Below are 517,470 nucleotides of genomic sequence, written 5' to 3' on the forward strand. Positions count from 1 at the left end.
AATGAACATGCCTGCTGAAAGGAGATTAAAAAGGGCTGGAAGTGTCTGTGGGCTTTAAGTGTTGCACATTGCTTTGAAATGACATACCTCTGCTGCTTAGAGATCGTCACTTCTCCCACAAGTAGGAAGCTCATGCTAGCCTTCCACCTTGGATTATGGGATGGAAAGTACTGGAGGTGTGGGACAATCTGTTGTGGCCACACCATCTCCTGAGTGTAACTCCTCTGCAATAGGGTACAGTTTGGCTGCAAATATTTCTCATCCTCAGAGGAACACAGCTTGCTTTCAAATATGCAAATAGAAAATGGCATGAAGGAGTTTGCAGTGAGATAACTTCTACAGATGTCTCCTCTGGAGCAGCTCCTTCTGCTCCCTGTTAACATTCAAGGACAGACACATCCACTGTTGGAACAGAAGGATTCAGGTGACAAGCTGAGACATCTGTGATCATCAGAAATATTGAAATGCTTTACACTTGTTTCTAAACTGGAAGCTGACTTGGACCACCATGCTCTACCTACCCACTTCCTGCTCCAAAGGATCCTTTTTTCTTCCTTTTTTTTTGAACACTGAAAAAGCTGGAGATTATCATGCACATTTCTCCACTTCCAGGTATGTGTATCTGCCCCTTCCACATGTCCCTTCCTCAGTCTGAGCAGAGCTCCAGGCTTGGTTCTGAGTTTTTTTTTGGCATCCTGGCTCCAATGGGAAGCACCTCTCTAGGCTGGGCTCTTGCCTAACTTTGTTAGCTTCCTTTAACATGATTTTAGATCTGCCTTTTGTGGCTTATTATTCCTTAATTTCCCTTAATGGGAAAGGGCAGTATTTCCATTTAATAAATCACAAATACTAGCAGCTCTCCTTCGCTAGAGAAGGGAACAAGAAGGAACGTCCAGCCCTCCTGCTGCAGGCATGCTCTTAACTGTGGGAGGAAAAGGAGGAGAAGACCTGAGTGGTTGAAAACTAGGCGTATATGGGGATGGAGATGGTTCTCCACAGAAGTGGGGACAGTGCTGAGAACAGATCTTTTGGCTTGTGGAGTTGGCTGGGAAAAATGGAGTTTTCCATGATCATAAGTCATCAGGAGGTGATCAAGTAAGGTCTCCAACTGTTGAACCTATCAGCTGATGCCCCTTTTAGGATGCAGTGGAGATGTGAGGAGAAAGGGATGGTCTAAACTACATTTGCCAAGCGGAGAAGGAACTTTGCCAGGGTCTCCAAGTGGCATGCATGATGCATTTGACATGTTGAGCTTTGCCCTACTGTTCCCCCCCAAAGCGGTAAGTAGCAGCTTCCCAGAAGGAAGGGGGAAATGGCAAGTGACCCAGCTGTCCTCAGAGGAGGTCTCCATATGAAATTCCTGTATCCTACTGGAAAATACCTACTGAACTGATTGGCATGAGGGGGGTTACAATCTTTCTGCCCCTGCTTTTAATTCAGAGATGGGAGCAGCAGGTCCCTTGGGTGTGTTCCTTCTCCAAAATCCCAGGAATGGGTTGAGAGGAATGGCTGTCTGCTGAGACCGAGTATTTGGCTTCCCCCTTGCCCCATTTTTTTTAAAGATGTGGTGTAGCCAAACTACTGGGTAAAATCCCCAAAGCAAATACCCCAGGGGGAGCCTTGGCACACTGACAGAATAGACAATCCTTTGACTGGTAAGAAAACTCTTCGCATGACTTTGTGCTTGTTCCCAAAGATTGCTGGGCTTCCACTTACCTTGTCCAGCAGATAACCGATGGGAGATGGCAACATTAGTTGATCCTTAGGGATGTTAAGATGATACTCTCAAAATCTGAGGGATTCTGATGTACATGGTTGTGCAGCAAGCCCTTTAGATACTCCAGACAACTTCTAAATAAGTCCCATTTTTAACAGCCTATCACCCTAAGAAATACTTTGATTTCTGCTCAAGCAGGAGCCAAGTGCAGCTGTGGCCAGAAAATCAGCATGAAATACAAGTCTTCATCACAGTGCAGCTGTGCTCATACCTGCATGGTGAACAGTTTTTTGCCTTCACAGGCAAAGTGTTTTAACCTCCTGGCACTGGAACACTGGTTTACATCTGAGCAAAACTCTGTGTGCAGGAGGCACAGCAGTGGGCTGTTTGCAGTGGCTTTTACAAGGAGCTACATATGAAAATTTTTGGGCAATTCAGTGTGAAAATCTGTAGCTGCTTTTGAGTGTAAAACTTTGCTTTGGCTACTGTGTCTTTATCATGTGAGGTACTGCAGGGCTTATCCTGGCCCCAGTTTTAGCATGGAAGAATAATATGGACCTCAGCAAAGTGTATTGTCCCATTTCTTCCCATCATTTTCCATCACTGCATTTAGGAGAGCTGCATGCCTGCCAGGCCAGCCTGTGCTGCATCACTCCAGCCTGCTCAGGCTGGGGTGGCTGTGGAAGTGGGAGAGGTGAGAAAGAACATGGTTTCTCCAGAGTTTTCTGTTTGTTACTCTGCTATATTTGTTATCTGGATTCTTAAGTAATGAGTGCTTTGAATTTTGTGATTATGTTACGGTGATGTGTAGTTAATGTACTAATGTTCACTTGAGCTAGGATCATGGTAACAGTGTGGTTTGGTTTTTTGTTGTTTTGTTTTGTTTTTTTTTTCTTTTTAACTGTTCAGAAAATAACTTAAATACAAAGATTAAGCTGTGAATCTCTCCTGTTTTCCTTTCTGGGGGGAAAGACACTGTCAAAGTACCAATCCTGTATCTTCCTGGAGCCCCATGTGTGTGAGTCACACTTCTACTTCGCATGTACTGCACACAGCACCTGCAGTGTGAACACCTGGAAGTGCTGGGTCCGAAAGGTGGACAGCTTTGCTCTGAGCCTGAGGTGGATGCAACTTCACGGGACACACAGAGTCTGCAGTAGCCAGTGCTGCCTCAGAGCTGCTGCTCATGGACGAATGCAGCCTAAAAGACTGCCCTGGCAGTCAGAAAAAAACACTTATTTCTAAAACCACAGCACACTTTTTAATTAACACTCTCTCCATTCATAGTTAATGGCCTCTGGCTGGGGCAGATGAGTCTGCCCTGTAAGCCAGAGTGGATGTGACTGATAGAGAAGAGTTGGAGCCATCCTGCCCATTCAAAAAGTGTGGGGGAAACCTATAAAGACTTTGTGGGTTTTTGGGTACTGTTGCAAGATCCTGGTAGGAGAAGCACAAATTTGTTTTATTAGCTAATCAGAATCCTGCTGTTCAATAATGAGTGAGTAATTGACATATCTCAGCACTGCCATGCAATTCCATGGCTGGGGATGCTGCCATGCTTACTGCTCGCCTGAATCAGAACACAAGCACCCTTGCCCTCAGAATACCTTCCTCTTAAAAGTGCTCCTTGGATAGCAGCCTTGGATCCTTCCATTTTAACTTAACAGCCCCTTTTAAAACAAAGGCCACCGCAGTTTTAAGATCCCGACTCCAGGGGTGGTCAGAAAACAAACAAACTCCTGCACTCCCGACATCTCTCTCCCTGCTGGCTCCATTCTTGGGAGCCAGCGGGGGACTGGAGATTGTGAAGGCTCCTGCTTTTCTGAAGTGCTGGGAGCAGGATTCTTGTCACTTCTAATCTCCATATCCCCTTGTGACAGGGTTCCCAGCAGCCCCGTGCTTTATTTGGCGATGCTTTGGTGTTTATATGTATATGTGTGTGTGCATACATATATAATACATACTTTACATACAGATTTATGTATAGCATGTAAAATATATATATATTTATACCACTTTAACCTTTTCTGTTCCCTCTCTGTTATTTCTTCCCATCCAGAATAGATTTGGAAGAGGAGTTGCAGTTATAGGCTTTGTAACAATCCATTGTTTTGGATTGGTCTGTAACACAGAACACAGCTTGATTTTAACAGCCTGTGAATGCCAGCACACACAAATGAGATCCCTTCCATACCCACAGTCCCAGTGTCGGTGTGTACCCAAACAACACACATACTGTCCTCTCCCATGAGAAACAGGTTCTCCTTGTGGGTTACTTCTAAATGTTCCTTAGATAGTCCTTCTCCTTCATGTTTAAAGATGAGGATCAGTGTCTTTATTTCAGATTTGTAGGACTATGATAGTGCTGACCTGCAGGGCATGAGCTGGAAAACTACTCCTAGGAAATCTGGACTGGAATCCAGAAACTCAAGTACTAAAGAGAGTCTTTGAGAAAGAAAAGCAATCTCAATTGTAAATTTCCACTGGAAAAGAATGAAGAGCTTATCTTAAATAGATTCAGTGGTTAATTACCCTTTCTGTTTAAAAATGTGTGCCTTATTTCCACTTCAAATGAAGGAGGAAAGTAATGTTTGCCATAGCTTCAAATTAACAGTGTTTGATCAACCTACAGCTTTAAAATGAAATCTCTTGTTTGGTGGTTTTTTATTGTTGTGTCATATACATGTTTTCAAGAGTATAGTAAGGTACTTTTTGGAAAGGAGGAATCGCCCAGTTTAGATTAGCTAGGCTAGAAAGAATGTAATTCTTATAATAACTGCTTAGGATGAGTTTAGCAGTTGGTGGTTTGAAGAGGATTATGAGCTCTCAGGAGAGGAGGCAGCCTGGCCAAGGAAACAAAAGGCCCTGAGCAGACAGATACGCTGTGATGCTGCCGTGGATTTCTGTGGGTGAGCTATCTGTCTGTCCTGGGAATAAGGGCTGTGCCTGGCTCCAGCAGTGTCCTGGCCCCTTTTGCTCCAAGGCAGTGTGTGGCACAGCTTCCTGTGCAATGGCACACGTTAGTGCCCAGGATGTGGAAATGATGCAGTGTTTTCTGGGAATAAGATGCCACTCATAGTCTTGAGAGCTCTGGGTACCTCCTTTTTTCCAAGTTCTCAAGTTGCTCCACAGTCAGCACATATACACTACCCATGACTCCGTCCCAGGAACGGCTGCTGGAGAAGATGAGAGAGGAAAAATAAGCTGCTGTTTGCACTCTCCCATGCAGTGGGCTGCAGCCATCAGAGATCTCAGTCTGACCCCTTTGCCAGCTGATCCATGCCCAGCAATGCATGTCAGTACCAGCCACTTTGCTTTACCCTAAAAGAGCTCACCCATCCTGAGCTTTTTCTCCAAAATTATTTGCTGACATGCACGTGGCTGGTAGGAGCAGCTAGAAATCTCCAAACCGGCAGAGTTGCTGAGCTGTGGGGCTGATCAGCTGGGGACCACTGAAGTTAGATAAGGAATATGACCAGGGAAACCTGGGCTGGAAAGGTCTCACCTTTAATAGCCTGCCTGCAGATGGAGAACAGTCAGATGAGCTTTCCAGTGCACCAAGGCAGAGACAGCAGCCTGAGCAGTGCTTTCACTGAGGAAAGTGACTGGAAGCACTCACTTCTTTATGGAGGCCACTGTGGTTTGAAGGAACTCGAACCCCTGGTTAGCATCACACCGCTGATGCATCCGAAACTCCCTCTCCCATGCCCCAAGCACCCTGCTGGTATTCACAAAGGCAGATCAAGGAAGGCTTCTCCCCCAAGGGGCAGTAAGGGGGAGAGGCTACCAGACCATCTTTATTTCTGCTGGGTCAATTCCAAAGGGGTGGCCCTGGCAAACTGCTCTGACCTTTGGAGCATCGCCGATGTCAGTGAGCAGCTCTGCCCACCCTGCCCGTGGTGCCGAGTTCCCTCTCCTCCAGCACAGGGAAAAGAGTCAGTGGCTGCTAAGCAATGCATCTTTTTGCCTTTGCATGAGCTGCTTATTGCTTCCTGGTGGAATTTATCTACTTTGGACTAGAAGGTGCTGGGCAAACCCTGAGAACCAGCACTGGGACCACATCCTTTCCAAGGGATTTGTATCTCATCTTGAAAAAGGGGACAGACCTCCGAGAGGGGAGCTGTCAGCTCAGTGGAAGCCCTCGGGTGTCTCAACTGCTTCTCCATACTTGTGGCCTCAGCAAATGCCATCATTCTGTGCAGGATGTGTGGTGGGACCAGCTACACCTGCTGTTCTGCCTCTCCCAGTTTTCATGGGTGACTGTGTGCCTCAGGCAGTGTGTCAGATGCTTTAAGGAAAGGAGATGCGTGAACATCCCATGGCATGGAGTGCTGGGACAGGGACAGCCCCAGTGCTGTGTCTGAAGTCTGGGGCAGCAAAGACAAGAGTGGAACAGGAGCTCTGGGAGTGACGATGGGTGGGGATCAGGGTGGTTTATGGGTTCACAGCCACTTTCCCAGCCACTGGGAATATTTTAGCCAGGGATACCTTGCATGGAAGCAGGGGAGGAATGCCTGTAAAATGTGGAGACAAGCTCCCTTGCAGCTCAGAGCAGTGGCTGTTTCTCATCAGCCCTTGTCTGTAGTATGCCACTATCATCGGGTCATGGCACAGGAGTGTCTCCAATTAACTCAGCCCCCTGGTGATCCTTAATTGGCACTCTAGGCTTTCCTCCTCCACCTCCTTGCCCCACCATGAGTTTCTCACCTCTACATCTGCTGCTAAGCCTCTGCTTGCAGCATCTCAGCCACTGCTGGGAAATGGTGACCATAACCCATATTTACTCCCTAAATCAAAGGCGGCAGCCAGCCCCTGGCTTGGAGCTGTGTCCAGAGAATGTCCCTGCTTGGTCCCCAGCACCAGGCTGTGTGGCAGGAGGAGGGGCTGTGGCTGCAGGGATGAGCATGGGGTTTGGGGACGGGTATGGGCTTCAGTGCAGAGGAGCTGGGAAATTCCAGGAGGGTTTTTTGGTAGGTACCTGCTGTGAGAGTACCAGGGTCACGGAGAGATGGCTGCTGCTGTTTCCTCTTTCCAGAGACCTCTGGATACATTTAACCCTCCACGTGCTGCTCCCAGAGATGAACCATGTACATGAATGACCAGAGCTGGAGCATGGCTGAAGGAGACAGCATGGCCTGGCTCATCATCCTGTACCAGGTTTGCTGTTTTGCCCTGTCTTAGCAAGGGCTTGGGGTGAGTCCTGGGCATATTTAGGGTTGCCCTGCAGCACTGCAGGAGCTTTGGGCATGGCTGCGACCCACAGGCTGCATGTTCTCTTGCTGAGTCTTCTCACCCATGGTTAAGTCCATTAAAATTGATCTTCATCCTGCTGCTCTGGGGATGAACCAGGACCATCCCCAGAAGGACTGTGGCTCCCACAGGTCTCCCCCACTGTGACCCTGCCACCAAGGTCTCTGCAGCCACCCAGTACACCTGCAAAAAGGTAAAGGTGATGCCCCGATCCAGATGTGGAGAAACTGAGTCTGGGCAAGACACAGGAACTCTTGAGCAGGGACCAGCCCTGGGAAATTGAACACTGGTAGTCTGGCACGGGCTGGTGGCTGGGTGAGAGGGCCTGATGCCTTCAGGAAGAGCTGGAGGCTCATGTGCAGGGAGGAGATCAGAGGTGGAACGTCTTCCACAGGAGAATGTGGTGCTTGGACTCTCCCTCACCCTAGAGAGCCTGGTTGGGGCTGGCTTTCCCAGCTCTGCTCCACTTTCCTGGCCCTAAAGGACCGTCCTGAGTGGGGCCGGCCTGTCGGGACCTGTCCCTTTTAAGCCCTTGGAGCTATTGCCAGCCGTGGCTTAGTGGGGTCCCCATCCTTTCAACTGGCTGTTCGGCAAATTAAGAGCTTGCTATTAGGCTGCTAATTAAAGGCACTTCATTAGCAGCAGGGGAGGCAGCTCCTGGCCGCAGCAAAATTGGATTCCTCTGAGCAGCCATGAGCTGATTCTCGCCTCTCCGGGGCTGGGGGCTGTGTCCCTCCGTGTCCGGGGAAGGCAGCTGCCTCGACCCACGGCCGTGTGCTACCCGGCTTTCCCGAGCGCAGCGGACGGGGCACATCTACCCCATGGTGGGAGAGAGGCCGGGGATGTGTTCGGGCTGTTGGGTGATGTGGGGCCGCCCCTTGGCCGCCAGCCTCGGGGATGGTGCAGCGATGTCGCCCCACTTACGGTTCCCGGGGTCGCTCCCGTTTCGCGGGGACATGGAAGAGCCCTCAACAGTGGCAGAGCATCACGCCAGTGGTTCCGCTGCGCCCAGGCTGGGCCGTGACCCTTCAGCGGGCCGAGCAGCCCGGAGGTGCTGCCCCTGCCCCCGGCCAGGGGAGAGGCTCCCGGACTCCTCCTCCGACCGCTCAGGAGCCTCCAATGAGCCCCGGGGGCGCCCGGGCTGCTCTGCCCTGCCTTCCCTTCCCTCACCCCCTCCTTCTTCTATCTAAAAATGGGAGAGACCAGCCGGGCCGCCGGACCGGGGCTGCCTTCCTCCCGCTCTCCTCCTCCTCCCTCCCCGCGCTCCGCCTGCAGCCCCGCGCCGCCGGTCGGGAAAGGAGCCGGCGGGGACATCACTGGGGTGAGCTCCTTGCGGGCCGGGAGGGCTCCCCATCCCTGCTTCCCGTCTGCTTTACGGCGTCCCTGTCCCCCTCTAGCCCCTGGCCTGACACCCCTCGGCCTGACATCCCTCTCCACTTTTTCCCGGCTTGGGATTCCTGATGGGATTAGGGGGGATTTGCTGTGCGTGAGCCGGGAGCTGCTGAGTGCTACGAATCCGGCTACCGTGCGAGGAGGGTCGGGCTCTGGATGCTGGGGAGCGGGGCTGCTCCTTGGGACTCGGGCTCATCCCATGTCCTCACCCTGCAAGCCCCGTCGCTCCGGGGGCATTCACTGCTCCGGGGTGCAGCACCCTGGGCTGTCCCTGCAGCTGGGGATGCTCTGAATGTTCCTGAGCACGCCGATCCTAGGGTGGGCTGAGTCAGAGCTGCAGGGTGGCTGTTTCCCCGCAGTGAGGACCCCCAGCAGCTGGAGCGGGAGACCAAGGTGTTGGAGGGGGAGAGGTGGGGCTACGTGGTGTTATAGGGTGGGCTGCCACCTTCCACAGGGACCTTTCAATGGTGTTGGGCCACTCGCAGCAGCACCACTCAGCTGCTCCACTGAGGTAGGGGGATGGCTATCCCTCCTTTCTCCATCTGCCCCTTTCCGTCTTCTGCCCCTCCCAGCTGGGGGCAGGGGTGCCGAAATAAGCCAGGCCGGGTCATTGTCACGTTAAAAACCTCACACCATGGCCACAAGACCAGCCACGAGGAAGCTTGATCAGCTGGGCTGGGTGCAGGCATGAAACAGTGCTCAACACAGGATTCCATTACACTGGGGTCTTTGCTCTGGGCCAGGATCATCCCTACTGGAAAGGGGGCAGCTCATGACACCTTGGCTCCTGGCTCTGCTGGCCAGAGCTGTGCTGATCCTTCCTCCTCTTTCCCAGCATCTCACCTTCTCCCTGCTGTCTGTCACCCTTCTGGTATCCTTTGGCTCCTCCATGCTCTATGGCTACAACCTTGCTGTGGTAAACTCACCGGCAGAGGTAAGGGATGGGCAGCTCTCTGGGAACAGGGAAAACAGCTCTGCATGCCTCCCTTGGAGGGTGGACAGACAGCTGTCCAGAAGCTCCACATCAAAACACTGGCATTTTCCTTGAGCAGTCACTCAGAAAGGAATGGCATGGGAGGGACATCAGAGTCCATGTTCGTGTACACCAAACTGGTCCCCCGGGAAAGGAGGGCCTGGAAAGCTGGCCACAGTCCCCCTGCTCCAACTTGAGTGCTGTCTGTGGTATCCCTCAGTCATCCTTAGGTGACTCATCTCAGGTGCTGAGACTTGCTGAGCAACCAGACCAGCACATCCCAGTCATCCCCAAACATGTTCTGCCCTGCATCTCCTGTTAAACCCATCATATTGTCCCTATAGATCCTGTCTTCCCATGTCTCCCCTTTGCCAACACATCTGGTGCCTGTGTGTGTCTCTGCCCTGCAGCACATAAAGGCTTTCTACAATGCCACGTGGTCCCAGCGGTACGGACACGGGCTGGCCCCTGGCCCCCTGACCCTCCTCTATGCCCTGACTGTCTCCGTCTTTGCCCTGGGCGGGCTGGTGGGCTCCTTGCTGGTGGGGGTGCTGGTGGAGCAGTACGGCAGGTAAGGGTGTCATCCCATGGGCCAGGGTGGTTGAGAGGTGGGATGGAACTGGAGGAGCTGCCCTGCTGCTTGTGCCTGCCAGGAATGGTGCTCTGAGCCGCAGTGCTCTCCTCGTCCTCCTGGCCGGCGGTTTCATGGGCTTCAGCCGGGAGCTGGGATCCCCTGAGATGGTGATCATCGGCCGCTCCATCACAGGGCTGCACTCAGGTGGGTGCTTCCTGGGCTGTGCACAGCCCCTTCCTCATGGCTCAATCCCCTACAGCCATTCCTAGGGGGATGGAGAAGTCTTTGTATTCCCCACAGGCTCTGTGGAAGGGTTCTTGGTATAGCCAGGGCCACCTCCAAGGCCATGGGGTCCCCACTGTGGATCATGCTGGGCAGGGGTGGAGAAGGACCAAAGGTCTGGCTGGATACCCTTCTCCCTACTGCCTCTGCCATCCCAGTCCTTTCTGTGCCCCCCAGGTATCTGTCTCAGTGTGGTGCCCCTCTATCTGGGAGAAATTGCTCCCAAGAACCTGCGGGGATTCCTGGGCCTCATGCCCAGCATCTTCATCTGCCTGGGGGTTTTCTCTGCCCAGGTCCTGGGTCTCCCAGAACTGCTGGGCAAGGTGAGAACAATACTCCAGCCCACACATGCTTGGGGCTGCTCTGCTCTCCTCATGACGCATACCATTTCAACTCCTCTCAGGACAGGTTCTGGCCCCTTTTCCTGTCAGTGGTGGTTGTTCCTGCCTCCCTCCAGCTCCTGCTGCTGCACTGCTTCCCTGAGAGCCCTCGGTATCTGCTGATAGAGAGAAATGATGTCTGTGGGGCCACCAAAGGTGAGAGGATATCTTGGGGGAGACTGGCCCTGGAAGGTGCTGGGTGCTTCTTCAAGGTGCATCCTCATGACATTCTTTCATACCCCTACCTGACAGCCCAGTCCTGATGGTTCAGCCCTTCTATCCCACCTGGCTGTGCCATAGCATTTCCATGGTGTCCAGCACGGTGGTGTGAGGCTTTTCCCTGTTTCCCATGGATGCTGAGCCCCATAGGGAGCCTGCTGGGGAGGATGGGCCAGGGTAGAGCCAAGCCCCTACCGTGTGCCATACCTGTGAGCACCCACCACTCTCCCCACAGCACTGCATCGGTTCCTGGGGACCCCTGATGTACAGGATGTGATCGAGGAGATGAAGGAGGAGCAGCGGTCGCTCTCCTCCATGGAGATGGTGTCTGTCTGGCAGCTGCTGCGGGACCGCTCGGTGCGCTGGCAGACGCTCTCGGTGGTGGTGGTGAACGCTGGCATGCAGCTCTCTGGGATCGATGCCGTAAGCCCCGCCTGGTCCTTGTCCTGGAACACGGCTCTGCAGACACTGAGCTGAGACCTGGCAGCTCATTTCATTGAGTCCCCCACGGCTCCATCCCCCAGCTCATGCTGTGTCCCCTTCTCGGCAGATCTGGTTTTACACCAACACCATCTTTGAGAACGCCGGGATCCCCGTGTCCCAGATCCCCTACACCACCATGGGCACCGGCGCTATTGAGGTCATTGCTGGGCTGATCGGGGTGAGTGAGGACAGACAGGTGGACACAATCCCTCCACACCAGAGCCCTCTTGCCAGTTCCCAGCACCATCAAACAGGGGGGACATAGTGGACCCCCTAACACCATCTGTGCCACAGCACAGCCTCCTTTTCTGGGGGGCAGAGTATTTGGCATGGAAATGATGGGATGGGAGATGGAATGAGACAGGTTCAATTTAGGAGTCACATCTAGGAGTGGTGGGATAATTTTAGGGTAGCAGGGAGGTTGGGTAGAGATGGCAGGCAAAGAGCAGGTTGGAGATGATGGAGGAGACTAGAAGTTCTTTCTGGCTCTTGCTTTCATTGTCCCTCTGTTAGCAGAGCCACATGTCCCCATTTCCCCCCACCCCCAGCCAAGCACTGGCCTGGCCCCAGGCTAGCAGCCCTGCCCCCCTCCAGCCAGCCCTCATTTAGCTGGAGAGTTAGCACTGGGCCAGGCAGATTTATGGCCCTTGTCCCATCTGCAAGTGTCACCCAGGGCCAGCCCAAGCCACCCGGCACTAAATCCACTCCCTGACAATTACAGAGATGGATGGGGATGGCTGCTCCCAGAAAAGAAGGAATGAGTGGGGGGCTGTTCCCCTCTTCCATAGCCCAGTCCAGAGCAGATTGTGGTCCCTTGCTTCTCTGAAGGGTATCCCCTTCTCCTCTCCCCTGTCTGTGGGGGTGTCACAGCCCTCCCCCAGCTGCCCAGCATAGAGCCAGATTGCTTGGGAGCAGCCCCACAAATGGCCCCCGATGGACATGCCGAGATTGGTTATAAAATTACAGGCATTTGTTCTGCTGTCAATACCCTGCCTGCTCCCACTGCTGCTGCGCTGCCTGCCCACCCCCTGCTTTGCCCACTGCCCCACAAACACCCTGTGCCTCAGCATCACCACCTGGCACAGATGGCAATGTGGCTTCCAGGTCACCCCAGCCAGCCCCAACCCTGCACCCTAACCCCTGCCCTGTGGGACCCATCTCCTGACCCATGCATGCTCACCCCTGGCACTTTCCATGCCCAAGCCCCAACCCTGGAACTCTGAATTGGGCTTGCCCCAAATCCCCAGGTGCCACAAGGAACTTCCTCCCACCTTCAGCTGGATCAGAGGTTCAGGGGTGGTCCCATCCACCTTGGAGCTCCCCAACACCTTGTCAGTCTCTGCTCTCTCCTGGCAGTGCTTCACAATTGAGAGGGTGGGCCGGCGGCCCCTCATCATCATCGGCTTCTGTGCCATGGGCGTCTGCTCAGCTGGCATCACCATCTCCCTGCTGCTGCAGGTAGGGCCTGGCCACTGCCACTCTCTAGGACATTATCTGGGGCTCAGTGGTGGAGGGATAGATAAAATCCTGAGAGAAGGAGCATGCATGGAAATGAGAGGTGAGCTGGCTCTTCCAAGTCATATTTTCCCTTCAAAGTTAAAGAGAAGGTAAATTTAGCACCAAGGGAAAAAAACAAACAAACAAAACCACCCAAATCCATATGAGAAAAATCCTGCTGCTTCTGGTAGCTTTTTGTCAGAAATATTTGTTCCCAGGGAGGCAGCTGTGGAATGCCAGGGCAGGTGGAGGGTCTCCCATGGCTCTGGGGATACTGCAACATCATGGGCTGCTGGGCTTGTCTGAGGCTGACCCTCACCAGCTTTACCCCAAATGACCATTGCTTGTCTGCATCTCACCAATGTGTCCTGTGTGGCCACTGTCCCCAAGAGCCACCACCAAGCCAAGGGCAGGCATGGAGCCGTGTCCCAGGGGTGCTGGCTGTGAAGCTCAGGACCATTCCCTAGCAGCATCCCCAGCTTGGTGTCCCCTTGCAGGCTGCCCTGCCCTGGATGCGCTATGTCAGTGTCGCCTGCGTGGTTGGCATCATCGCTGGCTTCTGCATGGGACCAGGTGGGTCTTGGGGGCTGAGGAGCAATGGAGTGGGAATGGGGGCTCCAGGGTTTGCAGGCAGGTGACAGGAACTGAGCCTTGGCCCTGTCCCCATGGTCAGGCCCTAGTTTATGATGCTGTACCTCCAAGCGAAACCCCACCACAAACCCCTCCAGACCCACACATCCCCAGGGCACACTCTACTTCCTCCTCCTGGGCCATGCTCCAGGAGGAAGAAGAGTGAAAACTCTGGCAACCTTCCCCAGACCTCTGTGGAGATGTCACCACTCCTATCACAGTGCAGCTAGTGAGAATCATCCTGCCCCTAACTGAGTGCAGGCTCCAACAGCCAGGAGTGAAACCTGGACTGGTTTACCCAGTTGATGTATTAGCAGAGCTCTTAACAGATCTGTAATTCATCCTCAGCCCAGACTTTATTCACTGTAATTACATCTTTAATTAGGATTTTAATGGCTCATTGTTCACAAACAATGATGAATAGGAGTTTTAAAGCAAAAAAAATATATATATCTCTGTTCTGGGCAAGCTGTGAGTAAGAGTCCATCAGGGCTTCCATTCCTCCCTCACTTCTTACACTTGTTATTTATTTAATCTTTTCCCTGCATTTATAAAGAGGTCCAGTCAGCCCTGTTGCAGGCAACTGGGACACCAGGCATGTCATCATATCAAATACAATCCCTTGTCAGATTCCTCTGTGTCTTGGAATGTACTCTGGACCTTGGAACCTGTTCCCAACACAAGGACAGTCCTGGGACCCAGGACTTCTGTCTCAGTGACACTTGGCTGGAGAGGCTAAGTCCTTTTAAAAGAAATATCCACAATCTCTGTCCAGTTTTCAGACCACTTATATGTTGGCTTTGGAAACCACTTCCATACATTCTGGGTTTTCTCACCATACATAGGAAAAGCAGATTGGGAAATCAGAATGGGAGATTCTGATGCTCAGAAAAGTGGTTTCTTCTTTCCTCCCTGAATCAGACACAGTGGCAACAGAAGCTGATTGACAGAAGGAAGTTTTCTAAACTGTTTTGATCAAGGGAGTCTGGAAAAGGCATTATGGAGGGTGCCAGGAAGATGTTTCTCTATGCCTGTGATCTCTATGAGATTTAACATATCAGCATTTAGAAACATTTTTGGAAAACAAGGATCCACGTGAAATGTAACACCTTTGTTTTGACTCAGTCTGAAACTTTGAAGTCATGCAACTTGGGGAACTGGCCTGAGCACCCAGCCAGTGTGGTATGTCAGGAGGACATCACACACCCCCCAAGACATATCCCAGGGGAGACCAAGGGCTCCGTGGTTCCACCTCCACTTCCACACACCCTGTCTCCTCCAGTTTGCACTGTGAGTCTCACTGGGCTCCAGCCCTTTGGCCACAAGAATGAGGTGGGCAGAACCTGTTGACCCCAGGGGTATTTGGGTCAGCCTGTCCCCCCTACCCTTGATCTGTCCCCTCCCTCTGCAGCTGGTGTCCCATTCCTGATGACAGCTGAGCTCTTCATGCAGTCGCACCGCCCGGCTGCCTACATTGTGGGGGGCTCTCTCAACTGGCTCTGCAACTTCACCATCGGCTTCGTTTTCCCCTTCTTGCAGGTACCAGTTCAGAGGGGCCTGGGGAGATGGAGGGAATGGATGCAGCCCTGCTGCTCTGCCAGGATGTGGTGCCAAGTTAGGGATGCCCGTGCTCTTGGCTCAGCTCAGTGCTGGACAGAGCCATGGCAGGGCAGGGTGATGGGAGGGGACACTGCCTCGTGCCATGTCCAGTTTGGGAGTGCCTGGCTCTCTGCCTCATCCTGATCTTGTCCCCAGATGTCAGCCGGTGCCTTTTGCTACCTTGTTTTCTGTGGTGTCTGCCTGCTGGTGGCCCTGTACGTCTACCTTGTCATCCCTGAGACCAAGAACAAAACCTTCATGGAGATCAGCCACATCTTTGCCTCGCGGCGCTCTGTCCTCTCTGTCCCAGCCCATCTCATTGGCATGATGAAGCTCGAGGGCTATGGGACTTTGGAGAGCAACTCCCTGGAGGGCTCAGGCTCCAGCCTGCCCTGACCTGAGTGGGCTGGGGGGGATGGGGATGGTGGAGGAGGAGCTAGGGAAGGATGTGGGGGCCAATTTGTTCCAATCTGGTCATTTCTAGGTCTCCCAGGACATCTCTTCAGGGCACAATCTGTGCCCAGGATGAGCCCCATTGATGCACCAAGGTTGTATTGACCGCTGGGCATGACTCCCCCCCATGCTGGGAGAGATGTTCCCACAGAGACAAGGGGATCTCCTGAGGCAGGGAGTTCTCATTGCTCTTGGGTGTGGGGCCTTGGCAAGAGCTTCTGGGATGAGCTATTTAATAAAGAGCATTGCCAGCAGAACCATTGTTTGGCAAGTTTAGCCTGGAATGGCAGCACACAGGAGTGTACTAGGATGGGTGGGCACTTCTCCAGTACCAGGGAAGAGCAGAATGGGAAGAGGGGTTTGTCCTCCCCACTGTGACTGGCTGCAAAGGTCAAAGTCAGCCCACATTTTCTAGGAAGGGTGGTCAGGATGGCTCCCAGGCTCTTGCATCTCTTCCCAAGTTGGTCATGCAAAGCTGGAGGCTGTTGCAGAAGGGACATAGAGGAGCTCTGAGCTGGGGATGACTGTCCAGCCACTGTGCCCCTCCGCAGACTGCTGGAAGCCCTTGGTGCCTGGCCTCATGTGCTGGCCCCACAAAGTGCTCCCACAAGGAGCCCTGCACACTCCCAAACTCTCTGGAGGACAAAGGGATCCAGGATCCACCCTGATCCTCTTATTGCATCCCATGAATTGCTGTGACCCCAAGGTCCTCTCCAAGCATGACCTCTCCCATGTGTCTGCCCTGAATCCTGGGAGCTGTGTTTGGAGGGAAAGGCTGTCCTGTGTCCCACAGCCCACCCACAGCAGCTTCCAAAAATACCATGTAGACCAGGGGGTTGCAGAAAAATGACACTGTTTTGACCAGGGGGTGGGGAGGGCTGTGTGGCCAAAACACTCTCATGCCAGCACAAACATCATTTTGTTGCAAATAATTTAGCCCTTTCTTCCCCAGTATTCCTCTCCGTGACAGGTTCACAGCTTGGTGCTTGGTGTTTGTGGTCACTTAGTGAGGAGCCCGCCCTTCCTTCATCCCTTGGCAAAGCCTCAGGGCACCTCTGGGTGTGTGTGGGTGCTGGACCCTTGGGGACAGGGCCATACTGGGTCCCCAGTGCCTGGTACTGTCCCATCCATCCTCAGCCACCGGCTTGGGGCTCTCGTGCATCTTGGGCCATTTAAAGGACATCAGTCAAAGCAGGGTCACGGCTCCGCAGCGTCAGCCACTTCCCACTCCACCTCCCTCCCACTCGCTGCTCTCGGCAGAACAGAGCGGTAAATATGTGCAGCATTACATATGTATAATGGAGTGTAAATAACCCCAAAAAGTGCATTGTAAATAGACTCCAAGTTTATCCTTTATTAATGAGGCACTGAGTGCCCTGCTGTTTTAGAGCAGCGAGACTTTGATAATATCAAAACCTAAATTACACTTGTGTCTCTCATTCCCAGCAAACGACAGCATCATTTCAGGCCTCTTTGCCACTTGTATTTATTTATTCTGGTATTTATCTATCTCTCCTACCCAGCATGTGGGGCAGCTTGGAGGATGCTCCCTGCCCTCCATGTGGGAGGTAATGGCTCCCCTGGGATCAGCCCTCCCCATTCCTGGGGTCCTGGCACAACCAAGGATTCGGAATGTTGCCTTATGGCCAAGGACTGCTCTAAGTGGCCAGTGAAATGTGAGAAATGGGGGGTCAGGACTCCTTTCTGTCAGGGTTTTGGATGCCACCAGGGTCAGAAGTGCCCTCTTTCCAAGGACTGGGGGTCACTGGAAAAATTCTATGGTGCCTTTTGGATGCATTTGTTCCTGGAGACACATTTGAGGGCACCATGTCAAAGGACAAGTCCTTCCTCTTTTCCATCAGGGCCTGGGGGTGAGGAACCCCATGCCCGTGAAACACTGGTAACTCATCAGTTTTTTCTGAGGCTATTGGGTCAAGGGTTTTTTGTGGGGGTTGTAGTTCAAACTGCCCCATACCACTGACCTGGTACTCTTGCAAAAAGGGGATTTGGGCTTCCTCTCTGCTTGTGTTGCCAGGGAGGCATTCCCATGTGCTTCACTGAAGGCTTCTCAGGAAGGATATGGCTGGATGAGCTCTGAGCTGCTTTTCCATGTCCAAAGCTGCTTCCCCACATCAAAATCCAGTTCCCTGGACTGAGGCCTCCAAAAACACTGGTTCAGTCTGGTGAGAATAAGGCTGTATTCTCTAGCAGTGTCCTAGCAGACCTTGAAAGACTGGAGGAGGTGCAAAAAAGAGTCTGAGATATTACTTGGACACCTGGAAATTCTGCCGATCCTCTTAAGTTTTGCAGAAACGAAGATGAAGGTGGCTTTCTCCAAGTGCACAAGTGCCTTCTTCTGGTGTGCCCAGTGCTAAAGGGTGGGTGGGTGGGTTCAAGTTCTGAGGTGTTCACATGGAGGGCTGGGGCTCAGCCCAGGACAATGTGGAATGGGAGAGAAGACCCTGGTTTGAGCTCTCCAGATGCTTTGAATGGGGGTCATCAAGGCAATGGTCATGGCCCATCACTGGGCATCTGCAGATCCTTCATGGAAACTCTCTAGGAGAGTACCTGGCTCAAGGTGAATGGTCACATCCCAACTGGAAAGCTGATTGAGGCTTGCTGGACACACCCTAGTGTCCCTGTGCAATCACTGGGGTTTGCTGAAGCCACAAGTGGCTGCAGACTATGGTCAGACAAACCACAGGGCATTCATACCCTGCCAGTGCCCTGGTCCCTATGGCTCCAGCAGAGATGGGCTCCAGGAGGATGGATCCTGGGGTCCACCAAGCCTTTGAGGCTGAACCCTTCTTGCACTGGTTTCACCAGGTGTTCTAACAGCAAATTGGCCCTGTCACCACACTGGGGATGCCTTCACTCCCCACAAATCTCACCTGACTGCAGAGGCTCCACCAGTTTTGACTGAGGTAGGTTCCTGTCTTATTCCATATGGAAAAAGTGGTGCTGGGGCAGCACCCTATTGCCCCACAGAAGCTGATGCAGAATTTGTCCCTGCCTCTTGTCTCACTAAGGTTGTCCATGCTTCCAGTTTAGCAGCCATGGGAGAAGGGTGCTGGACACAGGGAGCATTGCCTGGGGTCAGCTGGGTTTGTAAATAGACCCCGTGTTTGCAGCCTGGGCCCTGGATGTATTTGAGGGGTTCAGGGACTGACTGAAGGATTTGGAGGTGGATGAGAGGCATGACATGACCCTGCAGTCCATGCCTGCAGCCCAGGAAACCAATCATATCCTGGGCTGCATCACAAGAGGTGTCAGGATACAAGTCACTCAGAGGAAAAAGATGACATGCCCAAAATTAGGACACCAATCCACACCCCCTCCCTCCCCAAATGGTGAACATTCCTCTCCTGTTTTGACTTAGCAGAGGAATCTTTCAGCATCATGCCAGGGCATTTTCTGCCTGGGAAGGGTGATTTCATTAAGGAATGGGTCCTCTTGGTACCTTCTTTTGTTTTCCCTTTTCCTGGTGGTGTCAGGAGTCTCCCAGGGAATGGTACAAGGACACAGAGGCAGTGTAGGTGTGCCCCTTCCAGGTGTGCCCCTTCCAAAAGCCCCATGGATACTTTTGTGTTACTATAAGCCTGGCTCCCTCCTGGCTGAAAATCAGATCACAGGTCTCATCTCCTTAAAGTGCAGACCCAGGTGCAGCCTGCAGTTCTCATGAACTCTGATCAACAGTCTTCCTGCAGGTAAAAATCTAAAATGGGTGGGTTTTTCAATTGTGTTCTCGGTAACAGGCAGTGAGCCGAAACCCAGCACTTCAAAGGGTTGGAGAACAGTGATCTGTATTTTTTAAAAGCCTGAAATATTTCCCCAGCATCAACAATACCCACTCAACCTCAGAAAAAAAATATATAATGAAAAATATTTACAATTGGGTGGAGGAAAGTGTTTCTCGCCCTATGAGAAGTACAATAATTCTGTATGGATGGCTGCAGGCCCATGGCTGGTGCTCTGCAGTCTCTGCAGCAATTGTGGGGTGCCAGGAGCAGTCCGGGCTGGGTGGCCGGAGCAGGGGTGCCCGGCGGAGGGTGCACACCAGCAGATGGCACTCCCAGAATTTATTGCTACAGCAAGCTGCCTCTCAGAGAGCAGTCATGTAGGAGATGTCCTATTATATGGGCAGTTGACTTTAATAGTCATTGTGTGCTTAAAGCACAGCAAAACAACAGTGGGAAAAAAAAATCCCCACTCCACTTGGATGGCCCTTTTCCCCCCAGCCCTGCTAGTCTATTTGTACAGTAAATTAAAAATATGAATCACTTCTCTCTACTGCCTCCCCAAACACTCATCCTGTCAGGCTCTGTGTTGTCTTCATTTGTATTACCTTAATTTAATGTTAATTATGTTCTTCATTTACAAAGAACAAGCATTTACACTCCCTGTCTGGGGATTTTCCACACTCGTGGTGTCCACAGACGGGGAGGAAGGGGAGCGGCGGTGCCGGGGAGGAGCTGGTGCAGGGTCGTGGGAACGGGGGGAGCAGGGGTGTCCCCCCCGAGCGAACCAGTAGCGATCAGCGCTATTGCCTTTCGATTTATGAAACCATATCGCTGCCTGGGCTTAAATCCCCCCTAATAAATCCTTTTTAAAAGGTCCTTGGCCAATGCAGGGCAGTGATTTATGGCGGGGAGATGGAGTGGAGGGAGCTTTGGTGGCAGGGTTTGCTGCCGGGGGTGTTGGGGATATCACAAGGTTGGGAACCTGCCCACTGCTGGGCAGCCCTAAGAAAATCTCCTGCATACCTTTTCCCTGATATCTGCAGACCTGTTGGATGCTGCCGATGATGGGATGACCTGTTTGATGTGGATGACCCACAGCGTGGATGAGGACTGCAAATCCTTGCTCCACATTTCAGCTTCCCTGTCAGCACCTGGAGAAAAACACCCCCTCCCAGCTCTACCTATCAGTACTCACCGGTGAGCCAAAGTTTGGGGTGCACTTGCAGAAATGACTTAAGGGGATTGAGTGTGTGTTCATGCACATGCGCATAAAGGACTCAGATCTCTAAAACCACCCCACAGCTCATCTCAAACCTGACTTTCCCATGCACAGAGCCTGTGACTGGAACGAGGAAGGACAGAAGAGAAGAAAAAGAAGAAAAACAATGAAAGACTCATGAGCTTTCCTGGACTATGGGATGTGTTCCTCTTCACAGGCTGCTCTTGATCATCCCTGGGATGGGGGACATGGGGTAAAGGCTCTGTGCAGCCCCATTTTCAAACACTGAGCCCCTGTCTGCACTCAGCAGGGTTCCAGTGCACCCTGCCATGGCCTGCTCTTCTAGCACTGTGTCCAGCCACAGGTCAGGAACATCAGGGGTCTTTCCCACGGAACCTGAGGATGGGATTTGAGGAAGCAGCATCTTTGGTCTCATTTGTGTAAGAGTTCCTGGAGTTGTATTTTGCAGCGCAAATCAGAGTTGTACCAGTACATCCTGGGAGCTGGGTAGATCTGACTGAGATGCCCATCATCAAATCCTCAAAAAACCCCACAAGAATAAAAATAATTTAAAAAAAAAACAGCCCACCAAACCTTCCTGTTCTGTATGACAATTATGACACAGGAACCTCAAAAAAGTACAGAAAACAAACTCCCACTGTCAGGAAAACCCAAGATACCACACACTCACTCCTCCCAGTCACCACCACCCATTTCCATGGCAACAGCCACACATTCTGGACTGGGGACTCGAGCCCCCTTTGTCACTGAATGACCTCAGGATCAGGGCAGGTTTCCTCACTGGTTACTTAGGGGAGACATCCCAGGTTTGACCCTCTAGACTTCCACGAGCCCTTTTTGCAGCCTCAGAGCCCTGTTCCACATCCCTGTTTGCAGGGGGTGCAGCCCCACAGCCCATCTCTCACCCCACTCCTGACCTTGGATAACCATGGAGCAACCCCACTGCAGGGTTTCCTTCTCCCTACCTCATCCTTCTGCCACGTAGATTTGAAGCCACTCACTTCATGACAGAAGTGGCTCAACTACTCCCCGTGGGACAAACGCCCCCGCTCCAGAGGGATGACAATCTCCTCCATCCTCCGCTGGCCATGCCTGCGCCCTCCCCACGTGCTCCCATGTGCTCTCCCTTATTAACAATGACCTTTCCACCGAGCTCACCGCTGATTCCCCAGTCCCAAATATCTTTTAAATGGGTTTCAGGAGCTGATGCGAGCTATGTTAAGAGGCCACCGCGCCGCACCCGCGCTGCCCCGCGCCCCCGTCCCCACGCAGCGCCACCCGCACACACCCTCACACTCTCACACTAACATTTTAATTAATGACAACCCTGTTTTTTTGTTGTTTTTTTTTTTCCCCTCTTTTCCCCTCCCCTCATAAGCGCTTTAATGTGTGTTCGCAGCCCGGCTGATCCCCACAGCCATGGAAATATTAGGTTGACGGATGTGGTCTGTCGCCGGCGCTCCCTCAACGGGTCTGCCTGTCAGCTCTCCGATGATGACATTAACACGGGAAGAAAGTGATGACAAATGCCCGTTATCAGGGAACGAGGCCTGTGACAAATCGCACGGCGCCTCGCGAGCAGCCCCATTACGCTGTAATAAAAAAAGATGGATGGCTCAGCGCACCGGGGCCCCGCGCTAATGCGATTTCGCCTGGTCTCTCCGGGTTCTAATTAAGGCAGAAAACGGAGAATGAACAGGAGTCCCTGGTGCTCGGCTCCCACCTAGTCCCCCCCCTCGAACGCCCCACGGTGATGGGCACTCACCCTCAGGGACGATGTCCCCCAGCTGCCCGGGTGGCCCCGAGCCTTGGGAGAGGGCTTTGGTGGGGATGCAGATGGACAAGAAGTGCGGATTTCTGGGGGGTGTGCAGGAGGGGTGGGGCTGGGGGACCCCCCAGCCTGTGCCTGCCCATCTTGCCTCTGCCAGGTGGGCTCAAGGTTCTCCCATCCAGGGCGAAGGAAGGAGGGGGGACACGGCCACCGTCAAATGCGTCACTCGGAGACAAATGTCACCTCCACCATCTGCTGCAGCGTGTGAAGTGGCGGGGGGAGCGCTGCGCGGCACAGAGGGGACGGGCGGGACAGTGTCACCCTGGGAAGAGGACACCAATACTCACCACCGGGTCTTGTGGGGACGGAGAGGGGGTGGTGAACAGGGGTCCTTGGGATGCTCATGGGAAACAGCGACTTGATTTTGGACAGGAGTGGGAGAGGGCAGCTGTGTGGGGGGTCGGTCCGTCCGTCCAGGAGTTCTGTACGTCTGTACCCAATAAGCTCACCAAGGCTGTGCCCTTGGTGACAAGGACACGACCACAGCTGCCAGTGGGGTGGGAGCACCTGCTGGGGGAAAGGAGGAGTCAGCCTCTGCCATGGGAACACCGTGAGGATAAACACCCCAAATCCGGATGGGGTGCCCAGACCGTGCAGGCAGGCACTTTCCCCACTGTCCCCACACCACCCACTGCCTGCACACCCCTCGCCCCCTCCCAGCTCCCCAGCAAGGAGGTCAGTCTGGTTTCCCTCTCCACTTGACAACTCATTCCCCATCCTCACCCCGGAGATCTGAAGAGCACTCACAGATGTGAATCAGACTTGTGGGGTGTCTCAGTGAGCTGTGGAGACACCCAGCAGCACCTCCACTCCAGTTCCTGGGAGAGAAGCAGTGGCACTGCCACCAGGGCCCTTCTGTGTGGCAGGATCTACCCCTGACTGCACCTTGCAGATGTGCTGAGTTGCCACACAGATGGAGTTTTCCCATCTTTTCTACATGCAGGGAAGGTCTGGGCAACCTCCAGCCCTCACCAGACCTGATGAGGGTGGTGCCAAGGGGATGTGGCCCCACACACACTCTACACCCCACAGGATAGTACAGAGCAGCATCTTCTGCTGCAGGTCCTGGTCACATCCAGCATGTATTTACCTCATTCCAGGCAGTCTGTAGGCTCAGGTTCTCCATTTATTTGGCTTTTTGCCACACATCTGAATAATTCCAGGCAGAACATAGGAGATACGGGTAGCAAGTGGCACAGGGACCTGTCAGGAAATGTCACTGTCCTTGGGTGACAGAGAAGGAGACATGGACACAGGCTACTCCCTGCCTGGGAGCCACATTGTGCTGCTGTGAACATGCTTTTGAAAGTATTTTTCTTTTTCAATGGAGAGCTAGGTTTCTTCAGGTAGGATCCCTGAATGATTTCTGTAATGTCCTGGGGGATTTATTGGTCATTTCAGGAAGTTTTTTAAGGCTCACACTTATTTACAGCTCCCCTTGCTCCTTTCACCTGCCCAGACCTTCAAAGGGGTTTTGACAAACTTGAAATATTGCTGGAGCAAAACTGATCCCAAATGGCAACCATTGTCAGTGGGAGCATCCCAGCTCTGTTGTAAAAGCTGCTAATCTGAAGCCAGACTCATCTGTTGTTCATCAACTTTTGTATCCCAGATCTAATTTTAAACCTATTCAGAGTGAGAGCTAAACAAAGTCTTCCAACAGCTTCTGCTGAATGAAACTCAACCTCTGGTGCTGCCTAACAGCCTAGATTAAACCTGCTCTCCTGGATCCAGCAGCAAAAATAAGTGCAGAGGCCACAGAAATTATTTTTAACAACTCACCTTTGCTGAGAGCCAGCTGGGAATGCACCAAGTTCCTGTTTTTGCAGCAGGTTCAACCAGGGGCCTTGCTTCCCCATCTGGGATGCTGCACCTGCACCTGTACCTGTCAGAGACCAGTGCTCAAGGGTGATTCTTAAGCACTGGCCTCAAGCTGCTGCTGTCTGAACCCAGGTTAGCCCTAAGAAGGACCCTAAAAAAGATAAATCACCCCTGTAACATTGCAAATACAACCTGCAATGGGATCATGTGGAGGATGTGACAAACTTCCTGGGGAGGGGTTGCTTAGAAGGATGGGAGCTCTCACTGCAGCTTTGCAGAGTTAGTAACACTCCTTGGCTGAGAAATGGGAGCAAAAATGTGTGCTACCAGTTGGAAAGCACAAGTGTCAGTCCGGACACCAGCAGACCCTCCAGTTTGTGACCAGCAGCAGGAGCCTGGCAGGACTGTGACAGATCCACTGCATCTGTGGGATGGCCAGGCAGAGGCTTGCAGAGCCGTGCTTGCCCAGCCAGGCAGTTGGCAGCCTGCATACCCCAGCCCATGGCTAGGCTGTCCCAGCACAGGCAAGCAGGCAGGCAGATATAGCTTAACCCTGGGAAAGTCCTAATGCCTTACTCAGATACATTTTGCTGTTCTCCCCCTTCCCAAACAGAGAGCAAAGACAGGTTGTCAACAAAAATGTTCTCCCTTACTGCTGGACAGGGGGAAGCTCGGTGTGCGGCCAGGAGTGCCATTGGATGTGTTTTATTGCACCCCCAAGGGGTCCCTTCAATCAACTGAGGCCACCTAGGCTGGCAGGTTGGGCTGGCGTCATCCTAGGATGTGGAGCAGTTGCCTGGTGGGTACATGAATATCCAGGTTTACAGCCATGTTCAGTTCTCACCTCAGCAGATGGTGCAGGCAGGGATTGGGGTGGCAGTTGATGTAGCTGTCCCCAGAGCTCAGCTCCCATAGCCTGGCTGGATGCTGGGCAGGTTATCCACACCAGGTGGGAAAACAAACAGGGCTAATAGCCAAAACACACAGGGAGTATGCTGTGATGGGGCTGAGTGACACACGGCCCATGAGCACTGGGGTCTGGGACCTAGAGGCAAACCTATCACAAGGGAACAGGAGGTGTGTACCCCCCACAGGACATTTCTGCACCCTAAAGCTCATGGATCAAGCAGAAAGTGAGAGCAACAGACCAAAGGGGACATTTCAGCCACCAACAGTGGCACTGCCCTCTGCTGTACCTGCATCAGGTCCTCCTGGTTCCTCACCCTGGGTGCTGGGCAGGAGCTGGGCTCAGATACTTGGTGCCATACCTGGCTCTGCTGTTGATGTTCATGAAACCATCAGTCCATATGTGCCTCAGTTTCCCCTCAACAAGGAGCCACCTCTCCAGGCTTGATACTACTGACCCAGATCATCCTGTGGTTAAAACAGGAGAGTATGGTCAGAAATAGAGCTCAGGAGCAGGGGACAGAGTAGAGGGGGTATACTAGGAGCTACACCTGCTTCACCCCTGCTGTTCACTGCTCTGGGCAGCTGTGCCAGAACTGGGATCCTCAGCACCCCCTATTCTGCATCCCTCCTCCCTGACCCATACCAGCCACTTCACTTTAGTGGTAGCTCACTGACCTGCCATTAGTTATAATGCCTGAGCCCAAGCAGGAGGTCAGTGCAGGCTGGCCCAGACATAAATCAGCTCCCTGTGGGCAAGGAGACTTGGGGATGGCAGTGATAAGTGCCACCACGTGCTGTAGGACCCTAGTACCTTGGTCCTGGGATGCTTCCTGGCGATGGAGGCCTTACCCCCATCACATCTAGCCAGGCTCCCTGGCGACCTTGCTGTCCCATCAGCAGGTCCTCATGGTGATGAGAAGCACTGTGTCACAGAGAGGGCACAAAGACTGTGCCACAGAGAGAGGCTCCCCAGCATGAAACAGCGGGGCTGAAACCCTAAAAGCCCAGATAGGGGATTGAGGGCCAGCTCAGGAAGTGTCCACCACAGAGCTGGGTGCCCACAGGAGTGATGTATCTGAGAGGTGACACCACGGGGCTGAGGGGACAGTCCGCAGGCTGGGGGCACCTCCCGCTGCCCTGTTTGGAGGCGGTCTGGGTGAAGAGGGGTCTCCCTCCCTCCAGTCCAGCCCAGCCCAGTACAGCCCAGCCCAGCCCAATAGAGCCCAGCCCAGTCCAGCCTCCTCCTGCTTGCCCGTGATGCCATCCCCGGTCCTCCAGCTCCCTCTGCTGCCGGCGAGGACGGCGGCTGCCCGCGCAGCATCTCGGCCGCCCCAAGTCCCCAGCAAGGTCTTCAATCACAGGACGACAGGGCACCTTCACCAGCATCTGCCACAGGCCCTCCGATCCGCTCACCTGGAGATGGGGTGCAGGCAGAGGATGCTCCCAGCACACTGCAGGAGACGTGGGACACCCAGCCCCAAGCAGCCCCCGGTGCAGGTGGAGCCTTGTCAGAGTCAGTAGGTGGCTGCAGATCCTGGAGACCCCACGGAGGGATGGATTGTGGCAAGATCTCAGCCTCAGTACTAGACACCAGGGACTACACGCCGAGACTGCAGCTCTAAAGTGCAGGCATTTGCAAACAGGTCCTTTCAGCTTAGGTGATTTCTTTTCTCTGAGTAGACATGTGTTCATGCCATGCACACTGAAAGTGTCAGGAGCTGCTCAGCAGCCAGTCTGTTTCTTTTAAAAACTTGACATAAGCAGGTAAATTATCCCCAAGTAACACATTTACTATGAGAGGAAAAATGTTGGTGCTGCTGCTGCCACCAAAGCAGGAGCTCCTGCCTCCCATTCCCCACGGTGACGGGGAGCCTGAGTTATGGCCCTGTTGGAGAGACAGCGGGTTTGTAAATGCCTCTGTTTGTGCTGTTTTCCAGCCCAACCAGAGCCCATTGATCACTGGGACAGGAGTGAAGCCAGCGAAGAGAAGCGGGAGCTGGAATGGGGGAGACATGCAGCCAGAGCCATACCAGGAGCTGGACACATGCAGGGATGCTTGGATCTGGCCCTCTGCGTTCTTTTGCCTCTGGGAGATCCCTGGTCTAAGGACACAGACTGCTTCTTTCACCCCTTGAACAAGCTCATTTGCTTGGCCAGCAACTGCAAAAGGATTTAAGTCAGGAGTCCATGGCACTACAGAGGAAAGTCCCTATGCCAGCATGGTGCAAGCACAGAGCCTTATGGCACATATAGTTGGTGTGAAAAAGGCTGATTTGGGGGTGAGGACTGACCCTTTATTTGACCACAACTCACAGCCACTAAATGCTACCACGGATGCTCAGGGAACTGGGAAGTTATTTGCACCCAGAAAAATAAAGACCCCACCCAAAGAAAAAACAGCCTCAGGAAATGCAAGGAGGGAAACTGAGGCACAGAGTTCCCATGCAGCATGCAGAGACATCCTGGGTTTCAGCCAGGGCCTCAGTGTGGGGGAATCCTTTTACAGCCTCAAGCATTTTCTGTAGCACAGCCAGTGCTGAGATTTAACCTGGGCAACTACAAACTGCTGTGAGTGAACTTGCCCCAGGCAGGCAAAGGAGGAGCCCTGTGCCCAGTTTGACCTGGACCTGAGCAGCCTGGGGACTCACAACCCCCATGCTGCAGCAGCCCTGCAGCACCTTCCCTGCAGTGAAAGAACCAGGGGACAGTGCAGGCAGGGGGGTCATGCTGGAGACAGTCCCCCCAAAACACATTCCCTAGAAGGGAGTGACATGACACCAACACAGTCAGGCATATGACAGCTGGTGTGATCTAAGCACATGGCTGCTGCCCCATGGTAAAGGCACTCACTGGAACCCCAAGCCCTGCACAGAGTTGGGCAGCTTTGCACAGAAGTTAGGGGTGGCCAAGAGGCTGTGTAGAATCAGGACATTCTGCTCATGAGATTCTACCAGCCAGCCTGTTTCCTATAGCCCAGACAGGGAAACTGAGGCAGGAAGGGTGCTGGGACTCAGGTTGCAAAGGGAGGTGGCAGTAGGCCTGTCCCAGCTGCAGCATCACTGCTGAGCCATAGGGAAAGTCACTTGTCTACCAAGCATGAAGCCCCTGTGCAGACCACTCCCATGGGATTGGGGTCACAATGGCTTCACCAGATGGGGGGATGATTCTGAGAGGGCGCTGGTTCCTGGCTTTGCTCCTGCAGACAGAGACCCATGCAGACCGCAAGACACTACCATGGTATCCTCTACAGAACACAGCCCAGCATCCTGCCATGCATCCATGCCATGTTCCCATCAGGGCAGCTCTGCCACCACCCAGCTGGATCTTACTCCAGACAGAGAAAACTGCTGAAAACAGGGACTGCAATACAAACCATCACACCGGGACCTGGTGCATGCCCTGCTGCATTCCTTGCTCCTGTTGCCCACTGGCTGCCCAGGCAGGGCTCTCACTCTGCACCCACTAGTCCTGAGGATGCCCTGCAGGGTGCTCTGTCCTTCAGGCCTTCTCCAGCCAGGTTTCCTCAGCTACACCGCAGCAGCCTGTCCCTCACGCTCCGCACGGCACCGACGTCAGCCTGGCCATCAATAGCGCTTGGTTAATTAATTTGATGGGAACAGCAGGGACCACACTTTGCATTTAGTGAACTTCTGAGAACTTCCAACCTCATCTTCATAATTGGCCTCATAAATTCGAGGAAAGAGAGAAATCAGCAAAGCCAGAGAAGCACGGGAGGCAGGAGAGGCCCTGCACGCGGGAGGGCGGGTGAGTGCGTGAGAAGTGACTCTATTTGGTGCCCTTATTTAATTTTATTGCACAGATCCATCTTCACCCGCCCCCTCCCTGCCTAGCCCTCTCTCTCCAGCTCTCCCTGCTGAGTTTACCTAATCATGATAAATTCATATTCATTTCCCTGCCTGCTCCAACAGGGGGGAGCAGCAGCTCCCCTACATTCGCCCAGCCATGCTGCCATTAGCAAATATTTACTCATGAATACCAAGTGCCAGAGTTAGAGGCCAAACTACCCTCCCTGCACCCTTCGACCCCTCCCATCCCTGTACCAGGACAGCTAAGGATGGGTGTCCTTCTCACAGCGTAGGGAGCAGGGTGGGAAAGGCTGCCTCATGCCCCGAGCTTTTCTTTCTTCCAAAGCTTTTCTTCCTTTTCAATGAGGGAGGTAGAGAGATGCTTATTGGAGGGACAGGAATTGCCTGAGACCCCAATCTGGACTCACCTTAAGGATACAGGGATGGCAGGGTGGGAGCAAGGGACTCTGCAGCAGAACCCAAGGGCCTGTCCCAGCTCCACGACTTTCCACTCATTCTCTAAGTGCTGCTGCATTTTGTTTTGTTTTTAATTTTCAGGATGATCAGACTCACAGCCAGGGAGAGCGAAAGGGGGTGTGTTGGGGAGGGGGGAATAGCTGAATCCCCTTCCTGGGAAGCAGAAACCAGACAAAATCTCATTAGAGATGCCTAAAACCATGTTTGCTCTCCTTGCCTGAACTGATCCTGAAGACTCAGCACCCATCTCTTCCCAGACACCCCAAGAGCCCCATCCCTTGTACCTTCTTCCCAAGTGTGACATGCCATGGTTTAGAAGAGGCAGGAGGTGTGCTGTGACAGATAAGAGGGTGGCCAGGCCCTGCCCTGCTGCAAGGGCAGGGATTAGAGGGATAGAGAGGAGCAGCTGTGGGGCAGCTCTGTCCCCTCTGCCCAGGGCAGGACTGACTCACAATGGGCAGCACAGCCCAGCCTTTCCTGTGTCTCCCTTTGCACCAGGATGAGGGAGAAGCAGCATCCAGAAATGTCACCCTCCAGCTGCTCTGGACAAGCTCCTTGTACTCCATCACCTCCTGCCCCTTTCAACCCCCACAGCTACACCCAGGAGACATGGTCCTTATCCATCCTGCCCACCTGGCTGCAGTTAGCCACATGAGGGCCCTCTGCCCCCTCCAAAGCTCCTGGCCAGGGATTTTTGGGGTGGGAGGGGACAGACAGACATCATGCTCATTCCCTAACAGATCAGGGGATTGCTGGGATTTCTGCCCCAGTGGACCCCACAGGACACATGTACTAGGGCCACCCTCCCTGGCATTTCCCAAGGGGTTGGGCACGAAGCTGTGCTTCCATGGAGCCCTGGCCTCGCACATCCCCGTGTCCAGCCTCTCCCTAAATAAAAGCAGGACAAACAAGCAGGGTCAGGTGTTTCTGTAGCACCCCTTTGCTACCTCGGTGTGAACTCTAGCCCTGGAGGAGGGGTGACAGAGGGAAAGGAGTTGGGGGTCAGCAGTGCCATATTTCCCATACCACTACTGATGTCTTCAGCACATGGCCCCACTGAGAGAAGCAGCCCCAGCCCTCCAGGAACAGCTTGACCTGGCATCCAGAGCTGGAGGCAAACCTGTGCTCATCAAGGCACAAAGCTGAGCAGCCCTGCATTATGCTCCCTGCCTCAGCCCAGGCAGAAAAAGGCCCATGGCCTGTCAGACACAAGGCAGCCTTCCCATCTAACCTCCCTGTAGGACAGGACTATCCCCAACCCTGGACAAGTCCAGATGTGGTGCTGCCCAGCTGGCTGACTGTAAGGATTGGGACCCCTTGTCCTGAGGGGCGGTCCCTGGGCTCCACAGACCTCCTGAGGTCAAAGTGTTTTCCCTGGACCTGACAGGCCCCTGGTCTGAGGCTGCCTCCCCTCTGTTCCTGGATAACAAGCTCAGTTCTCACTGCTTCTGCCTCAGCAGCCCTCGTCCTTCCCCAGCTTCCCCTTCCAGCCAATCACTCCTGCTGCTCATCTCCATGTGCACCCTTGGCTTCCAGGATGTTCAGATTCCCCGTGGATAACCAAAGCATTTCCATGCTCAGTGCTCCGAGCTGTGTTCCAGGCAAAGAACAGGAGACAGAACAGCAGCCAACTCCCATGTGCCCTACTGTTTGATGCATATGGAAAAGCTGACAGCAATCTTTCCATGACTCCACACCTGAAGAAAGAGCTCAATCCAAGGCTCAGAGCTCAAGAATTGCTCCTTTCTCTGGGAACAGCCAATCCCAGCTCAGCCACATGGCCAGCTGGATGTCCAGGCAGAGGATGGTATGGGAAGATGATGGCCAGCAACTCCCTACCCTGAGAGCCAGAAGTGCTGGTCCAAAAGTGTGATGATCCCCACCTCCACTGAAACCTACGAAAGGGGCCAGCACAGAAGGAGCTCCTGGTAAGCCACAGGAGAAAGTCCCAACACTCACAGTGCAGAGAGCAAAAAGACAGAGATACCAAGGAAAAGAGAGAAACGATTTATTTATTTATTACACTTCAAATTTCAAAGCACCAAGACATGCCAAAAGACATTAATTTCCCTTGGGTGTCCAGCAGAAAGTCTGGGCAGACAAATGCCACTGCTGGGGTCTGAGCCACCCCAGCAAAGCCTCAGCCCTGCTGGTGCCCAGCAGCCACAAGAACTGTGCAAACCTACCCATATGCCTGCCCTAGCAGCACACACGCAGCTTTGTCACTGTATATGATAGGGCCAGATCCCCCACAAGGGAGCAAGAGCCCCGGGGTCTTAGCAGAGACATGCCTACAACACCTCTGCCAGGAGGAACCACTGCAATACCTGCAACAGACAGTGCACTCAATGTCTCTGGGAAATTCATCTCCACAATATAAAATAGTCGAGGTTTCCTGAGAAATAAAATTCACTCCCATGGAACTGGTGGGACCAGTCCCATGCACATGTATACAAACACACACACACACACTTTCCTGATCAAAGACTAGATGACCGTGGCTTCCACACAAAAGAAAGGGAAAAAGCTTTGCTCTGCCACAGTTAGAACTTAACTATCACCTTGTGGTTCTCTCCGTTTCCACGCCTCCTACAGACAGACACACAGCCCTGCTGGGTTACATTCAGTGCCATTACATTCAAATCCTTCCTGAGCACAGCTCACCAAGAAGAGCTGTGCACTGAGAAGAAAGGAGCTCTTGGGCCAGACCAGGGCTCTCAGTACATCTGGAGGATCCTCAGAACACAAGGCTGGGAGCAAGCAGGCACAGCACCTCACGTCCCTACATCTCCTTCAAGGCTTAGCTGGCACCAGCAAAAGCTGGTGGCGGTCAGAGCAGCCTGGCCTCCCATCAAAGGACACATCAGCCCAGATAGGAGGACACAGCAGCAGCACAGGTTAACCCCTTGAGACTCCTGCAGTAGCAGCTGCCAGCAGTAGTGAGGAGGAAGGCCTGCCACAGAACCAAGCCAGACCTCTGCTACTTTCATTCATTCATAGCTCAGAACAGAAATTTCAGTGTCAGTGCTCAGATACAGAGGAAGATGCATACCACTTCCCTTGTTCCCAAGCACTGTCAGGGGCTGGATCAGAAGGTTCTGCAGCCCAGTCTTCCAGAGTTGGAGAAAGAGGGCTAGGGTAGCTGATGGGCAGTGAGCCCTTTTGGTAGCCACACCAAGACAGCACTTCCAGTGTGGTTCCAGCCATAGCCTCTCCTGAGGAAGCCACAGAGCTCTGCCCAGCAGCCAGGCCTCACACTTGGAAGGGAGCCCCAGTTTGCTGGGATATGTTCCTCAGCCTGCAGGCACCACAGAGCTTTCCACCACCAGGGAAATCAGATCCTTCAGAACAGCAGCACAGCAGCAAGCCCAGAGTGACCACCAGGAATCACCAGTCCCGTTCAGAGGGCTCCCGGTAAGGCAGCCCCAGCTGAATGAAGACATCTCTCTCAGTGGGAGTGGGCAGAGCATGGCCAGATGAGACCCTGGCACCCCCAGGGCCTCGCACCACAGCCGAGCTGAGCGCGTGCTCCGACAGGCTCATGCCCTTGGTCTTGGCCAGGGCACGCATGGAGCGGTTGAAGTGAGCCGAGCCCGTGAAGTAGAGCAGGGCGCAGGCGAACTCCCGGTATGGCACCACAATGATGTCGAGCCGGCGGTGACGCTGCGCTGGCCCGGGCAGGCGGCACACGCCCAAGTACTTCTGCTGATCACCATTGTCTTCCTGACTCACCAGGTCATCTGTAAGGAAGCCTGGGGAGAAAGAAGAGGCCAAGAGGAGCTGAACAGGAGACGGACACCTTCATGCTAAACACCGCCCTGCCCAGAGAGCAGCAGAGATGTCTCGTAACGCGCTGTAGGACCCCAGGGATAACAGGCTGAGCTGCAGCAATATTCCCTCCTTAACACTACAGCTGAGCCAGGTCCAGGGGCAGTCATTTTAAGGACTAACAAGATGTTCCATCCTTGGGAGAAGTGATCACCTATCCTTCAATGAATGCCATCCACCTCACTGCCTCCTTGCCTTGGCCATTCTAAGAGCAGCGTGCCCACCCTCTTACCGCTCCTGCGGAGGCTGTCGAGCAGCTTGCTGAATACCCCACGGTGAGAATGCCCATCAGGATGAGTGACCAGCACATCCACATCTCCACAGGTGGCCTTCCCCCGACGGTAGGAGCCACAGGCAACACACACGAGGCCAGGCTTCAGGGCCAGGGCAGCTTGTCTGACCTTTGAGAAAGAGATACGAGGAGTCAGAGACCAGCCTCTTCATGCCCTTTCCATCAAGGCAGCAAAGGATCTTGTGCCTGCCTTGAGACCTGTCCTGCAGGTCTCCTGGTAGGCATGGCACACTGCCCCACCAAGAAGGCTGGCTTGCTGTCAGGGGAGGAGTGAGCCAGAGTGGCTTCCACCCAGTCCTGTGCAAACATCCTGCACAATGCCACACGATACAGTGACTGACCATCAGCTCTTGGGAGCACTGGGTTGGGACAAGCAGGAAAATTAAGGAGCAAAGTACTGCACAGACTTTCAGAGCTTTCAGTTTCTGAGACAGCAAGAGATAAGAGGTTTCTTAGCTGCCCTACAAGCACAAGGCTCACCAGCTCTGCTGACAAAGGGAATCAGTTCAACAGGTGATGGTCACAGGCCTTGTTTCAAAAATTGGGATGGGATGATGAAGTCTCTCCAGCAGGACCCAACACAGCAGAAAATCTGTTGAGTATCCCTTGGAGTTCACTCCTGCAAGGAGCTCTGCCTCTGCAGCAGAGCTGGGCTTCCTGACCCAGAAAAAGCACAACTGTCCCAGAATTCTAGATCAAAGAGAGGACAACATGCTGCTGCCAGCAATCAAACACATAATCAGAACTTTCCCTATTCCCAGTCTTCTCCAGGCTGGACCCCAGCTCGTGTTTTGTGCAGACAGTGCTAACTCTGATGGCTTCATTCATTACATGTTTAAAAAAGGCTCCCAAGTCCCTGACAGGCCCAAAGTATTTGTGGTCTGATTGTGCCAATCACCCTGCTGGCAGCAAATAATGAGGGGCTCAGCAGCTCCCAGTGATGGGGCCATCACAGAGGCTGGGGTTCAGCAATGCAGTGTCCGTGCCCACAGCCCCCTGTCACTCTTGGGGATCATCCTTCATTAGCAAGAGATAAACCCATTAACCTTTGCCCCAAAGGTGCTCCAAGAAGCCACAAGCCTTTCTCATGCGGAGCAACCCCTCCTCTGGTGTTTTTGCCCCCCTTCTGGCTTTAAATGAAGATTTCTAGAAAACTCCCAGCCCCACCCGAGAGCCTAAAAGCTCCTCAGATCTCACTGTGACAGGCAGCACAGACAGTGACTAATCCCTCATTCTCTCTCCTGGGCTTGGATCAGAGGTGTGTGCTGCGTGTATGGAGGGGAGCACAGTAATCCCATCAAGATAACAATAGACCCACTCCCAAGAGCCAGCTCTTCAGCCCAGCCTGCCTGGGAAAGGGACCACTCACCACCAAAATGGCTAATCCGGTACACAGGACTGACACCCCAGCAGGAGCCTGGCAGGAGGGTATTCTTCATGGCCAGGCCCTGTGGCCGAGTGACAGGGTCACACTGGCTGCTGCTTCCATGGTGACTGGAGAGCACAGGGGTAGCAATGACAGTGTGTGCCCCAAGCTCTCTGCTTACATTAGGGTACACTGGCTTAGCACCCCATAGTCATGGAGTGCCACAGCATCCTAGAGCAAGCAGCACTCGTTTGCAGCCTGGATCCCCTTCACTTCCAACAAGGATATTCACCCTCTGTTCTCTAACTGACTACTAGAACACAGGGTGCTCACAGCCTCCTTTGAAGAAGCAGCACGAGGGACATGTCAGCTGAAAACAGACATTCCAGACATGATGAGAGGCAAGAAAGCAGAGCTGGGAACCTGCTTATGCCACCAGGCCACATGCAGCCTTCTTCAAATCAGTGCGTAGAACTGTCTCCTGTGACGTATCCTCCTCCTCGCCAGACACTCAGACTGAACTTTCTTATGGGGCAAGGTAGGGGCCTTGTGTGCCCATGCCCAAAAAGGGTCCCCCAAGCACTGGCCCCACTCAGAGGAGAGGCTGAAGAGCTCAGCAATAACACAAAGGCTATTTTCACAGAGCGCACCTTCCTGTCCTGTCCCAGCAGGTAGTGCACTCCGAGGGCCTGGGGCCAAGCTACTCACAGTCTGCTCTATTTCTGCAGCTTCCTCCCGAGGCATGCGCTCCAGGAAATCCGCATAGTGCTTGAGCCCCACAGCCTGCTGGCTGGTCAGAGTGGCCTTGGTGCGGATGTCATCCAGTGTCCGGAAACCCTAGTGCAGACCATGTGCTGATATTCAGACATCTACCAAGACTTTGCTCTTCACATACTTTCCACCAAGATTTGGGGAGACGGTATTTGGCCTGTCTCAAGGCCAAGTCACAGCCTCTGAGATCACATGTAAAGAACACTTTAGGGCCTGGTTTGTAAAATAAGGGATTTATGCAATCCCATTATCCATGCTCACCTCTAATCTCCACCCCTCCTCTGACAGAGGGCTATTGCTCTTAAGGCATGGTGTCCCTACACCCTGCAGGAAAACACGCAATGCAGGCAAAGGAACAACACCCACAACATCCCAGTGAGGGAAAGCTGACAACATGAATACAAACATGTTTTTAAGGCAGTCAAGAATCCAGTCACAAACCAAACACTACAAGAAACAAGGCTTCATTAGCTCGTGCTCATAGGCTGGACTGCTCCTGTTGGAACAATTATTTCAATCTCATTTTTGTAACTTCCAGACAAGATGGATGGCTGCTCTGACAGCTACAGGCCAATAGCCAGCAATTGCATCAGGAGCTTTCATGGACAAGATGCCCTGATTCAAGCCTGGCTCTTAGCAACATCATTGCCATGACTAGTGTGGCATGAGCTCCAAGAAGTGATGCTAGAGAAGAGGCAGCCTGTCTCCCATTCCTCCTCTCCACATCTTTGTTCTTTACCCACCCCACCAAAATTAAAGTCTCAGCTGGGTGCTGAGACACAATGGGACCCAACCTCATAGTTCCTCCCAAAAAACGCCAGATTTAAATCTTACCTGTAGATACTGGCAATTAAAAACTATTTGTGAAAGTAATTCTCCTACACTCAGCAGCAATCTTCAAACCATAACCTGAGAGCCTCTTGTATATGGCACTGAACTTACCTGCTGGTACCACATCTGAGCTGTCTTGACTCCTGCTCCCCAAATGTTGGAAAATAACTCCAGCACAGGCACACTCTCACTGATGTGATCCAGCTTGCGCAGGTGCCCACTCTCCAAGATCTCCAGGATCTTCTCTGCCATCCGCTTCCCAATCCCAGGGATTTTGCAGGCTTCCTAGAAAGAAGCCAGAGCTGCTACTGGAAAAGCAACGATCACAGACAAGCTAGGGAGATGCTACTGACTCAGAGCCTGGTTAGTCATTTGATGAGTAAAGGGTGAGTGGCAGTTCTGCCTGATGGTCTCCTCTCTAGCCCAGGCTTACCTTGGCTAATCAATTCAAGTGGAAAAGGACAAGCCTGAAGAATGGGACTGAAACATGAACACACTGAGTTGCTGGAATGCCACAGCCCCCAAAACTCACATCCAGTTAGTTTTACACATTATTGCTACTGGTGGCCACTTGCTGCTGATGAAGAGGAAGATGAAAATGTTCCTGCATTGTGTCTAAGGAAGGCATTTATCGTGTGTGTTCAGATCTGGCCCTAAAAGGCCCAGATTCCATTTTTCTGCTGTCCTGCAAACACTGTGTCTGGTCAACAGATCTCAACTTGCACTTGCTATACAACTTCCATCAAAGGTCTATGTCCCTGCTCCACCCACCCTGGGGAGGTGTTTTACCTGGTAGGAGGTGACTGGTTTGTGGTAGCTCTTGAGTGCATTGATTGCTTTGGAGTAGCCCAGAGCTCTCCACTTGTCCCCCTGGACAGAGTAAGCCTTTGCCAGCACTTCCAGTTTCTCTGTGATGCATTGGTTGTGATTTTCCTTCTTGGTGCTGGAAGACTGGGCGCAAACCCACTTGCTGGGAGGTTGGGCCACAGCATAACAGCTGTCACTGATCTCATCAGATGATTTCTCAGGGTAGCAACCAGAAATCAAAGCTTCCAGGTCTCCCTGGGTGACACCAGCATCTTCTCCTTCACTGTCTTCATCATCAGAGTATTTCTTTAGGGAAAGAGCAGACAGCAGTCATGTGAGAGTAAGTGCATGCCTCATACGTCCCCCTTGGCACAGACTACTTCTGAGATTAGGATGCCAGAGCACCAACCACCCTCCCTCCTGGGCACACCCCACTCCAACTGCCACCTCTAAAAGTGGCTGGTTATATGCACACCACAGTTCCTCACACCTCAAGCTACACATGCGCATCTCGCACTGCAATGGAGACTGTACTGCTGCCTACCTTTGATTCAAGCACACAGCCTCCTCCTACAGCCAAGCTCCTAACTGAGGTAAGACACTGAGTAAGTGAGCAACTGCTGCCAGCAGCAAGGTATGATAATGCCAAAATCCCTGGCTGGCAGAGATCCTGACTCCCTACTCCCACTGGGAAACCTTTAGCTCGTCTGGTGGCAGCATAGGCACATCTCTCACACTCAGACTCAGCAACTTCTACCCCATGATGCAGATGACAGCAGATAGGCACTGAACTTTGTTTTCAGTTTACAGACACAAAATCTTAACAGAATAGTAAATTAAAACCCCCTCATTTTCCCCATGGCTATCTGCAAGAGAAAAGCAGGAGGAAGGAATGACACAAAGGACTCCACATTCCTCAGTGACAGAAGAAAGAACCAATGTATGCATTTGCTGACACCCTCAGCATTAGGATGCCTCTGTGTAGACTTAAGAAACAATGAGCCTCGGCTTCAGGTAATGAACAAAAGGGGACAGAAGTGGAAAGCCGCACAGAGGCTTTGTAGACTGCTTTGCTCACTGGGGTCCCCATCTCCCCTGATGTATAAACACAGCAGCCTATGAAGATCCAAGAGCTCCTGTGTTGTGGAAGTAACTCTGAGTGATGCAGGGTTGTTTGGGATCAGTCTAGCAATTACATGGAGCACACCATATTCTGAGTTTCTACAGAGTGTCAGCCTAAATCACAGCTACATCCTTACAACCTCTGGTTCTGCTGGCTGAGGAGGTAGGAGGTCTGGAGACACACAGATGGGATGTGTTTTGCAGTCTTGTTTTATAACTCTAAAAAACTGGGTCAGATTGAAAATTTGATAGACTTAATCAGTTTGTCTTGAAATGCAACTCCCTTAAGATGCTCTTCTCTCTAAGGGCAGCAAAGCCTCAGAGAGCTCAGATAAGTCAGTAAGAAATAAATAAAAGCATATAAAGGAGCATGTTATCCAATCACAATGCAGAGAACTGTGCAGCTGGAGCTAGAAGCAATTCCCATCCTCTTGGCCAGCAGTGTCACACGTGGAAGACCCCTTAAACCCCTGACTCTCTATGCTTTGTCAGCAAAGCTGATAGACTCTTTACAACCACACATGCAAAACCAACTAGTAGCAACAGGTTACTTGAGACAGCCTGGGGTGACAGCTCTGGGTTCACAGAGAGTAACTGGCACTGCTTACAGAAGCTACCTTTCAGAGAACTGCTGCATCTGGATGCCAGTCAAAAAGTGGTTGCTAGCCTGACTGGCAACAGAATTTCCTCACAGGAGTTGACATCCAAAGGCAGAACTCCCAGATCAGTCTCTGTTTAGTATGAAACACTGGCACACCCATCATCTCCTAGAGAAAAAACATCCACCCATTCTAGAAAAGACTCTGCTACTTCTAAACTAAGTTTTAGCTTTATTGTTGTAGGTGGGTCTCTAGTGGTGGGTAGTCTTTAAAGCATATCCCACTCCTCCCCAGGTCACACAGACCTAAGCTCTGCACAAGAGATTTTAGTGAAATGTCTACAAATGTGGCTTCTGCACCCTCAGTGAGCTGCCCGGTAGAGAGTAATTGCAGGGTTTGAGCAATAAAATTTTGGACTGTGTTGCAAAACAGATGTCAGCAATATAAGACAGCTACTTGGGATGTTTGAGGTAACTTTGCTACAGATAGATTTGAATGACACCAATGCCCAAGAAGAATTCAGCAAATCTGAGCAAAAATAAAGAGAAAGGAAGGAAAGCTAACAGCGGGCCAGAGAGGCTGACTCTCAGCAGAAGCCACTAATAACTCAACATAGATATTTTAAGAACACCTCCATGATCCTTCTGGTAGCAACTTGATCCACTGTACAAACATGTGTCTGAACAGGATGTTTGCCAAGGAGTGGAGAACTGGTCCATATAGCTCAGGCAGGAACAAGGGATGAAATATCAGACACCTTCCTGAAAAGGAGATATTCTCAGACAGGGAATATTCTTCAAAATGACATAAGTGAATATTGCCACAGTGAGCCTTGGCCTGATCAGAGCACTAGAATTGCTTCAGCTGGAAATGTTCTCATGGGAACAGCAATCAGGGTGTTGTTTCTATTTTTAACACCTAAGAGGGACAAAGAGAAGCAGTAACCATGTCCACAGCCTGAGTATGGCTCACTGAAACATCCAGACACCTTCCCTTCACTGAGAAAATCTCACACAAAATCTCACAGGGATGTCTAACCCAGGAAAAGCAGCATGCAGGATCTGTTCACAGGGAGAAGAATCTGTGCAGGAAAGCCTCACCTCAGCCAGTTGCTGCTGTCCAAGGGTGCCCAAGCCTCTCTGTGAGGAATCCTCCCCTTGTGATTCAGGATTCAGTTTCAATGCTCCCTCCTCGGCTGGGGGCTGGATTTTTTCTCTGTTCAGGATTTGTTGCCGTTCTTTCCAGAATTCTTCCTCCTCCAGGTACCTGCCATGGATTGCATGTCTCAGTACCGAAGGAGGACTTCTCAGCCCCCAGAAGTCTGACCAAGAAATCCTTCTGCATGTTTTGGGATGGATCAAACAACCCATATGAACTGTACTCTCTCAGATCACAGATGAATTACTCTGTTTTTAGCTCAACTCTCCAGTTAACATTTACCTTGTTCACCTGCAACTTCCACGCCTACCTACCTCACTCTTAGACTCTCTCTCCAAAACTCTGCCAAAACATTTTGATCCTAACCTGTACCTGCCGCTCCATTCTTAATTTCCTCTTGTGCCTAGCTGCTAATTCTCTCTCTACCTTTCATCTGCAATAAGTAAAAAACAGTATTTAGTCCTCAATGTTTTTAAGAGACATCTTGTTATCACTGATGGATGAGGAAGAGGTGCCTTTAGCACCTGTAGCATGTGACAAGACTTCTGGTAGTAATTCTGGGCCCTATTACATGTTTTACTACCACACAGAACTTTTCAGTCATGCTCACAGGAGCTGCAAGGAATTACAGTCCAAGATTTTGAGCAGAGGTCAGTTTAGTGCTGTTCAGTTCAGGATAGAGAAACGCAGGGAGGAATGGCAGTGTGGCATTTGCATACCTGTGAGGGATAAAGACATCATAGCCAGCAGTACTCAGAAGCTTCTGGTCTCTAATGCAAGCACTAAGCCAGGATGCCTTCACCAGCTGCAGCCCTGGGCGCAGCTCGGTCAATCTGAGGAGCCGAAAGGCGCGATCGCGGTCCATGTCCTCAGCCACAATGACATGTGTCACCTCCGAGGAGAGCTGGCTGTGTACGGCTCCCCCGTTCAGGACAATCTGCCTGTGGAAGATCTCGGCCCTGGCCTGGCCAATGCCGGCTTGCAACACGTAGGCAATGACAGGTTTCAGCCACTCTGCTGAGGAAAGCACAGGGGCAAGGACACAGTGACAAGAGAATGTGCCCCAACAAAGCAGAGCTACATCTCTCACACAGGATTTGATGGCACCATCCCTCCGTCCCTGGCAGGCAGTCTTTGGGGGGCTCCAGCTAGACACACCAAACCAAGCTGGCCACGATCTCCACAGTAAACAAACAGAGGGCCAGAAAAAGCCTTTGGGGAACAGCAGTTGCAGTTAATATGCTAGGTGTAAGTATTATACCCTGCATCACAGGGACACAGGACTTACCCTCAGGTATCTCTGTTCCTTCCTCTTTCAGGATCTTTGGAGGGATGCTTTTTCCCAAGTCATCCCTCACCTTCTTCCTCTTAGGAAAGGCTTTGACAATCCCTTGTGGCTCCATAGCTCTGGTAGGAAGGTTAGCAGAAATTGCTAAAGATAGATAAGAAAGAGCAGGGCTGCTTAGATCTTAGCTAATCCCAACTCAAGATTCACTCATGTTGCTCACTGTCTTTGTTGTTCTAAAGTTTGTTGTTGTTGCCTTCCAAAAATGCTCAGCCTGAGCGAGGCAACCAGAATCAAGAATTGCAGCCCACAAGCTCAGAAAAACCAAAAGCCACTTAACCCTGCCTGAATGTCTTAGAAACCTCTACAGCTGAGTTCTTACAATGGAAAGCATTCTATATGTTAACATTTTAGAGCTCCTATCTACTCAGCCTAAAGAAGCAACTTTATTCCTCAGGTATTTCTTAAGCACAGTCCCAAAAGGGAAACACTTCTGCCAGAGATGAAATCCAGTCACCTATGAGATAAAACACTGAGTGACACTGTTTCACACAGTCACAAGAGGAAAACTCCCAATTTGGCTTCACTTGGAAACAGCAAATTACTAAAGATTAAACGGCCAAGTTCAATAGGGGTATAACTGTAACTTTACCATGACAAGCTTTGCAAATGCAAACTTTAGAGCTTCAGTTACCAGGATACAAGGAAGCTCAGTTTTCTGTAGTCCAAACAAGCCCTGAACCACTGAATTCTAAGAGCCCCGTCCACGTGGCTGCAGTGCTGAGTGAACACCAGCCAGGTTTCCTCTCTGTGCAGCACTCTGAGTTTCTCTCAGAGTTCTCACACACAGTCCAGCACAAACCTATCCTACCAAACCTGGAAAAGCTGAAAATTGTCCCATCTGGCCATGGCTTCTTGTTATGGTCACCTTCTCATCTGAGCAGTAAACATATTCCTCTGAAGACAAACCCAGAGCTCGACTTGCTTCTGCAAAGAGTTCAGCTCTATGGGAACAGAAACCCTACTACGTTTCTAAAACTCACCTTCGCTGAAACGTTTCAGTTTTCAGGTCTTCGTTTAGACCAAAATGAAAAAAAAAAAAAAAAAAAGGAAAAAAAAAGCCCTCAGGAAACAGTAATGCTTTCTATTAGATAAAGAAAAAACCCTAAAGCCCGAGAAGGTCCTGGGTGCCCAAATACATTCCAGCGCTCGGAAGTGTGTTTCTGCAGGCTGTATTTGAACTCCTATAAACCACAGCGACGCGCCGGGCACCAAACCTGCCTTGCCAGCCTCCTCAGGCCGTGAAGGTTTCAAGGCCACCAACCCGGGGCCGGCAGCACGCACAACCTCGGGGGCAAGATAGCCCCCCCCCGAGACCTCGTGGCTGTGCCCAGGGGAGCCGAGGGAAGGGAGGAGCCGAGGGGCGCGCAGCTGGAGTGGGGAAGGGCCCCGAAGGAGAGCGAGGCCGGGCCGCGCCCGGGCAGGGCCGCGCTCGCTCGGCCGGGCCGGAAGCGCTTCCGGGCGGCGGGCGGAAGTTTCCGCGTTGCCGCGGCGACGGCGCGGCCGCCATGGCGGTGCCGAGCTGGCTGGAGCGGCTGCGAGCGTCCAGCAAGACGGCGCTGGTGCAGGACGGTAACCTCGGGGCGAGGGTCGGGACAGCCCCCGCCTGCCCCTGCCGCGGAGTGTGGGGCGGTCCTGCAGCGAGCGACCGCGGAGGGGAGCGCTCTTGGGCGCAGTCCCGCACCCTGGGCAGGGCCCCTGGGAAGAACACAAGGGCTTCAACGCGGGCAGTGGGATGGGGTCCCGGACAATAGGATAGAACCCCAGATAGAGGGAAAGAGCCCTACACCCAGGGGTAAGTGTACCCCGTTTCTTCTCACCACCTGCCTTGCCTCTAGGGAAGCGGAAGATTCACTACTTGTTCGAGGATGGGAAGGAGATGGCCGAAGAGTACGACATTAAGACCGGCCAGTTAATAAGTAAGTGGTGCTCTCAGCTGGCCCCCAGCAGACGTGGGTAGGGGCAGAACTGTGGGGCAGTGGGGTACTCCTCGGGGCTGGGGTGTTCAGAGGGACCACCTAGACACGAACAAATCATGCCTGCCTATTCTGGGAGACAGGCATGTCTGTAGTGGACTTTTATAGGGAAATAAGTAGGGTCTGGCTTGCAGCCAGGATTCTCTGACTTTCATGGCATAGCAGACCTTGCTTTAGCCCAGTATCTCCCCCAAACATCCCATCTGTCACAACAGACTTGGAGGGACTAGATGGGATTGCCATCATAGCTGCCAGGCACTGAGTCTGTACCACATGAAGGGCTGAAATATGCTTTTTGGTGGTTTCTGCTACCACAAACAAGGTGTCATTTATGGCTCTTACATCAAAAACCACATCAGCTGTAGCACAGCACCTGTCACAACCCCACCATGGCTTCAGCATGGTCACAAAAATGAGAGGCAGGTCACAAAAATTCTGAGCACAGAATTTCTCACCTAGGAGTAGGCCAACTAGCAGATCAACTCACACCAAAGTGAAAATTACTGGAATTAAGATACATTCATATAATCTCAATGTGCTGGGCAGCTTTGGCAGTCAGTTGCCGGAGTTCTTACAGAGCAGAAGAATGAAAACCCTTCTTCTCTCTTGCCCAGGTAGAAAATGGAGAGAGAAGAACACCCTCGGGGGCACTGGCAAATGGCAGGTGGAGGTGGGAGAGCCGACCTCACCGCTCCTGGGAGCACTGGAGTCAGAGCTTATAACAGAGAGCAGCTCCAATGTATGTAAGGGTCTGCAGGTACCACTGCACCTGAAACTGCCTTGTATTGTGCTTACAGCAGTAGTTGGTAGAGCAGAGATCACCAAGAGACAGCCTTAATGCACCCAGCACCCTGCTACGAATCACCCCAAAACTGCAGGGCTGAGTAGAAAGAAGGCATAGCTTAGGTTCTTTAGGAGTCTTCAAGAGATTTGTAGTTTCCTTAAGTAAAGAAACTGTACTGCTGTGTTGGCCAACTACTATCCTGTCTTGAAAGAGCAGGGTGACAGGAAGGCCAGTGCCAGGACAAGTCAGGGGATAGAAAACAGAGGTGATAGCAATGAAAGGCACAGGCAGTACATAGCAGGCTGCTCCTTAACAGGGCACAGCTTGTTTCATCTTCACACCCCTCTAGCTGAGGGCACAGCTGTATTTTAGTCTCACCATCTTTTCTACAGACCTGAAACACGAGCACAGCTCTGCAGTGCAAACTGGGACAGAGCTAGGACTGAATCCAGCAGGTTCCTAGAGCAGGCAGAGCTCAGTATTTGGTTGCCTGTGAGGAAGAGGCCCTTGTAATCCTGTACTGCAAGGCTTCCTCGCTGAACACTTTCAGCCTCCTGCAAGCAATGCCTTGGGCAAAGGCAGAGCAGCCCTAGCTGTAGGAAAATGGTGCTCAGGCAGCTTCTTTAGTTACTCCCTAATGCAGTATGAAAGAACAGCTACTCCCATGTGGAGTCTCACAGGGTAGTACAGGAAGGAGACAGGGAGGAGAAGAGACAGCTGGAGGGGCCTTGCTAAAGGTACTTGTTTGCTGTAGCCTATCTTCATGAGGAAGGATACCCTGAGCAGCTTCCAGTGGCGGATCCGTAACCTTCCCTACCCCAAAGAGGTCTACAGTGTCTCCGTGGAGGAGGAGCAGCGCTGCTGTGTCATCCGGACCACCAACAAGAAGTCAGTAAGGACAGCACTGCCAGTGCTGACAGTCCCTTGGGTTGGGCTGGCACAGAGGGTAGGCTAGTGATTGCACAGGGGGCTGTCCTCTCTTCTGTCCCTAGTGTGCAAGGTCTGAGGGGCTTCACCTTTCAGCACATCTCCTGCTGCCCAGTTTCCACTCCCAACTGCCTCAGACTCGTTTACAAGTAGGGCCCCTCAAGCTCTGCTCTGGCCATTGCAAACTCATCTTGGGATGGTGCTTATGCTGTTCTTGCCCTGTCAGATGTCACTTTCTTAGAAAACTAAAGTAAGAGCCTTGCAGACTTCTTGAAGGTAGAACATTCCATTTTCTCCCTCTGATTTAGTCACTGGCTCTCAGAACGCTGCAGGATTCAACATGGACAGCAAACTCGTGGGCACCCAGACAGATCTTTGAATAAACATATCCTGTAGTCACAATACCAGTGATATGATCCAGAGGCAGCAAGCAAAAAAGACTGACTGAATCTGGGAAGGAAGCACCATGGTATTCTGCCAACAGAGATTTGAGATTGGAGGAAGAAAATGGAAAATGTTTTTATAGCTACATCTCGTAGTGTGTCAATACATGGCATCTCACATGGAATGAAACGCACACTGTCCCAAAGCAACCAGAGCCTCAGATAAGCCAAGATGAGCTGTAGTATTGGGAAGTGACACGAGCTTTGGGAGCACAAGGGAAGGTGATGGAAGTGGCTGTAGGTGGTGCTGTCGGCACAGAACTGTGGCCCCTCCAATCTCCCAGGAAAGAGCTGCTGGAGCTCTGCTCATCAGAGTCAATGGGGGCTCAAAACCAGAAGGCTGTGAAGAGCGAAGTTAACCCACAGAAACTCCAAGCAATTACAGCCTTAATGCAGAAAGATGTTGGCCTAAATGCACACAGAGGGATTCACAGAACAGCGGTGCTTTAGTAAGGAAACCTATGTAGCAAAAGATGAATGAGATTCCTCTCAGCCATACATACATGGAGCAATGCATGGAGCTAGGACAGGAATGGAATACATGATCCTAAATCCAACCACATACTGTCACAGACAGGCTTATCTACTCCCAGTCCTTCTGATAGTGGTGTATATGTGGGAATTTCCTTGCCTATGTATATGGGAATTTCCTTCATAGGTGCCATATAGCTTATAATGTAGCACTGAGGCTTTACCTACACCCTACCTGACTTCAAGCTTTTTTGTACTGCTCTCAGGAGGGTCTTCCATGAGCAGCTGGCACTTGTTCTCTCACAGACTAGTGTAAAAGGACCCAACACAACTCATGGCCTGTATCTGGCCATTAAAGACTTTCAGAATTAAAGCTGAAAGCCACCTCACTGAGGACAAGAATGACGTTGCTGTCAGTAGGGAGCAGGGACAGACACCAGCACTAGCACACTTAGTACAGGCTCCAGGATATCTTAGATCATTTCTCCTGGGTCTCAGCCAGGGCAAAGCACCACTCAGCAGCTAATTCCAAGATAGCAACAGCATGGAATCCACTGAGAGAGCACACATCACTACGGGAGAGAAAGGAAACCTCGGACCCTCTCCAACCCTTGGAAGTCAGCCACGTTGCTTCTGAGCAACAGAGCTCTGCTGACCACCAGCCAGAGGGACAAGTAACAGGATGGGCTGCCAAGTCACTACTAAGTAGCTCAGCTCTAAATTCTCAGCATACCAGTAGCAGTTTTCCCTACGGGCTGACAAAAAGTGGGTTTCCAGTAGGAAAATAACAGAGGTGATTTCACACACTTACTGTGAGTGTCGGGCCAGGGCTCAGGCTCAGAGTGCAATACTGCCCTTGGCCATGGGGTGAGAGGAGAGGGCAGAGAATCAGCCTTCATCAGCTGGGATAACCACCCATCAGCTACCTCCCCCAGCCCAGACATGAGCTCTTCACTTCCACCAGTCACTCTGTTCCCTCTGGCCACGGCAAGGGCTGCTCAAGTGGGATTTGCTTAAAACCTCTTGCTGTAAAATAAATCCATTAAACTGAACTCTAAAAACAAACCTAGAAAGCCACCTCCCCAAACGCCAAACCTGATTCAATTATTGTAGTGCGAGGCAGTGGTAATGTTAGGAGGAGGAGGGGTTGGCAAGGCAGATCTGGTTTCCTTTGATCTTGTCACAGATTTTAGTTTGAGGCCAGCAAAAGCCATTCTTCTCCCCTTCTCCTTAGTCCTGGGGCAGCAGAATGCTGCTGTTTCATTGATGACTCCCAAGGCCCTTTGAAACAGTGGTTTTTTTCTATGTACTGCCTTTTTTTTTTTTTTTTTTTTTGTCTAATCGGTAAGAAGTTAACACTTCCTTAACATGTCTTTGTGTTCATCTAATCTCTGCTGTTTAACCTTTGACATCTCCCTTATTATCCATGTCTGCCACCTTTTCCAAATACCGACGGCAGTGACAACACAGAACGGTTTGAGCCCTGCGGTAACAAGCCCTGTACATTCCTCCCACTGCACCGGGAAAGCCATTTGCTCTTTGTAGCTGTTTTCACCGTGACTTGGAAAATAAACCGCAGTTTGGGCAGAGGTAACTAGAGAGGCTAAGCTTCACATACAGCCAGCTGAATTGAGAACCACCCCTCATGGTAGCAGCCACTGCCTATTCCCACTCTGCTCCAGGCACCTCAGTACCAGCTACAGGTGAATTCCTTGGAGAGGATTGCCCACAAGAGTGCTGGAAGAGACTGAGAATCCACCCATGCCTCTGGGTGGGTATAGGACCACAAGCCAGTGTATTTGGTGCAGCCTCAGAGAGAAGCAGTAGATGCAGGGCAAGCCATGCCAAGCACAGATCATCTCGGGCAAACACAGACACACGTCTACAGGGTTCTGGCTCCAAAGTCTTAGGAAATCTCCTAGCTGGCAAAAACTTCTCTGTTCTCTGCTTGGATGTGAGAAGTTATTGGAAGACTGGGATAGAAACCAGGGAAGGAACAACTAGGAGAGCTGTAAGTGCACAGGATCACCACAGCAACCATGCAGGCTGCATGGAGATATTGCAGAGCAGAGATCAGGTGATTGTGGGCAGTTACACCTGGAGATCTGTGCCCAGGAGTATGCATGAGCACCACCGTGCCACTAAAGCAAGAGGTTACCTAGGAAGTACAGCAAAAAGTTAAAAATGGGTTTAGGAAGGATTGCAACACAAAATGGTGCCTCACAGAGGAACGTAAGTCATATGGCATGAGAGTTTTGACTGCTATTTTGACAAAAGCTAAAGGAAGCTGCTACTTAGAGGGACTGAAAGGCCATGAGCAGGGAAAAAGACAAGGAACACCTTGGTAGGGCTGAGCAGTCTTATCTTTAACTGTAGCTGGCACTACACATACAGGCAAGCTGGAGGGACCAAGCCTGCTGTCACACACCAAAGCTCTTCAGGACTTTGCCAGCTCTGATTGCCAGTTTGGAGGTTTGTTTCTAGTGCTCCTGCTAACCTGGGGGCACCAGCAGGCAAACAACATGGCACGAGGTCCTCCTGCCAACCCTGAGAGGTCTGTTGTCCTCATCTACACTTTGTAGGCCAGTAGTCTGTGTCTCAGCACTCCTAGTGGCAGAATAGAAACCCCACCTTCCTTATTTCTGTCTCCTCTCTCATTTGCAGGTACTATAAAAAGTTCCCTATTCCTGATCTGGACCGATACAGTCTCCCCTTGGATGCAGCTGCCCTGAGCTTCACTCATGCCAACAACACCCTGATCATCACGGTGAGGTTTTAACCATGCAGAGCAGCCCTCTGCCCTTCTCTTTATAAGCTGAAGTTCTTACAGGTGGGGAGATGAGGCAGAGCTGAGGGTCACCCATGCAGCCCCTTTTCTGTCACAGTCAGTGGGAGTTTCAGATTACACTGGGCATGCTGACACTAGCCAAGAGATCCCAGGTGGCAGGAGGGGCCCTGCTTGCTGCTCACAGTGACATGCAGGTTGAAGAGTGTCTGTTGTGCCCTATTTTCCATATATTCTCTCCCTCAGGCCTGAGCAAGCCTCCACTGTCAGTGACACTAAGTTTCTCTTGTCTCAGAGCATAAGAGTCCAAGGACCTGCTCCACTTCGAGGTCTGAGAGTCTTAAAAAAGAATAATAAAAAAAAATCACCTGCTGCTTTGTGTCAGGGAGGGAAGGAACACTTCCACAGACATGGTGGAAGCAAGAGACTGGCAACACAGACACACACTTCTTGTTGCAAGGAGCAGACAGATGCTTTTGAGCAACAGGTGTTTGCCTTACTCGGTGCAGAAGTTGGCTACACAGAGGGCACACCCTCCATGAGAAACCTGGCAGCAGAGCTGGGCTGCACACGCAGAGGAAATGGGCCAAGAGGAGCACCTTGAGTCCTCCTGAGCTTCTGTTTGCTACTGGCCAAACCTTGAAAAAAGCACCTGCATCCACCACTAAGCTGCAGCTGGGTGAGAGACCTCTGAGGGGAAGACAGAGGAACGGCAACTCTTACTTCTCTCTGTATTAAGAAAAAACCTAAAAAGGCTTATTTTATATATATATATATATATATGTATGTATATAAAGCACTTTTAAGCATATGGTCAGTGAGCACAGCAAGGATCTGCTTGCCAGGATATTCCAGAGGGGTTGGTGGGGGCCAGGATTCCACACCTAACTGGAAAGTTTTACTTGCACTGTAAAAGATGCTCCAGAACTTGGCAAATGTCTTTAGCTTGATGATGCCACCTCTCTAAATGGGCTTCAGAGGCAGCTGGTAATGGCAAGGCCTCCCTTGGCAGAAGGGTCCTTGCTGGGCAGCAGCAGGCCCCAGTTAGTCTGCTTGGAGCAGAGGCTGAACAAGAGTGCAGGAGTGCTAAGGGCATTTCTCTCTGTCCTACAGTACCAAAAGCCAAAGGAGATCCTGGCTGCAGAAGAGCAGTTGCAGAAGGAGCTGAAGAAGATAAAGGCAGCTAACAGTGGGGATGGAGACTGTAAGACCCAGTAGGCAGTGGCTGCCAAGAGGTTGAGGTGAGGGGCAGCTCTCTGGCACAGCTTCATGGTGTTTATTTTGCCTTATCTAATAAAAATGAGTTCTGTTTTTAATAGAGCCATTTGAAGGAATCTCTGTAAGTCTAGGAAGACAGCAGGACACTTGACCTGTCTGCTGCCTGGCCTGCTGATTTATGCAGACATTTCATAAAACCATAGAATAGTTTGTGTTGGAAAGGACCTTAAAGATCCTCTAGTTCTAACCTCACTGTCATGGGCAGGGACACCTTATGCTAGACCAGACTGCTCAAAGCCCCATCCAACCTGGCCTGGAACATTTCCAGGTATAGAATGATCCTTCTATGAATTGTGGGAAGCTGTAGTAGCAAAGGAAGCACACCACCTCCACAACCAGCAGCCCTGCCCCCATCCAACATGACACCTTGAGAATTCCCCATCTGCCACCATTACTGAAGGCAGTAATGTTTAGAAAACAAGAACTCCCTCCTCACACCCGTTACTTGCCTGGGATGTGCTTGGAAGCAGCTCCCTCCTGTGCAGTTATGCAGCTCTTCCATGCAGTCAGAAGGATGCTCTGGTGACTTTGGTATCTCTGCAAACAGCATCAATGTTTAGACTTGAGTGGGCACAGCCTATGAAACAGGGTAAAGAGGAAGACATGCAGCTGCTTCCTTAGTGCCAGCCATCCACAAGGTGACAGGGCTCTGCAGAGCACAGGAACCAATGTGCAGCTGCCTCCATTTGCATGGCACAGAGGGGAAGCAGTGGCTAGGCCACTGGCCAGCTAAGCAGCAGCAGATGCCCACCCTTCTGTGAAGGCACAAACATGGCCCCTTGCACACCTCACTGCACAGGGACAACCCCAACACTGCTGGTTTATCAACTCCTCTCCAACAGCCATCCCCTTGCTTAGATTTTTGAATGTTGTTCCGTCCCTCTTCATACTTAAAACAGTTACTATCCAAGCAAACCCTGCCTTCAAATGAGCTGCTCATGGGCTCCTAGCACAGCTCCTCTGATGAGGCTGCTTTCAAACCATGACAATTCCTTAGACTTCGGGGCTCCAACAAACATATTCCTCCAATTCTGGTGCATCACAAGGAAAGAGCAGCCTCTTGACAGTGGACATGAATATACTAAGTTCTAACAAAGTACTATGCTGAGTGGCTCACCCTAGAAGTGCTCTCATTTTGTGATAAAAACCTCTCCTTTACCTATCCAGGATACCCAAACTCAACCAATTGGGTTCCCACACTTCCTTCCCCAAGGAAACCCAGACACAAGACATCACTGTATTCTCACAACACATTATCTACATCCAGTCAGACAGCACAGAGCACACTGAACGCTATCGTTGTTCAGAGACCCACATCAGGTTCAGAAGAATGACACAAAAAGGAGCAGAGCCCACTGAAATGTGCCTGCAGGGTCCCAGTAAATCACATCCAGGTGTTCATAGTAGTCTGGTTTGCTGCTTCATTATGCAGGCACCAAATGAGCCACAGGTCATACTTTTTGAATTGTTTGAAAAAATGACAGGAGATCCAAGCTCCCAAGAACTGCCTTCAATGCAGCAGTGTCACAGGGTGTAGCCAGGGAGAGAGATGTATTAGACATAGAGACAGCATGTGAAAATAGGTCCAACCTCCCCCACCCACCCATCCACAGCCCCTTCAGAACCTGAAACAAAACATACAATCTCTTTTGTTTCTTTTCAGTTTTATTTAGCAAAACACGATCCTTACAGCCCTGCCAAGTGCATAGCCTGACCTGATGGCCAGCTTGGGGAGGCACACTGAAAGCAGGGCTGGCTCTGCCTTTTAGCTCAATTGTTGCTCTTGTCTGTGAAGGACAACACAAGCAGCTGTCAGAACAGCAAGTTAAGAAAAAAGGTGGGCCTTGCTCCAGGCACCTTTCCACCAAATCAGTCCACCCCACACACAGCCTAATCTTGCTTCACATGCTTAGAACTTGGCTGATCTCAAACAGACCAGCACACAGCTGATGGGTCATCCTGGCACAACTTGCCTCTCAAATGATATATCCACAGGAAAATAAAAGGAAGGAAAAAGAAAAAAAAAAGGAACACAGTTAATAAAATAATTCATGACTTGCACAAAATAAAAAGGGTAAAGGACAACTGACCTATTCTTTTCAATAACAGGCAGGTAAGGTTGAGAAAGTTTGGCCCTTTGTACACTCTTTGTTGTAGCTTTCTGGAAGGCAAAATAGTCCCTTCAGAAGCCTTGTGGGCCTTTCTCACCTCTCCTGCCCTGCAATTCCCTGAGCCAAGTGTCAGCTCTGCTGAGCTGGGGTCACCAAAAGCAGCTGTGGTGCCCTTCACGAGGCAGTGAAGTCCAGGACGTGCAGGGCTGATGCCAGGGCAGCATACAGGTGGGTGGTACTGAAACGAAGGCAGTACACTGGGCTGCTGGTGGGTGAAGACAGGTGAAAACTCTGCAAAAAACAGGAGAATCAATCTTTCAGAGACGAGGTCAGCCCAAAGACACTGCCTGGTGTTACAGATCCAAAGGCTGAGATGTCTGAGTAAAACAGGTTTTCCCTGCATATAGGTTAGGTTTACCATGGTGGACTAGCCCCAAAGACAACCCAGCAGCCCCTCTTTCTTTGTCCCACAAGGCATGTGCACTGGGCTGCCACAGAACAGCTGAGAAGCTCTGCTGCTGCCCAGTCTCCCACCAGTGCTCACCTGCAGGCACCGAGTCTGCCGCTTATCCCAGAGGCGCACCACACCATAGTAGGAAGAGCCGCTGGCAATCATATGGTTCTTATCACTCCTTATGCAGTACAGGGCACTATCGTGGGGCTCTTCCCACTCCTGGATGCACTTCCTGCAAGGGTAACACAAAGCAGAGCAGGGCTGAGCCTCCACTCCTCCATCCACTTTGCCAGAAGGAGCTAATTCAGTGAGAGCCGAGTTCCCAGACACTGCACAAGGACAGTCCAAGAGCCTTGTGTGAGCCCCAGATGCCAGCAGGGCAGGCTCACCTGGTGCTGGTCCGTATATCCCAGTAGCGGATGTAGGTGTCATACCCACAAGAAAGGAGAAGGGAGGGTGTTTCGTAGAACACATCCAGGACTCCAGCTCCACGGTGGAAGTCAGTCCCTAAACAGGTCAACAGCTGACCACTGCAATGAAACATATTAGGGAAAGAGTCATTCAGAGCAAAAAGCCCTTCCAGTTCAGCTGGCCAGAGAAGAGATGGTGTCACAGAAGTCTTCCAGATCTCATTTCTGTGATATAACAGAATACAAAAGCCCGCACAGTCTTCCTCTCCCACCCCTAGCTTCTATTACTGGTTGGGCCACTAACCATGAAGAGTGTCATGAAGGGCGACCAGCAGGAGTCCCAGCTGAAAGAAGAAGAGCCAAGATACAGGTGCAGCTGACCTCCAGCAGAATGGGATCCTCTTCCCTGGGAGAAGTGACCAGTATTCTGAATTATATGGTCTCACTTCCATAGGAGACAACTCCCAGTTTAGTCAGACTCCAAATAATCTGCAAAAGCCATTTACCTGTTCAATTCCATCCCATACTCTGTCCTTCAAAATACTGTCCACTGGATTATTTCCCTAGATCTTTGACACACAGCACAGATCCACAGGCAAATCAGACTTTCCCAACCCAGTATGCCATGAGCGCTCTCCTCAATCCCCTCCAGTTACACCACATTCTACAAACATCATAGCTGGGGCTGAACGTGACAGGTCAAAAGCAACCACCCCAATTATGCTCTGGAGATGACCTTCCAAAGGCTATATTTTTCTCCTTTTTTTGACCCTTTTCTCATTTTTAATTCCTTGCTTGCAGTGAAAGAGCAAAAGCAAGATCTCAATGAAGCTCTATGCTGGGTGCTTTGTGGTGGTATCCCTCTGCTGCTTGTTCACGTTCAGAACCAGCAGCAAGCAGACCAGGTGGGTGGTGCCTGGTGAGGTCCTGCTCTGCCAGACTTCAAGAAGAAGTTTGAGCCTCTTCCTGGGTCACACGGAATTACATCAGGTGCATTGCACAGCCTGTCCCAGTGTCATTCCACCTGCTGCAACAGCCAGTGATATTCCGACATCATAGACTCTTGGGAATGGAGTGGACAATCTGCCCAGCTGCTTGAAATGGCCACTTACTGCAAACCCTCCTTTTTTTTCCTTCTTCTTCTCCTCACACACTCCACAACAAAAATGCTGGACACAATAAAACTTGAAGCACCTGCTTTTCAAATTCTGCTACATGGCCACCCCTCTCCAATAGCCTCCTGGTTCTCAGGACAATGAAGCAGTCCTGAAAGCCAACAGCACGGATCCCGCAGTGGGGTCATTCTCAGCATCTCGCTCCATTATTTTGTTACATTCTGCTCCTTGATCCAGCATCACACAGTTCTGAGGCACATCGCCAAATGCCTTAATTCTGTCTGTAATCTGGGCTAAAGCCCTCGTCGGGGGATAAAGACCACACAAAAGGAGAAATAGAGTCCTGGGAGATGTTAAAACAAGTAAACACCTTTGTGTCAGGAGAGAGAAATCGCTGATAAAGCAGATTAGCGCCTCGAGCCCTGGTGTCCCCAGATCAGAAGGCGAGCCCTGGCCGATCTTTGCAGCCAGCACGCTTCTATGATCACAGAGCTGGCGGCATGCTGGGGCCAGCCTGTTTCCCCACAGTCACTCTCCAAAGAGCAGATTATGTAGAATAACAATTTCTTTGTGGTGGTGTAATTCCCTCCGTGACCGTGGCTGTGGGCAGCTACATTGGACCTTGATGCCAGGGCCCTAGCAACCATTTAGAGAGGCCAACCAGCCCTAGCAATGGCCCCCCCATGCAAACCTCTCGGACAAGTTTTAACATCAAGTGCATGAATTAATCCCCCCCAACATGAATCCAGGGGTGCTGGCTTATTGGACTTTGTGCTTCTCCAGGCAAGGGATCGAGGGGATTCCAGGCTTCAGCCCTTTGCAATCTTCTCACAATACATTAACCCTTGGAAGGTTACTTGTAAACCAACCCAGCAGCAATTCTACATCGGTCTGTGGGTTGAGAGGTTGAAGCACTCATGGTTTGAGCACAGTGAGCAAGAGCAGTGGGGTTTGGTTGGCACAGATGGGTCATCAGATCCATTATGGAGTGAGACATGGATGGACATGAGTGCTCTGGCACTCCTTTGCCCTTGCAAGCACACAGATCCCCTCCATATGCCATTCTGCAAAGCCAGCAGGACAAATGGACATGCACACAGCCCTTATTAAGGCTTCTGCAAAACCTCCTTTATCGTATGGCCCAGAGTTGTAAAACATACAATAGAGCTATGTGGAGGAGTCAGCTGTTCTCCCAGACAAGAATCCTTGGAATACCTGTGAGATGCATAAGGGGCCAGACTGCCCAACTGACAGAGTCTTCTGCCAATTGCTCAGACAGGAGCAAGGAGTTACTCCAAAGAGGTGAGCTACCCCAGCAAGCCCTAGGCAGCACCAGCAGTTTGGACCCTGAGTACCACCCAAATGCTTCACACCCAGTGTTTCTCCATACCTTCACACCTCACTCCAGTGTCACCCAAGCACTTCAACAGAGTCACACCAATTTTCTTCCTTCAACTTACCCTTACATCCCAGGCAACAAAAATGAAAGAAAAGGCAACAAAAAAAGGGAGGAGAAAAGGACTGGCTTTTCTCTGTAGGCATAAAATGAGCACAGATACTTGCAAGTTACTTCAGCAAAGTAAACCTTGCTTTGCTGGTTTGTTAATCGGTTTGGTTCTCCTGGCCCAAGAACAGGTCAGCCAAAGCAGCTCTCAGGTGGGAGCTGCAGCCCCTGGAAACAGAAGCAGCTCTTTGGCAATTTACAGAGGCGATATGGTAGTTGCTACAGTGAAGCACTTGACCATCTGGCACCAGGGGAAAATTTACTGTGCTCCACACTGGGCACACAAACAAAACACCCATGTGTTCTGGCATGGGCATACGTTAGGTGAAAAAGATGCAGAACACGATTAGTATTTCCCCTTTATTCAGCAGATTAAGGTGTCTCTGGACAGATATCACCATGCCAGACTAGCTCTGTGTTGCCTGCAGCACAGACAGCCATGCTGAGCCCACGCTGGGAAGGGAATTCTGCCATCACAACTCTACCAGTCTTGGGATCACAAGTTAGTGCCCACAAATTGTCCACTATTGGTTATGCCAAATACTCCCTTCCCTCAAACCTCATACCTGAACAGCTTCCCCTTTCTTGGGAGCAAAACCCACAGCTAATTCTTAATAACCCATAAAGGATCAAGATAATCCATAAGCAGGCAACAGAATAGCAGCAGCTACACCAGCACATCACCAGTGGTTTCTAACAACTTAGAGGGACAGAAGATACTGTCTCCACGAGGGACAGAAAGAGATGGCATAGCTATCTTGGACCTTTTTCACTAGCACCAGCCAAGCACAGCAGGAAACAGCTGCCTTCTTTCCTTTGTGGTTCCTTTTTCACCGAAACACTTTTCAAATCCCAGGTAGGCTGATCCTCAGTCCTTCAGAGGCCCTGTCCTTGTTACAGGCTGTGAAGGTTAGTCAGGAAGTGTCTGTGAAGACCAAGTGAGACCAAACATGGAAGGGCCACACCATCTCCCCACCCTGCCAAGGCCCTCCAGCAGCAGTAAGTAGCTGTTTTGTTCCCAGGCCATCTTCAGACAAGCAAGGTGTTTACCTGTGCAGATGGTTGGAGCTTTGCTTGTCTTTGTACTGAACAGCCTGAACAGATAGTGCCCAAGTTCACTCCCAGTGCTGGGTGGCACAAACAGGAACAACTCTGCACCAATGGAGCTCTGTGAGGCAGAATCATAAATGTGACAGTGCAAGTTTTCTGGAAAGACCAGTCTAGAGCAAGAGCTCTCAATTTCAGCACTTTAACCACAAACCACCCAGGCCAACGTGGCACCTACAAACACACAGGTAAGCCTCCAGTGTTGAGGAACCTCATAATATTCCTAATTTTTCATACTTTCTGTTAAGCATCTGGACAGACTGAATAATATTGGCAGTAATCCAGTACCAGCCCACAAGGAACACAGCCAGAGCAAATCCAGCAGCCTGTTTCATCCCTAGCACAGGAAAGCTGTGCTAGCACTAGGCTCCAGACTCCTTGGTGGTAGAACAAGATGTTTAAACCAAGTCCATGTGCCTGGTAAATGCATCCAACTGATGAGACTAACAATGAAAGGCATTTTGTTCAGACACTATAGACAATCCTTTGATTCATCTCAATAAATTTCCAAGTTCTTCAAGACTTCTAAAAATTACTTTTAAAATCAGGTATTTGTTTGGGATTTCCACACGTCACCTTTTCCTTTCCATGCAAGAAATCTAGCCATGAGCATAGCTCTCCTGATACCTCCAGAAGACAGGCAGTCTGGAAACAAAGTGAAAGGAAGAAACAGTCTGGTCTCTTTAAGTTCTTTTTCTTTTTAAAAACATCTTCAAGTTCTATTCCTTCTCAATCACTAATATGAAGACAAAATAAGATCAGTCATGGCAGAGCGCAGGTAGTTACTTTCCAGATAATCCATGGGATGTTGCTTCACAGTCTCCCAACAGAGTTGCTTATACAGTCTCCCAAGCCACTGCAACTATTTGTGTGGCCCTAAAAGCTCAGGATCTCCCTGAGATCTTTCTGATAGTCAGAGTCCAAAAGAAGTCTGTACCTACCTCCCTGGAAGCTGCCCATTTGCTGAGGCTCTTGCCCAGCTGTCTCCTGTATGCAAGAACTACACTCCAAAAGCTGGGATGAAACATTTTTCTCCCTGGCCTCAATTTCTGGTGATCCTAATTCACTAGAACTGATATTATATAAATATGCAAACTCTAGGAAACTGCTGAATTTTGAACATCTGTTGAAAACAGAGATGTGCAAAACTGAGGACAATTCATTTGCTCTGGAATCCTCATCTGTAAACTGTGATCATCCATCAAAGAGGAGAATCTATTGCACATAAGCAGATGAATGACTATTCAGAAACCAAACAGAGCTCTAAACCATCATTTCAGCCCAAGTAACTATTTAAAACAAGACAGGTGGGAAGCATATACTTTAAAAAAAAAGTTATAAAGAGCGCTGTTCAGTTCCAAACACTGGGGTATTTGATCTGAGTATCAAACAGAGAAAGGAAAACAAATCTATTTAAAAATAATTATCCCAAGTGCAGCATTTGCACAGTTTCTGTCACCCAATTAGGAGACTGCACCAAAACCAAAGGGAAGAGCTGACCTGCTTTCTCTTTCAGGTGCTTTGCAATAGCAGCTGAGGCACTGAGGAGATACAGCAACTATGCTAAGAAAGGAAAGGCTTGATCAAACAACATCTGTACTGTACATATGGAGAAACACAGATCCTTGGCAAAGTAATTCTTCTATCCTACCCCAAAGTTGCTCCTGTATTTAGACCAGGCTATGAATTCCTGCAGCGAAGTGTGGGATTGGCTTGGGGAATTTTGAGGGAGCACCTCCAGGTGCAATGGCTCAGAGATGCTGTTTCAAATGATTTTCAGGGCAAATGCCCTTCTCTGATTCCTCAGTGCAGCTAAAGGGACCCAAGGCAGTAGGGGGGAAAGACACCAACAACGCTCTGAGATTGTGTTGAGGGGACAGACAGAAGAAGGAGTTTTGACTTCTTTTCTTCTGCTTTCTCTGAATTGGCCCACACACATTTTAAATGGTCCAATAAAAAGATACAATTTCTTTACCTTTCCAGCTCTGGGACCCTGTGAGTTTTTGTTGTTCGGGTTCCCGTAAGGTTAAGTTCAGAGGATAAACTGACACATTGGGCTATGGGAAAAAGCCAGTTTCTTCAAATAAAGCCACAACGGTGCAAAAGAGACCCTGCTGGGGCTTTTATTTGGGAAAACAAACAGAAATGGCACCAAGCCCTTCTGCTTTACGAACCAATTTAACTATAAAACCAATGTTCTCTCTCTCGGGGGTGAGGAGGGGAGAGAGACAGGACATGACAATAGTCCAAAACCTTGAGGGGGGAAAAAAAAAAAAGATAGGACAAAAAAGGTTGTCTATCCTCTTTTCTTTCTCGTCCATGGCTCCTTTTCTTAGCACACGTGTGTTCTTGTAAAAACGATTAGATTGCAATTTGTATAACATGGTGACCCCCAAATTCAGACATTTAACCCCTTTTCTCTGCAAAGAATGTCAAGAATGTCTTCTCTGTCTTTCTTTCCAACAGGAGGAGTAGGGGGGAATTCTCAAACTGTGATTTCTTGGAGCAAGAGAAAAAGAGGGAGGCGAGGAAAAGAAGCAGGGAATTCTCAAAGCCTCTCGCCTTTCGCCCCACTTGTGTGGGAACAGGCGGCTGTATTGCTCCCTTTCTGGACAGAGCTCTGCAGGTCTCCTTTAGTGGGGAGACAAAAAATGGAGAGTCCAAATCAAAACAAAGCCATCTGTTTAAATGAGCTACCACTAGCCAGTGACAGAGGGGGTTCCTCATTCACTCCTTCCCATTCTTCTCTCTTGCCTCTGTTGATTCTCTCTCAACCCAGGGAAAAATAAAGATTACTTCTGCTTTGGCTCAGAGGGATGAAACTGATTGATGTGCTTGGAGTGTCTAGCCCCCACCCATGCTCTCTGATTGTTCAGGGCCTTGTAAAGTTGTCATAACTACACCTGAACAAGAGTTCAAAGGCCGCAGCATGTCCTGAACATGCACACATTCAAAAGGCAGGAGCTGGCCTCATGGTCCTTTCTAGTGAGACAGGGCCAAGACTGCCACAGGGAAGAAAGTATTTACAATAAACACCTGTATATTCCTCCTCTTGCAATGATTTTACATTTAGGTTATTATGGATCAGAGCCCTCTTAACAAAAAGAACACAGAAGACACCCAGCCTGTGTGAGAGAGTTCAGAAACACAGTGTCACAAAAACCAAAACCCAACCAGAAAACAGTAAAGAACAAGGCCTCAGTTTTGAGAAAACATGCATACCATAGGAATACATTACATAGACAAGACTGAGGCTATCCATTATAGACAGGAGACAAAGTTCTGAACAAAACAAAGTCTTCTAAAAGGGACAGTCATCCAAGAAACCACCATTTAAGAGGCTCCCTGCACCAGCAAGCTTTCTCCAGAACAGACTCAAGCTGGCCATAGGCCTGGTGTCCTGCTTCCAACAACACTCAAGATATCAAGGTCTGGACTGGTCATTGTGATTTAAAACTGTGTTCAGCCAAGACAGAGATGCTGAGAAATAAATGCAAGTCTGAAAGGAATAGGAAGCCCCTTTCCCACAAAACGAGAGAGAAGTTTCCTTGGCAAAAAAAATGATGCCTGGCATATGAACCTATAGAAAAGCAGGGCCTAACAGGGTATTCCACACCTACTGCATTTATTCTTCTGCTCCCCAAATCCTGTGAAACTGCTATCAGTGACAGGATAATATTTGCTATTGCTTGTTTCTGCTCTTATTAGACATATGCACCCACTTCTCTGTGACTAGATAAATACAGTTTAAATGCCTGGGTGAAACAGACTCCCCACACTTCTTGAAATCAGTTACCTTTCCTTTTGATCTAGCAACTCCAGTTCTGAATATATGTGCTTCCTTCACCCAACAGCTCCTTTGGTGATTAAATTAGAGGGTCTCAAACTTGCATAAACCTTGGAGTTCAAAGCTGTGGAGAGGATACTCTTCTACAGGAATTATTTTCGAACACAACACTAAGAAGCCTTGAGCCAAGCTTCTACATTAAAAACTTTAATTGAAAACATTCAGCAAGACCTATAACCAAGAACTAGACCTACATATTCTCATTTCACTCATCTACTTACATACAATTAAAAAACTGCAGCACAACAGGAGACAAAGTCAAGAAGGACTGGATTTAACCAGGAAATCATCAGTAGTAATCAGCTGACCAGGGTGTTCAGTGCTATATGCTTCAACTCTCAGATTACACTTGCTGTTTACAACCAGTACAGGGAGCACAAATTTTAATTCTGTGGTCTCTGAAGAGCCACCAAAATGGATGCAGATAAACATAAGCCAAAAGTTGAAAAGACAGCAACTCATTCTTGCCCCCTTCATGGCCCAGACAGATGCAACCTAGCAAGGGGCTCATGTAAACACACACTAGAGATACAGCAGCAGCACATTAGCATCAGTATACTTAGGATGGTAATACTCATGATGGATCTTGGAAAGAAAGAGCACAGTGCAATAGCACCACAGGCAGAACAGATTACTAACCTGCTCAGCAGCTGCCTGGCTACCTGAGACTCCTCCCTAACCCTCTGCTGAGGGCTCCATCCATACACCTGAATCTCCCTTCCCCTCCACTCCCAAGTCACTCTCTTGTATCCTCTACCTCCCACATCCCCAAAACCTGCAGACATCAAAGGCACCTGCCTTGAACACCTGAAGAGTAGGGGGGCCTGACGGTCAAGAAATGCAACTCTGTATCTTCCCCTTCCATGCACTCTCTATTTTTTTTTTCCTCCATCTCTTTGAAAAAGGTGGCAGAGATAAATGGAGAACAAAGAAACAAGAAAAAGCCGCAGCTCTGGCCCACACCCTGCCTATTACTTAAGGGGGAAGGAACTCTTCCGAAACAGGAGGAAAAAAATGTGCTCCGACACAATGGCTCAAAAGGCCAGGCAGCAAACCGGGCCACTTTGTACTGCTAACAAGGGAAACCTAATTACAGGAAGAGGGCAAAGAGGGACAGATAAAAGGGATACAAAATTTCAACATCTGTTGCCATAAAGGGATAAGAAGTGGGGAAACGCAAAGTGTCAGTTTGGTGTCAGTGACGGCATAAAGCAACTTTCAAAGGGCTCAGGAGCAGGAGAAAAACCGAACAAGAAATTAGAGGGTTCTTAAAAAAAAAAAAAAAAACCAAAAAACACCAAACAAACAAACAAAAAAAAAAAGAAAGAAACAACAAAAAAACAGAAAACAAACAAACAGAATCCCCGCTCTGCCAAAAATACCTTCAAAAGTGGGGAGGAGTTGGACAAAGACTGGATATTTAAAAGGCAGAGGATCTGGGTGGCTTGCAGGGCACAGCTAACTTTGGTTCAGTTTTCACAGCTCTCATGCCCGGCAACATGTCATGTCATGTCAAGTCATGTCACAAGAACACTGTAGGATTTGTGCACTCAAAGTGTTTATAGCATGAAGACTACCATGTGAGACAGATCACTGGTCCATTTCAAATGTCAGGCTTTGAAGAATAGCCCCAAGAGCTGCTGCAAAGAGACCTCTGGAGTATTCTATCTTTTGGAGAAGCATCCTTGAGGCAGGGGCATTTGTCTCCTAATGATATGCAAGACCACCCCAATAACATGGGAAGCAACAGTTCTCTGCAGGCAAATAACAAATGCTGGCCTTGGAGCTCTCAGTCGTGCATGACCCTCATCTTCCAAGGAGTTTAAACTCCCAAAGGCAATAGAAAGGAGAAGAAAGAGGAGGACGATCTGAATAAGGTTTCCTTTTCTCTTGCTTGCCATTAGTGGCTGTTCTGTTGAGCCACACATTCGCACTGGCAAACCAGACAGGATGGTCTGAATAGAGAAAGGCAAAAGTGAGCAGAGGAACATGACCTGCAAGAGGGGCAGCTGCCATCATATCCTTCACTAGAGGAACAACAAGGGGACTTGGAAGAGGACAAGGAGTCAGCAAGCCCTGATACTTGATGTAAGGACACAGCTTAGTATCATGTGGCCTATAATGCTCACTGTTCTCCTTGCAGGTCTCGAATCACCAAACTTACTCACAGCTTCCTTCCACACACACACACCTTGCTCTAGAGTGGTAGTAAGTGCACAGCAACTTCCCCACTTCTAAAAGCAATCAGATGGCCCAATGTAGCATGTGTGGGGTGGGAGATGTCCTCCAGAAGGCAGCTAGCCAGCTTCAAAAGCATAAGAAAAAAATCCAAATCCTCCTTCATTACAGAAGACAGGGCCAGGTGTAGCAGCAGCTGGAATTTCAGCCATCAGAGACAGTGCCTTGGCATTATGCAGTCATTCCCCTGCTTTAGACTCCCTTGACAATTGCTTGTTGCTGCCTGTTGTGGCTTTGATCCAATGCCATCATCTCAGCAGACTCAGAAATGAAAGACAGTTGTGGGAGTGGGATGCAGGAGGAGGCGTTTCCTTTCCCCACTAAAAATTTCCGCCACACCAAAACCAACCAAGCCCTTTTCAAAGCACAGAACATATTTACAGGTGAAGATATTAGCCCCTTCCTCTTGGAGGGATGAGAATGGGCTGCCCCAGGGTGAGGGAACAGCGAAGGTCATAAATACAAAACATACCATGACCAACAGTGACAAGCACCAGCCAAGGACTTATCTAGCCTGGAACTAAGATAATCAGTACACAAAAGGTTATTTAAGCTTTAAATCCTTTTGTAGCACGTTCCAGCTCTCAGCTGTTGGGTAAAAAGACCACCTACACCAATGAAATAGCACAGAAACTGTTGTACTGTTACTTACTCACCCCCCAAATGCAAAGAAAACTCCCCTAACTGAACTAACTGATGCTGGACAGCACTAAACACTTCAGTAGTGCTAAGGATCCTGTGATTTTCAAGAACACACCTTATGCATCATTCTACCCTACCTACCTTTTTTTTTTTTTGACAGAAGTTACCTTGATTCTGTTCTTAGACATAATATCTGGGTCCTTTTCTGGCCACAAGAAAAGGATAAGCAGCAAACTCGGAGGCCCTGGCTCTGTCTGCCAAATGTTATCAGCACAGGAGGAGTTTTTACGTCCTGGGTAGCTCTAAGTTTGTAAGTTTTCATGCCACATTCTCACTCCTGGAGCCTGACCAGGGAGACAACATTCAAAAGCCTCAAAGGAACAGACAGCATTCCCTACAAGATCACTTCTGGCAATCACTGGAGCCTTGAAAGATGGATCCAAACCTCTGCTGGGAAGATGAACAGATTATGGAGAGTCAGACCTGGAAGGATAGCTCTGTACTCCTTTTCTATGAATGATGACATCAAGCTTCACATGCTAGAGTCCCAGCCATGCTTCCTACTCAGCCTCCAAATCTGCAGATGTTGACGAGTCTACCAGCTCACACACAGGTCCCTACAGAGGAAAAGACCCAGTGGCTGGTGCATTCCAGCTGTGACAGGTGAAGAGGGAAGAATAAGTTTGACACTCTAGCCATTTCAACAGAGGCCCAGTGGCCTAGTTGCCTTGGCTTTTTTATTTGCCTGTCACTCAGGCTTTTGCTTTATTGAAAGATCAAACTCCACTGTGCTTGTTCATTACCTTAATCCTATTTTCTACACAGCTTTATTATCTCTTCAGGCTTCCTTGGGAAAGGCTGTCAGAAAGGCTGGGGCAGGGGGGAGAGGGTTGCCCATCTCCTCACCCCTGTCAGATGCCTCTATTCAAGAACAGCCAGAAGACTTGATGGGCAGGGATATCACAACCCAGCCTGCATCCTTCTGGGGTACTCCAAAGGCACCACTGGATGGGTCACTAAGAAACATGTACCATAACTAAATGTGCTGGTGCTCTCTCCTGCTCCAGTTTGTCCTTTGTAAGATGCATTGTTGCAAAGTATTTTTGTCACTTAAGAGAAAAAACCAGTTGGTTTAAATTTGTATTTGATAGAGTTGACTTAAACAATCTAAACTATTTAAACTATAGATTAGAAGGCAATTGGTCTCAGACATACCCTGTGTCCACACCAATCCTCCTCCACCCCCTTTCCCCAAATACAGCTCTACCGACATCCCTCAGGCCCTTCTGCCATTGCTCACCTCAATCTTGACAGCACTGCTTTGAATAATCTGGGCCATGCCCCTCCTACACAGAGAATCCTAGTCCTGGAAGGCAGGACTGCCATTCTAATAATCCTGTGAAATATTTGCTATCTGTCCATCACTGCACTAAGACCCTCAGGCTGAGAGTTTCAAATTAGTCAGCAGTTGAGTCTCACATCAAGATTTGAGAACAACATTTCCCCAGTTGCCCAGGTCAGCACCTTCATCAAACAGGAACTACTCAAAGACCCCAAATCAGAGGCCACAGCAATTAACCTCCTCAGTGCTTATTAGGACAAAGAGAAGACAAGGTGCCTTAGTCACTTCTATAGATAACCTGTTGCAATACCTCACATCACCAAGCTACTGGAATTGCTAGCCAGGACAAGGTGGCTTCAGAGCCTGTGTTTGCCTCTGGCTTCCCAGCACCACAGAGAAGTAACTGAATGGGAGGATAAGGATCACCTCCCTCACCTCCTTTGGCTGAGGCATCAAGAGACAGATGAAAAGGAGGGTGTAATGGGTGTATTTTGACTGTATACAGGTAATGGGCAGAAACTTAGATGGCTGTGCCATCAACTGGAAAAGCTGAGAAGAAAAGCCAGGTTATTGAACCAGAACCACCCCCCCACATATGCCTTTTCACACCAGTTTGCTTTGTCCCCCACTCCGCGACACGTCATATTTTATCACCCCTTGCCTATATTGACAAAAGGAATGATACCCTTTTGCAGCATTTCCAATATTGCATTGTTATTCACTTTTCTTGTCAAGTCCCTCCCTGTAACCTGAAAGCTCACTCACCTCTCAAGGTCCCAGATTCTCAGAGGTGAGGTGTGTCCACAGCAGGCTGTCCCCGTCACAAATGAGCTGTTTTAAAAAAAAAGAAACAAATAACACTAATCCTCAAGTTCTGAAGAAAGTGCATGAGCAAGACAGAGAAAACAGGTTACAAAACAGACTTTTAATTCTGTTTCAAGGTGATTTCAGCATGTCTCACCACATTTCACAAGGGACAGGAAGCAGCAAAGGGAGAGCTACTGCAAGACTCTCAATAGCTGAGCTTCCCAGATGCAGCAGGTCACAACTGCAGAGAACTGGCAGGACATAAAGATGTATTTGTAAATACAAAGGGAAAACCTAAACAGGAACAGTGGCATACATTTTCAAATGAGTCAGTGCAGTACTCAGCATGTTTCATACACAGTCAATGCTGTAAGCTGCAGAAAGACTCCATGAAAAATTTACTTTTATTTCCTACTTCATTTCTCACTTCTGTTTGTTGGCTACTTCTGAGCACAATCTTGAACTGGCTGCAGCACCACAGGCCTAAAGAATCACAGAATAGAGGTCTCTGGTCCAGACTGCTCAAAGCAGGGCCAGTTTCAAAGCTGGATCAGGTTGCCCTCCCCACTGCTTAGACACTCTCTACTAGAGGCAGCACAGCTCTCCTGCAGCAATATTTGGCTCAGTTTAACGCCCTCCAGCAGAGTCCACTGCAAAGTCTTCTTGGCAATGCTATGTCCCTGCTGCACTTGCTGGCTCCAGAGGTCACCTGACACCCACTGACCTCATACTAGTTCATAAGACAGAACAAATCCTTAAAATCAAGCATCAGGAATATGGGTGCTATGCTCTCCAAACCACACTGCTGTTTTGTGCCAGGTTCCCATTCTCAGTCCAAATAAGAGGAAGCAGCTCATACAAGGACTTCTAAGTAAGTTACAAATTACCTCTGAAAAAGCCATATTTATTACAGCTACCCAGAAAAAAATGCCAAAACTATGTTTAAGTCAATGTAACAAGGATAGCATGAACACAGGAAATGGAATCTGCTTTAAATAAAGGCCATCTGTATGCTTTGCCTAAAGAACTTTTGCAGTATGACACAGGGCTGACAGCTGAAAGATGTAAGCAAAATAAGAAAACAATGTCATGTCTGTAAAAATAGCAGTTAGAGCAGCTTTTAAACATTTCTTTGATCCTCTACAGCATTCTTTCTTCAGAAGTCAAGGTGTCTGCAAGCCTCTACTGCACCAGGAATGGATTCTTACAGCATCCTTGACTTCTGTGAGAGGCACTACTGCTGCTGTAAGAAGGCACTCAGCAGCCAAGTGGTAAACACAGGCTCAACTCAATCAAAGCCAGAGAAGGACCAGATGGATACAAGACTGGAATTCAGGACTCCTTAAACTCCTATCTCTGTGGTTTAGCTGAGCAACTGGTTTCTCCAAAGCATAAGGCGAAAGCAGCACTGAAAAAACACTCCTCAAAAGAGGCAAGCAGATAACATCAAACCATTTCAAAGAGCTACAAGAACCTAGGAAGGGCTTCAGCTACCAAGGCTGTCTTTTGTGCTGACTCTATGCTTCCATCCAAACTCATATATCTAGAGGTGTCCACAAGTCTTGTGACCCTGAGCTGCCCTTCAGGCTAGAAAAGGCCTGCAGAACAACAGCTATTTCAAAGTGTTTCCAACCAGATGTCTTACATGTAAAATTCCAGGTTCATTAGCAGTGCACATGTGATTAGCCAAAGGACCTGTAGCACTGGGCTGTCCCTACAGGTGCTGCAGGGTGCTCATGTTAGTCTTCTCCATGTAAGTCCCTGACCAAAGTCTGAGAGTCTACAGAAAATCCAATTCCTGTTGCTGTGCAGCAGCCACCAGACTCAATTAAAAAATATGCAGCATTTCATCTTTGCAGTTTCTGCTCAATGCCTGCCTTTTCTCCACCCTAACCCAGGACAGGAAGGAACATTTCTCTTTTGCCAATATCACCCATCTCAGAGGAAAACAAGCAAAAGATACCCACTTTGACAGATTATCGGTCAACCCACACATCTGGAAAGCAACACTTTGGTCAGGAGTCCCTCTGCTACAAAGCTATGTGTTGGGTTTTGTCCCCCCTCCCCAGTCATAATCCATTAATAACTACTAAAGTCAATTACTGTGCTTAGAAACATAATAACAGTCAGGGAGTCAGTCAAGCAGGCAATTGGGTGCTTAAGATTTTTCTTTTGGGGGACGAGCTGACTGTGTCCCAGCAGAGAACGCCCTCACATGGGAGACAGACCCCTTTGTGCAGAAGGTATGCACAAGGCTTTGATGGTTGCCACTGGTCTAAATTACCATGGAGGCACACCAACAGGGAGAAAAAGGTGGGAGGAACAGCTAGGTCTAATCCTCCCTCATGCTGTCAATTTTGGATTGTAGCTTTCCCTCCTTGGTCCTTACCCCTCACCCCTCAGAGAAAAAAAAAATGAAAAAAAAGAAAAAAAAAAAAAACAGAGAGAAAGAGAGAAAAGCATTAGATAAAGAGATTTTTCTCCAGCATCAAATACAGGCCTCAGGGCCACAAACAAGTCTCTTCTGGGTAAAGCTGACTCCATTCAGTCAACAGGAATTTTGTCTCATACTTCAGCAGGATCAGGTTTGCAGGCCTTATCTTTAACGGCCTGAGCCCATTAGCAAGCAAAGATAAGACTTCTCCCACAAGAGCAGGCCACCTTCACTATAGCATCAGAATGCAGCATTCACAAGACAACATGCACAAGAAGTGGTGCCAATGAGAAATTCTCAAAGCCTGAGAGTGAACTGACCTCAAAGTCTGGATTCCAGGGCATAATACAGAGCATCTCACCTTGAGTGTGATCTGCAGGCACACACCTTGAAGCCTCAGGTGTCTCATAACTGGGAACCTCTCAGAGGTGACAGTTTTACATCAGGCAAAAGAGCAACACAAGTCACCTTTCATATGTCTAAAACAACATGCAGATTGGAAGAAAGCATGTAAAGCTTGGCTCCAAAACTTCTGAAATTTCATTCAGCAGAGCTAAAAAGCCTTCTATCAGGCTTGCTTCTTTCAGCCTATCTTCAACAAGGCTCTTCTGCCTTAGCAGAGAGCACACGTAAGAAAACCTTCCAACTTAGAGAAGCACAGCTTTCTCACAACTGTTGTTGCCAGCTGCCAAAGAAAAACAATTCAAGCTGAGTTACTAGCTTAGAGAATGTCATTCATTTTGTCCACACTGCTTTCTACAGCCAGACTGAGGAGAGATAAGATTAGGAAGAGGAGATACCCTAAATATATTAAGGCAGGCATGACTCATCTACCTGAAGTATATACAACCCACTGATGTACACTGACAGTAATCAGATGCATCTACATCCACCATAAAAACTACTATGGCCAGTCTCCAGATGGCCCTGGAGATGTACGGCCCCTTTCCCACTAAGCTTCCCTCTGTCTTTTGAAAGCTCCTGGCTACCATGAGCAGCTACTACAAGCTTCCTCTAATAGGCCCTTTTAAGGAGAAAAAAAGCACCATTGTAGGGCTCCCATAACAGGGCATGTTCTCTTCACAGGGATCTCCTAGGAAGTAAAACCAAGCCAAAAACCAAACCAGGAAGGAAAGAATTTTGCACAGCACTGAGACACACGTACTTCATAAACAGCATGTTTTTGTTGTCCAACTGAAAGAATCTTCCAGCTCATCTGATACTTTGATGTCCTCTTTTTTATTTGAAACTCCCTACTGACAGAGAGGAGAGGAATAAACAAGAGGGGAAAAATCCCCAACAAAACAAGCAAGAGCCTGCTTCTCCAGAAGCCAGACCTTCGCTATGCTGCAGAAGAGACATTTCATTGGGTAGCATCCCCCCACAATAGAAGCTGGGCCAGGAAATGAAAGAGAACACACACCCTGGCAGTGCTGTTGGAAGAAACACAAGAGCTCTCCATCAGAGAGATGGAGATCCCATGGCATTTCTGGCAACAGCAGTAGTGCTCTGGCTACACTCCAGTTGCAATAATCCCATGGCTGCTCCCAAGGTGCCAGCTATAATTTGACTCATGTAGCATCCCTATTTACCCCATCCTGGACAGACCATTGTCTGATGTGAACAAACCAGAAGGACAGAGGTAGATGCCTGTTAGTCCTTTTGGAAAGATGCTGTTTATCCTGAGGCTTGGAAATAGTCTCAGCTCCAGAAATACAAGTCACATTGAACAACACATACTTTCTCCACTATCAATCCAGCCTCCAGAGTGGGTCCTGCCTGAGCTGGGAATCCTGCAATGAAAAGTCATTGAAGGAACCTGGGTAAAAGAAGGTCCTTTCACACTTCTTCTCACTACACCACCCCTGTGCCCCAGGCTTGTGCCCTTCCCCTGTACTGTAAACAGATTGCTTCTCTAGTTCTATTCTGCTTTTCAGGGATTTCAAATCCAGAATCTGCTTGACACGTGCAAGAGCCTGTTCCTTCCCCTTGGCGCGCTCCCCCGCCCCCTGGAATTGGACATCGTTGTTCCATTTTGGAAACTATTATATATGGAGACTCACTGGACTGGGAAACAAAGAAGTTATTACTTGACAGAGCCCTGCAGCTGGGAATGTGGAAGGTGGGGGGAGAGAAGGGGGAGAACCAATGGAGACAGGATGGGGGGGTTGGAAGCAGTGTTATGAAAGCAATCAACAGAAAGGACAGCTCAAAGATGGGAAACATCTATTTTAAAAAGTCTCAAGTGAGATGAGAAATGAAGGAGAAGAGAAAGCAAGTCCAAAAGGGAGATAGAAGAAGAGAGAGAGCAGTTGGTGCCGACGGTGCCGCAGGTTAAACGCACGGGTCCGTGGGTTTGTGTAGCCTTTGATTCAGCACTGACACGCTTTGGCAAGGGAGGCCACCGGAGCTGTCAAAGCCTTCACCAACGTGCCCATCAATTGTATTCAGCTCTCCCCGACCCGCACTGGCATTTTAATTACTGTTGGGTAAACTAATTTGTACAAATGAAGGCAACTCTGCCTAATAGAATATGCAAGCTCTCTGACCTCTGACAGGCGATGACACAAGATACAAAGGAGGCAGAGGAAGGCTTTTTATCAGAGCCTTATTACTCTCTATTACTCCAATTAGTTAAGCTCCAGTGCTCCTAATTGGGGGAAAAAATTGCAATTAAATCAATTTTTGATGGGCTGAAAGTGGGTTACAGAACCGCCCTGCCTGTGAAACACTGATATTATAGCAGCAAAGGTCAAAGTCTTTGTCGGCACCTGTGGGGCCCCCACCTCCCCTCTCCAAGCCCTTCTGTGCCCCCCCAACACACACACACAGCTCGCTAAGGCGAATCATTAGAACATGTCATGTCTTATCGTGGCTGCCACCATCCTGCCAGCCTCATCAGTTGACATCATTATGGAAGGTAACTCCTCCAGCATGAATACAGTGCTAAGGTCACACAAACTTGATGGAGCCCCTGCTGAAGAGCAGATGCAACAGTAACAACATTGAGAAGGGGAGAGGAGGAGGTCAGAAACTCAGCACAGGGAGTTTCACCGCCTCCAGCATGAGACTTCTCCAACAGACCAGATAAACAAAGGGAGAGAGAGAGTGCAGGGAAGCAAGTGCTCCTTCCCCACGAGCATCTAATTTGCAAGGGAAAAAAAAAAAAACAGCACAGCATCAGTTTAGCATTTTCTTCTTTATGAACAAACAGGCACCACAAACATACAAGAAATCCCACCAGCCTTAGATGCAGGCAACACTGGACAAACCCAGAAATGGGTGGTCATGCAAGGCTGGTTTTGCCCCTTCACTGTCCCAGTTCTTTTAGCTATACTTCATGCTTCTCGCAGGATAACCAGAGAACTGAGCCAAGGATCTTCAGTATCTCAGAAGTCAAGACAGCTGGGTTATATATTAACATTTTGTACCCACAAATTCAACAAGAATCAGCAGGTAAGACAGTTGGACCTAAAGCTCACCTGAGCAAGCAGAAGAATCCCACTGCAGCAGAGCCTCACCTTTGTTGAATAACCTTGCTGAGAAGATCCAGCAACTGAAGGCAAGTAGCCAGGCTTCTTCCAGAAACAGACTGGAAAGCTCTGGCAGGTTTGCTGCTGCTTCTTTGAGCTCGTGTGCATGCTACAGCATCCCCCAAGGCAACAGCCAACTCAGAGTTAAACTGTGCTCCTGCTATACCTCATAAATGTCACACAGAGAAGGTACAGAAGAGCTCTGCCACACCCCACCATGGACTCAGCACAGAGAGAAAGCAAAATGCGTAGAGAAGACCATGAACCCTGCAACACTGACAACCACTACTGCTCCAAGAAGAGAAGAAATGCTGTGCTCTTGGCAAGGAGCACTAGTGACACACGCATGAACAGATGGACTAATAACTTGTTCATATGCTACCTCAAGTGGACCACTAAAATGTGATCTCCAGAAAGAAGGCATTTATATTTTGTACTGAAGAGCACTGTAAAGATGCCGGGATGAAACATGAAGTCACATTTGAGGCAGAACTCCAGTTCACGAGATAAAACAAATGCTTATGTAGTTGCCTCCCAGGTCACTTATTTCACGCCCCATGATAGAGAGAACATCAGTTTCACCTCTCCAGCCTTCCTCCTTGGCCTCTAACTTCATGTCTTCCTCCAGACTTCAGAGGCACTCACGCTGAAGAAGAGAAAAAGCTTTTTATATCCCCAAAACCCAATTCCTGACATGGTAGACAGATCACCCCTACTCTAGCAAGCTGCTTAGCAGATGTCCAATCTAAACACCTCCATCTTGCCTTCACTGCTTTGCAGTTTCACCCCTTACTCTGTGCCCAAGTCACCTGCAACCTTGATCACTGTCCCTTCAGCAGCCCTGCAGCAGATAAGTTCTGTGAAAACAAGCCACCTCGTACAGAGTACAGTCCTCATTTCTGGAGAAAAACTGAGCTCAATGACATCAAGACAAAGATTCCAGACAGGATGAATATACGCACACTCTTCAACACTACAGTACTGAACAGGAAAATAGACTTGAGTAGAAGAAACTAGGGATTCAATCCACAAAACAGTCCTGATGTTCCTAGGGCTGTTCACATCTAAGTATCACTGCTCTTCCCAATACTCCACATGACACACGCTTTTAGGAAGAAGAAAATGTCCAAAAGAGGACCACATTCAGATTAGTTCTATAAAAGTTGATTGAGTATCCTGAGTGTTCCTGTACAAGAGGAGTATTTGAACAGTGCTTTTCACTGTTCTGCTCTCATTTTTCAGAGCTTCAAACAGTATTGCTTTTGTAGCTGTACAAGCATTTGACATCAATCCTGCTCCTTTATCAAAGGATAACCTTTGATAACCTATTATCAAATAGGTTGATAACCTATTTTTAAGAGTGTACGATATATATTTACATGGTATGTCCAACAATCTTCATCTTTCCTCACTCCCCAAACCTCTGGGCTTTCCAAGCATGGAGTAGTTGCTCATGCAGAGGTGTTTGTACAAGAACTCATTATCTCTCTTGAGACCAAATTTAAATCCTAAACGATGTTCAAGTTATTACTGTTATTACAGGAAAAAAAGAGACTCCTTAACCATATCAGAAATTTAATCCAGAGCATAGTTCAGGCACTGATCTGAATAATTTGTATCAAAAATCAAAACCCGTGCCAAAACTGATTTTTCTGTGCATGCCTACCAGGCCTTTCTGTGAGCAGAGCTCTCTTTGCAGGCAACCACTGGGGTTACATCTGAAAAGCTGAATAATAAAGAAACATGACTCAACTGAGAAATCACTTCTGAGTCTAAAATCTGGGCTGTGCAAGAGATATGGCTCTCTATTTGTACCACAGAGAACTTTCTGCAGAGAAAGAGAAGGGGGGGGAAAAAGAAGAAAAAAGATTAAATGTAGGGACTTTCAGGTCAGTTTGAGACTAGGTGGTTAAACACCACTATAGCACAGTTATATCAGCTTATCAGTAACCAGAACAAAATTTCAAAGAACATTTTTAATGCTCAGAAGCATTAACATTAGAAATTCAAAGAAAGTGGCTACTAAGGTTACATTTGTGTTTTGAGGAGTTAAAGGTTTATTTGTTTTTTTTTTTCCTTTTTCAAGTGCAGGTGAAAAAACCACACCTGGTGTCTCAACTTCTTTACTCACACAATGCATTCTCCCTCCCAACATCACTACAGAAATCTCAGCCATCTGTAGCAACTTCATCCTATGCTTTATTCTTGCTCTACTTCCCAGAAGAGCCTTTCAAACACTAATGGGCAACACTCCTGAGAGGTACCCACCAGACAGCATGCTCTACCTCCAACTGCTGCACTTGCCATCTGCAATACAGTACATGGGAGTTGCAAGATAACTTAATAAAATCTCTATCTTGAGAAAATTCCCTGGGTTTTTGGAATTAATTGAAAGGAAGGAACAGGTGAAGCTGCTGACGGAGCAGCAGAAAAACACAATCCCTGGATGAGATGCATGCACAGTATTAGATATTGGACACCATTTGTACCTACAGACTATCATGCATTTTGGGCAGATCTCTGAGGACCTGGCATTCAGTTCTCCCCAACCTGCACACCCACTTCCAGCCTTCATACCCATCACACCTCTCCTCCCTATCCTGCTCAGTGCCATTATCCTTCCCCCTCATCCCCATGGGGAAGGCACCCTGAGCTCAATCTTTGCCCACTTCCCCAGACCCAGCAGCCCCCTTGAGCTCGGTGATGTGGGCCCACACACAGCCTTACAAGAAGCTCTGAACTCCAGCCCTCACTTTCTCAAAGCCTGCCCAGGTGTAAAGCTCCAGCGATTCCTTTTTCTTTGCCATTTTCCCTCCCCCCTCCCTCTCCTCCTAGCCCCACCAACATTTTCAGGCCACACAGTGAGCAGGGAGGTTGGAGTACATGAGGACCACTGCAGCAGTCGTGCTGTTTCAGGACTCCCCCAACTCAAGACAATTTCTAAGAGCCATTTCTTATCCTCCCCTCCGTGAAATGATTTCTGTTAATTGCCTGGTGGGAATCAGTTATAGGTGGGGGAGACTCTCCCCACACACACACCCTGGCCCCTAATTGACTTATTGAAGTTTTAACGGGGCTTTCACCTGGAGAAGCTGGTAATTATTCCCTTCATTCCCCTCTTGCTTGTACCTGTAGCTTCACACTTGGGGCCTGCCTGGCTCCACGGGGGGGACTTTGTTCCCTCTAACTACAGGCCCCACACAAATGGGCCCAGCAGCAGGACAACACGGCAAAGTGGTAATTTTCAGCCCAGCGTAATTAGCCAAGGTTCTTTCAGCCCAAACTGCTGAATGGGGAGAGGGCTGCTGGGGAGGGTGCGCCATGTGGGAATGGAGGAACGGGGGCTGCTCTCAACAGGCGGACAAAGACCTCTCAGGGGCTCCAATCTGGGGCCAACAAGAGGAGGGGGTGGGAGCGGGACAGTTTGCCTGGCATAGCTGGGGCACAGTCAGCAGTGGGACACACACTGAGGAAGTCAGCCCATGGCATCCTTCCCCCAGCCTGTGGAGCAGGGCAGTGCAGGATGTAAAGGAGAAAAGCAATCCAGTGATGCACAACAGAAGCATGTGAAGGGGTGCGATGCATGACAGATTCTTGAGGGTCTAGTGTAGCCTGTGCTCCCAGGACAGGATTTCTAGTCTAGTACCTTCACACTGAGATTTAGAAAGGCAACAGACTCGGGGAGAATAAGATAGACAGTGCAGGTCCCAAATAGGATAGCAAGAACTGTGTCAAGGACAGAGTGAGAACTCTTATCGCTAAGAAAAATCATCAGAAAGTAAGTCAATTCCTCCAGCATCTACTCCAAAAGTCAGGCAACAACAACAATCACAAGGACAGCAACAAAGGCTCCAAGTTCTCTTTTAGCTGAAGCATCTCCCGTTAGCAAACCAAAACTGTTTTTCATAGTGGGATCTACTTGTTCTGTCTTTCTTTCTGCTACAGGACTTTGGTCTTGCAAAACTACCAGGAAACCTGCTGCATGTGGGTTGAAAAATTTGGCCACCAGTGCATTGCTCCTGTGTTAAATCAGACTGATATCAGATGTCCCACAAGCCAGAAACTGGCATCCTGTGTGTGGCATGCTGCATCTGCTGATTCTCAGGACTTGTTATCATCTATGCTTTTTTTGAATTATCCCTATTGCCTTCAGGATAGAAATGCTTGTCCTGACTTGTCAGGTCTTGTCGACAAGTTAAAGCTGCTGCTCAGCTGGATTAATGATCACAGATTCTGTGCAGTGAGGCCTGGGGGATTTTTTGTTTGTTGGTGTTTAAATGTTAAATCATAGTTTCAAAAAACTCATCTCGTGTCTCTTATGATTGCAATATCCTACTATAAAGCAAGAATTGCCACAATCTAAAAGCTTGGTCTTGATTCTGCAATGAAGACCAGGTGATAAGCAGAGAAGTGAAAAGATGCCACTATTATCCAAGGACAGGTACACTGGAATGCTGAGCAAGCCCTAGGAGATGATGCAATTACAACAATCCTGACAACAAGGAAAGGAGATCCTCAGGGACTCCAACTGTAGGAAGGGAGCACGCAGGCAGCACAACTCCCAGGGCACAGACTTTTAATTTCTGAGCTGCCTAAAATACAACTGTGACACAATGCTGCAGCATATTGCAAAGCAGAGAAGCAAATTGCCTCATTCAACTCCACGATTCTGGTTTCTTTTCAGGCCATATCTGTTTCTATCACATTTTAGGAAAAACTCTCACAGAAAAAATAATTTTTCAATTTCAATCCCATTTATTTCAGCCTCACCCAAGCTGCCTTAAGTACTTGTCACAGAGATGAGTTCAGCCTAACAATGTGTGCCTTTGATCCATCAATGCTCAAGACTTTTCCTTAGAAGCAACTTTTGCCACCTCTGGACAAAGTATGCTTGCTGTAAAATCCATGCCAACATCTGAGAAGCAGACACAATGAACAAAAGCAGATCCATGTTGACCAGGCAAATTTCAAGCCTGTGCAGAGGAACAGAATGAACATTCCCTGCACCAGTGGGAAAATAAACATAATGTCATCTGTGCTCACACTTTATCAACAAACCTTATGGGGTCCAGGGTGTCTTCTTATAACCCTACACCCTACAAGAGGACATGTAGAGTTGATTTAAGTAAATATTCCAGTTGTCACTGCTTTGGACAAAAGTTTAAATATTTGTTCCATGTATAGAAAATGCTTTAAAAATCATATGCAAAGGAAGAAAATTTCTTCTACTTATAAAATATCGCTTCTCTATTTTTTAAGGTTCAGGACTGCCAAGACCAGTCCCAGTATATTTTCAGATGTGACTGGCAAAGTTTTCAATTAATAAGTATTGTTTTAAAAATGCATGTATATATATAGAGAATGACATTTTATATAAACTTTTCCATTAGAATCTATGACAGAAAATTACTTTTCAATAAGCAGCAATCCATGCATGCCAGTGAGGTCAGGGGGAGGGGAGAATCCTTTCAGGTCTGCCAGAACAACTGAAAGTCAAGAATGCTTCAGCTTAAAAGTAGAGGTGGAAGGAATATCTTTTCCTGGTGCCACAAGCCACACATTATTTTCACCATTTTCCTTTTTCCACACAGACACACATATAATAAATTCAAAATCCCATATTTAGGGAAATTTTGGAAAAACTGATCAGGATGGTGAGGAAGAAGAGGAGTTATCAACAAACATATACTTTCCTTATATTAGCACACAGGGCAGCAGTTCTTTCTCAATACCATACAGAGGCAGGAGCTGTACTTCTTCATGCTTTTAGGGGAAAGAAGCCAAATCACAAAAACAGAGTGCTTGATCTTCCTCCTTTACCCTGCGATATTCAAACAATTTACAAATTAAGTCTAAATGAGTTGTTCAATGGGAGAGAGGGAAATAATGCTCAGAGGGTTTTAAGAAGTCAAAGACCAGAAAAGGTGAGAGGGGAAAGGCATGTATATGGAGCACATGCTACACACAGAAAGGGCTAGGACACTGAGGCATGGAGACACAGGTGCTCTGTGGAGGAGGGAAGCAATGCCTCATCTGCGTTTAACTCAGCCATGAAATGACTCCTAGAGCTTTCCTGTTCTGATCATTCCAATCCTGACACGGACACGCTTGCAACAACCTTAATCCACTTGCCCTTAAAGCTCTGGGCAGTTTCCATCTCCCCAGTTCTCCACTCTACACAGCATGATTTGCTTCAGGGTTTTCTTACGATGTGTTAGGAACATGTCAACTCTTCAGCCCTAAGCAACCAAGATCCTCAATAAAATCCCTCCTCCCCATCTGCAGATTCAGGGTATGCTTGATTGTGAGCAAGCACCAGAGTGAGAAATCAAACCTGCCAGTCAGGCCAGAAAGCCCTAGCCCTGCATGCAGAGAAACACATACAAGGTTCCATTAACAGATAATATGCATGTAAGGCACAAAGATGTGTAGTGGCTACCTCCCACAAGACCCCAAACCACCCAAAAACTCACTGGAAAAGTTTTGCAGAAGCCAGGGTTCAAACCATGCTGACATCAATAAGGCAGTTTCACAGCACAGGTTATCACCTCCAGTATCTGTAATCAGGCTGGGCTTCAAGGCAGGCTAAGAATTATTAAATTTAACTAATAACTAAGATAAGCCAGATGAAGATAGGAAACTGATCAGGCAAAGTAGATGGCATAGAAGATAGGGAAAAGAGAAGACAAGAAGGTGAGTATTAATTTATTATGATGCTTTATGTCAGTATACTGGGAAGAAATTACACATAAAATGGTATAAGAGGGAAAGGATTGCATTGGAAAGGACTGAGAAAAAGACTCAGGTATTCAGGACAACCTGCTGGCAGTCAGTTCTCCAACACTTCAAGAAACAGAACTCTGGAAGCTTTAAATGCATAGGCAGCTTTGTGGGTAGGAGTGTGAAACCACAGTTTCCTCCTTTCCTTTCCATGTGCTCTGAGAATTTATGAAGTCACATCAAAAACACAGCTATTAAAAGAACAATTTATACTTGGTGAGTCAAAACCCACACAAAGAAATGCCAAAACCAAGCTCAGTCACACATTCTACACTGAAATGAGCACATTACCTGAGTATCAGTATTTGATTCTGTAGCCAGTTACGAGTGTCCCAGTCAAAACTGTCACTCATCTTTTATCATGTGAATACACAAGAACCAATTACATGGCCATCAATTCATGTTGGGCTGCATCTCTGTGGAGTCCAATCAGAGGCTGTGCTGGGAGGAAGTGATGAGCATACCACAGCTCAGGGACACCTGAACTCCACTCCATATGAACTCCACTCCACTCCACTCCACATAACAACTGGCCAACAAGTACCTGCAAGTCATGGCTTGTTACTGCTTCACACAAAGCTATTGATGGGTTGGGGTGGCTTGGGATAAATATTAATACTTTAAACAGAGTGAAGGGTATCCAGAGAGAGAAATCATTCACTGTATAACCCCCTAAGACAATCAGGCAAAAGGTTTAAAAATGGAACAAGGTGCTTCTTCCTCAGGATACAACACTGAATTTGAAAGGAGCCTATGAAGCTCAGAACATCAGAAAGAAGAGATGAGCTGCTCACAGAGCTATTTTCCGCAAATACGAAAGAAACATTGGTCCAGATGAAAACTCTAGCCAGGGAAACCCTAACCTCTCCCCCATTGGAAGCTGGGAAGGAATAGGCAGGAACAGATCTTTTCACTCTTACTTCATATGCCAAATGTCTTCTCCATAGGCCACAGCTGAACACCAACTTCTGGGGTAGAGGTATGCTGGACTGACCCACCATGGCCAGAAGAAGAGAAATGCCCACTTTTGTCAAACCATCAAGCTCACTGTTTTGTCTCCAGTGGTACTGGCAGATGCTGTTCAGGAAGATCATGTAAGCTTGGCAACCTTCTGTGGTCATTCACTTTGCATCCACAATTGCTGTATTAAGGATTTTAAAGAGTATATCCCCACCTAGTTCCCCATTATGAACCTGCTATCCATGAATTTACAAAATCACTTTCAAAACTGCTGGCATCATCTACTTCCACAACCTCTAAAGCACTGAGTTCACACTGTGTGAAGGGAATACTATCTTTTATTCATTTTAAAACAATCTCCTAGTAATTTCAAACATCTCTGGTACTACTACTGTAGAATTTGGTCAGCATAGCATTAACTTCTGCAGAGTGCTTTACTTGGGACCAGGTATGGGGAAAGACCACAAAAACATGATAGAAACTAGTAATGCAGCCATTTCTTTGGTACAGAGGAGTGTTCCTCTGCTGTATCTCCTCTTCAAAACCTGTTGGTTCATTGCCCATTCTGAGGCAGCTTAATTGCTCCATGTTTTGAGGCTTCAGTCAGCCTCAGTCACTCCTAAAATTAGCAGGGAACAATATCACCAGCTCTACTGAGACAGCTGAAGAGCCAGCACAGATATCAAGACCTTGAGGGTCTCACAAAGCAGTTTGGGAAGCAGAGGACTCAGATACTGCACAGTGCAAACAGCACTGTTCACCTGCATGCAATACTACTGAAGTACTTCATATTTTCCACCATGTAGCAGGAGCATGAAGTCCTTGCTTTGCCAGGCTCCAAACTTACCTGAAGTGGTCTGCACACATGTTCCCATCACACTATCCGTGTTCTGAGACCATCAGAAGACAGCTGTTAGAGAAACATTACTGTTTTTCTAATATCTGGAGCTGGCCCAGATATTAGAAATATCCCTTGCTTCTCCACTGTAAAAGAGGAGAAAATCCAGGGGAAGTATACAGAAAATGAAAACATGCTCTAGGCCAAAGCAGAAAATCAGATGCAAGAGAGAAACTCTTCAATCAGACAGTCCTGCTCCATCCCCAGCCCTCATTAAATCAGCCTGAATAGCCAAAGCAGGTCACTGAACAAAGCACAGGTGTAAAGCTCAACATAACTGCACCAGAAGGAAGAGACCAAGCACAGAAAAAGTAGCAGCTGTTGCTTGGCCCAGCTTAGTCTGCAATTGCTGCTTCTGATGAGTTCACTTCTTTCAGGAGTGAGGAAGAGGTACACACACAGATTTCTTTTTCCCCTGAAAAAAACCCTAAGCTGCTGGGTTCCAGCTTGCAAGACTCTCTTCAGCCCCCACGCTAATAAATCTTTGGAACAATAAATCACCTTGGTACAGGTCTCTCTTCTCAAAGGAAATGGGCTCTCTCTTGTCATTAGCTGCCTGTGTCTACCAACCATAGCAGGGCCTCATTCAAGTCCTCTTTGATGGACGGTTACACTTAAAGGAATATGTGCTTCAATCTCAGAGGAGAGACAACAAGAATTTACTAATTAGACAGGGCAATGCACATTAAAAGCTCACTTTAATACCTGGTCCCAAATTAGCCCTGAACCTGCTAAGTGTCAGGATACCTACAAAGCAGTAAGAGCACATCCTACATTCAGGGATGGTGAATTGAGCATCATGAACCCACAGCACCCCTTAAGAGCAAGAAAGTGGTTGCAGTGGTTATGTTTCATGCAGTTGGGAGAGAAGGTAAAGAAGACCCGACAAATCTAGATAATATACCACAGAATACAATACAGGCAACACTGCACAGAAAGAACAGACTTTCCAGTCTGTAAGTCTCACACTGCTCTGAAAAGAAACCAGAGGCAATGGAGCCAATGAGAGAGTCAGAGCCACACAATTCTGTCCACATTTCCAGTGTCTGATTCAACTCACAACAGAGATTCAGGATGCCAGCAAGCCAAGGAAAGTCAAGCTTAGCTACAGGCAAGAGGTACTCTGGCATGCTCCATTTGAAAGTATATTAGCATTCAAGCCAGATGCACACACTGAGGAGAAAGTCATATTCTTCAGAGGAATTGGTTTCCCTTCAAGAATGACTATCTTCTGTTACTCATTTGCTCCTCTCCAAATTTCAGCCTCTCTGGTCCTGCTCCCCTCTTGCCCTATTTTAAACAGTCTGACAAGCATCTTCTTTGAGGACTAAGTGACAAGGAGAATGTTGCAATGGGAGATATCATCATTCTGGTGTGTACCAGACCTAATACAGGAGAAGCCCATCTCTAAGCCATGCTTTTATTTTTATCAGTATTTTCTCTAAGACTGAAGATATTTCTGTGAACAGTGCTATGGTCTGTGTCAAAATGCCAAAATTCAGCAGCAAGCGATAAGTTAAAGATTTATATTTATGATTTCTGTAAATTCATACCATCTGCAACCTCATACCAAGCACATGGATAACAGAACATGAAGACAGTGCTGCTACAAACATCTCCCCCTCTGCCAGGAACCACCTTCCCTACAGACAGAACCTTTCCTTCAGCAGTTTCCTACAGTCCCTATTGATAAGACTCATGTATTCCCTCTCCTGAGCTGGAACAGGAGAGTTTGTAACTGTAGATTGGAAGAGCAACAATATATTGCATACCACACACCTGAAGAAAGTATGCTCTTCTCTTCTTCCACCCCGTTCTCTTCACCCCAGCCTTTCCTGAGAGCACTGACTGATAATTAATCCAGTCCATGCTTGGAAAAAAAGAAACTGTCCCCCTCTACTTCTAACCAGGAAAAGCAATGCAAAACCTTGTCCCTTGAATTCCCCCTAAGTTACCCCTTGCCCCCATTCACACATACAGATGTACATATAAAGCACATTCATGTCTGCCTGTTCCTCAAGTTGGCACAAGTTATTTGGACCACAAGGCTGTGCACAAACCCCAAAGCAGCCACCAGACATTCTGTGTTGAAAGTTGGCCAGTCTTCCCAGGGATATAAGCAAATTTCTGTTGGATACAACAGCTAGAGGTAGAATCAGCAAACACACATTAAATGTTTTGTGCAGCATGGACTTGATATGCAGTATAAAACAGGCTTGAATTGACTCCACTGACCATAATCAAAAACATATCCCTTTGCTTCAAACAAACTACTGCATTTTGGATAGTCTAGAAATTTGATCCAGCAAGTGCTTGAATCAGAAAGTTGCCATTGCAGCCTCCTGTATACTTTTTAGTTTCCTTCAGGAAAACTAGGAGTAGCAACTACCTTCATGTGTACACATTCATCACTTTCTTGTCTTAATAAATAAAGAACCAGTACTTTACTATAATTCTTCCTCCTGCTGCAGTCTGAAACCTTCACTCTTATAAATTCAGTACCTAAATATATTTTTTACTTCTAGAAAAACCGAGGGCAGGGGGGAATCCCCCAAAGAGGCCCAGTGCTTCCCTCCTTGTAATGAAACCCTGTAATGGAATGCCCTGCACTCCAATTAGGAAGAAATGCTAATTTTCTCCAGTTGAGCACCCCCTCTAGATGTATCTAATTTGTTTCACTGCTTTCATCTCTCCCCTCCATCACATTTTCATTTAAAGGTTATGATCTGTTTGTGCCCTCCATGCCGGGCCCTGACAAGACACCCCTATGAGAGGTTGCTGGGGCCAAGTCGCCCTTCCTAACCCCCTTCCCAAACAAAAACCAAAGCTTTTTTTCCCTCCACTGCCTCTTTAAGAAATGCAGAAGGATGAAGGGGAGGAGCAGGGAATTGGGAAGACAATAATTAAAAATAAGAAGTAAGCCCTCTTGCAAGTTGGGCTGTTGGTTGTTTCTAACAAAAGGTTAGAGACCTTTGCACCATGACCAACACCAGTATGACCAGTGCAGGCCATCCAGGAGCAACAGCATTACAGAACTTTGCTACTTCTGCAGATCCATTTCAGGAACAGCTGTTGTACAAGAATACTCTTTTGCAAAAGGTTTTGAGATGCTCAATTGTTTAGCTCCTTGTAGATCTTGGGGAACACATTTTTTCTCATCTGTCACAGGGAGAGTCTGGTCAGAAAGGACAGAAAGGGTTGGCTCAGCTCAGGAGAAATTCGCAATAAAGCTTTCCTGCTTCTCTCTAAATGACTTATGCCTTGTTCTGTGAGCCTGTGTTCTGAAAATTCCTTCAGGAGAGGAGAGACTTCAGGTGGGTAGCATGGACCTTGGAATATCTCTTCATGGCATCCAAAAATTTGTGCTGCTATGGTTGTGGTTGGACAGACATGTAAATCCTCAGGGCAGAACCCATCTGGACAGGTTATCCACCCAGAAGAGCTCTGCATACACTACAAAGGGAAAAGACATCCAGATGACCTTGCTGGTGCCACACTGCCACACCACTTCCCACAGAAATTTCAAAGGGCTTTTTTAGTCACCAAAAGACTATTACTGAACAAAAATAATAAAAAAATGCAGCCACCATCCTACCACCAAGCAAAGCCTCTTTGCAGCCTGTCCCAGTATTCTCAAATAAAACAGTATCTCTGAAGCTAAACCCACAGTCTTCCCTACATACAAACCCTGCTCCAAAGCCAAGCCATTAATTGCTTGTGTTCAGCCTCTCCCTCCCTTCACTTCAATTTTCTCCATCAGTTCTTGTCTGTTAGAAAGGAAATCATGGATCTATACTCCTTAGATACAAGTTTCACCACCCACCTGTTGTCAACATCCTGTAAGTTGAAAGTGCCCAAAGAACCTCTTTGGAGGAAAGTCGCTCCTGAAAGTGGGCCCTGATTGAAAAGGAGTGGAAACTGCTGGGTTCCATTGGTGGCACAGCCTGGAACAATCATCCTCTTGGAAAAATTAGAGGAACACCTGGACACGCTGCCCAGACTGAGCATTGAGTAGCCTGCTCTTGACAGTAAGATGAAGCTGGAAAAGTGCTGCAAGAGTGTTTTCTGTTATTAATAGGCACTTTGCTAATACTGCTCAAGATAGTCAGCTCCCTCTCAGTCATTTCCTGCTGCAGCCACTGAATCCCATTGGTCACAGCACTATATGCTCCATTACAAGCTATTTCCTCTCTACGTTTGCAATGCCTCCAAAAGCTTTTGCAGAAAGTCCTGATGATCCCCCTTCCTGCCTCCCTCTGCAGACACAATTCCCTCATAATTTGACTTTCTGGGACCACAAATGGGGAGCGGGTAAGAGGCACACAAAGATTTACTCTTCATAGATAGCAGCCTTGCCTCTTCCTCCCCTTCCAGGCCCCCTGTCTATCTGGTCCATGCAAACAAACCCTGAGTGGGAAAGAGCGTTTGGAAGACGCCTGTGTCTGGGCCAGCCGCCTTTCATCCAGAAGATGCCTCTTCCCATTGGAAAATACAAGCATTGTGTGAAAACATTTTAATATATTCATGCACATTCCTATAGCTCGCAGGAGCGAGTGGGTCTCGGCACCCTCCCCTCCCTGCCTTCCAAACGATTTTCATAGGCAATGATGCACTGGGAATACCACTTGTTTTCTCAAATGCCCGTGAGTATGTAAATTGTGGGAATATGCAGGCCAAGGGCTTTGGTTTTATTGTGCTGCAGAAAAGATTTTACTAATTACTTGCCTAAACTCCAAAGCAGTACGCCTGCTTTTTTACAAAGCAGGAGAGTGGGGAAGGTGGGGGTGGTGGGAAGAGGAGGAGGGGGACTAAAAAGTGAAAAAAAAATGCAGGGGGAAGACAGAGTAAAGGGAAAGAGGGAGAAGGAAAGGGAGCACAAGGGATGCATTTCAAAGTTTCTCCAGCAATTGGATGGGGGGGGGAGTTGGGCCCAATGTGAAATCATAGAGGTCAAAGGTGGGTCTCCCTCCCTTGTGAGAAAGTGGTGAATCAGGACGGTTTATCAAACGATCATTTTCTTTTGAAACTGGGAGGCAGCGGCTGGGACAATTCTGCAGATGTGCTTGATGAGTTTGGGACAAAAATGGGCCGCCTCCTCCCCCCCTCCCCCCTTTAAGGTCTCCCATCAGGGGTTGCTTCTCCCTCCACTGCTTCCAGGACCCTCCCCTCCCTTCTTCAGTGGTCAGCTGAGACCCCCACCCACTGACCGCCTTTGTATTCCTGGCCTTTGGACACAGTGACAGAGCCCTTTATGAGACCCCAATCAAGACCCCCATGTCACAGGTACCTAGTAGAGATACCAGACCCTTTTCAAATGAGGAACAACAAGGAAAATATGCTGGCCCATTGTCCCAGCACGGCACCAAGGGAGATGAAAGGGACAGGCTGCTCCCTCTCTGCAGACTGCCTGCCAATCAACCCCAGTTATTAAGGTCACGATGTGGAAATTCTTTTGACCTACACCTAATCAAAGATGCACCAAGGACTTTTGAGCCAACATGGGGGAAGGTGGGAGAGCAAGCATCCCCCTGTCCTCTCCACCCATAAATACAGTGGAGCTTCCACAGAGAATTAGTAGGAGTTACCCCAGCTAGTGCTGCAGCACACTTGTCCCAGCTACCACTAGGGCAGCCAAGCAGAGCTCTGTGCTGGCATGCAGCCTCAGGAGAGCTTAAATTTAAAGCATTTCTCACTGAAAAGTTACAGACTGAGCAACAGTGGAGATGGCTCAGAAGCCACGATTGAGGACACTGTGACAAATATTAAACATCCTCTTTCTTATTGTTGATATCTTTGGCTTGCACAGCCTGTGGGTTTCACTAAATATTGTCAGCACCATCCAGCAGTGAGTCCTGAAGAAGAAAAACTCAGCAGACATCAATCTCTGAGTCTCCAAAAGCTGAAGCACCTGGAAGAATGGATACATGCCGGTAGTGCAAAGCAAACATTCTGACTCTTCCTTTGCATGATACAGGACAAAGAACCAAGATGATCTCGATGGCGGCAATTTTTAGGACTACACAGAAATATCTCACAGAGAGAAGGGAGGAGCCACATGCACTGCCAGAACAATGAGATGGACACCAAACAATTAGAGCATGGGTTAGATGGGATCAGAGAAGCACATCCCACCAGGCAGCTCCAGAGCACTTGGAATATGGACAAAATCAACTGCCTCTGAAAGGTTGTTCTGCATCACTCACTGAGTCATCACTGTACACACAGAACACTCAGACACAATACTTCAACCTGACAAGTGACACAAGAAATGACAGACTACAGTCTGTGATAGTTCACACTAAAAGGAAAGAAAAAAATCCAAACTCCGTAACAGGAACATTATTCAGCATATATAGGATGCTTCTGCAAGTGGATGACTTGAATTAGGCCCTCCAGAAAAGCCAAATGGTGTAAGTCATGGCCACCACTGGCACACTTATGATCAGTCTTGAAGAAACAAATTTTTGGTACTCTTCTTTATGTACCATATCTACTGTCATTCAGGGAATACCCTTCCTGTTCCCATGCCAGCTTGCTGTTCTCATCCTGTTGGCATTCTTCAAAGCCCACCTGGATGAAGGTCTTAGTGAAAGGAAAACAAATTTGGGGTGGTAGTATAGTGAAGTTGTAGAAAGTGGAACAGCAACCAAGCTGCAAGTTTCTTTATGCTAAACACTGCTCATGCATTGTATCACTTTCCTCTGTCTTTTAGCTAAAAAAATACCAGCGCAGTGCTACTGGAGCCCCCCAGTTCCTGTCAGAGAGCCTGCAGAAGGTTACAGCCTACCAGTGGTGACCAGCTGGGTAAGAGATGAGAAGTGGAAGATTCCAAAAGAGCTCTGGGACAAAGACTCATGTCTTTACACAAATCGTATTACATTGCTTCTCCACTGCAAGTCACTGACATTCCTAAAACTGTCCCTTTGTTCCTTGGCTTTTACACAACTGTTGAAGCAGGTGGAAAACAGCTTTTTCTTCTTGATGTAGAATCAACTGCTCTTATATCAAAGACTGCTTAGCTATGGCAAGGCATGGTCTGGTTTAGGTTGCTGTAAGCCAAGAACCAAACTGACACTTCAGACACTGTAAGCTGCAATGCTCAGAGCAGACATTACTTAAGCCCTGCAGCACAAAAGACAGATATTGCCTTTATTTCAGGGCAATATCCTCCACTATCACTCTCCTTTCAAATGCCAATGGCAGGCTGAGGACCAGTCTCCTGCTGTCCTCAGAGTGAATCAACACTCCTTTAGAAGGGCCAGGCTGCTATCTTAGGACACTACAGCTTCACTCCCCACCTCAGGGCATGAGCTTGCATCCTCTGAGTGACATGTCCGGCCTCATCTGGGAGGAGTAACAGTGGAAGCTGAGCCTGGTTAGAGGTATCTGCACCTGGGGCTCTCACCGTGCAAGAAGGGTCCATCCCTCTGTGTCCCTTCCCGCCCTCAAAAGCAGTCATTTGAAAGGCGGGGAGGGAACAGACACCACTCTAATTGCAGGAGTGAAACCTGGCATCCTCCTGCTCATCTACCTTTGCACTCCATTTCTGTTTCTCTTTGAACCTCTGGTATAGCTTGTCAGGTTGCTGCCCTCCTGAGAGATCAGAAAAAAAAATAAAACAGTGATTACTATTGTACACTGATATGCAAGCTGGAAAAAGAGAGAGAGAAAAGGAGAGAGAACTGCCTCCATGTGTCAGACTATGAAAGGGCTTCGACTGAAGCCGCCTGAAAAACAAACCCTTAATTTAAATGTTAATGAAAGTGCTGAAGAGACATCAGAGGCTTTCATTTCTCTACAAGGAACAGAATCACCAGGTCTAGAATTTATGGCCCCCTTCACCTCCCCTCTCCTCTTCTCTGCTCCATCAGCTACAGAAGTAAGGAAAGGAAAAAAAACCCTAATCTTAACATTAACTCCACACTTCCACCCTAGGATGCAATTGCTAAATTATCTGTTGGCAGGACACTGATCAAAGGTGGAAAAACAAAGGCACACTGCACAACCGAGCAAAGGTAAACAGCAGCCAAGGTCTGGTGAAGTTACCTTCTCCCCCTGCGAACTTAAAAAGCAAAGAGAAAACAATCACAAACTGGAAATGGAAACCTCAAACCATAAGGCTGCCAGCCCCCTCAACTAAGTTTCTTCTGTCACATCGATTAAACAGTCATGGATTCTCCTGCAAACCACATAGCACAAGAAAGATGCTTCCTCCAAGCTTTCTGAGACAGACTTTCCCCTCAAGCAAGGGGAAAAATGATAAAAAACTGCAGGGGGAGGGAAAAAAAATTCAATATGCAACACAGTTCAACACGATTAGAAACAGATGTCTGCATTCCAACTCAGTCAGCTACTGCCTCCCAAAACCTGCTCACCTGCCTGCATCCGCTAGTGAGCCAATTCACACAGTCGCAGAAAATATATACATTAGAGTATTGGCCAAAAGTGACAAAAAGGGAGGAAGTAATCAATCACGTGAGCTTTAGAGGACAAAAGAAAGAAACTGAAGAAAGGTGAGCTGCAGTTTCTCAATCTATAGAAATGTTTGCATATGTGCTTGTTTCTAGAGGAGAGGGAAAATAGACATGCATGTTCATGTGTTCACCCTCATGAAGAAGACCAAATAGAATCATTATGACACAATTAAAGAAGGTAAAACAAAGTCTTCTTCCTCCCAACACCAAGTGAACAGTCAGGGCAAATGAATAAGACACAGGTGTCATTTTAGCTCCAGAGGGGAGAAACTGATACTCATTTCCTGCTCTTCAGCTTTAGGGTGAAAGAGCACCAAGTCAGTTATGACTATTGCATATACCTAGAAACCCACATCCAAATCACCCTCTGGGGTCAGTAAAAGATGGCAGTTAATGCCACCACCATCTCTGCACGTCCACTCTGGGATCTCACAGTTGAGCAGGTTCTTCCTGCCCTGCTTAAGAAACAGCTGCAGGTCAGAGTCCCCTCTCAATTATTCAAACCGACCAGGCTCTACAAAGATCCCCAAGGATAGCAGAGCTATTGCTGCCGGCTGTTTTGCTGGCAATGCACAAACCCAAACAAATCTCAGTGCCTTCTCCCAAGTCCTAGCAGACTCAGAGAGGTTAACTGCACAAAGCTAGGTCAAAGCAGAGCACACTACAGCCAACAGCTCATCTTGATATGCAGTAGGGGAAATATGCTGATAAAATTGGAGTAAGGAATGAGGGCAGGGGGACATCATCCAACATTTTAACTTCTACACATTGGGGCAATTGCACAGTTAAAACCACCACAAAGTTGCTCTGATTCAAGTGGGGTGTTTTGCTCTAAGGCAATCTGCAAGATCAGATTGTTATGCTTTCACAAGAAGTTTCTAGATAACCATTAAAAAGAAGCCCTCACAATTAATCATTTTGATCACTCCTAATGGAAGAGAGGCCCATTCAGTAAAGTTGCCTGTCAGTAACCTTTCTCTTCCTTCCTTTCCCCAACGAGTTTGGGGTACGTTTTACAATTTACCTGAGGTTGTCTGTAGAAGCAGAGATCTCCTCAGATACTGCTTCTTCATAATAATCCATGGGAGAGGCAATTAGGTTAAAATCACCATGTTCAAATAGAAGAGTTGGGTCTCAATTACAACACTGCATAAACAGGAGAGCCAGCCTGGCTTTTGTAATTCAGCTGCTCATGTAATTATTTATTTTCCTTTAAATTAAGCATCCAGTGCAGACAGTCTTCAGTACAAACTTTCCTTCTCGCTGGAGTTAATCTGCACCTCACCAAGGCAACATCCATGAGGTGAAGTCATCTATTGCAGCAGACTAATGACACAGTCAGAAAAGAAGAGACTGTCTCTTGGGCTTACACACCCAAAGCACGTTTCTGTCACAGTAGGGCACTTTATGATTGCCCGAAAACGTACCAAGGGTTTTCTAGCTCTCTATATACAGCTGAAACCTGGCATCCTGCTGTTCATCTACAGTTGCACATTGGAAACCATTTGTATGCCTCCATCTCTTTGCTTACTTTAAAATGTGACACCGTTTGAGTACAGCATCACATGAGAAACATTAAAATATTTTAAAATTAAAAAAGCAAATGCCAGTGGCCATACCTGGCAGGAGAAGTCAGCCTAGATCTGAGTACTTTTCAAAATGCAACACAAAAAAATCTGGATCTAAGATTAATAATGAACTTAAGATGAAGGTCCACTTCTTTCTTTTCCCTCCAATTTACACTGTACACTGCTCCTTTCTCTTCCCTAGCTACTGCCACCTCAGGGAACAACAAAGTATGAAGGTGCCACTGCTCTACCAGAAACTCGCAAGTTTGCCTCACCTTACACATTTGAATTGGTCCACTGCACTTAGGCTTGCCCTGGTCCCTGAACACACATAAGTCACTGCACTAAGTACAGGTAAATGGAAGTTTAACAGCTATGTGATGCAGAGTTCAAGAGACAAATGAACTCAGGGCAGGGGGAAGAGGATTATGAGCAGCTAAGAAATGTAGTTTAGGGTATGAAGCAGAGTAAGTACAGCATTTTACTAACCCTTTTGAGAAGGACAGCTTTGGAGATCAATTAAACCAGTAGCTGAAGGAAGCTGAGGTATCCTTATTTTAAGCACCCTACTTTAAGAACACATTCAGAGTCTTCTCTAGTCACTTATGTGACATGCAATGTATGACCTGCTATCCAAAGCACAGCATAACTTGGCAGACTTGCTGAAAACTGAGAACGAGCACCATACCTTCCCATCCCCATTACCCTGCAGGACACTGTTAGGGGTCCCCAAAGCAATGAAGCTCCAACACCACATATGGATGTCAAGACACTTCCATGGCTGAAAAAGCTATGTAAAGGACTAAGTACTGTTTTCCCCTGTACAGTGTGAAGGGGTGATCCAATATTCTTGGTACCCTTTTAATACCTTTTTCTCTACTTAATTTCCCTTATAGGAATCATTCTGTTTACAGACCCTAAAAACATCCAGAATAGCACCACTACACAAAGAACAAGGAAGTCTCCTCCTCCTCCTCCTCCACTCCACACATCCTACAGGATGATGTCTGTAGTGACACAAGGGAACTATGGACAAATCAAAGCAGAATACCTAAGAAAAAATTGCTTGAAGCCAGAGGAGCTGTGCTCTAAGAGCACAAGTCTCTAACATACAGCTTGAGTGTACAGGCACTGTCCTCTAGAGTAGCAGTCCAGCAGTGCAGGACTACAGCACGCACAGCAGAAAATGCAGCTGTGCATCAGAAGCATATGGGATACTTTGTAAGAAGCTTCACACAGAAGAAGATATCACTGAAAAGAGCAAAAGTTTCAGCCCATTAACAGCTGAAGTTCAGTAAGAATACCACCCTGACTACCCTAGAGAGTCTTAGTCCTGGCAAACTTCCAGGTCAGGAAACTACAGCCTCTCTAAAGCAATTTTGGATGGCTAGAGTTGGAGGAGCCTTCCTTGTCTCCTACCCCACTGCACACAACTACTTTGAGCTCTGTGTGTCCATAGCAGAGACAGCTGCCATTTCTTAGCAGCAATGGGCCAAAATATTTTGGTGGTTGGAGCTGATTCTCCAGCAGTTCTACACCAGTAGAACCTGTCCCTATGGAGGAAATCTCAGTTTACATCAGCACAACTGAGAAGGGAGAATCAGAAGGTCACCTTAAATGTTTAGGAGGAAGTGGAGGTTACAGGCCATGTTCAGCCTCACTGGGGAACAAATGTATCCAAGCTCTGGCTAGAAGGATGAGGACTGTGAGGGAGGAAAAGCTTTAGACACGAAAGCACATAGGGAATGCATATGGGTGAAATATGGGTTCTTGCAAATAAAACAAACCACAGAGCTCCCCAAAGCAGACTTTCCTAGAAACCAGATACTACCTTTTTGATACTCGCCCTCATTAGACAGCAAGTAATAAAACCTATTAGTGAAAAATTCATCTCCCCTGCCCCTTGCCCTGGCCCACCCCCACCACATGCCCTTCTGCTCTGATCCTCTCTCTCTTCTAGGATGGCTGCGATTTGTTCTGAGAAGGGACAGGTTTATAGGTTAGCCGACACCTTCTCTCTGTGGAATTTTAATTAACTTCTCCCATCGTCAATATGTTAAGGAGCAGGGTTCCCATTATATGAGGTCAGCAGCGTGTTTCAGGCCCTGCTATATCAGCCGTCAAATTGAAGAATTAATGACGTGGCTAATTGGCTCTAATTCTTCACACCCCCCTCCCTAAAATATGGAGGGGTAAGGGGGATGCAGTAGGGTGGGCTAGTGGGAGAGGCTGGTACAGTCCACAGTCTCATAAAAAAATGAGAGTGCACAATTTAAGCCCACTTGCTCATGGGGTAGCTGTTCCACCACCTCCAATTTATCACCCTGCAGGGAGGAAAGGGGGGGTGGGGAGACTGAGGGTAAATATTGTGACAGAGAGTGTGCACAAGCATGCACACCAGGGAGAGGAGCACTGTCCTGACAAGAGGCCACGGCAGTAGGTCATCACTTAGGAGTAGGAAGCAGAATGCCACTGGTCTCTAACCAGTCACAGTGCCTGAGCCAGAGCTTGTCTGCCAGAAAATGGACCCTTGCAGCACAGAAGACAGCAAAGGGCTTCTACCTCACATCTTGCACCAACACTAATGCGTGTGGCACTTCTTCAAAATCACTAATTGTCTCAAACACTCGGAGCAAAAGAACAAAGGCAACAGCAAAATCATAGCAAGCCTGGAGCGTCATTTCCCTGATAAAGCCATTAGCTCCGTACCACTAAGTTTCTGCTGCCTGCAAAACAAGCTTGGAAATCTAACAAGGACAACAGTTGTGGACAGTATTTTGGTTTTGCACAAGCCTAAAATTCAAGCTGCCAACATCACATGAGCAGCAACAGCAGCTCTTCCTCCCCTCTTCCTTGAGGCATGCTGAGGAAGAACCTCTCTTGCATGTACACCAGTTTAACAGGGAACCAAAGAGACAGATCACTGCTGGTTGGTGTAAGATTTTAACAGTGAGAGTTTGACAGATTTTCACTTCAAGCACAGGAGCACTTCAAAGAACACCCTGGAAGACACTGGTGTATGTATTGCCCTTGCCTACCATGCTGAAGTGTAGTCGTAGCATTATGCCTGCACTAGAAGCACAGAGCTACAGGCAACAGAGCTGAGCTCCACTTCATCATTGCCAGTTCAACATGTTAAAAAAAAAACCCTGAGTTTTAACTACTGCATGCAACTCTCAAGCAGGGACCTTTTTGCTCAGCATCTCTTCTGCTAGAGAATGAGAATACAAGCTGGCATCTCCTCAGCACGGAAAATCTCAAGAGGATCCAGCTCACTGTTTCTAATTAGCAAGTCAGCATTTCTTTGTCAAGAAAGAACAAACAGGTCCCACCTGAGGCACTAAGAGGAACCCAGGGCCACCTTCACAGCCTCTTTATGAAGGGATCACTCTGCTGGTATAGGAAATAAGCACCACATGCTCTTCCCTGAGCTCCTGCTGCAGGCACAAGCGCCTGATCAGCCTCCACACAAATCAAGTTCCTGAACTGTCACATTGGTGCCTCAGAAAGATTTGTGAACACACAGCCTATCCAACTCCTTTACTTCTCTCTGCTGAAAATTTAGAAAAAAAGACATCTATTACCTTAATAATGGGCTGATAGCAATGGACCACACTCGATCCTCTGTCTCCACTGTATGTAGACACTGACCAACTCTGCCCGTGGACAGGGACCAAACCTAAAGAGAGAGATGCATGTTATGCCACATCACCCAAAATTGCAGAAAGTAGGATCCATGCTGCTAATGTTTTTCTGGATGAGCTGGCCAAACTGCCATGCTTACCGTCCCGGAGACCCTCTCCCTGAATTCTAATTATTTATTTTGGGGGAGCAGAGCCTTCAATTGCTGGCAGAAATAAGCACTTGAAGTCACACAAATATTCAGCTTATAAGTATGATCTTCCACCCCACTGGTAACTGAGAGAGTACCCCCATCACCACTTGCTGTCTAAGGGTAGCACTCGACATAAACTCCTCATCTTCTGTAGTTAAATAAATGACAACTAGGATTTGTTCAAATCTTTTCTCTTGAATAGTGTGGGAAGACTTAGTAGCATCCCTGGAAAAATTCCATTAATATTAACTGTAAAGTTAACCATTCACCAGCCTTCTTTTATAAAACCCCCCTGCTTTAGACCAAGTTTTTCAAGTGTACCCCAGTTTGTTTTCAAACCAGCTGCCCTTGCTCACTGACAATATGAGAGAAATCTTTCTCTCCCACAACAGTACAAACATGCACATCTCCTTCCACCAGTTCACCTCTTTGTTTCTGGGTACCAATAAAGGCCTCAAAATTCTTGCTGGGGCCTCTGCTAGTGGCCCTCATTTTCTCCATCTTGCCATCATTCTTGGCCCACAGGACTCAAGCCCCCCAGTTGTCTGTAACCAACCCCCAATGTTTTGCTTCAAGACTTCAAAGCGCAGAGTGCCCTATTTGTTTGTTTGTTGATAATGCCCAGGATTGCAGGCTATTCTTGTCAGCGGGGAATTTAGCACCTAGTGTCAGCAAAAGCAGCAGAAAAGCTTAACTCCTTTAAGGCATCCCTATCTCCTACAGGTTAAAAATATTGCTCAGAGCACACTATCTGCTGCCTATCACACAGGAATGTACATTAACAGCTCTTCAGGGCTTAGTCCTAATCAACACTCAGCAGAGCCCTCAATAGCTTAGACACTTAGAGCCCCTTTAAAAGGTTGGCAGGGATTCCCTTCCACCCTCTGAGAGTCTCATTCATGCAAACAAGACAGCCTACAAAAGAGATGATAAAAAATAAGAGGTGAACATCCCCAGAGTATATGCTGTGGGACCACTGGGTGGGCAAGATCTCACACTAGCTCTAAGAAAAACAGCTTGAAATTCCCCTCTGGGCTTCAGGAATTTGTTCTCAAGGTCGGGGATGTCTGTCCTCCAGCTGTCAAAGAAGTAGCAAAAAGGCACTCTCCCAGAAAGAGGATCCACAGACCAGAGAGGAGCAGCACTGCTAAAGTGTGAGACAAAGCAGCATAAAGGTCTTGCTCCCAGGAGGCAAACAGCAATTCCAAAATTGCATCTGAACATTGCTTGCTTTACCTGGGAGTGATTTTATTCAGGGAGTGATTTTACTCAGGAGTACATGTGTACAGAGAGACCATCAAAAATAAATCAGGTCATGCTGCTTCACACACTTCCTATAAAACCTTGAAAGAGGTTGAACTTTGCTTCAACTTTCCCTCTTGAAAAACAGGAATTAGCTGGTTTTCCTCTTACTTGCATGAATGCTCCATGATATGAATAATCATCAAGAGTGTCTATCAGCCTACCCAGAGCAAAAGCCAACATATAACATTCAACATACAGCAACCACTTCCAACAATGAAACAAGTGGCTGTGAAGATACTACAGGTACTGCATCATGCTAGCAGGATAAGGATGAAACATCTGCGTTGAGCTTCCTGAACTGAACACACAGAGCTGATACAGCTCAGAGGAACAACTCTCCAGGTCCACACAGGCACAAAGCATTGCCAACCAGATCCAGAAGGACAAAAATCAACAAGGTTCTGCCCCATAAAGAAATAGTAAAAAATTATGTGACAGGATCCAGTGATGCCAGCTGGAAAAATAAAATGGGAGCTAACAGTACTCATAGTCTACCTTCATTCCTGGTTTGCAAACCAAGAACCATTGAAAAAAGAAGCAACAACAACAACAAAAATAAAATAAATAAACCACAAAATTAGTAAATAACCATAGATTTGGAAAATACATCATCCTATCCTTTACAGAGATTGAATATATAATAGAGAGCACATTAAACCACATTGCAATGTTAAATCACAGAACAAGGATGGGTTTGAGATCCATGCAGTGAATTTCACACTAACTGGCATCTCCACTACAGTGTAGACAGATGTTCAGGGAAAGAAGAAAGTATCAGCTGCTGCCTTCTGCACTTTCAAGTTTAAGCCAGCAGTTGATGCTGTAAATTACTGCCAAATCTCTTTCTAACAAGCCTGGCAGAGCAAGCACCTTTTCAGAGACATGAGCCAAGACAGTCAGCATTCCTCCTGCAAGGAGTACAGGGCTCACAACAGTTCTGCTGACACTTAAAATATTCATGGCACAAGACCTCCGAAATCACCCCTAGAGCAGCACCTGCAGCTGCTGAAACATTCCCTGCTCACCTTTGCTGTTCGGTCCCGGGAGCCGCTGACAATGAGGCCACCTTGGAAGTCCACACAGTTCACCTCCTGTTCATGTGCAGAGAACTTGACGCTGTAGGAGCCATGGACCTTGTGAAGGACAATACTGCCATCTCTGAAAAACAAATCCACAGCTAGGGAATTTGTATCCCTTGGACATGCACCTTCCACTAATGCTTTGGAGTGCTAGAAAAAGACCAGGACAGGTCTCTGACAGGGGCTGAAATTCATGCAGCATTACTAACCCTCCAGTCTTCACACATCACCTGTTCTCTTGCAATTCCACATCTGGCCAGTTAAAGCCTGATCTGATGCACATTAAAATTTTCATGGATATCTTTCTACCCTTCGCATCCTGTTAAGCTGCAGAAACTATAGCAAAACAGCCATTCCTCCTCCTACTGCTTTGAGCTTGCCAGAATCCTGTCTGTATGCTGAGTGGCTGGAGTAAGGGAACAAGTGAGAGGACATTCTCACCCATGTCCAAACCTCAGCTTTTCATTCATTTCAGAGCAGCCGTGCAGGGTGCTGTGCTTTGAATTAACGACACAGACATTTAGACCTTTTTCAACTAACACAGTTACTGGAATTTTAAATGCAAGCCTTCATTTTCACCTGAATTTTGGTCTACAGTTCACGGGTGAGAGTCCCACGATACCCAGGGCAGAAGTCGTGCTTGTGTCTCCCAATTCTGCGCTGAACTGTTGTGTACATTTTTAAAGTTTTAGCTATTAATGAAAGTCCTGTCACTTGCTGTAACTGTACAAGGCCAGTCAAATGCAAAATTAATTGGAGAAGTGTGTGTGTATGCTGGAAGGTTTTGTAGTTTTCCCCCTCTCCACAATTATATCAGTGGGTCTAATAAACACACACTTGTCTCTAGAAAACTTTCTGCACCACTGCAGTCCCAGATAACCAGTAGCAGTACTGATGATTAGAACAGTCTAGCCATCCTAGCTCTAACACGGGAAGAAATGAAACTTGCACAGCAGTCAGGTTTGCCTGATCAGTCAAACCCGATTCAACAATCCTGTGGGTATCAACACAATTACAAGAACAAAGGACATTTTTTAAGGTCAGCAGCATGAGACACAGCTCTTTCACTGCTGCAGGAGAAGCTTTTTCAGGCCAGAACCAAAATTACAAAAGAGGAAGCAGCAGCAGTTGACCCCAGCCAAGCACGAGGACACTGTGTAGCAAAACTGGCCCCTCTGCTCTAGGCTCGAGTTAAACAGAATCTTTCCAACTTCAGTGGCAAAACTCTTAGGCTGCTTCATTCACCCAACTTACCCCCCTCCACTGACAATGTGGGAGTTTACAAGAACAAAACGACACACGTCCTCCTGGTGGCCAGAAAAGATGGCTTGAGGGTGATGCTGCAAACCTGTCCCCTCTGCACAGAGATGATAGGCCTGAATGTTCTCTGCTTGAGACAGGTAGAGATACTCGCCATCCAGCTCCATCCAGGGCATCAAACTGCAAATAGACAGTAGGTTGGGGGCATGCAGGAGTGGGGAGAAGAAAACAAAACAACCTCACACAGAAAAAGAAAAAAATAATTCCATATGCAAACACAGCTACAAAAACAAATGCCTGCTCAAGAAAAGTGAAGTTTGAGCAGCAGATCACACGCAAAAGCGGGGCTTAATATAGCAGCATAGCTACAAGTGAAGCTTCTCCAGCAACATAAAAAGCAGATTACATTACTGGCATTTTTCTAACCAAGAGCTGAGGAAAAGGAAGCATGGAATCTCCAATAGAGAAGATGGCCAAAAGTCTAGTGAGCATAGATAGAAAATACTTAAGGGCCCCTGAATCTGCACATGAGCTCTGTACTTTTTAAGAAACTAGACCCTAGTGCTGCTGAACTATGCCAAGCATTTCTAAGAGAGCATTCAATGTGAGGCTGTTGGTGCAAACAATCACTCTCAATCCTGAACACTATTTGCTGATGCCCAGCAGAGACCACAGAGCTGCCACTGTTCCACACACCTCTAAACAGGGGAGCATGTCACCAAAATACCACAGCTCTTCCTACAGACAGAAAGTCACCCACCTCCTGCACTCTGAGGCTACCCAAGAATTTTATGCTCATCATAGAGGGGCTATTTTTCTACATTCACACCTCTTCCCCTGCTAAGCCATAAGCTGTAGAGCAAGCTCTTGATTTCTCTTGCCCATTCTTTAGAAGTGTCCATACACCCTTTCTGCCCCTGCTTTATGTGGGACATTGGCAGGTTTGTACAGACAGATTCCAAACCAAGAGCAATGGAGCCAAAAGAACTACTCCAAATTATTTTGAAGATTGATGGTATACATGGAAAATATGCTTTACTTTCTGGGAGACCAAGAAGAGGGGAAGACACCCAAGCAATATCTGAATCAAGTTTGCCATCTCAAGAAGTTTATTTATTATTGAAATAAAAGCAAAATACAGAAGAAAATAGGCTACAATATATACTTAGGCAGTGAGATCTTTGCTCAAGATTTTGCTTTTGCGTAGCCAACTGAGAATCAGCAAATAAGATTTCAGGATATAGCGAGGCCAGATACAAAGACACATGGGACTCATGTCTATGGGGCATGTATGTGTGAAATTGCCTCTGCTCTGCAGTCATTGCCAAAGTCCATGGAAACACCGAGCAAATCCAGAGCCTTTCTACACAGCAGCCTTTCAGTTTTCAAACTCTTCAGGAACAAATGGCTTTGAAAGCAGTGCAGCTTTCCATAAAAACCTGCCTCCCTCGTTTTTTCAGATAATTTGTCCGCAGAGGTCATGATTTTCTGTGTCATCAGAGTCATTACACACAGTAATACCTCATAACATCACAAAGAACAACTAGAAACAAGCAAGAGGACAAGATTGGTCATTAGACAGAAGGTTCCTGCTTGCCTGTATTCATCTCCAGTAACAGGCGTTCAATCACAAGGACAAAGCAGTTGAGTTTGTAATATTCATCTGGGACTTGATCATATACATGGAAAAAGTAAGAGGAATCTTCAGAGCAGGAGCTTTGGGTTTAGGCAGGCTTTGATTTCCCCTTCCTTCCTCCACTCCTACGCAGTCCTCTAAAAGCAAATGAATATCCAGCTTACCTAGACTACAGCCAGTTTCTGTGGCTCTCCTTTTGCAGAAGTTTAGCTTTTCACCTTTTTCTATGGCTTTTTCATAAGGATAAGTAACAAATCTGAAGCAAGATAACTGGAAATTAGGGGATGCCATTTGGATAGTGGCCTCATTAAACCAGTCCTTGCCTTTTCACTTGGGAAGCTGGTTTAGTAATGATCTCTAATATCCACAGAGCCTGTCTTCACAGATGGTAGCAAGCATTTCAAAGGAAGGTAGACAACCTGCACCAAAACCCACTCTGCTCATTACAGCTGTTCACAGGACTTTAGACAAGAAGTGGCACATTATCCACCACTTCAATCTACACAGCACAAAAAGGCATGAAAGCTCAGTAGAAGGTCCCTGTTCTTCAGCAGCTAACAAACCATAGTCTTTCTCATTTTTCCTTCAGTCTGATGATGTGAAGGCTGAACATTTAGGTGTGTTGCTTAGACAGAGACCTATCTTGCGCTCTGCTCTGACAGCAAAGTACACCTTTGCAAACAAGAATTTAACAACAAGCTCTTATCATTAAGGCAGATGAATGGCAATTAGCATTTTAGATTTGTAAATCCAAATCAGGGTCCAGGATAAATCATTGAAGACAAATAAAGCATTTTGAGGGGACACCTAAGTCCACATTTGGGATCAAGGTGAACTATTGTGAGAGCAGGACTAAAGATTGCTCATGGTATAAGCAGTAGACATGAATGCAACAATTTGAAATCTGCAGTAAAGGTAGCTAAATGTGACTAGAACTGTACAGATCATGACTAGACTAAACTCAAATTACGAAGATAGAAACTCCTGACACTCAGCATGAATCCCTATGGTAAGGCAGCAACTCTGGTTACCCCACACCCAGCTAGCCAGCAACAGCCAAAATTAGCCAGCAACAATCACTCATAAGGCCCCATGGAGCACAAGGAGCATGAAACATTTCATTTCAGGGCACAGGCACGAATCCAAGGCCCCACAGCAGTTGCTACATAAAAAAGAAGAGGAGAAAGAAGCCACTTGCTTGCATTTCCATTTCAGGACTGTTTCCCTCCGGCAGCGTCCATGCCTCCAGTTCTGAGATACCTTCACCCTTTCCTTCACTGGAATGCCAGCAGCTCTGCAGATAGAGGAGGAGAGATGAGATTAGCAACCAGGACTGATGCTTTCTGGAAAACAAATGGACTCAAGATGGCCACAGGTAAGTTCTCACCCTGTTTCCACAATGATGAAGTGACAAACACTGATGGTGCCAGAGCCACACTACAGTAAGCACATTTGTGAGCACTGACAAGAAAGGAACACTGACAAGAGTGGGGGATTACCAGCAAAGAAAGCCACCTCTGATGATCACATACCTTAAATGTGATCAAGACTTCACCAAGCACACTGAATTCAGCACAGCTTCAGACAAAAAGTAATCTAAACATGATGACACAGAAAGAAACCACCAGAAGAATCAGAGATACAGGACATCACCTGACAAGAGCCATTTAAGACAAGGACAACACCACACAAGAACAGATGGGGGAAACACTAGTCAGAACACTAAAGCCAGAGACTTTCTATCCAGAAGGACTAGTAAAGAAACTGCTTTAGAATCTCACCTGTCTGACAGTCACATAACCAGATACAATAATCAGAAATCAAGATGTGTCCAAACTGAAGATAAAATACATTCATGTGTATAAACCACCCAATGCATACACACACCCCAAGAAAAACTATCTTTTGCAGAAGCTCACCAAAGGATAGAGAATTCCAGCGTATTGCTGGAAAATCCTCTCTTTAGAGCCAAAGCTACTAAAAGAGAGACTGTAGCTCATATAGCTGTTGCTGGGTTACAAATCAATGTTATTGGAACGAGCTGAGACAAACCAAGATCAACACTCTTCAAGATGTGACAAAAAGTAGGTACCACAGAGACCTGGGACCAAGGTCTCCTTAGAATCTACATTAATATACTCAGTTCAAGCAGCTGTTCAACACCTGTTCTGTTTTCATGATCCAGAGTTGATTAATGACACAAGGAAAGGCAGCTTTAGCTCCCATCTTTCTCATATCATAAATTTAATTATTCAATATCCTCACTGGAGCTGCTTAGGTAGAAAAGATCAGAAAACTACAAGCAAGAAGAAACTCTAGAACTTATCCTTTGTAACTAGGTGTTATGAACCACTTACTAGACTACAAGACTTTATCCCACCTTCATGCATTCATGCATTTCTCAACAGCCAACACACCTAGATGCATAGGGAGAAGAGAAGATCCTTGAGAGATGGGAATTGCTGCCTCATCAGAATCAGTTTCCTCCTCCCACCCCTATAGTCCCTCCAATCCACTTCCCAAAAGTAGCATTTTTGGGTAGTCCGTCATTTTTTAAATAAAGATTAGCTCCCTGTAAATAAACATCTCCTGCTGTTGTTAATGGGTGTAGGAATCTCTAACCTGGCCCTGGGGTCTGGCCAGATTCTTATTTTCCCAGCCTTCCTTCCATAGCCTCAGGCTCCTTTTTTTCTGCTCACCCTTCCCTCCTCTTTTCTATGCTTTCCGGCACTTAGTCACCATTATAATTTGACTGCATTCCTGGGCATGTGACCCATTTTAAACAAAAACAGAAACCACACACAGAAAAGCTTTTCATCCTCTAGAAAGCTTTGCAAGTTTACGTTTATGATCAGTAGAGCCACACCAATTAAAACTGAATTTAGATAACTACAGGCTCTTTATTTTTCATAGTCATTTAAAAACAAACAAAACCAAAATAGAGTTAGACTAGGCTGCAAGTAGAGGAATTCTTTTTTTTTTAAAGGGAGTACTTGCAAGACCTCATGAGGCCAGATAGTGTTTGAGATGAGGAATGCACAGTACTGAGAAGTCAGGTCAGGTCCACTCTCAGCATTGCTTATTACTCTCCCAGACAGAGTTCAGGCTCTCCGCCTACATCCAATTCCATTCATTACTCCAAAACACTTCTCCTCCCCACACTCAACTCTCAGTTAAGTTCTCCCCACACACAGATTTTAAGTCACCAGCTTGCACAGTGATGGAAAACACACTCGTGCCACATTCCCCTCCCAACACATGCTGGCCCAACCAGACATTCTGAGCTCAATGCATAACCTCCACTAAGACTAGATGTAATTTCCAAGGCTCTGAAAAAGGTGACTCCAAGGTCAGAAAATCAGCCTCCATCTTACCCTGCTGGTGCCTTTTCTAGCAGGGCTTGACCCTCCTGCTGCTGTAAATGGAAGTTCTGAAGAGTCGCACGTTGGCTTGGCCCAGAGTTGCAGTTCACTACAGCAATTACTCCTCTAACAGACATCTTGTTCTTTCCCAGATATGAACAGTTCCTGTCTGAAAGGGATGAGGGTTGGGTGGGGAGACTATATGGGCAAGGTCTGATGGGATTTGGGAGGGGGGTGGTGAAGGTGTTGTTTTGTCTTTTTTTGTTTTACTCTTAATAGATATATTATTCATCCAACCCTCCTCCTCCATAGAGCAACTCTGGATCCAGCTAATTTAAATACGTCTTAAAAGTACCCTCCTTTTATATCCCAGACATTTTATTTATTCAAAATAGATGCAAGAAAAGGAACAGAACATATGGAGAAAGATGATATAGAAATTGAACTGATACATTCCTCCCCATTCCCAATTATGGGGCACCAAAGATTGAAGGACATTGTTGGTTAGAGACATTTGATCCCTTATATCAGAAGTTAAATCAAGACCAGTTATGGAATCAAGTGCTGAGATACAATTTGATCATTTGATTTGTTTCCCCAACAGCACCCCCCCAGAGCAATTCCCAAAATACATCAAAAATGTGATGAGTATCACTGCAATGTATGACAACAATTCTCAAATCATAGAAAGTTAAAAAGGGCATCACCATACAAACTTAACAATTTGATAAATATTCCTTTTCTCCCCTACAAAAGTCTGTTTTGTTTCAGTCATGATCAACACACTTTCTACACTTGTAAACTTTTCAGAATTTTTCCATGATGACATGAGGCAATCAATAGATATCACACAACTGAGTGGTTGACTTAACTAGGTACCTCTTACTTCAGCAACTGTGTTGAACATTCAAAGATTCAGGTGACCAAAACACCTTATGAAACCAAATGCTATATAAAATGCTATGGAGGGAAGACTATCCACTGGCAAATGAACACCTTGATCTTTCTTAGTGTACAATCCAGAAAAATACTAAGCCACATGCTTAAAATTCAGCACATGCTGAATTCACATACTCTGTGAAATCAAGATCTTGGCATTTATGTTCCCAGAGAAGCCACCCAGCAGTGAGCTTCAAGACTGCTGAAGGCCGACTCACTGAGGAAGGACTGCTATTTTTAGCAGGACCCACACAGGCCTGCATCAGAAAGCAACTGAGGTACAGTCCAGCATCCTAGAAGGATGACAGGAAACATAGGACGAAGGAACAACTAAACACTGATTATGCAAACACAATGAAATTCAAGCAAAATGTTCTTTCATTAAGTATCATCTTACACCTCTGCTAGAGCATCACAATGATCAATATTTGATATTACATTACTCAGGACATGCAAGGCTGTCTTTGTTATTACCTGATTACCACCAAAAAGCACTCCATCAGGATCCCAAATCATAGTGCAATACATGACCTGAGCCAATGCATGTTTCCAATTGCATGCACTCCTGATGGAGGCTCCCTTTACAAAGACTTTGTTATACTAAGTGAGAGAAGGTGAACATTTCTTACAGCTTGAGAGAGAGCTCCAAGAGTAAAGTCATCCCAAGCAACCCATTATAAAGGATTTTTAATTTCCCCCTTCCTACTTCTCCCTACCCTACAAAAAAAATACTAGGAGTATTTTGCTCAAATTATGAATTTCCTCTCTTTCTTGGCAGAGTTACCAAAAGAAATGTAATATTCCTTCTGGAGCCCATTTCCCAGCTGCTGAAGTAAGAGACTGGAACTGTCCCCACACAGCACCACTGACCCAGGTGACCTCAGATACCAAGGCAGTTACTGGCCCAGGTCCCAAAAGAAAGCAACGAAAGAATCACTCAGCCAGGGCATATCACTTCCTAAAGCTTCACCTCCAACAGATCTTGCCTTCAATGATCCCCTCCCCATCCAAAGTCCTTTGCCACCAGAAATGGTATTTCTGCAACAGCAAGAGCTTCTGTGCTGTACTGCATCCCAGGGAGATTTCTACTGGCTGTCTACAATTTCAGCATGTGCCAAAACAGTGGAGCTTGCAACAACACAGACCATGTTACAGAAGATAACACCAACATGTCATACCCTGTATTTTCCCAGCTGCATGGGGCACCCTAATCCACCAAAGTCCTTCATGTTTTGCTACATTTTAAGTACTGAAGAGCTCATCTGGAAATGCAAGTCTGCAGAGACCCGCTGAGACTGAATTTCTTCCGTGGACAAAATCTGCTGTCTGCATAAAAGCTGTCACCAGCCTGCCTGAGGCTTGACTGGAAGGGTCATACAGAGAAAAAACAGGTCACAGTGGCTAAGCCCCACTATCAACCTTGGCCCTGTGGCAAGGCTAGCTAACACAAGGACCAACTGCACTTATTTGTGTAGTCAGGACACACCTGTTGAATGGCAGGGCCTCAGTGCAGCTACAAGTCATGGGCCACCAACAGCCAGCCGAGAGGGAAAAGCTATTTATGTCAGGAGCCCCTGTTGCTGTCCTCAACAAGTCAGCTAGCTTTCAAAATGTCTCTTCCAGGACAAAAATTCCAACCGCATTCCTTCAGCACATGACCCTTATTTAGCTTACTGCCACGTTCAGCCTGTCCTCTGTGCTCCCCTCTCCCTACGGGACATGGGTTCAAACAACTCTAAGATGGAAGAGAGCTCTGCCGAGCGTTCCTCACTGTTCCTTGCTTCCTCTGCTGTGCCTATGCCATCTCAGATGTTACCAGGCTCTCAACTATTCCACCAAACAGCTCTTGTGAACAACTCACCTCATGAAGAAGTCAGAGGCTGTCATAATACCCAGAGGTGCAAACAAATTTCTGTGCACACAGCAAGGACACACACTTTCACAAAGGCTTCCCAAAGAAACACAACCACCAAGACTAAGCCAGGCCATTCTGCCATCAGATGCCCTCTCCCTTACAAGTGACTAAAATGGGATATTGGCTAGAAACTCCAGGCAAGATCTGGACTCTCTCAGGGAGTTGTGTAAGATTTGTGGAAACAAAATCTGGGCTTCTTCAAAAAATGCACTGCCCTGGAAAGATTATGAGAAAACCTGAAGCTGCTGAAGAGGTGTCACGTGTATTCTGATTTGAAATAATAGATTGTAGTGCTTGGAAAGAATTAAATAACCCACAGCTAGTCCAATATGGGTAACAGCAATAAACAAAGCACACATATTTTAAGTCCTGAACTACATAAATTTTTTCTTCCTCTTTGAACTTGTGAAGATCTTAAGGGAAGGGTAGGCAGGCCTCAAAGAACTCTTACAAACAACTTCACATTCCCAGAAAAAGCAGCAGTTTCAATATTGTGTAGCTGTCCTGGCAGATCTGTCCTGCTCAGCACTAACAGTTTAAGACAGAGTAAGAATAATCGTAACAGCAGTTTATAAAAACCGCTGACTTTTCCAGCAGAAAGCAGGAGCTGCATTCCCTCTTCCAAGCTTTTTCTGTTACTACAATATCCTCCCCAGAGTATTCCCCTCTGCATCATCTGCACCAGTTCATTGCCTTCTTCAATTCTGTCTTAAAGTAATGAAACTTTGTTTTTAAAACAAATTTTAAAAGATGAAGGAAACTGAAGCAGCTTTAAAAGCATTCACACTCCCTCCCCCTCCAGTGGTAAAGGTTGAGGTCTCCTATGATTGCTGCAGTTTGCATTTGGATTTGACTTGCACAGATTGGCCATTTCCTGCTCCTGTAGGTGTACACATTTTTCCAAGATCTGGAGAAAATACAGTTTTTATTAACTCACCAAAATGCTTACACAAGCTCTTAAATGCTCATAGATGATAAATCTGTCCATTAATGAATCTGCTTCTCTGAACTGGATAATATACCAAGATCTTAGTGTGCAAGGCAGAACAGGAGACAGGGAAAGAGAAAATATGCAGTGGAGCATTTCTATATTTTGACATCTATTAATACATTACAAAGAGCAAACTGTCAAGCTATTTAGGTTCCAACTTCTAACCTGCCCTCTAAAATTCCTTTGTAACAAAGAGGAAATAAGTTTAGCCCAGCTGCAACTTTATTCCTTTCTTCCATGCCTTAAATAAAGAATCACCTTACAATGAGCTCTTTGCCTCTCCAATTTCTCCAGTCCAAGGTGGTCCAGCAAGCAGGCCCTGGATAAAGGCTTAAAGCAGCCTCTGCTATTCCTGGCTCTGACACTGACCTGCTGCACAGAGGGCAGCTTGGTTGACATCTCCCTGCCTCTCCTTCCCCTTCAGCCCTTGTTTACTCTGGCTATTTAGGCAGCAAGCTCATCAGGGCAGAGACTGCTCTTGCTGGGCCTGTACAACAGCTGGCAAAACAGACACAGACTACAGGACACAACTGTAATATCACTATATCACCAAAACCCCCAAAGGTTTGTTACTAAACAAAGTTGTGTTACTACTCAGCTACAGTTTAGCTGCAGGAAATGTTATTAAGCCTTAACTTTTCTGTTATATGCTCCCATGCATTTTTGAAATTAAAAATTCTCCTTTCACTTTACATCATGAAGACATGGCTCAACTTTTACTTCAGCTGCTCCTATGACAGAACAAAGCAAAAATCTTAGCATAGGGACTCTTTTTACCACGCTCATGACAAGGTCTTGTAGCACTACAGGTCTATACATAAAATTAACTTGTCTATACGGAAAAAGTGATAACCTGACTTGGAGAGACTCACAGTTCAGATGCCAAGAAGCACAACCATCTAAAGTCACTCTCTACTCCCACAAGAGTGACACAATATTCTATTGAACATTTAGTTACTGCTGATGCAACAAAGAAACAGCACATTTTTAACACTGAGAATGTGCTTTAAGAACTATTCCAGGTCAACCCCTACCATCCCTAATATACAGTAACTCGGGTGGATGTGAACCTAGTGATTCCCCTCTGCCAAAGGAATGAAGTGTACAGATACATCCCTCAAAGCAAACTTCTTTCTTCTCCTGCAAGTGCACAATTGAATCCAGGCCTTAAATACTTGACTTACATCTGTGACTCCCTTTTGGCTGAGTCTACTAGAAAGGGAAAATACAAGAGATTGTCAGTGTTGCAAACATGCCTCTCAGCATAACAGCAAGTGTCCTGGCGAAAGTTCCTTTTACATCACTAGCAACTTGATTTAATATCATTTAAGTGCAAGTATGTGTCCAGAGATAACCAAATCTGGCAAATTTTAAAAGTATGTAGCCAAGATGACAACTTTAAAAATTATATAAAATCTAATTTTTTTTACATATACTACTGTTTTTCTTCTCCATGCTGCTAACAGCTAGGGGTTTGCAAACAGTTTCTTATCAATCATACCTCAATCATTCCCTATTTTGTCAGAAAGAAGTTTTATAAGCAAGCTGGCTGTGCAAACACTTTTTTCACATACAAAATAGAGCTTGTTCCTTCTGATCCTTGTTGTTACAATTATCTGAAGATATGCCCAACAGAAACATTTTAAATAAGTGTCATTTTCAAGTTAATCACATTTTTAAAAATGGGAAAGTGGGGGCAGGGGTTAAGTTTCACAGCTATCTCCTTTAGCTCAAATGTATTGCTATTTACAAAGCATTAACAGATGGCTTATCAAAAACCACTTAACAGCAGAAATGATCAAACTATTCTGAGATGGATTTTTGTTTTCAACTGTAAATACTCCCTAGACTAGTTTTTTAACTTATGCCAGCCTCCCAGGGACCATCAGTTTAAGATCTACTGTGAGAACTATGCATATTATTTCTTTAAGAACACTAACCATAAACAATTCCAGCCTTTGCTTTCTCAGTTGCACACAGTATTACAGAAAAACCTCTCAAAAGTAAAAACTAGTGTACACCTCATGTAACATTAGCCAGAACATGCAACAGAAACTTCAGCTCCTGAGTGAGTCAAAGCCAAGCTCGACAAACTCAAGTTATTCCATATTGCTAAGAAATCAAAGTTATCAAGAAGGTCCCGTTATCCATCATTTTCAGCACCATTCTATTTACACAGTAATATTTTAGCTTAAATACCTACTCAGCTCATATTTCGCCTTCAATGAGCAATCTACCAGGTTCCTACTTAAAATTGCTATTCTGAAGGATGGTGTGCCCATAAGCTTGTCTAAACTCTCTCCCCAGCTTGAACTCATTACTCAAATAAAATACAGTATCTCTCTGGATATCTTACTCCCTCAAATGCAAGAGCAGCAATTTGGGAGATTGCTCCTGACTTTTGGGACATGCACCAAGAGCAAGTGGTACAGAAGAGACATGACTAGTTAAAACCCTTAAGCTGACACAGAGACTATAAAACTCTTCTTCAGCTAAGTACAAATTTCACAGCTGTGCAACGCAACACATGCAGCCATACTGCTTCTTCTGCAGATGTTTAGATATCCAGACCTCCTGGTTCTGCAATATGGCCTTGCCTTTTATTTGTTGCCAAACTGTCTACCCCACTGGAGTAAAACTGCAACTCCCCCCAGATGTTGGATCTCCACCCAGGGAAAAGAAGTGTTTGTTTTTCAGGTATTCTCCATAGGATTTGGTATGCTGTTTCAAGGAACTGGAGACTTTTTGAGCCTTCTATGAAGTTAAAAGTAATTAAAGGAATCATCATCCAGATACATCTCAAGGTTTCTTCATAACCACTTGTCATGTAGCTTGGTGTGTTACCCATGATTGAACTCCCTAGGACCAATAAAGTGCTGACCAATGCTAAAGGCAGCTCTCAATACTGGAGTTGTTTGAGAAAAACTTGAAAATAGGACACAGCACAAAAGTACATCCTAGAATTACTAAAAAAAAAAAAAACCCTGTTCATAGCAAATCTAACAGGACTGAAATCCCTGACAGTTCATGATACTCAAGCAGCCTTCCCTTCTCTGAAATCCTCTGACCTAGCAAATCTTTTCCATAGCTATTTAAGGATCTACATTCCTCCACAGGGGGAAGTGGTCCTCACACACACTGCACCTGCTCTGCTGTACACCTGATCCCTCCTGCAACTGCAGGAGCAGAGTATCACCTTATTCTTAATGAAAAATGCAGAACTTAATTTCCTCAGGAGACAAAATCATATATCATAGTAGACAAGAGTCCAATGTACAGCCATTCTGCAGTGTGTATTCCTGCTGACTTCTAAGGGAACTGTGCTTAACTTCCAGCCTGTGAATGCTGAGTGGGTTGAAGTGCTGGCCTGAAAACCCAACACAAGGATTTTCAGCACCACCAAATTTGTGCTCCTGCCGGCAGAAGCCATAGTTGTTTCTCTAAAGTTTATGCATCGATGACACAGCAACATCAGACAGCAAAATAGGGGTCAAAACCTGCCATCCCTTCCTCTGAGTCATGTCACCACAGTGTTTGTGGAAACAATACTGAGTCACTGAATGACAAACAAGTTCCATGCTGGCAGCTAAAGAGAAGCCATAGGAAGGGATTCATAGATCCTAAGAACACAAACTTCTCTTGGGATCCCTAAATGAGGAAGGAAAGACCACTTCGTGAGATTGCCTCAAAGTGGTGCTTCGTACACAGCCAAATTTGAGAGAGGAAAGGCAAACTCCGGATCCTCACCAACCAGTGCCAAGGCCCAAGCCCCAAAGGCACTTCATCTAGATTGATGCTGGTGTCATACACACTGCAAAGCCTAGAGGGTTTGACCCTATTCCTAACCTATGTTGTGCTTGTTGATCTGAGGGAAAAAATAAAGACTCCAGGAAAAAAAAACTCAAACAATTCCTACTCACGAAACTTTAAAACCCAGAAGCCATGAAAAGTCTAGGAGTCACTTTCTCTGTGCCAGCCACCACCATTTATACCAGGAAACTGCTCTGGGAGAACCTAACACACATGTGTTCCTGGGGGCCCAGAAAAGCTCCTTCACCTAAGAATGCACTAAGCCCACTCTCCAACCTTTTCCCAGGATTCCATCCCAGGCCTTGTTCCCTTGCAGCTTTTTCTCTGAGGTGTTTTCAAGACCATGGTAGGGGTCACTGCTCAGAAGCGAGGAGGGCATGTGGGCATACAGGATCCACGCCAGCTGCACACAGCAGCTCTGTCTCCTGTGCTCCAACCTCCCCTAGACTGAAACCCCCAAACCTCAGTGTTTGGAGGGGTTTGGGAACTGAGAAGATCACAAAATCACTGAATTATTAGGGATGGAAAAGACCTCTGGATATAATCTAGTCCAATCTCCCTGCCAAGGCAGGGTGACCCAGAGCAGGTTACACAGCCATGAGTCCAGGTGAATTTTGAATGTCTCCAGACTCCATGCCCTCCCTTGGCAGCCCATTCCAGTGTTTTGCCATCCTCAGCATAAAGTTCTTCCTCATGCTGAGGTGAAACTTCGTTTCAGTTTATGGACAGTACTACTCATCCTATTGCTGGCACCTGCCTTTCAGATACTTATGTGCACTGATGAGATCCTTTGCAGTCATCTCGAAACAGCTCTGACTCCCACAGAGTCTCCCAACAGGGAAGATGTTCCAGACCCTTTACCATTTTTCGTGGCCTCCACTAGAACCTCACCCATAGCTCCTTTTCTTTTTTTGTATTGAGGAGTCCAGAACTGGACTCAGTTCTCCAGATGTGGAGAGGGCTTCTCGCTCCAGCCCTCCCGCTGGCTCTGCCAGTCAGACACCCCGCGTACCCCCTCCAACCTTGCCCGCTCCCCGGCGGGGACACGAGGCGCCTCCCCAACCCCTCTGGGCAGCGCCGGGGCTGGGCCCCGCCGCCCTGGGGTGCGCCATCGGCCGCTCCCTCCGAGGGAGGCCCTTCCTTTGCCCTCGCCGCCCCTCTTGGCGCAGGGAAAGGGCGGCGCAACCGCGCTTCGGGAATGGCCCCGCGTCCCCCGCCCCTCACGGCCCAGCGGCGGCCACGCCAGGAGCGCAGCGCGGCCCTGGCAACCGGCTGGGCCGCGGCATCCCCGGCCTTTCCCGGCCGCCGCGGCCGCCGCCCCCCGCCCTTCCGCCGGGAAGGCCGCGCTTACAAGTCGGTGCCGAGCTGGGTGAAGCCGGAGTTGAGGCAGCCGCGGGCTATGCGCCTCCAGAGGACATCGCGGCTGCTGAGGAAGCGCAGGCGGCGGCAGACCTGGGCCAGGCGGCCCAAGGCCTGCGCGTCCAGGTAGGAGCAGATGAGGAGCAGCAGCTCCTCAGGTAAGGCCCAGAGCGGAGAGGGGGGGGAGGCGGCCCGGGATCCCCCCTCCGCCTGGGGGGATCGAGGGCTGCCCTTCCTCCCCATGGAGCAGCAGCTCCCGCCCCTCCTCCCCGGGAGCCGGAGCTGCTGCTGCCCGGGGGAGGCCAAGCCATGGACGGGGCAGCCGCTCCCCAGTCACATGGGGCAGGAGCCGCTGCCTGTCACTGCCCCCTCCGGGGGAGGAGGCGGCTGCCGGGACCGGAGGGGGCACGGGCCGCCGAGCCCACCCTCGTTAGTGGATTAATTCATTAACGGGAGCCGCTGGGACTCCCCCTGTGCCACTTGCCCTCCCCCACACCCCCTCGCTACTCCACGACCGGCTCGTGGGTCTGCGTCTTCCGATCTGGGATTAGAAACGTCACCTTATCCGAGTATTCGTTAATAACGTGAACAATTAATGGTGAGGATGGTGATCCCAGATAACCAGAACATCTGCCTCACCACCTGGAGCAAGGTATACCAGCTAGGTACTGCACCCCTGCAAAGGAAGGTGAGCAGCAAGGTGATTAATGCTCATTAATTATCCTTGACCAGGGTCAGGAGTACCTGTCACCCATGAAGTGACAGCAGGGGTCATCTAGTGCTGCACAGCAGTTTTCAACACTCCCAAATTCCTGTGACACATAAAAGAAAGGGTCTTCCCCACGTAAGAGCAGGCCTTTCTACAATGGATCTCGGGCTGGCTTTTCACCAGCACCCTTCCTGCAGTCCATTCCCTCCTCCAGAGCTCCACAGAGTGGGATCTGAAAAGTGCTCACAGTTCACACACGTACTTACACATACACAAAGACACCACCTAGAAAGAACAGTTCATAATAACTGAGTCATTGTTGCCATCCACAGGAGCCTGGAGTACTGACAACGCAGAAGGATTCTGGTCCAAAATGGCAAAGTAGCTCTCCACAGACAGAGGAGCAGGAAAATATGAGTCTAGTGTTGTGTTATTTTTTCTTATAGTACTTTCCACTCTACAAAAGCCTGAAATGTTGGGGAAATTTCTCCCTCAGAATAAAAAAAAAAAATAGATAAATTATAAGAAGCTTATAATCTGGCTAGAATGCTTTGCACAGGTATCACTTAGCCACCACAATCTACACCTCATTTTGCAGGGTGGAGTAGGATAATAAATTTCAGCATATAATGAGGTTACCATAGTAGACAGGCCATTTGACAGTACTTGCATCCTATTCCAGAAGGTCATCTTGTCTGTCTAATCACAAACTCCCAAATACTTTTATGAATAAATCACCATGTCTGGAAGTCTCGTATTTTAGGGGTTCAAAACTGCCAGATAAGGAGCTCTCTGGTCCATTTACACCGAGTTTTAATATACCCTGGAAGTCAGGGAAGTTTCAGAAGGCAGCAGATTTTTAATCAGCATTTTTAAGGGGTGATGTCTGAAGTAATTAAAAATTCCTCAACCTGAATTTGAGCTCAGGTGAAATAACAGTACATTGAGTACAGGACTTAATTAGCAAGGTGAAAGGGAGATAATACAACAATTTTTGCTTACGATTATGCAAACTTTGTGTGGATGCAATTTTATGTCAATTTTGTATCTTTCTGATGGTATGAAACTTAGTTCTTTTTGTAACAGACTACAATATTGTCTGAAATATTAAAATTACTAAAAGCTGAGTGACTTCTCTGCCTTGAATTGTTATTGTAAAGACATACTTATTATCAAGTTGGTCTTTCCCCAGTAGGATCCCACAGAGATTGCTTATGCACCCTACACTATTTAATATTTTTACTGACAATCTGAAAAAAATCTGAAATCCTTCTTAGCAAAGCTTTTTAGGATGCACAAAGCATGGGGCAGGAGGCAAAGGATGCTTATGGCTGCATACCCCTGAGTTAAGTTTAGGCATAATCACATCATATGTATTTCAATCAAGCCAAATGTAAAGTCTCACATCTTGGAACAAAGAATGTAGGTCACACTGAAAGGATGTAACTCTATCCTGCAAAGCTGCAATTCCGTAAAGACTTCATTAAGATGAATAATCAGCTGAACGTGAGCTCCTTCTGCAGTGCTGTGACCAAAGGGCTGGGCTAGTGCTGTCCTGGGAAAAAAACAAGAGCTGTGAGTTCTTTTACCTCTGATTTTGACTCTGTTGTGACTGTTTTGGAAATAATTTGTCCAGATAACACTTCAAGAAGGATGTTTAAAGGGGTTTCAAACAAGAGTAGTAAAGAATGATTACAGGACTGTCAAACATGTTTTGTAGTAAGACCCAAAAAGCTCAATCTGTTTTAGCTTTCTAAAGAGAAGGTTAAGGTGTGAGGTGATCATACCTTACGAGCACTGAAACAGGAAAAAAAATCTGGATCTTCCATTTAACAGACAAAGAGATAAGATCTCTTAACAGATGGTGGTGGGAAACAAATTAATGAATAAAGTGTGCTTTTGTAGTGAATAGAATCAACTGTTGAAACAGCTTACCAAGATTTATGGTAGGTTCACCATTACTGGACTTATAAAAAACAATACCAGTTGGGTTTGGTTTCAGGGATTTTTCCTCAGAGAGAGAGAGAGATGGAGGAGTTTGACCACAACTGCTAAAACTTAACCAGGAACCGATCTGGAGAGTCCTAACTCAGGATATCAGACCAAGGCAGTCCAAGGGCTCTCTTCCTCTGCAGAGGCACCATGTGCATAGTGCATATCTCCCTGCACCATATGGCACCCAAATTCCAGTGGACAGTCTCCCGCCTGTGGCTGTGCTGCTGTTTAAGGAAAACTACTTGGTGCAAACCAGAAGGAGTCTGGGTGCAAAGTAACACATGCAGTATGACCCTCTGGGATACCAGGTCCAAGGTATGGGCAAGTGCATGTGAGGAAGGGGGACCTTAGTGCCCTCCAATTTGTAACCCAAGGTATAAACAACTATGAAATATTTGGTTAGGATGAAAGGTGTTTACACCCAATAATCTTGGAGAAGGTCAACTATGCTCCAAGCAGGGGACACAGAGCAGTATGAGGAAAAAAATTACAATACACTGCTCTTATGTGTGGCATTGTTTTCAAGTATGGATAATTGACATACAATATAGCAACAATAATTATTTTTTGCCCAAAATGTAGATGTCATCAATTACTTTCTCCTGGTTCTTTTAAAAGGGAAGTATACCAGCAACTGCATCCCCTTGCACACACTTTCTCAGGCATGGTTTTGGATACTACCTGTTGCAGAGCTGTCAAAGCTGTGCATTGCAGACTAAGAACCCCATGGCCTTAGCCTTTGTAATGTGCTGATGTAGGTGTCTGCAGGAGCAAGAACCAAGGAAGGTTCTGAACCATTCCTAAAACTGTATGTGTAGCATGATTATTTCCACTGTATTGTTCACACTCTAATAAAGGTGTTTAAGCAGGTGCTCAGTGCAGTGCAGTGTAAGCATAGTAATAAATTCCTGAGTCTTACAAAGATCCCAGTCCTTTTCATGGCTCATGACCACTCAGAACCTCTAGAAAAGGGGGGTAGGACTCTGTGCTGAAGTAGCAGACCATTCCAACATCATGGCTTGCTGGGTTTGTAAACTAAAAATCAGAGGGCATATATCTACAAAGCCTTAACAGTAAAAGTCAATAAAATCCAGTTTGGACAAACACCATTTGAATACCTGCCTGTCATTTTTTTTTTTCTGTCTTCAAGGGGTTTTATTATTTGCAGTGCCCTCAAATACACCTTTCCAGCTAAAGACACATTCATGTGGACAGCTCTTTGTTTTGTTTTTCCTTCCAACCAATGCCTTTGTGTATTTCTGAAACTTAAGACACCTCCTCTGCTACTATAGTACTTATCTGTAACACCATCGCTTTGAGGGATTAAAGCAGGTTACTTGTTACACACTTAGATCAAGAGTTATCTGAGTAGAAAGTCTATCCCGTTAGGGTTGGCGGAATCTGGTTTTGATCTTGAGTTGTTTTGATTTTCTGTAAGAGCAAGTAACATGTTATTTTAACTTCTGAATAAGGTGTGCTACCTGACTGCGTCTCTTCTGTTTGGCAGAAAGGATTAGAAACCTCCACAGAACTTGCACTCTATTAAAGCAGAGTGCTCACCATTGAGAACTGAGGAGCTGAATTGTTTTCAGATTATGTGTGTGTGTGTGTGTGTGTGTGTGTGTGTGTCTTTCCCACATCAAAGACTTTGATGGAAGCTGTTCACGCTATTGTCAGGAATGCAGGGATTGGCACAAAGGTGATTAGCAAAATTGCTTTTCTGTAGGAGAAGCACAAAAATTATCAAAGGATTAAAGAGGATAAAATTAAAAGGTTATGCTCAATTTGGGGGCAAATTTTCTGCTTTTGAATTTTCTCTCAGATTATATATATTGATTTGGTTTTACCTATAAAATATTTGCCAGAAGAAACCAGGATTAGAAGCTGTTTCATATAGGTTCTGTTAAAGGGAGATGAAAAATCTTCCCTTAAAAAATTCTCAACAGACCGTATTCCAAACCCCATCCACAAGGAGCTTTTGATGAGTACTAAGAGCACACAGCTAGCAGCCATCCCTACAATGTTCTTAACAGCCACAGAATTGGGACCTTTAGTCATGATTATGCTGAAAATTATGATAACAAACAATTCCATAAATCAGTTTGTCATCAGTGATGCTGTTTGTTTACTTTCCTCACCGCACTCTGCTGACAGAGATACTAAACTGAGGGGATCACTTTCATTATCCACTTGCTAGGCACATGCACTGCTTTTGTATTTTGATCAAGCAGCTGAGCTTCTTGAATGGTTAGGGAAAAAAGGCAATAAAAAGGGATTCTCAAATATTTTAGTGTATCAAAATGAACAGAGCCTTCCAGAATCTTTCTTGCTTAGCAAAACTGCAGTGCAATAAAAAAAATATATCACCTCCCACAGGCAGCATAATTGTCATATCTTGCTAGTTCAGACTCCTGTTTATTGTGCATTTTATTTTGAACAGTCCTCTATTATTCACTAAGTACAAGCCATATACCTATTTCTTGCCTCTGCATTTTGAGTTTTGTTTGTTTGTTTTACTAATCTGTTCTTCCCAGGAAGTCACCCGGAATATTTTATTTGTTTTAAACCTCATTTATCAAAGTATTATCTAAAGCATCTGTTCAGAAAATGTTCATTTTAACTGTTTTCCCAACAATGACCTTCTTCCTCCCCCCCAGGCCACATCAAGTTGTCATTCACCAGACAGCTGTGGAATTTGGAATCATTCCTTTTAAATGCTTTACAATTCCAAATGGTAGATTTCTAATGGCACAATATGATTGCCACAAAGATCTTTAAATTTCCCAATCCTCCAGGCTTCAAAGGCTGGACCGTCCTTGATCTCCTGAAGGAATGCTTTTGAATCTTGTTCTTTTATAGGGGCTACCTATGAAGATATTTTAGGGGCTTTTTCCTTTCCTACTTAAAACCTGAGGAGCTAACATTCAAATACCCACTGGCTTTTTTGGAAGTGAGATCAAGACATACAAAGTTGTTTCTAGGGATTCTCAGCTCACTTTTTATTAATTCCACAGGTTGTTCCAAAACTTCTTGGAGTATTTATAGAGCAATATAAATATTTTTGTGTAGCAGTGACTGTGATACTGTTTTATCCTGGATTTTCCTTCCACCTACATGGCTACATTGTGCAGTTCCCCACCTGCCATGAGCAACTCTGACAGTGCCCTGAATGCCCGTGGGTACAGAGGGGGTTCATTGCTCTCGGAGGATTCACTGCTATCATACCACTTACAAGGTAATAATTTGTTTAAGAAAAGTGAGCAAACCTAATCCTACAAATAGTTTTGCGTATGCCTTGCCCAGGCAACCAAGACAGAGCCTAATTACCTGCAACAACTACAAATATGCAGAATTATTAGAGTCCTAGGCTTACTTCTCTCATTTTCTACAGTCAAGAGGAAATATTTCACTGTTTGCCTTTTCTTGCACAGTAGGATTTCTCAATCAGGAAACTGACATTTTTTTATTTCTTGCTGAATAATTCTATTTCTTATTACTGAAACATAGAATTCATTAATTTAAGAGACTTACAATGCAGCAACAGGAATCTGGCTGGTGCGAGAAACAACCTTTCTTTCTATTCAGTTCAGCTTATGCCAACCCGTAAGGCAGGTTTTACCTTCTCTCCTCTTACAAATGAAGCACACATATATATAAAAAATCAAGGACAGTATCCCGCTGTCCACACACAGTAGGTCCTAGTCCTGCAGCAATGCACCACACTTATGCACAGTCCCACCACACAGTTTCCTAGTAGGTTTGGGGTCTTCAGCTGTACCCACCTTGGGGAGAGCATTGCCCTTTCTGTGCTCCTACAGCACCTCACACTACATGGCCTCTGCTGTGACTGAGCCTCTCAGGTATTGTTACAGGGAGCAATTAATGCTTTGTCACTGCAGTAAGTGTATGTTTAGATACCCCATATTGGTAATGCACGTGATTTTTAAATAGTCAGCAGCCTAACCTCAGGTTTTGTGATGACAATAACAAACTGCAGGAACCACTGATTACTAACCCAGTTTATGGGTCAGGGAACAGGCCTTAGATCCTCATGTTTCTTATGATCATGTAAGGCCCCACTCTCCAGGACTATTTTTATTTGTTTGTTTAGATCAGTTTAAAAAAAAGTCCTGGGTCCCAAAATAGAGAATGTTTTCCTTTGGAACTGCAAGCAAACACACTTGATGGCTTTAACATCTGTTGGACAATGCGTGGTTGGGTGGTGGGCACCTCACACAGTTTTGTGACAAACACATGTGCATACAGCGTGTCAGATTATAAATCCAAGAATAAAGAGTCATTAAAACCTCCCTTCTCTAGCCCACCTGCCATGAAAATAGGCTTTTCACTCTATCTATTTAAACTGAAAATTGAGTATTTGGAAGAAAAATGCCGACATTCCAGGGATTCAAGTCAAAATCTCCCCCTCCAGTAAAGGAGGTCTATCCATTGAACATAGATTGACCCATTGTCTGTCTCCCATCAGGACCCACAAGCCACCCCATGAACATATGCTTCTATTCTGGCTTGAAACAGAGACCTCACAGTCCCAGGCCATCACAGTAACATTTACATCTGTCATGGGCTTGATCTGAAACTGCACAATTCTCAAATACCTTTCTGGTTTTGCAGCCTGCTAGCATGTGGTGCAGTTTTTGGGTGCAGATTCCAGTGAGATTAACTTGCTCCCCAGCAAAGCATGAGCCCTCTCAGCTCCACCATAAGCACAAACCTTCCTGCACTTGGAAGGGAGAAAAGGAGAAAGACACTTGCACACTGGATCAGCTTTTATCAGAATTCACTCGACTCCCACAAGTGCTAAATTTTGTCCAATCCTTTCTCTTTTCCTCCAGTTTGCAGTGGACTTAGCATTGTCAGTATGCCTGAATTATTAGTAGCAATATACTGAAATGCATTCCAGGGATAAAACATCCAGGCTGGGCAAGATGTCCATGCCCTTGCAGAGGAGAAAAGGCCTCTGATTAACAGATAGGTTGTGAATCTTGAAACTGAATTTACTAATATGGTGAAGCCTGACAAAGCACAGTGCCTCTCACAATTTATTCTCCTCACCTGTAATTGTGCTTCATCTGTTTAGCCATTGTGAGCTTTTAACACACTCTGAGCCTAATAACTGCATTAGTAATGCCAGGAAGAAGACAGCTTTCTGAGGCAGGTAAAGCCCGCAGCAGTTTTTCAATTTTGATTGTCTTCTTCCATGCACACACGTACAAATGTGCCTTTTTTTTCCCAACATGAATCTCTGTACAAGGAACCAGTGAAGCCATCTCCTTGCTTGTTTTCTGTTGCCCCTCTGAAGTGCAGGGCCCATTTGCTGTGTGGATGCCCTGGCAGGTGTTTGAATGTGCAGGTGTGTGCACAGGCAAAGTCCCGACCACAAGCACAAAGATTCAAATATCAGGACCTTTCAGCCTGAACCTGACACTGCCACTTTAAAATCAGAGATGTGGACATCAAAGTTTTCCACTCCCCAGAAGGAAAAGACTATTTTACACCCTTCCAAACTATGTCTCTCATCTGTCTGCCTTTCCTACAGCCTTTCTCTCTCTCTCTCTCTCTCATACATACATACTTTTTCTAATACTATCCCTCCCTCTCCACTTCAAACCATGGGAAAAACCTAGGGAAAGAAGCTTGCCGACTAAGGGACCGTTTCACTGCATTGTGTTTTCCAGCTAGACCTGAACAGACTGAAATCAATTCAGCTCTCTCTTGCTCGCTCTTTCCCTCCCTCTCCCATGTCTTTTTTTGTTTCTCTTAGATCGTGCTCTCTGCCTTAAGAAAGCCTGGTTTAGTTATATCCATCCCCATAGCAATCAAATGACCAATGTTTTTTTTATTGCTTGTAAAAACACAGTATCTTTTTCATGGGAGTCAAGTTCTCCTTTGGTTTGAAATGCCCAGTGAGCAGTGGCAACAACCTGCAGAATCTTTGATCAATTCTCACATATCCATTTGAAGTATCTTTAGTAGACCCATCAAAAGAAAGGGGCTTGGTAATTAATATTTTAATAGAGTGTACCAGCCTCTCACTGTGTTATTGGCAAGAGGCCTGATTTAACAGAAGCACACAGAAATACCTCTGTCTAATCTGAATTGCTACGTGCTCTAAAAAAATATATGTTATTAAAGCTGAAGTCCAGCTGTTGCTATATTAATATCCTCTGTTTTTTATTTGCTCCTACCTTTTGGAAGGTTTCAGTTTTCATTCTGAAATTTTCCAGGCTTGCTCCCAATACTGAGGTTATAACTGCAGTGTAAGAACCAGAGGAGAATGCAAGAAGGTTCACTGGAAACTTGAACAGGTGAGATTCAGCACAGCAGAGCCAGCAGCCCAGAGAAGACAGAAGTGTCACTTAAATTTTGATTGTACAACCTGTTGACAAAGGGACAAAATTGAGATGTGTGTGCAAGCTGGCTCTTATGCTTTCCAATCTTTGGAACAGTTAATTCCACAGTGAATGTTCCTTGAACATGTTTTTTTATTTCCCAGAGTTGTCCAGGGTCTCAGGACCAGATGTGAGGGTGCTGTAAACAAGAGCTTTCACTGTGTTTTACAGATTTGTGCAGCTTTATATTGAAACAGGGTGTCACCTAAAGAAAACACAAAAAAAATTCTATTGAAAACTTCCATAATAAAGAAAACCCAGCAACCAAGACTAACCACAAAACAGAGATGTCCAGTGAGAGCCAAACAACAGGATTTCAGAGTAGTTTAAGTAAGAAAAATAAAGGTGCTGTGACATTGCGGGTTATCAGCAAGTGGATATCACACACAGAGCCCCGGTCCTTTAGAACAGGCATAACACTATCCCAGCCAAAATGGACTTGTAAAGTCCAGCCAGTGGTATGCCAAGGGGCTCTTCTCATATAGCCCCACTGGATCACTAAATGATGAGATTTTGGTATGACTTAATGGCAGCTAGATCAAAACCAGTACTGCAGAGACCCATTCACCAGATGTTCAGGTCAACAGCTGGTCCCAGGGCAGGTACATTTCATTTGAGAACTGAATTGTCACCTTCTTTGCTACCTGTGTTTTCCAGCTGGAGGCTGGAGCAACCATAAATACAAGCACTAAAACCTGCCTTTCAGACTGACAAACTCAGAAGTCATTTGTCTGTTAGTAGCTCTGAAAATCAAGCAGAACTGTTGGGTGCTCAAGATCACTGAAAACATTTTATTTAGGTGCCTAAATATTTTTTCCAGCATCTAGTTTCTGAATCCTAACACTACATGTGCTGTGTCTCACTTACATTCTGCACTGTTTCTGCACCATTTCTGCACTGGTGCAAATTTTAATACTACAATTCCAAATTAATTCCCAAACAGCAATGCACAGCATGGCCTGCATTTCCTTCAACACCTCGAATATGCTGTTAGTAACAGTCTTGAAATTTAACCTACCCAGAATTTGTACCCTAATTTTGCCTGCACCCAGAATGTAGCCTAGTTCTTTTCAGCCAGCTTTTCAGACCTTTGTTTGGGAGAAAAGGTGTTTAATTATGACCTAATTTTATTCTTTACAGACTTTTAGGTAGAGGAATTGAAGAGCTTAGCCATTCAGGTTAGCATCAATTCTATTTGGTTTACACATGTCAGTGTTGTGTGTGTGTTTATAAATATTCCCTGTATTTAATAAACAATGTATTATGTAAATAGAGTTTACCTAGTATTTTTCTTAAAAATGAACATATGCTGAGTAACATGCATTGGAGTATAACAGATTCTATACAAAATTGCAGAAAGGGGCAAGTAACACTGTACAATAAAGAAATCCTAGATGATAAGAGATGCTTGTCTTGGAGATAAAACAATGTGCATGAAGTTATCCTTTCTGCAAGGTACCTCCTGGTTTGTATGCTTAATCATACAAACTCTTGGAAGCATTAGCAAAGTTTTCTGGATTTTGTATCTCTTTACAGAAAATGCTGTGGTTAAAAAAAATAAATAAACAGAACTTAAACATGGGGCAAAGCTTTGGTGTGTTGTTATTGTGAGTGTATTTTCAGGAGCAGTTTCCCAAGAGCTCAGTCTTTTATGCACTATAATTTCTTCTGACTGTTCTGACTTATTTTATATAATACCAGATTAAAATCTAAATATAAATGCTTCAAACATTTTTAGGTGCTGAAATTGCCTGGAAGCTTTAGTTGCCCACTTCCAGGTCTGCTGAGCTTTTCTGGCTTGCAAATAATTGCAATGATTGTGTGTAAATGCCATCTCTTGGGGCTCCTGTGACAAATACTGTAGGAATGCAGCTCCTTTGCAAGTAGCAGAAAGGGATTCATTTCCCTGCACATCTAAAAACATTATTAGGGTGAAAACTCTTTCTCTCCATCCAGAATCTCAGTTATGTCCCTGAAGATCCTGGGAAAAGGGTATAAAACAGGGTACATACCTCTTGGAAAAAACCCCTAAAGTTAGCAGGGTAGTAGGGGACAATAAAGACATTTTCCAGCTCACACAAACAGATGGACAAGAATAGCCTTCTGAGCAATATGAACTTTGTACAGGAGCATAAAGACAGTAGATGAACATTGTATTAAAGAGGCAGAGGAGTGAACTACAGTGAGAAAGGAGAGAGATGGTGTTGAGACATTTTCAGGGGGGCAGGGAGATGATTCGTTGGGCCAAGTGACCTTTTCCCATCCAGCAATTTCTTCTGTCCCAGTGCAGAATGACAATGGGAACCCAATGGCAGCGCAATCTGACATCCACGTCCATACTGAAAGAGATTCAACTCGACCGTGCTGCACCGCTGTGGCTATGGGATGCTGTGAAACAAGCCAGACCTAAGTTTCCAACTTGCCCTCTTTTCTGTTGTTGTTATTGCTGTTTGTTTCCATTCACCCCCTTTTATTCTCCATTTTTTTCTATCTTGACTCTGATGGGGGCTCTTTTTGTGCAAAACAAGCCCTTCTGATCTCTTTGAAAGGCCAGCTCTTGTCATTCTTCCAGATCATCATTGTATGACATGTTTTTATATCAGACTGACAAAGGAGCTATTTGATCAGGGGGTATGGTGTGTGATTGTAAGAAATTCAGCTAGCCGGTGGCAACCATTGTTCCCCAAAGCGGCTCCCTGACCCCATTCTATTCAAGGAAAAACTCCCTTGGAGTGGCCTCTATTCATTGAGTAACACCAGTCCGCAGTCTCACTCCAGGAGTATGCTCAATTCAGAGGTGTGTCACCGATATTGCCCATCAACCAGCCTTTAACTCTTTCATCAGCATTAGGTTTCCAACACAACAGCTGTTATCATAAGATGAGGTGGGGGGGGGGGGTCGTGATGCATTCCAGCGAGCTGGAGCTCTCCTTATCTTGGAGAAATTTAACCTTCCTTTTAAAAGTTGCCTCGGAAAATTTCTGCCTGCTGCTTTCTGTAAAGTGCAGACTGAGTCATTTGCCTTCCCATCCCTGAGTCCTAAATTGTCACAGGTTTTTACTAAGCTTCTAAAACAAGAATCGCTAAGAATCTGTGCTTGCTCATGCTAATAAGGGGCTTTGCATTGGTATTAATGAGTTTTGGATTTGGCCTAAAATTATCTGTGACCCTCCCGTACCCCAATCACACAACTTTTTTTCTCCCAGATAATCTTGTTACCCACGTATGCATCCATGGTGTCAGTGCAACTGCTGGCTGTAATAAAGAACACACAGCCAGGAATCATGTGTCTCCAGATGGAGACACGTGGGAACCACTTCATATCACATTATCAGCAGAGAAAATTTAGGGCATCCTCATTAGCTCTGAGAAGGCACTTCACTAAAACTGCTCCTGCTTCCTTCAACTAAACTCTCTGTGCACTAACACAAAGCCTCCAAAACCAAGGGAAATGAGTACAAAAGCTCATGCTAGATTGCTCAGGGCCACTGTCCTGTTCTTGAAGGGTTATACAGCATTGCCATGCTGCCCGAATGGGATTGGACTCAGGAACAAAGTGCCAAACAGCTGTGGATTTGGCACCACAGTGATCGATGGCTTTAAACACTGTTGGGAGAACTGTCCAGATGACAGGGTTAAAACTGGCCAGCCCAGTACAAGTGCAGATACACAGGTTATTGGCTGCCTTGCAGTAGCCTCTGAAGTAAATTAAACTCAGTTCATCCATCATAGTGTGAATCTGCTGCAGAATGTTTTCCCCATGCAATGAGCATGTCTGCTGGCTGCTGCAGGCCATCCATCTCTTGACATGGTTGCCTTGTCCTGGGAGCAGAGTGCCTCACACGGCCTCTTGGCTAACCAATCTTTTGCTTTCCTGGTTAAAACCAGAGCCCCGCTTTCAACATCACTGCTAGACCCCTAATCCTTCTGCTGCCTTCCTCCAGCAGCCAGAATCCTGCCCGGGGTTTGGTACCACCTTGATAGCAGCTATCTCCGGGATCGGGAATTTGTTAATAAACTCGGGCTCCCTCTGCTGGGACAGAGCACAAAATACGGGAGGGGGCTGGGGGGAGCGCCGAGGAGGGGGATGTCTGTCTGTCTGTCTTGCAGGACAGGGTGATTTCACTGCTGGCCAGTTGGCTTTTCTTTCCCATGACATTTCAGTGGATGTCACAATGAACTCCACATTTTTCTCCACTGGGTGTTAACAGTGGAATAAACAGCAGTATTTTGCACTGCAACATCCTTCACTGCATGCTCCAAAACCTCTGGGAAACTTGCATTAAACTTCCAGTGACCTGTGGAGTGACTTGGCACCAGCTCTGTTTTACACAGGGGCAGGAGGAGCTCAGGTGGTCGGCCAGTTGCTCCATGTCATGAGCTGAAACGTGTGAAGCTCTCCACTGCCCATTGAGACACGCACTCCCAGTGCACAGTGCTGAATTTTATCCCTCTGGGAACAGTCCTTTAAAATGCTTCTGTCATGTACCCACTGTCTTCCACAGAAGACTTCCCATCACCTCAGATAACTGCAAAAGTTGCAGCAGACTGGGGAAACCTGCTCCTGCCCTCTCCCAAGAGCATGCTCTGCAGTGAGACTCAACTGCATGCAGGAAACTGCTTCTTGGAGGCTGTGTTTGCCCAGCCATCTCTGCATCCCAGTCAGTAGACACTTCTCTGCTCCACCTGCACCATGCTAAGTGGTCACCCCATGATTTTAAAGCGTGGGGGAAAGACTCAGGTGCAACCCTACTAGCCAAGCTATTACCAGAGTGCAGAAGTGTCCAGGCAAGAATGAAACCTGCTGGGAAGGAGAAACAAACCCAGTTCTTGAGTAGAACAGATAAAGATGCAGAGAAAACACTTCAGGGAGACGTTCCCAGTGAATCTTGGACTCTTCCCATCTGCCACCTGTAAATTCAGCATTGCTACATTCTCTATGACCTTTAATCCACCCCTAGTTACTGTGCAGAATGTTACTACATCAACATTTTTTCCAACAGAAACTGCAGTGTAGATCAAATTAAATGCATTTCCTCAGCAAAGCTGCTGCCTTCATCGCTCACATCTGAGCTTCCTGCCCAGAGATCACTGCTGAGGGTAAACAGGCTGCTCTGCATACTCTGGTTTCAATGAAGGTCAGACATTTCCTAGCAGCTCAATACAGGCAAATAACTCCAGAGACCTGTTGCCTTCCATGACAGCTCCCACCAGTAAATGGTGCACCCTGCTTGCAGCTAAGTCCATGCTATGGTCCTGCAGCATCCCAATGTTCACCTGCTGCCTTGAGTGTTATCTAGGGCTGAGCCTTCTCTGTTTAGGCTGTTGGCAGAGGTATAGATTCACTGCTTCGGTAGGGAAAGATTTTCTTCCCCACCATGTATGTTCCTGAAATAATATACAAAGATCTTCAGAGTTCCTACCTCCATAGGTTCTCTATAGGTTTAAAACAGAGTGAGAAACAACACAGTAAGGTTTCTGAGGATGAGGATTCTGTGCTATGTCAATGATTCACCTCCTCCCCATCCTGAGCTCTTCTTGCCCCACTGGCACCCACTCTGCCTTTATCCTTATCATTTTTTGTATTATGATTGCTTCCCACACAGCCAGCTTCAAGTAGCAGCTCCAAACCTGCTCCAGACAACAGCAGTGGCAGCATTATCCATCCTATGCAAAAAATCCTGCAAGTTGGCACACTCAGAGCTTTCCTGAATGGATACCAACAGGGAAGGCCAGACCCATAAGTACCCACCAATGCACAGTGCCTGTGATGCTACCCAGACACAGAGCAGAGTCTGATGTCAGTGTCCAACATCTCTCCCAGGAAGTCAGTGCAACTCCTCCGGACCATTCATCAGGACAAGTTATGGCCAGGCCACCCAGCTTGCCATGCCACAGGGTGAACCTGGCTCTGGGGTGGAGCAGGCAGCAGAAGAACAGTGAGCAGTGTGTGCTGACTAGTAAAGTAGCCATGAAATAGCTGTCTGTGTCACACTGCCATTCCTCTAAGTGACAGTCCCTTGAAGCAGCCCGTTAGGGGTTCACTTGGTCTCAATGGCAGAGACTCCACATTTGTCATCTCTTGAGTGACAAGAGGACTAAAAGCCTATGTGCTTCACTAACTGCCTCCAGCTTCCTTTTCCTTCAGACAGATATCCATTCCCAGGAAATGTACTTTAGGGAGCATAAAATGGGACCCAAAGCCCCTCCTTGCCTTTCCACTGGCCAGTCTGGCTGCTTCTTCTTTTCCATGTAGGACTTGTCCACACTCCTGCCTGCTTTGTCCGCTTCACTATTTCATCCCTTTGTTCACATCAGCAGTACAGCTTCCCACACCATAGGTAGCAAATACACAGAAGAAATGCCCCATCCACACCACATGTGGTTTGATCCCATGTCACAGTGCTGAGGATTTGTCTGAAATCCCAGCTTACAGAGTATCACCATCAGGACAAAAATCTCAGCTGTAATTTCCTCTTACCTGTAGGGAGGTTTCTCATCCTTACTGATGCTGAAGGCAAACTGAATCCCCCAGGCAGCCCCAGACTTGACTTGGGAAGCCCCAGCTGGTGAATGGAGTGTCTGGGACCATAGTGGCCTGGAGGCTGCCACATTCACCAGCTGGCAACATGGCCCTGGGGATGCCACCTCCACATCACACCACACCACCCTGGAGTTCTGCCTCATTCTGGGAACACCACAACCCTTACAAGGAGGTTGGAAGGGAGCACTGGTGAAGGGACAGGCAGCTGCTGTGGTTGGGACAGTTGTCAAGCACAAGTCATCCCCCGGCACCAGTGTCAAGTGCACGGCAAACCCACAGCTCTGCAAGGGGAGGTGGTGAAACTCTCAGCTCCTCACAGTGATCGGTCTGAGAGGGAGTGAAGTGCAGACATCTTCAGGCTCCACAATGGAGGCTGCAAGGGCTCAGCACATGTCAGCAACCACTGTTCTCCACTCTTGATCCCACCAGACCTTTAGGGGCTGGGGATGCCCCTTTACCAGCCAGCAGCAATTAGTTAGAAAGAGCTTTTCTTATAATTAACCACCTTGTAATAGTGGTGGGATTTGGGTCAGAGCAGCAGGTGCTGCACATACTGCCACAAGCCACAGCCCTAGCCTTGGGAATTTGCAGTTTCCACAGCACTTCCTGCCTTACTGTGCCCCTCTACATCTCAGTCACTCCTCAAAAGTACCATAGGACAGCATCTGGGGTCAGTGACCAGCTCCTTAGGCACAGATTCTGCCACAACCTTTGAATATATGAAAATTGGTGCTCTCACTGCTGTCACCATGCCGGCTTAGTGTGAGAGAACTGCAGACTTGGGCACGGAGGATAATTAGGTCAAACCACCTTCTGCTCACATGTGAACTTATCCACAGTGGTTCTAGTGAAATTGGAGGAAAGATTGTGACTTTACCCATCACAACTGAGAGCAAAAATAGATCAGACGTCAATATCTAGATGACAAGAGATGGAGCCCTCCTGGGAAGGCACAGGATTCGGCATTCCAGATTTCATTATAAAATAAATGCTGCCTTTGCCTTAGAGATGTGCTGTGGCCATTGCAATTGGATGTAAGTGTCAGGAGACTGCAACTGCCTTACCTGTACCTCCTGTGAGGACCATCTGTGTTTCTCCTCTTCAAAACAGACTGGAGTTATAGTGGTCCCATCTGAACGAGGATTACAGCTCCATGGTTGGTTTCAATTGCCCTGCAAGTTCCTGCAAGGACCTCTTGGAAAACACCAGCTCCAAGCAGAGACACATCACCCCAGTGGGGGGTCGCTGCATCCTTTCTCTTCTCAAGATCCTGGACACAACACCAGACTGTATCGCCAGATGCTGAGGCCAAGACACTTGGCTGCACTTCACAAGAGATACTGACAGATGGGAATCAGCTTAAAAAAGCCCTACAAGAGCTTGGAGAGACCTGGAAAACCTGCTTGCTCTGCCTGGAGAAACTTGGTCAGGTGTAATGACACTGTAAACTGGAAGAGGGCAAGATCAAGTACTGTAAGTTGAAGTTAGGCATTTCAGGCCAAAAATGCCAAAGAATATTTAAATACAGGGTCCCTGCAGAATATACTTTCTTCCTGCTCCTTAAGTAAGAACTGTGACTTTCACTCAGAAGGCACTGACTAGCTTTTCCTTATTCATTCAAATATGGCAGAAGACTGGGACAAACATTCAGAATACTCCCCATGACCTTGAAATCTGCTGATCTACAAATCCAGTCAGAATTCAGGATAGAGTCTAACCTTCAGTCAAAGCTGAGGAATCGGACATGAAGTTTAGAAAAAAAATCAGGTTTGTGGTTTTATACCTCATTTATAACTCAGATTATTGCATATATGCATTGCTTCTCCCACTGGACCACTGCCATACCTTTTCTTGGCCTCTTACAGATTGATTCAGCTGATTTGCAGCTCTGCCAGAATTTCTTTCAGATCTTAATCTTTTCTGTGCACTGATTTCCCCTATATACCTTCTCTAAAGTGGGGCTATGCCACTTGCTTTCAGCTCTGGCTGGGAGCTCCTCTGTATTCACCCTGTGTCTGTGAAGAGCCCAGAAGAGCATCAACTGCTGTGGCCCAAGGTATAAGGAGGAATGAAGACGAGATACTTTGGCAGAATAGCTCTGGCAAGTCCGTGCCGCTTCTTTTGCTAAATTCTCTTCTGAGGGTTTGGCTCTGTTTGCATTGGCTGCTGATAACTAAGCTAGCCTTGTGATGATGGAGCATTTTTGATGTCTAAAAAGAGCTCCCAACAAAACCAATCGTTTCTGTTTATAGCTGACCTTCTCTGGTATACAAAAAGACTGAGCAGACAGAGCTCAGCCAGCTCCAGCAGGCAAGAGGCACCCTTCAGCACCACCTGGAAGGATGTGTTCAGCAACAGCTCAGGCAGAATGGGGCGCCAAGAAGATGCACAGACTGGGACTGCTGTAATCCAGCCCAGACAAATGCATAAGATGCAAGTAAAACATTTGCTCACAGATCAAATGAATGAGAAAACTGGGTTGTCTGCTTACCCCGAACTCCTCATTTTCACTTTTGCAAGAACCAATTTCTTGTACAGACTGAAGGTGAAACCCTGACTGATCTCCCAGATGCAGAGGCTCGCTGCACAAGCACTACCTGGCATGGGGGGAATTTCAGCTGCAACCCAGCCTCCCCAATATGGGTGGCAAGGTAATCCAAATGTGGGAGAGAACACAGCTTCTTTTAGTAGGTATCTGATGGAATAAGCAACTTTTTCCTGTTTGCCCAAGGATCTATTATAGCTGATTACAGAAAACATGCACCACGCTGGGGTATGCACAGGTGGGAATCTAGGATGACCCTATTTGCAGTGACAGGACAGAAAAAGCATGGCACCAGGAAGAACCAGATCTACACTTAGAGGAAGCCTGCAGGAAGATGTTTGAAACATCTGCATGGGTCTCAGAATCACATGTCCTGCTGAAAGGCACCAGGTCCCAGCTTCATAAACTGAGCTCAGGCTTCAGAGCTGAGGCCCTGGCAGGACCACAGGCCCCTGAGTACCCACACAAGCACAGCCACCATGGTGTTGATCATCAAGGAGCTCACTTCTCACCCTGCACCGTTGGAGTTTACATTTCACAAAGTCAACTGCAGCACATCCTCTGCATTTTCAAAGTCTTTCTTTAGCAGGTGGCTGTCTTCCTCCTCCCCAGACATGCTACAGCTTGTATCAGACACTTTGATCAGGGGGAAAATATCCCTGGGCTAAAAAAAAAAAAAAACAAAAAACAAACCTCTTGATGTTTTTGAAACACCCAGCAATGTGTTTGAACCAGCCTGTCAGGGCACAGTGGAGAACCAGGGCCTGAAACTGTGAAGGGAAACAGATGAAGACCTGACCAGCAGTCTTAAACAAACACTGCCTGAACCATTGGACCCAAAGAGTATTTTATAATTTTGTAGAGATACTCACACCTGCAGAGGAGATCTACATTGCCTTTCAACAAACAGCATCCCAGGCTGCTATGGAGACATCCCAGGCTTGCATGTGCTGATAGGAGCTGCTGGCCCTGTACAAGATCCCAGCTGATGGTGCAGATAGAAACAGTGGTTTGTGGAAACATCTGAACATCCAAACTAGATAACCTTAATCTGTGCAGGCTTGCTGGCTGGAACAGTAACTGTGGAAGAGAGCTGGACAATGAGCAGTTCCCATCCATGGGGGCCTTGAATGCCATGATGCCCCATAAGTATCAATGGTTGCCCTACAACGAGTGGTGGCTGCCTTCCCGGAGCACTGTGTACTTGACAGCACAGTTCTGGTGGCTGCCAGTTCATCCCAACACATGCCACTGAATCCTACTTTGATCAAAATAGATGAAAATTCTGGTCATCCCCTTGACTGATCTACTTGTGGGATAACTCAAATGTTTGCCTGAGCCAGATGCATTCACAGAATTTTGGCTTTAATGGCATTTTGTGACACAGGTTGGCTCCTCCACTGCAGCCCCAACTGCTGAGAAATCAATCATTACCAGCAGTTAGCTGTTTGATGGTTAACAGCCTGAACCAAAGCCAAACTGGTTGTTAATTGGGCTAACAACTGATTTCAAGGGGTTGTTTTGCAGGGCCCAACACTCCCAGCAATTGACTTGGAGTTGTAACTAGCAGCCAGGCGGCAATTAACAGAGTCCAGGGAAATTCGCAGGCCATTACCAAAGGGCTGGCTCCCAGCTGGGCTTCTGCTTCTCACGGGGAGATAGGGAGCACAGCCACAGCCCAAGGCCTGAGCAGGCACAGCCAGCACTCAAGGTCCCGTTTCACATCCTGATAGTCAAAATTCTGTGGATGTACAGCCTAGGTCTCGTGCTGCACTTCAGGAGGCTCTTATGGGTTTGATTTTTTGAATGTTGTTATTGGAGTTTTCCTAATGTTTACTATGAACTTCCACAAGGACACCTTCCAGCTTCTCCTTCAAAACCCTTCTCAGGACTTCCTTCTTCTGTGGTAGCAACCAGACCTGTGCTTATGTCTATCTTGACAGCTTATGGCACCTGCTACAGTTGACCATAGGAAACATGATGTCTTTGAGACAAGGGCTGCCTCTTATTCTGGGAGCAGCTTAAAAAAGAGGAGTTTCCGCCCACCGAGATGTACTACTACAGCAGAAAGAGTCTGCAAAATAATGACAGAAAGCAAAGCTGATGTTTTTTCCTTCTCCTCCTGCTATAAATCTTTGAGAGGAAAAAAATTAGAAAACACTATTGGCCATATTAGCAGGAGAAGACAGCCCAGGAAGCAAAGACCCTTCACAGTGCCATGGTCACAGTTGAAAAGGGTTACTCCACAGCTGAACAGAGGGTTTAGATGGGAGCAGTGGCGCAGATCATGCCTTCACCATACTGGGGAGGCTCTGACAACCCCCAGCATCCTATTTCCAGTCCACAAAAACCAACAGCAAAACCTTAGAAAAGTGATAATACCTGAACATGGCTGGAGTGGTTCTTCCCAACACAGCCAAGCCTCCTGCACCCTCTGATCTAGGACTATGTAGCCACAGATTATATCTTGGACACCACACAGCCTGGAAGGACATTCCAGTGTTACAGCTACTATGAACATAGGAGAGAGGCTGTAAGTCACATGAAGCCCAAGAACATTCCCTCTGCTCCCAGAACAGCAAACCTGAAGAACATTTCATTGCACAGTACCTGGGCTATTCGACAACAGCTGTAACCTTCAACTGATCCACACAGGAGCCTTCTCTAACCCTGCAGCTGATGTGTGCAGGCCCAGTGGCTGGACAAGAAGTTTTGCTGGCACAAATTTCATGCTGACTTTGACCCTGCAAAGGCTTCAGGTTCCCATTAGCCCAGTCCCAAATGTCCCTCCAACGTCTCCCAAGAGCTCCTCTGGTGCACCAAGCCACAGAGCCATGTCTCCCTGGACCCATGGCTTGTCAACACCAGAGATCACAGCACATCCTGGTCCAGGAGGAAGGCAAACAACAAACTTAGCCAAAGGTCTTCTGCAACAAAGCCACAAGAACTGGTAGGGCAGCCCCATATCTAAGAGAGAACTGATAGTGCTGTAGGCATGTGGGATGGGAGCAGAAACCCTGCAAATGGGAAGCAGAGTGGTAATGGTAATGAGGAGCATATGTGTAGGTGCTTGGAGCATCCCAGGTGCTACAGAAGTGCTAAGTGTTATTACTATGGCCAGGAAACTGGCTGTGAAAACCAACTATAGTCCACATCCCTTCTCTCTGCACCTTCTCCAGGGTCCGGACAGCAGACTCCCCATCCGACTCAGAAAACAGGAACCAGCCTGGAGATGCCTTTGGCTGCACCCTGTGGTCAGATGAGCTGTGTGGAAAAGAGAGGAGAGGAGCAGAGAGGGACCAGGACTCAAAAGGAGAATCTGGTCTGGTCCACCCGTGGCCAAGAAGATTTTGTGCCCCGTCAGAGTATGCTGCTGTCTCTCAACACATGTTGAGTTCTGGTGTGGCACAGAAGGATGTTTCCATATGTGAGACTCATTTTGTGGCCACCCTGCCTAAAGTAATCTATCTCATGAGCTCCTGGCCCTGGAGGGCCATTCCCTTGTGGTAGCACTGAGCTCATTTCTGCTCCACCTTGTGTCTCCCTCTGGGATGCTCCACTTGGTTCCACAGCCAGGGCTTGCTGGTATGCAGCAGGGCATGGAGCTGTGCTGAGCCCTCCCTGATGGCAGGATACAGCCCACCAACGAGCCAGTTTGGTTTGGAGTGGCCAAAATATGAGATCCCCCACTGAGACCCTGAGCATCCCTGTTTCTAGCTATAAATCCCTTCCAAGGAGGAGTCTTTAGAGAGGGGAGCTGAGATGATCCACAAGTTGCAACCACCCCCTGCCCCCTCCCCGAGAGGAATTGCTCTCACACAAATGAAATGTGTGTAATTAATGGGCAGGGGGCTGGACAGGTCTGAGATGAAAGCGTTTCCTGGACTTGTCCCTCATTTGCATGGTATCAGAAGCTGTTCAGAAGGTGTGACTTTTCCCACAGAGAGCCCTTAGTTCGGTGGCACAATAAAGCCAGAACTTCTTACCCAGAATTAATTAAAGGAGGGGGAGGGGGATGGCAGGGAAATGTTTGAAAGCTGAGCCTGATGCAATAAACAAACAGCCCAGTCGTCCTTCCCAAGCTAGAGCCTGCCTAAGGGAGTCTGGGCAAGCCCCAGCCCTGCCACAACATCCTACAGCCCACCCACTTCAGTGGGCACCCATATCCAAGCAGAACTCGTGGAAAAGTTGCAAACTGAGAGAAGGGGTAGGAGCAGAGACAGCATGTGCCAAAAGGTTAGGAGTTTGGTTGATAAGGCCCTGGTGCAGCCCCTGCTCAGACAGCACATGCCCATTCTCTTGCCACTTCAGTTTATTGCTGCCTGTCTACTCTGTTTCTCTACCATAGATTCATAGAATGGTTTGGATTGGAAGGGAGTTTAAAGCATCTAGCTCCAAATGCTCTGCCATGGACAGGAATACCTTCCACTAGATCAGATTCCTCAAAGCCCCATCCAACCTGGCCTTGAACACTGCCAGGGATGGAGCACCCACAGCTTCTCTGGGCAACCACAGCAGCATTTAATCTGAAAACAGCTCTTTCTCCTGCCTGTTGTTGCCCTGTGTGTTCACCCTACATTTACTTCTGAGCCTGCATTAGCTGGCTGGACCAGATGGGCTTCCCTGTGATCTGGCAAGGCAGAGTCTCCCAAAGGTTGCTCAGCTCCAGCCTTGTCACTGTGTCTGGATGGCACTGCCTGGAGAAGCCCTGCCCAGGCAGGGACACTCACACATCACTGCTTGGAGCTCAACGTGGGGCCACCATCCCTGCTCCAGCAGCCAGAGCAACAAGGCTCCTCTCCTGCTCCATCTGCCACCTCCCTCCAGCCAGCTGGTGGCAATGAGGGAGCTGCAGGGTGACTCTGGGAATGGTGGCATTAGGAACAGGTACGTGCCCACCACAAGGACTTCGCTAGCTCAAAGCAGGGGTTTCTGCCCAAAGCACCCACACTAACAGCATGAGTTAACAAAAGCAAACATTCATCCCCCAAAGCCCCTGGTCCCCAGCCCTCTCCTGCATCCAGCCCCATCTCAACACCCCGCAGTCCCCAGGGCCTTTGGATGCCTGTGGTTCTCAAGCTTGGTTCACATACCTGCTGATGAAGGAAAAAGGAAAAGTCCCAGATTCCTGGGTTGATGATTGACCCTATGCATTCAAACAGCAGCCAGGGTTCCTGTAACTGAGGAGGAACAGCAGGTGTCACTAGGGATGGTTCCTGCCTCTCTGCATGGGTGGTGGAAGCCACCAGCCCTGGGGACCATGCACACCGCACGCTTCATGGCCCAGGCAGAGCATGAGCTCTTCCAGACTTACCAAGGACTAAGAGGTATCTGTGCAGAGACAGGATATGAGGAACGATTAATTAATTCACCTACTCATTAACTTACTAGAATTAGGCTCTTTAATCTCCCAAGCAATGGTGAAACAACCTTTGTTGACTAGGAACTAAAGTTAGACAAATTCAAACAATACACGAAGTCTCAAGCTGCAGTGGTCCATGGCCTACCAGAAGCCTTCTAATGAAGAGTGGCTCACTAACCATGGACCAAGTGAGCTCAGGATCCTGAGGCCAGGCCTGGATGCCTTTCACAGTGGAGAGCAGACAGCAGCAGGATTTGGGTGTGTAGTAGTGTGGTACAGAGCTGTGCGAGGACACAGGAGTGTCCATACCCACCTTAAACCCCAGGTGCTGGCTGCTCACTACTCCAGCTCTTGGCTGCATCCCAGGATGGCTGGGATGGGGGAAACAGGCTTACTGGAGATTGAGCACCCACACCATGCCCTTCCCTACCACAGCTGGGGCATTTGTAACAAGACAGGAGGCAATCCTGTGCCTCTGCTACCTGGAGAAGGCACCTGGCACCAATTCACTCATGTTCACAAAGCCATTAGGAAAAACAGTTAGACAAATTAAAGGAAGAAAAGCAACCATTAAGGACTATCAAACACCATCTCTGCCTGGGGAAAAGCCAGGAGCAATTCACTTTTAATTCCTGTCTGTAAACCACAACAATGTCTCGTCCTGGCTGTCATCCTCAGGCTTCTGCAGCCCTTGGGTCCCTCCTGGAAGAGTCAGACAAAAGCCATCCTTGCTGTCCTGTGGCTCAAGCAACATCCCTGATCGCCCTGATGCAGCAGCGATGCTCAGGTGCAGGGCACGGCCAAGTGCTCAGCCCCTTCTTTTCGCTCCTTGAAATTATTGAGGAATACTGCCAGCTCAGCCCAGGCTGCTGTGTCAGCCAGGGGAAGGCTCAGCCTTGCACCCACATATAAGTCTCTGCATGAGCACTGCAACAAACTCAGAGCTGGCACCAGCGATGGTGAGACTCACCTTGCAGGGCTGCTACACTTACGCAGTTTAACTTATATCACAGTTTTGTTCTTGCATGCTTCCATACCTTAGAACCACTCTATATCTGAATCCCTGATCAGCTCCTGTAAGCAAGACCCAGCACTGCAGCAAGGTTGAGTATTCTCTGAAGAAGGGGATGCAACAGCCCATTGTGCACAGCCCCCAAACTCTTCTGAGTAAGAGAAGAGCAAGTACCAGCTCAACCAGCAGCTTCAGCCCCATCCTGCACCTCACTGTCATCCTTTTTCATCCCTCTCCACTATGTCTGTCCAGTCCCCACCCATCCCTGGAAAGCATCAGGCTCAGTTGACTAATACAAACTTTTAATGCACATATTAAATAAATATTTCAATCATTTCATATTCAATTTGTACACATCCGAAACAAAACAAAAATCCTCAAGGAAACAGGAAAAACCTCAAACAATCAAAAAAGATTGGATGAAAAGTCACCCCTGGTTCTGGCTCCTATCCAGTGTCTTTGTTTGCCCTCCCCGTGAAGAATAATTGGTTTAACCCTTTGGAGAGAGTCACAGTCCCAGGGCAGCATGTGCAGAGCAGGGCTGGCTGAGGATGCTCACTCAAGAGATTTAATGTTTCCTTTGGGCTTTTTTTTTCCTTCTAAAGATAAAATTTGGCTTCTGTCAACACAAATTTTGAAAGAAACACTTTCCTAGGGGAGCAAGGGTGGCAGTATTTCTTATCAAAGAAGAAACCTGGAAGAGACAGTTGGCAATGGAAGCACCAACTATTATGACAAGATACTGAATATCATAACAAAACAGCCTGAAATGGCTCCACCATAATTTGTAAACTTTGTTTAATTTTATGGATGAAAACTTGCATCTCATAAAAAAAATATAGACAGAAAAAAAATACCGGTTTTTGGTGAGAAGTTCACATTTTCCACATGGGGAAAAAATAATACCAGTTATCAGCCCGCTCCACAGCAGCTGTACCTTAGTACTTTAAAACAAACCAAATGCCAAAGATGCTCCCATGGGTAAGCGGTACCAAGTCAGTTCAGGACTTTCTCTGGGAAATCCATCACCCCTGTCCCCTCCTGAGAAAAAAAAGTAAGTTGAGAGGTGTGAATCCAGCAGCATTCTCAGAAGGATGCGACTTCCAGCAACCCCTTGCTCGGCCAAAGGAGTAGGCACATCCGAGGAAAGAAAGCATCCAGTGGTCCTCACCCCAGGCGTCACAGTCAGCCCCCATTGGCAGTGTCCCCACATCACCCAGGCTGCAAAAACCACCTAGGAGGCCTCCAACCACCCCCAGAAAAAAATCCCCTCCTCTTAGCTGTTTTCCAGCCTCTCCATCTTCTCCAGCAAGCATAGCATTAGTTCAGTTCATTTAAGTAGCACATCACTTCCAAATTTGGATTTCCATGGTTTTTCTGCTTGTTTGTTTTAAACATGATTTTTTAACTCCTTTCCCCCTAGAGCTACAAAAAAAAAAAAAAAAAAAAATACAAAATAAAGCGCAACCCCAAAAAGACTAGAACATTTCTAAGTGAAGGGCTACTCTCCCCCTTCACCAGTCTTTGAATGTTTCATTACTTTTAAAGCTGGAGTACAAAAATAGAGCCTCTCTCAATTTTTTCTCTTTTTTTTTTTTCTCCTTTTTTTGTAAAAACCAAACACCCCTCCAAAAGTACCAACAACTAGAACAGGTAATTTTTTTCCTCCCCCCTCCCTTTTATTTTTTTTTTTTTTTGTTTTGTTTAATGCCCATATGGGAAAGTCTCTACATATAGTCCACCAAGCTCAGAGGAGCATCCTCCAGGAGGGACGCAGGCAGAGGGGGCAGGGGCAGGCACATCAAGGACCCGCTCTGGAGTTTCTAGTCCTTTTGCTTCTCCGGTTGAAGGGGTAGTTAAGGAACTCAAAGCGTCTGTGGGGCTCGGTGGTCTGGTGGCCCTTGGGAAGCCTCTTCATGAAATGCACCTCGCGCTGGTGCTGCCGGGTCTTGGAGCCCTTGCGTGGGCGGCCCTTGCGGGTGAAGGCCATGTACCAGCCCTCGTACTTGGCGTTCTGCAGCGCCGTGTAGTTGTTCTCCAGCACGATCTCCGTGAACACGCAGTCCTTGCCTTTGCCGTTGCTCTGAGGAGGGGACAGGAGCACAGAGTTAAGCAGCACGCACTTGCTCAGAGGGCTGCTTCTCACCGCTCCGCGCTGGGCTGGCTACTGTGGCAGCAGGGTTGCAGAGCTTGTGGGCAACCAAAGGCTCGTTTTTGTCACAAGTCAGAATCGCCCAAAATGTGTCCCAAAAAGGGAGTAGGGCACTGTGACACAAATGCTGCTCATTGCTGCTTATGTACCAGTGCAGCTGGTCCCAGCCTTAAAACTTCCAATACATTCATAAGGGAACTTTTGCCTCCATCTGTGCCTGGATGTAACCACGATCAAACTCTCCATCCCAATTCACCCACCCATCCTGTCCCCCTGGGGTCTTCAATATAGAAGGGGCATCGAGTGGTAGGAGAAGAAACACGATCTCAGTGGTGATGGTGCCCACAGATGCAGATGATGGGGGAAACAGGGGGTAGCCAGGAACTGAGCTCCCCCATTATGGGCAGTAGCAGGACTAGAGAGGGGCCTACATCGTGCAGCCCCCAGAAAGCAGATGCCATGGAAAATCCTTGCAGATAATCACTGTTCTGGAGGGATTTTGCATGTCCAGCCTCCATCCCCCCCTGCCCTTTCAAATATGGGAAGGGACATCAAGGCACAGAAGCTGCATGACAAACCAGCAGGTGGTGGGGTCTGTCCTTGGGGCCAGCCCCACGGAGCATCTTAACATTCCTGGCACTTGTACCATGTAATCGCGGAGAATAGACCAGCAATCCGCCTATTTGTTCGGAGAGATAGAAGGAATGTGCCCCACATGGCACCCGCCCACCTCTCATGCTCCCCCTCAGGCTGCAGCATGGCTTGTCCCCCTGTCCCCAAAGGCAGAGCTCTTCTGCTGGCAGTCCCAGCTCAGTGTCCCCAGCAGTTCCCTGCCTTGCCCCTACCTTGCCAATCAGCTTCCCCTTCTTGTTCATGCAGATGTAGAAACCTGTGGCTGCCCCCTTGATACGCACACGGCTCCCAAAGGTGTCTGTCTCCACGATGAGTTTGGCTGGGGAGAGCAGCAGGGGGAGAGAGGTCAGAGGGGCTGTGGGATAGGGCTGGCACAGGTATGGAGAGCTCAGCAATGCACCCTGATGCTGGGCACTGCAGATACATGATCTCTGGCAACCGGGCCAGAGAGAACCCTAAAATCAGCACATGAGGTTAAGATACAGCCTGTCCCCCCGCACTTCCTTAACTTGCCCCTATGTCCCTGCATGACCTTGGGCATGTCCCTTTGCCACCTTAAGCTGTGCTGGATTGGGAGTAGCACTGTTTTACCCAGCTCCGCCAGGCTCAGTGGTTCACGTGCCACAGAGATGTCCCAGCTGGAGGCAGGGCAGCGAGCAGGGCATACACTGTGTAGCAGAGAACAAGGCAGCTGCTCTGCAAACTGAGCAAAGTCTGGGTGTGCCTGTGGGTGAGAACCAGACACGTTCTGGAAGTGCACAGTGTGCTGCCAGGTGTCCTCAGCCCAGGGGACACTGCTCCGTGTCCCTCTGCTAGGCCAGGGCTGCAGGACGAACAGTGACTTTGCAGCTGGCAGGAGAGGCGTGAAGGGTACAGCCACTCTTTTAATGCCTTTCACCTTTGCACGAGTCGAGAGGGCGTATTGATTTGGTCTCAGTTTTTTAATGGAGGCATCGATCGACTTCCGAAGGAGCTATGCAAATCACTGGGTCGATGGGCCGCCTATAAATAGACCTGTCACCTTCCCTCCCTGCCTTCACCCTGGGAACCCAAGCCCCAAAGCCCATGCATCCCCAGGGAAGAGGGAGGATGGGGACAGGACATCTTTCTTCCTGGTCCTGCAGCTGCTGTCCCCAGAACAAGCCCCAGTGGGGTGGTGGCTACCTGTTAGCACCTTAAAAGGTCTGTGTGGTGCCAAGCACCAAAGAATTCCCCAGGATGCTGAAAAGCCAGCTGTGACTGTCCCATCACATCTTGTCCAGCATCAGCCCATAGTACAATAAGTGCTATGCAACAAGGCAATTAGAGGACAGGCCACAAAGTTTCCAAGCCTACACTCATTATGGGTTTAAGTCCATTGATGCCTTATTTATCCTCTCTGATCCCTGCACAAGAGTTGCTCAGTTTCTCAGGACTGCGGTTCACTGTAGCTTGCACATGACTAGCCCAGGATGCTCAGCCTCCAGTGAGCCCCAGTGAGGACAGTGATGTGGCTCCGGAGTGGGAGGCTCTGCAGGAGGATGCTTTGAACGGCAGAAGGATGCTGTACCTGCACACACAAGTTAAAGTGAGCCTAAATCACACTCTGGGCTAGGGGCAAATGACCTTTCTGTCTCTGCAGTGCCTCAACCCTGCATCCCCTCTTGTGATGGGTGCTGCTGAGGTCAATGGCACCAAGGGTGGGGACAGCAAGCAGGCAGTGCTGGCAGCCACTGAGCGGGCCAATGGAAAGGTCATCCCCAGATTTACTGGGGCCAACTGATTTGGTGCTGTTAGGCAGGCCAAGCTTGATGTGCATGCAGGCATGCCCTCCCTGAACCCCCTCCTGTCACTATCACCCTGCAGCATCTCTTGTCCCCAGGCTACTCACATCCCCCTACTCCTAGGCAGGCACAGATTAAACTCAGAGACAAATTTGGGAAGAGTGAACTCCAGGCTGTGCTGACCAGTGCCCAGAGCCTGACACCCAGCATCCCCAAAACCACCCACGGGAGTGATGGCACTCTGCAAACAAAGCATTGAGATAGTGACCCCCTATTTGTCTATATTGGGGAAAGGGGTGGAATTGATCTTGGAGGCAGTAAAAGGTTTGAGGAGAATTGATTTTTCTCTGAGAGATAGAAAGAGCTAGGAGGGAGGGAGGGAGGGATGAAGAGGGAGGGAGTGGAGAGGCCTTGGCCCCAACAAGCACAAAACCCTGCTTTAAAGATGCATATTGCTTCTCTTTTGGACTTCTCTCTTCCCCCCCCGCCAAAGGACAACTGTGATTTACAGCCACCAGACGGATTTGCTGCCCTACATGAGCCCAGCCCATGTGTCACTCTAGCCCCCTTACCCACAGAGGATGAAGACAACCTGGCCCCAGGGACTTGCACCCCTAGACCCTTGCAGGCAGTTCATGAACCCTGCAAACTCCAGCCCCAAGCAACAGAAAATCTTGGGCACAGACAAAAAACAGCAAGTGGGCAGAGAGCTGTGCTGATGTCTCCAACCACTCACGGGGTGGAGTCCAAACTGCAGCTGGCAGTGGCTTTCTTGGTGGCAGGCACAGCCTGGGAGGGACAAGCTGGGCTGCACCGGCTGCCTGCCTTCCCTTAGAATTAAAAAAAGTCAATCAAATATTGACAATTAAGACAAATAACTGAAAACGCCAGACTCGATGTTAAGTCGGCTGTAAAAATGTCAGCGTGGGGAAAGGGGTCATCTGCAAAAATAAATCAACCCCTTTTACATATCCACCCCCAAAAATTAGACTAAAAAAAAAAAGGCAGAAAAAAGGGCTTGGTTAGGGGGGATCTTTGCTGAAAAATTGGATTTTTAAATAATGTTTGGGGGGAGTCCTATTTTTCCCCCCTTTCCTCTTTTGGGGAGGGGGGGAGGCTTAACATTTTCAACTCTATTCTTTCATTTAAGTGACAGATTTATCCCAGTAAAATTATGTTTCATGCTCAAACTTTGAAGGGAAAGTGGCTACGTAAATGCTGAAAAAATGCAGCGAGACACACTTGATCCCCCAACTGGACTGCGAAGAGGAGAAAGTATTCAGGAAATGTTAAAAAAGGTGAAAGTAAGAAGCGTTTTAATAGTTCTTCCAGACATGGGGGCCTCCCTAGAGATTCATACAGAACAATCCTGAACCTCTATTTTAACATTTACAGACTTGCAACTCTTTTAAAACTTTACATCTGAAAAACTGCTTGTTCTCTTTCTGGTTTAGATCAGTCTTCATTTTCCTCCTTAGCTCTTCAAATGCTTAACCTTTTTTTATTACATTTTAATAGAGTTTTTCAAGCCACCACCAGTCCCCTCCTCCTGGCCATATTTAAACCTGGTTGCTATTTAAATATGCACTAAGTGTTTTTTAAAATCCAGGCGTTAGAGGTCTAAAACAAGATGGGATTTTCTTTCTTTTTTTTTGCTTAGGAAATTAGCTACTGCCCTTTCAAGCTAGAGCTGCTCCAGGATGGGAATAATTCATTTGTAAGATTAATCCTGAATGTATGGAATATCACATGGAACCTGCACTGTGCTTATACTGATAACGTCCAGCATAAAATTTTAAGTCAAAGCAAAATGAAGAAAAAGCCCCCAAAAGCCAGAAAGGTAAAGAAAAAACATTGTTTCTACTAATCTACATGAGGAAGAAAGGGAAGTTGCAGCTAATACCAAAGAAAAACAGTTGTGAGAGCTGTGCACAGCACACAGGAGCACAGGCACTTCCCTTCCCTGGGTGCAGGATCAGGCCTCCCACGGCGGTGCCGGGGCTCCCTGGCCCCACTGACCCCTGCTCTGCATTGGACCATCCCAACATGTCAGCAGCTCACACAATCAAAGTATTCGGGCTTCAAGAGACCCCAGCAGAGGAACCGGTCCCCTCGCCCTGGAGAGGGTGGAGGTTTTGGGGAGGGGGTGCCAGGGTGATGCAGAGGGGGCTGTAAGCAGAGCACACGCTCTCACGCTCGCAGAGTCCTGCTTTGTCTCTGGAGACACCACAGCATCTTTGCCTGCAGCTGACTGCCTCGCTGACCCTCTGCTTGGGATTTGTTTTGAGAAGGAAGGGATGGAACAGGAAAATGCCACTTTAGACAGTCCTAGTTCAGGGAAGGCTTGCAAAGCCGTCATTCCCCCTTCCTCCTCCCTGTCTCTTCTTTTTCAAATTTACTTTCCGTTTCTGTTTCAAAAGGAAGTCTCAGGGATTCCCATCCCTGTAAAGAGGCTGGATGAAATGTCTGATGACACTCTGGATGCTGCAGCCCCAAGCCCTCTGAGTCAGGTGAAAAACAAGTATTAAAAGGAAAGAAGCAGAGCCTATCCCTCAAGAACTGGCCCCCTCCTTTGGCACAGGGAACCTGCCCTCACCTTGAATCACACAGCTGCTGATTACTGACCCCTATGTTCTCCTTTTACAAGCCCCCACAAGCCGAACGATTTTAACGATTTCTGGCTAACAAACAGGACGGAAATCATCAATCGCCACGCCAGGCTGTGAACACCTCCCCAGCTCCCCCCTCGCCTGCCCACATCGCGCGTCCTTACCGTGCACATCCCCATCCTCTGCCATCGCATTGATTTTCTTGTTGTCCAAGATCTGCACATGTTTCCCGCTGGTCCGGCTGTACAGCTGGTAGGTACGGACAAGCCGCCGGCTGAGCTGATCTGTCACCAGGCTCTGCTCCCTCACATGCTGTGTAAAATTAGGTGGGGACTGAACAGTTACCTTTAGGAAATTAAAAAATATACAACACACCATTATAATCTCTACTCCTCAGCGGGGCAAATGGGCTGAGCCGAGATCGCCAGCCTCCAGCTGGGCTTTACGGAAGGCCAAGAGCCAGGACTGTGGCAGTGCCTCCTGTGCCATCGAATCCTCTCCACGAGAAGGAGCATTAAGCCCAGGGACACAGTGACCAGAGCCCTACACAGAGCTGTTCCCTCTCCAGACATGCCCTAAGCAGAGGTTCAGGTAGCTCAGGAGTAGAACAGGGCTTGGTGACCCCAGAGGCCTCTCCAGGACTCAGTGGGTCCTGACTGGGACTGGGGTACCTTGAGATGGGCATCAGGATAGGACACGCACTATGGCGCTATGTTGCCCTCTCAAGGGGCTGGTGCTTTCATAGCACACCTCTCTCACCTCTGTAGGAGCATCCTACTGCTCCAGCTGCCCCAGGCATACACCCCAACAGTTTCAACAGCTGCCTGTCCTCTGGGTCTCAGGCTCTTTATTTGCTTCCAAGTACCCCAGTTATTAAGCTCTTCAAACGCAAAATCCACAGAGATGGTAGAATTACGAGGCATAAAAATTACAAGAAAACTGTACCACAGGGCAGGTATTTAGTGGTATAACCACCCAAGGATACCAACATACTACCCGTGCAAACACAGCCCTCGTCCCCAGTCAGCTGTTTGGTGCCAGCACGGGGTCATCCCCAGCCCCATCACACCAAGCCCTTTAGTCCAAGAGCCGCAGCTTAGCCCATACTCTCCAGACCTGACACTGCTGCTCCTGGGCTTTAAATGACTTTCATGAGCGGCCAAACCTGCTCCCTCCTCAGCCCCAGCTTGTGAGCTGGCACAGAAGTATTTTTCCCCCCTCGTCTCAAATCCCTCTTTTAAGTCTGGAAAGTTTCGCTGCTCGCTGACATTTATAAAGATGTATTCTGAGCAAATGTTAGGAGATCGCTCCTTTCAACATCAGAAGGCTGGGGCTACCCCCCACCACCCCCACGTCAAATGGGAAGATTTCCTCCTGTCTTAAACAACAACAGAAAACCACAACAAAAGCAAAAGCCACTGCTCTCCCAAAGCCAGCTTTATAGAGATATCTCCCCTTGACAATGTAATCTCTCTCCCTCTGTTTCTGCCTGTGCATGTGCGTTTCCTATAGACGGGTTTTGGATAATGCAGCAGGATTCTCTCCCCAGCTCTGATGAGGGTACCATGTGGAGGAGAGGTCATTAGCCATGCTGCTATTTGGTCTCCATCTCATACTCCAAAATATTACAGCTATGTTTTTATACAACTGCACAATCCCAGTGCTCCGCTCCCTTCACTTTTCATCTGGAAACTCAATTTTTTTGCCCCCCAAACTTCCAGGAAAATAACAATAATTTTTAAAAGTAGCTTAAAGGGCATTTTAAACAAAGCTTCTGCACCTGTAATCTCAGGGGGAAGGGGGGGCTTCATCCTGGTTTGGAGGCGCACCGCTCCCAGCGACGCGTGCCTGCTGGTATGCCGGTGTTGCACAAGCTCTGCCCGGGATGTTTAATCTATTCATGTCACTTCTGTCTCTGCCGATACAAACCAGCGATGCTAAAGCCTGACACTTTCTAGCTGAATCAAAACCTGCGCTTTTTACTAAGACTTTTGCAGGATTTCTTTTCCTCTTTTCAATTCTGTTTTACTTTTTTGGACGAAGCAATATAGCAGGGGGGAAAAAACGGAGCAGAGGGATGGATGGGGGTATCCACGGTGTAATTAGAGGTCGGGGAGACGGGAATTAAAGCTGCTTTAAGATAACCCTGCGTATTTCCTTGAAATCCCGATACACCCTGCCTCTCAGCCGGAGTTCCCCGCGCGTTATTTTGCGTCCCGGGAAAGGTGGGGTCCCCCTCAGCTCCGGCTTTTTACAGCCAGGCAACTTTTATCTCCTGGGTTTTAAACTGCTCCTCTTCCTCGTCTCAATCCCTACCGAGCCGCTCGGCGGCGGCGGGGCACCCCCCCCATCCCCGCGGGGCGAACAAAGCCGGGCAGCCCAGCGGGCACTTACCTGGGCTTGCAGGCAGAGGACGAACAAGTGCATTAACCTGGGAGGGGGAAAAGCGGGAGAGAGGTGTGAGCCGGGGGGCTGCGGGCGCGGGGCGGGAGGGCTGCGCTGCCGGTACTCACACGTAGCTAAAGAGCGAAGAGCAGGGGTCCATCGCGGCGCCGATGCGGGGCCGGGGCTCGGCGGCGGCGGGGAGCGCCCGGGGGACGCGGCGCTGTCTCAGCTCCTCGGTTCCTCTCGCCCTGCCGGCACGTCCTCGCCCCAAAGAAAGGAGGCACAAGCGGCTACAGAGGAGAAAGGCCCGGCGGCCCCACCGCCCGCCAGGCCCCCGGAGCGCTCGGCCGGCGGCCCCTGCCGCGGGGAGCCCCCCGCCCAGCTCCGCGGCCCCGCTGCCTCCTCGGGAGGCGCAGCCGACCCGCAACCCCGACGGCGGGGGCGGATACGGCCGGGAGCGGCAGCCACCGCGGGCGAAGCCCGGCCGGACCCCGCTCCCCTCCCGACCCCGGCGGTACCTGCCGAAACGGAGCGAGCGGCGGGCCAGGTGTGGCCAGGGCTTGGGGCTGCCACTAAGGGCAGGGCTCCGCGATCAGTCGCCGGCGGGACTCCCTCCCCACCCGGTGCCTCAGTTTCCCCATCCGTAAAACGGGGTTTAAGGGCTCGGAGGGTGGGTCGGGGACGCGGTTCCCCCCGCTGGGGGTTCGCCGCTCCGCGGGCGCGTTGTGGATTGGGGAGCGGGCGGGCGAGCCCTCCCGGGACGTGCCAGACATTAAAAGGATTACCGGAGGAGGGGGATGGACGGGGCCGGAGTTTCGAGAAGGAGTGAGGCTGAACAAATTCCGCAACCGGGGTGGGGAGCGGGACGTCGCCGCTACCTTCGCGAGCATCCCCGCCGGGCGCTTACCTTGCGGAGCGGAGGGCACCCTCAGGGCCGGCGCTGCGGGGCCATCGGGCCGGGCGGCGGCTGGACGGGGCTCAGCCCCGCAGCCCGGGCAGGGCCGCCGAGGGCTGCATTGTTCCGGCGAGCCCCGGCCCTCCCGGCCCCGCCACCTGTTGCGCACCGGGGCGGGGGCTGCGGCGGGGCTGCGGCGGGCGGCCCCCGGGGCCGGTACCTGGCCGGGGCCGGGGCCGGCGCCGCCTGCTCAGCGCTGAGTGACAGCTGCTAATTTGCCAGCCGTGCCCCGCTGCCGGTCCCCGCGCTCCCCGCGCCCTCCTTTATCTTATCAGAGCCCATAATTACAATTGCTATTTTGCTTCCTCGAATCAGCAATCAGCGCTATCTGCCGCCGCTGGAGAGGCAGCTCCTGTCAGCCGCCCCTGAGTGACAGCGCGGCGGCTGCCCCGCCGCGCACACACACATCCACACACACACACACACACACAAACACACACACACACACACACACACACACACACACACACGCGTGCATGGCCCGCCCGCACACACACACAGCCCCGCACACGCCTGTGCAGCCCTCCAGCGCACACACATGCATGCACACAACCCTGACACACACACAGGCTGCACACAGTCCCTTTCACACGCACGCAGCTGGCACATGTGTGCAGCCTTTCCCATGTGGTCCCCTTCTTTTCACTTGCACGCCTCGCACACTCTGCACCCCCCAGTACAGTTACTCACTTATTTGCTTTGCCTATCCCTGCAAAATACAACCCTGTGCCTCACTCGCAATCACACCAGCTGCAGCCACAGGACAGTTCTCTCTCTCACATGCACACTGACACCCAGCTTGTGCATGTTCCCCCTTGCTCAGGCACCCAACACAAGTGCATCAACACCTCTCCCCACCGCACAATGTGTCACCCCTAAACTCTGTCTACTGTCACTTCTGGGGATGGATCTCCCAGGGTTCTCACCTGATCTTGCTCAGCATCCTCACTGCTGAGGGGTGCTGCAGGCAGGCAGGGGAGTCTGGGCACTGCCCCATCACTGGACTGACAGCACAGGGCCCAAGAAGAAAACAGTTCCTGCACCAGTATCAACAAACACAGTACAGCACAGGATGATCAACTGCCTTGTGTTGGCCAAAATTACCTCAAAATTCAGCTCCTTGCTAATTTTCCTCCCCCCCCCTTTTTTTTTGGTGCAAAAAGATATTTCTGAGGGGGATTTCCTTTTTGTGGGAAGAAGTCTTGGGCAAAGCCTGCTTTTAACTGGAAGCATTTAGGAGAACCACAGGAGTAGGCAGGACAGGCAATGAAAGTGCTTGGCAGAAGCAGGAGCTGGTTTCCAAGGGCACAACATTCACACACTCAGCTCACATCAGTACAGCACACGGTCAGAAAACCCTCCAGGTTGAGCTGTGTGAACAGCTGATGCACCACAGCACAGGTGAGGTGGTTCCTCCTATTCACCTCTCTGCACTGCCTGAAGAAAACCAGGCAAAACCAGAGCAGGAAACGCTAGACACTCCTGATAGTCTAAATTCAGACAATCCTTCCTTTCTTATATATAAAAAAAAATTCAAGGAATTTAGCCTATTTCCCAGATGCTGCTCTCCTTCATGAGTGGTCACCTTCACTTTATCCCTGGTGGGCATAGGATCAGGCAGGCATATGTTACCATGCACACCACAGTCTACTCAATAGCACCATTTCCAGAACAGCCCAGACTGCCTTAAATTGGGAGATTTATGGTGTCCTGTACGGGGTCAGAGGCAGCTGCAAGCTGACAGTCCCGTGTGCCCCCTGCCCTCAGCAAACAGGCTCAAGTGCCAGTCATGGCTGTAAAATCAAGCCAGTGTGGGATCACCCAGGGGTGGCCACACTTTGCCTGACAGTGGATGACAGACGACGCTCCTGTCAGCCATCCTCAGGCCTACAGCCAAAGCCTCCACAGCCCCCATCCTACCCCATCTTTGGGAAGGGAAAAGAAATGAGCAGGTTGGTGACAGCAGCCAGGGACAGGCAGCATCACAGCTTCTGAGCTCACCCTGCCTCTGCTGCTGCCTTGGATCTTGGCCACAATCTGCTCCTCACAGGGAAGATGGGTGCCTGCACAGAGGCATTTGCCTTCTTTCCTTGATGCTTCCCAGCCCACCTGTGTTTGCATCAAGAGTGACACCATCCACCCCCTTTTGTATTTAAGTAATAAACCTTTTTGGATGTGCTCTCTCCCTGCCAGGCAGCACAAGGGAAAATCTGCCTGCCTGTCAGCTCCTTCACAGGCCATCTGAGATAAGCCCCTGGTCCACAGGGTGAGGGTCCCCTCCATCCCCAGGCACTGAGGCTAAATGGCTTGTCTGGCTCTCCTGGGGAGAAAAGATACTCCAACCCTGTGCTCCTGAGACCAGCTGGGCCTCAGGCCAAACTGCTATGGAGATGGTGGAAGAAAGCCCCTTATGGCAGAAAGACTTGGGGACCTGCTGTGTATGGTCCCATCAGATCTTGTCCTGCTGCCCCACTGCTCCATTGCCCTGGTCTGCAGAACTGGGACCATGTTTAGACTGGTCAGGTACAAAAATGTTTTCCTTCAGAGAAGAGCTCATGTGTTTTATGTTCACCAGGGACGTTAAATGCTGTAGATGAATCATTAGCAGTAGAGATGTGAGCTGCAGCCCTCCCATCCCCTTTCCCACAAAGCTGAGGGTACCAAGATGCAGTCACAGGGCTACAACACCAAGAAGCATGAGCTGAGAGAAGAACCAGGACATGGAGACATCTGTCCCAGCCTGGCTGGGTTCCAGGCTTGCTCTCAAATTTTGCCCACCTCCTTCGCTCCACACAGAGCCTCCTGGCAGCTGGAAAGTGTGGAGGCAGCTTCTGGAGCAGCCTAGATTGAGCTAAGACAGGAAGCAGATCAGGAGAGGATTTGAGATGGAAGGGGAAGCAGGTGAGGGGAAGCAGACTGTGAGATTCTGGGAGAGGTCTATGCCACGGTACAGCAGAGACTGGAGAGAGCGCAGCAGGTGAAGAAAGCTCTTCCCATTCCCCTTGTGATGCTCAGCATGGCGCCCCCAAAACCCAGGTCACCCCAGTACTATCCCTTCTCTCTCCCAGGATCTCCCTTAGCAAATCTGCAGGACAGAGCCAGGTTCCACCTCTAACTTCTGGCCTGCTCCTTTATCATCCCTGTCTAGCCCAGTTCATGTCAGAAATGGTCCACATCCACCTCTTTCCTTGCACAGGATGACAAACAGTGCTGTCAGCTCCTGCTCCCCACAAGAGATCAAAGCCAGCAAGGAGCATCAGCCTAAAACATCTCCACTAGCATCCCCTACTTCAGAAAGGCAGATACAAGGAAAACAACATCAACCACAGCTTTAGGGGCAAGCAGTCCAAACTGGGCTGTACAGAGACAAGGGCTCCTAGCAAACTGGGACTTCATATCACAAAAGGAATCTAGGAGAATTTAGAGTGAGGAGCAGCCAGCAAAACACCCACAGGAGTATTTCAGGGTGAACTACCTGTGGGTAGTTTCAGAGGAAATTTTCAGGTGGAGAAGCAACCAGGATGTTGCTGTCACTCGCAGAGAGAGGCCAACAGGCACAGTTCCCTGCTCCTGCCAGGCAGGGACATAGACAGGACCACAGCGCTAAACCCCACTGATGGAGGAGAGTAGTACCTGCAGCAGCACACAGCAACACTGAGACGGCCAGAGGGCGAGGAGAGCTTCTCTCTGCAGGTGCAGAGGGCTCAGACAGTCTGCAGAGCAGTTGCCTGTGAAAGGGGACAGTGTAGGCAGAGGGGTTGAGGGTTAGCCAAAGGCTGGGGCACACGAAGGTGAGGACCCTGAAGTGCAGAAAGTGCTGCCCAATACCTGAGCATCTCCCTCTGCTCCAGCACCATATGAAGAAGAGTCAAAATGCACAAAACCCAGAATCCTGTAATGTTTTACAGCCATGCCTGGAGGATGTTTGGCCATAAACCAACTTTTTTCCACCCCAAAATAAAGATAGGGTGGCTTCCCAGAAAAACCCAGAGGGATACTAATCCACTCCACCCTCACCCTTCCCAGCCCCGCAGGCCAGTGCCCCCAGCCCTGCCTCCTAATCCTTCACTGCAGCTTTAATGGGGCGTTTCAGAGGCAACAGCAGCTCCTCCATGGCTGAGCAGCACGGAGCAGCCTGCGGCAATCCCACTGCTCACCATTAACCTGCTCCCACCCCCCAAAGGGAAGAAACTTGGTGAAACCCCATTGGGATGTGTTACATGGGAATGACCTTGTCTTCACTACCCACAGCACCAAGGCAGCCCCAGGGCAAATGAGGAGCGGGGAAGGGAGACACAGCCCACTCACAATTAATTCTTCTTTCTATTCAATTACTAGCAGCAAGACTGAGGCATGTTTTGTGGGTGGTGGGAACACCAGGCCAGGAGACTGCCCCTGTGTTCTGGTCACAGCCACCTGGAGCTGTGCCCACCCCTGTGCAGGACCAAACTGGATGATGTGGCCCTCTCTGCTCATTCTTCAGCGGCCTGCTCTCACAGCTTCATTTCAGGGAATAGGGCAGACTCCTCTGCCCTTCACCACCTCCTGTCCCTCCTGTGCAGCAGCTTCCTAAAACACAATCTGTGCTTCCACAGTTTCAGTCTGTGCTCCTGAAATTGCAGGTATCAATATTCACCATCCTCCAGTGGCCACATGCTGGCTCCCAGGCAGAGATGCTCCTGCAGATCAGAGAAGAAAAAGCCAGGCTGTGCCTTCCATCCAAGCGGGGTGATATGGAGAAGAGCTCACTACTCACAACAGCAGGGCTGCCAGCATAGCAGGGGCAGCCTGCGTGGCTCAGCATGTGGCAGCTTCGCTCCTGGCTCCCAGGCAGAATAGGAGATCATCCCATCATCCAGGGCAGTCCATGGATGCACACATGGATTTTCCAATGGTGTTAAGCATTCCCCACATTTGGCTCTGCTGAGGCCAGTGTTGTTCTCATCTCTGGCACCCCCACGCAGCACATGGGGTGAGCCAGGCACATGGGTAATGATCTGGCAGAGCTGAGCAAGGCCAAAAGCCTTGTGGAGGGCACTGAAGGGGAGACATGCTCAGGTCCCATCGGTCTGCAAGGAGAGAGAGCTGGGATGGCTCTGCAGCTACCCAGCTCAGGAAGGGGTCTACACAGAGTCCTTGAGCTAGGTAAGCCAGAAACAAAGACCAAAGGCTCCCAGTGAGAGCAGTTCACATGGGATCAGCTCAGGGAGAAGGTGACATCTCCAACTCTGCATGACTTAAACCCGAGGCTGAGTACTTTGGGACAATTCTGCTCTGCGTAGAACAAGGGTTAGCAAACAAGCAGCCTGATCAGGAACGGCCATGACACATGTGCACGGGGAAGGGGTGACAGCCACAGACATGTGGATGAGGATGGGTGTGCTCATGGCACTTGGGCAGCTCCACTCCATTCCTGACCCCCTTGTATAGACCAAACAGCACCTCCAGAACCTGGTCCCAAGCCATTCTTGCCTGGCACAACTTCCCCAGCACCACAGCCACAGCCCAAGCTGGGGTCTCCAGCCACACGTCATCAGGCAGGGCTGGGAAAGGGGGGCGGGGGTCAAAGCCAGGCTGGGTAGGCAGGGTCTTCACTGGCCACCCAGGAAGGTGGGAGCCATCACTCAATGTCAGGTGTCACTGTCCTGTATGTGGGATGGGTCTGTGGCTCCTTCAGGATCACAAGTAGCTGAGGCCGATGCAAAATGCTGTTCCTTTCTTGCCTCAGTTCTCAGCAAGCCCCATCAGGCAATTTAGCTTGATTTGGGTCCTCTTAGGGAGAGGACTTCTGCACCCAGCCCGTGGTGAGGTTAAGCCTAAAACCAACAGAATGGCCGGGGGGGGGGGCTGTACGTCGCTGTAACTCTACCTTTGTTTGTTTGCTTACAACATCCACCCAAAATGCCCGTGTGTGTCTCTGGGCCTCTGTGTCAGTGGCAGCTGAACTGCTGACCCCAGGAGTTTGCAAAACACCAGGGTTATGGCCCCTTTGACATCCCAGCCCAGCAGAGCCACAGCTCATCCTGATCCTGGCCCCAAGGAGCCAGGCCCCAGGGCACCCCACATGGCCCTGTGAGAGCTGGGCTATGGGGAGAAACAGTGGGGCCAGTGGGAATGGACCCCAAAGGAGTGTTGAGGTGGAGACACAGGGTACTTGCTGCTGTCCAGGCTTGGCTGCAGCCCCCCACCTTTCTGTGGACCACCACACCACGGACCTGCCCTAAACCCCCCGCTAGTCCTTATCCAAGCCCAGCCCTTCATTTTCTGTCAACCCCACAGCCCACACCCCATTCTGGGATGGGGACTGACATAGGAACTGTGCCCCTTGCCAGCTTCCATGCCCAGGCCATGCCTGGTCTCTGTGCTGCCCTGCAGACCTCTGCATTTTGGGAAGGTGGGGAACATATGGTCACAGGCAAAACAACAGTCACAGCCTGGAGACAGCCTGTAACTGGTTTCTCCCCAGTACCAGCTGTGGTAGGGGACTTCACGCCACTCTGGAGCGTGGCCACGGCATGCACAACCTAAGCTGCCATCATGGTGCAGACACTGTCTCCAGGCGGTGCAGGGATGGGTCAGGGCTGCAGGGAGTCAGCCTAGGCACAGGTGCAAATGCCCAGGGAATTCAGATAGAGTTTGCAAGCTCTCCAAATATTCTCCTTCCATTTTTTTCACCAGGAGCCAAAATCCTACCTCCCGATGGCCAAGCCCTGCTGCTAACCATGTTGCCTTCCCTTGTGAGCTAAACTTTAGGAGGTCTAGCAGGACAGACCTGCCACAAGTCCGTCTCCTCTGCTCTCCTCATCCTCTACTCTGCCCATCAGCAACAGTCCTTCCTATCAAGCCCCAAAAACCTCATGCCCTGCAGCTTGGGGGTCTTTGCCTGCCTAAGAGCCTGTCAGGGGAGCAGGGACTGGAGGTATGGAGCAGTGTGAGGTGTCCCACAGGCCCCATGAAGAGACATCACCAGCAAGGATGCCACAGAAGATAAATCCAGCCCATCCAGCCTAGGGTTCTGCCTCCGACATCCCTGAAAGAATAACTCTGAGAGATCCTAAATCCCCTTGGGACACGGCCCATGTGCTCTGTGCAGCCCTGTTCCCCGGGATGCCACCAGCCCAGCAAGGACGTGTGGCAAGTAGTGACAGTTCTGCCAGTGTCAGGGACAGCCCAGACCAGAGTGATTAGATTTGCACCTCAGAGGGGTCAGAGGGCAGGACACCTGCGACCTCTGGGTATCTGAGCTCTGGGTGCTGAGCACAGAGCTGCCAACACTGCCCCAATGTGAGAGGGCTCAGGAGGGGATGGTGTGGGACAGCTGCAGGGAACCTCAGCCCATGGAGCTCTCTGCCATGGCCCAAACATATCCACTTTTAGCACTCGCTTTACATATCTGTGAATTTAAACCCACACAACCACTGCTCCAACATTATCCTGTGCCTCTAGCTGTGCCCACAATACAGAAAAAAAACCCACAGCTGTCACAGCATCACCTTTATGGAAACAGCTCCCTCTTGCATTCTGGGCAGCACTGTGGGACTGGGGACAGGAGTCCACACCACAAGCAGCCACATTATCACAGCCTGACATCACCCCAGGTATGAGCAAACTCCTGTGCCAGGATGTGAATCCAGACATCTGCAGTGGAACTGGGGGCTGGAGGAACCTCTTCTCCTCCTACGGAACACTCAGTGGATGAACAGCCACACATCCAAGCTCCCAGAAAACTTGAGGCAGCCTGGGGAGGACCCAACACATGTCTGAGCACCAGTATGCAGGAGATTACACCAGCTTCAGGTTTTCCAGCAGAGAAGGCCATTCCCACACAGTGCATCAGCACTATTTCCCTTTGCAAGGTATATTGATGGGAAGAGGATGGGAATTATTGGCAGTGTGGCCCTTCCAGATCCTGCTGCTGCCCCCCTTGGTTGCAGTCTGCCCACAGCTCAGCTCTTCCAGTGCCTGCCCTGGTAGATCCCTAAGGCAATAGCAGAGGTACCCTTTGCCCACTTCCCGGCAGGATGGAAGAGGGATGGCACAGTCAGCTAACACTTCAGAAAACAGGACAATCATCACACCCACCACTGGGGTGGTAGTCCCAGATAAAGGTGGCTCTGCTGGCTCTTTTTATGGCTCCTGCTGCCACCAAGGTGCCACATGGCTCTCTTCCCACCTCGTAGTGCTGCTGAACTACAGGATAACGGGACGCTGCATCTCCTGGGGTGTCCCCTTCACTTCCTTCGAAGCCCAGGCAGCCAAGACATAGAAAAAGAGCTTTACCCTGGATCAGCGTGGGAACCAGCAACAGGGAGCTCATGGAGCAGGGGACCAGCCCCACCTACAGCACAGTCACAGCTGTGCTTCTCAGCCGCCCTGGGGCCATGGTCTAAACCACAAAGAGTTGAAACCCAGCCAGAAGTCTGATGGGGCAGGACCCGCTGGGTCATCACAAGATAAACCACTTCCTGGCCACGCTCAGCAGAGCAGCTCCCCATCCTGCTCCTCCATCCCTCTGAAAAAGCAACTCAGACCTGACCTCTGAAATCAGAGCATCCTCTGGGAACTGCTGGCCTGGCCCAGCTACCCAGTGGGAGGAGGCAGCCAAGCCCCAGCCCAGCAAGGCTGCACCTGAGCCAGGCCCTGCAGCCAGCAGCCTGAGCCTCTCACCAGGAGCAGCAGGCTGGTTTGGGAGGGCTGTGGAGCGTGTGACACCACGGGTGCACAGCCATGGTGCTCATGTACGATGAGCTGCACATTAAGCTCCGCTACAGCCCCGTTTCTCTGGTGCATGACTCAGCCAGGTGCAGGGTCACCCACTGCTGCCAGAGCAGAGAGGGATCCATCACCAGCTGTATCAGCATGCAGAGCCTTGAAGCAGCAGAGAGGGGGGATGCTCAGAGCAAATTAACTCCTAGAGCAATCCTACAGCCATCACCTGGACTGGGACATAATTTGACTTCCCAGGTAGTGGCACCTTCAACACCTTTGGGAGAGAGACAGGCTCCACACCCTTATATATGCCTCCAGCAAGGGGAGCTCACATCTGTGCATAGAAAGAACAACTGAATTACCCCCTCGCCCTGTGGAAAACAAGGCAGCCCTCACATCAGGAGCCCCACGCTTCACTCCCTGTGCACAGAAAGGCTCCTGCCCCCCCACCACTGAGTATCCCCCAGCCCAGCCATGCCTGAGCCCACCTGCTCTTAGACAGCCCTGTTTGTTTGCCCAAGGTATTTGCAGCCGGGGGCACCTGCTTTGATACCATCAGCTCCACGAAGGAAGCTGCTCACCTAGCGTGACCCCTGTAATCCCATCCTTCCCCATTAAGTGCTCTGTGAGCACATCCCCCCTCCCAGTCTCCTGACATTTCAGCATTTATCTCCTTCTCCCCAAGCTGAGCATATCAAGGCAGTACCAACACCCCCCAGCCCCTCTATTGCTCCCTCTGTGTTGGGAGCACCCACTTCCCCCAGCATTGCCCTACAGCAGCACTGGGGACCAGCCAGCACTTGTGACAAGATCTTGAGTTGAGCTGGTCCTACAGTGGGGAGCACAAGCTTTGTATCCTCAAGCCCCCTGCCACCATCCTCACGTCCTCCATGGTGCCACCTTTGCCCCCTGCCAGGACAGGTCCTGCCTGCCTCTGTTCCAGCCACCTAGACACCCTGAAGGACACCAGAAGCCTGAAATAATCTCCTTTTACTGTTGCAGGGGCCAAACGCTCCTTCCCATCAGCTGGCACAGCCTCTTCAACTCTGTGTGAAGAAACAGTATCACCCTTCCAGGACTGCGCAGTGCCCATTCCCTCCACTCATCACTCCCCAGCAGGCTAGGAACCAGCTGCCTCTCCCAGCCCTCCCTTCCAAGAGTGCCTTGTTAAAAATTGTCTGCTGGCTTCTGTTTCCCTGGAGCCAAGCTGCAATTCCTCAGAGCACAAGCACAGCCAAGGTCTGGCAGACAGATTATCCCTGACCCCTTCCAGGTGCACATAGCCAGGTGATGGGTTGCCAGCCCTGGCAGGGGCTGGGCACTGTCTTAGCACTGTCCGAGCCACGGCTCCATCCGAAGCCCAGCACTCCTTTCCTGTATCATCAGCACAGGGTACGGGTGCACTGTGTCCACTGACATCTCTCAAACATCCACTGCCCCACAGGGAGGATGCTGTTGCCTCCCTTCACCCAGCTCAGCTCCAGGAATGTCCCGCTTCTTACGAACTTCCCGGGGAAACGGGATTTGCCGAGAGATCAGACCGCGCCTGTGGGCACAGGCACCGAGCGCCAGCCGCGGGCGCAAGGCGGGGCTGGGAGGCACCGCAGCTCCCCGGGGCACAGCACCGCTGCCAGCCGCACCCGCCTCTCGCAGGAAAGGAGGAGCAGCAGGGCGGGATGCCCTTGGTAGCCGGGGGAGCCCTGCGGGCGGGGCGATGGGAGCGGAGCCGAGCGGAGCGGACCGGAGCCGCCGGTGTCGGTACCGCAGAGCCCGCCTGCCCCCTGGCGGTGCCGCACCGGCCCCCGCCGCCTCTCCAGCCCCCGGCCCGGCACGCTCCCCCCTCCTCCCACGCTGCTGCGGGGGCCATGCACAGAGCAAGCGGCTTCAGCTCGCCCCGAGCCAGCGCTCTCCGCTGCTGCACCCCGGGCAGCCGAGGTCCCGTTCCCCGGGGTTGGGAGGGCAGCGGTCTTTGAGTCAGGGAATGTTTTGGGTTGGAAGGGACTTTTTGACATCGAGTCTAACCCCTCTGCCATGGACGGGGGCATCATTAACTAGATCAGGTTGCTCAGAGCCCTGTTCAACGCGATCTTGAACGTTTGCAGGGATGGAGCCTCTACAGCTTCTCTGGGCAGACTGTGCCAGCGTTTCACCACCCTCATTGCAAAAAGCTTTTCTTCCTTATATTCGATTTAAATAAACCCTTTCAGTTTAAAAGTATTAGCTGTTGTCTTACATCAGCAGGACTTGCTAAAACATCTGCCCCCATATTTCTTACGAGCCCCCTTTAAATACTGAAATGCCACAGAAAATCTTCCCAGAGCCAAGTCTTCTTCAGTCCTTTTCCCTTTGCTGCAAGGGGCTTTGAAGCCTTGTTCTGAGAGCTAAGCAAGGTCTGTTTGTGACCAGAAGGAAGCGGTGGGTAGGTGCAAAGGAGCTGCACAGGTTCCAGAAGAGAGATACAAAACCTAGAAAGGAGTCTGAGCTAATGATCCACCCTGGATTTCATACATGAGTCCAGGCTACTGAAAAATGCACTGTCCCAGGGCATCAATAGAACCAGCATGACTAGGACATTCCATGGTGCTTCTCAGGGACAATATCCAGTGTCTCAGACAAGGAGGACAAGACACATGGACCAAGAATGCAAGACTGATTACAGAGAAACTGCCAGAGAAACATTTAAGGGCAGAACCAGCCACCATGGGTGAGAAATGCCACCTGAAGTGCAGAAAGGATCAAACCCTCTCCAGGTACCCAGGCATGGGGGAACACAACTCCTCAGCAGAGGTCACAGGTCAGACTTGCCCCACTGAAGCATGCATGGGAAGAACATGCCAGCCAGCAGTGACCTTTCTTCAGACCTGGTGCCTGAGAGATCTTTATTGAGTGTAAGAACAGTTCTTTACAATGCAGTTTGACCCAGAACCTCCCCCAAATCAGACAGGCTGTGAGCTCCCACCCCACCATAACTGCAGTCAAGAACAGAGACTGGGCCCAACTTTCACACTTCCAAGTACATAAAAAGCATCAAACTGAGTGAGCAAAAGCAAACATGTTAGAATCAGTGGAAGTGCCTGTCTCACTGGCTTTACATCTATTTGCTGGAGAAGGGGCCAGGACTGATTATTTCACAGCCAGGGAAAAGGGGCGCACAGAGCAGAAGTCCAGGACAACAAAAAGGCACAGGGTAAGGATCACCTCCTCTGTCCCCAATTCCCAGAACAGGGACTGGGGAGAGGGGATATACCAGCAGCATCCATCCAGTTTTGGGATCACCCTCCCAGGGCTGTGAGAAAGGAGACACCCTAGTGCTGGGAGCAGCCCCTTCACCCCCAGAAAGTTAAAACAGCATTAAAAAAAAACAAAACCACACAAACAAAAAAATATGAAAAGCAGCAAATGTTGAGGTCCTGGCAACAGGTGTCCAAGGTAAAAACCATCCAGGGAGAGAAGTCACAGTGAGTACCTAGGGGAAGAACCAGGTTGAGACCATGAGATTTTAGCAGCACATTCCACCCACACTTTCCCCATCACTATCACAGCCACCCAGACCCTTCCTCCAAGGCAGCCTCACCTCTCACCTTGCCTGGAGACAAGTTACTGCTTCCTCCTCCTATTTCTTGGCTGGCATAATAGGAGGAAGCTCCTCCTCATTCTCCTCAGACAAGTCATCATCCTCCTCAAAGGAAGCATCTTCCCTGTGCACTGGGACACACAAGTAACTTGTTACTCAACTGGTCCACAAGACATCCCAAGAGCAGAGCAGCCCAAGGAGCTCTGAAGCAGCTTTCCCAGCAGCTAAAAGTGGGAAATAAGCAGCATCCCAGCTGGAGGGAGGTCACAGAGGGGAATGGTGACAGCCGCGCACAAAAAAAGGGGGGACATTTCAAGATATCCAGACCCTTTTTCCTGTGCAAGGGCTTATAGTAGGGAAGGAATCCCTGCACTGAGATGACCCCTGGGGAACCAAAGGAGGGACAGAGCATGCATGCCAGGTAGCACCCAGAGCATCTCCCAGCAGCTCTCTGGGCATTGTTGACACTGGAGCCCCTTTGTGCCCCTCCCTTCTCCCAAGCTTTTCCCCACCCTTCAGTCCTTACTAATCCTGTGCCAGCCAGCGAGGTGCACTGGCCCAGAGCCCGCTGCCAGGCGAAAGGTCACTGGAGGCTGCAGCTTGAAGTTGTCCAGACTCAGCTGCAAAGAGCAGAGATGAAGCTGAGTTAGGGGCAGAGGCAAAAAGCAGAATATCCTGTAGTTCCCAATACAGCACCTGGCCCATTTAAATATCTGAGGGCACTTGCAGCCAGGCCAAGTAGCCAGGGCACTCGCATGTGAGTTACAGATCCTAGATTAGGATCCACAAACATCCAGAGTTGTCCTGTTCCCTGCAGCCATCCACCCCTGAGTCTTCAAATCAGCTTCTTACCAAGGGCTGGCATGACAACTTCAGATTTGCCACAGGCACGGCAATCTCTTGGTTCTCATGGTTTCGCCCAACAACTTCCACCACGTTGCACTCGTCCTTGGCACCATCAGTGAGGCACACCTGAGTGGGAGTGGAGATTGTGAACAAATGCTCTCCCAAGGGACGTATCTGGGATAGCTGGAGCTTTCCACAAGACAAGTAACCCTCAGCAACGCTACCAGCCCAGATGTCATTCAAGGTGTGGGGATGCTGCTCTGCAAAACAGGAAGAGCACTGAAAAACCCCATAGCAATTGTCCCCTGACTGCCTCAGAGAGGGCTCTGTGCCTTTCCCAGCTGCGACAGCTGTTACTGCAGTCACCTCAAGGCATGGTAACTGGGCTGTATTTTCTGCTGATCTGATCCATGCTGGCAGGTTCTATGCTCCCAGGATAGAAAACATCCCCAGGGAGATCCAGGAATGAAGCTCTGCACCTATCTGGGCTTGGGGAAAAACAAGCCAGAGACAGCTGGTGTGAATCTGGTGTGAACCTCCAGCAAGGTCAAATACAAGGGAAAAATAATTTTATTTACTACCTGCCTGGAGCATTTCCCCACTCAGCAGTCTCCCACCAGCACAGGCTTTGCAACAAGCACCTCTGTATGATGGATAAAAGTGACCACACTGTGTCCTGCCCTGAGAGCAACCAGTCCTGAGACCTCAGCCAAGGGTTGAGGACCCCTGATCCAACCCAGCCAAGAGGGTAAAGCCTGGAAGAGGAACGTAAGCATACAAGTGACTACAGGAAAGAACAAGCACAGTTAATCCACATTTCTCTTACCACAGACAGTGCTAAAATGTGGTCAGAGTCATCTTCTTCATCCACCTGAAATGTGTAGGATTTGGTCCTGGCAGTCAGCTCACAGCCTAGAATGAGATTAGGAAAGCAGTAGCAAGCATTACACACCACCAGTCACTACAGGCCTCAGAACCCTGGCCAGGCATGCACTTGGCATCCCTAAAACTCTTTATTTTCTCGTATGAAGAGCAGCATCAGACCTGGGCAGCAGCACCCTGGGCTCCAAGGTCCCAGAAAACAACGCAGCCGCCTCTGCCCCAAGCGGGGACAAAACCTGGTGTCCCCAAAGCAGGCTGCCATGAAGAAACACCCATGAGCACCCAAGGTTCCCAAGCCCTAGGACAACAAGGTTTTTCCCCTCTGGAGAGTAGAACGGTCAGCATACACCACTCTGGGAAACAGGAGGGAGCAGACAAAACAGTGACGCTGCACATGCCATTGCCAGTACAACGTTTTCTTGGATGGGAATCTGGAAGCAGAGACAGACACTGAGTGTCTGTGAGGCATGACCCAAGAGGAGGATTATGCTAGGCCAAGCTGCAGGGAGCTGGAGTCCCGTAAGAGAAGTTTTGAGACATATTTTATTACATACTTCTTCAGATGGTTACAAAAACAAGGGAGATGCATAACTATGCCGTTAATTCTTAGAATCAGAATTCAGCTGACCAAACGGAGGGACTAAATTGCCCTGGGTGCGTTTACTTATTGCAGGATGATTCACCAATGTGAAGCTGATCAGAAAAACACAGAGCTGAGCCCTGCATAGCAGTGCCGGCATCTTCAAGGGAGAGGAATCCACGTTCACGAGCGTAGCCCGGAGCAGGACCTCTTTTTTTCCCATGCTTATATATTTAATTTACCGAAGGGAGGACCAAACCCCAGGAGCATAAAAGGCCGGGGGGAGCCGCAACTCGTTCTCCTCCCCAGCGCAGCGTGCGCTTAGCCGCGCTGCCCGCACACGAGTTCGCGAGCAGCGCAACGCCTCGTGTGCCGGGGCTGCCAGGGCCCAAACCCCTCCCAGAGAGGAGGGACACGGCTCCACCGCCCTGCGACAGGCGGGCACGAAACGCTGACGTGGGAGCGCGGGGGATTAACCGGAGGAGCGGGAGAGGCCGGTGAGAGCCGGGGCTGCCAACACACCGCCCCGTTAATCCCAGCCCTCTAAAGCGGCCAGAATACCAAGACCCCACGCGGCTCCCCTCAAAGCGCCCCGGGACCCCCAGCATGTGCCCGTTGCCTCCCAAGCCCGGTCATGCACGTGTCTCTCCACACCGTCCTCCTCCCCCAGCACCTTCATGCCCTCCACGTGTCTCTCTGGCCTCCTTCTCCCCCCAGCGTCTCTGCTGTCGCCAGGTCTCTCTTTGACCTCCCCCACGCGTGTTTTTCCAGCCTCCACGCCCTCGCCATTACTCACTAAAGTCTCCTTCTGCCCCTTATTTATTGCCCCAACGTGTCCCTCCTGCTCGCCCCCCCAGGTCCCTCTTACCCTCCTCGGCCTCTCTTGTGCCCACTCCCCCGCCTCGTGAGTCCCCTCCCTAATTCATCTACGTCCCCGTGTCCCCTCTCCCCCGGCCCGTGTCCCGCTCACCGAAGAGGACGCTGCTGGGGCAGGCGGGCCCGTGCGGCTCCATGCGGTGGCGGCGCTGGGAGCGGGTCTGGGAGCGGGGCGGGGCGGGGCGGGGCGAGCCGTGCAGTGCCGAGCTGTGCCGAGCCGAGCCGAGCCGCCCCCGGGGGCCGGACCAAAGGGTCCTGCAGCAGCGCCCCGCAGCCTTTAATTCGGGAATTTCTATCCCGGGCCTTCTGCATTTACTGGCCCCAGCGCCAGCTGCGGAAAGGCCACATCGGAAAAATAGTCCTTACTACGTATCATCCCTCTCCTGGGCACCCTCCCGGCCCACGGCGGCAGCCGCCCCAGCACTGGAGAGGAGACACAGGGCACCTACAAAGCCAGGAGACTGGGGGCATAAAAAAGGGTACCGGGGGACAGGATGGAGGATGGACAAGAATGGAGGAAGTGCCACAACGGGAGGGACCTGTTCATTTCCATCCCTTTAAGCATGGGCAAGAGCAGCTTGATCTGACACTGGGGACTGCAGCACCGGAGCATTTGAGCGCAGAAGACAATATCCTACTTCAAAATCTGCGGCAAAGAGGAGAGGGCTGGACCAACCTTTCAAAGCAGAAAGGGAAGCAGTCTGCTTGGTGCAGAGGAGCAGCCAAATTAAAACAAACCCCATTAACGAGGCTCACACTGCATTAGGGGGATGAACCTGGCTCTGCTCCTCCCGCACAGACTTCTGCTAGGCAGCTGCTAGCTTTGCTCAAGCTGGAGTAAGTTCAAGAAAAACCTGACCGAAGAGGTTTGAAAAGCTGAAGCAAGTGTTCGTACAGCAATGGTTACACAAGCACACACCCATGTGCTTCTCAGCAGCTGCTCTGTGCAGCCACCTGACCCGACCTGACCCATCTGCAGCCATGGAGCAATGGAGGCAGGAGCATCTATTGCTGCATTATGCTCCCTTAAAGGAAAAGAGTCTGGTGTAAGATCAGAGCACACTCCCTTTTCTCATGCCAAGGTATGCTGTACAGAGACAAGTCTGACATAACCTCATGAAATAGGCTTTAAGAAAACATAGTCATCCATGTGCAACACATTACTCGTTTTAACAGACAACACTTACTGGACTAGGAGAAAAGTTTTTCACCTCCTAACTTCCATGCTTGGTTTGTGTGTTATCCTGTTCTCCACACCAGCAGTGAGTGCACTTGTGCAGCAGGTAGACAAACTCTTGTGAAGTGACTTGTGGAAAAAGTTGCTTTTCGTAGCCTTGGCCCATCCCTTCACTTAGCTATCACTCTAAGCAGGAAGCTACTTGCTTTAGGTAGCTCTGTATTTATCTTCCCAAGCTAAATTTTGTGGATTTACAACTGCCAACACTAAAACCAGACACAAGTCTCCGACAGCTGATCCCAACACTTACAGTGTGATGTAATGTACGTTGCTGAACCACATCTGTTTCTGGACCAACTCATACACAAAATACACACTTATTTACATTCACTTCTCATTTTTTATTCTATTTCTCGCATGGTCTTCAAATACAGTTTTACAGGTCTTTTTCTGCTACAGATACTGTTGATCTAAAACAGATTAATGAAAGTGGCATTCCAACCTTAATGAAAAGTCATAACCATGAAAGATATGTCAACATATCACTTTACAATCCTAGAATGATGGTATTGGCCTGACATTCCATAGGCTTAGACAATTAACTTCTATAATAATAACAAATTCATAGGAAGAGAAATGTGGCAACTCCTTAAAAGCCAAGAAATAAGGCCACAAGCATCCTATGCTGTAATGTTATGCATCCAGATAAAGTAAGTCAAGTCTGGTATCCATGAAGAAACAAAACTCTCCCACCTGGTAAATCAAGGTATCAGCTACTCAACATGCACTCAAAGCTGTATAAAAACTAGTGGCATTCAGCTTGGACTTAATGAAATCCCACAGCACAACCCCATACCTCTCTCTAAAAATGAAATGAATTTGTTTCAACTTAAATACTTCACTACTGCATTAAAAATAATTCACATTCTGCAAAAAAGGAAAAAAAAAAAAAAAGAAAGAAACATCTTGCATATGACTGCACCAGAAGGCCAAACACAGCATCTCTTTACAGGTTGCAGAGAGCATTACTGCAGTCTTAATGCCATTCATTACAGGCTGCAAATCAACTTCTATGCAGCTGGAGGCTTGTAAGAGCAACCAAGCTTCCTTTGTGCACCACTGAAAAAACCCCAGGAAAATTTAAACATAAGATATAGACAGCTGATGGCAGCAGGTGGAAGAAACAAAGTACTGCAAAGTGCATACCATTGTCCAATCACTGTCTGGAACACTGGGACTATTGTGAAATACCATTCCCATTAAATGATCCAACTACCTACCAGGTCGCATATGACACCAGTTCCATCCCATCACCAAGCATGTCCATCCTGGGTAAAAACATTAAACTCTTGGAACATTTAAAAGTAGATAACCATTTAAATAATGTGTAAAAATGTGCTTATTGTGGCATTTCTTATAGAAAAGTTATTTGATACAAATGTGCAGGACTTGAAGACCCTGATTTAATCAAACTAGTACGAACAGGCTTTGAAACATGGTGACTCTTCCAAGGACAAATCCCAGCTGTGGGCCAGCTCTCTCTCCCTCTCACCATCATTCATCCATAATCCCATGCAAACATCACCAAAATTAACAGGTTCAGCAAAGCATCCTGTGAATTGCTGTTTCAGTCCTAGGAGAATGACACCCTCAAGCAGTGACAAACTGCTATCTGAAGGAAGGGTCAGTTGGGATCTGCTCCCTTTTCCCAAGATGGTCAGTTCCTAGCCCTGGATATGAGGCACAGTAAGAAAGGTCAGTGCTGAGGACAGACTTGTTCTCGATTGTGGTTTTCAGGTTCTTCAAAAGTGCCATCTTGGACCTTCACCATTTCATTTTTCAAAAGAAAAAGTTACAAAAACCAGTAAACAAAAAGTTAGTCAGCATACAGCTAAGTGTATATACACTGAGATTTACAAGTCTGTCATTGAGTGACTTCTGCCACAGACCACTGCACATTTGTCCCTAACAAAATGCAAAGCTTGAACCAATGGTCATTAGAAGTGACAATGGGTCATTGCTTTATCAACAAGCGCAAAGGTAGTAAAAAATAGAACTATAACTACTTATCTTTAAAAATGCTGATTGACACAAGCAATCCCTCACATTTCTGCAACTTCCAATTGCACATTCTGCTCTATGACAGAGAAAAAAAACCCTGCATCTTTTATAGGCATTCTGCCAGACACCAATTTTCTGTTGACACTTGAACACAGAGAACTGTCATCAACCACAGCACTGACTGAGAGGGATTCCTCTGAGAAGCTATAGCCCATGCAAGATTCCTTGGCACTTCACACAGGACCAGGAGAGGACAAGGTTTCTCTTTGTTATAACAACGTTTTCAGCAGCATTATCCCCTTCCAACAAATTACAGTCTGAATGTGTGATGGGTGATTTTCGCATAGCCCCTTTTAGCAAGCTGGCTTATTGCTGGCTTTGTGCAGTTAGACCACATGAAGATCCCCACCACTACCTGCCCAGCTGTTATGGGTCTACAGTACTGGAACAGTTGACTGTCAAGCACTTCAAAGGCTTCTTCCAAGGATAACAACATCCTTTGGAAATCCTTCCATTTTAGCAATTTCAAAACAACCCAGCTTGCTGTAAAATTCCAAGATTCTTTTATCATCTGGTCTCACTTCACAAAAAGCCCCACGGGAGCCTGAAGAAGAAAGAAAAGAAACAAAATACTGTAGGAGAAGAGTTACTGTAAAAAGCACAGACATAAAATATTACTAAACTTCCCACCTATTTTAGCAGGTAAATCTGTGATCCAATTCCACATGGAGCATAGTGCCCAAGAGTCCAGATTTATGGCAGTACAACTAACCATCCCCTAATGGGACTGCACACGGCAGGCATCCATCAGTGTGAACAAACCCTCTGCACACCTTTTACTGCACACAAAAACATCTGATGTTGACTCCAAAAACAGTATTGGAAGAGGGCACCAAGTGGCACAAAGGAACTGAGTGTGGGGTGCAAAGTCAGGGAAGGCAGCCAAGCACTTCCCATACTGAAGGTCCGGTAATTACCCACCAGTGCACACAGCCCAACTTTTTTTTTTTTTAAAAAAAAGCATCATTACCAATGCTAGGAGGGAAAATACAGACTTTTGTGCAGTGTTCAAGATGTCAAGATGTGTGCTCTCACTAACAAATTGCTCCCTCAGTTCTGCCCATCTTCTAATTTGCAGGATAATGGCTAAAATGAAAAGCTCCCCTTTTCAAGGTAGCAGAAATTAGCTGTTCAAAAGCTTTTGTAATTATTTACCCAAATATTCCCACATTTGCTTTGCACCCTAGAAATGAAATATAGCTAGGAAACAAGGAATTCTAAGTGCAAGAAACTTACCATTAGCCTTTAGAGAAGAGAGCAGGCAGGCCATCATACTTTTGGCCACACTTGGATCTGTCACTTTTTTGTGGATATCAATTTTTATCAAAGATGGGAAGTTAGCAAGGAACGATTCTGGCAGTACTTCTTGTTCTTCATGGAAGCTTAGCATTATTTTCTGAAAATAATATGGGAAACAGGTATTTAATTATCTAGCTTTTCATTTTCATTCATCTTTATCAGGGGAGACTGCTTTGCTTATGGAGTGTAAGTCCAAACCAGTAGGCTTTTCAGCTACACCTCTGATGGCCACTCAGGTCCTCATCTGCTGATTGCTGTCTGTCCTCCAGATAAAAAGACTGGTCTGAGAAGCTTTTCTAGCCATCAAAGGAGGCATGCAAAGCTCCTTCTCAGTGACCCATACTTCAAGTGAAAGAAAACATAAGCCAACACATAGCCAACAGCTTGTACACAGACACTCTTCTTTCTTTCTTTGCCTTTTTAATGGGCAGTTTTAGGTGGCTTGCTGTCACACTCCAAATAGCTCATAAATTTTCACACCAAAAACAGGTGCTCTTCAATTTGTTTTCAGTATTTAAACTTATGTGACTTTGAATGCTCCACCTGCAGTATGGGGAAACTAATACTATATTTTGCAGTAGAATAGAGTAGGAGTAATACTTTATTTTCCAGACATCATAATTTTACTGACTCCTTCTGATACATCACATGCTTTAATTTATGCTCAAAGTCTTCAGACTGCAAAAACTGAATTTCATGTGAGCTCAAAAAACAAAGACCCACTTTAGAAAGACTTCAGCACACAGTTCTGATCTCACAGGTTATACCAACCTCTGCCTCAGACAGCTCCTTGTCACTATTTGGTTTAGTATATTTTTCTTGCATGAAAGGGATCCAAGACATTTTGCATTTCTTAATGAAGGGAGTTACATCAACTGTTCCCAAAGCATAACCACATATGCCATCCTCATCTTCTAAGACGAAGCAGTAATCCAGGCTGAGGGTGAGCAGACCTCCAACTAACCTGCAGAAAAAAAAAAAAGTGCAAATTCAGTAAAAAGAAGGTCAGTTCGACCAAGTATGCCCTTCAGGTACCATGGAGGAGACTCCAGGGTCAGCCAAAGACATGAGTCCTCCAGTCATGGAATTAGTTTCAACAAAGCACTAATGACTGATCAGATGTCAAAACTCAGCTATAAGCAACATCAGCACCTCAGGTTTCCACAGTTTAATTCCATACACACTGCTCTTCACCTCTTGCTCTTAGCTGCTCTGCTGCCATTATTTCCTTGCTTTCACAACTTCCCGTGGGTATTGTTTGATACCAGTTACACATCCTTTCTTAAAAGCCTTCCTGACTCACCCTAAGACTCTCTGTAAAGTTCTATCTAACCTGAGAAAAAAAATCCACTCAAAGTAGCTCATTTTACAGCTCAGATTTAAAGCCCTGATTTTGTCTTTTTTTTTTTTTATTTTATCTATCATTGCTTATCCTTTAAAGAAATATGTACATGTACTTCAGAAAAAACTTGAGGCACTTGGCTGGGAGACAGCACCTCAAAAACCTGTCAACTTTAAGAACTACACTAGGTCAGAAAAAATACCAGAGGGTAACTACAGACTATGGACACTCTCATGATATACTTTCACAAAATCTGAAATAGGATACTATGATGCACAGGTTTCATAATACAGAGGTTTCAGCTAAATTTATTTTCTAACAGCTTAAAACAGGTGACCAGTACATGAGCTGAGACATAACTGTCAACAGTCTCTTTAAGAAATCAAAATACCAATTTCCTGAGATTATTTTACCTACTACACACGTTGTCTTCTTCCCACACTCAATTATAAAAACTCAAATTAAATACACTATCAAGACTTCATCCATCAGAACCACCTTTGCAGAACACTTGTTCCTAATACATACTTGTCTCCAATTAAATCTGGTAAACTGTGGAAGGGTTGATCAGCTCCATCAGCATACATTTCTCTGCAGATCTTATATACAGATGCCTAAGGGAAGAAACGAGATGATTTCAACTTGGCATATTCAAAAGGGAGTAGGTCATTTTTAACAGCTACACTGTAACCTAGTACTGACAGGCACTGAGTCACCAAAGGTCAAAAGTATCCACCTATGCAAAAGGATGGCTTTCCCTCCACCTCTTCCCTGAAACTAACTCAAAGTTGCCTTCAAAAACATTGCAGTTAAGTTGAATGGCTGGGAAGGAAATGCTGGAGGTCAACCTCCAGCTCTTGTAACAGCACAAGATTCATTCTGAGGATTAGATATAAACACCCAGTGAAGACCACCACCATTGCTACAAAGTCCCTTTACAAAGCCTCAGATGTTCAAGTACAGTAACTCAACCTCTACCAAGGACAGACACATCCTGCAAAAGACTTTCACCTGACTCTCTTTAAAAAAAGCAAATTTGTATCAGTCACATCTTAAATAAGAAACTTCACCTTTTTAGTTTTTGGACAAAAATACTTTGCATTTGACACTTCTGTTTCTTCCTTTAATTAAAGGGTAACTCCACAGAATAAATATTGCTTATGGCTGCATACTTAGCTGCACCTCTAATTGCTAAGGTGGCTTAGAAATATCAATTCCGTTTTCTATAAAAGAACAAGTCATCTTAGGTGAAGTCCTGCACGAAAGTTTGGAAAAGGCTGCTTTACTGCTCGTGAGAACAGCACAGGCCAGAGCTGACCTAGAAGTGGCAGAAAAAGGAGCCTTCATGTGTCAGCCTCATATGTCTGACTGGCTTCAAAGTTAGGACTTGCTTGAAATACCCCAAACTCAACCTAGAAACTCCTGTTTCATCTCACTGTACCTACCAATGCAAGATTTGAAGCTGCATTAATCCCTACATTGTTTAAACTGCATCCACAAAGAGTTAACTAACTATTGGCTGATGCTTCACTTTCAAGTCTTCTCCATGCCAAACTAATAGGAAAGAAACTACACTACAGATCCATTCAGAAAACAGAAAAGGTAAAAAGCACTAATCAATACTGACCAATAAAATTTTCCTTATTTTAAAGTACCAAACACTCCAAAGCAGATTTGACAACGTTCTTTCAAAATCAGATGAAAAAGCTTCCAACTGTAACTAGAATGATAAGAATGGCTGAACCATGATCACATTTTCCAGCTCCATTCTGAGATGCAGTATCAATGGTCTGCCTATACAGCTCTGCAAATACCAGCAGGTACCACAATGACCACTGAGTGAAACAGGCATACACACCAACCCTCTAAAGGTTAATCCACTGCACGTCTTCCTGCTGCAAGAATTCCTCTACCAGCTGTGAACAAATTCAACTTGCCTTTCATAAATTAGGAAGGCACTCAGAGATTTAAAAGGGGAGGGAGTGGGAGGCTGGGAACCAAGCTGTGGGTGTACATGTACTGCTGCACAGCATGTTGCTGAACCAGAGACATTAACACTTAACCTCAGTTTTCCTGTGAGCTGGCATTTGTGCCTTGTACAAGATACCAGGACACCTGCTTCATTAGGGGAAGAGGGGACTCAGCAGTAACCACTGCTGCCACAAAAGGAAGTGCATCACTAACAACAAAAGGGACAAGTGTCAAAAGCAGTTACCTCATCTTTAGGGAAGTAGGGTCGTATGGTGTACACTTTGGAAGTGGGTGTTAATGGAGGTGGTTGAAAAAAGAGGTCATTTGCCCCATCAATAGGCAGCAAACGCTGTGAAAACAAAATACTTAATATAACTGGATGAACAACAAAACCCATCACTCTTGGGTGTGCACTGCAGACTCCCAAAATAACATTTGCTACTTGCTACCCCAGAAGAAGGTGGGGTTGGTATGCTTTACAAATGCAAAGACCTTATTTGAATAGAAAATATCCAATTGGTGTTCTAAAATATGCAATTGAAACAGCACATTAAGAGTCTGTTAATCTTAACTGCTTTAAAAAACTTTTTACCAATCATATCTACACTGTCTAAGAACATAAAATGTCAGGAGGAAAGGTTTGGTCTGAAGAGGGTTAACTGGCCAGAGGAGACGCTTTATCCCAAAAGCAATGCGCTGATTCAATTTGCTGCGCGCAGAGCACCTGTGAGGGGGGAAAAGTATAGCGCCTGAAAAATCCATGAACAAATCTGCACATGGTACAAACAGCCATTTAGGAATATTTGCCAATTGAATTCCTCGCAATAAAGCGCATGACAGCATTATTTTGAGAGGAAGCAAAATTTGGATGACGATCCCTTTTGCTCATGGAATTCCCATCGGCAGACAAGCATGCGCGCATTGTGCAATTGCGGGCGCAGGTAAAAATGCTGTGCGACCTGCAAAGAAACAATGTGAAATGTACAACTAAAGCCGCTGCGCTTCGCACGCGCGTGGGACAGGCAGCATCTCCTTGAGAAATTACTGTAGAAAGGGGAGGAAAATTATTTTAAACCAAGCTGTAAGGCTAATGGGCTTTGGACCAGAAAGCCTTCGGCAGACCAATCCTTCCAGACCTCTGATGTGCAACAAAAGGTTTCTCATAAAACAAAGAAAATGTCATTCAGTTGTGAAGTCATATTGATACCTGGAACTCTCCTGCTAGACCACCTCTAAAGGCCCAGGGTTCTTGGTCTCCACTTAAGAACTGTGCTGAAGATTGACTACGACACCCTGTTGAGATCAGATCCAAGCGGAGAATGTTACGAGAAGGGGGATTTCCTGGGTGTCTTACATGTCCAAAAAGCTAACATACACTTGTGGAAAATGCTCTCTAACTGAGCTAGAATCCAGGGCTTGGGGAGGGGAAGGGGCTGTAATAACGTATAATTTATAAAGCTTTTGTGCTTGTGCACTAATCATGGTATTTCAAATTTTTGATGACCTGTAATAGACAGGTGAGGCAATTCAGCTACACACTTCATTCTAGACCAAGAGGCACAAGAATGATGCCATGCAGAACTATGTAGACTTCCCACACGTTTTGCATGCTTTGTTTTGCATATTTGTGTCAGAAACATTAATTTCATCTACAAAAATATGACACCTTGGAAGCTATGTGGCTCAACAGCTACTACCATAAATTTTAGATCAAACAAATGCCATTATCACAGCCCCTGAAAAAAAAAAATGGAACTTTCTGAAGTCACATTTTAGTACTGATTGTTTCTAATCTTGTCAGAAAACTAGGACTAGCAATATATGCAAACAGTCTGGAACAGATCAGGCAGCCAGGACAACTGTATGAAACAGCATTCTTGCAAGAGACTACAAGGATTTACATAATCCAGGCCACACTTTCACAATACTGTTGGCACATTAAAAAGATAAGTAGTGTTAACTGGAATTAACTCACAAGTTAACTAATACACCTTGGTGGCCACTACCAGCTTTGCTTTTTGCATCCCAATTTTTTATCTCCACAATCATACTGGACACACCAAGGACCCTGCTGCTCAACCAGCAACAGCAGGCCCATTGCAGTGCTTAGCTTTAGCTTGCACTTGGCTTTAGAAAAGAAGCTTCCATTGGCTGTTTGATTTTTAACACTGTTCTGCCAGCAAGGCACTGCAGCCTTCACCAAGTAACATAAATGACAGCTCAGCACTGGAAAGAAAACAAAAGCCAAGTAGTACATGGAGTGGAGATCTCAATTACCCGCCTAATTTTCTGACAAGAGGAGCAGCGCAAATACTCTTTTCCTTTTGTGGACAGCAATCTACCTCCTGTTCAAGTAACAGTCTCAGATCAATACAGACAAGTATGTTGTGCTAGTCAGAGAGTCCCAAAGTGTGCCAAGTTTGACATTTATGCCAGTTTAGGAGTATAGGTTAAATATAAACTACCTAAGCATGGTAAATTTCAGAAACAATCCGAACACCAGAATTCAAATTCAGTTTACTCCCACATTTTAGAGTTCTCACGTACGAAGATATCCTTCCAAAGGGATTTAGTCAGTAACTTGGAAGACAGTATCTGTCTGTCCTTTGAGACTACAACTTAACTAGCACTTCCAATTATTACAGTAAAGAGCTGTGTGAATGAAAAGCTGTATAAATGAAAAACGTAGTTAATGCCCTAGTCGCTGCGCAAATGTGACTTCAGTTCATGCCTGCTGTACATCTAATCTATCTGAGCTGCCTCACAGACAAAACCTTTCCATTTTAATTAATTAATGACGACGCGCTGTGAACATCTGGCGCTGTCCATCCAATAGCAGTAGAAACTTGTGCTGAGGATTCTCCCATCTGTACACAATGGGGAAGAAGACAATAGAAGTCATTAGTAATCCATAGTACTGTACAGCCACACTAATTTAAGGGACTGAATGCTAGCTGGACTTTGGAGGAGAGGTGAAGAAAGTGAACATCCAGTGGACCATTGAGCACACCACTGTGAAAACTAACTTGTTTGGATTTGTAATGTACTTTATTTAATGAAGTATTTTATCAAAGACCTTGACTGTATTTACACTAGTGATAAAACATAAGCTGAAGACAAAAATGGCCCCTCTCACAGAAGCACTGCTAGCATAAGAATATTACATTGTACATATGAAAAACCCTGAATTTTTCAACTATCTAATACCAGTGTGAGTACTGGAACAGAACGGTGCCAAAGTTCACAAAGTTTGTGTTTATTGAGTTGGCTTCTACTGTGAACTACTTCAAATATTTGATGCATTTAAAGACTTGAACTCAAGTTTACAGGGACACTGAAAACAATTTCAGCTGAATTTAGTACACAGTCAGATAATTCTGAAATGCAGTCTGCATTGGGCCCTCAATGTTTTCAAAGACTATAAGAACCACTGTTCCCTTTACAGAGCTCTGGCCTATAGTTGTAAGCAGATTAAGTCATCAAGAAGAGAGCATTCTGTCCAGCTAAAGGTCAACATACAGCAAGGATAGTAAAGTTGGAGGAATTGTGTTACACTTAAAAATGCACAAACTAAGGCTTTTAAAACAGCATGAGGTTGTTAGAGAAATGTTAACATACTACAACGCTGCTGAGTTTTCCTCCCCCACTAGGTTTTCTTCTCTGTGCTTTGCAGAAGGCGGTCTTAAGAACTCTCTTCTTTATCAACTATAGGTTTAGGGATCAGTTATTTAATAAGCACAAAACACAGAAATTTGTTGGGCACAGACCAAAAGTTGATGATTTAACAGGTCTTCTCTGTCCCTGCTTAAATCTGTCAGTATTTAAGAATATAATTTAAAGACAATCCAAACACTAAGATTAGACCAAGGTTGTGTAATGGTTAGCCACTGTGAGGTTTGTGACAGCTACAGAAAGTGTGACTTGAGACCATCAGCTTTGCTGTCTGCTGTGTATGTCAAGCAACTCCACAGCATATTCCTTACAGTTGGATTGAAACCTGAAAGTGAAATGAGGTGACTAGAATTACCCAGGCCATGCTGGTGCTATCTGACAACTTAGGATCTCCAAAAAAATCTTTCAGGAAAAAAAAAAACAAAAGAAAGAAGAAAGTGCCACACATTAAAAACAAAACAAAAAAAAACCAAAAAAACCAAAACAACTGTTTCAAGATCATTTTAAGTCTCAGACTAAATCTGTCCAGAGAGCTCCACAATTTCCACCCATTTCCAAAACTAAAATATATATTAAAAAAAAAATTAAAATCATCAATTTGGAAAATGTTTTAAGGAAATTACTTTGCACCAGAATAGCCTTATGCTAAAGCTCGCATGCGCACAGGGGCTGGGAGGATCACCTTCCTCATGGCCAGGCCCATTGAAAGGTCTGTTGAAGACAGCAATAATGTTATCAAGACAGAGCAAACAGCAGATGGCTGATGTGATCACATTCTGTAGTGTCATTTCCAATCATACAGCGGGGCATCCAAGGAGTTACATGGCATAGTCCAGTGTGCATTCAGTCAGGAGTAAGTTAAAGTCAACACTTACGTGTCAGATGAGATTCAAGTTTCATTAGCCCAAGAAGAAAATCAAGGTCTCCAATCTTAAGCATCCAGCAGACTTCACTTATAATAGCAAAGCAAACTCACTGCAAGCGTTGCTTCAAATAGCAAGACAGGAAAACCTTTAAAACAGGGTCAAACCAGACCCCCTTTCCAAGAAAACACATTCGCCTAATACTTCAGTTTTCCCCGTGGGCTAATTAAAAACACACATAAAAATATGCCATCTGGGATTATAATGGCTCCCAATGCACCTACCTAACCACTGCACAAAAGATTTCACCATTGACATAATACTCTTGATATCCCAGACGTAGGAGTACATGTCATAAAGGATTGTCCTGTTGGCACAATTGGAGAGGCGAGTGAACATGCCCATCACTAAGCTGCACATCTCTTCAAACTTGGCTGCTCGGTTACGCCATTCTTCTATCTATGAAAGAGATCCACAAGATCAAACATAGGCTCCCAGAGAGGAGAGGTACTCCAAATATGGAGGAAGACTATGCAATTCATTACTTCATTTTACCAGGATGGACTACCACACCACACATGACTCACAGATATTCTCTATGGCTGTCAGAAGTGAGGCCAGTACAGGGAACACTGGTCAAATACAGATACCAGACTGCCTTCATAGCTACATGGCACTACAGGGCTTAAAACACTAGAATCCACTGGAGGAATTACTGCGAAAATTACTGTGATATGTGGCTCATTATACACCACCCTTCAGATCCTACAAAGTAGAACACCAGTCTCTATTACAGACAACAGATAAAATTGCTTGGGATTTTGACATAAAAGAAGAGAAACAAGATTTGCACTCACTTTTTCAGCATCCTTTCCTTTGCAATTAACGCTGACAACACTGCTATTTGCTCTGAGCCACTGGAATTCCCTCAGCATCTGTGCACCTTTGGGTCCATGTTCATAAGGAAGGTAAAACAAGTCAGCAAGGAGCTGTAAGTCCTCTAAAGTCACTGGTTCTACTGTGTAAAGAGGCTTTTCATTTGGCCCAGGCACAAAATGTTCTTTGTTAATTTGCTCATCAGTCTGCATAGGTGCAATGTCACTACCAGAGTCTTCCTGCATAGACATCTCTGGAGACTTTGACTCAACTATACTCTCCTTATCTGTATCCATTGGCTTCAGCTCCTCTGCCATCTTGGCTTCAGCAATATCTGTCAGTATCTGGTTTGCATTCTTGTCTACATCATCTTGTTTTTCCACCACCATGTCCATTGGCTCCTCATCAGATTGCTTCTTCTCCTCCTCCTTGGCCAAGGCTGGTGAGTCACTGCTCAGCGCCGCACCCTGGCTCATGATGGGCTCCTGGTACACTGTGGTAACCACCGTTGCTGCATTTAAAGAGGATGGTGCCACCAGCGGCCCTACATCCCCTACAGAGGTTTTAGCACCACTGTGGGCCACTTGTCTACCTGAAAATAAGAAGAAATAAGTTTAGTTTTCAGTATCTACCAACTAACATTCGAATCAGCAACTCCTGCAAATGATGGATGATTTAGTTACCACAGCATCCCATCAGCACAACTTCCTTTTGGTACTTTGACTCTTCACTTCTGTCAACAAAATTCTAATTACTGACTTTGTGTTTGACAAGTTTCCTTTTCACATAACTGGTAAGCAAGGATAGGATGAAGAAAACGTTAGGAAAATTATTTAATATTTATGTGCTGCCAACAGCATTTTAAACTATGTCATCAGAATAAAAAGCTCTCAAAGTAACTATTTTTCCCTCTGCATCAACTGACTGGTAGAGCTGTACTTGAATATAAGAGACAGTTCATAACAAGAGCTTATTATGATAAGCTGATGCTTAAATATTTCAAATTCAAAACCATCTTTAACCTGGGGAAAATTGAGACATTCAAAACCTTACAAGGTACAATCTTGGACAACCTGCTCTAACTCACCCTCCCTGACCAAGGTCATTAGACTCGAGATAGATCTCAAGAAGTCCCTTCCAACTTAAACTATACTGTGAAAATGGAGGAAGACTGACACCTTAATTACTACTCCTCATCCAGTGTTTCTGCTGCAGCTGAGTTTTAGAAAGATACAAAACTCTACAGCAGTTGAAAAGCATAAATGCACCAGATCAGTTAGAAGAATAGGCTCCTCCATTCCATCACCAGTTACAATAGAAAGATGCTCTGATCACCTGAAACCCACACTAGAGAATAACAGATTTTCCCTCATATCCCAAGGTCCCACTTTGGTACACAAAAGATATACAGTGCTGGAAGAAACTCAGCTGGTTTATGCAGACAAACTCAGGAAAGTAAAACTACCTTAAAACAAATGGAAGAACACTGAGACTTCAGGAACTGGTTTTTATGACAATCTTCTACCAACTCCAACCCCCCCCCCCCACCCCCCACTTCCTAATCTCTCAGGTTGCACTGAAGTCTAGTAAGAACTGGGACTAGCAAGATCCAGACCCTTTCCTGCCTGCTATCACAAGTGCCAAAGGATAACACATCAAGACTGCATCTGTTGATTAGTCAGAGCATTACAAGCACACTGCAGAACATCAAACACTCTTACTTTTTACTTCCCCAATTTACTAAGGCAAAAAATATTTCCATCTGAAGTGTATGAATTGCCAGGATCTGTAAAATATCTTTAATCTAAGCATAAATACTGAACACCTAACACCATTTTTCCAGCCCCAGAACGATACCAAATCTTACTCACTGCTGTATTGCTGAGGTACTCCAAATTCCTGTAACCATTCTGTTAAGGCCAACTTCAGGGCCATTTGTGGGCTGTAGAGAACATCTGTTTCAATATCTTCATCACTGCCCTCATTTTCCAATTTAATCTGGATTGAAACTGTGCTGTCTTCAGTATCAGCTACAGAGAGAAATTTTAAAAACTTATCACACTAGTTTAGTCTAAAATAGATGTCAGACAAGGCATTCAGTAACTCAGGGGCTTACTTCACAAAAAGGACAAGTTACTAGATTCTAATTAGAAAAAAAAAAAGGAAAATTATGGTCACCACCAATGCCAACGCAGAAACCAGACATCCTGACATTCAGGGTGTCTTCAGATCTAAACTGCTTCTATTCCAATGAAATCATACCCATGGATAAATCTCAAATTTGGGCATTAAACTTGTTTTCCAAGAGTGTTAATTACATAACCACAGAAACCTCTCAAGACTAAGAAATTCTCTGATACCACGTGCTACAAATATACCCCAGGAAGTCAGTAAAGCAAGATCATTATCTTTCAGGCAACTGCCATTTACTTAAGGAACAGAAAAGGCTGGGTGATCATAAGAAAAAAAAAGTTGGTGAGGAAGAGATAGAATCATTAAAAACAGAGAATTGGTATGATTCATATGGTTAAGCACAGAAGCAGCAAACAGTTATGCATACTTACTCATCACCACATCTTTTCTCACTCCATTCATGTTAGACTTGTACCAGGTCGCAAGGGTGTGAATGGCAACATAATTGGCTTCAAATTCACAGTTTGGATTGGTCAGAACACCCTTTAGTCGAGGGATGAGTTCAGTTGACCGACCCTTGTAAGGCCCAAGAAAAAGCCTCTTCTGATCATAATCATTAGCATGAATGTTATCCCAGATAACTGGTGCTCTCCTGATGATCTTCGAAACTTCTTCAATGGATTCTACCGGGATGTCTTTGGATACAACTTTCGGACCTAAGCAAAAAACAAAATAATCAGAGGGCTTGGCATGCACTCGAACATTCAACCCACAAGTAGCTGAACAGTTTATTTTACTAAATACTTGTCAGAAAATACTTAACATCAACAAAATAAAAGAAATAAGCCATCAATCTTTACCTGTCCATAACACTTCAATTCCAGGGAGTAGTTTTTCTCCTACAGTCCGTAAATACGGTGACTGGGCAACATTTGGATAACAGAAAGTTCCACAGTATTCTGCACAGGAAAATAGAATGTCACTGTTATTAGGATGCATATACCGAACTGTCCCACAAACACATTGAGAGAATACCACCCTTGGAAATTAAAAACATTGATAAAATTAATCAAATAAAGCTCAAAAGTCTGAAGTATAAATAAAAATGACATTATAAATTACACTTAATATAAATACCAGAAACAAATGGTAAAGAATTATTTTAAATTGCTCAAATGTCAAAATTAGGAAAAAATAATCAAGTCCATAAATGCAAGGCCACGTTACAACAAACAGTGTCCAAAAGAATGAGAAAACCCCAAGACTCATTACAAAGTGCAAATACATAGTAGTTTTAACACTGGAACACACATCTCTAAAGTTAAGATCTGCAACAGAACCACAATACTACATTGTAAGAGGACAAACTAAACAATTTTTGATTAAAAAAAGCAACTTGGTGACTAGTGAAGTGAGCAATCCTATTAAAAATAGGAACCAGTGACAGCTGTAAGCACAGACTACCTCTACCTTAAAAAAATTCTTAGAAACTAACAACCAGCTAATTCAAGAAGCAAAGATTTCAGTTCAAGTTAGAAAAAAAAAAATTTCCTTTAGCCCAATTCTCAGTTCAAACTTCTTGAACTGTTCTATCAAGCTGCCTTACTTGCCTGGCATTGAGCTTTGCAGCGATTTATGGATTTGGAAAAATCTTTGCATACATCTGAATAAACAAACTTTTCTAAGTCAATTTCTTCAATCAAGCCCAAAATACTCCTTAAGGCAGTTATTAAATTAAATTGAAGGTATTAAAGCTTTTCAAACAGTGAGGTAACTGTCCCCCTCCTTTAAGGTTGAATGACACTACTGTGCTTGTTTTACCTGTAGGACAGAAAAGGAACGTGTCTGGTTCTCCTAGATATTGATAAATTTCATTTGTGATTGAGACTTGAGCATGAGCAAAAGAACTGAAAACTTCTTTGTCTGCTGCACACATGTTGTGATCGATATCATCAAACAGCAGTGCAAAAGACCTGCACCCAAACTGAGAAACCTAATACAAGAGAAAATAGCAAAATGTTAAATTTGTTAAATTATTATGGCTTCTTTTAATCAAACTGTAGGGGTTTTAAATCTAATCTACCTTAGAGACAGCTATAGGAAAGGGGATATAGTGGAAGCAAGACTTTGGTTTCTATTCACAATGAATGTCAGTCTCTGACCCACAGCTCTGCTTCTCTCAAAGATTAGACATTTAAAGACCTGCAATCTGTTCCAGTTTTAACCATCTAAAGCTGATCTCATAGGATGGACAGCTGGGGAAAAAAGCTAATTCTGTAACAGCTCTCAGACAAAGGAGAGGAGTCAGGAGAACAAAGATGCGCATGTCAGGTCTGTGAAGGCATTTACTGTAGGCTGGAGTTCTTGCTTTAGCAGTGCATCTTAGCTTCGAGATTAGGAAACACTCTGAAGATAAAAATAGCCTTCATCATCCAAAACAAGATGAGAATTTTTTTAAAATCAAAGTTATCACTGGCTACTTCTGCAATGCAACTTGAATACATCCATCAGAATCGTTCAGAGACACCCAAACTAACACCAGTGCTGAAAATGCTCAAGAAGCTGGTGTAGAGCTACAAGAGCAAGCAGGGAACTGGAGCTTCCAAATTAAGCAGCACTGGAACTGTGCTAAATTGGTGTCATCCTTACCTGGTCCAGCTTACGTTTCAATGTGGATACCTCTTTAGGATTGGAGAAAGTGATGTCAAGTCCAGGTGAGATTGCATAGATGAATTCTATTTCATGTTCTCGTGCAGCTGATATTAGAGTCATTAGCTGCTCTGGAAATTAAATTAAAATATTTCATAAGGACTGAATTTTAAAAACTTCTCAGGCATCATTTCATGCATATTATAAAGTACAGATAACTCTTCTATCACAATTAGAAAAAATAATTACTGGAATTTCTTGAAACTAACACAGCAAAGAACACCAAATTATTTGGAAGATTTTTCAGCAATTATTGCAAAAGGAATATACCAACTGTCCTTGTATTCTCATTTTCCATGTAAAAAATTTTATAAATATTCTTAAAATAGCCTCTATCTCAATGCTGTGAGAAAAATATGAATGTAGTCCGTTTCCAGCAACAGTTCTAGAATTATTACTTTTTTCCATACATACTAATAATTTATTGCAGTAATATCACCCCATGTGACAGTGGTTCACACACCACTCATATGACTGAAGCTTGGGCACATGAAAAAGTGGGGCTTAACATCATTGTGCAGAAGAAGCTGCTTTAAGAAACAAACTTGCAATTGAATCTTTCATAGAAGGAATAAAGAGAATTATTTTTAGCATATTTAACAATCTTTGCTGTTATTGGATATTACCTTGCAGTATCCTTTAGATTATTTTTCTGCATTGATTCAAAGAGGCCTCCAAGAGGGATTAAATTTCAAGAGAGTATAATTTTTCCCCTTACTCAAGGAAAACTATAATCCCCTCAGCCTAATAAAGTATCATAAATCCCATAAATACCAGAGGGTGATAAAAAAAACCTCACACTATCATGAACAGCTTCTATGTTCTGACTAACTGGTCAAGAGCTGTTTGTCTAAGAGGTACTATTTTTATTGAGACAAGGACTTATGAATCACATGAAAGGACATGCTATTTGCTCATCGATCTTTTTTTTTCCTCTTCTTAACAAAACATTTCTACTTCAAAATACAGCCCAGATGTTCAAGAGCCAGAGGAATAAATCTAAGCAACCTTTCCCATGACAAAAAATAAATTTTGTAAGACAAAGCCTTAAAAGCAGTTTCAGAAATCATCTGCTGTTATAGTTAACAGAAGTAAATCCATGTTTGTTTCAAAGCTCCAATAAACACACCTACAGGGTATCAAAAAGAGGTTTTCAGTCACCTTTGGGAATGGCTACTGTGATTAAACACACACAAGTATACACAGCAATAACCAATTCATTTAAAAATCTGCTTATAGAAAAAGCAGAGGAGAAATAAAGGCAATTACCCGCTTCCTCCACAGAGTACATTTCTCGCCAAAACATCCTATGCTTGTAGTCATCCTTTGGAGCATACAGGTATGTATTCAGTCCCCACTTCTGAAGCCTAAAATCACAGGAACAAAAAGCCTTCAAACAGCCTATAAATTCAGGAATTCTGTGGTTTACCTCATGTCGTTCTTTCACTTGATCTAATTTTTTTTTTCCTTCACTGAACACTGTGTTATACTATTAAGTCACATTAACTATAAGCATAAAATATATTGGACAAATTTGGTATATGCAAGATGAAAAGGTGAACAAAAATCCAGAAGGATACAGGTATTAGGCAGAAAGTTGCTCTAGGTTAGAATAATAATTCTTTCCAGACTTAAGTGGAAGTTTATGATTACATTCGGATGGAATGTGCTGCAGTAAGAGGAAACATGACTTGCCTTCTAAAAAGTTCTTTCCTCTGCTCCATCACCCAAGGTCTTCCATAAAATCCTATGGGCAACAAGATTAGAATTATCCAGTTAGATTATACCTGCTTCATGAAACTTTGTATTACAATCCACCATTTTCTTCCTATTTTGCTACATTTGTCAAAAGGCTTCCCAAAACAGAAAGGGGAAAAAAAAGTTACCAAGAGGAAAGTATATAACCTAAACTGATCTAAATTTAAAATCCAATTATAACTTGTTTTATTTCTTATGATCTAAGGTCTTATAATTTTGGCCACTGAAGCAATTAATTTTCAGAACACAAACTGTGTTCCAGAGTATATGCCCTTGACAAGTCAAGTCAGCATTATTATAGCAGCAGACTGAACAGTTATAACCTAATTAAACTACCACTCCAGACACTTACAAAATAGATTTGATTTTAAGGTGAACACTGAAGACACTTGAAAACATTTACCAGCTCAAAAATGCTTAACTGGTGGTACAGACTATATATACAGAATATATAAATACATACTGGAAAAGATGAAATGTAATTAAAAAAAAAGTCTAAGTAAGTCAAACAAATGCTTAGGATTTAATTTCTTTTATTCTGTTTAACAAGCTCTTTGTCAAAATTAAGATGCAAACTGATGTCCTACTTTACCATTTCCACATTTTACAAGCTAATATTAACTATGTCTGTGAATAATCATACATAAAAGCATCTATACAGGTGATTTTAGAGCAGAATGTATTGAAAGTCATACAATTCCATGGAAATGGCAATTGCATCTGGCTTTAAATCTAATCTTTCCATTCTAGAAACATAATACTTTAAAAAAGCACTCTCAATACCCTCTTACTCAAGCCAATTCACTTAGACCTATGTGCAAACAGTTCAACCACAAGTGGGCACTTCAAAACAAAGCTTCAGCTTGCAGTCCATCCAAAAAAACAGAGACTAAAATAACATGAAATTTAATAAGCTCTTATTTTCAAATGGCAAGGCCACTCAGTGATGAATGATACTAGTAATACACAAAGCTCACAAGTCCCTGCAGAACACCAGTTCAAAAGATAAACAGTATCTTCATTTCCAAAGCTACTCACCCTTGTAAATCTGTATATATTCAGTTGCACTGAGGTCACAACCAACCTTCTACCTTCCAAAACTCCAAACTGATACAACTGAAGCCATTTTTATATGTTGTGTTTCAGTTACATGTTAAGTGTACAATGCTGTTGTAAGAAGCTTAAAGCAAGAGGCTCAAGTTTTAAGAATTATTCTCTCTAAGACTGATCTCAAACTGCCTGGCACCACAACGTGGCAAAACTGAGCAACTACTTCTCCTCACAACTGCCCAGTGCAACAGGGAACAAGAAGAGAGAGCTGAGAGGCCTGAAAACCTCACAGTTTACTTCACCCAGAAGGAATTTCTTATTTTCGCTGTAGTTTCTTAACTCTGACTGATGCTGCCCTGAGGAAGCCCAGGAACTCACAAAATAAGTGAAATCCGGTGATACCTAATGAATACCCCTTATGACTTGTAACTCATCCACAACACTTTTGCTTTACTTATAACACTACTGTTTCAGACCTACAAGCCTAACTAAAGCAGAGCACAGCTTACTACAAAAAAAAAAAAAAAAAAAAAAAAAAAAGCCAGTTACCAAAAACTAATTAAATAAGGCTGAACAAAAGTGGCTAATCTTCATCAATACTTTCCCATTTGTCACCACATTCCTTAGGTTACTACTGTCACCAGCTGATTACAATTCTTGGATCTTTCTATCCAACTAAAAAAAAAAAAAAATCAACCTAGATTTGTATTACTCCCTCAGGACTGTGTGTCAGTTTAATACAAAGTCAAGAGATTATGCCAAAATACCTCATCCCATTACCACACTCTCCATCACTAAAAGCCAGGACATCCTAGAGGCAGTGCACCAAAGCTTTGCATTCAGCAAACTCTTAGACCTTATTACTCTGTAAAACAGTGAGTTGGATAAGTGGCGTACACTCTTCACATTCTTAGAGTGCACACCCAGTATTTGGCTAATTGCCCTCTGCCTTTTCTACCAAAGATCCAAATTCTCCATCTCAGTGCTCTAATCTCATCACATCTTAGTCTGTGTTAACCACTACTCTGTTTAAGTATTTACCTACACTTCTGAAGTTAATTACTGTTTTTCTCTTAACTCTATAATTCCCTTGAGTAACTAATGAGACAGATGTTTTCACTACCATTTAGCTAGTTCACCACAGGTTTGTTTTTCTGTTGGCAGTGGGTTTTTGTTAGCCTGGGTTTTCTTAACACTCCCTCATTCTTGTTTTCCACTACACATATTATTGTTACTCTGGTAACGCCTAACCAGTGTTTGATGGCTTCATCAGGCAGAGGACATTTTCTAGCTTTGTTTTATGCACAGTACACTCAAGAAGACCTGCAACAAAAATATATGCTGAGGCAACCAACAATGTAACTAACACGGAATGAAAAATTATTGCAGTATTCTCAGTGTCTTCAACAGAAACCTGGATGAACAAGTGATGTTCCAGGTGTACCAGGCAGGAACATGAAAAAATGTGAAGTTACAGTCTGTGTTTCTCCTCACTGTTATGTGTCTCCAAAGCTTACAATTTGGCATCTACTTTCACAGAATTAAGCCCATTAGCAAAAGAAAGGCATTTTTCTCCACACTGTATTTAAGCCCTACCAATTCACCTCTCACCATATTTACAGAAGCTGAATGATTTTTTTTTTAAAGGTACAAACAGAAAGCAATTTGCAAAGCAATGCAGATACTGATAAACTGTTCCCCTCTCCACTCCATCTGCTAATAAGTTTGTTTTCTTACTGGAAAATCATTATCGGTACAGAAATAGTAAGAGATGACAGGAAATAAATTATTTTACCCCAACTAATACACTAGGAATAAACCATTTTTCCTGCTGACTTTCAATCACCTACCTTAACTGACCTATCAGAAACACATAACTGAGAACTGCAAGAAGTTCCTTTATTCTGCAGCTTCAAGAAGAATTTAAGCAATTTAATAAAATGGTGCAACTATGCTAAAAGACAGAGGACTATTCTACAATTAAAATTATATGCTGTAACACTTTAGAAAACAAGGGGCATTTAATATTAATTACTGAGCGGATGCCTACAGAATCACCTGTTCCCTAATCAGGACAGAATGAGAGAGACTCTGGAGTGCAGGAAGAGCACGTACAGCCGAGATAATCGCGCGGTAGCTCTGCTCCCTCCTACATCCCCCTTTAGACACGTACGAGCAAGCGATCGCCAGCACCGCCTCAGCCTCTCTGAGGAATCATCGGCGCGCTGGGTGCCAGGCCTGCCCTCTCCTCGCCGCACAGCTGCCATCAAAGGGCGCTCCCCGCTCCAGCACAAGTCCCGGGGGCAGAAGCCCCGCCCGGGAGCCGCGGCTCCTCCCCACCCTGGCGGAGTCCCGGCCAAGAACCGCACACCGCCTCCCCGCCGAGCGGGCTCCTCCGGGCGGGGGAGGAGACGGCAAAGCAAAGCCAGCTGGGATCAGCCCACCCCCGGTCTCCCGCGGATACCCGAACCCCCCCGTTCCCCCTGCCTCCCAGGGGAGACCCCCTCTGAAAAGTCTCACCTTCGACGACTCCGCAAAGGAAGCGGCGGGAGCCCAGCGCGGTCTCCGTCTCGGTGTCGGTCTCCTCGCCCCCCGGGACCGGCCCTGCCGTGGCGCCTGGCGGCTCTAAGGGAGCGCCGGGCACCCCAGCTGGGTTGGGACTTCCCTGGGGCTCCTCCAACGCCGCCTGCCCCTCCTTCTGCACCATCCTGCCGCCCGCCGCCAGCGCCGCCGCTCGCTGGGCCGGGCCGAGCCGAGCCGGGTCCCTGCCGTCCCCGCTCCGCAGCCCCTTTGTCTCCGCCGCTCCGGGGCCGCCGCCGCCGCTTCCTGTTTACGGGGCGCTGCGCCTGCGCAGGGAACCGGCCCCAACCGGTCCGAGCCGCTCCGCCCGCAGACGCCCCGCTCCAAGGGACCGCCGCGGCGACAGGGGAAGCGTCTGCCTCAGCAGGAGGAGAGCAAGGAACGCGGGCGACTGGGACCGCGCCGGTGGAGCAGGAACAACGGGCTGGGGCGCGGGAGGCTCCGCAGGGAATGAGGCGGGCGGGCAGCGCGCGCGAGCTGCGCAGGCGCGGGGCGGGGGAGGACGCGCACTGCGCGTGCTCGGCGGGGCCGGCAGCGGGAGGGGCGAGGCCGCGGCGGCTTCAGAGCGCTTGCGCGGGGAGGCAGAGCGCGCCCGCGGCGCACGCGTGAGGGGCCGCGGAGACTGAGGGGGAAGCGGCAGTGGGATAACACGCATGCGCCGTGGGGTTTGTGTAGGGAAGCGGCGCCGAGGTGGAAGGGGGGGAAATGAAGTGTTTACCTCGGGTCTGCGCGTGCGCGTCGCGGCGTAGCGCCCCGGATGGAGTGCGCCTGCGCGGGAGGCGCGCGGGCTCCGGTGAGACGTGACCTACTTCTCGCTCTGCCCCGCAAGCTCAGCAGGGCCCGCCAGGGCTGCGGCGTGGAGGGGAGACTGAGCTGCTGCGGCGAGAAGGCTCCGTATTTGCCTCCCGGCATGGCACAGCCCAGCCCAGCCCGGATGTGTTTCCAAGCCTGGAAGAGGCCGCGAGAATGCTGAAGGGCGGGATGCAAAGCCGAAATGATATCAGTAGATCAGAGCAGAGGTCTAAGGTCACACAGCATCTCTGCTGCAGCCGCAGGGGAGCACGAGGGACCCCAGGGCTGAGATGGCCTCTCTTGTGACTATGGAGAGAGGCCAGCGAGGAGATCGTGCCAGCCTTCCTAGCACTGGGGAGACTGCAGCAGGCACCAGCCAGCAAGAAACAAGTTTACAAAAAACTGTTGGAAACCTCGGTTGGTGAGGAAGGGCCGCCTGCAGGCATCAGGGCAGACACATCCCATTTCAGCCACGTTTCCACTTATTTCCGCTGGTAACGATTCGGACGTGACAAGAAACTGAGGACTGCTGCGTTTCCATCAGTACCTGTGCTCAGGAAGCTATAGCAGGGCCCTGGCCAAGGGACTTCTCTGGTTACCACCATCATCAGGCCTAAGCTTTCAAAGAGCAAAAAATAGAAATTGTACAGATACCCTAAATAGGAACCAGCTAAATTGTATTGATACACGAGCAGACTTTACAGAAGGGTTAGAGAGGAGAAATGCACAGAATCTGGGTGGAGAATACACAGGACTTTCACACACCTCCAGAGCTGGGCAGTGGCTACAGGGCTACAAAGGACCCTGAAGGGGTGCTCAGATATCTGATCATGGCAAAAGAATCCTACAGTAACAGTTCTCCCAGTGTTGGAATATCATCCTTTAACAAAATACTTGTGTTTCTAGGCAGTATTCAGGATGCTGAAGTGAATCACTCACTGCCCCAGGCTGCATCAGCTGTTTCATCCAGTTGCTCAGCTATTTTACCACACAGCTACTATTAATTTTTCCTCTGAAAGCTGGGAAAAACTTGTCTGGAAACAGCACAAGGCTGCCCTTTTCCAAGGATCCATCAGCTCTTATCTCTGTTCTCATCATAGACCAAATGACTTGGCTGTCCACCCTTAAATGCCACCTCCTAGTAACAAAGGTCGTCCAAGCCCTGGCTCACACAGCAGCTTCTCACAGAGAGCTGAAGGCACACCTAAAGGATCCAGGCCTTCCTGCCCTCAGGCCCTTCCTGAGGGTCTGGTGGAAGAGAGCAAAACAGAGTATTTTTGACTCCCAGAGATGCTTCCCCACTCCAAAAGCTACACTCCCTTCACAAACCTTTTCCCAGCTGGTGTGAAAAGACTACGGCAGCACTGGAAGGCTGAGCCCCACAGCACCACTGTTTTTCCCATTATCACCTCAGCCTCTTTCCTGCCCTTCAGCCTGGGGACGGGGACCCAAGGGATCCCATCAGTGGCTCACAGCATCTCTATGCCACAAGAGGGCACATCAAGCCCTTGGATGTCATTGCCCAAAATAGCAACCAGCCAAACAGAGCTCAGGGGATAGGATATACCGGGAAAAGTGGGTTAGAGGGGAAAACGTGCTCCGGCCCATTCATACTGCCATACACAGCCCTGGGGGGTAGCCAGCAACCTAAAAACGTCCCTGGAGAGTCAGAGGCTTTGGAAAGATCAGACTTGCTGCCTACCCAGTCCCACAGTGGTAATTCCCCCTGCAGCCAGAGACCATCCTTTTAAGATATTTGGTCTCCAGGCAGCTCTTTGCATTGAACTTTCAGTTCCTGGAGCACAGGCTGTAGAATGCTGAACTATTTTGCTGTTCTTCATCAGGTCCATTGCTCTCTTGTTCTGCTACTTTCTTACGTACATGACTGTTTATTTAATTTTTCCCAGTTCTCAGTGCTGGACTTTTCCAACAACTAGAAAGAAAGACTCCTTCCCAGTCTATACCTACCTCCTCAAGGCGGCAGGTGACCATGTTCCTGTTAGCTCAGCCTTAAATGCTACATCCTAACAAGGGTCACCTGGTCCCAAGCTTGGGTCAACCCAGCAGCATCTGTGACAAGCTGAAAGCACACCTGGCAGCCTGACTCCTGAAATGTGACACACTTTGTGTAAGAGCTTTTTAACCTTAACACCTACAGCCTCTTAGCAGAGGAAAGTCTGTATTTACAGGAGCACCAACAGCATGGCTAAGCTTCGTGTGCACCCTGTCCCCCATGCCAGGGCACCCATGCAGAGCACCCTGCAACCACAGCACCCCAAAAAGGACACCAACCTTCTGCAGAGACCCCTTGTTTATCCTGCCCTCCCATCCCAGGCAGCTGGCAGATGCAAAGACACAACAGTAGTGTGCATAGCGACTGTGGTTAGATTTTATTGGTTTTTTTGTTGTTTTTTTGTTTTGTTTTGTTTTTAACTCATATAATTATTATAATACAAAATATACAGGCTGAAGATGCCAAGCAGATTGTGGGTCACCATGCCCCGGGGCAGGGGGTCACACCATGCGACCTACAGCGTGAGGGGGGAGGTGGCAGGTGCTCCACATGGCAGCGAACAATGGGTACCCCAGAGAGCTGGGAAGAGGGAGAACAGGGTCAAAGAGATGGAGGGGTAAGGCCCTCTCATCCTTAGGAGAATGCAAGTGGGAGTTCAGCCCCACAGCAAACCTGGGAACAGGTCTGGGAGATGAACAGTGTGTTGGATGAACCTAAAAAACACATCATGTCTGCGAGATAAATAATGTGTCGAATGAGCCTAAAAAAACATGTGACATCTGCAAGGGCTGGGACAAGGACAGTCCCCCTGGGAAGCAGCCCCATAGCTTTGGCCCAGAGCCCCAGGGGTTAAATTCTAATGTCTCCAGCTCCAGGGGCTCAGCCTGCATCTGGCCCAGCATGGATGCTGATCCCAGACATCGCAGATCAGGCCAGCCCCAAACCACCTCTGACTAAGGATACAGAGAGTGGAGCTACTCTTCCCTGGGCTGCCAGGGCTGGGTACATTCCCAGTGCCTCTGAGGAGCTTCTGGAGTTGGCATGGAATTATTAGCCCATGGGCGTCACTCTCCCAGTTATGACTTGGAGTGGTATGTGGGCAGGACAGGACTGCCCGCACATATCCATCTCCAAGAAGCTGATAGTGACAAGAACACCCAGGTTCCCTGTCCCCAAGGTCCCCAAGCAGGCTCTCATATGCCCATGCTGGGAAAAGAGAAGAGTCCCCTGCCTTAAGATGACCCTCCAGCCTGCCAGCAGCATGGCAGTGACTCCTGTCTAACCCCAGCCTCGACTTTCTCCTCCAGGAGCTGCCAGCTCAGCCATGTCACCAGCACAGGGCTATGCCTGTGGGGCCACCTCTCTGCCTCATTGCTCATTCCCCAGTCCCCAGGGCAGTGAGACGAGCCAGGGCACAGGGGCAGGACAAGGTCAGCAGTGAACGATGCCAGGAGCATGGCTGTGAGCCCTATGGGGGAGGAATGGCCACCAGAGACCAGTGCGTCTCCCTCTTCCCCACACCGTGGCTGTCATGTCCTCAGGAAGGGTTGGAAAGGGTATCTCTCCACTGGAGGCTTAAAGCAGATCCCTGGGGTCCCCCTGTACTGGCACCCCAAACCTGAAGGACAGGGGCTGAGGTTGTAGCTCTCCCAGCCCTGCATCGTCCATCCTGGGGGACAAGTGCCATAAGTCACTTCCCCTCTGCCCCTGTCAGGAAGAGCCTTGTAGGTGTAACCAGGATCCCTGGGATCAGGTGATGCTCCTCATAGCTCATGCAGCAATGGGCTGATGTGGCTGCCTTCTCCAGGCACGACCCCTCTGCCCACCCACTGGCCCAGTGTCAGGACAGGGAGGGTGGCCGGTGGTTCACAGTGGACACACCGGACATGCTTCCCAGAACAGGGCACAGCCAGGGCAGGGGAGGAAGCCGAGACACTGGCTGTGCCCATTGCAAGATTTTATTGGTTTCTAGACAGTGTTGCTGGAGGATTTGGGCTGGAGCCAGGACTCGGGGCTCTTGGGGCTGGGGAGCATCATGGGAGGCGAGGTGTGGCTGCACAGTGTGGTATTTATGGGGAAAACCTCTACTGCAGACCAAGGATGCATCTTTTCCACCAGGATTGGGAACAGAGAGGTCCATCCAGGTGAAATTCTCATCCTGTGCCAGCCATGCCCATGCTCCAACATCTGGGAGTACCTGCTTGGGATTCCCCGCGGAAAGCAGAGCTGGGCCAGGGGAAAGGGAAGATCTCGGCACCAACCGCATCTCAGGGAAGGAAGGCCCCTTTCCATGGGGGTGTCTGTGCAGCCGGAGGAGGGAAGTCTCAAAGGAAAAGTCAAGAAAGAGAAGAAGGTTCTGGACCCAGTGTCAGGACAGCTTATCTGGATGCAGGTCCAGGAGCTAAATCACGCTGTCGAAGAGCTGCATGGATCGCATGATGTTCTCATCCTGTCAGGAGCAGGTGGGAAGCAGGCAAGTTGGGCACAGAACAGCAATCTGGGCAGCTTCCCCAAACCTGGCTTTACCCTCATGGCAATTCTGGCACATGGGACAAGAGCCCCAGGGGTTACAGGCAGTTTACAAGCCCTACTGAGATTCATGGCTATCTTCATTTTTATGAGGAAGCTGGCATGGGTACAGTTCCCAAAGCAGAGCTCTAGCCTTGCCCCTGGGAGCCCTAGCTTTACCTCCTCTCTGCAGGAAGGAAGCAGGAGGGACAAAGGTCCCCAGGGAAGAGGGTGGTGACCTAGCTCAGGGGAGAGTTTCTGGTGACTTTACCTTCTGGCAGGACTCCAGGAACTCCTCAATTGTCACCACACCGTCCTTATTCCGGTCCATTTTCTGCAGACAAGCACAGCACAGGGAGCATAGCAGGGACAGCCCCAGCCCTAGGGAGAACCTGGTACCCCTTGTCCAGGTCCTACAGGGGCTGGACACAGTGCACCCCTGGCCCCAAGCATGCCCAAGCACTAACAGGACCAGCACAGTCCTGCTTCATCCCCAGAGTGGGGTGTTTTCTACTGCATCCACTGCAGCTCTGTGCTGGAGCTCTGCTTCCCCAGGATGTACTCAGCTCACCTGGAAGAAGTTCTCCACGTGCTCTCGTGGTGCTTCCTCCCGCATGGCCGGGTAGGTGTATTTGCCCATCATGTCGTAGATGGACTTCATGATGTCCAGCATTTCCTGATGGGAAGGGGAGCAGGGTTGCAGTATCAACATGGGGTTCTGCCTCCACCTGGTCCCCAACCCGCACCTTTTTCTTGATGCTCCTGAAGGATCTGTGGGGTGCTCAAATGTATTTGTGCTGGCTCTGTGCACAGCATGGGGCCATGTGTGCAGATGTGTGTGCAGTGGAGCCCCAAAGCTGCACACCACTCATCCACCCTCCATCCCAGAGTCACACCAGTGCCAGGGGTCCAGGAAGAACATTTGCAAAGCTGAGCTCAGTTAAATATTGTTCCCCTCAGCTCTCCTCCAGAGCTCAGACAATAGCCCCAAGTTCTGCCCTGATCCCTGCCAGGTGCAGACTTGTGCTGGCCCTGGGGACTAGTCTGGACACCCCATCCCACCTCTCTGGTGATGCAGCCATCTTTGTTCAGGTCATAGAGGTTGAAGGCCCAGTTCAGGCGATCATCAATGGTGCCCCGCAGGATGGTGGACAGCCCAGACACAAAGTCCTGCAAGGATGGACAAGGCAGGCAAATGGGAGTTACAGCCACAAGGGGCCTCAGAGACACAGAGGGTACACCCTGCTTGATTCTGTTGCAGAGAGGAACTCAGCCCCAAAGCTGATGTGCCTTGGGCCTTGGGGCTGATAAGGTTAAATATTGGGTATCAAAAAGAGTTGCGGGAGAAAAAATTGCTTAACCCCTTATACATTTCTCACACTACTCTCTTGGGTCACAGCAACCAAGAGGACAATGTGCATCATGACCTGCTGTTCAGCTAAAGCCTGAACAAGACCCAGCCATGGCTGTGTCTGCCGGTCTGGGTCCCTACACAACCCTACCCAGAAAATACACAAAGTCCCTTTGTTTGCTTTTCATTGGTTTTCTGTTGCCTCTGGGAATTTAATAAACTCCACTAGGCCCACAGAGCTCTTCATTCATCTCTACAATAACAACGCTGCTGACCCCAGCCCATGGTCCCTGGAGGGACGTGCTTTCCCTGCCCCGCTGCACCCCATCAGCCCCTCCTTGCCCGAAGCTCACCTCAAAGCTGACAGAGCCATCATGGTCGGTGTCAAAGGCATTGAAGAGGAAGGTGGCATAGGTGCTGGAATCTGCAGGGAGGCATACAGCATTGGGGGGTGCTGTGTGACCCTCTGCCCCACAGCTGCACCCATGTGTATGGGGACAGGCTGGGGATGTGCACTCACCTCCTTGAGGGAAGAACTGTGAATAGATCTGCTTGAAGTTTTCTTCATTGACAATGCCGCTTGGGCACTCCTGCCAGGGCAAGGTCACAGTGTCACTTCCACATTGCAAAAAAGGGCTGAGCACCCCCTAAAAAACCTGTGGCTCCCTTGTCTTGCCCCACCCTCAGCCCTGTGCACCTGCTGCTTGGAGCAGAAAGGCTGCTTGGAGAATCTCCCTAATTTTTTGGGCCCCTCCTGGAGTGGCCCTCACTGGAGTTGCCCCTCCCACCCCTCACTAGAGTGGCTCTGAATCTCAGGCACCCAGGAAGGGGGCTCTCTGCACCCAAGGAAACAGAGCACAGGATCAGGTTTCCCACTGAGCTCCCTGGAAGTAAGATCAGGCTATAGCCTTATATAAACTTCAACCCCAAGGTCCCAAAACCTTTCACAAACAAAGCACCACCCCGGGGTGTTCAGAGCAGCAGACGTGGGGGCTATTAGAGCTGGTCAAGAGGTACTCACATTTTTGAAGCCTCGGTACAGGACCTGCAGCTCTTTGCGAGTGAACTTGGTCTGCTGCTGGAGCTGCTCCAGCCCCTCGGGGCGGTGGCAGACGGTGGAGAGCTCAAACTCATCCTCAACACTGTCTGCAAGGAACCCAGGGGAAGAGAGGGTGGCTGAAGCCACACTGTCCTGCCCCATCCTGTCGTGCCAGGGGGCAGGAGAAGCATCTTGCACAGCACATACTGTCCTCTCACACCTGCCCAGGTTGACACATTTTTGGGGTGCCCTGCTCAGCCAGAGCTGGGTCTATGCCAGAAGGGGACACTCACAGACACTCACAGACACTATGGCTACAAACTAGAGGCTGACACCGGGCAACAACCCCCTCCACTACAGCCCAGGCTGGGCACAAAACAGGTGTGAAAACCTCCCACTGCTGAAACCCTCCCTGCCTGCCCTTCTCCCGCCAGCAGAGGCATCTGCCCTGTAGAGTTCAGACTCGTGATACAGCACCAGGGCTCAAATCTAGCAGGAGAATTGCCCCTCAGAACCCTTAGCCCCAAATGCCCCCCCACCCCCATCCTTCCAGGTTATTTTCCTCCCACTGTGCTCCCACCTTCAGTGACAACTTCTCTCCTCGACCTGTCAAGATGCACAACCTCCAACCTCTGCCTGCAGCAACCACCACCCCTAGATCTCACTCAGCCAAGAGGGGCACACAGCAAATACTCCCTCTTCATGGGACAGTTCAGACCCTGCCCCTTCATACTCACCTTTTCCCAGGGGGGATTGGCTTTGCACCGTGGAGCTGAGAGAGATCCTGACCAGGGGCTTGGACTTACCAAGGAACCAAGCACACCCAGTACAGGGGTTAAGGGACTCTGCACTCACTCCATGCTCAGCCTCTTTCATCGCCCCATCACACCTCCATCTCCAAACCAACCCTAAGCCTAGAGAAACAACTCCCCACTCCTTAGATGAGTGCCAGGAGGGCGCTGCTACCCTGAGCCAGCTCCCAAGCAGTTCTTTCCACTGTGCGTCCCGTGGGAGCTGCTCCAGGGAGTTGAAGAGGGAGAAAACCAGCCTGTGAGCAGGTAAGACAGAGGTTGGTGGAGAGCCCGTGGGATCGGACCCCTCCAGGGCAGGGCTGATCCTGACAGCCAGGGCAGGGGAGAGGTGGAGGTGTCCCCTTCCCACAGGCAGGGCCAGGGCGGAGAGCAGGCAGCAGCACCGCCGGGACAAACACACACAAAGGCAAGAAGAAGCACTTGCTTTCACTGAGCGAGGGGATGGATTTGGGCCGGCAGCAGGGCAGCAGTTTGAGGAATCGCTGCTTCAGCGCTTTTTTAGTTTGGACTGGCGGGTTGCCTGGAAGAAAGAAGGAGTCACCAAGCAGAAGAGTTAACACAGCATCAGCCCCAGGTCCCCACGGGCAGCAGGGTTGGGCACCCAGCGCGGGGCGATCTGAGCAGAGGCAGCACATGCAGCATGAGGCTGAAGGAGCAGGAAGGCTAAACCCAGCCCAGACTCTGGTCGACCTTCCTGCTCAGTCCTAGGACAAACCCAGCACTGGAGTATTCATCCTTGAGAAGGATGAGGACATCCCTGCTACCCACACCCAGCACCTCTGTACACCTCTATCATACCAGGGAGCACTGGAGACTCCCGGGAGCCCAGAGAGTCAGGAAATGGCAGGGCCAGACTCTGTCCTTTAGCCTTGAGGAGAAATAACTGCTCCCTGGGGACCCTCTCCGAGGGGCTCTGCAGGAAGGCAAAGTAGAATGAAGCCCAAGAAACAGCCTGTGGCTGAGCCAGGACATTGCATCCTTCCTAAGCTCAGGCTGGGTTTGATCCTGCTGGCACCCAAGAGCTGAAGGCAAAGCATGCACCAGACCCACCATGCAGCCCAAACTGCAGCATGCACTCCCACCCCAGTGCAGCACCAGGACCCGAGCCCAGGGACCTGCTTTGAGACAGCAAGAAGGGGAATGGGGCTCAGGGCTCTGCCTTGGCCAGGCTACAGGGCTGGGTGAGGGATTCCCCACACCAGTCTGGCCCATGGCCATTGCATCCAAGTCACCCTACATTAACAGTAGGTTCGCTCACTGTACTGACCCTACTGCCATCCCCTGTTCTCCCATTTGGGCCCCAATGGTTTCACTCAGCCCCATCTCTCCCAGATGATGTTGCCCCATGGCTGCAGACCCCTTCCCTCCCTTCCCACAGTGCCTCAAGCCAGCAAACTCAGCACAGGACTAACGCCGCAGGTAGGGAAAGGAGGAAGAGGAGGGGATGAAGGCCATGCTGGGCTCCAGTCTCTGAGGGGAGGCAGAAACCAGCATGGGGACAAATGGGAAAAAAGGTGCAAAGTCCCTTTGGGGTTCTGGTTTGTCACTGTGTTTGCAGATGTCCAAGCATCCTGTACATCTGCAAGCAGCAGGTCACAATGCCTATGCATCCTGAGCCATATTTTTGGGGTTGTTTCTCTAGGGTTCCAGCAAATAGCTGTCAGAGAAGCCCTTTCTCAGCTTTATGGGGCTAAGCTGAGCCCCAGATGCCAGGAAAATGGTGTTGCATGGAACCCAGCTCCAGGACAGGGACATGGGTCTGCATCCAATCTCTTCTAGGCAGGCCAACCCCAAAGTGCCCACAGGCAGAATCCAGGACCCTCTGAGCTCACACCAAGGCAGCTCCATCATTCTGGGAGATGGAGAATAGCTTCAGGAGTTTGCAGGTAGGCGAGGAAAGAGGACTTTTCTTTCCTAGAACTGGGCATCAGTTATACATAAACCATGGTTTTGTCCCAGTTTTGATCCTTCCAGGGCCTTCATTTACAGAGGGAAAGGGAAATTGCACCTTTCATCCTTCCAAGGATGCTCTGGGGCCAGGTCCCCCCAGCAGAGCTGCACGGTGGGAACAGACCTGACAGGCAGAAGTATCCCCTTTGCTGAGAGGGAAGGGACAGGGTAAGCAGAGCAACACCCAATGCCAGGGTGATGGACCCGGGAGGGAGCAGGGCAGGAGGGAAACCACACAGCGAGAGAGATGCAACAGAGAGTAAACTGTGGTTGGACTCACAGGGGCAGCAGGTATAGGCACGTGCAGTAGGTCAGGTCAGGTGCAAGTTACACTTTAGTTTGTTATAAAGAAGGAAAAAGAAAAAAAATAATAAAGAACATGGGCGTTTTCTCAAAGAGGAAACCAAAGGGGGCCCAATTCCAGGGTCCCCAGGGCAGGGGAGGGAGCACATTCAGCACATGCAGCTTAACAACAGAAGAGGGGTGACCAGGACTGGGGTTTTGCTGTCCTGGCTTTAGTGAACACAAAGGCTCTGCTGAGTAGGACACACCACCCTCTTTCTGTCCCCAGCATCCAAACTACAATCAAGCCCAGGAGCTCCTCCTTGCTGGGAAATAGCTCTGCCCAAAGATGAGGAGCAGAGCCCAGCCACGTGCTGCCGCTCTGGACACAGGGGACATTGCAGCTGTCCCTGCCAGCAACAGCTCCTTTTCCAGATGCCGCTCTGCTCTCCACCCTTCTGCAAGGGCCATCCAGTGGCTGGCACAGAACAAAAATGGCTGGCAGTGTTTTATCTGCAGCGGGAGGTCTGCTGGGTTAAGTGACTTGTCACTTCCCATGCATCACTCCGCAGCTCAGCAACTTCAAAACACACAAACACAGACAAATTGAGACTCCATCCTTGGGTAGCACCAGAAGAGGAAGGGATTTCCCATCCCCACCTCCACATGCTGTTGAAATGAATCCTGAAGGCTGGCTCCAAAGGGACCTACAGTGGGTGGATCCCTGCCCCCAGCAATGATTGCCATCAAGATGGCCACAGACCACTTTGTATCAAGCCACCACCAGCTGATGTGTCCTTGGAGGATGGATCCAGCCAATGCCACCATGCTGAGGGTTACCCAGTGATGGGCTGACAATTCCCTTCCCACGGAAGACCCAAGCCTGGGCTGTTCCATGGTCTCCCCAGAGGAAAAGGGGGAGACAGAGTCAGTCCTATGCCCAACAGTGTCCCTGTCCTCCCATAGAGCCACAGCCACCAGTGCCCTCCCAGTGACAACTGGATAGGGAGACCAACCCATCCCTTCCATGGCACCCTCCTGCTTGAATAAACCCTCAATAATAAACCAACACGCAGTGCCAAAACTTCCCCATCACTCTCAGTAACCTGAGAGTTATAAATGCAAGTCAATAAATGGATGACCATGATGGGTGGAAAATGTGCATCCCATGACAAGACCACTCCAGTGTCCCCAGCTCCAGGGAACAGCACCATTCCAGGAGGGGAGCAGAGCACCAGCAGGCCACCAGTCATGCAGCACTCACAGCCCCTGCTTGGCCCTGCGGGCCAACACAGGTTGCCCTGTGGGTCAGCTGACAGGTCAGGAGGAGCTGGTATCCCAAGGCTTATCTGAGCCCACCTGCCCCTAAAACCTGTGGTTGACAATCATCCCTATGCAGGGCTCAGCCACTCGGGGAAGTACTCAGCCTCAGGCAGTGCCACCAACCACAGCTCTCTGGGGTCTGTTAGCAGCAGGAAGAGTGAGTCTCCCCAGCTGCCCTGGGGAGGTCAGGATGTGTCCCACCAACAGCAGCTCTGCAAATGACCCTCATCAGTCAGCAATGCTGATGAGCCAAGTGTAGCAAAGGTGCCAGACAGTCATGCATCAGAGAAATGAAATCACGGCTGGCATCTCCCAGGGCCAGAGAGTCGGTTCTGGGGGTGATACAAAGCTGGGAGCAGCAAAGCTGCCAAGTGAGCTGAAGTCTGTGGGACAGCAAAGGCTCAGGACCAGGATATTTCCCAGTGGCAGAGAAAGAAACATCTGCACAGCCCACAGCTGAGCAGTCCCCAGAAGGGGACTGGCCATGGGCCAGAATGGGCCACAGAGCCAAGTAGGGCTTAAAGTACTGCTGTCCCCATTCCCAACCCCAGCCTGTGACAGTGCTCCCACATAGCCTGGCTGTGCCCAAAGGAGATGCTGCAGAATAATAATTCCTTCAGACCACACCACATAGAAAATGTTGCAAGCAGGGAACGGGACACGATACACATCCCAAGAGACAGTGGAGCTTAGGGGCTCCCCAAACAGAGCAGACAAAGCTGCAGGACTGAGACAGCCATATGCATCACCCTGCTGCAAAACCCACACACAGGGACACATCCTGCCCCCATCAGCACCTCCTCTGGCAGCAGGAACCATCGCATCCAAGGTGCCAGAGGAGCTACCCAAAAGAAATGCCCCAGCAGAGCAGCAGCTCCTCTTGGCTGCAAGCAGTGTATTCCACAAGAGAGCTAGTGTTCTGCATATCCATTACCCAGATGCCATCCATACCCTCCACAGTAAGGCACAGGGACAAAAAGTGGATGTGCTTCAGTCACACCCCAGCCAGATGCCAGGCAGTTCAGAGACATCCTCCATCAGAAGGAGGTTGAAAGCACCTCCCGGGCACAGCATCTTCCTCTCCTCCCCTACTAGTTGCTCCTCTGATCACTCCTAGCCAAAGAGATGTGATCTGCAGTCCCTTCATTTCACAGCATTCCCAGTGCCAGCAAGGAGGCAGAGGGAAACCAACCCCAAAGAACATTAATGCAAAGTCTATTGGCAGCCCTTGTCCAAGCTGGGACTGTTCATGGCACAGTCAAGGAAAGCAGCCAAAGGAAAAAAGGTATCAGCACCATGCAGCTCCCTGCACTCCCATCCTCACCAAGCACAACCAACAGGACGTATATCCATTGCTCAGACATATTTTGGGTCCTCTTCTTTGGCCACATGCAACCCTATCCTCAGTGCCCACTTGCCAATCCAGGATGCTCAACACCCAGAGCATCCTCTTCCTTCCCCAGCCCAGCCCTGCAGGAAGGGCAAAAGGGCTCTTGCCTCTTTTCCCATGTTTTTCCCCTAGCCACCAATTCCCATAGCAGTGAGAAAGCTTTGCCCTGCATGGTGTTACATCCCACATTCATGGATAGCTGTTTCTTCCCAGCTCACACTGATCTCCTCTGTCCCAGTTACCTGCAGTCCTTTTCCCTATCATCTGACAAAGCCCAGCCCTCTGCATCCCATTGCCCTGAGACTCCAACAGCCCAGAGAGTCTCCATCCCCCAGCACCCCACACATCACTGTATCCCAGTGCCTCAAGACACAGATATCCCCCACCCTAATGCTCCCAGACACCCTAAATTTCCAGCATCATGCACCCAATGTCCACAAATATTCCTACCCAATATCCTAACACTCTGAAACACCCACAGACACCCTCACTTCCCCAGCTCCCTAGACCCTAATGCTGCCAGACACTCCAGTGACCCCCTACACTATACCCCCATTAAAAAGGATAAAAAGAAAAATAAAAAGCACTAAACCACATTAATTCTTCAAAAACTCCCCTAAGCACCCTGCAGCCCTTGGGATAGGAGGAGCACCTCCACCACCACATCCCCATCTCATTCGAACCCCACCCGCATCCCTGTCCTTATCCCACCTCCCCTGGTCAGGTCGATGATGCCCAGAGCATGGAGTATCTTGAGGCTGGAGCAGAGCAGCAAGATGATGCCCACCGTTTGCAGCCCCTGCAGGTCCCAGGATGCCTCAGCAGCCTCCATCCCCAGACACACAGCCCCAGCCGGCAGCTGCTCTGGCAGCAACAGACCCAGCAACGCAGGAGAGGGGAGGGCAGGGGAGGAGAGACATGCCTTGGCCCTCCCTCCTCCTGCCCCGGCACCCTCTTGGGTCCCTCGGGGCACCCAGGCTGCAGAGGAGGAGAGCCCACGAAACTGCCCGAGGGACTTAGGGGTCAGCTCTCCTCCAGGGCGACCTTGCACTACACTGCTTGGCACACGAACCCACAAAGGGATGCAGAATGGGCACCAGTGTGTGCATGGAGGTGGAGCAGGCTCATCCACGCTGACTTTCACCCCAACAAGAGCTCGTGGTGGCACTGGAGCTGAGCAGTCTGCAGGGACCCCCGAGTTCATCACACACTACTGGGATACTGTTGCCACTAGCCCGGGGACAAGCTCCACCTAGGAAATCCCCTCTGCCCCATCACAAACCACCAAACCTTCCCCCCAACAGCATCTCCACCTTGCATGGCATGAGTTCCCTGCCTTGGAGCTCAGCCTTGTCCACTGCTAACCTCCATAGACAACTGCAACCCTCATCTCCTCCCTCTTCCTCTGCATCTCTGCACCAGCAAGTCAGTCACAGCCACAGCTGGGGGCTGCCAGCCCTGGGTACATTGCTTGCTGCTGGAGAGTGCTCCACAGGGTGCAAATGTTCCCCACAGGGTGCTGCCTGAGGGGAGGGCAGTATGTCAGGGACAGCCAAGGTGGGTGTTCCCCACAGCCCACCCAAAATCCTGCTGTAAGGGCAGCAGGACAAAAACTCCAGCCTGGGAACAATGGTTATTAGAAAGTCGCTTTCAGACAGTTGTCAATGCATCTCTCATGTAAAAGCTGCTTCTGAGGTGGCCACCTCCTGCCCAGCAGTATAACAATCCCCAGGGCCAGCACCCACGGCGGAATGAGACATTTTCCTGTATCCTGGGGAGGGGATGCTGTAGCCAAGCATGGATGGCACATCTGACATCCCAGTAACTACACTACAGGGACCATGGACTCCATACTCCCTGGAGCCCAGTCCAGGGCACTTCTATTCCCAGCTGTGCCCATTCCTGGGGTCTAACCCTGCCCCTTACAGGGGAGAGGTGAAGGAGATCCTATTGAGCTCCCACAGCACCCTGCACCCCAACACGACCCTGCACTAGAAAGTCATAGTCTCTCCCACTGGACTTGAAGGTTTCACCCTCCACCAACAGAGCAGGACTATAAAGAAGGGTGGTCTTAATAGGTTCCTTTGCTCTCTAGTTTTCTTGTTTTTTCTCCGGCCTGTGATTTTCTCACCTCCCTGTGGCTGAGTGATCTCCTGCCCCTCCATTTGCTGGCTCAGAGCCCAACGTGGGACAGAGTGGGGGTCCTGCTCCATGTCCAGCTGGGTCTCCTTGTTCCCCTCTCCAGGCACATCAGCAACAGTAAGAGCAAATCAGGCCAGAGGGAATTGGGAAGGAAGCAATGTGAAAAGTGATTAACACAAGGCCGGAGGGAGAAGAGACTCAACAAGCTAATTAGGTCTGGCTGGGCTGAGCAGGACGTGTCACCACACAGCAGCAGTGGCACAAGGTGTACTACAGGTACTGTGGACCTTGGGGAGCTCAGGGCTGCTGGGAGAGCCAACCCTGCCCAGCCCTAGACCCAGCTGACAAACCTACTTACCTTTGGAAAGGCAAGGGTTAAACCCACTGCTCATGGGGAAATCTCTGGTGCAGCCCAACACACAGAATCCCAAACTTCAACCTGGAGTGCCTGCAGCTGCCCTGGTCTAGATTTCGATGCTCCAAGATCTATCCCCCTGCAGCAAGCTCACCTTGACCTGTGGGGTCTGTCAAAGCCACCAGGCAGGATGACACCCTGAGCCCAGGGACCAAAGCATCACACCCAAAAGGGCCAGTCCCTCCTGCAGCCAAGATGCAGCACTCCTGCCAAGAGGTTCCTGGAAAGCAGGAGGAATCAGGGCTTGGCACAGGACTTTGCTCTCCCCAGCACCTTGAGAATGCTTGCTTTCTCCCCTCTCCAGAGGGACCCTCACCCTGACCCACCCATGAGGAGGTATCCATACTGCTTACTGCCACCACCATCCTGCCTGGCACCTTTTGGGGTGCCAGTGGCATCCAGGCATGATGCTGCTTTCTCCCATTTCTCCCTGGATTCTGGAAGGGTTTGGCACCCTCCCCATCCTGCTTCTCTATCCATATCCTGAGCTCTATAGCAGCAGCAGCCCCCAGAGAAGGCAGAGGCCAGCACACCCCATGCTGGGGGCTCTCCAAGACACCCCCAATCCTGCCTGCCCCCCAGCATGTACCCTGAACAGCCAAGGCAGGAACAGCCTCGGGCCGCCACCAATTATTCTGCCGACAGCAATCTGCAACTTCATTTAATATTAATCTGTGGCTGGGCTACGCGGGTGGCTCTCCCGCCTTTTCCCTCCTGCCATCCCTCCTCCTAGCCAGGACCAATTGCTCTGCACTGAATTATTGATGCTGCACTTCAAGAGACAAAATTGATAGCGTTTCTCTCCACCTGCCCCTTCCTGAGCACTTGGCCAAAGCAGGGTCTCAGCAGGGGTCTGAGAGCCTCCTGCATAGGTCTGCCAGAAGACGTTCAGGGCTGGGGACAGGCATGATGGCACAGGGCAGAGGTGGGATGACAGTCCAGTATTGATTATCCAGCTGGTAAACTACATCAGTTCCAGCATTGATCACCCTGGAGATCCTGGAACACAGTGCACTTGTGGGAGATACTCCATTGCTGCCGCCAGACAGTGGCTGTGCCTGTGCCACCAAGGCTGAGGCAGGGTCCAAGGGGGCACAGTACCAAGCAGACAGGACTAAGGGTTGCAGAGAGTCAGCACTTCTGTCCAAGCCCTTTCTCAGGGAAGTACCAGCTCCAAATGAAGGATGGGGCACTCGAGGCCTCATCCAGCTGAATTTGGGAACTCAGCAAGCCTGGAATTCCCTCAGGATCTCATTGCAAGATGCTCCCACTGAACCCTTCCCTCAGACTTATAGAGGTTGGCTTGATCCTCTCTGGAGCTGCTCCATTCCCAGCCCATGACTGTGGGTGGCATGACACAACCAGCACAGCCTGGGTAGGGAAAGAGCTGCAGGCAGGGTCCCAGTAGGGATGGGGCAGGGAGAGCATGGGCCAGCACCAGGGCCAGGGAAGCACCACCAGCAGCATCTATTGCTCCGGTGCAGGTGGCAGAGCCCTAGGTCAGTTAGCAGACCCAAGCCATTAGTGTTTGGTTTCAGGCTCTTTGTGGTCTCTGGGCTGTCACTGTTGACTGAGTCATGGCTTGTAAATAACACCTAAAGGGGACACAGCATTTTCCAGCCCCAGACACTGCCTGGGACCCTCCCTGGAGAGCAAAATCCTACCTTGCTGCTTCTCAAGTCAAGAGAAGAAGCAGCCTATGCAACAACACCTCACCCCCATCCCAAACCATTGCCTTTCACACACAGGACTCCTTGCAGAGTGCCCAGGGCTCAGCTCAACCTCAGCCAATTTCTGCTTCTTAAGTAATAGGTTTCCCTCTCCTCTGGGCATCTTTAGGCAATGGGAGCAATTGTTGGCAATCCAGGGCACCTGGAAACCTTTCCCATCCTCACAGCTGGGGTGCATCTCCAGCCAAGCCAGATGGAGCTGCGCTTCTCAGCATGGGAATGGAGGTGGAGGGGGATAGGCATGCCCCTGTTCCTTCTGGAAGGGTGACAGATGACCTGAACAAGGCTGGACACAGGACACCCCATCTCCAGCACCCTGCCCTGGCCCACGCTAGGGAAAAGTCAGTTGCAGATGGACAAGGAGCATGCCCCAGGAAACAGAGGAGCCACACAAGGCAAGGAGTAGCCCCTGTCTTGTCCTGAGCTCCTCATCAGGAATGCTGCAGGGGCTGGGGGCTCTCTGTCTCCACTCTTTCCACTGCACCTGGGAGCTGTAGAACAGCTGCAATCAATGCCACTGATTCTGGTTCAAAGCACTGAACAGCTATACAGGGAAGCAAAAGCAGAACTGGGGAGAGGGAATCCACCTTGGGCACAGTCAGCAAGCCTTCCCCCGGCACTCACAAGGCAGGATGTCTGTCAGGTCAGGTCAGGTCCTGCCTCAGATTCCCTCCCAGTATGGTCTACCTAGGAGTTCTGCTGCTGGAACACAGGGACTTAGCAAGCAATTAAGCAGTAATAAAAACTTCCACACACCTTTCCTATCCTGCTATCAGGCTCACAGGATCAGAGGAAGAGATCCCCCCAGTCTGCCCCCTCCCTGTCCCCAGGCACAGCCAACCTGTAGGTGCAGCCTCAGAGTGCTGTCTGCTCCACTGCTTGTGGAGATAAGCATTCACCACTACACCCAGCCCGTGTGGGAGCCAGTGCTGGAGAAGCACAGCAGAGTATCCCAGGGCACCAGTGGACCAAGGAAACTGTCTGTCTCCTCCTCACCCTGTGCATGCCTTGATGCCAGGGGCTAGGCAGGCTGCAGCATCCTTCAGAGAGGTGTGTGCAGGCATGGGCAGGGGCGTGGCAGGGCTGGGGGGACCCTTCACACAACCATCACCCTGAGAGTCCAGGGAGCACCCAGCCAAGCAGTCCTGACCTTGCTCTCACCATGCACAAAGCAGAGTCCCCCGAGCGGATCCAGGCTCTGCCAAGTGTGTCCCGTGCACACCACTCAGCACCTCACACAGCCCATCCATAGCAGGACAGCTCCCTCTGTGTCCCCTCACCCTGCTCACGGGCCACAGGAAGCCTCGGGGAAAGTCAGGAGCAGGGAGCCCAGCATGCACCCATCCTGCCTGAGCCTGGCTGCTCTGCAGACTGGTGCTGAGTCCAACACCTCACGTGTAGGGTGAGGTGACCATGGGCTCTGGTAACACCTTGCTCCTGTGGAGGTGCTGGAAAACACCCTGGTTCCCACATATATGGTCACATGCAGTCCCAGCCCACAGCACCCCAGCACACATCAAAGTCGCCACCATACAGCAGACACCTTGCCAGCCCTGTCCCCTCGCTACATCCCCAGCCACTGGGACAGGCAAGATATTCTGCTCCTTGCATCCTACACCCCTACAAGCAGCCAACAGACACCAGAACTTTCTCATGGATGCAGCAGCCTTGGAGCATCCTTGGGGGCAGCTCTGGACACCCACTACCTGCCCCTCATGTCCCCAGAGGTGACAGCACCATCCACACCGGTTACCTTCCAAGGACACAGGCTCGAAGAGGCCAAATTGCTCCAGCACCTTGATGAAGAGGACCAAGACCACCAGCACTGCAATCATCTCAAGGCCTTCCAGGTTCATGGTGGGCATGTCTCATGGCCCCTCACCCCCCCACCCCTCCACACCACAGTCCTTGAGCCTCCTCACCCCAGCACCTCAGCTGCCAGACCATGCATCCCCAGGGACACCTGCCTGTGTCCCTGGTGGGGGTTTGGCTGTCATCCCCTACTCATGGGCATCTGCCATCAGCCATGGGCGAGCAAGGGGTCAGCGCAGGGCTGTGGCAGGAGGCTCAGGGAGCCACGGCTGAGAGCTGAGGCAGAGCGAGTAAGAGTGGAGAGAGGCCAAGTGGAGGGAGGTGTGGGGGGTGGCAGGATGGGGGGGTCGGAGGGGGAGAGAAGGCATGTCCTCCCATTCCAGTGACACCACCTCCATCGATTTGCTTAATGCAGTTGCTAAGGAAACAGGCCACAGATATTAAAAGGCACTTGGTTCCCAGGGGGGACACGGGGAGGGGCAGGACGCTGGGCACTGGCAAAACATCCAGCATGGGGATGACTCAGATTTGTCCTCTGTGCCCCAGACATGTGTCTGTCCCATGGGGATCAACTTGGCAAAACACTTCAACATCTTCCTCCTGGAGAGGGAGATGTCCCTGTCTGGGACAACAGCTCCATCTGCCCCATTTCCAAGCAGGCAGATGGGTACACCTGTTTTGCTGGGACCAGCAAGAGAAGATGGGGAGCAGGTCTGGGAGAAAAGGCTGGGAGCAGAGGCTGTGATGCAGAATGCTTAAGACACTGCCAGACCACCAAATGGTGCAGCAATGAGCAGGAGAGGAGTAGATGCAGGAGCTAGGGACCCAGCCAAGGTCACACAGAAGCTGGAAACAGAGGGTGAACGTGTGCATCTGTGTGCCTCAAGCACACATCCACACACAGCCAATGGGGCTAAATTTAGCTCCGCTGCTCTTCTACAGCAGCATTCCACCCTTGCCTGGCTGTTTGATCACAAGCCACAGGGATCACCAGGGATCCAGGTACCCATTGTCACTGCCTATCACCAGGGCTCAGCAGCCCTTGGGGTCTTCCCCTAGGGAAGCTCCCCCATCACTTTCCTCAGGGATGCCCTGCACTGCTCATCTCCAGGCAGACAATTCCTATATGGCACACGATGCAAGACCAGCCTTAACCTCAGCACTAGTGTGGCAAGCAGGGAGCGGGGCTGCCCCCATGCCACTGCTGCCTCCCACCCTTCCCCGTTCACCCCAGGGCCAGGGCCAGCTACAGGTGGGGTGGCTATATCCAGGCTATGGAGCAGATCCCTGGCAAGAGCTCCCAGCAGGGCTGCCTCACACCAGTCTCCCAGGAACCCCCATCTCCAGCCCAGCAGGCTGCAGGTTGTCCCCTGGCAGGGGATGCAGAGGGCTGGTGTCTCAGTCCCAGGTCATGGCACAGCCTAGCTACCTAGTGGCTCCATGCCACTGAGCTTGGCATCTCCTGCCCACCTGTGGCACACTCCCAAGGTTGTTCTAACACCAGCAGAAGATGCCAGAGATGCATCAGAGTCATCTTGGGGAAAGAGCTTAAAGACTTCCCTGGGGAAACATTACTCAGGCTGGAAGTTTTCAGACCTGGCATTTCCTCTTCTTGGAAAGATCTGAGTTTCCAGGCACTAAGCCTGCACTTCATGTGTCTGCCTCCCAGTTTTACCCTCAAGTCAATCCCTCCAGGCTGGGCTGGAACACACCTGTTGCACTCTTGCAGGAAGTTTCCCACTGATGTCAACTGCATTTTTAAAGCCACTTTTCTTACTGAACCCATTACAGCCCATCCTCTCCTCAAGCCTCCAGCTGCTTCCAGTGCTGATGCCTGTCCTACAGCCCATGAGTCTATTTTTGCAACTTAGTTTTGGTCTGACATAGAGGGAGAGGAGCCCTTCCAGCCTGATCTAGAGGGTTTAGGGCAGCTTCTCTGCAAAGGGAACCTGCTGAACCCATGTGAACAGACTGTCATCGGCCCCTCGTATGTCTCTGGCAGCATCGTGGGAATGCTGGGGCTGAAGGGTACAGTGGCAGGTCAGTCACCGAATCACAGCTTCCCCACCTGCCCTTATGCTTCTCCTGTGCCAGCCATCCTCCCCAGCAGACCACTGACAATTCTCCCACTGGCTGCCATGTCAGGATTACACATTTCCATGCTGGAGTCATTAAAAAACACTCCATTGTTTGCTGCCAGCATGACACAGAATCCCACCAGTACCAGCACAAAGTCCCATGTCACAGTGCCCAGCACTGTGCCCAGCTCCCAGCACCCCCAGACTCCCCAAGGGTTTCTTGCCTAGAACATTCCTTCTGACCGAGGGCAGCTCCAGATGGGATAGGTGTGACAAAGGACCACTCCTTCACCTCACCAAGATCTCCAGGGATGTTCCTTCATCTGGAACTGCCTTCGGATGGAGTAGACACATGGAACCACATGTGGGATGTCACCAATGGAGCCAGACCCACAGCTACCTGCAAGGGATGCTCAAGAGCACATGTACTGCACCAGAAGTGTGAGACAGGGCTTTACCCTCCATCCCACTGAGGGGCATCACTCCCAGGGGGGCTCCTTGCCCCTGCAGCCAGCCAGTCATTTGGCCAAGCTGTGGGAAGTGCCTCAGAGCTGAGCCGTGCAGAGAGAAGTCTCACAGATGGATGGAGCAATGCACACCCCAGGCAGGAGAGGTTCTGCATGTCCCCAGACACATGATGCCAGTTTCATCCTTCCTGCCCTGCTCCTTGCCTGGGGGTCTCACACTGCAAACCTCCAGCATTCACATCCCGCTGCAGCAGGGCTTGGCGAGACCCTTGACTGGGGAAACTGGGACCCCCACCACATCGCAGAGCTGCACAACACACCAGCTGAGGACCAAAGATGTGGGTCATGCCCAAAGAGACCCAGAGCCCCAAACGCGGATTGAGGCCTGAGCATAAACTCTGGGCCCCCTACAAGAGAGAGAGGCTCCAGAGAGTCCATCTGCATCCCCGTCTCACAGCAAGGGGCAGCAGTACCTAGACACCAGCAGCATGGTGGACCCCAGAGTAGCCCTGGATACAGCTCTGAGCCACAGCTCAGCCCCGGGGCTGCCACTGGCTGCTCTCACACACAGCGGAGCAGGACCCCGGCCAGGAGAAGTTAATGAAGTGACTGAGGAGATGGAGGTCTCCCAGAGAGGGAGTCCCCCAATCCACCAGTCCCTCACCAAGCATCTGGCTCACCTCACTGCTTGGTCTGTGGAAGCAGCCAGGCTGGGTCACCCTGTCCCCCCATGTCCCCACCCCCTACCTTCAATGCCGCTGATGATTTTGAAGCAGCGAGTGGTGAACCAATACGAGATGAGGAGGAGGATGGCAATCAGGGAGGCATAGAGCAGGCTGTCGTTGTGCAGGGATGTCCTCTCCATGGCTCCATGCCCTGTGCCCGCTCGCAGCCCCAGCCAGCCCCCCGTGCTATCTGGGACAGCCCTGTCCCAGCAGTCCCCCTGCCAGAGGAGCTGGCCACCGCGGGCAGGGAGGCGGGGGGCCGCACCAGGCAGGTAATTGGGAGCGTTGTGTGAGAGCCAGGCTCCCAAACCAATTACCTTAATTGTGCTCAGACAGCACATGGCAAACAGTTAAAAATAACCCTCCTGGCCCGGGGGGAGAGTGGCACCATCAGCCAGGAGAAGGAGGCAGGGGGCAGAGAACAGAAGTGGCTCATCACACATGTGGCTGTGTCTCAATGCCATGGGGCCGAGCCAGGCATCACCACCGCCCAAGGGTTGCCCTGAGTTCCCTGATGATCTTGGGATCCCCAGGAGTCAGCCCCTTGCTGCTACACCACAGGTGAAGCTGAGAGTCCTGGAAATGGGGCTCCCTAGGGAATGATGCTGCTAGGACCTCTGATGATGCCTGTGTCCATCCTTGCTCCAGACACAGGGCCTTGAAGGAAGGTGTCTCTGCAGTTCTGCCATCCTGGAGAGCTGGGTCTGGCAGAGAGGCACTGGCATCTCGTTCCCTGTGTCCCACAACAGCACTTCCCCAGGGATGTCTGCAATCAACATCTGTTTCTCTCAGACTGGAGTCAGAGCCAGCCAGCCTGGCTCCTGCTCTGTGATGCCAGGTGCATTTAGGTAGTGCCACTGTGGTTTTGGACACACTCACTCACAGATCCCAAACCTCGTGGGATTAGCTGCACCCATGCCTGAGATGGCCCCTGCTTGGCACTTGGCCTTACCTGCTGCCCCATGCAACATACGACTGAGGAAGACACTGGACCCAAGTGTTTAATCCCAAACCTTCTTTGTATGCAAGATGTCCCATCCCTACTCCACAACCACAGCCAGGAGTTGTGGCCACCTGAGTGGCCACCACCACAGCATTGCCCCAGCTGTGCCCCTTTCAGGGAGCAGAATCCAAGCATCCAGATCTGTCCCTTCATCCCTTCCTCCCTTTTCACTCCCCCAAGATCAATGGCTCTGAGGATCCACAGGTGACACAGGACAGGACAGGCAAAGTGGCCCTGCAAATGCCCATGGCTCAGCACGGGGGAGAGCAGCAGGTCCTGTAACACTGCCCCAGGACCAGGCAGCCCAGGCTGGCACTGAGTCCAGGCCACCTGTCCCACTCTGGGCTGTGACACAAACAGCCATAAAGCACCCCCCACCCAGCCACACCCACCCAGCCACCCCCGCCCTGGCTCTCCAGTGTTGCCGGCAGCACAGCCCTGCCATTCAGCTAAATTTAAACACTCCAGCAGCCACCTGCTGGGTGGTGTATAAATAACCCCTGGAGTGGGGTTTCTTGCCCAAAAAGCAGCTCCATGTACACAGCATGCCACAAGCACACCCAGAGCCGTTAGGCAGCCAGGTGGCTGGTCCCTGTCTCCATCCTCCCAGCACTACCAGCAGCTGGGGATGAGGAACTGTCCTCCACTGTGGGATGGAGCAGATGGGGACAGAGCAGGGCAATCATCCATCATCAAGGGATGTGAGTCCTCAGGATGGGAACATGCACCTTGACCATGGCCAGAATCTGCCCTGCTTGAGAGCCACCCCTGTGGTTACCCCTAAAGTGCTCTTCACCCAGTGCAGTAGTATGTTAGGGCACTACTTCCACAAAATGTGCCATAGGACTTGCTGGGCCACAATGAGGTGATGATCCCTAGACACAGCTGGGCAGCTGCTGTCCAGGTCCCTTGGGTGCTCCTGACCTGCTGGGGGGCCAGCCTGATGGATAGGAATTTCTCCTCTTTTTTGGTTCTCAGGGCCATCATCCATTAGGGAGAGTTAAATTTAGGTTAAAGCTGATCCCTTATTACCTTGCTGCTAATCAGAGCGCGAGCAGATTATTAATAAGCACATTAAAATATTGGTGAAATGCTATTTTTGGGAGGCGAAGTCACAGTTTTAATCTGGTTAATTGATTGAGTCATTTCTCTTTGCCCTCTCTTGCGACCCGTCCTTGGCCAGCACCCCAGGGCACTCAGCCAGGGGGCCCCTTGCCACAGGCCCACCTGGTCAGGCACTCAGTGCCTTCTGCAGTGAGCTCCAGGGGACATCCTTCACTTATGCAGGAAGGACAGGGGTCACTGCCCCCCCCCACAAAAGGGAATGATATGGTAGGATAACAGCTAGAGAGGGGTCAGCATCTTGGTGACCCAAGGATTGGAGCAGCAGCTGGGGAGGAAGGGAGCTGCAGAGGGGAGAAGGCTGCGCAAGCCCCACATCCCACACCCAACTCAGATCTGCCTGGCTTTGGGTTTCATCCCACTTTGGCTTCTCTCAGAGCTTGGGAGGACAGCAGGAAGATGGTGAGGGCAGTCAGTGCCCCATTTCCAGTAATGCCCTCTGTGCCCATCCCAATCCCAGGCACACCCAGCAAGGCTGTAGGGAAAGCCCTTGGTCTTGCTCAGCACCACACATGGTCACTCCAGAAACCCAGTCCCAGGGGACACCTGCTACAGTCCCAATGCCATAGTACCCAGCTGTAAAGCCCAGGACACTGGGAGAAGGACCTGCAGGATATTCTTGCAGGTGGTGGGGTTTGGGAGCATCCTCAGGTCCCATTCCCTCTTTGCTCCATCACCTGTAGTTCTGCCCCTCATGCCTGGGGCTGGACTCAGCTGACTCATCCTCTGCCCCCTCCACTCCAGGCAAGTTGGCTGGTGCCCAATGGAGCCAACTAGCGGGAATGGTCCTGGCACTGCCTGCGGCACACCCAGCCTCCAGAGCCTGGCATGCTGCTGGGCTTGGGGGCTGTACCCTGCTTTGACTGGGAGCCTCCATCCCAGGGCTTGGGTCCCTGCTTGTGGGCAAGAAGGTAGCATGCCAGCTGGGCATGGCTCATAGGTCAAATATTGCTCCTACATCCCAGCCTCCAGGGCTGTGCCAAGTGCATCTCCATGCTATCCCTGCATTTCTCTTGTCCCAAGGACAGGCACAGGCTCTGGAGACCCAGGGATTTCCCCAAGCAAGGAGGGAACAAAACCTGGGAGGGGTTTTCCAGACAGGGTGAGTCCTGGCAAAAGCAGTGCAAGTCCCAGCCCTGCTCTGGTGCATGACACTGCCACATTGGCCTAACAAGGCTTTCCCTGCGCTCACAGTATAGTGCATCCCCACTGCTGGGAAGTCACCCAGTGGTCCTCAGCAGGGCAAGGCCATGGGGATGCCAACTTTGTCCCTTCACAGGGACACAGGGACAGGGGTGGGAGTAGGGCACCCAGATTCCCAGCAGAACATAGGCCCATGATGACCTCCCCAAGATATGCCCACTGGGTTTAGGAAGTGGTTCTGGGTTCACACCCAGAAAAGGGGGTTCTGGGCAGCTGGCAGGGCAGTGCAGGGGCAGGCACAGGGGTGAGGGTCCTGCCCCTGGCAGACAGCAAACCAGGAGTGCCCTCAGCATGGAGCTCTGTCCCCAGGACCAAACATCCCAGGACAAAAGCATGGGTAGATGCGGCCACCAGGGTGTGTCCCTGCCCTGGCTCATGGGGCACACCCAGGGCTTCTTTGTCCAGCTAGATGGAGGGCATGACTCCAGCCCCAGAGGAGTCAGATTCCTTGACATGTTAGGAACCATCAGACCAGCTGCAATTCATTTGTACAGCAGTTCTTTCATGCTCTATTTTGCATCAGTCCCCTCCCCAAACAAAACGTTCCCTCACCCCAGGTCCACATGGAGCCTTCAGGGGCTTTTGTTGCCTCCTGGAACCACATTCAGCTTTGCTCCACACGGAGCTCAGTGCAACCCCTCCACCAGAGGCTGAAGCAGTTAGCACCTAAACAGCATTTCTCCCCTCCCCAAATACCCTCACAGAGCTCACCAGACAGACATCTCCTCTCACAGAACAGAAGATGCCGTGTACCCCAGGGCGGTACTTACCTTGGGAGAGAGTCCCGGTGACAAACTGGTAGAAGAAGCGGATCACCCGGCCCAGCTGCCTCTTGCAGCGCTGCTGGCAGTGGCTCATGGCTCCAGCTCCCAGCGCTGGGGAGGGACCCAGCCGCACCCCCTCCCGGCCGCCGAACAGCCCCCCAGCTCCTCCGAGCAGCGGGCGATGCCCGCGGGAGGACCGAACCTTTCTGCCCGGAGCGAGCCTGCGGGCATCGGCGTCCGGTCCAGCCCGGCGGAGCGGGCAGCAGCAGCGCCCGGCAGCGCGGCAGCGCCGGCCCCGCTCCCCGGCGTCGGGCAGGGGGAAGTTTTGTGCGAGGATGCTCCGGTGCCGGTGGGCAGTAGGACGGAGGGTCCGGCGGCACTGTCCGTCCCGAGGCTCGGGCTCACGGTAGAGGATCGCCCGGAGGGAGCGGGATGTCCGAGTTCGCGCACCCGGGCCGTGCCCTCCCGCCGGCCCCCTCCGTGCCGCAAAGTTGCGGGGAGCGGCGGGGAGCAGCTTCAGGGTGATGCGGGGTGCCGGGGAGCCCAGCGGTGCCAGCCAGCCCTCAGGCAGAGGCGGATGGACGCCTCCCTGGCTGGCAGAGCCTCGCGTTGCCCCTGGCTCCTGATCCGCCCCTTGGCACCAGCTCGACCCGGCACTTCACGCCCCGGCTGGCCGGGAACCAGAGGCAGGTTGGTATGGCAACCCGCAGACTCCACAGGTCCCTCTGACCAATGAGGCACTGCTGTATCCCAGGGCCGCCTCTCTCCAAGAGCAGGCAAGGATGCTCCTTCCGGAGGGAAGCCGGCACTGAGAGCATCCTGCATCCTTGGGTATCAGCCATCCACTCCCACAATCAAGGGTTGTAAGCATCCTGCATCCCTGGCATCAGTCCTTCATCACTGCAAGTGTCCGGCATCTCCAGGCATCCACTTCTGCTGGCTCCACGCAGGGGAGGAGACAAGGATGGATGCAAGGATAGGAGGAAGAGGAGTCAGACTCTGAGACCACCCAGGCTAAGAGCTGCTCGCTCCAAAGCTCATCCTGGCAGCGAGTTGCTAACTTGCACATTATTTCAGAGCCAGAAGACAGACAGGAGTGTGGTGGCAGTGGGATTTCCCTGCTCCCAGAGCCAGCCTGAGATGGTCTGTTCAGACTCAAGACAACATCCCTTCCCCTAGTACCATTTTCCCAGCTGTATTCGATCTCTACAGTGTGTTCACACCCCACAGCAGCAGGATTCTATCAGTTCTGAATCCATCCAGGCTCTATAATCTCATAAATTTCATCTCTTATTAATAGGGAAGGAAGCGAACAAAAAGGAACCTGATGGAAATTACAGCTTCTGTTCCCTCAGGGACGGAAAAGAGGGAGGAGCCATGATACAGACAGGAACAGCCAGACTGTCCAGACCCTAACAACACCTCAAGAAAAAGTCCAAAGGGAAGGGGCAATAGCACCATCACTTCCCACCAACCCTGTACTGGGGTTGGCATACAGGAACCTCAACTCCTGCTCCCCAAAAGAAGGACCATCCCCTCCAAACCAAGTCCCCCTGTCTGTCCCCCTTGCCTTATACAGGCCATAGCCCTGCAAAAGGGGGGAAGCTGCCCAACAGGGTGTCTCCACACCACAGCATGACAGTGTCCCAGTGTCCCAGGGTGAGGGGGACCCACAGCAGGGGAGGCTGCACTGGCTACTGCATAGCTGAGCCAAGTTTGGAGAGATCCTAAACAAGGCATAACACACAGCACAGCAGGGACTTGCAAACCTATAATAAGACATCCACAAAGCCCCAGGACAGGGAAGGGCTGCAAGGAACATTAACCTCAAAAGGGGAAGGGGCCAGTCCAGGCCAGCTGAGGCAGGTTGGGCAGCTCAGCAGACAGAGACACAGATGTAGAGACAATCTGTGAATGCAACACCTTGACTGAATTTATGCCTGAGAACCACTTGCCCCCAGCTGAAAGTTCAGAGATTTGGGTAGCCAGGAGTGCCCTGTCCGCTCCTGCCACCTTCTGGGGATAGGTCTGGGGTTTAGGACCCTCATCCATGTCCACAGTATCCAGGAACTCTGCTCCTGGCTCAGCCCCACAACACAAACACATAGGGACAGTTTCTTGCAGTGATCGGGTCCCATCAGCTGTGTGATAGAAATCCTGCAAATGCACAACGTCCCCGATGCTACGGGGACCAGCCAGCACAAATCAGACTAAGGCAGCTGCAGCATCCCAAAGGGCCACGGGATACAGGACAGGAGGCAGAACAGCCACAGGAGGGTGCCAGAGCCCACAGTACGTGACAGCAAACAAAGTTTGCAGATCCATCCCAAACCCTACCATCCAGCTCCTTGGCAGCCAGTTTCCATCTGACAGAGAAAGTTGCTCCATCCCAGCATGTCTTGGGCAGGTGAGACATGCAGGTGCCATCCTGTTCACCCTGGTCGCGATGGTCATGCGGGACAGGGCATCTCCTGTCCCTTCCAAATCAGCAGATGTTGGCCACCCTGGCCACTGACCGTGCTCCTCTCTGGAAAGCTGAGCAGGAATTCAGCACAAATCAAAAGCAAGACACAAGGCAGCGCTGTTGAGCACACCTTTACACAACTTTTCTTGCTAAAACCCCACCTGGGTCACATCCACCCACGGGTGCCACTGCAGGGTGCATCCTGCCAGCCTCCTGCCCCACAACCCAGCCTGTGGTTCTCCCAGACCTGCTCTCTGCTTAAGGAGGCCAGTGGTTCCCCAGCCCCTGCCCCAGCTGCAGCCCCAGGTGAGCTCCATTCCCCACAGTGCCTCATTGTGGGCCAAAGGACATCATCTTCCAAAAAGATACTTAGAGTCAGCCTGTGTCCCCAGAGCATCCACTGGGCCCCCAAAGGGGACATGCTGCTGCTGGAGCTGCAGCAAAGGGAAGAAGGAAGATTCTGGCTCAAGGCTCTGTCTCCAGCTCCAGCACATTCTCCTTCCTGTGCTTTGACCCTCACCAAGAGAGATGCTGCCTGCACTTCCTAATGCCAAGCCTGCACCGGGGACAGCCTAGCTTAGGGGATAAAGGGCAAATTCAGAGAGACCGAAGACCAACACTGTCCTGCACTTCTCTGTCCCAGTCCCATGCCTGTCTGCTGACTGCGCTGGAACACCTCCAGCTTGGAAGCACGGGAGCCGGGACAGGCAGTACAGGCCATGCGATGCACCTGTGATGCCATGGGTGCAGACATGGATTGCCCACACTCCATGTCCCATGCTCCGTGCCCCACTCCCTGCCCCCTTCTCCGTGTCCCACGCTCCGTGCCCCACGCTCTGTTCCCCTCTCCGTGCCCCACTCCGTGCCCCACGCTCCATGTCCGACACTCCGTGCTCCACTCTCCGTGCCCCGGTCCGTGCCCCGGTCCGTGCCCCGGTCCGTGCCCCGGTCCGTGCGGCCGCGGTGCCGCTGCCTGACGCTGAGAGGAGCCCCGGTACAGCGCAGCAGAGCGGCGGAGCGGCGGGAGGTGAGCCGGGGACACGGCTCGTTCAGACGGCTGTGGCAGCTGATGGCACACGGGAGACAGGAGAGGACACGTGTTGTCGTGTCGGAGCGTGGCCCTGCACGCGTGTGAGAAGATGCACGGGAACCGTAAAAGGCCATGTGGCCTCTGTGGACATGGGGCCACCACGGTCCGCTGGCAGTCCCTTGGAGGCTGAAGAAACGGTGACAACACCACCGAGGAGGGGGACAGGACACATCTGCCCACACCAGAGCCATTGCTTCCTTTCCTACCCAGGCCCTCTCCTCCCGAGGTGGCTTCCTGGCAGATACATCCTTCCTAAGCCACTGACTACTGGGCTGGTACCTGCCGAGGGAGTGCAGGGAGCTGCCAGGGGAATTCACGCTGGCTCCTGGCCATGAAATATTCATTAGCACAGCCGCCAAGAGAAGGGAAGAAATAAAAGGTAAACAGAAGGGGATGGGGGGAGAAGACATAATGCTTGCAGGCAGCTCAGCATGGCACTGACAAGCCCATGGAGTGGCTGAATCAAGGTCTTTATACCAGTCATCACAGTAGTCTGTGTTTCCCCTGGCGTCCATGCAAAGCCTGATTCACTGTCATTGATGTCATGGGCACATAAACACCCATAAAATGCAGCCAGGAAAGAGCAGTCCTTGCAGGCACATCCAGCATGGGTAGGGATGCCCTGTGACATGCACATCACCAAGGGGCACCATGCTAAGTTGGTGGTCAAGAGACTATTTCTGTTTGTGCAAGCCCCAGATGGTGCCTCAGCTTCAAAGTATTTCAACTTGGGCTACACCCCTCAGAGACAACACCAGAGAAGGGCCCCAGCCCACGGCTACCTTGGCCAGGGCATCTGTGGGCTCTCTGGAGTCATTCTGTGGCTGGCAGAAAGCAGATGCCAACATTTCTCTCAGGGAGGAAGTGCTCTCAGGATGGGAGGCACATTTCCAGTAATGAGGAAGGGCAATCAGGGCGGGAAGGAGAAAAATTTCCATTACCAAGGAAGGATGATCAGAGTGGGAAGGATGCAGGACATCCTGCAACACTGTGCCAAGCCTCAGCCCACCACTCAGCCCCACAGCGGCTGAACAAATGCTTTGTTCTCTCTCTAAATAATACAAACTCACTTTTTTTGTTGTTGTTTGTTTGTTTGTTTGTTTGTTTGTTTGTTTGCTTTGGGGTTTTTTGGGATGAGGGTATACACATACCAGCAATGCCATACCCACAGTTGCTTGGCAGGGACAGAGCAGGTCATGGCTGGATGGAGAGCTCAGCAAGACTCAGCCCAGAGCCAGGACACAATGAGGGAAAAGGAGATGGACATCCCAGCAGCATGGATCACTGCAGGAGCCATGAGCTTCTGGTTCCAGATACACCACATCTGGGTGAGTGGCTCTGTGGGATCCCACCACCTCTGCCACCCACAGAGGAAAGCTTAGCCCAGCCAGCCCTGCGTGCTGCTGCTCCACTCCTGCTTCCTCTCAGCCCGGGGAAACCGCAGCCTCCGGGTCTGGGGGAAGTGCTGAAAACGTGATGCCAAAGAAAATAAATAAGGCAGCTAATGAGGTAATTTGCATAGCTATTAGCAGTCAGGATTTGCAGCGGGTCTGACATGGGATGTGCTGTCACAGCTAAGTGCAGCCCGAGGGCTCTGCTGTGCTTGCAGAGAGAAACACACAACACAGCCACGCTGCACAGGCACACCGAAGGCACCCACCGCAGGCACCCACCGCAGGCAGCCAGCACCGGAGAGGCGAGATGGGCAGCAGCAAGTCCAACAAGGAGGTGGAGGAGGGCTCGGAGCAGGGCACACGGCCTGGGAGGAGCTGTGTGCTCTAACCATGAAACCTTCCTGCCTTTGCCACACACCCTGCGGCTTGGCCCTGGGATGTACAGATCGTGGGCCAGCGCACAGATCCCACCTTGCCAAGGCTCAGAGAGCATCCATGAAGGGACAAGCTTGCAAAGGCCAAGGAAAAGCTGCCAGCAGCCCAGGCTTCTTCACAGGGCAGCCCTGCATTGTCACAGCCAGCTGGCTCTATGTGCTTTCCCATCCACAGCAGGCCACAGCTCCCTGCACCCCTTACATCTGCTTGCTCCCTTGTGAACCTGGTCTAAAACACATCCCAGGACAAGCACAAACCCTTTCCTACCCCAATCTTTGCTGCCAGCAAACCCACCTCACTCTAACTCTCAGCAGAAGGTGTGATTTTTTGGATGCAGGACTATGCATGAAGCATAATGCCATCAATAGCTCTGCATCATAACTGTACCCATCCTTAGCTGTTCAGGTCAGGAATCATTGAACCACAGCAGGCAGAAGGGCACTGGTCATCGTGGTACATTCAGGAATGCAGGAGTAATACACCTGCAATCTGTGACACTGCTGGATCCCCAGCCTGCTGTGTCCAGTAAATTGTGATGGAGAGGAATGGCAAGCAGAGCCACTCTCCCCAGGGCTGCCAGGACATGTCTGGCTTTGATAACAAACGTGCAACAACAGCTCAGCTCATTCTCAGCTGGTGGATTTTGCAAAAAAATACATGTGATGCGCGATCTGTCTGCTCGGGAAAGCGACGCCAGGGAAAGAACCCAGGCCAACGCTGTGTGCTGGTCCTGCAGCACCCACCTGCCAGCAGCTGACAGGCACCAGGTGATGGGGCAGCAGCCTGGCTCTGTAGTACCACGCTAGGGATGAGCACATGGCAAAGAACCCCTGCAATGCAGGGAAAGGATGAGGCATCCCCACCATCAGATGGCACAGAAAGCAGATATACCCAACGGATGGGTGGTTGGACAGACAAACAGACACAAACTCCACCATCAACTTGGGTGGCACGTGTCAGGCCAAGATGAAAGTCAGAGCCCCAGAGAGTCCACCCTGGTGTGTCCATCACCCCCAGAACCTCCGTGATGGCCCCAGACATCCAGATTACACTGAGACGCTGAATGCTCCCAAACTGATTTTTTTTCGTCAGTTCTGCTAAATATTTTAGGCATTTACACAGAAAAGCTCTCTGTGCTCAGTGGCATGTCGGCCCCCTTGGCATCACACAGGCGGCCACAGACACACCCCCGCCTGCCAGGGTATGAATAATTCATTGACCCCATGAACAGGATAGAAGCGGCTGGTAGGAGGGGACAAAGCTGGGGGAACAGCTTCATCAACCCCCACCCCGTCTCCTGGGGTGCACCCCGAGCATCTCCATGTCCTGCAATAGGAGGGCACAGAACTGCACCAACAGCTGCAGGGAAAGAGAAGCACAAGGAAGGGAAAAGAGTCAGGGGCTGAACCCAGTCCTGGTTACGCAGCTGACACTTAGCAGCTGTAAGCAAGTAGAACCATAACCTGCCTGGACCATTTGGGGACATTTCAGAGCTTGTTGTGTCTAAAAAGCACAGCAATGTTGGGGGCACCCAGGATATATGAGGCAGCGAGGCAGCACAGCAGGCAGGATGCTCCAAAGAGCATTTCACAAGTGTGCATTCTGGTGTATGGGGGTGCACAGCTCGCACTGGGACACAACACAGACACAGCATCTCTTTATCCCAAACCAGCATCTCTTTGCCCCTCAGATACCCACCTTTTTCCATGCCCATGGCATCCTACAAAAATCAGCAGGGATTTGCATCCCCAGTCCTGTTCTAGCACCCACTGCAATTATCACCAGGGTCTCCTGAATTGAGAAACTGGAAAAAAATCTCAGCCTGGTGACAAGTGATGTCAGCCGTGCTCCCAAGAGAGACAGGCATTTCTCCAGCCTTGCCATCCTCACCACCCCTCACCAAGCCACAGTGATGGTGACAAATTAATGAACTCGATGCAATCACACGTAGGTTGGGCTCCAGTAAATGGGAGGTGGCACTAGGCTCATTTCCTTGCAATCAGCGCTCGTTTGGCCACCAACAGATCTGTCTCGGCAGGGTGACAGGAGGAAGCACAGTGGGAACAGGCTGGGACACGACCTCGGCTCCGACGTGTTCAAGCAGCCCAGGGCTGCCTGGGAGGCAGGGAGCGGGACACCCTCTGTCACCCAGGCGGATGCTGCCGCGCTGAGTGACACGGACTATCAGCACCACCGCTTATCCAGGGGCTCCTGCGCACGCTGGTTGCAAAGCTGGGAGAGGGAGATAAGACGCCCGGAGGGGAAACATGCTTCGAATGGCAGGAATCTCCCCCAGAATGGACTTGGCTTGAAGGCACCGGGAGTGTTTGCTGCTATTAATAACTCCAGAGCTGTAATGATGTGTGTGCCCTCAGCTCAGGGAGACACAGCAGCAAGGCAGGGAAGGAGAGCAAAGTGGTGCTGGAGATGGGGATGAGGTCCTGACCCATGGCTCCTCCTCACCAAGCCCATGGAGTCCCTATGCCGTCAACACCCCGACACTGGCCTGAAGCCTCTGGATAGGTGGCTGGGTGGACCTGGTGGGCTCAGGGCAGGGCAGACACACAAGGTCAGTGCTGCCCTTCCAACTGCCCACAGCCCACCTGTGCCCTTCTCCAGCCTCAAGCCAAGGCACTTTGCATCCCCCTGGCTGGACTAATGGCCTCCATGCCAGCACTGACCCTCTCTCCATTTGTATCCTGAGTCTTCCACTTGTACCCTGAGTCTTCCACCTTGCTGTGTTCTCTGTCCAATGGGGCAGCAGGGCTGCCCACTCAGCATCTCCAGGGCACCCACTTAGCTGACTGCCAGCCCAGGGAGGGCCCTAGAGACTGCCTTTTTAAACTGACATTTTGGGGACAAGAAAGCTATTTTTGGTTGTTTCAGAGACCATGTTTCCATTGCAGCTTGTCTGCCTCCACTGGAGAGGGGGATGCTCTCCCTGGAGGTGCCGGTGCCAGCAGCCTTGTGTTGGGCTGTGGTGCCCAGCACCACTGGGTCATCCTCATCCCTCCTCTGCCTGCCCACTGTGCCTGGACCAAGCACATTGGAAGACATGCCTGGGTTCCTACTTGGGCAGGAGGGTCAGGAGCATCCCATCTGGGAGAGAGGCTGGTGGGAGGCACAGGGCAGAGCCTGGGAACCTTGCTCCTGCCTAAGATCTTCTCAGCATTAGCAAGTTTTCTTCTACACACCTTAATGAGACAATCCCAAAAATTGATACACAGACCTGAACAGCCCCCCTGCTCCCTGGAGCCGCCAGGCACTCTTGATAGGAATAAATGTGCCTGGCAATTACGAAGGGGGAGCACAGCCTCCCCGTGCAAGACCTGCTGAGAGATTCAGAAATAAGTATGTTAATAATCAAATATCCATCCTGTGTCTGAGCTCACGGGAGGACTTTCAAGTCTAATTAGTGGAAGATTTGTACCATTGCTGCCAGGGCTCGAGGGACAATTTACCGTAGTTCCCACGAAATGAGAGGTTCTGTTATAATTAGCCAGCAGCATCCCGTCTGCAAGGATTACCTCCAGATCTCCCCCGCATTCCGGGCTGGGGGCAGGCAGGACCCAGGTAAGCCAAGATGAGAGATGGCCCCGGGCTTTGATCTGTGTAAATTGAGTCTGGAGCTACAAATGCAGGGCAGGTAGGAGTTCAGGATGTGAGGATGGGCAGCACACCAGGAGGAGATCCACCCTGAGCCTGCAGGTCATCCCATGCTTCCACATCTGTACACAACACCTAATCATCACAGAACTCCCCACAGCATCCTGCCACGAAAACCTAGAGTGCTTCTAAAGCTGCTCCATCTCCAGACTGATCGTTTCCAAGCCAGGACCCCAGGAGCCAGGGCTGTTCTCAGTCTACCCCAGTCAGACATTCTGCACATCTCATCCCCAATCTTCCATAGAAGAACGAGCAGTGCCCAGAGGAGTACTCCTACCACCCCAGCCCACATGTTTTTAAACAGGGCCATTTCCTGCTCTTGAGGATGTCATAACAGACTCCATTTCCTCTGCTTCAGCAGCTTGTGGGGTGGTTGTGATGGGGAGAAAGGAGCACCCAGAGCAGAAAGATACAAGGGCAGTACCTGAAGATGGATGCACCACTGACAGTGCCCAAACTGGGACCAGCCTCCAGGGGGATGTGCAGAGGCAGAGAGACAGCAGAGATGAGGGAAGGGATGGAGACTGAGCAGAGGGAGCCATGCCTGTATTGAGGACCAACAGCACAACCCAGGATGCTCTGTTGAGCAGGGAGTGAGACCCATGTGTCTGGTCTCACGGGGGATAGCCTGGCAGATCTCTGCCAGAGATCACTGACCTGGCAGCAGCTGCCAGGGGCACTCATTAGCACCAACTAATTGTGGGCAGAGGTGGCTAGCCCGGCAGCAGCCACCCTGCTCACAGGCTTTTCCCAGCCTGGTAGTTGGCAAGGCTCCAAACTGAGGGGAGAATTACAGACGGGATGTCAGTGGTCACATCGGGGGCACTTCATCAGGATTGTGCCGGAGATCCTGTGCCCATGAACAACAAAATCAGCACTTCATCCCTCCCAGGGGCATGCAGGTGCCCCATGTTCAGCCATGCTGCCCAGGCCAGGGCACAGCCATCCCCATCCAGCTCCTCTGCCAGCCCCAGGCTACCTCCTCAGTGCCGCTGGGTTGTTCATCCTAGCAAACAAGGGGTTACCAGCCCCTCACTTCCCCACAGTTATTTAATTAAGCAGGGATAAAAGAGAAGATGTATTGTCGAGAGAGTGACAGCGGGTTTTAATTACAGCAGGACAGGCTAAGAAAACAAACAGTTCTGAGGGAGGCACAGGATGCTGCAGGGCTGGGGAGACACCACAATCCCTTGGAACCCATGTCCCTGTCCTGGCACTGTGGTCCAGGACAGAGGTGGGATTCTTGAGTCTGTGAGGGATGGAGGAGGAGAAAAAGCTCCTTTGCCTCCATGGGTGTGGTCCCAAAAGGGTGTCTCCCTCCAGCTTACACTGCACTGGGGTGGCCCCAATCACATGCTGGGGGATGACCAGACCCAAAGAACAGCAGGTTTTCAGTGAGTCACTTGGAAATACTAAACACCATCTCCTTCTTCACCTTTCTGCTTCAGGGCAGCCCCCTGCACTGAGGGGCTTGCTGCCCAGCTGAGCCAAGGAAACCAAGTTCCAGCTGGGACATGGCACCCCCAAAGGGACTCTGCCTGCTCCTCCCCCTACTCCTGCTAGTCAGGCACGATGCCCTTCTGCTGGGTTACTCCAGGCTTGGGCTTGAACTTGTGCCTGGTGTCTCATACACAGCACAGACAGGTGGAACACATGGCATGGCCACACTGCAAACAAGGAGCTCACAGCCTTGTCCCCACCCAGCCACCAGCAGCTCTCCCTGAGGAGGGGAAAAGCTCCACTCCAACGTTCCCTTCTGGAGGGTACCATGGATGCCATCACAGTGGCAGCTGGGACACATCAGGGTGGCTCAGTCTTGGGGAGTGCACGGCACTTGCTGCCATCACACCCCGTGCAGCCCCCAGCCCCAACACATCCCTTCACTTCCTTAAATCCTCCTGCCCTCAGCCCAATCCTCTTATGCTCTCCCTCTCCCATTACAGCATCTTTAAATTAATGCCTGGCCAAGTGTGGGATAGAAGGAAATTAACCCTGAGGAGGGGGAGCAGACTCCACAATGCCTCTTAGCACCTAAAGCACTGTTCCTTGCCCTTTTCCCACTCAACACACAGTGGAGACATCAGATCTACCACAATCACAGCGAGCATCACTCGAGCACAGGCTTTTGCTGGGGGGTGGCAAGTGTCCCCTCCAGACAGCCCTGTACTTGGAAGGCTGCAAGGTCCCCAGGAGAGACAGCCAGCTGTGCTTGGGTTTACACCAAAAACGGCCAGCTGGGAACTCACTGGAACAGTTCCAGAGCTGCCTGCACCCTTGCTGGGACACTTCAGGGTCCCCAGTTCTGGAGCAAGAAGTCAGAAGGGATTTGGCTGCTGGTGGGAAGCACTTGTGACACCTACAGCTTGAGGAGTTCAGAGGAGCTGGAGCGGGTAGGAGGCAGGGATGTGGCCAGAACAAAGGGTGCTACAATACACACACTGATCAATGCAGGGGACACTTCTTGCCTGTGTCACTGTGGAGAAGTTGGAACATGTCCTTTTCGAAGGATCTGTGTGAGGGTGAGCAGACACCAAAGCCATGACAAACAGGTCCATCCCCCAGGCTGGGATTCAGGCAAGACTTGATGGCTTTTGGAAAAATGCCTCAGGGATCTGCCCCCATTGCTGCCAGCATGGTGCAGCAGTGGAACCAGCAGGATCCCATGAAGCTACCCTCTCCCAGGGCAGTGGTGGCCAGGGCCAGGAATTGCTTGCCAGAGCAGCGCTCCCGCTGATCCTCTCTGTTATGCAACAAATTATTCCACTCGCATTAATGACTTTGCGGCAAAGGGGGAAATGACATGAATGATTCCTGGTGCCTGACTCACTTTGCACGATGGAGGGGAAGCAAGCAGGGAGGGCGGGCTCCAGGGAAAATTTGTCTGGGTCAGCATGAGCAGCAGAGGGATGGCGATGGGCTCAGTAGATCAACTGCTAGAAGCAGAGTGAGGGGGAAAGAAAGAGCTACTTAGGGGGCAGATCCTACCACCCAGGAGAGGGCTGAGATGTCTCCAAGAGATGCTGTGATCAGTCATAGCCACAGCACATTACGATATCTGTTACTGTGCTGCCCAAGCCCCACACCCCTTTTCCACCTGTGCTGCAACCCCAGAACCTGGCACCAGCAGCTGTCCCTCCCTGCTCCAAAATGTACCTGGGCTGCAGTACAGAGCCTGGCATCTGACCCAGTCCCTTCTCCCTCACCTCTGGAGACTTCACTAAATCACACCATTAAAAATTAATGCGTATTACCTCCTGGAATAAATCAGGAGCTGTCAAGGGCCGGTGCTGCCAGCCACCTCCTGGGGACACCAGAGACACGTGGAGACACACCAGGGACTTCAACAACCCACTGCCAAGTAGCCCCAGGGGGGCCCTTGCAGTGACAGAGGGCCGGGTGGATTATTGCCTTTAAACCCATCCAGGGGCTTTCTGTAAGCAATGCAATTTTAAAAAATTCAGTCTAGGAAGAAGTGATTAACCAAAGGGGCCAGGAGCAATGGCTCGCCTGTCTAATCTCGTTAGCGAGCAGGCTGGTTCCCATCTCACCCCACCACAGCTGCATGGGCTGCAGTACCCGGGGAAAGCAGATGGATGGCTCTTCCCTGGCTTCTGTCCTGGCTCCTGATGGGTGTGAGAGTTTTCTGGTGCCTCCCTGCATCCCACAGGGCTTCATCCCACACCTTCCCCATGTGAGTCAATGAAACCCCTCTTCCCTGTGATTCTCATCCTGGCCAGATCATCACCTATGATATACCATCCCTAAAAAGCACTTTTTGTGCCCAAATATGTGGTTGGTAATGGGAAGAGGACAGGTAAGGGATTTGGTGCATCCCTGCTCCGCTGCAGGGGTCAGTGCCTGAAGCCAGGAGCAGGGTCCCACTTTCTGCCCCACAGAGGCTCAGTGGCAGGGTTATGCCAGTCTCTCATAGTAGCATCTTGCCAAGAAACCTGCCTCTGCTTCAGACTGGAATCTCACTGCCAGCAGGAATCTCACTGCCACAGGATGTGCTTCATGGGGACAAAGGGTGTCCAATCCCATAGAGTTCTCATGTCTAAGGCAGCAGATTTGTGCCACCACCCTGCCTGCTGAGTTAGTCACTCCATCATTGTCCCTGACCTGCTCCCTGAAGAGGGACCACAGGTGAAGCTGTCCATCTCCACGCACAGCCCCTTGGGACTCTGAGTATTCCCTGCCTATCTACAGGCACTGCTGCTGCTGTTGCAACATGGTCCCTGACAGATCTCTGTCAGCAGTCAGACCCCACACCTCCCTCCCATCCAGGACAAAGACCATTCCAGGTACAGCCCAGGGCTAAGTGAGGCATGGATTAGGTTCATCTGTGTGCAGGGGTGTGCAGTGCCCCCATCTGCACAGGACACAACCTCTAAAAAACTCACTGTGGATGAAGCTGGCACAGGAATCAGATGATCATGCATGCTGAGAATGGGGCTCCTTCTTGTATGTCCTGCAGATGTCAGGGTCTCAAGGCCCTCACATCCCCAGGTGGAGTGAGCAGAAGCAGCATGGATGGGACATAGACCTTCTTGCCCAGAGTCCCCAGCAGCAATACCAACAGCAACCTGGGGTTGGAAGAGATGCCAGCTCCCTAAACAGAAGGGATCTACAACCCAACAGGTTCAAAAGTGGAGTGCTTCCTGCCAAAATGGGGCTTGAATCATCTGGAACCTGGTGGAGCTGAGCCTTTGGGACTGGAGAGGCACACAAGGTATGGACACAGAAGCACATGTCAACGGCAGTGGGTGCCTTCCTTGCTCAGGAGTGTCTGTAGGTGACTTGCCCTGTCTGGACCACAGAGGAAACATTCAAGGAAGCCCAGGTTCAGAGACAGTGAGGGTGGCAGCCCTCCACATCCCCCATCTCTGTCAACTCCTGTTGAAGGCAACAGTATTCTGCCCCCAGCTCCCCTCCTGCAGGTCTCCATCTCCAAACAAGCTGATTACTCTCACTGCTCCCCAGGGGCTGCACCACCCATTTTCATTTGAAGAGGAAGATAAATTTACTCAAAAGCCAGAAGCAGCCAGAGCCACAGCAGCTCAGGGACAGGAGGACTGCAGTAAGAGCCTCCTACCCAGCACAGCCTGGCTGCCACACAACATTTGCACTCTGGCATGGACAGTGGGTTGAACACGACCCCTGCACCCATCCACAGATACTGCCCTGTGGAAAGGGGCTCCTCTGCCCCTTTGCTCCCATGGAAGCCATTTGCAACCCCAGCAGTTCACTTGCTCAGCAATAACCACCCTCAGAGTTCTACAGTGTTAGTGAAGGGTTGTGATTCCCCACCTCAAGCCAGAGCCCCTCACCATGGCACCAGACCACCCAGCTGAGCCCCCTGGTGAGGGATCACAGGGAGATTCATTCCACTAAAGGCTCATTTATCTGTGGCATGATCAGAGAGCAGGGCTGGGATCCATCCCAGCGGCAGGAGAGCGATTTGCCAGCAGATGGATTTATCATTTCCTAAGCACAGCAATTTGGCTTAAACAAAACCAAACCACTTCCCCTAATGAAAACATCCCTAATGAGGAGTGAGGCAGAGGCAGCTCCATCAATGGGGTCTCTCTGGTCCTTCAGGGCTGGCGTGACCCACTGATGTCTGGGCTGTTAATGCATGAGGCTCAGGTGCAGTGGGGACATGGACCCAATACAGCTGGAAGGAAGCAGAGTTTGCTCCAGGGACCAAACCTCCTCATCTCCTGGTTCTCAAAGCTCTGAGGGCAACTGGTCCCAGCACAACACACAGTATGAGAACAGCACCACCAAATCGAGACACCTTTTCCGGTTGTAACATAGCCAACTGTGAGGAAACACTATGTCCAGACACAGAGATGGTGAAAGAGCCTGTGCGTGGCCAGTCCTGTGCAGCAGGAACTGTACCCCTTGGCCAAAGTTGTGACAATCCATTAATTATGCATCAGCATCTGTAGAGATCAGCCATTTAACCAGTCCAAACAAATCTACAGACTTCCTGTCAATTAATCCTCTGCCACCAACTCCCTATGGATTCCAACCTGCCTTTGCTTGCAGGGATGCAGCAGCGGCTGCCAAAATCTCAGCTCCAGCCTTTTCACCTGCAAAATCCAACCTGCCCATGAGCAGTGGTACCCAGCAGCATCACTCACATGCTCCTTGTCCCATGTGTGGCTGAGATAAGCATCCCTTCCATCAGGGACCCTCAGGATCTCAGCAGTACCACAACACCCCACAAGAGAGAAGTCATCAGCATCAGAGGACTGCAGACAAGCCAGGACAGCAAAGAGGGAAGAGGAAGAGGGTATAGATGCCAGAAGGGGGGAGATAGCAGACAGAGATGAGGCAGAGTCAGGCAACAGTCCCATCACCCCGGGAAGGTGCAGCAGCCATTGAGGGCAAGGCACTTTGGCACAGAGATGACCCATGGGAGCCCCTAACACTGGCACACGAGGGGGAGACCCTTCCCTACAGTACCCCACCCTGACAGAGGACCTCCTGGGAGCTCGGAGACCTGGCTCGAGGGTCAGTGTGTCTTCCAGCCCAGCCTCACTGCCGGGCTGTAGGAGCAGAAGTAGCAAGCAGAGGGAGGTAGCGTGGGGCAGGAGCAGGAGGGAAGGCAGGTTAGCGGGGGAGCAGGGGGACCGGCAACACACAAATACCACAGGTCAGACACCCAGGGGAAGGACACTGGTGGGTGTCACCCCTCCTGGGGGCTGCTGCTAAGAGGAGGGGACAACCCATGCCTGACAGTGACCAGAGGGATGCAGGTAGCTGGCGCTGCCAGACAGATCCATGAGGACACAGCTGGGCACCCAGGGCTGTTCTTAAGGAAGCAACTGGGCAAGACAAGGACCTTTATGCTGGGTGGATGAGTTGGTCTTGGGCACAGTCTCCACCCCAACCCCCTCCTTGGGATCCATCCAGCACATAGGCACAGAGCACAACCTGCCATGCACACTTGCAGCCAGGCTCCTGACCAGCCTGTTCATGCCCTTGCTCCCACCCGATGACCCTGTCACTCCATCTTCCAGCTGCAGATCCCAGTGCTTTCCTCTACACACACTATTATTTGGGACAGGCTAGCACTGACACCTCCTCCACACTCTGGGAAATAAATTATCCCCCGTGCAGATGGAAGTCCTACGCTATGGCAAGCTGGTGGAAATATTCCCCCCACCTGGCTGATCACGGGCTGTGAGCAGACACGATGAAGCTGCCGGGTTTGCCGGCAGCAGAACAAGCCCCTGGCACAGCCCTAGATCTGCCCATCACCTGGAACCCTCCTGCAGCATTGCCAGGACACAGCTCTTCAGCTTTATCCCATGGCAGGGACCGGAACCCTGTTCCCATTGTTTCCCACAGACCCGATTGGCCTATTCTCCCTCTGATGTGTTTGTGGGGGACAGCTTGGCTCCACCTCTCCTTTCTTACTGCCACGGGGAGAAATACCTCTGAAACACCCTCCCTTGAGGTAGGGAAGAGAGCTCAGCCCAGATGCTGCGCTGCTGCTACACTGCTGTCAAAGACTTTCATCTCACAGGGTGGGCTGCTGAAAGTGCTAGGAGTTGGGAAGTCCCCATCCATCAGCTGTGCCTCTGGAGACAGGAGGATCCCAAAGCTCTGCAGATGATCTCTATAGCAATTGCTCAACCCTGCAAGTGCTGCGGCTGCCTTTGGGGTGGAGCATAGCGGTTGCTCGAGTCCCCAGATCATCAGGAAAAAATCAGGGGTGAAAAAACAAGGGTGAAAAGTGAGCCTCCTAACCCTTTTATGGGGACCCAACAGCCCTGGAGATGAATCCCTCCTTTTTCCAAAAGGCAGTCAGGGGCTTTGCCCTACCCCAGACAGCCTAGATACTGACCCCGTGCTGGCACATGCTGTCCCGTTCATGGGATACAGCATGGCTGGGAGGAGTTTGTCCAATGGGGTAAGACAAGTCCCAGGCCACCCACCCTCGCTCCAGATCTGGAGCTAAGGCAGCCCTGATGCCCACACATCTCTGTGGAGCATCAGGCAGGAGGGAACCCCTCCTCCAAGGTCACTCACCTCTCACAATGCCAGCATTCAGGTTCAGGGGTGCAGTACCTGCACTTCTCGGTACAAAGTGGCTCTGGATTCCCATTTCTTCTGGATGGAGAGCCATGGCCACAGCAGTCCTGAGACTCTGGCTCTCTGAGCTCTGCTTGCACACTAATCGCTCATGCCATTAGAGGCTGGAGGAATAATGTAATTTATGGATGGCTTTTATTTCTCGCTAGCGTCATCTAAATATCCCAGAAATGGACCAGTTTAATTTCCTGGTGGTGTAACCTAAACGTTTCTCTCCTTAACACCCAGGTGAGCGTCCAGCCGCAGGCTCTGCAGCCAGGCAGGCATGGCAGCTTCCTGCCCTTGCCCCGTGCTGCCACACCAGGGCCAGCACAGGGAGGGTCCACCCCGGCTCGCCCCCGCGCAGCCTGCCCGCGTTCCCCCGGCACAGGGAGCGCTGCTGCTCTCCCCGCTGCTCACTCGCAGGCAGTTCTCATTCACTCGGGCCTCTCACACACACATCCACGTGCCCACAGAGCCGGGGCAGCTGGGCAGCGCTGGAGATGCCGCAGGGAGTGGGGACAGTCACTGCACCCTCCTTTACAACAGCTTTTTAAATTTAAGAATGAGTGGACATTGTGGAGTGTTTCTACCCTGAGCATGGCTGGGGGTCTTGCTTCCTGTTTAGCCCCTCTCCTTCTGGAAGTGGGGTAGCCAGCCCTTCTCTAGGCATGCATAGGTGGGAATCACATTGCTCTCACCCCTGATTTCAAGCAGTGATGGGGAAGCAGCAGGACTGACTGCTGTCCCTGTACACACCAGCTCTCACTGGAGCTGCTGTGGGGTTGTCTCCTTGCCTGACACAAAATCATCTCTTCCTTAACAGCTCTTGCATGGCAGATGTCCTCTAAACTCTAACACATCCTGTTGGATAGGGGTCTCCAAAGCTGCAGGAACACCCCAAACTGCTCGTGCTTGACCCCAAGCAGAGCTGAGCTACCAAACAGCCGGTGCCAGTGGCAACCCTCCTGTCTGCAGATAGAGACTAAGCCCACACAGGCACTGCCAGCTTCACCCCAGAGCTTTGTTACAGCCCTATGGAGGTCCCAGCTCCTCACCACATCTCCAGGATATCAGGAGAGCCAAGACCAGGTTAGAAGGCATGGGGTCAAGCTAATAAACCCTCCGTAGCATTAAGGCTGTATCCCCTCTCCTGCCTGCATCACTGCCACACTTCCTGGGAGAGAGACAACTTTCTCTCCACGGGGGGGGTGGGGGGGTGGGGGTGGGGTTGGGGTCAGCTTCAGTGTGTTCAGGCAGCGCAGAGGAAATCATTGCCACTGGGACCAGCTCCCTCCCCTCCGTGGGGCTACTGCAGGTTCTGCCCTGGCAGTTCACTAACTTGACAGTGATGGGAAATGAGTGACATGCCCTACAGGGCCTGTTTCTCGCTCTGGGAAATGGGGCAGGTATTTCCAGACTAATTCCCCAAAGACTTCCCCAAAGCCCCATCCCTGCAGGCAGGGATTTGAATGGTGGCACAGTTCCACTCCATCCAGATTCTTGCTGCACAGCTGGCTCAGAGGTAAGCCCAGGCATGAAAGGTCTCAGTCTTGGAGAGACTGGAATTTATTTTTAACTTTGATTTAAATCCATATGGACATTTTAAAGTTACCGGAGAAACCAAAAGTTGTGTGTGGGTTCCAAGTTCCTACACAGCTCAAAAATATCTTCCCTGCAGCACGTTTGGGCAGACAGTAAGCAGCATTTCCCATGTGTGGGGCTGTTCAGGAAAACAGAGCAGAGGTCCTGCTCTGCTACCACCATCACCTATTTGAAATTCTAGAGCAAATCCTGAAATCCACTCCAGACTTCGGCTGGAAAAGCATCACCGGGACTCGGGGAAGCTGCCTGTGCACACTCAACAGTGCCTGCGACACAAGGACACCGGACCCCACTGGCTATGGGAAGGTTCAGCTCCATCGTGGGTCCCAGGAGGCAGGTGGGAACTGCTGCCCCATTTCACAGCTGCTGCGACAGAGGCCCTGAAAGGAGACAGGATTTGGCCTGATCTGCGGAGAGCACGTGGGGAAGGAGGGGTGTTGCCAGCTCCAGCCCAGCTGCTTCCCTATCGGACACTGGAAGATGAGGTGCGAGGGATGGACAGATGCTGTGGGGTGTGGGACGCTCCGCAATTCCTTGATGGGGCAGAGGATGAAGGGGAATACAATAGGTCACAAATGGGTCGTCTTAATCCTCTCTGTCTCACAGCTATCCCGCCCAGGGGCGGGACGTCTCAAGGCATGCTGTAGGGGACACTGGGTGATGGGTGAAGACACCAGGCACCGTGGTGTTGGCTGGGGTTTTCTGAGCGAAGTGAACCTGTCCTCCCTGGGAACCTGCTGCTCGGCTGCTGCTGTGCCACCCCAGGATGCAGCGGGGGCTCAAGGCATGGCAGAGAGAGCCCAGCGCTAGACCCTGGTGTCCCGAGGGGCTTGGGCGTACCAGTGAGGGGTGTGAACTTGGGGAGGGGGCGGCCAAAAGCGATCCAAGCATTCAACCCCCCCGTCCGGGGCGTTTTCCTTGCTTCGGGACAATCTCTGCACGCTGGGACCAGCCCTATAGTCCCAGGAGCATCCTCCCCCCGAGGGTCGGGACTGTCCCCCTGCTCCAGCGCCGGGGTCGCGGCCGTTCCCCCTCTCCCCGAGCACGGCGTGCGGCGAAGCGGAGCGGGCAGGGAGCGGGGCTCAGCGGGGCTGGAAGCGGGTGCCCGGGACCGCCCCGCGCCGTGGTCCGAGTGGCTGCTGCACCTTCCCCGGCGGCGGCACTCACCCGTCAGCTGGTCGTAAGAGCCGTCCAGGTCGCGGGAGTCGGACAGGCTCTCCTTCCTGCCCTTGCTCCGCATCTTCCCGCCCCGCCGAGCGGCGGGGGGAACGGCGACGGGGCGCACGGGCTGCGCCGGCGGGCACGGGCTGCCCGCGGCCGCCGCCTCCCCCCGCCCCGCCGCCCGCGCCGCTCAGCGCGCCAGCGGCAAGGGGCCGGCGGTGCCGGGAGCTCGGCTCGGCTCGGCACGGCAGCAGGAGCGCGCAGCCGCCCCGGTCCCCGCCGCCGCCGCCGGGGCTGGGCACGGCCGCCCCCTCCCTCTCGTCCTTCCCCGCCTCTTCCCGGGAACCGCCAGCCCGGCCCCGCCGCCGCGGGGAAACTGAGGCACGGGAGGGGGGGGGCGGAGAGCGGGGGCGCTCCCGAGAAGAGGCAAGGAGCTGCTCCGGACTGCACCGAGGTGTGGTCTCCGGCGGTTCGGGAGAGCCCGGGCACCAGGCACCGCGCAGGGACAGAGAAAGGGACAGAGATGGAGAAGGCGTGGGGCAGGAGGGGCGCAGAGCCCACTGCGGGGGAGCGAGGGTCCCCCCAGCCCTGTGTGTCAGTGCCCATGCCGGGCTGCGCCGTGGGAACCCCAGGAAAGGGAACCCCAGCCCTGCCCGGTCCCGCGGGGCTATTGTATCTCCGCCTGGGGGGAGAAGCTGGATGAGAAATCGGTCCAAGACGGAGGGGATGGGCAGGGGTCAAGAGATACAGGAGAGGTGTGGGGAGGGCGACCAGGTCCCCCTGCCTGCAGCCAAGCACAGGAACGGGTCCCACCGCCGTCCCCACCCCGAGCACGGCTTTCCATGCAGGGTTGGGGTCTTTAGCAGGATTTTACCCCCATCTCCTGCAGCCCCAGGGAAAGGCTGAAGCAGCAGCATACTTGGGGAGGCTTCCAGAGGCACGGCGCTGGCAAGAGAGGAGCTCACAGCCCACCGGTACATCTGGCACTGGGAACTTGATGTCCCGCTGCTGCCCTTAGTTATTTGTTGCCATCTGTGCACGACGCCATCCCCGGGGGGTGCAGACTGTGCTGGAGAGTCCCTTCCATGGACAAAGCCAGGGGCTTTTGTCATGCCACTGCCTGAGTACTGACTGTCTGCACCATGACAGGGGTCCTAGGCACATCTCAGGGGCTGTCCAGCTCCCATCGCTTACCAGCGCTCCTCCCTTCATTCTCTCACCCATGTAGAGACAGAGGAGAGCAGGGGCTGCGGGAGGAGGCAAAGCATCCCTCCTGATCCCTGTGCCAGCTCGGCACACAGGAGCCGCAGGGCAGAAGGGAATCCAGATCAGCAAGGAGGGAGGGCCATGCTCACGAGGCAGCGTGTTGTCAGCGTGCTTTGGTGTCAAGCCATGAAAGAAGCCGCCTTAGCGAGGCAGTGATGCTTAGCAACTGCCTGGATCTAAAAATAAGAGCCATTTAGCAAGGAAAACGCAGTGGAGAAATGCTTGGAGAACTAAACACATTCCCCCAGCCCTCCCTGTGGCCCGGCCAATGCACGGAGCCTGCATGCACTGACTGGCTGGAGGGAAACTCCCGGGACAGATCTGGCAGTGCCCCCTCTGCTTAGCCTGACAAGCAAAGCTGGATCCTGGCCAGCCCACAGATCCCCTGCACTTCTGGGCTTGTCCATCCTGCTGCTCCCTGGCCTCCTCCACCTCCCTCCTCCAACCTCTCCACCACGTGCTTAGCCACGTTTTCTTGGCTGCCCTTGGGGACCAGCCGTGTCCCAGGGAAGCAGGTTGGGAGCACTGTGTGATCAATGCCCAAGCTCACCCACCAACTTCACCTTCCTCAGGGTCCATCCTGCTATGGATGTGGCAAGCCCAGCAGAGCTGCACAAGGAAGTTTTCACCTTCTGCCATCCCTGGTCCATTGGGAGGCAAACATGGCTATTTTTATCCTAGCTAAGTGCTCCTATTCTGGCAGGCAAGCAAGAGATGCTTTGCCAGGCTGGGGAGGGGAGGGAAGCTAGGCAGTTTGGTGACCACCACAGGGTAGGATGGGGCAGCCCCAGGCCCAGGCTGACATATCCCACCCTCCCCACAGTGAAGAAAAAGGGGAATAACTCACTTGATCGCTGGTTACAGCTTCTTTCCTTAGCAGACATGAGGGGTGGGCATTCTGCCAGGATTCACAGCCTCTGAGCCTTTCTCTGCTTGGGAAAAATATAACATTCTCCCCTAAATGTTCCTCTGGGCACTGGGAGCTGGGGTTCTGCAGGTTTCCAGGGTAGGAGAAGCAGGAATGGGTCTGGTCTCTGCCTTCTTATTCAGACCTAGACAGGTGCCTTGCTGTGGGTGCACTGGGTGATGATGCCTTGGTGAACATGTCTGGACAGGGACAAGCATGGCAACAAAGTCACCCCAGAATGCTGAGCATCCCTTGCAACACGTCTCCATCTCACTGGGACATGCAAAAAGACCCGTCCAGGCTGAGGAAAATCACCAAAGCAGTGTCTGAGGCTTTAATCAAAGTGTGCCTTGTGCAGCCTGGCTGCTGCTGGCCACATCCACCACAAAAGTAATCACCAGGTTCAGGATGGGCAGCAGCCAGCTGCAGGCAGAGCTGGTGGTCTGCACTGCAGAAGATGTCACTGGATTAACTATTTCCAGAGGATAGAAAGAGCTCTGTCAGCTCCTGAGAACACAGATCCGAGTTACAAGGGGTAACTGGGAGAAAGGGCCATGCTCTAGATCACCAGCACATGGCACAGGCTCTGCAGGCACAGCTAACCATGAAGCCCATACTCCAAAGCCCAGGGAAGTGTAGTAGGCAGACAGGTGGATGGATTGAGCCTGCTAGGGCAGGCAGGGGTCTTGTGGATGCACCCAGCTCCCCAAACTCATCTCTGTGATAGCAGCAGACAGCCATGAGAGAAACAGGGCCATGTAAACCAGCCCCAGGACTTGGCAAAGCCAGGAGAGGAGTGGGATGAGTAGGAAATGCACATAGGGAGACAGGCTGGGGATACAAATGGTGCTGCCCCATGAGGTGCACCCCAGGCTGTGTGCCTCTTGGAGACAGGGTGTCCCTGGGACCACTCAGACATCCTCATGATGGAAATCACCCATTCACATTGTCCCGGGCACAAGGCATGTTCCATAAGGGGCCTATCTGTCACCCTGTCAGAGACAGCAAAGCTTTGATAAGGGACATCTGCATGAGATTACTGCTGCTCCCCAGTGAAACTGCAGCCAGGAATGACACTTCGGGTGGGAAGGGCTGGAAAGTATGGACAGCACATCACCCTGCAACACTGAACTGATCCTTTCAGCTCATCTGTGCCTCCTTCTCCCTGCTGGGACACTGCAGCTCTGGGGCCACAAGTCCCTACTCTCCCCTGCTGAAAATCCTAGGCTCAACACAAAACCCAAGACAGCCCCAAACCACAGAAGTTGATGACCCTGGAGGAGGAGTCAGGAGCGCCTGGGTCTGCACCACAGGGCTAGAGGAATGCAGGGACCTCTCCCCCAGGACCTTTGCAAGCAGCTTGGGGTGGGTATGATTGGGAGAGGGAAAGACATAATTTAACACTTCATTAGGTAACTACAAGGCATTGATCTGTCCTACCAGCCTGCATGCTCTCTAATTGCATATCTCCATTCTTATTAGTTCTATCGAAAAAGCAGAGAGCAGGACTCAGGAGCCTGAGCCTACCTTTAGGAAATTTCAAACAGAGATGTAATTGTTGAGTGCTCGATATCACGGTGCTTTATACACTGTCAACAGTATTTTAAAGCCATGGTCATCAATAGCAGTCCTCAGGATGAGCTCCCAGCAGATGCCATTAGTCCTATTTTGGCTGTGGTCACCTGGTGTCTCTGGTATCAGATTTACACTTGGCAACAAGGGACAGCTCTGCTTCCACAGCAGAGAGGACTCCCAGGCAGCTCCTGAGCTGGGACAAGGGGTGCAATACCCAGGAACTGGTTCCAGAGGCAGTGGGTAAACAGAGGAGCTCCTTAAACCAGCTTCACCTCTTGCAAACATGCCAGCAGATGGAGATGAGCAGCTCTGCACCAGGGGCTATTCCCTTCCCAGCACCCAGACAGGCCCCCAATCGGGAACAGGGATGATCATGACCACGCAACTATCTGGGGAGCACTCCAGGCAGGGGAAATGGCCTCACTCAGGAATAAACCACAATATTTACTACATCTGCAGAGGAAATGGATCTGGGTGACACAAGAGCAAGACAAGCTCCTGGGTCTCTGCAGAAAGATGGGTCTCTAGGATCTTGGGACAGCTACAGCAGACCAGCAGGTCCTTGGGAGGTGATGCCCCATGGGGACATCAGCCAGGACACACATAGGGCAGGGCTACTCCCATCCCCACTAGCCCACCCTGCAAAGACACATGGGCAGGTGAGAGTCACTGTGTGATTCAGACTTGGGGGGAATTTCAGCTGCTGAAAAATCTTGCAAAGCTGGAGGAGGAACAGATGATGCCGCAAGATGCTGGGAGAGCCTTGCAAGCAGGAATGCTGCAGGAGGAAGGGGAACTCCTCTGTCAAATGCAAACTAGCAGGTGTGAGAAATATGGGTGTGCAGGAGGGAGAAAGGACTTTGCATCACTCTGTGTCCTCGAAAGCCAGTCACCTGCCTCTTCTTATGCCTCCAGCAAGGAGGGATTCCCCAGCATGGCTTCACTGCCGGGTAGGCTGAAGGGGAAGGGGTCTCTGTGTCCACCCGGAATGTTTCTTTGCCACTTCAGTGTAACAGATACAAAATCTGTGTGAATAAAAGACTTGGTCTAGGGAGAGGAGACTGGAGCATTCCTGGGCTCAGGACACACCCTGAGTCTCACAAGCCCTCCCAGCATTACAAAGCATCTCATGTTTGTGTGCTCAGTGCCTGTGGGCTCAGGTTTTAATTAAAGAGGAACTAGATACTATTTCCAACCTTCATTTATGCCATGCTGGATGCCACACCAGGGACTCTTTCAGCAGCTCAGGTGTGCTGTGAGAACAGATGTGCACCTCGGTCACGAGCGAGGCCACACTGCGGACACATGTCCTCCTGCTCTGCCAGGGCAGGGCCTTAGACCCGAGTTCACCTATGTGGGAGGGGACGTCTCTGCTGTGACTGTGGTCTCAGCACTCAGCTGCCCATCCCATTCCACTGGCCTGGCAATGGTTGCAGCAGAGGGGGCCACAAGCAGGACATGGGGCTGGGGTGCTGTCCATGGGTGCTACTGGAGCATCATTTGCTCCACTTGTAGGCTGGGGGAACAACAGGATTGGAACTCCTGAGCGGCCACAGGTCATTAGAGCATCCCAGCCCCTGTACATTGGCTGAACCCTGGAGCAGGGGAGCTCCAGCTAATTAGTCATTAATTGCTTCAGAAGGGAAACGAGCCAACCCAACCTCTGTATGCCTGTAGCAGAGTGACCTGTGGGTGCTGGGACACAGCCAGGCTGCACATCATTGAGAAATGGCTGAGAGTTCATCTGTCACAGCAGAGCTGGAGTAGCCCAGCGCAGCGAGTGTCCATCTCCCAGCAGCCTCCCTAACCCCTTCCTGCCCCCATGGGACTCCTGGGAGCTCCCAGCCTCTGGCAGCAGCTTGGCAAGGCTCTGAGCTGTGCTGCAGTGAGAAGCAAGCCCGGCTCATTTAATCTATTCAATTGGATTCAATTTCCAGCCACATGATTCAATTAGCCCTGGAGGGACAGTACAGAGAGCAGAGGCTACAGAGCATGGCCCAGTCTGTGCTCTGGCTGCCAAGCTGGGAGAGGGCAGCACAGGACCCTGTGCTTGTTCTGCCCCTCTGGGATGGGCTGAGATGTTGGGGGTTCCAGGGGAATCCCATCCTGTCCTGGAGAGCAGGGGCTCCTCTGGGCACAAACTGCTGGTCCTGAGTAGCGTGTCTGCAGCTGTAGGGCAGAGGCTGGAGAAGCCCCATCCTGAGCAGCTCTCTTCACAGGCAGTCACAGCCTTGAGGGGTGACAGCCATGCTGGGTCAGATCTGAGTTCTGCATCCCAGAGCACCTGCCAGTGTGGCCCAAAGAAGCTTCAAAAAGACAACAGCATTCAGCAATGCTCCTTCGAGGGTGCTGCCTATTGTGTATTTGGGGTCACCCCTCTGCCTGATCAGTGTTCCCCTGGGCACAATCACACTGTGCTGTAGATGGGGAGAACCAGGGCTCTGATCAGCACAAAGGACTCTCTGCAGCCCCAGGCACCTCCAGGTCCAACCAGCCTTGCAGCAGCCCTTCTCTAGACTCCTGGTCGAGACTTTCATTCATCACTTATTTTTCTGTCTGCCCTCCCCCCGAAAGCATCAGCAAAGGCATTAATAAGTTGTCACCAGGGGAAAAGTATGTCTTATCCTGGCCCCTACACTTTCCTAACCTGGGATTTTCCTTTCCTTTCAGGTTATTGCAATGGTTCATCTGCCAAAAAAATCCATCATACTTTTGTCCATCACATCCCTGCTCATACCAACAAGTACCAAATGTGAAAACAGAGCCCTACAGGAGATGAGAATCCCAAAAGGCCTAAGTGCTGACACCAAGAACTGCTTTTGAGTGCCAAGAGCCAGCTGTAAGTCTTACCATTGACTGCTGGCCACCACACTGTCCCAATATACACTATTGCCAGTTGTGACTTGGCAGAGGGAACAGCCACTCCTTCTGCCTGCCTTCTACTGGAATGGGAGCTAGGGAAGAGCAGCTCCATCCTGAGAAGGAAGCGTGGGGAAGCAGGTGGAGCACACTGGAGTTGATCCCTTGTGCAAGTGCAGTTCAGGAGACATCTCTTTCTGGGATTTCTCCTGATATCCACCATGCAACAGTGGGCAGGACCCCAGAGCAGGGAGTGTCCAATCCTTCAAGTAGGAAGAGAAAAACACCCCACAACCATGCTCGACCCAGCAGAGGGATAGCCCCTGTGCCATGGATATGGGACCAGAGCAGGCAATAGCCATGACAAGGAAGAGGACAAAGAGGTTTGCAAACCAAACAACAGAAGGTGGGGAAAGGTGCACCCTACCCTCTGACTGCTGTACATCATCAAGAGTTTGCTACTACCTGCTCCTGGCAGCTCTAAAGAACACACAAAGCACCATTTGGAGCTGCTGGCCCGTGCAGGGAAGACTCTGCCCCTGAGAAGCTGCCTCTCCCTCAAGCCTGCATAAAAAATAAGACCTGTAAGAGCTAAGGAAAAAGAGATCAAAAATATCTTGGTGACACTTACAAAACAACTCTTAGCAACTCCCCCCAAAGTTTAGCTCAAATTCAATTCTTTTCCACATCATTGTTTTGTAAAATATTTGTCTCCCTGCAGCTGCTGCATAATTTAAAGGTAGCAATCCGATTTCTCTCCACACTCCCCAAGCCTCAGAAACAGCTCTTCCAATAACAGACAGAGTTATGAATTAGATATAACAAAATACACTCACCTGCTCAGATCAGATACAGGAAAGTTTGAGGGTGTCACACACATCCTGAAGCTGAACATTAAGATTTAAATTACTTTCTGCTCAGTTCAAGATGGCCTCAAAACACAAATAGCAGTAGGGTGTTTCACAAAGCAGGCGCACATGCAGCAGAATCAGTGAGCAGGAGTTTGCTGACACCAGCAACAAAGAGCATCACACCATGCACAGGCAGGTCCCTGAATCCCTCGCTCTTGGGCTCTCAGCCTTGCTCATGGTTTCCTTAGTGCCAGCCACAGGAACACGTAAGAGGGATGCTGACTACTGGATGGTACCTGCAGACTGAACTAAGGACAAAGCATCACTGTGTAGCCTCAACCTCCCTCTGCACAGGCAGGAAGAGCCCAAGGGCAGGTGATAGCCCTGCTGCAGCCAGTGTGCCACCAAATGGTGACAGGGCCACTCCCACAACCACCCCACTCTCCCTCCTGCGAAGGACAAATGCTGCACACTCTGGACAGGCAGGGCTCTGCTATTTATTGAGCTCTAGGTTTGTATGTACATCCATTTACAGTGCTTGGTTCAGTGACAGTGTGACAAGAGGACATGTATCACAGTCTTCCCCAGCTCAGACCTGGGTGAGGGCTGGGCTCAGGAACTGATCTCATGCATGCCTAGGCTTCTATGATCATCCCAGCAAGGGAGCATCCTCAGGGAGACAGGATAGCTGAGCCCAGAGGGAGAAGCTGAGAATTCCAGAGGTTGCAGAGTCAGAAGCAGACTCATCCCAAACTCTCTAATGTATGTGTCTAGGCTAAGCCTAAATGGGCTCAGAAAACAGGAGGCATGAGGACAACTGGATGACTCATTGTGACTCAAGTCACAATGCTGGGGCTGCACCTCAATTCCCCTGAGAAGGAACTCCTCCCTCAGAGGTAAGATCCCCCTCTATCCCTCCCAGACAAGCACCATGTCCTGCAAACAACTGTTCCTCATTTTCCAGCGGAGAAGCTGCCTCCTCTACATACCCTGGCCTGTTCTCAAGCAGTGATTTTATGGAGCCTGCCTGCTCTCCTAAGCACTGTCCCTCTGACACGTATACATTCCCATACACTTGCATGGCAGAAAGCAAATAAATGTCTGGCTTAGCTGTTAAAAGCCAGACAATTCCCTGCTGAGGAATAGTATCATCTGCTGAGAGAAGCCAGTGCTCCCAAGGAAAACACAGGGACTTCATAGGGTGTTGTGCCCAGTGGGTGGCCAAGGACACAGCCTTCAGTTTTCCATGCTCATAGCAGGTAAGATGAAACATTAACACAATTAACGCATATTAGCATGAAAAAATCCTTGCCTAAAAATGGTAGTAAATGAGCATGACATCCACATTACTCACACTAACCTACAAGGCTAAGAGCAGGACTAGGCACTTTTTTAAAAAAAAACACCTGTTTTCTAGGGGGAGGGAAAAAAACTGTGGATATGGGATGTAAATAACTTCTCTACTTCAGTCTACCAAGTCAGGCCAGAGCCTAATACAATAACATCAGTGCTAGGAGCTGAAAATGCATGCACAGGGAACAGGTGTGGAACAGGTGTTTATGCTGTGTATTCCTGAGCTGGGAACCTGACACAGCACTCTAAACAGGCTCTACCAGATCTGGGCACCTCTGAAGCACTGGCTCTGGGATCGGAAAGGTCTGCCTGTGCCCCACAGCATCATCCCAGAGCTCTTCCTTAGGAAGCCCCCAGCAGACCATGACTGTAAGTCTCTTGGTGAAGACAGGAGGGTGAGAAAGTGAAGTCACTACTTCCCCAGATGCATTTTAACTGTGTGCTACACACAAGGGAAAAACTGGAGACTTGTTCATTTATGAAGGTTACCAGGCACCTGCAAACATGTGCAAGGAGATGTTCCTGTGAGGAAGTGGAGGATTGTCACAAAGCAGTCTCTGATGGGCAATAAGGTGAGTGCGCAGAAGGAGTCAGCCTGTCCTCTGTCCCGTGAAAACCAAACATCTAAAAATGTCCATCTACCTTAGAAACAGCGGATGAGCTAGGACTACTGGAAGCAACAGCGACCCCAAGCAGAGCTGGTCTCCAGTAACTAAGTGCTCTGTTTGATGACCCATGTTCTTGTATACTGGCTCACACTGGACCCTGTAAGCCAACTGCCTTGGAGGTAAAGCTTCCCCTTCTGCAGTAATCCGATGGCTTGGTTGAAGGGACACCTTCTGACTTCAAGATACAGCAGTGAGCAAGGCCTGCTCCTTGGGGAAACTGTTTTATAATCCTAAGCCATTCCCAATGGGATGGCAGTGGATTTGACTTACAGGAGGACACATTGACCCAGGCTGATGGAAAAGAAGAGCCCTCACTTGCCACCAGAGAGCTTTCCCCATAAAGCAGGTGGGCAATCTCTACCCAGAACAGTTTCACACAGCTGTGCTGGTTTTATTATTTCAGTTGTGAGCTCTCCCCAGCTCTGCTACAAAGGTTTCCAGTGCATTTTCCCTGAGGCTGTGGAGGGAATCTCCCATTGCTATGTCACAGGAATGGCTGCCCACTCCCATGGCACCATAAAAAACTGCTTCCTCCTCAACATGCCAATCACCTCTCCTCAGCCCAAGTTCTGTTTAAACACATTCCTTTGGGATCAAACACACAGCAGCAAGGCGTTCCCCTAAAAGAAACACAGTCCTTTCCGCAGGCAGGAGGTGAGGGGCGACCGGCCGCAGAGCTGGAGTGTCCCTGCCCACACGGGCCCGTCTCTGCTCACGCTGTCCCTGCTTCAAGAGATCGTGGAGAATTCCTTCAGCAGCAGCTCCTGGCTCAGCGTGTTGAAAGCAAGATTCTTCCTCACATTGATGCTGATGGAGCGAACCTGACAGAAACAAAACGAGATATTTTAGCCACGGGACTCTTCCCAGCTCCTCATGAGCCTGGTAGTTTTGACACTGCTGACCTCCACGCTCAGCATGAAGCTGTTTTGCATTTACAGCTCCCCAGCAATTGCTGTAGCAAGCTCTCACTGAGACTCCAGCCTAGCAAGGAAATGCTGAGGTTCAGCTGTTTCTTGGGAAACCAGGAATGTCTACAGTGACATCCCAGCAAGGAGACTAAATTCCCAATGAGACGGAGATGGGAGAAGATGCTCTGTGTGGATGTGTGAGCTATGATGTGTTTTCTGTTCTGGGGCAAAGAGATAAGGGAAGTGAGCACTCCCAGGCTGAAGCTTAAAGATCATATTTTATCAATGTCCACTGAAATGCCAGAGAGCATTTTCTGGATTAATGCAGTGCCATGGCCTCTGACCTGCTCCAGAATCCAGAGAGCCAAAGATACAGACTGAAGGAAAGGACAGAGGCCATGCCACTGTGCTGTAAACACCAATTATCATCCAGACTGGCACAAACCCCTGGATTCAGAGCCAGCTGTGTGTACTCTCAGTGCCATACACATGCAGCTGGCTCACTCACTGTCTCTGAAGAGGAGACACCTTTGTCCCTCAATGACACCCAAACTTCTGGTTACCCACAGAGCACAAAGAAGAGTTGGACAGCCCTGTTGACAGCAGCTTCCCTTCCCCCCCTCGTGCCTGCAGATTCATTGGCCAAACACGCAGGCCCCAGACTGGGCTCAGTCTCAGCTGCACTTGGCAACGAGAAAACAAAGTCAAACATCATCTGTGTCAGCGACTGTGCAGCAGTGACAGAAAGCAAAACTGACACAAGCTCATCCAAACAACAGGATTACAGTTCCCAGAGACTTGAAGCCTGTGATAATAAGGTTGTTGCTGACCTGGTTAGTGTTTTGTGCTTTATAAAAGCACTGGGGGAAGAATTACATAGATGCATAATGAGGAATCCAACACCAGGGGCTGGAAGAGCACATACATACACACACACATACACTGCCATGGGTCCTGCTTGCTACCCTGGTGAGATAAACACATGCAAAGGGCAGAAAGCTACCCAAAAGGCAGAATGTGTAAGAGAGGGAAGAAAATCAAAACTTGGAAGGTTAACAGGGAAAGCTGTGAAATGAGCCCCAGTGACCCCCATTGCACATACCCTAACAACCCGAGCATGCCAGCAAAGTTGTCTACTCTAAAAGACAAAGTATTAAAGTTTTATCTCATCTGCAGAAACCACAACTCTCCTTCATCAGGATGCTTGGCAGAGACCTCAGGCATCTTCGCTCCCTTGGAGCACCCCCTCAACTCTCTTCTTTACGTGTCTTTTCACTTACTCCATCCTCAGATAGTTTGAGACCACATCTTGCAAGATAACTACAGCTGTACCTTGTGTTAAACACCACTGCAAGTGGTCTCCAGAACACTGGCTGGCACAGGGCTGTCCTGCTGCCAGGAGACACAAGTCCCAATGACAGGATTTGGTCCCAGTCCTACCAAGTGCTCCAATGCAGTGATCTAGTCAGTTCTTACAAAAAGGAAAGAACATGAGTAACGAGCCTGGGGAGTTCTCTGCCCTGGGGAATGTGACTGCCTGAAGAAAACGGGCAGATGCTACAAGCAGTGTAAGCCAGTATCCTTATTCTGACTAAAAGCATTTCTGTGGGTCCCAGCAACAGAAAGTACAAGCAGTAACAAGCTCCTGGCCTCAGGAACTGCTGCCAGGAGTCAGGCACTGGCAGTAGAAGATTCCCAGTTTGCATACACATCAAGGTCTCCAAGAAGGAGTCTCTGCAAGCCCAGAAAGTGAGGCTGGAGTGGCACAATGAGAACACAGGGTTTAGCAGACATTGTAGCTATGGGGTAGAGCACAAGAAATTAATTAGCCTGATTAGTTTGCAAAGAGAAGAAGGAATAGAGCAAACACACTCCATTATGTAAAACGAGGTCAGAAAGAGAGCAGTGAGTAATATTTATCCAGATCCCCAGGGATGGGGCAAGAAATACTCTGCCTAATTTAGACAAAGAAGATTTACACAGGAAAAGAAGAGATACTCTTAAAACCTATGGGCTGTGAAGCAGTGGAGGAGTTCACCTGAAGCTACTGTGGAACTAGTTTCATTTAAAGACAGCTTCAGGTTTCAAGAGAAGCTTTAGACACAAATTTTGGTCAAGAACAGTCTAGATGAACATGGATCTGCCTTTACACAAACTGGGGAGAAAAGTGAGCAGATAACACACAAGAATGACATTTACACAAATCCCTGCCCAGCATTTCTTCTGCTGTGAGAAATCAGGCAGCCCAAGCCAACCTGCTTAAAAGGTAAGAATAGCTCAAATTAAAGTTAAATCAAGTTATCTCCAGCACCAGGGCTCAGCACAAGGAGCCAGAGCTTATCTCCCTTTTGGAATTGGAAGACCAGACAGTTACACAGGGAGGTGTCAGTCTGTAACAAGGATAAATTTCAGAAGCTTCCTGTAGTCTACCTAAGCTGCTCCATAAGGATACACCCCAGGACTGCTCCTAGATCCTGGTGCAGTGGGCAGCCCAGGCCTGGCTGCCAGCCTGGAATTTACCAGATCCCTCCAGACTGGCTTACACAAAGGCCCCAAAACTGCAGAAACTGGGGTCATTCATTCTGCTAGGAAGTACAAGGAGAGAACATGTTCCCTCTTGCTTCTCTATGGAATATCACAGAGAATTAGGGCCAGAAGAACTTTAAAATTGTTTTCTTACTATCAGTCCACAAACACTGAAGAAACGGGAAATGTACAAAATGCTGACATCACCTGTGGAAGGATGAGTAAATGAAAGAAGGAATGAAGCAAGGGCATTAACCATGGGAGGAAAACATGATTAAGTGCTTGTTTTGTGTCATTAGAGCTGGAAGTGTGCAAGGCTGTACCACCACTTCTATTTCACAGCAAGTCTCATCAATTAAATCTATTCCTAATCAACAAGCAGCCCTTAAATTATTTGTACAATGGGAAGAAGGTGTACACTGACTACTACACTTAATTAAAAGCCAGATTAATATAATTTCCCCTGTAGAAATCAATCCTTAATCAGACTGTTGAGACTGATGAAACCTATCTAACCGCAATGACAGTGAATGTTTTGGAAAGATGCTGATATTTCTTTCCACACATTCCTCCAGCTGCAATGTGAGGGTCCAAAAGCTCGTATCTAAACCATTCATTCTATCAAAGCAGCACAGACCTCAAATGACATCCCTGAGGCTTCAAAGGAAAAGAAATAAAAACTGTTAGAAAACTTCCTAACTTCCTTCCTTTAGCCCCTCAAAGGTAGCACAACATGCCAAAAAACCCCCAGCTGATAAAACAATCTGCACATCACCTTCCACCACAATGTGGCTGCAGTACCACAGCCTTTGAAAACTGCTTTGTAAAGGGAATGGGAGAAGAAAGGAGATCTTTCTTTGGGATTAGCAAGACAGAGCAGCACTGAGGCAAAGCAAGAGAAGCTAAGCAGTGCATTAGCAAAGCAGGTCAAAGGAGTGAGAACAAGATTTCTAAGCATAAAGGAGCCCCCAGAATGGCTAGGGGAAGCTTCTGCTCACCTACTTAATGGGAGCAAAGAGAGATAAAAAGGCAGCTGAAAAGGAAAACGTCTCTTATATGTCATTCCCCACCCAAGAAGGGTTTGCTTTGATGCAAACCTTTGCTGATAGTGATAAGAAAACCTGGCAGAATCTGGAAAGAACTATTTGCAAACAGATCCTATCCAGGAAGACCTGATGGGATCAATGTGAATTCAGAAACCTTTAGTTCACCACCAGCCCTGCTCCTTTGGTACAGCCCACAAAGAGAATTGCAGCAACTTCCCTCTGCCCCCTCCATGAAATCCTGCAAACCTCAGAGGTTAAACACAAAGCACTGGGTAGAGGGGTATTATCCAACATCAGACCAGCAACAGAAGCTGAAGTAAAAAAGGCAAGTACCTGGTTTGAAGGGGCTGTGAGAAGGACAGGGCAAATTAGGACCTTTTTGATGAGTTGTTTGAACAATTGATAAAGCCATCAGTTACTGTGCACCTAGAGAAAAACAGAGCAAGGAGGCCGGGAGGCCAACTGGATTTGCTGAAGACAAATCAGAACCTATCAGGTTCATTTCCCACTGTGGTGAGGGAACGGCTTAATGGAATGCAGGGGATTTTCTGTAGCTGTGAGTAAAGAACATTTAATAGGGTCCCAATGCTCAGGGCATCTAGAGATGTGGATTAAACAGATTCACAACTGGGTCAAATCAGCACATTTATACAGTAATTATTCAGGCTTTTATATGCTCTTGAGGAGAGGGTCCCAGGGGTACCTGGATGGGAAATTTTCAGAAGGGAGTTGACGGGCTGGTTATGATAAACAGATTCTTAAATGATACAAAATTGACATCTTGAAAAAAATGGGAAATTGGTCTAGGAAGAAAATAATTTTAGCTGAAGTGTTTTGTGGCTGTGATGATCATAGGACTGAGAATGTAATTTTAATCAACTGGCATGATTGGCTTGAGCTTCTGCCAGGCCAAGTGGAAAATGGGACATGCAGGCTGCAGAGCAAGCATGTGGCCAAAGGGAAGGAGATGCTGGCTGAGGGTGGGAGCCTTTGGGACAGAAGAGATGACAACAGAAACAGGAATGTGTCTTATTTCCAGGGTACAGTAATAGAAGAAGACTGTGTCATAGGAAGGTTATGGCCAAATTTCTTTGCATGTATTCAGGAAAGCTGTGTCAAGCTGCAGGCCAGAGAGACAAAATCAGGCACAAAAGAACACAGAAAAACAGCATAGTAGCAATTGAAAGTGGTTTTGCCCATATACTACCCAATGTCATGGCTGGAATGACCCCAAGAGAGCTAAAAGCATTCTGTAAAAGGAAACAAAACCAATTTAGGTGCCTGTTCTGGAGCATAGCTGACTGAGGGATGCACAACAACATGCCTAAACTCATGGAGACTCATGACAGAGTAGGCAGGCATCAATTACTCATCAATCAGCAGGGATAAAGTTGGGAGAAAGAATCAGTTTTCAGACTGGTGGAGAAGGCTGCTAAAGTTAGAGATCCCTCTCTTTGATGAAGCTGTAATGATTCAAGAGTGAGGCTTCCCTCACATACCAGCCACTACAAAAACACTGCCTCCATCTCATGTGGCTGCTGGACAAGAAAAGTTCCATCAGGGCTCTCTGGAGCAGGGTAAGCAAGCTGGCTTGCTGAAGAATTGTAACTACCAACCTGAATTATTTAGACTCATTTTTGTCCTTGCTGTATAATTTTTGTTGTTCTTCCTACCATCAGTCTTCTCTTCTTGTGTATACAGACATTTCTAGGGAATGCCTTTACTTTTCTTGCTTAGGAAGCCTTTTTTGTGAGCGATGGAGGAAACCAATGAGCAGGAAGGCGCTTCACCAGTCCCAAATTTCATGGTCCCCTTAACAACAGGAAAAAAGCAAAGCTGCCCTGCGTGATTAACCCCAAGTGGGAGCAGTCAGCTCAGTCAGCTCCTCCTCATATAAATTTACCACTGCAAAGCACAGCAAATCCCCATGACAAAACAGACAGAGACCATCTGACCAGTGCTGGCTTAAGCAGCCTGGAGGATCTTCTTCAGCCACACAGGGAGCTCCAGGAAGCTCTCAGATATGTTAAGACATGCAGTGTCTGTCCAGATCCTGCTCCTGCCCTGTCTTTGGAGGCAGTTCAATGTCCAATGGAGTCATAGGACTGCTCAGCTACACCCCAAAGACAACTGCCCAGGCCATAAGCAAAGGCTCTGGAAGAGGGCTGTTGCTTGCTCAGAGTCAAAGCACTTACCAGCTCCTTGAAGAAGGCAGCCTCCTTATGCTGCTCTGAGTAGCGCTCGTACTGGTCCAGTCCATCCTGCAGCTTCAGGGTCAGCGTGTCATAGTTGGACCGTACCACTTCCAAAACCTGCCAGAGACAGCCAGACACAGCACAGGAATCAATATCCATGGACTCCTCAGCACAGGAGGAGCAAAGCTGAGATAGATCACAGCTCTGGCACCTGTTTTCACAACAGTGATGGCTTTGACACCCAATATTTGGCTCATGATTAACAACACGGAGGTGGGCACTAAAATCTTCCTGCCAAGGAACAGTCCTGAAATTTATAGAATTTCTCCATTCATGAGAATGGTAGATGGAAGCTATATCCATGACAGCAGCAGCTTTCTGTCATCAGAATTAGACATAATAATAAATCAAGCAGCTAATTACCACATGTACACCCAGATGCAACACAGAAGCACAATACAAGCACAGACTTGCCCAGCTCCACAATCCTTCCAAGGTTAGTTTTTTGCCACTTCCCTCCTGGCTTGTGAATCACCATTCACAGCCTGCTAAATCACCAGATTCTAGAGCTGCTCAGGTCAGCTTCCATACTGAGCACTGCATGTCTCTCCTGATAGGAACAAGCTTCTGACAGGCACTAAGAGAAGACTTGCACCTGTCTTCTCAGCCTTGGTATGGACTCTGCTTTTAGAAAGACATGAAGACATGAACCCAGGTCTTTCTGCCCAGGAGATACTTTACTACTGGCCTTCACTGCAACCAAAGCAGTTCCAGCTTTTATTGCTGCCCTACTCGACTCCCAGTGTTGGGCTATACTTGCAAATTCATAGTTACACATCTCTGTCCTATTGAAGTATCCGTTTTCCTAACTAGGGAACACCAAGAGGGACACCCACAATGATGTTTAGGTTTAAAGCATTGTATGGACTAACATATTCCTCAAAGCACTCGTGAGATGGTTAGTGACAGTAGCCTTCCTACAAGGAACCATAGAGGTCAACACTCCTGGGCAAACCTATGCCTGAAATGATTCTCCTAAACACATGAACTTCTTTCTTCGGCTGTTGCCATTTGCTCTGACAGCTAAACAGAATATCAACATCTGAGGTTTGCACTACAGTAACCCCTGCTTATGACAAGCATCAGTCAGGAAGATACATGGTAAAAGGTGCAAAGGAAGAGGACCCTGCTCCAAGTCATCACAATTCAGAAAAGATCCTAAGAAGAGCATTGCAGAGGATTGAAGACAACACTGACCAGAACAACAAGGAGTCCTTGCACTTCTCCTCTTGTATTCCCAGCAATGTAAGCACTATTCTCAACTGCCCCTTTAGGCACCTGGAAGCTTCTGCCCTTTACAGGACTGAATCTGGTCCTCACATCCCTATTTTTCTGAGAAATCTAAACCTGCTTAGGGTTCCTTCAAAAGCTTGTTTCCCCCAAACTCTGTATGTGGCAGTGGTGCACAGAGATACTCATGCTATGGCCTGAGGTGGCAGAAGCTACAGGGAATCATCCAAATGAGGACTGGGAGCAAAAAAGGGGGTTCCAAAAGTGATTCCCAGGTGAGATGGTCATGTGGCAGTCTCTACAGCTCAGCTGTCCTCCAAAATTGCAGATGCAAGCTAGGGATAGGAATACGCATTTGGACTTGAAGGTCTCAGAGGCCTTTTCCAACTGCATCAATTCTGATTCTGCAATGCTATTTAGGAACAGCTTGCTAGTGGTTACAAATGCTCACAGCCTCCTCTCCAGTACTCATTTCCTAATGCTGTTTTGTTTGTCAGCTCTACTGGCAGAAAGAATGCTCTGCAATGACATCCATCTCCAATTTCAGCCTGCCCTTCTTGCTCCTGTGTGCAGAAGCTACAAGAAGTATTGCAGAGCCAAGAGCAGTGATGAAAGAAAGCCACCTGGGCACAGGAATAACTATCCACTAGGGACAGAATGTAATAGCATAATGCACCTTCTTCTGAGCAATAAAGCATCTGGCAGCTTGCTCCTGTCAATCAGAGGAAGCCAAATTGACGAAGATTAATAAGCTGCAGAGGAAGAACCTGGTTTGAAAGGTGAGGATTTGAACAGGTTTCTCCAGCAGTAATTCAAGAGCAAAGGCAGTCTACTCAGGGCTACCCGACTCCCCAGGAACCTTCCCTTCAGTCTCCTTGTATTCCCATACACACAGGCATGCAAAGTGCCACACAGTTGTGATCACTCAATGGATGCACATGTTTCTTTAGGAACAATCAGGGGTCCTCCTTGCTAACTCTGAGTAGAGATCTCTTCAGATACTCGAGAGAGTCATCCTCAAACCACAGTGAAGACAAGTACACTCTGAGGGCAGCAGTGAGCTCTGTAACCAGAATCCTTTAAATCTGTCCTCTTGCATCACCTTTGAAAGGCAGCTGAGAACTCAGTTTGATACTTTAGGATGAGGACAGGGAAGGAAAAAAGGCCCCCATAGTTTCTACACTGTTACTTATTGTAATCTCTGCAGTGAGCTTGAGATCGGCTTATCCCTTCAACTATGTATTTCATTGGCTTCCACTCCTTATCTCCTTTAATTATGAAACAGAACTTAAAAAGAAAGGGTAAGTTAAAAATAAACAGCTTCTCCCCACTGCCTGATAATTTCCCTTTCTTGCTGCTGCTGGGAAAAAATGCTATGTGGGATCTGAGATAAACCCACTCACAGATCATTTCAACTTCACACCTTGAAATGAATAGAAACTATTACTGAGATTAGGACCTGCCATCCTTGAGATGATATCATCTGCTCTTTAAGATGCAGCTGCTAGACAGAGGACAGGTCAAAGAGCAGCAGAAGGTATTAAGAATATCTAGCAGGAAGGTTTAAAAGGCATCAACTTCCTACACAGATGACAAAAATCTCACATCCTCTGTGTAATAGAAGAGTGTGTGTTAGCATCCTTTGCCCTTCTTACACATTGCTTTGACTTTTGCTCAGGAAAACTACTGCAGGAAGAACAGCCTTTTTCCTTAAACACACAAGATCTTTATCTGCACCTTTCTGTCAGATACAATGGAACTAGAGCAATTTAATTTTGAGATTAAAGGATTTCTCCTTCAAAGTCTTGTTCAACCCATTCTGCTTGTAAATTTCTTGTCTAGAAAACATGAATTCCAAGATGGTCAAGTATGAGAAGGGACTTTTAGCTGCTCTTCCAAACAAATTTTAAATAGTCATTCAGATTTTAACAATGTTGTGAGAACATGGGAAAAAAAAACAACTTTAGTATCAGGCAAGGACAGACAAAAATGGACTGTAGATGATCTTCAAGGAGCTCGATGTGACACCCCTCAGACTACAAGGATAAACATGCAGGGGAAGCTTTTTTCTTGTTTTTTTAATGGTTTACTGGATCTTTACAGTGAAAAAAAATAACAACCCAACCCTAATGGAGTCACAATCTAAACGTCTATTGTAGGTTACCTTAGGGGCATCAGAGTCTTAAAAAAGCATTATGACGGAAGCAAGCAACTCAGACACGGTCAATACAAGAAGAGGGAAGGCTGCTGAATTCCCTTCCTGCAGTTACCTGCATCAGCCCCAGAGGCTACATTCGCTCATTTTTTCCACTGCAACAAATCAGAACTCAGTGAAGCTGCACCACTGTAATTTAAATATAATTTGCCATCAAATTAACCCCTTGTCCCACCACTCACACACCGACTGCTTTCCAGAAGTTTCAGATACATTCTGGAGGTTCAGGTCCCTGCATGTGTGTTCTCAAACTGACTTTTCAGGAGCTGCTCTGAACAGCAAGTGCTTTCTCTAGCATTCAGATTTCAGCTTCCTCCTGCAGCTACAACTGCCCATGCCCCATAAAACTCTCCCTGCTCAGTAATATCAACAACTTGTGAGTAGAGGCATTCCCTTAGGAACATGGCAGGAGGGCTGGCTTCCAAAGGAGGGACTGATGTATGGCTCAGCTCTCTGCAGCATCCCACCCATGACATGACAGGTCACTGCACTGCACTGAACATGATCATTTCACAGTTCGTGGCTCCTTATTTTGCTCCATCCACCAGCTCACCACTACCTTGCAAACTGGATGGACAATCTTGGTTGGTTAGGTCAGTGACCTCTTGTGAACAGGAGCTCTGAAACCATTTCCCCCAGAAGCAATTGCCCCTGCCCTGAAATTTTCAGCATTCAAAACAGACCATCATTTTGCTGTACTAGTCACTATGCACTGACTTCTTTCTTACTGCACCAGAGCTGCTCCCTCTGACTAATCCTCAACAAGAACCAGCATACTGCACTCCCCCAGGAGAGATGGTCCTTCTGGAAGATTCTGCCCTGGGGAAACACAGGGATTACACATAGCAGTCTCCTATCTCCATTGTGTCCAGCAGAACACCGCTAGTGTTAGCAGCAAAGCCACAGGGGGAGCTGCACCAGCAGTAAAACCTAATGGGCAACATGCAGCTCTAGGGCCCATCTATCTGGCAGATGTCATTTGCTTCACTGCTTAGTAACTTTTTAACCTGCAGAATCTTTCATCATCTGCATCTGCAGTCTCTGCCTTATTGGAACATAAAATTAGAGAGCACCAGCAATTCACAGCACCCAGCAAAGGACCTAGTGGTGGGTAGGTTCCAGGAATCATGCACAGGTAATGACAGAAAAGGAAAAACAGAAGCAAGAACAAATCAAGGTCTCTACACTGCCTTTTTAATCAACATAGGAAAGCGCAAGAATGCAATCAGTCAGCATCACCAGTACCTCACTAAAGCCCCTCTGTGCCCCTAAGACAGTCATTAACTACCACGACACAGGAAAAGCTGGAACAGCACTGATTGAATGATCTCACATCAAGCAAAAGGCAAAACTCCAGCCCAACAATGCCCAGGTTAAAATGCACTTGCCCCCTCACCAATCCCTGCTGCTCACACAGCTGGCTTAAGGGAGGGTCTCTAGGTCAGAACCAGCAAGTGCCCACGGGACAGAAAAGCCAGAGGCTCTGTCCCATCTGTTCCATGCCAGAGGATGGAGCAGCCAGTCTATGGGGCATGTAATGCCAACCTCTCATCAGCACTTCTGCACAACAGGGCAGAAGGACTGAAGGCAGCCAGATATGCCTTCTGTCCACCCTGCAGAGGTGGTGGAGCGCTTGTCACTGCCAGTGTACCACACACACAGGGAATTCTGGCAGTCCCACCTCCCAAACCTAGTCAAAGTGCAAACACCACAAACAAACTCAGCAGCCTGACCCTCAGCTCAGAGGGTGGAGGCTGTATGAAGAGACACTAAGATTTTCCTATTCCAGTGGAAATGTGCATTTTACATTGCAGTCCTCAAACTGGCTTGTTTATTCCAGGTTTGGTACAAATCTTCCCCTTTTTCCCTCCTTAATCTCTACAACTCATAGTCCCTGAGAGTGTTTCTCCTCATGAATTCAAAATTCAACTGAATAGCAACATTTTTCATTGTAATGAAAAGCCGCTGACACCTGGACTACAAAGAGGCTATTGCCTCTCCATAATAAAGTGCTGGATAATTGACATAAATTTTACAGTAGTAAATTCTAATTAATATGGAAAATGATTTTGTTTTCCAAGTGCCATCACACTTCTCACAGAGCAACTTTAAAGTTGCTGATGCAGGCTGGAGTCTTTGTTGAAATTAATCCCCAGAAGCAGCACAGACAAAGAACATAACTAAATAATTAGAAGTTAAATAAAAACACACACACACAGCTGCCATATTTCCCAACAGACTCTGCCCAAACCCCAGCTGCACTCATCTCCTTCTCCTTTTCCTCTTTCTCTGTCTGCAGGAGCCAAGTTCAGAGAGGCTCTACTAAGGCTGCCAATGCTACACACACATGCTGGAAGCAGCTGCCGTTCACACTGGCTTCTAGGAAAGCACCCATCCAGGACTAGCAGCAGCACAGAGCCTTTATCTGACCCAACCCTACCTTACCTTTGCAGCTATCCTGGAGCTAAATGCAGTGCTGATACTTTAGCACCATTCCTCACCCCCGCGCTGATCAAGCCATGACTATTAATTCCATGTTCATGAATACTAAGACAAAGAGGAGGAGGATGTTGCTATGATAGTTTCACAACTCAGATTCTCAAGACATGCTGCATGTACAGCACATATGTATGGATCCAGAGGATGTACAGTGGGTCTGATGGGAAAGACAAATATGTGGGCTGTAGATTCAAGTGTAACCATGCCACATGTGTAAGACCCACAGCACACTGCCAATCCTTCTCTGGTGCCCCAGATGCCCTGCATCCAGCAGCTGCAGCTTGTACTACATGCAATGAAGGAGCCATGGCCCTCTCATGCTATGGGCTAAGAGCATGAGCCTGTAAGACAGCCCCCACCAGCTCACACATCTGTTATTCCCAGAGTAGAAGGCATCATCTTTTCTGCCCTGAGTAGAGGAAAAAATGTTGGAAGAAGGATATTTTCTCAATAGTAAGAAGTTCAGCCAGACCAAAAGACTAAGTGAAAGCAAACAAGGGCAAATTTCTCCTCTGAGGTATAAAACAGGATGCCACTGAGGTGGAATGAACCACCACTGCTGGGCAGTGAGACCGTGACAGCCTGCAGAGGTGGGTGCAGCTGCCCACGAGCTCCAGGGTAACAGTGAGGCATGACCACATGCTCCAGTCCTGCAGTGGAGAATCCAAAGCTGATGGAACTCATGGAAGTCTTGTTCAGTGTCTGGAGCTGGACACATGGACAAAGTTGAACAGTACATAGCAAAGATGAGTGAGCCAGGAAATAGGGAAAGGAGGTGCCTTACCCTAATCTCCACTGCTAAAGCTGGTGCGGGGACCCCTGCACAAGCTCCCACCAGGTTTATTCCAATACATGCTAGTTTGTGTTTGCCAATCTCCCTCTGCTCAGCTCACTGAGCATAGCCAGGACACTGCTTCCTGGAGTTTGGAAGTGAACTGTCTCTGCCCACTAGTTTGTCCTTTGTTCCTGCCAGTCACTTCTTGCAGTCCTGCTGTTTTCAGTCAACTGCTCTGTGCCCAGCCAGACATAAGACTAACTTTCCATGTCCCAAATCCTTCCTGAGGATTGCTTTCATACATCTGCACTTGAGTGGTATCAAAATGAGGCCTCATCACGTCTCTATACAAGGCAAAACGTTTTGATCGTACATAAAAGATTATCATTATTATTATTTTACTTAGCAACATCAAGGAGGGACATTTCACACCCCCTTTTCTCACCTCAGCATAGAGCCAGTCTGTCAGGCCCAGATGATATATAGTAACTCAGATGTTTGTTCAGTGATCTCACAGGGAACTGTGATCTTTAAAGGAACAAGCCTACAAAGGCAACACTTTCTATCCATGGAGTGAGGTTTTGGTTACAGGCTTTCTCCTCTGCCCACAGGTGCCTCTTCTAAAGATACATAATTTATAAACTCACTCAGAAAATTACTGTTGTTCTCTGAACTCTGCTAGAAGAAATGGCAACCTATTCTGGGACAAGAGTTATCTGCTTCAGAAATGTTTTATATCCACAATCCATTAGAAGCCTTAGGTGTTCAACTTGATTTAATGGTGGTAAAAAACACACCGATCAAACCAATCTGGAAATCACTCAGCTTTCAGAAACATCTCAAAGCCAAAACTGTAACCCAGCTCCACCAAGAAGCAACTGCAAAGGTACCAAACAGTGCCCATTCCAAGCCCCCACTGGACAGGCATTCCCAACAATCAACAGCTACTTTAAGAAGCAGTAAGGCTGCAAACAAGGACAAAGGCAAGTACCGAGGAAGACATGGTCTCTGTGTGCACAGCTTGCAGGGCACTTTATTTGTAAGAGGTACAGACAAGGAGAACAGATTAATGTGGTGATAACCCTGGGCATTCCTGCAGCCATCAGGAGCACTAGGCAGTGCTGTGCTACAATACCTTCTGAGCTCCAGCTGTCAGGTACCTGAAAGCCTGCCTGCCTTACCAGAAAGTCTACGCCAGAAATGCTTTTGCTGCAGAGTAATTTCAATATATCATGTCTATACATACACTCCACAACTCCCACACGTGTTAAATGCACTTTGCTCAACTCATTCAGGTTCGGAGCACATGGAGCAAAAAAAAACATGTAGCCTCACACTGCTTTTTCTCAAGACCAATCCACCTTTCACAGTTTCAAAGATGGTCAGTGGGTTTATGCTGATCTGCATATCCCACTTGGCACAAAGAACCTGGTATTCTTTGTGGGACACTGGGTGCTCTTTCCTAGACTGCAGGGATAGCCTCCCCAGGGAAAATAAAGGAGGCAACTCTGTGCCATTCAAGGGAGGAAAACAGGTTCAGTGGGCTTCTGCCAAGGGAACAAACATCCATATACCGTGTAACACTGGCACTTTCAAAACCCAGGCAGAGAAAAAGAAGTCAAAGATCCGGAAAAAAATTATCTTAAAAATTATCAGTTAATAAAATAAGCAGTCTCCAGGGCAGACATGTAGATCTGGAAGGGGAGATACACCAGAAACCAAATTGAGGCCCACTAAGCTTGCCTGGTTTTAGAAATTTTGTTGGGAAAGGCAGGCAGTGTTAAGAAAGGCCAGGATGATGGCAGGAGCATAAAACCCTGAGATAGATAGATTTGCTATTTTGGAGTTACAGCCCATTTTGGAGTTGTGAACCCTTATCTCCAGCTGGTGGCATTTATGAAAACATTCCTCATTGCTAGGTACGTAAGAGCACTTGCAATTCTGCCAAGGCTTGAAATGCACTGCAGATAGCAATGGACTGGACCGTTAATTTTTTTATTTCCCCTTTGTGCTTACAATTAACTTAAGTGCCAAAATGTGATGGGCTATTCCAGGAGAAGCTTTTTATCTACCAGCTGCATTCTCACAGAGCAGTAAATCAAGTGCTGTCACCAAAACATCACACAAGAGGACAAGAGCATCCTTATGCTCACTGTTATCATTCATATTACCCGTTCAGCCTAAGTGGCTAACCAGCATTCAGCAAATGAATGCTGTGATTTGTGTGCAACCTTTTGGTGCAATTCTGTATTTACAGAAGACCTTGTCCTCCTGAACACTGAGGAAAAAAATAGTCAGCAGAAGCTCTCCAGCACCATTTAACTGACCAAAGCAAGACCAGTAACCTTGGTCCGCAAAACAAGATGAAAGAGCTTTAAGTTGTGAACTGCTGCTCCAGCTAAACTGAGAAGCCAAGACATACAAAGTTATTACAGAAATCAAAGACAGATATAAGAACCTTAAGAATGGTAGCTGAAGATTTTAAGAAAAGGTTTGAAATAAAATCTTTCTAGGACCAGTAACCAGAAAGCATCCTGGCAAATGCTGGAACATCAAATACACAGCTTTCAGCTGAGATTGCCTTGATGAAATGACAACAGGATGCCTGATGCACACCAGGGAAACTTATTCCCAGTAAAGAAATTCAAATTTGTCCAGAAGACAGTTAGCTCAGGAATAAGGCTGTCTAGAGGAAAAATTAGGCAGGATATGCAACAAAACTCTTTCTATTATACCAAACCCAGACAGAAGTAAGCGCACTACTCCAGTCTGAAGAAACCAAAATCTAATTGTGCCCAAGGCAAAAACAATGGGAGACTTATTCTGGTTATGGTCTAATCACCTGCAGTCACATGAGGCTTCTGGAACTATATCACCTGGTCAGGTTCACAGAAATCAGTAGAGGATCCAAGAGAGCTTGTACCCCTCACACAGCCACCATGGACTACTTTGGGATATAATGACTGTACACTAACATAGGAATAAAACCAAATCAAAACTCACCAGGACTCTGACTTGAAGATCAAGACAACTGAAAGGAGAACACAGACACTACAAAAGGCTAGGGAGCTTGGCATGCATTTTGATTTTCTTTTTTGATCTTTTACAGAAACTAGCAACCCAATGGCCTTTATGAATGTACAACCCTAGGTCTGATGCTTGCTGAGAAAATGTGGATGCTAATCTAGCTCATGACTTTATTTTTTTAATGATCATAAATCTTTTTAAACTTGGTTTGCACAGCATGAATAAATTTAATTAAAGGAAGCAGCAAAACTAAATACCAATATGCCAAAAAGCTGGCCACAAACCAAGTGGATACTTGTATTTAAATTAAGTCAAATCAATATAGGACATGCTAGAGAAAATCAGCTAGGACTGGAGAAGGAAGGTATATGTTTGGAGGGCAAGACATTAGAAAGATCACTTCCTTAGCTCCTACTTAAATTTCAGCAATTATTGAAAGTCATAAAAGACAGTTGTTCAGTGGACTGAGGAGATGCAATGAAGCCAAGAAAGAGGAAACACTAATCCCACCTGCCTAACTGACTACATGAGGAAAATGAACTGAATATGTTCTCAGGGAAAATAAAAACTTTTGAATACAAGCAAGAAGTCTGGGTAGCCAAGAAACCCATTGAGCAAACAGCTGTTTGATTATTTGCATTATTTTGCAGTTCTCCAGTATGTTTTGTAAACTAAGGGCACTGGAATCAATACACAACATTTAAAATGTGGGTTATCAAAGACTTACACAGTGGCAACACAGTTTTTCTTCTTTATTTTTGTGTTCTCTCTAATAATTTCTAATTCTCTATTTGTCTTTATGACTACTGTTGAGTCTTGTGCCAACATTTCCAGACTTACCACAATGACTCCAGGAGTCCTTTCCTGCATGACAGTATCTAGCAGACTTAAAACTACAGTTTAATGATTCTGAGAGACTTACAAATTCAGACTGCAAGAATGCCTTCTAAAGATAGGGCCCAAAAGAAATAGAAGATCTGTAGTCAATTGGTTAGCTACAAATAGCTAGAAAGACTGTAGTAGCAGTATGCTAAGGTAGCAATAAGGAAAGGTGGGCAGTGCTTAGAAGTTTGCATGACTCAGCCCACATAAAGTTCTAGCTCTTAAGGCTTTTGCAAATCTGGAGTTGGAACAGACAGCTATAAGCTGATGGATGATCCATACAGACAGAAAATCCTATAGTGAAAAGAAAACTTGAGCTGCAAAATGTCTGCTCTAAGGCTGCAGTCCCAAAAGTCGTTTAAGTCAATCCAAGTGCAGGTCATCTAGCCTCCAGTCCAGAGTCTGGAGTTCTTCCTTCAAAGGCATTCACTGCAGAAATAAGACATTCTACTGTGCAGTCAAAAGTTTTTTGGTCTGAACACAAGTTCCAAGGGTGTTTGGGACCAGGCAGTACTGACATCAGGAGGGACTGAGAAGGTAAAGGAGGAGTAGAGATGACTAAAACACTGAGAACGCAACTAGTGCAAGTCAGGTTTTTAAGAATCACAGCAGTTATGAAATTCCTACCAAGACAACAGGCTCAAATCAAATCCGTCCCAACTAAATAACTCTTCATAAACCCCATACACACTTTGGGAACTTAGACTAATCTGCATTGCACAGCAGAGGAAAAGGAATGGACAAAGTCTGTGATGAGGGCAGAAATAAGGAAACCAAATAATTTCTGATATGCTGAAGGCGTGAAGCTTGTTAACATTTTAATTTGTTGAACTATTCCCTTTAGTGCTGCTGGAATGTATCATTCTTTTGAAACTCCATCTGGGCAATGACCAGAAGTGAAACAGAACGAGACCATTAATACTTGGAAGCATCCATGGCCAACATAGGATACGTTTTCTGCCTGCAAAACCAGAACTGCATAAACTTGACTGCTAAGTTAATTTAAAAGGAACATTTAAATGGCTATTGGGACAGATGGAAATGCAGAGGCTACTATCCAAGATAATCATTAGCAAGGGCAGGCCTGATGAGATGCCGAACACTGTAGGCTGAGACACTTTTTGACTAAAATAGAGATGTGCTGGAAAGCTGGCCAGCAGTCAGCAAGGTAAAGCTGAGTGGGAACAGAGACTTGGGCATGGACCACACACAGAAAACAGCTCAGATGTTTCTGAGAAATCAAACTATCTGCTTATTACTGTCCTTCTCAGAGAAAGACGTCCGTGTGCAATCTCTGGAATAAACACAGAGGCACCCAAGGTTGCTGACACTCATTTGTTTCTAGTCCTTTCTCCTTATACATGACAGAAACTATCAGAGCCCAAGATAATAGCTGTGCCTCTGAAAAAGAATTCCTGGCATGGTTAGATGGCATCTTGCAATCAAAACATATTTGGAGAACAAAAAGGCCTTGTCAGCCTTGGAACATAGTGTTTATCCCATAAACATTTCTTCCACTTATGTCCTTAAAATATCAGACCTACCACCCCTTCAGCACCATCATTCCCACAACTCATATGCTCCCACCAACAACCCCAAACACTACAGGAGACAAAACTCTTCAGAATTAGTAACTGAGAAAGACTGAAATGAGGCATCTTACCTCTATGACAGCAAGCTTTTATCTCCACAGACATTCAGATGCTGGATGGGCAGGAAGGACATGACATAAAGGTGAGGTTTATTGCTGACAGGCCAGATAAGAATACAGCATTGGCTGTATACCCACCAGTGACAATCAAGGCAAAGGTGACTTGTGCTGGCACCTGTTCTCTCCAAAGGGTGAGGAGAACAAAAGAGCACAACCTATGCTTCCTTCCCAAAGCACCTCTAGCTGTTGACTCCTCCAGTTGAGTGGACCAGCAGGTTGAACAGCAAGCTGGAGAACTACTTGTCCACAATGCCTGCCCTCTGAATGAAAAACATGCACCCTTTGTTGTCACAACTTTAAACAGGACCTGCTGGCTATGGAGATGGAATACACTGAAGGCTTAAGTAAAGATGATGCCACTGTCCTGGGGATATGAAGCTGATCACCTGCTTCTGCTTTCTCTATATATTTCTCTTTTGCCATATTCCATGGATCAGTACTGGCAGGATCTGTGACAGAAATATAATTTCCACTGTAATTTCTGCAGTGCTTGGAGGACACCATTGTTCTACAGCCTAAAAAATCCCTGTGTGAGGATTTAAGGCTCCCAAGTGCCTCATGGACATCAAACATTTTGAAAACTATTAGCTTTGATGAGTTTTTGAATAAGGCTCAGGGAAGCCACTTGCTCTTATGAGAAAAAGGTAGCTCTGATCTGATAGAATAAAAATTACTGAGGAGGAGGAAGAGAAGAAGGAGAAAGAAAATCCACACAGTCCACATTGCCTGCAAGCAAAGAAATGTGATTTGATTTACTCTGTGATCCTGAGGTGTATTCAATCTCAACTTGAATTTCCACTGCATAAATTCAGCTTGGCTGAGCAATGTCCCCATTAGAGACTGTCCAAAGCAACAGAAGATCCACAAATGATCTTTGAAGCTGAAGGTTCAAAGCCTTGGTGAGGTGGGGCTTTTAGCATATTTTTGCATGAGCAACCCATAAACTCATGTCTTCCCACAAGTTTGAAGAAGACAATATAAAGAAAGCAATTAGATACACTGCATACACAACTCCTTATTGTTGCCAATTAATCAATTTATTTATTTAGTTCACTGGTTTAATTTCCTCTTCCTACACCACAGAGAACAACTCCGGGTCTGTTTTCTATGAGTCAAAGGGATTAGATGACAAGCTGAAATCACTCACTAAAAGGACTTGAGGGCTTCAGTTCAGGGATTAATAACTCAGCAGCTTTTTCTCCAGATTTTAAAACCTTTAATTTGTACTGCATCAGCTGGTAGTTTCATCAGTACAACTATTTTTGTTTAAATGGGTATCAAACCCTGCTCTTCCTAAAATGCTGCTGCATTGCCCTCTTGGTATTATTCTCACATCCAAATTTTTTGACGTAAAGCATATTTCATGCTTGCTTAGCAAATTTCTTAAGAAACTGCACCTTATCCTAATACACAAGTTCAAGTTCTACTTGGCTTTTCCTGACTAACCAGACATATCAGCTGAGCAGTGCCCTCAGGAATTCAACACCACTAGAAGGCTTGGGTGCAACCTTTAGACCAGGTCTCTCTGTGCCTTCAACTCAGTCTCACATTTCAGAGAAGCTCTACAAAATATTTGCCTGCATTTGACCACATAGTAACACACCTTTAAGGATAGAGGGATCCTTTCTCACCCTCAGCTAACACAGAATAAATTGGTACCACACTTGCCCTGCTAAAAAGGCCAGTGGCAGAAGCTAAAGGCGGTCACATTTTTAATTACCCTGTAGAGACTCTGATCTTACAATTCTAAGTACCATTTGCTAAAGGGAATTTCAGTGAAATAATGCTATAATTTAACCCCAACACTTCTACCGTCTTAGACTCTATGAATAAAACACAGAAGCAAGTCAGCAGGTTGAAACATTAAGGTACTTTAAAGGTCTGGGTTATCCTGTAGCCTGAACTGGCCTGATTCAGGAAAGTGAATTTCTTCCATATGCCTTTTTAAGGCCCGACTTGTGACTGTGCCTAGAGCTTTTATTTGGTGTATTTTCATAAACTGCAATAAGCAGAGCTGTTCACTTTGTTTACTGCTTCTAGACAACAACTGCCATCTACAATCAACTCAGAGAGGACAGCAGGGCAGGGCTGGCAGCAGCCACCAGAATGCAGTATAGCAGCAAGTGATGGTTGTGCATTAGGAAAGGTGCCATCATTCTTCCTTCTCAAGTCTCTAAAACATGTGAAAGGTACTAACAGGCTACCTAAGGGACATGAAGGCTACAATTAAGGTCCAATCCTAAAACTACTACCAAGGCTTTAGGAACCTACTGAACTCTCCCAGTCACAAGTCTCCAAAACTGATACCAGAAAGAATTCTAACATGACAAGAACTACTGAACCAAGAAAAGCAAAAGAACAATAAAGTGACCTACTTTATATTCTGTTACCACATGCTGAAAGAGACCGAATCACAGAATGCCAGAAAAGCACATGTAAAGGAATCCTCTCAAATGCATGCAACTGTCACCAGTGTGACTGTGCACAGCCACACACAGAAAAAACAAGGGCAGGGAAGAAACTCCAGTCAAATACTGTGCCAGAACAACAGTTCACTACCCAGAGAGAAGGGAGCATACAGCAGGAGCTAAGGAGAACTGACAAAACTGATAAGCCTGAGATCTGAAATGCCACTTGCCCTTGTCCCAGCAGGCTTATTCCAGAGGCTCTGCCAGGGAGGGACACTGAGCATCAGAACGATCGATGGCCTTTTCCAAGAGAAAGTGACAGAGGACAGCTGTCTTAAATATTTCGTGGCTATTTCTTCAGCATCTGTTCTTGACTCAGTTACAAGTGGCAGGGCAGAACAACGTGCAGCAGTCTGTAAACACCCAGGCACAACTGTATAAGGTAACTGCAGAGGGTTAACTGCCCAGAGTCTGGATTAAAATTCTCAATAACAACGATATTAAGCACTGGAAAGTAAGGGAAGAGTGCAGGCAAGTGACTTCCACCCTCCATCTCTCAGGTTTCTACAGGTGAATATCATAAAAATAAAAACCAATTATTCCCCAGATTTAACTTTGCAGATCTTTGCATCATTATTTTCTAAAACAAAGATCAAAATCGAGCCAGCTGGCCACTTTCCTTCAAGCATCTTAACCTGACCTTTTCCAAACTCATCACAGAAAAAGGTCTCCCTGACATACCTAAGATGAAGTCACGCTGAGATACGATCTCATGTATGAAAAACATGGCAGCTTCAATCCTCATCTCACAACACAATAGTTTCCTGCATCCTCAAATCATGCCTCACTCAACTTGAAGGGTTTCTGGGTGACAATGAAGGACCAGGCTATGCCTTAAGCTAACAAGACCACACATTAACAACTAACTTCCTGAGCAATTAGGACAGGAGTGGTCAGTGACCAATTTCTTTATGCTAAAACATTTGGTATGACATTAACTGCCCAGCCCCAGTACCACTAAGTCCTAGTTCTTATGCATCAACACACTAAATAGCAACAGAAGCACTTTAGGACTCAACCAGTCCAGGATTATTATCCCTCTGGGTACTACTGAAGGTTGGAAAGCTCAGCAAAACCTGCATGATGTAGAAAACTGTCATCAACCAGAGAAATTAAGGTTCAGATCATGTTAATATTCTCCCCTGCAAAAAGTGTGTCACGCTTAGGTATCTGCAAAGAGGCTGAGATGAAATAGCTTCTTTTTACAGCTTTCTTTTTATTCTTCTGATAAGGGGTGTTTAGCTCAGCAACAGACCTAAGTTTTCTTTCTATGCCTATAAAGTGACTTGTAGGTGGTACTGTAATTAAAAAGGTCCATCTCTTAAAATAGAAAAGCACATCTTTATGGCTGAGGTGAGAACTAAGACTCTGTCGTGAGATGCTTCCATCAAATCACTAGTTTTCAGGAGCATTAACAACAGGGTACAAAATTCCCAGCAAAGCAGCCTGGATGCAAAAAATTAAAGCAGACAATCAAAGTCTAAGTTCCAGCTTGCCCACCTCAGCTCCCTCACAAATCCACATTTCTGTTTTCATTGGGAGATTGTTCTTGCTCTAGTGTTTCAAGATGCTCAACAAAAAGAGCACTTACTGCAAATGAAACATAGCCTTAAGAACTCTACACTGCAGTTCACAGCTACCTTTTTTAAATGAAAAGGACAAACCCACCTGCGGATACAGTCACATAAAGCTGCATCTAGATCCACGTTCTGTGTTGTAAGATGTTTATAAAATAACAGATAAACTTTGCAGCGACAAAGATAGCTAATGTTTCCTGCAAGCTGGACAGATGCCTGACTTCAGCAAACCACCACCATAACACAGCTGAGCAGAGGCTAGTATCTAGGTTTGGGGAGGGGTATATGTATTTCTAGTGCAGAAGAGAAATGGAAAGGGAGACTCAGTCATTAATCAGCCAGCTAAGCACACTCTTCCTTTAAACACTCGGAAAGAGAACTGCTGGCAGAATGAGAGATCTCAGGGCTCTTTGTGACCTTCATATTCACATATGGATTGATTCCTCCTGAGTTTGTAACATTATTTGTCACTGAACTAGGAGAAGGCTGCAAAGTACAATGCATTACCTAAGTGAAAAGACTGATGCCTCACTTGCACGAAGAGCAATAGTTTGGTTTACAATATGCTGATGAAATTATAACCAGAGGGGAGTTGATAACAGAGCCAAGATTTTCATAGTATTCCCACAATACTGTTACTTCCAGCTTTCCATTGTGTTAAACAGGCTCATGGGACTCCAGGGCAGCTCAGTTTGCTCTGAAAAAGGTATTGCAGACCTTCCTAAAGCCAAAGCACCCCAAGAAGAGTTAGCAAGCCACCTTATGTCAGCTCCCTGATGCTAAATCTCATTGCTGTAATGATGCCTTGTCTGTCCCTGCAAGCAGCTGTCACTGTCTCAGAGACAGCATCACATCACAAGTGGGAGAAGCACTCACAAGAACTTCTACAGCTTTCACATAGTACCCCAACCCAGCATGTTCTGTGTAGTCAGGAAGCCACAGAGTATGACTTCAACAGCGTTCTCCGTGTGTTTTTACATTCAACTCAAAAACAAATGCAGTCTGCCAAATTACAGCTGCTGAGGAAAATACACTTGGGAAACCACAACAGGGTTTGTGCGCAAATAAGCCTTCAGCATGACATTTCATTAGCAGGGTTCTGCACACAGTGACACTTGGTGGCAGTTTCCAACTATGAGGCTAAGGCATATGGCAGGAGTCACTGGAAACAATGGTTATTAGGTGACAATCTGCACATTACTGCCTTCTCCAACTGTTGAGATTGTAACAGCAAATTTTCCATACTTACCCATCTTACTGCCAGAGGTCATCCTAACTAAGACCTGTTTTCATGGAAAGAGAAAAGCTTGCTAGCTTACACTAACTTTGATACAACTGTGATTCACCAGTTAACATTGATACAAGTGATTCTTGCTGGGTCACATCAGCTTATTCTAAAACTGCATGTACTGTCAGACAATGCTCCATAACAATATACCAATTTCCTGTCTGAGAGACCAGAACACATTTTTCCTCTTATGAATTCTTGCTGTGAAGCAGTTATTGGTGGAGAACGTAAATCCACAGATTGGAAAATGTGAAAGAGCAACTCCTCCAAACAGGTGCTCAGGTGAAAGCAAACACAGAGCTATGAATTAATCCTTCTGCAGTCCTACACCCCTGCCAGCTACGAGGCAGATACTGCTGCTCAAACAGCATGTGCTGCCAGCAATACTTAGATCCCCAGGACCTTATTTGTGCCTTAACTGAGCCATGGGGGAATCCAAGGGCCCTCTGACTAAGGCAGTGGAATTGATTTATAGCCTCTGGCACTTGGCTGATGAACCACCTTCCACAGCTTCCATCTCTCTAGACATCCATTGCCCCAGCTTGTTGTCTTTTGAGTGGCACATCTTTGTTCCCTGAGCAATTCCACTGCCTGCCTCAGCTATCCCATGAAGACAGGAAGAGTGACACACATCAGGGATGCCATACTCTCCACTATTAAAAGGTTTGCATTTGAAGTCCCTACTGTGGACAATAAATTCCTACATTCTGTCTTAACATACAAATGTCAAGTGTCAGAGAGCCAAAAAATCTGATCTTCCAGCTGAGTGGAGCACTGTTCAGATGTGGCACCTTTTGGCTCAGCAGCCTTTACTCTCCTGCTCTGGGAAGAGTGGAGACCATAAAGCTCCATTTGTTTCCCATTTTGAAATCAGAGCAGTGACCCAATTTGTCACTTTTGGGAAACAGCTGCAACTACAGCTAGAGGATCCAGAAAAGGAAGACAGAAAAAAATAACCTGTAACAGCAGGATACTACCAGAGAGAAGAAGAGTACCAGTCTCTAAAGGCAGTTTTACCTTAAAGAAGCCGCAGAATGAGCAGGGCTGGCAGTCACTGCAGTCAGTCCCCTTTAGTGAGAGGAAAGTGTGATTCTAGAAGAGGTTCCTCACAGCCACACTGCTGTCTGTAGCTGGCACAGCAGATTGTAGCCTGTCTGCTTTTAGGACTCCCAAGCAAAGGAACAAACTGAGTGTAAGAAAGCTTAGGGTGGAGCTCAGGACCAGAGCAACAAATCACAGTGCTATAAAATCCATCTTTACAGAGGATGACCATAGAAGTTTGCATGGTATCTACAGGCATTATGGCAAAAGCCAACACCTATTGTTCCTGTTTCACAAGGGCTTCAAGAACCTTCTCAATCTGAAGTTTTTACAAAATGCAAATTGGATTGTGCGTTCACACAAGCCAGACATTGACAGCTTCTGCTTTCATCACAGATGTGCAGAGTTGTAATTTAATCTTTATAAATGCAGACTGTTTTGATCATTCTGTTGCAATCCTCTGTGGAGCTTTCCCTGCCCTATACAGGCACTTAATAGTGATGGGAATCTGTAACACTGCTCTGCACTTCCTCAGCAGCCTTCCCTGGCAGATCACACAGCACTTCAAAAGCTGCCTGGCTCCCCAAGGGTTCCCCTCTGTCTTCCCTCACTTGGGAGGACACAGGGCTCAAGGTTTGCTCAAAGCAGCACAGCGAGAGCAGGAAGAAGTTCAGACTCCACCCTGCAGCCCCTTCCTCTAGCTACCCACAGCCTCTTTTCTAGATTTAGAAGCAATAAAAAGCAAGTATGTGTAAAAGAAGCACATACCAAGCAAGTCTGCCAGACATCTGAGAAGTGTTTTGTGAAACAAACTCACTGGTAAAGAGGACAAGCACTGGAACTAGAACAACATCAGCCTGTCTCCACAATGTGGACTAGGAGCTTATTACAAAGTTGAACCTATGGCTTGTGCTCAGCACGCTCCCAGCTGTGAATCAGGTTGGGCTTGTAACTCACACCACCGAGTGTATCTTCTGCAGCCCCAGCACAGAAACTTATCTAGCTCCAGGAGACTGCACTCAGTGGCAGCCAGCAGAGAATAGCAGCTCCCCAAGGCATCTCTTCCAAGCTAAGTCCCCTGTATTCAATGGTCACCTGTACTACTGCAGTCTTCAAGCCCTTATCAGTCCCTGCTGTAATGGCAAAGCCAGGAAGATGTGAAAAAAGCCATAAGAACTGAAGGCAAGCCTTGTATTGAAGTTTAATGGACTTATTTTGTTACTAGTTTCTATTTCAAGGCAGTCCCTTATCACCCCAAGAGGGCAGCTCACAAAACTGATGGAAGCATGACATGCCTCAGCATCTGCAGTGCTCAAAGGGTGGAAAGACTCCTCTGCTCCAGAAGCAGCCAAGGTTTTTTGGGGTCACGCTGCCTCTGAGGCCCAGAGCAGCTAAAAGTGCCACCAACAGTAAGAGGAAGGATGCTGGGGCACCTTTGTGTTGAGCCTGAAGGAAGTGAATGGAAGGGTTTCTCCCATTTTTTACTGGAATAGGGTTGCATCTATCCAGTAGCAGCTGTTTTTAAAAATCAAGTCCTTCTTTTGTCTCTCTAATGGCCTAGCACAGTTGTCCCCCCTCCTCCACTGACGCACAGTTTACTGCATTCTGCATGTTAATAAAAGGCACTACACAGCACAAAGTCACTGCTCCAAAGCTCACCTTCAGCTTCAAATCTCCTTGCTGCAAAGCTGATCAGACCTTGGAGCCTGTTCAGACCCATTCAGTCTGGCACACTGCATAAAGCAGTCTGAGATGTTAGCAAATAACAGGGACATTTCTCTGATATAACAAAAAACAACAAAAGCAACAACAACAAAAAAAGGGGACGATAGCTAAACCAGAGAAAACTCCCATCAGCTAAGCAAACCAGCAATTTGCCAATTCCAGAAGACTTTTTATATAGATCCTTTCCATTTTCACCCAGTGCAGCTCTGCTCTTTCTATTTAAACCATAAAATCTGTTTCAAGTCATTAGTCATGAGTAGGTGTCTGTAATGAGACCATGAAAGCCAACATCCCTGCCTCATTTGCAAAGACAGGATGACTTTAAGGCCTTGCCTTGGTGATCCCTCCTTAGCTGGAGTTTCACGTTCCCACTTCTAAGTGCAACACAACACTAGCAGTCTTAAGACCTTCTACCCCAAAGCTCACAGCACTTCAGAAGTGAAGCACCATTATGCCCAGACCATTATAAAGTATTTCTCAAGTCCTCATGACATGTTATATTAATGTAAGAGATTAGGGGGATTTACTGTGGTAGTACCTAGCATTGACAGTACTCAGCAATTAAAAAATATCAAACACAGACATTGCCAAGAGGCTTTTAACATCACTGCCAGCAGTGCTAAAAAAAGACAAAGCATTTGGTATCTGCCAGTGGTTTTGCTACTAGTTATGGAAACCAGAACAAACTGAATAAAACCTGACATCAATGGCTTGGAATTAAAACATTTTAGGGCACCTACAACCAACTACACCCTCTCTTGTCTTTTCGCACGGGTCACTTGTGGAACCTCCTTGAGCAGCACTGCAGGTTAGTCCCTCAGAGCCTCACCAGAAGGCCATGTGGACTGGGATGGCAAGGAAGAACACTCAGAAGTTAAAGTATGACCTCAATGAAAGGGAAATTACTTTGTGAGATGGCCTGACCAAACTGGATTGCAGCTACTGGCAGTGCTGGGTTAGTGGTTGGACTAAATGATCTTAAAGCTCTTTTCCAGCCTGAAAATATTCTATGATTCTACCTGAGTTACAAAGGTACTACAGTGTGAAACAACCCAAGTATTACACTCATTTGTCACAATTTCCAAAGTGATAGAGTTGTCCTGTTTTTCCATCACAGTCTGTTCTGGCTCCCAGCACTTTCCATCTGCAATTACCAGACATAAAACAGGTGATCACAGCAGTCTCTCACACTGAACTTCACCTCCATTTTGGAGATGGCATAATGTCCCCACTGTGGCTGGGAAGAAAGAGGGGCTTCTACTGAAAAAAGCACAGAGATGTTCCTGACTAACAAGTTATCAGTCCTGTGTACCTGATATCTCAATTTTAAGACCCTTAGAGAAGAAATCGTGGAGACAAAAAAATGCCAAAGAGCGAGCATTAGTGAGCAACTTTCTAACTGGCACAAGACTTGATTGGCATGCAAAGCACCACAATGCATTCCTACTCAGAGGAGATGCAACCAAAACTACCAAGTTCCTCCCACTTTAGCCTTTCTGGAAAGCTATGCTGCACTGCTATCAGGCAGAGAGCTGCCTTCTTACAAACAGCTGCTCTTTCAAATCCAGAAAAGGGCAGATGTGAGACCCCACCAAGACCCTTCATGCTGCGTTTTCATCTTTTCTGTCTGTCTGCATTAGGGCTTCTGGAGAAACGCTTGTGTTGCTGTTTTCTCACTGCTTTGACCCTGTTTTCTACAACTGCTTATGCTAGAAAATATTTTGGGAGCTTCTCCGATCAGATATGGCACCGAGAAGGTCTACTGCCTCCAACATATTAAGTACAAGGCAGTCCAATCATCTGGAAAGTACAGATAAGCCTATGAATTCATTTCATGAAAGGCTATTTTGCCCTTTGACTCAAGAATATACCAAAACCTCTTTGAAGACATGGGAATAATGACTTGCAGGGAAGAGCTAAAATTACATTGGCAGTTAATCCAATCTTTTCGACTGTGTAGCATCTTTCAGTCCCTTAAAAGTATGTGCAGGGAGGAGCCAAATGTGTTGAGAGAGAGAATACCACAAAACAACAAATTAACACTGAAGTCAGGTTTAACAAATTAGCAAATGAGGAAAGATGCCAGTAACTGGCTAAGACATTCCCTGCTTCATGGTGAGGAACTACAGCAAGGTCAAAACATGAAGGATTCTGAGTTTGCCTTGGCAAAGAAATGCTTTGCAGAAGGCACTGAGGCTCTCATAGTGCTCATAGACTGAAGTGGCTTATCATTCACTTGCCTCTGGCAATCTCCCACTCTTTGCTGCAGACGATATTGGATGGAAAAGGTATTTTCCCAGTATTTCTGATCAGAATATTGGATAAACTCCTTAACTGGATAAATCCCACAACAGTCAGCAAAGCAGTTCTACAAGGTCTTAACATATATACTTTCCTAGACCAGAAACCTGTGTATTCAGACTATGGTTCCTGGAAGTCTCTAGGGCTGAGAATATACAATGGCATTAACAGCCTATGCTTAAAATAATCCCATGCCCATCATTTTCAAGAGCCTACAAATCCCCCCAACATGTAATGTTGTTAAAATTAATGCTTGTAAATAAAAAAGGAGAAAGTACTGGAATTACAGATTTAGAATAGTAATAAATGGACATTAGTAATTAACAAGGTAATAGAGGCTTCAACAGGATTAGGAAAAGAAGAAAATAGAGCAAAATCTCTTTCAGATGATTACTTACCTACACTTAAGGCTATTAAAATAAAAAAAATAAATAATTAAATAAATAATCTCACACATGAACAGGGTGCAAGAACTCAGTTTCAGGTGAATTTGAAACAAAGCAGAGCAGCTGGAAAATCCCCTTCAGACAAAGCTATGTCAAAGACATACCTGCCTGATTAGCAGGAGATTCTCAGCTATCACAGAGGAGTGTAAGCAGCCATATAAGAATCTGAAAGACTGGTGTCTGAGAAAGAAATCTTCATTAAAGGAAAGTTTGACCCTTAAAATTCTAAAACTCAATGTTTTCAGTAAAGAAATACCACTCTCCTGAAAATACTGGAATAACTCAAAGTAGAAAATGACCAGTCCCAAATGTAGTATCTGTGTGTGGATGCACAAGCTAAATTACAGCATTAAATATTTCAATGTTGTACACTTCAAAAGATGGGGCTATAAAGGATGGTGGATTCTGTGCAGAAAATATTTAAGGAGAGCAGAGAAATGGGTAATTAAGTGAACACACAAGTTAAAACAAAGGTACAGCTGGAAGGAAAAACAAAAAAGGAAAGAGACTGCAGCAGCCAAAAGGCAAGCTTGATCCCTCCCCTTCCCACACACATTGTGTTTTCAGCTAGCCCACAAAAGCCAGACCCTGGCCTTGATCTGGGCCAACTACCAGTATGTCTCATGTACTTAGAGCTACTCACAGAGGGGAAACCACAGTCCAAACACAGACCTGAGCTCACTGGCATAACTGAAAGTGGAGGCAAGAAGTCTCCATCCCTCTCCTCCTTGTGCAGCAAATTGCAGAGAGCTGAATAAACATGCTGGGACCACACACTCCCTTCACCACAGTGACATCTCCCTTATATCTCTGCAGTTCATCTGGGGCTATTATTGCTTTATTTTGTTTGATGTGCTCCCCATGCTAAGAGAAAGCATGAAGGGAGAAAAGAAAAAAGAGAAATCTGTCTGTCTTTCAACTTCCTAATCATCTTCCTCAAAATGCTTCATGCATCAGCACTGATTTCATTATCTGCCTGCTGCTAGGGATTTTATTTAAAGAATAACACACAAGGAAGAAAGGATTTAACCTGACCTCCCTGAACTGCTGGGGGATGAATACTACACAGAGCTGACAGTGAAAAGCTCATTTCCTTTCTCAGACTAACTCAAAGACTATGCAAAATTCCCTTCTATCCAAGCCTCCAGTTTTAAATTGGGCTATCAAAGGCTTTTCTTTTTTAGAGGCCTGGGTTGATGTAATCTGTGTATCATCAATGAATGAGGATTGATAACACAAACCATCCCAAAGCATAGCTGTGGACACAGTGACTCTCAGAGGCAGAACAATAAGGAAAATTGAGTAAATTAAAACCAGTGTTCTATGCAACCATACCAAGAAGAGAATAAAAACCAATTGGGGCCACCTTTTTTCCCCCCTACTGCATCAGTACAGCATTCATCCAAAGTCTTTGGGGTGTTACATATTACAGATCAAGTAGGTTAATAAATGAAAAGGTTAGTGGGAAACAGGGAAGGGTATAATCAAGAAATAGTAAAAATATCATGGACAGAAAGAGAAATGAATTGCAGAGCAGGATACAGTCAGGACTTTTTAGCAAGAACAAGTATGGGATCCCATCCAGTGGAAGGGACAACCCAAGGTGACTTAAATGAAGTCTGTCCTGGACTGCATTAAAAATTTCTTCTCCAGGAGGTCCAGAGTTGTTGATGCAGCTTTGTCTGGGATGATTCCCCAAGATCTCATGGCAGCTCTGCATTTTGTCCACCACATGCTCCTACAGAGTAATTTTTCTCTCTAAGAGTGATTAATGTATTATTCTGATATTTTATTTTGGGAAATAGGCCATCTCTTCCATTCCTGAGACCAGTCTCAGTAGCCTATTTTCAAAAAGCCACGTTTACAAATTTATGCAATACAAGCAGAACATGAAGACAGCAAACCAGGCCAAATTAAGGAAGGGAAACCTAACACTATCACCCTCTTTATTAAAAACCTCTGCTTTTTAAAATCGAACCAAACTGAATTCAATTATCCTGAACTCAATTACCCTACCAGTTGTCAGAGTTCTAGGTCCTCAATATAACCAAGAGAAAAAAAATCTACGTTCAACAGTTCTCTGATAACCAAGTTCACTGCCAAAAACTTTCTGTCCCATTCTAAATGTGAACATCCTCACATGCATGAGGATGTGTCTCCAAACACACTTGCTGACAATGCTGAATATTCTCCTTGCTTGTACCCATCCTTCTACATTTGCAGGACCAAAATCTCTGTATGTGGTGGTAAAACTGGCCATAGCAATTCTTGTTTTTCTTTCCCTCACCCGCACCTGAACAAGGAACATGAGAGTACTGTTTGAATCTCTCTTACTGCTGCCATATATATCATCAGTCCCAGGGAGCACAAGGTACTCCTGAACACCCCATATTCCAGAGGTTAACATGAAAAAAAGGCCATGGCATGCCTGGCTTACCTGATCCTCAGAGAGTTGTGATATGTGATTCACTGCAGCATAGGACTCTATCTTTGGGTTGAAGTGATTGATGATGGCTCTGAAACAAAGGAGGGAAATTTTCAGAGGTCTCAGGAACAGCCTAGAGATGCAACAGAAATTCTCTGCCAGTCTGAGCAGGTGCACACAGAGTATGCAAGAAATTGTCCTGCAAGAAATTCCTCTCTCACCACAAAGTACTGTTTGCTTTGCTGAAGGCACACTCCCTGCTGAGGCCAATGCAGTTCCTGACACAAGCTCACTGGAAACAACAAGCACAGGCAATGTCCTACACATGGGTGCATTTGTCCCAGCAGATACTGGACTGTGCTTGCTGCTCTGGCAGGGGAAATTGCTGGGAGCAGGCTGCAAATTGCTCTGTGTTCCAGCAGAGTGACAGCAAACCTGGCCATCACTGACCCATCCTGCTCAGGGAACTGCAGCTCCTCAGTGTCACCTGACATTCTGTGGAATTTCATTGCCTGATACGATGAAGCTGTTGGTTTACTGCTTCGGATTTTCACTCAGTTTTATATTGTAAATATAAATAAAATAAATACAAAAAAATAAAGTAAATAAATAAATATAAATAAAGTAAATATTGTATCTGGCTCTTACTCATAGTCATCCATCACTACAACTACTACATTTTGAATTCTTACCATACTGACTTCAGTCCTTATCCCCAGTTTAGATCATTAGAGCTAACTAATGTCAGTGTCCCAAACACAGCAGCAAATAATGGTCACTCCTGCTCTTCTGCCTCATTTCTCTCACTAGTTGCCCCAGTCCACACCACTCCTTTTCTCTTCTAGGTGGATCTAGAAGCAGATGTGAGAAATCTAAAATTGAAAGCAGATTAACAATTGGGAGGGAAACAAACCCCACCAAGCTGCAGCTGGAGCATTTCTTCAGTTTGCTTTCTGCTTGTCAGGTGCTGCTGTGAAGATAACTGGTAGGACAGTGAAGACTCCCTGGGATAGAGTTTGCAACTGCTCTAGTTAGGATATTACTCATGAGACCCACTGCTGAGGTAAATATCCATCATGGGAACAGGCCATGTCAGTGCTCGGCACAGATGAGTTCTGACTGTGCCTGGAGAACACTTGCTCAGCCAGATTACACTGCAGCAGCAGTCAGGGCTTCCACTCTCATATTCATCAGCATGAAAATTCACTCTGGTTCTCTCTGTTGTACTCTGATGGGTTCCCTCCTCCCCACTCCACCCCCTGCAGAAGGACTTTCAGCTGCTTTCTCCAGACCTCATCAGAGCTAAGAGCTTGTGCCCCAGTCTAGGAATACATGATATTCAGTGGTGCCAATCAGAGTGAGTGGATAAAAACCTACCTAGAAGCATCCTTACTTCTTTAAATACACAAATAAAGAGTGTGGAAGGTGTGGAGAGCAGGAACAGTGGGAAGAAAAACTAAAAAAAAAAAAAAAAAAAAAAAAAAAAAAAAAAAAACCCTCCAACCCAAACAGAATCTGCAATTCATAGGCTCAAAGAATTGTTTCAGTTGTAGGGGGACCTCTAAAGCTCATCTAGCACAACTCCCCTGCAATGAGCAGACATATCTTCGACAAGATCAAGCTGCTCAGAGCTCCATCCAACCTGACCTCGAATGTCTCCAGGGATGGGTCATCTACCCCGTTCCAATGCCTCACCACCCTCATTGTTTAAAACTTCTCATATATAATCTAGATCAACTGTCCTAGTTAAAACCATTATCCCTTGATCTGTTGCATCAAGCTCTCCTAAAAAGTTTTCCCCCAGTTTTCTTTTAAGTCCTCTTTAAGTATTGAAAGGCTGAAATAAGGTCTACCCACAGCTTCCTCTTCTCCAGCTCCCTCAGCATGTCTTCACAGAAGGGTTCATCCCTCTAAACACTTTCATAGCCTCCCCTGCACTGGCTCCAACATGTCCATGTCTTTCCTGTGCTGATGAGGACACAAGAGCTAGACACTGCACCCCAGGTGGGGTCTCAGAGAGCAGAGCAGTGGGACAGAATCATCTTGCTCACCCTCCTGGTTTGCTACCTTCACGGCAGCATTCCCAGCCACACCTCATCAACACACTAGGTGCCAGTCAGGACACAGGGCCAGTCACTCCTGCAGCTGCTCCTACAGCATCTGTACACACTTGGCACAGGGGGACTTCTGCCTTCTCACCAACCTTGACAGTTACATCCAGAAAACAAATTCAGCAGTGCCTCTACCAGGCTTCCTGAAACATCCTTCCCTCTAGAGAAGGACAAACACACAGGTCAAGACATGCCCAGACTCTTCCCATTTCAGTGGTGACCAGAGTCACAATCACACTGCCCATTACCCAGCCTCTCCAACACTCTGTCTTTCAAGCTGCATGTTTCATGCTTGGCTGGAGTCATATTTATACTCCTACAGGACACACTGCAAATTATTGAAAGAAAATGGAACACAGACTTACAACAACTTAACTTCTGGCTTGACAGAAGGTTTGGCAGCTCAGAGGGGTTCAGTGCACTCACATGGTTCCAACATTTACCAGGGAACAGATTTAGCATTCATTTCTACCCACTGCTGTGAAGCACTTCAACATGGGCTGCCTGCTCACAAAGTCCCTGCTTGGATCTGAGCTAGTGGAGCGGCACCTGCAATCACAGCTGGGATTCACCCAGTGAAAGCAAAACCAGCAACCAGCTGCCACTGCAGTAAGAATCAACAGACATTAAGGAAAGAAAAGAATTCAAGTCTCCTTCCTCATTTCCTGAAAGGTGAATGGACAACTCCTCAGTGATTAGATGAAGTTCAGCTGTTTAATTTGTTTTAACTATGAAGAATTCCTCCCGATCCTGACCATCTGCAGAGCTGTTTTCCTGAACCCACAGGCAGCCTGAGGTAGAGAAGCATGAAGAGCTTGGATTCAATCCTGGCTCTGTGTAGCCAGGCTCTTACTGCCCAACATACGCACCAGGGCCAGGCTTTGCACACAGTGCAGCTCCTTCTCACTCATCTGCTGTGAGAAATTCCATTGCTATCTTTTTGCATCAGGTACTCTCATATATCTCTGCTATTCTTCCATCTCTCAAAATATATCTTGTCTCTGGAGCATGTTTTTAGCAACTGACCTCCTGGGATATTCACTGATTAACAGCTGGAATTCACTTTGCAGAGATGCCTCTTCATTGGCATTTGATCCTGGGACAATAGGAGACCAGAACTCTGAAACAGTCTCCCTGATATTGACAAAAGAACCAGTGGTTCTGCCACCATTAGTTCCCACACCAGCACATAACAGCTGATCCTTGGTAATGATTTATTTTTACACTGTGATTGTCTCAATTATTGCCATACAGGCCAGTAGGAAGGGAGCGGTTAAAGCACTTAGCAAAGATTTGTGATGATGTGTTCTACTGAGATCTTCATATTGATCATGGTGGGGGGAAAAGAAAAACCCTTGTGTTTGGTATTCATGAAGCATGAACATCTTCAATACAGTTGTAAAGCAAGGAAATGGTGAAGTGTCAGCTGAAAGACAAAATGCTGCAGCTCCCACATAGCCTTCCATAGTACGTGCACTTCTGTTTCCACACTGCCAAGTCCCTCGGTGGGGCTAGCTGCCATTTGTCATACCAATTTCACAGCACTTGTGGGACACAATTCTCCAGGGACTGAGAGATGTCACTTCACCGACACTGCCTCCTCTGACAGATCCACAGCTCAGCAGTGAACTGACAGGACTGGACTGTCACTGGACAAAGGAAGGATGCTGAATAAGCAGAAGGCTCAGGAATTAAAAAACTGGCTCCCAGTGTCTTGTCTTGAGGTTAATGCTTAGTGCTCTAAGGCAGATCACAAGCCACCTCCACATTCCTTATTCCTCAGTCTCCTGGGGAGAGGTGTTGATCTCCCAGTAAAAAACAGGTCTCCAAAAAATACACCCCTCACATCACTTCTTCATGCAGCTCTTAAAGCTACCTACACACCATGATGCCAGAAACATGTAGAGACACTTATGAATGAACCTGCATATTTCTCAGGATGAACAACCTAGGACACTTGCATTTATGTATGTTTGCATTTATTCCATATTTATTGCATTCATTTAATTCTTCATGAAGAGGAAATGATAGCAGGAAAAACCAACCTGGTTAAGAAACCTCAAAGTGCAGATGAATCTTTTATTTCTACTAACTGTATCAATCATGTTATTAGACAGTAAAAGCAGGTTCCACTGTAACAGGGATTGTACCAATCCAGAGTGGTGGAAAGCCTCTGTCCCAGGGGCTAATGATCTCAAATGCAAGAGAACAGGGAAAGCACAGAAAAGCTCACTGGCAACAGAACATGTAACAGTGCTGCTACTTACTGAGTGTCACAAAACACTTTAGTTTGAGATAAACCACGGATAGAAAAAACACAGAAAGAATACTGAAGGAAGAAATAGAGATAGGAAAAAGGAGATGGAAGGGCAGATAGGATCAAGATAAACAGAGGTGAAAAATCTGCAGAACAGGGAGGATCAGAGAAACAGCAACTGATTCCAGGGCAGTTTGTCCTCTGCAAACTGGAAAGCTCCAACTGATGAAAGTTTCTACTTTGGCTAATCCTGAGGCTGCAAAAATTGGCAAGTCCTGAAGTGACTGTTACTTGCTCTTTCTCCCTCAAAAACACATAGGCTGGAAGTTGAGAAGCAGAAGAATCTCCACATGGGCCCTACTGGTTTTTTTTTGTTCCCCAAAGGGGGCATCACACTGTGGCTCTCACCTAGAGCTATGGTGAGAGAAGGAAACCCCCCAGGTAAGCTGCATTTCCCTCCCCTCACAGTGTTCAGTGCAACAGGACTTGCTTCTGCAACAGTTGCAGTAGCTCTCCAGACCTAACATTTAAGAGCTTAGGTTTATAGCCTTTAAGAACTGTCTAGAGTTACTTCTCGAAAAACAGAAACAACCAGTGCTGCCCTGCAAAGAAGCCCAGAGTAAAAGAACTTCTGAAGACACCAAGTCTGACTGGAAAGGGCTCCTATAAAAACTAATATGGTACGTATGGAAAGAAAATATGTAATTAATTCCATTTAATTTGCCACAAGTTGTAACATCAGGTGTCAAAAGTTAAAATGCACCAGCAACACGAAGGTCCTGGTCCCACAATTAACAGGATCTTCCAGCTCAGGTGACCCACCATGATAAGGAAGGTACCTCACCCTCCTTAACCCCACAATGAACTGGTCTAGGTCCAATGTGCAGGGAAAGCAAAATCAGTATGCTCATGCAGGCACTTCTTCAGCACGTTTTCTCCGACCTCCAGACTCTCCCCATCAAGTTATTGCAGATGAGCTGTCTAATACCCACTCTTGCCTGACAGCAGCTACATTGCCAGAGTCCCATAAGACAACACTGTCCTCTTGTCCTGAGCAGCAAAGTAAAGCACTGTGGAGGTGCTGAAAGTAGGCTAAGGGAAGAACAGAAAGGCTGCAAAGATTATTACAGAGATGGGAATGCTGAGCCATCATTCCCTGCATGAACCTGGCCTTTGCATCTACTTCACAGGTCCAGCATGCAGTGCCTGACAAAGTATTCTTGTGGATTCCCAAACGTTTCTTGCAGAATAAAAGCCACCACAAGTTTTGGGGTTTTTTTCACAATTTCTTCCTATATTCCGCTAGAGTAGAATAGAAAAGCAGCAGCTCTTGGCTGGTATTTACCCCTTCACAGGATATCAAGGATGACTTTATACACACCACAGACATTCCTCTTCTCATCTGCTCGTGCCAGCACAGCACACTGGGCAGCAGGGAATGCATCTCAGTCTTCACTGAGTAAAACTGAATGCACGGCACACGCAGCCTGTTCACTCGGCCTCTGCAGTGAAAACTGGCACGATCAGAGGTGGACAAATACTCCAGCATGCACTAAGCTTCATCCATTATGAAGGCCAGGAATAGGCAAGGAGGAAAGGGCATAGTTGTCTTTCATCACACTCTACAAAGCTGCTTTACTACAAAAAGGAGGCCCAAGATAAAGCAGATGTTGTTCAGGAACAGAAATTTTCTCTGTGATTTGCCACAGCAGTTCCCTCTCCCTCTCTTACACCTTAGTTTCTCCTTTATGAAATGGAAATAAGAGCAATCACTTCCACAAAGTGTTTTAAACCAGCAAGGTGGTAAGAGCTCAGTGTTCTACTAGGTGGTATGTTGGAAACTGCTCAGGCACAAGGCAGCAAGTAAATTACAGACAATACAGAGACCAAAACGAACACAAACCCTTTCCTTTTCTTCCATACACGCCATCACTACCATGGTTGCTGGAGACTTATGTAAAGCTTCCAAGCCAATCTTCCTGCAGCAAGTATGTCTCAGCAAGTGTTGTTTGGGGCAAGAATCTTGCTGATATTGCTCTCATAGGCATCCCCAGCACTCCAGACAATAAAACCCCATCTGTTCCATGCCTGCAACAATTAGATTGAGTTGCTTCATATGTACAACCCCACCTGGCAGGAGGTGAGAGGGTTTAGATTATTTTAACACACATGAAGCATTGCTATGAAGTACACATACCTGCCATACCTTAGCTGTCTGCAGCAATAAAAAGCAAGAAAACTCCCTGGAACCGTGCATCAAATTCTTTCTTCTACTGTGGTTTAGTTCCAGTCTGTTAAATTTCTTTTGCTCCTACAATTTAATGAGTACTGACATTAAGCTGAAAGTCCACAACTCACAGTGGGAGGCATCTTCTAGACACAATAACAAACTGCAGGGAAGAACCCAAGACAAAAGGATATTTTAGTAAAAAGTACTTGCTTTACAGCTCGCTGAAAATATCCGAGTCAGCACTGCAGCAATTTCACAGGAGAAGCAACTGCTACACCTGTTCAATTCTGCCACCCTGAAACCTATTGATCGTGATGACAGATTCCATGGCAGAGGGAGATACATGGTCTATTTATTTAATAAGGAGGGGACAAAAGAGCGCACACACAGCAACTGGGCTTCTCGCCTTTCTCAGCATGGTCTTACCAAGCTCCAGTCAGCAAGGGCAGAAGCAGAAGTTGTGCTTTCTGAACCACCAGGCAGCTACACAGTGCATCTTGACACTTGGCTATTTGCTGGATACTAACCTGGTATCACCACAGCTACAGGATATGATGATTTTCTCTTTTTACAGTCCGTGTCTATAAATTTAAGTCAAGCAAACCAAATACCTTACTTAGCTTCTATTTGTCTTCTTAACTAAGGAAATCCTCATGGGTGAGCACTTAACTCATCTTTTGGAACAGCTGCACAACCTCACTTGAAATTACAATTTAGGGAATTTATCCACTCACCTATTTTCATGCAGCCAGTGCATCACTGGAAATTAATCTAAGAAGCATTTCTGTTCCCTTTTCTCAATAAGTAAGCATCAGAATTCTTAGGTATATGTAACCATAGGCACTGATAGTTTAAATGGTATGAATGACAAAGTAAAAAATATTACCTAGGCACAGAGAGTGAAAGTATCTATTGAAGCACAGGGCACCAGACTGATCTGTGTTCCTGTTCATCTCCTGATCTGTAATTCACTGTTCTACAACAAAGCTATCACTTGATAACAAATACATTTCTCACCTCAAAACATATAATTTATGAGAGATCAAATGACATATTTTATGGCACATTTCACTGCTCTAAAACAGCCAGCTAGTAGTGATGAGCATGTGGCAAGGATTTACTTTTACCAAAGTAAAAACATTAAAAAGCCAACCCTTCATTACACCTCAATTCCAGAGAGCAGCAGTTAAGTATACCTGCTGCTCTAACTACAAACAGAGCTGGAGCTGTGTGATGGAATAGAGAAACATCACAGACAGGGAAGCCTGTCCTGTGAGCTTGGGCTGCCAGCACTAAAACATGCAGCTCAATCTAGCATGTTCCAGATGTGAGAGCCAACCATGATATATGTCAGCATATTGGATTTCAGGCACAATGCGTCTGCTTCTTCCACATCTGTGTTACCAATTTTGAAGATTCAGCTGACTTTTACAATGAGAAGCTTCTATGAAACTTCCTTAATATATGCTTTTTAAAAGTACCTACTGCCCTAGGGCTGTGGTCCTGGTTTAATATCTGCACAGAGTCATAAAAAGAAATAATAATATGGAAGTACATTTTTCAGAGCCTTAACAACCATTTTTGCAGCACCTATTTTCCCAGTATTTTAAGTCATATACATCCCTTTGTCCATAGTTCTTCAGCTGTACTAAACAAGTACAATCCACAGGCCAAATAGGCTGTGGTTCTTTTAGTATCCAAGCACTCTGATGCAAACAGTGTGATCAGTCTCCTACAGCCAGCTGGTGTAGAGCAGTGAAATGGGTTACAGAACACTGCCTTAACATCAAATACAGCCCTTCAGCTACACCAGCTTTTAACTCCCATGTACAAGGCAACCTGCTCTCTACAACAAACAGTAAGGTATGGAGAAACAATTAATCCAGAAGGTGAGGATTAAAAAAAGAAAACAAGGAAAAAAGTGGGGTAAAAAGCACATTTGACATTAGTTAATCATACATGTTTGCATGCCAACCTTCTCTGGTTAGGACCTGAAGTAAAGCATTATGGCAAATATTTATTCTCTGTAAGTTCTATAAGTGGGTCAGCATCTACCCATTGCTTCATAATTCAGGTTACAGGATGCCATCTAAACCTCCTGAGACAAAAGACGCATCACAAAACCTCAAACAGAATCTTAACCTGAAGTTTTAAAAGTTACTTTTAGTATCTTCATTAGTATTTAATCACAGGATGTTTAACTTTGAGGAAAGCCTGGATTACTGGATGCTGTATCTAGCACAGAACAGCATAAGGATGCACACACCAGCTTCCAAACACATCAAGCTAAGAGTGAGACTTACAAAGTTTATAAGCCATCCCACTGGGACCTTTTAAAGCTCTCTGAGAAAGGCTCTGAGTAGGCTGCTAGCTTAATTAACTTAGTGAAAATTTGCCATCAACCCTGTATTATCTAGAGCACACTGGAAATTATTCTTATTACCTCATTTTGTCAGGTGTGAGCCAGCAGGTATTGCATGAGGCCCTGAACACCCTGTTTGCAGGCTGTGGCAGCAAGACAAAGCTCTCCCTTTAGGTCAGGGAGCACAACCTTATTTTACTGACTTAGTAAAACCTGTGCCTGCAACAGAAGTCCCAAAGGGAAAGAAAGGCCCTGAAGCATCAGCATTTGTCTGTATTGAGTGAGTAAAGGGTTACAACAATGCAATCAAGTCGTGAAGTAGCTGGATATTAAATTACAGAGAAAGGAGGAGAAGGAATATTGTCTAAGCAAGAATCAGGAATCAGCTACAGTCAAACCTACTTCGCAAAAGAAATTAAGATGAGTCCCACAACAGTATTTAATTAACTTAATTACACCAAGTGTCAGCTAGGGCTATACCTGTACCATCATACCAGCCATGTAAATCAGGGTTCACAGTATCAGCCTTTGAGACACTACCAACTACCAGGCCAGCAAAAATCCATTATTTACAGTCCAATCCTCTGAAAATAAAAGATGCTGCAAACCTCACAATGTTTTTCTTGTCAGACAGGTACAAATGAGAATCACATTTGTTGAAAAATGCCTAGTGGAATTCAGATCCTTCCAAAATCCAGGACCAAGACTGAGGCATGGATTCTGTTGACACCCCCCAGATACACCCCAAGTGAATACCACATCCTCAATAAAGATGTCACCCCACACCACCTGGGACAAGGTGAAGTTGATTTTCAATGCCAAGGAAAGCCAGAGTCAAACAGCTTTGAAGCTGAAAGAATGGTACTCTTTTAAGGCTATTTATTTCATATATGAAAGACTGGAGGACCTGTAGTTAAGACTGTTTTCCTGAGACAGGGCACCTGGTTTAGGGCCCAGTGGATATCTTCAGCTTATCTCCTTTGCTGTATTTCATATATACCCAACTTCTTCCCCATTAAATTGCCTTAACCTCACCCATCCCTCTGAAAGCCAAGCCCCCTCCATCCCAATATCCACACATCTCACAAATATCTATGCTAAGATCTCTACTGTAAGAGCTGATGATCAGAAGCAAGTGATGTACTGACGTTGATCAAGTTATCAACTGAGTTACTACAACAAGCACTCTGTAAATCCATTGTACCTGCAGAGTAAAATACCACAGATAAACTCGCCTGTGCCCACACAGTCCCAGTTCCAGACAAAAGGAGGATTGGGGGTCAACTCATCACAGCCCAGAGGACAAGGGGCAATTTTCTTCCAATTATCTGCCTCACCAAGGGTTTCCAGAATCACTTCAATAGTCTTGGGGTTTTCTGGGTTTTGCTTTTAGTTTACCCATCCTTATCCTGCCATGAATTTCAGGCAAATGTTGAAAATACCCATTCAGCTGAATTGGCCATTGAAGTGCAAATCTTTGAGAGCAGACTTTCCCACGTCACAGAAATAGAGAAATTTTGTTTCTTTTCAAATCACAAACTATCATCCCTGACATATCTATACATGCTCACCTCTCCCTTAAAGCTTTGGGTTTGTTATTTAGACACATGCTTTTTTCCTGCTCTGTTCTTTGTATGGGTGTAAGCAAAAGCAAGGCCAGTGAAGTGCATTTTCTATTTCAAAAGTGAAGTATGGCTCTCCAGTCTTAGAAACAGCAGCACACCAAACATTTTAAAGTTAACTGCTGACGTTTTCCCATCCACCAAGTCAAACAAAAAGCCCAACACCTACAGTGTTCTGCTACTGATACGTCTTTCATGCTTTAAGATTTAAGTGTTTTTCAAGGCTCTTACAAAAACATAATGCAAAAAAAGGCCACGTGATTTCTAATCAGCTACATGTGACATAATACAGGTGGCAGAGGATCTGAAAGATGTAAGGAATGAGCACTGGACTTTTCTCTACAGAAGGAGAGCTAAAGGTTTGCCTCTGCTTTTTCCTTATAATTGCTAATACACAATTACACACCAGGGAGGTACATTAGCTCCAACCAGGGCAGTAGTTTTGGATAGCTCAAGCCAGTTTCCTTGTGAAGCTTAAGCTGCACAGTTCTTACACCACGAGCTCTAATTCGACATTCCAGACCCTGAGCCAACCTCTGAGTTGTGCAACAGTCTGTGCTCTATCCCCTTCTTTATTTTCCTTTTCGAAACACAAAGCATCCATGTATATACAAACCATGAAAAGGTTTGTAGACACTCAGTAAGTAGTTGGGGAACACCACACAACTTCCCATTTCAGCAACCACAACTTGGGCCACACAAATAAATGTTATCTATAATCAAGTGAAAATGCAAGGAGGAAAAAGCAAACTTAATGAAAAAAGCCACGTGTTGCAGTTTTTTGAAAAATAATTAATACAAAAAAGGAAGTCACCACACTTGGTTGCATTCATTTCTCTGAGCACTATTTGATTCAGTATTGCTCTAGTGAAGAACAAAATCAAAGCATTAAAAGTCTGTTGAAATCCTGAATTGTTATTTCTCATTGTCAAAAACGCAGTGTTGACTACTTGTCAGCTATTTGATTTTTTATCAGTTCCTTTTAGCTCTTCCATGCAAAGACTGAAGGCAACACCTCTCTGGTGGTCCAACCACTGCAGCAGGCTGATTCTTACGCCTGTCCCACCTAACCACTCTTCTGTCTGCAGGCAAGGGGCAGAATCTTTTTCCTGGTGTTGCTTGTGAACCAGCATTAGCAAAATCAGCCTAATACTAGAAATGTTTTGAGATAGGAGTGCTGTCATAAACCAAGAAGGGAAAGCTGCCCAATTTAGGCATTTTAGAAAACATGGAGGAACAGGCATATCTTTAAAAAAAGGCATTCAGCAGATCTACAAGTCACTATTACAAAGTTTTAAACTGTCAATGATTACTGCACGCTTTTGTGATATTGTAGATTCCACCACATTTAGAGAGGAAAAAAATTTGCATGCCTTCTTTCCCTTGGCTAGCATTCCTTCTGAGCATATGCATAATTACTTACTGTTGATAGGCATACACACTTAGAAATTTCTGACAACTTAACCCAGATCCAGCACTGCTCTAGCCTGACTGAAACAGCATTTACTGCCAGGTAAAATCCTGTAAAAATCTTGCTCCAAGAACTCTAGACCAACTTGCAGCAAAAAATGTGTTAGAGCAACAGGAAGCAATCAGGCTTGCTCACTGTTCACCTACCAAACCTTCTTTTCCCTTCACCCACACTACTCTTCCTTAAAGACATCTTTTTCCTGACTGTATTTAGAAAGCATTCTTTGCCAGCAGCTCTCCAGCTAATCTAAGTTAGCTTGCATGGCAAAATTTTCTCGTCTCTTTCAAGACTCCTAAAGGAATTAAGTCATGCAAGTCATTAGAGAACTTTGATTATTATTTTAAATAACAGGTCAGATTATTATAGAACTCATTCAGTATCAAAGTGATTAATTGCTGCTTTAACAGACAGGGTGTGTTAGCCCTGGCTGGATGTCAGATGCCCACCAAAGCCACTCAGTCTTTTCTCAGCTGAACAGGTAAGAGACTATATAAGGAAAATGTTATGGGTTTATATAAGGACAGGGAGAGACTACTTACCAGTTACCAACATCAGCAAAACACACTCATCTTGGGGAAGTTAGTTTAATCATTGCCAACCAAATCAGGGATAGGTAATAAGACTCCTCAACTCTTCCCCTGCTCCAGTGTGGGTCCATCCCATGGGAGACAGTTCTCCAGAAACTTCTCCAACCTGAGTCCTTCCCAATGCATCCACTTCCCAGGCTGCAGTTCTTCACAAACTGCACTGATGTGGGTCGCTTCACAGAGTGCAGTCTGGCAGGAACAGGCAGCTCCAGCATGGGTCCCTTCTGCAGGATCATGGTTCCTGCAGATCAAAGAGCCTGCTCCAGTGTAGGCTCCTCTCTCCATGGTGCCACAGGTCATTCCAGGAGTCTGCTCCAGAGAGGGCTTCCCATGGGGTCACTTTTTGTCTTCTTAATTAAGTTATCTCAGAAGCACTACCACTGTCACTGATGGGTTCAGGCTTGGCCAGGAGTGGATCCACCTTGGAGCTGGCTGGCACTGGCTCCATGGGACACAGGGGAGGTTTCTGGCAGCTTCTCACAGAAGCCACCCCTGTATCCCCCCTCACCAAACCCTTGCCAGCATGTACTGGCTGAGCAATGGAGCAAAGTGTTATGGGCTGTGGCATTTGATGCTAATGAGCAACAGCACTCAGCAGTTTGCAAGAGCCAAGGCTTGGCAGCATGCTCATTATTTAAGAAAGCTAAAACTGCATAAACGTCTTCCTGTAAAAAAAATTAGACATGGAAAGCAAAAAGAGATATAAACCCAAAAAAAAATAAAACAAAAACATGAATGCTATCCAAAGGGCAGAACTGCATTTGGATTCACAGACAAGCTGCATAATAATTCAACAAGAAAGTTGAACAAAATTTAGAAGGGTGTTTCTTTCCCCCCTTCCATATTTGTCCATAAATTAAGTTGATTCAAAACTTTTGACAAAATTCAAGATTTCAGTTCAATTTTGATACACAAGGTTGGGACAAAAACTACAAACCTGCATACTGAAAGCATATAGCTATTTTAAAAAGTGAGACGATATTTCAAAATAAGAATTATCAAATATTGGAAAGTGTTTTGATTTCAGCTGTACACCAGAGAATGGTTATCCAAGTTCTTTCCAAGTAATTTCTAAAATAAACCCACTGGCTCCAGCACAGAGTATTTCCTTGCACACTGCACATATACACAAAACAGACCTACCAAGGGCTAATGGCTCACCTCCCTTTCTAGCAGGACTCCTCTGGCCACAGAGCAGGACTCTCATCTCAAGATCTGTGCATTTCTTAGCCTTCAGACATAACATCCCTGCATTCAGAGGAGATGTGCAACTGCTCTGCACAAGTTGCTGCCAGGGGCCTGGCAGGAGGCCAGAGGTGCTGGTAGCAGGCTCAAGTTTGGGGTGTATTACAGGCTGGGATGCCTGTTCACTGCACAGCGTGCTCATTATTCTGCCTTAATAGAAACCAGTATATGTTCCCCCACCTTTACATTCCACAGTTGTCAGAAAGCCAGAAAAATTAATATTCAGGCAACTTCTAAGTTTCTGCATAGTGATGAAGAGTTTCATTCTGCATAGTGATGAACAGGAAATGCCAACAGAGAAACAAAGAACCTCTTGCCTCAATGCAAGTGGCACAGGAGAGCAGGAGTAAACAGAGTGCTTAACCTCCCAAATGCCAATGGCAAACCTGAGAGTTTTATTTGGTGCCCCAAAACACCTCTGCCATTATACAGCAAACAGAATTAGGGGGTAGTATGAAAAGAGTGAAGACATACTTGCAGCCCTTGCAGATTCTCTGCAGTTACATGCTGGGGCAGCTACTAAAAGCTCCAAAACAGGTTGTCCTGGGTTTTTTTACAAACTCCCTCAGAGCAGCTCTTCATGACCCAGCAATAGATCTGCATCAAGTATTGGCTGCTTTTCCCGATGCCTTTAATGGTTTTAACATATCAATCACACCATCACTTTTAAGTATTTTTAACCATTCCAGGAAAACTGCAGTCAGACAGCTGCTGAAGGTCGAGTTCTCTTCCAGCTCTGGCAGGAGCTGTGATTCACCACAATTCACTGTGGCACAGTTCAGCACAGTTCCCTTTCTCCTGGTGGTGGGCATCATTAAGATTCAGTTCCCATCCTACTTTTACACACAAAGAATTGCTACAGGACTGCCAGTCTTGTTCCAGTTGCAGAGTATCTGCATACACAGACACATGGGGCCCCTTCCAGGTGCCAGGCTTCAGACCCTGAAGTTGATAAACAGTTCCTCTTGTGCCACAAAGTGTCTTGGTATTCTCAAGATCACAGTGCTCAAGAACACCAACCCTTAAGTTTACTCTATATGTATGCACTTTAAAAAAAAAGACTTTGCTGAAATAGTCAGCATACTTAACCCTTCTTTGGGTTTGAGGACAATTCCTAGCACGACTTACTGCTCCTGTCCATTAATTCAAGGCTAAATATGGAAAACTGAGCAAAATTCATTCAGTAAAACCTTATTTTTTAAGGCCTCTCTGAAGTACTCTAGCCTTCTTTCGCTATTACAACTGAGTAATATGAGTACAAAACTCATTCTATTCTCAAACACAGTGGGGAAAAATCCCTTCTCCCCTAAAAAAACCTGAAACACATACTACTGAAAATTTAAATTACAGATCCAGTAATTTTCTTGGCAGTTAAGCTAGTGAACGATTTCTCCACACTCCCTTGGAGCACAAGTACTTCATCCTGGTCCCTACTCTCTCAGCACAGCCATCATGATGACTGCAAACTGCAGAAAAATGAAAAGCTTGTGGCCTACTGACATCTCCTTGAATCTTACCTCTGTCTTGTGGTCTTAAGAGCAAAAATGTCTCAAAATAATTCTCAGGACTGCCCTTCTGTTTAATTGCTCCATGGATAAATTTCAGTATGCCTGTGACTGATGTACTGGAGGAGAAATCTCTCATTGCAAAGACAAAAGCCGAAAGCACAAGAACCCAGAGTGAATTTGTTAAGTTTTAAATGCAAAGTGGTATCTTTGATCCAATCTACCTGATTCATGACACTGCAAGCTAGTAGATCAGCTTATCTGAACTTCCCTATACTACATTTTTCAACATTACCCTAACATCATTACTCTCATGTCAGTAGCTACCTAGAGCACCTTTCACCAAGGTATTCTATTCAGATAGGAACAGGAGCAGAAAACCTATCCTTTCAGTCATTTACTACAGTGATTAATTATCTATTAAGAAATGGGTATGCAATTTGCAGCTGCAATTTGGCTTTAGTATTTAGCCTTACATTCCTCTTCTGTTTTGGTATTTTATCTTGTCAAAGATCCTTGAACATTCTGAAGAGTATACCACAGGTTTTGTTTTAAAGAGATTATGATGCTGAAATCTTGAAAGCATTCTCACTAGCTTCTCACAACTGAGGCTTCTCTGTTCTTTTTCCAAATTTCAGTGTTCTTTTTTGAAACAGACAGAAAAAAATTGCAAAATATATGCCATCATAAAATCCATTTCTGTCTCTTTTTAATATTTCTAGGGTTAAATAAACCTCTTCAGCTGAATGTTTCACAAAACACCTAGAGTAAAGCTGTCAGTCAACACTTCTTGAAACACATCTTTTCAAGATACAGCCCCTTTTTGCAAACTGGCACATGTTTCTTCAAAAACTGCATTTCAAGAATTGCCTGACAGGTTAAAAAGCAATTCATATCACACCCTTCATCTACTTCATGATTTAACCTTCTGCCAGTCTTCCAGTAATTTGCAGCATTCATAAGAAATTCTTATGTCCCTTCTGATCACTGAAAAATTTATGTAGCACTGTTTTCATGCTTATCACCTAAAAAAGGCACCTTCCTCGTCTTCTAGGGATGCTCCACAACAAGTGCTCTGTCACATCATTCACTCTTAGAATCTCCAGCGTTGTCACTGATGCCCACTACTAGCTCCAAAGGAAACACTATGAGATTCACATGTCCATAGAACCTCAGTAATCTCTGCTATAAAAAACTGACACACCAGCAGCAATCTCAAGGAGTTCTGAAGTCTTGCCCTGTTCTGACATTCAAAAGCTCTCAGAGTTCCTCTAGGCACCTGCAAACACTTCAGAAACGAATACTGACATATGATCCCAGATTCCTAAAAACTCTTTGCCAATGGACAACTGTTTATATGGTTTGCCTGCTTTAGCCAAAACCAAGTGCTTGCTGATAAACAATTTGAGGCAGAATTAGTGAGTTCTGGACTTGTATTGCTGTTGTCTACCATATCCTATTTGATCACATCAGCACTTTTGGGGACATCAAGTGCAGAAAACTGACAGGAAGACAAGTCTTAGCTCTGACAATGGGCTGCATCCCTGTTTCCTCTCAATTAACAATGCTAATAGCACGCAGACACATTCTTCATCTTGCAATTGTGGTAACTGCCAGGGAAACACTGATTAGAATCAATTTCTGAGCATACAAATACATTCTCTTTCCTCTACAGGAACCACTGCACATCAGCTGATCTCTCCAACACAGAGAATTCAAGATGCCATGCCCACAGATCGCTTTGAAGAAAAAGCAGCCTTGATATGATGGACATTCTTAACTGAACAATCTAAGAAATACCATATCTCTTTACTTTTCTGCTTTCTTTACGCATAATTGAATAGAACAAAAATCCAATTAAATTTCTAAAAAGAGGTCACCTTTAAAACTCCCATATACTTTCTACAAGACTGCCAAGGACTGTGTCCATACACACCTGGACCTCATCCAACCTGAAATATATTTTGGTGCCCTAAAGCCCATAGAATTTCAAAAGGACAAATTATTCATCAATGTCCCCTATGTACTAAAATACATTCTGCAGTGTTGCTGGCACAAAGTGGCTGTTTGCTATGAGTGGGCAAAATTATTTATTTAGTATATATACATATAGCCTCTGAAGCACTGCAGTCCTGGTGACAAAGAGGCATACAAATGTTAGGATTATGCAGATAAATCACAGGCACAGGACTGGACTTGACTATACTTCCACTGTGTGTGTGCATATATAATCTACAAATAGTTTCATCTGAAGTTTTGTAATATTTTAATATTAAAAACTCTTGCTTTCATTAAAGTTGATTACCACTTTCAAATACCTATTTTCCTGCCCCCATGTATTGACTAATACATTAAGCTAGAATAAGACAATATACTTTTTGCTTCACAGCTATTGAGAAACTCCTAACCATGATTAGATTAGCTCTGTTCAACTCAGACCAAAATCATTTCTGGGATGTTTCCACAGCACATTTCATCTAGTACATCTGCATTATTTATAGCATTTACACAAGGTGAATTGAAGGCTTTTATAAACTAAGACACAAATCAATACAAGCTCTTAGCAGATGGGGTCTTAGTAGGGTTCCACAGCAGCATTGTTCCACATCAAGTAAACTCTTTCAACTAAATAACTGCTAACACAGAAGGAAAGTTTTGTTTAGAAAATCAGGAATAAGAGACACGCTCAGCACCCAGCCTTTCCAGGAGAATTGTACCTGCATCATTTAGAGCCTAAACAGTCAGGACTAGATTTGTATGCAGTAGTCACGGCATCAGTCCACAAGCATCACAATAGCTCTGTTTCATTTGCCTCCCCAAGCTAAGATAAAAATGCTGTAACACAGATGGCTTTCCCTGTAAGAGGTACCATGGACTGGGGAAGAACTGGATGGGAAGCAAATTCAGCCTGGCAGTCAGTCAGGTCAGCACTGTGCTCTGAAGGAGACCCTTCTCAGCCTCCACTGTGTTGGTGCTGGTTGTAGGGAGCACAGGTAGAGATGCAGAACTGGCCTGTGGGACCAGCACTGGGCAGGAGAACCAGCTGGAGCCACAAGGTCTTAGCTCCTCAGCAAGACAAAAATCCTCCCCACCTCCATACACAGGTAGCCTGGGGACAACATTAGGATATGTGGTTTTACCTGTTTTCAGGTAATGTTCCTTTAATTCACCTTGACTGGTTTTCATAGGTAAACGCTCATCACAAAGAACAGATCATCGGTTGAGGCACTTACAGCAGAGATCAGATTACCCTGATCCCTATCTTTTCCTAATTCATCTAACTTGTGCACTGAGAATTCACAAGTTTTTTTCTTCTGGATTAAGCAAAATCGAAAGTTGCCTTCAGAGATGTCAGAAAAAGAACCTTTTACACATCTATTTATAGAGCAGTGCATTGGGATCTACAGTAGCCAGAAGGAAAAAGGAATGAATGATAAATTATCCAAGATGCACTTCCTTTAAAACAGTAACCTGCAACAGAAAAAAACCTAATTATATTCCCATTCAATTCCTTGGTCTAACAGATTGAGTAAAAATATTTGTCCCCTTAACCAAATTTTAAAAACAGAGGGCCTTTAACTTTTAATTTTTTTAATCAAAGAAGTCTCAAAAGGCTCCACCAAATCACCCTTTCTTAGCTGACAAACATGAGGCTAATGAAACTAGAAGACCTTTATATTTGGGTTGGGACTAGCAAGTAAGAAAAAAAGACAAAAAATCATGTTGGTCTTAACTAAAATCATGTCTTGCTCAGCTGGCATGGGTTTTACTTTCATGAGGTTTGCCATGATTCTGACAGTTCTTAATGAGCTCTTCCTGGAGAAAAAAGGAACCGTAACAATAACTGAAATCCTGACGTAAAACCATGAAAGGAAGGAAAAATCTTCCATGGTTATTCATTCTAATCTTGTCTTCACCAGTGCTCCAGAAAACCATGCACTTCTCTGCCATTCCCAGAAAAGAGCAAAAGGCTGCCAAACAGGAGACAAGCTCATATTCTTCCTTGGACATCCCTTTTCTAAATTACCACAGACAGTAAGTATTTCCTGTGCACACACAAGTAACAGCAGAAAGCCACAGAAAGGCTTGGAGGCCTCTTCTTCTGCACACAATGAGAGTGTGGGTCAAAGTGTGGGTAAGAGACTCCTTCACCTAACAGTGAACCCTTACAGACCCCTAACATGGGAATTCAGCCTTCTCAACTTGAAAGCAGTGACAGATTGCACAAACCATGTATACAGCCAGATACATGACTGTAAGTCAACTGCAAACCCCCATCCTGAAAGCAGTGGGAGGGGGATGCTGGCATGTTAATTTACCCTTGGCTAAACACTTTGAAGCAAATAACTTATTCCTGAGAAAATGCTGACAGATAAAATATGTAAACATTTAAAATTTATGTAAACATTTAATTTAATAAATTAAAATTTATTGCAAATATTTAAATTAAAATACTGAGTTAGCAAAGAGCTCTGTGCTCCTACTTCAAAACTGTCCAGAATTTGGAGATCAGGTAACAATATAAAAGCAGACAAAAACAAAATGATACTGCCCCAAAAAAGAATCCTTACTTCCAGCCACATATACTTCAAGATAGTAACTGAACCAGAGATAACATCTGTATGATCCAGCAAGCCATGATTAAATTCTGTTCCATTAATTTGTATAATCATTGCTTTAAATTCACATAACTTTTTAGACATTCCCCAGCTTAACTAAGAATAGCATTAGCTATGATACTGCATAGAAGTAGTATCTCTTTGGTTAGAACTTATGTGATCTTCTGATGCAGCCTCTTCTTACAGCTCCCCTTCACCTTCTCTCAGACATTTGGTAATTTTTACTAACACTTCTATATATTCTCAGCCACGTCTTCCAGCCTGAAGACTTGTCAGGTATACAAATGTTCTTCATAACACTTCTGGTTCCATGCCTTCAGTCATTCTTGATGCCCCTTTCTGAAACTTTCCTAGTCCTCGTATACCCTTTTGAATTTTCTAAGCTCTGGATAGATGGGAAATGAAAGACTAGGTTAATAAACAAAAAATTTGCCTTGTCTTTGAGATTCAATTCTAATAAAAGATAACACACTATTTTCTGAGGGAGAGGGGTTGAACTGAGAAGCAAATTTTTAAAAAAGTTATTACAGTTGGGTAAGAGAGAAGCTCCATTTTAGACCAAGAGATCTGAATGATTTTAAACACTACAAGAGTTTACTTGATGCATATTACATATTTTATCTAGAGTGGTATCGCAGAACGAGCATTTAAAAAATTTAAAAAGAAAGAAAAATCAACAATTTTTCAACAGAGTTTCTGTAATGCTACTGTGGGAACATTCAGTTATGTGCAGATCCCAGTCTTGGCACTGCAAAACAGAGGGGTTTGTGCATGTGGGAGGTAGTTGCACATGTAGTCAGGTCCCTGACTGAGGAAGGGAGCACGAACTAATATCCTAAAGGCTGGGATAAGTCTGGTAATGAAAACCTAAATTCATTTCTTCTTAAATTTTTTACTGCTGGCCTCCTTCAGAAATTGGGGGCTCTCACCACAATTCTAGCACTGTTCAACTTCTTGTGTTTCCATTTTCCAGGTTTTCGGGAAAAACAATGTGTCTTGGTTATGGTCACTTGGAGAAGTGGACTTGGAGAAGTCCTCCAAGAACATGGAAAGCATACATGGTCCTTCCCTCCAAATTTGCTCCAAAACATCAATGGCATAGAATACTGAATTGCTCTAGTATTGATTTTCCAGCTGAGACCAAAAGCAAACATCCTGGCCACTCAGTGAGCTTTACACTTTTCAACAAAAGCAGAAAGCTTAATTTATCTGGATAAATTTCTGTTTGTGTAGCAACCCTGGAAATCTGCCTCCACGGCTTCGTTTCAGACTTTCCTCATTCTTCATCCTAGGTTGTCACATGATGAACCTGTGCAAGATTAGAACCATTTCTGTGTCTCAGCAAAGAAAACTCTGAAAAATCTCAGGATGTATCCTCCACGGTGTGTGATACTTCTATAAAAGCAGCCAGAAAATTTCTGGGAAAAGGGCAGTGTGATTATAGAATGGTGGTCAAAAGGAAAATACAGACAACTTTCCTGAGGCTAGGAGAAAGCATGCTGTGCTGAACAATTTAATAATTAAATTGGAGGAGAAAATACCACTGTAATTAACATACAAAGAACCAGCATAGCCCAGCTAATCTCATCACGAAGAGATTGAATAAAGTAGCATGCATTTTACAGAGCAATTTAATCTGGCAAGCAATTAATCGTAAGAGCACTAAGTCAAACGAACAGATTTCCCTTTAAGGAGATCACATTCATCATCTGTAATGTATTCTAAACCTCAATTTGTTAGCCAGCCCATGAATTTTACTGAAGAAGACATTTACTGTCTTCCTTCAGTGGAAAAGTGATCCCTGACTGGCAGGAGGGAGTGGCATCAGTCTTTTTGAAGTGGCTACCCTGTTAACACTAACAGGTTCTCAATCACTGATGCAGGAAGCAAATAACCTACATACAGTGCAACAGCAGGTATGAGTTTTTACAGGCCTTATCCTGTAGAAAACCCTACAATGGCATCTATCACATGATATGAATCACATCTTAAGCCACCGACCAACATGATCTGATCTATCTGTAACACTCTGGAGCTAATAACATTATTGATGGGGGAGGGGGAATTTAAAAATAAAAAAAAAGTCAAACACAAAAAATCTCCACCTTCCTTGCTCACTGATAACCTCTGAAGATATCTTTCACCTGGGCTCCTCCTGGTGCAAATATGGGCTTCTGGCTCTCCCCATTCTCTCATATTCTCAGCTTCAAAAATAATCCTTCCTTGTTTAGGTTGCATGATTCTAACAGATTACAAGAGTGCCCCAGACTCTCCGTGATTTTAATTTTAGAAAACCCTTCACTTCCAACTTTTATTTATTCATGATACTCCCTCCCTATCCATTTGTTCCCATTACAAACTACCCTTCAGCTTCAGAAGCTGTTCTATATCACTTTTGTTTTCCACTACATTAGCAGTATCCACTAGTTTTTGCTGGATTGGGCAAAGCATGAACCAAGAGACCTTCGGAAGGAAATCATGAATCCTGATGCTTGTCTGCATCTGTCTCCATACAAGTTTATCTTTCTATAAAATTAATTTCAAGGACTCTTCTCCTCCCAGGAAAGGAGAATACTTAACAGAACGTCTATCTTCCTGTGTAGACTGCATTATTTTTCTTCTGCCTGAGTGCACAATTCGGATCATGAAGATTAGCAGGCTAAAAGCAATCAAAGCTCACATCCTCTAAGTGCCCTTGGACCAAACTGATTCCCCTCCAAACACAGCAAATACTTTAAAAATTAAAAAGCATGAGCAGAGAAAAGGGGCCTAACAACCCTTCAGTACAGTTAAGTCTTAATAGGGACCACTGAACTTTTACTGAAACATGTGATAACATTTCATCCAGAAACACACAAAATTCACTCAGATGAGGCTATTGGCCTTGTGTGAACAAAAGCTTGCAAGAGACATACAACTTCTGCCAATGCCTTCCTGCCCCACTGTCACTCCAAATCAACTCAAATGACAGATTTCTTCACTGCAATGACAGGATGAGACCTATGCCTGGCTGCTTTCAGTCCTCTTCCAGCCTAATTTCCCTTATGCTCCACTCAGACTGAAGGCATGAATATAAAGCAGCCCCATGACAAATCCAAGTGAAATATGTAGTCCTGGAGAGAGAGTACAAAAGAAAAAAAAAAGAAAAAAGAAAAAATCCCTGAGCTATGCTCTTGACCAAGTTCAGTTAGTATCATCTCATTCCAGAAACAGTTAATGCAAAGCTTATATTAAACTCATTACGAGAAAATACTCCTTTACTCCACTGTCATAAAAAGCATGGGGAAAAAAAACTTACTAAACCAAAATTAATCAAAACAAAGATTTTTGGACAAACAGAGGGGAAGAAGAAAACTCCACACTGCAAAAAACATGTCTAAACTAGAGAAAACTCCTGATGGCTAAGTCTTTAAACTCCTCTGACCTGAACCCAAGTCCACAGTATTTTTCCCTGATGCCTTCCTGCTATATAACATCATACTTAGACCAATACCACATTAAAATGACAGCAAGGGCAGGCACAATTCATTTAACAATTAATCAACCCTAGCTATCATTTTCACTTGTCATTAGCTGCCTCTTAAATGCCCTCAATCTCATATAAGCACAGCCTCTTCTTCAGACACACACACACACACACAGGGGAATATGCCATTATGGGCATTATTCAAAGCAGTGCTTTCCTTGCCCATCATCAAGCACAGCATTAATCACACTGAGGACAGCTTCTCAGAAATTACTGAGTTGCGTAGTTGGATCTCATCAGCAGGATCCAATTTCATGGTCAGATCAGACACAGACAATGCTGGGCATCTGCAACAACACATACAGCAGCTTCTCTAGTTTTTACCCTTTAGAGATCTTCCAGGGGAAGAAAACATGCCAAATGCATAGTGATTTAAGTGGCCTACTCTGCACATCTAACAGACAGGTCCAGAGTTAACACATAGCACAACACACTCCACGAAAACAAGCTTTCTTGCTTCTTTTACTGTTTGACCATGCAGTGAAGAGACTACTGTCTAAAATCATATGGCTAAGGTTAAAAATGACCTTGGCAAGTTCCACGGTCCAACTTTGTATCCAGCACTGGGCTATTTAACTCACAGCTATGCTCAGGCAAGATGTGATTAAGTCCCAAGGCTGGAGATTGCACTGAGCTATCTGGTCCAGTATGGGATCACTCATTCTGAGAAGAGCCTCCCTTACTGCCATCTGACTAACTTTATTTCCCAGTCAAACTTCAGATCCTGGACACTCTTGTTTTGTCACTCTTCATTTGTGACATTACCTCATGCTAAGAGTAAAAGTCACCAAACAAGGAAGAAAAATAGGTGCTACCCTGTGAGAATTGCACAGTCTGCTCCTTCATCAAGGCTCAGCATATTCACATGTGGGCTTAACATCAAAGCAACCACAGCTTTCAAACTAACGAATCAAGAACAGTGTATGGCAGACCTGTTGCTTTCTAAGTTTACAAGGGAACATCTGCCCCAGACAAGCTCATCTCAAATATCATAAAAAATTAATGTAAAGCTCAGATTTCAAAACAGTGTTGCAAAATTATGAGGAGGACATGAAATAATTAGGAAAAAAATTAAGTAAAAGCAATTGGCCTTTGTTCATGTACACTGCTTTGCTTAATGATCCCTCTGTACACACCATGAAGGACATTATATGAAGTATATCATATTCACAGTCCCCTGTCAGCAGCAAAAGCTTTACATTAATTAACATAGTACACAACTACACAATCTTCCAGAAGAAGGATTCAGTTTTAAATGCCTCATCCAAAGTGTGCACAACACCACGTTTGTTTAGAATAAAAGGCATTTATCCTGCCCTCAAAGCACTTACTTACCAATCACATTTTGTATAGTGCAGCATTTTTTTTGTACAGTACCCAAAGCCACCATTGAAATTCAATGTTCTAAAGTTTGAAATCATCCTTCCCTTGGCCACCAAGGTTGCATTACTTCCCATCCCACGCAGACTCAAAAACTTTCCATAATCCAACTAATGAGAAGAAAAATGTCACTGTAATTAACACACGAAGTGACGACCTAATTAATCACTAAAGCAGCAACATGAAAAAGCTTTAGGCTTTCAAAGTTTTCTAGCAAAGTCAGGCAAAAGGATTGCCAGGGAGCTTTTAAGGCCATTCTACTTCTGGTCACCCTGAAAAGAAGACACATTTAAGATGCATTTGAGACCGTGCTTTTACACCCTATCAAACAGGACTCCACTGCAGCAAGATGCCTTTGCTGAGTCAGTGTTCTCCTAATTCAGACACCAGACCAAGCAACACCCACGTTCCCACCTTTTGGGCTCACAGTACTATTGTCTCAAGCCCAGTACTTAAGGCAAAGCTTTAGGCGATGATGATGTTGACATTAACAGCAAGAACAGTTTGCAAAAACCACCCTGCACTATACCAGCAAAAACAAGAGAACACGTGTTTAGACCCTGCAAAGTGTCACGTCAGTGACCGCTGATCACTCTGGACATAACCATAAAAAACACTTGGTAGTATTTCAGCTTAAAACTAGTTTAACAGGTCAGTGCTGCTAAGAGAGACTGTCCTGTTGCCCCCAACACTGTTTGTGCCTCCACCCTCTACAGGCTGACACAACCACTCACATATGTGTATCCAATGGAGGCTTGAGAACAGACACATATTAAAACACATTGTTTTGTCCTTTTTTTGTCCTGCCTACCAAGATTTATCCTGGGTGAGGTCTCCAGTCTCTTCCTTTACATGCAGCTGCATGATGAAGGCTGCTCCCACAGAAGAGAAGACAGGAACCCTGTCAGTTTATACCTCCTCCAAGTCAGTATAACACAGGGTGAGGAAACACACTTGGGGCAGTTTTGCCAGAGGAATATCCTTTAAGTAAACCCTTATCAGGATAAGATATCAGAATCTGGTACTCAACACAAATGAGTTCTTCATGGGATTGCTGTTACCTTAACCTGGTTGGCTTTGATTGCTGAGAAACAGCCAAGCACATGGGCATTTCTGACTGCTGAACCTTCAGTCAGCATTACTTGAAACAGGCAACAGACGTCCAACCACAAAATCAAGGGAGAAACTGCTCAAGCATTATGCCATCATTTTCTGAATTTTCTTCTGGCTGCAAGGGTTAGAAAACAAATTCAAAGACCACATAGAATAGGAATAAAAGGCTGCATTCTGGGATTCCCAAGAAGTCAATTTCATTCAGGCCACCAGAAACTCTGATGTATGTTAGTGTTTCTATCTGGACTCAGAGATATTAGAGTATATTTTGGAAGTGGGGAAGGGGGTGTGGAGTGTGGAAATCACACTCACTCAAGTTCTGGTTTTCCCTTCCCCTCCAAGCAGCATTTTGCTTTCACCTTAGCCAACTGGTATTTACTGGGAGTTGCAAAGTTAGTCCCTTTGCAACCCTGATTTATGTGAGTGACTGTGCACTACCTGGTCTGAAGAAGTATGACACCAGGCAAGAAATTGTTTTTTGTTTTGCTTGCCAATAGGGTGAGACAACGTTTTCTGCCTTCATGACTAGAGCTCCTAAAAAACCCCAACACCCTAACTTTAAAAGCTGGAATGAGTGTTTATTTTAATGAACAAAGTGTTAGAAACAAGATGTCTTCCTCTCTCAGTTCCCTGGGAACTGTGCACCAGATTCTGGTGCAATGTGGAGTACACCAGAAAAAAAACAGACCGCAGCTCTGCAGTCATGCTAACAATGTATTATCCCAGCTTTCAGTTCAAGATAAGGTAGGTACTTCATTACCTTAATGAGCAGATGTACTTAATAAGTGGGTACTTTGTCAGTTTAGTCCTAAAGGAAGATTAGGAGAACAAGGCATTTACATTCCTAGAACAAACCCAAATTTTAGGCCCCCCACTAGTATAAGATAATAAGAAATACATGTTACTGGCTTTTGAAAAGCTTTTCTTTAAGTACACATCCCACAGCCCAGACTTTCAGAGGGAATAATAATTCTGGCTGCTGCTGTGAGCAACAGATTTCTTTTAAACAGAAAAAGCAAAACAGCATTATACTACATCACTTTTCAAGGGAAAAAGGTGTTATTTAAGCTCACAATGATTTTTACATTGTTTGGGTTATGAAGAAAGTTGCTTAATGTTCTTTCTCCACTGAAGCGAATCTTGAAAGTCAAATTTGAGACCAGCAGAGATCAGAGTCCTTTATATTTACCCAAAGAATAAAACCAGCATGGACAAAGTTTTGACAAGCTATAAACAGCTGCTTCAAACTGTGCTTCAATCATGTTCCAGTAGAGCCAATTCTTGGGGCCAAAAGAATCTGGTTGCTTCCTGGCTGCAATAGAGCTACCAACAAAGACATTGACTGTAAGGCTGAAATCTATCAATTAGGAACTGAACTCATGCCAGCCACAGTACCAGAGAAATAATGAAGATTGTTCTCATAAACAGGAGGAAACAATACAACAATTCAGAGAGAGAAACAGCAGAGCTCTCTGGCTTTTGAGCTGCAACAAAATACCCAAGATGTATACAAGTCTGCATCCTAGGTTTGCAGCACCAACTTTAATGCATTACTGAGCTCAGACATTACTTGCCTGTGTCCAGCACAGGGATTCAAGACCAAAATATTTGCAAGTGAGACAGAAAAATAACTTCTGACCAATAAATATTATATCCACTTGTGAAATAAACCAGAAGTACTCCCCATGCTTACATATATTCTCCACTACTTTTATGTTTCTACAGAGAAAGGTATTTGGCAAGCAAAACAAAAAATAATTTCTTGCCTGGTGCCACACTTCTTCAGACCAGGCAGTGCACAGTCACATAAATCAAACAGGAGACCACACAACACTGAGAAGTCTCTGACTTCTCTCCTTTACTGTTTCCCCAAAGCTTCACACCCCAAATTCATCAGCACAAAAGCTGAAATTATGTGCAAACATCACATTTCCAAGGCTGCATACACAGAGACAAAAAAAAAAAGAAAAAAAAAAAAAAGAAAAATGCTAGCAGCTTAACTAACTCCACCTTGAAAGCCTACAATCCACACCCATGACCCCAGCAGAGATCTGCAGACAGGAATTCCCTATTCACAGAGCAGTTGCATTTGACAAAGAGCAAATGAAATCTGGGTTCTAACACATTAGCAACAGAGGCAATATTTCTCACCAAACTGATAAGTAGCCTACAGATCCTGCCTAACTTTGCAAATATTTCACATTTCAAGGTATAAATGTTTCCAATAAAATGCCCAGGAGGACAACAGCTCACAAGTGGGCATAGAGCACTGAGATATTCACCTTATAAGAATCACATGAACTAAGAGACCTGCTGAGCTTTGGAGGAGGCCATCAAGCAGTTGCTGCTGTGCAGAGGAGTTTCCTTTCTGCTCAGCAAACAATCCTCCCTTGTACAGAGGGTTCACCTCTGTAGCAAACCCTGTAGAGCAGCTGAAGTACAGAAGGGCATCCTGCTCTCAGGCCCCTTGTGAAGGCCAGCCTGTCACTGTTGAGACAAGAGGAAAGGAGATGAAAGCTGCTGATACAGTTGCAGACCTTGGAAAAAAGCTAAGAAAGTCAGTTAAGGGAGGCTACCATCCTAAGAATAAATCACTTCAAGATCCTCCCCACCCCAATCCAAAAAGCCTTGTTTACTCTGAGGATGAAATTTTAGAGGAAAAGCAATCTCTGCAGAATGGTATCCAAACACACTGAAGAAAGCAAGCCATGGCTATGGTATCTCAGACAGAGGCATTCTTTGCCATACAAACATCTTTGCTTAAAATCAGATCAGCTCCAGAAACTCCAAGTCATCACAAAAAGAATAACACAGAAATCAATCCTTCCGAAAACCTACCAAAACCAGAAGTTCATTAAAGAGAAAACAGGCTTGACATTGTCAGAGTCCCTTCATGACTGAAACAGAACTAACTGGCAGAAAGAAGGAAGGTGACCTGGGATGTACCTGACTTGCCAAACCATGATGCTGTGTTTGTGGAACTGGTCCACACAACGCCACTCAACCAACAGATTTGCTCTCTTGATTTGGGTCAGTGACAGAGACAACATTTAATTAAGCCACTGTACAAATTAGAAAGAATGAAAGAAAATTATAGCAGAATGAAATTGGTTATGGCTCTGCAAAAGAAACACACCAAGATGAATCAGCAAGTAAATAAAGAGCAATGACTGAAAACTAACACTCCTAACCTTGAGAAGAAATCAGATAACATGCAAGAAATGAAGTGCTGAAGTTACACAACTAGATGAAAGTTTTAAATACTAACAAAAAGAACTGAAACATGGGTTAGACTGTGAAAAGATGAAACATGGCAACCCAAGATAGGAAAGCTTTTTTCCTTCTTTTTGCTTCTCCTCTTAATATGTTACTGGTCATAAGATCCTTCCCTTTCAATCCACCTGCCTTGCTCTGTTCAGGTGCCAGATAATGCCAGAACCTGTTCATATCAAGATCTGTTTCTCCTAGTAAAGGAACTTGCCCTACCACAATACTGCAAGGTCAAGTGAAAAACAAGCAGTGGTAGCAGGTGAACTCTGAGTAACCACTGTAACTCTCTTACAACCACTGTGGCATTTCAGGAACTGTTCTGCTCTGCCAAAATTCCTATGCAGTCAGAAAAGCATGCAACAAGAAGCACATGACAAGAAGAGTCTGCTAGTTTTGCTACTTCTGTGAGGAGTGAGCACAGACCACTAAAGAAGAACCACAACAAAACCTGAATCCCCATCTAAAATCTGCTTTCAGATTTTCAGCATCAGATTTTTTTTCAAGCTACCACACTACTACCTGAAAACTAAAATGAACTAATTCTTCAAATAGTTTGGATGCATACACTTCAGAAGTTTTCTTACATTATTTTAGTAAGAATTTGATCCATAATCTTGTCAAGCTTCTGGTACAATTTAAAAGCATGACTAAAATACATTTCTGAGTTTCTCTTTGAGTTTTGTTGCTTTTTCCTTATTAAAAAATAATTGTTGACTGTCTTGTACTATCCTATGATCTGAGCTCAGTCAGGCTGATTAGCAGTGACAGGATGCCAGAGGTCATTACCATTAAACACACCTCAATGAACAATTCAATGGAGTTGTTATTCCATCAGTGTAGTCCTCACAGGTGGTTTTAAGAATTGCAGGGAATGAACTCCAGATCACTGTGGGCTGTAAGCTGCATGCCTGAGCACCCTCTGCTGCTCTGCACTGGCTGGCCTTCAGCAGTTCCACATGGTCCCACAGTCCCAGGAGACTCATCCAGAGCAACAGTATTTCTGGAAGAACCAACACCTGAGCATCTATAACCAAGCCTTGTGGTTTATCTGGGAGAAGCTGAAAACAAGAAGGTGCTTGGTATTTTCAGCTCAGATTATGGCTTTAATAAACCCATTATAAAAGGAAACATTTCTCTGTGTTTATTCTACATGTAAATAAATAGATACAACTTAAGCATATATATGTGTGTATGTCTGTTTATATATTATATATGTATTTATATACACACAGACATCCATACACAGATATTCACATGTTCATACAAATATCTGTGCTTTAATATATATGCACATCGATTTTCTTGACCATTTCTTTTCATAAACAGGCTTTAAGCTTGCTCTCCCATTTTCACTCTGATTCATACTGGCAAGAAATGTGTTTGTATGTCTATTATGTCTGTACAGAGAAGGAAGGAAGAAAGTGTGTGTGTGTACAGATATAAATGCATTCTGCACACAGTCTCAGCTGACTGTAATCCATAGGTCACCACCTACACCACAAATACAGGTGCATTTCTCTATCAACTGCTCCACTTTCACATAGCCTGCATAAAAACCATTGCAACACGACTTGGTCAGCATGGCATTTTGGTCTTCTCGCCCCTTAAAAAAATGCTAAATTCCCTGCAGTCTGGTGGAACAATCCTGAAGGTACTAGGTGGACTGCTTGCAGCCACCCACTTTCTAACAACTATCTGAATGCAGCCTTCTCCTCTGTCAAGGTTTTCAATAAGTGCCGTTCTGTGAGTGCTGGTAATTTATCAGGAGCTACATCTGCAAGGCCAGGATGACAAGTCCTACAACAAACAAGCACAGTCCAATCTGGTCTAAGTAAAATGACAAATTTTCCTTCAGAGTGCTCCTCCTGTGTAGACTGGCATCAAGCATAACCATTTTATACACATTCATGCAATGCTTTTGAGTGCTCCTCTGAAATCCCCAGTCTCTCCTTTACAACCCCAAAAGCAGCCCTGGGAGAAGCAGCACCTTTGTTCAACAAAAAAGCATCACACAGGGTGGCTCAAGTGGAACAAAAGTAGCTGCAAGATGGAAGAGTGAATGAAAGCACCCAAGCAAGGATTGCAGCACATGTTACAACAGCACAGAAAACACCTTAAAAAAATTCCTACTGCCTAGTTCCATGCTACAGACTTACTCTCCACTTATTAAAAGCATTTCAGTGAGAAAAATAAAATTACTTTAGAAATTATGATGGGGCTGAATTTCAGACAAGGGAGAAATTGAGCCTATTAATCACTGAGTTAATCTATTTATTCACACCAGAAAAATCCTGATCAGAAGAAAGTCTATTAAAATAATACAGGGATTCAGCTGCCACCTTTCTCAATGAATAGGCAATCAGAAAATGCCCCTTTGAACCCTGCCTTAATAAAACTCTCATTAAATACAAACCTGCACAATGTTATCTTGAAGAGGCTCATTAGTTAAGGAAAAAAAAACCTTGTCTCAAAATGTGTTTATTTCCTCATAGGTGAGAAGGTGAGTTTTCAAACCACCAACTGCTGCACTTTCCTATTTCAACGCCATCAGTGCTGCAGCCATATCTTGCAGTCTATCACATCTCAATTATTTATGAAAACCACAGAGACAAATCCACAGACAGAAATTATGACTTGTGAGATAGGACAGCAATCAGGATCACTCATTCCAGTTTGGTATGTAAGATTTTTCAGACAGATAAAGATATTATTATTCTTTTTTTCTTCAATTTTTCATTTTCTTTGGGTTGCACAGAAATGATAAATTATCTGTAGAAAGAAAAAAAGGCAGGAATAGCCTCCATATCTCTTAATACTCAAAAAGAATATTCATGACTGCTTTTTTGACTGGAGTAAGGACAACGAAAATCAAATAATCAGCAACAACAAAACTCAGACTGTCTACTGGAAAACTTTTAGTCCAACCAAAAGGTACTGTTCATACCATAATAGGATACACAAAGCAGGATCTCTCTGTGGCTGAGTTTAAAAAAGAACATGTCTAAGATTCTCTAGGTATTACTCATCCTGACTGTCTATTTAAGCAATTCATCAGCAGAGCTCATCAGTCCAGCACTGTGGGGTACAAGCAGGACTGCTTCCATGTCTCCTCAACAGTTACTCCTGTAACACAGATGCATTGCAGCCTTGGAACATTGTAAACAACTCACCATTACCCTCCTGGCAGAAATGTACATAAAATTGTACACTAGGATTTAAGATATTTGTTAAAGCCCACTGTATGTATGCACAGGCAGACGCTTTTATATTTCTAAAACCCACTAAAAGCCCTTGGATAAGGAAATTGCAATGTTTATTTATTTTTAAATAGCTTGTGTACTGAGACCAAGATATAAACCAAAGCATGACTTTGCACTGCAGTTACAGCAAAAAGCAGGTAATCACTGCTCATAAAAACTTTACAGAATGACGAAGCAGGGTGAGAAAAAAATCTGGGGTGGATTTCTCTAAATTATTTTCCATCATGACAAAAGCATCCAAATAAAACACAGTACGCTAAGACCACTCTAAGGGAAAACCAGAGGGGCACAAACAAAGAAGAAAACCCAGATAATGGGGAGCTAAGCCAGTTTCTAGTCACAGTCCCCACTTTCAACCATCACACTGACAAACACCTTCACAAAAGCACACTACCTTTGGACTTCTCTGGCTGCTCTGAAATCTATTCAGCTAAAGAAGCCCTCAAACACAGTATTTTTACCACCAAAAGAAAACAAACTAGAAGACAAAACTCTCCCTACCTATTTTTTTTGAGAGCGAGGAAATAGGATAAATTAAACAGACTGACTTCTCAGAATTCTAATCCCTCTCAAGGCCTTGAATCATCTGTAATTTACCTTTACTAATTTCACTGAATGGAAAGCAGTCATTCATGAAATTTCAACATAGATGAGCAGTTGGGTGGAGCAGAGGAAAGCTACCAGAAGTTCAGAAGAGGAACAGACTAGAGGTTTCACTGATTCCAGACATCACCACCTTCTGAACTTGTCTGATATAGACTGTCCTTGAAGGTGTATCAGTTTTTCAGCTGCATCTTGTCTCAGCTGCATGCTGATCTTCACAAAAACAGTGGCAAAGCCAACAGGAAATAAGCCCGTGCAAACTCTTGGATCCACAAACCAGAGGGGAGCACAAATGCTCTTTGATCACTGGGTTTTTCTCTCTTCTGAGTTTAGACTTCTCTCGCTGGTTTTACAGCATTCCCAGAGCAGACACTTTGTGACACATTAAGTGACATTAGTCAACAGCCACCTGTTCTGCTGCTTCACTCCAAGTGCACTATCTACCCACACACGTTCACTTACATCTGCTTAAAAAAACCAAAAATAAGGATAGCAAAAAATTAAGTTTAGAATCATATATGATGCTATCAAGCTTACACACTTATTAAGGGAACCTTTGAGGTAGTTTACAGACATGGAAGATGCACATTGACTTGAGAAATGCCCTCAGCGAGTTTGTCCTACACAATGTCTCTTGTAGTGAGGAAAACCATGAGTAGTAACAATGCAACATTACTGAGCTACTTGGTATTGCACAGACACCAAATGTCTGGGGTGACTAGGGAAGTGACAGATTTTTTTTTTCAGTATAAGTACTTTTATGGTTTGTTTGCAAGCCAGAGCTAAGAAGTAAATTTTCCCTCTCAACATTCGTACATCTTCCAATCAATCATATCTGTGATCCTCTTGCCCAGTACCCAGCTTGGTCAGTAATAGCTGCTTCAGGTGCCAGAAAATTTTATTATTGCCATTGTGAAAGAATACATACCTAGATTTACACTCCTTAGCCTTACAAGTAAAGCATAACTTCTGCCCTTATGCCCTTGAACAGGAAGAGGAGATTTAAGAGAACATTGAAATGCCCTTAAATAATTGGTTTTAAACACACACAAAAATCTTGCAATGTTAAGAGGCCTCGAATCTGCTTATTACAGCAGGCTTACAGTCCCCTTCATAGCTTCATGGAACTGCAATAGAATCGTGCAACAAAAATCCATTAGGTTCACAACTGCTCTGCCAGCACAGCATTAGTCTCTACTGTGCAGCTTCTCCCAAAAATGATGTGAGGATTAATTCATTACAGTTTGTGCTATGTTTTGAAAGTGCTCGGTCTACAGAAAAGCTGAGAGAATTATTAGAGGACAATCAAATCCTGGTGATCATTCCTTTATGCCTGTGAACCCTGATAGAGCAACAATTTAGCCCAACAAGTAGGACAAATTCAAAACGAAATTCATTAAAACACATTTGGAACTGTCATGATAAAAATGAAGTCACACAAGAAATGAGAAACTTTAAAAGAGCAATTAACTTCTACTCCTTACCTAATATTGACTAATGCATGGGTCACCTTGCTTGCAGGTTCTTTCCATTGACCAGCATTGGTAGACAACCTTAGAACTGAAACAAGAAAACAGTTAACAGTGCTGGCACAGAACTGGCAATTTCATAATTCAAAACAGGAAAAAAAAAAAAAAATTGCTTGGCAAGATGGCAGTCCAGGAACCACATCAAAACAAAGGTCAGCTTTGAGATTATTTGTGATCCAGGGTAGAAGTTTCCTTCAAAGCCCTTCTAAGAAACATAATGAACAGGGAAGGGGTGAGCAGAACAGAATAATGACTTGGAGGCAGAGGGGATGGAAGAACCTGGTTCCTCCAAACTGCTTTCACTATCATATACACAGTTCATTTTCCCCAGAAACAGAGCAGTGTCCCAAGCCAATAGCTTTCATTCCACACACTGCTGTTCCCCTCCAGCTCCTGCTTACACAAAGTTCCATCTGAACTGGACTACATACTGCAATTTAAACCCTCTCCAGCAATGAAGAATTATTTACATGCCCATTTATCTAGAGTTGCAGAGAGGAATTATGCACCAGCATAAAGAAAAAATACTGCCTGTAGGAAGAAGGGTGATGTTCTCTTGCACAGATGGTCTCTGACAGACTTAAGAGCAGATCTGAAAACATTCTGCAACAGGAAGAACTTCTAGGGAATCCAATTCTTTTCTGCCAGAGTACCAAAAATATTTATTTAGGTCAAAATATGTAGTGTTTTTATGGTGGCAGTTACTTGCACAACTCTTGGTAAGCATCAAAACAATAACAGATCCGGTAGAAGATGTTTTGATTCATTTCCATATTGCCTGAACAAAGGGAATTTTCTATGAATTTGTACACGGTTTTCTGGAGGTTAGACTCCACAAGAAAGGTTCACCCTCAATTTAAAAGTGAAGGAACAGCTCACCACCTGAATTTTGGATCATCCAGAAACATGGATGTTACAAGTGAATGTTTAAGCACAGTAGGTGCATACCTATGCCTATAATTGAAGGACAGAAGCTTTCAGTCCTGCAGATGTAGATAAAGTTCAGTTTCAGAACAAGAGAAAAAAGCCCAAGTCAATTAGATTCCACCTCCACTCCCACAGTGGAAAGTTTCAACCACATTACCAGAAAAACTAAAGGACTGAGTAACTTTCTCATCTGTGCTAACAAATACCCCAAGGCTAGGGGACAGAAGGGTCACTGTAGTCTCAGACATGGGCTGACAAGCAAAGGGAAGCTATCAGAACACCTGGTAGCTTTCATCAGCTGGAGACAGTGCTACCTTCTCACTTTCTATTCTACCATTACATGCCATCTGCACAAAAAATCTGTCAGCTCTGAGAAACATTGTTTTGTCAAACAGTAGGTACTGCACTTGAATACCTGAAGTAATATATTCAATTCAGGCATCTGCAAGAGTAATTCAATGGGGTTTTTATATGAGGAAGGTAAACATTCATGTGATGAATTGTCTCAACAGGTCAGGTGTGCCTTTTGCAACCCAACTGAGGAAGTATCTGAGTGCATTATTTCTGTTCCACTTACCTTCAGCTTCCACAGGGGATGGGTTTGAAAAAATTATTACCTAGTAAAAGCACCTCGTCTTACTAGTCGCAACTGTTGGGAGTACAAAATGGGTTACCAAGAAATCTTATGCACTCAAGAGGGCACAAAAACAGCCAAGTGATCCCTTATGTAATGGCTGACAACTGGGAAATTTATACAAAAGGGCAGTTTGTTTCTGCTTGCAGTTACAGGGAACAGTCAGCTACTTTTATTTAGGTGAGGATGTCTCTCTCCAATGTCAGAAGAGGACTGTGGCCAACTGTCTGCCCTTTAGCTCTCCTTATACACTTACATTAACTCCTGTTGTTCACTGGGTGATCATGCTGAGAAGGGAGCAGAGGATGAAGGAATGAAATGTCCTTTTGGAATAAAGCAAACAAAAAACACAGCTATAATTTTTTTTTCACAGCTTCTAGTATACAGCATACCAGTGCTGCTGCAGCTACCCTGGGCTGCAGGTCCCTGTGTATAACACTGCCTGATTATGCCTCCATGCATTCCTTGCTCTTCTTTGTTCCTCTTCCCTGCTGGGTGTCACTTGGCTCCCTTCCCTCTCTCTTGAAGGCTGGCAGCTTCTCCCTGTTTTGCCAGAGGGCACATTCTTCAGTCCAGCAATTCACTTGTCACTGCCAGCAGGTCTGTGAGGGGTGTTTTCTTGGTTGCTTTGGCAATGACTGAAGTAGATGTGATTTGTCTAGCACAGCAAGCTTCTTGCTGTAAGTTTCTCAAATTATTTTCCAAATTCCTTTTTGCATTCAGTGTTTCTCTATGCTGGGTGGTTCTGCAATAGGTACTTGCTTTTAGACTTTAAACTGTCAAATATAATAGAGGAAAACTACACAAAATGCACGAAACACCACATATTCCATGTGACAATAAATTTGTATTTTCAACATTAAGTGACAGAGGGAGGGGCAAGGAGCCTGTTCATACCTTTTTGTGACATAAAAATAAAATTATTCTTTCAGTAAGTTTATCCCCCTTTCAATCCCCCCTCTTCTTAATTTACCAACATGCCCTAGTACACAAAACATGTTCACCCAGCATGGTACACATCAGTAGCAGGTAGACAGGAAACACCTGATACAAATATCCCTCTTCTGCCACCCTCACTTCCAGGCAGCAGCAGTTCTGACAAGTCAGGAGGTACTCACCCATAGAATAAAGGTTGTCAAAATTCTGGTGCATCCGAATGATTTCATAATACAGCTCATCATAGCTGCTGGGAGTGGGCAGAAATGTGTCTCCATAAGTGATGAACATGTTGAACAGGTTCACAACCTATACAAGTGAAAAGAATTTGCAACAGGAACATTTATCCCAAATCTATTCTGCAACAGAAATAATACAGATTATGTCCAAAACCTTCAAAGGAATAATTTGCAGTTGCAGCAGATTGTATTACGTTGCTTCATTGCTTTATCTCTGATTTTCCTTATAGTACCAAAGAGACAGACAAGAAGCTTAAATACTGTTTTTATCTAGGGCCACAAAAACATGTTTCTATTTTGAATACAAATGACCACAGAACAAAACAAATATTAACCAGTCTGGAAAATTTAACTAGGCTTTTCCTCACAAAGACTTCTTTATTTCAATGAGCCAACCCTATAGTGGGTCCAAGCATTGCTCTTTCCAAATACCTAGTGAAACCAACCACAATGATATTCCTCTGCTTCACAGCCTAGTTCTTTTATCTCCTTAACAGGCCAGAAGTCCTTTCTGTTATCCTTTCAGCATTACAATTTCTTCCTAATATTAATTCACAATAAAATTGTTAAAAATAATAGAATTTGTGTGAAGGTAAAGATGCTCACCATAAGAGCAAGTGTGAAGATGTTGTGCTTGGCCAGCAATACAGTTTCATTAGACATGAGGAACTTCAGCAAGTTGATCAAAGCTAGGAGAAAACAAGTATTTTTTAAATACTATAAAAAGCAAAACCATTCTCGACAAGTCATTTTTACACAGATGCATTTACATTATCTAGTTTAAATTAAACTAAATGCCAGCTATTCACCTCAGAAATATATCAATTTATATGTAGGGTTTAGAAGTGCTTTTTGTTGCTAAAACACCCTGCTGAACAAGTAAGTGACAGCTATTTTACCTTCCCACATTTATTCTCCTTCACTGATTTCCCAATCAAATCTACTCAGGCTCAAGGTACGTCTCTTGTTAACTCAGTCAGCTCATGGAGATTTTTCTATCTGCTAGATCCTGGAGTGAGCTTTGGGGTTGGAGAATCCAACTGTCTCATTTCTGCTTCATATATCACCAACTTGATGTATGCATAGTCAGCCCCAAACTGTCACTCTTGTTGATACACGCAGTTATAAAAAATAAAAAAGGTAAGAAAACCCCCACAGCACAGCTTTTCTGTAGCTCTGTGTCGATACTGCTGCACTGGTAAAAAGAAGGATGTAGTACTTTATTGTGTCAGTTATCTGGGGCTGTGCCATAAAGATCACAGATCTGCTTCACACTTGTCTTAAAGAATAAAACAACAAAAGCTCCTACTGTAACCACCCAGTATCAGCTAGTAACAGTGGTAATTAACAAAAAGGTTGGCTAAAAATGCTTTAATCAAACAGACTTTACAATAAACAACTGCATTACATGCACTTGAATAAAATGTAGGTTTTTATATTTCCTTTTTCCTAGTTCTTGAAATTTTCAGCAAACTAGTTTCTTCTGCATTATAGCTGTTCAGGAGTGAAAGCTGATGTCTGACTAGAAGAGGTTCTTAATGTACTCTCTGCCCTGAAGCCAACACATTTCAAGACTAAAAACGTCTGAATTAAGATATCCTGAAAGGTCAATGCTGGAACAATGCACACACCTTCTTAAAAAGGTTCTTAATTATCTACTAATTAGTAACTTCATCCAACAGAACAATACCAGGCATTACTCCAATTTCTTACAGGCACAAGTAGAACTTGTTAATCCATTTTTTCCCCCACCATTACACAAATGTCACACACTATCCATTAACTAGTGATAAAATAAATTGTGGTTTGGGAGAACTCCACAGTGAATGCAGAAAAGACCATTCAGCCCAAGGTACAGGCTACAAAAAAAGGAGGAGATAAAGCACAGGAACAGGAAAGAGGTATGGGCAGAATTTAGATATGCACCCCCTTCAAGATTACAAAGTATTCGCAATAGATAAAAGAAAAAACCTACAGCAAAAGCATGCAAACACACTGGACAGATCTTGAATTAAACAAAACTGTCAGATTCTGAACATAGTTCTGCAACCTCTACTTTACAATACTAGAAGTTAACCACGAGTATCTCAAGTTTATATATGCACACCAAAAGGGAAGCCTACAACCCCAAGGTAGGTATTTACTCATCACAGGCAGAAGCTACTTTCATTTAATCTTCCCGTGTGTAGCTGATGCTGAACTGCAAACCGGGAATGAACAAATTCTCTGCAAACTCCAGACATGTATCTTAATGATGTATCTTTCAGAGCTATTCCAGGATTAACTACCATCAATAGCATTTCTCCCTTCCGTAGTAGCTCACCTCAGAAGCAGACACATTAACACCTTTGCAAACCAGCCAAATAATTCTCCATACCATCATCACCCCATCATCACACAAACCCCTGGGACCAAAAGCAGAGCCTGGATTACACAAAAACACAGCTCTGGAAATACCCCATCAGTTATTTTTCTGCAAAATAAACGTCTCAAAACAAAGTAGCAGGTACAGATGGGCTTTCCACAGGAGCAAAGACCCAGCTAAAAACAGGTTACCAAGGTAACCAAACCTCCACAGCAAAAAAGTCTCCAGCAGTCAAGTGCCTTGGACTGCAGACAGCTGCCCTGCATCTCTGTCACAGCCGTTCATTGGCCATTTCTCCATCCTGCAGTTACAAACATGGCTTTATCTCCTTCCCAGCCATGAAAGCCCACAGGGCCACAGCTCATGACCAGGTGCTGCTGTACAACTGCCAGCAGCTTGAGTTTGTGGAAGTTAAGTAGCAGAGCTCTGGATTCCCTATGACAAGTTGTGAGAAGCCTCGTGTTAATTTCTTTGCCTCTTGCTCTCCCACAGGAGCCCTGCTGAATGGCCTTTGTAAGCAGGTCACAGCATAGTGTGACACAAAGCCACCACTGAACATCCAAAAAACACTGAACATGAAAGCTATCCATGATGAGGAGGAACTATTTTTAAAAGAATGAGTGTATTTGTCCAGAGCACAAGCACTCACCAAATGACAAGGACAAGCACCCTACAACTGCCCACTGCAGTACTTCTCATAGACCACCCTGAAGCAATTGTACTGCTCTATATTGGTGACAACACCTGAAGGAGAACTTTCTCTGTTCTACCCCCACATTTGTTTCAGCCATTGTGATGAATCTATGTTTAGTTTTTCTGTTTCACTTAGAAAGAAGACAAGAGATTACCTCCACTTGAAATCAGTTTTTATACCTGAATTACACTGCATCATAGCCCACTCAAAACTATCTGTGCTGTTCCTTCCCTAAGAACTAGGAAGGAGAGCGACTTGCTTCACATGAAGAAAAAACTGAGTGCTGGGCTCAGAGCCTGGTCAGAAGAACTAACCCATGAGAGGTTTACAGTCACTGTGTGCCCTGCACTGACAAATTTATCAACTGTTAGGAAACCACACATTCCTAAAAAAGTTGCAGTGTTCCTAATTTGGATATACACTACATCGATACTAAAAGAGCACCCAATCTTTTTCCACACCAGTACATTCTGCAGCAGCCTTTACTCAAGTGTCTCTACCGACCACAAACACTGTGGAACCTTTAAATCTCTTTGCCCTGTCTCTGTAGCTTGTTTGTAAGGCAGACCCCATACTGAAAATGAGGACAGCTATGCCCTGAAGTTTTCAGAACTACCAACTTTTAGATCTGGCTTCATATGCCTAGTGCCCTTCAGCAACAATTACACACAAAAAATAAACCTTTAGAGGAAAGTCCAACTTACTGAACACCCCTCTGCCCTTGAGCTCCAACAGAGCACTGATGCTACTATTCCTAAACAAACTGAAGCCAAACCAGATGTGTCACATTTTCCCTGCTGCAGTCAACTGTTCGCCTCTCATACCCCACCTGCAGACTGCCCTCTCACGCTAGCCAAGAAATTATCCATCCTTTTTTTTTTTGTCTCCCCCAACAGAGGAGCACTTCGGTCTCCCCAGCTGCACAGGCAGACACCAATGTGATCCTTGCTTGGGCTCAACCACCTTGTTCCAAATTATACTCCAGGATTTAACAGCAATGGATGAATGGATGGCTTGGGTAAGAGATCTATTACAACATTAACTGGAAAACAGCACCATTTTTGCAATACCCTTTAGAGCCTTCTTTTCATCCCTAAAGATATCTGTTCTCAGCACTTATTAGCAGGACCTGAAACTGTGGTAAGTCTTGAAACATCCATAATTTTATAATACAACAGCGAAACACTGTATTTTAGGACTTCTTTAGTAATAAAGGCAGAAGGCTGTAACTAAACAAGCAGCCACCAGTATGTTCATGTAAGTGACCTGAGCTGAGTACACTGGCTATGCTTCTTAAATCAACAAGAAGAGAACACAGCTTTGGACACCTATGTTTAGAGCCTCAAACCCAAGTAGACAAGCATGCTGAGTGGACACAGAGCCATGTGACAGGCTGTATGTGAAAAGCGGTAGACATCAGGTTGGCTCTTGGGCAATTTTCTTTCCAAAGGATTATTACAGTGAAAGGATGAAAAGTGACATCATAGGTATTCTCCCTATTTTTTAAACTGAAAAGACTGCAGCAAAAGAACCTCTTAGCTCTTTCCCTTATCAGCTTCTATAGCCACTCTGTCTGCCAAGGAGCAGCAGTACATGCCTGCTCAATTATTTGCTGCCCTCTCTCAAGCCAATCCTCTGTGAGAAGACTGTGGGCAGCCACCATCTCTCCTTTTCTTCTACCAGGAAGGTAATTCCTGTTACAGATGCCCTTCACTGCCCCCTTCTCCTGATCTTATTCACATAGCAGACTTACCTTCTCACCCTGTAAGCCTTGTCTCAAACAGAAATATATTCAGCCCCAGATGAATTTTGATTCACATAAAGTTGTTGGTTTTGTTTTTTATTTTTTGGGTTTTTTTATTCAGTGTCTCAGCGCTCTCTGTTTGGATCATGTGTGATACAGGACCATGTATAGCAGGACCATGGAGGTAGGCCAAGAGAAAAGTTGGGAAAAAAAGTAGTAGTATCATCCCTTGGGCAAGTCAGAATGTAGCACAGACTCTGCCAGGAGCATCAGAAGGCTCTGATGTGTTATTGCACAACAGAGCAGAAGAGAACAGCCCTGAGACACTCATCAATGAGAACTCGGATGAGTTGAGCACAGTACGGAGGCCTCTGTCTCTGCATCTGCTGTGCTTATAGGTCAAGAATTTTCTAATGGTGCATATAATGGCCCTCAAGAAAGGAGCAAGAGATGTGAGGGCTCCTCAGCTGCAGTATTACATCCATTAACAGGATCTAGTGCTCTACTAAAATTCTCCAATTTTCTACCCTTCAACCTTCAGGGCACACAGGAAAGAACTGTGACTTTCCCATTCCCTCTAGAAACTATCACTGAACCAACAGTGTATTCAGTGTCCTCCTTCTTGTGTCTCAAATCACAACACCCTTAGAAGGATCCCCACCCACAGAAGACATCTGGGCAACACTTCCACGCTGCAGAGAATTCATCTGCCTGCAAGTGCTTCAGCAGCACAGCAACCACCCTGGACCTCCTATAGCCACCCTGCTCATATGCACATACTCCCAAGGCAAGGTCCAAACTACTCACTGTAGCACAAGGTAAGCTAGATCTGGTTAAGGCCTAGTGCAACTAAGGCAGCAACTAGGAATAGAGTGGATTAGATTCTTCAGGAAGCAGCACTGGTCTTCCTGTGCTTCAGTTCTTCCAACACACAAGAGAAAACAGGACCATTCAATCTGCAACAGCATTGGAAGTATAAAAAGAGCAATACAACAAGCCCTGCTTGTACCTGGCCAAATCAAAGGTCAACCTACACTTAGTGTCTGTCTCTAAACAGTCAACATCAAACGCTTGTTGATAAACAACAGGTCAAACAACGCTTTCTTATAGGCTCTTCCAGATCCCAAAATTCAGCATGATTCCCTTGCACAAGGAAAATTACAGCACAGAATGTGAAAAAAGCAGATTCCCACAACATGACAATACCACAACCACAGACCGGTCCACTCTCTTGCTCCAGACTGGAAGTCACAAGGGCTAAGCTACGATAAACCAGCACAGACCACTGTGCAGCTATGAGAAGAGACCCGGAACAGAATAATCACATTAGAAAATGCTATACCTGAAAGGCAATTCAGATTTAAGGAAGCAAAAGGCTCAAATATGACATTCTGAGATGACCTAAGTGTTAAGAGGGTGCAGATCTGGCCACATTCAGCTTTGGCAGGCACTCAGAGGAACACTGATCAAAACAAGCTCAGCAGGAGATGAGTATCTACAGATTGGGTTTGACAGGAAAGAACCAACAGAGGTATTTTCCAGACAGAGCAGTAGGAATAGGAAGCCTGTCTGAGAAATAGTAACATTGCTATTACAAACTAACACACCAGAACTCCCTGAGGCACAAACTATCCCAGCACCCTTGGATAAGTGAACCAGTTACTCAGGGACAGCACTTGGAGCTTCCTGTCAATCATCCACCACACTGGAAAACAAGACTCTTGCACCAATGCTGCAGCCACCTCTCAGGGGAGCAGGGGAAGCAATAAAAGCTCTGTCAACATCACTGGTCAACATGTTCCAACTCCTTTGCTCTGCTGTGATCAGGAGGGAGCACCCTGCTCACTGCCCTAACAATCACCTGCTTGGACACTCCTCTACCCTCCCTCCCTCTTGCTGCCACAGGCACTGCCGAGTTCCTCCTCCCAGCCATCACAGCTCCGTGGCAAAAAGCAGCTGGCAACTGGCAGGCTCCCCATCACCAGCACTCTACAGCTGTTCCCTCTTTTCCCCATGACTCGCTCTCAAGGGTACATCCATGAAAGCCGGCTGTTTTCTTAATGAGAATCAACAGCTTGCCAGAGGGCTGGAGCACATGCTGGCACAGCCCATCGCTCCCAGGATCAGTCAAGCAGGCTACTTCACTTCCAACCCTTCACTTTCTTTATATAGCCCCCATCCCTGGTACTCACTGTTCCCACCTAAATGGAACCAACAGTGTGAAATTGCAAGCTTAATGGAAATGCTGATTGCTGATGCCAGAGCAATGCTACTAGATGGCAATCCAGCAAGCAGTAAGAAATAACACAAATTTTCTGACTTCAGCTAAAGCTCAGATGAACAATATGCTTTTTTCTTTAAAATAAATAAATAAATATTTAAAAAAATAAAAAACACACATCCACAAGCTTCATCCCTCTTTAGAGGAAAGGGCAGTACTGAGCTCAATTCTGTTTTGTCTGACAGTGTAGGTTCACACTGTTAAAACAGGAGTCTTGGGAGTTAACGTGAGACATTTTTGCCTCAGGTTTTAAAAAACAGAAAAGGTGGAGAATCTGGAGAAAGAGAAGAAATATTGTGTGAGAACATCGAAAGACTGCAAGGTAAGGAACCCAGGAGATGCTGCTTGAACACAAAAAGGGGCCTGGGATAACTTACTGCATTCTGAGTGTTGCAACCCCTCTGTGTGGATAAAGAAACAGCTCTGAACAGCTGACTGTAACACTTCTTCCATCAATGGGACCACTTCCCAGGAGAAATTATCACACTATCTCCACTAGGTCACTACAATCTGCAAACTGTTAGTGATTCACCATCAAATTCTCCAGTATTCGCTAGTTTTATTTAAAACAAGACAGAGCAACATATCTGGATGAGACCTGCCAGGCTGAGGCAGGATGACCAAAAAATTGCCAGACTTTTATCCATGCAAATGACTAAATTCCCTCTGTGCTCATCTGAGCAAGGCTATGTTGAGAAATCCCCATCCTGATCTCACCACGTGATCAATAATAGACACAAATCTTAAATTAGTCTTCTTCTGTTCACTGGCTATCAGGGTCAAACTCTTTATCATCAGTATTAAAGTATGTTAACAAAGTAAACGTAAAGTAGAATTAAGTAAAAGCAGATGCTTCCTAAAAATGACCCTTGCAGGGAATTTAGAACATCCTCCTTCAGAAGAAAGCCACTGAATTTCTGCATTTCTTACACTATCTTCTTTATGAGTTTAAATATCAGGGCATTTCACTAAATGGCTGGCGTGTTCTCATGAAAATATTCTAGTTTTGGTTGAAGGAAGTAATGTGGAAAGGTGAGCATGACATTGTCCCACCAGTTGCAAATGACAGCAGAATATTACAGGCTGACATTTGCAGTCTTCTTTCTGACCTTCCCATCTTGCTGCCTGTAAGTGAGCTTTCTAAGATGGGACTGGGGTTTTCTTTGGGGTAACATGGAGTGCTGCCAGGAGTACAAAATAAATAAATAAATAAATATCAAACCACAATACACACCACAACTATAAACAAAAATTATTTTATAAAACCATCTTTCAATTTCAATCCTTTCCTGAATTCTGTGGAATAAACAACAGGATTAACAGCTGCATTCCTAAACCCATCTTGGGCCAACACAGTACCATGTATCACAAGCACCAACACTCCTGTAAGTAAACAGGATCCCCTAAAGGCTGCAAACTCCCAGCATGTACTCCACAGCACATAACAGTTAGAGCCTTTAGTTTGTAGCCTTTGCCATTTGCTAACTGGCCAAGCAGCTCTATGGTCTTCCAAACTCTCATGGCATGTAGTGACCAGGAACTTTGCCAGTGAACCAGACTGTCTGCTACACCAGTGTGTGAATCCTGCCTCCACAAGAGCTGCAAGATTATAAACTTTCCTTGCCAGGTAGCTGCTGCAGAATGTAACAGTAACAGCTGGATTACAGATAAAGGGAAGACACAATATCACCTGACTTCCAGTCTGTTCAGCAACATATATCAGGGGGTTGAAGCAGACCTGCTCAACAGTTGTAGAACCAGAAATGACATAGGTAACATACTCTCAGTAGTCAATGTTTCAGTCACAAAAATGCTACAGCTAAGTGATTCAACAATACTATTCTAAATATGCACTGCATAAGGGCAGTGTAATATATACTGGAAATCTGGGGGAAGATTCTCCCCTACAAAAACTTGCTTCTTTATTCTAAAATCTTCCACAAAGTGACCTTTGACATTCTTAGTATTCACCTAAAAAGATTTTGAATGCAGTACTATCCTTGCTATAAATACAGAACCTAACAAAAAGATCTGAAGAATGTACAAAAAGGAAAAAAAAAAGTTAATTTTGTCTAGTAGCATTACAAAAGTCTGCTTTGATAACCCTAAAATGGAGAAAAATTAACTTCTTAGTTAGTGTTATATATTTGAAGCACCCTTATTTTAACAGTGCATTCTGCATCTACCAAATTAAATAAGCTACAAGATAAGGAACTATAGTTTTATGTTAAAACAATTTGCAAACTGATCTTTAACATTTACTAATGGAAATATCCACTTTTAATCCTACTTGCATTCAACTGCCCCAATAAATAGCTATTTCACCATCATTATTATAGTTCAGATTTTTAAGGCTCTTGATATTAGAAATCTTCATTAGTATTGCTTTTCTGTTTCTTTAAACACAGGTTTTGCTTAAAGCAAACCATAGCAACTGCAAAGAATTTACCTGCACCCCCTAAGCTCAGAGTGAAGTGCTCAAGCATTGCTAATTTTGAAGTGGGAGGAGTTGAAGAAATGAGTGATTTTTTTTATACACAAAGCTTAAATGACTCATGAAAACTCTTCTAGCATAGCTCATACGTGCTTGACAACAACAACAACACATATAGCACTGTTCATCACTTGAATGCTGTACAAACTAGCCCAAAAACATTGGGCATAACAGGCTGTTTCTGAGAACAGGGAACTGGCTGTTTCCAAGTTTCCAAATCAACTCTATGAAGTACCTTACACTTGACATTGAATTAATCAGCTTTAAAAAGTATAAGGTACCTTGTATAACAGTCCAGGAGATTTCCAATTGGCCAAAATGTTTGCAAGCAAACAGGTAAACAGCGTCATAACCACTTAAGAGTTACTGACCTTGGCCAAATTTCCAGCAATGGAATACTGTCAGTGGTGAAAAGCCTGAAGATGTTCTTCAGCACCCAGAGGGAAGAGCTGCACACTAATCAATGGTGGAACAGAAGTGAACAGACTGCTGAAATGGCTATTAAAAAAGAACCAAGATCAACAGACATCTCTGGATCTGAATGTTTGGTCTAGCTATTAATAATTGCATTTCTAATAACTTTCATAGGTTAATCAGATTACAACTGCTTTTCATCCTCCAGCCCTCTTTTTAAGATGTTCCACAATTTAGCTCCACTTGTGATCTGGTATTTATTTTCACACCGCTTTTAGCTAGAACCAGCTTCTATGTACTACTTCCGCCACTCACAGATTTTCCTTTCTGTCAATCCTGTTTCCAGCTCTCAAATACCTACATCTTTCTCTGTAACCTAAATATTCTTGGTCATCTGGTCAGCACAGTTTTGAATGCCATGGTCCTGGTCCCTTAATGTGAAAAAATCATTCCAACAGAGAAGCTTAGGCTGGATCATATCCAAAGACTGTAACAATATTGCTCTTCTTTAAGCTCAGATGTTGCAGAAGAAAGTTCAACAGAAATAAGATCATACGGAAACAATGTGCCAAATAGTGGCATATCCAAAAAAGTATAAAGTATTATAGACTGCATAAACAGCATGATATGTGTCCTGAGAGATGCCAAAGCACCTGGCTCCACTGCCTCTCTCTGTCATCACTGCAAATTAAAATCAAAGTAAATGCAGAAACTCAAAGTGCTGCTGGCCTTTCATACTGAAGACAAAGCATCCACAAAAGAAGAGCATCAATCCATCAGATGACACACAAGTGGCTTTCCTTAATTAGAGATCAGCTAACATTAGAACTGGCAAATGAACAGAAGGCTCCATACACTGCTACTGCTTCCACCTACAACCTTTATCTCAGTTCCTCTGCACCCTATACCGACCACCTACCCCACCGTGTTCTCTTTTTTTGTCTTCTCCCACTCAATTTTCTGCCTGGAAAAACTCTCCTCCATTTATGTGCCAGGTAGAATTCTCTTCCTTACACAAATTCCCTCCAGCTTCTTTGTTCCATTTTGTTCAGCTCTGTTGAAGGGCCTCCACTGCTATCATCCATACTGCACCACAGGGGCATTGCTTAAGTCTGATTTTGTCATTCCAGAAGATAAGTGTGGGCTTGAAGAACTTCTGTAAAGCACACCTGATGGGGCAACCTGGTATCTCTGACCTTACAGTGAACAGATACTCCCTTTTAGCTGCTCATCCAGCAGTGATAAGCAATTCTTCAATCCAAAATAAAAGCCTGATGGTCATATGAAGGACAGAAATTAATTCAGAAGTCTTGTGCTCCAGTTTAGAATTGTCTGTCACATAGATCAAGACCAGAGACATTCTTTCACATCAAAGGCAGCAGCACTCTGGGTAATCAGAGAGCAACCTTGACAGGGTAAGAGTTAAGTATGAGACAGATCTCAAGACAGGGCTGGCAATTAGCATTTATTGTGAAACTCATATAGCATTCTAGAAGCACACCTGCAGCAGCCAGGACCTGCCCTTTTATAGGTGTATGTACCATTTCACCCAGGGCCTTCCAGTTTGTATAAACCACTTAGCAGCTACACAAGAATCTTTCTGTTCGCCTCAACATTCTATTAAAAAAAACCAATTTTTAAACATTCTACGGTAGTTTACTCCAAGGAGAGAACCACCTAAAATACAAAAATCTATCGTAAGCATGACACTCTTCAGCTACATCAGGTCTGTCAACATTCCATTTCCTTCACAGAAACCTTTGCTTTCATAGCTTGTGCAGTACTTAATACCTCTGAGGCACTTTATGTTTCCGAAGGTCTATATAAATACCAGCTAATTAGAGACCGCTAACAAGAATATCCCAAAATGCTGAATCTCAGTGTGAAGTGAGTATTTTAATTTTTCCTCTTCCCCTAAACCAGGGAAAGTTAAGTATTGAAACATGACTAAGAGTATGCTCCCTGAACCGTGGAACACTACTTTCAAGCAAAAGATGCTATATTTCAAACTTCCATCCTGCCAACGTGTAGAAAAGACCCAGGCCAGCCTGGCCAAATAGAAATGGCTCTGGTTTACTATAACTGCTGAGAAGGTATCACACACAGTGTCAGATGCAATTTCCATTCAGAACAGACATCCACATTGTACACACTCATCTCCTGAACTGGCATTACACTGCAGCCATGCCTCTAGGGGCTCTGTTCTGAGGAAAACAACTGAAAAGGAACTGCTAATCCTTTAATTAGTGGCACTCGCTTCACCTTCCCCAGGAATAATTTAGAAAGTCTGAATGGGCCACATGTCACACAAGGTGAAAATTTAATAACTGAAAATTACTCAGGTTGTTGGTTAATTTTTCTGCACCTACATCTCAGCTAGGTAAGGCTACTGAAGGGAAGTACTCAGTGTCAATTGAGATCACTTTCACAAATCACTGATCACTGCCTCTTTCAAAAGCCATCCTCTCTCAAATTTCTGATGGGAGTTGCATTACACCAGGCAAGTCGCTGATCCTAGGCCTCAAGCACAGCTCCAGGAATACACAATTAGGGCCATGTTCCCTTGAATTTTCAGAAAGCTCTTGTTTAAGCCACAACAGCAAGGGGATTAACTGTACTTGCCTGGCTGAGCTACTTCACTGCTTGCTAGATAAGAACTGAAGCACATACCATATCCACCAAAGACGCCTGCTAGGTCTCATCATCCATTCTGCTACTCCCTTCCCCAGACCTCCCACACAATGATTGCATCATGTAAGAGTCCTCCAAAGCTGTCCACTAGATTATGACAGGCTCCACAATACTTATTTATCTATCCCGGGATGCAAGTGGCACAAACCAGACTATCTAGCATTAACTCAAATGTCAGAGTTAAAAGCCTCTCTTCCCTCACACTGACATTTCAAGGCTGCTCTCTTCTGGAGCTGCACACACTATTCTATGTGTGAGCTCCTCTTACAGCAAAAGGAAAAGCAAGGTCCATCTCCCTTCACCCAAGAGCCTATGTCCTTTCTACTCACAAAAATCTGAGAGAGAAACACTACTACATAAAACATGACTCCATTTTCTCCAGTCAGGTAAAGAGGGATTCAGGTAATGGAACAGAAAAACAAAGACATTTGGATACCATAATGAACAAGGAGAGACAAGAAGTAAATTAGCTACCATTATGATAATAAACTGGCTTTCCAAAGGAGGCAATTTGCATGTAGCAACTAAGAAGCAACATAAAAATACTTTAACAGAACTGATGCTTGCTTTTCAATCCTGTAGCAATAGAACAAGCAGTCAGGGACACAAAACAACCACCACTGCGGGTTTTCCTGTTTGACTGTCTCTGCAGAGGCCAAGTACCTGACCAGAGCTCCCTCCAAGTGTAATGAAGCCTCACTCTGCATTTCTTCTGGTAGCACAGCAGCTTGTGCACAATCTGAATGCACCGCCTGGAAAAGAGAGGGCAAAGGATTAATGACACTGCATCTTCCCACAATTCTGCATCAAGCCTGGAAACACCCCTGAAATCAGCAGCAGGGAAATACACAAATTCAAAGACTATCAGAGGAGGATGGGAGCTGCGGCTTTGACCTCCCAAGAGGAATCAACACTCAAAAATAAAGAATCTGAACATGAAAGAAAGGGCCCTATATGCCAGTTTAAACTCAACAAGATTGGACTGATCACAAATGTATGGCTGCTGTTCAATAAATACTTTTCACTCTTTGCTACCGAACCTAAGGGCCTCATAAACTCTACAAAATTAGTTACTTAACTTGCAGGCTCCATAAATTTGAGATACTGCAAGTTATTGTAAAAATTCAAACACAAGAGAGCTTCTCAGTTTCTCTGGCCCCTGTGATGAGACTAAAGAAAATCAGAGTGTTCAAAAAATGACAAGATTTTTAGTTTGATTGAGGTATATGGTTTAATTACATTTTAAAAATATCTATTTTTTATAAAATTTTCCAGTCTTCTTAAAAAAATAATTTAAGTATGAGCTTTGGAATGTTCATGCAATACACATGCAAGCTCTGGAATGCCCCAACATACAGGTAATGCACTTGTCAAGTCTCCAAATCCTGTTGGTCTCTATAGCATCTAGTGTTCATACAAACTCTTAGGTGCACATTCTTCACATTCTTCTGCACAAATAACATCCAAACTAAAAATACAGTTCGGTGAGTAAATTCTCTAACACTATCATTAAGGACAAGACACAAAAAAACATATAGAAATCTGTATTTGTTAGGCCAAGCTATTTTTAACTATTGACATGTAGAAAAAATAGAAGACTACAAAAAGGAAAAAAACCCCTTCCCCCAAATCCTTCTTTCTCCAAAACACATTATCTCATTAAAACCCACATCTTTCTGAAAAGACACTGATGAAAGATACTGCACATCAGATAAACATGGAGAAATCAAATTCTAAAAATTTGCATGAAATTTATTAAAAAATAGGTGAAAAGTTCAAGACAAGGCTTTAAAAGCAAGGTCTAGCAAAAAATAAGCAGAAGGTATATATTACCCTTTTCAGACCCGTAGATAATCCCAAAAAATACCACAATGAGGTAGGAACTGAAACTAACTTTGAATAAAGGTAAAACTATTTATAACCACTGAGCACGACATTAAGTGCTGCATTTCAAACTGGATTTTCATAAATTCAACTAAAAAAAGGAAGCTAGGATAGACAGCTGTCTTCGGATCTGAAGTAGCAATCTCTATGGGGAGAAACCTCCTATTTCTGCTGTTTCTGGTACTGGACAATGCCCAGCACCTTTTCACCTGGCTGTAAGTCAAGTTATTAACTTATCCATCCTGGTGGGGTGTCTCTGTTCTAAAAGTTTCATGCTGAGGATTCATAATACACATAATGGACAAAAAGTACCCTTAGTCTAAGCAACTTGGACTTATTTTCTAAATATTAATATGCCCAGCCTTCAACAGCTTCATATTGTCACCTTGTAAATGTACTGCAGAGAAGCATGACACTACTTGTGCATTCAGAACACCCACTTTGTCTGCAATAACTGTGTCTGCTATGGGATGGTTTCAGACACGAGTACAGTGAAAGGACTGCACAAACATGCCAAAATGAATGGATACAAATGTACACTGATGGTGGCTCCTGCTCGTTATTTCTAGTGTTATGGGGTTTCTAGATGTGACATTGCTTTTGAGTCCAAGCCTTTCACACCTTTCTTGTGAAACTCCAGAGCATTACACCCATCTACAAATAGTTCTGCAATGTCATTGAAAAAAAAAAAAAAAAGAAATCTCACAAATTCAATTGAACTGTTCAACCCTTGAAAAGGCACTATAATTGCAAGGTTATTTGGGCAAAATCAGAATATGCTGAAAAGTTACTTTAAGGGAAAAACATTCTACGTGCCTTTGCCTTCCCTACAGAACACAGCGCTGTTCGTGCCTTGGGGAAATTCAGCACTGCACAAACAGAGCAAAGCCAACAAACTGTCTAAATCCTACTTCTGCCCTCCAGGCTAAAGCAGTACAAAGCATTGGAGAGGCCCCTGTGGGACACATGGAGTGCTCATGAGTAGCTCTGTCCTCTTGTCTCCTTTTGCCCATTGCTAAGTTTTACCCCTTGCTGCCTAGCAGGACATTTCAGGCTTAAATCCCCCTCCTTCTCCACTGCCTTCCAGGCCTCATGCCAGTCATCCTCGCTTTTTCAAAACCGTCTTTTCTGTTTCTAGACCAAGATTCATCTTCTGGGAAGTGGGGATTGTTGCAATGACTCTGTGTTATGAAACTTCTTTTAGACGGAAAAGCTCTTTGTGTTAGATCAAGTAGATTAGGAAAACAGTCTGAAATTGAATTGCTTTCAATTTTCTGGCACACAGAGGTTTTTTGAAGTAGAAAAAGTTACTGGAAGAGTTCATGAAAAGCCATCCTGCTCTCCACCAGCCACAAAGTGTTATTTCAGCCAGAAGACTGCTCTATGAGCAGGATTCTACCTAAATTCAAACTTCAAATGTAATCACAATGAGTTACCCCACAGTCACTTACACATAGAGATCCATAGGAAATTCTTTCATCATGTGTGTTACAATGAATTCCACCATCAAATCTGACAGAAAAGAAAATTATAAAGTAAGTATTAAGCTGGCTACTGTTAACTTTTAGTAGACTACAAGGAAGTCAAGCTGCCCCACCTACCAATCGCTACCAGACAATAGTCCTGCTTAGATGAAAGGGATTTCACTTTTTTGTTTGTTCTAAGGAACACTAGAGATTTGCTAGAACTAGAAAAGAAACTACTGGAAACTGAGGGTACATATTGTAATTTGCTCAGAGGCACTGCTTCCCCATATGGTTTCCCCCACTGTTAGTCAAATAAAGCCTATACTATGAATTCTGATGTTTAGAATTGCTCTTGTATTTCAAGCCCTATCACTGATGGAAAATTCCATCAAGAAACACATTTTAGAAAATTATTCTTGTCAGAAAAAATGTGCAACCTAGATGTTACTTAAAGAGACATTGTAAATAACACCTATTTTTCTTGAAACAAATTCTGAAGCATATAAAACTAGTCTAATCTCAACATAGGCTAAGCTTCTGTTTAAGACTAATTCAGAGGGAAAAAAAAAAAGGAGAATGTGTCTAACATTTAAGGGGTTCCAGTGTGAAGATAAGAGGCAAAGAGTATAAAAATACAATTGAAAGAAGCTAATCAATGATAACAGAATGCTTGTGGGGGTGTGTTCAACCCAACTTCAGCATGAAATGCTTACCCCAAGCCACCGGTAACAATTGTGAGCTGTAACCTCCTAGGGCAGTAACAGCCAGGCAGTGTAACTCAACAGTGACTAAAAACAGTGTAGGTGAAGAGTGTATGAAATCTGATAGCTCTAGAAAGTTTCTTTATGCTGTTGTGTCTTGGCTTCAACAATCATGTCTGAAAATGTTGAAGTCTAAGACTGCTCCTGTACCATCAGGTTGAACAGCCATTCAGGGACCCAGACGCCCTCCATTTCTGAATCTATATCTGCTTTTGGCCTCCACAGTAACGAGAGTCACAACTTAATCATGTGCTGTATGAAAAGCTTTCAACTACGCCTCCATATCTATCCACAGGCAAAACCAATCCTAGCTACTAACATTCCTGCTGGTTTTTGGCTCAGAAAAAGCTTAATGCCCAGCAAACAGGTTCACAAAGATGTTTTTTGTGAACTATAGGTTTGCCATCATCATATTATATACAAAGTACTTGTCGTTGCTACCACACTCACCTAAACACTGAACTTGTTAATCAACTGCCCTCCCTGTTGTTAAAAACTCAGGTCCAATGGGCCAAGCAGCATCTGCAAAACTTTCTGTAAATGTATATAAGATTTATTGCTACAGAGCTGCAACTTTGGATTTGTCTGCGAGGCAGCCATGTACAAAGCTGGGCATGGATTGCTGGAAACATCTTAAGTATGTAACTGTCCTTCCTTTAAGTCCATCCACTGCTCCATTTAATCCTCAAATCTCATATTGCTATTGCTCAACAAGAGATGCTTCAGGAGCCACAAGCACACACGTGCTCTAACAACACTCACCGAGCACTGCACACACCAGTGGGCGACAGGGTAGGTTCTTGTCTGCTGCTTTCTTCCGATGTCTCATTGGCTTCAAACACACAAAGATAGGAAGAAGTCAGCAGAAGCCTGAAGTGACAGTCTGTGTATTACTGTATTTTTCAAGCAAACAGTGCCACCAGCACAGGCTTCCTTTTGTCTTTTTCTCCAACTGCCATCTTACACACACTAACCCTAAAGGCCATGGTTGGAGCAAAACTGGGCCTGCCTTCCAGCATGCTGATACTGGGGGTTTGCTTCTCTAGCTGTGTAGCTGGAGGACACTGTTCTACTGAGGGGAGGGACCCCAAGACAAAAATCACACAGCAATTCCTCTCCCTTGGTTAACATAATGATTTGTTTCTGACCCTGAAGTGTGGCATTTTCAACAGTGTGTACAGTAGTCAATGGCTTTGGTGTCCATTGTAACAGACCAGAAAGGCTAACTGTATAGCAAATCTATTGTTAAGGGGTAATGACTAGCATTCTTGCAGAATGGTCTCCATAAAGTAGGATGTTTGTTCCTTTCTTGAACAGCGAGTGACTTTCAAGCGCTACTTCACTGTCAGATGTGGTGGAACTTACCAGTATCACAAAGACAGAATGCATCAAGGTAGGATAACCAAGTTACTTATAACCACAGAGCTTCATGAGCCAGATAAGGACACTTCCAGCACAGGAAAAAGCTCTGGAAAAAGTATTTTCCTCCCTGAAGGTAAATTATTCCACTCAGAATGAAGCTAAGCCAAATAAGAGCACTCAGTGCAACTCCAGCTGGCTATTATGTATCACAGGAGGGCTAACGCTAGCTGAAGATTAAGGCAGAACATTCTCTCTTCCACTGATTTCCTCAGAGACCTCCTAATACACAGCTCCTCAGCAGCTACACAGGCCTCTGAATTCACTGACAGGGCAAGGAGCTCTTTGTTCTTTGAAGAATGGAGACATTCTGAGAGCAATTTCAAAATCATTCCACAATTACTGCATTTCTGACAGTATTTCCACATGCCTTAGCAATGTAGGTTAGACGTCTTTGACACATTTTTCAACACATACTTTTCATACATACTCAAATCCTCTGTTTGCATCCTAAAGAGAAAACAATCTGGAGGAAAAGACTCACCATTCTGTGTAGGTTTACACGAAAATTCATGTTGTCATCATGAAGAAAAGCATTAGCATATTGATCCTATTGAAAAGGGCAAGAAAAGGGAGGAGATATGAAAAGCCCAACACCCTACAGTTGTCTTTCAAATCACATGTGCTTCAGTGTAAAACTCCCAAGATACAACCATAAAGTTAAAAAGCTTTCTGCCCATTTCCTCTTGTCCCACCCATGTTTCCAGTCACACGAAAGCAAACCCCTCCTCATCCAAATTTCACTTTAGAAAAATTAATGGCAAACAAAACAAGTAGTTGAGTTCAGTCTTTCTCCTCCTTTGCTCATGTAAACTCTGGAGTGTACACACCACCATGTCACAAGTTTAACAAGTGCCCCAGGTATATAAGAGGTGGTTTTCCAGCACACCAGTTCTGTGACTGTGTGGATAAAAGTTTAAATTGGCATTTTGATGCCAGAAGCTACTACAGTACTAGCAGATAGGTTTATAAGCTATTCCACCCCTCAAGCTCATTCCAAGACCACCTCTAAATTAAAGAGGCTTCTCCAGACAATGCACAGCCAGAATAGGTAATAAAGATATCCTCTCTTTAATGTCAGAACCAAAGAATGCCCTTATTATGCAGGAATAGAATTTCTTTTGTTATCTATGCATCCACCTGAAGAACAAGTGCCAAAACCATTTAATTAGAAAAATTTTAAATGTAGGTGATTAGTTTTCAGGCTGCACCCTGAAGAAACATTATTACAGAATCCTTACACTGGCTATCAATCTCACTGCTTTTTATTTTTTAAGAATGAAAGGTCTTTACTTGCAAGCAAGCAAAATGTAAATGCCACACAAACACAACCACCATTCAGGACACGAGTCAGCCATTAAAACATACTCTCCATGAGACAGGGCCACATTAAGACAGGAGTGCTGACAGCTCTGTAATGCTGTGTTCTCACCCTACTACCACATCTGCTACTTGTCTTGCTTGTAAGGACCTACAAACACGTGACTTACTTTCAGATTTGTATCCTTCTTCGGCAGAAGGGATATGGCACAGCCCTTGTTTACCATGAACAGCACAGAGCTGAAAGCCATTAGCACATTCACTCACCTAAAAGCCACACCACAGAGTCACTCAAAAGCTAAGAGAGAAAGGCTTAGGTTCAGTCTTTTTTCTCCTCAGCCCCACGAGTTGGCTAACTCAAATGAGATGATCCCATTTTCAAGTTTCAAGTCAACTTTAACAGTACTGCATCAAGTATGTTAGCAAATAGTAAGTGCCTAAGGACCTCACCATTCTGTACCACTGTGGATATTCAGCTCCTGCTCCACAGGAGGCAGGGGGATAGAGTCCTCTAACACACCATCAGCTGAGCAGCTTCACACAAGAAACCTACCTCTGCTATGCATGTCAGGATGATGAGGCACAGCTTGCCACTGTGCAGCCGGTGCTCATCTGCAAAGGAGAAAAATCAAGTCCTCAGTGAGACACACAAGCCTAGCAAGGCTGAAGAGCAAGACAGCTGTTGCAGCAAAAGGAAGGCCCAGCTTGGAGATTCTTCATAGTCCTACTTGTTCCATGATAGCTAATACTGTAGTCCCACTATGCACTCACCCTCCAGCCTGGCCACTAAATTCCACCCACTTGTCACCAGGTTGCATCAAGAGCAAAGGCTAGGATTTGAACTTCCAACAGCATTGTAACTATCCACTGGGCTTCTGTCTCATTCCGTTTTACTTCCACAGATACTCTAAATACTGTCTTTCTGTCACAGCAGAGACACACTGTTCCCCCTCTTAGACAAGGTGGAAAGCAAAACATCACCTTTGCTGTAGGTTATGAAACAAGCAGCAAAGCTTTCACAGGAGCACTGTGTAGCTGACATTATGCTCCAAGTTCCAAGTTTTAACCCCAATACTGAGAGACATGACCTACTTTGCTCTTTGCAAAACTATGAAAGAAGGGAGTCTGCAAAGGCTTAGCATTTTAAACCAAAAGTTTCACCCTGATCATGTTCCATAACTTCTTATTCATCTCACAACTTCAAACAACAGCTTTTGCCTTGAAAGACAGCTGGAGCAAAACAGAGGGACTAAGGCAGATGAATGTAATTTTTATTTGGATTATTTAAAACTCCTCTCAATTTTAACCTTGAATATAAAAAAAACCCAAGATACATATAGTCATGGAGTAAGGCAGGATAGAACAAATCTCTGGTTCAATCCTTGCTCAAAGCAGGGCCAACTAAGATCAGGTTGTAGAAGGTACTATCCAGTCAAGCACAGTTAAAAATATTTATTCTAAAAAACAACACTGTTGGACCACACACCCTCAAAACCCACAAAAAAAACTAAATAAAATAGCACACTGATAACTAAATTCTGAGAAGGCTTAACATTGCACATTCCCAAGATTTCCAACAGCTCCTCTAAAGCACAGGACTACTAAACATGCCATCCCAGACATCTGCCTTATAGTCAAACTCAAAGGAGGAGGACATCTGAAACAGACACACACTCATATAAAGCAGAAGATCAGCATCAGCCAATTTTCTTTGCAGGTGACTTTTATCAACACTTTGCTAGCTGGTGGGTATATGGTAATTATAAAAACAGATAGAATGGGCCTAGCTAGCTGTTCTGTCTAGTTTGACACCTCTTTTGTTCTCTTTTTTACGCTGCTCAGGGACAGATATCTACTAACAAGATGTGCCATGAAGTGTGCTGATTTCATCATGCAGCACTAAGTAAGATGAAGAGGAATTTTGGAATGGGAGAGTTGGAAGTCTCTCCCATCTCCTTACCTCAGCTAAAATATTTAAGTATGAAGTTTTATACTCCAGCAAGAAGGAGAAATGACCTAGAATAAAACTGATACACAAGAGTCTTGTTATTTTTATGTTGTAAGGCCTCCCTGTCATTTCTGTAGGTGCTGCTACCACTTCTCTCTGGGGAACATGCTGTAAAGGCTCCTGTTTCACACCATGACCTCTGCCAGTGTATTGTGAACATCAAACCATTTTCAGGAGCTATGGGGCAGCTATGCAAGCAGTTACTTGCACACACACTTCATATTTTCACAGCAACCTTCATTAAAGGAACAAAGCAGACCACAGGGAGGTGTGTCACTATGAAACCTGTTTCGCAGATGGGAGAAAATGACACAGAGGTTTTGTTTCTCCCAAGGCAGCTGCCTCTGACTGACACGAGAGAATAACAAGAGAAGGATCTAGCAAACACAATCTATTAAATTATGCTCTCTGGGACAGGACCAAAACAACTGTCTAGTCCTGGATATGGAACAAACCAGTTTCCCCCCTAAGTGTTCCCACCTGTGTCAAGACACGTGGAATAAATTAGAATTGTTCATTCTTTTTGCTACTCTGGTGCCACATAGAAGCATATAATCATTTAGGTTCGAACAGACCTTTAAGATAATGGAATCAAATTGTTAATCCAGCACTACCAATCTCCCAGTAAACCATGTCCCTAACTGCCCCATCTACATGTCTTTTAAATACCTTCAGGGCTTGTGACTTGAGCACTTCCCTGGGCAGTTCCATGCTTAATCTTACACAAGGAAAAAAAATTAGGCAGTGCTCAATCTATAATCAAAATATAAGGTCAGGAATATACCCACTAGAATTAATAAGTATTAGTTTGGAAGGCACACTTTTTAAATTATCAGTCAGTGGAGCTCACTGCCACAAAGTACTATGGTGAGAAGGGGGGCTATCAGCTTCACAAATTTTATACCTTATACAAGCTAGAACCAAAGTAAAGAAAGAAAGAGACATCAACTCCTGTCTCATAACACAATAGACTCATCTCTCACTGGCTTGTTTAATAAGGAATCCCCTCTATCAGATTTCACTCTATCTGAAACTAATATAGTGTGGCAGTTTCCAAGGCCCTGTGCAGACTTTCCACATTACAGTGACTAATAAGTGTAGAAGTTAAATTGAAAAACATAAAATTATTCCATCAGAGTCTTGGATCAGAAAAACGGACCCAAGAAAAGCAAATGAGAATGAGCAAATTAGAGAGCTGGTAAGCCCTCCTCAAGTGTGCAATCTATTAAAATGACTGAGCCAAGATTGATGTGGTTTAGCTCAAAAGACAAAAGCAAGAGGAAACATGAAAGCAGGCTTCAAATATGTAAGAGCTGACACATAGAAAAAAGAAATAATCTATTCTCAATATCTATCTTGGAGAAGATAACTAGTAATTAAATCACAGCAAAGAATTCTGGAAGCACATGAAGCTTGCTCACAGTAAGGACAGTTAAAAACTGAAATGGATAGTCTGAAAATGGTGCTCCACTAGCACGGTATCTTCATCCAACCTGTCAGCAGTACCTCTGAGAAAAGATACAGGTAAACCTGATTCTGCCTTGGTTCCAAGGAGTTGTGGTTTAACCCCAGATAGCAATTAAGTAGCATGCAGCTGCTCAGTCACTGGCAATGCTTCTCTCCCCACAGTGGGGAGAAGAATTGGAAATAAAAGGTAAATCATGTGGGTTGGTTAAGAACAATTTAATAACTGTAACCTCATCATCATAATCATGATAATCATAATAATCATCAGCAGAGTGAGAGAGGGTAACAGAACCAAGAGAAACAAGTGCTGCACAATAAATACAGTTCATGATACAATTGCTCACTACTTGCCTGCCCATCCCATCCCCAAACAACAACTGTCCCTTTCTGGGTAACTCCCCCGTTTATATACTGGACTTAACATTCTATGTTGTGGAATATCCCTTTGGCCAGTTCAGGTCACCTATCCTGGCCATACTCCCTCCCTGCTTTTTGTGCACCCCTCACGGGCAGAGCACAAGACACTGAAAAGTCCTTGATGTAGGGTTAGCACTTCTTAGCCAGAGTCAAAATATCAGTGTGTTATCAATATCATTCTCATATTGAATCTGAAATCAAAGCACTATACCAGATATTAAGAAAAAAATTAACTCTGTCCCAGCCAAAACCAGATAGGGGTGCATGAAGCTCCTGTTGGCCCTAATTTCAAATTATTACTTTTTCTTCAACTAGCTTGCTTACTGAACAAGAGCAAGACAGCCAAATACAATTTCATTGCATGCTAGTAGATAAAAGGAAACTGCCTGCTCTCTTACTCAATACTAAGCATTCATGAAATGCAGTAACTGATGTATCATAGCTCTGCAGACATCTTCATATTTCTGTTGTTATATCTAACTTCACAGTAAAAGTCAGTAACAGGCTGAAATACAGTGAAAGATCACTTGGTATGTTCACACTATGGTCCTGCCCATGTAACCACTGGGCAAAACAGCAGTTTTGGGTACCCTGAGCAGGGGATTAGGCAATATTTCAACTCCAGCAAGCTGAAATTAACCCACACAGAACTACATGAGAAACAAAAAGCACAACACTGAAAGATACTTTCTCAAGCAAATTACTGCCAGTGCAGTCTAAGTTGCTGCTGTCCTATTTATAACAACAGAGCTACCTATTTAACCTAAGGACAAAGAAGTATTTCCTTCTAATGCTGAGCTTTGCCCTGTGTCAGCTTCTAAGTGTTCTTAAAAATACAGTTCTCTGGTCTCAGACTTCCCCTCTCTGACAGATAGTTATGAATCAGATATACTCACACCTATGGAATACAAACCAGCTTGGTTATTAGGTATTATCAATTATTATTACATTCTTTACATACCTGACATCTCTCCTGCCAGCATTAGGTCTCTCCTACTTTCATAAGTCTTATCTCACAATAAGAAATCACTTAACTTTTTCAAAAGGTGAAATCTTCAATCTTCTTATAAAGGGACTCCACTTTTGTTTCTGGAGTCACTAGGCACATTCTTGGGCCCTCCTGACTTCAGAAGCACTGTTTGCTGCATCCACAGAATTCACTTACCTTTTGTGTCCTGCATCACAATTGAGCTGTACTTCAAGAAGGTTATCAGCAGGTTGCTTGTTTGCACGTCAGCATCCAAAGGCAGCTCTGCAGAGCTTATAACTGGAACAAAGCAGATAAGACACATTTATCCTATACAAATACAAGAAATTACTATACAGAGAACTAAGACACACAGGTCTGGTTAGGATCACCTTTGCAGGGCCACCTGACCTCCTCCTCCATGACCACCCAGGAAAGATTGTGTTATGATGACTGGTACCACTCCCTCAGAGACCATTTCTCCTGCTCTAAGCACAGGTACCTGCAAAGTGATATCCTTCTGTGTCCTGCATGTGCTCCTCCTCCCAGGGAGATGAGCCCACTGTTTTAGCACTCATCAACATCCCTAGCCTGGGGAAACCTGGATATTTGCACTGATATCCAATTAGCTCTTACAAGCAACACAGATAACAGTCACACAATTCTCATTTTGTAAAGAGACATGCCCAGGAAAGGTCCTTCTCTGTTTCAGCAATTTTGAAATGTTAGTTCCAAAAGGTCTGTGTCAATTCCATTCTTCCTTTCAACAACAATCTCTCTTGCAGAAGCAACAGACGAGACAATGTAACAATTACTGCAGGACCAGAGATACAAAAGTAAGGCAGAAACAGAAGCTTTATGAAAAGCAAGAAGCAAAAGCAGTCACAGCTTGTGCTAGATACATCTCAACCCAGCAGGGAGCAGAAGGTACTTTCCATACCCATATCAGTTCATTTGCATTTCTCTAGGACACCAGCTTTACTTTTGACACCTTAACACTGGACATCATCTGCCTCAGACTCTACAAGAAGCTATTTCATTTCCTCAGCTAATTGCACAATGTGCCTCCTCTCCCATTCCCCCATTCACCATCTGAAACACCGAGTTTATGAGCTATCAAGCCTCTATCATGTGACCGAGCCATATTTTTACTGATGACTGAGCCTGAGCTATCCTAAAGGGCCATTCTCTGCCTTTCCATTTGGAAAGCTTTACAAGAAATATTGAAAGGGAGGAGAAAGATCAGTTGGAAACATGCATCATGCATTTACCTGCAGATCCTGCCAGACAAGTCTGATACCATTTAAGATAAAGTAGCTCAGACAAAAAAATCCCCAAACTGATGGAGCCAACCTAGAAATACCTCACTAAATCACTTAATACAGTTATGTATAAAAAAAACTACGAGTGAAGGAAATAGGTGGGAACCCATAAAGAAATTTAATGTACATCAAAGATCTGGCAAACGAGATACAATTGAAGAAATTACTAGTCTAAGAAAAAATATTACTGCTTGAATTCTGTAGACATCAGTTTAGAGAACAGGATTTTTTTCTGTGTGACCTGGACATAAGAAACAGTTGCTTGCTAATGAACCTGCTAATGGCAGAAAGTTGGGATATGTAAACACAGAGAAGTATCAGACTGCGCACAAAGAATGGGATAAAAACAAGAACAGATAATAAACATAAGATGAAATTAAACAATGCAAGCTGTAGGATCAGGAATTCAGGGATTTATTTCCACAGCAGCTCATCAGCTGCAAACAAAATACAAGGATCAGATCACAAAATGACAAGCTACCAACATGTAGGGCTCAGGAGTGTAGTTCTACAATATATATTCAGAAATGCACTTCCAGCAGAGACACAAACACTGTAATGCCCTGCACAAGGTGCTGGGGAGGCCTTGTCTCAAACACTGTGCGTAACTATGCAGAAATCATGTTGAAAGAGGATAAACTTAAACTTGAAGAAATTTAAAGACAGGCTAGTATATTGATCAGAAGAACAGAGTACCTTTCTTGTGGGACAGCAAAACACTCAGGTGAGTAAACCAACACATGAAGAAGAGCAACCTTTCAAGGGAGGCTTAACACCATGATAAATGAGTATGAATTGACAAGAAATCCAGGATCCAAAGTTGAATAATTCTAACCAAAGAATAAGATGCTGAAACTGCTCCCCAACAGAAATTATTGGGAAACAAATTGAACTGATTTAGTCAGAGCTTGATGAACTAAAGAGACTGCATGATGATATGCCTGCAAGCACAGGGCATTAGGCTCCAAAATTAAGGAGACCTTTGCCAGCTCTATGCAACTGTCCTGACATGACAATAATATGACTGTTCTGGCTGCCTAGGGGGTCAAACCCACAGGTTCTCTCATTCAGGAGGTCACAGATGGCTTGAATTACAATTGATCAAAGTCTCTCTCTTCTCATGCTATAAAGACAGCCTAAGACAGGGCTCCCTTTGCACTGGAAACAGATCTGCAGACCACTACTACACATATCTCAAGTATTTTATCATCTCTTTTCTGCCTATCCTCAAAAATGCTCAAGGCTTTTCTCACCTTTGAGGAAAGAAAAAGGTATTTATCATGAGATTGGACCTTGTAAGAAGTGAGGAATTACATCTGATTGTTGCATGACTAGGTTGGGGGGTCTAAGGGGAAGATCTGATTTGATCCTGCACACAATTGTATTTTGGTTCAGAGAAAAGTCTGCTTTAACATAAAACACCTTTCAAAATTCAAGGCTTGTATCTCACAACCCTGTAATGAGGCAAGTAAGGCTTCAACTGGGGCAAGGGCAGGCACAGAAGAATGAAGGAGACAAACCAACAGTAAAATGCAGGATTCTTCAAACCATGAACTGAGAAGCCCAGAGTACAGCAGAGGTTCTCATGGAACTCAGGATTACACAATCACCTTCAATACAAAACTTTTGTATTGAAAGCCCTTGGAAACAACAGGTCAAATAGATCAATGTAACCTGACTGAATCACATAAAAAAATCATAATGGGGCTTTTAGGTTATAAAGGTTGCACATTCCCAAGTGTGAGCTGGTTTAGTCCATTCAGTCTTGAAGACCTGGGGCTCCTGACACATTACTAATGTGCCACTTCTGTTGGCAAAGTCTGTGCAATGAGACTGGAAGCTTTCTCACTCCCAGTATTATGAATAGCTCAAAGATTTAGCTAAAAGTCTGAAAAATGTATTTATATCCCCAGTGGATCCTTCTTGAGCTGTTACAATGAACGTAGTGAATGAATATTTAACAACAGTAAGCAAACTGACATTTAGATAACTATGGTGACAGGCATACTTGATTTACATATTATGGATAAACAGTTTCTAGCAAAAGGCTCATTTCTGCAGAAAAAAAAAAAAGGAAGAAATCACTCTGAAGAACACATCACTACTTATCCTGGTTCATGATACAGACCTTTTTTTAATACACATTTTGAAACTTTACAAGATCTTAATTTACACTATAGGTTAAAGGTCTTAATTTACACTACAGGTTAACAGCCAGAGAAATTTCAAACCAGAATATGAACACATTTTTTATCCCAGACAGCATAAAAGAAAAGCACCTGAAATTCATAGATGGATTTCTACTTGTTAATGTAACTTGAAAACAGTTCAACTACACATTTTTTTAGCACAGCAAAAGGAAAACAATCTTCTCATTCCAAAGCCAAAAAGCCTCTTGCTAACTGGCAGCCATAGGCAAATTTTACAGCTGAGTTGCAAGATCTCTGTAAATGAGGAAAATTCTGACATATCTTTAAAACAGCAGTACTCAAGCACCACCAAACTCAACCAAGCCAAGGGACACACACACAAAAAAAAAATCACATTGTACATATCAACAAGGTGACAGCAGATGAAAATGAAGCAAGCTTCCCAATGCAATTGCTGCACATTAAGATTAGATCATCTTCTTCAATTTAGTAACCTTACAAGCCACAAGAAGCCTCAAACTTCACAAGATCACTGCCTCTGCTGAAAGGAGGATGGAGGTTTTGTTTTGATTTTGTTTTGCCTTGTGGTTAACAAAAAAAAAAAAGAGGAAAAAAAAGCGCAAACAAGCTGTAGATGTAGGTAAGCACAAATTCTGTCAGTTGTGTAATATGGTGTGGGGGTGGATACATTTGCAATGAACACTTTGAACAGAAGGCCATCCCTCCACATTTTATGTTATATGCACACAGATACCTGACACATAGGGGACTCTTTATCTGAAGCTTTTGTTATCCATGGCAACCAGACAGAATTCATCCATGAGGAGGATCATCCCTAACTAGGGTACCAAATGACCTGAATAGCTGATACAAATGAGTAACCCAGGCTGCTTTTCCCCAGAAATATTTCCAAACTGTGCTCTATTCAAATTGACTCTGTTCCTTCATTAAACACTCTTCAGCTCAGATGCCATTAAAGTATGTGAAAATAGCCATTTCATCTCTTCTCTTAAACTAGGCTGTATCTATCCATACCTTAAAATGAAAGGGTTTTATTTTAGATGATTTCAAAGCATATTTATGTGGACACATAATATCTCATTTAGAAGACAGATCTCAGGGTAAGAAGTCTTTTACAAAGTCTGTCAAAGAAAATGCAATAATAAGAGGGAGGAATACTTCCACACCCAGAGTGAATTCAAATCCCAATTAATTCAAAGCTGAGGACAAGTGCATTAAAGACAAGCAGGAATCCACAGCAATTCTCTGTAAATCTGTTCCAATGACAAATAATCCCAGACAAAGGACCTGACACTAGAAATATTCATAAGTAAAAGCCCACACAGAATAACTAATGGGCTGGGTGTACCTTCATGCAGATATTGGGGCAGTACTGTTTACAGAAGGAATATCAGCATAATTTCATTGGGCAATACACAAGGTAAAATAAAAATAAATTTGAGTCAAAGAATCTTGCTCATGTTTAGTAAGGCAAGTCACTCCAAGGAGAGACCACCAAATTACATCTGCTCCAGGGAGATCTCATTAGTTGCAACCTTCAGAAGATAGTTTCCTAGCTCTTTTACAGTTTTAAATTATTTTTCCTCAGGTAATAATTACATTTCTTACCATCCGAAGAAGGTGGGGTGGTTCCGAGTGGAGTGACAGGAGTCGTTGGAACTGGGCTTGTTGGTGCTGTCATCAGGCCCATTTCAGGATGGCTCTAAGAGAAAACACAAATGCACAAGTCAACTGCCTCCTCAAGCACTAGAAACACAGACCACTCCTGTACTGTTCCATGCTCTTGCACAATAGACATGACTAAGGAAGTCTCAAGAAACTTCAACCTCTTCTCCAAAGAGCCAGGCCACAGTTCCTGACCTTGGATATCTAGCGATTAAACCATACATCAATTTCTCTACTCCGCAAAACACAAAAATACTCAGAAAGTGGTGGCTCTCCTCAGCAGACAGGAAAATGCCATTCCCTAATGTAGAATGGGAGAAGATTTGCAAAAGCCTACAATATTAATAGTTTCTAATTCCCCCTAAAACAACCCAAGGATGTGCATTTGAACTCTTCCTCTAAGATCCTTTCACTTCTCTAAGAGCAGATTCTCCTCGCTCTTGCCCCCCCACCTGTTCAAAGATAATGGCAATTTATTACTTTCCTGTCTCATTATAAAGCCCTGCAGGAACTGTGCATAACATAAATAATACCATCATTATCAATCCTCTCAGCTTCCATCAGCCAGTCACTCTCCCCATTTCGTCTTTACTTTTACTAACAGTTGCTTGCCTAATTACTGCCTTCACTCTTTGCAAGCTTCCAGACCTATCCACACTGGTGAGAGCGTGGGCAATCTGCCATGCTATTTTTGAGTCTGGCTGCCAAGCAAAGTGTCCATTTCATAGGGCAAGTTTTACATAAATGTATCATCTGCCTTAATATATCATCACAATTTCAAAATAAAAGGAAGATACTGAACTGCTGATTTGACGTTACCTCCATAGGATTTTTCACAAGTAGATATCTTCCACACTGCCTTTGAGTATCTCATTTTATGAGCAACTATAAATGCAAATATTTCACGGGAAGCATAAACACACATACTACAACTCAAAGATAATTTACATCCCTACAGCTACCAACTTACACTTAAAAATACATTTTTTCACTGAAAGTCTTACATAAGCCAGATTTCCTTAGACAGATTTTGGGGACTTACCTTCCTTCTTTCTGCAGAACAGTAACTAGCAGTTGAGAGACAAGAGTGCCACCCAGCAGCAAACCCAAGCACCCACAACTGATGAGCACAAACTTAATGCTCCAGATATCCTCAGAATTGAATCCCTGCTCTTCCCATGTGCCACACAGCAGCAGGAAGCCATTCATGCAGCACCAAGCAATGGACACCAGCTTAGGCAAGAGCTTTCATCAGCTTTTATGAGGTTTTTTCAACATGACATGACCTACCTTGCCCTCTCTTAAATGAAGGACTACAGACAATCCACCCACGAATATCAGTTCCCAATTCAACCCACTGATCAGTGGCTGCTTCAACTATCACTTTCACAAGTAATGAGTCTGTCCTTTTATTTTTAAGAGCTTTTACTCTAGCTCATCTTTTTCTGCTCTGCTCTTTTCCCTGCTAAATCCCTCTCTTCCCTCAGGAATATCTTGACCACAGAAAAGCCTGAGTTGCTATTACACAGAACTGAAAGAGTAGAAATCTCAGATGTGGTAGGAATGAATAACCTGGAAAAAGACAAGCAGGGAACCTCAGCAAATTAACCATGAAAGAGAAGCTTTCTTCAGAGGCTGTAGATCTGCCTATCAGACCTCTTCCATCACCACTACTGTCAGGAGTCCCCAGAGGTCTCCTCTGTCATGCCAAGTGTCTAGCCTGTGATGTATGGCTGCACTCTGCTGCACTCTGAGGACCTGAATAAACTGGGGAACGGTGTTAACTGTTTTGCTGTTGTTGTTTTTCTCACAGACTACAAGCAGTACCTACAAACCAAAATTAAAACCCTGAATCTGAAGGTCTTCCTAAACACATCAGGCTGCCCTTTCAGCACAATCACTAGAACAGACAGGCTCAATATCTGCCTCCCAGCAGCAACCACCACTCCAAACTCACATAGCATTTAGGAAAGCATCCACAGATTTGTAATCAGAGTAGCCCACTGCCTCTCAGAAGGCTGTTTCTCCACCATAAAAAGCCCAAGGACAAGTGCTATGCCCCAACAAACTTGTTCCCATGCCAAAGGGGCTGGGCTCTTCAAGGAAGTCTGAACACAAAATAGTATTTGAAACAACTGTCACACATCAATTAGACCCTATGTGAAGAATACCCAAACAGACAACAACATGCACTCCATGCACACCCATAAAGAAAAATCCATCCAATTTCGGAGCTGAATCAGCCTCCTTCTCTCAAATCTAACTTTAAAAAAACCTGCGATTTGCCCTGAGAGCTACAGCAACCACTTTGCTCACTCCATCCTCCCCTTAAGTGGGCTATCAATGGGGCACAGAAGGCACTCCATGAAGCCCTTTCCATTCAGTGGCAAAAATTAATCATTCCAACATGAATTGTGACCTCAAAACTTTACTCATTTAGTGTCAAGGCAGGAAGTATATAATAAAATTCTTCTCCGGCCCTGGCCTGCTCCTGCTCTTTCATGCTGATCCTATGAAAAGTACATAAGGGAGAGAAAAAAAGAAAATATCTTTACAAATTCCATTTCTGGCTCTCTGATTTCAAAGACATCCGCTACAAAGAAATGGAGAAACGTTCCACTGAAACTCACTTGTGCCAGAACTGTGATGAAATTCCTGTTTAAGTGAACAGCTTCATAGAGGGCCAGAAGGATTGCTTCATTCGTTCTGTGGGAAGGATACACACAATGGCACAGTTAGTGATCAGAACACCAGGAGCTAAATTTTTCAGAAGAATGGCGTATCTGAAAAAAGAATTTTTCAACTACGGAAAACTCTACCTCTGAAATCCAGTTGTTCCTCCAATTATTATTAGTACTAATAAGAGTACTAGTAGTAGCAATCCATAAAAATAGCTATTTTTAGAGCACAACTACAATCTTTGTTGCCATCCCGCTGAAGGTGTCCCTAGTTGGTCAGTGTTTTCCATTTAAAGTCATCTCCTTTAAGAGCAAAGGGTCCCAGAGACACTAAAATCCCTCATATTTATCACTTGCCCCCTTGATTTAGAAAATATTGTGGTGAGGGACAGAGTGCACGAACCTTTGCTTCTCATGTGCCACCTCTGACACACCCATTATATGTTATAAATGCCTCATAAAAACCACTGGAGGTTTTTCACAGACTTCATTACAAGCAATTCAGCTGTGTCTCCTCCCCCTCCTGTATCCTTCTCATGGAAGTGCAAATCCACAGTTTGCAGGGTGTGGTACCATTTTAGTGACAGGAGAACCTGCTCCTCTAGTTTGCTGTGTGACATTAAACAGCTCCGTGACAGAACGGCTCGCACCAACCAGTTCATTGTGTAAATAACTTCTGTGCACTTACTGGACAGAGATCTTCTCATCAGCATCTGCTATGAACATGCTGCCCACCTATGGAAAGACAGAGCATTGCACAGCAGGAATTTGGGAAAGCTATTAGACAGCAAGAGAACACATGGCTACAAACACATTTTATTTTGCTGTACTGTCACTGACCAATGCTGCACGTGTTGAATCACAAAAAAGGAATAAAAAAAAAAACAAAACTGGATCGTGAATTCCAGCCTGGATTAGTTTGCCATTCTGTAAGAGGACAACAGAGATAATTTCCAATCTGCTTGCCCCAGGATGGCTACAGTTTTACCCCAGTCACTCCTGACAGACAGCTGTCAACACTGAACTAACCTTACTTCTAGAAAATTTTTCAGTCAGTTAGATCTCAGAATACAATGAAATCACTGACTAAAGCAAAACCAAACTGAACAAAGGGAACAGTGGATACTCTTTATAAGGAAGAAGTTCACAACTGCTTTTGAAGGCTACCCCTTCAAAAATGCAGACAGTGCCCACTGCAGAATCCAAGCTCTACTCCATAGCTAAAGTGCATCCACGCTTGAGAAACAAAACAGTAAAGAAAGAGAACCTCAAAGACTAGTGACAGACTGGACTATGTGCCACTGTGTTTTAGGCCACATCACCAGAGCAGCAGTTAGTTTGTAAAAATACATAGCTCTTTAAAAGGATTAATAGGTTTAAAAAAATTATTAGAAGTTTAAAATAAGGCGATTTTTAAATTAAAGTCAACTAGAGTGAAGAAGATGCAGGAAAAGAATTTCAGCTACCAACAACACAAGAGTAGAGATATTGTCCTTAGAAAGAGCTTTCCCAGCCAGACAACACATTCCTCAGAATAAAACCATTTTAGTTGTATTTAGTTTTGATTTGTTTAATCCATCTCTACCTCCACAATCCCGTTCCAAACTCAGACTTTTTAGAAACACTCCTGCTGAACTTGCATGAATGCACCTTTTTAAGAATAGAAAAACACTTCTTCCTTGCTTACCATGTTAGTTAGGGCTGAGAAGAAACCAGTCTGATGCTCCTCTTCCTTATCTTTGTATTGCCTGAACAAAAGGAATAAGGATGAAGTTTCAGGGTTAGAAATAGAACAAGGGTTACTTTACCTAAATCCCTATGCCTTAGTCTTATTTGACAAGAATATAGGAGGGAGGAAACGTCAACATTTAACAGCCTTTTTCAAGAACTCACAAAAGAAAAGACAAAGGATATTAACTATTTGTAAATTTTTCAAGAACTCACAAAAGAAAAGACAAAGGATATTAACTATTTGTAAATTGTGTGGAGTTGAAGTGGGGCTGCTGAAAGACATGAAACTTGAGCAACGCTTTGTTACACAAGCAGTTTGAGCTAACTTTGAAGGAAAGGGATCAAGTGACTCAGGAAATTTTGTCTTGCACTGGACAAACAGTAATAATCCACACGAGCACAGACTCAGTAACCACAGAACAGTTTCATTTCATCATCCACTCCAGAAAAAAATGAGAGTTGGTCACCCTACGGCCAGCAGAAACCACATGGATCTTTCTGGTTCATGGCCTGATTCCACTTTCCTGGAGCAAGTAAAGAGACTGGAACTAGAGGAAGTGAAGTCAACAAACAGGAGGGGGCCTCAGATTTAAGCAACACTGCTTCATCTGGCACTCAAAGGGACTGGCAAAGCTCACGTGGCCCTTTATTTTGTTTGTCACACAAGAATCTGATCACACACAATGTAACATTCAAAGAAACCAACTGTAAAATCTTGGGAAAGGAATGAACTAAGCGAAACAGGCCATGATCTGAGACAGCTTTTGTCACAATGAAGGAAGCTAGGTGGGTGAAGTTTTTCCTGCTTTACCCTAATCATTTCCTCTGTTAAATACACCTACATGATTTGCTGATCTTTCAAGTCACCTGCATAACTATCACAGCATATTTTCAAAGGAATTAAAACATATTTCTGGATACTCTGAGAATCCTACTGCACAATATTAAGTTTCTCAGGTGAAATTGCTATAAGTTTCCAAATTTTTCTAACTCATTTTCCTCTTAGGAAAACTTACATGCTTTATGCTGCTACTTATGAAGCAGCAGCTAAGAACATGCTCCCTTTTCTGCTGACTTTCTGGCTCTTTCTTCAGCAGCAGTTACTGCTGTCCACCATTTGGAAGAGCTTTTATTTCCTAATCTCTCTGATCTGGCATGCGGACAGTCCTGGATACATTTATTTGTTTGTTTTAGATAGTGTTTCAGCTAAACCAATTTTTCAACAGAGAAGTTGTCAGCAAATTATTATCTTTTCACTTGTGACTAAGATTTTACGCAAAGTTCACACAGAGGTAAAATCCATGACAGTAAAACACACAATGGATATCTTCCCCTAGAGAAAGATCTCTCCTGAAGCACATCAGCCCAGTTGGTACAGATGCATTGAGACTTGCAATGACTGCATCAATTGAACCAAAGTACCTCAAAGCATAAGATATTCCCTGCCTCTCCAGGTGCATCAAGGCTGTCAAGTGATAAGTGCTTTAACAGAAAAAAAAGAAGTTTGTGAAAATGTACAGCCAACTATCATGTATTGGAAAACAAGACACAATCTGGTTTTACCTGTTATATTCTGATAAAGCCTGGGCAATTACAAGTCCCATTCCCTGAAAAAAAAAAAGTTTTAAAAAAATCCTGACATTAAAATCTGAAGGGAGAAAATTACACACTGAATACACATTGCAATGCTGCCCCTCCCAAGATAACCTTGCATGCTATGCAGAGTTTCCCTTGAAGCTATTTGAAATATTAACATGTGCTGTGACACAATAACATTATAATACAAAAGCCCAGACAAAAAAATTTAAAGTTATTTATCTAATTACTAAGTTCAACAGAGAAAGTTTACTGTCCTTGGACCTCCAGAGAGAGCTCTCACTCAAGAAGCCTCAGTAAAGCACAAAGAAGTTTAGAAAGAAGTTGGTGTCAGAGGAAGCACATCCAAAAATTCAAAACAAAGAGTCATAGACACTAATAACTTTTGATTTCTTGCAAACAACCTCTGCCATTACAAAAATACTAACAGTTCTCACCCTTTATTTAGCACGGAGCTTGCTTTTTAATTCATGTTTACAGAGCAGCTTCCAGTTCACATAACTCAGTCTGCTGTTAATTTTTATCCAGGCCTGGATAAAAATCTCAGACTGTGGCTACAACCCAAAATATATTGCAGGACTCTTGATTCAGATACGAGCTTCCACTGAGTTACAAGAATTGACTTGTGGACTGGTAAAATCAAGTGACACAGCACTGGAAATTAGATTCCCTTTGGCATAAATCATCCTCTGCCTCTTTGGCACATGACAGCAAGTGGTGTACACATAGCTCATGAATGCATAATAGATCCACTTCAGCATGTTCCTTGCTATCTAGCTTCTTAACCACCCCCACCATTTGACTGGTGACTAAACTGTCCAAATCATGAGCTGCCTAACCTATTGCAAGAGTACAGTTTGGGCTGAACAACCACTGTACTTGAGTTCCTTAGAGCACCACTGTTCCCAGACCTGATTTCTAACACACACCACACTTGCATTCATTACCCTACACTCTATATGAAAGAGCATCTCCAGCAGCACAGAGGAATCAAGCCAAGTACTCACATTGAGCGTGGCCTCGTCATCCACAATGGAGAGCTTCACAATATAGGGATTCACTGACTGCTCAGGGTGGGGGGGAAAAGGAGAAAGAAAAATGGTTTTAAGTTCAGCCTTCAGGGAAAAAAAACACCATTATGTTTCCAGGTTTACCTGACAACCTGGGAAGAATCTCTGTCCTGTCTCATAAAACAGAATACACACAAATAAGCAGGAGTCACAGCACATGCTAAGACCACTAGGCCAGGGACATGTTCCCTTTTTATTGGCTCAGCCAGGCAGTCTCCTGATTTTACTGAGAAGACAGGGAGTTTCTGTCCCTCCACCAGCTCATCTGTCAGTCTGGAAAGTGGAGCAGCCATCCTGCAAGCCTGTTATCTGTGACACACACACAGTTCTGCAGCAGGAACAGGCAGTGAAGCTGGATGGAGCATTACAACTCTGCTATCTCCCTTCTGCAACACCTTGCAAAGACTGCTTAAAGCAGCACCCAGGAAGGAAGGACAACATTCTAGACTCATCTACTGCTGGCTTAGAGAGCAACACTGTTTACACCACTAAGAGCTGGAAGTCCATGGAGAATGTAATTGCCTTGAACTTAGCTGAAGAAAGTACACAGGCTCCATCTATAAAGACAAATGCTAAAAAATTAGGAAGCATTTCAGATTAGCAATGCACATTTTTCCTGCTTTATATGTGTCGTTGTAAAACTAAAAAAGTTGATTTGGAATCAACACACAGAAAAAAAAGTCTCAACTGCAGGCAGGTAATATTGCAGGGAACTGGAGCTTGAATAATTACTTTTTTTGTTAAAGAGATTTTTAAAATAAAATAATTCAAGTTATGCAAGATCTCTGGGAAAAAGAAATAAAAACTCATTAACTTTCTGATTCTCCAAAGCTGTGTCTCTTCAGCACCTGAAGTTTTCTATACCCAGGAGAGGCAAGTGCACAAAACTGGACACCAAGGGTTGTTAGATAAACTATATACTGCCAGACAAGCACACAAAGGGAAAACCCCACATTTTAACTAATTTCTTCCAGCTCTGTTTAACAAAAGACACAAAGCAATTCTAGCAGTCTGAACATGAGGCAAATAAACTTCTGCCTAGATGGCATCAACGAGTATGTATTCAAAACTACCTGATTTTATTTTTTAACTTGCTATCCAACCCATAAAACACTGGGAAAGTGATCCAATAAATATTTTTTTCTCACAGCATTTTCTTTCTCACAGTATCAATGCAAAAGTATTTTCTCTGAAATCAGGACTAGTATCAAAAACTATATACATATATATAGCTGAAGGCTTGAATATATAGCTGGAACAACTTCTGAAAATTATTAGGATTTCAATCAGGGGCATCCCTTTAAAGTAAAGACACGTGAATCCCTAGAACAGAAGTCAATAAGCAAGCCAAGATCTCATCAACACAGGTAATGACAACAAGGAGAGACTGTCCAAGGAATATGAAAGAACATTACAAAATTCACATCCCAAAAATATAAAAGAACATCCTGATGTAAAACACACCGGTACTTACACTCAAAACAGACACAAAATCGTACTCAGCTACTGAATTTTGAGACTTATTAGATTTTCTTAAACAGCTAGAAACACAACCAATGGAGTTCAGACCAAAAGAGAGCCTTTCAGCTGCACCACAGCTAACTGAAAAGAGAACTCCAGAGCACCTGAAGCATGAAAGTTTGCTACAATTCACTGACAACCAGACAACCACCATATTGACCCTAAGGGCCAGAGAACAGTAAATGAAAGCAACTACTCAAGGACAAAGATTATGGCTGCATTACTAGAGGCTTGGCTTGTAGCACTGCTATAAAGGGCAGTGTTGGGCAGCTGTCACATAAAACCCTTCTGGGAGCAGCTTTCAGCCTTGCCAAAGGAGCTGCTTGAGCTGAAGCTCCCCTTACTACACATTTGCTTCAGGTGGATTGCATGCATTGCATTTTTTAAACATCAGCACAGCTTCCTTAGGAGTGCCCAGTCTCAAGACATCTCAGACCGTGTTCTCCACAGCACTTGACCCCAGCTTGATACTCCGCAGAAAGCCACTGCAAAGACCAAGGACAAGTCTTCTGCACTCACAGCATTCCACCTTACTAAGGACATAAACTACAGCCCACAGGGAACCCTGTGCCTCTGGGATAGGATTACACAGCTCTCCACCATTTATCTGAATGTTGCAGTGAGACCTTGTAAGTAACCCTACTTATAGATAATTCCCAACAGTTTTCCCTCATAGCCATATACTGAAATCAAACTCCATATTCCTGTTCCATGCTACCACAACACAGAATGCTGAACAGAATCTGCATTTCATTATTCTGACATCATTGACAGGAATGAGAATTTGTCAGGCATTACTTTGACACCAAGTGTAGTTCCTGTCCTTGCATATTCTCTAGGTCTATTCATAATTCAGAACAAGACCTATTACAAAACCAGGCTGGTTTTGAAGCCTGCTCCCTCCTAGTAATTCTGTTGAAGAGCAGGTTATTCCACAACTTTCCTATTTGCTGCCTAATGAAGTCTATTAAGATATTCCTATTTATGAAGAAAAAAAACTCTGATCATTAAAGATCATGCCTCATACAAAAAAAAGCCAAGCTTAGGTGCTGTTCTGACATTTGAAATGCTTTTTTTTTTTCAAGCTGATGAATAACAGAAAAAAATGGGAATATGCCATAAACATAAAAAGGATTATGAATAAAGTTCCTCAAAAAGGAATCCATCAAAGAGACAGACTTCTCTTGGAACTACTAGCTGTGATGTTTCAGTTCATTCTTTGGTCACAGCTTCACCATCTCTTCTGGGGAATCTGTGCTTTCAGTCAGCTAGGCAGGTCCTGAATCACAAATTCAGCCTGAAGCCCAGGGTGACTGACAGCTCGTTTTACTTTGGAGATTATGTATAACCACACACTCAGAGGCAGACATGAGGTTTGGATCAACAGTAACTCTTCCAAAAGGACCTTCCTCAGACGATTTCCACAAAGGAAATGCAAATTCCCTAGGTAGTTTTTTTCATGCTGGCACATAACGAGCTGTAGGAATATCATACACATTTGATTACACACATGCATCAGAGACAGACACAGAGAGCATAACAGGGATGCCTTGCAAAGCTTCTGCTCCATGCTGATACCCTGATGCTACAGTGTGCACTGCTAAAAACTGTACTGTGTGCTGCCTTCATAATCCAGAGGCCACTCTAAGTTAATAAAGTGGAGAGAAGTGATGTTTCTATTACCCAGAACACCTACCTCATACTTTCTGTAGTTGACCAGCAAGGCCAGGAGGACAACAGCATCATATCCATGTTCCCTGCGACTAAGAGGGCTGGACAGGATCTGGAATAAACAATCAGACTGTTCTGTTCAGGCCTGCTTCAGGAAGCTTGCAGTGACTCAGAAAGAGTATAGCTGTGAAATGTATGTGTAAAAATGTATGTGTATGTCTGAAAGACGATATTTAGGGTGAAGGGAGTGTCAGTGCCTCAAAGAAGTTCTGCACACAGAAAAGTTTATTTATCACAGAAAGCATGCACATAAGCATTCAGCGCATAAAGGGCAAATATATTTCACAACACCATTGTACTCAATGAACTACCAGCATTACCTGTGCAAGTGTTCTAGGTTTGTCCAAGGCTCAGTTTCACTGAAAAAAGTATGATATATCCAAGAGCAGAAAGAAACTTCATATATCCACGCTACCTTTTGAAAAACAGTTTCTCCAATGCAGGAATTCTGTGTGAAATTAGCCCAGCAATCTGTTCAGATTCTAACTGTGCAGAAATGTCTCAAGTGAAAATACTTTAAATAGTCAGCAGTGACTAAAAACAGCAGACTGGAGTAAAGGGGAGAGAACATCACAAAATATATGTATGACTGAGCTATGAATGGAAGCAGTAACTGCCAGTGAACTACACTGCACTGAAAAAGCTGAAAAGCAAACACATTACTGAAAGTTCTCACTACGGAAGAGCCCCCACAGCAGAAGGAAGGACCCTTACCTGTAAAATTGCTTCAAATATGCTGTTAATCATCACATACTCCAGGATGGTGTTCTGGCTAATGTTGTCTGTCACCTGAGTATAAACAGAAGTTTTAAAATCTCGTCTGAAACCTCCACCAATGCTGTAGCTGCCTCTAGCACACTTTGGGAACAGGAGAGTTCTGCTCCCAGATGGACACATTCATCCAGAATCTCACACTTAGCAAGTCAAGCTGTAACTAGCAATAGAGCTAGACATGAAGGCAAAAATCTGCCTCCCAGCCCTCTCTCTGCCAAGAAGCACCAGCCACGGATGAAGAGCTCCCCCATTCCTCCACACGTTGGTATTTTACACAGCTCCACGAATGACAACAGCCATTAGCTGTTGCAGGATCAACACAGGAGGCAGAGAATGAAAAACTGCAATGATACTCTCCAGTTCCACCACTCTCAATTATCTCTTATCACAGTCAAAGTAGTTCACAGTTGATCATTTCCAAAAGATGATGAGTGGCCATTTATTACAACTTCCTCATTCTTCACATCTTCACCACTCTGGTCTACTCTACACCTTCTGTCTTTGCTCAACCCTTCTCCCTTTCTTTCCATTTATCTGAAACATCTTAAGTATACTTTTCCTTAAACAAACCCACACCTGTGAATCCAATTAATACTTCTTCCTGGCCTCTCCTCTTTAGCCCTAGCTAGCACCTACCTTACAGGATGAAAAGGATCTGCTAGTCTGCACTGGCATCATGGTTACAGCCATCACACAAATTCTGGACTGACCCTTGCTCTCATTCACAATTTCTTTCCCCTTCTTAAGCTTCACACTGCAGCATTCTGCTCAAGTTTTGAAACAGTTCCATTCCTCAGATGTGGCTCATATAAGCCCTAAAGTTATTTTACAGCTGTTAATTACTTACTGTCACCAAGCAGAGAAGTAGCTTCAGACACAAGCTTTTGAGGCTTTCAGAACCTTCTGCGCAGAGGAGGGAATCCAAGCTCTCCATCAGGTTCTAAAGAACAACAGTCACATTATTTAAAAGCAGTATTTTAAATTACTTGAAATGTTTTTTTAATAAAAGCTTTCTGGAAGATTCAAGCAGCTAAGTACCAATATAAAGCTGTGTTATTCCAGAATCAATAATTGAGTCATTACTACTGCTACACAGTCCATATTCATACTATTAATACTATTGCTTCTCAACACTGTTTTGTTTTAACTACAGTTTAATGACTACTGGTATAACATCATGATCATTTTCCATGAGCTTTCTCTAGATGCAGCAGCACACCTCCAATCAACAATACATATTTAAGTTATAATTAAAAAATCTGATAGGCGAATTACTACTTAATGTTTTCCCCAAATGTACTACAGTTTCTATAGAGAATAAAAATTGCTACTCATGTAGAGAGATGAAAGACACAACAAGAATTCAGCTTTATCACTGGCTACTTTGTCATTTCCTAAACTTAACATCTTTACATTGAAGAGCATTAGGTAAGTTTAAAACAGTACAGGTGTTGATGGAGTGTGAGAACACAGGGTATGACTCTCAGATAAAGAACAAGATGTGAGGTTCAATAGTAGGTGGTAATCACCTGTGAGAGTCTTTTCTGGCTTTAAGGTTTCTCAACAACGGTGACTACACAGTGTGGAACTAAGAGAAAATAACATGCTCTGTTATATTACTAACCAACTCCAAATATCTGTGCTACTGGCAGGTACAGAACTTCAGGACAGCTGTTTTTAGTAAGTTGCTCAAATATTTCTCCCAAAAGCTGCTGCCTGGTAGACATACCCACCTACAACTCACTGCCCTTGCAACACAGCTGCTGTGCAAACTGCTTCTCTGCATTGCCAGGGCCTCACCTTCATACAAAGCTCTGCCTTGTCAAAACCCACAAGCATGTTGATGATGTCAAATCCAGAAGTGGATTTGTTCTTCTGATGGACACCCCGAATTAATGCACACAAAGTCTGCAAAGGAAAAAAACAGAAGGTGAAATGTAAGGCAACACCTCCAACTTAATAGCAAAACGCTGCACAATCCTCTCCTAGCACTGGCAGATACTGAAATTAATACTGCCAGCCTGGAAGCCATACATTTTGTCTAACCTCTCCTCCAGCTCTGTAATTTCTAAAAAGGATCTTGGATGCTGAAAATTCATAAAAATTGGATAAGTATACATCTGTTTGTATTTTACTTGTTTGAGCACAAATTTCTGTTTGGTTACCACATTGCTATATCAACTTGGACCAATAAATTGTGTCTTTGTCAACAACAAGAACCAACCTCTCCACAAAAAAAAAAAAAAAAAAACAAAAAAAACAAAAAAAAAACCAACAACCACAAAAACCACAGAAATTTGTTAGGCAGCTTAACTACTGCTTCTTTCCAAGTTCTTGAAGATACACAGGTATCAGCATACTATGTTTCCAGCAGACTCTCTGGAAAATTTAGGCAGCAAATTACTCATTTGTCCTAAGAGAGGGAAATGTCTGGGGTGAGACTTTTGTCATGAGCAAGAATACAACCACTGCAGTTTTAGATTCCAGCTTAAATTCATCAGTGAGAGGTACTTGGTTTCAGACGTAAAGCTGGAGACAAAACAGACCTGATGGAATTAGCAGACCTATAGAACCATAGAAAGGCAAAAAGGTAAGGTAGACATCCTTTTTTTAATTACTGTCAGAAACAGATACTGGGTTAAAAAAACCTTCGGTCACCATGCTGATTCCAAATAAAAGGATTGCTTAATTTTTTGCTTCAGGATCACTTTCCACACTAACACAGTCTGATTAAGGGAACATTCTCCCCATCTGAGCTCAGGATGTGTTACCTGGTTCCTATTTACATGCACATGGCAGGATTCTTGTGACCTGCCCTGAGTTCTTCCAAGAGTATGGATCCAAGTTTAAAAATTCAGGGCTGGTCTAAGCCGTCTATGTAGCTATAAATACAATTTTAGTAGCACCTTTTTGAACTAGTTCTAAAAATAACAATGAAACAATGCAAGATTGTACATCAGAGATGTAAATATTCTGTTTTAAATCAACTTTTCCCAGCTCACTGCTGGTCCAGTGTGAAATCCAAACCTGAATTTCACATTCTGTACTCCTAAAGCAGAAATGCATCCTGCATGCTCTTAAAGCAAATGGACTCACCAAATTGTGAGAATTAGCTTGTGAACTAGTAACATCAAATTAGAGAGGGAGACTGAGGAGGGACTGTGGAGACTCCCACACAAGATATGGAACAGCAGAGCTTTGGTAAGGAACAACATGCACAAAATGGCTACAAATTCTGAGTGATAATTCTTCACAGCTTCCAATTAAGAAGCATCTAGCTGAGGCAATTTCCTGTGTAAATTTCACACTAACTTCTCCAGAGCCTTATTTCGTTTTTTGACCCATATGAAAATTGAAGAAGGCAGCTGAAATGAGGGAAAAGAAATTAAAGTAAAACACAAAGCTACACAGCCTGAGTACTTCTGAGACCCCAATTTGACAGCCTGCAAAGTGAATAAGTCCCTTTGTCTCCTCATTGCCATCCACTTAATCTCCCATTATCAGATCCTCTTGAATTCTGAAACCATCTACTGCTCTGCCAAGAGTGAAGAGACTGTGAATATCTGGAACCTCCACAGAAAACAAGTAGAAAGTGCTCTGTAATCATAACTTCTCAGTAGCAAAGAAAGGAGCACAAGGTGCTTGATACCAGCAACAAACATATGGCCTCATCAGAAGCAGAAACACAGTATTCCCTGTCTCCCAGCATGGTACCTGTAATGCATTCACCACTCTGATTGGGTGCTCCTCACCCAGGGCCTGGATGCAGTGCTGAAACAAGCAGTTGATGTTATCTTTTATCTTCATTAATTCTTCCCCATCCAGAGCCTCCAGCTTGCCTTCTAGATACTCCAGGTTGACCTGTCAGGTTAAGAAGCAGTTCACGCACATTAAACTATCACCCACACCTTAGAAACATAAGTCCTTGCACTGAGAGTCTGCCACTTTGTAGGCAGAATACCAACAGGAGGTTCACATTCTGTTACCTTCATGAGAAATAGCTCCTCCCAAAACCTAGGGTTGCATTTACTGGGGTCCTCTGTCTGAAAGGAAAAGGAACAGGCATGAGTGCAAAGAAATTATTCAGGCAGAATTTCAAGAAAGTCTTTATCATGGGTAGCTCAGAGTCAGCATCAGCTGCTGGATGACCAAGAGGTCTCAAAGTACATAATTCTGGCTACAGGGATTCCCCAAAAAAAAGGACCAACAGAAGCAGCTCTCAATTGGGATACCTCTGTTTATTTTCTGAATTGTTACTTGAGAAATACTGGGAAAGCCATGCCTTCCCATAGATGGTACAGTTCTGTTAAGTAACAGGACAAGGAGACATTTTGGAAGAGAGCAGAACACAGTTCTGCATGACAGTAGGAGAGCCTGGAGCATGTGCCTACACTGTGCAGGCCTTACCCTGAGGAAAGAAATCCACTGAAAAAAGCCCTCAGCATAAACTAAACCAAGAAAATTTAGAAAAAAAGAGATGCGCAACTCCTTACTGTGAAAATTTCATCATACATCAGCACCACTTTCTCTTTCAATGGCTTCTTGGAAGCTGAAGATTTCCGGAGCAGCCCACCTTTCTTCTCTGTTTGGGCCATGCTGTACACCCTGAAGGTAAGAACAGACAAAAAAGCTCAGAAAACTTGAACTTTTCTTTGAGGCATATCTGGACTGCCTCAACCATGAAAGACTTTTTCACTGCACTGAAATACTAACGGTCTCTCACAAGCTGTAAGAAGGGGCATTTATAACTATACCAGATAAGAAATCAGATCAAAGGATCTGATCTATATCTGATCAAAGGATCTAGTTCTATCTAGGATCTATCTGATCTGATCAGAGGATCTAGTTCAATATCCCATTTTAAAGACGTGCAAAAGTCCACACATAGGCAGAAACAGAACAAGCTCCTTATGGATACCTTTTCTTAATTCTTCTCTACTGGAAACTGATTCATTATCCAGACCAATGCAGTTTATATATAGCAAAGTATGTATTTTTTAATCTCACTGGAGGAATTTTGATAGCTGGTATCAAACAGGTACCCAGTCTTTTTCAATGCTGATCAAGACAAGAAGCTCCTGAAACTACTAGAAAGTCTTCTCTCACCTGTTTAAGTCGTTGCCTACCAAAGCACTTCAAATTCTGCTTTTGTACTTTGAGGTGGCATCCCAGCACTAGGAAAGCCTCCATAAAGTGGTCCTGCCAGCCTTGTTCACACCTATGTCTACACCTGAGCATTCTTATCTGCTCTGCAAATCAAGCCAGAGAGGAACCACAGCCTCCAAGGTACCCCATGTGATTCAGTTTTGGGAGGAGGATGGAAGACAGAGCATAAGCTTTACAGAGATTTTTTTTTTTAATCAGATGAATTGGATGATCCATTTGACAGCAAAAGTTTTCTAAAAACGTAAAGAAGCTTTTCCTATCATTAACTGGTGTCTTACTGATTATACTATTAAAAAAAATAAAGTAGTATTTTTATTACAAAATGAGCCATTACACAAAGTAATGTGGTCCTGAGCCTTCTGTGAGGGACAACCCACTGCAGGGGCTGAGTCAGAAGACACAACTTGCCACATATTCTCAACCTCATGTGTGATACTACCAAGTGCAGCACTGCTCTGACCTCGCAAATACACATTTATCTGCAATCACAGATTTTCCTGGCAAGCATCACAGCTTTAGCACTGTTCTAACCTCCTCCATCACTGCAGCATGTCAGAAGTACTTAGCAGAAAGGGAATGCCATCCCTTCTCATACCCCTGAGCTCCTAGCCTTTCTCCCATATCTCCAAATGTAATTACACACATGGCAACAGCATACCACACACAGAAGCTTGCCTTAAGCCATGCTTCAGAAAAATATGGGCAGGCTCTTGTGGTAGTTGCACTCAACCATGATAAATTATGCATAGAAAGGTGGGTTCACCATTCAATCTAGGACCACAGAGCTGGCAGCCCTGGAGACAGCTTTGGATGTAGCCTCAATTCCAGACTGCCTGAACCACCCCCCATAACCAGAGCAGGTTTAGATCTGTCTTTCCCTCAAAGACCAAGTTCCATCAACTACTGAATACCAGTTCCAGATCTCCTTTACATTCTTTCTGCTTCAGACAATTTTTAGCTTACTTACAACTATGTTCTCAATTAGGACTCTCAGGCTTCCAGAGTCAGTTATTCAAACATCCATCCCTTTAGCCATAAATCTTGGTTCTAAGTTCCTTGACAGGAAAATATTTTTCGGCCTGGAAAAACAATGTTGCTGCAAATGACCCTGTCTCAGGTGCAAAGGGAAGCAGCTTTGATGGGATGAGAAAGGGTAGGACAGAGAGCAGCAGATGTCACACCTGAAAAGCTAACATTTACATAGGCAGAGAGGTAGAGTCTTCCCACTAGAAAGGGAACAAGCTGGCTGGTTATGGTCTGGGGTGAGAATAGAAAGAGCCCCGAGACACACTGACAGAAGAATATTTAGCAACTCCTGCACCATAACCTTCTGTGAAGATCAAAATTATTCCCATAGCCTAGTAGGTAGGTCTAGGTATTCAACTAAGATGAAAGAAGGTTTCCAACTAACAAACAAAAAAGAAAACATTATTCAATTATCTTGATAGCTTCTATTTTACAGACTTTGCATTATTTTTAAACTGTCAAGGGAAATAAGACATTATTCTAATTAGAAACATAACTGGAAACACTGATAAATCTATAAAAAAACAAATGAAGAGTGATGTCACTTTTAGCCTAGGAATATAAATCTTGGGTAAGATTCCACAAAACAATTTTCCGACTAGAACTGCAAGTTTCTGAACCTAAAACAGCTACCAGCCCCTGCATACAAACACATCCATCAGTGTGCTTCTAATTGAATTACAGCTAACGAATAACAATGTCAAAACTAATAAACTAACTCTCAGTGCTTCTAGGTCAACGTTCTCACATCAAATGTGTACATGAATGGGAGGGGATCAATAAGCTCTGCTTAGTCCCAGGATTTTCAGAGCTGCATTTTAACCCTCTTCCTACATTTCCAGAAAGACAGAAAAATCTAAATACCTCAGACATAAAGGGTCTTGAGGGCACCAGAAGGATCGCATGATCATGTGAAAATTCTAGTCTCTGTCAAAATGGGTCTTAGGATTCACATTCTCTCAACCAAAGCTGCACAGAGCACATACAAAGACAACTGCTAGAGGCAAGGATTAAATAATGTTCTTGTTTATAATTTGCTATTCTACAAATGAGCATATGGAAGAGCAAGGAGAGAAACATAAACCTTGCCTTTCATACCAATGATTTATTAGGCTGTGTTTGTTTCACGACCTATGATGATCAGGTCATATAAATGTTTTTTTCTTTTCACTTTATGCAATTACATTTTCTAGATGTCATAAAGACAAACATAAAACTGCATTTTGCTAATGGAGACCTTCCAGGCAGCTGCAGAAAACAACACTTAAATGCACAAAACATTTATAAATAAGTTGTAGAGGTGTCAAATTATCATGATGCCGTGACAGCTTATGAAAGCAACGACATTGATGATAATTACCAATTTTCCTTTAAACACCACATTTAAAAAGCATCAGTGCATTTTCCACATTTTAGGTTCAAATGGATAATTTATTCTGTCAATAGGTCATTCCCATTAACACATGCTGCTAAGTGAATCCTGCTGTATTCACTGCCTGCACAGAACTGCCCATCAGGGCCAAGAGAAGCGCACACATGGGGATTTTTAGAACAACAAATACTTTGCTGTGCAGCAGAAGATCCAAGATGCTTCATCTGGAACTAAAAGAAAACTTGACAGAGCACGAGTCAAAAAAGCTCAAAGGCAAGAAGATAAAAGCCATGGCAGACACAAGTTCAGGCAGACTCTTGCTTTATCTCTCATCAACCCCAGGATCAGCTGATCCAGTCAGGAAAAGATGAGCACATCCAACCAATCCACCTCCTTTCTGCTTCATTCCAGAACTAATAACAGAGATTCCAAGCAAACATATGACATTCCAATGAACACAGCTCTGTTAGCTTTCTGTTAGGGTAGCCAGAAGGAAAATGAACCTGGTATTTTGAGTCTGAGATTTACTCAGACTTGTGCACACTGCAAACTGCTACACAATGCTACACATTGCCACTTAGATCCTGTACAGACTTATTAGTATTCCACAGACTGTCTTTTAATAGCAAAAATACTGTCAAGAGGATAACACCAATGCACAGCTACACCATAATGACATCCAATCCAAACTTGTAACTTGTGTAATCTTGCATGCAGCCCATCGAGCACAGCACTTGGCACTCAATTGCCTTGGCTAACAAAGCTTAAAGTTTTTAAGATTATAAATGGATGCACACAACCCTCCCATGCAACCAAACGTGAATAAGTATATTTTTTTTGGTGTGGACCCCTCACAAAATACACTGCAACACTTCTTGGCTAGACATAAAGAATACAGATGCAAAATTGTATCTTCACATACAACTTACCTGGAAAACCATTTATTCACTCCCTGGAAAAGGCTGTGCAAATGATGTGATCTGTTTTCACTTGTTACTGTCAAAACTCTGACCCTCAACCAATTTTTATAAAGACTCAGAATAAGAACTGAGTAATTCTGCTTTTCAAATCCAATGTCCCTTGATTTGCCAGAGCCACTAAGATTGTATTCACCTGTTCAAATAACACAATGCCAGCAATTGTCTCCTCCCTCCCTGAGTGTATGCACCTGGGAGTCAGTATGATCATGCTTTGCCTTTCAAGGTGTTCTGCAGTTACATCACTCAAAATTAAACGAAAGTTGTTCAAAAACCGCCTCCATCAGTGTAAATGTTACCACACAGCTTCTAAAGCAATGCATTAAATTAATTAAAATCATTAAATTCTTCAGTGAAGTACCAAGAAAAACTTGCACTTAATCCATGGGATGAATCTGCAGAGCAAATACTGACCTGAACAACAGGCACTTACTTACAACACAGCGCTCATCCATCGCTGGAAGCAACAGTCAACCTGAACCCAGCACAAGAATTTATGAATCCCAGTGCACAGGCAGAGCCTAGACCCAGCTCCAGCTCCTCTGTTAAAACACCCAGGACCACCCACCAGTAGCCCACTGTTGAAAACAAAGACAGCAAGAGCACATAAGGCTAGATTTGGCAAGGTTTCAGCAACCAGCATGGCCAAGTCTCTGCCATAAGCCCTTTTGCAGCTTATTCTCCACAAACTCTTGCATTGGTAGTTACAGTTTATGCAAGTAAATCCACACTGTTTTTATATTCCATCCATTGTTTACAATTTAATTTGTATATCGTCCATTGGAATAAAAACTGCTCAAACTGCACTTTCCCCCTCAACTGTAAGGTGCACCAACAAGGGAAAAAGTAACACCACATACAAGCTATGGATCCATGCCACAGATTTTCCAGGTGCCTCCAGGAAGTATGTAATGAGAAACATATTCTGAGGGCGTGCTGATGAAAAAAAACCCCATAGAGATCTTACTTATTTTTCTGCAGTATGAAGCAACAACCCCCAGCACAGTCACAAGTATATATATTTTTTACTAGAAATTCATTCCGTCCCACTCACAGCAGTATATGTGCTTCTACATAGTACAATCTAAAGTTACACCACTTTTGACCTATCCTTCCTCCTTGAAAAATGGGAAAAGCAGCTTCCTAATGCAATTACAGCCATATACTACCTCTCACTGCACCTGCTTTAGCAATGCTATAAAAGAGTAACATTTGAGCTATGATTTTAACACTTCATCCATAATTGCATTTAATTTCTATCTGTCCAGTTAAAATAACACCCAATTCATCAATTTCACACCACCAGCTAGCTACACTTCTTCCTGTCAAGTCCATCCAGACAAGAGCTGCATGCTTCCACCAGCATCTGTTCACACCATTTTCATACAAGGTAATTGTTTCATTTCACCACACTTTGTATTCTTGGCTACCATAACCAGCTCTCTCATGTCAGAAAATCACTTCAGGTTTTCACTTTTCCAGCCCTTTAGAACTCATCCCACATAGTTTATCATTAAATATCCTGCACTGCCTTTGCACTCCCACCTAAAAGCTCATGTCATTTGCAGACTTTTTCAAATGCCGTCCTTCTGAAGAAAAACACTCTCCTGTAACCTTCCCCTGCCCTTTTCCCATGGCTTCAGCTGGTGTTGTGGATCCAAGGCCCATGCTGAATACAGTGCAGCTGCATGACCTCGGGTCTGACTTCTGAAGTAGCAGCTGTGTTCTAAGAAGCTGCACAGTAAAGTAATGGCAAAATAAGAAAGGTGGAGCTGCAGCGTAGGTAACATTTTTGAGATACAGACCAGCAGCAGAAGTACTTGGGAGTTAAAATGCAAACATGAAAAGGTGTAAGTTTAAAAACAGCTAAAAACAAAAAACCCTCAAAAATAGGGAGCCAGAATATAGTAACTCAGCAACTCTGAGCAGCAGAGGCTGACCCTTCCCCTCCTAAGGGATGTCTGCATGGCTGCCTGGTGCGTTAGCAGGGGGAGGAAGCAGATGAATGCTTAGCCCAGCAGCTCATTAAAGCCTCACTGTTCCTTTTGTGCACACTAGCCAATAACTGTTTAAGATTTTTACACTGTATATACCGTGCCCACCTGATCTCTTTGCACACAGCACAAGTGCCATAAATGACACAGTGGCTCAACCTTTTATTACTGGAAAGCCAAAGTGCTGTCCTTTCCTCCCCTCGAAATTCCTCTTCTGCATTTTTGTCACACTTCCTACTAGAGTTCAAACAGCTGGTGAACTGCAATCACCACGTATCGCAATAATTCAAATTATCTCATTGCTTTGCATATTCCACCCACCTGCTCACCCTAATTGGAACTCATCATACATTTAGATTAGAGTCTCTGCCGAGGAGCAAACTTTGTTACAGCGACATAGGCAACAGGGTTTGACCGAGGCCGCGGCTTGCTCATGCAGCAAGTGGCTCTGCCTTCAGCATAATAAACACTGCAAGCTCCCGCTGCTTTACCACTGTTTGCTGTCCCCCTTTGCTTTGCCCATACAAGTGTTCGGAGAAGGGTGAGGTAAATCAGAAACTGGAACGATCAGCGAATTGTTCTTTTCTTAGGAGTTATCTCGACCCCAAACCAGCCGGCAGCCGGGGCACGGAGCGGCCCGCGAGCAGCCGAAGGGCTGGGCTGCGGCAGGCCCCGAGGCCTCCTGAGGGCCGGCACCGGGGCACGCACCGGGGCACCGCGGCGTTACCGGCGGGAGGTCACCAGCACCTCCCGCCGCACGGGCCGCGTGCGGCCGCTCCCGCAGCTAACCGGGGGGGGGCAGCGAGAGGCCCTGGCACGGGGTGCCGGTGCCCGGCTACGCCTCTCGCGGCGGGGAGCGCGGCCGCCCCGCGGAGCTCCTGATGCGGAGGAGTGCCCGGTGCCGGAGGGGCAGCGGGGGCGCGCCCGGCCCCGCGGGCGGGGTCCCGAGTCCCCCCCCCCGCCGCTCCCGCACTCACCTGCGGGCAGCCGCTCCCCGCACACCGCGCAGGCGCCGCGCCTGCGCCCGCCGGCTCCCCGCGCGACCGCGGCTCCCGCAGGCGGGGCGGGCGCGGGAGGCTCCTCCCCGGGCCGGCTGGGGCTCCCCTCGCCCCGCGGGGACTGACCAGGGGAAAGCCGGCAGACAGGCACGCGTACGCACGCACCCCGGTAACCAATGGCCCCGCCGTCTGCGGGGACCCGTGGGTCGCCCTCGGGACGCGGTCGCACCGGCGGCGGAAGTAGGAGCGGGGCGGCCCGCGGCGGCGCGGAGCGGCTCCGCCCGGAAACCCGCGGCCCCGTGACTGCGCAGCGCTGAGCGGAGCCTCCGCCACCGGCCCAGGCCCGGGCCCGGGCCCGCTCGGCGGTGCCGCCGCGGCAGCAGGTTGGTCCCGGCGGGAGGGGCAGCCGGTGTATGCCCGGGGCAGCGAGGAGTCCTGTGGGGCGGCGCTGGGTGTGTGGGGAGCTCCGGGTGCTGCCGGTCCCTGGGAGCTGCTGCCGTGGAACCGGCTGGCCACGGGGGGAAGGTGCCCGAGGGGTCCGTGGGGGTCTCCTCGAGAGCCGAGGGAACAGAGTGCCGGGGAGTAGGGTGCGGCGAGGGCCGGGGTTGCGGCTGTGGCTCCGTGCCCCGGCTCGCCCTGGTGCACGCTGTCGCTGACAGGATGAAGCTGCGGCAGGTCTCCGACTTGAGTGACTTCAGCCGAGGCCACTGGCTGCGGGAGTTGCTGTACCGCGGAGAAGAGCCCAGCCACGTCCAGTCCAGCCCCGACGGGCAGCATCTCCTGCTCCTGCAGAAGAGCCGGCCGCCCACCCTGCCGCGGGTGGTGGCGTTCCAGCGCCACAGCATCGCTGGAGCCGACCTGGAGAGGAGCTGGCAGCCGCCCCAGCCGGCCCTTGTGGGACTGCTCTTCCTGCAGAGCCCTGTGGCACCGGGCTCCTGGGTACTGGCCGTGGTGTGGGAACATGGCCGGACCGAAGTCTGGCACTTTGTGGTGGCCGTGGGCTGGCAGCTGCTGCAGACTCTGGAGCTCTGCCAGGGTGCCCGGGCACGAGTCGTGTCCGTGTGCAGCCAGGGAGCCAGCCTGGTGTGGTGTGAGGAGAGGCCGCCTCTCGGTGCTCACTCGGACATGAGCAAATGTGCCTTCAGGTTCTGTGTCTGCGCCCGTGCTCTGGAGGTGGGAGAGCAGGGCGTGCGGCTGGGCACAGTGAGGATAGTCCTGCACAACAGCCCCGAGTACCAGGTCCTGGCCTCTCCCCAACACGTCTTCCTAGTGCCTGCTGCTGCTGGCTTTGCCACCACTTCCAAATTCCTCCTCATCTGGCATCCAGAGAAGGCAGAGTTCACCATCACAGCCCCCTCTGCAGGCTTCACCCACAGCAAGGTGCTGCGCTCCAGCAGCGAGTCAGACTTCAGGAAGCTCCTGCTGGGTTCTGTGGGCCTTCTCTCAGGTTTTGCACCTCTGGACATTCATACCTCCGCTGTATCCAACAGTGGGGGTCTGCTGCTGGTGAGCACAAAGGGTTCTGTGAGTATGGTGGAGCCAGATGGGACACAGAGGCATATCTTTGACCTGGAGGGTGGCCCCCTGGCCCAAGAAAGTCCTGTCCAGCTGAAGACCTTTGGCAGCATCCTGGCCTGTGTGCTGGCTGGAGTACTGTACCTTGTTGACCACAACAGTGGAAGACTTGTAGAAAAGGAGGTCCTGAGCATGAAAAAAGTACATTTCCTGGAGTCGCAGGGAGAGGAGGACAGTATCCAGCTCCTCAGCCATACTGGCATTTACAGCTTTAGCTTTTCCAAACCTGAGGACAGCAGTAGGCCTGAGCCATGTCTGGTGGAGATGGTGTTTGAGGAGGCCTGCAGATACTACCAGAGGAGGAGCCTCAGCAGCTCCAAGCTTACGGTGGAGAAGTTGAAGAAAGGTGGTACATTCCAGGCTCCTGTGGTCCTCGCTGCCATCCTGCAGCACAGCCTCCACCAGAAGCAGAAGCCAGCCCAAGGCCTACAAGACACTTATGCCAAGCTGTTGAGCACAGTGAGCCTGGAGCTGCAGAGCTACATGAGCCTGGAGCTCCTCAAGACTTGTGTGGTGTGTGCCCCAGAGAGTGAGGTGGAAAGCTACTGCAAGGAGCTGGTGGAGCAGGAGGTCAGCCGCATTCTGCAGTCTGACATGGACAAGGACAACTTGGCCTATCTGAACTCTGTCTTTGCCTCCTTCCCCAAGGCTGCCTGGAAGGCCATAAGGAGCTGCCTGCAGCTACAGCAGAATGGGGATGGCCTCTTGGTAGCCAGGGCCACCCCAGAGGTATGGAAGAAGGTCCTGTGTCAGCCGCAGCTGGAGGAGATGGGTCAGAACGGGATGGTCCCACTCTTTGAGCTCATTTGCGCCTCCTTCCTGAGGTTCAAACCCAAGTGGTTGCCCAGGTTTGTGGAGCTGACCCAGCAGTACGTTAGCAGCTCTTGGTCATACAGCAGCAAGGAGGGCCCAGAGGGCCAGGTGCCACTGTACAAGAGAGCACTGGGAGTGCTGGCCCAAAAGAACAAACATGGCGAGGCAGATGACGAGATGGAGCTGGAACTGCTGCTCTGCAGCAAGAGGCCTAAGGCCGTGCTGCAAGCTCTGAACCTTCTCATCCGTCTCAAGCAGTGGCAGCGGGTGGTGGAGGTGGCAGAGAAGTTCTCCAAACTCAGCCCCTTGCTTAACAAGGAGATATTCATCACATTGCTGGCTGAGTTTGCCCAGCACCGGGAGCTGGACCCTTACCTGGACAGGCTGTGGCCACTGTGCCCTGCTGAGCTCACTGCCTCAGACATCCTCACCATGGTCCTGCAACACCTCCCTCATTCCCAGGAGGACCCTGTGCCTTTCTCCAGTGAGGGGAACCAACTGACTGTGGGCTTGCTTAAGCCACTGCTGCAAAGGGTTGCGCAGCGTCCCAGTGTCCAGGATGAGATGTACTCAGATGCCCTGCAGAGCACTGCTTTCCCCCCTCCCACCCCACCCCGAGAGCACAAAATCCCCTCAAAAGCAGTAGCTGATGATGTTCCTCAGCCATCCACAGCAAGGACTTCCTCACCCTCAGCACTGCTACGGGATGACCATGTGTGAAGGGAGAAGGACAATGTCATGCCAAGTCCTGGGTGCACAGGGAAGGGAAATCCTACCTGTGTCGGCAGCACAGAAGCCTGCTCCTTTCTGAAGCATCCCTGCAGCAGCATCTCAAAGAGTCTGTTGGGTGGCTGGGGTTGGGAAATCTCCTCTGAGCCAGGGCAGGTTTTCTGGTTATTCCTAGCAAGTGCAATTGTGTGTGTGCTAGTGGATGAGCAAATGCCAGGTGCATTTGCAGATGAAAACACTTGCTGCACTACAGGACTACAGAACTGCTCCTTGCCCAAAGCACTTTGTTTTCAGTTTGTTTGACTCCTTTTTAATTCCACTTCTACTTCCCTGATCCTCTAGTACTGGTGGTGGAGTGGTAGGCAGGGATACAGTCTTTCACCCCCATTTTCTGCTCAGTGAGTTTAGTGGTACCTCCAAGCTCTGCCTGTGAGAATCAGGGCATGTTTCTTGCAGCTGGACCACTGAGTCCTGCTGTTTTGGGCTCAGTCAGATGCTAAATGCCAGTGTGGCACAGCTCCATGGCACTGGGGGTCCCAGCACACACGCTGGCAGTTGCAGCACTCCACACATCTCGCCACAATTCCTCTGGGATCAGTCCTGTAGCTGTGACTGATTGCAGCTACTTAGCTGAAAAGAGCAGCCTAATTCCCTTATCTCTCTGTCCCAGACAATATCCAAACTCTCCTCTGAGCTGAGAAGCTTGCAGCAGCCTGTGTGAGCTTAGGGCTGGCCCTGCCTTTCCCTTTCCTTTGTGGAAGCTTAGATTGTGCTGCAGGACACCTGGACCCTCTGTTCCCATCTCCTCTACCTTTGCCCTTTGCCTACAAAGGGGCTTTGTCAGGGTCGTCTGGCTCATATTGTGCCTCTGTTTGCAACATCAATGTAACTTGAGAGCAGTTTGTGCAGGAAGATCCAGGTTCCAGCCTCTCTCAGCTGCGCGGTGCCTGGTCCACTCCACCAGGAGGGAGACCTCGGCTGTGGTTTTGCCACTGCGTTTTGGGCTGTGGTGTAAAGGATCTGTCTGTTGCCTTGTTGGGCTGTGGGAGATTCACCTGTGTTAATCATCTTGAGAGTGGTCTTGAGTGTGGAAGACAGACTCCTTTTAAAAATAAAGGTTACTAAAGCAGTGCTGAGGTGGTGGTGGATGTTATGAAGGTGCACACTGTCACGAGGAGGGCAGTCTTGTTTTGCCTCTGGTGAAAAGTGGCCAGGCTCATCTCTCTGGTGCTGCCCAGCCTGGCTCACAGCTGGTAGCGCTAGGCTAGGAGAGCATGCCCAGAAAGTCCATTCCCTCTGTGGCACTCAGCTGCTTATTACTATGAAGCCATGGAGGCAGGAGTCTGCACAGGTAGGGTGGAGCATGTGTGCCACAGGGCCAGGTGCCACATCCAGGCTGTGCATGGGCCCAACAGAGAGTTGAGGGAGGGAGGATTTTTTTCTCAAGAGCTACAAAGGCTGCAAATGTTTTATGAAAAACTAGCAACAGAGAGCACCTGGCTGGCCCAGGCAAATCCTGCTGCCAGGCACAGTGTCAGAGGTGCAGTTGGAGAGATTATTGTTTGTGAAACCACTGTAAAGATGTGGCAGACCCTCCCACAGGGAAGGCCTTGGCTGTGGAAAGTCCCTGTGGTGGAAAAAAGTCTGGCAAAGAGGAAGAGAAACTGCTGCAATGGTTCCCTAGAGACCAGCTGCTTATTGATGAGACCTTCTTTGGGGGGGGGGATTGGTGCTGTGGCCATGGGGCACTGTGAGTTTTTTTCTCAATCTGGCAGCTGCTATGCACATGAGCAGGGGGAACACAGCCTGAAAGGAGCTGGTGTCATCTACTGTGGGCATTTTGTAATGAGCTGTCCCTGCCTCCTCTCCAAGCAGCTGCTAGCCTTGCCTGAGGCTGTTCTCACCCACCTCCCAGGGCTGCTCGGGAGGAGGATGATGGATGGACCTCAGCACTTCTAGACCCATGGCTCCCAGCATTGGAACACTGCCCTGGAGCTGCACTCATGGGGGAGCTGCTGAGAGCAAGCCTCACATCTTGGCAAAGGCTGTGCAGGCATTTGGGGAGGACATCTTCATTGCCAGGGCTGGGTTTGGGTGCAGTTGGCCGCAGTGATATAGTGAATGAGAATCAAGCTCCCTGCCTTCCAGCACTGGCTGTGCAGAGAAAGCACAGCAAGGAAGAAGCAACGCCCACAAAGCCAGCAAGCGGAAACTGAAGCCAACACCAGTCCTGTGTGAGCTGGCACCCCCGAGGCAAAGCAAGGGAAGAGGAAGCAGGGAACATGATGTAGTAGGGACAGCCGGAGGCTTGGGGGCAGAAGTCTCCATGTATGGGCCTTAGACAAACAGGAAGGAATCAGAATTCTGGAGGCTGAGGGTCCAGGGCAAAGGAGAACACACAAAACTGAGCTGAATGCTTTCCAAGGGGTTGCTGCCTGTCTCACTCCAAGAACCAGAAAGGGTGGGCATCCCTGGGGGAAGCAGGGGCCAAACCAATCTGAAGGACAGATTCAGCTGACTGATAGGCAAGTGAAGGGCTCTGTGCAGTCAGACTCGGCTGGGAGGAGACAGCAGGAGGTAAGGCTGGTGCAGCTTCAGATAAAGCCCAAAGGAAAAAGTAACAATTAGATCTGCAGCCAAGTAGAAAAAGCAATAAAAAGAGATGCATGTAGTGGAGGGAGAGCTGGCTGGCCTGGCCCTGTCACTTGGACTTGGCAACAAAGGAAATGAGTCAAGCTGCTCACGTACATCCCCAGTGTCTGGCATGGCTTTCGGGATGGGCCTTGCACTTGCACCAAGGAGCAGCACAAAGCAGTACCTGAACTTGCCCCAAGGCTCTGGACCAAGTCACCCTTGGTTTATCTGTGCATGCAGCTCTTTCTGTGCAGAACATGGGGTGTGCAGAGGTAGGCACAGAGAGTACCCATGCCACCAAATCTTGCAGAGGGAAGGACGTGTAGGCTGCAGACACCCCATAAACTCACTGAAAATCCACAGCTGATACATACAAGGGGTGCCAGAGGGAAGTGCTCCTGTGCTGGGGACAGCTTGGGGTGGCACTTCATGGACAGGAGGCTCTTTGTGTGGCTTGTCCCAGGGAGGGACCTGGCACTCACCCAGTCAGAGGTGCAAATGGCTTCCCAATAAAGGGAATATCAGCCAGTGCTGGTGATGCTGAGCAGTGACCCGGTGTCAATCCATAAGCTGGCTCTGGGCAAAGCACACTTGAAAGCACCAGAAAGAGCCCTCTGATCCCAGGCACAGCCTCAGCTTGTGCCAGCAGTGGGGATCCCTCCAGCCCCTAGGCCTGTGCACGTCCATCACTGCTAGAACCTGAGGAAAACAGTCACATCCCACAGTGCACACAGACACACCATTTATTGTTTGACCCAAAAAAAATTACAGTCTTGCAAAGAGGCAGGCTCCTGCAAAAATAAATAATCACATTTTTCAAGTGAGGGGGTCTGTTCATCTCCTCATCCATCTGTGGGTGACAGGGTCTAATGCCTTGTGGAAGGCCTGGGTATTTTGTAGGCATTGAATGTTGGTGGCCTGCAAAACCAAGGTCACATATGTCACTCCCATCCACAGAGGGGAGCAAGGGACATCTTAGGATGCACTGGGATGGTCAAATATCACCCCACTCCCATCACCCAGCCCCACAGGAAACAGGGTATGTAGACAGCTTCCCCAAGCCCACCAGCTTGGGAGACTGGGACCAGCAGCACCTCCAGACTTAGGAGTGTGGGAAGATGATAGGGGACACCACAACTGCATGCACTATGAAAGTCCCAACTTCACAGCCGTCTCCTGGTAATAGCACACTCCTTGCTCTGCACTCACCCTGGACCCCCCCCACCCCCTGTCCCCCTGTACTACAGGGGCTGCCCCCCACCCGACACAGGGACCTGGCAGTATAGGTAGCTTACATCTCAAATTCTTCATTCCTAGAGGGGAGAAAAAAAAATGGGACAGTGTTAGTGGGGCAAGAAGATGCCTTATGGGGCAGCCCAGCATCTCATGGTGGGACAAGGTCTCCCATGGGTCACAAAGGAGAGCACATGGGCTTCAGGGTGCTGTGGTCCCCTCCATCCTGGCTGCCTGATCTGAACAGGTAGCACAGGCTCTTACAGACCCCCAGAGCATCAGTGCTCCTTCCCCCAGCAGGCAGGCAGAGCAGGGCCCCACGCTCAGAAACACCCAGCTCTCTGTGCATCAACTGCAGCTCCCTGAGGTTCCTGGGCAGCTGAGCCCATGTCTCCAGCCAGCTCAGAGGGGTGGCTCAGCCCAGAGGAGCTGGGGAACCCCCAGCACAGCAGCTGCACCACAGGGCCACAGGGTACCCTCAGGAGTTGGAAATCCAACTAGAAACTGCTCCCTACCCTCAGGGGTCAGTCTGTGCTGGTGGTGGAGCTGCTGGGCAGTGTCCCAGGGGGCTGGGGACAGCCCCAGCACACGGGTGGCCACAGGCGTGTGAGCAAGCACTGCACCCTCATGGCAATGCCACCAACCACACAGCACATTGCATTCTGCACAGGATCCAGCTGTGCTCCCATGCCAGTGCTCCAGCACAAAAATGGTGCAAAACAGAGCAAGACAGGTGGTGGACTTGAGCCAGGCTGAGGCTGCAGCCCTGCCAGGCTCCTTCCTCCAAACGGTATGCACCTTTTTCTGTCCAAACAAGACGTTCAGAGCAGGCAGAGAAAAGCTCCAGAACATCCCCATCCTCAGAGGCTGAGGGCCCCCAAGCCACCTCTCAGGTTCTCCCTGGCTCACATTACTTTGGATTGAGCTCCACAGGCTACCACAGGACATGAAGGGACAGGTGGCAGGGGGACCCCAGACCCAGTGTAGTCACAGGGGGTGGGGCTGCTCATCACCTGTACACATCAGCAATATCCATGCGGCGGTAAAACTTGGCAAGTCTGACACCTAGGATGATGCTGGGCAGCAGGAACAAGGTGCACCATCCCAGGCTGAACCAGAAGGCATTCTGCATAGGGTGAAGGAAGAGCCATTAGGTACAGAGAGCAACTGGGAGCTTCTCTTTTGCTCCCAGTGCTTCCCAGTGACCACCCACTCCTTCTCAGTGCCTGGCCTTTCCCCTGCAGAAGGTGAGCACTGCTTCCTGTGCATCCCTTATCCTGTGCATGAGAAGGACAAGAGGACTTCACTGCCACCCCACACACATCACTCTGCACACCACTGCCCCACTCACCACAGAGTCCATGATAAATTCACAGCCAATGGCCTCCATATTATCCAAGGACTGAGCTATGGGCTTGCAACGTGCCCATTCTTCTGTCACCTGGGGACATGGTGGGGACAGCATATGTCAGCATTCACCAAGCCCTGCAGCTCATTCTCCCCTTCTCTTCACCCCACTGAGGAAGGCCCAGCTTACACTGCTCGTGGCCCATGAAATGTAGGTCTCAAAGAAATCCAACAGCTGCTCCAGGAAGGCCCATGTCTCCTGGGGGGGGGCAAGCACAGAGTGGAGATGTTGTGCCACCAGCCCCCTCCATGCCCTGTGTCACCTCCATGTCAGGATCAGGGCTCTCAGACCACCTCAGCCCAGCAGCAATAGGGCTGAATGCTTCATCCCACCCCAGTCCCTTGCCAGGGATGACATAAGGGAAGGGGGCACTCAGGGGTGCAGGAGACACCCAGGGAAGGCAAGCAGGATGAGCAGCCAAACAAGGTTTGGCTTCCCTGTATAGAGGAAGGTCATGGTAAGGGGGTCTGGTCCGTGTGACTTGGCAGCAGGGCAGGGCAAACTCACATTCTTGATGATGTTTGGCATCTCCCTCTCCAGGAACTCCTGGGTTTCGCTGGCTTTGTCCAGCGCAGCTGTTGTCTGTCCCTGAGGTGAAAAAATCTCTCAGCAGAGTGATCTAAATGGGATCTCTGCACTCCACCAACCCTGCACAGCAGCAATCCCTGGGGCACAGCCTCTCAGAGCTGTGGTGTTCCCAGCAGTCACATGCTGGTAGTGCCAAGTACCTCAGGTGGAGGGAGCCTGCGCCTGGCAGGGTCCACAGCCTTCCTCCCTCTCTCTACCCCATGAACAGTTCCCTGCAGCACATGAAGAGTCCCACAGCAGCCCCCCAGACTGCAGGTTAGCCTCACCACCTCTACTGCAGGACCTTGAGGGTGCTTTACAGGGTGCCCAGGACTAGCATGCACTCCCTTTTGCAGCTCACCTCTAGCTGGGCAGCACCACTCTGCACTGAGTGGATGTTCTCCTTCAGACTTTGCTGGAGACAGAGAGAAGGGGGGGTCAGAGATGCAGACCCCACAGCTCAGACAAGACCCTGCCAGCAGGCACTGAGCTCTAGGGAAGCCCAACCCAGCACATCTCCAGGACATTCCCCAGCATTGCTCACCAGTGGCCCAGAGAAGTTTGCCTGCATCTCCTTTTCCAGCTCCCTCAGTTTAAGAGCTTTATCTTCCAGGTCCCTCTTCACGTCTGTGTCCTGGAAGAGCCACAGTCAGCAGTGCCCAGCTCTGTGCTTCACCACAGCCAGCTGATGGGCCAGGCTGGGGAAAAGAGCTGGGCGAGAGTAGAACACCTTCCCTCAATGCCTAGGCAGGCACAGAGGAGCCCTGCAACCCATGGCTTTGGGGACAGGGTGGCCCTGGGCTGTCATGGTCTCTCACCACTTCTTCTGCCAGCTGTTCCAACTCTGCAGCCAGATTCATGAGGCTTCCCTGGGTTATATTCTGATCCAGCTGGAAAAGGCAGAGACAGAGCCATGAGAATGAGGAATGGAGTTCACAAGCGGAGCTATACCCCTTCTTTGTGAGGCAGAGTGGAGCCAAGGCCTTCTGGACAGAGGATGTGCCTTGCTATCCTAACGGGTTACATAGATGGCAGAGGACTCCCACAGCAGCAAAAAGGAGAGAGCTGTAGATCTCCTTAACCCACATCCAACGCGCCCCCCCCCCCCACCCCCCCCCCAATCCCAAGACCAGACTCCATCCAGCACACCTGGTCCAGGGTGAGGGTGAAGTTGGGGGGCTGTCCAGCCCGACTGGCAGTCAGCAGCAGGTCTTTCTGGTCCTGGCTGAGCAGGGAAATGGGGTTTAGGGTGATGTTCATCTGATCAAAAGCTGTGGAGATGTCTCCTGTGTACTGCCAGAGCAAAGGGGGTTGTGATGGGACATGTGCTGGCCCAGCACTGTCCCCTCAACCCTTCGTCTGGATCCCTGCCCTCAAGACCCTGGAAACCCCATGCTCACCTGGCTAATATTCAAGAGCTCATCCAGAGACACGCTCTGGTCCAAGTGCAGAGTTTTCCACAGGGAAGCATCTTGCTGGCACTGCCTGCAGGATGGGGTCATGGGGTTGAAAACAGGGCAGGCAAGGGCCACTCCCTCCCAGGAGCATGTACTCACCTGTGAAGGTAGTTGCACCTTGCACTGGGATCAGTGCCTACCCACAGCCTGGGAAGGTAGGGCAAGCTGCCCTGCTCCTCAAGAGCATCTAAGGGAATTGAGCAGCTCTACCCCCACCAAAGACACACTGTCAGGGCTGGGACTCACCTGTATATCTCTGAGAAGTTTGCTGTGCCATCCTTCAGGCCCAGCACCTCTGAGAGATTGAAGTTAGAGATCATGCCAGAGGTGTCCAGGAGCTAAGAGCAAGGAAAGAGATGAAGAAACTAGACCTAGTGCAGGGCAGGACACCCTGGAAGAGCATCCTAAATGGCTAGTGCTGCTTCTGCTCCACCAGCAGCCCTCATTTAGAAGCAGCATCTCCAGGCAAGGCCCTTTCCCCACAGCAAAATTACCTGTAAGAGCTGCTGGTTGTTCCAGGACTCACAGAAGAGCATGTAAATGTTCCCCTCCAGCACAAAGATGATCATCACCAGCAGCATGAGCAGCCAGGAGAAGATGAAACTGAATCCAACCCCTCTGCCAGGACAGAAATGCCATCAGCACCAGCAGCCCTGTGGCCCAGCACTGATGCTGGCATTGCCCCCAGCTCACAGAGCCCAGGGGCTGCACACCCCTCATCCCCACAGTTGTGGGAACACCACCCTTCCCACAAGCTCATCTCTGTTCTGCCTTCAAACCCCAGAGCATGACTGGGCTCTACCCTGCAGCTTGGATTCCAGAATAGCTTCCCACAGTTTTCCAAGCCAGCCTTCCCCTGCAGAGCTGCAGGACCCACACATGCCCTGACAGCCCTCTCCAGCACGGGGCAAACAGGCTCCCCTGGATCCTCTCACCAGCACCAGGTCTGACCTTCAATTTACCATCTGCACGGGGAGTCACCATGGGGCAGGCCATTAAGCTGCAGTAATATGATGATTTAGGAGCTGGAGCATTCCCAAGCCACCCCTGCCCACCCATCCCACCATTCCCACCCATGTCCTTGGGAGCCAATTGAGCCTCACGCCATGAAGAAGTTCCCGCCAGCATCGGAGAGGCTGCTGCGCTGTGTGGGCAGCACGCCTTCCTTCAGCCCCAGGGGCCCCAGCAGCAGCCCAAAAATGTTGCAGAAGACCACCAGCAGCACCAGGCAGCACAGGAGGACACACACGATCATCCTGGGGCAAGACAAAAGGGCAGGAGTCAGGCAGCAGATCCTGGGACCCTGAGCAGCATCCTGCAGCTCACTGGCTGCCTTTGTGGGGAGGAAAAAAAGGTCCCAGACGCCACAGCAGGGAAGGGGCATATGTGTCTGCAAGGCACAGCTCTGACTACCCACCACCCAGCAAGCCTCCACCTCCAACAGGTGGACAAGCAGCAGTCTAAAACTCTTCAGACAATGGAGCTGGATCCCACCTGAGCCCATCATAGGCAATGATCGGCTCCCTGTACTGCTCCAATGCTGATGTGGCATTGTTCACCAAGACCCCAACTTTCTCCTCCACATTCAGGAGTGGCAACTTATCCTGCAAGCTTCTGATCTCCTGCCTGATGAGGCCCAGCTGATCCTGGCTCTCTGCAAGGAAGGGGACATGCTGACATAGTGAGCTGCTGCCCAGGTCCTGCAGGGCATTGGGGACTCAGAAAGGATAGCAAAGGGGCAGTCATCGCCAAGGATGTCGTTGGCATGATGGCACCTGGGGACAGCCAGGGCCGCAGGGAAGGCCTCCAGGAAAGAGTGGCTTCAGAAGGGAACCGTAGAAGAGGGAGAAGTCAGCACACAAAGCCCTGCTTACTTGCCACCACTTCCTGTGACTGCTCTTGCACCTTCACAGGGATCGTGTCCAGTGTTCTGTTAACCTGCATCCAGGGGAGCACAGCATGAAACACACATCCCTGCCTATAATCCAAGGCTGAGCAGCACATCCCCTTCTCCCCAGATCCTAGAGCATAGGACAGGCAGGCTCCCCAAAGCACCCAGTCCACCCTACCAGTGTGCTGGCATGGTTGGGACAGCGAGCAGACCTTTGGCCAGCCCTTCCCTCCGTGTTACACACTGAACTCCTGACAGAACTCTTCCCAACCCACTCCCTGTCAGCTCAGCCCCAGCAGTTGCAGGAGCACCCAGCTTTGTGCATGGGTGAAGGGGACACCTCTTACCTCCTTTAAATCATTCCTTATGTTTGAGTCAGAGACCTCGCTCAGTGCCTTCAGCTGCTGCTCCACACTTGGGATCTGAGAGGAAGAGCCTGGGGTGAGGGCAGCTGTGGGGGCTGGGGCAGGGGCTGCTGGGGCCCCTCACCTGCACCTCACCGTGCTGAAGTTGGTGGTGAAGGTGAGCCCAGCCAGGGACACTTGGCTGCAGGGGGGGCCGCAGTTCTGCAGGGAGTGGTTGAGCCCATTCCGCAGGCTGACCAACTGCTGGCTGTAGTTGCTCTGCAGGTCCTCGAGGACTGAGCGACTGATGTTGATGCTGTCAAAGGTGTCCTTTAGCGTCTCCATCCCTGGGGAGATAGTGAGGAGCTCAGGGCCTCATCCTGCCAGTGTGGCAGGGACTCGTTCTAACCCAGCTGAACCTTGGGAACCCATGAAAAAAGGCAACGTAGGGGCATCCCAAAGTCATGGCACTTGCCCCAGGGTGTGGTTGGAAGGCCAAAGGGATCTACCTCCAAGGGAGTCCTGCACAAACATCTGTCCTGCACCTACCCCATCTCTTGTTTCCAGCATCCCCCTGAGTCCCTTGCCAGCTTCCCAGGGATGGGGCCAGTACCTTGCAAGAGGCTCTGTAGAGATCCCAGAGCGCTGTCCGTGCTGCTCCTGATGTGTGAGGTGATCATACCGCCCAGGTTGGGCCCAATGTCTGCAGAGATGGGAGAGGTGGTGCCAATGACAGCATCCCTGCAAGGTCCTGAGGCTTGTAGGAAAGCTGGTGAAAACACTGACACCACCAGCATCCCTCCCTCACCCACCCCCCAAGTGGTGGGCAATGGGGATATCCCCACCCTCCCACCACCCGCATCACCCTTCCCAGAGAGGGGCCTGAATGGGAAAAAGCAGCAACTGGAGCAGAGCTGGAGCTTGGAAGAGGCTTTGGATCCAGCCCCTTTAGACATCCCTGTAAAACCCAACCCAGTCGCCTGCAGGGTTAGCAACCACCCACAGGGCAGAAAGGTAAACCCCACACAACACCCCCACTGCCCAAGATCCCTCAACCCTGGAGCAGCTTGTCAGAGGGCCATGGGGATGCTCCAGCCCCTCCCGTCGCACACCCTCACCCTGGAGGCTGCGGTCAGTGTAGTTCAGCGGGACATCGCTCTTCTTGATGATAAAATCAATTTGCTGTAGGGACACAGATGTGGTGTCAGTGAAGGTGGGGACCTTTCTCTGCTGCCAGCCCCTCTGTTGCCCTTCCCCAGGGGGTTATTTGGGCTGCTCCTCCCGCCTGGCCCCTTGCCCGCAAAACGTGGCAGGGGGACCATGCGTGCCTGGGGGATGGAGGCCACGTATGTCTGGACGTCATCCATAGTGTTGTTCACATTGGAGAAGGTGCTCTTCACAGCTTGGGAGAAGCGGGCATTGCTGATAAGGGCACAGACACCCCCAGCCCTACAAGGGAAGGGTGGCAGGGTCAGCATGTGAGTAGCTCAGTCCCAGTGCTCCCCCCCGAGTACCCTCCAAGCCCACCCACACAAACCCCAGCCTGCAGGGTCTGGAGCACACCAGTGACCCCTGCTTCCAGAGCATCCCAGCAAGTGCCCTGCACTGAGGGACCAGAGAGGAGGGACGCAGGAAACTGAGGCACGGGGGAGCCCGGTACACCGTGGGGAAGCTGTCGGGAAAGGTCTGCATGGTGCCAGTGCGCAGCCCCCCGGGGCCAGCCTCCCACCGCCGCTGCTTCCTCTCCTTTGTCCCGCCGTGCCGGGATCTACTCGTGAACAATGGCAGTTTCCTGGCACGGCCGCCTAGCGCCGGCATTTCCAGCCACCCCTGGGTTCCATCCGGAGCCTCCCGGCCAGCGCACTCACAGGAGGAAAGCGGAGACCAGCAGGACAGAAGCCCAGAGCGCCCGGCGCCGACAGCCCATCCGCCGGCCCTGCTTCTGGTACATGCGGCCCCCGCAGTTCCCGCAGCAGCGGCAGCAGCAGAAGCAGCATCCCACCAGCGGCACCAGGATGATGAAGAGAACTCCGATGGCCGCGCAGACGAGGAAACCCAGTTCGTAGAGCAGCAGCTGGGATAGGAACAATGAGAGACAGCATAACACTGGTGGCCTCCTCAGCTCTGCACACCCTGTCCGGACCCAAACAGACAAAATGGGTCCCCCCAAGGAGCAGAACATGTCCCCTTGCTGCTGCACAGCCTACGGGGCTCAGAGCAGCACCCACCAGCATCTTCCAGTCCACTGTGGTCTGGGGCTGCTGGGTCCCCACCCCAGCTGCCTGCTCACCTCTTGGATATCCTCCTGGCTGAACATGCTCTGGGATTGCCCCAAATTAAGCAGATCTGGGAGACAAGAAGCACAGAGGGCTGTGAGCAGGTGCTGGGGCCTGTGGGACTCTCCAAAAGGGCCCCAGACCCTGCTCACCCCAGAGAGGTGCTCCCAGCCTGAGATATTACCTGCAGCTCAGACCAGATCCGAGTATGGCATTTTTCTCTCCTGCAGCTGCCCTTTCCAGCAATCACATAATGCAGCATTTTTGTACCCAGGAAAAGTGCTGCCAGCCCCCAGGCTCTAAGGGCTCCACAGAACAAGGGGGTTCCTCACCATACAGGGCATAAGGGACACTGCACTGGGGCTGCCCTCCTGCAGCCCAGCCCTACACAGATACCCAAGGGCACAGCGAGCGAGGAATGAGTACTGGGCAAAGGCCCACTGCCACACTGCCTCTCATTCCCAGGGCTCTCCCTGTCTGTGCCCCACGCCCTAATTACAAGCCCTGATGGTACATAAGGCCATTGATTCCACCCTGGTGTCTATGTGACACAGGTCCACAAAGCCATATGTGCCACCCAGCCTTTGCCAGCACATTGATAGTAAGCAAGGGTTGAAGCCAGTGAAGGAGGAAGCACAAGTGGCAACAGCCAGAGTGGCATTTCCCTCCAGGTGGATAGCATTTGCCCCATGAATATCAAGCAGCTGCAGGGTCTTGATATCACCTGTGCAAACCTGCAGCTGCTTCAGGACAGAGCTGTGACAGTGGCAGGAGCAAGGGCAAGTGCAGGCAAGCAGGGCAGTGCCCAGGGAGAGCACACAGTGTTGCCACTGGCACTGGGATACACTGCTTTTGGTGACCAGCAAGCACAGAGGACTGCAAGACAGGCAAAGACCCTGCAGGCAGACTAGGGTTTGTTTTGCGCATTTTTGAGGGCCTAGGATTAAAATACCTTGAAGGAGGATGGGGCAGGAGTCTGCAAGGTGGCACTACCATAGCACCTGTCCTGGGGCCCAGCTAAGATAACCCCACAGTTGTTATGGGACATGAGTAGGACACAGCTGGCAGTCTTTGGGATCCCACTTCCTATTACCCCAGCCATACCCCTTCCTTATCCAGTGCCCCAGTGTTTAAATGCTGGATAGACAGTCACCACTGCAGGAGGGCTCATGTTTAACGGGGACCCTGCAACCCCAAGCAGCCCCTCACACCACTGCCAGCCCCCCACCGCCAGGCACCCACCTATGGGCAGGGGGTTGGGCTGCACCAGCCGCAGGAAGCCGTGTGCCATTGTCACCAGCCCCGGCGTGCTGCTCCTCGGTGCCTCGGGGCCAGGGCCGTACGTGGGCTTTGAGATGTTCCCCAGCTCCATCGCAGCAGCTGCTGTGGACACCTGGGCACCGAAAGGAGCTGTCGGTATCGTCTGGACACGGGACCACCCAGCCTGCCCTGCCTCCGACCAGGAAACGCAGAGAGAAAAAAAAACAAGCACCTGCCCGCTCCTGCCCGGAAGGAAAGAGCTGCGGGAGAGCACCGAGAAGGATGGGGAGCCGCGTGAGCAGTGGGCTGGGAAGCCAGGCAGGAGGTGCCCACGAGTGACCGGGGGGCTGTGGGGGATGAAGCGGATTCAGAGCACTCACCCTGTCCTCTGACACCTCTCTGCACCCACAGCTGCGGCAGGGTCCGGCCGCACCGTGCCAGCGCCCAGCTCTGTGGTTTGTTTAAGTTTCAGCGGTGACTGCTAACCTGCTAAGCCGTTTGTCGGTGCAGGCGGCGATGCCGGGATCGCCCCACCCTGCCCCTTACAGCTCTTGGCACCCAGCCACCTCGGGCCGCCTCTCTAAACCGGGGTAGTGGTCATCATCGACCTGTTCCGACGCAGGCACGGGGAAAAGTCACGCTCTTCGCCCACCGCTAATTTCCCTCTGCCCGTGCTGGTGTCCTCCTGCCCCAACCCAGGAGTTGGGTGGCCCGGGGTGACCCCGAGACCAACCGTCCCGCCCTCTCCGCCCCACACCATCTGCATCCTTTCGGGATGGGGTGCGTCGAGCTATTCGCAGTTCCAACATAAACCTTCCGAAATGGGGCATTGAGGCAAACCCGGCATTTTTTTCACGCGCGTCCCGGCTCCCCCTAAGCAGCGAACATCCTCAAGGGCCCCCAGACATCATTTTTCCTCCAAGGCTGGGTACCCGCTCGGCTCCATCCCCACTCCCCGCAGAGCTTTCCCACACCGCGTGGTTCCATCCCCCGCCCCGCCGCTGGAGCTCCGGGAGCCGCAACCGGGAGCAGGAGCGGGGAAGGGCCGGGGTTCGCTCCCGGTTGCGCGGCGGACGCGCCCGGTGGAGGCGGAGCAGGTGCCCCGGGGGTCACGTCCCGGCAGGCGGAGTTCCCCAGCTCGGCACGGCTCCTCACCGAGCCCGCGGTGCGGGCGGCCCCGGGAGGTGCGGGCAGAGCCGGGCAGAGCCGCCCCTTCCGCCCCGGCTCGCCAGGGTCTGTCCGGGCGTGCGGACGCGCCGGCCCCCTCCTCTGCCGAGGGGGAGCCCTCTGTCCCACCCCTCCCCGCTGCACCTTGGCACTCCTCCTCCACCCGGGGGACGCCCCTGCTCCTGGCCCCAGCCCACCCTGACATCCTGCATCTCCCCCAGAGACCCTGGCCCCTGCCCTGTCCCGCATGGGAGAGCCTGCCGCCCGCACGCCCACTGCCTGGGGATGCTCCCTCCTTGTCTAAGAGAACCAGCACTCACCCCACACTGCCAGACCCACTGCTGGCCCCTCCAGCAGCTCGCCCTGTCATAGCACCGTTGCCGGGAGCACAGCTCCACTGCCCACCTTGTCCCTATGCCAGCCCTCAGCTGTGACCTGCCACCACCCCCTCCTGCCCCAGAGTAGCTGGAGCCCCCAGCATGGTCTTTGGCCCCTGCCCTGTGTCCCTGCATGGGATACCACGGGCTTTTGGACAGGGACCAGCAGGGACTCCGGGTGAGCTGTACTACCTGAATGACCTTTGCATGGTGGGCTTCCTGCCCCCTCCTGCACCCACGGCTTGCTCATCACCACCTCCTAGTTACTGCTTAACTCCCCTTGGCACAAGCAGGCAACACTGCACTCCATGACCTTAGGGTAAGGTGACACAGGGCAGCCCTGCTTCAGGTTTTCTTCCTGGTATGGCCCATGCTGGGCTCGAGTGCCATGTGGGAACCCTCTGGCACAGCACTGGCACTGGGGCAGAGCAGCAGAGTTTCATCCCAACAAAAAAAGGAGGGGAAAAAAGCAACTAGTGTTTCTCACAGCACTAGAGCTGATGTGGGGAAGGTTTGGGGGCTTCACAGGTACCCTTGGGCTTCCCTGGTCAGACCTCAACCCCGAAGTGTTGCCTTGGGGCCCTCCAGCAGCTCTCGGGTGCATGTGCAGGATGCTCCCTTCCCCCCCAGGGCATCCTACTGAGCCTACCAGAGCTTGGAGCATGTCAGGAGCAAAGGTATTGATGCCTCAGCTCTGGGTGCCATACCATGGGCTCACCAGGGTCACCCTGCCCTCACCGGCCCAGCCATGATCTCTTGCCACAGCACCTCTATCCTGTAGCCCCTCTGACCTCAGCCCTGTCAGGGGAAAGGATAGCCTGGTGACATCCCCCACCACAGATGTCAACCCAACCCCTGCCCCTACTCTGAAGACACGCTGAAGCCCCTGCTCTCAACCTCTGCTGCATCAGCCCCGTTTTACAAACATGGTTTCGTCCATATCCCTAATAATGCTGGCACATGGCACCCCAGCTCCTGGAAGGAGATTGTCATAGTCCCCCTGGAGGCCGGCACTCTTATTGGTCCCGTCTGTCCTCTTTGCTTCCCCCAGGACACCTCCATGCTGCTCAGGTGCTCCTGTCCTGTTCCCAGGCAGAATTACATGGCCCCCACTGCTCCCCAGGGAACATGCCCATCACCTTGGTGTCCAGGCAGGCCTCGAGCAGCATGTTTGCTCTGGCTTGGGGACTGGGCCATTTCCCAGCAACCCTGTACCTACCTTACCTTTTCTGGGATTTCTGCTTTCCATGGCATGAAAGGGAGCCAGCTGTGGCCTGCCTGGGGAACCAGCAGGCAGAGGCAGGCCAGCCTCATCAGGAGAGCACAGTGAGCCCTGTGCCCACACCCCTGCCAGGGCACCAGGAACCACCAGGAACCATGAGGAGACTACCCTCTGCCTTGCCCGCATCAGCCTGGTCCCATGCTCAGATACCTAAGTGATCAGGACAGCTTCAAACCGAAAAGTCATTTTATTGGTACCATACATGACTCATAAATGGCACAAACTATGGAGGAGAGGAAGGAAGAATAAAAAAAAAATAAAAAAGAAACAGAAGGCATTACAGTGTGTCCATGGCAGTGAGGGCTCTGCACCCTCCCCAGTAGCTGTGTGGCGTGGCGTGGAGAATCGTACCTTAATTGCAATGCAGAGCCCCCCTCCCTGCCACACCAGGCTCCCACCCTGGGATCCCACCCCCACCTGCAAAGGCGCTCTGGGGACTCTGTGCCTGGGGGTCTGAGGGGCCGAGCCCTCTACCTCCAGCCTGCCCATGGAGGGGCCCAGGAGCCAACACAGGCATCTCTCCAGGGATCTTAATCTTGAGATCAGACTAGGGCTGACTCAAGGCTCTGTCTCCCTGCCCAGCCACAGGGACAGCAGAAGGAGAGGACAGAGTGTTCCCCACCCCATCTCAGCAACCTCCTGCAGTCTCACCCATGAGTGGGCAAGGCGTGGGGTGCTAGTAGCATCCCTGCAGCAGCCAGAGTCCCCGGGCACAGGCAGGCCCTCAGTGACACCTGCCAGCCCCAAGCCCCATGAGGCAGTGGGACACAGACTGTGGGATCCCTGGCAGGGAACTGGGGGTGTCTGATGGAGAGAACGGAGTGCACTCCTCACTCTCCCAAACTTCAGGGCTGTTCCGCCTGCCACAGGCTCCCTTACACACGCAGACACACACACAAACCTCTCGCACACACACTCTTACACACTTATACCCCCACAAGGGCAGTCCCCCCCCACAGCAGCACTTGCTGCAACCCCACCACGGGGCATACTAGGAGGTTCCCACGGGCAGCCTGGACTCGCATCTTCCCCCAAAACCCCACTCCAAGGCTGCTGGGGTAAAGTGGTTAGTTAGCACAAGCACCCTCCCCTGGCACCTCCCATCTTCTCCTTGGAAAAAGCCTTGGAAGGGATTACTTTTTTTCTCTCTTTTTTTTTTTAAAACCAAAAAAAAAAAAAAAAAAACCCAAAAAATTATTATTTTTCTCATCGTTTCCCCTAACATCAATGGAGGCACCTGCTCTAGTGATAACACATTGAAAGAACAGTATCGTACACACTGTCTACAGCGCGGAAATGTACAAGCACGAGGTACACGAACCCGAGGGGGGGAGCAGGGACAACAGCACACAAGATTTACATTGACAAGGGAGGTGGGGGGCTGGCCCCCCCCCGGCCTCTGGAGGGATTAGAAAGGAAGTCTGCAAAGTCTCTCCTTGGTTTGAAGCTCTCCGAACTGGATATAAAATGAGACTTCCAAGAGAAGAAGCCTGTACAAAAGTCAGGACAGGGTGAAAGGGCTCAGGAGAGGATGGGGGAATGGGCAAGGGGGCTGAGGGGGTATTTTCCCATTTTTTTTCTTTCATTTTTTTAAACTTACAATTTAATAATATTATTTTTTTTTCTTAAAAAAAGACAAAAGTAGGAGGTACCAGGAGCCAGGGGTTGCAAAGGGGCCCCAGGCAGACTCACGCAGGGTGGAGGGAAACACAGAGGCTGCAGGCAGGGAATAAGGGCACCGGCTGCTCCAGCAGAGCCGCGGGTCCTCCGTGACCCCCTAACCCCCCACCACGCACTTCCTATATACAAGAGTCCCCCCATGGCTGTGCTGCGCTCTCGTTCTGGGGAGCGAGGGGAAGGGGAAGGTGCAGGAGAGTGGGAAAATGTGACGGGGCCCTATCTTCAACACCATCCCAGCACTGCAGGATCTGACCCTGGCCAGAGGAAGCTTTGTGGCAGAGCCCGAAGCACAGGGAAGGCTTTCCATCACTGCCCCTTCCAACCAGCCCCACATTGGTCTAGGGATGTGCAACCCCACTGCAAGTGGCTGCTCAGTGAACACCAGCCACAGGGCCCAGGGAAGAGAAGGGTCTCTGTGCTGTGCCAGACCCCAACAAGTGGCATCTGGTAACGCCAACCACTGCCAACACCTCCCCCCTAATTCCCCCTCACTCAGCAGGGAGGGGTTGGGCATGTTGGGACAGGGATGAGAAGCTCTCTGGGCAAGAAGCAGAAAAGAAGAGCGAAGGGGAAATAACGAAGCTACGGCCCCGGAAACCCACCCCTGCCCTGGGGTCCGTCAGGGAGGCAGGCGTGGGGTGCGGGGAGGCGGCGGGGGTGACGGCTGGGGCTGCCTGCCTGGCGTGCACCCTGGGCCGTGCACCCCATCATCCACGTGGCGCTGATCCGCCCCTGATACCTCGCCGCTTCCCAGTCACTCTCCGTTGCAAATGTACAGGTAGATTGGTTGGGACTGAGTCCACGGGGCAGCGGGGGGGCCGTTACTGCGACGCCTGCGACGTGGGATTCTCTGACTTGCTCTCCTGGCTGGAGGGTGGTTTGCTGTTCCAGGGGCTGTTGGCCCCCAGCGCCGGCGAATTGTTGAAGCTGTCCTCGTCATCGATGCCGTTGGCCGCGTCAAACTGTGTGTTCTCCAGCCGAGTGATGAGCCGCTCGTCCTCGTCCCCAAACTCCCCCCCCATCAGCGTGGGCTCGCCTACCACCATCACATCCTGAAAGGGGAGACGGTCCCGAAACATAATCGAGGTGGGGGGAGCCTGGGCCGCTAGACCCCCCCTCTCATCAGCGCAGCCCCTCTCCCCAGCTGTTGCGCCACTTCCTCATCTCCCCTGCAGAACCTGAGCTTGGGCACCGAGTGGGGCAAACACATCCTCACTCCCTTGCAGGAGAGCAAAGGGACTCAGGGAAGGCAGCTGGGACACCCTCTCCTTCTTCTCCCCATCACATGAGAAGAACTGGGGTGGCTCAGATAGGCAGTCCCTGGGGGTCTCCCCCTAGCAGCTCCCAGGAGCAGGGGCAGAGAACCCTCCCCTCCACCCCAGAGGAGGAAGAGAGAATGGAAACGGGATGCTTACAGGTACCTGACTGGACAGGGCAAAGGTGCTGGCTGGGCTCTTCTTCTTGCTGTTGCTGTTGTTGGTGTTTCCCCCACCGGAGCTCATGGTGCTGCCCCCCGACATCTTCCTTTTCCGGCGCTTACTGGGCTGCTGCCGTGCTGGCTCGGCTGGTGGAGGATGGAGACATACATAGTCAATCCCAACAAGAGGAAGCTGGTGCCCCCCAGGCCCTTCTATGCAAACCCTGCTTCTTCAAAGACCACATTCCCCCTCCAGGCTGTATCACCGCAGTCCCCACCTCCACAGCTCTACTGTCCTCCAATACCAGAGGACAGGTGAGGGGGCAGGAACATTTCTATCCCTGCTTTGCTTTCCACAAACAGCTGGCAGTTCCCAGGCAAGGGGGCACTGGCTGCCTGCAGCCCTGCTCTGCCCCACTGGGAAGGCAGACCATCATAGAAAGAAGCCAAATGCCTGGCTCACCACCCCTAGCCTCATGAAACAGGGCCAAGAACAGCTCTGGGGCTGGGAGTAGCCTGCAGCGAGGGCAGGACCTGAGCAGGCAGTCCCAGAGACCCCCAGGCAGTGCAGTAGGCAGTGTGAGACTCACCGGGCGGAGCAACCATTCGCTGCCACTTCTGGAAGAGGCAAGTCTTGAGGCAGTCCCGGGGACTGAGGCTGTAGGTCTTGTGCCGTGACATGAGCTCCTGCATTGGTTCTAGGATTACACAGAGCTGCAGAGAGCAGACAGACTCTGCATTAGATTACAATGCTCTGAGCCCCAGCAAAATGGAGACCCTTAACCCTAACCCTTCTACAGGCAGGCCATGCTGCAAAGACCCAAGCCACGCCATGAGCTTGTGGGATTTGGCAGACCCACTGCCCCACAGCTCTCTACAGCCCCATTGCAAGATCCCGTTTGCAAAGCCAGCCTTGCAGCCTACCCACACCCCAGGGCAGCCAGACATTGGGCAGCTGAGAGCACAAGATATGGCAGAGCTGCAGCACCCTTCTTCTCGCATACTTACTCGGAGGTAGTTGAGTGTGGAGTTTGAGAGCCCACAGCGTGTGATGTTCTTGGATAACTGGTCCAGCATCTGGGGATCCTGTGCCTAGAATGAGAGGAGCAGAAGGCTCAGCTGCATCCAGGCTGGGAACAGCCCTCCCATGCCCCAGCCTGCGATGCAGGACTGGGTTGAGTCCCCCAACCTGCACAGCAGCCTGAGGAACTCAGCAGCCCTGTGTCATTCATGCCCAGGGGAGCTCCTGGAGCTGTACTCACATGCATGGCAAGGATGCTGCGGGGAATAAGTTCTCGATGCTGGCGGATGCTGAAATGCCATGTCTTTATCCTCATCATGTCATCAAACATGAACTCCAGATAGAGTCGCCCCTCCACACACACCTGGGCAGGCAGTGCACAGGGTCAGGAACAGACTGCCCCAGCTTCCCCCAGCCCAGATACCCTGGGAACCCACTGCTGCACACTGGAACATCTCATAGTGGCTTGCCTCTGCCTCCCAGGAGTCTCAGCAGTTACGGAGCCCATACCCACGAGCACAAAATGCACAGCCTCGTAGGACTGTAGCGACCAAGAGGGCACAAAAAACCCAAGGCAGGAAGGACAGCAAAAGCTGTGGGCACAGGCAGTACCTGGGTGAACATGGGCTTGCCATGCTGGGTGACCATGGTGCACTGGTCACAGTCCAGCGAGACGAAGTTGTTGTGGAAAGACTCCTTGGGGTGCTTGAGCACATAGTAGAGCTCTGTGGCTCCCCCTTCAAAGATGCTGCGGAAGTAACGGGGAATCAGAGTCCGGCCAATTGCTGCAGCAGGAAAAGGAGGAAAATAAGGTCAGTAAACCTGGCTCATCCAGATGTTCCTTGGTATGCACATGAAGAGGATCTCCCCATACCTTCTGGCTGGAAACAGCTGAGCTCTAACACCCTACCCACATCCCCTGAGCACACAATTGTCTCTTGCTGAAGGGCAATGCCCTTAGGAAGGAGAGCTCAAGCTGGTACTCACTGTATCTCTTTGGTCCATCCTCCAAGCAGAAAGTGATTGTTAACATGGCATCATCCTCAAAGAACTCTGTGGTGAAGGCATCCCACCACAGATTGTCACATTCCTGGGGATGGTAGAGAAATGTTAAGTTATGGGGAGGAGAGACAAACAGACATTGGCTGCCAGGTACAGCAGCCATGTGTTCAACCCACAGAGGAGAGCACGCCAAGCTGAGTGCTCAGAGATGGGGGTGATAAGCCCTGTTCCACGGCCACATGTGGGAGAAGGCAGTGGGGGCCCCCATTGCCAAAATACTGCCCTGGCCAACCCTCAGTCTCCCAGCTGCCTACCTCTGTCCAGTTCTGCAGCCGCTTGTTGAGCTCAAATATCCTGTAGTCAGTCTGGTTCCCGTACGGCGTGTGCCTCCTGCCCAGAGAGCACAGCAAGCCATCAGAGGGGAAGGCAGTCACAGGGTGTGGAAGGGTCCTGAGCCCACAGGGGGAACACATGCAGCCCCTCCAGAGCTGGCAGAGTCTGAGCAATACTCTCACAAGTCCCAGCCAGCCAGCATGCTGGCCCTGCTGAGGCACCCCCACCACAGGCACAAGCTCTCCCCAAGCAAGGTCCACACCAGCCGCCCATGCTTACCCGATTCCAGGCTCCAGGTACGTTGGTGGGTACATAGGAGTAGGTCTAGCAGTGGAAAGAGATGCAGGCATGTCAGTACTAGCAGGGATCTCCCTGCTCACCGCAGCTCCTCCCTCCCTGGCTACAGAAGGCAGTCAGGCTCACTGAAGGTGAGACCCTCCCCACAGTGCACACTGTACTCTGGCTGCCAATATCTGACAGCCCCATGGGGTGACCTATAGCCCAAAACTGGGCTCTGATCCCACATCACTGGCTGCTCCACCCCTAGGACCTAGCCAACTGCTCCTTGGGGACACACCCAGCTCCTCTGCAGCAGTGACTGGTGCCAGACAGGAGAGACATTGAAGAAGGGGCTGTTTTGGCAGGAGCTGGGAGGGTTCCCTGTCATCCCAGGGGCCTGGCAAGGCAAAGGACGTGGCCTGACAGAGCTCATGACCTGGAGGCTTCCTTCATTCTGAATATCACTAGTACACAACCCACTATCATCTGCATCTGCTCCAATTCCCTGTTTGCTCTTGTGCTAACTGAACCCCATGCACTGCAGTCTATTTGCTGCTGGGAAGCACAACACAGAGACCCTGGGATGCAAACCGCAGAGCGTCCTCAACATTGAAGACCCCTCCCTAGGCCCCAGCTCACCCCACATCTCGATCCAGCATGGTGCCTGGGTGGAAGGGGGGGAAGGCGTTGCCGTTGGGGGGCTCCTTTGGCGAGTACAGCTTGAACGACTTAGAGGAACAGCCTGGAGCGAGAGAGAGAGAGAAAGAGTGAGGACATGGGTCAGGCAGAGAGACAAGGAGAGACATCCTGCTGCTGCTGCTGCTGCGAGGAAGAAGGATGTAGGACCAGTTAAGCCTCCATCAACACAGCCCCATTCCACCTCTGCTTCCCCCCTGATGTCAGCCTACTCTCTTCATCCCACATACAGCTCCAGGCCTCCCCTGTGCAGGATGGAACTCAGAGGGTCAAGGCCGAGCTCTCAGGATCAGCTGCCAGAGGGTCCCAACCCCATCCCAAGGATTTCTCACTGGTACCCAAAATTCGTCAGTTCTCAGCTAGCTGGGCTCTGGGGATGTGCCCGAGGGGTCAGTCCAGCTGGTGAGCCTGAAGAGGGGCTGGCTGGGCCCTAGCCCTCCCTCCTGCACTGCTCCTAATCCCACTGACCGTACCGGGAATCACACAGCATCTTTTTGCTGACCTTTCTATCGTCATGGTGACGGGTGAATAATCGCCCGGAGGGATGGATGGCGGGTCCCCAGGCAGCCACCATCTGCCGCTCAGGCAGGCCAGTGGCCACCCGGATCCAGGCAGACATAGAGATCCCACACGCCAGCCCCCAGCTGTGATCAAACCACCCCAAAGCCTCACTGCCTGCAACAGCACCAAGGCAAAGCACAAGGAGCCCATAGAGGGGCATGGGGTGTGATGGGGTCTGCAACAGAGCGCACGGTGTGTGAAACCAGCACATCCTGAAAGCAACCTGGGGGCCCCCAGTGCTCGCCAACAGAAGACATCAGGTACGCCGAGCAGAGCCGGCCCCATCCAGGCTCCTTAGGGGTAGGCAGGGGCTCCCACACTCAGCAGCCCACTCCCAGCACACGGGCAGGTTCCCGGGAGCAGCGGCTGCCAGCGGCGGTCCCGAGCCCCGCGGGAGCCCCGCGGCCGGCAGGACCCGGCACGCTGCGCCAGGATGCTGCTGAGGCACGCGGCTCCCTCCCTGCCGGCAGGCGGGCGGGCAGACGGGCTGACCTGGATGGGGCGCAGCAGCGGGCGAGCTGCCAGGCAGCTCCGGCTCCACCGGCTCAGCCGGCCCTGCCGCGCACAGACACGTCTGCCCCCGTCCCGCCGCAGGCGGGGCCCGGAGCCGGCCGTACCGGGCTACCGCTGCGCCGGGGCCAAGGCGGGATCCCCATCGGCTGCCGCCCGCACATAGCCCTGGGACGGGCACTTCCCAACGCCCACGAACTGCCGGGATTGCCACCCGGTACTGCAGAATGCAAACCCAGCGGCGGAGGGAAGCGTCCCAGAGGCGCCAGACACACCACGGCCCCTCTGGGCTCCACGCCATGGCCAGGCTGTGCAGAAGGGTGCAGGGACAGGATCGGAGCAGCAGCTCGACCACGACAGATACAGAAGGAGCGCAAAAAGATCCTCGACCAGAGTCGAGGAAAGCAGTGCCACCAGCACAAGGCCCCAAGATATCCTGCTTGTTGCAACAAAATGCTCATTAGCCAAGAGAGGTGAATAACCAAGGCATCACCTTCACCCCTGCCAAGCCATCTGGGACCCCAAGTCAGCAGTCACAGGGATTGGTACACATGGCTGAGCAAAGGCTGGCCAAAAATAGAGGGGGGTCACCTCTCAAGCTTTAAATCCAGCTTTCAACAGGGGAAATATGTTTTACTTTTTGATTGTCTTGGGGCTTTTCATCACGTTTCCCCACTGCAGCTGAATCCAGCCTCTCTCCAGAATCTACCAGTCCTGTGGGGCTGGAGCCAGCCTAGTCACTCAGCCGTGGCTCACTGTTCCCACTCCTGCCCATCTGCAGTGAGGATAAGTGGGACATGGCACAATTTCTCATATGGCTGCTAACAATGTCAGCCCCTTGCTCTTACTGAATGTTTTCATAGATAAAACAATTTTTAATAGGGAATTCAGTGCTGGTCAGTTGCTGCTGCAGAGGAGTTATTGTTTTCTGCTTTATTCACATCAACTTGTGCCTAACAGACACAGTAACTCAGCCCAAACTGTACTAGAAACACAGCATTTCTATTTCCTCTATTCTGTTCTTGTACATGACACTGAAGCATCTTCAATGTACAGAAAACTTTCCAAAACTCCCAAACTTCTGCTGAAAACAAACCAATTCATTAGGCAGAGATGGCAGTGGCTGAAGCACTGCTTGCTTCTGGTCATCATGTCCTGAGGGGCAAAAAAAAAAAAAAAAAAAAAAAAAAAAAAAAATCAGACCCAGCAGGTCTTATCCTTTGATTCTTTGTTTTTATTTCACTGATAAGACATGGGAAGACTAAATTCCCAAGGCTTCTTGCTGTCCTCAGTCCCCATCTTGTTTCTCAGGGTGCACAAAGGTCTCCTGGGGTGGTGAGAACAGGGAGACACATTTTCCAACCATTGTGCTTCTCATGCTCTTCTCCTACCTCCCTGCTGCTGGAGGTGGGACAGCAGAGGAGCCAGGCCATCACTTCTACCCAGTTTCCATCCTGGGCCTTTCCCAGCAGGTCAATATGGACGTGCCCTGCTTTTGGAACTCTACTGAGTGACCTACGTCAGGACCTACAGGAGTGGAGGGGAGCCTGTTATGTGACCTCATCAAGACGGGCACCCTAAGCAAGTATTATTTTTAATGCAGTGTAAAATTTGTCACTGGATTCAGGGCTTTGAAATGACACTAACAAAAGCCTTAGTATTTGATACAAGCTGTCCAAATTCCACATTCACTGTAAACACACTACACACACTACATGAAGTAACGCAATTACTTTACAGCACCAGGAACACCAACTTTTACTCACACATAGGTCACACTGCCTGGTCTGTGACATCCCTCCACCACCACCTCTTTCCTTCACACTGCCCCAGCTGTCTGCAAGCCCTGTCCAGCCAGGTACAGTGACACAGACCTGCAGGATGTGGCCCTTCCCAAACCAAGCCCAGCACCTGGCCCTAGCTGGTGTTTCTGCATACCCCTGCTCTGCCTCCTGCTTTGAGCACAGTGATCCAGGCAGGCTTGGTGCAAACAGGGTTAGTGCTTGGTAGCTGAGCATGCAATGCCCCTGTGGAACACGAGGCAGCAGGAGATGCTTCCTGTGGCTGCTCACAGGTGCTGGCCCAGTGACACAAAAACATTCAGCAAGGGAAAAAAAAGCCAGGCTGACGTTGCAGTGGTGAGCTACCAGCCCAGGCAGGTCTGGGCAAACAGCACAGTGCTCGTGGCCAGGTGGGGTGGCACCAAGGCTCCTCCTCAGCATGGAGATGCAGGAGAAGGGAACCCTGTGAAGGGATCTCACAGCTCAGCATCCTCGGCTGAGGCCAGGTCCACGGACCTGTCGCAAAAGTGTGGGTAAGTAAACAGCTCCAGGTAGGCGGCCACCCAGGGAACAGAAGGCAGATGCTCTGCCCATGACTCATGCACAGCCCAACCCTACACATGCCTTTGCTGTCCCTGCTTGTGAACTATCAGCCCTATAGGGAAAGCTCTTCTGGTGCACTGTCCGGGGGGGGGGGGGGGGGGGGGGGGGGGTGGGTGCTGGAGCAGGAATGATTCACATCCTAGCCAAGCTCACAGAGCTGGGGAACATCATATTTCCCAAGGCACGAAAAGCACGGTGGTCACCTCAGAGCCAATACAGCCAAGAGATAGCAGGGTACTGTGAACTGAGACCAGCACCCTGGAGCTGTCTGCCTGGGTAGGGGACTTGGAAAGCAGGGAGAAAAGCCCTGCCTGAACTCCCATAACTTCAGTTCACCACCAAAGAGCAAAGAACTGATGAGGACAAAGGCAAAGCAGCATCAACGTTTTGTTCCTCCTCTACCTGGGGCCACTGTCAGGAATCGGTGTGTCGTCCCCCCCCACCAGACAGAAGCCATCCCTGTCTGGGCAGCCAGTGCACTCCCTGTGCAAGCAGAAAAGCTCACCAACAAGGCAGAGGTTAAAAACATAAATGACAAAAAAAAATGAAGAAGTGGGGCTTGAAAGGGGCCGCAGGGTTACAGCTCAGCTGGGGAGTGTCCTGCTCCTCCCAGCAGACCGGGAAGAAGAGAGGCCAACCTTTGCTAAAGGCAGCCGGTGCTTCCCGGCATGCTCCGTGCCTGCTTCCTGGCTGCCTAACGAGGCTTTAAAGTGTAAATAGCGGCATTGTTTCGCAGGGCTGCCTCCACGGGGTGTGGGAGCCCTGATAGCGGGAAGAAATACATCTTCCCAGGGCAGTCTCGCTGGCATGAGGGTTCGTGCAGAGCAGCGTCTCAAATAATTCACGTGGTTTTGCCCAGTGATAGTGCCTGCTGTCCGGGAAGTTGGCAGGGCTGGGAGGCAAACACGAAGTTTTCAGAGCGACTGGGACAGGCAGAGGCACACGAAGCAGTCCGTGGCTTGCCCCCACAAGCCTGCCTTCTCCTCTTTCGCCTTTTCTTTTGAAGAGAGGGGATTAAGAGAGGCCAGTTGCAAACTCCGATGCTGTTGTTAAGCCCATAGGAACCCATCAAGACACAGCCTGAGACATTATCAGTCACAAAATCAACTTGCAGAAACCCCTTTACTTTAAGAATGCAGAGCTGATGAAGCTGAAGCTCCCGCGAGGCTGGGTTCTTCAGGGAAGAGGAGATACCACTTTTGGAGAAGACCATGTGCCACGGACTCAGTGGGATCCAGAGGTTGATCCTAGCCAGGAAACTGCCAGGCCCTGACCTGTCTGAAGGCAAAACCTGCATTGCGGCCTGCCCAGCTGCATGGAGGAATTACACTTTTACTTTTCCAAAGCTGTGCATCTGAGCCATCCACAGAGCTTATGTGGACCACAAGTTGCCTCCCTGCCCACACCACACCATGTGGCTGTGCATGGTGTCCCAGCTCCATGTCACATACTGCAATATTAGTCCAAATGTCCCCCACAGCAGCATACAAAGAATCTGAACCCAAGGGTGCTCTACTCTGCAGATCGGGTCACAAATTTGTGGGGACAGCCAGAGAAGGGATAATCACTCTCTGAAAGCACCAGGTGAGGAGAAGCTGGCCAGGATATGGATTTGCAAGTCAAGGCTCAGCACAGTCCAAGAGCCCCAGCTCTGCCAGGGTCCAGGGTCTCCCAAGGAGAGAGCATCCTCTGGAGCTGGACATTCAGCTGGGGCCCCAGGGAAAGGCACTGCCCTGCAGTGGAACAGCAGGAGTCTCCTTTCCCATTTTGTTCCTCAGACGATTCAAACACATAGACGGGGGATTCTCCAGGAGGAAAAAAGGGAGAAAAGCACACCCTGCCAATTGCAAAACAGCCAGAAAATTGAATCACGTCCAAGGCTGCAAGCCCCAGATGCAATCCCACAGATAACCCAGTTTCAGCTCCACTACTATCAACTTACCACGAGGCAGTCATTTCCTGCAACTCTCAGGGAAATATCCCACTGTCCCTAATTATTCGTTTCAGTTCACTGTCTCAAAGATGATCCATAATCAAACACTGTCAGTTTCAGCCTCAGCAATGCACCTTTCACATTTTCAGACACTCTCCCTCTCTTCCAGACCCCTTCACCCTGTGTCCCTGCCACCCTGCAGCGACCAGGCTCACATCCCTCCTGCAGTACACATCAGTGCAGCACTGGCAAACAAACGAACAATGTCATGTGGGAACCATGTGGGGTTGGAAAAAAAACCCTGTCAGCATACCTAGAAAAAAAAAGCCTCCTGACAAACCAGGACTTTCATCATCAAACGTTTTCTAGGCTCCTCGGCAATACAGAAAAATTCAGCTATAGCTAACCATGCTGATGGCCCTGCAGAACATGAAGCCAACATCCTTGTTCACGGCTGCTTGCCTGCCACGCACATGGTGGAGCAAAACAACACAGCCCCGCATGGTATAGTGGGGTTGTTGTTCAGGGCAGCCCTCCAGAGACAAGATTTGCCCGGGACACCTGGAACCGAGAGCCACATTGCAGGGAAGCGGCAGCAAGAGGCGGGGGTCTATCCTTACAGTGAGCGAGGGGGATCCACAGCGATCCTCCAGGCGGGTAGGACCGCAGTGCCGCCGCCTCGGAGCGCAGGAGGCTGTCAGCCCCCACGTGGCGCATGGAGCTTTGCGATCCCGGGATGCAACGCTCCCCCTCGCTCCCTGCCGCTGCCAGAGCTGCACGCTGGGACGCGTAGTCTCCGGAGACGGCGGCCCCGCCGCCGCTGGCCGCCTTGCTCCATGTTGCCTCCTAGGTGGAGCCCCGCAGCTCTGGCAGCCGGCCAGACGCCCGCTCCGGAGGGGGGAAAAAAGCTGAATAACTCCCGCCGCGAGGATCCAGCTGGCCTCGCTGGGGCAGCGTGCACCATGGGGCAAACCGTGACATGACGCTGGCCACAAGGTCTGGACCACTCACAGATGCCCATGGAGAGGAGGGACAGTGCAAGCATGGCGGGAACACACTCAGTGCAGTTTACAAAGCACCTCGATTGCTTCTCTGAGCTGCCAGGGCAAGCCTCTGCCCTCCTGCTCAGGCAGAACTTCTCTCAGTACTTGGTTAAGAGGCAACATGGAGAAGATGAATAAGGGACAGGTAAGCTGCCAGCAGCACTGGGGACAGAGCAAATGCAGTGGTTGCTGGACTCACACCTCTGCACTGGCCACACATGCTGCCACTGGTGTCAGGCCTTTGGACTACCGGTGCGGGATGGGCCAAAACCCCAGGAAGCAAAAGAACAGTGTATGGTCAAGCACACCTGCCTGTTACTCCTGAAGGCATGAGGAACCCAGCCCCAGGGAAACCCTCTTACCCCAGCATCCCTGGTTACAATTCCACCCTAAACAACAGCAACCCACGGGGCAGCAAACCTCACTGCGGCTAGATTCACCACCCACAAACACACACATGGGGCAAACAACAGCAGGAGCACTCCATCCCCCAGATCACTCAGAGGACAGGAGGTTTCCAAGGGAGAGGGCCAGGAGAAGTGCTGTCCTGTTCTGCATCCACACACGACTTCAGGTTCATACTGCTAACGCAGTTGTCAAGATCATGCCAGTGCAGAGCTGCAAACACATGAAAGACGGCACGCTGAGAGAGACCACTCTAGGCCAAGCACTGCTGCCACTCTGCCAGCCATGGAACAGGGAAGGAGTCCTGGGGCTGGACTGGTCCATATCATCCTCTGCTACCACATTCTGAGAGGCTGGGCAAGCTCAGGGCAGCCAGCTATCACTGCTCTCTGAAAAGAAGCTGAAAGAGGCTCCAGATCCCCAGCCTGGAGCACCTTTGCTTCACCTGAGCTTCTGTGGCTTTTCACTGCCCTTTTCCTATTTTACATGGACTGTGACCTGCTCCTGCTGAAGGGAAGAGTCACCAAACAACAGCAAAACTTTTGTGTCACCAAACGTTCCAGCACCACCCTGTCCACCTTAGATCACAAGTTTTCCTCTTTGAAGCAACACAACTTATGTGTCATTCTGCTCAGCACTACTCAAGTCTTTAAGGAGTGCTCAGATCACAAACGTGGGATTTCTACAGTATCAGGAGTGGAAAGACCACATTCAGTTCTACTTCAGTGAAAACCATAATCCCCCCACAATGAGAACACTCCAAAACCTAAGGCTTTAAAGGAACAAGGACGCTGATATTTACTAGTACTTTCAACAGAAGCAGTTAGAGCTGATACATGACCAGCACTAGAGGAGTAGCTGCAAAACTGTGCAGACAAGGCACTATCAAAAGCATGTGGAGAACAACTGGGAAGACCCTGAGACGTGGTGTTTGCTCTCATACCTGCCTGGCCCAACCTCGAGCAGGCTCAGACCCTCCTGGTGAGAAGAAAGAGGTGACGGATTGCAGCGTCGGTTAAGCGTACACTGTGTGCCCCCAGAAGGTGACTCCGTGTAAGACCCCACAGCCTTGGAAGCCTTTGCTCACACCTCACCCTGAGAATGGCTGACACCTCTGGTTTTGGCTCCTGCTGTGGAACAGGCTTTCGCTAGGGATGGCAGTTGCTCAGCAGGTTCCTGCCATGGTGCCTGGCTTCTGCCAGCTAAGTCTGCAGTGACGGGATTGGGGACTGCCCAAGCCAAGGTAGCCCCAGGAGTGCCTTTCACCCATCCCGAGTGGGCGGGCTGGTGGAGACTACTAGGCCAGCCACCCGAGATCAGAGCAGCCTACCACAGCAGGCTCTGCCAAAGGGGCTCCAGGAAAACACCCACCCACCTAAGACACCCCTCCACAGCTCTGGCATGCACGCTGACTCCTAAACTGGAGCTGTGAGTCTTCACCACTCCCAAGGATGCTGCGCTCACCCTCAGCTTGGACCCTATTTCTGACTGGCCCAGGTCAAGCCAGTGCTTTGTCTGCCAGGGAAGATGAGCCCCCTGCACTCATGGCCCTGAGCATGGACACCTAGCAAGGCAACTTCTGAAAGAAGATGTGTCGCCCTGATGTGTTTGCATCCCTTGGACCTTTTATTCCCTCTGAGGAACCCGAGGGAGACTGGCGGGATCCTCTAAGCTGCGAGCAAGGATGAAGTTGCAGCAAGCAGTGAGGTGCGGCGGGTGAACAGCCCCCAGAGCCGGGCACTGGCCCCATAAACCCCATGACAACACACGCAGGGGAACCAGGAGGGCGTGGGGCAGCTGTCAAGGGGCTTCGGCAGGGGAAGGAACCCGGAGAAGAACAAAGGGAGCTGCAGGCTGGGATGGAGCAGGGCACAGCAGGGCATGGGGACTGCTGGCAGCACCCCATCAGGTTGGGGGTGCCGCTCCAAACGCCAATACGTGCTGGAAAGAAAAGGGAGCCAGGGCAGAGGAGGAACACCACATGCAGGGAAGGGCAGGACAGACATGGGAGCTGGAGGGGAGGGAACGAGCTTAGGGGCCAAGGATGCACTGAGCAGCTGGGGAGGGATGAGGGACAGGAGAACTGGATAAGGATGGAGAGGGGAGCCGAGGAGGGAGAGGGAAGCTGGGGACAGGGAGAGCCGGGCCGGGGGAGCAAAGGGTGGGCAGCGGGCTGCCGCAGGGACCCCGGGCCGTACGGGGGCCCGGTGGGGAGCGGCGGCGCGGCGCGGCCGCGTACAACTTCGCAGAGGCGGGGAGGGCGCAGGCGGGACCCCGGCCCTCACCTCCGCCGCCCGAGCGGGGCCGCCACCGGGGTGGAGGTGGGGGGGGGAACCGGGAAACTTCCGCGGGGGGGAAGGGGGGCGCGGGGGGGGGGGGGCGGGGTGACTCACGGCGCGGCGGCGGGCGGGGGTCCGGCGGCGGCGCGGCGGCGGCGGGCGGGCGGCGCGGGGCCGCCGCGGGGCGGGGCGGGCGGGGCGCGGGGCGGGGCGGGGGCGCTTCCTTTGTCTGCGCCGCGGCCGGGACCACAATGGCTGCGGCGGCGGCGGCAGCGGGGCCCGCTCCCCCCGCACCGGTTCCCCCTCCCCGCGCCGCCCGGGGGCCCGCGGGCTAGAGGTGACGCCCGAAAGGGGGTCCCCGGGGAGCTGTGCCCTCGTCGTCGTCCCCCCCACGCCCGGCGCCGGTACAGGCGCTCCCCGGGACGGGGATGCGGGAGCCACCACGTCCCGCTGAGGAGCTCGGCACTAGCCGGGGCAAGGATTCTTTCCCCACTGCGAAAGTTTGAATAAAAATAGACCTTTACCCTAGCTTTGTTTAGGGCTGCCTGAAGTTTTTTCAGGATTTTTTTTTTCTTTTTGAAACTTGTTTCCCTTTCCCCTGGTTTCGGACGGGAAAAAAAATACAACCGTTTTGTTTGGGAGGGGGGGATGAAAAATAAAATGTTTCATTTTGCAATTGCCATCATACCCCCAGGGTCTTCTTTCCTTAATAAAACTGCAACGTCTTCCAGTTCGGAGATTTTACAAAAATTTCCGTTATAAAAAAAAAAAAATCCCAGTTTTTCCATTCCCCTTCTGCCCCATATTTGCCCCTTGCAGTTTCTGCTCCTGCCCTGGCAAGTCAGACTAGCACAGAACTCTGCTGCCAGCCCAGCCGGTAAGTCCATGGGCTCAGCGCATACACACACACACAAACACGTGCCGGTACAGCTCACCCTACACACACGGGCTGGTATTCACGCCGATGGGCTGGCATGCACTTGCACGCCTTCCCAAACGCCTCCCGGCACAGCCCCGGCTGGGTGTGCACCCATGCCTGGGGCACGCACACCTCCCACATCCCCCTGCTTGCAGGGCCAGGCCCGCACCTCATCCCCTCCCCAAGCCTTGGGGTAATGCAGGCACAACCAGCTGGGTCCTGCCAAGCACACTTGCTTCTCACCCCCCCCCCCCCCCCCCCCCTCCGCCCAACAGAGCAGACATGGTGAGTGAAAAATCTCATCCACCAGGTTTTGGGGGTGCCTCCCCTCTGTGCTTGTGCCCCTACAAAGCCTGAAGACTGGAAGACTGGGGGCAGCCCCCCTGCTCCTCACCCATGTTGCTGTCTGGGACCACCACTGAAGAGGGACAGGCAGCACCCCCTCACTCCTGTCCCCCATACTCATCGGCTGAGTGAGGTTCCAACCCTATCCTGCTCCACATCGCACAATCATGATTTCCCCTTTCTCTTGCAGGCTACCCTGCAGAATCATTTTCCACAGGCACATGGCTAAACAGACCAAAACTCTTTGCAAACCCCAGATTCAGAGAGAGAAAAACTCACTGTAAACCTAAAAACCTCTGTGACACCCTGCTCTGTGAAAAGCATAGGCAGGAGGTACCCATGCTATCACTTTGATAACTGGGCACAGGATGCTGCGAGTGCTCCAGCATGCTGCCCCTTCACTACCTGTCCTCCTGCCAGTCCAAATCTTGTGGCACTGGGTGAGATGGGGCTGCAGCATGCTGACCCCCACTGTCATTAGGCCAAAAACAGTGCTGGCTGCAACGCTGGTGAGAGCTATGGGATGGCACAGTCCTGGCCAAGACAGACCATTAAACACAGTCTACTTGCACCCCATTCCCATCCCAAGGCACAAAGACACACGAGGCATAACCACCCACCAGCACTCAACACCACACTGCCGTTGCAAAATACTGCAAAACACTGAAAAAAGGGGCATTTTGTCCCCAATATTAGAGACTCCTGGCACCAATGCCATGGCCAGGGGATCAGAGAGCAGCCCTCATTCATCCCCAGGCCCAGCCCAGTGCATCCACAGCAAACATGCCTGGAGCAATTTATCCTGGGGCTCAGCAGCCCTCCGGGACTGCTCACGTGTCCCTGCTCAGCTCTGACGACAGCGCTGGACTGGTCCACGTGGCTGCAGCAGCCCCAGCTGTTTATGGTTATAGCTGAGTTAATAATTAAATAGATGCTGGATGGAGAGCAGAAGGGTCTGGGATGCAGCTGGGAAGCGTGTGTGGCAGCAGCAGTGTTGGGGAGCCCCTTCCTCACCATGTGCTCATGCCCACACTGTGAGGGGAGCAGAACACTGCATCCCCCAGATTGCAGCTCCACTCTCCCCCTAGCAAGGGCCCCATGCCTGCCTGGTCTCCCCAAAGTTCAGCCCTGATCCAGCATCAGGTACAGGTCTCAGCCCAGGGAACTAGAAGCAGCTCGAGAGCAGGAGTGAGCAGAGGGATACATCCTGGGCAAATGGATGGGAAGAGCCCGGTGGTGACCACAGCAGCCTCTGATCTCTGTGGCTATGGCTTGGTGTGCCTGCAGAGTATGCATGAGGGATCCCAGGTGAGCAGGGGGCAGGATGCAGGGCATGCTCACACTGACACCCGGCCGGGGCCTGGCAAGCGCAGGCGTAGAACAGGGCCGCGGAGACACGCTTACATAAAAAATAATAATAAAAATCTGCTAGCTCTGCAAACAGCACAGCCTGCACCAGGAGACGGACTTGGCTTGGCACTTACAAACCTCATGGACTTGTCCAAATAGCAGCCATGCCTGGGCACCACTGCACACATGCAGATGCAGCCTGCAGCAGTGCAGCACAGCATGCATCCTGGAGCCTCCCCATTTCCAGAATGCAAGAGCCAACCCCTCAAATCCTACCATACTTCAAACAGAAATATGCTTTGTTTCCCTGTTCCTCAAGAAGGGGCTTCTCTCCCACCCAAAGCTATGCATTACCAGATAAAAAGGGAGTTCTGGAGCAGGAGGGGCCCCCATTTTTGGCTGGAGAAGCCATGGCTCCATCTCTCCAGAGGAGGTTTGGGGGAGGCTGGAAACTACATGGTGAGTCATACCAGGCAGGCAGCAGATCCTGGGGGCTCCTGGGATTAACCCTTCAAAACCAGAACCACTTCCAGACACCCAGAGGCAGAAATAAAGCCAAGAGGCTGGGGAAAAGCTGCCAGAGCAGGATGGGAAGTTACAGGGCCACATATTCAGCATCCTGCACAGGACTTAGAAATCAATCTGAGTATGTGAGCAGTGGACAAGCAACAACCAAGTGCATGAATTGGTGCCCATCCCCTCCAAAACAAGAGGAGGTGGAGAAAGGTTACGGTCGGGTGCAGAACTCCAGAGTGCATGAGGCTCATATGGTGTATCCACCCTCACATCACACCTTGCTCTGGTGTGGTGGGTCAGCTTCATTACTGCTGGGCTGCTCACAGGCTCCAAGGGAAAGGTCCACAAGCAAGCTTTGGCACCTCCTGCTAGAAGGGGGTTTCCCTATGGCACTGGCACTAGAGAAACGTCCCACAGTGTTCCTGTGCTGTCCCTGAGATGTCGTAATGCACATCCTGCAAGAGCTCAGCCCCAGCATGGCCACCCACAGCAGTGAGCCTCAGTTCCTCTGCAGAAGCCCCTGCAGGGCCAGCCTGCCAGAGCTGCAGGGTTTTAAGGCTCCTCGAGAGCCTCCAGGTGGCTTCTCTCATATTACAAGAATGGTTCATTTTACAGCCCCTTTCCTGGCCTGGAAACTCACAGCAGGGAGCGGGTGAGATGCAGCATGTCTGCATAGCCCCAGCATCCTGCCCTCTGTCCCCCAAGAAGACCATCTATCCCTCCAAGGGACAGGCACTGCTGCTTCAAAGAGAAGCCAAAGCAGAATCCTCAACATCCAGCCCTGCAACTCCAGCAACTCGGCCCATGTGGGAGAGCACCCTGGTCCCTGGCCCATTGTTGCCTCTCTCCCTCCACTCTTGTCTTCCAAGCCACAAAGGACCCTTGGCATCTATAAGAGATTTACATAGCCAGGAGCTGCAACCCAGCAAACCCCCACCCATTAAGGCTGCCATCCCTCCTGGTACCCACATGTCACTGTACCCTCCTGCATGGGAAGCTTCCTTGGGAGAAGGTAAGGACCATCTTACAGGGCCATGGCTGTACATGGTTGACTCGAAGCAGGTAACTCTCCACCAGCTGAGCCCACCCGGCACATGGTGCTGCCGAACACTCTGGAGCAGCTCTCCGAATATAGCAGCATCAAATAGCTCCATCAATAATGCATTGCTTCTGCTTCCTCTCACTGCCGTGTTTTCGTTGCTAACATGCATGTCCTTCCTGTTAGCGGCTGCCTCCTCCCCACCAGCTAGGCCAAGCAGGGACACAGCCACGGTGGAATGGTGACAGCAGCTCCCACGGCTCCAGGACCAATTCCTTTAGGGATTGACATAGAGCCCCATCTACTCCACTCGGGGGCAGCTTGGGGTTCTGGGGGGGAGCCCTGCCACCGTCCAAGTCTCCTGCTGCGCACGCGCTGGCAGCAGGCAGGGTGACTCGCCTGCCGTAGCTGCCCAAAGGATTTGGCAGGGGCACCAAGCTGGGAGGAGCATAATGACATCTCCCCAGCCTCAGCAGGGAAATGCCCCTCTGCACAGACCTGTGGCAGCCAGGCGCTCCCCACACCAGGCAGCACCCCCATTCCCAACTCCATGCAGCGCTGCACCACATCAGGCTCCTCCAACAGCTCTGCATTGCCATCCCCGGCAGGGAGAGAGCTCCTGCTGCCATGCTCCGGCCTGCCCCTGCCTGCAGCTGCCCCGGGCTCACCCCGGGCCCACCCTGGGCCAGTTGGAGCAAGCAGGTTGGGGTGCCTGGACCTGCCCCATGCCCAGCAGAGTTGCGTGCTTGCAATGCCATGAGCTGCGATGGGCTCCCAGTGGGGAGGCAGGAGCTGGTGTGGGGCAAAAGCTGGTGTCCATTGTCCTGCAGCTACTTATAGCAGGCAGGGGAAACCCCTGCCCTGGAAAGGAAACCACCAGGCTGCACAAGACCCTGGCTGGCAGAGAATGCATGTAGCAGAGCAGAGGTTGGAGCAATTGGCTGCTGCAGAATGGTTCACTATCCCAAGACAACCCAAGTCCCAGCCTGGCTTGAGCTGCAAGCACTATGTCCAGCCACCTGGGCTGTACTGCAGAAACCTGGCGGCACACACAACACCTGTCCCTTGCTGTGTAGTAGAGAGCCTGAGGCTGCCGCTCCTGCGGAAAGCAGGGACCCTCCTACCCCCTGTCTGCCACCCTCTCACCATGGGGCCACCCTGGGGCACAAGCGCCGTAACCTTGGTGCAGCTTGGTGCAGCGTAACCTCTGCTACCTGACTATGCATTCTACAAAGCTGGGGCAGAGAGAGACCCTGCAAAAGGGGGGCAGGAGCTACATCCCACAGGGCTCCCCAAAGGAAGTGGCAACAGAGGGGTGCAGGCAGGGTGTTATCAGTCACCCTGCGGGCAGGGTGGGTCAGGGCTGGACAGGGGCCAGTGCCTGCCACAGTGGAGATTATGCCTCGGGTTTAACGTTCATCCCGATCCATGACCTGCCTGGGAGAGAAGGGGGTGAGCTGCTCTGGGAGGTTGGTCTGACAGCTTTGGGGACTCCTGAGTCCCACCAGCACCCCTGCTCAAAGGCCACATCCAACACTGGTGCACTGCCCATTCTCCCACACCCCCATGAGTATGCAGCAGTGAACCTCCCAAAAACCGGCCACCATCACCCCTGCTGCAGCCACCCCAACCCTGCCAGCAGAGACCGTGCGAGAGGGGCAGACTGCAGCCACTATCCCTGCTCCAGGTGGGGCCCAGCAGCCCCCTGGCAGCCCCGCCTGCTCCCCAGCACCCTCCCCCCAGCAGCGGCAGGAAACCACAGCTGCAGCCTGCAGGCAGCTGATAACGGTCACCCAGCCCCATCCTGTCTGCACCCCACCACCCGGGGAGCTGTCCCCACACCCACTGCTCCCCAGACCCAGGGGTGCACCCACACCGTGCACAACGGCAGCCCCAGGGCCCAGTGTCACCCTGGGGGCTGGGGTCTCTCGCTGACAGTGCAGCTGGTGCACCAGGACACACCGATAGCTGTGCATGAGCACCATGCTCCCAAGTGTCCCAGCATGCTCCTGGCACACCACACAGTCCTATGTTCGCATGTTCTAGCAATAGGGATATAGCGGGAGAATCCCAGAGCAGAGTGGGGGAGGAGAAGGTGGCATGAAATCGAGTGATCTGACACGAAAGGGACGGGCAGGGGACACTTGAGCTGCTTCGGCTCCTGCCCTGCCTGGAGGCACACAGCCACATGGCCAGTGCATTCCTGGCCACAAACCCTCCCAGATCACAGGGTACCTCCCTACCACGGAGGTCCCATCCCCCAGGGGCACCCTCTCACTCCCCAGGGAGCAGCTTTCACATCAGTTTGTGTTGAGCAGGTAACAACATTCCTGGAATAAACTTGGGGCCCGGCGCAAACACACAGTGCTGAACCCACTGGCACTGGTGTGGTGCTAACCCATCCAGGATTCTCCTGGCAAATCCTGGGTGAGCTCACACTGGCCCCAAGGATTGTTGTGATGGTGCCTCACACCAACAACAGGACCCCTGAGGAATCTCCTCGCAGAGCACCAGACAGCCACAAACCCATCCTGACTTTGCCACAGCATGCCAGAAACGGGCAGGCAATGCAGCACACATGGTATCTAGTGTCAGGCACTTTCACAGCTGAGGGCGACAGGGCAAATAACATGTTCCATCCAAACATCACTGGTAACACGAAGAAAGCTTAGACTAGAGCACACCTATAAGGCAGGATGGGGCCTGGGGATCCCTACTTCTCCCCTCCTTCCCAACAGGATGAGGCCCAGGGGCATCCCAAGGAGCCAGGCACCCCCGGGGGTGTTTGGGAGCCAGAGCCCACACAGGTCAGGGCTGCCTGCCCCCCCGCCACAGCACTCAGCCCGCTCGGTGCCATCCCTTTCCCAGCGCATCTGTCGCAGAAGGCATGTGGCACAGCTCGGCCTCGTGACGGTGGGGGATGCACGGCGCCAGCTGGGCAGAAGGGAGGGATACAGCAATGGGCTGTGCCCTGGCTGGACATGTCCATCCCGGGACCTGAAGCATGTGGCTTGGGAAGCTCTCCCTCCTGCCAGAGGAGTGCACAGGCTGGTTCTCTGCAAGGTGTCCCAGGGAAGGTGCTGACCTTGGGAAAGTTGCTTCCCTGCCATGAAGCCGGAGCCAGACCTGCAGGGAGGGAGAACAGCTCCACTCCACTTTGGTTCCCTCCTCCCTCTGCACTGACACCATCACTACAGGGGGAAAAACAATGATAATAATAAAAATAATTAAGAAGGAAAGTGCAGAGCATGCTGGGAGAGTGAAAGGTGCCCCCAGGGGTCAGGGCCCCGCTGGGGTTTGGATGCCAAGACCTGTCTGCCGGCCCTGCTCCAAGCAGCCCTGGGCACAGCACCACCAGCTGCTGCTCCAGCCTCTCCCACCTCCACTCTGAGCCCATTACACACTTGCTGCTCACCTCTCCACATCTGAGGTGGGGGGCAAAGCCCCCCTCAGGCCTCCACTGGCCCCAGCAGCTCCCCACCATCCTCGGGCACAAGAGTGCTTCAGGTTCCAAGCTGAGCAGCCTCCCTGCTCCAAAGCTCTTCCAGAGTGGAAGAAAGGAGCAGGGAAACATCTCTGGAGGAGTACAAGAGCAGCTGTAGTGGGGCAGGATGCACCCACAGGGATAGCAAGGAGTACATCATCCCTCTGGGAGGGCACAACTTGGAAGGGGGGCAGCCAAACCCCCCCCCCCCCCCCCCCCCCCCCCCCCGGCAGCAGCTCCCAAGCAGGAAACTCCTCCAAGTTAATGCAGCCCTGAAGAGCAGCCTGGGCAGAGCGGCTCATTAAATGTTTCTGGCTGGCGGGAGGCCAGCGGCAGAGCTTGTTTTTTCTATATTCCGATAAACAGTCCGGGGAGGGGAAGGGGGAGGGGGGCGCAGGCTCTGGATGTGCCACCCAGCCCCGGCGGGGGAGCGGGGGAAGAGGCGGGGGGCACACGAACATGGCACGGCAGGCTCGCGTCCTCCCTGCCCTGGGGCAGCGGCCAGGGGCGGCCGGAGGCGGGGGGGGAACGACACAACACATGAAGCCATCCACAGGGTTACTCCCAGGTGAGGGGTGACCCCACGGCTCCCCATCACCGCACCGAGGGAGGACCCCCCCTCTTTGCACCCACCAACATGCCGATGACATTCCCAGTGGCGAGGGGCCAGCTCCTGGGGAATACGGCGGGGCCCCAACGTTGGCTGTCACACGGCCGTCGCCCCGCCGGGGCGGGACCCCCGCCAAGGCTGGGGGTGTCGGGAGGGGAGCCTTGCCCCCGGTGCGGGTGCTGTGGTTGCTCGGCCTGGCTCGCAGGGAGGTTCACGTGACTTTCTGCTTGAGGAAGCAGAGCTCTGGCAGCTTCCAGTGGGAGATGGAGGAGGAGGAGGATGGGGGAAGGGGCCGCCTGCCTTCATAGAAACACGGCGGCGAGGCGCAGGCAGCGCAGGGGCGGGGGGCCGCCGCGCAGGGGCACCCCTTCCCCACCCCCATTATCCAGCTGCAAACCCCTCGGCAGAGGCGGCTCTGGGGGAGGCACAGCGCCCCACTGCCTCCAGCAGCCCCCCAGTATGGGATTCTGACCTGGCAGGAGGCTCTCTCGGGACTACAGGGATGCTGTCACGGGAGCTGGGCTGAGGAGCGTCTCTGCTGTCCCCCCACAGGGACCCCATGTGCCAGATGCCCAGGGAAATGGCAGAACCCCCTCCCCAGGGTCCCCCAAACTTGGCTCCCTGTCTGCTGGCCAGCACCACGGGGACCTGGTGCTGGACAAGGTTCCAGCAGCCCTCTGAGATCCTTGCCCTGCCTTGTTCCTGGCACAGCAACGTTCTGCACTCAGCAGCAGGCAATGCAGCCAGGCCAGCAGCCCCAAACCTGCCCCCAAGCCCAGGTATGCAGATGAGCATCCCTGAGGCAGCACCCTCCCAAGTGCTGAGACCTCACCAACTCATCACACCTCCTATGTAGTCCTGCAGCCTTGCTAGCCCGCAGGCTCCAGAATCTGGAAGAAGCTCTCCAGCAGACACCCCACAACGGCAATGGTGGGGGGCCATACAGCATCCCTGTCCATCAGCAGCATTGTTAAGCCTCTGCAGGGACTCTGTGCCTCACACTCACCCGGGGAGCTGTGGCACCCCACAGATCTATTGCCCTGGTCACAGGGGCACTTCGGGGTCACACTTCACACTGCCACCTGCATGCCTGTCCAATGCCCCTGCAGCACTCTGCCTGTGGGGTCCCAGATCCCTCAGTCCAACAGATCACAGCATCCTTGTCATAGGAACCCCAGCACCCACGCCATGGAATCCTAGCCTCACAACCACATCCCAGCACCCATGCCATGAGGTTCTAATCCCACAGTCAGACCTGAGCATCCATGCTCTAGGGACTCCAGCCCTTCAGCTGGATTCCAACAGCCCAAACCATGGGGATGCCATCGCCATAGCTGGACCTGATAGCCGCACCATAGTGACTAGGACTCCCGTTCCCACACCTTGCTGACACCCATAGCTTATCCCTAGCACCATGGCCAAACCTCAGCACCTACACTGAAAAGTCTTCTGTGCTGTAGTCAGCTCCCAGCAGCCATGCCCCAGGAATCCAGCCCATAACCAAACCCCAGCACCAATTCCACGGAGACCCCAGCACCAATTCTACGGAGACTTCAGCCCCATAGCCAGACCCCAGCACCAACGCCATGCAGTCCCAGGGACCAATACCACGGAGAATCCATCCCCATAGCTGGACTCCAGCACCAATGCCTTAAAGACCCCAGCATTAATGCCACGGAGACCCCAACACCAATGCCAGGGAGACACCAAGCAACAATGGCATAGAGACCCCCGTCCTGGACATCCCAGTCTCAAAGCACGACAGCAACATCAACGCAATGGGGACCCCAGCCCCACAGCCGGACCCCAGCGCCCATTCTTAGGGGACCCAGCCCCACAGCCAGACCCCGACACTACTGGGGCCCCCACTCCGTAAGCGGCCCCCAGCTCCCCACCCAGCCCCAACGCCGCGGGGACCCCAGCCCCAGGGGCAGCCCCCGCCCCGCCGCCGCGCCACTCACCAGGGCATGCACAGCCCACTGACATCTTCACATGCCTGGCCCGGCCGGGGGTCGCTGCGCGCTGCTCGGGCCGCGGGGGTCTCGCATGGGCGGCGCGCCGCGGGCTCCGGCGCGGCGGGCGGCGGGTAGCGCCGCGGCCAGAGGCGGGCGGGCGGGCGCGCGCGCCGCGAACCGGCGGAGAAGCGGCGGCAGCGGCAGCAGGAGCAGCGGCGGCAGCAGGGGCGGTCGGGGCGGGGGCCGCGGCGGTGGAGCGGGGGCGGCTGCGCCGGCGGCGGGCGGGTGGGGGCGCCTCTGCGCGTGCGCGGGGCGTCCCGTTCCCCCCCACCACCCCCGCCGCGAGCGCGTGCGTGTTACGTGCGTGCGCGCCCCCCCTCCCGGCTCGTCGCTGCCGCCACTGCCGCGCGCGCACGCACGCGCGCCCCCCCCACGGCCCTCCCCTCCCGACCCCGCGAGGGGATCCCCGTGTGTGAGGGGGTGTCCGTGAGGGAGGGCACGGAGCGAAGGGCGAGGGGTCCCCCCCTGAGCTCCGAGGAGGCTCTCGGCACTGCCCCCTGGGGTTTGCAGCCGTCGGAGCAGGGGTAGCGCTTTCCCCAGACCCCCGTGGGTGGGTGAGGGTTCTCAGGAGTGCGGGGGCTGCCGGGGGCGGCGCAGGGCTGAGGCTTCCATTCCGCCCCCCCGGCCGGGGCTGCTCTTCCCGGGGCCGGAGAGAGACCCGACTGGGGAGACGAGCGCTCAGAGACCCGATGAGCGCCCCGGTTGTCTCAGGGAGGCTTGTTGGGGTTTCCGCCTTGCGAGGCGGTGGGGACGAGCAGAGGACGCCACGACTGTTCCGCATGGAGTAGCCTGCTTAAGGCTTATACTTTTGGAGACCTTGCCAGTTTCCCAGCCCCGGGGCACGGGGAGAACGGAGCACGGCGTAGAGATCGTAGGTGGGAGGGAAGGGGGCAGAGAGGGCCGGGGGGCAGGAAGAAAGGGGGCTCGCAGCAGCGCTTTGCACCATCAGGGACATGGTGACCGGCGTTTGCTGTGCCTCGTGCGGGGATGGCAGAGGCTGCTAGGCGGGAGACTGGGATCTGCTCAGGTCCGTGCTTGCACCCTGTGCCGGAGGGATGTGACAGCATCCCGGGCGAGGCCGGGCACCGGAGAGATGCCAGGGCAGAAGGAGCAGAGTTCCATACGGACAGGGTCTCCCTGGGGGACACCCGCCCAAGCGGATCTCACCAGGGATCGTGCCCCAGCCCCGCTCAGCTCTGCTCCTGCACACCGGCTGTGGGGCCAAAGCCCAGTCTGCAAAGGCAAGCACTGTCCCTCTACTACCCTGTCAAGATGCAGCCCCAGCGCCACGATAGGAGCAGGGTCGTGGGCTGAGCAAACTGCCCCGGAGAGCCAAAGCCCTATCTTCTCTCTGAAAGGGCTAACTCCAGCCCACCTGCTCCTGCCTGGGTGTGACTCACATTCCTCTTTACTGAGTGGAGTGTCCTTTAAGGATCACACGGGTTTTTGAGCTCTCCTTTGCAGGCTGTGCCTATTAGCAAGCTGCCCCCCTCCCCGGGTGCTGCACAAACTGGACGGCCCTGAGCAGCTTCTGGCTATGCCTGGCCAGGGAGTGGTCGCATCACAGAGAGGGAAGGGAGGGGAGCCAGGGATGTAGAATGCGCATTTTCCTTTCTGGCTTTTGTTTGTTTTTCTTGTAAACCAGCAGGAATGCCTGGTGTTACCCTGCGCCAGGGGTGCATCCCTGCTGGAGATTGTACTAGGGGAGGGAGGTACCTGCAGGTGGAATCCCCTATGGTCACACTCCAGGAACCCTATGTGCAGGGAATATGGTCCCACTTCACAGGATGTGTGCCAGGCTAGGCTTGCTCTGTCAGAGATCAGCCTTGTTGTGCTGCAGGGGCCCTGCCACACACAGGGACAGAGGGATTAGGCAGGCCACTGCATGCCCTGGATGTGCCCCAGGGAGAGGACATGACAGGAAAGGACGGTGCGGAGCAGGAGAAGGAAGGCTGCAGGGCTCCAAGGGGAATATTGCTCCACATCCCTGTCAGCAGGTCTCTGGGTGCCAGGCTATGGACAACTTCTCCTCGGGCCAGTGGAAAGAGATATGGACATTTCCAAAGCGACCTCGTTCCTTGCTTTAGATGTGTTAAGCTCGTGGGAAGCAAAGTGTCCTTCAGAGGGGTAACCACACCTGGGCTGCACCCCTGGAGCACTTGCCCAGCCTTCCCAGCTTCCTCTGCAGTGCCAGAGGCAGGTGCTGGCCTGAGGATCCTGTTATATCCAACAAAATGCCCCACACCCCAGCGGTGTGCTCACATTCACCCATTGCAACACATGTGTTCTGCAGCACTCAGACATGGATCCGTGGCCCTGGAGAAGGACACAGCCACCTGCCTGCAGCTCAGACAGCACTTTGGCCGAATACAAGTGTCAGTGAGAGGTGCTATGGGCTCCTTGGATGAGGAGGTGGATGGGAGCAGCTCCCCTGGACAGAGAGCCTGTTTGTGACTAGGGAGGAACAGCCCCTGCGACACAGGAGGTGATGAGGGACACATATCACATTTGAAAGTCCCTTGTAGCAGGGGTGGAATGAAGGAGAGCAGGATGAGGCTCCATGTGTCAGTCATAGCTCAGCCCAATGACCAGGCACACAAGGCTGAGAAAAGCACTTCTATCCTGTAGATCCCCAAGGGAATCTGGTCTGGGCAGGACTGTGCTCCAGGGACTGAGGACTGATGTAGAGACCAAGACAATTACCCCCCCCGCCAGGCAAATTGTGAACTGCAGAACACCAGTGACATCTCCACACTGCACCTGTGCTGCTGTAAGCACATCTCCGAACCCCATGAGAGGATCCTACAGTCTGTCTGAAAGCCAGAACAGCCATAGGAAATGACAGCACCTGAAGGGACCCATGGCTTCTTGAACAAAGGCTACCAAACAGGGCCAGGCCAAGCACCTGAGCACACTGGCATCCCTTGCCTTCCAGGGGAGCCAGGCTGGATAGCAACTGTGTCCAGTGAGCTGAGTTTGGCTCCCTCACATTTTCCAGGTGATTTTCTTGTGCCAGCTTTGGAGAGCAGCAGAAGCCTAGGCAGAAGCAGTGACTTGAGTACCCCACCCCATTGCCATGCCAGAAGGCTGCACGCCAGCTCACGGTGCCTATCCCTCTTTTTACATAGGATAGTTTTTTTCATCCCGCCTGTGTCAACCACATATGCGTGTCACCTCCACCAGCCCCACACGAGCACCATGGCAATGCTGCACAGGCACCTCAGGTACAGGGAAAGCTCACAGACAGGGGACGGCGAGCCGCCGCACTCACAGCAATTCTGCCCTTCTTTCCAGGAAGCGCGGGAACACGTGGGTCGACCGCGCACACGTGCGCGCCAGAACCGGCGGGGCGGGCCCGTAGCGCCGCGGGAAAATGCGCTCCTGCCCCGCCCCCAGGGGGCGCTTCCCGCGCCGCCCCTCCCACCGCACGCCGCGGGGCTGGGCTGACCCCCCCCCTCGTTCCCGCCCGCCACAATGATGGCGGCGAAGCCCGAGGGTCTGCCCGCCTTCAAGATGGCCGCCCGCGCTCCTGAGGCCGGGTACCCCCTCAGGCCGGTGTCCGCCTCTCGGCGCGCGGCTAGCGGCGAAAGGGTGCGCTCCCGGCGTGCCGCGCGCGGGCGGGGCGGCGCGGGGGTCGCTGGGAGCTGTAGTGCGGGGCGGGCGGCGGTCACGTGGCGCGCTCGGCAGTGGCCGCGCTGGGAGTAGAGGCACCAAGATGGCGACGCGGCGGGGCGGAGCGGTGCCCGCCGCCAACGGGGCCGGTGGTGTTGCCGCCACGGCTGCTTCCAGGGGCCTGGGGAGCGGCGGAGCCTTGCGCGAGCCACCTTTCCGCGCCGGCAGCCCCCTGCAGGTAAGGGGTGGCGGGGCGCGGTGGGCCGCGCCGTGACACGTGGAGGCCGGGGCGGCTCCCGCGGCGGCAGCACCACGTGTGCCGGGAGCGGGCCCGCCGCACCGGCAGCGGGCGGAGGGGGCAGCGCGGGCCGGCGGCGCCTCCGCTGGTCCTGGAGTGGGGCGCCTTTTCTATGGGTGGGTGAACGGGGTGCCCGGAGCTCTCCCGCCGGGGTGGGGTGTCGGCGCAGGGAGATTATGGGGCTGGGGGGGCCGCGCCCCGGCCACGGGCCCCGCCGGGACGTGTGGCTTGGTGTCCCCTGCGGGAGGTGACACCCCGGCCTTAGGTAGTGGGGAACACGGGGATGCTGCTCGTGTCATTCCCCTGCCGTCCCTCCATCCTGGTGCCGCTCTTCGCCACCTGCGGCCACGGTGAGCTGGAGCTGGCGCGATTTGGGACACCGACACCCACCGGTGGCAGGCCTGGGGGGGGGTAGGTTCCTCGAGTCGTACCGAGACTTATCCACGGGAAGCGGGTTTCTATCCCGTAGGAAGAGGTTCCCGCGCTGGGGCAGGTGTGGGGCGCGGAGCTGCCGCTGTCACCGGACCCGGTGGGCCCGTGCCGGGGCTGGGCGCGACTGCGCTGCGATCTGGACGGGGAGCGCGGGGGTGCAGCACCCCAGGAGGGGACGTGGGGGTACCTGCGCTGTGCTGTCGGGATAATTTTGGGGGGACACCCTCCCCCCCATCCCGGCCCCGGGCTGGAGGACACTAACGCTGTCTCGCCCCTCCCCGACGCGAGCAGAGTGGGCTGCGGATGGGGGAAGAGATGTGTGTTCCTGCCTGATGTTTTCCGAAAACAGCAGAGGAATCTACGGAGCATCCTCTGGCTGTGCCGCGCTGGCCGGGCGGAGCCCCCCGGCTCCCCGGGCTCGCCCCGCGCCCTTGCCGGCAGCTCCGGCGCTGTAAGAGCAGCCTTGGCAGCCAGCCGGGGACCATGGCCGCCCTGTGCTCGGGGCGTAGCCGCAGCACGCCGGGCACACGTGTCACCACCAGCCTGCGGGGGCCTCCGTTGTCCCTTCCGGGGACCAGAGCGGCGAGTGCAGTGTACGCTGCGCTGGGCGGGTATCGGAAGACCTGGTGGCCGCGCTTAGGCTGTGTCCATTGCAAGTAGTTAGCTCCAGTCCCAGAGCCCTCTGTGTCTAAATCCCACTTTGGGTCTGTGGGCATCCTCCCTTCTCCCCGGCAGTGCTGGTTGCTTGGGCACACCGTGGTCAGAGCCGAAGCCTGTCCTTGAACATTCCCGTGACCTCTTCCCTGCAGCGTTGCTGTAAAGCAAACACGGGGAGCCAGCCGTAAAGGGAGGCCCGGGGGGGGGCGGGGGGGGAGGGGGTGGTTTCCCCCTGCCTTCCGGGCTAGGAGTGACGGGGTCCCTGACAGGGAGGAGAGCAGGCAGGGACTCTGGCTGGAGCAGGCTGGGCTGGTTCGTACCCCCGCCCCGACGCACAAGCGATGCTCAGGCGATGAGGGCTGCAGGAGGTGCCCGTCCCCAGGTGGATCAAAGCGAGTCCTGGGGGAACACAGCCCAGGCCGGTGACTCATGGCTGTGGGACTCCTTGTTGCAAGGCGCTGAGTCAAGGGAGTCGAGGAAGGCATGGGAGATTGCCCGCCCTCCCTCCCGGGCTGCGGTCAGGAGCCACAGGAAGAGGCCATTTGAGTGGGAGGGTTTTATTTCCCTGCCTCCTAATGTCCAGCGCTGATCACAGCTGGAAACCTCTTATTACATGGTTTCTTTGGGGAGAGCCACCCCTGTGGCTAGATGGGCAGGGCTGTGCAGCCCCTGGGTGACCTCCGGATCCCTTTGCCAATTGCAGGCAGGGTTTAGATGGTCCCTGCGTCCTGGGCTGCTGATGCTCTGTCCTGCTGGCTCCTTCGGTGGCCTGGGTGCCTCTGCCTGCTGGTCACCGCTGACTCAGGGTTGCACTCCGCCGGGGGCCTAGGCGTGTGAGCCTGGATGTCCTCCCAGTATCTGCGTGAGGATTGGCCAGGAATCACAGCCAGGCTGCGCCTAGAGGGCTGCCAGCAGCTCTGATGCTGAGCAGGAACACTGCTCTAAAACTGCTCCATAGCCTGCATGGTGGGGTGGAGTGGTGCTCTGGTGTCACTGGTGGGCTCCACTTCCAAGGAGAAGGCCCTGGGAGAGGCTGGGCTGGCAAGCTGCCTGCTGAGCCCCAAACCACTGCAGACTCTTGGTCTTTACGGCTGTCATGTTGCAGACTGGGGGAATTTGGGATGGGCAGCCTTGAGGCATTGCTGTGGGTGTCCTGGCTTTGATTCCCAGCCTGGTATTGGGGTGCCTGTGTTCTGGGGTTGCACAGAGCTCCTGTTTGTGCTGTTGCCAGTGGTGCCTGCTTTGTCTTATTTGAGCCAGTCTCTGAAGAGACCCAGGGACCAGGGGTTTTGGCATGTGGCTTTGGTACTGTCATATTTTAGAAACATCTATTTAATGAAATGCCTGCTGCCTCTCTGGTGCAGTTTACTGCTTGCTAGAAGAGGATTTCAAAATATTAGCAGGTTCTCTCTAGGCACAAAGTACATTTTGTTGTGCACAGGCACAGCCTTATGCAAGCTGTGGTACCTACATGAAACGCAGGTGAACTGTATCAGATGTGCATCCCCCAAGGTTCAGAAGTATTCTCACGGTGCTGGTGCTGCTTCAAGGGCAGGAAGATGGGTTGCAGCCTGTTCCTGGCTAGCTTTGGAAGGGAGGTGTACTCTCCCAGGGCTCTGTCCTTGGTGCCCTTATCTTCCCAGCCTCCATTATCTCTCTGCCTAAGCCCATCTACAAACAGGAATTCACATCCTGTCTTGTACCAGTGACATGCATGTGCTGCTGTTCTGCTCTGTATGTCCTGTGGCTCTGCTCAACTGGGGCCTGCAGCCCCTGCCCTTGCCCAGCATCTGACTTTTTCTGGCTGTCCTGCAGCATGGCCGTGTGGCATCCTGGAATGCAGTGCAAACACTTTTTTGAAGTTACTCAGAACTGCCCAAGCATTTGTGGAGGTGGCTGGGGGACTGGAAAAGATGTGAGGTTGGAAATTTGAAGGAGGAAGAGTAACAAAGCTGATTTGGTCCTTTGAATTGCAAGCACAGATCATGTCTTCTTGTAGCCTGCACTAGAGGTTTTAGGGTAGGGCTCCAGCAGTGGCAGCTGGCGCACCCCTCTTGCTGACTCCCGCACTTTTGTTATGAATTTCGTAATGGTTTTGGGCTTATCTGAAGCATCGACGGCCGGAATTGGAGGAGCACGTGATAGTCCATGAGGTGGTGGGAGCTAGCCTGTCCCCTCCCTGTTCTGTATGACCAGTGTTTGGTGTTGGGTAGAGCCTGGTGTTTTATCTGTTCATCTTTCCCAGTTATGCAGCTGCAGAGTGAATCAGGCAGGAATTTTCAGTGTGGAGGGATCCTGGGTAATTGGAAGGGTCTCAGGCTGAAAGCAGCACAGAGCTTTGTGCAGTGAACTCTCCTGAAAGCAAAGGGGAAGGTCCCCTGTGCCACCTTCTGACCTGCAGCTGTGTTCCAACTGCTTCCCCTGCGTGTTCAGGATCCTGGGGGTGCCCAGCCACTGTTTGCAGCACAGGCTGTTGGGAGCCCCATGTGTGTTGCAAGGAAATCAGTGTTGGTAGTGGGGGCTGTGCAAAGTGTTTACTTGGCTCCCCATGCTCCTCAACAGTGCTTTTCCCTCGAGGAGGATGACCTGAACTTAACATCATTGGATGCAGAAACTGTCTTAGAAGCTGAAGAGATCCTGGGGACAATGCAGAACTATCTGGACTCCTCTGTGCTCTCCATCATTGAAGATCTTTCTCTGAGTGAGGTGGGAGCTCACACACAGATGCAGGATGTTGGTGGCCGAGATGGCCTTGGCTGTGGCATGGGTGGGGGTGGTGGCAGTGTCCTCCATGTCCAGGTCTTATGGCTGTATCCCATTGCCCTCTGAGACCATCCCTACCCTTGCAGCAGAGCAGGGCCTGTCTGGATGCACAGAATGAGCTGTCCCTGCTGACTGCCATCACAGAGATCCTGGACAGCACGGATGATGAGACCCTGTCCCCCTTTGACACCATAATGGATGCAGAGCTGCTAACCTCGCCTCGTGAGCGGGAGAATCCCTCGGTAAGTTGGGGGGCACATGCAGCCTGAGCCCAGAGCCCATGGGAAGATGGTCAGGCAGGGCTCTGCTAGGTTCTAGCATGAGGGTGCCCTGAAGTAGTAGGACCCTAGTGCCCAGTACCCTGAGATGTACTATCATGATGGTTCCAATGTGAGAGAAGTGCTCTGGAGGGCCATGCCTTCGCCTTGGGTATTTATATAGAGCCAGAGGTGTGCTGGAGGCTTTGGAGAGTAGCATGTCACCAGTGGGAACTGCGTGCATTATGGGTGAAACAGGGCTGTTTGCTCTTGGGCTTTGTGGGGTGAAGTGCATGGAGAGTGTGGGGCTGGGGGTGGCCTGTGCCCTCCAGCAGAATAAACCTGCCACTATCTCATCTTCTGGCCATCTTTCCAGTTTCAGAAGTTTCTCACCTTATCCTGCCCATTGCTGGAGTGTGAGAGCCCTACCCTGGAACAGCCTAAGGCTCTCAGGCCTCTCAGCAGCAGCAGCAGCAGCAGCAGCGTCTCTGTGGTTGGGAAGGTGAGCAGCTGAGCAGGGGAAGCTGAAGCAGCAGTGTTGGCACGGTGCTGGGATAACTATCTGTGGTGCAGCCCCCAGCCCCAGCCTTCCCTCCTGGCACAGGCATCCTTTCCCAGAAGCAATGCTTTTGCAAGGCATTAGAGGCAGTGGGAGCAGGGTCTGCCTCAGGTGGTGGGGCCTAGGATCTGGGATGCTCCCATAGAAGCGTTGGATTTCCAGCTCTGTTGTGTTTTACTGGGCAGGTCAAATGTGTCCCAGCTTTCTGTCTGCTATGGGGCTTTGCTGTAGAGTTGCAGAAGACGCAGTTGGCTGTCCTGTGGCAGTGCTGCTAAAAGCCCAGGAGCTGATGTTTGCTGTGGTTCCCCTTCCCAGATTGATGCAGATGTAGCCTGGGACCGTGCTGCTCATGGCCTCGAGGATCCAGTGCTACCAAAGAAGCAAGTATGCAGCACCCAGAGGGTGGAGCGAAAGATGGGCTGGCACCGAGCCCGAGAGCAGCCCTTGCCACAGCGCAGTGATGGGGAGGAAGAAGAGGAGGAGGCTGCCTTGAGCCTGGAGCTAGACAGCAGCATGGAGGCTGTGGATTTCTGTGTCAGTGAGGCTGGAGCAGCACTGGAGGAGCATGAAGACCCCTGCATCATCAACACAAGTGACGTATCCCTGAGTGAGCTGGTAAAGTCCATGCACCCCTATTGCCTGCCCACCTTCACCGTGTGCCTGGACCCTGACACAGAGCCTGTGGCCAAGGAGCTTCTAAGCAGTCCTGTCCTGCTGGAAATTGTGCCTGGAGAGGGAGAGAGTGTGGAGATCCCTGTGGTCCTACAGCCCTTTACTCCCAGCTCCCCTGACCTGGAGCCCCAGCTCCTGGGAGTAGAGGAGAGTACTGGAGAGTCAGTCCCACAAGATCAAGGGGAGCTGCCAGGAGCTCCAACCCAGGAAAATGGGGTGGAAAAGGAGGAGAAGGAAAAACTACCTGGGAAGGAGCCTTCATGCACTATCCCAGAGGCCACCTCTCCACTGGAGACAGCGGCACCTGGAGCCTCAGGTCCTAGCAGCAGTTCCTGGCACAGCACAGAAGCCCCAGCAGGTGGAAAACGTGAATGCTCTGAGAAGGGACGGGGCCGTGAGAGAGCAAGGAAAAGTCGGAAAAAGAAAGCAGAGGAGGATCAAAGCAAGCAGGCCAGGCCTGGCAGGGACTTTGTAGCCCATCAGCTCCGTTCCACTGGCTCTGGGCAGTCCCATGTCCAGCCAGCCATCAGCCGGCAGCGGGCAGAGTGTCCCTCTGTTCAGGTCTCAGACTTCCTGGCACAGCAGCTGGAACGAGCCCGGAAGGAGGGGCAGATGGAGCTGCATGCTGAGCGGGCACCACGGTCCCGGGGCAGGCCTCAGAGCACAGCAGGGGCCTTCCTGCCCAAGAAAGGGAAGCAGGAGCTGCAGAAGGAGCCAGCACCAGAAACTGTGAGTGTGACCCCGGAGAAGACCAAGACCCAGGTGCCCCTGGTGAAGACTGCACCAAGTGTGGAGGGGCAACCAGCAGCTGCAAGTCCCAGCCTGACAGATCAGGTTGAGAGCCAGGGAGATGTACAGCCATCTGCCCAACAGAGCAGTAGGGTCTCTGAGGCTGCCTCTCAGCTCCCAGAGCAAGGTGTTGGACTGGAGCCTGCCCAGAGCCTGTCAGCAGCAGAGCCAAGTGAGGGCCTGCCGAAGGAAGTCAAACCCAAGGCTTTGAGCCTGCGTGAGTACCGTATCCGCATGCTGCACCGTCAGCCCAGCACAGGTGGCAGCCAGGAAAGCAAGAAGCAAGTGGCCAGCAAGTGGCCCAGTGTCCCTGAGCCTCCAACAGAGCTGGCAGAGATCCCCTGCCTGGTGTCACCCATGCGCTCTGCCACCGAAGCAGACGGTGCTCAGAAGAAACCCACCAGCCCTGCTGCTGTCCCTCCTGCCAGCAAAGCTCCCACTGCTCTGACTTCAGCCCCAGCACCTGCCACAGCGCCACCACCCCCATCAACAGCAATGCCTTTTGTTGCACCAAACGTGCCCCCAGCTGCTGGGATGGCACCCACTGGGATGCCACCAGCCTCTACCGGTGCTTATGCCCTTTACCCACCAGTGCCTTCCTGGCCCTGCTTCAGCCCGCAGCCCATGGGCTGCCATGGTTTGCCTCCACCACCCAGTGCCGGCTCCTCCAGTAGTTTTCATGTGGTGCCTGGCCTCCCACCTCCAGCAATGGCTTGGGCCCCTCCACCTGTGCCACCCCCACCTCCATTTGGCCCAGGTGGCCCCTATACACCAGTTGGGTGGGCACCACCATCTTATTGGCCAGGAATCCCCATGCCGCCTCCGGTGCCTTCCCTTGCGTACAGGGACTCTGGAGCAGCACTGCAGGCCCCCACTGCCTTCCCAGCTGGCAGTCACCCTGGCACAGCCCTTCTGCATGGGCAGCTTCCTGCCACTCCTATGCTCAGCTGCCCGGAGCCACCAGCCTTCCCCACCCAGTCACCTGCTGCCCTGACCAGCGAGATGGGGGCTGCAGGTGGCCCAGCCACCTGCAGGGTGTCAGGCAGGGTGTCAGACCCCAGGAGGCAATCACGACTGGCAGGAGAGAGCTCTCTCCCCAAGGCCCCTCTTGCTTCAGCCACTGCCCAGCCCCTGCCAGCCCCCCCACCTGCCACTGCCCAGCCCCTGCCAGCCCCCTCAGCTGCCACTGCCCAGCCCAGCAGGGTCCCTCCTGCAGTACCAGTCCCTCAGGCTGTCCCCACCCAGCGTCTGGAGGAGTCCCAAGCTGCAACTCCCAACCAGGTCCCAAAGGCCCCCCCAGATGCCATCTGCTGCCCAGCAGAGGTGTCTCCTGCTCCTGTTGAGGAGTCCCCTGGCCCCCACACCACAGAGAAGGCTGTAGGGCCAGGCAAGGAGGCAGTAGAGAAAGCCTTGTTGGAGCCCAAGGCAGCTGCTGGGCAAGAGTTGCCTGGCCAAAAATCCGCCTCCCAGGCTGTGGCAGCACCACTGAAAGCAGGTCGAGAGAGCAGCTTTCCCACCAAGGCACCCACTGTGCGGCCATGGAGGCACCAGCCACTCCTCAGCCCAGCCCAGCCCAGTGACAGCAGCAAGGACATTGTGCAAGCCTTCATCAGTGAGATTGGTGAGTGGGAGGGCTGCAGGATGCTGGGTTGAGTGTCAGAAGCCAGCAAGGCTTCAGTGCTGCTGGCAACCTGGGTAGCAGAACCAGTTCCTGGCACTTCTGGGGGCAAGGGTGGCAAAGGTATGCCCACAGGCTTGCAGTGTCTTCCCAATACTCTGCTAGGATATTGCCTACAGTGGATGGTCTGGGCTGGCTGTCCTGAAACTAATCTCTAATGGGATGGCAGAGCTGGGTGCTCCTGTCCTTGGTGTGGGAGACACAGAGCTGCTGCAGGCTCTGTTACTGCTTTTCCTCCCCAGTGCTTGCCCCACCATCCAGGGAGGCTGATGCAGGGGGAGAATGTGGTCAGGGTACCTTAATGTAGTGCTGGGAGAATTCTGGCTGATCTGACTTGCTATGCTTTCTCCCTGGCCCAGGTATTGAAGCCACCGACCTGTCCAGCCTGCTGGAGCAGTTTGAGAAGTCTGAAGGTGCGAATCTGGCATGCCATCCCCTGCAGGGCTCCCTCCATGCCATGCTAGCCTCTCTGGGCTGTCCGTGTGTCAGGGTGGCAGTGGGAGGGCTGTGATGCTGCCTGTGGGCTCGTGTTACCCTGCCCAGGTTTTTCATTCTGGGGCTGTCTCTGCTTCCATCTCCTTGGCCTGCGGAAACACCTGGGGATCCCCATGGCAACCAAAGGGGTGGTGAAGAGTCTGAAGGAAAAAGGATGTGCCGCTCCTATTTTCAGGGAGCTGGGTTTCAGGTGCTGTGAAATCTGTTCTTAGCTGTTCTGGGGGTGCTTTGTGAATCCTGTCCTTCAGCCCCACTTGTTGCCACTCTCACCTACGTGTTCTCTTTTCAGCCAAGAAGGAGGAAACTTCTGTACAGCCTCCTGAGGAAAGACAGCTGATGGGGAGCTCTGGGTGAGTATCAAAACCTTGGCAGCTGATGCCCAGCGCGGAGCCCAGCAGAGCAAAGGCACAGGGCAGCTTTCAGTCCTGGCAGGGTTTAAAGTGTGCTGGGGCTGTGTCCATTGGCCAGGAGGGGCTGAGCTTGTTGTTGGATTGGGACAGAGCTGGCGCTGAGGGGGAAAAATTGGGAAAAGCAGCGATGAGCATGACCAGGCTGTGCAAGTTTTATCATTGCAGCTCTCTTGGGATCCTCTATACTCGTGATCTGGCCAGTGGGGCAGATTGAGTAGGTGCCCCAGGTGTGGGGAGTGGGGCTGAACTTTGCCTGCTGTGTTTGACAAAGCTCCTTTCCTATTCTCAGGTCTGAGACCCAGCAGGATGCACCAACCCAGCAGGACAGGAAGCCCCCAGATGGCCTGCAGGCCTCTGAGCTGGCCAATGTGGCAGGTAATGAATACTTGGGGCAAGGGAGGATAGTCTGCCATGTTGTAGCAGGGCTGTTGTGTGTCCAGGGGACACCTTTGGGAGTGAGGGGGGCTGGGACATGAGGGAGCCCCAGCTGGGTGGACTGCAGCAAAGGGCTGCTCTTTTAAGTGTTCTGGTGCTCTCCCAGGCCTCACGCCTCCAGCAACACCTCCTCACCAGCTCTGGAAGCCTTTGCCTGCTGTCTCGCTGCTGGCCAAGACCAAGTCACCTGGGTCCATGCCCCAGGAAGGGCCCCAGAAGACAACCAAGCTGATGAAAGCCAAGCCACTGCCCCCAAACAAGATCCAGGTGAAGAGCATGGTGCCAGCCGCTGCCAGCACAGCCCCCAGCCACGTCTGCTCAGGAGACCATGACTACTGCATCCTGGGTACACCACAGCCTGAGAGCAGCAGTATCCCTGGCACGCAGACCCCTGCCAAAGGTGGCTCCCGCTGGAACGTCAAACACCACCGGGACATCACTATCAAACCCATCTCCTCCTTAACCAAACGGACGCTGGACCAACCTGAGCCCACCCCACCAGCCCCTAACACCACCACAGGGCACAGCCAGGAGCCCCTGGGGATGGCCTGCCTAGCTCCCCTGGATTATCGGACTACCATCCCCAACAAGGCCACCACTGGGTACAGCAGTCCCCCCACCTCAGTGCTCCTGTCTCCAGCTGCATCCCCCTGCCGGGACCAGGAGGTGCGGACTCCCAGTGCCCAGCCCAGTCATGCTGCTGCCAAGAGATCCCTGCGCTGCTACCGGAGACCCCAGGACTCACCCAGCCCCTCTACTGACAGCTGGAGGGCTGGCCGGAGCCGCGCCAGCCGTTCCTTCAGCTCCAGTTCGGATGGAGCTAGCGAGTCCTCATCTTCATCCTCGCCCTCCCGATCCCGGTCACGGTCACTCTCCCCACCCCCAAAGCGGTGGCGAAGGTAAGCAGGGGATTGTTGCTTGCTCTTGGGGCAGTTGTCCTGTGGTTGGTCTTTTGCAAGTGCCCAGACACATCTTTATGGTCCTACTGGATGGCTGGATTTGATCTTTTTGTCCCTGTGGCCCTTCTGAAGAGATGTAGGGCTCACAGAGGGTGGGGGAACTGCAGCAACACGCTGCACATCCATTTCTGGCTGAAGCCTACATCTGGGCCCTTGTGCCTGCAAAGCCACCACTGAGCCAGACCTCCTTAGTCCTTCTGGAACACCCAGTCCATGTTACAAGTCCTTGGCTATATCTTTGCTTTTGTATGCTTTTTCTGGAGTATTATGGCAGGTGTTTGTATTTGTGCTGTGGGGTTGCTGCAGCCCTTGGTGTAGAAATGAGAGGAGCCACAGTGGAGCTCTCCAGGGAGCTGCTAGAGGCAAGCAGGGGAAAGCCTGTCTGGCTAGGTTGCCTTGGGGGCTCCCTGTTCTCCTTACGCAGGTGGCTGTGTAGGAAAGTGGGACACCTTGGTCTCTGTGGGGATGCATTTCTTTTGGAGCCCTTGTGCATCTGAGTGATGTGCAGCCTGTCCCAGCTGGTCTGGTGAAGGGTTTCTTGTTGTCATTCTCTTAGTGTTCAGCCAATTCTGGGCATGAGGGGCCTGTCCAGTCAAGACACCTTAATTGATGACCAGTAAATGCAGAGGCTGGAACTAGAAAGGGCAGGTATAAAAGTGCCATATTCCATGGATGTGCAGCTTGGGGATTGTGAAACAACGTATCTGGCTTGGCTTTCCAGCAAATCAGTTGGACTTGTGCTGGAAAATGTCCCCATGTACTGTGCCACCCTGACTTGCTGTCCTCCAGGAGAATATGTGGCAGAGCCAGGCAGCATGCCCTACCAGGCTTGGGTGTGCCTGTGGCAGGGACCACCTATGGTCAGGATGTCTGGAGAGGGACTGTGCTCCTGGAGGCAGCCCACATTAGTCCCTGAGGTGTTTTGGTCCTGCTGTCCTTAAGCTTTCCCTGGTCTTGCTGGAGAAGCTCTTGCAGTCTCTGTTCATGCAGAGATTTTTGTTTTGCACAATGTGGATGTAGTGCTGTCCTGTGCATTGTGTGGGGCTCAGCACAGAAGCCCTTTCTGAGCCCTCCCAGGCACAGCCCTGTGCTTCACAGTTCCCCCATGACTACGTCTTGCTCTTCAGAAGCTGTTCCTCCTGTGAGCCTGCTCCCTTTTCTCTGTGGCATTGGGAATCAAATGGAGCAACATTTCCTCAGTGTTATTGCTGCCCTGGCAATCTTGGGCAGAGGCTTCCCCATCCTGGGGTTGGGTCCTGTCTGAGTGGGATGCTGGATACCATTGGAACAGTGGAGATGTTTTTCTACTTTGGAGCCTGATGATGCTGAACAAAGGGAGGGCTCAGCTGTATCTCTCCTTCCCTCAGGTACCGCACAAGATGTTCCCACAGCTCCTCCTCTCGCTCCAGCTGTGGGTCATGTGGCAGGTCCCGGGGCCGGTCCTCATCCTCATCATCAACATCCTCCTACTCATCCAGGTCCACGTCCCACAGCCAGTCCCGCTCCCCCTCACCCCGCAGGAGGAGTAAGAGGTGGAGAAGGTGAGTGTGGCCACCCTGCAGGGGTGTGTGCTCTCCCCAACCCATCTCCCAGCCTCCTGTGGAGGAGGGATGGACCTTCAAGATCTCCCTTGTGTTTGGAATCACTCTTCTGGCACCCCCATGATTCTGTAGCTCATGTGTCTGGTTTCTGCCCTGACAGATACAGTTATGATGCACAGGACCACTACCAAAGGCAGAGGATCCTCCAGAAGGAACGTGCAATAGTGAGTGATGGAGGGCTGGGAATCTGGGGCTGGAAATGTGGGGATCCACAGCCCCTCTATCACTTTAGAAAGCCATGGGGGTGCAGCCTTGCCAGCAGCATTGCTGGGAGGCCCTGGTCAGGGCACAGTGTGGTGAGAGGCCATGCAGGGAGGGTGCTCTGTGTGAGAGAGGTCCTGCTCAAGGATGGGGCATCCCTGCCCACAGGAGGAGCGGCGAGTTGTGTTTATCGGCAAGATCCCCAGCAGGATGACACGGTCAGAGCTGCGGCACCGCTTCTCTGTGTTTGGGGACATTGAGGAGTGTACTCTGCATTTCCGCTCTGAGGGGTAAGAGTTGTGGGAAGATGGGTCAGTCCCTTCCCAGGGATGACTCGTCTTGGGCCTTTTCCCATTACTCAAAGGGATGTTGCAGACCAAGGGGGCACAGACATAACCGTTGCTGCTGATCCCCTCCAATGTCAGGGACAACTACGGCTTTGTCACCTACCGCTATGCTGAGGAAGCCTTTGCTGCCATTGAGAGCGGACACAAACTGCGGCGCCCAGACGAGCAGCCCTTTGACCTGTGCTTTGGTGGCCGCAGGCAGTTCTGCAGGAGGAACTACGCCGACTTGGGTGAGTTGTGCGGCCTCCAAGTTGGGGGTTGGTCTCCCTGGGTCCTTCTCTTCTTTCCAGAAGTGTAGGAGTCCCCATCCTTGGGGTCAGTCAGGATTGGCAGCAGAGTCACATCCAGGAACAATCCTGCCCTGAAGGGAGGTTGAACAGGAGCTCCCTGTCTCTCCAGCACTGTGTTGGAGGCTGGCCCAGCTCTGGGTCTAGAGGCTGGCAGGTGAAACAAGATAAGAAGTTTGCTGTGGGAATGGCCAGAATTGTGCCAGTGTTTCCACGGGCTCTAGACAGCATCTCCCCCTCTCTTCCAGATTCAAACCGGGAGGATTTTGACCCAGCTCCTGTCAAGAGCAAGTTTGACTCCCTGGACTTCGACACTCTGCTGCGGCAGGCACAGCGCAGCCTGCGGAGGTAGCGGCAGTAAAGGCGGAGCACCCGCCCCCACTTTTATACTCAAATACAAAAGGCAAAAAAAGTATGGAGAGAGAGATGAGGTTTTTAATAAAATGAAAAAGGAAAAAAATTTGTTTTATAACCAATATTTAAGGAGGACAGGTCATTGGCCTTCAGCCAGAGCAGTCCAGGCAAGTGGCAGCCCTGGGCTTGCCTCAGATATACAATAAATGCGGATGCCCAAACAGCAGCATTGCCTTGTTTCCTCCTTTGCATGGGGTATTCCCACGTGTGGGCTCAGGCTGTGCCCTCCTCAAGACTCCAGGGACTCTGCCTGTGGTATGGCCCCATGAAATGTTGCACAGGTCGTAGACTGGGCACAGGAGTGGGATGTCTGGGGAGAGTGGGACACCGAGCATGTGACTGTCACTGTGACAGTCTGGCACGGGGTGAATGCCTCTCTGAGGACCCCTCTGACCGTCTCTTGGGCTCTGCTGGTGCAGGACTTGGCTCGCAGCCGTTTTGGGGCCACATGCACCTCCCGCGATGGCCACGGGGGGGCAGTGCAAGATCCTCCACCACCGCTCCCAGCGGTGGGCTGGGAACGGGTTGTAGCCCTTGGTCAGAGCCCGGGCAGGGCTCTGCTTGCTCCGAGCCTACTACCCTGTGTGCCTGTCCCTTTCGAGCCTGCTCCTTCGTACTGCTCCAGCTTGCCAGAAGGAGAGGGGTGACATCTCATCTCTTGGTTTCCCCTGAGGGAGGGGTGTTGGTGTGACTGCAGAGAGATTACTGCTGTCTGCAGTGGAATGGTGCTTGGCAGGAAAGGATGGCCAGTGGCAGGGAGGGATGGATGGTACCTGTCTAGGCCCTCTCAGTGCATTGCAGCTATGGAGGAGAGGCACAATTGCAGGCAGCCCCCAGGGGAGTGTGCTTGGGCCTGCTGCCAAGCATCTTTCCTGTTCTTTTGCTGGCAGTCAGAGAAAAGCCCTTCCTTTGACTGCTCCTGGGCTGGGACAAGCTTGAGGGTCCTTTGTAGGTGGGGCTAGTCCCTTGCAGGTAGCAGTGCGGACTGGGAACCCTGAGATGGCATTGAGTACCCTGGCTTTAGGACTGGGACAGGCTTGGGGTGGGGTGCAGTGGCTCTCTCTTGGCACACCCTGGGTTAGGGCAGCCTGCAGCTGCCCTACTGGGCAGTACAGAGCTGGGAGGGTGTGGAGGGAAGTGATGGGCAGGGGATGGACCCCTATGCCACTCCCAGGGTTTTCATGATGTTTGGGGTAGTTAAAATCCCTTCAGATTCCTTACTTGGTAGAGGCAGCATGCACTCCAATAGTATGAGAGCAGAGAGGGGAATAGGGGCAATAAACCCAGGATGAGGGATTCAGCCCAAGTTGATGCTGATGTTTCCACTTGCATCATGTTCAAGGCTCTGAGCCTTTTGTGGCTGTGCCTGGGTGTATTGCAGCACTCTTATGGTCTGGAACTGTGGCTGGAGCCCACCTCTTCCCTTGCTGCTCCCCTAGATGGTGCGAGGTGCTCCTGCCTGCACACTGGGTGACTTGTGCTACTCCGCCGCTCAGCCTAGAGAGGCCTCTGCAGTAGCCAGGGATACAGTGGGGTAAAGTAAGGCTGCGTGCAGGTGGGCCTTGAGTGACCTCCCACCCTGTTCTCTCCTGTGTGGCCCTGGACTTTACACACGGGAGAGTCCAAGGAGGCAGCTGTATGCAAGGGAGTAAGTGGGATAGGGGGAGGCAGGCAGGGGGCTGTTGATTAGTAATGCAGTTCTTCCAGGGAATGGAAGGAGGGGGTGACAGCCAAGGCCCAGTGGGGTCTTGTAGGGAGGATGTGTGTTCCTTCCTATGAGTTCATGCAGAACACTGTGCCTGCAGCACACCTGCAGCCCCTCTCCTGCTCAGAGCTGCTGGGCTGATGGTGGTGCTGACCAGCATCTTTCTGGTCTCAGAGCTGCCACAGCAGTACTGAGGGCTGTGGATCTAAGCTAGTGTTAGAGGGAGAGCATCTGTTAAACCAGCTGTGAAAACACTCTCCAGCTGTTGGGTGATTTGGGCCTGAGGAAGGACTTGTATGCCTTAGAGCTGGGCTTGTTTCTATAAATATTTTAGGTGATCTAAAAGTTTCTTTATAGCCTTTTCTCAAAACTGTGGTGCAGCTGAAGAGGCAGGCAGGAGTGGGTAGTGTTAGAGGCAAGGTGGAGCTGGGTACAGGGGATGTCTGCTGTCAGCAACCATGGGAATCCTTGGGCATATGCTATTCCATGGACTTTAGGTGTGTGCATTTGGGCAGCCCTGTGAGCACAGCATCACCCCAAATATGTGTGCTGCTGACTGTTGCATGAACAAGGCTATATCCTTGTGCGTTCCTATGGCTGGGCTGCACATGGTCCCCTCTCCTCCCACTGCTCCTGTGGGTGAGAAAAGACAGGGAGTGTGAAAGGGTTTGTGTTGCCAAAAGAATTAACACCCTGCTGTTGTGCCCTGTAAATCTGAGTGTTAAGAGGTTGGCTCTATCCCCGTGTTACAGTTTAATGGTTTCCGTTAGCAATAACCTGCCCCTGTGTTCTTGGTTACTGATTTAAGTTTTTTTGTGGAGGGTGTGAGAGTTGCAGAAAGGTGTTTTCCTGCTGTCCAGCCAGTGGCAAAGGCACTGTTGCAAAGAGGAGGCAGGAGCGAGGAAACCAGTGCACAGCCAGCTCTCTGGAAGCATGGGTGCTGGTGGGAGCTGTCTGGAGAGAATCGGGGGGCAGTGACAAAGGAGCAGCACTTGGAGCACGTGCTTTGCCCTGGCAGGCAAACCAGAGGTGAGGAGCAAAGCTGAGGTTTTTGTAGGGACCCCAGTTCTCATGGAAACAAATCAATTCAGCATAGGACAGCCAACCTTCCTCCCACAAGCAGCAGCATCCTGTGCTGCAAGTGTGAGTGGCTCTGCCCCGAGGTGCAGCAGCCCATGGCTGGGAAGCACGCAGAGGGTGTTTTCTGAGAGGTGACTAAGCAGAGCTGGGGTTTTCACTCGGTTTCTCTTCAAAGCACTCTCAGCCTTTACCCTTCTGTTCCTGCCACAGACTCCATTCTCCAGCAGTTGTCCCTTCCTGCACCAGGCCGTTATCTACAGCCTTCATCTGGAACAACTCTCTAAGGGATTGATGCTGATTTCACATCTTCCTTCTTCCTTTCCCTTTTCATTCTCTCTTGCATTAGTATGTTCTGAACATGATCTCCAATCTAGAAAGCAGCTAGAAGGGCATCCAAATTGGTCTTTCACAGTGGGTAAAACCTGCAAGAAAGGGGTGCATAAGCTGGTTTTGGAGCCCATATGCAGAAGGCACTGGGGCAGCAGGAGAGTCTGACAGCAGCACCCCTTGCACATCTCTGCCTGGGGCTGAAGGCTGCACAGCCCTTGTCCTCATTGCTTTGCAGAGCTGAACATTTCCTCAGCAACAGCAGAGTCCCTTATCTTCAGGAAAGGTTATTCTGGGACCACAGAGCTGGGTGCTGCCAGGTGCAGAGTATCCACATTTCTGTGAGGGGGGTGTGCTTTCCCACACTTAGGATATTCACACTCAAGATGTTCAGCATACTCATCCTGAAAGCTGACAGGGACCCCTGTGGGCAGAGGTGCCAGGCAGTAACCTGGCTATGGTCCTTGGTGTTGACACCCATTCCAGTCCCTGGGACCACCAGTCCTCGAGATTCAGACTTACTCAATATACCCAGGGGATCAGAGCTCCTGACCTAAAGCAGAGGATGCTGCTGTGGCACATCTGTCCCTCCCCAACCTGGGTTCCTGCCATCGGAAGCCTCACAAGGGTACCCAGCTCCAGGGTGCCTGCTGAGAGTGGCCATGGCAGTCTGGTGCTAGGATTGACGCAGGTGGCCTCATAGGAGCCCCAGAGAGCTGAGAGAGGTGCTCATCCCATTTTGGCATGCAGCACCTGCAGATTTGGGGATCCCTCACTCTCATCCCACTTTCTCTGCTCTCTTACATACTCCTTATCCCAAATCCCTACCTGCCTTCTTGCAAAAAAGCCCTGGAGGTCAGTCAGTGGTTGTGTGTCCTTTAAATCTGTGCTTGTACAGCTGAGAGCCTGGGTTAATGCCCCTGTTCCCTCTTATAACCACTGCTGCAGTTACTGTGTGTGCTTGTGTTCACATTGGGCAGTCCTCTAGGGTCACCCTGTAGTCCAGTGCCTGCAGCTGGGAGCAAACATGCAGAGAACATCCTGTTGGTGCCTCTAGTCTGGACACCTGCTCCACTCACCTCACAAACCAGGTGCTGCAAGTGCTTTCTGACTCCTCACAGAAAAAGACCTGCAGCTGTAACATGCTACAGGAAGCAGGCATGGAGATTAAGGGACCATTGGTCTGCAGCTTGGCGATAGCAGAGAATTAATGAAAAAAAATTACATAGTATCTAGAAAATAGATGTGAACTTGGGGAAGTAAAATCCTGAAGCAAAAGAAAACAGAAAGGCCCCGACCAAAACCACACAAAAAAATGCAACCGCAATTTTTCTGTCAATCTAGGAAAATTCCCTCCTGACCCTAATCTGGCAATAGCATTAAGCCTAATGTGTGAGCAGACCTCTAGGACTATAATGCTAGGAGCACCAATGCATGAGACCTAGAGCCTGCCTTTAGTTTCCCAAAGGAAGGAAAACCTCAGTATCTTGAGAAGCAAATTAAGAGGGAAATTATATTCTTCGTCATCATAATGACTAGCAGAAACCCAGAAGCCTGGGGTAAAGCAACACCTCCTCCAAAGACCCTTAGCACTGCTGACTCCTTGGCCAGCCAGGATCTGTTTGCTAGGCTGAGCCACCCATTTCCATGGCTCCTTCACTTACAAATTAATGGAGGGAATTCTATCAAACTGTGTGTTAAATTGATGCAGGTTTTTCTGCCTCATTACCCTTCTTGGAAGGCTGGTCCAGAACATCAATCCTGGCAGGGGTTTAAGCTCTCTAATTCACCATCTAAACTTATTAAATACTTACTGCTATTATTGTACATCTTACATATTTTCATAACAATTTGATTTACAATTTTCTTTCAGTGGTGCTTCAGAAATACATCTGTCTCCTCTCAGCCCATGTCTGGCCAGAACAAACCAAACTCTTTTAGTAGATTCTTAATCAGCTTGTGTTTTTTTGTCTCAGCATCTAAATAGTTTTCCTCTGTGCAGTGGAAATTTATCCTTCCTGGATGTAGATCTGCAAAGATATTCTGGAGGAAGTCTCACAATGCCTTGCGCAATGGCAATAATGTTTCTGCTAAAAATAACTTGTCTGATGCATCCTAGCATTGTGCAATTCCTTTTTCACAGAAGTATCACACTGCTGTTTCATATTCATCCTTCAGTGAAGTAAGGTCTTTCTATTCCTTTGGAGCCTTCATTTCATCAGTTTGTGGCAAATGTCCTTGCTGCTGGTCCCCAAGTGTTTAATCTGCCCTTTCTGCCATTAAATTTCACCCTACTTCCCTCATCCCTTGACAAGGTCAAGGTCCCCTTCTTCCCCTATGAGGAACTATTGCTCTCAGCGCTTGCAATACCTCCCAACTGTCTGCTCCCTCTGCATTTTTGGAGCTTGCACTTAGCTCTTCTGAAATTATCCAATGGATTTACTAGCCTGAATTTATTCTCAGAATCTGTGGTTAATATCTGTCCTGCAGCCTGGTCATGCCTGTGTCTGATGCAGCCTGGCCAGTTTCTCCTGTATCTCCTCTCCAACCTTGGGACTGATCTTCACTTTTAGCAGCAGTTTCTCCTGGTTTGTAATGCACCATCCTTTACTCTGAACTGAGTGCCTCAGTCTAAGAAACTGGAAGCCTCGTCCAAGGGATTACTTCTATTCTGCTGTTCCTGTTTTGTTAGGTATCTCCTCACTCCCCATGTTCCCCTCATCTCCTTTACTAAAACAGTGTTAAACCCACTTTTGGGGGTTTGATTGCAGCTGGTTCATGTCCTTCTTCCCTCACCTCTCTGCAGTGCTACGTTTGGTGTCTGTTCCTCCCTGCAGGTTTGTTCCCTGACTGATGGAGCAGGCTTACCATTCACTGAAGCTGTGTCTAAAATGATGTTGTGTTTTATGTTACACTGGATCGATATGGAAATCTGCTTTCTGTCTTGTCAGAGGATATCTGAGCACTGCTATTCTGGCATGGTTTACTGCCTGGCATTCACTGTGAAATTAAAGACTCCTCTAATTGCACAGTTCCTACTCTTTATTCATCTTGTAGCCTTGAAGACAGCACGGTTTATTCTCAAGGCTACGTCTGGTGTATATGTAGCCAGCTCCTGAGAATAACTGTGTAGGGTCCTTTCTACCACGCTTTCACACACATCCTTAGGACATATCTTATCCATGTCATTCCCTTTTATGTCCTTACAATGACCTGATTTACTAGCAGTGCTTCACGACTTCCTGCCTTCTCCTCCTACCGACCAGGTGCTGCCAGCCATCTTCCACTCCTGCTTATCTCTGCGGCTTTGTTCCAGGTGGCACACTCTGCCTGTGCCAAGCATTCCAACACAAGCTGGGATGCACTCTCCTCTGGCTCAACACTTTTCCAGTACACCAGCTGTCTGGCTTGCCTGATGTGGCCACAGCAAATGGCAAAACTCGGGGAGAAGTCTAAAAAATTGGTAGCACAGGCTGTTACAAAATCTGAGAAGGAGAAAAACTTGTACGAGGAATGGATGATGGAGATAAAGGACATGGTGTTTCCAGTTTAACCTCAAAAGATTCTGGTTAGGTGATGACAGAGCCTTAAGAGATAACGCTGGTAGGACAAATGGATTTAACACCTCTCAGCTTAATCCAAGGGAGACCCACAGGTCCGTCTGAAAATGCTAAACGAGGTAAATTGAGTTGGGAGGGCTTAGTCAATGGGTGAGTTACAAGGTTGTGAAATTGTGTATGATATCAATATAGCGTACAAGCTCTGTTCCCAGGTGAACTGGTGAGCATTAGAAACTGCATCTTCAAATAACATATTTTTAGAGGCAGGAAGTATGTAGAGAAGTAGCAGAAAATACACTTTTTCAGTTACCAAGAGACAGTTGGAGCTTGTCCCTAAGTAAAGCAGCTCTCCTTCAAGTACCTGGGTGTAAAGTGTTTCCTGAATCCCACTCATTCACTGGAGAAATGCTGCATAAGCTCAGGAAACAGGACTTTACCAGCTCTAGCCATGCAACCCCGAGCAGACGTGCTTGACAGTGCCATTCAGATGGTCTGGAGCATGACGTCTATCGCCCACCAAAGGACCTGTGAAGTGCATGAAAAACACTGATGATGTGATGCAATGAAAATGTGGCAATGTCTGTGTATCAAAACTTCCAAAACCTGGGATTGCACTTAGCCTGTAGGCAAAGCACTTAATTTGTTATAAAAATGCACATAAAGTGAATAAAAGATGATTATAATGTTTGGGGAAACACCTGGTACAATGAATGAGGAACTACTTCAGGCTAAATTTGGGTTTGTATAGGCTTTGAAGCCTGGCTAAGGGACAGTTAGACTTCACTATAGTTCATTTTCACCAGTGGACAAGAATGAGCTCTACTTACAATCTCATGTGAGTGAAGAGACCTGCAGGATGTATCTGCCCATGAATTGTAGCTGCCACTGGAGGAAAATTAATAAATCAGACTCCTCTGGATGATGGTGGAGGCAGACTTCAGAGAAGGCAATGCTATTAATGGCCCAGATAAAAGAATAGGTCGGAGCAGGACAGCATCTCTGGAGTGCCAATAACAACCAGGGAAAGGGGACAGCAGCCAACACCACTTACTGCAGTGGACAGCTGTTCTCTTAATCCCCATCTCTATCAACATCTCTAAACATCTGCATGTGATAGCAAGGTTGGTGAATCAGTAACCCCTCCCAGATCCACAAGCTGAGCTCAGTTTTGTCTTTGTATTCTCTCTCTCCTGGTGCTTTGACTAGTGACTAATTCCTCAGATTTCTGCATTTCCCATTTGACTATTCAGTTCAGAGTTATTGATTAATGAAATATAAGTTAACAGGGACTGAAATCTGGTCTGGGACCCTCAGCCACAACATTATTATTTCAGCAATATTTCCCTTAGCATGCTGGATGCCACATGTTGGAGTGAGGCAATTACAAGGCTGGACCCAAACTTCCGTAGAAATTTTACATATACCCTTTGCCTTTGCATCACAGCTAAAAAACATTTGGATGTCTACAACTGTGCTTAGTGATAATAGCCTCTAGTTAAGGTAATTTTTTTTGCATTGTTCTTCCCTCAAAGTTCTCTGTTGGGCCCCCGAGTCCCTGTAGGCTTCCCCCTACTCTGTGTTACTTTTTTTTTTCCCCTTCTAAATGTCATCTATTCTACTGATTAACTGTGCTAGACTTGGGGTTATTTATTATTTTAGCTTATTGTTAGGATACTTCAAGTGATGCCATACTTAAAGCTTTAAATGAAGGTTCTCAATGTCATTGTAAGCATTTGTCCTTTCATCAGCTGCCTAAAAATTCTTCTTAATTACTCTGCTGACTTCTACACTTATTCCCTTTGGAAGGAGAATATGGTCATCTCCCTTTTAAATTACATTGCACTGTAGTGTACTTTTCTGTTGCTTTTTCCTCTCCTGCCATAACACTGGATTTGAGCACATTGTGTTCATAAAGGTGACTCTTCATTATTACATTTCAAACTCCCTCCTGTGTACTACTTGTGACTAAACCAAGAGTTCATCCTCTACTTGGTTCCTCTGAGTGGTCATTCTAAGAAATATCCATTTATAAGGGCTAAAAATGCAGTCTTTGCATCATTCTTTGACATGGTGTCTACTAAGTCTGTATGGGGGTAATTAATGTCTCCCATTATCATTATGTTTTCTCCCCTAAAACTTAAGTCCTCCAGATGCTTTTCATTCCACTATCCCAATCAGGTGGTCAGTAGTGTATTCTCAGGATCACTTAGGCACATGTCAATGCACAGTTGGTCTCTAGTAGTTTAAACAGCATCCCAGGTGTACTTTTTTTCCCTCTTTCCCCCAAACCTGGACAAATACTCTGCTACTAGCCTGAATAATTTTCTGTGGTTTCATATCTTGAGCTGCTTCTTTGGCAATCATTTTCCTACTGAAATGAGACAAAACCTTACATTGGCTTGGGTGGTTTTTTTTTGTTTTGTTGCTTTTGTTGTTTTTAAAAAATAAAATGAATGTTTGATTTCTAGCTCTGGACTTTGCTCTGTGAAAATGTCTTCTATCATCAGCTGTTTTTTCAGTTTGCTGAATGTACATTTGTAACTTGAAAGAAAACTTTTATCACCTTGGAGAAGGGCGAAGATATTTTCTATCTGCATGTGGTCCCCCACCTCTTCTGTAATGCAAGAAGCATTTTATGGTCATTGCTTGCAAAAATCAGTTTATTGTGTATGAAGACACTCAGCTTTTTTGCACCCATATTCTTCCCAGGGTGATGGGTATGGTGACCATTCCCTAACTTTTTCAATCTCCATTCAGAAACTGCAGAGCATTTGCCACTTTTCACTTCTTGATTATGAGAGTTAGCTTAGGCAGAACATAGTACACTGCATCAAGTAAGTCAGTGGATTCATCTCTGAAAGGAACTTTAAAGTTCCTGATTAGTCACTTGTCACTGAGCCTCCAGCACCTCCCTCACACCTTCACAGTGACCACAAACCTGTTTAACATTGAGCAGAATTTTGAGCGCGGCTGTTGAGTGCAGAACATGAACATATGAAGCCATTTAGAGTGCTGCCTTCATTCTTGCAGCGTATATACATAGAGAGAGAGTTTTATGATGAGCAACTTTAAATTTTCAGACTCTTTGCACCCTTTATTTTGGAGACACTGCACCTGTCAAGTTGCTGGTATGGAAAACTTGTAAGGTGCAACTGCTTGTTCCACTTACCCGTCTCTTAGGATGCACCAAGTCTTCCTCGGAGTTACCTGCATGCTTGGTTGAATTAATGTTCTGTTGTTTCCTGTTTCTACAGTATTTATAGTTTTGGCCAAGCTCCTTAATGAGCTGACACACACAAAGATGCTGTTGTCTGCTAATCACTCTGCTAAGAGCTTTGGAACTATACTACAATTTGCCACCATTTTTGTAAATTTAATAGAATCAGACCAAAGTTGATTAAGTTCCTATGAATTTCCTGACAGTCAGTAGTGGCACAGACAAAAAATAGCTCGTCCTGTTCCCTTAAGTGGGTGAAAAGCAGAACCCAGCAGTCATCTATTCCTTTGGCAGGAAAATGGCTCAAGCATCATGAACATGTATGGCCGACAGTGGTGCCTCACATGGATGTGTCACACAGAGAATATACACTTTGTGTGTGCCAGGGACAGTGGCACTGGAATGAAGCATTCAGAGCATGACGACTGTCTCAAGTCATTCTGCAGTCTCAAGTTAAACATGTTGCACACAACTTGGCTATTCCAGTTCCAACTCTACCCTGGTTTCAGGTGAATGTTTCCTCATCCCCTAGAAACAACTGCAAGCTCATCTAGTGTTCACCTTGCTGCATCACCCTTCCTTTTATTACAAAGGTGATCTTCTTTAGTCCATTTATTCAACTGCCCAGCTTTTCTATTCCTTTAATGGGGATAAACTCCCTGCTGTAAACCCCGGATTATTCCCATCCACCTTACAAATCTATTGCTTTCAATTTATATTAATATTATAATTTCTGACAACATATTGTCTTGTGCCCTGAAATCCATCCTAAACTTAATGAATATCTCTCTGCTTTCAGGCTGATAGTCTGTCCATCTCTAGTGAAGTTGCTATTGCATGTGACAATAAAACCCTTTGAAAAAGGGATCAAATTGCTTCCCTCTTCATCCATCCTGCACACACTCCATAGTGGCTGGCAGGCTGCTGCCCAGCAGTGTAAGTCACAGTGTTTCCCTTGCTGCTATCTGTGGATCACTGTATGTATTGCTCTGTGCTGGTGTCAATGGCCTCTTGTCTGCCAGTCTCATCTCTTGAAGAACATACTCTGTGTTAAAACATGGCCCACAAACTTTGCTTGGATGGAGTGAGTTTGCTTCTCAACAAATGAAGAATATGTTGTCAAAGGTTAATTTTGTGTTTCTTCCCACTGACCTGGGTAGACTTTCCAAAGTGCAGTGTTCCTTTTGCTGGACAGTCTCCTTGGCCTGTGATCAGTCATGGCCTCCCCCATGAAGTCACTTTCTACCTTGTTAGGTTTTATTTCAGTGTATATTTGTGTAAGCTCCTCCCTGCAGTGGGTATGGCACAAGCATTTGGACTTGGCTTGCATTAGTTAAACTATGTAATCCAGTTTGCTGCAGGGAATAATCCTGTTCTGGCAAGAAAACTGAAGAGTTAGTATCTCTCTCATTGCTATAAATCATTTAACAAAGACGATATGTTGGAATTATGCCGCATTCCTCAGAAGAAGGCATGTTTCTTCTTAGCTTTCAGTGAGGTTTCATTTGTTTTTCTACTTGACAGGATGTAGTCTGTGTTTGCTTCTGCTTGGCTGGGGCTTCTCAGAGGACTGGGTCACTCCATTCAAATGCTTGCAGAGTCCGGATAGAAGCAGAGGTTGTGTGATATGATAATTAGACTTTGCTGATAATGGCTAGAGGGTTAAAAAAATTGAATTTGTGTCTTTTTCTCACTTTTCTTTGTTCATACTTGTGGTTCAGTGCTTCCTTCTTGAGACTATGGTACCTCACATTTCCACTGGACAGGTGTCTTTCTCTCCGTTCTGTACTTCCCACAATATCTCTCCACAGCAGGAGTTCTGCCTAATCTGGGCCCTCTCCAGTACATAAGGCATTACCCTAGCGAGAAATCCCAACCTCCTGGTCTGGGGCCCACAACAAGGGCTGACTGAAGCCAAGGAAGCTACAATATGTCCACAGACTCTTTTGTACTCTGTGTCTGAGGGGTCGATGACTGGTAGGTTTGCATGCACTTGGCAATGTGCTGCTGTCTGGAGCATATTGACAGGAAAGGTTTTGCTGAAATATTCACTTAAGAAAGAGGATAGTCCAAGGCTGCTTGTGCAAGTCTCACTTTACTGCAGCTGGCCCCTTTCATTCAGACATCTGCTGTGCTGACGGAGAAGGTGCCATGTTCAGAATGGCGTTGCCTTGAACACCAGCCACACAGGAACCAGGCAAATCAGCCATTTAGAGTCTATCCCCTTCTCCCATTTCTGTGTATTCCTTCTGCAGGACCACAGAAGCAGGCAATTAATGGAGCAAAAGGGTAAATCATGTTTCTACTGAGTCCCATAAAGGTCATATCGGGCCATTTTTAACTCTCACTACTTCCCTGCCTCTGGCATCTCTGGAGCTATAATGATATTGGGTGTGGTTCCAGACTGCATAAGAAGACCAGTTTGTGCTCAAATGTCTGAATATTTTCTGTTCTTATGGCAAAACGGATGTTGGAGAGACTTGCTGTAGGATCTGCCTTGAAAGTCTTACCTCTGAGATGCCAGGCCCTGCTCGGTGTTAAGTGAAATTGTCTGCAGCTCATTAACATCAAAGCATTTTCTCCACTGGTCTCGGCGGCTCAGTAGTAACCAGCAGACAGACCAGAGAATAGCTAGGCTCTCCCCTAAGCTTTGCCTGCAAACAATTAACATCAAAGGGGAGCCACTGTGAAACAGAGCGAAAACAATGTTCCAAATGTAGCAAGTTTCATAGCTCATGGGAAATCCGGGGAGGCCGAAACTGTGTCCCTGCTGGAGGGCTCGTGCTGAGGTGTTGGAAAGAGCAAGTACAGGAGGGGCTGCGGGGGTCTGTTGATGGTCCTGGCCAGAAAAATGGTAGATCCACTTTGGTTTGAACAAACTTGCCTGACGGTGTGTTGCAGCATGGTGCAAGCTCTGTTTTATCAAACTTCATCAAGCCTCATTCTAGGATCAAGTCAAATCTGCCCATTTCCTTGGTAGTTTCATGATTACTCACTTAGCTCCCACTCTGGATGGGATTCCTGAGGCCAATCCCATTGTTCTTTGTACCCTTTTTCTCCTTCTCCTGAACACAAAAGTTTTAGCTTGTGATTCTAGATGCTGCTGCTTTTTTATAAAGTGGATCTTCATCCTTTGTTTACACCTCCCCACAGGAGGCCTGTGGTATTAAACCATTTTTTTGGATTACAGGACTGTTGCTTTTCTCCATCTCTCAAATAATTTCTCCTGCTTTATGTACAGGATCTTCTGGTTCATGCTCTCCTCATCTTCTTCCTCCCTGCTTTGTGATGTGTAAGAAATCCAGACTGTTGGTATTTATCATGCTATCAGTCTGTGATTAGCCCTGGGGAGGGCAAGACATTTTAGAAAATAATTAATTTTTGTATGGGTTCCAGGAATTAGAAGCTTTATGGTAGGTTCAACACCAGCATAGGGTAGAACCATGGGCCTGTCTCAAAGAGTTTACTATCTAAACATCAGTCTAAGAACAGAAGATTGCAAAAAAACCTCAAACTGGAACTCTCTAATAATTAGTGTTGGGAGTCCATCCAATGTTCTAGCTGCCATGCAGACTACAGACAGAAGTCACCTGCTGGAGTTTAGACCATTCATGCTGTAATGCCTTTGTTTAGATTATCCGCCTCTCAGGAAATGCATAGCTCTGTGATGAGTACAGAACTCAGGCTCTAGTGAGAGACATGCCTGGACTTTGAGTTGGATGGAGATTCTCCACTTCTGGATATGGAGACATGAAGACCCCAATGGCTCATCACATTGAAAAAAGGGTGGAACAAAGACCAGGATACCACTAACAACTGGAATGAGATGCAGCTAAGGGGATCATTCCTGAGCAGGGGTGCCCAAAGAGCTTTCCTATTCTTTGTGGTATAGAAATTCTCCATAGCTTATGTGTTCCCTTTTTTCACTGTTTCACCTGTTTCAAGCCATGACTGGCATCCTCTAAACCTGTCTTCTCTGCTTATGAAAGCAACCTTCACCTTGCCATCCTCACATGGAAGCTGCATCTTGAAATGAGTTTTTGCCTCTTGCTACTGTGGGAAGTTCCACCTCCTACAGTGAGAAATCATCCTCTGAATTCCTCCAGGAGAGTATTAAGAGCCAATCATTAATCTTTCCTTATACTACTGTTGGCCTTCAGCTCTGTCCATCTTTTCCCCACTGCAGCTTCCCTGGTAGATCGGCAGAGAAAGTACACCTTGGGTTTGCATTCCTTTTTCTGGACTAGCCAAACTGAACTGTCCTGATCTCCTTTTGTAGGACAGGTTCATTGCTCTCCTAGCTGCCCACACCAAGTGCCTTTTGGAGTTCCCTTTGAACAGGACAGGTGGCTTACTGCCGCTACAACAGCACCTCAACAGTAGCTCAAACAGTTCTTTCTCTCCAGGAAATACTTTATCTGGGACATCCTAGTACTGCCACTGCATTTGACCAGCCAGCTTTGCACAGCAAACTTTGAGCTCTATGCCTTTTTAACTCCCTAATCATGTGTGGCTAAGCGAGGTGAGGGTAATGACTCTGGTGGTTAGGGCAGGGAAATAAAGGCTCATGCACCTTCATCTCTTTGTCTCTTATGGCTAGGTTTGTAGTAAGAGATGTCACTTTACAGTCCTACCCCCTGAGCTTGAAAGAAGCTGGTACTGATGTTCCTGTCCTGCATTGGCACAAGGCAGAGCCATGCTTTCCTTAGACTGCCAATGTATTCCCTGCTTGTTGTCATAACTGGCATTACTATGTCACCAGTGCCCTTACAAGATCTGAGCTTACCTGGAGGGAAGGCCTTGTGCTTGCAGAGCAAGGCTGCAGCACAGTAGGTGGCTGTGTCATGAGGCTGTCACTATGGGACCTCCTGGCCACTGCAGACACATGTGCCTTCCCTTTGCATCATGCTGCCAACAGACCTGGTGGTTTTATAACTACACGGTGGAGCAGACGAGGAGATTTCATCTCTTCCTGATGGAAAACGATGTAGCTCCATCCAGGCAGAAGTGAGCCGTCCCCTCAGGACACAGTGTACCCTCAGAGGTGAGATGTCCCTTGAGAACACAATGTACCCTCAAGGGTGGGATGTCCCTTCAGAATACAGTGTACCCTCAGAGGTGGGATGTCCCCTCAGGACGCGGTGACCTCTAAGAACACGATGACCCCTCAGGGCGCTCCCGGTCCCTCACGAAAGGCTCCGGGATTGCACAGCGCCGCCTAGCGGACGGGTGCGGCACCGCAGCACGTGCGAGCCGCTGGCGGGCGGTCGGCGCATGCGCGGGGCGGGACGGGCGCCGAGCGCGAGTGGGCGTGCCAAAGCGCGGCGCGCGCGGCCCTCCTTCCCTCCCTCCCCCCCGCCCGCCGCCACCGCCCCCGTCCCGCCCCCGCCCAGAAGATGGCGAGCCCGTGCGGGCGGCAGCAGTGCTCCATCCAGAGGCGCGGCGTCCGCCACCAGCTCGATTCGTGGCGACACAAGCTCATTCACTGTGTAGGTGAGGGACGGCGGCGCGGCGGGGAGGCCGGGCCGGGCCCCGCGGCGGCGGGAGGCTCCGCCGGAGCGGGGACCGTGAGGCGAGCGGCGGCGCGGCCTGCGGGCCCGCCCCGCTCCCCCTCCCCGCCGGCCGCCGTGAGGCGCCGCGCCGGGCCGGGCCCCGCCCTGCGTCGAAGGGGGGGAGCCGGGAGGGGGGGGGGTCCTGCCCTGCCCTTTTGTGCGGCCCCTGTCAGCGCCGCGCCCGCTCCTCCCCGCTCGGCACGGCCCGGCCCGGCCGCGGCCCCTTCAAACTTGTTTACGGCGGGGCCGCGCCCGGCGGCGGAGAGCGGCCCGCCTGTCAGTGGCCGGGGGCGAGCCCGGGCCGGCCCGCTCGCCCCCGGCCCGGCGAGGTGGGAGGGAGCGAGGCCGCAGAGCCGGCGGGAGGAGCGCCGGGGGAGGCGGAAAGTTGTGGATCGCGGTGCCGGATTGACGCCGTGAATCCAGAGCGGGGCTGCGGGGTTAAAAGGATGTGTGATTGCTTCTCTGTTCTTCCCCCCACCTCCTTCTCCCCCCCCCCCCCCCCACCCGTTTGCGCGTTTCTTGTTGGGTAGGCTTCTTGTAGTCGAATGTTTCAGGTTTTGAAAAAGAAGTCCTTTTCGTCTCTAGTAACTTTTTCCATTCAAAATACAGATATTGTCCTTTTTTCTCTCCCTAGTAAAAAATTGAGACCTTCTCTGTGGGTCCCAACATTCACATAAATGTCAGCTCTAGGCCGGTAATTCTTGTGTGTCTCCAAAGAAAAAAGGTTTGAGAAAGGTAGACTGTGAACTTCCAGAGTAATCTTAAAAATCCCTATCGAGAACATTGGTGTGTTTCATCTTGTTTGGGCTTCTGTTTCTAATTGAGCACAAATCCTCGTTTTATTTTTAAATATGCAGATATGGTCATAATCTGCCAGTGACTGCTTCAGCGTATGTAATCTGTAATAACAGTCACAGATTCACTTTAGTTCTTTGGGTGCGGAGTTAAACCTCTTATTGTCAGTTAACTCAGCATCCCCGTTCATTATCAGGGATTTGAAACACCATTTTTGGTTGCACCAGGATGTGTAACTCCTGTGTATATTTTTGGCTTCATCTAAATGTTTAAACTTCTGTCATATGAAAGCGTGCTCTAGATGCTTGTTAACTTCAGATTAATTTAAGCAATTAATTTGTTTTATGCATAAAGTGACTGATGGGCAATATGTTACTGAGAAACTCACACTACATAAAAGTGTTTGGTTTTCCTTCCAACGAATAATTGATGTTTGTAAATTCAGTTTGTGGGATTTTATTTTAATTATATCTCTGCTAAATTTTATTCCACTTCTGCTCGAACCAGTTTTATTTTACTTCTATCTCCTTTTCTCAATTCCTCTTACTTCAGGCTGCTGGGGTTCAGCTGTTCTAGTCCTCTCTAAACTCCCTATTTGCAGCATGTCATCTTGTCTTCCTCTCAATTCCTGCTGCTCTAGCATTGGCTCCTTGAATCTTTCAGTGGAGCTGTCCTACTGCTTGGAGTTTAACTAGATAGCTGTGAGGAGTAAATTTGGAGGGAAGAAAAAAGGAAGACCAAAAAACCCAGAAAGGACAGTTTCAAAGCTGCTATTGAAGATGTTGTGTTGGGTTGAAATGCACGAATTGTCTTTGTTCATTGTGCTGCTCTTTGGGAAAATCCTGGGTAGCTGGAGTTTATGTTTACAGACTCAAGAAAACCACTACGTTATTGAAGTTCTTAGCAACCCTAAGTGCTTAAACTTAAAACAAACACCCCATCTCCACCCCCATTAACACACACCCTCTTCCATTTCCCTAAAGCCATTAAATTACCAACTTCTGGTGAAATTACTTCTTCCCCTTGTCCCTTGCATATCTCTTCCTCATACCTAAATTTGATACATTTTCTTCCTCCAAAAGATTTCCCTCTCTGAAAGTCCCTCTGTGTGTGTTTAACAAAGGATACTGAGAATCCTTTTAAGCACAGAATTAACTGGGTTTTTTTGGAGGTAAAGTACAAAACCATTTTAAAAAAATAAAGTCCAAAGTGTAACAGTGCTCTGTGACTTTTATCTTGATGGAACTATGTTGTAAATAGTTTCAGCTTCAAATTGATCGGCTTTATGAGGTTTCAGGACCTGCCTCGTTTCTAGTATGAATCTTGCATAAATTGTTGGGTCATGCAAATGTGTTACCTCTTTTGTTTTCATATTTTTTAAAAATTATGAAAGATTTATTGCACATGCCCAAAATCTCCAGCTGGAATTATGTTGTGATCTTAACCCCTTGCTCTAAATATACCTCTGTCATATTTTAAAGTGAATTTTGACAATATTCCATGAGATTTGGAAGTAGACTGTTAAATGATATAATGTTCTGATTCACCTTGGCTGTTTGTAGAAGTCTTTGAGAATATTTTCCTGTAATAAGCACTCTGCTTTCCAATATTTATATAACAGTATGTGAAAATCTTTCTTGTAATCAGAAATACTAATTCATATTTAGTTCTGAAAGTAAATGAGGTGTGTGGGATTTTCTGTGTTAACATCGTTCCCTGAAAAGTCATTCTAATACCACACCATGTGGCATTCAGAAAAAATATACCTGTGGTTTGAACTAGTGCATTTGGCAATAAAAATGGCTTAAGTAATTCACTTTCCCCTCTTGTTTCTTGCTCCTGCAGTTGGCTGCTCCTTTGGACTGTGGGTTCATGGCAATTTGTCAAATTAAGCTTGTGCTCTTAAGGGAGCAAAACCACACAGGGGCTGACAGACCACCTGCCCACAAGGAGCCAATTCAGGGGAGCTGTCCCAGCAGAAAACATCTTTTGGACAGAGTAGAATAATTTTCTACTGGTGTAGCTCCCTGAACTGGCTGTCAGATCAAGCAAATACCAGCGCTAGCACAAGGAAGAGTGTGAGAATGCAAAGCTGGTGGAAAAGGAAAGGAGTGAGAACAAGGCAGCAGAGATACAGATTAGCTTGAACTGTCACAGAGTTGCATCTTTTGTTGTCCCAGTGTAGATTTTTGTGGGAGATAGCTCAGGGAACTGATCTGGCTGAGACCTTCCTTCATTGTCCTGCATTTCACCCCCTTTTTATGAGGAGGGAGATGGTGAGGCTGGTGGAGCATAGGTCTGTGAGCAGTTCTGTTGGTCAGTGCTGAAGTTAAGGGAGCAGCATCCGTGGCCTGGAGGTGGAAGGAAGTGTGGAGAAGGGTGTCTAAGCTCTCTTAGTATTGTGTTGTAATGGGACTATGGAACCACAGCAGGGGTAGCTGGCACTGGTGCCTGGATCTTGATGCCTTGGTAGGACTTTGTAGAGACAGTGTTGCCAGATGATAACTATTTGATACTGACATAGTGTTCTCTGTAACAGTCTGGAGTGTTAACATCTTTTTCAGCGGTCAAAAGCAAATAGCTAGACACAAAGGCATGTGGTGATTTTAATTTTTTTTTCCTTCTCCCAACCTCTAATCATCTTGTGTTCAGACACTTGCTGAATTTGAAATGGTAGATGAGATTGGACCTGCTAAGGAGTGGGGCATTTGAGGAAGGAAATAACCCACAAATCCCTGAAACCCTCCTGACACCTTTTATAGAGGCAGTTAATAGCATGGCAGTGCTGCGTGATCACTGGAGTAGTGTGAGGTGATCACATGCATTTCTTCTAGCTGGTGATGCTTGGCCCTTTGTTAAATATTAGCTGTACTCTTGGAGACTCCCTGACTGAATTATGGTCTGTATTGGGGGTGTGGGGGCAGGGAAAGAATGGTTCACTACTCTTCAGCAGTGATCCTAGTTTTGGGAGCAAAATGAGAATTTCAAGGAAAAGCCTGTAACATTCTCACAAGATTTCCAGTCATCGAGCTCTGCCAGTGTTTCATTGAAATGCTACTTAGATGTTATGCATTCAAAATAAATTGAAGTAATTTCCTTTTTTTTTTTCTTTTTAAAGTTACTGTTCCTGATTAAATGCTGCAACCTGAGTACCTGATCTCTTTCTGTTTAGTTTCTTGTATGGTGGTGGTCTTCTGTAACCTTGGATACTTAGGATTAAAGTGTGGATTCTGAGGAAGAAATATGATACATCAGGAAGTGTTAGAATATAATAATAATAATCAAGAGAAGGTGTATAGCAGTTGAATAATTCTGCAATCTTTATTACTTTTCTTATCTTGATTATGGCTCCTGTGTAGCTCCAGCCTGCGTGTGATATGAATTAGCTGCTGCTTCCAAACAGTTAGCTGTGTTATCTGGTTTTGGAAATAGACTCGAGTCTCCAAGTGTTAAATGTAGTTCTAGTTCAAAGGGCAGATTGTATTTCTTTGTTCCAAATTGAGAAAGCTTATTATAGCTGTGATGTTGATGAAAAATAATAATAAAAAGTAAGTTAAAGTTTAGATGTAGGGCTGTTCTGTACTGGTATTTGTTTTAGATACACCCCAGCCTTGTACCCAGCAAACGTGTGAGTGGTGCTGTTTGTGTTATCTCAACCTGCTTGCATGTAGCTACAGCTTGTGGCTTCTTTATTAATATAAATCCATTGTACAGCAGTTTTACAGTATAGTAGCTGAAGGCTCATTCAAGAAGATCTGTTCTATATTGCAATATTTCTGCTTGTTGGCAGTATGAATAGAGGGAATGAGAATTATCCTTTTATTACAAAGTTACTCCAGGAAAAGATTAAGGCAACTACTATTTAAAAATAAAATTCTTAGTTGGAAGAAGTAAAATTTACAGCTTGATTTTTTAGCTTTACTTTAAATGTGCATGGAAGGATGGTATGTGTCTGAAGAGCAGTAGAAGTTGAACTGTGGGGGATGAATCTAGAATCTAGATCTCTTCCAAATACCTCTTTGAATTCACGGCAAATCGCTCTGGATTCGTCCTTGTTTCACTGCTTGCACATGAAGAATAACTTCTTTCAGGGACTATGTCAACCAATCAAAAGCATACTCAAAAAACTGTTGATAATCACTTTGAGTAATACCATCTTGAGATCATCTTCTCATGCCTGTGACATGAAATTTCAGACTAGGCCTAATAATTTGGTTTTTTCACATTTCAGTGAAAATGTATTTTAATTTGTGTGAGGTAAAACAATCATTGCAAGGTGGAATGTTTCCTTTTTGGTTTGTTGTGCAGGAAGTATAGGCATTTGGACTTTTTAACTAAGAAATAGTGACATTCAGAATGCATCCATTCTAATAGAACTTACAAAACTAATTGCAGTAATCCAGTCCATCCATGTAGAAAATAGTAAAAATCCAACTAGGTAAAATCTTTTTAAAATTTATGTTGGGATGTATATGTTACAGATTTACATCTTTGTGGTACAGTACCATTTTAAATGAGTACCTGAAGGACTGTTCCAAAATTCTAAGCAGTTTTTTGACAGTTTGTGCCATATGTTGATGATAGTCCAAATGCTGTTATATATATATATATATATATAAGTCCAGTAACTGCACTTTAATTAATAATGGGTGATAAAAAATCCCAATTTTCATGCTCTGTTATCTAAATCTTTATTGCGTGGTACTTTTGTGACTCAATAATCTGCCATTTTAAGCTGTCCATCCAGTACATCCAGGCAAGTACTGTTGTGTGTCTTTATGGGTTTTTTTGGCATTTGCTTGTTTTTGGTTTTTATTTGCCTGTTATTTTTTTGTCTGAGAACTTGAGTTCTTTCATTGGTATTGTAAGATCACAACGAGAATACTTCCTAGAAGTCAAGTTAGGCAAGGTTTGAGGAAAACCAGGCATTTAACAGGGTTAAAGAAAATTAGCCCTGTCCTAGAGGTTGGGGCAGAGCAAACATTACTGCAGTATTTTACAGATTTTCCAATCCTCTTCCTCACTCTTCTGTGTATACATGTTTTCACTCTTAGGAGGATGAGGCTTTGGTTCTCAAAGGTTACTGGGATGGATATTTATAACTCTCTAAGAAATACAGAGCTTTTGGGATTTTCTGAGGGCAGGGTGGGATGGGATGGGCTGAGCCAATTTAGGGTCTGCCTCTGTCTTAAGAGGGATGTTAGCACTTATTTTTACTAAACTGACAGAAGCCTGCAAAACCAACTAATCTTCTGGTGATATCCAGTAACCTGAGTTATCCTAGCTGGGATTGAGATTATCAGGAGAGCTCATCTGAAACAGTAATACTCCATGGGATCACATCTATGGGGGGAAGGGAAGTGAGTGGAATAGTCTACTCCAAAGGCACAGAGTCTTCTAGTTTCTATCTTGTTTCTTGTAACCATGCTGCAGACTATGGTTATGTTTGACAGTAGTGCTGTCTGAATTGGCTTAAATAGTCCCCTCTGTTCAAGCACAACTATGTGTGGCAGCTTGGTGAATCAGTTCCCTGACTAGACCTGACTAGAAAACAATATCTTTTTTTTTGTTTGTTTTTGCTACAACATCTGCAGAGGAAGAAGAGGCAGAGAATAAGGAGTTGAGACTATTCAACTGGTGTTGTCACACATGCGAAAATACATCTTTCATTGAGTAGGTGTTAATTTTTGTGTGCTTCATGTTCATTGCAGAAGCAGGAAGACTGAAGCAATCTCCCTCTTTGTGCTCCCTCCCTGATAATAAACTGTGGGTTTTGCTTTCCTAGCCAGTTCCTTTCTAATAAGTTGCAGCTTTATGCCTCCTCTCCCTGTATCTCTGCAGGCCTCTGGGGTTTCTAATTTCTCTCTGATAAGTCTGTGTGGCCATTTTGGGAAATGAGAGCTTCACCTTCTTTCTTTTTTTCTTGAAGAATGCTTTACTGTTATTTCTCTAGATATCTTTAAGTCATTTACCCTTTTCCTTAGATTTAGTTCACCTTGTATGTTGTGTTTAGTATCACATGCTCTTTATGGTGAGTCGACAAAAAAATTGAACTCTCAAAACTAAGGAGGAGATTTGAGTTAGACATCAACGCTGCTGACACATGAAAGATGAAGTAGAAGTTATGGTTTTGCAACATTTCTTCAGGACACCAGTTCTTCTATGGTAAAATTGCTATTAGATGATGTCTCCATATGTTTTTTCCACCCTTCTTACAGAGAAGAGAGAGGATGGTACTCCTCCTGCATTTTCTGGGAGAGGTTGCAAAGTGGCTGCACAGGGAAGACTTGCAAGATCCTTGCAGGAAGACAAAGGATGGTCCTTATGCCCTGAGGACCATGATATTTTATGGGAGGGAGTAGAGGGGGAGGAAAAAAGGACTGGACAAGAGCCTAGTATTCATTAACAAAGGAAGCTTTCAGAAGCTGAATCCAGCAGCGTGGAAAGACATCAGAGGCCACCAGACAATCTTAACTCTTGAGCTGAGTTTACTAATGAAAACCTTCCTGGTTGTCTTTGCTTTTTGCATACATTTATAGTACAGGTGTTTCAGTGTGTAACTAGAGAGGTGAGTCCATCTGATTTCCTTTGCCCTCTGCTGCTGCAGGGGTGGTCGTGTGAAAATGGAGTAACTGCCAGAATAGGAAGAGGAACTGGTAGTCAAGAGTCAGAGTTTTTAATTTCTTTATTTCCTTTTTTGTTGGTTGCCCTAACAAAATTATATGAAAGCTTCAGCCCACAGCCTTAATTCCCTGCTCTTAATATTTCAAGGCTGATTATTAGTGCTGAGGCTCCTGTGTTTGTTGTGGGGTGTGTAATGAGTCTGTAGCAATGTGGTGTTTGGTTCCCCTTGCTGCTGTCTGTGGCACAGGAGGCAGCTTGATGTGTTACCTGTATAATAAACATTTGAGTTCAGCCTGCAGCCTTGCAAGGACAGGCCCTGCAGCTGTTAAACTCTGTGCAGCCATTCATGTGCACAGAGCTCTTTGGCGATCTGCTTGTGCTTAATGTGCAGATTAACTTTCAGATCAGTTTTGAAAGTTTGTCACAGTTTAGTCAGAGTAAGGGAGTGACATACTTGTGCACTTCAGATGGGGAGTCTTGTGATCAGAAGAGTTCTCTTGACCTGTGCCTTGTGACCTGTCGTCTTGGGCTTCTAGAAAAATATTTTTATGTATTTGAATGCAGAAAATGGATTGGCTTTGGTTAAACAGCAACCTGTCTTACTTCTTGCCTCCTTTAGGTGTTATTTGGTCCTCATTGTGAACAAGTTGAAGATAAGCTAGTGTTACAGCAGACCTTTGCCTCAAGTTTGGTCATCTCCTGGATTAAGATTTGTCATTGTGGCAAAAATTATGAAAGTTGCTGTCTAGGTGATGCTTTATCGTGGTCTTTAAATGTGTCATAAAACGTGCTATTGTATCCTTTGCACAAAGAAAATTTTTGCATAAGTGGATGCTTAACTTTCATTTCTCTCTGCAAAAGCAAGTGAATAGGAAAGCATGGAGGTAATTTCCTTTTCTGATCTAAACAAACTTAAAAGCAGTCTTCTTAATGCAGTGATTCCATTGACATCCTCCAGAACAGGAGGAGCATTGCTACCTTATCCCTAGCTTTCTCTTGTATTGCAAAGTCAGTAGTGAAACTTAAGTGTATATGCTACCAGAATCTCTCTTCTGGGCTTTCTCTCAAGGGTCTTACTTTTACCTTATGAAGAGCAAAATCATCTGACAGTGTTCACTTTCAAACGAGCAGTGAAAAAAACTTTCCTTAAAAAAAAAACCTACTGCACTTTTGTGTCAATAATCATTTCTTGTTCTAATTGTCCTCTTTGCTACGTATGAGGAGTGTTTCTTTCTGGTTTTAAATGTCCTTTGGAAAAGTTTTGCTCTTATTCAACTGGAAATTGAAAGTTTCAGTGACCTTAGTGGTCATTCTTTGTCTGCATGCTATGCCTTACTATCTTTCAAAATATTACAAGATTGAGAAAAGGATGAAGATGTGAGGGAAAAACTAAGTGTGAAGTATTAGTTATGTGTAAGTTTAGGTGAGTATTCATATTGCAGAATGTGTTGTGTAAGACAAGTGCACTGAGTCTTTGTCAAAATGAAGTGTCAAAGTCTTTTGGAGGGGGAAAAAGTAGTTTTCCTGAAATATTTCCCATGAATGTTTAGTTTATTCTAATTTATACTTGGTGGGCAAAATTGTATCAAGTATAACACTAAATTTGGTATTTCTGGTTAAATTCCCGACTGCTGCCCACACATTTCTCTTGGCTTTTTATACTTTTCTGTCATCCTTGTCAATCCTGTGCATTCATACAAAATATGAAAAATGTAATCATCTGGAACTGTATGGTAAGATGCTGTGAGAACCCAGTTCTTGTATCTTACAGGAGTATTTTTGTAAACTCCTCGCAAAATCTAATGCCTTGGTCTTGCCACTGCAGTTTTCCTTGAGTGATGTGCAGTCATTTGGGAATGAATGGCTGTAGTGCTCAGTTGACATAGGCCATGCAGAGGTCCGTTTTGCATACGATCTTTTGAATTCAGCAGGGATGCTGCATTTATTTCTTGAACAAGCCTAAACCATTGAGAGAAGAGCTGTGTCTTGCCAGAGCTCTCTTAAATCACTGTTTTTCAATCTAAAGTTGGCAAGAATCCACTGGAAAAACAAGGCTATTGCCAATAGTTTCAGTTTGTGTGGGGTTTTTATGCTTTTCAGGATTCCGCAATTTGAAAATTACTGCTCTAAATGATTTGTTAAATGGGGGCTATTTTTCCTTTCCAAAGTGGCTCTAGGTGTTAAGGAGTATGAGCTGATACTTAGTGATCCATTAGATTAGGGGTAGTTGATTTTTATCTTTCCTGCCTCTTTTGATACTTTACTATTTAAAAGTACCTATTATCCAAAAATGGATATCATGGAGGATACTAAGTCTGGAAAACTTCCACTTGAAAGCTGACTTCTGCAAAAAGGGTAGAGTGCTGTTAAGTAGGTCTGTTTACAGAACTGCCCTCCATGAACGGAGAGCTTCTGTATCTTCCCTTCCAAGAATCTTGCTATGAAGGCCAAACTCCTGCTAGTTTGTATTAGATCTAAAGATTTCATTCCATTCCTCCCTTACATGGTTGTGAAAGGAACTTTAAATATGCAGGCTTGAGCATAAACTGATGTAGTCTCTCTGCAATGCATTGGCAGATGCCCTGAAACAACAGGTAGACTACCTTTCAGGTCTCAAGAGGACATGGATTTACTTATTTTAATGACTAAAAGGCATTTGAAGTATGGGATGGATGCTAAGCTGTTTGGTAATCCGTCGGTGCGCTGCTGTTCTGGGTATCAGAACCCAAATAGTCTCCATCCTACCTGCTGTCCACCTGACTTTTTTTTCTGGAGCCATTGCTGAGGTCACAGTTTGAGCATGCTAACAGTACAGAATTGAATAGAGTTCAGAGGTTACTCTGGTCAACAAGTTACTTGGTTTTAAAATAGATTAAAATTTGACTTCATGTGTTAAAGATGTCGCAGAACTGTAGTCGACTTTGCCATGGAGGCTGCACTCCTTGACTATGACAGATTGGTTCTTGTTCTTGAATCATCTGTTTGCCTGTGACTAATCTTGAATTTGTATCTTTCTGCTGCTTGTACTTCGAAGTGAATTCTGTGCTCCAAATAAGAACAGCAGATAGGGCTTTACGTTTTCTCAACTCCTTGTAGCCAAAGGACTGCTCCTGGCCATAGGATAGGAAATGCCTTATGCAGCTTGGTGTATGATGGGAGGTGCTTGAGAGGAAGGGATGTATCAAGAAGTCGATCACAGCTGCTTTGGTCTATACTTACTGGCATGGTGATGAACTTTAGCAGCTAAACGCACTTGTGATGACACGTCACAAACTTCAGAAAGTAAGCAGTTATTTTTGGAAACCTTTTTCCCCTCAGGACTAAAACTACTGAACCTACTTAAAAAAAGTCTATGCAAAAACACTTTTTCCTAAGAAATTGGCACCTTCTGCTTATCATGTTTGTGGGCATTTCAGCATCCCAACCCTATATGCCTCTTGATGTTCCTTCTTATCTGTCTTTCTATTGTCTGAAAGTTGGAGGGGTTTCCATTGCTACAAGGGAAGAAGAATAGTTATTTCCTATTCAATTAAAGGAAAGAGATAAGCAATCCCCTGATCTCACCTTTAAGGCAGATGGATCTTTGCTCTCAGCATGCCATGGTGCTGCCTAGCGGGGTCTTCATGATTCTGCTGGTAAGCAGCAAACAGCTAATTTCTGAGTTGGCTGGTACCAGCAGACTTGAAGGGTTAAGAGTGATGAATTTATTGTGCAGTTTTGAGATTCTGTTGGTGTTAAAAATTACTTCAATAAATTAATAAATCATGCTCTGAACACTGGCTTGCTGCCCCATAGTTTTGCTGGTGTAGCTCTGTTTGGTCTGTTTTTAAACTGGGTTGTGAAGTCAAGGTTTAATAAGCCTTGATTCTAATGAGAAGTTGCAGGTTAGTATGAGCAGACCTTATGTGACTTAGCTGTGTATGGGACCATAGCTGTGAGTGGGCCAGAACGAGAGCCATGGATGTGGGTTTGTGGAGGAATCCCTGTAAGGGGTGTCCTTGCCTCTGAGCTAGGAACTGTCTGTTCTCAGTGGCAGCAAAAGGACACCAGTGCCTGCTGGAGCACCTCGTGGTTATGTGTGACAAGTGAGGCTCTCCTGAGGACTAATTCCCGCTTTCTGTCAGCGTGGCTGCCAGTGTGAGAATGTGCTTTGGCTGTAGTGCAATAATTGCCTCACCCTCTGCTGTCAGTCCTCACTCATGTAGGGCTGGGGTCTAAAGCAGCTTGAGTCAGGTGGTCTTAGGAAATTGATCTCTTGCTTCAGATGACTTCACAGAAGGTCACAAGCTTACTCTTGTTTTCAAAATCACGCTTAAAATACTTGTCTGTGGGCTTTCAAACTCCTTGGTAAGGCATTCTTTAATTCAGGTGGCTTTTGCCTGTTAGTTCCTTTTGAGGGGAGGTAGAGATGAAAATGAACTAACAAGACATCATAGCCTTGAAATATCCCAAGAGTTTTTCTTCTTGGAACCAGTGAAGGAAAATTAATTTATCTTCAAAACTAGGTCTCTCGAAAGCCCATATTTAGCATAAATGAGGGTCAGACTTCACAAAGAACACTTTTAGAAAAGGAGATTATGAACTTTAATAGCTGTGTAAAGGCTAAACTCTTCCAAATACATCTTAAAGCGTTTTTGGGGAATGGGCAAAATATTTCCCACTTCAGAGAAAAAACGGTTTCAGGTAACTAAGTACCTGATCTTCTCATCAAAGAGAAAAGTGCATTCTTTTGAAGCCTTTGCTTATTAACGTTATGATGTGAAACTTGAGGGGACAGTGTTTGGGGAGGCACTGGTGGGAGAAGGCAGCCAGATTCTGGTGGGTTTGTTTTGGTTTTTGGATTTTTTGGTTGGGGTTTAAAAATTTTGTTTGTTTTTGTTGCTTTAAGCTTAAAAGTCAAATGAAAGTCCAAGAGAAAAAAGCTATTCTAAAAACATACTGTTTTCAGTTAGAGTTTCGGTTAGGGCAGTATAGGGATGTGCATGGATAGATTCTCTGAATCTTTTTCTAAAGGAAATTAACATTAAATGGTCCTCAAAAATATATAATAAAGTCTCTGGCTTTTGAGGCATGAGTTATTCTTTGTCTAGAATTAAGTTAAACATTATGCTGTTTTTAAACTGTATTGCATGATAGTAAGCAAGTTTCTAGAGGGTTAGATTTTTGAGAAGGCATGAAATTATTCTCTTTACAATATCACTGTTTTGGTGAAAAATACTGAAATATATTGATTGTAGTTTATATACCCTTCTAAAAGTGATGTTTAGTGTTTGTAGAAGATGCTATAGGTAACATTAAGTAGACTCTTTTTTTCTTAAAATAAAGGAGAAGTTATGCTAGAGCAACTGTAATAAAGCATTTCACCCTGATTTTGAATAAACTGCAAGTCCACATTTCAAATTTGCCAAACTGCAACTTTGTGTTACATTTAGAGTAGGTACAGGTTTGGGCAATAACTCTTACCATAATTTCTGAGAAATCACAATTGAATGTCTTTTAACCTAAATGAGCAGTGTGAGATAGTATAGTTGTTTATGCTGACCAATATATAAGATTATTCAGAAAAGATTTTGGTTCCACCACAGGTAAATAGAACACATGTCCAAGGGATGCATAGCAGTAAAAATTAATTTCTGTGTAAAAACACAGTTCATGGTTGCACAGCAGTTTTTACTCTCATATAGATTTAAAATGCTGCAGGAAAAGGGTGATCATGCACCACCTTTGTGTCGCTGCCCTCACTTTGTGTACATGTGTGCTGGGTTGGATCAGGAAACTGATCCCTGAACCATCTTGTGTTACTGTGCAAATACGAGATGAGTGAGCATCTGAGGGGGTGGGGAGGATGAGAGGGATCAGCTCTTTCAGTGGAGAGGTGGATTTATCATGGATTAAAGTGCCAGGTGATCAGTAATCATAGCTTCAAAACATTGAAGACATGCTGCAGAGTGAACTTCCCTGTTACAGTAACCTTCGGTCTGCAATAGTCTGTCTTCTAGTGACTTGGGATAAGTGGAATTTTGTGTTTCTTACTCTGCTTTCCATAGTTAATTTTTGCGCAGTGTATTTTGCAGTCGTACATTTTGTATGCACACACATTTTGCTGCTGTTTAATTTTTATCACCCTCCTTTAATGCACATGAGTCGGGCAAGCCTCTTTCTACTCCTGATGCTGCCTTGATAGTCAATGTACCTCAAGTTGCAGTAATCTTGAGTAGATAAAGATATTTATCCAATATGTTTGTTTTTCATAAAATTAACAGGAAGTTACAGAGAAGCTGATGCTGTTATGGGGACATTAGGGTCATCACTAGTTAGCAAAAAGTGGTTTTCAGGAATGAAACCAGCTGAATCTTTTTATCCCGTAGTAGTCATTCTCATAGGTATTTTCTTGCTCTGGTTGCTATGACATAATGATAGTCTAAATTCTCCTTTTGAACTAGATTCAACACACTTTTGAATGTTGGCCTGAAGGAAGGGATTCTCTTTACCTCTTCGGGTAATCTGCATATTTGGGCTTTAACAAAATGACAGTCTCTGCTGGGGTACCTCACACTTCAGGTTTATGATGCCAGCTGGGGAGATGGGCCAGTGCCAGTGCTTGTTTGGGGTCAGTGTTCTCCCCAAGAGCAGGGACAATGGGTTTCTAGCCATGGGAACCTCATTACACCAGGCTTCAAAACATTCTTGGTCTAATGCAGTATCTTCCATTTTCAGTGAAAACAGTCCCTACCTCAGAGGGATGCATAAGTTTGGACTGGGCTTTTTATGTGGTCAGCCAGTCAGGATGCATATTCAGCATGACTACTGCTGGTTTAGGGATTTTGTGTTAAGACAAGGTTTAAAGTTGTCATAGGGCTTCCAAACAGGAGTCTTTAGGGAAAAAAAGCAGGTAGAGCTAAGGACATAGTTAGCATTTGTGCCAAGTTCATCTGAGATTCATCAGCCAGCAGCTCCAGATGGCTCACCAAGCTGCATTCATGAGAGAGAACTGGAGTAAGAACCACTCCCAGATAACACCTGTCTGCTCATTCAGCAGTAGGTCCCATTGCCTTCTATTCGAGCTGTATGATCTGTGTGCTGGCCTCTCCTGCAGGAGCATGAGTCTGTCCTGCTGCTGTGTGTCTCACCTGCTCTCTGCAGCACACCGTGCCAAAACCTGTGGACCCTGTTGTATTGTTAACTCTTACATCCTTTCTGTTCTAATAGGCCTTGCTTTTCCAGCGTCTTCACTGTAACATGCATCTCTCGTGGTTTTCACTTGCAAGGAGTCCAGTGCAGTTACACATCTGACAAACTGGAGTAAATGCATGCTATTCTTTAACAGACTTCTAGGTACCAGCTACGCTTATACTTCTGAAAAGAGGTTTTCTGTGATTTGCTGGCCATGCTTTTCATGGTGGCATTGTTTAAGGCAATTCCTTGTGTTGCCACTTACACTTTTGCCCATATTGGAATTGGGATTCTGGGCTAGTTAAACCTTTGTCTTAACCCTGAACAGCCTTTCTCATGCAAGATGCACCTGAAGTTACTGCTTAAAAAAAAAAAAAAGTGAAGTGAGTGGTGTATGTGCAACACCACTTACCTTTTCTGCAGTCCCATGAACGTCTACTGGTGTAACTGATGCAGTGTAGGAGTAGGAATGAGTGATGGAGTAAAGAAGGCAAAGGACTTCAAAATCTGCTGTTGCTACTGCTCAGGAGACTGTGCTTTGAATCAGTAGAATGATCAGAGTTTGCCTCTATGAATCTTGCCTCATGCTAGCACTGATCTTTTAAAAGGGGCAAAAGATTACAGAGATAACTTTGCCAGTGTCCTCTGGGGCAAAAAGCAGAGATTAGTTTTTGTTACATCTGAAGCCTTGCATCGTGCCGAAATGCACGGAGTTCTTCAATGAGATTATGTGATTCTTCATTCTGTATTGTCTTTATAGTTTGAAGTAATTTGAAACCCAAGCTGCATTTCATGTGCCTTTGGCTTGAGGGATACCTGGTAACATGTTGCTTAAATCTCCGTTGAAATATGCAGAGCTAACCAGTTTCTGTTAAAGATGAGGCAAAGTGGTAGGAGCTGTTTTGTTCTTGCCATCACACCACAAGCAGCAGCTGAAGATGTGCATAGGATGACTTATTTCAGAAATCACATATCTGAGCAGCTGTTAAGAGGAGGGAAAATCTTTAGTCTTCTGTTTGCTTGTGATGATGGGATGCATAAACTGGAGCTTGAGTCCCCATGCTGGACCAGTATTCAGCAACATGATAGGCAGAAAGATGGCTTCTGGTAAAATGTTGGACCTTTTGCTTTGGGGTGGGGTATATTTTTTAGGTTTTTTTTTTTTTTTTGGTGGTGGTTTTTTGGTTTGGTTTGGTTTTTTTGTGGGTTTTTTTTTTTGTTTGTTTGTTTGTTTTGTTCTGTTTTGTTTTTTTTGTCTGTGGCCTGCCATGAGTATGAAACATCTACATGATTACCTCATGGCACCCTTGTTACCAAGAGAAACAAATTCTATAAAGCTAGCTTTTTCTGTTAATTTGGAAGTGAATCAGAATAAATGGTTCTTAGTTTGTGCCTAGAAATGCTACTTTGAAACAAAGACTTGAGAATCCTTGAAGATGTATGCTGGTTATTGTAACTTTTGCATTTACATTTGTCTGCTGTGGGTGGGTATCCTCTTGTAGCATTTCTAAAGACAGAGTCTATGCTTTCCTCCTGTTATCTTTGCTATTAAAGCTGGATAGCACTGACATCTGCCTTGATGAATGAGTGGATGTCATTCTTGGGAAAAGTAAATTTAAGGCAAAAAGTAAACGATGAAGGGGTTTTTAAAAAAATTCTTCTTTCTTTTTAGTAGTTGAACTAGCTGGTTTGGTTTCTTTTCTCAAAGACCACAGGAATAAATCTGAACAATGCAAGGTTGAGTTGCACCTGTAAAAATGGATTCGTTTTCTTAGCTCCCTCCTGTTCTGCACAAAGCCACAAGCAGCAGAAGTACTGGAAGAGCCTGCTGCGTAGGCTTATGCTAACCGTATGTTAACTTTGCTTAAAAAAAATTAAACCCTACCTCCTGCAGAACTTGATTTGCCATTGAGAAGAGCTTTCCACTTGCTGGGCGTGAAGGGGAATTTTTCAGTCCCTGGCAATTGTGCAGAGATGGCTATTGTTATTGGCTCAAAGACTGTAGAAAGAACTTTAATTTCCCTGCTCTGTTTGGTGCCTCTGCAACTCCAGACTGTCTTTCAATGCAAATATTTAGCTGACTGTCCACTATTGCTGCTTCCAGGTTCCTTTCATTTTACATTTTCTTCTGCTGTCCTTGTGGTTCTACATTGAGTGTTTGGAGTTATTTTTCATGAGATGTTTTTGTTTCCAAAGTAATTTTATTTTTTCTCTGGGTCATTTATGTATTTGTCTTCACTAATGTTTGTAACATCTCCGAACATAGTATCCTCTGTGAATTTAACTAACGTGCTGTTTACCCTTTCTTCCAGATCCAGTTTCTGATCCTACTTCCACATTTGGGAGTATGCAAGGGACAAACACATCTCTTTGCGTAGCTTGACTGGATATCCCAAGACTAGGATGTTAGTATATTTAAACATTTTTTCTGCATTAAAATGTTGCCAGTATCTTAATTGCGCATAGACTATTATTTCTTAAATGTAATTAACTTTATTGGCATTATGCATATTCAGAAGCCTGCTGGTAGCATTCTGGAGTCTGACTAGTGTTTATTGGTGAATTTAAAATGGGTGCAGCAGTAAAATGAATTTCAGGGTTGCTTTTTACATGAGCTTATTTAGTTGGAACTTTGGCACTCATTCTTGAAAATGTTGGCTCTTTGTGTAATACGATTAACTGTAGGTTAATCCATGAACATATAAAATCTTTAGACTATGTTCAAGATAGTTGTGAAAGACCATTTCAGACTTCTGAATGCATGAAGAGAGATTTTTAAATACTTGAAATAGTCAAATATCTATAGAAATACTTGCATCAAATAAGCGTTAACAAAACCCGAAATTGCACACTGAAGTCTTCTTTGATTCCCTGCATCGTAGGTCATATTATTATTCTGGGACTCATAAGGAGACAGTTGTCTGAAAGAGTAAACCCTATGCTAAACTATTTTTGCAAATTTGATAATGCAGCTTCCTTAAAAATGTGTTTTGTGATTGTGTCACTATAACAAAATGAGGTGTTGTATGTTTTCTGTTGTGGAAGTAATTAGCAGTTCAGAGACAAAGTTGGCATTAAACTATGTACTATTTTGAAAAATGTTGGGGTTTTGACATGGCTACTCTTGGAGTGTTCCATGTATTCAACTACTACTGTATTTAATTGAATTACTGATTGAACACAAATATTAGCAAGTATTTAAAATACTGAAGTCACTGGGATACTAAATGCGTGTTCATTCTGGAGCTGTGGATTTTGCGGATTCCTGTCCAGCCTTAGTTTGCCAGTGTGCTTCTGTTCTTTCTCCCCTGTAAATGAAAGGCACCTTCTCTTCATGTGGTTTGAATTCCTTTTGTTAAAACTGCTGCTGACCTTCTCAGCTATGATTTTAAAGTGATTAGGTAGAGTTTCTCTGCTTGGATTTTAATTGGCACTGTTCAGCTCAGTACATAGGTAAGAAATCCAGGTAAAATTGTAATTCTTCTTTAGCTTGGCTACTTTGGCAAAATAAGAACTACTGCAAGTTGTACTGCCACACTTGTTCTAGTAGACCACTTTGTTTTAGTGTCTCATTTCCTTCACTCATACCTCTGGTATTATTGCTGTGATTTTTTTATGTGGTTGCTACAATGTGTTCTAGAAATCTAACATTCCTTGATCTTGGAAGTATTTCTGTTTTCAAAGATAACTTTTTTGAAAAGTTGGCTATATTTGAAATAATTTTCAGAGTACTTAGGATACAAAATTGACAGTAGTGGGAAGCAGGGCACTCACATGAAGTCGTTATTAATGCTTCTTGCACACACAGTCATCAGTAATTTACTGTTCCCTCTTTATGCCATACTTTGTTCATTACTTGTGCGTGATAGTCTTCTTCTTTTAGAGAAAGTTATGTATGAAGAATTCTGTAGGGGAGAAAATTACCTTAAGGGAAGATACTTAGATGGTGTCATAGACACCAACAAACTTTGAATAGTTGTTAGTGCTACTGTAGACTTTTAATCCCTTAGGATCAGGTGTTTAGGGTGTAGCCTGCAGAAGATCAGTTTGCATCAAATTCCCTTTGCTGTTTATATGGCTGTACTGGTGGCAGTTCCTAGCTGTGGATTAGGAGATCCATTTCTGAGATTTTGCTCTGAAAGAACAATTAAGAAGTTACAAAAAGAGCTGCTTTGAATGCAACTGGACAGTGATACTGATCTTAAAAGCTGAAGCTTCTAGCAAGGCAGCACTCAAATTATGAAGGGCTTCTGTTTTTTCTTCATATAAAGGCTGTGTCAGATACTTCAGTCTCTGATGAATTCAGCAATACTACAGAGTGGGCAAGCTTGAGAAGATTTGTGTATAGGTTAGCTGGAAAATTTAATTCTGATTTGGAAGGCTGAGCACTCTCCCAGTGTTTCTTCACTTAGCATCAAAGAATTGATTTCAGATCTTCTGATCATCCCAGTGATGATAGTGACTTCATTCTTTGAAAAGATCTGAGGCAGGTCTAGCAGGTTTGCTGAGACCTTTTATTGAGACACTAACTGTAAAACTAGAGCAAGAGTGGCTGTTGTAGAAGTCTTATCTTCAGATGTTTTGTCTTTGTAATAGTTTGACGTTCTTTGCTAGAAACTTGTAATTTGTTTAACTGTTAGCATATCCTGAGATTCTGCTGCAACACAGTTGCATTGAGAAACTTAGTGTGCAGAAAGTATGGGACTGCTGTCTTCTCTCTAGTTCAGGTCACAAATGATGCCTTGAAGCAAAGAACTTCAACTAGATTGAAAACAAATGTATGAGGGTATAGGGTGGCCTCAAGCAAAGTACAGTGCATTAAACATTTGATTAAAAAGGCCAATAATATATGCTGTGTTTCAGGAATTCCAGAAGGTCTGGAATAAACGAGATGGAGAAGACAGCAGTGTCAAAAAGCTGCACATAACTGCTTGGTTTGAGGAAGACACAAAGGTGATGATAGGAACTGAAATTATGATGTATGTGGTTCAGTTAAGTGCACTAAAAGTTGTTAAATATACCATTACACACCAAATTCACTGTAGCTATCCAGAAAAGATAGTTGGGAAAAAACTTTGAAATCCTGAATGGCCATTATGAAATCTGTGTTCTCTATCATGTTACTTTTGCATCAACCAAATCCCCAGGGATCTTTTCTCTGTCTATGATCTTCACTTCTGATCCAGTAATTACTTCAGATATCTCTTTAATCTGAATGAGGGAAAGGCAGTCTGAGAGCGAACAACTAAGTTGGACAGATCTTGATTTCTGCAGTGATGTGTAAGATGTCATTTCCTGGTCCTTCCACTTGTTCCTGCTGATGTAACTGGACTAGGCCAGGAAATCGTTCCAGTCTGTAAATAAGGCAAGCAAAAATGGTTTATTTTTTAATCTTCTGTATGTTCTTATATAGCAATTTATATTGCCAGTCAAAAGTGTGATTATAAATGCTGATGGTTAAGCAGGCTGAGCTTAGCTTACAGAATTGGTGATGTGTGTCTGAGGCTAAAAGGTTAGTAAGACTCCAAGAGCTGCGACATCAAATGATGGCAGACGCTGTGACATCAAAAGTGTGAGAGAGATTTATCAGTCACTTGCTCTTTGGGAAAATTTCACTAAACCCCAAAGGTCAGGCTTTTTTACAGCTATCAACTGTGGGTTTCTTGCATCTGAATCTAGTTATTTCTTTTAGAAAAGGTTTACTGTTCCTCATCTACACTGAGTAATGTTCCATCACATCTGGCAATTTCAGTTCCCTCAGTTAATTTCAGCTCCAGATTGTTTTTCTGCTGTAATATTTTGTTACAAAGTTGTCAGCAGCTGTGCTTATGCTTGTCTGTTTCCAGTGGAATGTCAGGGCTTGCAGGTTCTTTAGTGCATAGACATAACCTGAGGTGTGACTGAAGGATAACTGAGAATATTTCTGTTAGTATTTGGTTCTGTTGGCACAAGAATAACAGCAGTAATACAGCTGTATCTTCCTTGCTGTATGCAAGAGTTGTCATGTGCTTACTTTGTACCTTTGTGTTCTTAATACTACTGCTGTGCAAACAGCCATAAAGCTGGAGGGGATTGTTAGGCTTAGTTTTGCTTCGAGTTTACACCTTGTAAACTCATGGAATAATGCCTCACTTCATGTATCCTTGCAAGTGTGATTTCAGTGATGACAATTAGTCACTACAACCTGCCCTGTAGCTGGTATGAATTCTTTGTCTTTCATCTGTGTGTGTTGATCTGTTTTCAGGGGTTTTTTTTAAGGTATATAACTTGTGACCCCCTGCCCTGCTTTCATTTACCCTTTCATTTTTGTGTGGCTGCCTGTATCACCTGATTTTGCCCAGATCATCCTTCCTTTTGAAACAGAACTGAGCTGTCCATCTGAAAAGGCGAAGAATACTTTTCCGGAATTTCTGGGAAGCCTCAAAATATCACATGTGCTTCATATTCACTGTAGTCATGATTTGGCTTTCTTTCCGTGATCTAGAGCTTTCTTAGCTTTTGTTACCTTTTTAATCAGAATTTATATATACTCACTGGTGTATGTATTTATATATACTCACTGTCAAATTATTATCTTTGCATACCATAAGATTTTTCAGGATGCTGTGAGCTAGCTGGAGTCAATGTGTGCTGTTCATTAAGGCAATTATGTAATGGCTTATCGTGGAGGTTTATGTTACACCAGGCAGACTTACAATCACAAATAAGAGTTAAAATGCTCCTGTCAATTTTTACTTTACAGGTAAGGTGAATATATTCACCTCTCAACTCAGAAATGTTCAGTTGTTTTCATGGGACTATTCATTGAAGGTCATCAAATTTTCAATGGTTGGTGATACAATTATGTTTAGTTTCCTAAATAGAATCATGTTTTCATTCCCATTTGCATATTACTGCATAGATCTGAAAAAATTCTGTAGAGGTGGTGAAAGGGATATCTATAACTTGAGAGCTGAGAGAAAAGGATAGTGTATTGAGTTAATTCAATAATGAGTCATGGTGTAAATGACCTCTTGTGGTAAAGAAGTTGAAACTGAGTCACACTCCAGGTGTTCTCTAGATCACAGCTGTGGTTTGGTAGGAGCTTTTTCTGCTGGCAGTCCTTGTTTAAGTGGATTCAGCAGCTTGTACCTACCCTTTCTGAGCTGATTTTTTAGCTTTGAATTATTTCAGTTAATGTGGTTTCAGTAGGTGACTGTGTTGCAGGCAGGGAACAAATCAGGCAAGACTGAATTGCTGAGGGAAGGCAACCCTCTTCAAACAGGACAGTTTTGGAGTATGAAATGTAGTTCATATCTCAGCCAGTTCAACTCATCCTCTAATGCTTCTGCACTATGCCAGTATCTCTGGAGGTTGGGGTGAAAGCCACTGGTGTCCTGTGGTTCCACACAGACAGCTTCTGTGGGAGAGGGGGGATTCTTCTGTGGTTTAGACTGACTTGGACCTCTGCTATACCTGCTTGTGGCAAGTTGTTCCTGATAGCACACCTGGCCTTTGCTGATCTGTGATACAGGCATTACTGTGGCCGTGAAATAAAGTGGAGCAGTGGATTGATGCTGCTGGAAATCCTATCTTTTCTGTGGGAGGCATTTTCCAGGCAGATCAATTCCATCTACTGCAAGGCTATTCTTAAGTTTGTGCCTTCGGAGCATGGCATATGGGGATAAAACAGTGGTAGTTAATGCATGTCACCTTAACTTTGCTTGGGAGTGAAACATTAATGGATTGTCTCCAATGGGAAAAAATTTCCAAGGCTTTTATTTTGCTGCAATAAGTAATGCAACACAGTTAGAAATTGAAAAAAATAGCCTCAAATTTGAGAAATGTTTGGGCCTCTATATTTTGGTCCATGCTGATTTGTCCTAGTGTTTACTGTTTGTAAACTTCCTAGCTAGTTCTTAGGGCTTCATATCAGTGAAAGTTATACCTGGTTGCCTGCTGGAGCTCCATACCTGGAGGTTGAACAAATAAGAGCTCTTTGAACTGAGATACTGAAAAGCAAATCCATGTTCAATTTTTATTGTTAAAATTTGTTTGGATTTTAGTTTACTCAAATTATTTTTTTTTTGGAAATTTAGATCCTATTCTACCATTAAATAAAACCTGTATTTTTAAAGGATGCATAAAAAGTTGGTAGGTTCTGAAACTCTTCTGTTGTATTTCTTTGCCATTTCGTACTGTCTATATTTTCTGGTTTATTTTCTAAAGTAATAAAATGCAAGTGTTTACATGAGAAGATTCCAATTAGGCCCTGCATTACAGGTGACTGGCTGTGAAGGAAACCAGAGAGTCATACAATAAACCTCCTGATCTTGAGGTAAAATGTAAAATGGAAACCTCCAACCCCTGACTTGAGCAACTAGCCATATTAGTGGTGCAGTATCTACAGATTGGAGAGTCCTTTCACCCCTGCAAATCCAGATGAAGATTGCAACTCAGCCTGCCAGAACAGTTGCTGTTTCTTGAGGGCATCTTGAGACAGCCGTTGCAGTGTCCTTAGCTTTTCTTGAATTCTGCTTCGGAGACTTTTGATTGGAGATAAGAGATTTGCATGCCTTTGTGTAATTATCTTCTTGATATCAGATCACACACACAAAAATACTCCTCGTGGGAGGGAAGCAGGGGATGATCCATATTTTGCTGTACTCTGCACTCTAGCAACAAGCTTTATAACTTGTCGCTTCTGGTTTTTTGGGGTTGAACTTCCAGTTGTAATCACTGAGATAACCTGCCAGTTAGAGTGCTGACATTGGATGGAGAGTCCCCTGTTTCCATTTCTTACCCTGTGACACAGGCCTGGTAACTTGCTTTGCTTCCCTGCTCTTCCTTGTAGAGCGGAGAGATCTCCCCTCTTCTAGGGTATTTGGCAAGTGCATTGCAGCTCTGTAGTTCTGATACGTAGCTGATATGCTGTCATATTTAGCTCATTAAATTTTAAATTTAATGAATGCTGTGAGTTTGGGATTGCATCAGAGAAAATGTTCTTAGATTTGGTTCTCAGAGGAAAAGGAATAGCTTGGTTGAGAGGGATGCTTGGAGAGTGGAATGAGGATGGTCTGTTGCAGCTTTTTTATTCAAATTACAAACTGGTAGTGGAATTTTAATTAGTCCTGCAGGACGGATGGTCAGTCAGAAGCACTTCTATCAACAGTTCTTGTAGGTTTTTTGCTGCTTTTTTGATTTCTTGTTTACTACTGTGGTAAGCTACTGTAACAGTGAAGGAGTGGCTGTTTGGCAGAACATGCACCTTATTGGCTTCTCCATTGCTTCAAACAAAGCTTATCTGTTGGAGATGCTGTTCTACAGTGAATAAAGCATTACTCTAGGGCCCAAAGAATTCTTGTTCTCTTGAGCTCCAAGGGCCTTGTTTAGGGACCTCAGCACATGGTATTCTGTATTCTGTCTTGAGAACAGAAGGTGTTTTGGTGCAGAAAACTACTGAAGAGCTGTGTGTTGGTATACAGAACTTGGATATACCTGTTCTTTTAAACAGTACCTATCTTAACATCCTTAGTTCTTTTCTTCTGTAGTCATGTGTCTATATTGCTCTTATAGAACCAGGTTGATATTTAAGGTCTCCAGAATCCTCTGGAGCAGGAATATCTGCAGTAAGTCCCTGAACAGTGCAGTTTCTTTATCAAGAATGGGGAAGCATGAAATTTGAAAAATTGGTTGAGATGCACAGCTTTTTCTTTGTTCCCCAAGAAGCTGAAGCAAAGTTGATTTAACTTGTAGTTGGAGTCCTTAATTGGTCTCCATCCAGATAACGAGATCTCTCATCATAGGTGGCTGGGAGTTTCTTTTATTTTGTTGCATGAATAAAAGAATATTCATAACTTATAATTATATGCATGTCATGAGATTTAGTGTATATTAATAACTGCCCTGTGATTTTTTTCCCCCTCCCTTGTTGCTTGGTCTTGCTTTTCTATTAAGATGCCTGTGACTGAAACATTTAAGTTTAATAGATTTTTGTCCTGAAAGAGGCAGAATTCCCATGTTACGCATAGACTGTAGGATTTTTCTGAATTAATTCCTTCTTCAAATCCCATAGCTGTGGATAAATATAACCAATCTTGACCAGAAAATCTAGGTATGAGAAATCCAATAAAAACCTGATGTGATGCTGGTGGCTCTTGCTTCATACTAGTTAATGAGACTCTTAACGTGATGAATCAAAATGCTGGGGGAGAGGGAAAGGGAAATAGATCTCAGCAACCAGCCCATGCTTTCCTAAATAACAGTTCCAGAATCCTAGAGTAGGGAAAATGATGATTCAGTCCTAGAGTGCACGTCTTGTCTTCAGTTGGACCCTTGTAAAATTAAAGAAAAGTGTCTTATGTCTGGCTGAGTTTGGTCAGCTTACAGTTTCAGCTGCTGGATCTGGGTATGTCTTTGAGAAGCTGTTTTTCCTGTTTCTAGGTGTGTGATTTGTGGCTTTCTCCTTTCCCCCTACCCCCCCTTTCCAAGTAGTGTTTAATTTCATTTGCTTTGGTAAGCAGCCTCTGTGACCTGTGCCTTTTGTTAATTGCTGTTCTTCCTGTCTTTGTAGCTCCAGCAAATTTAGTGACTGCTTTCTTCCAAGTCAGTGACTAGGACTGAAATGGCAAATGGCACAGAGCCAAGAACCAGTACCTGATGGACCTTGCTGCCAGTAGTTAGTTTCTCATTGCCACCAATATTTCAAGAGCTGTCACTTAATTGATTTTTAATGTTTTGTATTAGTTTGACTGATTTTTTTTTGTTGTTGTTGTTGTTCTTTGGCTTAGGTTTTTTTTTAATTTCTGGTTTTAATCAAGATGTGTCATTCTAGCCCGAAAGTCTAAAATTATTATATCAAACCTGTTGTTAATTACAATTTTAGTTTTGTGAGATTCTAATAAGAATTTCTGTCCGCCCATATTGATTGACACAATTTTTGCTATCAATTCCTGAGGACTATTCATTGGTTTTGAAAACCTTCACTATTTTGAGACCCTGGTACCAACTTGTTTAATGTTGTGACATTTCAAAGAGATTTTTTTTTTTTTTGAGCCTGTTGGAAATTTGGAAATATTTCAAGACTTTCTGGAATTAAAAACTGCTGCAAATACTCTTTGGGTAACTCACAGAAGGAAAACCAACACACATCCATTGAATATTAAGACAATTAACTTACACATGTTAGTAACACCACCTTGATACATTTCACTGAATGATTATATGCCATATTATTGAATGTTTTGTAATATACTACCATACTCTTACATGTATAACCTAAAAAAATCCAATTGATATGTGCTTTCATTTTGATTTCATCTTTTCTTACTTTATAGCTGTATGCATCTCCTCTCTGGGTTTTGCAACATTTCTGAGTTTTGATTTATCTTCTCTTCTCTAAATCTTCCTGTTCATCATCCAGCTGTTTGTTTCCTCTTTGTGCTTTTACTATTAGTCACTTGGGTTAGGATTTTGTTGTTTTAGATTTTTTGTTTCCCCATTTAGCAGGTCGGGTTTTTTCCACCATGGTTTTGATGGTTTCTAATATCTCCGTAGATAGTTACAAAATTTAAACAAAATATATAGCCAACTAATGTCTTAAGTGACTTGACTCAATTTCCAACTTTCTGGAGTTGTCCTTTTAATGTGCAAATTGGTGTATATTTGGCTGTTTCTTATAAATAAGTGCTGATTAATCACTTGTCTTAATTTCTGTTGCAACTGGTCCATTGCAGTTGGATTTGATCCTTGTGGATCACTTCCAACTCTAGTTATTCTGGTTCTCTGGTTCTATGACCTACTGTACTTAGCTGCTGGCCTGGATAGTAGTTATTTATTCTATTGAGGTTTAGTTTATACATTTATATTCACAGAATAATTTGATATGCATAGATGAGGGCTGAGGAGTTGACAACTATGTATGTTGGTTTTTATTTTCTGCCCTTGCTATGTTAACTTTTTTTTTTGAGTTACTAACAATTTATGTAATAATACATTCAGAGCAAGTAGTAGAGTAGTCTGTGGTTTTTTACCACCCCCAAAATGATTTGTACCTGTAAGTTAAAGTCGAGCTTTACTGCTTTGACTAGATGCATATCTAGGGCTGAATTATCTGGTGGCTATTCAAAGGTATATTTGAGCTGTGCTGTCTTGAGGGGGAAAAAAGCATTGCTTGACATGCTAAGCTTTGTGTCAATGGCACTCCAGAAATGCATCCATATCTTTTTCTGAAGATCTTGCATTCCTGTTTTTTACAGTGGAGATATGTGTCTTTGGCTAATCTGCATTAGTAGAGATCAGCCATCACTATGGACTTCTCTGATACTGTTATCCCAGGGAGCCTGGTACCTACTTAATGATCACCAGGGCTCTCTGTTTTTATGGGAGATGACAACAGGAGGGCCTAACTGATTTTATTTTTTTTCTTTTTGAAGCTTAAATTAAACTGTTGTGTCAAATTGTTGCCTTAAACCATTACCCATCAAACTACAGTTGCAGCTTAAATTTATGACTAAATATTTGGATACAGATGGGTAAAAATGCTAAGAAGGGATGAAAATAAAACTGTTTAGATGCAGAGACAAAACCAGTGAAAATTGATCATGCTGAAGACTGCATGGTCAACCTGCTTTCCCCCCCTTCTCTTTAGTTTTAATTTCTTTCCTTGCTACCATTACCAGAAAAATGGCACATACATATTCTGATTTTTATCAGAGGATGTTTTAGGGGATGCTTTACTTGTAGAGCTAACAGCTGTGAAATAGGAATAAATGTGTAACAACCTCTGCATTTAAAAAGTTATTCCACCCTTGCTTCAGGACTAAGGGTTTTCTTCCTTTGCTCTGGGAATTATTTTTTCCTAATTCTTCACTTCCTAGAGAGCCTTCTGGAAAAGAGAGATGTTTTCCACCTTATAAATTTGGGGTTTTTTTTAAATGAAAATATTTTTTTCTAAATTCTTATACTAACATTCAAAAAATGTTTTTCATTGTAAAGGTCATCAGTAACATTTGTAAGAGTTAAATATGTGGATGCTTTTATTGTGAAGAACATATCAGAGATCTAAATACAACTGATATTGAAAATCTAATCTGATATATAAATAATACTGATTTCTGAAGTGCTGGAATCTTCTTCCTTTTTCTTTCTTCTAATTCTGTTATTCCTGCAACTTTTCCACTGGCTCTGCTCTTCAGCTGCTGTGTACTGTGAGACACTGAAATACAGATGATGAAAATAGAGAAACTGGAATTTAGTAGAGGGAACCATGTTAATTTCTGTTCCATTTGAAATGCAGGAAAATATCATCTGCCAAATGGAAAAGGACAATCGGTGGGAAAAGAAATGTTCTTTTCAAGCTTCTAAGAGCAGTGACAATGGAGAGAAAAAATACTATAAAAAGTAGGCAGCTCCTTTTTCAAGATTTTGTTTTCAATGTATTCTGCATGATTAACTGTACACAGTTGCTCTTTTGGAGCCCTGAATGACTGAACACAACGTCACAGGGCTTAAACTGCATTTGCTGCATTGCACTTTGCATTTGGGGGGGATAGGGCTCAGCTTTATAGCAGTTTTACCAGTCTCTAGTATAATTTTTGAATACATTCATACTTCTCTTATTTGCCTTTTTTAATGTCAAACATTGCACATAAGATGTTCTGCTGTTGCTATGCAACTGCTAAATCCAATATTTAATATTAATAAAACCCGAGTGGCATTAGCATCACTCAGAACAGTGGGCTAGCAAACTATGATCCTACAATATCCAAGCTGTAAAACTTGGCAGGGACTTCAGTGTGCAATTGCATGCATGGCAAACTGTGGGGCATGAGTCACTGGCAGCTACTATTAAAAGATTGATGAGTTTGAGTAAACTTTCTGAAGTCTTGATTTTTATACATATATATATTAAAAAAATATAAATTTGAAACAAAATTATGAAGAACAAGGTTTGTTAGCTATTTTCCTTAAGGTTTCATTTCAGAGTCAAATTCTGAGGGTCACTACCCATATGTTAAAAAAGTTATAAACTATTCAACATTATAAACCTATGGGCCAATACCCTGATTCTCCTATTTTTCTTCTAGGTCAGGTTGGTCGGCCCTTTCCCACTGTTCCAGCCACTTCCTGAAGCCTGAATTGGCTTTTTTTGGAGGCAGTGCTACTTCTCTGCCTGACAAGGTGCTGTTCAATGGGATGTGTTTCCAGTTTCTCAGTTTTTCCTCTTCCACCTTGTTTTTTGATTTCTCCCTATTTATCTTCACTTTTGACTGTTATTTCACTTTTTAATTTTCTTCTTCTTCTTTTTTTTTTTTTTTTTTTTTTTTTTTTTTTTTTTTTTTTTTGGTTCTTGGTCCTTTCTGAGATCAGTTTTTTGTGTTGTACCTCAGCAATGCTTTGGCCATCTAAGTCATGTTGCAGGCTCAGATTCTGTAGGATCCTGCATCTGATCACTGAAGATGTTGGTGCACTGGCACTCTTGCTGACACCCGGAGGGGTCTAAGGCTATTTGTCATTTCCCTTTCAAGATTGCTGTCCAAAACATAACTTAGATATTAGAACTGGATGAAGTCAGAATTATTTTAGAATTACTGCTCTTTTGAAGTGTAATAAACTATTTCCTTCATAGTACATGATCATTTAGATTTTGACTGATATCTTAAACATTGCTATTTTGGGTAGTTTATCTGTCCCTGATTCACCCATGCAAATTTCTCTAAATTTAAGACCATATTTTTATTTCTTAATTTGATTTTTATTTCTTCTTCTGCCACTCAGACTCAAACAAGTAGGAGAAGCTAGAAGACCCTAGCTACTTGGTTTACTTAAACCTACAAAGCAAAAGTATTGGAGGGGAGGAGGGAAGGGCAGGCAATGTAGTAAGTTATAGTCTTGAATTTTTCTGGTCATTCCATTTTTATACATTTTTATAAGGTGGAGTTTGTCTATCACCCTTAATCTTTGTACCTTTCAACAGGGGGTTAGTGTAATATTGATTTTCTTTTCCAAATAATGTCTGTAATTTTGGTGCATATTTCCCCTTTTCTGGAATAAACTCAAATTGATTAGATTTATTTTAAGTGAGGTATATGTCATGGCATTGAAGTAAGTTGGACTGTATGTGTCTTGGATGCAGATCTGTGGTTGAAATTTCATTCCTTAGTGATATGGCAATGCTGAATCCCTCTCCTTTTAATTTTCTCTCCTCAAAACTGCAACTCTTCAGGAAACACTGATTCTAATGTTTACTGAAATTCAGAAAAGTAACTGAATGCCACTGAGATGGAAGAATGTATTTTTTAATTGGGAAAATGTACCTTCTTTCAGTTTGGAGGCTTAAATGAGAATATTTTTATGTGTGTAGAAATTACTTGGTCATGTTGTAGAACCTGCAGCTTCCTGTGTTCTTTTCAGAATTGTTTATTTCAATGTTGTAATATTCTTTGTTTTTAGTCTAGCTATTTAGAAAAGTACAGGAGTCAGTGGACTCTAGATTTGGGCACTGTGATTTATCAGTATTCAGTCATCACAACTGACCCATGTGTCTCATAATACTTGGAGAAAACGTGTTGATCTCTGTTCTTGGAACAGATAAATATAGAACTGCTATTGTGAATATTGTAGTGACGTACTAATCTAGAAAGCTAACCACTCTTTTATTTGCTTTTAGGGTTTGAAAGTATTCTAGAAGGCCTGTTTGGACCTGGATTATTAAAAGATCTCAGTTTGTTTAAAGGTATTCAATCTCTATGTTTGTATCTTGTTCTGCATTTCTAATGACAGAAGCAGCTTCAGCTCTGCCTCTAGAAAATGTGTGTTACCGTGGTGATTTGTGCTTTTTTTTCCCCCTCCCCCAGGCAGTGCTCACAGTTAGTTTCATATTGGCTAACATTACTAATGAGTGTGTGTTCATCTTTATGTAGCTGGGAGTGTATTTTGCAGTGCTCAGAAAAACAGATTTGTTGTGCATAGATAAAATGTATGTAGTTTGGTAATCTGGGGATTTAGAAAAATGGCTGAAATGAAGCCTGAATCCTCAGAAAGCAGGCAAGAATGTTGTGAAACAGGTATTTAATTCATCATTTCTCTTTTGGCTCCAGTTATGTCGTGGTTTATGAATATGAAGTAATTTGCTATTCTTCTGATTTACAGACTGTGAGCCTGAAGGTGTTTCTGATTGGTCTTTTGATGAAAATTGTCTTTTCTGCTGCCTGAGAAGAGAAAAAGTGAAGGTAACAATGCAGATGTGTGAAGCTACTAGTTGTAGGGGAGGGACAAAGGGAGGGAGTTTGCTGCTCCTAGTTAGCTGGATATGGAAAGCCTGCAACCTCCTACCCTTTTCCTCTCCTTTGGAAAAAGGTTTTCTGAATTAAAATATGTGAGTTGATGAACAAACCTGCCTCTTTCTCTGCAACTTTTTCTTTGTAGTATATAATGCAGGTGATGGGTTTATTTTTGACTATGCATTGGCTCTTTCTGTTTGGTGTTGTTTGTTTGTTTTGGGTTTTCCTGAGTTCTTTTTAAGAGACCTTGTTGGGAATCATGAAACACTCCCCAAGGGAGCCAGACTGTGGCTAGTGCATGTTTACTACACTCAGATGATGGGCTAATCTTCAGTATGGAAGTGTGGTCCGTTTTCACAATCTAGATTTTTTTTTTCTGTATCTTGGAATCTCCTTCCCTGTGGGCCATATCCTGTTATTAAAGTGCTCTTGTACATGGTAGATTTTGTACTGTGCTTGTTCATAATGAAGTCAGAGCCTAAACATGGACAAGTGAGGTTTGCCAACACAATAAACTTGCAGTTTATTTTCTTAAGGAGATGATAGTTGTGTATAAAACAAAAGCTATGGTGCTATACTGATTGTTGTTCAGCCCACGTGTTGCAATTGTGATTGTTCTATAACATAGGAAGGAAGGATCATCTGTCTTGGCAAAACTTCATTTACTGGAATTTGTAACTACTACTTCTTCCTGCACAATGTAAAACAACACCAGAATGGATCTCTATCAACTTAGGAACAAAACAAAAGCCCTCTTTCCTCTGCAGCAGCTAACATGTAGCTGCATGGCTTGCCCATAAGGGAAGTACCTTGTTGACACTGGTACATGTCATGCTGCCAGTTCACACATGTTTTTGTATTACAGTTTTTCTTAAGGCATAGGAGAAAATTTAGGAATGCTTGCATTTGGAGCAGATGTAAGTCATAGTTATTTCATTGAGACTGATAGCAGGTAACATGTATGTATGCTTGTTGTGTAAGGAGTTCTGTCTTTTTTCTTAGCTCATCTCATCAAAGAACAAAATCCAGTGTTAAGCACAGCTCTAGTTAAGCCATTGAATTGATTCAGAAATTAGTTTTGTGGTGGGTGAGAGACTGGTTGTAGTGTGGGCCAATCTGATAGTGTAAGGGTAGGTATTCAAAAAGGCAGTCTTACTGCCCTCCAGCCTCTCTCAATTCTGTTGGGTTTGGGTATTTTGGCTTTTTGGGTCATCTTTCTTTGGTTGTTTTGTTTTTGAAGGAATATGATGTCTCCTTTTCAGGTCTAGAGATTTTCATCTGTCATCTGAGAGATGGGAGTGCTTCCTTTCCTCTGTGGGTGCAGCAGATTGCTGCCCTGCTGGCACTGATGTCATTAACTTGCAATACAGAACTAAGTATGATCATTTCACAAGAGCCTTCACATAGTGTGAATTTGACAACATTTTAATTGGAATTATAATATCAGAGACAAAATTGTTAGAAAAAAGTTTGTAACTTAATTTGGTGTTTAGCTAAATAATGGACAGTCTTCAGCTAATTTAGTTCAACTGAATTAGGAATGATACTAGTTTATTTGACATCTCTTCCATTGAACATCTTTAACTCTTTAGGGAGTTGCAGGCTGTTCATGTGCATCCTCTCACCTTGTTTGGAAAGGAACTGGGCAGGGTGGGATGGTTTGAGTTGGTGCTTGTGTAGTGCTGAGTTACAGAATGAAAAGGTGTCTAATTGATGCTGTAGCTGGGAGCAGGATAGCCACAAGGCATGCATTATGATAGCATGTGGCTGTGGCTGGCCTGTTTTTGGGGGTTTTTTTGGAGTACGTAACTGCCAATATCTCCTTTTGAATTAGTTGAATAATTAATTATTGTACTTGATTTTCACCTGTAAGTGACACATGTAGGTACCTAGTGTAACAAGTTCAAAACCATTAAATATCTCCAGGGTTTTTTTCTGGATTTCATTTTCCCATAAGAATTGCCTGTAACTTAGGAGACCAGTAGTTCTGCAATAAGTAAAAATGAGTTCTGGACTGTAGGATGAAAATTGAAGGCCAGTATTAGTTTATTGGCAGAGCTTCTTAAAGGGTAAAAATCTACATTAGCTCTCCCACTCTTTCAGTGATAGTCGTTATTGCTTTTGCAGTCAGTCAGCTTCAATTACATTACTTCTTCAAAAGATGGAAAACCATCTGCTGAAGTATTCTAAAATGATTAATTTATTTGTAGTTCTAATAGCAAATCCTGAGCAAATACCTGCATTTTTTGGCAGTCAAAATACAAGACAGGTTTTGATAGAGAAATGGACCTAAGTGTCTTCATTTGAAAGAGATAATAAAACACAGACAAAATAGGGAGCCAGCATCTTCCCAGACATATTTTTTTTTCCCAAATCCAATGGGTTATGTGCTGTAATGTAGAACTTTTAGAAACTGGATTTTTTTTCTTTTCATCACAGAATGTACAATTGTTTCTGTACACAGGAGAATAACTGGTTACCTAAGGTAGTGCTGCCAGGTTATGCACATGGGTGCCTGTGTGCAGAACTGGGCAGGTACCTTGAAAGACAAAAAAAAAAAGCCAGTTAGCATCTCTGGCTGCCTACATGTGTGAGAGAAAGATTGGGTTCTGTGGGACCAAATCTGACAAATTCACATTTGGATAATCTGCAGCTGTGGTAATTATCTATTGCTTGTGGTGTTTATCTCTTTTCCTTCTAAAAGGTTGTGGTAGAGCAAAGACCCATCAATTCAGATGGATTGAAGTGTACTTACCCTATCTCCTTTTAATTATGATTCCTAATTTTTCCATGTGGTTTGTTAAATAATCTGACTGAGTTAACATTACAGAAGAGATCTTTGGCTCCATGTAGAATGTTTGTATCAGATGAGGTAGTCTCTAGTGTCATATGCTCATAGTTGGAGCTCAAGGCTAGTTTAAGAAAGGCCAGAAGAAGGGAGAAATTGGAAAATGAATCCTTAGAGAGTATTTAGTTGAGTATATTCATATGGAAAAGAAAACAGTATTGTCTATAGTGACATAAAGCAATTCATATGTATTAAGAGAAAAAAGGAACACACACACATGGATGCACAACTAATCTCAGTTGATGAGAGCAGAACAAGAAGGATAATACTTCTAAGCACATTAACTTTTTTATTGATATATATAAGCTACAAAAATAGCAAGAGAGAAAATGACTTCTAGGAGCATATTCTGGATTTGTAGGCTGTTGATACCAGAAGATTGATTCTGGTATGCAAAGTTCTCTAAAATACCTGGGCTTCAGTAAAAGGATCTCTCACAATTCTTTCATTTGTGAAGAAGTGTGGTAAGGTACAGCATTTGAAGAAGTTATTTTAAAATTCAAAATTACTCTGATATGATTTGGGTATTTTTGAAAGCTTGTAATTATTTTACACAAATCTGGTGGCCTTTGACTATGGAGGAACATAAGCAATAAGATATGAACTGTGGTAAATGTCTGAATAGTTCTGAAGAGAAGTTATCACTCATCTAAAGCACTAACTTGTAGAATAATTGAAGAAGGCAGAGGAAATACCTGAAAATGAGTTGAAGTTGCAGAACTCTTACAATTTTTGATGGCTTTAGAATGTGTTTAAATTGTGTACAGAGATCCCTAAGTGTGCTGGAACATGCTCTAAAACATTTTAAATTGATTTCATCACTTAAACTCAAGGATTTAGACTGCCAATTTTGTATTGTGTCATTTTAAAATAATTTGATATGGAGGCTAAAACTTGAAAAGGTTGTTCATGATAACCTCCAGATGTAGTAATAGTACAGTAATAGTTTAGTAGTAATGCATGATTGCAGCTTTGCTTGTGCATCAGTGTTAATGTAAGCATATTGTGGTTCCACACTACAGTATGCTTACATTTATATTCCACTAATATATTTCTTCTCCCCCTATTGTAGATAATAAATGATAGTCAATAGCTATGGATCAGTCAAGTTGTTCGTTTTGAATTTGATAAATATGACATCAGTCATCTTGCTGTAAAAATATATATGTTCAGTAAGTGAGGGAGGTCTTAAAACTGATTAAACCATCTGAATTTTTATTACTTTTAAGCTGGGAGCAATTGTAGATGCTTTAAAGGACATGCTCAGAATTGAAAATAATCTTGATAAATTTGAAAAACAGGACAGACGGACCTGTTTGTCAAGTCACAAGTTACAGATGTCTTAAAAGTGATAGGATTGTAAAAGTAGTAAACAACTTTGGGGACTGTTTCAAGAGAAGAATTTTGTGTTAATACCTGGAGAGGAAAACCTAAATGCTGGTGAAGCCTCAAATGACCATAGTATTTTGAGAGATGCAAACAAACTGAATAGCACTGAAATGAAAGCAACAAGAATGATACTCTCTTGCAGAAAGAAAGGAGAATCTCTGCTGCCCTTAAAGCTTGTCTACAGAAAATTGTTCTCCTTTTTGTTGGCGATGAATTAAAAAGACTGTATAGTCTTAAGGGGAAAAAAAGGCATTGGAGAAGACAACCTAGGGATGTTGAAACATTCCTTTTCTTACTCAGTGTTCCTGATTTTGCCTTGAGGTAGGGTAGGAGGCTGGATTTTATCCCTGGGGTCCGTGGGTTGACCAGTCAGCCATGGGTGGTCTGTGGGCAGCTACCCTCCTTTTTCTCACTGAAGATGGATAGGAATTATCTCATCCTGTTCCAGGTTCTGGGCTCTTCCCATTCCATATTTGTGTCTGCAGTGGCTTAAACATGAAACTGCTGTTTGCACATCCACACAACAACAGCCTGTATCATACAGTTCTCTTCATGTCAGCAGTTTAGCATTTGGAATTGCTGTATCAACATTTCCTACAAGGAGGCTCTCAGTGAGCATCCAACACTAGTGCTGACGAGGCTGGGCTGCCCAGGATTAGGAGGTCTCGCAAGGTCATGCCCTGACCTTGTGTTTTTAAAACCTGAGCTCTGTACTTCTAAGGCTCTTTGACTTAATTACATAGTTATGCTGTTTATCTTAATGTGCAAAAAGAGTTTTAGCCCTTAGGGAGCGTGTGCAACCACTCCAGGTATCTTTCTCTGAAGAGATTAATTGTTCAATATATGAACTGTATTGTTCAATATAGTGATACTGCATGTTCACTGGTAGATTCCAGGAATGCTCTGGGGCATGCTTCCCACCTGAAGAGAAGCACAAAGAGAATAGAAAGAGTCTTGAGTTATAAATAATATGTAAAAGTAACTGTTTGGTTATAAATACCCTGAAGAAAACACCCAATGAAAATGCTGTCTAGGTATTATTGGGATTTTCTTCTTCCTACTACCTGCATGTTGCTACTGAAAATGTTGATGTGATTTAGGACTGTAGAGTGAGTGGGTAGACCTGAAATTAGTGGTTCTAAATAATGATTATTGGGAAGAAATGCTGGAAAACGTAAACAAAAAAACTAAAAAAATCAAGAACCTCCATATCTAATAAAAAAAACAAATCAAACAGAAACCAACCAACCAGACTCCCAAACCAAACAAAGCCACATCACTTTTGGAAGTTGAATGTCAATCACAATCAAATACTGGATGTGAAAGCTTGAGTTTTCCTTCTGGGTAAAAAAACCTGCAGATTCCTGGAATAATTATGGGACAATGGATTAGAAAACAGTTAAAAAGTGCAATAACAGAACTATTTCCAGTATATTTTTTCTCACGTTGTCAGTGCTGTACTGAAGATCCCCAAAGACTTTTTTGTCCCTAAATGCAAGGTTAAATCTGACTCTTGCATAATTGTATTTCTTTATGTTTTGATGTCTTAGCACGGACACTGATAAAAACCATACATGTAAGGAGATGTTCCTTAGTTTGGAGGATAAAAACTAAGCATTACCATTTTCTTGCTATTATTCCTCTCTTCTCCTGAATGTAGATCAAGAGATCCTTTACTTAGCTGTTCACCAGCATAAGCAACTTAGAATTTTTTTCTTCTAGCTGATCCCTATTTCTTTGTTATTTCTCTATGTAGCAACTCTTACCTTGCCTTTATATAGGTAATATAAAATACATTAGTTTATGGTGAGGCAGGGTTCTACTGGACTCTGTTTCCACTGAATTGCTAGGCTAGTATTTACAGTGTCTTGTTTGAGATGCAAAAAGTGCTAGGAAGATTTGAAATTCATTGTGTTGGCCAAGGGTTATTTTTATTTTAGGCTTCTTTCAGAGCTATGGTCTGTTAAAGGACAGGGTGTCAGATCAGGTTCGAGGTGTAATGTTTCCTTCAAGTCTGAATTCTCTGTCTCTTGATTTAAAAAGTTTTTTGCAATGCTCCATGGGACTTCAGATACAGGATGCCTTTAGATAGGGTTAATGCTAATGGATCTTATCAAGCCAAAACTCTGCATCAAGGTTGCAGAGTTTCCTTTTAAAGCAAACTTCTGTAAAGGCTTAGAAATTTCAGTGATTATTCCAACATTTCTGTGTGCCTAGCTTATTTATTAGTTATTTTGCAAATCAACTTTTTATTCGGACTGATGAGTTTACTGTTATCCTGGTAATGCCTAAAAGACAATGGAGCTGATCTCAGACTCTGTCAGTAAATCAGATCCTGCATACAGCTTTGTCAGATGCAGTAACACAGATTCAAAAAGAGGATACAAGTGTGTTCTGTGAAGTTCCATCTGAAGAATAACTCTCAAAAGGTATTTGGCCTACTATCTAGAAATACCTTTATTGTGAAATCCTGTACAGATATTTAATGTATTTTGGTATTATAGGAGTACAATTGCATTTTCAGTGTGTTCCTAAATTGGCAGTGAACTGCTGCTGGTTACTGGTACAGGGATGCCTGGCACAGAGGTGAACGCTTTTATTATAGCTAACCATCAATTCAAATTCATATGAAAGAATTAAAATCTGTCTCAGGAGAAGCTTCTCCTATGGGAACAAGCAAGTTGGAATCTCTGGTATGGAAGAAAGCATCAGTCATTTTGTGAGGCCTTCACTTCTGCAGGCTCTTACCTTCACAAAATCAAAGATGTTTTTATACTCACCTGTTACCCCTGTCCTGCATGTTCCTTATATTTGTGTTTGTCATTAAATACTGCTTTGTCTCTGTACCCTGAGATAGTATCTCCCTTTACCTTTGCTAGAGAGCTTTTGGAAGCTGTTGAATTACAAATATGGTGTGAAAGCCCATCCATGTGGTTCAGGCCAGAGTCCACAGCATTTCATATTATTACCCTTTGCATGCTGTTCATGTGACTGCTGTGTCAGTTAATTTACTGTGGGCTGATCATATAATCTTGCTTCTTAATCCTCTTGAAGTTGAGACAGCACAAACTTAAGAATTACTTGTTTTATCATTTATTGTGATTTATAAATGAATTTCCAGTTCTTTCCTTCCCTTCTAGTCCCATGAGGATATGAATCTGAAATCAACTTGTACAGTAGAGGCAAAAAAACCAGATGCAGCCTAGATATGGTAACTGATACTTTATAAGGTTAACAAAACAAAACACTCCCTAAAGCCAAAGATTGGCTGTGTATACATTCCTGCAATAGGTAAATACAGATATTTTTAATATAGCTTAAAATGAAAGTGGAAGGAGAGGGTGAGTAAAAAGATTTTTCTCCTGAGCAGGAGAAAGACATTAAACTGAAAGAAATCAAAAAAAGTGTGTGCATCTGGAGGTGGAACTTAAGCTTTTAGATTTTGTATTTTTGTAACCTTGTCTTCTAGTTTCTCAAGTGTATTGAAATTGAATGATGTGTCCTGGCATCTCACGTGCTTAATTATCCTAGTTTGAATATATTCTTGAGAATAGTCATGTGCTTCCAATTGTGAGAATGGATTTTATTTCACTGTAGGTGTGGTAACGCTAACTTAAATTTTTTTCACTTAGCAGTATCTACTACTGAGCCTCTTCACAAAAGGTCCTGTTTGTTGATAATGCTTGGTCATTTTTTGCTTAGTTTGCATAAAGGATATCTAGAGTAAGAAGAACTGCATATGTTTTGCCTTCAGCAGTTATTTCTTTGATCTAAAAATAGCCGAAAAGCAAGTGCTAGATATGAGATTTGCAGCCAAACGCTGTAAAATATCTTAAGTGTTCTTCTTTATAATGGACTTTCATTTTCTGTTTTGTTATCAAATCTTACAGTCTTCTGCTGCATTTATGTCTTGGGTTACAATGTAAGGTGTCACCCCAGTATGTATTCTATCACCACCTACAACACCTTCTGATGAACAGTTAATGGCAGGTCCTTTGTAACTGCTGCATGCCCCACCTATGAGTTGGGTGTAATGTTTGTTCTCTTTGTTAACACCCAGCCTAAAGGGTGGTCATCTCCCCTAATTTGTCCATCAAGGACTCCCCAAAGTATCCTATGTCTCAACAGGATTAAGTCATTCCACTGTAAAATTCCCTGTCCTGGTGGAGGTACTGACCATTCCTGCCTGGATTTGAGGGTGTATGATCTCGAGGTTTGGGGGCTTGGGGGAGCCACCACTGGACCTCCAGGGAAGGGCCAGACCTTTCCACAGGACCCCTGCTTTGACAAGTCCACATCCATCATTTCAGTGGAACTGCAACCACCATTTAATCAGACTGCCACCACCACCCTGACCAGCAGGGTGCCCAGTTGTGCTCTGGTTTTGTCAGTTTAAACCAGTGTTTCTGTACTATTGCCTTTATTGTAACTTCCCTATTAAATTGTAGCTCCATCTGGAAATCACTCACAAGGTATTTGTGTGGGGTTAATTCCTCCTCCTGGTTTACGTTCAAGCCATTGCATATTTTGGCATCCAGTGTACGGCATCCTGAGAGAAATTGGAATTGCAGTTTTGCATTGTATTACAAGAACTTCCTATTCACCATGATGTTTGAAATGATTACATGGATGTTGTACCTCGTTCTCTTTATTTTTTTCTGCACGTGGGGAACTATTTGCCAGTTGTGATGCTCCTTGTGAGACCTGGGAGTGGTGTGAAAATTGCTTTGTTAGTTTTTTTTATACCTATTGCATGATAACGTAGGAGGCAGTGAACCTCATTTGGAATGTATATTCAGTTTTGTTCTCCTGTCCTGGGCTGGGCTGCTGCCTCTGGGGCCTCATTAATAATCGTACCCAGCCAATGGGGGAAAGAGTAGAGAATGGTTTATTACAGCCTTTCAGGCCTGACACAGCAGTTTTTGAGAATATTGGGTTCTGTCTGGATGTCAAGGACAGCATAATCTTGTTAGTTTTGCTCCGTCTTCTCTGTATAGCCTGCACTGTGTACACCATGCTTGGAGCCTGGACCAAGCTTGGTGCAGTCCAGCACATTCAGGAGGAGGAGGAGAAAAGAAGCAAATCAGCAGGCACCGTGTCCACACAAACTGTCACTAAGCCAGGACAGCCTAGGTCAGTAGCAGCTGCCTCTGTTCAGAAAAGAAAACTGGGGAGCAAACCAGTCCACATAGTGACCCGTGAGGAGGCAGCAGGACCTTCACACCCAGTGGAAGAGATGGAGCCGGAGGTCATCACTTGCTCTCTATCCCTGGGTGTGCTGCGTGAGCTGGGAAGGGAGTTCACCTGACAGGTAAATGAGTCCATTCTGACTGGGCTGCTCTGCATATGGGACACTGCAGCTAATGACACCATTCTGAAAGGATGTGAAGCTTAGCAGCAGTGATTGCTGTCCCAGGATGTGGTCATTGACCATGTGATCAGAGAAACCCAGGAAACAGCCTCTGGCAGTGGCTACTGGCAAGTGTAAAGGATAGATACCTTTGTAAAGAGGACATTCATGTGCAACAAGGAATATGTAGCACAATGGAACAAGATATCCAGTGCCTAAGGGAATTGGCTGTGGTGGAGATTATTTTTTTTGGAAGATGAGAGACTCTCTAAGGTGTCCAGTGCACCACAAATGTGGTTGAAATTCTCATGGCTCAGACCAGGAATATACTCCCAGTACTTAACAACACTGTGATGCAAGGAAGAAGAGGACAAGGTGGGTGCACTGGTCAAGAAACTAGGAATTTTCAAGGATGCTGTGACTGCCCTGTTACGCACCCATGTTTTGTCTGTGGAAACAAAGCTGCTGAGCACATCCAGAGCTTGGGAAAGAAAATTGAAGAGGGCCACCAGAAACTGAGTAAAGAGCTTAAGGAAGGAATTTGCCACGTCTTGACAGAACGAAGAAGAATCTCTGCCATTAGGACCGTGTGTCCCCCAGCCAAGGAGAGAGGATACACTCCATGTGGTAACCTCTGGTTTTTCCTTCAGGAGCATGGAGAAGACATGAAGAAGTGGGATGGAAAACCCAACTCTTGCTTAGCCACCGATGTACATGAACTGAAAGGAGGAACAACGACTGCAAGAAGCTCATCTAGGGTCAACACTGCTCTGGTCTCTCATAGACAAGACTCCAGGTGGTAAAGGCATGCTGTTATGACTGACCCTCTTGAAGGGACCTCAAGGTCATATTTACAGGAGGAGAGCAATGTGTACCATGACCAGGATTAGAAGGGCCCTGCCTCTAACCTGGTGGAGAAAAGGAACAATCAAATCTATTGGACTGTGTGGATCCAAGGGCCTGGCATTTGTGACCCACAAAGGTTTATGGATTTGGTTGACACCGGCACTCAGTGTACCCTGATGTCATCAAGATATGTGGGAGTAGAATTCATTTCCATTTCTGAGGTGACGGGCGGATCCCGGCAGCTGACTGTATTGGACACCAAAGTGAGCTTGACTGGGAAGGAGTGGCAGAAACACCACATCGTGACTGGTCCAGAGGCCCTGTGTAGCCTCAGCATAGACCATCTCAAGACCCAAAAGGACATTGCTGGGCTTTTAGGATAGCTGATCTAGAGACAGAGGAAATCAGACAACTGAATACTCTTCCTGGTCTCTCAGACAACCCCTCTGCTAAGAGTGGGGCTGCTAGGAGATGAGGAACAACAGCTACCAATTGCCACAGCAACAATACACTGTCAGCAATACTGCACCAACCGATACTGTGATTCCCATCCATAAGATGCTTTGGGAACTGGAGAGCCAAAGGGTGGTCAGCAAGAGTCGTTCACTCTTTTACAGCCCTGTATGGTTAGTGCGTAAGTCCAGTGGAGAATGGAGTCTGGCAGTGGATTACCGTGGCCTGAATGAAATCATCCCACCACTGAATGCTTCTGTGCTGGACATGCTGGAGCTTCAGTATGAGCTAGAATCCAAGGCAGCAAAGTGGCACGTGATCACTGACATTGCCAGTGATTTTTCTCCGTTCCTTTGGCAGCAGAGTGCAAGCCCCTGTTTGCCTTCACCTGGAGGAGCATGCAATATACTTGGGATCGACTGCCCTAGGGGTGGAAGCAAAGTTCCACTGTCTGCCATGGACTGATCCAGACTGCACTGGAAAAGGGTAAGGCTCTAGAACATCTGCAGTACATTGATGACATCATCATATGGGGGAACACAGCTGGGGAAGTCTTCGAGAAAGGAGAAAATATTATCCAGATTCTCCTGAAAGCTTGCCATTAAATGAAGTAAGGTTAAGTGACCTGCTCAAGAAATTCAGTTTCTAGGAGTAAAGTGTCAAGATGGACATGGCCAGATTTCAACAGAAGTAATTAAAAAAAAATATAACAGCTGTGACTCCACCAACCAATAAGAAAGAAACACAGGCTTTCCTAGCTGCTGTGGGCTTTTAAAGCATATCCCAGAGTACAGTAAAACTGTAAGCCCCCTCAATCTCATGACACAAAAGAAAAATGTGTTTCGGCAGGGCCCTGAACAAGTTTTTGAACAAATTAAACAGGAGATTGCCCATGCAGTAGCCCTTTGGCTAGTCAGGACAGGGCAGAATGTAAAAAATGTGCTCTACATTGTGGCCAGGGAGAATGGTCCTTCCTGGAGCCTCTGGCAGAGAACTGGGGAGACCTGAGGATGACTGCTGGGGTTCTGGAGTCAGGGGTACAAAGGATCTGAGGCCAGCTGTACCCCAACTGAGAAACACATCCTTGCAGCCTACAGATACAAGTCTCAAGGTTCAAGCTGCCTCAGAAGTGATTGGCACTGAAGTACAGCTGCTTCTTTTATCCTGACTACCAGTGCTGGGCTGGGTTTTCACAGGAAAGGTTCCTTCTACACATCATGCCATTGATGCCATGTGAAGCAACTGGATTGCACTGATTATACAGTGAGCCTAGATAGGAAATCCCAGTTGCCCTGGGATTCTGGAAATCGTACCAAACTGGCTTGGAGGTGAGAGTTTTGAACTATATTCTGAAGGAGAAGCGGGTGATGTGTGCCGAGGAGGCCCCACTGTATAAAGCCACCAAAATGCCAGTCCATGCTGAAAAATCCCTTTCCTGACTCAGTTTCCTGACAAGCCATGCCAAATAAACCTCCCTTCCTACCAGCTCCAAGATGCTTCAAAAAAATCTGTTCAGACACTGGGGACTCAAAAAATGGCTTACATTTTGAAAATTGTTTTATGAATGCTTTTGATTGTTTTTGTCATTTTGTGTTCTTTAGTTACCTCAACCATTTGATTTTAAAATCCTTAAAAGAAGCCTTTTTATTTAATAAAGAAATTAATAAAGAGTTTTGGAGACCCAGAAAGGCATTCCCAATTTAGGGTGCCCTCTCCCTGTCCGTCAGCCTTTCAGTCTCTCCCACTCTGTTTTTCTGCTGGCCCTTGCCCCACCCCCACTCTTGTGACACCCCCATGTCCCCTGATAATTGGTCTCTGAGGCTTCTTAACCTGGACCCTCTCAACCCCTTTTGCCTTTTGTTCTCTGAGCCATGGACAGTGAACGCGCATAGCTAAAATCATCATCTCTGTGAAACCCCTGCAAAGGCCCTTTCTGCTTCCTTACTTGCCATCACCCCGCTCAACAAACAGATGCAACATATAACCAACTACCAGAGAATGAAAAACGGTGACACCCTCTTCACCAATGGTTCCTGCAGAATTGTAGGAACATACTGGAAATAGAAAGCTGCTAAAGGACCCCTGCACAGAAAGCTCTGAAAGGTGCTGTGGGACAAGGCAGATCAAGTCAGCTTGCAGGGCTTAAAGCCTTCCAGCTCCCTTTGGATATTGCTGGATGAGAGAAGTGGCTCAGACTCTCTACAATGACTTGTAGACAGTAGCTGTGGGAATGGCTGGATCATTGCAAAAAGGCCAAATGGTAGCGCAGAGGGAAACCCATCTGTGCTGCTGAGCTCTGGCAAGACTTTGAAGGTCCATCACATGGCTATAGGTGTACCCAAAAGTCGGGCTAATGAAGTAACAACAAGCGGGTGGATTGAGCAGCCACGATTAAGGTATCTCGGGGGGATCTGGACTGTTAGCACAAAGGAGAATTACTTCTGCTTGTTAGGCCATTGATGCCTCCAGTCATCAGGGAGGAGATTGGACATATGGATGGGCCTGTGACTGAGAGCTGGACTTTAACATGGACAGTATATCACAGGTCATCTATGACTGCAAGGTGTCTGCTGCAATCAAGCAGGCCAAGCGGATGAAGCTTCTATGGTAAGGTGGACAGTGGTCAAAATATAGGTATGCGGAAGCATGCCAGATTGCCTACATCACCCTTCCCCAAACTCACCAAGGCAAGTGCTATGTGCTGACCATAGTAGGGGTGGCCACTGGATGGCTGGAGACCTACACTGTGCCTCATGCCACTGTCCAAAACACCCTCTTGGGCCTGGAAAAGCTATGGAGACATGGCACCCCTGAAAGAATTGATTCCAACAATGGGACTCATTTTAAGAACAACCATATAAACCCCTGGGCTAGGGAACATGGCACTGAGTGGGTGTACCATATTCCTTTTCATTCACCAGCTGCTGGGAAAGTTGAACAGTGCAAGGGCCTGCTTAAAACCACCTTAAAGGCACTGGGTGGGGGAACTTTGAAAAATTGGGAGCTGCATTTAGCAAAGGCAGCCTGGTTGGTCAGCACCCTAAACTCCATCAATCAATCTGGTCCTGCCCAGTCAGAACCCTTGCACAGTGTAGATGAAGTCCCTGTGGTACCCATGAAAGGTGTGTTAGGAAAGATAGTTTGAATTAATCCCACCTCAGGTAAAGGCAAACCCATCCATGGAATTCTTATTGCTTGGGGACCTGGTTGCACTTAGTGGATAATGCAGAAAGAGGGGGAAGCCTGTTGTGTACGTCAATGGGACGTAATTTTTAGTGAGAATTGTGTGTAATGTGTCATTGTCTATGTGTGTATATATAGAGAGTTAAAGAAGGGTATTAATTTGGATATGATGTAGATGGTGTAGAAAAAGGGGGTAGATAATGTCTTGGGTTACAATGTAAGGTGTCACCCCAGTATGTATTCTATCACCACCTACAACACCTTCTGATGAACAGTTAATGGCAGGTCCTTTGTAACTGCTGCATGCCCCACCTATAAGTTGGGTGTAATGTTTGTTCTCTTTGTTACACCCAGCCTAAAGGGTGGTCATCTCCCCTAATTTGTCCATCAAGGACTCCCCAAAGTATCCTATGTCTCAACAGGATTAAGTCATTCCACTGTAAAATTCCCTGTCCTGGTGGAGGTACTGACCATTCCTGCCTGGATTTGAGGGTGTATGATCTCGAGGTTTGGGGGCTTGGGGGAGCCACCACTGGACCTCCAGGGAAGGGCCAGACCTTTCCACAGGACCCCTGCTTTGACAAGTCCACATCCATCATTTCAGTGGAACTGCAACCACCATTTAATCAGACTGCCACCACCACCCTGACCAGCAGGGTGCCCAGTTGTGCTCTGGTTTTGTCAGTTTAAACCAGTGTTTCTGTACTATTGCCTTTATTGTAACTTCCCTATTAAATTGTAGCTCCATCTGGAAATCACTCACAAGGTATTTGTGTGGGGTTAATTCCTCCCTCTGGTTTACCTTCTAACTAGCGTAATTTGCAAGAAGAAAACAGGACAAAGTACAATGTTCTGATGCAGTCAAAAAAACAAGTTTTGATTTCAATAAATTCAACTCTGTGCTAAGTACCTTAAAAAGTTTTGAATTTAATAAGATATTGAGTGCCTAGGGAACTTTATTAATTTTGGAGTCTGGAAGATCTTACAAATATTGAATATCTTTGCAGGAACACTTAGTCAGTCTGGATGAGCCAGCCTCGGAAGCTGGACAAGAAGCTCTGCTTAGACAAGAGCAAGCAAAAATCATTCGTTTTGAAAGGCAAGCGGAAGAGTTCCTCAATGCAGTCTTTTACAGAAAAGGTTGGTTTTAATGGTGGGAGGAGGATGTGGGAAATAGTCTCTCTTGTGGTGTCTTTGCATGCAATGTAGGTATCAAAGATCTGATGTTCAAGTTCTATGTTCAGTATTTTTCAGTTGTCTTCTTTATGTATATTTATCAATGATAAAAACTTGACTCTCAAATAATGTAGCAATATAACAGTGTGGGCTTGAGACATCAGAAGAGAGTATAACTGTTTAACCCTAAACCAAATCTCTTCTTGAGAACACTGGTGTTTTCACCTTTGGAGAGATGACTCAGTTCTAACCTGCAGAACTGTTTCCCATAACCAGTGTTTAGGTGAGTGGGCTGTTTGGAAGAAAGGTCGAGTGGCAGTGGTGGTAGTAGGTGGGTAATGTGGTTTTTAAAAAAATATGTATTTTATTTTGATGGGATATGTACTAATGCAGTTTTTCTTAAAGGTCGTCAGTCTTTTCACTGTTTGGTAATGATTACCCACCCTATTCCCAACAATCTAGAGCATAAAATATTATTGGAATATTGCTAAGGGGGATATATGAAGAATTCAAAACGTGATCAGCAAAAGAATTGCTGTAGAATATGCTGAGAACATGCTGAAGGCTAGAAAATCACCTAAATATCTTCTGGAGAGTTGTTGTTTAAACTGTGCTATTAAGGAAGGCACAGAGCTCATTTCACTGTTTTCTACAAAATCTGAGAAACATGAATCCAGAGGTTGCTTCCAAATGCATCCTGAATGAAAGTACATCATACTTATCAGTCTAACCCATGTGTGAGAAAATCTGCCAAATCAGTAATTCCAACCTATCTGCTGGGGGACAATGCAAGGCTTCAGTTTAACAAATTAGAAATTGCTGTAGCCAGTCCTCAGTCCTTCTTTCCAGTGACCAAAATATTTAAAGGTGTTTTAAGTAGATAACAGTATCTTAGCCTTTCTTTTATGACTCAAATGAATAAATACAAGCTATACATGATGATGCTTCTATACTTTTTGCAATACATGCAGGATGGTAGGATGGATAGTTACTGCATTACTACTGATAATTCAGATAATGCCTTTTTCCCAAGGCTTCCTTTTCAAGTTTTCTTTTTTCTTGTAAGGTTAACGTTTCCTTGTGCTTTCGAGTTTATCCCATTTATCTTCAAATCCAGAAGGAATTTAAGAAAACTAAAGTCTAGAGAAAATACAGTTTTTTTCCATATTGCTTTTTCTGATGAGGGAAAAAAAAGCCCTTCCATGATTTCCAAATTGTTTATTAAAGACTTAATTCCTTTAACACTAAACTTAAATCTTTATGTATGATGTGTGTGTATCTTCTAGGAAAGTATGCTTTTTAAAATTCACTGGGGAGCCAGCAGCAGATATTGCAATGTGCTAATGAGGTATAATACCCTGTCCATGGCTGGATACCCAGAATAAAGATAATTAAATGTCAGATGTCTAAAAATCTTTGAGAATTTTTAAAAAAATATACCCTTGTTTTCCTTCCTTGGACAAAGCTGTGCTTGGTGTAAGAGTAATAGGCAAGGGGTAGAATCCTGGCAGGAATTCAGTTCTGAATCCTTAATGCATGATTTTCAAGCTTGCCTGTATTAAGATTGCTTGAAGTTTAACTCATGCTACTGCCATAAGATCCCAAGGCACTGTCATTCCAAAGAGGACACAAAGAATGGCAGAACTCTGGTGTCCCTACATTACTCAAAGATACTGAACTCTCCTGGCTTTGTGCCAGCAATTAGATTTTTTTTTTTCTTCTTTCCATTCTCACTGCCAGTAACATTTGAGATGGGTGTTTTTTAGCCCAGGTACATCAGAGAAAATGCAGATGCTCTCTGAGCACTGACCGCACATTCATGTACTGAATATGAATAAGGAATTAACAAGATCAGCAAACTTTTTGAACAGGTTTACTGTCCATTAATCTTAGTCCTTTCTTGGAAATTTGTGTCCTTGGCCCTCTGACCCAGTAATGCTTCCTTCAAATATTCATTTTTCCCAGTCAAAGCAGAGTGGTAGTACTTGACTGTTAGCTTTACTTTGTGGTGGGACAAGACCTTCTGGTTTAATGAAATCATACTTTATTTGTTTGATACTGCCCTTCTAAGATTTTGGTATAAAAATAAACACAAGATTAAGGCTTTAAAGCTCAGAGGTGCTGCTTTAGACTATTTATAGCTGTTAATTTTTTGCTGTATTTTTTCTTCTCTGAGAATTTCTATATTTTAGTTAATTTTCATTTCTTAAAAAAAACCTGGACAGGTGGAGTCAAGATAAACACCTGGTTGATTTCAAGTGATGCTGGAGGGGCACCAGCACGTATTTTCCATTCACTTTGAACAGCTTTAATCCTCAGCATTCAGGCTTTATATTAAGCAAGAAGCCTTTAATGTACTAGGTACCTACCCTTCTGCTTGAAAATGGAATTTTGTGACCTGAATTATTGTGTTTATCCTCAATGGCACTGAAAAGTTTTTATTCTGGGCTAATTCTTTGAAGTTGCTGATTACAAGGATGCATGGCTGTAGGCATATGTAATTTATTTCTGAATGTGTTAATATGTTCAGATGAAAGCATTTTTGAAATGAACATACGAATATGGTGCACAGTAAAGGCCTGATTCTTCATTCAGAAAACACAAGTGCCATAGAGCTCTGCATTCCTGCCAGCCCCATTTGTATATGCTGCAAGGACATGTCAAATAGTTGGTATCCATGTGATCATGCCATCAAATTGTGTCCCTCTGGGCCTCCCTAGAGCCTTTCTATGTCCTTCAGGAGGTTATAGTGAAGAGATAGAAAAGTAGAAGAAATGCCACCACAGCAGAACAAACCCTCCATATTTTTCCAGGCTGGTGTCCCTGTGGACCATCTGGGAAACAACTGAGATTATAAATGTACCAAAACTTAAGTTTGGCTCATTTTTTGGTATCTTCTTAAAACTGCGGTATTTGATATTTATTAGCAAGTAGAATCTACAGGATGTTTAAAAAAATGGTTATATATTTGCATAAACATCCTGGAAGTTTATAGGATTTATAGAAATGTACTGTAAGAATGTACATGGTGACTGTGTAAGATCTTGGATGTAGAAGTCTATGCTTAACAGAAAGGAATTTTGACTTGATAAGTATTTAAAGCTCAATATGGTGTTCCATCAAGAAACAGGCTGCTACTGCTGCTCTTTGATTTGTGGGCAGCTCTGCTCAAATAGTCATGTCAGTAATTTTTTATACATATAGTAAAGCTGATTTGTTGGATTGACGTACTTTTGACAAAAACGGTGGCGAAAAGCAAATCTAACACTGAAAGGTCCCACAGAAGATTTTGCTAATGCTTCTAATAGCTCAATCTCAATAGATTACCTTTCAATCTGGACAATTTTTAAAAAAAGAGGTAGTAAACACTTATCTATTGTTCCCTCTTGAGAGCTGCTTTTAAAGATTTATTTCGTCTTCTGCTCTACAGTTCTTTTCTGAATATTTCTTCGGTAATAGAAAATCAAACCTTTTGAGTGATTTCTGAAATAATGCTGTGATTGTCTGTGGTTTGGGGTTTTTTTGGGGTATTGTGGGTGGTTGGTGTTTGTTGTTGTTGTTTTGGTTTTTTGGGGGGTGTGGGTTTGTTTGTTTGTTTAAAAAACTCAAAACTGATTTGATCAGAGATCACAGTGTTTCAGGTGAAGTGGCAGGACTTAGCTTTTGTGATTTAGGAGTTACAGATTTGCTTTCACATCACAAATTACTACTGGTCTAAAATAGTGGTTTTTTCAATAAATTTTTGGGTTGCCCACATATCCAGATACCTTTTTATTTATATACTATTTCATATAAATAAATTGGAATGTCTACTTGTTCTATTTCACATCTGTTACTAATAGATTTAGCAGCTCTTCTAGAAATAGAATTACTTGTCATGTGACACATCTTGAGGTTTTGTGTATATACAAGTTCTTGAGTAATTTGTGATCCTGCATTGATTACAATGATAGAAATATCAAAAGGAATAGATAGAATGAGATGGAAGACACTTGAACATTTGATCTTCATGTGAATAATTTTAAATGATCAGAACTATAGGGCATTATTTCTCAGTAAACTTATAGGGGACTGCTGCAACTTTATTCTCCATTTTACCCTTCTGTAGCTGCAGGTAAGTTGTGCACTTCCACTGTATAACCTGTTCAATATTTTTGGATGAGCTTCATTACTTGGCACTTTAGTTCTCCTTTCCATTTCCACACCTCTTAAAGGTCTGGTCAAATATATCTATAGTTTAAAACAAAATACAAGATTGCATATTTCTTTTAGAAAAGTGTTATTTTGGGAAGGCTGTACCAGAATTAGTAATGGTTCTTATTCAGATATTTTAAGACTATAGTACATTTTCTTCAGAAACTATTTTATCTTTGGCTTTTTTGTTCCCCTGGATTTTTTTTTTTTTGTAAATAAACAATGACTTAATAAAAAAGCTGTTTTACTTAAAGTGCTTCCTTAAAAGAAATCTCTAATATTTGCAGACAGTCCTAGGGTCTCTGACCCAAATATTCCCCTAGTGGCCCGTGAGATCATGCAGCGAATGATCCGACAGTTTGCTGCTGAATATACCTCAAAAAATAGCTCTACTCAGGACTCCAGCCAGCCCAATAGCACAAAGAACCAAAGCCTGCTGAAAGCATCTCTGGTCACCTCCTCTCCCACGGCTGCAACTGCTCAGAACCCTGTGCTCAGCAAACTGCTCATGGCTGACCAAGACTCACCTCTGGACCTTACTGTCAGAAAGTCTCAGTCAGAACCTAGTGAACAAGGTAGGACTCTTACCAGTGTCTTGCATCCTGTGGCAATCCATTAATGGCATTCTCGTTGCAGAACCAGACAATTAGAAGGTTGCACTTTTGCATAAAATGTAAAGTGAAAAAGCAGTAGATGTTTTTATAAAATTACTAGTTCAGTGTGGCTGGGAGAGAAAAGACTTTTTGAAGGAATGTAGACCCATAGACATGACAGATTCTTCTGAAAAAGGGCAAAGGGGATGGACATGCTCTAGACTCTTGAGGATAAATGTGCTGTTCTTACTGGGAGCTGCAAGAAACAGTCTGCCAAAATAGACTGTACGCTTGCTGATAAGAAAAGTTCATGTGGTTATGAAAATCATAATGTTGTCTCTTCTCTGAAGGTTAGTGCACAGTCTGACTGAAAGGCTGATTTATTTCCTTTTTGGTTGTGGTGTGAGAAGAGTATTTTTTAAAAGTCTGTGAGAAATTGCTTTGTGAAGGCTATAAAAATGATACCCATGAACTGCACTAAACTTCCAGGTTTGTACATTTGGAAGAAATGTCTCATTTTTACCTTAAAAATAGACTTGTTCTGCAGAGCACAGATTGAATATCTTGTAATAGTGTTTCAGAGCTTATTTTAATTCAGAAACCTTGCTTTCAATCAGAAATGCCTTTTTATTAAAGAAGCAAATTCTGTGGTTGATATAGTGTATGAACTTTTCTTTTCTGAAACTGTTGAGTCCTAAGTGTATCATACTGATTAAAATTAGGCCCTTTACCCTTCTTCAGAAAAACGTTAGTGCTTGAAGTCACTCTGTCACAGTAGGCTGTCCATCTGCAAATGGAAAAGATGCCTAAAAAAAAAAAAGCCTTTTTCTAGCTAGGGCAGAAGAGTAGGTATCCCTTTATTCTTTTAAATTTGGTTTATGAAACTTTTTGTAAAGAGGTTAATTTTATGTGTCCGGTGAAATGCAGCTTGGACATCTGGACACTTTACAGCACTTACTGAAAGCTGTTGTTGCACTTCAGTTACAGACTGCAGTGAGAGGTTGGATAGTGTCTGTCTTGAAAAGTGGACCTGTACAGTTAGGTGATACCATTTATTTCTAGCTTACTTTATTATAAATGTATTTTGTGAGTGTGTTTTGCATGTGTGTTTATAAATGTTAAACTGTTCTCATTGTTGAACTTTTTGCTGGAAGAAGGAGGGAGAGAATCAGTTTTGCTTTGTTCCTTTTTAATTAGGGGATGGTATGGTGAAGAAGAAAGCATGTACACGAACTGTTCTTTAGCTACCATGTGATGGGAAAAGCTGTAAGATAATGTATAATGTTCATAACAGTTGTTATAGAAGTAGAACATGTGCGTATTGACTTATACAGTAATCTGTTTCCTAATGTAAATTTTTTTTTCCAATTTACATTTAATGTAATTGGAAAGAGATTTTGCCAAACTTGTTAATGAGAGATTTCAGAGGCTGTCATGAAAGATTGCTAGTGGTGTTTTGTGCTATATTTTGTTCTAGTGAGTTGAGGGGAACCCAGCTAGTTGTAAGCTTCTCTCTGAGGTGTGAGGTTGTCTCTGCTTCCCCTCAGGGGCTTCTGGGTTATACTGACCCTTCTGAGGGAGGAAGCATGCATCCAAGTGCCTCCAGCAGCTGCCTATGCTGTCCAGCCTCTTGAAAAGAAGGAAAGACTTGATCCAGTCTGTGTCTCTTGTGCCTGCATAAGTGTTGTTCGAAAAGAAAATGCAGTTTTCTGCTTGCTTAAGTTTGGGTTATGGTGTGTTCCCAAATGCAGTGGGTGGAACAGCTTTCCCTAAGTTAATTCTAGTTCACTGTTTATCATGTTTTTTCTCCATATGTCAAGTAAGAACTTTAAGCAATCTGAAAGCCATCTTACATTGTTCCCGTGTTGGGTGGTATTCACTTGATTAGATGGAATGAGTGAGGATCTCTGTTACGTCTTGACTTCACCTTGCTGACAGGTTTCATTTATCTTTGCCTCATAAGTTCCTCCTTTCACAGTTTCCAGGAACTTCAGGTAGCTGGGCTGCTTCAGTGACAATGTTGCCCTTATTGAAATGACCAGAATTTCAAGCTGCTTCAGTTCAGCAGGAGCAAGGCTTTCTTGGTGAAACACGTGCCCTATAAATGCAGAGTTTTACGTAAGGGTTTGCAGAGGAGCATAGGGGGAGCATGAGGAAGTGCCATTAGTGAGAGTGGAGGAAGCAGTCTAACAGGAAAACCAATTTGGCATATGGAAGAGAGGCAATAAAATGACACAATAGAGGAGAAAGGCAGCAGATTTTCCAGTAGGGAGCCATTGGAGACATGAAAAAAAGAAGATAAAGATGGCTGCCACGTGAGATGGAATCTCACATCTATGTGTGCATTCGTTTAATTTCTGATATGGAATTCTCAGTGAATTTTCCTATAAAGTATTTGGATTAAAAAAAAAAACCTGAATACTGGCTTGCTGCCTCCTTTTAAGGAGGGGAATATCTCAGTTTGACAAATCTTGAAGATTTGTCTTCAAGAATCTTGGAGATTCTCAGTTCTGGACCACTGAGAGATAGTTACATGACAGGCTCTGTTGTATCCAGAACTGTCACTTGTAGGTAATTTATTATGCTGTGTCTCCTGTAACAGATGCACTTTTAATTTTGTTAATTCTATTGTGGTTTCTGAAGACTATATTGAAGTCACATGTAAAACATATTGAAAAAAAAATTCCAAGCCTTATCTTGTTTAAAAATATAATAAACCAAAAAATGTTGTGTGCTAAAAATGGCTTCAGCTCAGAAGACTTGCTTTGTCTTTTCAGCTGAAGACAGGATCAGCATGACTGATCCTGGTTCTTCAAAAACTGAAGTCATTCTTTTGTCTCTACAGACGGTGTGCTTGATTTATCCACTAAGAAGAGTCCTTGTGCTGGCAGCACCTCTCTGAGTCACTCTCCAGGGTGCTCCAGTACTTCAGGAAATGGGTAAGAGAAAGCAACTTACTATGACCTTTTAAAACAGTTTTTTACTAAAAATGTGTGCTCAGTTCCTGTTAATTTTTACTTTCTTTTGGTGTTAACCCTTTGGAGTAATGTGTTTTCAACTTGTACCTTTGGCAAATACCTTCACTCCACCTGCCAAATAAGAGTTGTTGCCAACTGAGACAGGTTTGACTTGCAGTTAAAGACTCTAATATCTGTTATTTTGGCCAATTCAATACTTAGCCAGAGATATTTCCATTACCTGTTTCTTGGGTTTAGTGATAGGTTTCTGTGGAGATGCAAGTTCATTTAAATGCATGAAGAGTCTTAGAAGCTTTGCAGTATATTTAGACTTCATTTCACTGAGGGCAAAGTTAGCTAACAGGAAAATTTATTTTAGAGGTAACAGTGATTTGGGTGATAAACCATGCTGAATTAGATTTAAATCACTTCATGATTTTTGTTAATATTTCTTAGCAAAAACCACAACTTAGAAAAGGACACGGGGCAGGGAGTCAGGTAGTTTGGAAAACTTTAAATGTAACTTTGGATTTGTGGTTGTTCTGTAGTACTGAACAAGTTGTGTTTTTTTAAATAATCACAAAGTGCGTGGTGTACTGCTCTTGCCTAATCAGTTCAAGGCGTGAAATACTGTTAAATAAAAAAATCTTTAGGTTTCATATTTCTAATGGTCACCATTCACCTTTACTCTTAGTCAGGGTTGTATGGAGAGCCTGACTGGGACTAAGAGGGGTTTTGGGTGTTGATTATCTTGAAGCTACTGTGAACAACTAATATTTTATTGAAGTACAGACATAGGATATGGTTTAAAGTGCTGTTAATTGATGGATTTAGCTTTATGATAGCCTTTGAAAAACCTGAAAATCTCAACTATCAACCCTCTTCCACCACCTATCCCAGGTACTGATAAAAGCAGATTGAATTTTTGCATTTCTCTTTGGAAAAATGCTGTCTCAGATTTCTCCTTTCAAGTTTACTTTTCCTTTTAATATTTCTATTAATAAAATACTTCAATCTTTCTTTAAAACTTAGTCTTAATGCTTTTTACAGTTCTTTAACATAATCCTTCCCCAGCAGCACTTCTCTTTTAATTCTGAACAGGTTATTTCCATCTTTATTTTCCTAGGAAGGTAGCAGAAGCCACTGAGGCTCTGCCTTTGTTTGTGAATCAAGTGAGGGCCAAAGTCCAACACACAGGGATGGCAGGGCCAGCATCTGCCACTGTCCTTCTCAGTCTGGTGGGTCCAAAGAGGATGCGGTATACTGGCACCTGTGGTTACTTGTACAGGTGTGTGGTATATGAGGCTGGCTGCAGTTTGTTTAGCATCACTAAGGCAGGTGTAATCCTCTATTAGCTGCCAGTATGACTTTTGTTTAGGTGTAGAATCACTGGTTCACAGTGTGATGCTGATACATGCTGTAGAAGGAGTGGAGAACGTACATTGTCTGAGAGGGTTCTCTGGGATGGCAGACTTTGATCCATTTCTCTGGATTTTGTTCTGAATCCTTATTGACTTTTGTTGTGCACGTCCTATGACTTGTTGCATCCTGGAAAGAAGTGAACAGCATGTGTATCAAGCATTGTGTATGTTACATGCCAGGTTCTTTCAGTGAATGTCTTTAGAGAAAGGACTTTTTAATCCCAGTGTGATATTAAAAATAATAATGTAGCTTTTCAGTGCTATGTATCCTATGCTAAAGTAATGCTGACTTAGCCAGAGGGCTTTACACCAGTATAGTGTCCCAGAGCATTAAAATAGATTGTCTTTGTTAATTTGTATGCTGAACATGAAGAAATTTGGGGGTGGATTTTGAAACCAATGTGCCTTAATAACTACAGGGGGCTAAGCAATCAAAGCATTAAAATAGATGTGATTCTTTGCAGCAGTAGTACTTAATTTCATAGAAAGAACACTTGTGATGAAAGGGAAGTGGTAAAAATACATACTGCTTTTTTTTTTTTTTTTTTTGGTTAACCCTTGATCTGGATGGCAGATGGAGCTTAGATCTTCCTTTTCCTAACCATGCTTTATATCAAATGCAATTCAGGGCTGTGTATATATGCAATTAGTTGTTAAGAAAGCAGTTTGGTAAGTCTAGTGTAATGCAGCGTTTTCCTTTGTGGTCCACAGTATCCCAGCTTTCATATTCGGTGCTTTATGAAAGTCAGGCAAATAAATACCTTTGAGGCCTGCTAAGCTTTTTCTTTTATCCTGAGCAGCAATTCTTCAATATGATGTAAGCAAACATTATCCAGGGTTTCCACCTATGTGTAGATACTGCAGGTGGCAGTCATATTTGCATGTTGAATATGTTGCACTTTGGCTTACTCTTTTATTACTGTGCTTGTTTAGTGGTAACGTCACACCAGTAACACAGTTGTGTGTAGATCTATGGCGATTGATTACTACTTTGTAATTAAGGTGCTATTTTCAGACGCTTGCGCGAAGTCTTTTCTACTCCGAGAATTTGTGAACCCAACCAGAGACCGGCCAACAGGTTTCATTTTTCTTTGCCCAAAAAGCTTCTCTTTTTTTGCGAACAAGTTTTAAAACTGACTGATGCTGAGACTTAAAAAAAAAAAAAAATTAAAGTAATAAAAAAAAATTTAGAGAAAAATAAATAACACAAAAAGTGATGTTACCCAAGCAAGGCCTTCTAATAAAGGAGTGGCCCCCTCACCCATCCCTCCCTACCTGTGCAAGTCCTGCTCACATCAGTTTCCTTCCATCCAATTAGGCGACCTGGGAGACCCAGCCAGCACCATCCGGAGGGACTACAGAGTGGTGATGGGGTACCTCCAAGAAGCTTGCAGGATGGAACCAGGGAAGGTTATGGCCACTCCACATCTCTTAAAGTACCGCTGGCTCGATCACTCCAGATTAGTGAAGAACTGCTGAGCAGAAACCAGTTTTCTACGGCTGCCAGCCATGGGCCATCTGGACTACAGAATCATGGACAGCACTTAATATTATCCAGGGAGGCTTCTTGGGCAAAACCACACTACGAATTCAATTTCAGCCGCATGAAATTCAGGGGAAATGGTGCACTCAGCAACATCAGTGACCTTCCTTTTCTTACAGAAAACTCTGCCTTTCAAAAAATGGCACTTCAAACTAAACAGGATGGGAAAAAGGACGTGAGCCATTCATCTCCTGTGGATTTAAAGATACCACAAGTTCGAGGCATGGACCTTTCATGGGAGTCCCGCACTGGTGACCAGTTCAGCTATAGCTCTTTGGTAATGGGTTCACAAACGGAGAGCGCGCTTAGCAAAAAGTTAAGGGCTATCCTTCCAAAACAAAATAGGAGAAGTTTGCTGGATGCTGGACCAGATTCCTGGGGCTCAGATGCTGAGCAGTCTACCTCTGGACAGCCATATCCCACCTCAGATCAAGAGGGAGATCCTGGCTCCAAGCAACCTAGGAAGAAAAGAGGGAGATACAGACAGTACAACAGCGAGATACTGGAGGAAGCAATCTCTGTGGTTATGAGTGGGAAAATGAGTGTTTCCAAAGCTCAGAGTATTTATGGGATCCCCCACAGTACACTGGAGTACAAAGTTAAAGAGAGGCTGGGCACTTTGAAAAACCCTCCAAAGAAAAAAATGAAATTAATGAGGTCGGAGGGGCAGGATGTTTCAGTAAAGATTGAATTAGATCCCCAGGGAGAAGCAGCACAAAGTGCGAATGAATTGAAGGATGAATAGGGATGTTGTAGAGTGCCAATTACTTTGCAAACTGGGTGAGCACTACTGCATAGTTCAACCATCACTGAGCGCACCTGAGTCTCCTGTTTACTGCAATGCTCTTTCCTTTGCAGTTTAGCATAGACATGTGAACACAGGTGAAAGATGTGCTCTGAATGTCACATTTGTAAATTTTTCTAGCCTGGTATGGCGCAGTTTCCCTCCTTCACCTGCCCACTGCCCTCTTTCTTTCTTCTTTTTTTTTTCTTTTGCCTTTTGCATGTTTCTCTGTAATAGAGAATTGAGTTACCTCACAAAGAATGCAGATCTGTAGAAGTGGACATCTTGCCTGTAGAGCTTGCCTGAACTTCTGATATTGGATTTTTCATATCTGCCTTTATAGAAATAAGTCCACTTTGTTAAACTGACACTCGCCTAAAACCAGGCAATTTTGAAATGAAAATCAGACTGTCATTCTTCAAAAATGTTTCAGAAATCTTTTTTTTTCCCCTCTTATTTTTGTTGATCCAGTTGATGGAAAGATTTGAGCTAAATCAAATTATTTAGGAATGGTATCTCTCTTGAACTCAGATTTGTCAACTAGATAGATAATCAATTGGGTCTAATTAGGCTCTCCACTGGTTTCTTTCTAAATTAACTGTACTTAGCATTTGTTGTCTGCTTAGTGCTCACCCGGAGGGGAGGGGAGGGAAAACTTACAAACACTACCTTCAGAAAATGTCAGTTAATTATTTATAACACTACCTTCGCTGTAATTTTATTTGGTGTTTTTGAAGGGTGATATTTAGACTCACCTGCTTGAGGATGTAGCCTTATCTCACGGAAGACAAGCTTCTCACAGTAAGGAGCAGTCAGGGTACACTAAATGATGTATTAGGGTATGCCTCAATATACCAGAACTACGGTTTTTTGTGACCTATACACTTTTTACAGACTTGATTCTGAGTTTACTAAACTATGTGGTCCCAACAGCTAGTTTAAATGACTCTAATCCAGGGATGGGGGATTTGCGTAACAAACTACTGTGATACTGAAAAAGAAAAAAGGAAAAAAAATAGCCCATAAAATGGTGATCTCAAACGTTACAACCTCAGTAGTCTGCCCAAATATCCACATTAGTGAAGGAGCTTGTTAATGTTCAGGGAAGAATTAAAACACTGGTAGCCTGATCTAATTCAGGTTCTACATCATATCTATCTGTAATACTGTCAGGGTCGAACACTCAATGAATGGGTGTTTCCTTTTTAAATATTACAGTTGCCAGTAGCAGGAATTTATTTAAGTCCTGCTTTTTTGTTGTTCTTTTTATTTAATCTATTTTGATAGTGGTTTAGCACATGCTAGAATAAGCATTTTGAACACCATAAAAAAAAAAGCACTCCGTAAACCACAGATCTGGGGTTTTTTTTCAATATGGTGATATCTTTATGATTATATGGAGATCCAGGATAAGTTTTGTACTGAACTTTCATCTTTGATACTTTCTGCGGGAGTGATCAGTAACTAAGTGGAGCTTACTGGACTTACCACAACATGACCAAATCGTAATTGCTGGTTCTTCAGGTAGACGCAATTTGGTCTTAATCTGTGCAAAACGTAGATAGAATTACCATTTTTCCCCATTTGCACAGCCAAAAGAAGCATTGGAGTTTTTGTGTGAGAGCATTAAGTGATGTCAGTGAAAGTAGTTTCTCAAAAATTCATGGGAGGGTGGCCTAGGTAGCCCTAGGAATGCTGAATGACTTCTGGAACAATTGATTCTATTAGCCTGTCCCCCTCCCCAGCAACTTCATATTTTCAAAGGTTAGGCACACCATTGCTGTTGTTTTAAATATGCACTGCTCATTCTTGAAATGGACTGGGCATTTGGACCCAAGTATACTTTATTTTTGTTTACTTAATATATTTTAGTCCTCAGAATCCTGGTTCCTTGTAGCTTTCTAGTTGTCATCTTGGCATTTAAAGCAGTTTAAGCTCAGTAGCAGTATATAAACTCTGCAATATGTTCCAGTTTAGCTGGTGATTGCAATAAAGGTTCAGTTTAAGGTGTGGTTTCATCTGCTGTTGGAGGTTATGGTAGAAAGTTTGTTGCAAGTTAAAAAAAAAAAAAAACTAACACAGTTTTACTCTTAGAGAGGTTTAACCTTTTGCAGTTGTCCTTATTTAAGAAACATGAGTTGAGTTTTATAAAACTTGTCACTGTAGTGTACGTGGAGTGCTCATTTTACTAACCTAAATATTTTGTATGTGTATGTTTAAGTGGGTGACAATCGTGCAGCAGAAGAATGGTGTGCCTACCCTTTAATGCTGCAGTTTTAAAAGAGAATTTGTCTTGTCATTTCAGACTGTAGGCTAAGAATTGTAAATAGATAGTGAGAAGTTGAGTACTCTATTTGCTTTGGTTAGAAAGTGGATTTAAAACAAAAAAAAAACAACAAACCAAACACGTAACTTTCTCAGTTTAATTGTCCTGAGACCTGAAGATTGTAATACTCATAACTGCAAAGCTTTTAAACACAACACTTGATCTGTGATAACTTAATATTCAGGTAATCTTTGTTTTTCGAGAAGCTTTTGAACAACCGTATTTCCTCCAAAGGTCTCTGTTTAAAAAGGAAAAAAAAGAAAAAGCGTAGATTATTTTTTAAGCACTAATTGCATTACATTGGTAACTGCAATATGAAATAGCCATTATTGTTTTGTGAAGCATGGTTGAGATTAGTTAGTGGTCCCTTTTTAAAATTTCATGAGCCTCTCAAAAAATAAAAACAAATTTAAAAAAAAGCTGCTGAATATTCAAAAGATATATATTTTACCTTATTGTAGGTTTTGTAAATTTAGTCTGTAATATTCAGGTGCACCTTTTAATGTTACTTTTTTGTTTCAAAGTCCCATCTAATGTATTTTCTCTGAGGTGATTCATCACTTAAGACTAGTATCACTCTAAGTGCTGCAGTGATCACTAAGATTTTGTTTCATTTTTCACCACATTTTTTGCAGGCGCTTCTCAGTGTAGCTAACTAGTAGTATTTGGGATCATTTTAAATATATGATTGGAGTTAATGTTTGTCCATTAGCATGCTTAATTTTCTGCTGACCAGCAGTTTGCATGGCCAAAATCCCTGGTTGACCATATTTTGGTGTGGGAAGGTGTGGTTCACTGCGGTCTTTGTAACAAAAGCCTTGTTTCTCATCTTATTTCTGGTAAGTGGATGCTTATGTTACTTGGATCACTTGGACAGGAGAAAGACTTTTAAAGCCTTCTCCTACTGCTCTTCTGAGATCGCATTAACGTGTAACATAGACAAACTGCAACCCTGTAAAAATCGAGACGTTGTTAGGAGGAGACCTTTCGGGTATTTTTTGTCACTAGTTTTCTCTTATTCCCGAGAATGTCCATCTGATGTAGTTATTGGACTTAACAGTATTGTTGTGTACTACGTTGATGTAGCTGGAAAAGCCTGACAGCAAGAAACTGTGAATTATATTTGTGGCAGTCTCTGAAAACTAGTTTTTCAGTCCAAGTACCATGAAGGAGAATCCCCCTCCCCTACCCCATCCTAGAAAAGTAATTTTATATTTTGTGTGTATAAAGTTTTAAGAATCGAAGTTTCATATTGTACTGAAGTTTAGGTGTTGCTTGGTAAATCTTTGCTGCAGCATATAATTGAAGATGAGTAAGGCTTAGTGTGGTAGGGGTCCTGGTGTGGAGTTAATTATTGTACAGTTCTGGTGAGAAAGCCCAACATGTATGAAATGTGTCCTTTTCTTTTTTTTTTTTTTTTAATTTGGATTTGTAAGATGTAAAAGTGCTTTTTTAGAACTCTGACCTATTACAAACTATTACCTCACTTTCAGCCAGCTGGATCCTCATTCCACAGTGTTGTAGGCATTATTGTGGCTGTAATGCTTGAGTACAGCTATAGAGTTGAACGTTTGCAGTTAGATATTGTAGGGACACGTTTCTGGACTCGTTTTTATTTCTGTCTAAAGATAATTTATTTTCCAGTCATTCCATGATTTTTTTTCTAAAGGTTCAAGACAGTTTCCTTTAGAATTTCTGATTTTTTTCCCTGTTGCACAGGAGAAGTTGCTGCATAAGCAATACAGGTATGCCTTTACTGTCTTTTTTGTTGCAGAACTCATAACTTGATGCTTGCATTACCAACCCTACTGCTAGACCTGAATTCAAACTCTGAGATTTTTTTGGCAGTTGGAGAAAAAATTATTTTTAACAATGCAGAGGTACAGATAGGATAATGCCTATAGTAAGGGAACACGTTCAGCTTCTGTGTTCTCTTGCAACTCCTGCATGACCTTTTTTGTAGAACTTTCTACTGCTGGAGGATATTCCTAAACACAGGAGGTAACTGCACTTGAGTTTAGACTGGGTAAGAGCAGACAAGGAATAGTCTGTGCTTTGTCTTGTGGCAGACCAACATTTGCATCTAAGTATTTCTTTTATGAGTACTTGTGAGTACATTGCCTTTCCCTGGAAATGCATGGGAACTGACGAAGTGATTCAGGGGCTTTTAGGGTTGAGTAAGCTTTGTGAAACAACTTTTTAGTTCTGATTGAATTGCTTTTTGTATCACCTGCAACGATTGTTACACAGGCAAAACTGGAATTGCCATGTGTTTCTTTCCAGTTTACTTTCAAGTAATGCTCTTAAGATGTCCTTGAGTCTTAGGAGAAGAACACAGTGTCCAAGGAGTGAAGGGAGCACTCTGCTGTTCCCTTTTTTCTCAAAAACAGTGTGGCTGCATCTGTAATGTAAAGAACTCCTTCTTCAGTGAAGACAAAATCTGAACTCTTCAGTGTAAGAATGCATACTCTTATTGCAGTCCAAAACCTTATGAAGGAAAAATTATTAACCTTACTGAAAGATTTGTCACAATACTTTAAATATCTTAAATTCTCTGCCAGATATTAGAAGTAGGATGGGAAGGATTGTTTCCCTCATTTTCATGAGGATCAGAAACCTCTAGGTATTCCCCACAAGTATTTCAGATATTAAATGTAATTTCAGTCTAGGTCAGTGTTGCTTTTTCTTGCCATCAGTACATAATGTTGGCTAATATTGTTTTAGAAAGCTGTGAGAAAATAATTTTGAGACTTGTTTTGGTACTATAAAGGTTTCTACTTGATCTTGAATCATATTGAAAATTCAGTAATTGGAACCTTCAGAAACCTGAAAATCTGCACTGCTAGTTGTTTGCAGTTATGATGAATGTTAGCAGATAAAGTTGCCACTACAGTAACTCATTTCAGATTATCCAGTGTATGAACAGAATGCACTGTGGTGACCACTAGGCAGAGAGGTGTTACAAACTCAAAATGATCTGTACATCCACTGTATACCAGAAAAAGCTGTTAAGTACTTAGAACATTCCAATGTCCATCTCTCTCTCTCTCTTTCCTGTTCTTTCTTTGACTGGGGCCAAGTCTCTAAGCCAGTATTACAGCAGCGGTTTTGGACATCATGTCCTGCTGAACTATGCCTATATTCAGGTATTGTCATAAAAACCTTCATATTAAGAGAGCTTTATTTAATCCTCACAAAAATCTCTTGCAAAATCAGTTTTCCTGGATGGTATTCTAGGAAGGAGGATTTTTTTTCAGCCTGTCCAGGGCATTTAATTTACCTTCTTAAAAACAAACATCCCCACCCGTACCCCTGTGCTTGTCTCTACTTAATTGGTAACTATTAATTTAGGAGGACTCATGATGATAACTACCTTAGAGAGCAGGGATTAGGACAAAGGCTTCATTCTGACTGGAGCAGGAAAAGTGAACATCAAAAACAATTTCTCTCATCACCTAAGTACAGTTTATCTTCATATTTTTTTCTACTCAGAATTAATGAGGATACTACTAGAGCTACTTAAACAGTTTATCAATTACTTGGTGCTACATTTCTCAAATAGTTTTGCAGATAATACTTTTTATGCCTGTGTGAAAGCATGTAAATTTTTACTGTCACTATAAAAAGCACTTGTCTGACCTATTCTAAAGTACCAGAAAAGGGATAAATAACTGCAGCACTTTTTCTGTTACAATGCCAGAGTCTTAATTAAATCTGGTCTTCAGGTTATGAGATATTTCAAATATACAATCTAGGATCATTAACAGCTTGTCAGGTCAGATCACAAGGTTTCTTGGGATATTAATCTGTCTTTTAAAGACTAGTAAAACAAAATATTCTGGAGTTCAGGCAGGGGATGTATATATACATGCCTGGTATTTTTAACTGATCATTTCAGTAGGCCATTTCAAGGCTTAACATTGGGCATCTGGGATGATGGGTAGGGAAGGGAAGTTTCCCAAACTGAAATTAAAAAAAAAAAAACGTTTTGGACCATTGTTTAATGTTCAGTTTGAAAACTGTATCACAAGAAAAATGGGTAGGGATTCTTTCTCCCTTATGCCTTCAGGGAATGAGTAGTATTTAGAATCTCTGGCTGAAATTCAAGCCTTTTTACCATGTAAATTTTTAATATAAACTCATTGACATGCTTTTTACATCTGAGGACTGAAAATGGATCTTAATGTTTAAGTTGTGGAATGGTATATTTCTTAAATGAGGGGGGAACATTTAAAAAAATAGATTAGAATACCAGCATTAGCAAGCTTAAGGAATTTTAGTATGTAATAGCAAAGTATAGCAAAGTATTTGATTAAAAAATTAATCTTGAATTGCTAGTCTGTAACTAGGTGCATTCTAATTTAGCAGGTGAATATTCTTTACTTATCAATATATGATGGGCTTTTTGCAAATAGAAACCTTTATCTGAGTCCCACGTGTTGCTTGTACTGATGGGATATATGCTTACAGCAGCTTACTGCTGCTTTAAAATGTATAAAATGTTTTGAGTGTTTGCTCATAACTCTTTTTAACCTCCACTTGTTAAATTGTCAGACATTGGTATTTTATCAGTCCGCAATGTAAGTTTAAACTAATGTTCTTAGGAATCCGACTTGTACACACACTGTTTAAAAACCCTCAGGGACAGTTTACACACTATCCTCACTCAATTCAGGTACTTGTACTCTCTTCTTAAACCTAGCAGTGACTTGTCTTTTGTTTTGCTTTTCTTTTGACGTGCTGATAGCACATCCTTGATGAATGTCAACTTAAAACTCAGTTCAGGTATCCAGGTATAACTCAGCCAAACGGATTTTAAAGCTGCATATTTACTCTCCAGCACACAGTGCCTCAGACACTTATAGTGGCATTCTGTATATTCAGTTATTACTACTGAGCAGATCGCGTGGGGGTTCCTGGTATGTATTGTAAGAAATTCCTATGTATATTATATAATATGTATTATATTATATACATATATAGTATATATGTTATCTTAAACTTATATATTTTAAAATGCCACTACTAGCCAGCGCAGCTAAAAATGAAATACATTCCCAGCTGCCTCTGTGAACAGCAGAGGCAGCTTCTTAACGTGGCTCTTGCTTCTCTCTCACCATAACTACTTCTAACCTCAAGCACGGGTCCTTGGCTGTCTGACCTCTACACTCTAGTTATGCAATGTCCTTAGAGAATTCTGTGCACTGGCCACTGTGATGGAAACCAATGGGCCGGGAGTGCTTTGAGTTTATTAGTAATTGTTCTGCCAAAGTTGGTGTTTGTATGACAAGCGTGTAAACCTGTCAGATAATCAGCAGAGGTCCAGGTTGTCCATAATTACTTCCACCTCCTGGGTAGGACCAGAGCTCACAAGGTGCCTCTTTTCTAAGGCTGAGCGCTGTTCACTGAACACCTGCAGTGCCAGGCCTCTGTGCTGCGCTCACCCCGAGGCCAAGCCTGAAACTAAAATCTGCTGTTCTGCCTTCATGGTGATCTGTTGGCAGTCGCAAGTCAGCAACACCTCTGCTTTATTATTTGACACTTTACATCTAAAAAGTCTTCTCTTTCTATTTATGTAACCCATAGTCTTTGAAGAGTATGGAAAATGGCATTTCTCTCTGACCTCTAGAAGTTCAAGTGTCATGGGAAAAAAAACAGGAACCCCCCCTTTACTCTTATGGACCTCATTTCAATATACTGTTTACAGTTTGACGGAATTGTATAATTTAATATTTCTCTTGTACTGTAGTTTATATTTATTTACAGATTTTTTTTGTACTGTGTGATTTGAATTTTTTGTTCCTTGCTATGATCAATGTTTTATGTAGTAGAGCACTTATGATCACAAATTAAGGTTTTTGGTTTGATTGCACTACATTAATTTTTTTAATGCAGTTCTGATTTTTTGACTGGACTAAATAAGCTGTGTCTTAATGTATGTGATAAGTACTTTTAAATTTTTATTTCATGTGGTCCATTTATTTTTTGCATTGTATGTCAAAGCGCTAATTCTCTTGTTGTGCATGTGTAAGATTTAATGGCTCCATTGTATTATTTGACCATGTCATTTTGGAAACACATTCCCAGCTGTAACGTTGTGTATGGTAGTTTTCACTGGATGCTAGACTTTTCAAAACCACTATTCTTCTAATAAATTTTGTTGTGAAAAACTTCAAGGGGTTCCAATTCTGTTGTTTCTAACGTGCTTTCTAAATGCCCATACTAGTAACCCAGGGATGTGAGATGCATACTATCACAAGGGGCGAGAAGTAGGGGAGGAAGTGAAAATAGAAGGTAAAGCAATTTCTGGCTGAAGGACTGAGCTTTGGAACCTCCATACTCCGTTGGGTTCTTGTCCTAAATAGGATGGACGATAAAGCTGCTTTAGCAGCTGGGTAGGGAATACATGTGAAAGCTGAAACGCTGTCTCATAGCAGCCCAGTGTCATGAACTCCCATACTCTAATTTGCACTTCCCTACTGGCCACCTTAATTTCCTTAATGGTAAATAATTTATCCAGTGAAGAACAAACAGTCTCTCAGGAGGGAAAATAAAAGGTGGTGTAGTGATGTTCACTGAGCACTTAGTAATGAGCCAAGGTAGACACAGAGGTAGTGAAAGCATGGCCCAAGCCCTGTATGAGTTGGTTTTGGGCTGTGGGGTTGCAGCAGGCAGAGCACCAATTTGGGCAGCAGAGCTTTGTACTGGAGCACACATCACCAGGCACAGGCATGTTGCTTAGCTGCTTGCCAAGGCACTGGTGTTGCTTTTATTTTCTCTGCAGATTTATTCTCTCTGCTCTTCCACAGAGGGCACAGGTCCCCAGCTCCCCATTAGCACAGGGAAAGTTCCAGCAACTCCATCTTGCTGTCCCTCTGCATGGGGGCACAAGGCAAATGCAGCAGTGACACTGCACTGCAGCTGTCTGTTCTCCAAGATCCATGTTTACTTTCTCGTGACTGTACTTTGGCTTGAACTACTTTTGATGTTATGCATTATTGATACTGAAATGCTGAATACTAAAAAGTAGGTTACACTAAGTGGTGTATAATGGAACCCACGTGAGTTTAGGCATTTCTGCTAACCTTTGTGTTCAGTTCTGGGATGATTTTCAGAGTGATGCATAGGGATTTCCTAGCTTTAGGGAAGCTCATAGTGCTACTTGGTATCTAACCCAGGTTTTTTTTCTCTGGAGAAATTGCCTTTCTTATCATGTGCTATTGAAAAGTAGGTAGTTTAAGGTTTGAATTGTTCATTGCCTTTTTTGTTTTTTAAGATCCTTTAATAACTGTTACTTTACAAACTAATTATTGTATTCCTTGTATACTAGTACCGATACTAAAAACAAAAAGCAAAATGGTAATTTGGTGTTGTCATTAGTTTAGCTTTACCAAGCAAATCTCTCTTAAATAAAAAACTTGGTTTAACTAGAGACTACATCTTACACTTATTCAGGAATAGTGAGTTTTTATGTGTAAATAGCTTGAAAGCCTTGTGCAGTAAACTATCATTTATCGTATTTTTTTTTCTCTTTGTCTGAATACATCTGTCAAATCTATGAAAATAGCCTTTGAAAGTGATGAACCATATTCCCATCTGCCATTCTTTCGGATGAATTACATTGTGCAGGCTTGTCCCAGAACATTTTTAATTGACACTTTTAGTCCTGCGATTATCACAAATACCAAGTTTTTCTGCTTTTCCTGAAGGACTTGCTGATGGTCTCGTGCTGCTAAAATGAAATTGTTCAAACTTGAAGGAACACAGCCTTCATTTCTTTCAAAAGCTGTTTCCTGTATCATGACAAGATTGCACAAGATGTTGCACTCAGACCCAGAAAGAAGCTTCCATGCTGTTGTCTCTTATAAAAGTAGAAAAGAAACACAATTAGCCCTGTTAGGCAGTTTTAAAAGTCACCTGCTAATTTCCTTCAGTTTATTTAGACTCAGGGTGGGTTTTAAGGTGCTCAGTCTGTTAGTGGAAGAGGCAGTTGCCTCTTTTGTACCTGCAGGAGCATATCTGGTCACCTTCTGAAGGTGTGACTCCTTTGTGGAGTAGCAGTGGACTGTACCTCCACATACACCTGGGTCAGTTGCTGCAATGCAAATATAACCCTCAGATGTGAAATGAGAGGCTCTGCTCATTGCTCCTGTGTGGAAGTGAGAGCTGCTGGGAGGGCAAGAGCAGGAAGCTTCAGCTTCAAGTGTACCTGCAAGTTTTGGCGTTTAAACTAAACCTGTAAGGAAGGCAACTCCCTGAGCTCAACATGAAGGATCTGAAAGTTGGAAATAAACTTAAGTTTTGTGAGTGAAGCTGGTTTAATTAAGGGGATTCCTGAGCATCAGGGTTTCACCTTCCCACGTAACCAAAGCCAAGCCCTTGTGTCGTGGCTCCTCTGAGTCAAAGAGCAGCAATGCAGAGCTTGTCTGGTGTCTGCACTAAGACTGATCACCAGTGGCTTTCTTGCCTGAGCATGCTGAGCCCTCTAATTTCCTAGAGGCATAGCAAAAGTGGGTCTGGGGGAGGGGGAGGGTTTAAATCCTGATTCAGGAAGATACTTCAGCAAATCACTATTTTCTTAATCTGCCAACTCTGCTCTGGCAGATGCCCAAACAAGGGTACTGGCTGAATGGAGGTTTTAACTGGAAGCGAGTAGCAGGTTCTTGGACCTGTTTAGGAATGTGATTCATGTACAGAGGAAGAGAGCTACAGATGAAAAGCAATTTCAAAAAACTGAGCTTGAAGCATTAGGGCGAATCTAGGATTATGTACTTTGATACAATGAAGATGGAAAAGAGATTAAAGAGAAAGTTGATCTTTTTAATGTAATTATTCTTGAGACACTTTAATAGAAGTTACAATGCTGGAAGGATTCCAGTTTGTGAGAGTGCTGTTTCCTCTGATCTGGCACATTTCATGCAGGCTCTGTAACTTGAAATCCAAGGTGTTCTCAGCTGTATAGTAGGAAAATCAAAAGAAATGTGAATTACTTCACACCTGTGAATTATTAATTAATTAAGTTCCTTCTTACATACCTACTTGAAAACTGCAGACAACACAATCTTTAAAAGCTCCTTTTTGGTATTATGAAGGGGGAACACAAAACAATTGCATCTTGTTTTTCCAGGTCACTTTGAATGTATCAAAATTAAAAATCACATTTGAAATAGAACTTCAAAAATTCTTCTCTCGCTGCCTTCTCCTCTGCAGTTGTCTCACAGCTCTGCAGGAGTCTGTTCCCAACACAACTAAAAGGCAGATTTTTGTATGAGATGGCTACAGCTCAGATCTCCAGGAATTGTTTAAGAGCTCTACTAAAATTAGAAGTGCTTACGGTTTACTTCAGAGCACAGAAATATAAGCACTGCTGCCTGAAGATACAAAAGTTGCCTGTATGAAAATACAGCTGCATCCCCCTTAAGGAGCTGACCGGAGTCCTGGACCATGACCCACCCAGCCCTCACATTAACATCAAGAGGGATGGGGCAGAGGCTTCAGCTGTCGCCTGTACCCGAGCCTGCAGTGGATCTGTTGATGTGTGGCTCCTGCCTTGCCTCCCTGGCTGTGGTTTCCAGGGCTTGCTTCATCACAGCTTCATGCCTACCTTTGCTGGGCTCCTGCTCCAGGTGCAGATCAGCCAGTCGTGTGCTGACAGGAGGAGTGGTTTGTCTGTACAGGATTATCAGCAAACTGCCTGTAAAAGTTACAGTGCTAAATAGGTTGCACCTGATAGGCTTTGGAATATATATATTTTTTTTTTGCTGATGTGCACCAAGATCCCATTGTCACATGTCCAAGATCCCTTCTGCCCAGCTATTAAAGTGTGGGTCTTGCTTAACTTATTTGGAATTACTTTCATAACATTGAAAGGGGCTTTTATGGTTTCCTTTCTTAAAGCTGAGCCTTTCTTCTCCGTGAGCTTTAGAGGAAGGCCCTGACACTAATTGTTGAGTTACTCTGGGGCTTCAGGGGAAATCTGACACCAGGAGAAATTGAACAGCTTCCCTGCACGTGTGAAGTTTTTTCATACACACAGACGGTATTTGTGCTGGGTCTCTTGCTATAATCTAAGCCTGGGGTGGTTGCTTGGAGAATCCACTAGTTTTCATCATGTTCCCCCTTCAGGTGAATGTGGTAGTACAGTTTTTTCATGCTTTCAGGTCCACTGTGGTCACACATGGTATCTTCCTCAGATTCCTTTCAGGCCTTGAAAGCAACTAGCATGTGAGGTGTTATCAAGGATTTAAAACAAACTACTTCGTTTTGAAAGGAGACTAAAAAAAGACCCAGTAGGATTCTGGTTTTGCATAAGAAGCTATCATAGCTAATATACTCTGTACAGAAATACAAGTTTCTTTCTTGTTTCTATCCATTGAACATCAGCTCAAGGTGTGAAAGCTAAACAAGCTTACCCGGTACCTGAAGTGTGGTTGTTAATAACTAAATTCCGGTTGGACCATGGTGGCAGCTTCCTGACCCTACTGCTCCTTAGAGCTCTATCTAGCTGTAGTTCGGTGAACATTACTGCTCATGCACAAAAGCAAGTAGATTTTTGCTCCTGTTTCAGGCCCTGTATTGGCTTTCCTCTAACAGATACAAGTGTGTATTGTAAGGGTGACCACTCATCTGCTCTTTAATTCTAGCCACCTTGCCCATACCTGTCCTTATGATGGTGCTTTTACCTCTGTTTGAGTGTAGACTGGATTGCTATTAATAAAAGGAAAAATAACATAACTCAGGATTTAAAAGAAATATGCATTCAATTTTATTATTATATTTGGAATAATAGTTATATAATGTGATATTGTAATAGAATAAAAATTATAAAGCTTAAAATCAAAGTGACAAAGGTAGTGGCTTAGTGCTGGCAAAGAGCAGATTGATGGAGGGGGTTGGGTTTTGGATTTTTCATGTTCTTTTATAGCTCATGAGTAAAAAAGGGCTTTCATTGAAAGATTTATAGGAGTAGCGAGGACTCAGCAGGACAACAGGGGATTTGGCACTCGGCCTTCTGTGGGTCAGAATTCCCATGATGTGCATTGTTTGGGCGCTGGTGTCACCATCTGAACATCTGAGTTGCTGAGAGAAGGATTTTTCACAGGGGTTTTAGCTGCAATTCCTGGATATGGTCCTGTTCTGTATTTCTCTGGTCATAAAAAGCACAGTGCAAATGCCAACATCCCGTTAGCATTGTTGTCTCGTTACAACTGCGTGGTTAAGCGTGAGTTCATTTCTGAGAGCTCTCAGGGTTTGCATAGTGCACTTACTGTTAATATGATAAAAAATGTCTGTGGTAGAGGAGATCTGCAATTGCTTCATGGGCAGCATGTGCTAATGGGTCATCATTGCTTTGGCTTTCTCTGCAAAGGTTAGGGACTCATTTTTCTGCTGGAGGGACCAGGAAAGCACAGAAGTCAGAGGGAGGCAATCTCTGAAGGCATCTCAGGGGGATCTGCAGGGCTGTGATGCTTGCTCCTTCCTCGCTGTGCGTGAGGAGTGATGAGTCACATTTGCTTTTTCCAAAGGATCTGTTCCTTTCCAGGCGTAAGCTGTTGTTTTTAATTTTTCTTTCATTTTATTTTTCCTTTTGTGACCAGCAGTTGATGGGTTTTGTCACCAGTATAAAGAAACAAATAATACCTATCATTATTCCACACACAGAGATAAAGTACATTTCAACTGCAGCATCCGTTTATAAAGGGTAAAATGCCAATTGAGGAGGCTTTAAATATGGTAAATACCCCTGGGTATACTAGTAGTGATGGAATGTTACATTCTAAGCCAGGTGTAGCTCCCTGCCTCAATTTACCACATAGCTGCACAAAAAAATATTGGTGTGGGGGGGAAGATGGAACCTTTCTTAGTGGACATTTGCCAGGGTCAGATGTGGTTCGGATTTGTTAGTCTTCCTCTAGCATTGAGATGTGTGACAATATAAACAAAGGAGAAAAATAATTGTGGGCCAGGATATCAAGGATAATTTTTGAGAGGAAGAATAGACTCTCTTAAGGGAGGGAGGAAGGACAAGAGTGTGTAATGACAAGGGTTTAAAAAAAAAAAAAGAGATGATGTGAGGGATGTGCAGAAATGGAAGGATGAGAGGTTTGAGCTGAAGGGGAGGGGTGTGCATTAGCGCAGAGGAAATCTCTCCTGACTGGTGCGCACAGAGACATTTCCTGCCTTATGTTTTGGTTTCTTAATAGTTATCTGACTATAAAATTAACCTACATCATTTAATGGTAGTTGAATGGCAGCTAAATTAACCCACTTTCAAAATAGAGCTTACCTAGCCCGTCATCTCTGAGACAGCCTTGTCCCCAGGCATCCAGGGCTGCAATCCACATCTCTGCCTTAACCTATTTCTTAAGCAGCCAGCCAAAGAGGTGCATCAGAAGCAGGCTTTGCTGCTCAGCCCAGTAGCAGACAGAGAGTACGGACAAGTATCAAACCACTAATTCATATTTTACCAGGCATTCCCGTGCAAGGAGGGATGGCATTGGCACGTGGTGAATGCCGCCCTTAGGAGTTGTCATACTGTTTCTATTAACAACGTGGCCTTGATTATCTGAGGCCCAATTATCAGAATCTCCAGGTTATCTGAAATGGGGTCATATCCCCCAACATCTGTTAATTACACCCAGGATACCCTCTCCTCTCCAGGTGTCTCCATTGGCCCCTCCCAAGCTTTGGCGACCAGGCTGTGCTGAGTGTGGTTAGCTCTAGCAAGTGCTCTACCTAGCTCCTGCATTTGGTTTTTCATATCCATGTTGGGAAAAAAAAAAAAAAAAAAAACAACAACAACCTGGATAATTGCAGAATTTGAAATCCTTAAAGACTTCAAGAAGTAGGCAGTGGCTGTGCGTGGCAACGTGTCTGCTGGAGCTGGGACCAGGAAAGTCTTAGAGGAGGGTGTCCAAAGCATTTGAGTTTTCTTCCACCTTTCAAAGTACATTCAACTTAGGAAGGGAAGGTGGAATTTCTCACAACACAGCCTATCCTTCTCACAAACCCTCTTTTACTGCAGATGAGTGTGCCTTCAGTGGGAGTTTGCTAGTTGTTGAACCTCTGCAGCTGCAGTGACTCCAGCTGACCTGTGTGTGCATGTCCAAAGATTGGAGAGGGAGAGCTTTGTCCCCAGTGTGCTGCAGGACAGACAGGAACTGACAGTGATGGACTCAGAACAAGGGAGAGGCCATACACCTGTGTCACCTCAGGTCCAGAGCCAGTATATCTTCCTGGGACTGTTAAAGATACTGAGGGCATCCCTCCCTACTCCACAGGCTCTGTGGTTCCTTCTCCCTTCTCTTAACTGGGTGCTGCTTTTTTTAAAATGTGCAAAGCTGTGAAAATCATTGTAAGAACTTTTTTTTTTTCTGCCCTGCATGCTTTTGTTATCTGTCTTCTGGTGCTGTCTGTTTTTCTATCTATTCTGGTCTTCTGGTGCTATCTATCCTTTTGGAGCACCTAGCTCAGCAAAGATTCTGGGTACTGCCTTAGAAAGAAACAGTCATGGTAATTTTTTTTCCTTAAAAAGAAGATCCCAAATGATCTTGATAATTAGAAAAATGAGCAAGGACAATTCTGGAAAGGATTTGAAAGTTGGTATGTAGAATAGTATTTCCAACATGATAAATTTCCCTTGGTTTTAAGGCAATAGCTCAGTGGTAAAACTTTTAATTAGTCATTAAATATTGTATTAGAAGTATCACAGTGATGATAAACTATTATAGAATACAGTTGGGTTTTGGGGAAGGAGGGAGTCAAGAAAGTTATGACAGGAATATAAAAAAGCAAAATTTATTTGAGGCTGCTATTGGATTTTTTTAATGTAATACCGATTTTGGTTTGTTTGATTTCTATTTGGTTACAGGTGGGGAGAAGTGATTTTTAATGTTTAACTAGTTAAAGATAAATAAACAAAAGACACTACTCTGAAGGGTTAAAAGTCTGAATCTATAATGGATTATAATGTTATAATGTTATTTGTCCACTCAGTTGGCTGATTGTATGACCTGGATACATTGATGAATACATGCAGCTGACAAAAAACCCTGGCCAAACAAAACCCATCTATAACTTGTTTCTTCCTGCTTTTCAGTTGAAATACAAGCTCAGTCCATCCCCATGTGCGTCACCAAGGACGGAGTAAATTCAGGGGCCTTGAGAACCTGGCAGCAATATTTCCATAGTTATTTTGGCTGTGCTTTGCACAACTTCAGCTTTTAATTTAGCGAGGGAGAGTGCTTTTTCTACTTCCTAGCTGTTATGTGGAGCTGCAGCTCTTTGCATGCTGCTTTTCTATTTTTTTTTCAGTGCAGTGAGAGAGAATTACTGTAGCACCCACAGAGGTGTGAAGGGACTCATTCATCTGTGTGGGGAGTGTGAGGTGCCAGGCATATTTCTGAGGAATGAAATACAGGCATTTAAACTGGTGCATCCAGTGTCAGCCTTTAACTGGGGCTTTGAAAGATGAGCTCCAGAAAATCTTTCTTCAGTGGCTTACACTATTTGTGCCCATGGCTGATTTGCCCATCCCCTTCGAGGGATCTCCGCATCCGTTCTGCCAGCAGAAGGAAGCTCATCCTGCACCTCTCAAGGCACGAGGTCTGTGCTGCAGCTATGAGTGGAGATGGGTTTGAGCACAGTCACATGGTCCCATGCTTTTCCCAGTATGTTTGCTTTTGCATGGCCATTCCAGCAAGCCGAACTGGGACTGGCAGAGAACCCATTTCCCCCTTGTGCTGGGTAGGATCTCTGCATGCAGCCCTCCAGCACGGGCAAAGCAAGCCTGTCCTCGGGAACCATGCACACTTAGCATGCAGGATTCACTGTGCCCTGGGGCTGGGGTCAGCTCACCTGACTGCCAGCAGTGAGCAGGTCCCCTTTAAGAGACTGTTCTTCCTCTGCAACCCCTCAAAAATGCATTTCCACTCACTCTGAAAAGGAAATTAAGTGGTTGAAACCAGCAGGGCTGGAGGTGCCACCCAAAGGCAGTGAGACACTGCCTCAGACCTTGGCCTCACAGTGGGCATGGTCAGTGCTTTGAGTTCAGTGGTGGAGGGCATTTCTCGCCAGTTAGTCTTCCTTCTTAGTCATCCACGTTTCTCAAATCTCTGCTTTCAGTCGGGTTTCCAAGACACCTTTCAGCTTGGTGGGGTACCCAAGTGGTACCTCTGGTTTTGGGTGGTGCAAGGCACCTCTCTGCCAACTGGTGCAGTCAGCTGTGTGGCAGTGGGAGAGGGAGGGGAAAGGTCATCCCTGTAAAAATACTGAATTGGATTTTATAAGTTTATAGCTATGTTTTGTTTCTTTTACAGAACTATAATCCTGGTGCTTAGAGTGGTCTGAAAGGAACAGAAACACTTAGCCTTGAACTTTTGTTCTGCTGCTGCTTCTTGTGCCTCTGAGGTACAAAACATACCTGTAAACTTATAATCAAACCTATGTTCAAGGGCTAAAAAAAGAAACCCAAAATGGGTACAGGCTTCATGTTCAATAGTGAGAAACTTGGGGTGGGCAAACCAGAAGATTGCAGTTGGCAATTGACAGGTTTTCGGAGACCAGCTTCCCAGGTAGGTTGGTATGAACCAGCTGATTTCTTTCTCCCTTCTTTCTTCCCCTCTTGCTCCCTGCCCAAATACACTATAGAACCAGAGGCAGGCTAGGCTTCCCCTAAAGCTCTCTTTTTATGGCATTCACAAGCAGAGCAAGCACAGTGTCACTCTAGTACAACAGGAGGGAGGAGATATGACAACCCCGCCAGTGGGCTGGGGGCACTGCAGGAGCTGGGAAAAGCTCCTCAAACTGTATAGGGAGAAACACAGATAACTTGGCCCTTCCTCCCCATACTGTAAATCCTCTGTCTGTGCAGTCTATAGGTGTTATGGACTGACAAACCTCTGCCTTCCCCCAGCCCCTTCATCCCCAACCGCGTGGCCTTTGTTGGAAGCCCCAGGTCCCCTCCAGCAATAGCTGGGGGAGGGTTGACTTTAAACTCCACTAAACAGTGGAGGCACAATGCAAACAAATGTATTGCAGCACGCAGCTATGCAAATAGCTTCAGAGCACAGCACGTTTTCCCCAGCATTAATTGCTGCACCACCGGGGTTGCGTAGCAACAGCTCCGCTTGTGCCTCTGACAGCTCCTGCCCCTTGATGCCTCTGACACCTTCTGTGGCAGGCAGCGAAGGGGAAGAGAACAGGGCTGCCCTGGGAAATCGAGAAGGTCTGGGAGGTAGTGAGGGGCTCTGGTGATAAAATTCACTTGGGACACTGGGGTTGTCTTCTGCTGGC

General features: G+C 47.2%; 14 protein-coding genes across 34 annotated transcripts; 5 read left to right on the forward strand and 9 right to left on the reverse strand.

Moving 5' to 3' along the window:
* The first annotated feature begins 8,086 nt into the window (after positions 1–8,086).
* On the forward strand, positions 8,087–15,392 carry LOC134046143 (solute carrier family 2, facilitated glucose transporter member 5-like). Its single transcript, XM_062496421.1, is given in 13 exon segments — positions 8,087–8,131; positions 8,133–8,288; positions 9,195–9,293; positions 9,743–9,903; positions 9,986–10,110; positions 10,366–10,511; positions 10,592–10,724; positions 11,023–11,210; positions 11,338–11,448; positions 12,627–12,728; positions 13,265–13,340; positions 14,809–14,936; positions 15,153–15,392. Coding segments are annotated over 13 exon segments (1,710 nt in total).
* A 15,872-nt stretch (positions 15,393–31,264) lies between these two features.
* Positions 31,265–41,450, reverse strand: POLL (DNA polymerase lambda). Its single transcript, XM_062496502.1, has 8 exons — positions 41,336–41,450; positions 40,767–41,064; positions 39,990–40,155; positions 37,151–37,474; positions 36,473–36,646; positions 35,468–35,596; positions 33,334–33,502; positions 31,265–33,025 (listed from the first exon to the last, which is right to left on the reverse strand). Exons 1-8 carry the CDS (start codon positions 41,448–41,450, stop codon positions 32,661–32,663), a joined length of 1,740 nt encoding a protein of 579 aa, XP_062352486.1. The 3' UTR covers positions 31,265–32,660.
* A 1,443-nt stretch (positions 41,451–42,893) lies between these two features.
* Positions 42,894–50,094, forward strand: DPCD (deleted in primary ciliary dyskinesia homolog (mouse)). 3 transcript variants are annotated; one of them, XM_062496491.1, is made up of 7 exons: positions 42,894–42,964; positions 43,231–43,311; positions 43,983–44,107; positions 44,907–45,040; positions 47,868–47,873; positions 48,700–48,760; positions 49,892–50,094. In XM_062496491.1, the coding sequence occupies exons 1-7, from the start codon at positions 42,901–42,903 to the stop codon at positions 49,994–49,996; spliced, it is 576 nt and encodes a 191-aa protein (XP_062352475.1). In that variant the 5' UTR covers positions 42,894–42,900; the 3' UTR covers positions 49,997–50,094. The 3 variants fall into 3 exon arrangements, with proteins under 3 accessions (XP_062352475.1, XP_062352473.1, XP_062352474.1); XM_062496489.1 differs by lacking the exon at positions 47,868–47,873 and having other exon boundaries at positions 48,658–48,760; XM_062496490.1 differs by lacking the exon at positions 47,868–47,873 and having other exon boundaries at positions 42,897–42,964; positions 43,213–43,311; positions 48,658–48,760.
* Positions 50,095–51,734: 1,640 nt separating this feature from the next.
* FBXW4 (F-box and WD repeat domain containing 4) lies at positions 51,735–112,062 on the reverse strand. Its single transcript, XM_062496255.1, has 9 exons — positions 111,764–112,062; positions 100,594–100,689; positions 97,754–97,939; positions 96,446–96,578; positions 93,865–93,959; positions 65,592–65,657; positions 53,011–53,151; positions 52,712–52,853; positions 51,735–52,458 (listed from the first exon to the last, which is right to left on the reverse strand). The coding sequence occupies exons 1-9, from the start codon at positions 112,012–112,014 to the stop codon at positions 52,342–52,344; spliced, it is 1,227 nt and encodes a 408-aa protein (XP_062352239.1). The 5' UTR covers positions 112,015–112,062; the 3' UTR covers positions 51,735–52,341.
* A 25,049-nt stretch (positions 112,063–137,111) lies between these two features.
* FGF8 (fibroblast growth factor 8) lies at positions 137,112–146,050 on the reverse strand. The gene is made up of 5 exons (XM_062496391.1): positions 146,019–146,050; positions 145,900–145,936; positions 143,670–143,850; positions 139,346–139,452; positions 137,112–138,431 (listed from the first exon to the last, which is right to left on the reverse strand). Exons 1-5 carry the CDS (start codon positions 146,048–146,050, stop codon positions 138,150–138,152), a joined length of 639 nt encoding a protein of 212 aa, XP_062352375.1. The 3' UTR covers positions 137,112–138,149.
* A 12,234-nt stretch (positions 146,051–158,284) lies between these two features.
* On the reverse strand, positions 158,285–162,487 carry NPM3 (nucleophosmin/nucleoplasmin 3). Its single transcript, XM_062496675.1, has 6 exons — positions 162,407–162,487; positions 160,801–160,886; positions 159,981–160,100; positions 159,655–159,748; positions 159,129–159,259; positions 158,285–159,020 (listed from the first exon to the last, which is right to left on the reverse strand). Exons 1-5 carry the CDS (start codon positions 162,447–162,449, stop codon positions 159,168–159,170), a joined length of 435 nt encoding a protein of 144 aa, XP_062352659.1. The 5' UTR covers positions 162,450–162,487; the 3' UTR covers positions 158,285–159,020; positions 159,129–159,167.
* Positions 162,488–162,502: 15 nt separating this feature from the next.
* OGA (O-GlcNAcase) lies at positions 162,503–186,140 on the reverse strand. The gene is made up of 16 exons (XM_062496674.1): positions 185,804–186,140; positions 182,171–182,222; positions 181,745–181,842; positions 180,416–180,546; positions 179,588–179,759; positions 178,627–178,725; positions 178,198–178,482; positions 177,505–177,663; positions 175,615–176,225; positions 175,042–175,216; positions 171,430–171,515; positions 170,467–170,571; positions 168,780–168,865; positions 167,681–167,873; positions 166,847–167,006; positions 162,503–166,154 (listed from the first exon to the last, which is right to left on the reverse strand). The coding sequence occupies exons 1-16, from the start codon at positions 185,988–185,990 to the stop codon at positions 166,018–166,020; spliced, it is 2,736 nt and encodes a 911-aa protein (XP_062352658.1). The 5' UTR covers positions 185,991–186,140; the 3' UTR covers positions 162,503–166,017.
* Positions 186,141–190,589: 4,449 nt separating this feature from the next.
* On the reverse strand, positions 190,590–232,805 carry KCNIP2 (potassium voltage-gated channel interacting protein 2). 11 transcript variants are annotated; one of them, XM_062496968.1, is made up of 10 exons: positions 232,692–232,764; positions 194,729–194,899; positions 194,357–194,362; positions 193,550–193,674; positions 193,049–193,118; positions 192,882–192,952; positions 192,240–192,347; positions 191,749–191,853; positions 191,449–191,511; positions 190,590–191,118 (listed from the first exon to the last, which is right to left on the reverse strand). In XM_062496968.1, exons 1-10 carry the CDS (start codon positions 232,762–232,764, stop codon positions 191,071–191,073), a joined length of 840 nt encoding a protein of 279 aa, XP_062352952.1. In that variant the 3' UTR covers positions 190,590–191,070. The 11 variants fall into 11 exon arrangements, with proteins under 11 accessions (XP_062352952.1, XP_062352959.1, XP_062352954.1 ...); XM_062496975.1 differs by lacking the exon at positions 194,357–194,362 and having other exon boundaries at positions 194,804–194,899; XM_062496970.1 differs by lacking the exon at positions 194,357–194,362 and having other exon boundaries at positions 193,550–193,715; positions 194,800–194,899.
* Positions 232,806–240,667: 7,862 nt separating this feature from the next.
* Positions 240,668–364,117, reverse strand: ARMH3 (armadillo like helical domain containing 3). 5 transcript variants are annotated; one of them, XM_062496308.1, is made up of 26 exons: positions 364,099–364,117; positions 357,080–357,191; positions 356,573–356,629; positions 356,301–356,447; positions 354,387–354,494; positions 353,434–353,526; positions 352,527–352,601; positions 351,778–351,864; positions 348,498–348,554; positions 347,458–347,501; positions 345,851–345,911; positions 344,852–344,898; positions 344,116–344,191; positions 341,429–341,522; positions 336,526–336,627; positions 332,022–332,080; positions 330,633–330,698; positions 329,492–329,561; positions 327,954–328,014; positions 325,282–325,370; positions 312,542–312,624; positions 311,879–312,005; positions 309,155–309,230; positions 274,522–274,600; positions 248,840–248,956; positions 240,668–242,985 (listed from the first exon to the last, which is right to left on the reverse strand). In XM_062496308.1, exons 2-26 carry the CDS (start codon positions 357,179–357,181, stop codon positions 242,893–242,895), a joined length of 2,070 nt encoding a protein of 689 aa, XP_062352292.1. In that variant the 5' UTR covers positions 357,182–357,191; positions 364,099–364,117; the 3' UTR covers positions 240,668–242,892. The 5 variants fall into 5 exon arrangements, 3 of the variants coding, with proteins under 3 accessions (XP_062352292.1, XP_062352293.1, XP_062352291.1); XM_062496309.1 differs by lacking the exon at positions 364,099–364,117 and adding an exon at positions 363,443–363,460; XM_062496307.1 differs by lacking the exon at positions 364,099–364,117 and adding an exon at positions 359,643–359,717.
* Positions 364,118–364,364: 247 nt separating this feature from the next.
* On the forward strand, positions 364,365–368,366 carry HPS6 (HPS6 biogenesis of lysosomal organelles complex 2 subunit 3). The gene is made up of 2 exons (XM_062496657.1): positions 364,365–364,502; positions 364,779–368,366. Exon 2 carries the CDS (start codon positions 364,780–364,782, stop codon positions 367,225–367,227), a length of 2,448 nt encoding a protein of 815 aa, XP_062352641.1. The 5' UTR covers positions 364,365–364,502; position 364,779; the 3' UTR covers positions 367,228–368,366.
* Positions 368,367–370,599: 2,233 nt separating this feature from the next.
* LOC134046023 (prominin-1-A-like) lies at positions 370,600–381,678 on the reverse strand. The gene is given in 27 exon segments (XM_062496233.1): positions 370,600–370,788; positions 371,166–371,183; positions 372,117–372,229; positions 372,455–372,544; positions 372,641–372,709; positions 373,019–373,099; positions 373,440–373,493; positions 373,623–373,712; positions 373,897–373,968; positions 374,228–374,371; positions 374,479–374,563; positions 374,782–374,873; positions 375,030–375,153; positions 375,639–375,791; positions 376,030–376,189; positions 376,410–376,473; positions 376,774–376,848; positions 376,927–377,117; positions 377,384–377,473; positions 377,889–377,952; positions 378,099–378,219; positions 378,639–378,844; positions 379,061–379,116; positions 380,289–380,495; positions 381,386–381,550; positions 381,553–381,619; positions 381,622–381,678. Coding segments are annotated over 27 exon segments (2,760 nt in total). The 3' UTR covers positions 370,600–370,736.
* A 1,622-nt stretch (positions 381,679–383,300) lies between these two features.
* On the reverse strand, positions 383,301–409,113 carry LDB1 (LIM domain binding 1). 5 transcript variants are annotated; one of them, XM_062496039.1, is made up of 11 exons: positions 408,900–409,113; positions 389,504–389,606; positions 388,865–388,909; positions 388,567–388,642; positions 388,238–388,340; positions 387,863–388,035; positions 387,492–387,614; positions 387,238–387,321; positions 386,820–386,943; positions 386,234–386,376; positions 383,301–385,864 (listed from the first exon to the last, which is right to left on the reverse strand). In XM_062496039.1, exons 1-11 carry the CDS (start codon positions 408,922–408,924, stop codon positions 385,634–385,636), a joined length of 1,230 nt encoding a protein of 409 aa, XP_062352023.1. In that variant the 5' UTR covers positions 408,925–409,113; the 3' UTR covers positions 383,301–385,633. The 5 variants fall into 5 exon arrangements, with proteins under 5 accessions (XP_062352023.1, XP_062352022.1, XP_062352021.1 ...); XM_062496038.1 differs by having other exon boundaries at positions 386,228–386,376; positions 408,900–409,112; XM_062496037.1 differs by lacking the exon at positions 408,900–409,113 and adding an exon at positions 406,962–406,981 and having other exon boundaries at positions 386,228–386,376.
* An 827-nt stretch (positions 409,114–409,940) lies between these two features.
* On the forward strand, positions 409,941–425,944 carry PPRC1 (PPARG related coactivator 1). Its single transcript, XM_062496643.1, has 17 exons — positions 409,941–410,255; positions 410,599–410,665; positions 411,247–411,399; positions 412,505–412,803; positions 416,515–416,658; positions 416,805–416,957; positions 417,349–417,474; positions 417,847–420,613; positions 421,030–421,083; positions 421,455–421,515; positions 421,865–421,950; positions 422,117–422,909; positions 424,337–424,510; positions 424,671–424,734; positions 424,940–425,061; positions 425,197–425,348; positions 425,654–425,944. The coding sequence occupies exons 1-17, from the start codon at positions 409,941–409,943 to the stop codon at positions 425,755–425,757; spliced, it is 5,634 nt and encodes a 1,877-aa protein (XP_062352627.1). The 3' UTR covers positions 425,758–425,944.
* Positions 425,945–487,190: 61,246 nt separating this feature from the next.
* Positions 487,191–499,110, forward strand: LCOR (ligand dependent nuclear receptor corepressor). Its single transcript, XM_062496172.1, has 4 exons — positions 487,191–487,323; positions 491,841–492,128; positions 494,992–495,085; positions 497,843–499,110. The coding sequence occupies exons 2-4, from the start codon at positions 491,891–491,893 to the stop codon at positions 498,810–498,812; spliced, it is 1,302 nt and encodes a 433-aa protein (XP_062352156.1). The 5' UTR covers positions 487,191–487,323; positions 491,841–491,890; the 3' UTR covers positions 498,813–499,110.
* Positions 499,111–517,470: the final 18,360 nt, after the last annotated feature.

The sequence above is a fragment of the Cinclus cinclus genome, chromosome 7, assembly GCF_963662255.1.
Source record: "Cinclus cinclus chromosome 7, bCinCin1.1, whole genome shotgun sequence".
Taxonomy (NCBI): Eukaryota; Metazoa; Chordata; class Aves; order Passeriformes; family Cinclidae; genus Cinclus; species Cinclus cinclus.

Excerpts from the sequence above, each read along its gene's own strand:
- POLL (XM_062496502.1), bottom strand. The coding sequence starts at position 41,450 with ATGGAGCCACAAGGGATTGTCAAAGCCTTTCCTAAGAGGAAGAAGGTG. Across the intron at positions 37,475-39,989 it reads GACAGCAGCAACTGGCTGAG|AAATACTCTGATGATGAAGA; the intron begins GTGAGGCTTTCC and ends CTTTCCCTAAAG. Across the intron at positions 35,597-36,472 it reads CTCAGATGTGGTACCAGCAG|GGTTTCCGGACACTGGATGA; the intron begins GTAAGTTCAGTG and ends GGTCTGCACTAG.
- DPCD (XM_062496490.1), top strand. The coding sequence starts at position 42,901 with ATGGCGGTGCCGAGCTGGCTGGAGCGGCTGCGAGCGTCCAGCAAGACG. Across the intron at positions 43,312-43,982 it reads TAAGACCGGCCAGTTAATAA|GTAGAAAATGGAGAGAGAAG; the intron begins GTAAGTGGTGCT and ends TCTCTTGCCCAG. Across the intron at positions 45,041-48,657 it reads ATCCGGACCACCAACAAGAA|GTACTATAAAAAGTTCCCTA; the intron begins GTCAGTAAGGAC and ends TCTCATTTGCAG.
- FBXW4 (XM_062496255.1), bottom strand. The coding sequence starts at position 112,014 with ATGGGGAGGAAGGGCAGCCCTCGATCCCCCCAGGCGGAGGGGGGATCC. Across the intron at positions 93,960-96,445 it reads CCCGGGACCGAACAGCAAAG|GTTTGGTCCCTGTCCACGGG; the intron begins GTGAGCAGGGAA and ends CTCTCTCTTTAG. Across the intron at positions 65,658-93,864 it reads GCTATCAGCCCATTATTAAG|CTCATTTGTGACGGGGACAG; the intron begins GTAATAGATGTC and ends TTTTTAAAACAG.
- FGF8 (XM_062496391.1), bottom strand. The coding sequence starts at position 146,050 with ATGGACCCCTGCTCTTCGCTCTTTAGCTACGT. Across the intron at positions 145,937-146,018 it reads TCTTCGCTCTTTAGCTACGT|GTTAATGCACTTGTTCGTCC; the intron begins GTGAGTACCGGC and ends TCCCCCTCCCAG. Across the intron at positions 139,453-143,669 it reads AGAGGATGGGGATGTGCACG|CCAAACTCATCGTGGAGACA; the intron begins GTAAGGACGCGC and ends TGCTCTCCCCAG.
- NPM3 (XM_062496675.1), bottom strand. The coding sequence starts at position 162,449 with ATGGAGCCGCACGGGCCCGCCTGCCCCAGCAGCGTCCTCTTCG. Across the intron at positions 160,101-160,800 it reads ACATTTTAGCACTGTCTGTG|GTGTGCCTCACTGATGGTGC; the intron begins GTAAGAGAAATG and ends ACTCCCACTCAG. Across the intron at positions 159,260-159,654 it reads CGCTGGCTGGCACAGGATTA|TGCACAGGGAAGATGCTTCC; the intron begins GTAAGGACTGAA and ends TGTGTGTCCCAG.
- OGA (XM_062496674.1), bottom strand. The coding sequence starts at position 185,990 with ATGGTGCAGAAGGAGGGGCAGGCGGCGTTGGAGGAGCCCCAGGGAAGT. Across the intron at positions 180,547-181,744 it reads GTACTCTGTGGAGGAAGCGG|AGCAGCTAATGACTCTAATA; the intron begins GTAATTGCCTTT and ends TTTAATTTCCAG. Across the intron at positions 179,760-180,415 it reads TGAAACGTAAGCTGGACCAG|GTTTCTCAGTTTGGGTGCAG; the intron begins GTAAGGATGACA and ends CTCTTGTATTAG.
- KCNIP2 (XM_062496967.1), bottom strand. The coding sequence starts at position 232,764 with ATGCGGAGCAAGGGCAGGAAGGAGAGCCTGTCCGACTCCCGCGACCTG. Across the intron at positions 192,953-193,048 it reads ACAGTTCTTCCCTCAAGGAG|ATTCCAGCACCTATGCCACC; the intron begins GTGAGTGCACAT and ends GCCTCCCTGCAG. Across the intron at positions 191,512-191,748 it reads ACGTGGAGAACTTCTTCCAG|AAAATGGACCGGAATAAGGA; the intron begins GTGAGCTGAGTA and ends GCTTGTCTGCAG.
- ARMH3 (XM_062496307.1), bottom strand. The coding sequence starts at position 359,689 with ATGATCATGCGATCCTTCTGGTGCCCTCAAGACCCTTTATGTCTGAG. Across the intron at positions 352,602-353,433 it reads TACTTCTCTGCTTGGTGACA|GTGACAGACAACATTAGCCA; the intron begins GTAAGTAATTAA and ends GTTTATACTCAG. Across the intron at positions 248,957-274,521 it reads CACAACTCTCTGAGGATCAG|GTTTTGGAAGTGGTACGGTC; the intron begins GTAAGCCAGGCA and ends TGTCTCTGGCAG.
- HPS6 (XM_062496657.1), top strand. The coding sequence starts at position 364,780 with ATGAAGCTGCGGCAGGTCTCCGACTTGAGTGACTTCAGCCGAGGCCAC.
- LDB1 (XM_062496038.1), bottom strand. The coding sequence starts at position 408,924 with ATGTCAGTGGGCTGTGCATGCCCTG. Across the intron at positions 388,910-389,503 it reads ATGCTGGATCGAGATGTGGG|ACCTACTCCTATGTACCCAC; the intron begins GTGAGCTGGGGC and ends TTCCACTGCTAG. Across the intron at positions 388,036-388,237 it reads GGATGGACCAAAGAGATACA|CAATTGGCCGGACTCTGATT; the intron begins GTGAGTACCAGC and ends TTCCTGCTGCAG.
- PPRC1 (XM_062496643.1), top strand. The coding sequence starts at position 409,941 with ATGGCAGAGGCTGCTAGGCGGGAGACTGGGATCTGCTCAGGTCCGTGC. Across the intron at positions 411,400-412,504 it reads CTCCCCTGGACAGAGAGCCT|GCCGGTGTCCGCCTCTCGGC; the intron begins GTTTGTGACTAG and ends GTACCCCCTCAG. Across the intron at positions 424,735-424,939 it reads TCCAGAAGGAACGTGCAATA|GAGGAGCGGCGAGTTGTGTT; the intron begins GTGAGTGATGGA and ends CCCTGCCCACAG.
- LCOR (XM_062496172.1), top strand. The coding sequence starts at position 491,891 with ATGCAGCGAATGATCCGACAGTTTGCTGCTGAATATACCTCAAAAAAT. Across the intron at positions 492,129-494,991 it reads GTCAGAACCTAGTGAACAAG|ACGGTGTGCTTGATTTATCC; the intron begins GTAGGACTCTTA and ends TTGTCTCTACAG. Across the intron at positions 495,086-497,842 it reads TCCAGTACTTCAGGAAATGG|GCGACCTGGGAGACCCAGCC; the intron begins GTAAGAGAAAGC and ends CCATCCAATTAG.